The sequence below is a fragment of the Schistocerca cancellata genome, chromosome 3, assembly GCF_023864275.1.
Source record: "Schistocerca cancellata isolate TAMUIC-IGC-003103 chromosome 3, iqSchCanc2.1, whole genome shotgun sequence".
Classification (NCBI taxonomy): Eukaryota; Metazoa; Arthropoda; class Insecta; order Orthoptera; family Acrididae; genus Schistocerca; species Schistocerca cancellata.
In genome coordinates, this window is record NC_064628.1 from 381,091,234 (window position 1) to 381,667,949 (window position 576,716).

At 41.4% G+C, this 576,716-nt stretch overlaps 3 protein-coding genes and 1 pseudogene across 11 annotated transcripts; 3 read left to right on the forward strand and 1 right to left on the reverse strand.

Annotated features, from left to right (window-relative positions):
- Positions 1-18,704: 18,704 nt before the first annotated feature.
- Positions 18,705-124,143, reverse strand: LOC126175081 (uncharacterized). Of its 2 annotated transcripts, XM_049921614.1 has the most exons (4): positions 54,316-54,774; positions 53,891-54,170; positions 30,983-31,194; positions 18,705-22,070 (listed from the first exon to the last, which is right to left on the reverse strand). In XM_049921614.1, exons 2-4 carry the CDS (start codon positions 54,164-54,166, stop codon positions 20,627-20,629), a joined length of 1,932 nt encoding a protein of 643 aa, XP_049777571.1. In that variant the 5' UTR covers positions 54,167-54,170; positions 54,316-54,774; the 3' UTR covers positions 18,705-20,626. The 2 variants fall into 2 exon arrangements, with proteins under 2 accessions (XP_049777571.1, XP_049777572.1); XM_049921615.1 differs by lacking the exons at positions 53,891-54,170; positions 54,316-54,774 and adding an exon at positions 123,514-124,143.
- On the forward strand, positions 54,781-111,586 carry LOC126175083 (MTOR-associated protein MEAK7-like). Of its 6 annotated transcripts, XR_007535519.1 has the most exons (7): positions 54,781-54,945; positions 90,767-90,970; positions 101,266-101,818; positions 101,931-102,049; positions 103,503-103,559; positions 104,758-104,958; positions 110,374-110,509. XR_007535519.1 is itself a non-coding variant. In XM_049921618.1 (6 exons), exons 1-6 carry the CDS (start codon positions 54,805-54,807, stop codon positions 110,659-110,661), a joined length of 1,362 nt encoding a protein of 453 aa, XP_049777575.1. In that variant the 5' UTR covers positions 54,781-54,804; the 3' UTR covers positions 110,662-111,586. The 6 variants fall into 6 exon arrangements, 4 of the variants coding, with proteins under 4 accessions (XP_049777575.1, XP_049777577.1, XP_049777576.1 ...); XR_007535520.1 differs by lacking the exon at positions 103,503-103,559; XM_049921618.1 differs by lacking the exon at positions 104,758-104,958 and having other exon boundaries at positions 110,374-111,586.
- A 387-nt stretch (positions 124,144-124,530) lies between the features above and the next one.
- LOC126175085 (tyrosine-protein phosphatase 10D) lies at positions 124,531-462,195 on the forward strand. Of its 3 annotated transcripts, none has more exons than XM_049921622.1 (30): positions 124,531-124,937; positions 318,852-319,095; positions 319,296-319,402; positions 322,958-323,132; positions 329,483-329,586; positions 329,791-329,893; positions 329,979-330,147; positions 346,922-347,112; positions 353,372-353,475; positions 356,467-356,635; positions 357,131-357,253; positions 359,762-359,899; positions 362,882-362,987; positions 376,589-376,752; positions 376,842-377,147; positions 379,537-379,815; positions 387,060-387,157; positions 387,320-387,514; positions 396,751-396,867; positions 399,769-399,928; positions 416,281-416,387; positions 422,820-422,930; positions 425,317-425,512; positions 425,832-426,000; positions 428,954-429,206; positions 429,318-429,575; positions 435,212-435,360; positions 438,034-438,269; positions 439,029-439,117; positions 460,378-462,195. In XM_049921622.1, the coding sequence occupies exons 1-29, from the start codon at positions 124,857-124,859 to the stop codon at positions 439,085-439,087; spliced, it is 4,671 nt and encodes a 1,556-aa protein (XP_049777579.1). In that variant the 5' UTR covers positions 124,531-124,856; the 3' UTR covers positions 439,088-439,117; positions 460,378-462,195. The 3 variants fall into 3 exon arrangements, with proteins under 3 accessions (XP_049777579.1, XP_049777580.1, XP_049777581.1); XM_049921623.1 differs by having other exon boundaries at positions 428,957-429,206; XM_049921624.1 differs by lacking the exon at positions 439,029-439,117 and having other exon boundaries at positions 124,533-124,937.
- On the forward strand, positions 273,446-273,563 carry LOC126177598 (5S ribosomal RNA; annotated as a pseudogene).
- Positions 462,196-576,716: the final 114,521 nt, after the last annotated feature.

The following is a 576,716-nucleotide window of genomic DNA, read 5'->3' on the forward strand; positions in this document are numbered from 1 at the left end:
GAGCCTTATACTTGTCTCGTTTTCACTATGAGATTCTCTATTGCCCCACGGCCCAGCACGCCAGCACTGACGCATTGTCGCAATTGCTGATGGGCCCCGACCCGGTTTTTGATCGTGATGAACTACTCTGTTTCCACATTGATGAGGAAGAACGTCGTGCGGTCGAGGGTTTTCCACTTACAGGTTCGCAGGTCGTGTCGGCTACTGTGCGGGACCCGGTCCTGCGGCAGGTGATCGGTTTTGTTCAACGGGGTTGGCCAGATAGGACCCAGGGCCGGGCATCGGATCCCCTTCGCAACTAACATGCCTTGCGCCTACGTCTGTCTGTTCGTGATGGTGTTGTTCTTCTGGCCACAGGTGGCGCATCTCCACGGGTCATGGTGCCAGCCTCTCTTCGCAAAGATGTTCTCAAACTGTTGCATGCAGGCCATTGGGGTATTTCTCGGACTAAGTCCCTGGCCCGCAGGCACGTTTATTGGCCCGGTATTGATTCGGACATCGCCCACATGGTTGCTGTGTGTGGTCAGTGTGCTCAACAACTGGCTGCACCTCGTACAATGCCCTCTCCGTGGCCTGATCCGGCGCAGCCATGGGAACGGGTGCACGCTGACTTTGCCGGCCCCTTCCTCGGTACTTATTGGCTACTGTTGATTGACGCCTTCTCGAAGTTTCCATTTGTTGTTCGATGTCCGTCGCCCACCACTGCGGCTGCGACACTGGCTTTGTCCAAAATCTTTGCACTAGAAGGTCTTCCATCCACAATCGTCACGGACAATGGCCCTCAGTTCTCTTCGCAGGCCTTCCATGATTTTTATACTGGACAAGGGATTCATCATGTTACAGCACCCCCCTTCCATCCAAAATCGAATGGGGAGGTCGAGCGCCTTGTCCCCACTTTCAAAAGCCAGATGAAAAAATTCCTTAGTGATTTTTCCACAGATGATGCTCTGCTGCAATTTCTGAGTTCTTATCGCTTCACGCCTCTGGGTGATCGCAGCCCTGCTGAACTCTTGCATGGCCGCAAACTGCGCACTCTACTGCACCTGCTTCACCCTCTCAGGCCTTGTGCTGTGTCCCCTAGTGCGGGAAAATACTCGGTGGGCACCGACGTGTGGGCACAAGGGTATGGATCTCACCCTAAATGGATTCCAGGGGTGGTCAAGGCTCTTCGCGGCCGCCGGCTTTGTGAAATACGTACGGGCGACGGCATGGTTGTTCGCCATTATGACCAGATGCGCCCATGAGTGGTGGCCACGCCGGTGCCACCGGCCCTTCCTTCGCCTCCACCAGCCCGAGAAGCCAGTCCTGTCGCTGCTGCCGATCTACCATATGTGTTGATGCAGCCGCCGTCGCTACCGTTTCCGAGTACGCTGGAACCGGCCCCAGTCGCGACGCCGCCTTCTCCGGGACCCATCTCGCTGGAGCACACCCCCAGGTCCACGACACTATGGCTGCTGCTCCGGAGTTTTCACCCATCATCTCGTCCAGGAGCCACGTTCCATGCACAAGCTTCCGTCCAGGACATTTTCGACCATACTCTCGTGTCTCTCCGTGGGATCTTCTCGGGGCCTCACAAGAGGCCATGGATGTCTCCGCACTGTCCATGTCTCCAAGGAAGTGAGTGTTTTTCTTTTCAAGGGGGGAAAAGTGTCGTGACAGTGCCACAATATTTAACAATGCCGCCACGACAGTACGTGCAAACGGCGATAGAGGCGCTCCGCAACTCGGCTGAGCGCGGGAGCGCCACCTAGCTACGAACGGCACCGGCCGCATGTCACGGCACGGCAGTCGAATAAGAGATACTGAGTTGTTATCATGTAACCAGCTATTGTTTCTAAGTGAGTATGTTTGAATATCCACGCAATTATTGGTGATTAAAGGTTATAACAGTTTTAACTCTCACGTACATGTGCACCCCATCAGCATCTTCTGTTTTCATGCTACAGACACTAGCATTTCACGTCACAACTTTTTGTCTTGTGTATGTTGCCACCCTTTGTGCAACCTTGTGGCCATGGCTTCCTCCTCTGCCACAACTGATGTCTCACCACATGCAATTGCTGCTCCATCACCACATGACGCCATCACCAAGATGGCCGCATGCCTCACAGAACTGGAATGCAGCAACGCCGACCTGTGCCCAGCTCAAAGCAACACAAACACTGGTGGCCGGCCCAGCCACCAGTGGCAGAGTCCACACCAACACCTGTGCCAGCAACTGCCTCTGCTCCATCCCTCCCTGCCTCCAGGCACTGACACCCATTGCCACACATGCTGCCACCACTCCGTCTGGCTGTGCTGTGGCTCACCTACCACCTTTCAATCCATGAGACCTGTACCTGTGTTTTTTCTCGGCATATGCCATCTTCACCAGCTGCGATGTCACTCAGGACACTACCAAGTTTGCTGTTGTGATCAGCTAGTGTATGCAACAGAGGTCCACGACATCATTTTGTCAGCCCCTGCCACCGAATGCTATGAGATACTCTGGTGCTGCTTCGTGACACAACTCACATCATCCAAAATGATGCACATCCATATCATCCTTTCTCTCAAACAGAGTGGGGGATGGAAACCCACGCAATTCCTGCACTACCTCCAAAGCCTGATGGAGCTACACATACTTTTCAATGGCTTCCGATACAACTGGCTAGCTCATCTCCTGGCCCCAATACAGGCAGCTGTGGCAACTCACACTGTCGTCACCCTCACCGACATAACCAGCCTTGCCCAGTGCCATGTGCCAGCCCTACCCCACCCGGCACAGCCAGTTGTTTGTCACTCTGCCAACCACTCTATTTCGACCCTACTTCCCTTACTCAATGCGCTGCTAATGATGTTACCAGAAGCTGCTGTCCTCGCCAGCCCACAGCACGCGGCAGGTGGGGTATGTGACATACTTGCCCGCCTCACTGCTGACATGGCAATACTGCAAGCAACCATGGCCCATCTCGATTCCAATCACCATCGTCCGTTCAGCTCCAGCCGCCGGCACAATGATGCCTACCCCCGCCACAGCCCTAACCGACACTTCTCGTGACACAGCTGGCCTCTGCTGGTACAACAAGTGTTCTGGCCCAGATGTTGCAAATTGCAGAGATTCCTGTTCTTGGCACCCAAATACCAACAGCTGCTAGGATTAGGCACTTGCAGCTGTTGCTTGATCTCCTAACATCTGTTTGTCTACAATGCTTCCTCTGCCACGCCTTTCCCGATTAACACCGGCTACAAATGGTCTGCCTTCCTACAGTGGCTCATACGGGACCCTGGCACTGCCTTTACCATGCTCTGGATGGCTGTGAACAATTCCACCTTCGCCACCTACAGCATACATCAATGTGTCCTCAACCTCTGCCTGCAACAGGACTTCCCATGGGGTTTCACCATCACTGATGCCATTTTTGGAGTGGACTTCATTGGACACTACCACCTGCTCCCTGATGTTGCAGACCTGTACTACCCGGAGCTTTATTAAGTGCACCACTTGTTTTGCTGTTCTCTTCGACATGAAACAGATGGAGAATTCAAGCCCCTACAACAACCTACTAGTGCAATTTCCTGCTCTACACACCCATCCAGCATGCCTCGGGAGGTCCGTCATTCAACTATCCAATACATTGACACCATCTCCGGACCACCCCACGGTGGCTCGCACTGCACAAACTCATGATCGCCAAAGCCGAGTTTGAAGAGCCAGTTGCCACTGATGCGCTGCATCCTTTGAAGTGCCTCTGGGCATCTGCCAATCACCTTGTCAAGAAGAAGGATGTGCGATTAACGGTAGCTAAACACAAACACCATTCTTGACTTATAACGGGTGCCATTCTTACACATTTACGACAATGTGCAGGCTGGAGCTACAGTTTTCAGCACAGTTGACTGTGCCAAGGCTTTCACCCAGATACTGGTAACACCCAAGGACATCCAGGAGACTGCCATCATTAAGATACTTTGACTGTACGTAAGTGCCTTTACGACCTTCGACTTCCATACTGCACCCAAGCGTGGCAGTGTTTCTTACACAGTGTGCTGCAAGGCTTGCCTGCTGTTTCACCTACTTGACGAGGTACTCATGTTTTCCATGAACCTCGAGAAACACTGTGAGCATCTCCGCAGTATTTTTGATCACCTCCAGTATGCCAGCATCATCATCATCAAGACAGTAAGTACTTTCTCAGTACCAGTGAGGTTGTACTTTTGGGCCAAGTCATCTCATCCGCCAGCTCACTTCCCCTGTCCAACGAGGTTCAAGCTTTCCTCGATTTCCCACCCTCAGAGACATTCCACAGCTTCTAATACCGCCATCTGAGGAATGCCACTGCTATTAGGAACCAATCATCTCCACCCTCCAGTGCCCAAACAAAGAGGAACAAGCTTGTGCCTTGGACGCCACAAATGGAAGACAGCTTCTCTGCCACTAAGCACGATATGACAGACACTACTCTGCTTCCTACTTGCCTTCATGGTCGATGTCCACCAGATGGCCATTGGTGCCATCCTGCAGCAGCACACTGGTGACAACTGGCAACTGCTCGCTTTCTTCTCCAGTAAGCTCTCTGCTGCTCAACAATACTGGAGGCAATCGAATACCTTCAGCCACTGGTGGTGGCCCATAACGTCACAGTCTTCACCGACTACAGGCCCATAATGTTTGCCCTTGCAAATGACTTTGACCAGCATTTCCCATGTCAGTTCCAGTGGCTGTCATTCATATCCAAATATACTACCAACATACATCGCATCACTGGAACTGACGACGTCATTGCCAACTGCCTCAGCCACATCTATGTTATCACCTTGTCCAAGGACTAGGAGGCACTTAGCACTGCGCAGGAGCACAATCCAGAACTTGCCCGCCTCCACCTGGATGCCATTACTGGAGTCTGCCTTCAATGTTTGCCATTTCCAGGCTCAGACAATAGTATCTGGTGTGACGTATCCCCTATCTCACTGTGCTCAGTCCTGCCTGCTGTCTTCTGCAAGGCTGCGTTTGACTGGTTACATAACCTGGTGCACCCTGGCGTGCACAAGTTTGTCACTCTAGTGATGCAGTGTTTCCTGTGGCCAGGTATTCAAAGGAACTGCAGGACCCGGGCCCACACCTGCCCTGCATGTCAGTGTGCCAAGGTTGGCCACCACAAACAAGCCCCCCCATCACCGTCTTACCAGACATCAGACTTTGTTTCATCCTCGTTCACATGGACCTTGTCAGACCTCTACCTTCCTGTGATGGCTACTGCTACCTTCTTACCATGTTGGACACAATCACCTGCTGGCCTGAGGCAAAGCCAATACCCGATGTCACCAATGCCATGGTAGCTGCTGCCTTTGTTTCAATGTGGATCGCCCATTTTGGTTGTCCATGCCACATCAGTATGGACCACGGATGCCAGTTTACATCTGCCTTTTTTTTGTGCGTCAACAGACCTCTGCAGCACTGACCTCCGCAGCACTGACCTCCGCCTAACATTGAGCTACCATCTTGCCGCCAATGACATGGTGGAACGGCTCCACCATAACCTGCAGGCCACTTTCACCTCCCATAACAACATTTGGACTGCTGACCTGCTCTTAGTACTCCCGGCACTCATAAGGCAGACCTTGAGATGTCTGCTGCCAACCTTGCCTACAGCCAGTTGCTCGCCATCCAATGTGACTTCCTGGAGCCCACTCATCTGCCTGCGGATGATGTCATTTCTCAGTTTGTCACATTCTTGCAGGACTGGATGGCTTGCCTACAACCCGCCCTACCCCAGCAACACAGGGAATTCATTCATGAGCACTTCACATCATGCACACACATTATGCTGCGCATCGATATTCACCAGACCCCACTTTGCCTGCACTACTCCATTCACCACCAGGTTCTAGAGCGCGACTCCAAGACATTTACGTTACCACTCCACGGCACCCCTACCAGCATTTGAACTGACAGGCTCAAGCCCACCAATATGCTGCCCAATCCCAAACTACCCAGCCCGACCACAATCCTCATCAACACCCCGCAGATGCACGTCACCAACGATGCTACTAGCACCCCAATGGTGCCACCACCGCTGGCAGCTTGCCAAGCAACCCAGCCGCCAAAGCCCCCTGAATGCCGCCCTATATCACTATGACTGAGGACGCTGTGGGAAACTCACCACACTACACCGGCACCACCCCCAACTCACCGGCCATTGACAAAAAAGGTACCAGTCTGCCTGATGTGGAGGATGCCCACTCCCTCGTCCCCGTACCACCTAGGCCTGATGCAGTGAATTCCCCCGTCACTGTCAACAGCCAACTATGCCATTAAATCCACCAGCACCAGCCACTTCCACAACAGCACTATTCCATATTCTTCCAGTGCCACACTCTGAAGCTCCTGTTGCCTGTTTTCACGCTGGAGGCATCAGCGATTCAAACTCGCAGTGCCTGGTGCGTGCGCTTTCAGCTGTCAAATGTGGCCACCAGGCTATAAACCTCTCCTCACAGCCAACCAGCAATGACACTATGCGACCGCTTCCACAGCACCAGGCTGGTAACAATGTCCAGCGCCTACCCATCCCTGCGGGTACAGCACTGGACACAGGCTCAGGGCAACTTGACCCAGCTACCCCTACCCTGCTCACTGGCAGCTTACTCATTGCTCGTGTTGGCTGCCGATACCATACTGCCACTGGCTGTCATGCAGTGGACCAGCACTACTGACAGCTGGCCACCCAACTTACTTCACACTCAGCACCTGAAGTGTGGCACCTCCCCATCGCATGTCTGGCAACTGCAGCATCAACACCACTGTACCTGTGGGTGCAAGATATACCCCCCACTACTGGTACTAGCCATCGCCATTGCCACCTCATTCCCCACAAGCTCCACACTCTTTTGTGTGTGTGTGTGTGTGTGTGTGTGTGTGTGTGTGTGTGTGTGTGTCGGGGGGGGGGGGGAGGGGGGCAGGGTGAAGAGGGGGACAGGGTGAAGATCTTTGGTTACCTAACAAATGTGTCACATGTGCTTACTTAATACATATATAATCAGTATGATTCTGACATGTTAATTTTCCCTGTCATCACTGCGGGTACAAGACATACCCCCACTGGTACTAGCCTTTGCCAATGCCACCTCATACACCATGAGCTCCACATTCATGGGGGAGGGGGGGCGTGGGAAGGGCTTTCATCGCACAGCTTTCTTAGCAGTTCTGAATGCCCCAAGCTCACAAAGGCCGTATGCTACAGCAGCAAGTTTCTCCCTTCACATGTTACTTCGGTCACAAGCTGTCGATCCTGCCATGTAACCAGATACTGCGTACCTGTAGAGAACATTAGCTCAGTTTGTAGTGAGACTTCCACCAGCCTAGCCTCTGCCACTCTTCTCCTTGTGGTGTCAACATTGGTTCCTCCTCTGTCCTCGCACCACTATGGACTGCCACGTGGCAACACATACTGTTAAGTTTTTAGACACACCTGCGCCGCGCTGCCTTTACCACTGCTATGCACATCTTGTGCTGAAGACTGTTTATTTTGTGCTTCCCGTTGAAATATCTTTGTGCTGTGGAAACTCGGGGATGAGACTGCCACCTTGCTCAGTGTCTGCCTTTTCTAGCGCGCCACACCTTTTTCCAGAACCAACGATGCCAGCGAGTGACTTTCTTCAGAACCTATAAATTTTGAGACTGTTTTGTGTGTTTCTTTGTAGTTGCATAATTGGTAATTGGATGTGTTCCTACTTATGAGGGAGCAATATACTGCTTGACTCTTGATCCTGTAACGAAGTGCACTGCTCTCTGTTGGATCTTCTCTATCTCTTCTATCAACCCTATCTGGTATGGATCCCACACTGCTGAGCAGTATTCAAGCAGTGGGCGAACAAGCGTACTGTGATAGTGTCAGAAGTTCCATGTGGCTTTTCGCGGATGATGCTGTAATATACAGAGAAGTTGCAGCATTAGAAAATTGTAGCAAAATGCAGGAAGATCTGCAGCGGATAGGCACTTGGTGCAGGGAGTGGCAACTGACCCTTAACATAGACAAATGTAATGTATTGCGAATACATAGAAAGAAGGATCCTTTATTGTATGATTATATGATAGCAGAACAAACACTGGTAGCAGTTACTTCTGTAAAATATCTGGGAGTATGCGTGCGGAACGATTTGAAGTGGAATGATCATATAAAATTAATTGTTGGTAAGGTGGGTACCAGGTTGAGATTCATTGGGAGAGTCCTTAGAAAATGTAGTCCATCAACAAAAGAGGTGGCTTACAAAACACTCGTTCGACCTATACTCGAGTATTGCGCATCAGTGTGGGATCCGTACCAGATAGGGTTGACGGAGGAGATAGAGAAGATCCAAAGAAGAGCGGCGCGTTTCGTCACAGGGTTATTTGGTAACCGTGATAGCGTTACGGAGATGTTTAACAAACTCAAGTGGCAGACTCCGCAAGAGAGGCGCTCTGCATCGCGGTGTAGCTTGCTCGCCAGGTTTCAAGAGGGTGCGTTTCTGGATGAGGTAGCGAATATATTGCTTCCCCCTACTTATACCTCCCGAGGAGATCACGAATGTAAAATTAGAGAGATTAGAGCGCGCACAGAGGCTTTCAGACAGTCGTTCTTCCCGCGAACCATACACGACTGGAACAGGAAAGGGAGGTAATGACAATGGCACGTAAAGTGCCCTCCACCACACACCGTTGGGTGGCTTGCGGAGTATAAATGTAGATGTAGATGTACTTCCTTTGTTTTTGGATTGCATTTCCTTAGGATTCTTCCAATCTACTTGACTTACAAGTTAGGTAAGGAAACGTTCCTAAAGCATCAATCTACTGTTTTAGGTGTGCATTACGTTGATGAACATATCACAGTATGTGACTGTTATTTTTCTTTTACATGCGTTAGACTACTTACTATAAAGAAGGCTGTACTGTTGGCATTTTTAGTTTTTTGAAATTTGGTCTACCAGATGCACTATTTCTGATTCCACAGATGCATCTGATAGACTTTTTTTTCAAAATGAGAACTCTTTTCACAACGGAGGAATTCCCCCATAAAAAAATTACATATGTCAAATGGGGATGGAAACAGGCATAGTATGCATTAAGCAATAACTTTTCATTGCCACAAGACCTTAGTTTACCCAACAAATATGTCATACATACTAATTTAATACATATATAATTGGTATGACTCTTACAGGTTAATTTTGAGTCGAGATGGATCCAAAGTAGTTTATCTGAAACACTGTCATTGCTATCATCTTTCACACACATGTAATTTTTCTCAGTTAATACACAATTCATTGATTTGGAACCACTTACTGTTTGCTCTGAGATGATCCCTACCGTTTTGCTTTAATACTCTTAAGTCTGTAACAAAATTGGTATCATCTGCATAGAGTGTGAATATCCCATAAAAAGTTCTAACTCTAGGTCTTTATTGTTGACTTATTGTTGGGCCTGCTTGATGGCTGCTACATCTATTGAGTCTGGGGCACATATGATGTGCTTAATTTTATGACAGTTTTCAAACAAGAAAACTGTGCATCTCACCAAGTATACCACCTTACGATGACAGGAAACTGTGGTAAGTGTACCAGTCATTTCTTGACATATAACTGGATAGCTGGGAGCCTTTACCAGAATCTTCTTCAGAGCAGCAATGAAATCATTTATCCTGAAGTAATTCTCTGATACTTCTGCGAACACAGTGTAGATCATGCGCAATACACGTCACAAGGTTGAAGTTAGGGTACATACCCTTAAACTGTTCGAAAGCCAAAAGCATTCAGTGTGCTTGATCAATCACCACAGACCTGAATTTTTTGTGTTGTATGCCCCCTCATATCGGAGTTGTTGAATGATTACATTATCGTGGAGGCATTTGCCTTCTCGAGCTGGTACATTTAAAAAGAAATATAGATTTCACCCATTCACCAGATAATGGAAAAACCAGCACATTCAAAATATATCTTTGCAGTCCATCAGTAGTTCCATATAAAACAAATCCTACTTAATGTTTCCAACCATTTCTTTTAGTTTCTCTAAAAAGTTATCTTAAATTGGCTGTATGCAAGTTTTTCTCAGAGTGGAGGATTGGCCTTTGCATGTACTTCTCAACAAATGATTTGAGTGCAGGATTGTTTACCTTGTTCACAGGAATTCCTGACTGGACACGGCCGAAAGAAAAAACACTATGCATTCATACAACTGATTCGTCTCGATGGGCAATGAATCCACCACCCTCAGTGTAGATACACAATTACATTTGACCTCCTGTGGGAATATCAGAGTAGCGAGCATGAAGGGCATGGAGGGGATGGGTCACACTAGATGGGGATGAACATTGGCTGAATGGCGTGCCAAGATGGTCCGCACAATTGTGATAAATACTTTGTCTGGATGGCACAATGGTTAATACGACTGCCTAGTAAGCAGATCGCGGGTTTGAATCCCAGTCTGGCACACATTTTCACTTGTTGCTGTTGATTCTGCATAAAGTCTCGATGCAGCTGACATCATAGTTCCTTCCCTCTCTATTCCTTTCACCCCCCTCCACCTTCAATTTACATAATATGTATCACAACTGTATCACATCTGTTCTTAAGGCATGTCTGAAAGAACAGGCACCATGCATTCACATAAAACTGTGCTTATCTTGCTTCATTTCATGTCCCCAAATGCATATATTGGCTCGTCTGTATGAAAATAGCTATATTTTTAGAAAGAGGCTGCATCTTAAAATCTTTTCTTTAGTCATAACAGAATTTGATTAAAAGAAATAATTGGTTGATAGGACACTTACTTTGCATTAAAGAACAATAAGTCAGGTACCGGGAGGAAGAGCGGAAGGGAGGAAGGGGGAATTGTAGAGAGAGACAGGGATCTGAGTACAATAAGCAGGTTCAAATGGAGGTACAGTAACTATGCAGATATGAAGAAGCTTGCACAGGATAGACGACATGGAGTGTTGCGCCAAATATGTCTTGAGACTGAAGATGACAATGACAACAGCAACAACGTAGAAAAAATACAAAAGTGTTATGTACATGAAAGAGAGAGAGAGAGAGAGAGAGAGAGAGAGAGAGAGAGAGAGGAGAGAGGAGAGAGGAGAGAGAGAGAATTGTTTCATATGCCCTTGAAAGTACAATAACCATATAAAGGAGACGCTAAACCGCAGACAGGCACAACAAAAAGAATTTTTAATGTGCCTGTCTGCGACTCAGCGTCTCCTCTATAAGGTTAGCAGCAATCTACCCTTTTTATAATATTGTCATTACTGCATCTATTAATGCAATTTCTAAACAGAGACAGCTGAACTATTTTTACAGTTCAATATACCAAACATGTTATGTGAAAAAGAGATTTCTATGACATAGCTCATTTCAACAAATAAATATTAAATGACAGCGAGTGGATTTACTTTTTTTAATATTTTTTCAGGTTTTTACACTGTTAGCACTAAAAGCTATATGTTAAAATAAATAACTGTAAATAAACACAAAAACTATGAGTCTTCTTACAAAACACTATTTTCCTACAGTGCACAATAAGGAAATTCACAATGTAAAATTTATGCACGGTACAAAATCAGATCTTGCTCATCAAATCATGGTGATAATTCTACCTTTTAGAGCAAAAGAAGTAGTAATGATAAGGGAAAGCAAGAAGCACGCTGAAAGCTTTTTCCTCTTGATATATAGGACTTGAGCAATGTCATAACAGTTACAAATGCAAGTGTTCTATTTAGTGCACCACATCAAGATTTCCACTGCCAAATGCCACAGTGTTACTGGAAGCTAAATATAACTAAATGACAAAAAACCTTCTGCACAGAACAAATCATTTATCATATCAACAGACAATTAGAAAAGAAATATGTTTACAGGGTAAAGAATATTGAGATTTACACAATGTAAAATCCACGATGGAATGTAACAATATTATGAAAAGTATAGTTGCTACTCACCATATAGTGGAGATGCTGAGTCGCAGATAAGCACAACAAAAGGCTGTCACAAAATAAACTTTCACCAACAAGGCCTTTGTCAAAATAGACGACAGATGCGCACGTGCGCTAACACAACTCACACACACATGACCACTGTCTCTGGCAGCGCCGAAGTAATGCGTAAAGAGAGAGGCAACTGGGTGGGGTAAGGAAGAGACTGGAGTGGGGAGGGGGAGGACAGCAGAATAGGGGACAGTGAAGCTGCTGGGAAGCATGCAGGACAAGGTGGAGAGAAGGTAGGGCAGCTGTGTGCAGGCGGGAGGTTAGACACAGGGCAATGGAGAGAGGGGTTGGGGGTGGGGGAGGGGGAGTGGAAAAGGAGAGTAGTAGAGAGACTGGGTGCATTGGTGGGACAGAGGACTGTGTAGTTCTGGAATGGAAACAAGGAAGGGGCTAGATGGGTGAGGACAATGACTAACAAAGGTTGAGACCAGAAGGGTTGTATGAACACAGGATATATTGCTGAGGGAGTCCCCACCTGTGCAATTCAGAAAAGCTGGTGTTGATGGGAAGGATCCTGGCACAGACTGTGAAGCAGTCATTGAAATGAAGAATGTCGTGTTGGGTGGTGTGCTCATAACAGGGTGATTCAGTTGTTTCTTACCCACAGTTTGTTGGTAGCCATTCATGTGGACAGGCAGCTTATTGGTTGTCACGCCCACATAGAATGCAGTGCAGTGGTTGCAGCTTAACTTGTAGATCACATGACTGGTTTCACAGGTAGCCCTGCCTTTGATGGGACAGTTGACGTTTGTGCGTTTGTGACTGGACTGGAGTATGTGGTGATGGCAGGATGTATGGGACAGGTCTTGTATCTAGGTCTATTACAGGGATATGAGCCATGAGATAAGGGGTTGGGAGCAGGGGTTGTGTGGGTATGGACGTGTATGTTGTGTAGGTTCAGTGGACAGTGGAATACCACTGTGGCAGGCATGAGAAGCATAGTGGGCAGGACATTCTTCATTTCAGGGCACAATGAGAGGTAGTTGAAACCCTGGCGGAGAATGTTATTCAGTTGCTCCAGTCGTGGGTGGTACTGAGTTACAAGGGGAATGCTCCTCTGTGGCCAGACGGTGAGACTTTGGGAGGTGGTGGGTGACTGGAAAGATAAGGCACAGGAGATTTGTTTTTGTATGATGTCGGCAGGATAATTACATCTGTAAAGGCCTCAGTGAGACCTTCAGTATATTTATAGAGGGACAGTTCATCACTGTAGATGTGATGGCCATGGGTGGCTAAGCTGTATGGAAGGGACTTCTTGGTAGGGAACGGGTGGCAGCTGTCGAAGTGGAGGTATTTCTAGTGGTTGGTAGCTTTGATATGGGCAGAGGTACTGATGTAACCATTTTTAAAATGGAGGTCAACATCAAGGAAGGGGGCTTGAAGGGTGGAGTAGGACCAGGTGAAGCAAATGTGGGAGAATATGTTGAGGTTCTGGAGGATTGTGGATAGAGTATCCTCACCCTCGATCCAGATCACGGGTGCCCATAGAACCCCATGACACCATCCTATGCAAACCTATTCATTATCCATGGGCCATCTACAGGATTCCTTCCTAAACACCCAGAATCCTAAAATTCTCACATGGTTCAGATTCATTGGTGACATCTTTGTGATATGGATTTAGGGTGAGGACACACTATCCACATTCCTCCAGAACCTCAACAGCTTCTCCTCTCCCCATATCAAACCTACTAACTACCAGCAATACCTCCGCTGTCACCTGTTCCACACCAAGAAGTCCCTTCCATACAGTCTAGCCACCTGTGCCTGACACATCTGCAGTCACAAGCAATCCCTCCTGAAATACACCGAGGGTCTCACTGAGGCTTTTACAGACCATAATTATCCTCCCAATGTTGTACGAAAACAAACCTCCTGTGTCTTAGCTAGACCAGTCACCAACAACCTCCCACAGTCTCACCATCCGGTCACAAAGAAGCATTTCCCTTGTAACTCAGTACCATCCATGACTGGAGCAACTGAAATATATTCTCCGCCAGGGTTTTGACTACCCCTCTTCATGCCCTGAAATGTGGAATGTCCTGTCCACTATGATTCCCACCCCTCTGACAATGGTATTCCACCATCCACTGAACCTACATAATATACTCATCCATCCCCACACAACCCTTGCTCCCACTTACCTCATGTCTCATATCCTGTAATAGACCTAGATGCAAGACCTGTCCCACACATGCTCCTGCCACAACTACTAAAGTCCAGCCACAAACATCACCTATCCCATCAAAGGCAGAGCAACCACTGAAACCTGTCACATGATCTATGATCTACAAGCTAAGCTGCAACCACTGCGCTGCATTCTATGCAGGCATGACAACCAACAAGCTGTTTGTCTGCATCAATTGCCACTGACAAACTGTGGCTAAGAAACAACTGGATCACACTGTTCTGAGCACACCGCTCAACACGACATTCTTCATTCCAATGACTGCTTCACAGCCTGTGCCATATGGATCCTTCCCACCAACACAGCTTTTCTGAATTGTGCAGGTGGGAACTCTCCATGCAATATATACTATGTTCCCGTAACTCTCCTGGCCTCAACCTTCGTTAGTCATGTCCTCACCCATCCAGCCCCTTCCCTGTTCCCATTCCAGCACTACACAGTCCTCTATTCCACCCCCCCCCCTCCCCCAGCCCTCTAACATCACGACTTCACCTCACTGCCGTACCCTCTCTCCACTTCATCCCTGCACGATCCCCAGCAGCACTTCACCATCCCCCATCCCTACCTTGCTATGCCTCCATGTCCCCACACAGTTGCCTCTCCCATCATGTGCTGCTGCTGCTGCTGCTGCTCATAGTCTGGCTTCAGCTGCCAGAGACTGTAGTCAAGTAGTCAAGTGTGTATGAGTTGCACGTGTGTGTGTGTGTGTGTGTGTGTGTGTGTGTGTGTTTTGACAAAGGCCTTGTTTGCTCAAAGCTTATTTTGTGACAACCTTTTTGTTGTGCCAATGTGCGACTCAACATCTCCACTATATGGTGAATAGCAACTATCCTTCTCATAATATTGAGTTACAAATTGACTGTCTTTGTAACGATGGGTGTAATCTATATAGAAAAATAACAATGCCCACCTGAAACTACAAGCATGTCTATTACTATTGCAGTGCAAAAGACAATGAGACATAGGGAAGGAAGATTAAGGATTAATATCATGTATACAATGAAGTCGTTAGAGATGGAGTAATAAAGTACAACTAATTTTTGAACTCACAACATACTATGAGACACCAGAAAATAATTAACTTAATGCTGTATAATGGGATAACACATCTCACATCTATTTATTTATATATAGTGATCATTAGTACTCATCCTTGCCTCACTTCTAGTTGTTTCAGTCTATGGTTCTGTGTAATGCACATGGCCAAAAATATGTGCAGTGTTTATGCAAAATCAGAAGTCTATATAGGCTGCCAAATCCTGACAGAACTTTTGTGAAGGAACAAAGACGGTGACTCAATGAGAAAATAAAGACTATTGAGATTCAAGCAGTGATTAAGATTTGTAAAAAATTAGGAGAGGATTGGGGCTGGAAGGATTTCTGTTAGCTTAGGGTACTGATTCTACCCTGCTTCTAGAGCACTAATGGGAGTGTAGCAGAAGAAATAATCACCACCTCATCACGTATTGTTGCCAAGAGGACAAACTGGAACCATGTCTCACCTCTGATACATGGTTGACACCTAGCACAACACAGATGTACAAAGATAAAATAATAATAATAATAATAACAATGTGTGTGTGTGGTTTACGCGAGCAAAGCTGAAGTTGCTACAAACGCAAAATCAGTTCTCGCACAACACAGGACAAACACAGAACATTCTATATATGCTACTGAATTGTTTGTTCATAAAGTTCTTGAGAAGCTGAAGCAAAGGCACTGTTACTTCAAAATCTGCCAAGTGTTGTCATTTCATGATAGGGATGACAAATGTTTATAGAACAATGCTGTTCACCACAAATATCCACTGGAATCTCCAAAAATTTAGAAAATTAAAAGACAATACCACCAACAAACAATTTTCTGTTCTTTTTCAATTCAAGTAGCACTATTTCGGTGTACTGATTATGCGACAGAGCTACAGTAGAGGATTTTACTATCTAAGTTAAAGGTACAAAATTACTTAGTATACTCAAGGATGACTATGGAATCTTATGAAAAGAAATGCTTCCTTGTTAAACTACAACCACAGAAGTCTTTATTTGCAATAGTGGTTATTCATAAACCAGGTTTTGAATTGCTAGAAAGTCTACCGAATTCCCTATGCTTTGCTCATAATAGCTAGACTTCTTCCCAAACAGAAAATGCTATTGCATGGAGAGAGATTTTGATTAATTTGATCATTGCCCTTCTAGAAAGTAAATAAAAAAAGTTGTAGTATTGTTGGAACATGTGTATTCACCTTCAAAGATTCTGTATGAAGCCATGAATTCCAGCTTCTACACAACAAAGATGATGATGAGACTTACTGTCACCACAAAGCATTACATCCAAGTAGTATCATCTGCCTTACTTGAGGCATATAAGAAGACAATTTTTCTCAATAGGCTCACTGTCTCATTATGCAATGAGCTTGGCACAGTGTAACAACATGCTGTCCTACTTTTTGTGATGTGCATTTTTTTTATTTTTAATAACTAAATGAGTTGCGAAAGTGACTCTTCAGAAATTTGACAATATTATGAAAAGGGTAGATTGCTACTCACCATATAGTTGAAATGCTGATGAACAGCAATCTATCCTTTTCATAATATTGTCATTATTCCATCCTGGATTTTCCATTGTTTGTTCATAAATTTCATTTATACGACAGTGGACTGGAAAACAGGTATGGTACATCTGGTTACCTTATACAAGGCCCAGTCTCATTAATGTGACCACTACCTATGTTCGACATCCACAATTAATAACCAGTTAACAGATGGCAATACTAGCAATGGAGGTTTATACAGTGTGTTGAACGGACGTGGAAAATAGTACAGTCATTGTCATAATGCGGAAATGGAGCACCGTTCAAAAGGGCATGATCATTAGCTTTTAGGCCAAAACTGCTCAGTTTGCAAACTGTTCGCATGTCGCTGTGGTTAAAGTATACTGCACATGGCAAATTGCCACTAACCAAAACCTGTGACAAGGCAACTGCAGTGCACCACAGGCCACAGATGACAGTGGTGAACGATGGTTGCACAGATGCATATGGGCATATAGATGTGCAACTGTTGAGCACAAACCATGGGGCTACTAACAGCGTCTCCTCAACAACCATTCAGCTGATGTTGTTGAGTATAGGCCTCCACGGCAGGCACCTGGTCCATGCACCAATGCTGACTGCTGTTCATCGGCGATGAAGGCTGGAATCTGCATGCCAGTACCACAACTAGACGGCCACTGAGAAGTGACAGGTGGCCTTTTCAGATGAATCATGTTTTATACTTCATCAAACAGATGCCTGTTAGCATGTTTGGCATGAAACATCTAAAAGCAAACACCTTTCAACCAGGAACCAGGAGGGAGCTTTATGGTCTGGGGAATGTTTTTGTGGCTTTCCCTGAGTGATCTCATCATTCTGGCTGGCACAATGCATCAACACAAGTATGCATCTATCCTTGAGGACCATGACCACCCCCCCCCCCCCCTGCAGGTTTTGAAAATGTAATATTAGATAGATAAAAAAATCTACTCACCATGCAGCGGTAGGAGAAACCACATATAAAGGTTAAAGAAATGTACAAGCATTTGGAGCCACTGGCTCCTCCTGCTGGCAGGAGGGTTGAAGGAGAAGGAAGAGGGATGAAGAAAAAAGGACTTGTGAGGCTCAGGAAATTTGGATAGTTCAGAGAAGTTATCTAGGAGACACTTAAAAGATGGGATGAAGACTTTTCTGAATTCTCCCAGTTTCCTAAACCTCACCAGTCCTTTTCATTCATTCTTCCCCTTCAACCTTACTGCCAGGAGAAGGAGCCACTGGGTCTGAAAGCTCGCACATTTCTTTAACTTTTACATGTGTTTTCTTTTGCCGCCTCTTGGTGAGAAGATCTTATTTTTGTGTGTGTTTTCTCCTGCCGCCACTTGGTAAGTAGACTTTTTATCAATCCAATTATATTTACAGGAATTGATTATTTTCACTGATATATTAACCCTACAAGCAGTTTGTTTTACCCAGTCATGATGGCATCTACCTGCAGGGTAATTTAATGTGTCACACAGCTTGCAGAACTTATGCATGTTTCAAAAAGCACAGGGATGAGTTTATCATACTCTCCTGGCCACTGAACACCCTGGATTAAAACCCAACTGAGAATCTGTGTGCCACGGATCCTCAACTGCGAAACCTAGCACAGCTGGTCACAGCACTGGAGTTAGCATGGCTCCACATCCCTGTTGGTACCTTCCAGAACTTCAATGGCTTTCTTCCTAACAGCTTGCAGCAGTCTGCACAGCGAAAAGTGACTATTCAGGCTTTTGACAGTTGGTACACATTAATGTGACTGGACAGAGTAATTTGTAATTTTCTTGACTCTGTTTCCACTTTCCAGGTTATACAACCTACTGTATTAAACATACTAAACAGGTTATTGGAGTAATTCATCTGGATTTAGAAGTAAATGTGTCTCTGAATCCCTACAAGGTAAGTAATTGTTATAATCAGATATTATCTTTTTGGTTTGGTACATTTTTTCCTTCTATTATACAATTTATAATTTTTAACACTTTACTTTGATATTCGAGATGCAGTTGGTGTGTCATTCATCAAGGAACAAACTTGATTACGCAATAACTTACAGTACCAATTTACATGCATAATACTAATATACACAGCTCTTAAGTTACACACATTTTAAAGCACCATATCCAAAGTCATAAATGGAAAGTCTCTGTTACAATGCGTCTTCGTATGCGGCATGGAACTACCATCAGTACATCATTGGTATACAAAGTGCATAAATTTTATGCCATGTAATCACAGTGTCAAAAGAATGACAGATGAATGTTGGATTTGGTTCACAGTTAAGTTCCATGTGTGAAGTATTACAATCTTGCTCAATAACACAGTTTGTTTCACACCCTTTGACTAAGTAAGAGTAAGTGTTCAGTATTACATTCATTATACAAAATATGGTTAGTACTATTGTGTTTTTCTGTCACTTTTGCCTGTATTTCCCATTTTAACATACTTCACCTTTGTTTACACTTGTAAAGTCCCATTTCAGAAACTTATGTGCAGCTTCTAACTGAACCAAAATTCCTATGTCAGCACATTTTTCTAATTTTTTTGTAAATTCTGTTAATATTAACTGTTTACATAACGAAAAACAAGCAACTTTGTTTTCTAAATGGCAAGTCAGTGACAACCACATCAGACTCAGTCATATTCATAATTTAACTGTAGTAAACTTAATATGAAATTCAAGCAACACATTCTGATTAAATGGCCTGATTATCTGTCTAAAGCTTTAGTGTCATTTGTTCATGTTGTAACAAATTTGTTACTGAAAATTAAAGAATATCAGCTATAAAAGAATATGGCAGGTTGTGTAATGAAATCATTAAGAACTTCTAACCAGATAAATGATGTCCTCACTGAGGTGCTGTGGAACTACATTCAGTGAGTCTGAGATCATGCACCACAAGTTGGTATGTTAAAAATCAAGTACATTACATATATGTCATGGGAATCTGCAATACCCTTAGTGCAAATCAGTGGATTTACAATTATTACTGTATACATGACACCTCTCCCCTCTTTGATTTTCCATATAACACAATGCTGTATGAAAGAACATATCAGCAGCAGTATTGTTTCATAAGTTCCCATTCATTAATACAAATATCAAATAATACTTTATAACACAACAAATTATGGTAATAATTTATTTATGAGATCAGTAAGCAACATTCAACAGAGGTCAGACATTTTAAAAACATAGAAGTGAAGTATTTTTTCCTTACATTTAACAATTCACTTTTTCAACAAGGTGCAATGTGCCAAACCATTTTATAAAGCATTACTAACCTCACTCACTCACTGTGTGTGTGTGTGTGTGTGTGTGTGTGTGTGTGTGTGTGTGAGCGCATGAAAGTGCCATGTGCCCCCAGTAAATAGTCATATATATTAAATTGTGTTTTCATTTTCTTTTTATGGACTTTTTATCCAATTTGAGATGTACAATTGATTTGTTCTTCTCATACTAATATTCTTTAGCTTATTTGATAAGCAATTCACTGGAATACCATTTTGAAAACAAAAAGAATATGAAACTAAAAAGAAATTCAGCTTCATATGAACCTCTCTTCAGGTTCTCTTGTGAGTTAAGTGATATTTAAATTTTATATATGCATTAAATTTTACATCTGAAGCACTTTATATAATTTTGGTGACTTTAAACAGGAAACAACAGACAAGGAAATATCACTGTATTTGCTAATATGTTCAAGTTTTCTACATAAATGCATAAATAGTTGTCTTTTCTCTGTGTGTCACTTTTAAAGCTTTTTATCACATATTAAATAAGCAGGGTTAAGCTTTGACTAGACAGTACAAGTTGAACATCAAAATGCCTTTAGTGATCCATGACAGTCAGCATCACTAAAAGCTTTTTAGCAACTCTCATAAAAGTTTATCATTCATATCTCGCTTAACTAGGTCAATAATAAAGTCTTTAAACTCATTTCCATTTGTTTGTGCATCATTATCATTAAATACTGTAGCTGCAGAAGGTTTGTTGCTCACTAGTTGCTTAGATGAATGGCAAATCTGTGAATTAGAAGTCTCTGAAATTGCTGTTTGAGTTTCTGCTGAAATTAATACAGAATCTTTGCTAAAATGTGGACCTGCAGTCTGAGTTTGAATGTCTGCAAACTCTGACAGTTTGTTAATATCATTTGTTTGAGTACATGTATTGGAATAAAGAAGTTGTCCCAGATTATCGACATCTTCAGAGGTTTGAGTTTCTGTATTAAAGTAATGCGTGAAAGATGTATCATCATCATTAAAAAAGCAGCTATTAAAATCAAGTTCGGTCTGTGTTTCTGTGCTGCAAGACCAATTCTCATCAAACAGACCTGCTGTCTGTGTCAAGATACTGTCCAAGTTACTATCAGAATAGTTTGAATCTCCAGGAAATTCTGGCACACCATTCAATTCTGTGCTGCAAGAGGGGCTACTGAAATGATTAGTTTCATTTGCATTTTCTATAAAGCCAGTTTCTACTGGATTTTCAAAGTAGGTGCTTAAGTCACTCACAGTTTGTGAACTTGAATTAATATTACTGGATGAGTGTGTGAAAGGTTTAGACTCCAGAAGTACGTTATTCCAGTCAGTCTGAGTGACACTGTGATTTAACATCTCCTCTTTCAGTAAAATATTGCCTGTACTAACTGGACTTGTTTGAGTGCCTGAAGAGCTTTTCTGCCAGAGGCTCGAAAGACTATCAATATCCAAGCTAAATGAGTCTGATCCATCAAAAAGAGAGAAATTAGGTGTGGGACTATTATTCAGTGCTGTAAAATTATCTGATCCAGGTATAGAATCTTCTGTATGGTTATACATCTGATTATTGTTGAACCCATTAGTGGAAATACTGATGTTAACATCATTACATTTACTAAATACTGAATTAGCCACTGGCTGTGTAGTCTGAGTTTCCATACTCTTTCTTCTTTTCTTTGCAGTAGTCTCTGTCTTTAATTCGGGAACACTAACACCTCTGTGACTAACTGGAATGTCAGCAGCTTTCATTGCTTTTTTCAGAATATAATCTCCTATTGTTTGAGTCTCTGCACTTGTGGTTGGGTGCCTGTTGCGAGGTATAGAACCTGTCTGTGTCTGAGCACAGGTTTTACGTTTTGATGCCTTTGGGTGGACACCACTTTTTCTTGTTCTTTTAGCTTCTGCAACTCTGTCTGTCTGTACAGCCCTACTGACTGTGGTAGCAACTGAGTGTGGTGAGAGTTCACTCAATGTAGCTGCTGCAAGAGGATGAATAGGGACAGCAAAAGGCCTTGGCATATCTTTACTAGACACTTCTGCTTCATTGGGAACAGCATTGCTCCTGCAAAGTAAAATGGCACAAATTTAGTACATAATATGAGAACAGCAAAAGCAAATCAAATGAGCTTTTGTTTGTGTTAATAATTTAAACCTACGTAATATTGTCAGATTTCTTGTGATATACGAGGTGGAATCCAAAATTTTCGGGACTGGTGCTGCCATCTGGAAAGTAGTAATAGTAGGTCTATGCACCACTAGGTGGCGAGAGTTGCATATCTGATGATTCAGTGTGCGGAGTGGCATTCAGCTGGAAGGACGTGTTGTGTGTTCACAGTGATTTCCGTAATACTCTGTGTTTGGTGTGTGGCAATTTTACGATGGAAGGCACAGCATGTTGAAGTGTGCACGGACCTTCGTCAGAACGCATCTGATGACCCAACCTTCTCGTCACAGGTTATCACCGGTGATGAGAGACGGATTTACAGTTATGACCCAGAGACAAAGCAACAATTGTCGCAGTGGAAGAGCCTGGGCTCTCCAAGACCCAAAAAAGCGACACAGGTGAAGAGCAAAGTGAAGAGCATGATCATCGTTTTCTTTGATACCAAGGGAATTGTGCACAAAGTATTTGTCCCACCCAACCAAACAGTGAATTCCGTGTACTACTGTGACGTTTTGCGACAGCTCCGTGAAAATTTGTGGCGACGATGGCCTGAACTTTGACGTCACGGGAACTGGTTGCTGCATCATGACAACACACACTTGATCACCAGGACCTTTTTGGCAAAAAATAACATGGTGGTTGTACCCCACCCACCGTACTCACCAGATTTGGCACCTTGTGACTTCGTGCTATTCCCAAAACTGAAACTCAAATTGAAAGGCCATCAGTTCGACACTCTGGAGAGGATTCAAGAAGCATCACTGGTGGTGATGGACACCATCAAAGATCAGGACTTCCAGAAAATGTTTGACCAGTGGCAGAAGCACTGGGACCAGTGTGTACATGCGGATGGGAACTACTTCGAGGGTGATGGTGACCATTAGTCCAAATGTAAGGTTTTCAACAGATGGCAGCACCAGTCACAAAAATTTTGGATAGCACCTTGTACTTGATATTAGTTTATCTATAAGCCATTTTTCTACAGAAAACACTCCAAGGTTCTCGAAGACAGATAAAACATAGCAGCCTAAACAACATACCACCACTAGTAAGTGGGTAAAATTACAATGAATAAATAACAATTACAATGAACCGTCCTCTTAGAAGAGGCAGTTTAGGAAGAGTTTCTAAGACAACCCGAGTTACAGTCGAAAATTAAATTTCCTTTGCCATTTTGCTATAGCAATACAAAGCAGAATGCATTCTATAGTTTGTGCAGTATCTGCCAAAACCTAAGGTAACTCAGATGACAAACACACATTAAAGCATAAGGGTTAAAAAAAACTGACACTGGGGGTTTGTTACAGTGAGAACACAGTGATAAGGAATCTCCGCTTAACAAATGAAAATGGCTAAAAAGACAACACCCAGTACTCAGTCTAGTTAATATTACCACCTCTTGATAAGAAGGATGAGAGGAAGTCACCTAAGCTGTAGAGAGGTGTTTAGTCTCCGAGTTTGTTCCCACAGACACACAAACAGTGTTTGTGCTGCAGAGATAGAATGTTTGTATGTACAGTGACACCAAGATCGTCCACGGCAAAAGAATAGCTAAAGGGCCTGGGAAGTACAGTTATAGCCTTGGCAGCAGCAGCTACCTCATTTCCTGACATGCCAACATTTCTGGGAACCCATATGAATGACACAGTAGTTCCAGCATCTACAAGCGAGTGAAGACATCCCTGAATCCATTGTAAGAGGGTAGTTTGAATAGTTCTCAGAATGGAATGGAAAGAAATGACTTACTTCAGTGATTTTTTTTCTTTTCAATGCAGTCTCACTGTGCACAAACACACTTTGTCCAGCAATGTTCCAAGGCCTTGATCCCAACTTGAAAATTATATTTCTCAAGACCCACAAAATACCCATCAACTTTGGCTGTCAGTCCTTTGTTTGAAGATAATCTCCATCCACCAAAGAAAATTTTGAGCTACAGCAAGAGACGAAAGCATCATGGACCCAAATGGGGCAAATAAGGGAGGTATGGCAACAATTCATATCTCAGCTCATGGCAATGGCACTTGCGTGTGGGTGCACATTGTCTTGATTTTCTTCCTTGCCAAACCTGACCTTGTTTCACATCTCTCTTTCTGCGGTTGGTCCAGCAGGTTAGTGTAGCATTTTCCCATAGCTGTTTGGCCAGTGGGAAGATAATCTATCACCAGAATCCCTTTTGTATCCCAGAAAAGTGATGCCATGACCTTTCCAGCTGACTGTCTTTGCTTTCTTTTATGGTAGTGAATCAATATGTTTCCACTGCTTTTACTGTTCTTTTGGCTCTGGGATATAGCTGTGAACCCAAGTTTCATCTGTGGTCACAAACCGGGGCAAAAAATCTTGTAGGTTGCTCTGAAAATGGTCAAACATTGTCTGGATATTTCCAGTCTGATGCATCTCTGAGCTTGCTTTAAAAGTAAAGGCACTCATTTAGCAGGTAATTTTCTCATATACAATTCCACTGTCAAAATGTGATATCCCTGTTTGGATGACATGCCTATTCCTACAATGTCAGGATTTTTTTGCACTTTCAGTCAGCAATTGTCCACGACCATTTTATGCACTATTGCAATAATTTCTGGTGTAGTCACATATCTTGGCTGACCGCTACGCAGATAATCATCTACACTGTCCTGACCAAATTTAAATTTGTTCATCGACTTGGCAACAGTAGAATATGAAGCAGCACAGTCTCACAGTGTATTCTGAAAACTGACATTAGTTTTCTTTGCTTTCTTACCTTTCTTATGAAGTATTTCATCACTGCTCAAATCTCGATTTTTTTTTACATGTTCACAAATTACTACATGGGAACAGCAATAGTGAGATGTCCACACATGAGTTCTCTAGCCAGAGCACTGACAACATCACATGGTTCCTCATAAAGGGTGACCTATTACTACGTAGGAAGAGGATTCCGCAAACTTTTCAAATCACCCTCACACTAAATGGTGGTATGTGCATCCCACACAAAAGCTCTGGATAGCTCTGATGGAATAAGAGCATATGACAGATTAGAAATTCCATGCACAAGGTGGCCTGATAGAGGCAAACAGTATGATTCGAGCACTGGTCTAAATGGTGATATCTAAAGATCACATAACCAATAACAAATGTCCATCCCAGGCTATGGTCATCCTAGAAGCCGTAAGTGTAACTTAAGGTGCTCTCTCCAAACTGTGTATGAAGCTCCAGATATGTAAAGTGAATGATGAGCTGCTGTATATGGGCACACACCTCTACACAGAGCCAAGGAGGAGGAGAGAGGAGGAGAGGGGGGGGGGGGGGCAGTATCAATAGACGACTCCTATCCCCTGGGAACACAGCATGTAATGGGAGGTGAAGCTTTCGAAGTAGGATATAAAAGCGAACTCCATGGGGCAAAATGAAGTAGAGCATACCTGATATTAGCAGTCCAGAAAATAATCAAAAACAGAAGCATAACATTGATGGCTGAACATAGAGGAAAATCATCAAGTGTATTTCTAGAGGAGGGCATCACACCAGAATAAAAGTGTTCAATTCACAGGTCCTATATGGAAGCTCATAGCTGCACTGGTGGGGAACACACCAGTAGCCAAACAGATACTGCAGTGCTGAATCTGTCATGGCACTGTAAAATGAATGATTGGTCAGATGAATACATGCTGCATCCATAGTCCAGCTCCAATTGGACTAAGGAAGGATACAATCAAATGAGAACTGACAGGGCTGCTCCTGATGAGGTGTCACGCAGAATGTACAGAACATTCAGAGAACAGACACAGCGAGCTGCCAAGTAAGATATAGGGGAGAAGCAACATAGTGTTGTATCAGGTGTTAACCCCAAGAATGTCATGATTTTGACAAAGAAGAGCAGCAAAAGTGAGATGTAAGGACAGTTGGAGAAATCCCTTTCACTGCCAGAAATTCATATAGATGATTCCTTTGGAGGAAAAGTCCATGCTTCTCAAGTAAAGGTGGTCAAGACAACACTGAAGTCACCACTCAAGTAAACACACACCGAGAGCTGCAACAAATCATGAGATCATCAACGAAAAGAGGGACAGACAATAATGGGGTTGATCAATATAGCAAATAAGGTTATACTCAACACTGAACCTTGAGGTACCACATCGTCCTGAATAAAAAGGTCTGATAAAGCTGGACCCAAGTGTACTTTTAAAACCTAGACTTCTAAAAATTGTATAATAAAGTGTGACTGACAGCTTACAAAAGAGATTGCTTACAAATCACTCATGTCACCCATCCTAGAACATTGCTCAAGTGTGTGGGACCCATGCCAAATAGGATTAACAGGGAATACTGGACATATACAGAGAAGGTCAGCACAAATGGTCACAGGTTTGTTTAATCCATGTTAGAGTTTCACAGAAATACTGAACAAACTGAATTAGAAGACTCTTGAAGATAGACATAAACTATCTTAATAAAGTCTTTTAACAGAGCTTCAAGAAGCAGCTTAAAATGGTGACTCAAGGAATATACCACAATCCCCTATGTATCGCTCACATAGGGATCATGAGAATGAGATTATAATAATTACCACATCCACAGAGACAGTCAAACAATCATTCTTCCCATACCCATATGTGAATGGAACAATAAGAAACCCTAACTAACACATACCCTCTGCCATGCACCGCATGGTAGTTTGCAGAGAACAGATGTAGATGTAGACATAGATGTAGCTGTAGATGTAGATGTATGTCATGTATAGTACAGTCCCATCCTCCAGCGAGCATCACAAACCCTTTCCCAATCAAAAACTTTGGCTACAGTCTGGCATTTATGCTGGAAGCTGTCCATGACATAGGGTTGACAGGGTAACGAGATTGTAAACTGCAAGGCGATCCCTACAAAAGCCCTATTGGATGTTTAGTAGCATTTTCTGTGACTCAACCCAGCATATGCACCACCTATTGATCACTTGTTCTGTCACCTTGAAGACATTACTGGTGAAGGAAATAGAGCACTATCTGGAAGGAATACTTGTGTCTTTACCACACTTATGTGAGCAATTACAGTGGCTTTGTGCCACCGTGTAGCAAATGTGCTGTTCTTCCAGGTACAGTTGTCACATGATAAGTGCCACAATATTGGAATGTGAATATCACATGGCTTGCAGAGGATGAACATGATGATGAAAGGACACACTCCAGCCACCTAACAGTAAAACCAGTACTGCAGCACATGCGATTATGAGAAAGCAATCTTTGAGAATTACGGAAGGTAGCACTACTGTGCCACTGCATGGAGATTTAAGAAAAGACGATTTTACAGAAAATCAGGAATAAGACACTTAAGAGAAGAAAAACATGAACTTTTAAATGGAAGCACTATTTACAGCCAGGCAGATAGTGGAAAATAAATGTGAATTTGGGGAAAACATGTACTTGCAATCAGATATATAAAAATGAATTAGTACACTATTAGAAGTGAAGAGATATTGCAAAATCTGAATAGACTAGAACTGTCAAAAGGAATGCAACTACGAATCAGGAACCTGTATAAAAATTGCCTGAATTGTGTTATAAAAGACAGCAAAAAATTCAGAATGGTGCACTCTCACCAGTGCTTTTTAATATAGTCATGGACAAAATTATAAGGAAAGTTCACCAAGGGTCAACTGCAGATGATGTGAAAATTATGGTCTATGCAGATGGTGTGATGATTTGGGAAGAAGATGAGCAGAACTGGAAGAACAACTAAATACCTAACAGACAATAACTGAAGAAGCTGGTGTGTAAACAAGTGTGGCAGAAAGTGAAATAATGAGAATCACCAAGAAAAATAAAAAACAAGGATGTAAGTTGTAATGGAAAAATTATTAAAGAAGCAGATGCTTTCAAGTATCTAAGAAGTAAATTAGCCATGAAAGGAAACATCATGGATGAAATTTCAGAGAGAGTAGAAAATTGTTTGAAATTTTATTATTGTGTATCAGACATAATTAGACTTGGAAAATACCTGCCAAAGCATATATGTCATATTGTCTGTCAATTCCAACCTATGGATCAGAATGTTAGATTTGGACAAATAAAGATGTGAGGAGAAAATAAAGTAATGGAGATGCATTTTCTATGAGGGACCCTGGGTAAGACGAGAAGGGTCAGGATAAGGAATGAAACAATACTGAACACCCTGCAGACCAAACCCCTAAAAAAAAGTATGGGGAGTAATACACTTAAAAGGTTTGGCCACATTAAAAGAATGGGACCAGAAAGACTTCCATCCAAGAAGAGCCCTAGAATGGACAGAACCTGGATGAAGACCAACTGGAAGACCATGAACACGATGGAGAGGTCAGGTGAAGGATGATGTGAACCGAAGAGGACTGCAATGAGAAGAGATGCTAAATGATACACTATGGGAGAAAAGAGAAGCTTGGAAGAGGCTCTGTGAATGACTCGCACAAGCAGAAACATTTCAGGAAGAAGAAGAAGAAGAGGAAGAAGAAGAAAAGTAGATGATGTTGAGATACGCATACATAAAAAGTAGCATTAGTTTTGGCTCTGTAAATTGTCATGCCAAAATAGGCACTTACTGAGAACAGTAGGTGTTTGAAGAACAATTTTTATCGACACGCGTTAGTGGAATTTCTGGTGTGCAAACATAATCAACTAAGCCACATCTGGATAATAAGTCTGCTTCTATCATATCCCATTGTTGTGCTGTAGCTTTTACTCAAATTCCATTAGACAGACTCAATGAACATAGGTATGAGGGTAAAATAGCCTGCACAGCAAATCTGAGGTCTATTTTTTTGGAGGCTAAGGTAGTTAATATACCTACAAATTTTAATAGCTGATCATTATCTTGCTTCAGAACATTATAAAATAAGCTATATGGGTACAGCAAAATTTTATTATCTTGACACAAATATGGCATTGACAGTGACAGTATTTTGTTCCTGTCAAATTGGTACACACTGTAAAATAAATTCAATCAAGTGCCAATTTTATATAAAAACCAGTCTTGTTTACACATCTTTATAAAGTAACCTGATACATGCTTTATTCAAATGGGTAAGTTAGAATATTATGACCAGATAAAATTCTTTTGGGTGAGTGATTTATCATAAATATCCAAAGTTTGTGAAGGTTCTTAAGGAGTATGCCAATTCATTGTATCGAGAATGGTAATCAGTTTCCAACAGTTAATAAATGGGAAACAGAATTTAATATGGCCATATTTTTCTTTAAAATTATTAACATGAAGTGCTTTCCAAACCTCAAGCACATATAAAGACAATAACGTGCCAAATATGGTATTGGGTGATCCATAATGAAAGGTGTTTGAAACAGGATACCCCACAAGCATTATTAGAAGATAGAATACAGTATTTTTCATACAAAGAATTAATTATGAAAAAGCCTTTTGTGAGATGTGTGTGGCATTTGTTGAGCACTGAACAAACGTAAAAATGAATGTTTGGACTATATGAACATGTGGCGTCTGTTCTTTTGTACATGTCTGAATGTCACAGTGGTTCATGCTACTGCCTAGTAAGCGGGAAATCTCATATTCAAATTCTGGTCTGGGACACATTTTCACTCATCGCCACTGATTCCACATATAGTCCCGATGCACCTGACATCAATAATTTCTTCCTTTTCCTCTCTCTCCCTCTCTCGATCTTTCTCTCCCTCTCTCTCTCCTTCCCCCTACACCATCAATTTACATAGAATATGTGGGTTAATGAAAAACATTATAACTGACTTCATGTGCCAATCCGTTATAATATACAGGGTCCGTCACTTCACACCAAAAACTAAGCAACAATCATGCAAGGAGTGAGTGGGAGTCAGTTACATCTTCCAGAATGATTATGGCCTGTGCAAAATGGTCTATTCAATCCTGTAAGGAGTAGAACACTGACTGGTGAATATTATGCAAGTTAACTAGACCAACAGATTAATATAATCCATGAAAAGATGTCAATTCGAACAAATATAGAAACTGGTGTTTGAAAAACATCCTCATATGGGCCATAGGCATTTATATAGTGGAAATATCATCAGTTACTATAATTACAATGCTTTTTCCCACAATCCAACCAGGTTAAAACAAAGTGTATGTGATACTTGATTTCAATGAAAATTCCATCAAAATCAGCTCAGCAGTTTTTGGTGATTAAGACAGTAAGGGTCAGACTAAATTCCACATGTTGGGTTTCAATCTAAAATCAGTTCTTGAATTTCATTTTGTCAATTTATTGCTTCTTTCAGTACTGATAATAACTTTTGAAAGAAAATTACACATGGCTAGAAGTTAATGTTAAACAGATGGTTTCTCCTATAACCAGATGGTTAAGTCAGTTCCCAGAGCAAGGAAGACAATGGGTACACAAACAGCATAACAAAAATTCCATAAAATGAGTTGATATGCTCTACAGCTCGTCCGGAGGTCCTTATACCATAGCAAATTTTTTGATTTAAATTTATGTCTGGTTAAAAGGATTATTTTTTTTATCCTATCAAATTTTTGTGTAACATAAAAAAAACAGAATAATATAGAATCATTAATATAACACAATACTTAAAAATACTAGACATAGCTAAGATAATACTACCTTAAAATGTAATACATGACAAGACCGACAGTAATGTGAAAATATGATGCTGAATCATTTTCAGAATTCTCAAGAACCAACTTTACACAGTCAAAGAAATAGATAAACAGAATATACACTTCTCTCAGCCAGTTTTACCTGAATCTATCATAGGCATTTTATATATTTTTTTACATTTACGCATCAGTTATGAGCTTCAATTTTTAAATGAAAGAAAGTATATTTAACTGATACTAACTTCCCATAAAACCTGAATTTTTCATCGAATGTATGTCGATGGCGTTTGGCATGTGTCAGCAGTGCCTCATATGATTCATAAGAGAAATTGCATGAACATGTAAATTTCATCCCACAAGTTCTCATATGCTTCCTCTGAGCAGTCTCTGTCGAAAAGCCCTTGTGACATTTTTCACAAAGGTACATCTTCTCTGCGTGTACTTTTAAGTAGTGCTAAAAAGAATAAAAAATTTAATTATTTAGAAATGTTCCAAGAGAGACCATTATTGTTCTGTAATAAAATATTGCATTAACAAGGAATATGTCAACTCTCACTTTCTTTACAATGAGCTTCACTGATGGAAGTAAACATTCTAATGATCACATACAAAAAATTTACCTCAGAATACAAAAGGGAAATTGTGCTAATGACTTGCGCAAAAACATGGTTTGGAAAGACAAGAGGTATTTTGATTATTTAATATTATCCCAAAAAGATACCACAATCTGTGTAGAACAGAATGGGAGTTACTGGAAGGCTTCAGATTGATTAAAAAAGAGAATTCAATACTAGATTTTGAACTGTAAATATTTCCAAGTGCAGCTGTGGACTTTGATCATAATTTATTGGTTGTGAGCTGTGGATTAAGATGAAGACAGTGTTGAAAGGTAGAAAATTAGTGAAGCAAGACCCAGATAAACTGAAAGAAAAATGGGTTCTCAAAAGTTTCAAAGGGAATACTGGGCAACGATTGGCTGAAACAGGGAAAAGCAATAGGATAAAAGGCAAATGGGTAATCCTGAATGATGAAATAGCGAAGGCTGCAGAGAATCAAACAAGCAAACTTCTTGGGTAACATGCGAGATAGTAACTATACCTAACAAAAAGACAAAATACAAAAATGCAGTAAAAGGAGCACACCAGAGGGAATACAGACATCTAAAAAATTAGATTGACATCAAGCGCAAAATGTTTAAGCAGAATGGCTAGAGGACAAATGCAAGGCTGTGTAAGCATGTAAAACAATGAGAAAGATGACATTACTTGAAGGAATATTGAAGAGACCATAGGGATGCAGAGAAGCAGCTGTACGAGGATCAAGAGCTCCGATGGCAAGACAGTAATAAGCAAAAAATGGAATGCTGAAAGGTGGAAGGAATAAATAGAACGGCTATACATGTGAAATGAACTTGAAGACAATATTACAGCAAAAAATAGGAAGTATATGACTACACTATGGGAGTTATGATGTTGTTGTTGTTGTCTTCAGTCCTGAGACTGGTTTGATGCAGCTCTCCATGCTACTCTATCCTGTGCAAGCTGCTTCATCTCCCAGTACTTACTGCAACCTACATCCTTCCGAATCTGCTTAATGTATTCATCTCTTGGTCTCCCTCTACAATTTTTACCCTCCACACTGCCCTCCAATGCTAAATTTGTGATCCCTTGATGCCTCACAACATGTCCTACCAACCGGTCCCTTCTTCTTGTCAAGTTGTGCCACAAACTCCTCTTCTCCCAATTCTGTTCAATACCTCCTCATTAGTTATGTGATCTACCCATCTAATCTTCAGCATTCTTCTGTAGCACCACATTTCAAAAGCTTCTATTCTCTTCTTGTCCAAACTATTTATCGTCCATGTTTCACTTCCATACATAGCTACACTCCATACAAATACTTTCAGAAACGACTTCCTCACTCTTAAATCTATACCCGATGTTAGCAAATTTCTCTCCTTCAGAAATGCTTTCCTTGCCATTGCCAGTCTACATTTTATATCCTCTCTACTTCGACCATCATCAGTTATTTTGCTCCTCAAATAGCAAAACACCTTTACTACTTTAAGTGTCTCATTTCCTAATCTAATTCCCTCGGCATCACCCGACTTAATTCGACTACATTCCATTATCCTCGTTTTACTTTTGTTGATGTTCATCTTATATCCTCCTTTCAAGACACCGTCCATGCCGTTCAACAGCTCTTCCAAGTCCTTTGCTGTCTCTGACAGAATTACAATGTCATCGGCGAACCTCAACGTTTTTATTTCTTCTCCATGGACTTCTAATACCTACTCCGAATTTTTCTTTTGTTTCCTTTACTGCTTGCTCAATATACAGATTGAATAACATCGGGGACAGGCTACAACCCTGTCTCACTCCCTTCTCAACCACTGCTTCCCATTCATGCCCCTCGACTCTTATAACTGCCATCTGGTTTCTGTACAAATTGTAAATAACCTTTTGCTCCCTGTATTTTACCCCTGCCACCTTTAGAATTTGAAAGGGAGTATTCCATTCAACATTGTCAAAAGCTTTCTCTAAGTCTACAAATGCCAGAAATGTAGGTTTGCCTTTCCTTAATCTAGCTTCTAAGATAAGTCGTAGGGTCAGTATTGCCTCACGTGTTCCAACATTTCTGCGGAATCCAAACTGATCTTTGCCGAGCTCGGCTTCTACCAGTTTTCCCATTCATCTGTAAAGAATTCGCGTTAGTATTTTGCAGCTGTGACTTATTAAACTGATAGTTCGGTAATTTTCACATCTGTCAACACCTGCTTTCTTTGGGATTGGAATTATTATATTCTTCTTGAAGTCTGAGGGTATTTCACCTGTCTCATACATCTTGCTCACCAGATGGTAGAGTTTTGTCAGGACTGGCTCTCCCAAGGCCGTCAGTAGTTCTAATGGAATGCTGTCTACTCCCGGGGCCTTGTTTCGACTCAGGTCTTTCAGTGCTCTGTCAAACTCTTCACACAGTATCGTATCTCCCATTTCATCTTCATCTACATCCTCTTCCATTTCCATAATATTGTCCTCAAATACATCGCCCTTGTATAGACGCTCTATATACTCCTTCCACCTTTCTGCTTTCCCTTCTTTGCTTAGAACTGGGTTTCAATCTGAGCTCTTGATATTCATACAAGTGACTCTCTTTTCTCCAAAGGTTTCTTTAATTTTCATGTCGGCAGTATCTATCTTACCCCTAGTGAGATAAGCCTCTACATCCTTACATTTGTCCTCTAGCCATCCCTGCTTAGCCATTTTACACTTCCTGTCGATCTCATTTTTGAGACGTTTGTATTCCTTTTTGCCTGCTTCATTTACTGCATTTTTATATTTTCTCCTTTCATCAATTAAATTCAATATTTCTTCTGTTACCCAACGATTTCTACTAGCCCTCGTCTTTTTACCTACTTGATCCTCTGCTGCCTTCACTACTTCATCCCTCAGAGCTACCCATTCTTCTTCTACTGTATTTCTTTCCCCCATTCCTGTCAATTGTTCCCTTATGCTCTCCCTGAAACTCTGTACAACCCCTGGTTTAGTCAGTTTATCCAGGTCCCATCTCCTTAAATTCCCACCTTATTGCAGTTTCTTCAGTTTTAATCTACAGTTCATAACCAATAGATTGTGGTCAGAGTCCACATCTGCCCCTGGAAATGTCTTACAATTTAAAACCTGGTTCCTAAATCTCTTTCTTACCATTATATAATCTATCTGATACCTTCTAGTATCTCCAGAATTCTTCCATGTATACAACCTTCTTTTATGATTCTTGAACCAAGTGTTGGCTACGATTAAGTTATGCTCTGTGCAAAATTCTACCAGACGGCTTCCTCTTTCATTTCTCTCCCCCAATCCATATTCACCCACTATGTTTCCTTCTTTCCCTTTTCCTACTCTCGAATTCCAGTCACCTGTGACTATTAAATTTTCGTCTCCCTTCACTACCTGAATAATTTCTTTTATCTCATCATACATTTCATCAATTTTTTCATCATCTGCAGAGTTAGTTGGCATATAAACTTGTACTACTGTAGTAGGCATGGGCTTCGTGTCTATCTTGGCCACAATAATGCGTTCACTATGCTGTTGGTAGTAGCTTACCCGCACTCCTATTCTTTTATTCATTATTAAACCTACTCCTGCATTATCCTTATTTGAATTTGTATTTATAACCCTGTATTCACCTGACCAATAGTCTTGTTCCTCCTGCCACCGAACTTCATTAATTCCCACTATATCTAACTTTAACCTATCCATTTCTCTTTTTAAATTTTCTAACCTACCTGCCCGATTAAGGGATCTGACATTCCACGATCTGATCCGTAGAACGCCAGTTTTCTTTCTCCTGATAACAACGTCCTCTTGAGTAGTCCCCGCCCGGAGATCCGAATGGGGGACTATGTTACCTCTGGAATATTTTACCCAAGAGGACGCCATCATCATTTAACCATACAGTAAAGCTGCATGCCCTCGGGAAAAATTACGGCTGTAGTTTCCCCTTGCTTTCAGCCGTGAAGCGAAAATTGGATGATAATCACTTCAGAAAGGTGAGAACACAAGTTTTTGAAATATGATGCTGCAGAAGAATGCTGAAGATTAGATGGATGGATCAAATAGCTAATGAGAAGGTACAGAAATGTATACCATAACTTGACTCAAAGAAGGATCGGTTGATAGTACATCCTGAGGCATCAAGAAATTATCAATTTAGTACTGGAGGGAAGTGTGGAAGGCAAAAACCACACAGGAAGACAAACGCTGGAATACAGTCAGCAGGTTCAAGCGGGTGTAGCTTGAAGTAGTTCTGTAGAGATGAAGAGCCTTGCAATGGACAGAGTAACATGGAGAGCTGCAACAAAACAGTCTTCAGACTGAAGATGATGATAACAATAATAATAATAATAATAATAATAATAATAATAATACAAGAATGTAGTCTACGAGGTCTTATAACTTTTGACAATGAATTCAGTTATTCGTTTTCACATAAACAACATATCTAAAAAGGAGAAGGTCACTTTCTATTCACTGAGCAGCATCTTTTGACATTGTTTTAAGCCATATAACATGATATCTGAAGTGTTACGCAGGTTACAGTGAGCGGGGGTAATAAACAGGTATGACCAGTATCTTTTAACACCATTCACATTTGCTATATCGAACCAAAAGTATTTTTTTCAAGCAACAGGTTTTCTGAAATGTCATTTAAATAATCATACTGGTAGAGACATGTCTTAGATGGCCAACAAAATGAATTATTTATTACAATTACCCTAGCAGACATTTTAAATAAGGTGTAAACCAAAGTATCTTTTCTGAATCTGGACATATTTAATACATCAAATCAATCATTATCATGCTCTTTGAAACTAGAAGACTCCATTCAGTTTGTTATTTCTCTTGTTTTGTCAGTGTGACTTTATGGTGTGGGTTTCACAGGGTAACAGTGTGGGCCCTAAAATAACAAATACACAACAAATCAGTATCAAAAGATATGGTGGGTACCAGGAGTTGAACTCTGTTATAAATAGCAGTGCGACACCAACAACACTTCCAGTTTGGTTGTGGTCAGAGTCCAGGCACCGAGTACACACAATAGCACAGTGGGTAGCACCTGAAGATGATGACTGTGTTGGACATTGAAATATTGTGTATAAAAATGGAATCAGCAACCGAGCTGAGTATACAATGTACTGAATTTGTTCAACTGAAAATATTTGATAAATAATAGTTACATAGTGTCAATAGAGGTCACGTGCATGATACTCTTTACATGTGCCCTCAAAAAAAATCTACAGCATTAAACTGTGTGACATCCTTTCTCCCCCCTCCAGCACATCAGACAATACACCCAGGTTTCCTTGTCTACTACTGCACATACATGTTATTCAGATGTGAAGGTACAATGAAGTTGAATTGTGACTGTACCACTACCAGGCTGAACTGAACCATGTTTCCCTACGTCTAGTGAAGGGCACAGTCTCTATCATGAGAAGTGCAGTACCTATTAGCAGTAGAGGCATTAAGGGAAGGTGCCCAGTCAACATGATGAAAAAATAGCTGTTCTCAATACACAATTATGGGCTGATAAGTTTGGTAAAAATATTACTAAATAACTTTTTAATAAGATTAACTTATTTCTTGATATAATCTCCGTCAAACATTTGGTTTAGTGAGATTCTGCTTTTATTTATTTTGTCAGAAAAACATTTGCTTCCAATTGTGTACACACTTGTTTACAAAAAAGGTTGCCTATTCATTCAATAGATATCTGTTTGCCTTGAAACATATTTGAGGTCAGGAAACAAAAAGAAAATGCACTGGGTGAAATATTGAAAACAGAGTGAGTATAAAATCATTTTGAAGTCCGGTTTGAGCATTTCTCCCGTAGCCATGACTGATGTGTAACTTTTTATTCATGTGACCATCTGAATGGTACAATAAAACTGTTTGTTAAAAGCCATTCACCGTTCAACCCTTTTCCAAATAATCAAATGTGATGATATCCTGCAAGTGCTGAAAAGAAATACTAACACTTATAACAGTTTTTATTTTTCAGCATACTTTGACACTGCCAGCACTAAATTTTGAGTGTAGTTGTGTCTCCAAAGTATAACCATGGGTACATGTCTAGGTTACATCCAGAAGTCTTTCAGATTATGCTTCACATATTCTAAACGGTCCTCCTCTGAGCAATTTTTGTCTGGAGTCAACAGAGGTTTACTCATTTATCTTCTTCTTATGCAGAATTCACTCAGGATATTACATATACTGTCATATGAGTGCCCATTATAGCAAAAACTCACAAATCTTAATGAGTATTCCATTACAGTACCATAATGTTTGTCAATCATTTCTTGAGAACAAATCTCAACTGAATATCCAGAATGTGCCAGACCTGTACTACTTTAAGTGCTGGCTGGAATGCAAAGAACTTCTCTCAACTCTACATCTTGGTCATTGTACACTTTAAGAAACCTAATGGCCCTATGACATGCTAGCTTATATCCATTTTTATAAAAAAATGTGGCACCAATCAGCTGTAGAGAATTATTTATGCATGAAACCTTTATTAGCCTCTACATAAAACCACTAAAATAAGTTATTTAGCAGTGGTCTTGATACTTAACTAAATTTCCTCCTGCTTTGTTGAAGATCAAAAGATGTATTAATCAGTCTCTCCTCATGTATTAATCAGTCTCTCCTCATATCACCAATCTCAACCTAGTTGTTTACATATAATGTTTTTTGGTGAATAGAGTGGTATTCAACTTATGTACATATCAAAGCACTCTTATTGGTTTATCTCCTCAGCACTCTTCCTTTCAGCTTGGGTGTCATCACCTTGCACTGTCATCCAGAGATCAAATTTCTAGAAACTGAAGGAGAGCACAGTGTTTGGTGTGGGTAATGTCTCCCACAAAATGTTTATCTTTCATTTCTTAAAGCCTCCCCATAATAGACTTACTTTATGTTGGTAAGCTCACACAAATCAAATATGGCCACCACTGATTCCAAAAGAAGTAAAGTTGTTTCACAAAACATTACCATCAATGCCACATCTGCTGTTTTTCTGAGTTCCTCACAAATGTCCTGTCACATGCAACCTAATTTGGTGAAAGGAGGAACATGAGTGCTGGTGCTTCTAAAGAAAGGAGATTGTGATTTAACACATTGACAGTGATTGCGTCATTACAGACAGTGAACAAGCAAAGATAAGCATGGATGAAGAAAGAAGTTCTTTTAAAAAACCTATGCTACAATTCACTTTAACTGAATTACAGAAACCACTGAAAACCTATATCTGAGTGGCCATACAGGGATTTTAGCTCTGCTTCCCTGAAATGTGGTCCAGGGTCTTAACCACTGCATCCCTTTTCTATACTGCTGCTTAAGGTGGTGGTGGTGGTGGTGGTGGTTGTTAGAGTGATTTGCAATTAGAGTACATGAAAAGCACTGTCAACAATTGTCTAAAAGACACTGTGGGTATCAAAACACATTCACTTTCTTCTATTATGCCACATTTGCCATCAGGCACACATACAGTTAAACATGAAGGCTGTCAATTTATTGTGTAAGTAATTTATAAGGTCACCATCAAGAAAACAACTGAATAACTGATTGCTGCTAACACCACTTAGAAAAAAAGTACACACTATTCACATCTTACAAAATTCCTGCAGGTATTACAAAGTTCTGTTTAAAAACATAAACTACTACCAAATAAAAAAGCTCCACAATGAAATTACTGCTAAATCGTGACAGGAAACAAATGATACATATTAGGTGATAGCAGACAAAGGACTGGATAAACAATCATCAGAAGGCAGACAGCAGGATAGAATAACAGGAAAATCAATGATGAAATTCTCATACGGTTTATGCAAAGAAGGTGTATACTTTCACATAACAAGCTTCTCAAGAGGACCAAAATTATTGCACAGCATTACATTGTACACACTGAAATCTCTTGGATGGTGAAATAATGCTTGAGGGTTCTGATATCTATATTCTCATGAGGTATTCAGGATATGTACCCTATAACCATTACTGTTGTGACCGCTATGAGGTGTATTTTGCGGGTATAAAATTGTCTACTTTTCTAACAATGGAAAATCCAGGGTGGTATAAGGACAGTATTATGAAAAGATAGATAGCTACTCACCATATTGCGGAAATGGTCAGATGCAAATAGGCGCTACAGAAAGACTATCAAACAAGAAAGATTTTAGCCAAAAAGGTCTTCTTCGGAATTAGTGTGTGTTAGTTCTGTTTACGTGAAAGTTTGTGTGCACATATTCCAATGAAGGCCTTTTTGGCTGAAAGCTTACCTGTTTAACAGTCTTTTTGTTGTGCCTATCTGCAGCTCAGCATCTCCAATACATGGTGAGCAGCAATCTGTCCTTTTCATAATGTTTGACTTTTCTTTTAAGCACAGGCAGAGTAAGCTTCTGTGTGTTATGATATTAAGTGCATATACAACAGTCCTAAACATTATTATATTAAACTTGAAAATAATACCTATTACAAGAAAGGCATAAGTCTACATTTTTTAATCTTCTAAAACAAAGAAATGCACTATCTCCTTAATTTTTATAGGGATGGTGGATGATACAATAATCCAAGTGGCAGGAGAGACAGATGACAAAATTACAACAATGTTGTTTGCTAATGATCTGATAGTACGGGAGAACAATGAGAAGGAAATACAAAACTAATTACATGTATGGGGAAATGTTGGACAAGAATATGGCCAAAAATTCAAGCAAAGAAATGTGAGCTGGTGGTCACAACAAGAAAAAAGGATTGTCCACAATAAACATGATACTGAGTAAGGAGCAACTGAAAACAGTGGACAGTTTGGTATACCTGGCAGGTAAATTGTACAAGAAACAGAAGAAATGACCAAGAGATAGGTGAATCAACAAAGCATGCCGATTGCTTCATGACGAGAGAAGTGTGAGAGAAGTTATATGGAACAAAGAAGTCTCCTAAGTAAGAAGTTAATATACATATATTATACACCAATTCTGTTGTATGCTGCGGAAACTCGCTCATGAAGGAAAGGGGAAAAGTAAGGTGTGAACAATAAAGATGACTCCAGAATGAGATTTTCACTCTGCAGTGGAGTGTGCGCTGATTTGAAACTTCCTGGCAGATTAAAACTGTGTGCCAGACTGTGACTTGAACTCGGGACCTTTGCTTTTCGCAAAGATTCCATGACTTACCAAACGGGAAAGCGCTGGTAGATAGGCACAATAAAAAAACACAAACACACACACAAAATTTCGAGCTTTCGCAACCCCCGGTTGCTTCGTCAGGAAAGAGGGAAGGAGAGGGAAAGATGAAAGGATGTGGATTTTAAGGGAGAGGGTAAGGAGTCATTCCAATCCCCGGGAGCGGAAAGACTTACCTTAGGGGGAAAAAAGGACAGGTATACACTCGCGCACACACACACATATCCATCCACACATATACAGACACAAGCAGACATATTTAAAGGCAAAGAGTTTGGGCAGAGATGTCGGTCGAGGCGGAAGTGCAGAGGCAAAGATGTTGTTGAATGACAGGTGAGGTATGAGTGGCGGCAACTTGAAATTAGCGGAGATTGAGGCCTGGTGGATAACGGGAAGAGAGGATATATTGAAGAGGAAGTTCCCATCTCCGGAGTTCGGATAGGTTGGTGTTAGTGGGAAGTATCCAGATAACTCGGACGGTGTAACACTGTGCCAAGATGTGCTGGCCGTGCACCAAGGCATGTTTAGCCACAGGGTGATCCTCATTACCAACAAACACTGTCTGCCTGTGTCCATTCATGCGAATGGACAGTTTGTTGCTGGTCATTCTCACATAGAAAGCATCACAGTGTAGGCAGGTCAGTTGGTAAATCACGTGGGTGCTTTCACACGTGGCTCTGCCTTTGATCGTGTACACCTTCTGGGTTACAGGACTGAAGTAGGTGGTGTTGGGAGGGTGCATGGGACAGGTTTTACATCGGGGGCGGTTACAAGGGTAGGAGCCAGAGGGTAGGGAAGGTGGTTTGGGGATTTCATAGGGATGAACCAAGAGGTTACGAAGGTTAGGTGGATGGCGGAAAGACACTCTTGGTGGAGTGGGGAGGATTTCATGAAGGATGGATCTCATTTCGGGGCAGGATTTGAGGAAGTCGTATCCCTGCTGGAGAGCCACATGCAGAGTCTGATCCAGTGTGTGTTTGTGTTTTTTTATTGTGCCTATCTACCAGCGCTACACACAGAGTGGCGAAGGGTGGGGGAGAAGAGGAAGGTGGAAATGAAAAGGGAGACAGGGAAGGGACAGAGTTGAAAACAGGGAGGGGAGCTGGGGGATTGCGTTGTTTGTGGGAAGAGACCAAACTGCGAGGTCATCGGTCTCGTCGGATCAGGGAAGGACAGGGAAGGAAGTCGGCCGTGCCCTTTCAGAGGAACCATCCCGGCATTTGCCTGGAGCGCTTTAGTGAAACCACGGAAAACCTAAATCAGGATGGCTGGACGTGGGATTGAACCGTCGTCCTCCCGAATGCGAGTCCAGTGTGAGGGGAGCTGGGAGCACATGCCCGTATTGGCAGCGGGGGAGGGGGAGGCGGGCGGGGGAGTGGTGGCCAATCCCCGTCCCAAATTTCCACTAACCTGTTTCCTGCTGCATCACCTAATCTTTTCCCTTCTCTCCACATCACTCTGTCTCCTTTCAAATTGTATACTGCCTTCTCTCTGTCTCTCTTTTCCCCCTCTCTCTTTCCCCACTCTTCATTTCCACTTTCCTTTCCTCCTCTCCTCCCCCCCCCCCCCCCCCCCCCCCCCCCGCCCACACACACACACGCAAGAAAAATCACTTTCCTCCTCCCTCTATATCTCATAATGCCCTACCCTCCAAACAATTTTCGTCTTCTTGCACAGCCGGGTCACTGTCTAAAAATATGCCTCACTCCATCCTGCTATACCCTATTTACCTCATGCACCCTTCCATTTCCCTTTCAATAATCAGTAACTGATAATCAGTAATCACTCCAACTGTAGCCCTGGGTGTTTGGGTGTCTGTGTGTGTGAATGTGTCTACTCTTACAAGAAAAAGCTTGAAAGCTAATGTGATACCATTTTCTGTTACATGATTCTATGCTCTATGCTCCACTACAGGTGAGTGGTTACCCCTACATTACTTTACGTGTTGTTCCATTATTATTAAACTTTCATCCTGTTGATGTTTGTAATGAAAGCTGGCATGAACTATGCTAGCAAATGTCATACAAAAACTGAAAATTTGATTAAATCTCAAATAGAGATTGACTCACAATGTGCAAAACCAAAGAGATCCACCAGCAGGATGATTAGATTTCAACATTCCACAAGCACTATGCTCAACGAAGATAGGAAAAGTTAATGACATGTTCTTCACTCCACTATTTGTGGCATTTAGTTAAAACTTGTTCCAATAAAGTTACAGCTAACACAAAAAAAAAGACACCCACAGAAAGTTTAACTTTATTGTCTTCTTGCTGTTATATGTTTCTCCAAGAGTAAGCACATGAGTTTAGTATTCTGTGAGATGGTATACAGTTTGCTTTCCACTGACTTCACTGTTTCTTCTTCTTCTTCCTCCTCCTTTTTTTTGCAGTAATCATTTTTTATTTTTGTATTTAAGTTCACATTTTGCCACATAGTTTGTTTTATGACTCACCAACTACTTATTTACTTGCTGTTCCAGAATAATTCCCATATCTCCCTTTGCCAGCTTTCATTAGAACAACAATACTTGCTGTCAGGAACTCTGGGTGGGTTGAACCTACCATATAGGATATCAGTTATAAAACACGACATAATAATGATGTGGACAGTGCCATCATATGTGTGTAATCAAAGACAGCACGGGACACTGACAATATTTTATTTAACTTCTACATTATTGTTTGAAATGTTGGTTGCGGTGACAGACTGGTATAATGAATTCTTCTCAGGTTATCAGCCGAATGGTGGCGTCGTCTTGTCGCAATGTTCAATGAGTTTCGTACCCAACATCATCTGGCGAAGATGATGGGTACAAAACTCATTGAAACGTTGTGACAAGACAGCGCCACCACTCAGCTGATAACCTGACAAGAATTCATCAGTGGAATACGCGGAGAAAGACTGATCTAAGTCGAAAGGTGACAGTGTGGTTGATAATTAACATGTATTTTATGCATACTGAATTCTGACTATTTAGTTAGTTAGTTACTAGTTTGACATATATTGCAAAGTCAAGAAGGTGGATGCTATCTGAAGCTTTCATATTTCCAGATTTTTTCTTTACATCAACCTGGTCTGAATAAGAGAACTAAACTAAGACTAAAAAGTGGTATGTTTGTCTTTATAAACAAAGCGTCTTCCTGAACATGTCACAACATGATGAGCAATAATAATAATAATAATAATAATAATAATAATAATAATAATAATAATAATACATTAGTAAGACATACAAACTTTGATAATAGGCAATAAAATATCACTCTTACACCTACTGGTGGAGCTATGCACAAAAGCAAATCACTTGAAGACAATTAATCTCTGTTACATTACATTCTCAAATTGATTTACTAGTTGATATAATGAAAATCTATGAGAGTACATCACGCAGAAAGGAGTCTTAGACAGGAAAAAGAAGTGTGATGTACAAGAACTGAAAGCTGTGATGGAATTTTATATAACACATATTTGTTGATCAAATATTTTTGCTTATTCAACCATATCATCATCATCATCATCACCATCAGCCAATTCAATCATTAAATGATGTGGCCTCTTCGAGTCCAACCATACAATGGGCTGTTAATTTTCTCTCTCCCATTATTTGTATTTAATGATAACACTGTCAACTCTAGCACTAAATGGGGCACCCAGGATCAAAACTGACAAAGTCAACTTGCGTAAATGAGTTTAAAGTAGAAGTATATCACTATGAGCTGAAACAAGAATATGTTTTAAAATCAGCCATATCCTTGTGTTATAGAGCACTGAACTGTTTGTTATGCAACAGAATGAGCCAAGCCTTGCAGGCAGTAAATTCATAGCTGGCCATGTCAAGGAACAAGTAACAATCTTCATGTCGCAGCATCTTTGTCTGGAATCTTGTGTTACTATATTATGCAACAATGTGACCATATGATTAGAAAAAATAATCCTTATATTCTATATTCTTTGAAGTCATAACATTTCATTTTTACACTGGTCACACCAATCTTTTGCACTAATTTCCATATTCATAGGTTTCTTACCATTTTATAATACTGATATTGGAAAGTACCAGAGTCTGTGGAAAAGAGGAAAAAGGCTGGCTCAAATGACAACACACATAGTGATCAAAGGCATTACTCTTCCTGTCTCTAACACAAATGACGTTAAAAAAATCTCCTGTAGAAACACTTTGGCCCAACATAGGAAGATCTTCAGTCATTTCTGTTTTACAAAACAATAATATTGAAACACCTTGGACTGGTGCTGAGAGTTCCAACACAGTCTCTCAAGTCTGCATCAACGGTTCATGTGAAATGCCTTATGTAACCGGTATTCCACAATCCACCTTATGGTATGTGGTGCATGGTACCCTGTACCACTACTACTCATTTACTTCCCGTTCCACTAGCAAATAGAATGAGGGGGAAAATACTGTCTGTATGCCTCCACATGAGCCCCAATATTTTTTAAACTTATACTCGTGGTCCTTATACACAATGTATAAGGCGACAGTAGGGTTATTCTGCAGTAAGCTTCACATGCCGGTTCTCTAAACTTTCTCAGTGAAGTTCTTTGGAATGAATGTTTCTTCCCTCCACAGATTCCCACTTGAGCTCCCAAAGCATATCTGTAACACTTGCATGCTGATTGAACCTATCAGTAACAAGTCTAGCAGCTCGCCTCTGAATTGCTTCCATGTCTTCTTTCAATCAGACCTGGTACAGATCCCAAACACTTGAGCAGTACTCAAGAATAGGTCGCACTAGCATCCTATATGAAGGCTCCTTTACAGATGAGCCACACTTTCCTAGAATTCTCCTAACAAACCGAAGTTGACTATTTGCCTTTCCTACTACAATCCTCCCATGCTCCTTCCATTTCATTTTGCTTTGCAATGTTACATCCAGATATTTAAACAATGTGACTATGTCACACATGATACTGCTAATGCTATATCCTAACATTATGGGTTTGTTCTTCCAACTCATCTGGATTAATCTGCATTTTTCTACATTTAGAGCTAGCTGCCATTCATCACACTGACTAGAAATTTTGTTTAAGTCGTCTTGTATTCTCCTACAGTCACTCAATGACTACACCTTACTGTACACCATAGTATCATCAGCAAAAAACCACAGATTACTGCCCATCCTGTCCGCCAAATCATTTATGTATGTAAAGAATAACAGCGATTCTATTACACTTCCTGGGGCCCTCTTGATGACACCCTTGTTTCTGATGAACATACGCCATAAAGGACAACATACTTAGTTCTAGAAGTTACAAAGTCTTCGAGCCATTCACATATCTGTGAACCTATTTCATGTCCTCATACCTTCTCCAACTGCCTGCAATGGGGTATTGTGTCAAATATATTTCCGAAATCTAGAAATATGGGCTCTGCTTTTTGCCCTTCATCCACAGTTCCTAGTAAATAATATGAGAAAAGGGCAAGCTGATTTTCGCACAAGTGATGCTTCCTAAAACCATGCTGATTCGTGGACATAAGCTTCTCAGTCTCATGAAAATTTATTATATTCCAACTGAGAATACGTTCAAGGATTCTGCAGAAAACCAACATTACAGATACTGGTCCGTAATTTTTTGGGTCTGTTCTTTTGTGCTTCTCATACACAGAAGTCATCTGCACTTTTTTCCAGTCGCTTGGGACTTAGCTGGGCGAGAGGTTCGTGATAAATGCAAGTTAAGCACACACACACAAATCTCTACTAACCTTTGCTTGTCGTCATTTGTGTGTTCTCTTTTGATCTAAGAGTGCAACAGCCTCTGCTTTCTCAGGAGTTTCTAAATTCTGTTATTAAACCACGGTGAATGTTTTCCATCCTTAATCCACTCACTAGACACATAATTCTCTAGACAATAGTTTACAATCTCCTTAAACTTTGCCTATATTTCCTCTATGTCGATCTTACTGCAATTAAGTGATGTCATTTCGCTGTCTAAGTGAGATGCTAAGAAGTGCTTATCTGCTCTTTCTAACAGAAATACTCTCCTAGCCTTCTTGACTGATCTATTAATGTTTTTAAACGTAGGTGCTATAAAGACATCATGATCGCTAATCACTGTTTCTAAACTGATCATGTCGTCTGCCAAACTATGAGGTGGAATCCAAAATTTTTGGGACTGGTGCTGCCATCTGGAAAGCAGGAGTAGTAGATCTTTGCACCACTAGGTGGCGAGAGCTGCATATCTGGTAAGTCAGTGTGCGGAGTGGCATTCAGCTGCGAGGACATGTTGCATGTCCACATTGATTTCTGTAATACTTTGTGTTTGGTGAGCGGCGATTTTATGATGGATCCGTGAACAGAACAGCGCGTGTATCAAATTCTGTGCAAATCTCAGGAAAAGTGCTACGGAGACCCTTGCAATGATTCAACATGTGTTTGGGGGACAGAGCATGAGAGCAGCAATTGTCCCAGTGGAAGAGCCCCGGTTCTCCAGGACCCAAAAAAGCAAGACAGGTGAAGAGGAAAGTGAAAAGCATTATCACATATTTTCTTTGATACCAAGGGAGTTGTACACAAAGAATTCGTCCCACCCAACCAAACGGTGAATTCCGCATAGTACTCTGACATTTTATGACGACTCAGTGAAGACATGCAGCGTCGATGGCCCAAACTTTGACTTTAAGGGAACTGGCTGCTGCATCACGACAACGCGTCCTGTCACACGCCCTTGCTCACCAGGACCTTTTTGGCAAAATACAACATGGCAGTTGTACCCCACCCACCATACTCACCAAGATTTGGCACCCTGCGACTTCGAGCTATTCCTAAAACTGAAACTCAAATTGAAAGGCCATCGGTTCAACACTCTGGAGAGGATTCAAGAACCATCACTGGTGGTGATGAACACCCTCAAAGAACAGGACTTCCAGAAAACGTTTGACCAGTGGCAGAAGTGCTGTGACTGGTGTGTACGTGCGGATGGGAACTACTTCGAGGGTGATGGTGACCATTAGTCCAAAGGTAAGGTTTTCAAGAGATGGCAGCACCAGTCCCGAAAATTTTGGATAGTACCTCATAGTTGCTCAAGACAGTTTTCAAAAAACATGTTCAAAAGTACTTTGCATGACTATCTGTTGTAACCCCCACAACGAATCCTTAGGTATCCCAGTCTATACTCGGCAGGTGAAAGTCATGTCAAATTAGTATTGTACGATCTGGGTATCTACATGCTACTGAGTGTAGACTTTCTTTGAATGACTCTAGAATTGTCATAGAAGAATAAGGTGGCTGGTAAAAACATCCAAAAATTAACTTGGTTGCACCTAGACTTGCTACATGCGACCAGAAAATTTACTATCAGACTTAATTTCGACCTCAATAGACACAATAGATTTTCAGTGAGAGAAATTCTATTTGAATTATTCTCAGTTTCTAATGATGTTCTTGATATGTTATTATTTCATTTATGTTGAAATACTTTTTTATCGCTATAAAGAAAAGTAACTGCAATGTCACTATTATCATTTATTTGTTTTTTCCAGAAGACTTTGGAATTTAAACAGTGTACAGTTTTATTAAAAAATATATATAAAATTGCAACAAAAACAGCCAAATCATAACTGAAAGTAACAAAAAATCAGTTCATTATGAATCAGATTTTACAAAACAATACAAAGTAAGTATTAAACCATTAAGGATGCAACTATCAAAGAAAAATGTCTGTGACCATCATTGTATTGTCTGCAGAGGTTTATCATCCAAACTGAAAAATACGGCTTCAGTGATATGGCTGGTTTTGATATTAGACACCTCAAACATAGAGCCATTGAAAGATATTTTCAATGGGTTGTTACTGAACGAGAAAAATTTGGTGAATTAGGCATGGAGACAACATGAACATGACAGTGTTTATGGAATAATTTGGTAACTATTCCTAATATTTATTGACTTATCCAATTAAATGGTCCTACTCCATGCTAGTGTTGATCTTTAATTAGAGCATGAGAAGACACTATCTAAACTAGTCAAATACAAGCATGATATGAGTTTACATCTTTTTCTCCCAAACATTATGGTACATCACAGATTGGATCCATATCTACTTCTTCCTCAATTTTCTTACGGCCCTACTTTTCCTCTTACGGCATTTTAGTATATTAATTACATACAGTAGTTACACAGCTGAGAAATGTAAGGAAAACAATTAATCATAGATACATTTATAAGGCTATAGGTTGTAGAGTAAGATTCTCTGGATTAACTGAAACTTTCAGTACTGCTTTGCATAACCAAACTGACCTTTCGACCTTAACTTGGTCTCGGGCTATGCTACAGATCAGTATGTAACCACAACTAAGCTTTTGTATTCACGTTTGTTAGCTTCACCAAAGCATAACTGCCGTGTCACCTTCTAACCTAATCTATATCTTGGGCTAAGTAACAGATTGACTGCTACGTACATACTTCGGAAACCATTATATGGTGTGTGAAGGAGGAAACTTTGTACCATTACTAGTCATATCCTTTTCCTGCTCCACTTGTAAAAAGTGTGTGGGTTAAAGGACTGTCTATATGCTACCATATGAGTACTAATTTCTCTCAACTTTGTGGTCCTTATACAAAATGTATGTTGACAGCTGTACAATCATTCTGCAGTCAGCTTCAAATGCTGGGTCTCTAAATTTTCTCAATCGTCTTCCATGAAAAGAATGTAATGTTCCCTCCAGGGTTCCCACTTGAGATCACAAAACATGTCCACAATACTCGTGTGTTGCTCGCTCGCCTCTGCAATGCTTTCAAGTATTCCTTTAAACTGACCTGATAATAAAAATCCCAGACAGTAGAGCAGAACTCAAGAATGGGCTGCACTTTACACATGTACCACACTTTCATAAAATTCTATCAATAAACTGAAGTGAACTGTTCACCTTCCCTAATATCATTCTTACAGGCTCATTCCATTTCATATCACTTGGGAATGTTATGGCTAAATGTTTAATCAACGTGACTGTGTCGAGCAGCACACTACTAGGCTGTATGCAAACATTACAGGATTGTTTTTCCTACTCATCTGCATTAACATACATTTTTCTACATTCAGAGCTGGCTCCCATTTATCACACCAACTACACTGGTGTCCAAAACTAAAGCAACAAACTGCCATTTCCCTGTCCTTTGTCTAATTCACGATATAATCATACAAACTGTCAACTGATGTGTTTATGATTGTGTTCTGCAGGGAATATGGTATCCTGACCAATGGACAGCCATGCCAGCAATAACGTCAGGGGCCCTATCTAGTGGGGTAGTATTTGCAGGGTAGTTCCACATTCACAATTGCTGTGTACGCAGTCACAGACCGTACAGTACGGCACACAGAAGACACCTATAGATGCTCTGTGTGAAGGATCATAGAAAGAATGGAAGCAGGAGAGTCGCAAACTGTTACAGCATGAAGGCTTAATGTGAATTGTTCTGTTGTTTCTTGGATGAGGAGACAGTTCATAGAGCCTGAAACTGTATCCCAGAGACCAGAACAGGGTCAACCATGTGTGACATCAGAAACAGTGAACCGTTAGTTGGCTGTAAGGGCATGATGGTACCCCCTTCGCACTGCACTGCAACTGGCATGTGACCTCCCAGCATCCCCTGGATGTGTTGTATAGAGGCAAATGTTGTACTGAAGGCTTCAGCAGAGACGTCTTCATTGTTGGAGACCTTCTGTCTGTTTACCTCTGGTGTCTCTTCACAGAAGGGAATGTTTAGAGTGAAACTGCCAACATGGCACCTGGACAGTCATAAGGTAGGCCAATGTTGTTTTCACAGGTGACTCTCAATTTGGTCTGGAGAGTGATTCTCAATGGATACTCATCTGGAGGGCACGTGGAACACAAATTCGGGACCCAGACATTGTGGAAAGAGACTGATATCGAGGAGGATCCCTAATGGTGTCGGCAGGGATTATGTTGGCCACTCGAACTCCTCTTCATGAAATTGTATGGGTGAAACGACAAGATTTAATTGTTGTCAGGTATCATGAGATCTTGGGATCTCATGCGACTTTGTATTGATGGACGATAATGCTCGACCGCATAGAGCACGGGTGGTTGATATTTTTTGGGGAATGGAAGATATTGCATGCATGTCATGGCCTGCTCACACTCCCGATTTCAATCCCACGGAGCATGACTGGGATGCACTATAGAGATGGGTTGCATACCGTCAGCATTCACCAACCATTCTCCAAGGCTTGTGAGCAGCTCCGCAGGAAGAATGGGCAATTATTGTCTCAACATGAGTGTGATAAAACCATTCACAGCATGTCCCATCATCATCAGGCCTGTATTGCTGCCAGAGGTGGTCACATCCCATAGTGAGCACATTAACCAGTTGTCAGAATGCATGTACAAATCCGTTAAGTTGGGAAAAAAAAACAGAGAACATTTTTGTCTACCATTATGCATGTTGCAGTTGATTACATTCTGTATTCTTTACATTGTTTCTACTTTAATATCATCTGTTTATACTGTTTTGTGGCAAAATAAAAGCAATTCTGCAGAATTTCTGTTTGTTGCTTTAATTTTTTTCACAAGTGTAGAAATTTTGTCCAACTCATCTTGTATCATCCTACAGTCACTCATCTTTGGCACTTTCCCTTACACGACAGCATTATCAATGAACAACCACAGATTGCTGCCCATCCTGCCCACTGAACCATTTATGTATGTAGAGAATAACAGTGATTCTATGACACTTCTCTGTTCGCCAGATCATTTACAGAAAATAAAAGCAGTCCTATCACACATTCATGTTGTACTTCTGACAATACCCTTGTCTCTGATGAACACTTGCCATTGAGGACGATGTACTGCCTTCTATTACTGAATAAATCTTCAAGCCACGTACAATTATGGAACCTAACCTGTATGATCATTGTACCTTTGTGAACAGTCTGCAATGAGGCACCACGTCAAACTATATTTTTATTTTATTTTTTTTTTTTTAAAATCTACGCTTTCCACGATATCGTGTGAGAAAAAGGCAAGTTGAATTTCACATGAGTCATACTTTCAAAATCAGACACCCAAATAGGAAGTGTTCTAAACCTCAACTCGGAACAAAAAGAAAGAATGTGTTTCACAGGATTGTAGATAAATTTCAACTAATACAGCAACTTACTAACTAAAAATTAAATGAATGGGCTCTGGTAAAGTGACTATAGCATTTTCGAAGCTAAGCTTCCTATGTGCATGAAATAGATACATTACAATCAGCTTTATTATCAGTTTTGACTTATGGCCACATGAACTCTTAATGCAAATACAATCCTAAAACTCGTTATTGTTTAGTGAGAAATCAAGAGTTTCACGCTACAGATTAGGATACTATGAGAGACAAGAAAACAAGTAAATAGATCAGGGAACAGACTGGAGAGGAAAATTTAATAACATCTCTTCATCTATCCCTAACTACTCCAACATATATAAACTTGAAGCAGTTGACTGTACTCAAAACTTGGACTTCGTCTACTTTTTTTTTTTTACACCCCAAGGGTTTCCTCCATTACCAAACTGATAACTTCATAATGCCTCAGGATGTGTTCTATCAACTAATCCTCCTTTTAATGAAGTTAAGCTTTGAATTTATTTTCTCGCCATTTCAATTCAGTATCAGCTCATTAGTAATCCGACATACCATCTAATCCTCAAGCATTATTCTGTATACCACATTTCAAAAGCTTCTATTCTCTTCTTGTTTGTTTATTGACCACAACTCACTCCTGTCAAAGACTACACTCTGACAAATACCTGTAGAAAAGGCTTCACCACACTTAAATTTCTCTTTCCCAGAAAATTTTTTTCTTGCTATAGCCAGTCTGCATTTTGTATCCTCTCTAATATGGCCATCATCCGTTATTTGCTGACCAATTAGACAGAACTTATCTACTACTTTCAGCATCTCACTTCCTTCCTAACCAAACAATCTTCCACGTCTTTTGCCTTCTCTGACTGAATTACAGTCTCATCAGCGAACCTCAAAGTTTTTATTTCTTCTACTTGGACTTTAATTCTCTTCTCAAATTTTTACTCACTACACCCCAGTCAGTAATAGGAAGCCAGGTAAGTACATTATCACTTGGCCAAAGAAGTTCTTGCCTGGAGTACTCAACATGAACTGTACCATGGCTTGTGCAGAATGTGTGTAGGTGTAGAAAAGCCCGAGATATTGACATAATAGATGGGTAAAAGGAATCATAAAATGTGCAGCGCTGACCAACATGGATATGATAGTAAGTGTGGTATTAAAGGGTCTGAATTATAAGGTTATCAGTTCCTCCATCATTGAGGGACTCCACTGTTAATGGTAATGAGAAGAATACACAGACACCTTTCCCACTGTCAGATCTATTTGTAATAACACATTATAATAGTTCAGACTAAAATAATAACAAGCAGCACAGGAATGTTCGGACAGCTAAGAAATACAGTTAGTTTATGGAAGTTAAGACAGAAGCATTCCATTCAAGCAAGCAGAGATACTGTCAGGGGGTGTTAGTGCAGGGACGAATGTAGCTCAGAGTCACCTAGGGCTAATTACTGGTGCACAAGGCATACCCACCATAAAAAAAGGATTGTTCTGCAGACGAATGTAATGGGTGGAGAAGTCTAGAGGAGGGAGGGAGATTAGGGTTTAATGTCCCATCAACATTGAAGTCATTAGAGAAAGATCAAAAGCTTAGATTGCTGCAAGGATAGAGAATGAAATTGGACACGCTGTTTCAAAGGAACCATCCCGGCATTTAGGCTACGTAGAGCAATTTAAGGAAATCACAGAAAACCTAAATCAGAATGGATAGATGCAGATCTGAACCATTGTTCTCTTGAATGCGAGTTCAGTGTGTTAATCACTGCACCATACTGCTTGGTCTAGAAGAGGGAGGGCTTTATTTAGCAGTGGACATCAAGTGGTTGAGTGTGAAGATGAATCCTTCACATGGAAATTCATGCATGGGTATTACAATAACCTCAATACCAGGCAGCAATAAATATTTTACAAATAATATATGAATAAATATGGGAGAAATGTGAGATACGGAAAGTTATTCGAGCAATAATAAGTTCTTTTATTAAGGCTACCAGAACCAAAAGAAAATAAAGAATATACCACCATTCATAAAAGCAGATGAAAATGATGTCATAAATATAAAATTGCTACTGCAAACTGGAATACAAGATAGCTGTACGGGAGAAATAAGTCCCATCAGTCACTTATTTGTTTAGTAACAACAGGACACTCCAGTCGAAAATATTACTGAGGACGTGAAAAACAACTGGTATAGTAAATATAAACAGTGCTCATGTCAAAAGGAATCTGATATAAAAGTCAATACGGCCATTTTCGCAATTTAGCCGGACCTGGGGTCTGTAAACAGTACAATTACTTGCCTGCTTCAGATATTTCATGTTCTTGAAAAATCGATCGGATTTCATATTATATAGACACTTCTCGACTGGGCAATGATACTGAAATATTGTTTGTGAATCGCCTTTCTTCAGTAAATCAATATTCGCTTTTTTATGATGTTTACTAAGATGCATATCCAAATTCGACGTATTAAGAAATGTGCCACTGCAGCCTTCTTCAGGGCACGGAATATTTTTCTTAATTCCTGACAGCTCTGATGGCAAAGGGCAGACTTTTTTAACGGTCCAGTTACTCATTATGCTGTAACAAAAGAAAGACTATTGGTACACAATAAATATGAACACGTAAAAATTGCTGCCTTACGAACAATCGCTCACATGCAGGACGAAAGATAAATGAAATCGAATGCATGTTTTTTATACTCGATATAAAATATTATACTAACAGGTTAACTTTTTCGTACAGTTGATCGGTTGGGATTCAAGCCACTTCGAATAGTCTCCACGAAAAGCAGTTCACTCTAGCCTCTCCCTGTGAAAAATAGCTACAACCGGCAGCATACATATGTGTAATAATACTGCACCAATACAAACGCAGTTGACCTACGGCTGAACAATGCGAATGTGCCGCAGTAATAAAAACTACTGCAACAAACATCGTTACAATTACAGTCCATCAATCGGCAGTATTGATTAGCATGAAGCAGACGATGCCATAACGTTGGTATAAAACCAGTTCTTCCTTCACATATAAACTAACAATTGGCCGCGCAAATTTTTATAAATCTTTGCATAAAGGACAACATTTATTAGTATCCAAAACTACCACAAACAAAGTTGTTTACGGATATGACGTTCAGCACCAATGCTCACAATCAAACTCATAGACAAAGATTATTGAGCTGTCTAAGTGCATCAGGAGACATAACACATTGATGAGAAGAAAAATTCCCAGGAATTGTTGTCCTTTTATTCTTGAACCCCGTACCCGCAAGTTGCAAGCAAACGACAGAAAACATGAAGCGAATGTCTCTTCATATTATCAAGCACAAGAGAATTCATCATTTTTAAGTGAGGTTAGTAAAACATTTTCAACAAGTAACTAAAGGAAGCAGTGTGGAATATCTTTATCTAATCATTTTTGAGACATCAAGTGACAGGAGTGAGGGAGAAATATAGCAGATGGATGTTTCATGTTTGGGAATGCTAGTGGAAACTGTTAAATAAAGTGCACCGGGTAAAATGGGTCAGCAATCAAGCAAGATAAATGTTAATTCGCATAGAAGTCTTGCTAATGATGAAGAAAAAGCACTTCTGTCTTATTTTAAGACTATTTGTAAAGGAAAGAAACATGCAAATAGAGAAGACTTTAAGGTATGCTTCATTGTATCACAAAACAATAGGGTAATTTCAAGTTACCATAAATATATTAAAAACGCGTTGTGCATAGAAAGCCATAGTGACAGTTTTGTTTCCTACCATTAAAATACAAATAACAGGGATAATACCTTTAAAATCAGCCGTGTATATACAGCCTTTATTTCACTGAGTGGCGTTAAGAGATGGAAACCATATTTTACCTGTGTGAAAAAGTAAATCGTTTTTAAGGGAAGTAGTTGAATCTATACACCAGTTGTTGCGCTGTAGAGTATCATACTTAAATATGTATTGAAAGATGCTGCGCAAATTGTAATTTCGTTAGTCTGTTGCCATAGTCTCTATGAGCTTTACTATTGGGAATGTCCAGTATTATACAGAATATCAATGTTGTATATGCAGTCAGATGACTGTACAAATGTAACATGATTGCCTCAAAGGCCAGACACTACGCATACTGAATGAAGGGATGTGAATATGATGAACAATGATTCGGCAGAACCCACGAGAAAATAGTTTTCGAAATATCATACTAGGATCAATGTTTTTTAATCAAATCATGGCAGGCGGTAGATGGAGAAATGTTAATCATTATTAGAGCAGCACATTCAATATATTAATAAACATTGGCCCACCTACTTCTTCCATGATTTAATTAAAACATTGATTCACTCACTCAGTGGTTACACAGGCACCTAAGAATACAGCTTAAATTTCATGACATATTCTGTTTTACAAGACAAATTCTGCACGATATATTCTATTGCGTCACCACATAATTTTGTACACTCCATATTATGACAACTGTTGCACACTAAATGACACAATAACGTACCCCCCAAACACATTGTCTCCACATAAACTGCTAGAGCAAGCAACCTCTTCATCCAGTGCACCCTCTACTCAACATTTCACTTCCACTCCAAAACACACACCATGGTCTCTCTGACATACCGCAACAATTCATGGCACAGCACAATTGGGTCAAAGAAGATGGGTGGTATCCCATAGCCAAGTATACCAAGTAAGGGGGCAGGAAGGAGTGGGCAGAGATGGAGGAGGAGGAAATGTGTATAATACGTGTGTAATGCATATACAGTCAAAGCCACGTACTAAAGGCTAGTATATAAAAGTAAGAAAGAATGAATGGCTGTGAAATGAAATGTCTTTTAATTAATATGGTTTGTACTAACCTCAACTGCAGTTATAAGTTGATACTACTATAGAGATGCGTACGTGATAAATAATAATAAAGAAGTTTAAGCCATGAGTGATTTACAACTTGTGCCCATGATGACGCTTCTCATATGTATTTATATCCTTCTTGTAATCTACAGGTTTTGTGCTATAATGCACCAGTGCTTAGATGTGCAGTTTTGCGCCATTCACGTTAGCAAGCATCATATAATGCAGGCTACAGGCACATTTTTCTCGATGTGGAATACCCTTGATACATAATGCCCAAGGTGCCTTTGTCTAAATCGGCCTCTCCAGTGCATTGAGTTGCTTGGCAACTTATTGGATACGGGTAGTATCATTTCAATTAAGACTAAAATGATGATTAAGGAGGCATAATGCACCATCCTTTACATTACGGTATGTGAGACATTGGACAATGAGTCAGTGACTGTTATATCGAAAGATGAGGAATACGGAAGTCTCTGATTCCACCCTTCTGCTTTAACCCATGACGTCACCAACATGGTGGAAACAACCATTCTCGACATTTTCAATATGGCACCTATGACGTCATTTCATAAACAACAAAAAACAAAAAAACAAAAATACATATAAAACCAACTCACACACACACCTCTCTCCAAAAATATAATCAAACTAACAGGACCAGTGCGGGAAATTGGGGGTTTTTGGGTAGCGACAAACTAAGTATAAACACATACCGACACACTCCACAATCCCAAATCACACAAAAGACGACATAAAAACACCACAAAATTCCCAAATTCCACTACACTTACAATATCGACAGGAATCAGTCACTTCCCTTCACCTACATAGCTCAACCGGAATTGTCGATACCACAAAATAAAAACTATTCCAAAAATTATAATCACACCACAATTACTGATACCACAAAACCAACACCTAAAACAACAAAAATTGGAATCGGACACTTCCCTTGACCTGTATGGTCAACAGCAGCTCATGATACCAAAACACGCATAGCTACGACGACACATTGGAATCGAACACTTCCCTTGACCTTATAGGTCAACGACAGCACACTATACCAAAACACACGTAGTGCAATCGATCACTTCCCATGACCTATGTAGCTCAAATATAACTGACGATACCAAAAAAATTGAAATAGAGTACCTCCCCTTAAAATACATAAATCAACAAGTGCCGAAACCAAAACATGAACCGCCAACACATGCAGTAAATAACACCAACCCAATAACACATGAAAACCCCTCCGAACATCACAACACACAAACAATAGACCCAAAAAAATGACAGCCTACTGTAAAAAAGTCCAGGCGCTTCACACTAACCCCCAACTCTCATATTCTGCTTGCATACATCGTATTTCACTATCTCCGTCACAAGCCCAAAAAGTTGCAGAAACTTAATGAAGGACAACATGTCGCCCCCCCATTTCAGCCTGCAGACGCACATTATTAAATGTAGAAGCCACATCCATACCTAACAAAAGAAGCCCACATTGAATTAAACGACTTACCGCAAACCGATAACATCAAACGACATTGCAATAACAAACACAATGGAAACTTAATTCTTAACTCACTGAAACTAATTTCCATTCTATAACAGTCACAAAATGTACACTTCAAGCACCAACACCCAGATGAACCCAGTACACCACCAGAGGACACCACCAACCGCAACAAGACATCTACAAATACAACACGCTCATAAACTAAACTCTGCGCCATCATGACGCCACACAACACAACACTCTCGTCAAGGGTCAAAGCTGACGGGCGGGATCGGAGACCTCCGTTGACAGCACCAGAAGTGGCAACCTTCCTTCATTGAGTTCCAAGAACTGTATTCCAAGACTATAATGCTTGCTTAAATGTTGCTACAAATCTTTTTCTTCCCTTTATGGGATGTAGCTCCTTTCTTGTCCTATTTTTTGAGCTTGCATGTAGGCCATTCATCACCATCATGACTCTTTTGTGACACTTGTCTTGTGTATCCAGTACAGCTGTATGTTGGATTCAGAAGCTATCTGAAATGCCATTGGAGGTGTCATTTTTTATTCTCACAGATGAGCTTATTATCCATGGGTTTGCTTAGCCAAGCTTCACACGTATTGAGGGAGGTAGAATTGGCATTAAAGATGCCACTTTCAACGAAATACAACTACATTGCTGGCCATTAAAATAGCAGCACCACAAGGGTGGCATTCAACAAACATCAAACTGGCTTGAAGTGGGCAAGAAGTTTGGATATGCAAATTATTTGCATTTCAGCACTACTGTACAATGTAGATAGGCTAAGATTAATGGCATACACATTCTATGTAAGGAAAGATAGTACAGTGAGTTTCTCTTTCAGATGTCGCATTTGAAAGTTGTTTGTTTGTGAAGAGATAATTGCGTGGCTCGTGTGAGAGGTAGACACGCCTACCACCAAGTGTCAGACTTTGAGAGCTGTAGAGTTGTGACGTGTCAAGACTGCAGTTTATCGTTCTGCTATATTGCTGCTGATGTCAATCAGCATTCCACAACTGCTGTGCAAATATAGAATTGATGGGTTTAGGAGGACTTTCCTCAACCCTGTGCAGGGTCTTGGCGGCACCTAGTGACTCGTGCCCAACAGGATAGCCGTATTGATTGCATAGTTGTGCAGGATTGTACAGCCACATCAGACCTCAAAATGGGCTTATTTGCATTAAAGCAAGTGTCCCCACTGTCAGAGCTACATCTGGAACACAACAGACTGTCAGCAGTGACCACTGTTGGGGCTTCCCATGACACAGCACGAGAGATGCGCAAAGGCGACGTGTGCAGACATGTTTGTGGCTCCGTGTCGTCTTTTCAGATGAGTCTCAATCCCGTGTACAACAACACGATGGACGTACCAGTGTATGGAGGCTTAGAAGAGCACACACATTGCCAAGTTGCATTTCTTGTCATATGGGCCCTGCAATTGGTATAATGGCGTGAGGTGTCATTAGGTCCACAATACATACTCATCTGGTTTTCATAGCCAGGAATTTGGTAGTGCTAACCCAGTGGTAGTGCCATGTCTTAGGTGTCTATCACACCTTCTTTCAACGAGGTAAAGACTGCATATTGCCTATGCTCCCCTGACCTGCTTTGACACAGATGTTGTTAAATAGTTGTCCTGGCCAGCACATTCTCCATATCTCTCGCCAATCATAAACACATGCTCTAAATTTTATTTCACATTCTGTAGATTCTACCTACTTTACTTTTCACAGACTTCTGAAGTAAAACTTCATTGTTTGCAATCCTTCCTGGTATTTTAATGCCCAGTAGCGATTTTAAATATCTTATAAAATGAAAGAACTTAAATTATATACATCTGTCTGTTAATTAAAGCCAACTGGTTTGGAGCTAGTTATAATTTTTTATGTAGAGACTGACTGGACTGAGCCTCATTTTATTAAAAATTAGGCGTTTGATTATTAGTCCAGCTGGTCGCTGTAATTTGCCTGCCAATGAAAGGAAAGCTAGTGTAATAGCCTGGACAGCAGGACGACTTGCTGAATATAAATGTTAAACATGGATAAGAGATTCTTGAAGGGATGGATGAATTTTACTAATTTGAATGTGGCATATGTAGAGGAGGAGGATAAAAACCCACAATAGCAAGGATTCCGTAAGAGAGAGGACATTTTCTTGTAATGTTGTACAGACACAACATCAGCAGTAACGTGAACTAAGTTTAATTTTGCTTCCACAAGAAGAGATTCACAGTATCACTGAATGAAGTATAGAATGGTACAAAGTCTCATAACTATAGAACCCATCAGTATACGGTCTTGTTGTTGAGCATACAATAAGTAAGTAAACATAAGTGAGGCCAAGGGCCTGACACACAAGACTTATATTAAGCAGCTGTGCACATGTCACAGTGCTTGTGCACATGTCACAGTGCTTGCTGCGCCGCCTGTCCAGGCTGCAAGGTGGCCTCTCGAGACCGGCCGTGGGGGCACTTGTATCACACACTGTTTGATTATGTGTGCTCACACAGTAGGGTTACAACACTCTTTCCACCGTGGGGAAAAGAGTTCACTGTGAAGATATGTCTCCATCAGTAGGTGATGATGCCTGGAACAGGAGAATATAGTCTGAAATGGTGCAAGCAGGTGCACTGTCCACTCCCCTGCAAGAGGTTGTAAGGGAGCACTGGTGACGATGGTGCTGTATCCATGTCCACATCTGGGTACGCACTGGGGGGTGCAAGCAGCAGGAAATATTGCAGTGATGATGGGCTGCGGAGCTGGATGTAGGTCCAGCGTTGACTCTCCACCTGGCGGTGGAGGCACCCAGAGCGAACATGGCACAGGAATTGGAGGAGGTGTAGACTGCGCCAAGAGGGACAGTGCTGATGGTGGAGGTGGCTGCAGGGGTGGAGGGCTCTCTGTGTGTATGGTTGGTCATGCATGGACAAAACTGGTTATAGTATAATGACAAGAAACCATCAGAGGTGCACATGATGTAGATGTGGTATCCTCGACAGTGGTGGATGACCGCAGACCCAGATGGGGGACCCCAGATAGTAACACTGCAAGGCGGATGCCAGCAAGTGGCCATACATTGGTCGGAGCAGGTGAAGGTGTATACGGGGCCGACGGCTGAGAAGCAGCTCCACAGTGTTAGTCACCCACCAACTGGAGTAAACCTATATGAACTTGAGAACCTATCGAAGGATTCCGCAGGAGAAGATTGAGCAATATATTTTTTCGTCACTGCTTTGAATGTAGGGACCAGGCACTCTACCTCTCCATTGCACTAGGAGTGCCAGACGCCCCTCATTGTACAAGAGTCTTTGAAATCTAGAGGTAAAAACTGTAGGCTATTGTCTGTCACAAACCTGTGTGGCAGTCGTCCTAAGGAAAAAATCTTTGAGAGGGCCATGATCACAGCTGCCATGGACATGGAGAGGAAACAAACCTCATAAGGAAATTCTGAGAAAGCATAAACTATTACAGGCCGAAAACAGTTAAGCAATGGACCTACAAAACAAACATGAATACGCAAAGAGGTGCTGGGTGCCGGGCCATGAGAAAAGAAAGGCATGTGGTGCTACCTGATGGGTGATGCACTGTGTGCAGGCTATCAAAACATGCACGATCTTATTTTCACCTACCCAGTCCAAACGTGTGGCAGTGGGCCAGCAATTTTCTACAAGAAACACCCTGATGATTCAGGTGGAGAAAGTGGATGATATCTTGCCACAATGCAAATGGGATCATATCCCTGGTTGCAGAGTCTTCGGTAGCCAACAGTAACATACCTTCAAGAACTCAGAGGCAGTGGCAGAGCATAATAGTTACGCAAAGTATCACACTCTTGGCCAGGTGGTTCATCTAGCCAGCCATGGTGGAAAAATTATTGCAAGACAGGATTTGCCAAAATATGAGAAATGGCAATGGGAAAACCATCCTTGGTGTTTTCGGCTTCAATGTGTAAATAGAAACACGAAGTTCATCCTGATCAAATGCTGGATGAGGGCCAATTGGCAATCGAGCAATAACCGAACAAGATGCCTAGTGTAATTTTGACCATAACACACTCACAGGTGGGCGACCTCTGAAAAGGGATATCTTTACATAAGTGAGCACGAAGCGGCTGGGCCAATGAGAAATATATGTTAGGACACAATCACAAAGGCTTGTAACTCTGTGACATTAGTAGGACATGACAAAGCTGTAGTTGCATCAACAAGCTGGCTTTGGCTTGATGACAGCATGTGAGACTTCAAAATTGAGACAGACAATAGACGGCTGCAAAAATTTGTGATTTGTCAATGTTACATTTCAAACCCCTGCATCCACTGCAAGCAAAGCATGGAGGTTTCACAGTTCATCTGTTGAGGAACCTAAGACCACAATATTGTCCAGATAGTTAATACACCCTGGCATGGAGGTCATCAGTTGCTCCAGAAATCATTAGAATATGGCAGGAACACTAGCCATGCTGAATGGCAGATGGTGGTGCTGATACTACCTGAAAGGTAGTATTCACTACTAGGACATGTTTGGAATCATCACCCAGTGGAAGTTGTAAGTATACTTTTGACAAGTCTATTTTGGAACAATATTGGCCTCAGAAAGCTGTGCTAAGAGTTCGTCTGGACGGGGTAAGGGCTAAGTGTCAGGTACAGACACTTTAAAATCACCACAGAGTCAAAGGTTTCCTTTAGGTCTTTCGATAATTAGGAACACAGTAGACCATTCACTAGAGGAGGCAGACATGATATCTCCCAACTTTGTTCCAAAATGACTTGCTGCCATAAAGCTACTGCGACTGGTTGGGGGGGGGGGGGGGGGGGTGCGCCTCAGTTTCATTGTGATGTGAGCCATGAAATTGGTAGCACATCCTGTATCTTCCAAAAACAGGGAGGGATATTTTGAGCAGAGCACGTAGTATGTCCAGTTGTTGGTATGAAACTTGATCTGACACCAGATGCATTTCATCAGAAATAGAGAACCCAAAAATTTTGAAGGTATCTAACCCAAATAAGCTTTCAGTGTTGGCGTAATCGTCCACAACTAGAAATGTCACAGGGCCCACATCTTTTTTGTACATTATGGAAGTAGAAAACTGCCCCAATATAGGTATTTGTTGTTGTAACTCACTAGCCAACGAGAGACAGGGGATCATGCCAGTGTTCAAAATTCCACATAGGTTTGAGAATTTAACAAAGTCATTGCTGCATCTTTGGTGTCACTGCCAGACACCACACTTGCTAGGTGGTAGCCTTTAAATCTGCCGCGGTCCGCTAGTATACGACGGACCTGCGTGTCGCCACTTTCAGTGATTGCAGACCGAGCGCCGCCACACGACAGGTCTAGAGACACGTCCTAGCACTCGCCCCAGTTGTACAGCCGACTTTGCTAGCGATGGTTCACTGACAAATTACGCTCTCATTTGCCGAGATGATAGTTAGCATAGCCTTCAGCTACGTCATTTGCTATGACCTAGCAAGGCACCATTATCATTTGCTATTTATCTTGTGATGCATGTACCGTCTGACCGATGTTCACCAATTATGGATTAAAGTTAAGTATTCCAGAAGATCCGTACTTTTTTACTAGACTCAACTCCTTTAATGTTCCAGACCTCTCGCCAGCCTGCGTGAGCTTAACTCGTGCCTTTCGGCTACCAATCATAGTGGCTTGGCTGTCTTGCCAAGTCACAACAGCATCTGTGTCCAGTTGCATTTTTCACATCTTGCCCACCAAATGCACTTCAGTATAGAGTTAGTTTGGGGTTACCATCATTTGGAAAACACTGTTCACATTCATGTTCGTGTCTGATGAAGGAGGCTGAGAATTGCACAGTCACAGTAAGTACGTTTTTCTTTTTTTACAACGGTAGCAGGTCACCCAACACTTTTGGCACATGGCCTGCAGTTGTGACACTGACTGCTGCTGCATCTTACATCAGCGCTGCCCCATATAGTGTTCCCCCTGCGGGTCCATGGGTTAGAATAGGCCCGAGGTCTTCCTGCCTGTCGTAAGAGACGATGGAAAGGAGTCCCGCACTTTTTGGCCCAATGAGTTCAGGTTCCATTCTATGATTTGACCTGCCACTTTCAAAATTCTAAAGAAGTGCGGGCCATATGGGAAAGGACGCCTTACGTGGTGCATGAGTTATCCAGAGTGGCTGTAGATTTTATCTCTGGAATCTCTCGTCATGGCTTTGCTTCTCCACCTGTGATTCAACTATTTGGGCGAGGACACTTTCTGGGGTATGTCATCTTCTTCCATTGTCTCCTGTCCTCTTTCGCCCTCATAACAATATTGGATTTCTCTGCGCCCAATATCCAGCACGGCAGCCAGTCCGTTATGGGGCTATCATTTACCCATTTGGTAGAAGCCCCTACAACACGGGTTGCACTGCTGATGCCTGAGCTATAAACTCCCCATGCCGAGGAGTAAATGCCTGTCTTCCTGGGGCATCAGGACTCCTGACAACGGCCATCATGCCAGTTGGCCTTTGCTGTGGCTGGGTGGCACCTATGGAGAGAGCCCGTGATTGGAGTGGGTGGCTTCAGGGCGGATGACCTGCAATGAAGCGGACTAAGTCATCTCTTGGTGGTGACTGTATGGCACCAGCAGTCTCTAAGAAGGGCAAGATCGAATACAATGCCGACAGGTATGGCCCTAAATCATTTCCCTCCCTTGCTACGCCATGGGAGGAATGTAGGGCTACAGAATGGAGAGAGCCATATTCGCCTCAGTTTTTAGTCTGTAGCCTCAATTTTTCATTGGACACCTTGAGGATAAGTTTGGAGAAGTGACAGCGCTGTCAAAGATGCAAAACGGTGCAGTCTTGATTCAGACAGCATCCCCAGCCCAATCCCGAGTATTACTCACCTGTGAAAAGCTGGGTGATATTCCTGTTTCCATCGTGATCTCCTCTTGCAGTCTGACAATGAGCTCCGAACCAGTTTAGAACGGTAGGGTGTTCCCTTCATCCGGCACGTTTACAGGGGACCCAAAGACAACAGGGTTGTTACCAGTGCCATCATCTTGGCCTTCCAGGGTGATTCATTGCTAGAAAAGGTCAAGATGATAGCTTACTGCTGTGACGTTAAACCATATATCCCTCCCCCTATGCAGCACTTTAAGTGCTGGAAGTTAGGTGATGTCTTCCCCCTGCACTGCCAACGCCACATGTCGAGACTGTGGACGTCCACTGCACCCAGATACTCCATGTGCATACCACCTTCCACTTGCATCAACTGTGGAGAGCACCAATCCCCCTGTTCACCAGACTGCCCAGTACTCAATAATGAGCAAAAAATCCTGGAGTACAAGACCCTGAACTGGTTGACTTACACAGAGGCTAAATGTAATTTTGAAAGATTACACCCCTTTTGGTTGACGTTGACATATGCTGCAGCTACGTCACCATCGCCGTCCCAAGTCCAGTGGTTCCTCACCCTGTGCCATGAACAGTGGTCCCTGCGGGGCACCTGAATACATCCGGCCCCTTGGTGGTAGGGGGCAAATTTTCCTCTTTTACTCCCAAAGCACCTACTTCAGGAGCAAGCCCTCCCCCCCTCCACCCCCCCCCCCCCAAACGAAGGGGACATTGGTCCCCTCTCCCCTGCCGGAGAAGCAACAGCTTCCTCCAGCTCCTCTCGTGCAGAAGGGGTCCCTTGTGCCCTTCTCTTCCAAGGTTTCCACTCGCCAGTGGCTCAAGAGCCAAAAGCTGCTGGACGAAGAGCTTCATGGTCTTCCTCCGTGCCTGAAGCTGCTTTGGAGAAATCTTCCCAGGAAGCCCCTAAAGAGAAGCAAGAGAGCAAGCAAATTAAGTAGTAGTCTGCTAAGAAACAGGACCCTCTGGGGGCCCCAACACCACCACTCCACCCCTTGTGGGTCTGGGGATTAGAATAGGCCCAAGGCATTCCTGCCTGTCGTAAGAGGCGACTAAAAGGAGTCTCACACATTTCAGCATTTGTGATGCTCCTCAGTGGGGTTTGACCTCCATTTTCCAAAATTTTCCCAAAGAACGAGCCAGTTGGGGAAGGGCGCCTTTGATGGTGCATCGTGCCTTAAGATCTTGAGCACACTTTCTGCTCATCGCACTGCAGTCCAGCTCATTCTCCATATCTTGCTTGCCAGACTGCAGGACTGTAAAGAAAGACAGGAAAATCATGGAATACATGACCCTGGACCGACTGACCTACACTTAGGCTAAGAAAAAATATGAGCGCCTACATCCTGTGGCTATGACCTCCTCATATGCCGCGCTACGAGAACAGTTGTAGCCCCATCAGTTCAGCAAATTCCAGTTGGCCCTCAGGGCCAGAAGGCTACACCTGCCCCCTTGATGGTGGGGGGAGGTGGGGATACTTCTCTCCCTGTTGCTCCCGCACCACCTGCCTTGGGAGCACTGCCCCCCCCCCCACCCCCCCGCCCAACCATAAGTCTTCTTCGGCTCCTCTCCCCAGGAAGGTGTCCCTTGGGTCAATCCTTTCCCTGATTTCTGTTAATGGGAAAGATGATGCCAGCCAGTGGCTGAAGTGCCCAAAAGCAGCTGGTTGTAGGGCTTCACGATTATCCTGAATCCTGGAGACTGAATCAGTGAAGCCCTCCCAGCCAGAGAAACCGAAGGAGCAGCTAGAAAAGTCCAAAAAGAAGACCCCTAAAACAAAGGAACTTGCAGTGGTACCCACACCATCACTACCTAAAAGCTCTGCATCTGGGGATAAGGTGGAGAGTCTGGCGTCTGCTGATGACCTAGATCTCGCCGGACCCTCAGATACAATGGATATAGACTGCTCAGGCAATAAGTAGGTGGCAGCAGGTGTCCCTGAGGTGTAAACTGTGTCATTGAATGAATGTTCCGTGCCTTCCCAGTCTCATTATGATGTCATCCTCTAGTGAATTTCTGTGGTATTTCCCACCGCCTGGCTGAGCTACAGCAACTGTTAAGCCTTACACGTGCTTTTTGCATTGGCCTTCAGGAAACCTGGTTCCCGGCAATGCAGACACCTGCCCTCTGCGTATATAAGGGATATTACAGGAACCGTAGTGACTATAATCGAGTGTCAGGTGGAGTTTGCGTTTATGTCCTAAACTCGGTCTGTAGTGAAACTGTGCCCCCTTCACACCCCTCTTGAAGCTGTGGCTGTCAGAATGACGACACAGGAATAACTGTCTGCAATGTATATCTTCCTCCAGATGGTGCAGTACCCCTGAATGTTTTAACTTCACTGATCAACTCCCTAAACCCATAACCCCTTGTGAGGTGGCACCGTGCTTAATGGCCAAGCAGAGATGTCAGAATTTTACTGTCTCAGTTCGACCTCTGCCTCTTAAATTCCGGGGCCATTACTCGGCCATTGATTTATCCATTTGCAGCCCAGGACTTCTCCCATCTATCCACTGGAGGTCACATGATGACCTGTGATCGTGACCCCTTCCCCATCTTCCTGTCACTGCCTCGGCGTCCGGCCCATGGACGCCTGTCCATATTGGCTTTAAACAAGGGAGAGTGGGGAAACTTTCATTTCTGTGGTCACCGTTGACTCTCCCCCACATGGTAACATCGATGTGATGGTTGAGCAGGTGATTACAACAATCATTATTGCGGCGCAAATTGCGATCCCTCACTCTTTACGGTGCCCCCGGCAAAAGGCAGTCCCTTGGTGGTCACCGGAAGTCACTGAGGCAATTAAGGGGCGTTGGCGAGCTCTACAGTGGCATAAGTGGCACCCTTCCCTGGAGCACCTCATAGCCTTTAAGCGGCTCAGTGCCCGCATTCGCCAGCTTATCAAAAGATGGAAGCAGGAGTGTTGGGAGAAATAAGTCTCAACCATTGGGTGCCATACGTCACCTTCCCAAATCTGGGCAAGGATCAAGCGTGTTTTCACATACCAGACCCCAACAGGTGTCCCTCGCTTTAACATAAGTCACATGTTATCTACAGACGCAAATGCAATTGCTGAGCACCTTGCATGAGCACCTTGCAGTTTTGGAGAACTACCCGCTAGCCTTTTGCACCCTCAAACGGCAGATGGGAAGGAAGGTCCTTTTGTTCGCTACACGCCACAGTGAACCTTATAACGCCCCATTTAGAGAGTGGAAGCTCCTCAGTACCCTTGCACATTGCCCTGAAACAGCTCCTGGGCCAGATCGGATCGACAGTCAGATGATTAAAAATCTCTTGTCTGACTACAAGCGACATCTCCTCATCATCTTCAGCAGAATCTGGCACAAAGGTGTCTTTCCATCACAGTGGTGGGAGAGCACCATCATTCCAGTGCTTAAACCCGATAAAAACCCACTTGATGTGGATAGCTATCAGCCCATCAGCCTCACCAATGTTCTTTGTAAGCCGCTGGAATGTATGGTGTGTCAGTGGATGGGTAGGGTCCTGGAGTCATGTGGCCTATTGGCTCCAGGTCAGGACGGCTTCCGCCAGGGTCGCCATACCACTGATAATCTTGTGTCCCTCAAATCAGCCATCCAAACAGCCTTTTCCAGGTGCCAACACCTGGTTGCCGTCTTTTTTGATATAGGAAAAGTGCATGACACCACTTGGAGATATCATATCCTTGTCGCATTATACAACTAGGGTCTCTGAGGCCCGCTCCCAATTTTTATCCACAATTTCCTGTCACTTCGTACTTTCCGTGTCCAAGTTGGTGCCTCCCATAGTTCCCTCCCATATGCAGGACAATGGGGTCCCGCAGGGATCCATATTGAGTGAATATCTGTTTTTAGTGGCCATTAATGGTCTAGCAGCAGCTGTAGAGCCATCTGTCTCACCTTCTATGTATGCAGATGACTTCTGCATTTCGTGCTGCTCCACAAGTACTGATGTTGCTGAGTGGTGCCTACAGGGAGCCATCCATAAGGCGCAGTCATGGGCTCTAGCCCTCGTTTTCCAGTTTTCGGCTGGAAAGTCATGTGTTATGTACTTTTGCCAGTGTCGTTTCGTTCGTCCAGAACCAGAACTTTACCTTACTGATGATCCCCTCACTGTAGTGGAGACATACTGATTTTAAGGACTGGTTTTTGACACCCATCACATTCCCAAGTCTGGGCAAAGATCAAACGAGTTTTTGAGTACCAGACCCCAACTGGTGTTCCCGGTGTTAACATAAGTGGCGTGTTATCTACCGACACAAACGCGATTGCCGCACGCTTTGTTGAGCACTATGCTTACGCCTTTGCATTGGAGAATTATCCCCCAGCCTTTCGCACTCTGAAATGGCAGATGGCAGGGAGAGTCCTCTCGTTCACTACAAGCCACAGTGAACCTTATAATGCTTCATTCACAGAGTGGTAGCTCCTCAATGCCCTTGCACATTGCCCCAACCCAGCTCCTGGGCCAGATCGGATCCACAGTTAGATGATCAAACATACCTTGTCTAACTACAAGTGACATCTCCTCGTGATCTTCAACCGAATCTGGTGTGATGGTGTCTTTCCGTCACACTGGTGGGAGAGCACCATACCAGTGCTCCAACCCGCCAGAAACCCAGTTGATGTGGATAGCTATTGGCCCATCAGCCTCACCAACATTCTTTGTAAGCTGCTGGAACGTATGTTGTGTCAGCGGTTGTGTTGGGTCCTGGAGTGATGTGGCTTACTGGCTCCGTGCCAGGGCAGTTTCTGCCTGGGTCGCTCTACCACTGATAATCTTGTGTCCCTTGAGTATGAGTATGCCTTCCGAACAGCCTCTTCCAGATGCCAACACCTTATTGCCGTCTTTTGTTATTTACAAAAAGCGTATGACATGACCTGGAGAAATCATATCCTCGTCACATTATACAAGTGGGGTCTCTGAGGCCTGCCAGCAATTTTTATCCACAATTTCCTGTCGCTTCATACTTTCCATGTCTCCAGTTTGTGCCTCACATAGTTCCCTTCCATATCCAGGAGAATGGGGTCCTACAGGGTTCTGTATTGAGTGTATCTCTATTTTTAGTGGCCTTTAATGGTCTAGCAACAGCTGTAGGGACGTCTGTCTCACCCTCTCTATATGCAGATGACTTCTGTATTTCATGCTGCTCCACCAGTACTGGTGTTGCTGAGCAGAACCTACAGGGAGCCATCCTACAAGGCACAGTTGTGGGCTCTAGCCCACGATTTTCAGTTTTCGGCTGCAAAGACACATGTCGGAACCAGAACTTCACCTTACTGTTGAATCCCTCACTGTAGCGGAGACATATCGATTTTTAGGACCGGTTTTCGACACCCAATTGACTTGGCTCCCTCACCTTCATCAGCTTAAGTGGAAGTGCTGGCAGCACCTCAATGCCCTCCGCTGCCTGAACAACACCAACTGGGGTGCGGATTGCTGTACGCTGCTGCAGCTCTACAGAGCCCACGTTCAGTCCCGCCTTGATTATGGGAGTCTGGTTTATGGTTCGGTAGTGCCCTCAGCGTTGCGTTTACTCAGCCCAGTGCACCACTGTGGCATTCACCTAGCGATGGGAGATTTTAGGACAAGTCAGGTGACCAGCGTCCTGGCGGAGGCCGGAGCCCCTTCTTTGCAGGTCAGACGTGCGCAACTGCTCGCAAAAATGTTACACACGTCATTCTCCTGCACATCGGAATTACCATCTCCTTTTCCCATCCACTGTGGTTCATCCCCCTCATCGGCGTCCCAGGCCAAGGCTTATAATTGCAGTCCACGTCCGATCCCTTCTATCTGAACTGGAGTCTTTGCTTTTACCACCTATACTCAAGGTTCATTCGCATACACCTCCATGGTGTACACCTAGGCCACGGTTTTGCCTGGACCTTTCACATGGCCCAAAGAACTCGGTTCACCCCACGGCTCTCTGCTGTCACTTCCTCTCAATTCTTGACATGTACCGAGGCCATGAAGTGGTTTACACTGACGACTCGATGGCTGATGGTCATGTCGGCTTCGCGTATGTCCATGGAGGACATATTGAACAGCATTCGTTGCCTGATGGCTGCAGTATTTTCACTGCAGAGCTGGTGGCTGTATCTCGTGCTCTTGAGCACATCTATTCATGCCATGGGGAGTCGTTTCTTCTGTGTACTGACTCCTTTAGCAGCCTACAAGCTATCGACCTGTGCTACCCTCATCATCCTTTGGTAGCGACCATCCAGGAGTCCATGTATTCCCTGGAATCGTCCGGTCGTTCTGTGGTGTTTGTGTGGACCCCAGGACACATCGGAATCCCATGCAATGAACTTGCTGACATGGTGGCCAAACAGGCTACACGGAAACCACTTATGAAGATCAGCATTCCTGCATTCGTTTTCACGCAGCCAGGTTTTTCAGCTTTGGGAGACGGAATGGCATAGTCTCAGGACGAACAACAAAGTGTGTGCCATTAAGGAGACTGCGAATGTGTGGCAGTCCTCCATGCAAGCCTCTCGCAGGGACTCTGGTTCTCTGCCGGCTCCGCATTGGCCACGCTTGGGCAACCCACAGCTACATTCTGCACCGCCTCAGTGTTGATGCGGTGCCTGGTTGACAGTGGCCCACATTCTGGTGCACTGTCCCACTTTGACTGCCCGGCAACGAAATCTTCTGGTACTGGACTTATTGCCACTAATTTTATCTGACAACACCTCATCGGCTGATTTACTTGATGAGGTATCGAATATATTGTTTCCCCCTACTTATACCTCCCGAGGAGATAACGAATGTAGAATGAGAGAGATTCCAGCGCGCATGGAGGCTTTCCAGCAGTCGTTCTTCCCACAAACCATACGCGACTGGAACAGGAAAGGGAGGTAATGGCAGTGGCACGTAAAGTGCCCTCCACAACACACTGTTGGGTGGCTTACAGAGTATAAATGTAGATGTAGATGTAGAACCAACCATGTGCTGTAGTGGCCGCAGTTGCCTGGCAGCAACGTAATCTCCTTCCCCCTCCCCCCCTTCCCCCCGAGCTTACAGATGGCAGCCTAGGGAGCAACACTGGTTACCTATCACTATGCTTCTACTCTATTTCCTGCCACCCTAGATACTTCAAATGACTGAGCAAAGTTCAGAATATCTGTGAATGAGGGATTTACAAACTGTAAAGCACATTCACAAACTTCCCTATCAGGGGCCAGGCTTATGATAGTTTCACGAATCATTGAATCAGCATATGAGTCTCGTTGGGCCTTAGTAACAACGTAGCAATGACAGCTAAGCCCATGGAGTTCCACTGCCCAAGTTCTATATGACTGTTGTGGCCTAATCTGACAATGGTAAAACTCAGCGTGATCAGCAATAATAAGAGTGTGTTTGCAATGATAATGAGTGACCAGCTCATACACTTCATCAAAAGAGAGACTGGCAGGTTCCTGAAGAGGAGCTAGCTGACACAAAAGGTGATAAACATGAGGAGAAATCAATGGCAAAGATAAAGCCTTACACACAAGATTCAGTCGGTGACTCCTAAAGCTTGAAAATGTTGCCGGAGGTGTTTTCCATATGCATCACAGTCTGCCGCAGAATAATCATACGGAGGAAACAGTGGAGGTTGTATCAACTGCAGTGGAATCTGGAACGTCAACAAGGCTGCCAAATTCTTTGGCACCACAGAGAGAGCTTGCTGGTTGGTGATAGCTTGCTGTTGTTCGGCAATAGAATTTCTTCCGCTGACTTGTTGGATGTATGTCGGACCAAGAAACAGAACATGTGGAGTAGAACACATCCTAATTGCCAAGTATTTTGTAACATTGTACAGAAGTAACACCAACCAAGTTTTTTTCAGCTTCCACATGAAGAGATTCACCACAACGAATGAAGTATAGAATGGTAGTCTTATAACTATAACACACATCAATATGCAGTCCTGTAAGTGAGCATGCAGTAAGTAAACATAAGTGAGGCTGAAGGCGCAGCCTACTGAGCTTATTGGGCTATTGTGTACATGACACAGTGCTTGTTGTACCATCTGTCCAGACAACCTCCAGGCTGGCCGTGGAAGCAGTTGTGTCCACACTGTTCCATTATGCATGTTCAAAGTATAGGGTTGATACAGATTTATTTTATAGAAATAGATCATCACAATTAAAAAATACGTTGAAACTAGAGAGATAGATGAAAAGTTATTTTGGAAAACAGTAGTTTATGGCTGCAAAACTTGGACAATGGCAAGAGGGACTGAAATGACTTGAATTCTTCAAAATGTGATATTATATGAGATAGTTGAAGACCTGCTGCAATGATGAATAAGGGATGGAAAAATCCTTCAGTCAGAAAAGGTGTCCATTAAAGATTGTAGTGAATTGAAGACAAAATGGTTGAACATACATTCCAAAATATCACTGCTGGAAACTGTAGTTGAAGGGTTGGTGAAAGGAAATAATTTAGAAGATAAGTATGTCCCTTATGGACTGTGTTGTGAGTACTGTGATGTGAAATTGGTGGTGGTGGACAATGGCGAGGAGGAAATGAAAACTTGTAACTGATGCAGAATTATAATTTTTTGCATCAAACCAGCCTTGGGGTTGATGACAAAACACAAATGGTACTAATACTTCTTTCTAGCAAGTAAGGTGACACTGTGGTCAACATTCAAGGGAAATGGATTTCAGATTTTTCAGACAGACTTGAGATAGCTCCATCATCATCCTTGTTATTTATAAAATCTGTGTGTCATCCTTTTTACTAAAAATCACTGATCAAGTATTCCCTTCATTTAGTTCCACTTCGATGATTCGTTGTGAAGTGTTTTTTGATCTTCCATGCTTTCTTCACTCTGCTACAGTAAATTTTAGCATCTTATTGTCAGCAGTAGCATGTGTTTTTCCCCCCTCAGTATATTTTTTTAAATGATTGGTTTTGCTTCAGTATTTTTGCCACGTCTATTTGAGGTCACATTGGGCCCTCCAAGATTGACTCTTGTGACCTTCCATGCTTCGTATACATTGAGAAAGACAGTTTTGTCATTATTGTTGAATATTCTGTGTGTGTGTGTGTGTGTGTGTGTGTGTGTGTGTGTGTGTGTGTGTGTGTGTCAGTCATAAGTCATAAACAAACTTCAAACATAATCAAATGAGTTTACTGGTTTACTGTTTCATGTAAGTTGTTAACACTAAAATGGCTTCTGACATGCCTAAAATGACGGAAAGGGCTCACTTGGACTCCACATAAAATGTTTTTGTATTTGACGTAAACAAATGTTAATCCCTTCCTTTTTTGAGTTATGACATTAATTATTTAACACAATAATTAATACATAACTTTCTTATTTCATCAGAACAATCTTACTGACTTAGTGTGGCTCATACTAACAATTTTTCTAAACGGTAGACTTTGATGTATTAATTATTTGCAGAGACTTCTGGACACTTTTAGAATATATGCTCCATATTGTACTTGTATATATTCTACACATGGCTTTGTTGTAATTTTTATGCAAGTCATTGGCATCTTCTAGATGAATTGTGTTTTATGCACACATTTTCCACACGCATCTTTGTGGTTCTTTACACAATTGTCACTGGTCTTGTGGCCTTGCAGAGGCTGATTTTTTTCATGTCTGCTATCTGGATAATTTTGGTGCCGTATCCTCTTGCTTTTGTCCTCTGTGCTCTTTCATTCCCCTGAGTTCATTTGCCAGCTGAACTATGAAATCTTTCTTTCAGTTTTCTCATTCATTACTATTTTTTAGATGACTCATGCACTTATTGAAACCATGCCCAAGATGATGGAACGGCCATGTCCTACATACAACTTTGTTGTATATTAAGGGTCATTTATCACCCATGTTGACCCTACACTGTGTTGCGTGTGAATGTTGTGGATTTGTTTCTTCTTTGCTTCTTTCTACCTTCGTATGCAGTGTACTCAAAACAATGATTTGTGGTTCTTCTTTCCTTGGTATATGGTCATTGTGCAGTCGTGTTGCCATCCGATGTGTGATGGCGGTGGGGTGTATTTCAGCATTTGACTTCTTTACTCAGCAGTGATTTCACAATGGAAGTTGTTCATTGTAGCAATTAGTGAAGTTTTCTTTCCTTTGAACTTCTTAGCAAGTTGAAGAGACATGAAGAAGTTGTCTGTCATCGCACTTTTGTCTTAATTTAGACATTTCTCCGTGAGATGCAGGATGACGTACTCTGAATGTTGCTCCTCTCTATGCATGTCCTCTTTTCCAAGGGATGGGAAAGCATTACATGTATACTTTGTCACTACACTGGCAGCAATCAAGAATTTGAGAGCATGTGTGTCAGGTTTGCTGAGCACGGATTGAGCAAACCTGCATTTTGTTTTGTTTGGTAATAATTGCTCATCTATTGTTACATTTCCTCCTGGGTGGTCAGAAACCAGCGAATTTGTTGGCTGATAAGTGTTCATTCAGCTTGGGTTGATTTTTCATCAAAACAGATTATATGCTCCATATTGTGCTACACATGAGATCTGTCCTTAGCTACACATGAGATCTGTCCTTAGCATAATGTCCTAATGAAAGTATAGCTATCAATTTTTCCAGTTATGAAAGTGACGTGGCCCAGTCATTGTGTTTTAGTACTTTGAGAATATGACTCTTTGTGTTTCTTCATGAGATGTTGCAATGCTTAGTCAAAAATTGAATGGAAAAACACTGATGACAGTCATCTATTCATTGGCAAACATAAATAGTGGGTCCTCCTCTCTCCTTCAGAATGTTCACAGGATGACCACCTTCCAGATAATGAAAAATTGGCAATCTCCCACTCACTTCAATCCCTAGTGACCATCTTTGTGATGGCAAACAACTGGGCCTGCTGTGACAGAGGTGGTGAGGATTGATGTAGATTAGTATTTGAATCCTCCCCAACAAATCCTTCCTTGTTCACAATTTCTTCATTTGTCTCTGGTAAAAAATCTGCTTCATCAGTGAAGTCAGTTTCCGATTCATGTTTGAACTGTCTTGGGGATGAAGAAACTTTACATCAGAAAGTCCACACAGACAAGACATGTTTGGAAAAGTCTTTAATTGACAAAGAATATTACCTGAATGACACAATATAAAGTGGCAGATTGGAATGTGCATGTACAGAGGTGAAATCATGAGCAGCAAAGATTCTGTGACTGTTAATGCTGCATTGTTGGTTTATTTACATGTATTCAGAATAAAAATTACAGCAGTGCCAAATTGACCCTTTCAGCCATTCTAGGTATATCAAGTATATCAAATGAAATGTCCAAGAAAACATAAATATTTTGTAAATCCTAACACGGTATTGTAAAGAGGAAAAAAGTTAGGAAATGTCATACGATTTCATGAACAAGGTAAAAACATTGAGGATGACTTGAACAAAAAAGTATGACAGTGGTCCTATTAACCCCTTCAGATATTCTAACATTGATTACCTTTGTTAAGAAGATGTATTTCTTCAGTGAAAATTCATTATAGTTGCAGTGGATGATGAACTGCAGCTGTTGCGGGTTTATTTATGATATGCAGTTAATTGCTTTTTGACTTTAATAAGGTTTATTGTTCCATTAACTAAGTAGGTTTCAAGCCACTGTAGGCTTGTCATCAGATGAATACAGGAAAATTATTTTCTGGGCCATGTGCAGCTAGATGGTGATTGCATTGCAGCCATCAAAATCAGTTTGTCATGCATATTGAAGTGCAGTTCAATCATTACAACCCTAGTATCGAGCTGCACATGGTCCAGAAAATAATGTTCCTGTAATACCTTCATCTGATGATGAGCATGGGCTTGAAAATTTATTGAAATAAGTTGAGATCATAATAACATTTATTTATTATGAATGGGTTTGGCTTATGTTAAAGCCATATTCAGATTTTTTGGTCCCCCTATGGGTGGTTCTGACAATTCCTCGGTTGTTCATGTGATGTCACGACCATTCACTGTGTCATGTGAAAAATGAGGAACTGCCAGCACCAGCCGAAGGGGCCCTACAAATCTGAGGATGGCATTAACATAAGCTGAAACCAGTCATAATAAATAAACATTATTGCAATCTTGACTGTTGTTTTAATCAAAGTTAGCATCAGATTGCTGTGCTCCACAGACAATTGAAAACTAAGTAAGTACCGTAAATCTCATCAAATTCAAAATGTAACTGGTGGCATAACATATCTAAATAAAGCATCAATTTCATTTGTGTATTTAGTATGAAATATGGATTCAGAGCATAGATTGCTTCTAGGAAGTCTGTATAGGCCACATGCAAAGAACTTCACCATCACATGCTTTATTCTAAGGTGACATCAGGGATGCTGACAAGTGATATTTCCCTGGAAATGTCCTTGTCCTTTGTGCAGCTTCTGCTTCAGAATATCATATTATTTAATTGAAGACAAGTTTCATTGATACTGTTAGTGAAAATGACACATTGCTTAACTGTTGGAGTTGCTTATACTGCCTTTGTTACTGCTTTCCAAGTAGTTACTTCCTTTCAGCCTTTAGGTTTCTTCTTTTTATACCAAATTTTCTCAATAAGAGATTTCATGATGAGTCTGTCAGATTTAAGGATGGAATATCTGTGGATTTTACTTCTTTGCCGGTTTACATCTTTTTTTATCTCTGTAGTAGTCAGGGAGCATATGAAGATAATGTTTGATGCATTAATAATGTTTCGAAGTTGTGTGCCCTTGGCTGGTACTTAATGTCTGAGGCACTTGGTTCTCAGCATTGGCTGGAGTCCAGTTTAAGGAATCCTAGGTTTGTCAAACTGGAGCCTGAGCAGTACTCAAATATTTTAATGTTAACTTTGGAGATGCTTAAAGAGCATTTTCTGGCAATGCTGATTAAACATTGCTTCTTTGAGAGATTTTGAGTGGCACCAGGGCTGAAGATTTGCAGTGAAAAGGCTCAGTGTTTCCCAAAATATTGGCTGTAATGATTTGTCTGTCATGCCAGATAACATAAGATTTATTGCAGAGGCCAACAAAACCATAGTATTCACACACCTGGACATGCCTGGGGCAAGTATCATCCAAGGAGAAATGGGAGAAATAATACATACAATATTTTGTGTGTTCTAGAAGTGATAGTTATTCAATAATTCATGGCAACAAGACCCATTTTCTTTTTCTTCCACACCCCAAAGACAACTTCAGGAAAGGAACAGCTTTAGAGAAAATGAGTAAAAGATCCCTATTGATTGAATTGGTGAATGCTACTACCGCAGATAGCTATATTGAGGTGTTCTTAGCCCTCAACTCACAAGGTGTAGTATCTCAGACTGCATGGGTATTTTTGCACTCACTCTCTAAAGTGCTTCTTTACACTACCTACACTCCTTAAATTGCCACCTCTATAACATTTTACTGTCCATTTCATTATCACCTTTTTTGTTTGTTGTTGGCACGTATTATTGACACGTGTTGGGGGGTCTCCTAGACTGCATCTCGTGAACTATGTACTATTTCCTTAGTATAGCATAAATGTGTTTGCAGGAATATGAGAATTTAAATGATCTTAATTTTGATGATGGTGTTAGTTGGTGAATAGATGAAAATGTCAATGATAATGATTTTACAGTGGCCAGTGATCACTATTCTGCAGATGAACAAGAGTAACATTTAGAGGAGGAATTTTAGGACAATGGTGGGCACCTTGCTGTTTCTCTAATAAAATATTTAGTGTTAGTTAACATCAAAGACGTTTTGAGTGGTGGTAAAGGACAATGTAGATCTCAGCAGTGAATGTCGGTTATGAGATTTTCTTTTTGTGCTGTTGAATGCAATTTTTATGTGCAAGTTTAAACCCTGGAATTTTGTTTTATGTGAAAATTTACCTGCTGAAGAGATATTATAATTTCCAGAATGAAAAATTCAATTCTCTAAACGTTTATTTGTACTATTTAAAAATCCATAAGAAAGTATGCGATTTTGTGGGATAAAAAGTAAAATACTGCAGGCTTTATTTAGTGTGATAAAATCAAGAAGTATGGAAACAGCACTGAAATAATTGTAAAAATAATGTTATATAACTTAAATGAGAATTTTGAAATGATATAGCCCTTAAGTCTCAGTCACAGAGATCACACCTCGCATGTATTACATGAAAGTCACTTCGTGAGTTACTGGTTAGGACGGTAGTTGTTGCCATTACCTTACCCATTTCCTTATCTTCAATTAAAAATAACGCAGCATCTTGTCTTTCACATCGATCTTACGTTATATTCTAACGAGTTTCTTGATAGTTTATGATCATGATGTGTCCAGCTTGGCTGATATATCCAGAAGGATCTAAAAGAAAATAAAGTAGTTCGTGGTGCTTTTGTCTTTATGTTTGACGGAGATACACTATAACAAAAGGGATAATGTTATGATTTACCAGTGTAATGTTGAACAATAAGTTATCCCATCCATGAGATGTTTTAAGTGCCTGAGATTTGGTCACATGCCATAGAGATGCACACATGATCCTATTTGAGTGAACTGGGGAATAATGTTCCATGCATCAACGCTTTCCACTATGTGTAATTTGTCAGGAGAAACACATATCACATTAAATGATATGTCCTGTATTCAAGAAACTGAAAAAGGCTCAAAAACTATAAAACACTAAACTACTAGGAACATCATGTAAGGTTCCCCCCAGGGGGTCCACAACTCTTTTGTGGATACGTGCGTAGCGAGCACGGGACCCCGAGCTAATGTGGCCTTCCTTCCTTTCCGGGCTGCATACCTTCCCTTTCCGCATCCTTCCCCATCCCTATCTTCGCCCCTCCTCCCCTCACCTCTGGCTCTTTCCTTCCCTTTCTCCCCATCTGGGAGTATGGTTTGTGCCTACGTCCGGAGACGGACGCTCGTAAATGTACTGCATTCTTCGCCTTCCTTGCTTTTATGTATTCTTCCTTCCTTTGTCCTTCTCTTTTCCTTACCTCTTCTCTTTCCCTTTTCTCCGCTGCGGCGTTTGAGACCTCTCTTCTTTCCTTTCCCTTTTTCTTTCTTCCTCCCTGTGCGTGTCTGAAGGCCGACCCACGCCCTTTGTGCGTAGCCGGTGACGGGGTAACGCGTAATTCCCTGCCCCGGGTAGACAGGTAGGACACGTACGTACCCCCTGGTAACGGCCAGGCCCAGGGAGGGGTGATTACCCGAGCTGATACCTTCCGAAAATGCCGATTGGTCCCTCCGTCCGTTTGTCGGGAGGTGTGACCTGAGGTGTGAACAATCACCTAAGGCGGGAGTGCCCTCAGAGAGGGCCCCCACAAGGGAGGAGCGCGCCATCGGAGATGCCGGTAATCATGGGGGATTCTTCCGCAATGGTTTCCTCACCTTCCACTATGTCTGCTCACAAACGTAAGTATACTGAGTCTCAGCCACAGACGATTCTTCCATCGTTGCCACAGTTCCTTGTTGTTTCTCGGACTGATGAAGGTCACAACTTCTCCACGGTCAACCCTTGTCGACGCAATTGCAGGTCCTGTAAAGTCTTGTTCCAGATTACGGAATGGCACCCTGTTGTTAGAAACACACAGTGCCCTCCAGGCACAAAAATTGCTGCGTACTTCTCTGCTCCACACCTTCCCTGTCCGGGTGGAACCGCACCGTACCTTAAATTCCTCGCGTGGAGTCGTTTATACACGCTCCCTCGATGGATTGTCTGACGAAGAAATTCAGCACTATCTGTCTGACCAGGGCGTAACGGCAGTTCATAGAGTAATGAAATGGGTTGACACGAACATCATTCCAACCCGCACTGTCTTCTTGACATTTGACAAAGTTCAACTCCCATCGAAAATCAAAGCAGGCTATGAGATAATTTCCGTTCGCCCTTACGTCCCAAACCCTACGCGTTGCTATCAATGTCAGCGGTTCAATCACACCAGCCAGTCCTGTTCCAATCCGGCCAAATGTGTTACGTGTGGCAAGGATGCCCATGAGGGTGCTTGTCCACCTCCATCCCCTCGCTGCATCAACTGTATGGGTGACCACGCTGCTTCCTCTCGAGATTGCCCCGTTTTTAAGGACGAAAAGCTCATCCAGGAAATCAGTGTGAAGGAAAAGGTGTCGACCTTTGCTGCTCGAAAATTATTCGCCAGTCGCAAGCCCACCATGCCTCAGACAGGAAAATACAGCACTGTCCTTGCTTCTCCTCGGCCAACAAAGGAGGCGGCCACGCAGACTTGCGACCTCACCTTTAGTGCCACGGTCGTCAGATCGGCCAGCGCAAAGATCGCTCGTTCAACCTCACCACTTTCGCCTGCCCACTCTATGGCTCACCCTTCGTCGGGTTCTGCTAAATCTCGAGCCCAAAAGTCGGACGCCGAGTCTTCGAAGAAAGAGCATACTCGTGAAGAGTTTTTACGTACCGCAACTTCACAACCATCTGTTCCTCCTTCATCTAAACAACATTCTTCCAAGAAGGCTACAAAGAAACCCAGTTCCTCTCCTTCTCCGCCAAGGCGTGTCCCATCTACAGCACCACCTGGCGGAAATCGCCCTCGGCCGTCCTCTGTGTCGCCGAGGCGCACTGCAGGTGGCCGGTCAACCGGCCGATCGCTGGTGGCAGGGGCTGCTCCTGACCAACCTATGGATCAGGATCTTCTGCCTTCGGCTGAATGCCATTCCATGCTGTCGGTTGCTAGCTCCGAGCAGTCTTTGAGTTGACAGCAACTTTGGTCACATTACTCCATTTTCTGTTCACCCCATGTCCATTATCCACTGGAATATCCGCGGCATTCGAGCCAATTGGGATGAATTGTCGGTCCTCTTACGATCCTACTCGCCGGTCATCTTCTGTCTTCAGGAAACAAAGCTGCGTCCCCATGACCGCTTTGTTCTCCCTCACTTTCAGTCCGTCCGATATGACCTCCCCTCCGTTGAAGGCACTCCAGCCCATGGAGGACTCATGATTCTTCTCCATGATACTCTCCATTATCACCCAATCCCCTTAAACAGTTCCTTCCAAGCTGTCGCCGTCCGTCTTTCCCTTTCTGGATACACATTCTCTCTTTGTACTGTATACATTCCATCATCCACACCAATGGCATGAGCTGATCTCCTTCATCTTCTTGGTCAGCTTCCACCCCCCTATTTGTTGGTTGGGGACTTCAATGCCCACCACCCGCTTTGGGGATCTCCACATCCTTGTCCACGTGGCTCTGTATTGCTAGACGTCTTCCACCAAGCGGATCTAGTTTGCCTCAACACTGGGGTCCCCACATTTTTGTCTGCCTCCACGACACATTTATCTCATTTGGCGGTCGGTACTGTTCCGCTAGCTCGGCGCTTCGAATGGTTCGCCCTTGATGATACACACTCGAGTGACCACTTTCCATGTGTCCTTAGACTGCAGCCTCCACTGCCATATATGCGGTCGCGACGCTGGAAATTTGCCCAAGCCGATTGGACACTTTTTTCGTCTCTAGCGACATTCGATGACCGTCGCTTTCCCAGCGTCGACGATGAGGTCACACATATTACCGACGTTATTCTTACAGCTGCGGAACGTTCAATACCACGCACCTCCGAATTGCCCCGGCGCCCCCCAGTTCCTTGGTGGAACGAGGCATGCCGTGACGCACTACGTGAGCGACGACGTGCTCTTCGCATTTTCCGTCACCATCCTACTTTGGCCAACTGTATCTGCTATAAGCAGCTCCGTCCGCGATGCCGTCGCGTCATCCGCGATAGCAAGAAGGCAAGCTGGAAATTCTTTATTAGCTCATTTAACACCTTCACTCCCTCCTCGGAAGTTTGGAGTCGGCTTCGACGGTTCTCAGGCGCGCCTAGTTTCTCCCTGGTCTCTGGGCTCACTGTCGCGCATGATACCTTAGTGGACCCCGTCGCAATTTCTAACTCATTGGGTCAGCACTTTGCTGAGATTTCGAGCTCTTCAAATTACCCGCTAGCATTTCTCCCGAAGAAACGTGCAGCAGAAGTGCGACATCTTGCTTTCTCCTCTCAAAATCACGAAAGCTACAATACTGTTTTCTCCATGCGGGAACTCCAACATGCCCTCTCCTTTTCTCGCTCCTCCGCCCCAGGACCGGATGATATCCATGTCCAAATGTTGCTGCATTTATCAACCCATAGTCTGTGTTACCTCCTTCGCCTTTATAATCGAATTTGGACCGACAGTACCTTTCCCAGACGGTGGTGGGAAGCTATTGTCGTTCCCGTTCCGAAACCTGGAAAGGACAAACATCTCCCCTCTAGTTATCGCCCCATTTCTCTCACGAGTAGTGTCTGTAAGGTTTTGGAGCGTATGGTGAATTACCGTTTAGCTTGGTGGCTGGAATCCCGCAGTCTTTTAACACCAGCCCAATGCGGATTTCGGAAGCATCGTTCTGCAGTTGACCATCTTGTTGCTCTCTCCACTTATATCATGAACAATTTTCTCCGGAAACGCCAAACGGTAGCAATATTTTTTGATCTGGAGAGAGCATACGATACCTGTTGGAGGACAGGCATCCTCCGCACACTGTTCTCTTGGGGCTTTCGAGGCCGGCTGCCCCTTTTTCTTCGCGAATTTATGGCAGAGCGCACTTTTAGGGTGCGGGTGAACACTACTCTCTCCCGTACTTTCTCCCAAGAAAACGGGGTACCCCAGGGATCCGTGCTGAGTGTTGTACTGTTTGCCATCGCCATAAATCCAATTATGGATTGTCTCCCTCCTGATGTCTCGGTCTCCCTCTTTGTGGACAATTTTGCGATCTACTACAGCTCTCAACGGACCAGCCTTCTTGAACGACGTCTTCAAGGCTCTCTCGATCGCCTCCACTCGTGGAGCATCGAAACTGGCTTCCGTTTCTCACCCAGTAAGACCGTTTGTGTCAATTTTTGGCGGCGTAAGGAGTTTCTTCCACCCTCCTTACATCTAGGTCCTGTCAACCTTCCGTTTTCAGACGTCGCTAAATTCTTGGGTCTTATGTTTGACAGAAAACTATGCTGGTCCTCCCACGTTTCCTATCTTTCGGCTCGCTGTCTGCGATCGCTTAACACCCTCCGTGTCCTGAATGGTACCTCCTGGGGAGCGGACCGAGTGGTCCTTCTCCGCCTCTATCGCGCCTTAGTGCGCTCGAAATTGGATTATGGAAGCATAGTCTACTCCTCTGCTCGGCCGTCTATTCTTCGGCGTCTCGACTCTATCCACCACCGTGGATTACGTTTAGTGTCTGGAGCTTTTTACACTAGCCCTGTGGAAAGCCTTTATGCTGAGACTGCTGAACCTCCGCTGTCCAATCGGCGAGCGGTCCTCCTGAGTCGTTATGCTAGCCATCTGTCTTCCATGCCTGGTAATCCAGCCCATGACCTTTTTTTCGACGCCTCCTTTGATGTAGGGTATGCAGGCCGCTCCTCCTCCCTACTACCCCCGGGAGTCCGCTTCCGTCAACTGCTCCATTCTCTTTCCTTCCGCTTTCCTAAAACCTTCTTGACAACTTGGGGTACAGCACCGCCTTGGCTCCGTCCCCGGATCTGCCTGCTCCGTGACCTTTGTCAATTTCCCAAGGATGGTACCCCTACACTTGTTTATCGTCGGGCATTTGCTGCTCTATGTGCAGAAATGACGGACGCCACATTTATTTACACCGACGGCTCGAAAACATCGTTAGGTGTAGGGAGTGCCTATATTGTTGGCGACACCCCAAATCGCTTTCGGCTTCCCGACCAGTGTTCGGTTTATACTGCGGAGCTTTACGCTGTTCTCCAGGCTGTCCACTACATCCGCCGCCATCAGCGGATACAGTACGTTATCTGCTCAGATTCTCTCAGCTCTCTCCTCAGTCTCCAAGCTCTTTACCCTGTGCACCCTCTGGTCCCAAAGTCCGCCGCTCGCTGTAGCGTTCTCGCTTCCCGTGCACGGGGTCCCGGGTTCGATTCCCGGCGGGGTCAGGGATTTTCACCTGCCTCGAGATGACTGGGTGTTTGTGTTGTCCTCATCATTTCATCATCATCCAGGAAAGTGACAAAATTGGACTGAGCAAAGATTGGGTAATTGTACGGGCGCTGATAACCACGCAGTTGAGTGCCCCACAAACCAAACATCACCACCCTCTGGTCCACCGGATTCAGGACTGTCTGCGCTTGCTCCACCTGGGGGGCGTCTCGGTGGCGTTCCTCTGGCTCCCGGGACACGCTGGTATCTGTGGGAATGAGGCGGCCGATATACTGGCCGAGGCTGCAGTCTCTCTTCCTCGGCCAGCTATTCAGTCACTTCCCTTCACCGATCTACGGAGCGGTTTATGTCGCCAAGTTGCTCATTTATGGCATGCGCATTGGTCGGCACTTCCCCGTAATAAATTGCGGGAAGTGAAAGCCCTTCCTTGCGCTTGGACCTCTTCCTCCCGAACGCGTCGTCGGGAGGAGGTAATTTTAGCTAGACTCCGGATAGGGCACTGTCTTTTTAGCCATAGACATCTTTTAAGCGGTGATCCTCCTCCACTCTGTCCCCACTGCTCTCAGCTGTGGACGGTCAGACACCTTTTAATTGAATGCCCCTATTTTAATCCGTTACGCTCCCGTCTACAGCTATCGCCTGATCTATCGTCGATTTTAGCAGATGACACGCGCTCAGCCGACCGCGTTCTCCAGTTTATTAGTGACAGTGAAATGACGTCAGTCATTTGAAGCTTTTTTGGGGACAACCACCCCCTTACTGTACTGGATTTTTAAGCATTCTTCTATTTTTGTTTCTCCAATTTTATGACTTTGTTCCCATTGCTGCTGGTTTTCAATTTCGGTTTTTTACTGTCTTAAGTCACGGGCTGGGCGCTAATGACCATAGAAGTTTTGCGCCCTAAAACCACCAAAAAAAAAAAAAAAAAAAAAAAAATGTAAGGTTATATCCTGCCAATAAGATAAGTAACAAAACTTGTGTCATAGAGAGCCAGATTTCAGGCTTAAACTTTCCTCGCATTTCATTGTTCCTACAGTGTTAAACAGATAAACTCTATGAGGGAGAAAATGTCAGCCCTTATGCCTCCTTCCCCCCAACCCATTCCTACTCAACATAGGATGACTCCATTCATCCAATGCACTGCTTTATTTGGTTTTGTAGGTAGGATGACAACCCTTGTGCCATTCTCTCTCTAGAATGTAGGCAACCTGTAAGCCACAGAACAGCCCACTCATCCCATGTCCCTGAAATTAGGACACAAAAAACTAGTCTAGCAGCCTTGGCCTAGCCGGGCCACACATAACCCAAAGCTGAGACCATGGAGTGGACATACCTCCATTTGTCAGTGCTCTCTTCGTGCTACACTATCACAAATTAGAAAAATTTGTTGGAACTTTAATTGATTCTTCTACTATCTGGCTCAACTCAATTGATACTTTCCATGCTGCAGTATGAGCTATAATATAACAAACAAGATTTCTTAGAAGACAAACATCTAGGCCTACGTCTTAGAAACTATTACACATGTTACAAAAACTATACCAATATTGACAGAGTATCAGGAGGGGTCTGCATGTTAGTGTGTTCAAACACCATCAGTGAGGAAGTACATCTCAGTACTGCAGTAGAAGTGAAGGCAAGCTGCATTCAAATAGCTACTGTCATCACTGTAGTGTATATTTATCTCCCCCCCCCCCCCCTCCCCATCCCTGGTATGGAGACAACATACTATTGGATGATAGACCTAGTGGAAAAATTACCCCACCTGTCCTTTCATTGGAGGAGTCTAGCAGCACAAACCCTCTGCAGGGTTAATGGATCAAGAAGAAACCACCTCATGGAAGATGCCACTTTTGATCCCACTTTTGAACTCTGTTTAATTAATAATGGAGACCACTCACTTCTTTACAGCCCAAGGAAAAACCACTACCATATACTTCAGGTGGGAGTTACACACTGCTTCAGGTCTGTGCCGGGACCTGATAAAATCCACAACCAAATGCTCCAACACTTGAACGAATATAATAAAAGGCATTTAACTGTGTTTTCTTTGAAGATGAATTAACTTCCCAGTGGTGGCGGGGAAAAAAAAAAAAAAAACTATGATCACAGTTTTAAAATTTTAACATCAGGGACAAACTTGCATCCTGTGAATAACTAAAGCCAGTCAACATGCTCTCCATGATATATAGTCACTCCAAAGAAACTTAATACATGTAAAACAAAACATAGAGGTATAGATAGAGATGCTGAATGAAAAGCATTTGGCTATCAGGAGAGCAATGCGTGAAACCTTCAGTGACTACTGTAGCGGAATTTTGTCAAATGATCTTTAACAAAATCCAATGAAATTCTTGTTGTGTGTGAAGGTCGTTAGTGGTTCCAAATTCAGAGACCAGTCAGTCAGATGAGATAGAAACTGAAATTGAGGATAGCAAAGCAAAAGCTGAAATGCTTAATTCTGTTTTCAAATGTCCCTTTACAAATGAAAACCAAGGAGAACTGCATCAATTCAATTCTTGTATGACTGAAAATGATGGCTCCAGGGCCCGATGGAATCCCTATCAAATTCTATTCTGAATTAGTGGCAGAGTTTGCCCTTCTTCCAACAGTAATCTGTTACAGGTCTCACAAACAAAACAATAATCATGCTCAGTAATTGGAAGAAAGCACAGGTCACACCCAATGACAAGAAGGGTAGTAGAAGTGATCTGCAAAACTATTGTCAGGTGTCCTTGACTTAGATTTGGTGTAAAATCCTTGAACATATTCTGAGCCCAAACATAATGAGGTATCTTGAACAGAATGACCTTCTCCATGCCAACCAGTGTGGATTAAAAATAATCAATCATGCGAAATCCAACTTGCACTTTTTCCACACGACATACTGAAAGCTTTGGATCAAGGCAGTCACGTAGATGCAGCGTTTCTTGATTTTCAAAAAGCATTTGACTCAATACCACACCTATACTTACTGTCAAAAGTTTCATCATATGAGGTATAAAGTGAAATCTGTGACTGGATTGAGGACTTTTTGTTAGGGAGGACGCAGCATGTCATCTTGGATGGAGAGTCATCAGATGTAGAATTAACATTGAGTGTACCCCAGGGAAGTGTGTTGGGACCATTGCTGTTCATGTTGTATATTAGTAACATTGCAGACAATATGAATAGTAACCTCAGACTTTTCCAGATGATACAGTTATCTGTAATGAAGTACTGTCTGAAAGAAGCTGCGTAAATATTGTCAGATCTTAATAAGATTTCAAGATAGTGCAGAGATTGGAAACTTGCTCCAAATGTTTAGAGAAGTAAAATTGTGCACTTCACAAAATGAGAAAACATAGTATCCTATGACTATACTATCAGTGAGTCACTGTTGGAATTGGCCAACTTATAGAAATACCTGGGTGTAAGACATTGTAGGGCTATTATATGGAATGATCAGTCGTGAGTAAAGCAGGTGGTAGACTTCGGTTTATTGAGAGAATACTGGGGAAATGCAATCAGTCTACAAAGGAGATCACTTACAAATCACTCGTGCGACTCATCCTAGAATATTGTTCAAATGTGAGAGACCGTAACAAGTAGGAATAACAGGGGACATCAAATGTATATAGAGAAGAGCAGCATGAATGGTCACAGGCTTGTTTGATCCATGGGAGAGTGTCACAGAACTAGCAGACATCTTGTAGATAGATGCCACCTATCGCTAGAAAGAATACTTACAAAGTTTGAAAGTCAGCTTTTGGTGATGACTCGAGGAATATACTACAACCCCCTATGTATCTCTCACACGGAATGTGAGGACAAGATTAGATTAAGTACAGCACACATGGAGGCATTTAAAGAAATCATTTTTGGTGTGTTCCTAATATGAGTGTATTGGGAACGATCCTTACTAACAGCTCCAGTGTCACATACTCTGCACTTCAGTGGATTTCAGAGTGTAGATTTAGATGTAGCATAGCAAATTGTCAACCACTAATTGTTGGTACCTTGAAGCTGAGGAATATTTAACCATATTTCAGTGTGCTTCTGGAAGAACCCGTGGACTGTTGACGATTTCATAAGTTTGGAGACTGCATTCTGAAAGGCTCTTGCTCATCTGCCAAATGTGACATTTACTTGGGGCTTTCAGTATCATCTACTGATGTTTATACAGAATTTTTTATCCCCGGTCCACTTTGGTCTGTATTTGGTGCAACCTTTTGCAACTTACTAATACCAGAGTGTTCAATCACTCAGTGGTAATATTGTGACTCACTTCATCACAATTAATGATATTATGGATAAACTATCAATATCAGTCTTCCCCCAATAATATTATGTGTGTTGAGTTGATTTGCTGGTTTAAGACAAAACACCCACCCTGAGCTTTGCCTTATTAACCGATTGCTTGATTGCTAAATCCACTTTTAAAAGCTTCTTTGATACTAAGTTAACATGGCTACCACAAATATGGCTGCGAAATAAAAGTTGCATGATAGAACTTAATGTTCTCCATTTCCTCTGTAAGACCCATTGGGAAGTAGACTGCTCATTCTTTGCTTCTGCAGCCCACTAAATTTGTCCCATCTGGACTACAATTAAATTCTTTATTAACTATTGACCACTTATACGGGGTATATTTCATCTTTAAATATACAATTGATAATTTTTATGGAGAAGTTCTTAAAATTTAATTCCACTTCATCAGTATTCTTAAAAACTGTCAGTAGAATTTATTTCAAATAGCCATTTAGAATGGTTGTTTCAGTAACAAGTGATTAAAAATAGTATAAAAGGTGCAGATTTTGGAAGTTTATTAAAATTTTTTTAAATATGTTTGATTTTATGGCCTGTCAGTCTGTCTGAGTATATGAAAGTCTAACATGCCTCTAGTGTTATGATGGTGTATATTCTGTATTGTGTTGAACTCACTTAGTCACAAGAAATGCTGTATAGATCTATCCGTTCCATGTAGTCAGTATCTTGACCTTGATAAGAAGGGTTGGCAGTATTTCATGGGAGTCCCTTTGCTCAATATTCTGATTACTTTTTTTAATTTTTAGAATTTTGCTCTTGTAACAGCAATGTCCTCGTATCAGTATGCTGTAAGGATGAGAGAATGGAAAAGGCTAAAATGCTTCATCTTCAAATTCTTATTAGCAACTACATCTCTGTTTCGATGTGGGATAGCACACTTTAGCTGTTCTCTTGCAGGCACATGAAATGCGTTCCAGTTTAATTTGGAATTAATGTGGATGCCTATCGGTTTTACTGATATAAAAAAAAAAAGACTATTAGATATTGATAAGCTATCAGACAGCGTCCATTGCCATACGTAAAAACACACATAGGTACAGGGTGGGGGAAAGATGTTTGCAGTGATGTGGCAGGGTCAAAATGGTGCGCTACTAGGGGTGATGGGAAAAGGTTGTGCAGGTGCACTAGACTGGGGTGGGGTTAGAAGGTGTGTGGGGTGGGGGGGGGGGTTGTCATTCATTTTGATAAACCTTTTTAGGGGCCATGCCCATATAGTATGCCACACAGTGGTTGCATTTAAGCTGGTAGACTCCATGGCTTCTTTCACAGGTGACCCTGCCTTTGATGAGGTAGTAAATGCCTAGGACAGGACTGGATTAGGAGACAGTGGAAAGTTGTATGGGACAGGTCTTGCATCTAAGTCTTTTACAGGCATAAGTGCCACAAGGCAAGAGATAGGGAGCAGAGGTGGAATAGGGATAGACAAGGATATTGAATAGGTTAGATGGATGGTGGAATGCACATGTGATGACCACAGGTGGCTAGGCTTTATGGAAGGGACTTTGTGGTGTGGAATGGGTGCCAACTGTTGAAATGGAGGTATCGTTTGTGGTTGGTAGATCTGATATGGATAGAGGTACTGATGAAGCCATCCATTAGGTGGAGGTCAACATCAAGGAAGGTGACTTGGTGTACTAAAGTGTACCAGATTAAGCAAATGAAAGGATTTTCTTGAAGTTGGTAAACAAACTTGATATTTACACTGTGTATTAGACAGTGTAGTCATATATAATATGCATTAACTAAATGTCTTTTTTTTCCAGTCAGCATGGAGTGAAGGTGTAGACGCACATCTCTCGCAAATACTTCTGAATTATTTGTTTGAAGATAATTCAGATGTAAATTTTGAAAAGTTTTTAGAGCCTCTTCTGTATGTAACAAGAGGGAGTGAAGATGAGAAAATAACTGCTGTTTATAAAATGCTTTCAGCAGGAAGCAAAGAAATTAAACTGTCAGCAATACATGAGGTAAGTTTCAGTTAAATGACACACAGAAGTACTTCATTTTATTGATGCATTTGCTATGCAATTTTCACCTGTGGATAAGAAAATAATTGTAGGCACTTGTTAAAACATATTTTTAAAAATTAATCTTGAACACAATTTTTTAATTATTAAAAGTACACCAAGAATGTTCATAGAATTTTGTGTGAAGAGACCTAACAGATATTTAAATTAGAAATTGTTCTTATTCTCCTAGAAATGTTTCAGGTTTTGTTTATAAAACACTTGGAAAACAAGCTGAAGGGTTACATACTGTAATATCAGATGGTTCTCAATTCCCACTTAAAATTTTACAAAGGGTAAAAAATACAGAAATAATGATGGTATACTGGAAAATTTTACAAACATCTTGATCATAGTTTTTAATAAAGTCTACGTATAAGAGGTTTCCATTGTGTATGGTACTTGAATGCACAAAACCATTCAGTTGATTGTCCTCTCCCTTACATCAGATGCACATGTTGAGTTACAGATCAAGGAATTCTACAAATATGATCATGGAAATTCTTTTACATGCTCTGAGTATTAATTCTGATACTGGCAGGTAATACACAGGGAAATTGTGTGGAAGTATGTTAAAATGAAGACTCATTCTGGTACTGGCTGTGGCCTCAGATGATACCCAGCTAAATTTCATGGAAGTATGTAAATTTTTGTCATTTTACTGAATGATTATAAATTTCAGAGACTGCACTGTTGGCTGGTTATGAACTTTTTTCAGTACAGTAGTTATCATTTGGGAAAAACCTGTCTTGAAAGTCAGAAGAGAACTCTGCAGAAGACTGTATGATTTTATCATTCAGAGAGAACCTATAAACCTTTCATGTAAATTGCAACTGCCACAGTTCCTCTGCTTCGCAGAAGCAAAAGACAAAGGGAAAATTTAGTAATAAATGGGCTCCCATATTACAAGGAAATATAATTGGTAAAAATCTCATGTGGAGGAACAGACCAGCATGGGAAAGACCCTTGTGCCCATGTCTGTGGAGACAAATTTTAAAGTCCCTGATGCCTCTCTGGTAAGGGGCTCTGTCCTCTACATAAAGAACAATCTGCAGTTGATAGGATTGGGGGAATGACTACCTTTGTTGGAGTTTCACGTCCGTCATAATCACCGACGACTTATAAGTGATTGCTGTCATGGTTGATGTCCCAAGAAGGTTACACAATGCTTGTGATAAAGAAATGCCCTCTGACTTTACACAATTTGCCAACATTTTCCTCTTCTGTAGATGTGTGTGGGGTCTTGCCCAGTTGCGTATAGGGTGCCTGAGGGATGCTGCATTCTCGGATTGCTATACAACAATTCAAGCAAATAACATTAGTAGTTTTACTATAACTGTGATCGTAGCACTCTCTGCTAGGCCGTGCTAATACTTCGCGAATACTGTCCACTAATGTCCGGCTGAGGCTTGCAGGTGCAGCACTTATTTTCACTTCAGCTAGATGCTGCTCCTATCGTGGTGATGTCCTGGTCAGCGCACTATTGACTGATGTCTCACTGCCTTCTCTGGACTTGCATTCTTCCTCTTCATTCTGGTGCTTTTGGTTACGCCAGAACATGTTCAATGCCCATAAGGTGCTATGGTGCTTGTCAATTCCCTGCTCCAGGGGTTGAGTTGTGGAGCCTTTAACTATCACCAGACTGTGTCTTTTGAATGTAAGGCAAGCATACTCTTAATTTCTGCTACTGGATCATTCAGTGCCACAGAAATCTTGTTTCACTCTCTGATGATTGCCAGTGCTTCTGAGAGTATAGTGGCTGATAACCTGCATTTCAATGGCCCCAAGATGGCCACACATGCCAGACAAAAGTTAAGTCATCCATGCGAGAGCTCAGCGAGGTAAACTATACCCTATACAACCAGTTGGCTGTTTTCAAACCTAACAATAATGTCCATGAATTTGTGGATAATATTGCCAATACAATATGCAAAGCTGATAAAGCATCCATCCCTTAATCTTGATGGTAACTAAGAAGACATTATTACCTTGTGGTAATGGGAATATTGGAGGAGGAGGAGGAGGAGGACGATGATGACGAGGACGAGGGTGGTGATTTTTGTGAGAGATTACTTTCAATGTTTCAGGTACCATATTTATCCTGTCCTGTTTTGATAGCATGATGTAGTTTCTCAATGTTGCGGTGTTTACCATATACCTAGTCTTTTCTTGCAATTTGCTTCATCTTTGTGACCTTTTTTGGAATTATTAATGTTAGATAAAAATTGTTTGTGAAACTATGAGACTAGTATTCAAATCGCCTTAAGTGTACATTTGAAAAGAATAGAAAACTTATATTTGAAAGGAAATTTTTTAAATGTATTCTCCTACCCCAGTGAACCAAGGACTTAGCAGCAGTGGAGTGGCTTGTATGCCTTAATGGAATGTAGATGCATTTAAATTTGATTGGTATCTGTGGAGAGTCCAGACTAACATATGGCTCCAGAGGTTATTGTAGGAGCAACAGTCAGCTGATTAACTTTCATGGCCCTCCTGCATTGGTACAGTGAATGGCTGATAGCAGGAGCAAACTACTGCAGTTACATTTCCTGAGAACCTGCAGCTCTGTTGTTTAGCTTACTGATGACTATGTCCTCTTGGGTATAATATAGTCACCTCTCTCAGATCTCTGGGCAGGGATAAACTCAGGAGAATGTTGTCATTGGGAAACAGACATGTATCAAACCAGTCTTCAGACATGATGATGACGACGATGATGATGATGATGATGATGATGATGATGATGAAAACAAACATGTTCACCTAAAATTTGTAAGGCATAATCTGACTGCTTAAAATCCATACAGAGTTCATCTCATCTCGTGCAGGGAACTTTCACTCCCAGTGAAAATTAAAGTGTTTCATCAAAAGATGGTATTCTGACAGTGTGTGTGTCTATTTTTGACCTGTATGGCTCATCCATCCGAGAAGGAAGTTCTACATCTGAAAAATTTCCTTTCGCCTTTTGACCTAGCTGTGTAGTTTTGATTTTACTGTTGCTTTATTGATGGTTAGGACAGTGTCCAGTCCACCAAATGGAGTCATCACACACATCCTGGCCAGCCTATCAGCCTGTTAACTGCCAGTGATTCCTGAGTGACCAAGGACCCACAGCAGGTTTACCTCATTGCATTCTCCTAGCCCTCAAAAAAGTTTCATGGCATTTTGCAATGATCTTTGCTCTTGTTGAAAGGGTTGATAGAGATTTCAGAGCTGCTTGGCAGTCTGAATAAATTTAGATGCAACAATCCATGTAGCACCTACAGATTCTCCTCCACGCACACTCCAGTAGATATGTCAGCCTGTAATACTGCGGCCAGCTTCAGTAAAGAGATTGCTCTATCTGATCTAGGCTGTATCCCGTATACCCAGGCCCCAGCACCTTTTACCGTTTTTGTTCAGTCAGTAAACCAGCTGTGTCTCCTGACTGGTATTGAGGTTTGTTATTTCTTTGTTCTGTGCTTTATCACCTTGACAGGTTTATTGAAGTAGCTGGGAGATGTTGTATTGTCAGCTGGCATTTCTCAGATCATTCCTGTATCTACCACATTCACTATATTGGGGTGAGATTCTTGATTGACTAAAGGTGTAACATGGGCACATTCAGCATGGTCTCTTTCCCAGCAGTGGATGTGCTGCTAATTACGCCTGCTGCAGCTAAGCTGGCCAATCTCTGCACCGTGCCAAGCTCCTTAGTAGCCACCATCTTTGTACTTCATTCCCCCTGTGCTGTGGACCCGCAACTTATCTTAGGTCTTATTGCAGTGGTATGTATCTAGTACACACTCCTAGGGCTTTGACTCCAGTCTTTACCACAGGTGCTTCTAGTGCACACAAGATCTCCTTTTGCCTTGCAACATATACTCTTTGTGTGGGGTAGTTTTGCATTCAGAATTGTCCCTAAATACTTAACTGCCCCCTCTACCAGTAGAGTTCTGTTGAAGAGTTTGAGAGTCCAGTATCTGTCCCAGATATGCTTCCTTGTAAATGATATTACAATAGTTTCCTTAGGACTGACTCTTAAATTCTGTTTCCTGTGCCAGTTTTGCTCAATGTCCACTTATGTCAGTGTTCTAATGGTACTAGCAAGTTTTCAAAGTATTAGAATTACAAAATCATCTATGTGTCCTTGGCAAATGTAATCTCTAGTATTTAACTCTTCTAGGAGTTCATTCACCATTAGGTTCTACAGCAGTGGGGACAGAACCTCTCCTTGCACACACTCTGCTGTTGTTGATCACCATTTTATCATTCAGCATGGTGCTTCTACCTTTTATTTACTCAGCATGGTCTAATTCCGTGTACATATGGTGTTTTTAATGCCATGCCTGTAAAACTTGTTAGATATCGATGGTATTTGCTTCATTTAATTCTATGTTCTTTTTTGTATGATGTAGTATGTACATTACCATGTTCTTTGGTTCATCACATGTGAATAATTGTTCTTGTATTCTGTAAAACTATTTAACAAGAGTTAATTTGTGAATGTAATTTTCAAAATTTTGTCTTTTATAATGTGACTGTTAGTCTTGTATACAGGGTGTTACAAAAAGGTACAGCCAAACTTTCAGGAAACATTCCTCACACACAAAGAAAGAAAATATGTTATGTGGACATGTGTCCGGAAACGCTTACTTCCCATGTTAGAGCTCATTTTATTACTTCTCTTCAAATCACATTAATCATGGAATGGAAACACACAGCAACAGAACGTTCCAGCGTGACTTCAAACACTTTGTTACAGGAAATGTCCAAAATGTTCTCCGTTAGCGAGGATACATGCATCCACCCTCCGTTGCATGGAATCCCTGATGCGCTGATGCAGCCCTGGAGAATGGCGTATTGTATCACAGCCGTCCACAATACCAGCACGAAGAGTCTGTACATTTGGTACCGGGGTTATGTAGACACCCCCCCATGAACCATGGACCTTGCCGTTGGTGGGGAGGCTTGCGTGCCTCAGCGATACAGATAGCCGTACCATAGGTACAACCACAACGGAGGGGTATCTGTTGAGAGGCCAGACAAACGTGTGGTTCCTGAAGAGGGGCAGCAGCCTTTTCAGTAGTTGCAGGGGCAACAGTCTGGATGATTGACTGATCTGGCCTTGTAACAATAACCAAAACGGCCTTGCTGTGCTGGTACTGCGAACGGCTGAAAGCAAGGGGAAACTACGGCCGTAATTTTTCCCGAGGGCATGCAGCTTTACTGTATGATTAAATGATGATGGCGTCCTCTTGGGTAAAATATTCCGGAGGTAAAATAGTCCCCCATTCGGATCTCCGGGTGGGGACTACTCAAGAGGATGTCGTTATCAGGAGAAAGAAAACTGGCGTTCTACGGATCGGAGCGTGGAATGTCAGATCCCTTAATCGGGCAGGTAGGTTAGAAAATTTGAAAAGGGAAATGGATAGGTTAAAGTTAGATATAGTGGGACTTAGTGAAGTTCGGTGGCAGGAGGAACAAGACTTCTGGTCAGGTGACTACAGGGTTATAAACACAAAGTCAAATAGGGGTAATGCAGGAGTAGGTTTAATAATGAATAGGAAAATAGGAACGCGGGTAAGCTACTACAAACAGCATAGTGAACGCATTGTTGTGGCCAAGATAGATACGAAACCCACACCTACTACAGTAGTACAAGTTTATATGCCAACTAGCTCTGCAGATGACGAAGAAATTGAAGAAATGTATGATGAAATAAAAGAAATTATTCAGATAGTGAAGGGAGACGAAAATTTAATAGTCATGGGTGACTGGAATTAGAGTGTAGGAAAAGGGAGAGAAGGAAACGTAGTAGGTGAGTATGGATTGGGGCTAAGAAATGAAAGAGGAAGCCGCCTGATAGAATTTTGCACAGAGCACAACTTAATCATAGCTAACACTTGGTTTAAGAATCATGATAGAAGGTTGTATACATGGAAGAATCCTGGAGATACTAAAAGGTATCAGATAGATTATATAATGGTAAGACAGAGATTTAGGAACCAGGTTTTAAATTGTAAGACATTTCCAGGGGCAGATGTGGACTATGATCACAATCTATTGGTTATGACCTGTAGATTAAAACTGGAGAAACTGCAAAAAGGTGGGAATTTAAGGAGATGGGACCTGGATAAACTGAAAGAACCAGAGGTTGTACAGAGTTTCAGGGAGAGCATAAAGGAACAATTGACAGGAATGGGGGAAAGAAATACAGTAGAAGAAGAATGGGTAGCTTTAAGGGATGAAGTAGTGAAGGCAGCAGAGGATCAAGTAGGTAAAAAGATGAGGGCTAGTAGAAATCCTTGGGTAACAGAAGAAATATTGAATTTAATTGATGAAAGGAGAAAATATAAAAATGCAGTAAATGAAGCAGGCAAAAAGGAATACAAACGTCTCAAAAATGAGATCGACAGGAAGTGCAAAATGGCTAAGCAGGGATGGCTAGAGGACAAATGTAAGGATGTAGAGGCTTATCTCACTAGGGGTAAGATAGATACTGCCTACAGGAAAATTAAAGAGACCTTTGGAGAAAAGAGAACCACTTGTACGAATATCAAGAGCTCAGATGAAAACCCAGTTCTAAACAAAGAAGGGAAAGCAGAAAGGTGGAAGGAGTATATAGAGGGTCTATACAAGGGCGATGTACTTGAGGACAATATTATGGAAATGGAAGAGGATGTAGAGGAAGATGAAATGGGAGATGCGATACTGCGTGAAGAGTTTGACAGAGCACTGAAAGACCTGAGTCGAAACAAGGCCCCCGGAGTAGACAACATTCCATTGGAACTACTGACGGCCTTGGGAGAGCCAGTCCTGACAAAACTCTACCATCTGGTGAGCAAGATGTATGAAACAGGCGAAATACCCTCAGACTTCAAGAAGAATATAATAATTCCAATTCCAAAGAAAGCAGGTGTTGACAGATGTGAGAATCACCGAACAGTCAGTTTAATAAGCCACAGCTGCAAAATACTAACACGAATTCTTTACAGACGAATGGAAAAACTAGTAGAAGCCGACCTCGGGGAAGATCAGTTTGGATTCCGTAGAAATACTGGAACACGTGAGGCAATACTGACCTTAAGACTTATCTTAGAAGAAAGATTAAGGAAAGGCAAACCTACATTTCTAGCATTTGTAGACTTAGAGAAAGCTTTTGACAATGTTGACTGGAATACTCTTTCAAATTCTAAAGGTGGCAGGGGTAAAATACAGGGAGCGAAAGGCTATTTACAATTTGTACAGAAACCAGATGGCAGTTATAAGAGTCGAGGGGCATGAAAGGGAAGCAGTGGTTGGGAAGGGTGTAAGACAGGGTTGTAGCCTCTCCCCGATGTTATTCAATCTGTATATTGAGCAAGCAGTAAAGGAAACAAAAGATAAATTCGGAGCAGGTATTAAAATCCATGGAGAAGAAATAAAAACTTTGAGGTTCGCCGATGACATTGTAATTCTGTCGGAGACAGCAAAGGACTTGGAAGAGCAGTTGAACGGAATGGACAGTGTCTTGAAAGGAGGATATAAGATGAACATCAACAAAAGCAAAACGCGGATAATGGAATGTAGTCGAATTAAGTCGGGTGATGCTGAGGGAATTAGATAGGAAATGAGACACTTAAAGTAGTAAAGGAGTTTTGCTATTTGGGGAGCAAAATAACTGATGATGGTCGAAGTAGAGAGGATATAAAATGTAGACTGGCAATGGCAAGGAAAGCATTTTTGAAGAAGAGAAATTTGTTAACATCAAGTATAGATTTAAGTGTCAGGAAGTCATTTCTGAAAGTATTTGTATGGAGTGTAGCTATGTATGGAAGTGAAACATGGACAGTAAATAGTTTGGACAAGAAGAGAATAGAAGCTTTCGAAATGTGGTGCTACAGAAGAATGCTGAAGATTAGATGGGTAGATCACATAACTAATGAGGAGGTACTGAATAGGATTGGGGAGAAGAGGAGTTTGTGGCACAACTTGACCAGAAGAAGGGATCGGTTGGTAGGACATATTCTGAGGCATCAAGGGATCACCAATTTAGTATTGGAGGGCAGCGTGGAGGGTAAAAATCGGAGGGGGAGACCAAGAGATGAATACACTAAGCAGATTCAGAAGGATGTAGGTTGTAGTAGGTACTGGGAGATGAAGAAGCTTGCACAGGATAGAGTAGCATGGAGAGCTGCATCAAACCAGTCTCAGGACTGAAGACCACAACAACAACAACAACAACAACAACAACATTGTGTAGACAAGAGCTTTCAAATGCCCCCATAAATGAAAGTCAAGCGGGTTGAGGTCAGGAGAGCATGGAGGCCATGGAATTGGTCCGCCTCTACCAATCCATCGGTCACTGAATCTGTTGTTGAGAAGCGTACGAACACTTAGACTGAAATGTGCAGGAGCTCCTTTGTGCATGAACCACATGTTGTGTCGTACTTGTAAAGGCACATGTTCTAGCAGCACAGGTAGAGTATCCCGTATGAAATCATGATAACGTGCTCCATTGAGCATATGTGGAAGAACATACTGACGAAACTAAAATGAGCTCTAACATGGAAATTAAGCGTTTCCAGACACATGTCCACATAACATCTTTTCTTTATTTGTGTGTGAGGAATGTTTCCTGAAAGTTTGGCCATACCTTTTTGTAACACCCTGTATAAGACTGTTTCATGGCTAGAGTACATAGGTTTATACAGATGTAAAGAGGGGAGTATCTCTGGAACAAAATGCGGTATGCGGAAAGTAAAAAGTGGTTCGACATGATGTAGTCAGCAGCTAGCTTGCAAGTTGTGAACATTTTGAATGCTAAAAGAGGTAAGAAAACCACCAAGATTGGCATAATTATGCGTCGGATGTGGATGTATGTTGGCCGCTAGGTCTTAGTAGTTATTTGTTTGCTCTGAATCATGAAATTCCAGTTCCAGGAAGATAATGTACAGAGACTCCTCTCACATTCTCTTGTTTCCTGTCTAGAAGATAGGAGTAGTCTGTTTGTACCATTCACACTGAGAGTCTGTTTTTGGAGTTCTTACAGTTGATATCTGTTATTTGAACTTAATTTGGTCCAACTTCACACTGATGATTTCCAATTCATGAACTGGTTTGTCGCCTGATCCAGTTGCCGAAACAGCTTCCATCAGTTTAAACCCCAAGGCTTGGATGTTTGAGGTCTCAAGTCCCTAAGCTTTTGTTTTGTTTTATTTTATTCCGTGTTTTCCATTTTGGTCCCATGAGAATTGGGGAATTATTAGATTGACACCATGGAGCCCTGATGCGGCGCAAGGCTAATTACACAGGGAGTTCGCCTAATATCCCTGAGGCTCCATTTGTGATACATCTTCCCATGTGCCATGTACCCCTCAGTATAGATCATATCACACCTTGAGTTGAGTACCTGGGGAATTCGGGAATAAATATGGGAATGGATGCGGGAGAGGTGGAGCATTGTGGGACACACTTCATGTGGTTCATCCACTCAGGCCTGTCCTGGCCTGCAATCTTATCTGCTCTCATGGTTATTACTTTGACAAGGCATTGTCCCCCCATAGAGAGGGTACAAGTTAGTAGACAAGATTTAATTTTAATATATTTCTACAAAATTCTTTTAAAAATCGGTTTGTTCCATAATATCCATGTTTCATATGACAATATGAAATAGAATAACTTGAGGGATATGATGTTAAAAAAACTTTTAAAGTCGCATGTTTAGATATGGGTTTCATGTCTAAAATGGGCTATAAGCCACAGTATGTTTCACACTAGTTCTGAAAGGGCATTTTCTTAACTTTCTCAGCAACTGTGTTGGTGCTAAAAACATAACTAACTACGTAGTTCCTATTGTCTATCTGTGCATTGACATGTTCCTGATGTGCAATTGTCATTTAAATAAATAACAGCTTGTGGCACAATTGCTGTTTGATACTCAATATCTGCACAGTGTGTTTGGCACTCACGGGAATTCTAGGTGTGTTAAAGGCATCACACTGTGCTTTCCCTCTCTTAACTGAGTCAGACTGTGAGTTGTCCACAGCTAGTACAATTGGTAGTGTTACATTGCAAGCAGAGAAAGATACGAACTTCTCACAGTCCATTAGTTTTAATGACAGTTTGGCCAACATCAGCAAACACCCCACTGTTGAATTAGTTTCAGTCATTGATGCAGCTTCTTTTAGTTATCACTTCTACATGAATTCACAGTAGACTGATACTAATCAGTATATTAATAAATTTACAAAGGCCATCAGTTGACCTAATTCTATTACTTTCTTTCTTTTTAGTACGTGGAACACATTTTTACATCATATATGGAAACATATAGAAGCAAGAAAACAAGAAACTTTGAATCTTGGAAAGTGGGCCAGAACATAATTATACAGTCAGATCAGCTCCAGGCACTAGTGAAACATCTGTGCAAAGATTTGCCTGTGTGCAGTGAGGTCTCTCTTTCAGATTTGACTACTTGGGTGACATCATGGAATTTGTTGTTCACTATTCTGCAGAAAGTAGTTTTTAATAAGATATACAATATTCTAGACGAAGATACAATGGAAAGGTACAACACAATTCCATTTTGGAACAGGATCATAAGTGATAAGTCCCCATCAGTACTGACGTGGCCAAGCATTGTCTTCTTGAATGCTGGACTTCCTTCCAAGCTTCAGAGTGAGTGGAGGCTACTGTTCTCGACTGTCGCGCATGGTGAAAGTTTCTCAAAACTTATTGGCTGCATAATGAACAAGGGACCTACAATTGTCATTGTCAGAGATAGAGATGGGCATGTTTTCGGAGGTTTTGCACCCAGCAGTTGGACCCTAAGCCCAAATTATGTTGGTAAAGTATTTCTTCACTTTTCTTTTTCTATTGTTATAACAGTGCCACCAAATGATGATTTAAAAACTTTTCCATTAAGCAGTAGTTGTTTAATATCTCACACGAATTTCAGGTGATGATAGCAGTTTCTTGTTCAGTATATTGCCAGTGATGGAGAGGTTTGAGCCTACGGGCTACAATGATCATTATCAGTACCTTAATGTCCAGCAACAGACTTTGCCAAATGGTCTAGTAAGTATCCTATTTGTACTTGTAGTAGTAGTTAGATAAATCAACAATATTATGAAAAGGACAGATAGCTTCTCATCCTGAAGATGACACACTGAGTTGCAGTCAAGCTGATAAAAAAGATTGTTACATATAAGCTTTATGCCAAAGTCTTCTTCAAAAAAGAATAATGCATACATATTCACACCTCATACAAACGACTGCTGCCCCTAGCCGCTCCAGCCAGAATGCAACCAAAGTGCATTAAACAAGAATGATATAACCCGGGAGCAGAATCAGCACTTTGTGGTGGAGCGTGCAAGGACTAGAGGTGGCAGGACAGGGATGCCAGGTGCAGCATCAGGAGGCTGAGAGGGAGGGAGGAGGAGGGGGTAGCCTGATAGAGGAGCAGAGATAGCAAAAGATTGGTGGGTGCATTAGCAGAGAGCAGTGCACAGTGAGGGTGAGAGTATGTCAACTAGGAGGAAGTTATTGGACAGAGGGTGTGGGGATAGTAAGTCACTGTAGGTTGAGGCTGGGAGCAGAGAATGTGTTGTAAGGATGATTCCCATTCAGAAAAGCTGGTGGTGGAGGGAAGGATACAAATGGCATGTGTTGTGAAGCAGCCTTTTACAGTGAGCAGCAATCTATCCTTTTTATAATATTGTTAGTACTCCAGCCTGGACTTTCCTTTGTTTGTAGTTTTATAAATGGCATTATCCTTAAAGGAAAGTAAATTTGCAAGTTTTTCAGTGCATACTTTCAAAAAGAGGAAAACATGTCTTGGAGAAAGTACCTAAAACATGAGTGAAATTGTCCATTCCGTTTTTATCAATCTTGTTTAGCTTCATAGTGGAAAACTTATTGACCGGCTGAAGAAGTAAATTGTAAAACAAGCACAAATTACACAGTATATCCCATATTAATTTGATATATTTTATAACTTTAAATGTGATACTGTACGTTACAGAGCTGTTTGCAGTAATCATCAGACGCCCTTGAAATTATTACCTCCCCATTTAAGGTGACCACACATGTAATTGTATGCTTGACAAGCACACATGCACAAGTGTGCTTGTGCATGCATGTTTGAGCACATGTAGGATCAGTCTGTGCAAGCATCAGGATTATTCAAGCAGTCTAGTGGCATGTGTTAAGCGAATATCTTACCATGTTTCCGATTCCATGTCTGATCTCAGAAATATAAATCGTGAATTGTTGGAGAAATTTGTAACCTATAAGCATGCTTATCAATGTATAATGTAAAGAACACCATGATAAAGCAGTGAGTGATACTGCTTATGAAATATGTCTTGCCAAATATGAAGAATTATGTTCTGCAGCAACAAGAGAAACTATGATAAAAACAACAAATTCTCTAAGAAATTATGGAAGAGAGAAGAAGAAATTGTAAAACGGTCAGTCAGGGGCTGACAGAATCTATAAACCTGTTTTATGATATTTAGATTTGTTTCAGTTTTCCAGTGAGCAGAAGACTCCCAGATTCTCTACAACTAATTTAGAAGGAACAGAGGTAAGTGAGCTGGGTTGTCAATACTATTTAGTTACAGTAGGAGTTAAAATATGTGTCTTTATTTCAATACATATAGTTTTTTTACTTGTTTTTCATTTTGTTGACAAGGAACTTGTCCTCCATTTACAAGGTACTTATGAACTTGTTTTGCACATGTTTAGTATCAAGTGGAATATTTCCAGCAGTTCACCTTTGTAGTGGTAGTGTATTGGCTGGCTCTGATGTTATTCCATCAAGGAATATGCCGTTTTGCGTGTCCTCACAATTGAGAGAATTACTTGGAGCATAGGTTTCACCCATGGTGGACATTACATAACTATGAAAGCAACTGTTGCTTTAACAACCTTATCAATAAGGTCGATTTCCAAATTTATAACGGTTTGAAAAATCTTAAAACATGCTGTCAAGATTCCAAAAAAGTTCTCAATGTGCTGAGCTCTGCATAATCAGTAGTTGCAGATCCCTCCCTCCCTCCCCCCCCCCCCCTCCCCTCTCCCTCCAAGCAGTTAGTCACTCTATTGGAACGATTTCAGCATATCAGCTCTCAAAGAAAATGCATCCACCCCCCCCCCCCCCCCCCACACACACACACACACACACACACACACACACAATATATGTGAAGTGTTCGCTACTTCATTGGGTATTCTGCCATTTGTGCTGAAATCAGATAGAATAAATACATAACTGGCATCAGCTGTAGCACCTCCTTTCAAAATCATTTACTATACTGGACTAGTCGTGCTCTGTTTTAGGAACCTGAAAAATGAATAATCCTACTGTTAAAAATGTTACCTAAAATTGCATTTGAAAATTATAATGAATGTAATGAAAAGTATGGAACATAGTTACATTTGTTACATGTATGTGGGAACACGAGCCCATAGCACATTGTTCTGAGTACTGTATCATCCAGAACTAATGCTTTTTTTCATATGAGGAAAATCCGTGTGTTTAGATTTTTACACAGCGACATCCATGTGCTCCGCCCACGTCAGACAGTAATCTATAACAGTTACTAAATATATAGTGCTGCACACTTTCTTAATTGTCTGTATTTATTGTAATATTTATATTATAATTTTAACTCTAATTTAAAATGCTGCATCATTGTTTTAGACTGATTTATGAAAAGTGTTTACGTATTACATGTATGTTTACATTTTTAAAATTCAAGAATGCTACATCTTATTTGCAGAATGAAGTTGCTGAAGTAGCGGTAGGTGTTTCACAGTCTGTGGAAGAGTTGAAGCTGGGCCTTCAAATTAATTTGCTATCAGAGACATGACATTGCCTGTGTACCAAGTACCAATACAAAAGTCTCTCCTGAAGTAATGCTGGTGAGGTCGAAAGAGAGACAACCTATCGAAAAAGAAGTGGTTCGGCCACAGGCTTAGAAGTATGTTTGATTAGTGAATACTCAGACAAACATGAAGTTCGTGGCAAATTTGGCTGCCAAAATGAAACATTTCTGACTGTAAACAGACTTTTTGCAGAAAAAAATAATAAATGATGCTTCATGCATGGCAGAAAACCAACACACACTATATGTGATGTTAGTGCAGCATTTGGTATGCTGTATAGTGCCTACTGCCAAACTGTTGAACATCTGGGTTTTAACAACTCGCTTGCATTTTTCATGACAAATTATAGTTATATTTAATCTGCATGTTAATCATCATTTTGTCTGTTATTTACTTACAAATGAGAGTTGATCTGAAAAATGTGTTTCACTTAAGTTTAAGAAATTACTTTTGAACACCTCATAGATAGCATGGCAGGTCTGAGGCACTATGACACACAGTGCTTGTGATGAAATTATGGGTGTGTGTTTGAGGTGGTCCTGATTTCCGGTCATGAGAAATCACAATGTTGCTGTTAGCCTTTAATGTGGTGTTTTTAATCAAAGGTGTAATGAGTGACTGAAGATTGAAATACATTTCTTCATTCATCCCGAGATAATTATGTCAGCCACAAGAATATATCTTCAGTTAACTGAGTGAGTTCACTTGACAATATCATTTTTTTTTCTTTAACCACTTTTTAGTCCACTCACATTTCCCCTTTTGGTTTGTTTTCTTAAACAAGCAAAAAATGTGTCAGTCAGTGCATTGAGATTTCTGGAAAACAAGCTGATGCTCAGACAAGCTCACTTGAGACACGTGGAGTTGCAAGGGGTTTGTGCAAGCTTGTGTGAGCACATATTTTCATGCATGCTTGTCAAGCATGCAGTTACACGTGTGGCTGCCTTTAGTTAATAATCAGAGAATCTGTCATTCATTGTTGCATTCCAATGAAAGTATATAATTCCAGAGGATAATTTAGAATCTTTTTATTGTTAAATTATTAACCTCAATGATCATGTATGTTATTTACTTGTTGCACCTTACAAAACTAAAACTTATCAAGAAACATGAAAAAGGAATATACAGGGTGGAGCACAGTAAATTGCTTTTTTAGAATTCACGTTGTGGCAGCAATGTTGGTTGAATAAAAGAGAGAGTGGGCATGGTTTTTAGTGACCGACAGGAGGTTTGTATTCAGTTGTTGTTCAGTTGTGATAATGCAGTGGACACGTGAGGAGCGTTCATTTTGTGTTGAAGTGTATTTCTCGAATTCCCGCTCGATTATTGCAGTGCTGTGTGCTTTTGGTAGCAATTTGCAATGCTCCCACACAGACATGTTCCTGGACGGCAATCAATTTTAAATTGGATAAATTCATTCACAACAGGGGATGTGTCATCTGGGCACTTCATCTTGGCATTTCAAGATGTTCTCTCCACTGGATTCTTCATAATGAACTCAATTTTCACCCGTATAAAATGTGTGTGGTCCAGCAATTGTCAGTATGGCATTATGTAACACGAATAACATCTTGTGAAGACATGCTTGCAACCATACCCTGTGACACAAATCTGTTGTTTTCTGATGAGGCACAGTTTCACCTCAGTGGATGTGTAAACAAACATAATATGCGGAACTGAAGCAACATGAACCCCAAGCAAATTCACCAGAGACCCCTGCACTCAGACTGTGTCACTGTGTAGTGTGCCATATCACAAGTAGGCATCATTGGGCCTTACTTTTTCCAGGAAAATACTCATTCTGTAACTGTGAATTCGGATCGTTACTTCACTATCCTTCAAGAGCTTTTTATGCCAGCTTTTGGGGCAATGCAATTACAGGATATGTGGTTTTGACAAGACGGTGCCACTGCGCACACAGGGGGCATTACCATGAATTTTTTGAGGCAAATGTTTCCTGGAAGGCTTACCTCTCAGATGGGAATCTCAACTGGTCCGTACAATCACCAGACATAGCCCCATGAGGGTCTTTTTTTTTTCTCTCGGGGTTACCTGAAGTCAAAGGTGTATTGCAGCCATCCCAACACCCTGGAAGACCTCAAGAACAATATTGAGGCTGACATTGCAAGAATACCAGAAGACATGTAAAGGCCTTTACAAATGTCTGCTTGTGTCTGTGTATATGAGGATGGATATGTGTGTGTGTGCGCGAGTGTATACCTGTCCTTTTTTCCCCCTAAGGTAAGTCTTTCCGCTCCCGGGATTGGAATGACTCCTTACCCTCTCCCTTAAAACCCAAATCCTTTTGTCTTTCCCTCTCCTTCCCTCTTTCCTGACGAGGCAACCATTGGTTGCGAAAGCTAGATTTTGTGTGTATGTTTGTGTTTGTTTGTGTGTCTATCGACCTGCCAGCGCTTTTGTTTGGTAAGTCTCATCAACTTTCTTTTTAAATATATTTTTCCCACGTGGAACGTTTCCCTCGAAGGAAACATTCCACGAAGGAAAAATATACCTAAAAACAAAGATGATGTGACTTACCAAATGAAAGTGCTGGCAGGTCGACAGACACACAAACGAACACAAACATACACACAAAATTCAAGCTTTCGCAACAAACTGTTGCCTCATCAGGAAAGAGGGGAGGAGAGGGAAAGACGAAAGGATGTGGGTTTTAAGGGAGAGGGTAAGGAGTCATTCCAGTCCCGGGAGCGGAAAGACTTACCTTAGGGGGAAAAAAGGACGGGTATACACTCGCGCGCGCACACACACACACACACACACACATATCCATCCACACATATACAGACACAAGCAGACATATTTAAAGACAAAGAGTTTGGGCAGAGATGTCAGTCGAGGCAGAAGTGCAGAGGCAAAGATGTTGTTGAATGACAGGTGAGGTATGAGTGGCGGCAACTTGAAATTAGCGGAGATTGAGGCCTGGTGGATAACGGGAAGAGAGGATATATTGAAGAGCAAGTTCCCATCTCCGGAGTTCGGATAGGTTGGTGTTAGTAGGAAGTATCCAGATAACCCGGACGGTGTAACACTGCGCCAAGATGTGCTGGTCGTGCACCAAGGCATGTTTAGCCACAGGGTGATCCTCATTACCAACAAACACTGTCTGCCTGTGTCCATTCATGCGAATGGACAGTTTGTTGCTGGTCATTCCCACATAGAATGCATCACATTGTAGGCAGGTCAGTTGGTAGATCACGTGGGTGCTTTCACACGTGGCTCTGCCTTTGATTGTGTACACCTTCTGGGTTACAGGACTGGAGTAGGTGGTGGTGGGAGGGTGCATGGGACAGATTTTACACCGGGGGCGGTTACAAGGGTAGGAGCCAGAGGGTAGGGAAGGTGGTTTGGGGATTTCATAGGGATGTACTAAGAGGTTACGAAGGTTAGGTGGACGGCGGAAAGACACTCTTGGTGGAGTGGGGAGGATTTCATGAAGGATGGATCTCATTTCAGGGCAGGATTTGAGGAAGTCGTATCCCTGCTGGAGGGCCACATTCAGAATCTGATCCAGTCCCGGAAAGTATCCTGTCACAAGTGGGGCACTTTTGTGGTTCTTCTGTGGGAGGTTCTGGGTTTGAGAGGATGAGGAAGTGGCTCTGGTTATTTGCTTCTGTACCAGGTCGGGAGGGTAGTTACGGGATGCGAAAGCTGTTGTCAGGTTGTTGGTGTAATGCTTCAGGGATTCCGGACTGGAGCAGATTCGTTTGCCTCGAAGACCTAGGCTGTAGGGAAGGGACCGTTTGTTGTGGAATGGGTGGCAGCTGTCGTAATGGAGGTACTGTTGCTTGTTGGTGGGTTTGATGTGGACGGACGTGTGAAGCTGGCCATTGGACAGGTGAAGGTCAACATCAAGGAAAGTGGCATGGGATTTGGAGTAGGACCAGGTGAATCTGATGGAACCAAAGGAGTTGAGGTTGGAGAGGAAATTCTGGAGTTCTTCTTCACTGTGAGTCCAGATCATGAAGATGTCATCAATAAATCTGTACCAAACTTTGGGTTGGCAGGCCTGGGTAACCAAGAAGGCTTCCTCTAGGCGACCCATGAATAGGTTGGCGTACGAGGGGGCCATCCTGGTACCCATGGCTGTTCCCTTTAATTGTTGGTATGTCTGGTCTTCAAAAGTGAAGAAGTTGTGGGTCAGGATGGAGCTGGCTAAGGTAATGAGGAAAGAGGTTTTAGGTAGGGTGGCAGGTGATCGGCGTGAAAGGAAGTGCTCCATCGCAGCGAGGCCCTGGACGTGCGGGATATTTGTGTATAAGGAAGTGGCATCAATGGTTACAAGGATGGTTTCTGGGGGTAACGGATTGGGTAAGGATATATCCTCTCTTCCCGTTATCCACCAGGCCTCAATCTCCGCTAATTTCAAATTTCCGCCACTCATACCTCACCTGTCATTCATCAACATCTTTGCCTCTGCACTTCTGCCTCGACTGACATCTCTGCCCAAACTCTTTGTCTTTAAATATGTCTGCTTGTGTCTGTATATGTGTGGATGGATATGTGTGTGTGTGTGTGTGTGTGTGTGTGTGTGTGTGTGTGTGCGAGTGTATACCCGTCCTTTTTTCCCCATAAGGTAAGTCTTTCCACTCCCGGGACTGGAATGACTCCTTACCCTCTCCCTTAAAACCCACATCCTTTCGTCTTTCCCTCTCCTTCCCTCTTTCCTGATGAGGCAACAGTTTGTTGCGAAAGCTTAAATTTTGTGTGTATGTTTGTGTTCGTTTGTGTGTCTGTCGACCTGCCAGCACTTTCATTTGGTAAGTCACATCATCTTTGTTTTTAGGTATATTTTTCCTTCATATTTTCTAGTGAATGTTACTAGTGTCAAAGCCACCCCAAGGATAGACCAGCATGATTATATGTATTTGTTTAACATACAACAAACTTCACTTTCTACAGAAGGTGAATGTTGGTGCACATCTTTTCAGTGTACTACTGTTGAATGATTTTCAACAAATGTTCTGTGCACATTATGATTAGAACCCTACGTTGTACGAATGTTGAAAGTTTTTAAATATCTGTTTGTCCTCTATAAGATTCATATCAAATTCAGTCTAATTCAAAATAAAGTTATAATCCACAGTTAAGTTGTAACAAAAACTTCATGAATGATTAATATGCACACAATAGAAATCAATGGTTACTTGTCAGTGCACTGTATCTTATAATAATGAATCAACAAATGTCAGATCCATTCTTAGACACACTCCCTAGACTGTTACTTTGGAACTGATTTGTATATATGCAAAGCTCTTTTCCAAGTTTAAAATACATACAATATGGTATATATTAGAAACTCCAAACTGTGAAAAAAAATTTTCAGCGCTCTTCCAAGTTTAGTGTTGTATTCTTTCTCTGTAAAGGTTACACTTAAAAATTTGACATCAAAATGCTAATTTTTATTAAATTTCTGTATGTAGTTGTTGTTAGCTAACTAGAAATACTTATCCCAATTTTTTGTTTCTATGAAATTACTTTTAATTTTTCAGGGAATGGGTGGACAACATAATTATTTTGGATTTTGGCTTGATGCTGAATTTGGAAGTGGTCACTGTAGTGAAACATGCACAACTTACAGAAATTATCATATGCTCTCTGCTCAAAAATGCTTTCAAATAGAGCACGTAGAAGCCTGGGGAGTAGGCCCAGAACCAGAAGTGGAAGAAGAGTCCAAAGGGCGAAGTGTTCTAGACACACAAACAGAAGCTCGTGCAGTTATGGAAATGGCAGGAAAAGTACAGTACAGTGATGGTTATCGTGAGCCTGAAGAAGACTAAGGCAGAAACTGGTTTAATATTTATTGTATTTATACCCTGAAACCATAGTTACCATTATTGTCAGTTAACTTTCATATGAAATGTGATTCTATTGTGATGAAGGAATGGAACAATTTTAGTATTTTTATTATTACTATCATCATCTGCCATAAAGGAACAAATGCAGCATCAGTGACACATTTCAGCTATTCAAAGTGTTTCTTCTTAACATGATAGTTATATAAGCTAGCTGAATAGTACTACAAAAATGTTGGGAAGAAAAGGAATAATCACACCAAATCATGGTGTAAGAGAAGAATTTTGGACTTTAAAGTAATTATGCTGTTCCATCCTACCAACAGTTGCGTCTTGGCTTCTACTGCTAGTTAATGCTTGTCTGCTATGTTGTTATGTCAAGGTAACAGCTTACTGTTTGCGTGTATGCGTTTTGCTGCTGCGTACCCTCTTATTTGAGAAGTAGGTAAGTCGTATATCTTCTGTTTCATCTAGTCTTCATATTCATTTTTTAATTTTATAGTTAGCTCTCATGGTTTCATTCCATCATCATTATAGACTGACAAATACCTTTTCTATGAAAAGCTTTAGAAACAAGTAAAATAGTTATTTTTAAAATCTGAGTGATTCAGATTTCGTATCTTTTTTTCACAAGTTAATTGCATTTATACCTCGTAATGGTTTCTCACATTCAGTGTATGGAAAAGCATGAATCTGGAAGATAAGTGCACAAATGATGGCAAACATAATCTTGTAATTTTATACAAATTTTTAGACGGTTTCAGAGTTTGGTGCTGTAATTGGTGGCTAATGTAATTGGGTTAGAGTTAGTTTTTTATTAGTAAAAAATTGTATTTTTGAAGTATTAACAACTGTCAATATTTATACTTAAAAAAACTTTCTTAAAAAATAAAGAAAAGCTATTTATTTACTCTGCCTGGTGTTTCTTATTTTTACTCACTGAGTGGCAGCTTGTCAAAAATTGATTCTTTTCATTGTTTCTTATTTTTAGTTAGTAAGATTAAGTTGTCCTCTACCAGGAGAGTTTGAGCACCACAGTACTTATTAGGCTTGCTATTGGAGGTGGTATGCTCCAGCCTTCCTCTAACCTTTGATCTTAGTTTCCCAAACAATTGTAGAATAGTCTACAGTTTAATGTGGACTCAGGGCCACATTGCAACTGGGAATCTTTCAGTTAGTTACGTACCTTAAACTGGAAATGTGCAAAAAAAATGCCCAGACATTCATTCCATCAAAGATGTGAGAAGCAAAACTTATAAGTGACTATTTAAACTGAAAGTAAGAGCTACAAAGCTGTAGGATCAAATGATGTAACTTTTGGCCTATCAATTGGAAGTTGGTAACAATGTTACTGCAATGTGTGTATGAAGGCCCTGGTACAATGTCCAAATGTGGGCACCTTACTGACAAAGTAAAAGAATAATTCAAACAACTTCCCATTCACACATATGGCACTTCTGAGAAAAAAACTGCCAGCAGGGTACAAGCAAGAAACACAGCCATCTCTAAAATTTGGACTAAACCAAGAGGTCAATGGAAAAAAATAACAAATAGCAAATTCCCGTCACTAATGTGAGAAACTGAAATCTCACAAGAGGTTTTGTTGGGGTTAGGTATACTTAAAGATGATTTGGAATCACACTGATGACAATGAATTATGTGATCACACTGTGATACAAAATCCAGTGGCCCTGTTGACAAGGAAAATCTTCAAAGACTACTGCAGTGTTTGCAGTTGCTGACTGTAAATACATTTGTAACACACAATAATTCTGCCCAATGTTTGTGAAGCGTTGTTTGAAAGGTTAGCTGCATTTTAAATCTCATTTGTATCCACCAACTGCTCAGTGCCTGAACTCACTTCTTACATTTTTTGCATTTAACCCTATAGAAGTGCAGTGATAAAGCTCTGTGGTAACTAGTTCATAATGTGCGATATTCGGACATTCAGTACTCGGAGAATTAAGAGTGCTGCAGTTTATTTAAGCATGTTCAAAAGTTTGTTTTTTCAACTTCGTGCTACAAGAAGGAACTATTAAAGGTAATAACTTAAACATTACCTTTGAAGTTAATCTTTTTCTCCCAGTCACATTAAATTTTCTGATTTTGAAAATTATTCAGATTAAGTTTTGATGCACTAGTAATTGCACTAAATTACAGCTTTGCTGCTGAATGATATGGTATATACAAGCTGTGTATTAAAACTCCTACAAACCATTTATTTTGCCACAACCATACAGAAAGCCCCACCATAGATGCAGTCACATTGGAGGGGTATTTGTGGATAGGACAGACTAACATATGGTCCGTGAAAAGAGGCAACAGCCTTTGAAGTAATAATGGGACTACAGTCGGGATGATTCACTTACCTGCCCTTGTGACATAACCGTTGTGGCCATGTTACATTAGCACTGCGGCGGCTGAAAGAGAGGGAAACTACATGATTACGTCCACTTCTATGTATAGCTTTTGATGTTCAAAGAAGGTTGTAATAATTCAAATTCCAAAGCATGGAAACATTGCTCGTATTGAACATAATAAGTGACACTTAATAATAAAATCAACATTATGCCATTCTCACGTTTGACCTTTTCTGCTGATGTCCATTCCTAATCCTTTACATGTGGAAACATTTCTATATGTCTACTTGCATTCAGAGCACCAGATTTGCACCTGATTGCCAAAATGGGAACAAAATTTTTGCAGCGTAAATCAGTCCTACATTAATGCATTAAAATATCTATGAAGTTTCACTGTCATTAAGATGATTACAGCCCACACTGGACCTGTGTAGCTGCACTTTTATAATAACCACCCAGTACTATTACAATCATGATGCACACATTTCAGTTTTTAACCTGTTAGAGACTCACCTACACCATAAAAATGCTTCTAAGGCAGGTAGTCATGAACAGCTGTTTCAAGTGCTGAAAATTGTTTGATCATTTTGATGTCACAAGATAGTTTGTTGTACAGCTTTTCTTGTTGGAATGGCCCATTTGATTTTAGTGCTATATTTGAATGCTGGACATGTATGTCCTTGTTTCTTTTGGTGTTAGGTGAGTTAATACCCTGTTTTGTAACTGTAAGCTGGTACTTTTCATCAAAAATTGTCCTAATGAAAATTATTTCCTGAAAAATGTATCAGCAAGGCAATGGAAGTACTTACATTAGATTCTGGGAGATCCACTTTCCATAGCTTGTACAATTCTCTTTTGGGCTGTGAAACAACTTTTGCAAGCAGTTGAGCTTTCCTAGAGTATTACATTGTAATGTATTGAAATTGTGCTTTGGCAAAGTACAATTTTTTCAGGAGTGGAAATAATTTAGGCGTCTAAGTGAATGCAATTGAAAGATACAACTGTCTCACACATTTTGATACAACCTCACTCCTAAAAACCTATAGATGAACTTTCCATATAGATGTCAGCCCTGGTGGACTAGCAGTAAAGTGCATAACTGGGAACTGCAGAATTGAATCTCGATCAGACTGTGAAATTTTCGGTCTTTGCTTTAACCTAGCCTTCACCTCTCAATGATGAAGAGTGGCCAGAAACGATACGTGTTTCAGATTCTGTAAGTCCCCCTTTTCTCGGTTGGATAAGTGGTGCAGCATAGGGACAGGCTAGTTGCCAAAGTGGTGCTTAATAGAAAGACGTTTCGCAGACCATTGAGCCATACTAAATTATTGCTGTTATCATTATACATAATTGTTTGTTTGGAACTCTCAGAGCACAAGTCGTACTTGCACTTGTCTGGTTTTATTTTTCTACAAAGTTTTTTTGATTTCTTGTAGTAGATTTTTATCCATTATTTTGGGGAAGCCAGATAAAAGTAATTTTTCCCTGTAGTTAGATACTGTTGTTTTTATCTATTTTGTGGTAACACACCCACTGACAGTGGACGGTTTCAGGTGTCAAATAGACGCTTGGTGTGAAGGCAGCACAATTCTTTATAACAAAGTTAGGGATACTGCTTATACCAAAGGAGTGTTTTGATTTGAGTTCCTTAATTGTGCTTAGCATTTCTTTCTCTCTAATGTGATGTAGGAAGATAAGACTTTTCGATCGACATTCATCTTGTGGCTGTTCAGATGAGATTCCTTGTGTGGTTTACAATTTCTGCCTCGCTGTTGTTTTGAAGCTAATTTGTTCCCATGGTGATAAAAACCCCTTTTAGATTTCTGTTGCACTTATATGGAGCGTTTTCTTGAGTTTGACGTTATTTGGGTGTGTATGCAATTGATGCGTCCTGATTCCAGGTCGAAAGTCGATTTCAGAGTTAGGGTTTTTGTTGTATGAAGTTTTCTGCTACCTGTGTGAAGTAAGAATTACCTTTAATTGCATTTTTTCTGGGGGTCTGATAATGTAGCTGCACTTTTAGAGAGGTTAATATTTTCGAATTCTGTCTGTTATAGTGCTGTTCCAATTCACGATGTCCCACAGCCACATGCCTTTCATCATCTGGAAAGATGGCGCCGGCAGGATCATGTGGTGATAGCTCCAAAATCAGTTGAAATTAAATTGTTCTTCGTGCAGAAAGTGTAGAAAACGTGTAGTCAAAGGAATTCGGTGCATTAAGTGCAACTTTTGCTTCCACAAGAAGTGCGCAAACGTTTCTGAAATTTATACATGACTATATTCAGTGGACATGCCTCGACTATGTGACGAAAATATGCAATTAACAACCGCACTAAGTTATAAATACAAAATTATTCGTGTTCTTAGTTCAAAGTGACACTGATGCTCTGAAAGCAGAACTGACATTACTAAAGGGTTGAGGATGGGTAGCTTGGAGGGAGGGAACACATGGGCTGCCTAGGAAGGGAGGGGTGGTAAGTGTACAAGCTAAGCAAGTGATACACAGGAACTGGAGCTGGCAAAGTGTGGCGAACAATGAAGATAGTGTGCTTTATAAGAGGGTGACAGGACAGGGAATGGGATGTGAGTACTGTGGGTTAGTCGAGATGGAGAAAAGGAGAATTATGGAAGTGGAGGGTGTGTTGCAAGGATAACTCCCATCTATGTAAATCAGAAAAGCTGGCATTTTGTGGAAGGATGCAGATGGCACAAATTTTATGAACCAGCCTTTGAACTTGAGCATGTTGTGCCAGTGGATGGTCAATTTTGTTCTTGGCCACAGTCCGGCTGTGGCCATTCATTCTGGTGTTTGTCGTGCTGACATACAAAGCTGTGCAGTGACTGAAGCGAGTTCGTACATAAACTGGCTGCTTAATGACGTGGCTCTGACTTTGACAGCATAGAATAGCCCTGTGACAAGAGTAAGAAGTGCTGGTCGGGAGAATTGGCACGTCTTGCACCTGGACACTCCACAGGGATATGACACCTGTTGCAAGGGATTGGATTTCCCTTGCCACAGGGGTCACATCCCCATGGAAGACCCTCTTGCGAGACCTGCCCAATTCACTATCCCCAAACTTCCTACTCCAGTCCTGTATCTGGCTTGTCCTATCCCCACCTGTGAAAGCAGCTATGTCGTGTACCACATATGCTGCAGTCACTGCACCTGTCCACCAGAATGAATGGCCACTGCCAAACAGTGGCCTAGAACGAAGTTGATTACACAGGGGCACATCATGCTGCTGAGATCAATGGCTGCTTCACAATCTGTGCCATCTGAAACCTTCCCTCTCAAGCATCAACTATTATGAACTATCTAGGTAGGAGTAACCTCTGCAACACCTTTTTCCTTTCCCGTAATCCTCTTGACCTCAATCACTAACCTGCTGTCCCCTTACCCTCTCCTCAACTCCCCCCCCCCCCCCCCCCCCCACCACCACCACCTCCTTCATCAATACCTCCACATAATCTTCATTGTGTGCTGCACCTCAGCAATCCCAGTACCAATGTATCACTTGTATACCCAGAACACCAGAAATCCCTCCCTACCCCCCCCCCCCCCCCCCCCGCTTCACCCTGAGCTGCTAGCTACCCATCCCCAACTACTATTCTTGCCTCCCGCATTTCTCTCCCGCTATCCACTCTATCTGACACACCCCACTGCCCACCTGCGTAACTTCATTCCCGGCATTGTGTATCTATCCAACAAACTGTATGCACAGGGTGGTTTATTTGTGTGATGCAAATGCCCATAACAGGAAAACATGGTGCTGACTTTGGTTGGATGAGCTTTGTTTCACACCGTTTCCAACTTCTGGCCGAGTTTACGTCTGGCGCATGCCATCCCAAAGCCTCGATGCAGACTGCTTGCTGCCCAAGAGTGAAATGTGTTGGAGGTTCGGTGACGATTTGGGCTGCCATATTGCAATATTCCATGGGCCCTATGGTTACTCTGCAAGGTCATTTAACTGCCAAGGATTATGTGATTATTTTGGCTGATGTAAAAAGACAGATCTTTGGACAGTACATGGTGTACTTCGTGTACCCGGTAGGCAGAATTCCATAAACTCATTTTTCAGTCTGGAAATTACTGAACAGTGATGGTTTTGTGAAATGTCTGTCATTCTATGTTTTATAGGTGATAATTCATTAAGCTTTCTTCTGATTCTCTGCAACTCTCTCTCTTCATAATTTGCTAAGGAAAAAGAGTATCATAGTGTAAAAATCAGTTGACGATGTCTGGTAATTTTGTGCCCTTCCCAGTCTTAATGAATGCCCCATGTACTTTCATGCTTTGTTTTTTATTAACTTTTTTTTTAATTTGGCAGAAGTCTTGCCATGTGTGTTTTTGGGAACACAGCTTTCTAATATTGAGGACGCTGATAAGCTTACTGTTGAGTGTCCTACAGCCACATGCAAAGTATTTGATTAACTATTTGTACAAGTTAAAATCACTGATTCTGCATTTGTTTGTCCTAAATAACAATGGCCAATGTCATTTAAGGTAAGATCTGCCCTATTTTCAACTATCAAATGTTCACAAGTTTTTCCTCAACAGCCGATACTGTACTCATAAATTTTATATTGTTTCACAATTCTTCAAATAAACTCGGACAACTGTAGTGTTTGCCCAACAAACACACAGGAAATGAAAACTGTATTCAATCTATACAATTAGTTGAGTGGTTTGACACAGAGTCTTTAAGTCCTGAGCTAACTCCCGGTCAGCCCTATTACTCCTATCCCTGGCTCGGCACTTCTGACTGTCTCTTACACGGCTTTAAGCTTCTTTATCAGAATGACCCATACATAGGATATATTTTCTTTTAGGTAATTTATCCACCCATTCTCCTCTTCTATCCGTGAACCTGGTTCTTCATTGCTTGTGCCAAAAGTATCATTATAATATGGGTATATTCCTACTTTAACTCTTTTTTTTAATTTCTAGTAAGCCTATATTGTTTCAAGTATTTGGAAGCACTCAGATATTTTGATCTATCAAAGGAGTACCTTGGGATACTGAAGTGTTTCTACGCTGTCTTGTGCTGAGTCATTTATGCAGCATTAGGCACTGGTTGGTTAAACTAATTGTTGCCAATCACACACAAGAATTGCCTAGTGTGTGAGGCAGCCGTAACTGATACAGTTATTTAAAAGAAAAGCATTTGATTACCCAAGTCAAGGCATAGATTATGCTAGGCAGATCAAGGAGGTCACAACATAGTTTTCGATCCAGAAAATAAAGTAAAAATTCAGTCTGTCAGCTGAAAACTTTTGGAACTGCTAATTCATTCCGACACATGGCATATGTTTGGTAGGCTTCAACGAGAAAGAAATTACATAATTTCTAGACAAAGTCAAAAGATTTTCTTTGAAATTTCCATCACTCTGATGGAGGTGCGTAATATGTGTTTAATCAGATTATTGTGGGTACCATAACGTACTAAAATTAATGTAATTCATGAAATATTGTTTAAGATTAGTCAGTATTTTTATCTAGGCCAGGAAGCCTAACTTGGGTTAGCACAAACATTAAGAGTTCAAGGCTGGGTGATTCCTCATAATATGCAGCAGCATCTTTCTGATTCGACATCTACACCTATATCCTGGCTTAGGACATTCTCTGATTGTGACAACACATTATCATCAAATAACACATTATAATTATAATTTTTGTTGCTGCTGTAAAGTTATTTATTTATTAATCATTTAATTTTATTGACACCAGTCTACATTGGTAGAAACAATCATCATAACGAAATACGGCAAATAAGAGCTCACTTGGAAAGTTTTTTCTGCGTGGTGTTCATGAGTGGAATAATAGAGAATTATTAGACATTTTTGATGAACATGTAACAATGATCTTATTGAATAATAATAATTAACAATAATAAAAAAATACTACTACTTGGAATCTGTATAAGTCTGATGCCCTGCTAAACCCACAGGACAGGACAGGTAGTTTGAATTGTGGAAAGGGGCCAAAATAAGTGGCTGTCAGTGACACTTGAACACACAACTTTTAAAATAGCCAAGAAAATACGCCATACAATCTCATGCCTTAAGGGCAAGACAATCAATAGACCCACCGACAAGATAACTTCTGCTCCACCCAACCAGCAGACAACAGGGAGTTCAATGGAACAACGAAGAAAGTACTGGCGCCCACAACCAATTATACATTGAGCTGTCAAACTACACACCATGCTGGACAGCAACAACACAATGAGGAAAATACACTGCCTAAATTTACATAAACGGCTAGGGCAGGTAACCGGAACGTTAATGGCCACAAGGCAGAAGATTCCCCTGGTGCACTTCAATTCAAGATAACCAAGTACAGTTAAACTCCACCGGAGCGTGGCTAAAATTTGCCAACTTGAAAACACACATTGTTGCTCACGGGAATGTTCCAACAGCCGACAATGAAATCCAAATGACACAATGAGAACAGTTGTGACTTGCTGGTAGATTCAGTCAAAACCCAACTTTTGTGTCCAGGATCAATGAGCCATGGACTTCGTAGCAATGGGAACAGCACCACACACTTCGACCGTGCGTAGACACCGCCAGTGGCCTCCGCCAAACTATGCACCACATAGATTTCCTCGCTGCTCCATGGCAACCAACCAACTGCCCAGGCCCGGAAACAGTGAAAGGATCAAATGTACGTCGACCAACCAACGGTCATCCCGCTCCAATCTCCCTCTGTTGTACAATTCATGTGTGTTGCCAGTGGTCAGTGAGCACTGGCTGTCGGCACCTCACCGGTGCTCCATCCCCGACTTCACTGCTGCTGCGTCTGACTGCACTGGTCGTCCGTCCAGAACTGACTGCCACACACACAACGACCAGGAACTACTATTGGTCGCTCCAGAGATGGTATGATGGTGCACTTATTGATACGCGCTGCACCACTCATGGGCAAGTAAGGCAGGAAGTTAGTGACCCCAGTAAATGGAATAAGAAAACGGGGCGACAGTACCATAATAGAAGATGACAAACAATCAATGAGATACACGCAAGCTGTGCACAGCTCAAAGCCATTTACCTTTTTGGTTTAATATAATTTAAATTTCTTAATGTCTCGTTGTAGTAACCAATTTCATTACAAGAAGTAAATTTCCTGTAAATTAATTTTCTTTTTCCTGCAGGAATTCAGCTATAAAAAATCAAAACTGAAGTAGCTTTTAATTAGAAGCTTGTTAATTGGTACCTTGGAGTAAAGCTTGATCGGAATGCAATGTGCAGATTCTGTATAGAGGATACAAAACAAAAATTGAAATCTAGAAATACTATCCAGTCCAAACTTACTGGAACAACCTGGAGGTGTGTAGCAAATACTTTGTGAACTTCAGCATTGAAATTGGTATATAGCATTGTCAAGTACTGTGTGCCTATATGGGCCATACTTGTACGCGTAGCAAAAATCGATACTTAACTAAGAGATGCTATGAGAATAATATCTGGAATGCTTATACCCACACCCTAACAAATGTACCATCACCTGAAATCAGAAGAAATCGGATACTATTCAGAGAGTGTAATAAAAAAAAACTTTCTATACACCAGCAAGTGACTCCAAAAAACCTCTTGAATCCAAGGTGAAATGGTGTTTCCATACAATCCAGAAAAGGAATGGAAAAGACTGTGCTGTACAAGCAAAGTCAAGAATAGAAATTTGGCTGATGATCCAAACATACCAATAGAGGGATTTAACCTTTTGCGGAGAGTATGGACTGCCCTAAACCGTGTGAGGAGAGGAAGATGTAAGATGATGATAACATAGGGCCTCTCAAACATCCCTCATTGTGAGTGTGGACTTGATCATCGATGGACCACCCGATAGAGTGCACTATGCATGGCTTTAAATCTTGAAGGGTCGTTCACATTCACTCAACTTTGGGGCTCACTTTCACATAAAGAGCACAGACAGCATTAGCTTTCATAGTCAGTTGTTTTTCATGTGCAAAATTGGAACTTGTTGTTGGGAATGGAGGGCACAGATGATTGTTATAACTTCCGATGGAAGAATATTGGTCCTAAAGGTGCTTGCAGAATCAGCAATTTAAAATTCTAAAAATAAAAATCTTGGCAAGCAATTGCTAAGACACTATTAATTATGTCTGAGAAAGCGAAAAAGATCCTTTCTTTCAGACCTGAACGAAATAGAGTACCAGCTGAGGCATGGGTGGTGGAGAAGCATACCACTTTAAGGCCATGTCTTTTCTGCTTGATAAATTCGATGTTAGAAAAAGCAACAGCTCAGGAGTAAGAGATTCCATAAAGCTGTACTAACAGTTTTTTTTATTTATGTAACTGCTGTCCTATTGGATACATTAACATGCTGGCTATGATCAGGTCTGGTCACAATACAATCCTGTGCCCTTACCTAAGAAACGAGAAACCCACACATACAATAACTACAAAAGTGTGTAACCTTCCACAGCCCTCAACATAATTATGTCTTAAGTCAACCCATTGGAAGCTAAAATTTACTTGGATTTTTGGTACCGTATTTCAAGGTGTATCCCTGTTTCTTTCCAGCTGGGGTGACAAATGGCTGTTTATCCAGGTTTGTGGTATCTTTTATACTTGTAATATTATCTTCATGGTCTGTACAGGGACAATACTTTGCATATGTGTACTTTTAGGCAACAGGAACAGAATCCGGAATTTTCTATGTAGGTTCTTGGTATATGTATGGCTTCTCTTGTTATATCTTACCCCATTGGGTGCGACCATGTATAAATGTAGTGAAATTCTCCCAATCAAAATAAACAAATGTTTTTGTTTAAGTATTAACAAGCAAACATGGCAGTATTTTCAACTGCATACAAGGTTACATGGTGTTTTTCTGCAGCTGCCTATGTTGGCTTGCTCAATTTTTTGTGCCCATTTATTACCTCCCTAAATTAAGACACATTCAGTGTTATCTCGTATGGCACAATCACCATAAGTCATAAAACAAACTATAAAAAATGTTTGACAATGATTGTACATTACAGGTGAACGCCACCCAGAAAAGAAAGTATGTAGCAGGTTAGCAGTTAAAAGCTCATAAGTTATCACATTGCAAGATAACAAAACTACTAAAATTCTCAGTACAAAGTAATCTGAAATTGGGCATTCATGTTTTAAGTGAATTCAAAGCTGAGTGCTGCCTTTTAGGTTTTAAGGACCCTGAAATACTTCATTATATTTTCAAGCTAAATTAAAAATTGGGGTGATATTGTGGGAAACACTCCTTCAGCAACTAGGACTGCTAATGCAAAGCATTCCCTTGTGATTAAAATATGGTGTGTCAATAACACAGTTTGTTATTTACAACACTGGAGGTTCTGTTATTGCACTACATTTATGTTTTGCATACCTTGATCTATTGGTATAATCTCTTGACATATTAAAATACATTTAACTGGGAAGGGAAACAGTATTAGGAAACTGTGCTATATTGGAATGTGTTGTACTTAACAAGTCTACACCTGTCCAACGTCAATAGTGAAAATTCTTTTTTTATTTCTGCACATTTCTTCGAAGATTTTCAAAGCAAAGATTTCATAGGTGAAAGTGAACTATAGTGTTCATTGCCTTTCTGCCAGCTGCCAAGAACCACACTTCCATTTTCAGCCTCTTCATTGGGTGCTCTTCTCAGGCCGTAAAAGTTTCTTGAGCTTTGACTGCTGCTTAAAAATAGAGATATATGTGCACCCAAAAGCACAGGTTTTCTAAACACTAGCAAATTGTAGAAATAATTCTCTACCACCCTCCTAGCTCTGCTGGGTATGTAGCTGAATGCATGTTCAATCGAGTGTTGTGTATATTAAGCAGGGTACAGTTTTAATGTATGTTCAAGTGTAGCAAATTTTTCCTTGGTCTCCTGCGAATGTATAAGGCACAATTCTTCTTCTCCCTGCTAGCAGTACCTCATTAGCATCAACCTGCTTCCAAAATTATGTATTTTTCAGAACACCATCATCTGATATGCATTCTTGGGAACATATTTGTATACATAAAGCAATATTCTACATCAACAACAGCTATTAGAACTTCACTAAGAATAATTGTAAAACTCAGTTACACTATTGGCAGGTATACCAATTTAACAGATCCTTCCACCCACAGCTCCAAGGCAGTGTGGGAAGGTCCACAGCTCTTCAAAGCCATTCACAATCTGCGACCATTCTCTTCTTTGGCGAGGAAACGTAATTAATTCACTGTTTTGGACTTGATATCTACTTATTGAAATTGTACAGCAGTAATAGGGGACATAACGTTTCATACAGTAGTATATTACCGACGGCTTATTGCACTATTCTGCAAGTGTATGTAAGCGTTTTTGTCATCACATTATCCGCCTAACAAATGGGAAGCAGATTTTATTACATAAAGAAACAGATATTTTATCATTTATGGCAGGTCATTTGTATACTTTTAATTTATATTACCGGCAATCGTATTTATTGAAATTATTTACCTTAACATAAACCCTGTGCGCTTCGCACATTGCTCTTCATACTTTAGGAGCTATATGAGATATAGCAGTTGCTGAAATGCGCAATACATACTTTAAGCCTGGCGTAACTGTACCGAGTTTCTAAAAACCGGGGCAGCACAAGTCTTTCTTCAGCTGAGCTTGCTCTGCTGTAGTTGGTGACCTGTTTTACATTTTTTCTCTTAGTTGTTGTAACCAACCAGCGAAAATAGTTCACCGACATAAGCATGAAATTCTTAGATACGAGTAATGAAGTTGCGAGCTATAATTGTGGTTAGCACACTACCACCATGTAGTCGACGCTTCTGTAAAGCGTCAGACAACCGTATTTTTCTTTTCCTTCGCTCCCTTGATTTTGCATCACCAACAGCGCACCTGCCATACACACAACAATCCTACCAGGGCATCACTATTTTTCAACGTGGCTATTTCACTACGGTTCCGTTCTGTCGTATGATATCTGTTTAAAAAAACGCAGCGTTCTCGTAAGTTCGCACTCTCAGTGCTCTTTCGATTGTGTTTTCTTTCGCTCAAAGTGTAAACGCTTGTTCGTAAGTACAAGCAAACACCAGCGAGCTGTCCGGAATTAAAGTTCCCATGTGTTCGCTGCGATGTACATTGTACAGATACCTGTAGCTGTGAACTTGAGGACATACATACAATCACGGACAATGCTACTGACTGGCTTAAAAAATCAGTCTTTTTGTGCAAGTATTTTTTATTGTATAACGCTCAGTGTTTTATTATATGTTGTAATCTATTTTTTTAAATATTCGTCGTGTCAATGCCGAACAAATACATGTAAATAATCCTAGTTATATTTTTTCATATAGTTACAGTGCCTGACTTTAGACAGCTAACTAACTGTTAATGTTTTTCTCCTTATAGACCCGAAAGCTGAATAAATGAGTCTGTAAAATAAGCACAAATGTGTTATCTCTGGATTATATGATCTCTGGTCCCGAATCTTTGGTGCTCGTAGTTGTCAGTCTGTGGCGGTGAGTGCGTTTGTTTTGTTCACGTTGTATGTAGTCCAAGCCATACTGTAGTTGCTTTTAAGTTTTGTTTGCGTGTGGGTCGTCCGAGTACAGAGTGAGGATGTGATCGTCTGTCGGATCTTACATTCGTTGTACATTGTTGACGTGGATCTGGCAGTGCTGGTAGAGTTTTATGTTGATCTCCCACTCGGGCCTGGATTTTAAATACTGCAAAACGATGTCATGACAGCCAATATCTTTTTGTGACGTGACTTTAATATCTTACAGTAGTTTCAGTATTGCTTACGTGAAGAACAATACATACCCTAAGGGGACTGAACGAAAAATATGAGAATCTTTCAAGAAGTATCCATCAGATGGAGATGCAATTTTCTTTCATTGCTGTTTCTTTTGAGCTGTAGCATTAAGGTAAGTCTAGGTGTTTCAGTACGTCCGATTGTCATTTATCGTATATCTATAGTTCTGGCGAATCAACTGTTATTGTGAACTTGCATTTTCATTATATGGAGCTTGAATTTGTTGTCAACAATTCAAAAAAATTAAAAGAGAATGCTTTATCGTGTCCTATATTATGATTTTAATTAAAGATTGCAGATGTATCCATCTGGTCCATCAGTAGAAATTTCAAAGCTTATAAGCATTGTTTGTTTTATGTGTGATAAAAGCTAGCCTACTTCTGATCACTTTCTCATACACATTTCTTGATGGGGATTGCTGTATGCGAGGATAACATAATAAAGAAGAAATTACTACTAGAGCATTATTAAAAATGCTGTTGCCAGTTGGTCAGTACAGGCTGCTAACATCAACTGAAACAACTGTCAGCGGAAATTATTCGACTGTATGCTCAGATTTTGCTACACCTTGCACCAGTCTGTGAATAAGACGTAAGATTGTTTACTCGCGTCAGTTTTGTTTTGCTGGACAAACAAGATTTTTATTTTAAAAATCAGTGAATCATCGATGACATAATGGGACATGGTAGCGTTAAAAATTGGGCCTCTCTCTACTTGTGTTGCCTATTGATTTACTAATTCAATATGGTTTATTTTGCTTCATTTATGAGTTTATTCAATTTCGTGTACCAGATTGTAATGGACAGATTATTTCATTGCTTCAGACTGCTGCTATACGTACGCAAGTTCTCAAGTCTGTTTTTCAGTGTAAGCCTAATCATGTTCTTGACATATTAGCAGATATGCGGCTAAAACTTCTGTAAATAAACTAGATTATCTTCTCACTAAAGGATGTGAAACGTAAATATCGGTAGGCCTATGGCCCAAGTAAGGTGCAACACACCATGACATTACAACAGAAATCTAAGCTTTCCTTTCACCTTTTTAAGCAGAAGTGATTGTAGTGTTGCTGATATTTATTTTGGGTGTAAAAATCATATTTGTCACAGTATATACAAATGGTGATTATGTCTTGCATAGCACTATTTATCCTAAGTAGTTGTTTTTAGTCAGGCTTTAAATGTGCATAGTCATATGGTGAATTCTATTTAGTATGCATAGTCATATGGTGAATTCTATTTAGTATGCATGCCCTGTAATTATCTCAAACACTCCAGAATTTCTATAAATATTTGTATATGTCAAGAGACTGTCGAGAAATGCTAGCAGTTAATGATGATAATATGACAATCCAGGAGTCGCACCAGGTGTGCTATATAAAACTTTTGGAAGTATGTATATAGGAAGGGTGCCGGTAAATGATGGTAAAATAGAAATGATCAAAGCTAGAAGCAGAATGATACAAAGAAACTTAAAAAAAAATGATATCAGACTCCTGTTGTGGAAGAGAATGATATAATTATTCTACACTACAAGAAAGAAGACAGTACCAAAGAACTATGACTATTAACATCCTACACAGTGTGTACAAAGGATACTCTGGGGTTGTCGTAAGTTGTTTATCAGAGACACTGAGTCTTAATGAGGCGAAAGAGATTGTAGCACTATCCATATGAATGGGATTGAAAGATTTTCACTTAGTCTTAACAAAATCTGCACCAATGGCTCTTGAGAAATACGGCACTGATTCAGTGTATTGTAGAATACTGAAGGATATACATGGCAATACAACAGCATATGGAGGTCGCTGATACGGGGTACCTGGCAGTAGGTGGCAGCACAATGCACCTAATATGGAAAACATATGTTTTTGAGGTTATCGAGATACTTTTGATCACGTAGTGTAATTACACTGACAGTTCTATCCAAATTTAATACTTTCGAGCACAGTGGCTTCATATTCAGAAGGCCTGACAGATACGACAATGTGATTGTTTATTTTACGCTATTAAAATTCACAAAATTGTTCAGTGAAATTTACACAGACATCAGTTTTACAGATTGTAAGTGTGTGATTAAGCCGATGGCGTAATACGGTCAGTCAATGAAGAAGACCAAAAAAGTGCTTTTGTATGGTGGGTCCTAGGGTGTGCCACTAACAACATACTAGAAATTTCCTGGCAGATTAAAACTGTGTGCTGGACCGAGACTCGAACAAGGGGCCTTCGCGGGCAACTGCTCTACCATCTGAGCTACCCAAGCACGACTCATGCCCTGTCCTCACAGTTTTACTTCTGCTAGTATCTCGTTTCCTACCTTCCAAATTTCACAGAAGTTCACCTGCGAACTTTGGTCAGGAAAGGCAAAGGTCCCGAATTCGAGTCTCGGTCCGGCATGCAGTTTTAATCTGCCAGAAGGTTTCATATCAGTGCACATTCTGCTGTAGAGTGAAAATCTCACTCTGGAAACATTCTAGAAATTCTGGCTAGTGGGTGCCGAGTGTATGTGTGGGGGTGTGTTTGAAGGTAACTTTCATAGGTTTTTCTTGAGTAACTCGAAAACTAGGGCCCCTACCAAAAACATATTCCAGAACAAAATGCAACTAAATTAAAATTCGTACAAAAAGGTCCTGTTCATTTTTTTTCTCTAGCACTAATAGTGTGCATATAGCGAGCAAGAGAATATGAAAATCTTTTGCGTGGTTTTTCATGGCCAGGTATGACATTGCGTACTGCATAAACCACTACTTCTGGATCATTGTGTATATGCGGCCAGATGTGCCGTCCTGCGGTGTCAATATTGACCCTTGAGCAAGAAAAGTTTGACGACCACAGTTCTGCCCCCCCCCCCCCCCTCCCCCTGCAGTTCTGGGGTTAGATTAGAACCGAGGTATTCCTGCCTGTCGTAAGAGCCGACTAAAAGGGGTCTTGCGCGTTTTGGCCTTTATGTGATGGTCCCCTGTAGGGTTTGACCTCCATTTTTCGAAGTTTTCACGAAGAGCGAGCCAATTGGGGAAGGGTGCCTTACATGGTGCATCGTGTCCATCATGCGCAGAGATCTATCACATCCTTCATCACTGTGGATCTGCACTTCTGCTCATTCTCCAACTGTTGGGCAAGGTCATCCTCGGCTGCGTATTTTTTCATCAACTGGGCAGCATCATTTTCTATGCTGATGATGATAATGGACTTGCTTGCTTGCACCTGATATCCAGTACAGTAGCCAGTCCGTTGTGGTGGGACCAACATATACCCTGTTGATTGTAGCCCCATGACCATACAGGGATCGCTCTGCTGATGTCTGCACCATTAACTTACCACGTATGCTGAGGGGTAGATGCTGGTCACCCTGGGGCATTGGGACTCCAGCAATGGCTATCCTGCCAGGTGGCCTTTGCTGCAGCTGGGTGGTGCTCATGGGTCGGAGTGGGTGGCTCATGGGTCGGAGTGGGTGGCATCAGGGCAAATGATATGCGATGAAGTGTAGTAAATTATCTCTTGCTGGTGGTCGAACACCAGCAGTCTCTAAACGGTCACGGGCTCAGTTCAACACACAGAAGTACGACCCCAAATAGTTCCCCTCCCTGGCATACCATTGGAGAAACGTCAGGCTAAGGATGGCAGCGGCTCTTATTTGCTCCGGTACCTTGTAGGCTTGAGAGCTGATGGGGTATCTTTGATGACAACAAAGCCTCAGTTTTTTGTTGACCATTTAGAAGACACATATGGGGAGGTGGAGGGCTTGTCGAAAATGAGATCTGGATCAGTCTTGATCAAAACGGCATCCTCTGCCCAGTCTCGGGCATTACTCGCTTGTGACAAGCTGGGGGATGTTTCTGTAACCATGATGCCCCATAAGATCTTAATTGTGGTCCAGGGTATCATATTTCACAGGGACCTTCTTTTGCGGTTTGACGATGAGCTGTGCCCCAATTTAGACCAGCGTGGTGTACATTTCCTTCGGCGGGTCCACCGGTGCCTTCATCTTGGCCTTCGAGGGTGGTACATGACCCGAGGTGGTCAAGGTGATTGCCTACCACTGTGATGTATGTCCCTCCCTCAATATGGTGCTTTAAATGCTGGAGGTTCGGCCATATGTCTTCCCAATCTACTTCCAGTGTCACATGTTGAGATTGTAGAAGCCCATCACATCCCAATACTCCATGTACTCCGACTCCCATCTGTGTCAACTGCGGAGAGCATTTGCCTTGCTCGTCCGAGTGCAGGATTCTTCAGAAAGAAAGGAAAATTTTGGAGTACAAGACCCTGGACCAACTGACCTACACTGAGGCTAAGAAGAAATTTGAACATCATACATCCTGTACGTATGACATCGTCTTACGCTGCCACTACGACAGTTCTAACCCCATCAGCTCCCCCAAACCCAGTCACCTCTCAGAGCCAGAAGACTACACCTGCCCCCTTGATGGTGGTGGGCCCTTCCCTCCCTGTTGCTCCTGCACCACCCACTTCAGGAGCAACATCCCCCCTAACCATCGGGATATCAGTCCCCACTTCTGTGCCGGAGAGGCATAAGTCGTCTTCGGCTCTCACTAGGAAGGGGTCTCTTGGGTCACTCCCTTCCCAGGTTTCTGCTAGTGGGAAAGATGACACCCGCCAGTGGCTGAAGAGTCCAAAAGCAGCTGGGCTTCACACTCATCCTTAGTCCCAGAGACTGAATCAGTGAAGTCCTCCCAGCCAGGGAAACCCGAGGAGCAGGGAGAGAAATCCAAAACAAAGATCCCCAAGACCGAGGAAATTGCAGTGGCACCCACACCACTACTACCTACAAGCTGTGTGTCTGAGGATGAGGTGGAGATTCTGGCGTCCACTGAGGAGCTAGATCTCGCCAGACCCTCAGACACAATGGATATAGCCTGCTCAGGCAATACGTTGGTGGCAACAGGCGACCCTGAGGTGTAAACTGCCTCATTGAATGTTCCATGCCTTCCCAGTCTCACGATGACGTCATCCTCCAATGGAATTGCAGTGGTTTTTTCCACCGCCTGGCTGGGCTACGGCAACTGTTAAGCTTTACACCTACTTTCTGTATTGCCCTCCAGGAAACCTGGTTCCCGGCATTGAGGACCCCTGCCCTCCGTGGCTATAAGCAACTGTAGTGACTATAACAGAGTGTCAGGTGGAGTTTGGTTTATGTCCTAAACTCAGTCTGTAGTGAAACTGTGCCCCTTGAAACCCCTCTTGAAGCTGTGGCTATCAGAATAAGGACGACACAGGAAATAACTGTCTCAATGTATATCTTCCTCCATATGGTGCAGTACCCCTGAATGTATTAGCTGCACTGATTGATCAACTCCCTAAACCTTTCCTACTTTTGGGAGATTTTAATGCCTGTAACCCCTTGTGGAGCGGCACTGTGCTTACTGGCAGAGGCAGAATGTCGAAACTTTACTGTCTCAGTTCGACTTCTGCCTCTTAAATAATGGGTCGCCACACATTTCAGTGTGGCTCATGGTAGTTAATCAGCCATTGATGTATCAATTTGCAGCCAAGGACTTTTCCCGTCTATCCCCTGGAGAGCACGTGATGACATGTGTGGTAGTGACCATTTTCCCGTCTTCCTGTCACTGCCCCAGCACCAGGCTTACGGACGCCTGCCTAGATGGCCAGGTGGACTGGGAAACTTTCACCTCTGCTGTCACCATTGAATCTCCCCCACATGGCAGCATCAATGTGATGGTTGAGCAGGTGACTACAACAATTCTTTCTGCGGCAGAAAACGTGATCCCTTGCTCTTTAGCCCCCCCCCCCCCCCCTCACGAAAGGCAGTCCCTTAGTGGTCGCCGGAAGTCGCTGAAGCAATTAAGGAGCATTGGCGAGCTCTACAATGGCATAAGTGGCACCTTTCCCTGGAGCACCTCATAGCCTTTAAACGGCTCCGTGCCCACATTCGTCAACTTATCAGACAATGGAAGCAGGAGTGTTGGGAGAGATACGTCTCCACCATTGAGTGCCATACATCACCTTCCCAAGTCTGGGTAAGGATCAAGCGTGTTTTCGGGTACCAGACCCCCACAAGTGGTCCTGGTGTTACATAAATGGCGTGTTCTCTACCGACGTCATCACGATTGCCGAGCACTATGCTCGAGCCTCTGCGTTGGAGAATTACCCCCCAGCCATTAGCACTCTCAAACGGCAGCTGGAAGGGAAAGTCCTCTTGTTCACTACACGCCACAGTGAATCCTATAACGCTCCATTTACAGAGTGGGATCTCCACAGTGCCTTTGCACTATGCCCCGGCACTGCTCCTGGGCCTGATCGAATCCACAGTCAGATGATTAAACATCTCTCATCTGGCTACAACAGCCATCTCCTCGTCATCTTCAACCAGATCTGGTGTGATGGCGTCTTTCCATCGCAATGGTGGGAGAGCACCATCATTCCAGTGCACAAACCTGGTAAAAACCCGCTTTATGTAGATAGCTATCAGCCTCGCCACCCTTCTTTGTAAGCTGCTGCGTCGGCGGTTGGTTAGTGTCCTGGAGTCATGTGGCTAATTGGCTCCATGTCAGGGTGGCTTCCACCAGAGTCGCTTTACCACTGGTAATCTTGTGTCCCACGAGTCTGCCATCCGACCAACCTTTTCCAGAGGCCAACACCTTGTTGCCGGTTTTTTTTTGTTTATTTATTTATTTTTTTTAATCAACGCAAAGTGTATGACACACCTGGTGACATCATATCCTTGCCACATTATTTGATTGGGGGTCTCCGAGGCCCGCTCCCGATTTTTATTCAAGATCTGTCGCTATGTACTTTCGGTGTCTACGCTTGTGTCTCCCATATCCATGAGAATGGGGTCCTGCAGGGCTGTGTATTGAGTGTACCTCTATTTTAGTGGCCATTAACGGTCTAGCAGTAGCTACAGGGCCGTCCGTCTCGCTCTCTCTGTATGCAGATGACTTCTGCATTTTGTACTGCTCCACCAGTACTGGTGCTGCCGAGTGGCGCCTACAGGGAGTCATACACAATGCGCAGTCATGGTCTCTAGCCCATGGCTTTCAGTTTTCGGCCGTAAAGTCGTGTGTCATGCACTTCTGTCGTGGCGTAGTACCTTTTATCCGGAACCAGAACTTCACCTTACTGACGATCCACTCAAAGTAGTGCAGACATATCGATTTTTAGGACTGGTTTTCAGTGCCTGATTGACTTGGTTTCCTCACCTTTGTCAACATAAGTGGAAGTGCTGGCAGCACCTCAATGCCCTCCGCTGCCTGAACAACACCAACTGAGGTACAGATCGCTCTTGTGCTGCTGCAGCTCTACAGAGCCCTTGTTCAATCCCACTTTGACTATGGGAGTCTAATTTATGGTTCAGTGGCGCCCTCAGCATTGCGTTTACTCGAACCAGTGCACCACTGTGGCATTTGCCTAGCGACAGGAGCTCTTAGGACTAAAGTCCGGTGACCATCGTCCTTGTATAAGCCGGAGTGCCTCAGTTGCAGGTTAGGCATGCACAACTGCTGGCCAGTTACGTAGCACACGTTCATAGTTCTCCCGCGCATTCGAATCGCCATCTCCTTTTCCCATCCACTGCGGTTTATCTCCCGCATCGGCAGCCCAGGTCACGGCTTCCAATTGCAGTTCATGTCCGATACCTTCTTCTGAATTGGAGTCCTTGCCTTTACCACCTATACTGGAGGTCAATTCACGTGCACCTCCATGTTATACACCTAGGCCGCAGCTTCTACTGGACCTTTCACATGGCTCTAAGGACTCAGTTAACCCCGCGGCTCTCCGCTGCCACTTGACAAGTATCGAGGCCACGAAGTGGTTTACGCCGACGGCTCGATGGCTGATGCTCACGTCGGCTTTGCGTATATCCATGGAGGACGTGGACGCCGTCGGTTCATGTTCTGTCTGACACGGGCAAAAAACCCAGGAGTGTCCTGAATTGTTCCTGCTGCTGCTACTATCCGGTCAACCAGATCCTCTTCTGATGCCACAGGAGTTGCAGAAACAAGGTTGCGCATCTCTCCCCACACAAAAAGTCCAGAGGGGACATATCTGGGGATCGAGCAGGCCACGGTACAGGACCACCTCTGCCAATCCACGTTTCTTGGAACCGTCGGTCCAGGAATCGACACACACGACGGCTGAAATGTGCTGGCGCCCCGTCATGTTGGAACCACATGCGTTGTCTTGTAGGGAGCGGGATGTCTTCCAGAAATTCTGGCAATGCTCTGGCGAGAAAATTGTAATAGTGCCTGCCATTTAATGGGCTAGGTAGCAGGTACGGCCCAATTAAACAGTCCCCAGCAACACCGACCCATTAACGAAGAACCGCACTCGATGAGCGCTAGTAACTGTGGCATGTGGGTTATCCCCACTCCAAACATGCGAATTATGAATGCTGAAGACTCCATCACGCCCGAACGTTGCTTCATCGGTAAACAACACAGAGGATGGAAATGTAGGATGCATTTCACACTGTTCCAGGTACCACTGCGAAAACTGTGCTCTGGGTGGATAATCAACTGGTTCTAGGTTGTGGGCACGCTGTAAGTGAAATGGGCGTAACAATTGCTCTCGAAGGACTGTTCTACATTCGTCTGATTCGTCCCCATGTTACGTTCAATTTTACGAATGCTGATTGAAGGCTCCCGCTCCACATGTTGAAAGGCAGCTTCCTCAAATTGCAGCGTTGTTACCGTGCGACGGCGTCTCTGTCCAGGTAACCTTCTAAATGACCCGGTCTCACGCAGATGTTAGTACACAGCAGCAAAGGTCGTATGATGCGGGATACGGCGATTAGGATATTGTTGTTGATAAACCCACTGTGCAGCTCGTCCGTTGTGGTGCGCTACGTAGTACGCACCAACCATATCAGTGTACTCACTCCAGGTGTATCGCTCCATTAGTAAACAGAAACAGTGCACTACTACACTGGTGGACAGCAGTTGCCTACAACTGAAGAGCATAATACGCCCTCTAACAACTGAAGAGCGTAATATGGCCTCCACTGGTTTAAATAATCCTCATAGGAAAAAAAATGACATTAGGGAAAAATATTTGTTTTGATGTCCCCTGCAACCTCCCAGAGTTTGTCGGTTTAAATACTTTTCACCCTGTATATAATCTTTCGTGCATGTCCTTTGTCCCTCTGTGTTTTTCACTCTAATGCTTTTAGGCTGGATGTTTTAATGCGTCAAGGAGTGGCTGGCTTTTCCCTTTTATTCTCGTGGTCGGCCAGCCACGGTCACCTGCTCTGTTGTTTTTACCCCTTCTACCTGTTTCTTGCTTCTCTGTGGGTTTCTTATCCTGTTCTGTCCATAGTCGTGTTCGTTGACCTTCTGTCGTTCTTCTGGTTCTTTCATTCTCGTGTTCTTGTGCTGTACGTCTCCTTTCTTCTTTCCCTTGTGTAATTACATTACTGGGAACAAGGGACATGACGTCGCAGTTGAGCCCTTCCCCCCACCCCTCCACCCCCCCACCGGCCTCCTTTAAACCAACTAACCAGGCAACCACAGTTCTGAAGGTATTCCATTGACATTCAACGTAATCCGTGGTGTAACGGATTGGATAATAGCTTCACATGCAAGAGATGGTGGATTCGAATCTTTTTACGTGCAGTAAACTGTCTTACTTTTAAATCTTTGCCCAAATGACTTTGATCATTATTTTCATCCGGTTAAATGGTTTAAATGTAATTTTTTTATTTCTATTCCGTTGTCACATTATTTTAATCACTGTATGAACTATTTTCAATAGTTGAATTTTTTCTTTGCATCATTCTTTTTCATATCGGAATTTTTGTGAATATTAATTTAATTATATTTATCTGTTATAATATTCAATCACTTGAAATTCTATCCTAATACCTATTGCACTATGGACAGAATAACTCAGATGAAAATTTAAATGAAAGAAGGGTTTATAAGTATAATGAAATTTTAAAAAATGAGAAATAAATATAATGAACGCAATAATGTGGAAGAAAAAAGAAACGAAATCTAAATTAATACATAAAATTAATGAAACAAAGATTACAAATGGAAAAAAGACTGATAAGAAGAAAAATGAGAGCAAAATATGAAGTTGATATTATGATTAAAGTGATGTGACAAAGGAAAGGAAATAAAAAGTACATTTAAATCAGTTAATTGATAAAAATGACGGTCAAAGTCATTTGGAGAGATTTAAAAGTAAATGAAATGTAATGCACCTGGCGAGCTTCGAACCCACAACCTCCTGCATCAGAAACTGCTATCCTATCCATTACACCACGCAACCAGATTATGTACTGCAACTTTTTTACCGCTGTTGGGCATCACACAAAAATTTCCGAACTGTTTTTTTCATCAATTACTCGCAAATGAGTGCCCAACAGGGTGAACGGCTTTAGTGTGAGATACCTGGGATCTTAACCTACATAATCGTTCATTTGATTTCATAGAGTCTGTACCACCACTGGGGACCTCTCGTTGTTAGTTTGTTAAGAGAAACACTCTACTCGTGGGCACCAAATTTAGAAATCACGGGTGCCGTTGAATCTGTTGCCGAATACCACGTGCCTTTGATGTTACGATCTATGCCCACTAAAGTTGTCCATTCCTTTCTGTCTGGCGAGTCTACTACGAAAATGAATGTGTGATAGGGGTATGTCGATAGGAAGTAGTTGTTGCACCATTTTTTCCATTTGGTCTGCTCGTTCGTTGCTCCTAATTCCAGCATGTCCCGGTATCCACTGAAGATGAATCCGCTGACGCAGCTCGTTTGCTCTATCGAGACTTCGCAGTATATCGTGTGACAAAGGACTAACAGTTTTATCTTCGACTGCCCTCGTGAGAAACAGTAGGGCACTCACAGACTCTATAAACACTACGACCTTGTCGACTATGTGGAAGTATAGCTTGACGAATGGCGCCCACTCTGCAGTTAATATCGACGCTTCAGAAGGCAACGGGAAAGATTACTCACTCACTCTGTTATCACAAAAAAAATGCGGTTCCTGCAGAGACATACATTTTGGAACCATCCGTGTACAATTTGTATCAGTGATGCCAGTAACGATTCAGTGTTGACAGTGTAGAAGTCTCAGTTCACTCGTGGTTACGAATGTTTTAGATATGTGACCATCACATATAGGGCAGTGAATTTTTGACAATACCATACGAGAGCTGTTCAAAAAGCAAGGTGACTTTTCAAGTTGCGCGGGCAACGTGCATTCGATTATCGATCTTTCTTTTGTTATGTCGATACACATGTCCCCGAACATTTGTTCACAGTTTCAAGTATACAGCAAACTTCGTTTGTTTCTGATAGATAGTAAGGTCAGACGTGTTTTAGTGTGCTCGGCGATTTTCGATTGTTATAAAAAATGGAGCAAAGAATTTGCATGAAATTTTGTGTGAAAAATGGAATCAAATGCTCTAAAACACTTTAAATATTGACAGTGTCATGTGGTGGGTCTGCTTAAAGTAAATAAAAGATCCTCGCTCTGGACGCTCCAGCACATCAACAACAGATGATAACGTCGAAGCTGTGAAGAAAATTGTTTTGGAAAATAGTCGAATTACCGTAAGAGAAGTTGCTGAGGATGTTGGCATATCGGTTGGCTCGTGTCATGCAGTTTTTTCGGATGTTTTGGGCATGAAACGTGTGTCAGCGAAGTTTGTTCCAAAACTTCTCAATTTTGATCAGAAGAACCGTCGCATGAGCATCGCTCAGGAACTCGCGAATGACGTCAATGATGATCCTGATTTCCTCAAAACGGTCATAACTGGTGACGAAACATGGGTTTACTGTTACGACGTCGAAGCCAAAGCCCAGTCGTCGGAATTGAAGCATCCTGCAGAGCCAAGACCGAAGAAAGCATGCCAAGTTCGATCAAATGTCGAAGTTTTGCTCACTGTTTGTTTCAGTTGTCGTGGCGTCGTGCATCATGCATTTTTGCCTCTAGATCGTACGGTCAGTAAGGAGTATTGCCTTGACTTTATGCGCCGTTTGCGAGTAGCAATACGCAAAAAACGTCCAGAATTGTGGAAAAACAATTCATAGCTTTTGCATCACGACAATGCACCTGCTCATTCATCGTTGCTTATGAGAGATTTTTTGGCCAAAAACAACACGACAATCATGCCTCAGTCACCATATTCACCGGATTTGGCCCCCTGCGACATTTTCCTGTTCGCAAAACTGAAGCGACGTATGAAAGGACGAAGATTTTCAACGATTGATACAGTCTAGAACCGCGCGACCGCTGCGGCCGCAGGTTCGAATCCTGCCTCGGGCATGGATGTGTGTGATGTCCTTATAAGGATAGTTAGGTTTAAGTAGTTCTAAGTTCTAGGAACTTACGATCACAGCAGGTAAGTCCCATAGTGCTCAGAGCCATTTGAACCATTTTTCAACGATTGAGGAAATAAAAACTGCATCGCTGAAAGTTCAAAATGGTTCAAAGGGCTGTAAGCACTATGGGACTTAACTTCTGAGGTCATCAGTCCCCTAGAACTTAGAACTACTTAAACCTAACCAACCTAAGGGCATCACACACATCCATGCCCGAGGCAGGATTCGAACCTGCGACCGTAGCGGTCACGCGGTTCCAATCTGAAGCGCTTAGAACCGCACGGCCACACCGGCCGGCATCGCTGGAAGTACTCTAGGATGTACCAAAAAGTGCTTTTGAGAAGCAGGAGGAGGATTGGAAAAAGCGTTGGCATAAGTGTATTCCATCTGAGGGGGATGACTTCGAAGGGGACAACATAAATATTGCTGAATAAATAAATATTTTTTCATAAAAATATAAAGTCACCTTACTTTTTTAACACACCTTGTATGATATTGGTAGGAGGGGCTTGGGCTTCTTCGACCAGTGTGACTTAATCTGTGGCAGATGTAGTAATAGAGATAATTTCCGGTGTAGTGGATGACTGATAGAGGATCTGATCCACTTCGGAATGTGCATGTGGTTGTAGATGTAGAGCCTTAGACATCATCCATCACCAGTGGGGCATTAGACCGTGTCTTAACTTTCTTCGTTTTCTGCATGATTTTGCTTCCGACGAGATGAACAAGATAGCGTGCTCGTCTTAAGTGAAACTAGCCTCCTTGCTGACTTCCCGCCGTCCAGTTTGCGTTTGGGTTGACGGCTGAAACGCGAGCCGGTGTAACCCATTTCGCACGTGCCGCTCGGATGCTCGCAGCCTCGCAGCCGAGTTCGGGTTGCGTCCCGTGAACAGGCAGCATGGGCGTCGACATTGCACCGCTGTCTCTCGTCTTACCGCCGTGTCAAGGTGGCCGTGTACCTGGGGGGTGTGCGCTTAAAATCACGACGTGTGGGACGGATTCGTCCTCAGGGAAGTACTGTCGTCGAACGATCGCAAGGAGGTACGGGAATACAGCATGTCCACTTGCTCCAACGAGTGGCAGTTATCTTTAAATGCGTATAAATGTGAGGTAAAGCACGTAATAAAGAGAAAAACAGTCAATTGTACCTGACTACAAGATCAGTGGCGAACAACTTGAGCACGTCATATAGTATGAGTATTTAGAGGTAACTTCAAGAAGCTATATGACGTGAGACGTTCACATAAAAACAGTCAGACTTAGAGTTTGTAAGTATGTCACATTAACGGTTAACCGTTTGACGTAAGCTGCTTGTTGGTAGTAGTTAATTTTACTGGCTTAGTTTCGGATGTCATATTAATTAACTGACGTAGGCTGCTTATTGGTAGTAATTAATTTTACCGGCCTAGTTTCGGGCGTTGCCCATCATCGGCGGTGTCTGTATTACAGAAGTCACATGTTTCTCTCGATGTAACACAGTGGTATTTAATGCATGTGCGATTTTTTATGTCATAATAATGTGACTATCCTTGTACGTAATTCATTCATATAAGCCTAAGGTTTTTTTGAAGCGAGGAACAGCCTTTTTTATGCATCATCTAGAATAAAATAAAGTAACAAAATTAATGTCAGCCAAGTCTCTTTTATACGAACCCAACATAAAGACATACAACAGCATAAGTGAATCAGTCTGTGACTGTTTTCGGTCGATGTAGTATTTGTGCATTGGTGCGTTTCTTGTGGTAAAGAGATATAGAAAATTTATTTTACTATTCTGTTCATGTTTGATTGTAAATTTGATATTTTTATGTAGGCTACTCCGTTCTCAGTGGAAAATTTCTACTTTCTTTATTCCTCCATAATACGTATAAAGGTAAGTCACTTTGTAATGATACGAAAAAATCGCACATTCATAAAATACTGCTGTACAATAACATGTTATGAGAAACATTTGTCTTTTGTAACACAAATGCCGCCAGTGATGGGCAACGTAAGAAACAAGCCCGCTAAAATAAACTATTACCAAATTACGTCAAACAGTTAATTATGAATGTTATTTCTGCAAGCTTCAGAGCATATCGCGTACAAAATAGATTCGCTGCGAAGATTTCCAGAAAGTGCAATGTATCTATACAGGAAATGGCACACATGAGGCTATCGCGAATAGTTCTTTTGTTGCAGTGTTTGGAATCCTTATGGAGGGGCATGACAGTAGACAGAGGATAAATTCAGATAAGTGCTGCTAGAAGCAGAACAGTTCTGTATAGCCCATTAGAAAGTGTGGCTGCAATGCTCGGGGAACGTAATTGAGAATCCTAGGGAGACAGAAATTCTACAGTATTCGTATGATGTACCTTACGTCACGCAATGTATAGCACGAGGGTGGTTTGATAACTGTGGTAAATTTCCATGAAAGAATGGAACATTTTTGTTGCGGCCGCCATGGCTGGTAAGATTGTTTATTCCAAGCAGCGTATAAAGAATTTCAGCAATATAAAGTGCACAGTTCATTGTTGACAACCGTCTGAATTGGGTTGCGTTACTCACATGCAACATTATCATTTGAAGGAGTGGATTGCCGCACAAATGAAAACAGAACTGAATGAAGTTCAGACGGACTCAGCACTATTATTGAGAACCATGTACTTTTGGATTAATGAACTTAAACATGGTCGGTGAAGCACCGAAGACGAAGCGGGCTCCGGTCGTCCAGTTGAGGTCACCCCGAAGGAAAACATTGACAGAATCCGTGATACGGTATTGTAAGACCGCCAAATAAAAATTCGTGAGATTTCTGAGACTGTAAGCGTGTCAACTGATCGGGTGCATGAATATACTGCACGGATAATTGGCGATGAAGAAGCTGTTCGCGCGGTGGATGCCGCGACTGCTCACAGTCGACCAAAAACGCATCCGGCACAACAAACTACACAACGTCTGCCGACGTTTCATCGCATCCCGCAAGACTTTTTGTGCCGATTTCTGGCTGTTGGTGAAACTTGGAAACCACTGTGAAAGCATGGCAGAGGGTACGTCCCATTGTACCAGTTATTAGGATTTCTTCCCGTTCCATCACGTATGGAGCGTGGGAAGAATGATTGTTTGAATACCTTTGTGCGTGGTGTGATTAATCTTATCCTCACGATCTGTAAGTAGGGGGTTGTATTGTATTCCTAGCGCCATCAGTTAAAGCTGATTCTTGAAATTTTGTTAATAGACTTTCTTGGGTTAGTTAACGTCTATCTTCAATAGTCTGCCAGTTCAGATTCTGCAGCATCCCTGCAACTCCCCCCGGCTCAAACAACTTGTGACCATTCGGGCAGCCCTTCTGTGTATACGTTTAATATCCCTTGTAGTCCCATTTGGTACGGGTCCCACACACTTGAGCAATATTCTATAACCAGTCGCACGAGTTACTTGTAAGCAATTTCCTTTGTAGACTGATTACACTTCCCCAGTATTCTACCAATAAACCGAAGTCTACCATGACTGAGCCTATGTGATCATTCCATTTCGTATCCCAATAGTCTGTTCGCCACTGTAGCTGAGTGGACAGCGCGCCGGCTTGTCATGCCCGGGGGCCCCGGGTTCGATCCCCGGCTGGGTTGGATATTTTTTCCGCTCAGGGACTGGGTGTTTGTGTCATAATCATAATCATCATCATCATCGTCGTCGTCGTCGTTTCATCCTCATCGACGCGCAAGTCGCCGAAGTGGCGTCAGCTCAAAAGACTTGAACCTTACAAAATGTTACACCCATGTATTTGTATGCGTTGGCCGGTTTCAACAGTGACTCACTGATATTATAATCATAGGATACTACTTTTTTTTCGTTTTGCGACGCGCACAGTAAGTAAAAACGGCAGTTAAAACAATGGACAAAGTCTGGTGCATGTGCACCGAAGAAGCCAAAGACTATGTTGTCAGAGGTGATGACCATAGCTTTTTGAGATTCCCAAGAAATAATCGTCGTAGATTACTTGGAAAAAGGCAGAACTGTAACGGTCTCCTATTATGCTCCATTGCTGGATCGTTCGGAAGTTGCGTTGGCCGAAAAAAGACCAAGGTTCGCGCGCGTAAGAAAGCGCTCTTTTATCAGGATAATGCACCATCCCACACATCAGCGAAAGTGCATTAATTGGGCTCTGAATTGGTTGCTCATCCACCCAATTCGCCAGACTTAACCCTAAGTTGCTGTTCCTTATCTGTATAAACGATTTGGGAGACAAACTGAGTAGCCGTCTTCGGTTGTTTGCAGATGACGCTGTCGTTTATCGACTAATAAAGTCATCAGAAGGTAAAAACAAAATGCAAAACGATTTAGAAAAGGTATCTGAATGGTGCGAAAAGTGGCAGTTGACCCTAAATAAAGAAAAATGTGAGGTCATCCACATGAGTGCTAAAAGGAACTCGCTAAACTTCGGTTACGCGATAAATCAGTCTAATCTAAAAGCCGTAAATTCAACTAAATACCTAGGTATTACAATTACGAACAACTTAAATTGGAAGGAACACACAAAATGTTATGGGGAAGGCTAACCAAAGACTGCGTTTTATTGGCAGGACACTTAGAAAATGTAACAGACATACTAAGGAGTCTGCCTACACTACGCTTGTCCGTCCTCTTTTAGAATACTGCTGCGCGGTGTGGGATCCTTGCCAGATAGGACTAACGGAGTACATCGAAAAAGTTCAAGGAAAGGCAGCACGTTTTGTATTACCGCGAAATATGGGAGAGAGTGTCACAGAAATGATACAGGATTTAGGCTCGACATAATTAAAAGAAAGGCGTGTTTCGTTGCGACGGAATCTTCTCACGAAATTCCAATCACCAACTTTCTCCTCCGAATGCGAAAATATTTTGTTGACACCGACCTACATAGGGAGGGACGATCACGGCGATAAAATAAGGGAAAGCAGAGCTCGTACGGAAAGATATAGGTGTTCATTCTTTCCGCGCGCTATACGAGATTTGAATAATAGAGAATTGTGAAGGTGGTTCGATGAACCCTCTGCCAGGCACTTAAATGTGATTTGCAGAATATCCATTTAGATGTAGATAGAAGTACTTTCTTCCTGTTCCCTAACTTGAAACTTTGGCTTGCTGGGAATAAATTTTCATCAAATGAGGAAGTGACAGCTGCAGTCAACGAGTATTTTGCATAGCTTGACAGAACCTATTTTTCCGTTGGGATGAAAAAGCTGGATGATCGGTGGACCAAGTGTATATCGTTCAGAGGAGTCCACGTCTAGAAGTAACGTGAGTCGTTTATGAAACAAACCTTATTGTTCCTTTTTCACCTGACTTGTCAAACCACCCTCGTAGCTTGCGGAGTGGGTTCTGCCCAGTAAAGAGTATCAGCAAGTCTCGCCGTTTCGCTTCCCAAGTACCTCTTGTCGATGTTGTTCAGAATGTGGCGACGCTGTTCAGTGTTTGCTGACGCCAGCATTTCGCGAGGTGGCCGCCTGCGGTCGTGTTCCGCCTCATCTGCGGCATTTCGCGAACAACGGCCGGCAGAAAGCTATGTGCGTACGTACACTATATGGCGCCCTCGTACGTTTCATGGCTGCGCACTTTCATTGGCTGACAGCGCCTCTTGTTCCATTTTGCAGGCAGTCACATCGTGGGCATTGTGGCTTGGAACCCGTTGGCAAGCCCGACTACGTATCCAAAGACTCGAGGCTCTACTCTTTGCGCCAGAAGTTTTTGGAGCACTTTGCGTGATAATGCTGTGTGCGTAATTTATAAAATATCGCCGTCGTGTTGAACTATCGGTCTGTTATGGCTGGCTGGGTGAGTTTGTTCTTGAGTCGGAGAAGGGCAAGGGCATACTACCTCCTCCAGGACTATACGTGGTAGCCACTTTTATATATTTGTTCGAAGTATCGTATCGTTGGTATTACAACTTCCTTAATTGCTGTGTCAAATTAGTAAAATTCATTTAAAGCCTGTTTAGAAGCAGCAAATTGCTGACAGCCAGAGAAGCTCCTTCCAAAGAATCAGGGTAAAACTATGTTATTGTCGTCTTATCGATTTTTGTGGGTTGTTATTACCATCATGATGTAGCTCTCCACTCCTATCACTTGCCACTGACAGTCTTCAACACAACTGTCGTATGCTACATCACTGACGTCCGGCCTTACATGCTTATATGCAGGAGCGTCCTTGTGATTAATTCCTTCCACCGTACCTTCAGCTACATTTTGCAGCAACCACTCCTTTCGTAATGTGTCCAGCACTTTTCTCTTTCGTTCGTTATCTTTATTATTCATTTTTCTTGTTGGCTCCTTGCTGGTCGCTTAATTCCGTACTCGATCAATCCACCCGATCGACAACAATCTCTTGTAAAATTACATGTCCAAAGTTTCCAATAATTTCATTTGTGTTTAGTTGCCCAGAGATAACGCCCTATATTTTGCACTTTAATTCAGTACAAAGCCATTCTTTCCACTTTACGCGTTATTCCACTGTCTTTGAATCAGTGTAATAATTTCATTTAGAAACGATCACTAAAGGTCCTGTTTCGTTAGAATTTATTGGCGCAGCGCATTCGCCGAAAGTAAACAGGAACTGAGTCGGTTGCTTAATGAAATGGAAGGCATTCTAGCTAATTACTATAGAATGCACGTAAGTAAAAAGAGATGGACATACTGGTTGACTGAATGTCAAACCTGGACTCGTCTTAAACAGATGGAAGGATTTTGCTTTGTCGGAAACTAGAGCGGATAAATAAGGAAGATGGAAGAAAATACGTAGTTGCAACTATTGCAAAATAAAATGGGCTTTCTACAAAAACACACAGTTCATAACATCCAAAAGATACAAACACTAAGACCAGAAAAATATAGTCGTAAAGCTGTGTTTGGAGCGCGGTTTTTTGTGCGTGCGAAACGTGGACAACACATGCTTTTTACTTGTTTTACTAATGTTGCCATCTGCTATCTTTTCAAAAAATGGTTCAAATGGCTCTGAGCACTATGGGACTCAACTGCTGAGGTCATTAGTCCCCTAGAACTTAGAACTAGTTAAACCTAACTAACCTAAGGACATCACAAACATCCATGCCCGAGGCAGGATTCGAACCTGCGACCGTAGCGGTCTTGCGGTTCCAGACTGCAGCGCCGTTAACCGCACGGCCACTTCGGCCGGCCTATCTTTTCAGCACGTGCATAGTTTTTGCCAGCTGTCAGTCCAGATTATTCATGGAAGTACTGTGAACGATAAATGCTTTATGCCTGTGAAACGTCTAACTTTAGTGTTTATTATTGATTGCAGCTTAACTACTTGAAATGACCGAAAAGTCAAAATTGCAATTGCGGAAATTATAATATACAGTGCAGGCGATGGCGAAAGTTGTGATTTAAAAAATCAACCAGACTGCAATCTTAAAACAAATGCACGCTGAGAGAAATGAAATAATTACGAAACTCAGAAAGGTGGTGGTACAGGAGACACTTGAATAAAGTCTGATTGACGGATTAAAGAGTGAAGTTCGGCAACGTGTCAAAGAGAGACAAAAATTCTAACAAAGAAGATACTGAATCAGTGGATAATTTGAAGACTACGCCTGGGGTTCGATCCCCGGCCATTCCTAGGCATTTTGTCTGTCGCCTACCAAATCTTTCACCTCTAGGTATGTTTGTTAATGTGAAGAATGCAGAATTACACCGTGGTTCGGAATTAGCATTGAACTGTAGGTACCCTCATTATTGGATCCGTTCAGACGTCGGACGAAAGCAGTGACCATGCCCAGTAAAGAGCTGTTGTGTTCGAACCAATCTTCGGGATGGAGACAGCTTTACCTTTTAATGAATCGAAAAAAGATGACGGTTAGTCAATTGTAACATCAGTCGTTGCGTAAAACTATAGTGGAAGGAATGAATCGCAGGGGCACACTTAGATATGAGTGTATAAGGAAGATTTTAAATGATGTGAGACTCGGCAGTTAAGATGAAATGAATGGGAAAGCAGACTGACAGGAATGGAGACTGGCATCAAACCGACATGGGATGGATGACCGAAGCAACATTCCTCTTAACACTGTGTATTCGCCACAGAACTTTCAGCAGGCAAGTCTAGCGACAGGAGGATTAGAAGCGTCCATCGATATATTCGGGTTTCATTGAATTCTGCAGTCTGTTTACAATCGTAGACAGGGATAATAAATTTGCTGTTAGCAAGAATACTGTTAACTCCAGTGTAATTGATCACTACTGTGTCAAAAAAATTGTATTTTTGCTTCATTTGGAAGTTCCTTGTGGCATAGATTGGAGAAGTATCGGAGCTGTTTATGTTCTAACTGTTACTACTTAGGCAAGCAGCTGTTATCACGGAGGGCACTTACACTCGCATTACAGCCACAATGGGTGTCACTGCTCACAGTATTTCCACTAGCAACTAGTTGCGCAGTTTGGCAAAAGCAAACAGTACGCTATGGTCCGGGAGCCAGGCTGTCCTTGAAAGTACTATATTGGCGAGTAAGATTCAGTCGCCTAGATGCTTGCAGTAAATTAGTGATTTTCCGCGTGACATTGCGTCATTCTTTTTAGCGAGTAACATTCGTCCACATTATGCGATTTAAGATTCCCTTGAAGTTGTCGCCAACAGCAGATAATCTTTTGACTCAGTCGTAACCACTATACGTACGCTTACGCACGCTGGCTAGCGACTCTAGAATATTTGGCGTTCCGCCATTCGCTCTGTATGCATCGTCCGTCATCCGTATTGTGCTCAATCCGTTGTAACCCAGTGGAGCAGAAATACGTAGTCATTTAGCAGTCGCTCGTTGTCAGAACTTACTTATAGTGATGAGCATGTTGATATAAGCATGTTGACTAAGTAAAATGAAATATTTTGAATATACGAGGGCTGTTCGATAAAGAATTATCATTTTTATGGTAATAAATTCTCGCGCTAAAATTTAATCTTACGATATGTGAGAGGCAGACAAGGTCAGACACGTTCAGTATCGCCTACCGCTGGAATGGAGTTAACACGCGAGGAAAAATATCCGGCTTTGACATTCTGCTTTCGTCTCAAGTCTTCACCTGAGGCCTAGGCCTAAGCAGAGTCTGTATGGAGAGTATGTTCTTCCCTACAGCACAGCTCGAAGGTGGTTTAAAATTTTGAAAGAGGGGAGGCAATCAATTTCAAAGGAAGGTGGACCAGTTGCTCCAGTTACTGCTCTTACGGGAGAAAACATCAATACTGCTGCTGTCATTGTGAGAGAGGATCGACGAATTAGCTTAAGATCACTTTCTGAAATACTGAAAATTTCATTGGGTGCCACGTTGGTGACAGAAAAATTATACATGACACGCATTTCTGCGCGATGGGTTCCAAGACGGTTGATTCCCGAACAAAAGGACATTCGTGTGCAGGTCTGCATGCAGTTAAATTTGATGTCAGAGGAAGATCCGGAGTTACTTTCACATGTAATTACTGCTGATGAAACTTGGCTACATCATTTTGATCCTGAGAGCATACAGCAAAGCTCAGTGGGAAAATCTTCGTCACCAACCCCCAAAAAAGCAAAAGTGGTTGCTGCTGCCGAGAAAGTTATGGTCATCTCATATTTTGATATTCATTGAAAGGTTTATCAGCATGTTGTACCTATACGCACATCAGTAACTGGACAATACTACAGAGATGTCCTGAAAACATTGCAAGTCCATGTCAGGCGCAAAAGACCACATTTCCGTGAAGCAGGCTGGATGATGCACCACGATAACGCGCGGCCGCATATTGCCAATGTTGTTGCTGAATAGCTTGCAAAAATCAACATGAAGTGCATCCCTCACCCTCCCTATAGTCCGGATTTAGCTCCATGTGACCTTTTTCTATTTCCTAACACGAAGAAACACCTTCGATGGAGGCATTATTAATCATCAGAAGCAGTGGTGAAGGCTGCGGTGGCGATTTTGAAGGACCTCTCAAAAATTGGTTTCCAGCGTGTATTTGAAGACTGGCCGAAACGCGCGTAGAAGTGCATCGCATTCATGGAATACTTCTTTGAGAGGGACCATCAAAATTATGAGGATGAATAAATTATGATCATTCTTTATTGAACAGCCCAAATACATCCGTGCGTTGCTTGTGGAATGGGATTTGTAGAGCGCTCATATTGATTTAGACACCGCAAAATTTGCAGTAAGGTCATATTTTTAGTAATTTTTCTTTACCACAGTTGTTTCTTGCACCAGCTGCAGAATATCTACCTGGGATCTGTTGGAGGGGTATGCTGAACACGAGTAACTGAGCGGTAGGCGAAAGGAAACTTAACACTATCATATTGCAAATACACTTTAAGTAGAGGTCTTAATCAAAGCAAGTAATACACAACCAATACAGACAAAAATCGGGCTTCTGACAGCTGCATTGGAAAAAAAATCGATCTAAAGAATAAATTTTATAGTATGTGTTAGCTGAGAGCATGCCATCCAAAAGAGACTGCCCCCATGTTCAATGGATGGCGCGGTAATCCACGAAGGATTCAAAATATTGAACAACTGTTTCGATGACAGTGCTCATATAGAAGTAAGTTATGTCGGAATCAGTGTTTATGAAATGTGCACGTGTGTACAGAAAATTGCATTTTCTGTGATGTATTAAAAGTGAAACAAATCGGAAGGGGATTATGTCGCAGTTATTCACCTTGCAATAATTCTTCAAAAAGACGCGAGTATCGCACAAGACTTCTAGGTCGTACGGCTGGATATGTTTTCGGTGGCTTACGCAAAACTTTGTGCTGTAGAGTTATGGGTGTCCATAACGTTAATTTTGCGAGTACATACTAACTGGTAACAGAGCGCAGAAACACACGATGTCTGGCAACAAATACAGTTATTGAGAAGAATAATGCAAATACAGAATTTTTGCAGTAGTATTGCGACGTAAAATTCTGGTTTTGTGAAGAATTAAGAAAAATTTAAGCAAAAAATTAGATGTTAAAATTATCACTTAATGGTCCTTGGGGTGACAACAAAGTTATTCTTGTGAATTCACTGAATTATGGGCTTCAGTGTCCTGATAGGTCTACGATGAGTCTGTTACTTCTGTGTTTTCTGATGCGAATATGTGGAAATTGTTTCATCGAACTCTTGTAAATACTGACTAGCTCGTTGCGAGAACAGGCTGACATTCGAAGTGGGAGATCGTGCCCTCAGCGAAATATTTGTTCCGAGAAACATAAAAGAACGACAAGGTATGCAGCTAAACTGTCTACTGCTTCTAAACGTCGTTGGCTAAAAAAAAAAAAAAAGTATTTGACAGTACACATCGAGAATCGTTGTGGAATATTGTGATCCTGTATGGAATTGTGACCATCTTATTTATGTTTTCAGAAATCTGTATCTAGATTCGAATTGCTGTGTAAGAACAGAAGATAGACCATCCCTTTTTTACTATTTTGAAAGGCGTCGATAAGGATGCATTCTGTCACCATTGCATTTTGTCAGTCGTAGATTTCATAACGAGAAAATGTATGGACATCTCTAACATGGGCATACACTGGAATGAGCAATCGAGACATACAGATCTGGATTTTGTGATCATCTTCTTCTGGGAAACACCATAAGATTTACGACTAATCACTATCAAGCTGCTCGGTATCGTTTGTTCCGTTGGAGTAAAAAGAAATTGTGATACATACATAAAAAGTAGAAATGTATCTAGTGTAATTAAAGTGCAAGATGAGGTACTATTATCTGTAATAATGGGGACGCAGATGCAGTCCTCCAGCGAATGAGATCCATATGGAAATTAGACTCTGCGTGTCCACAAAGCTTCGGCTGTACTCCTCTATCATCCCACCGACGTCCATACGTCAGCGAAATCGGCACACAAGCTTTTTGTTTTTCACCAGCGATGCTTGAGGCTAATTTTGAAGACTGGCTGTCGCGACCACGTTTCAAATGATGTGCTGAGAATTGGTGGTCTACGCAGGCTGTGCAGAATCGTTGGTGAAAGAAAACTGAAGTACTGTTGTGGAAGCTGACGGATGGATTCGGAAGTGGAGGAAGACCTCGTAACACCTGCAAACGAACTTTTCCAAAGGGTCTTCACTGCACGGAAATGAACAAGATGGAGAATCTCTCCGATGACTGCGCTGTGGATAGTATGTAGTAAGTATGTTGGCGTGTTTGCTCTCTAGGCAAGAGCTCAATGTCATAACGTATTTATATTCCATGGAAGTGGCGGTTTCATGCCGTCATGTTTAGCATTCAGCTTTGCTTTATTTTTCTAATGTAATGTCTGACACCCACTTTCGTTCAGTTTTAGCATACGCATTTTCTTGAGACATGTAATTGAACATCGTGGATCTGTAATGGTTAATAGAAACTCATATCACTCATATCGTGTCTTTCCAAACTACATAAATCGAGACCTTCTCACGTTAGATGAATATCGTATTGTGTTCTTGTGACATTCCGAGCTCTTATTTGTGTATTCGTAGGGAGCAGTCAACGAGGAATCAACGAGATTGAACATTTTACTTCGAAACCATCTAAAAATCTCTCTCTCTCTCTCTCTCTCTCTCTCTCTCTCTCACACACACACACATACACACACACACACACACCTCGGCGGGCCAAATTAATTACGTGAACTTCGAATTTACTAGAGTTTAATAAACAGCAACTACGTTCTTTCCAAGCTTGAGAGATCCCAAATTTTCTTCGTGGGACTAAACGCACTATTTTACGTAAAAATATGGACGATAGAAGTGTGTTAAGAATCTGTGGCAGAATCGTGACGGTTTGTTTGCCTTCCCTCTTTTTCTCGCTTGATCAGTGTCGCATTGCGTCCTGCCGATGCTATAGTGTAAGATTTCCGAGTACTTCAAACTTCTGATGAATGTGGTCCATTGCCTTGAACAAGGATCCGTGCGGCGCAGCTTTTGTCGGACAGCAACAGTCTGCTGGTGTTTGAAAGCCTCAGGAACGCTAGGAATGACTTCGTTGGACTACGGCCAGCACACCTGGGAACTTCACTAGGGTATTCAGTGCGGGCGCGCGCGACACACACACACACACACACACACACACACACACACACACACACACACACACATCCTGTTGGAAAATGAAATTTGAAACGGCCTGTAAGTCTGTTTTCAGGATACTCGCAAAATACATGAAGCTTTAGAGAGCCTCTGTCGAGCTCGACTATGTGGTCATTCTTAGACTGTCTTGGTTCACTTTTCCGCTTAAATGGAATGTAGCCTCATCACTGAACATTATACATGAAATTTCCACGTATAGAATGAATTCACAAAACACTAAAAGTGTTTTTTTGTCACCCTCGTGAAAGACTCGTAGCTATTGAAGCTTGTGTGGTGGAAATACACGCGACGCCGCAAAAGATCCCAAGCAACATGAGGAATGGCCTACTATCTACCGGCAAATTTTTAAATGGATCTTCTATGGTTTTTAAATTTAAAGGTTTGTTGTACAGAGATTGCGCATCGAGCGGAAAAGAGCAAGCGAAGCACGCTTCGTGCAAATTCAAAGTAAAGTTCTGTACGAAATATTAATTTTGTCAGTAGTAGCTGAAATAAATGTTCTTTGAGTTGGATGGGTGTAACTCAGTTAACATAACCAACATTGTCCAGAACTTACCATTTCGATGTTTCACTGCGGATGACCCCTCCTATACAAGCTTCTTAAGTGAACAGGGCCAGGGAACACCATGGTTCTCAAAAGACGTGAAAAGTCAGTTATTTTTTCAGGTACACAGTTTATTAGGTCATAAAGTGTTGCTCAAGATCTTACATTGTAATGGGCCTCCAGACGATATCTCGCGGGTGTCATATAGTCTCCCTAACAACTTATGTTTTGTTGCGTGTAGTAAATTCGCTAATTACAATTACATAAGTTGTTGATAATTACAAAAACAATGTTATCACCCGATGGTTACAACCTAAATACCTCGAATAACATACCAAGACAACAATAGATCTCTTGTTATCATGGAAAAATAAGTGAAATGACACGAATAACCAGTGCTGATCACATTTCCTTTAATTATACTGAAACTACGTTATCCAGAAGGTTCCCACCATGTTTCCTGTTTCAAATAACATTACATTATGTTTAGTGTGAACAGATTTTCAATACATAATACACCAGCCCAAATAAACATTTTATTTACATTGGTAATGGTTCAAATGGCTCTGAGCACTATGGGACTCAACTGCTGTGGTCATAAGTCCCCTAGAACTTAGAACTACTTAAACCTAACTAACCTAAGGACATCACACACATCCATGCCCGAGGCAGGATTTGAACCTGCGACCGTAGCGGTCGTGCGGTTCCAGACTGTAGCGCCTTTAACCGCTCGGCCACTCCGGCCGGCTACGTTGGTAACCTGGTTTCGTTTTATGAATTACAATAAATACAAAGTAATTAGATGTTATTTAGCCAATAGCATAGTAAGCTGACAATATGATAAATGGAGTTGTTACAGGTTTCAGACGTTATATTATATTTGGTGTGTGTTGTTGCTCGACTGTTCGTAAGTGAAAAGCCCTAGCAGTTAAACGAATTGACAGTATATGTTCCTGCCAATGGCTGCAAGTAATAATTAGTGAGTACTTTGACTTGTAGCTGTTGAAAATAACGCAACAGAGCTCAAAAGGCGAAATGACGTATATGGGTCCTATCTAATGGCGTCAGTTAATCATGCAATCCAGATTAGTTTCGAAATGTAAGAAAACTATGCTGTTACGTTTCACAGTGTCGTAGCGGCTTTTCTCAAGGCGTAGAATCAACACAGCCGTAACGTCGGATATTCTAGTATTTTCATCATTTTGTAAGACGACACGGCAATAGACCACAAAAGGCACGTGCAAGGGGAGGCCACGAAGTTGGGATCACGCATTTATTTCTTACTTTGTACACCCTTAGTAGGTCATTAAAACAACATAATGTGGAAGTAGTAAGGTGCGCTACTTTGGCAATTCCCAGAAAATCGGAAGAGAAGTTATACGCTTCTACAATGTATCTGTGCGAAGGTGCCGGCCGTAAGAAGTCATTGTGGTCAAGTGAAGACCAACTTGAAGCAGTCACTGAGCTGTGATTTCTCATGCAGCGAAGGCGAGCGTATACGGCTGCGGCTACACTTCAAGCGGATACAATACCCACCTGTTCGACGGCTGTCCTCCGTAAGAAGAAGCGATTAGATAGGACGCATGTAAGTAATTTTGCCTTATGAGCTCTGTAACGTTATTTACAGCATCCGCATGTCAGAGTACTCACTAGTATTACTTCCACCCATTGTCAGGAACAGGTACTGTCAATTCGTTTAATTGCTAGGGCTTTTCATATACGAACAATCGAATAATAGAAGACATACCAAATATACTGTCATATAATGTTTGAAACCTGTAACAACCCCATTTATCGTACTGTCAGCTTACTATCCTATTGGCTAAATAACATCTAATTACTTTGTATTTATTGTAATTCATAAAACGAAACCAGATTACCAATGTAAATAAAGTGTTTATTTGGGCTGGTGTATTATATATTGAAAATCTGTTCACACTAAAAAATAATGTAATGTTGTTTGAAACAGGAAACATGGTGCGAATCTTCTGGGTAACGTAGTTTCAGTGTAATTAAAGGAAATGTGATCAGCATTGGTTATTCGTGTCATTTCACTTATTTTTTCTTGATATGTTATTCGAGGTATTTAAGTTGTAACCATCGGATGATAACATTTTTTTTTGTAATTATCAACAACTTATGTAATTGTAATTAGCGAATTTACTATACGCAACAATACATAAGTTGTTAGGAAAACTATATGAGACCCGCGAGATATCGTCTGGAGGCCCATTACAATGTAAGATCTTGAGAAGTGGAGCCATGTTTCATCACCTGTCACAATTCTTCCAAGAAATTCATCTCCACCATTCCCGTACTGTTCCAAAAGTTCGCGCTGCATACGGTTTTTCTTGTTTCTATGTGAGCCACTGTCAACATCCTGGGAACCCACCTGGCATAAACCTTTTTTAACGCCAACGCTTTCAGTATTCACTTCCCCTGTCTCAACGTAGCGTGACAATTCGTTCACTGTGATGCGTCTGTCAGCAGTCACCAATTCGTTAACACTCTGCACATTGTCTGGAGTGTGTGCAGTACGAGGCCTGCCGCTGCGAGACAATCCTCAATATTGCCGTGCCCGCTTTCATCACGTAACCTACTTGCCCACCGAGACTAACTGTAGTGCGACCGACAGCAGCATCTCCATACACCTGTTTCAACCTCTTGTGGATGTTTCCCACTGTCTCGTTTTCACAGCCCAGGAATTCTATGACAGGACGTTGCTTCTGACGAACGTCAAGTGTATCAGCAATGTTGAAGACATGCTGTGACGGCGCCACTCAACGGGAACAGGTTGAACTAAGTTTGAAAACAAGCGGGAAGGATGTATGTACACACTGCAAAACTTTCGCACAAGCAGAATGAAAACTGTATTTTTACAGAAATAGTGTGCATTTCTTTTGGAGTGACCCTCGTAATGTACTTCTCAGGCCAGTTAATGTGAACCGTGTTAACGTCACCGTGCAGCTCGCGGCCCGCGCGCAGCCCCTCCAGCAGGCAGGAAGTATCGCTGTTTACGACGGCGTTTTTGCGCGCCTGCCGGCCTCTGGTGTCAGCTAGCGCCGAGCGCCGCTCTCTTGTTTACCGCGCAGCGCGGTGTCGCCGTGTTTACCCCGGGCGGCGGCCGGCGCTCGCCGTGGGGTCCAGGTGCGCGCGCTGGCTCTGCAACCAGCCAGCCAGACACGGCCCGGCAAGTCTGCCGTGGCGGCGGCGGCGGCGGCGGCCGCCGACCGCGGACTATTTCTAGAGATGAACAGATCGAGGCGCCGGCTTTTTCTCGGCGCTGGGATCACCCCGCCGCGCCGAACGCCACTTCCGAGCCTCACTTTGCATTTCTCGCACTACTTGCAAAAGCATAAAGAGTCGCTCCTAACTGATCGTCCCTTCCAGCCACCGAGCGGACCACGTCCCGTGGTGTGTTTAGAAGGGAAAATAACTCTGCTCAAGTGTTCCGAGCAAATGTGGGAAGTGGGACATTATACACAACCTTCTAAAACAGGAAACGGCCTTTGCGTACGATTCATCGAGTGCTTCCTACTAGCATAACTGTGAAGAATCCTCGGAGCAGAAAGTTAACCTTATGTCGCGTCCACGTTGGACTGTGATTTGTAAACTGCGATTGTTTAGGACAGCCATGAAACTTCCTGGCAGATTAAAACTGTGTGCCGGATCGAGACTCGAACTCGGGACCTTTGCCTCTCGCAGGAGAGCTTCTGTAAAGTTTGGAAGGTAGGAGAAGAGGTACTGGCAGAATTAAAGCTGTGAGGACGGGTCGTGAGTCGTGCTTGGGTAGCTCAGTCAGTAAAGCACTTGCCCGCGAAAGGCAAAGATCCCGAATTCGAGTCTCGGTCCGGCACACAGTTTTAATCTGCCAGGAAGTTTCATATCAGCGCACACTCCGCTGCAGAGTGAAAATCTCATTCTGGAAACTCTCAGCCATTTTTATTTTCTCCTGCCTCCGTTTCGAGGGCTAAAATCTAAATCCTCATCTTCATCTGGATTTTGCAACAGTATCTCTTTACCTCGGTGTAATCAATTGTCTCTCTTAACCACCATTTCGGTATAAGTAAATTATTGTGTCTCACTTCTTATGGTAATAGGGCATTGCAGTCAAACTTTATAAACAATAAAAATGCTACTTAGAAGACTTCGCTGCAAAAACAACACATTTGTAAGATGTGTTGTGTGTTGCTCTCTGTCTCGAGATCTTTGGCCAACGAAGGATTTTTTTTTTTTTTTCTGACGGAGCTCTAGCGCGTGTGGCTGGCGTTGTCAGAGGGGAGGGTGAAAGTTTGACGATGCCAGACACTCATGCTAGCGACACGTCAGCCGAAAATCCCGGGGCAGAAGCCAACGGGAAATAAGTCAAGTGGCCACAAAAGCCTCAAAATTTCGTACACACACGTCTCAATGAACAGCCAAAATATTAAAAAAAAAAAAAGAAATTTGCGAATCAAAGCTATAGAGAACATGCATACATGTTGACTTGAGTATAATAAATGAAAAGCACCAGTTTGCTTTTGTTCTACAATATTACTTTTATTGTGTTAGCCGGTTTTCGGCTTACAAGGCCATCTTCAGACATTTACTGAGTATTGTCACCAAAGAAGTTACAATGTTTGCAAACAACATTGGAAGAGAAGTAACAAGTCTTGACTGAAGCAGAAACATACAATAAGTAACATCTTTGACGGTGTGGTGGTAATGCAATGAAAAAGTAAAAAAATTGAACAGTAAATAAATAAAAATGGAGTAGACAGGAAAAAACTTTAACACAAAATAGGAACAGCATGCCTACATAAGTTTCTATTAATAGACAAAACTAATAAAATAAAATTAATACTTGACAAGGCTACATCAGGAGGTATAAAACATGGAGGGTGATACACTAACCAATTAAAAGAATTTTCAGAGTATGCCTTTAGGAGGCCACTGCAGCCGTGGCCGAAACGTTGGTTTCTCCCGTACAGTTCATAACCATACCTTGATAACTTTTGCGAGAACTGACTGGCCACGAAGGCTACCCAATTCTATACAAATGTGTATATATAGTTATAGCTTTTTCGTATAAACATAAATTAGAAAAAAAATATGTACCTACTACCTACACATTCATGTATTAATGAATCCGTTTGATTGTTTGGGTAATGAATTGATTTTTTTTTAAATTCGGCCAGTAAAGAACACATGGTAGTAAAAGTTACTGAATGTCGTATAGTATTCCTAGAAGCTCCTCATGCATACGACACACAATAACTTTCTTGCCATCTATTCTGACGCGATTGGAAAAGATCGCGAAAATACCGATTCCTCCGCCAACAAACACTGACTCTCATACGAGTCGGGACAACCTTGAAATCGACAGTGCACAGCGCTTTTACCTGCGAAAAGCGGAAATAAATACCTGGCACGTCAAAACTGACGTTTGAAAAATTCGTAGCAGTATAAAAAGAAGTGTATGTTTGGACTTTACTGTTGTAACCTGCTTTAAAACCTAATATTCTAAATACAGTCAGCGTTGGTAACGAGAAGCCGAGTGTATTGCTTCCAATGAAGCCAGAATTGAATTTCATCAGAACATCACAGTATGCTTAAATGAAGATCTTCCTATATTAGATTTATAAAGGAGAATCGTCCCTGAGATAAATACGGACATTTTTAAGCGTGTGCTGAGACAGGCTTATCAGAGACGAAGGTTCGGTCTCCTACTTCCTTGACGGCGACGCTTGACCCTTCCGCTGCACTTTGGAATCCAGTTACACTCGTTCTGCTGCACATTAGAATGAAGTTCAGCTTATTTCACACTTAGCATTCACAGAGAATTTTGTCGTCGGTACAGGAGTCTGGCGAGGAAGCCACCGAGTCAGTGTGATCTTTTCTAAATCCAATATTCTAGCGTGAAAAGTCAGGTACGGGCCCCTATTCAGTCCCAAGAGTAAGCTAAATGTGCTAGTATATTGTATTTTTTTCTTCTCATGACGTTAAATTCGATTTCCACTTGTGCCGCAACCGGACTGGTCTGCGTATTCAATTTTTTCTTTTGTGTTTGAGATCACTCAATCAGTGAAAGATTTTTCGCATTGGGTATCAGTATCAAATAGCAAATAAAATGTATCACACCATTCTGCTATTTGATTATTGTACAGATTCCCTTAGTAGTCTAGATAAGCGATCACCGGTTAACAACTACGCGTGAAACTACTTCGATTTGTTGTGCAGTGGTGTACTAAACAGGGGAAGTCTCTTCTGAGAGTTAATAACGTCACTAGCTATCTTGTTGGAATAGCTGCAGTGTTTGTTTTCAATAGACGTTGATAGAGCGTTGATAGGGCCGCACTCGCCTCTTGACTACATTTGCGTCCACTCAAGTCCGCCTGCGGGCTCTTGTCCCGCTTTCTTCGTCTGTTGTTCCTTCTAAGTGCAAGTGATGAGAGTGCGTTCACACGGGGAACTTTCAGATGCGGCGACTGAACTTTCTTTGAGAATCGGAATGTCCAACAGCACACATTTTTATTCGTAATTCGTTTCCTCGGTGGAAGGTAGCATTCCAGAGTGTACTAAAATTTTGTTTCGCAGTCACCATGCAACACTCGCCTTCTTTCGGGATTGCTGCTGACATCAGCAAACTTAATTATTGTCGCGTAGTACGTTTTTCAGAGATGATGTGTTGAGTTCCAGAAAGGAACTATCGCCCTGCAGCGGAGTGTGATCTGAAATGGATGTCACGAGGAACGAAAAGTTTCAGATTGGGTCTCCGTTGTGGAGGGATCCATCAGTTGAGCTATCCGAGCACGTCTCAGGTCATGATGCAAAACGTTAATCGACCAGTAGCGTCCCTGTACTTTTCCCGGGTACGCAGATGCTGTCGAGTGTGTTTTGTGACACTGCCATCCTAGGGTACAAACGATGTGAAGAATTTCCTCTTCTGGGCTTTAGTACAGCTAGGAGAACGTGTGTGGATTTTAGCAAAGTGTAAAGGTATTAAGAGAGCCCGGTGCGGCAACACAGAGTATTGGCTGGCTTGTTAAAGTAATTGCCTGGCGAGTGGCACTGGTTTGGGTTTTTGGCTGTATTAGTGCTTACCTGGATTGGTTGCTGTAATCTGCATGTGGAGGTGTCTAATGGTTGTGAATTGAAACGGAGAAGACTGAGGATTATTGAACTTCCTTAGACGATTAATACGATACTGTATTCGTAGCCAACGAGGGATTGATTTGGCACGGTAACGCTCTCCCCCGTACAATACTTCTGCTGTGTTGATAAAAGTCCAGCACTGGGTGGTTTAACTCCGTCAGGCCTTAATTTTTTTCTGGAAAAAGGAAAATTTTTCTTTATGTGGTAATGCTCTTTGGTGATTTTTTAATGCTTTTAGATGCAAAATTTATACAGAAATATGTACCAATTTTCAAAATATACGTTACACACTTGGCTTTATTTTATAGACTAAAATAACTAAATATCTATTTTAATAAATAAAATGACCATTCAATAACTCACATGCAAAATAAGTTACAGTATTCAATTATACAGTGGAATATAGCAAACCAACCACATCCGTGCATTCTGGTCACGAGCTGCTACATTGACTTGCAGGTATATTTATAGTGATGCCTAACGGTTGGCAGCGCTTGCGCATGATGAAAAGGTTGATCATTCACAAATGTACCTCAGGTACCCAATGGAGAAAATATTCCTGTAGCAGCTAAGACCCAGTAAAAGTTAATATACAAAGTTCTAGCCGGAGGGTCTGAAAGGGTTAAGTTAATGGTGGATTAGAAGTGCACAAATAATTCACCTTTTGAATCTTAACGCCTATGACGTGGTGCTGTCGAGTAATTGACAGTATGTAATGTTATTCTGTGCTGCCTAATATTGTTCTCATACCACCTTAGTCTTTCTGAATTTCACAGTATTGCCTACATTTGTTGGTCTGATACGGCAAATGCTATTGTGTGTGGGGGGAAAAGATGTTGTGAGTCTGAAAACTTGTACTACTTTTTGGCATAAGGACACAGAAATTTGTAAAGGATGCTGCTTGCAGATAATGTGTTTTGTGTGTGTACGGCACGGCCTTGGTAGTATTGTTGTGTGAGTGTTTAACCGATCGTGAACACCGTCGTAATAGTAGTCTGATAAGTGAAATCGAGAATGGCGAAATCCTTGTTAATTCTGACTTTGTAATTATCTTGTAACTCGGGACTCGCAGTGACTATTAGTTGTAAGCCCTTTACTTTCGAAATGTTAATTATTGGCCTTTTCAGATTGTGTAAAGAAATGTCTGGGGTGTTGGATGGATATTGGATGCCCATTAAATGTATGGCTTTGGAATGGTGGCTGTTAACAACACGCGGACTGGAGAACTAAAACGACTCGAAGGCTGGATGCATAAGTGGAGGATCAGGCCAAACTCAGCAAAGACACCAACTGTACTTTTGAGACACAGAAACCTGACCAAAAAGTGAGAACTGAACGACGACGACATACAACTAACCCTCTGGAACGCGCCACCCAAACTTGCCAACACTGCCAAGTTACCTTGGCGTGTTCCTAGACAAACATATGAACTGGCTCACACATCTTAACTACCACCTTGACAAGACAAGGAAACACCAAAGACTAATAAGACAAGTACAAGATCGTCTCCAGGGTTGCAGCTTGGAAACTGCTATACATACGTACAAAACATTTATAAGACCTGCCCTGGAATATGTCAGCGCCCCGCTGGGAGATGTTCCACACACAGTAGCACAGCGAGCGACTGTACAGAATTGAAAGACGACTCCTCTGAAACCTCGCAAAAACTCCTGATAATGACGCCTAGCAACGACGTGTACCAAAATAGTGAATGTTGAAACACTTCAGACAAGACTGACAAAACTAAGCGCAAGCTACGGAAAACTAACACAAAGACCGGACATGGAAAACATAATAACGACAAGACCCCAAACACACCGACTACCAAAGTACGTAACCTGTCTTCTGTGTTTACAATACATCTGCTAAACTCCAACATATAAGCGTACAAATTCTTTATACAAAATGCAACCTACTTCTTTAATATGTGAACATTGTAAATAATTAGTTAAGCCATGGAAAAAACTATGTATTTTAATATGAATATGAAAAACTATGTATTGCAGCTATCGAAATGTATAGATTGTTAATGATTAATCCAAGTGTGCTCAGAACGTCGTAAGCACCTTTCATGCGAGCACATCAAAATTGTAATAAATAAATAAATAAAATTGTAAAGAACCACCTCTGGCTAAAAGTGCAATGCAAGCACTAGGATAACGCGCTCTTCCCATTAAGGAGAGGGTATGAAATGTGTGGGCCGCTTGATTGTGTTGACCGGGGTTTCTTTCATAGGAAACTAGCGTACTTGGCCGGAACTGTGTATTTTAGAATAGTGTAAACCATTGTCCTTGCATTTGATTGTACCTAAAGTTTTGATCATTTGCTTGCGTTCAAGATGCGTAAATCGTGTCTTAAAAATGTATTGTTAACAGTTAAGGATTACTAATGGAATTTTAGCACACTGGACTCGCATTCGGGAGGACGACGGTTCAATCCCGCGTCCGGCCATCCTGATTTAGGTTTTCCGTGATTTCCCTAAATCACTCCAGGCAAATGCCGGGATGGTTCCTTTGAAAGGGCACAGCCGACTTCCTTCCCCGTCCTTCCCTAATCCTATGAGACCGATGACCTCGCTGTCTGGTCTCCTCCTCCAAAAAAACAAAAAACAAAAACTAATGGAATTTGTGGAAATGATTCGCCTGTGATTAAAAAAAAGAAAAGTTTACATTTACCAAAGTGTCGTAAGAATTTAGAAATTTTACATTAAGTTATTGTCATATAAATTTGTTCTTGTGAATGATTTTAAATTAATTTTATGTTTTTAAATGCGGCGGTTTGGAAGTAATCTTTATTGTAATGACTTTAATTTCATGTCTTTCTTCTTAATTCGTCTGCTAGGATGTAAAAATGTAGATAAGAGTAATTATTGTTTAGGCTTAATAAATGTTAGAAAGTTTTATATGCCTTTTGACTCTCAGGCCTCGCCCCATAGCCCATATGGTATATAAATAAAAACATTGCAAACTAAATTATTTTTCATCCATAATGCATTTTACCCTTTAGGAAAATGTTTGTGGTACATGCACTTTTTTTTATATAATTTTTGAGAGCTGCATCGAACTGATTTTGATGGACTAATATTTGACTTCTGTACTTCACGTACTATAAATACATAAAAAACAAAAACAAAAAATACAAAAATTCGATGGCCATCTGCACCCCTTGTCAGAGTAAGTAATTGGCGATGCTGTATTGTTTGGAAATCTCGAGCCGGTGACTCAACGTTTCTTATGACAGTGAAATTCGTTCCATTCTGTTAGACGGAACTCGGAATGATGCAGCACAGTTGACAATTGCGAGTAGACTCGCCCAAGGCATCCGAACGGGACGAATCTCTCTATCCGCTTTTGAAAAACAACAATCACTCGGAATGATTGTGCGAAACCGAGAACGGCGAATTCACCTGCCGGAGTCATTCGCTTGGTTGGAAACCTCTCACCTGCAGCACTTAAAGTTTTTTTTTTTCATTGGTTTTCTGACTGGTTAATGCACCCCGCCACGATTTTCACTCCTGTGCCAGTGGTATCTCAGACCAAGAGAGGTATAAGGTGGTTCAGATCCGCGTCCGACGAAAATCGTTCCAGGCAAATGCCAAGATAGTTCCTTACACAGCGCACGGCCGATTTCCTTCACCACCCTTGAAACCAACTGAGCTTGTGTCCTATTTCTAACGACATCGATGTCGACGGGACGTCAAACCCTAATCTTCCTGCCTTTGTAATCTCAGTGTAGCTCTTACATTCAGGAAGTGACAAACAAGCACATATTATCACGTTAGAACCTTCGTAAATTTTTGCTTTTTACTTGATGTGATATTTGTGCTTGAGATGTGACGGACGGGTCTCTAGAAAATTGATTTTCATTGTTGCTAGCGTAGTGTAAGTAGTGCGCTGGTGTACATGGTACGAAAATACTTGCTAGCGAGCTCTGTCATCAACTACTACTCTGAACTGATCGGACACACAGCGCTGATTTAATGTTTTAACTTCCACGTTTTGCGTGCGTCCTTCGTACTTCAGCTATTGCCTTACTTGTTCTGATAGCCATTTTCAACCCTGCTGCGCTGTTTACCGTTTTGTACATGTGTGCCAACGCCGCACACGCACCGAAACCGTTACCGCGTGCTAACCCTCATACCGCTTACGAACAACCAGAGTAATAACTACGGCAGTATGGCGCTCGGTTTTTAACGTACAGGTGTGTGGGTGGGTGGCGGGGAGGGGGAATTATAAATGGGCGTGGCAGTACATACATGGCAGCTCTCTCAAACACGCATAAATTTTATTGTAATTGGAAGAAATAAAATAAAATGCCATCTTACAAAGCGTTCGAACGTTTAGTGTGTTCCTCTGTGTTTTTCGCCCTTACATGACGAGAGTGCAAAAGTCAGAATAACTGGAAAATGAACCAAATCATTGACAAGCAGCGCGAAGAACATACATCAGCAATGTTCCTCTAAAGAAGGTGGGAAAAGAATTTAGTAAACGTATGCAGGAAAGTGATTAGGTACAAAACAAACATGGTGCTCGTTCACTCACATAAACGTCGGAATCAATGTATAACTACGACTTGTTTGCAAAGATTTTTTAAAAATATAAATTTGAAATGATTGTTTACAATATCAAAATGTTTATAATCACGTAACATTTTGACTCTCCCAACCGAGAGATACGCAAGACGAAATACGTTAGACTGGAATGTTAGTTAATGCTAAATGAAATCATCTTTTACCTTAAGTTGGTTCAGAAATTCCTTCATTGATGTGGAGTACGCTGTTGTGTTCTTTCCACGCCATAGCTTCATAGATTCGTAGAGCACCGTTAACGTAGCAGCGAATACGTCTCAGCAAGAAGCGACTGTTGAGGTGACGAAGCAATTTATTAAACCTGCATCCATTAGTCTGCACACAGTATATGCTTTTTAAGGACATTTGAATAAAAGTGGAGAATTTTAAAGCACGAAACAAGTAGTCGTTTTATGGAGATACGTTAGATAGTGTGGCCCGGTTTCGGGAAGTGCGTATAAGCTGAAGGATTCTCACATTTACTGAGTTGTAATTTGCGACTAGTAATACGGGAAGAAAGCCAGCACGAACGGCTGAAGCCAAATCAAAATACATTAAAGTACGGAGCCGTGTCTGGAGCAGATACGCCGCCCAACAATGTCTTTTAAAACTCTGCACTTGTCTACAATCGATGTTTCAATGTAAACGAGCCTAAACACAAGAGAAGCAATACCGTGTAGCAGACAGTTATGGCCAGCAGATCCACAAAAGTAAAAAATACTACGCATTATTCGGCAAAAGACTAAACATTTGTTTGAAGCAACACAAGAGTCATATTTCCCAAAATTGAAATCGCTGTGTTGTACATTCTTCCCATACCTGTCATTGAAGTGCAGGAGTGGAGTTTGAGCCAATTATGTAAATGCAGTACAACATTTTTCAAATCTAACATGCCAGTCTACTTATATAAGACAGTTTTTGATCAGTATGTCCTACCGGTTTGAACGCACGGGTGTGAAACTTGGACTTTAAAATGAATTTTTCAAAAGGAAACTCAGAACTGCTCAGAGAGCTATGGAGTGGTCAATGTTAGGTCTCACTTAGAAAGATCGACAGAAAAGTGAAGGCATTCGAGCAATAATAGGAGTAAAAGATACTATAGAACGGGTTAAGACTCTAAAATGGCAGTGGGCAGGACATATTGTACGAACGACGGATGGAAGTTGGAGAAAATCAGTTTTAGAGTAGAGTCCCAGAGAAATCCGAAGACCACCAGGGAGACCACCTGATCGCTGGGATAAGAAACTCAGGACAGTTGCGGGCTTCAACGCAGAAGACAGCAGCGGACAGAGATGCATGGAAAAACCTCAAAAACGTATTAAATAACTTAAAGAGGCTGCATCTTGTATAGATTGAATTAGCTGAGCAATAAATGTAGATGTGGACAGAAGAGAGGAATGGAACAGGGAAAAATCTAAATAATTTGATCATTATAGCTGCTCATGTTGTACTAATCCAGTGCAGATACACTGAAAATAATTTAGCAGGTCTACATTTTGGTTTTTTATGTGCGAATATGTTCTATTCCGCTCTGTTGTAATAATTTCATTGTAACTTGACATTTGTGCTTCAATAGGAAGAACGGACAACACGGCAACCTATATGTCGGGAAATGCGACTCCGTAAGTATTAGAGGTGTTAAGTTAATGTCGAACTTTTTACCTCATTTATGATGTTTGAGAGTCGGACGTGTTACACGCTACCGTTTCTTCAGCGACATACACTTCTACAGCCTATAAAAATTACATCAAGGTATTTTTAAATAATTTTATTCGGTTTTAGCTGTCCGAACAAGGCTAATAACTAGCGAGATGGGCTGCTGAAGCGCCGACGCACGTCGTCTCCCACTGCTCTTTCCTGTACACGCACGAAGAGAGAGGACAAGATAGGCGGAAGACACAAAGGAGGAAAACCTTCACGAGAGGGGTTGCTGTAACATCCTGTCGTACGTGGAAAGAGACTCGGAGAGAAGCGTGTATGTGCGTGAAACGCATTTCTGGCTCTAGGGCTACATACGCATTAAAGCTGGTGTCGATCAAATGCTCACAATGTGCGGTTATTTCTAAAGACGAAAAACAAAACAAGGAACGTTGCAGAAAGAGGAAAGCGAGTGGATGCTAAATATAAAAATTTCGTTTACAAGGTGACCTAGAAGTCCGCTAACATTTGAAAATTCAGTAGTTCACGGTATAATGTAGGTTGAGGGGTAAAAATTGACACACATGCTTGCAATTTACATGGGGCTTTATTGAAACCGAAGAAGGTGCACAGAATGTCCAACAGATGGCGCTTCAAATGATACAAAAGCAATAATTAGCGTCATAACTGGTTTTAGCAAAGACGACTTCTTTATAACAAACGCGCAGCATGTCGGCCGTAAATTATTTACATGTACATCTATAAAGATACTTCGCAACTCACCGTACAGTGCGTGACGAAGGACATCTGTACCGTGGTAGCGTTCTCGCTTCCCATGCCCGGGTTCCCGGGTTCGATTCCCGGCGGGGTCAGGGATTTTCTCTGCCTCGTGATGACTGGGTGTTGTGTGATGTCCTTAGGTTAGTTATGTTTAAGTAGTTCTAAGTTCTAGGGGACTGATGACCATAGATGTTAAGTCCCATAGTGCTCAGAGCCATTTGAACCATTTTTGAACATCTGTACCACTACTAGTCATTTCCTTTTCTGTTCCAAATAGAGCGAGGGAAAAACGACTATCTATATATGCATCTCCGTAACACGTAAGTGTTCTTCGAACACACCAGTAACAAATCTGGCAGCCTTTCAGTCCGACCTGGTACTTACTCCAAGCACTCGAACAGTACTCAAGATTAGGTTGCACTAGCGTGCTATAGTCGTATGCTGTCTCCTTTACAGATAAACCACATGTTCCTAGAATTCTCCCAATGAATCGAAGACGACTATTCTCCTTTCCTACTACAATCCGCATATGCTCGCTCCATTTCAATCGCTTTGCAACGTGACGCCCAGATATTTAAACGACGTGACTGTGTCAAGCGGGACACTAGTAACACATTCGAACATCAATGGTTTGATCTTCGTACTAATCCGCGTCAACTTACATTTTTCCACATTTAGAACTAGCTGCCATTTATCACGCCACCTGGCAATTTCGTATAGGTTTTCTCGTATCTTCGTACAGTCACTCAACTTCGACAGCTTACCATACACCATGACATCATCAGCAAACAACCGCAGATTACTGCCCACCCTGTTCGCCAAATCATTTGTGTGTATAGAGAACAACAGTGATCCTATCATTTTTCCCTGGGGTACTTCTGACGATACTCTTGTCTCTGATGAACACTTGCGGTCGAGGACAACATTCTGAGTTCCATAAAGAAGTCTTCGAGCCATTCACATATCTATGAACTTATTCCATGTGCTCATACCTTCGTTAACAGCCTGCAATGGGGCACCGTGCCAAACGCGTTCGGGAAATCTAGAAATGTGGAATATGCCTGTTTCCTTCATGATAGTTCGCAGTATATCATATGAGAAAAGGGCAAGCTGACTTTCGCACGAGCGCTGCTTTGTGAATCCACGCTGATCCGTGGACATAAGCTTCTCAGTCTCATCAATATCTGCATACGGAGGACAATATTGTGAACAACACTGTACAGCATATCAGTAGGAATGGTGAGAAACTGCCGTCGGATGTTGCCTTTTAGCATCTCTAATGAGGTCGGCCGATCGCGGTAGACTTGCGACCCCAGGTAAAACCAACCAATAATCACACGGATTGAGGTCCGGGGACCTGGGACGTCAAGAATGACTGAAGTGGCGGTCAGCTCGCGATCCTCACCAGACGATGTGCACAAGAGTTCTTCCAGGCGTGTAGCGATGGAGGGTCAGGCGCCACCCTCTATGAAATTCGTACGTCTTTTTTTATTTATTTATTTCGGCTTTCGGTTTCATGACCATACAATCATTTATGTACCAATTTCAATGCAGTTACAGCAAAAGAAATATAAATTTTATAAAATTAGTATGTATACACTGCGCAAGTTGTATCTTTCACAGGTGTTTATGAGCCAGGATATAATCGACACGGCGTAAGTAGATCCGTGACAGCGGGTAGCGCTGTTGCCAGCTTTTAACTGCGAAGCGCTAACGTCTGCAGGTGTAAACAGTATTCGTCCAAAGAGGCGTGACAACACTGAAGCGTTGCCATAGAGACGTTTACAAAATCACGTTACGTTATTGGTTGAGGTAGGCCCGCCAAGCTGTCGCGCCCAGTCCCCACAACTGTCAGGGATGATCTTATTAATGCCGACTCAACTAAAGGGATGATGCGATTATGTAACGTATCAGCGTACCTCGCACTCGTCACGCTTACGGTTTGAAAAGCAGCATCCGATATTTCCTCGAAGAAGAAGGGTCCGATCACGATTGTTGTGGTAAAGCCATACCCCACCATGACTTTCACCGTGACGTTCTCGTCATGCAACAAGGTTTCAACTACAGTTCTAGGATTTTCGGTAGCCCAGTTCTACAGCTGTGGGTGTTTACAGATCGTCGGAGTATGAGATAGACTTCGTCGATCCACAACACGTTAGACAACCATTCACTGTCTACTCCCATTTATTGAAGTGCTCACACCGAAAATGTTCTTCGCCTCACAAAATCGTTGGCTAACAGTTCATAACGACGCTCGATTTTGTACGGATAATATTTCGAGGGCACGCCTAGTGCTCTCCAAACAGTACTGCGCGGAATGCCGGTGCGACGTGAGACTTAAAGAGCGCTGACTTCACGATGCGGAGACGAACCTGCTAAAGTCGCCATTTCTTCCTGAACGGCTCGAGCAGCAGTAGCACTTGGGTTCGGTCGCCCACTTCTCGCAGCCGATCGTCTAAACAACCCGTGGCTACGAACTTCATGATCATCGGAATGAAATTTTCACTTTGCAGTCACTTTAGAGTCTCGGTCCGGCACACAGTTTTAATCTGCCAGGCAGTTTCCTGATCATTTTTCTTCACAGCGACACTTGCCGTAGGACTTTCACATGTTGGAATGTCGTTTTTACGGCGATAGGACCGTAAAGCTGCAGTAGCGGGTTCTCTATTTTGATAACAAGACTTCACTAACAGTGCCAGTTCTGGTACAGGCAACATCGCCCGATTGGTGGCGCATATGGATCCTTCTCACACTACAGCTCATTTTATACACGATTATCATATGGTGTCACTGACGTCTTGCTGTGCAGCGCCATCTGCTGGCCAGTTTTTTTCAATAAAATCTAATAAAACTCCATGTATTTCTAGGCATGTGTATCAATTTTTACCCCTCTACCTATCATTCCGTGAATTAGTGCATTTATAGATGTTAACCGACTTTCGGGTCACCCTGTATATTCCAGTGTTTTGTTATTTAGGAAGCAGCTGAAGTGTGTGAATGTATTTTTGAAACGCAGCTCTGACATGGGCAGTGAGAAAATGAGATACGAGAAAAACTGAAACATTCCAAAAGGAGGACGTTAGAGAAGAGAGGCATTATTCGGGGATACCGTCGCAGAAAGTGTCTAAATGGCGGTCAGCACCAGTTGCAAACTTTTTGTGGAACCAGAGCCGTTGAATACTGCACAGTCATCGTAGGCGAGAGGGGAGTAAATTTCTGATGTAGAGAATATATCCGTAACATTTATATCGAGATACACTGAAAAGCCAAAGATACTGGTACACCTGCCTAATATCATGTAGGGGCCCCTGCAAGCACGTAGAAGTGCCGCAACACGACGTGGCATGGACTTGACTAATGTCTGAAGTAGTGTTGGGGGAATTGACCCCATGAATCCTGCAGGGCAATCCATAAATCCGTAAGAGGGCAAGGGGGGTGGAGATCTCTTCTGAATAGCAAGTTGCAAGGCATCCCAGATATGCTCAATAATGTTCATGTCTGGGTAGTTTGGTGGCCAGCAGAAGTGATTAAAGCCAACGGAGTGTTCCTGGAGCCACTACGTAGCAATTATGGACGTGTGGAGTGTCACATTGCCCTGCTGGATCTGCCCAAGTCCGTTGGAATGCACAATGGACATGAATGGGTGCAGGTGGTCAGACAGGATGCTTACGTACGTGTCACCTGTCACAGACGTATCTAGACGTATCAGGGGTCCCACATCACTCCAACTGCACACGCTCCACACCATCACACAGCCTCCACCAGATTGAACAGCCCCTGCTGACATGCAGGGTCCATGGATTCATGAAGTCGTCACCATACGCGTACACGTCCGTCCTCTCGATACAATTTTAAAGGAGACTCGTCCGAGCAGACAACATGTTTCCACTCATCAACAGTCCAGTATCTGTGTTGACGGGCCCAGGCGATACGTAATGCTTTCATTCGTGCAGTCATCAAGGGCACACCAGTGGGTCTTCGGCTTCGAAAGTCCATATCAATGATGTTTCGTTGAATGGTTCGCACGCTGACACTTGTTGATGGTCCAGCACTGAAACCTACATTACTTTGTGAAAGGGTTGCACTTCTGTCACGTTGAACAATTCTCTTCAGTCGTCTTTGGTCCCTTTCTGGCAGGATCTTTTCCCGGCCGTAGCGATGTCGGAGATTTAATATTTTACCGGATGTCTGATATTCACAGTACACTCGTGTAATGGTTCTAAGGGAAAATCCCCACTTCATCGCTACGTCGCAGATGCCGTGCCCCATCACTCGTGCGCCGATCTTAACACCAATTTCAAACTCACTTAAATCTTGATAATGTGACATTGTAGCAGCAGTAACCGATCTAACAAATGCGTCAGACAATTTTTGTCTTACATAGGCGTTTCCGACCGCACCATCGTCGTGTGCCTGTTTACATACCGCTGTATTTGAATAGGCATGCCTATACCAGTTTCTTTGGCGCTTCATTGTAGTAGACAGTAGTTAAGAAAAAAATTAAATGCAATAACTATATGATGATGATACAGTTAAGCCAACCCACCATGCGGGTATGTTTTAAAGGATCTCTGCTTGGATATGCAAAAATTGTTAGTTACAGTATAATAATGTTTTTCAGAGTTTAATTAGGTCAAACTTATAAATAATAATTTTCATATTGCGTATTATAAATATAAAATAAGGTTATTATTATTCGTGTTTCTCATAAATACTTAAGATTGAGTGTGCTTTGTAAAAATTTCCGTAGAAAATGAATTTAAAGACTATTTTAGGAGACAATGAAGTGAAGATATAAGAAGTTTCATCTGTTTTTCTGGAGTCTTAATCAAAAATTAGGTGCGATTAGAAAATTTTAATGTGTCTCAGAGCGACTGGCTGATTCCTTCACGTCATTGACAAAAAAAATGGCTCTGAGCACTATGGGACAACTTCTAAGGTCATCAGTTCCCTAGAACAGAGAACTACTTAAACCTAACTAACCTAAGGACATCACATACATGCATGCCCGAGGCAGGATGCGAACCTGCGACCGTAGCGGTCGCGCGGTTCCAGACTGTAGCACCTAGAACCGCTCGGTCACTTCGGCCGGCCCGTCAGTGACTCCCAGCCAATTATTGGAATCATTGTTTTGCACTTTTGGCTATTTGTTTGCCACGTTAGTTTCGTGTTTTAAGTAATTCTATAATTTTTAAATCTGAACTGTAATTTTGTCTTACATAATTTTGTATTATTTAACAGTATTCGTTTCGTAACAATAATAGGCAGTCATTTCGTTACAAAAGCAGGCGACTAATTACCCATACACTAAGTACCCTAAATATCAACCAGTTGAATCCATCTATCCATCAGGAAGATGCACTACGGTAACCAGTTTTTAAACGTGCAGTTACTGTAAAATGCCCTCAACTGATCACTAACTTCGCGTTTCGCGCAGCGTGTAAACGTTTCCCGTACTATCAGCCGAATAATCGTATGTACATGTTTGATAGGTCTGCCTTACACGTATGTCTAATATTTAGACGGACGAGGATCGTGTTTCTTTTCCTATGGGTAGCATAGATATTTGATAATACTGTAATTTGAGCCTTCAAGGTTTATTATGTCTATCTGAATACATGACAATTCCTAATGTCGAACTACAGTTTCCGACTGCAGCAATTTATGACTATTGTGCATTATCTTGCAATAAGTTGCTATTGAATTATTAGCACGAATTTTGGAGTTATGGCACCATCACCTTTATATTTAAAGTTGTTTGTCGATGTTTTCTGGAATTGCAGTTGCTGGATGACTATTTACAATTTATGGCAAAATTATGTTGCGCTTGTTTCCTTTCTAATAACATATATGAAAAATTTAGTAATTTATATTGTCCCGTTCATTCTGTGGCTGAAATGAACTATTGTTGCGAATTAAAACCGTGTACCGGATCGAGATACAAAACTAGATTTCATTTGGAAAGGAATACTTTTCTCATCATACTTACCTTTCAAGATGCTAGATTACTTGATCAGGAGAACAGTCTGTGAAATTTTTCACACAGAAGAGTAGTAGTAACACAGTACGGCTCTGCAGATTGACTTGTTTGGATGGCTCAGAGGTACGGCAATCCCTTCAAATGCTGAGGGCCGTTACTTCTCCTTCCACGGTATTTCGCCTAAGGAGCTCTGCACTGTACCGACTCTGATTCGCGTTTTTCTTCTTGCCTCTGTTCCATTCTTCAGTTGCGTAACGGGTCGTCGGATCGCCTCGCTCGAAGGAAAAAGAAAATTAGGGGGCAGGGCAGGAGCGAGTTCGCGAAGACCTTGAGCGCACTCATTACCGATAACTGCTTAGTTCGACGTCCTGCACAAAAAGTAGGTTTTGAGAAATCTCCCATGACCGCCAGGAAAGGATACAAGTTGGAGATAGAGGATCATGCCTGTTTCTTCAGGCGTCTAAATGCGAGTTTAACGAGCCGTCATGACATTATGAGGAAATGAGATATTGTATTTGTGTTCTCTGTCACTTCCGCTCGGAACGCTCACTGAACTGTTCGCACCGTATCGTCGATCATTACAACAGAAACGGCAAGAAAGCCATAAAGTGAAAAACCACTTGGTCTTCGACGTAAGTTTTTGGTTATTAGTCGATTGTCTACCATAACTGAAAAAAATACATTACGCGTAATGATACTACTATAAACAGCAAATAATATACAAATATCTAAGAAATTAACTGGTCGTACAAAATATACGAAGTAATACACATTCATAGAACACTAAAATAAACAAATTTAACAAAATTAGATCGCTGGAAAACGAGCCTGTAACTCGAATCGTGGGACGCAAAAGCAGCAAATAGCGAAACAAGTGACCAAATTTCGACAGCGCACGTGACGATGGCAACACGTCTGATCGCCAAAACATGTGCTGGCTGGAAGCTAAGGACTGGCAGTACACACGCGGTTTGTACGATCAAGGTAAGTCGTTCCCATATGAACAGAAGATTTTAAAAAGTCATTTTGTATCGAGTGAGCAGTATCTTTCAACGTTGTTTTTGCATTATGTGTAATTATACGTTTTGTTACACAACAAACGGAACCAACTCACCACTTAATCAGATCGTAAGCCTGTAAAGGTTGCAAAGAAATGTTAAGAGGTTAGAATGGACCACCTGGGGGCAAGAACGGATCTCATTATTAATGAAATAAGCCTGGTTTTCGATACTCTGAGACTAAATGATACAGACCATAAGCAACAGGAAGTGGTCTTGATTTGGAAATTCGAAGGAGAAAGAGAAGTCGAACGTAGATCGCGGAAGCGAAATACACTATTTGATCAAAAGTACCCGGGCACCTGGCTAAAATGATTTAAAGTTCGTAGCGGCATCCATCGGTAATGGTGGAATTCAATATGGTGTTAGCCCTTCCTTAGTCTTGATCTTCCACTCTCGCAGGCATACGTTCAATCAGGTGCTGGAAGGTTTTTTGGGGAATGGAAGCCCATTCTTCACGGAGTGCTGCACTGAGGAGAGGTATCGATGTCGGTCGGTGAGGCCTGGCACGAAGTCGGCGTTCCAAAACACCCCAAAGTTGTTCTGTAGAATTCAGGTCAGGACTCTGTGCCGGCCAGTCCATTACAGAAATGATGTTGTCGGGTAACCACTCCGCCACAAGCCGTGCATTATGTTTAGATGCTCGATCATGTTGAAAGATGCAATCGCCATCCGCAAATAGTTCTTCAACAATGGGAAGCAAGAAGGTGCTTAAAACATCAATGTAGGCCTGTGCTGTGATAGTGCCACGCAAAACAACAAGGGGTGCAAGCCCCCTCCATGAAAAACACCACCACACCATCACACCACCGCCTCCGAATTTTACTGTTGGCGCTAGACAAGCTGGCAGATGACGTTCACCGGGCATTCGCCATTCCCTCACCCTGCCATTGGATCACCAAAATGTGTACCGTGATTCGTCACTCCACACAGCATTTTTCCACTGTTCAATCGTCCAATGTTTATGCTCCCTACACCAAGCGAGGCGTCGTTTGGCATTTACCTGTGTGATGTGTAGCTTATGAGCAGCCGCTCTACCATGAAATCCAAGTTTTCTCACCTCCCACCTAACTGTCATAGTACTTGCAGTGGATCCTGATGCAGTTTGGAATTCCTGTGTGATGGTCTGGATATATGTCTGCCTATTGCACATTACGACCCTCTTCAACTGTCGGCGGTCTATGTCAGTCAACAGACGAGGTCGGCCTGTGCGCTTTTGTGCTGTACGTGTCCCTTCACGTTTCCACTTCACTATCATGTCGGAAACAGCCGACATAGGGATGTTTTGGAGTGTGGAAATCTCGCGTACAGACGTATGGCACAAGTGACACATGAACACCTTACCACATTCGAAGCCCGTGAGTTCGACGGAGCGTCCCATTCTGCTCTCTCACTATGTCTGATGACTACTGAGGTCGCTGATATGGAGTACCTCCCAGTATGTGGCAACACAATGCACCTAATATGAATAACGTATGTTTTTAGGGTTTTCCGGATACTTTTGATCACATAGTTTGTTCACGGAGCCGATGATGCCATTGGTGTTCGGTGTGACATCACACCGGGAAGTTTGATTACAAACGATGACCAGTGGATTTGTGTCGACTTCTGCGTCACCTTCCTCGTACAATTCGTGTAAAGGCGCTTGGTTATGGACTTGAAAGGAAAAGTATCACAGCGCGTAAACCAAGAACGGAACTGAGAAGTAGCCGCACTTTATTTGCTGCAGAAATTCGCCGCCGAAGCACTCCGGACCGTGCAGAGTGCAGAATGACATACGGTTTGGCGGTCCGAAGGTCTTTGACGGGAATACCGGACGAGCGTTTCTTACACGAGCGTTGTGGCCTGAGAAATTTTGGTGTAGAGAGCTGTCCTTCGGCCCACCACACTAAGACTGAAGAACCATGGCTGCCGAAGCCTATCAGGTATTGCTGGACTCTCTTTTTTTGTCTCCCATTCTACAACAGTTTTGTAACTCACTTTTGATTTTCATCGCGGAGAAACATCCGTTTCTGAGTCTGGCGCCATGTTGTACCGAAATTAGTAAGTCTGGATTCGAATAGCTGCCCATGAGACCTAATCTTCATCTATATGATCGTGGCCGGGTTACAGGCCGACTGACTATATCCCCAAAAACGGGTGCAGACCCCTTTGCCTGGATTCAGGCGAAATAAAAGAAGATACCACAACGTAGTGGAAAATAATGCTAGTAAAGTAGGGGTGTTATTGTTAAAACTGGCTGGCTTACGTCATGCTGACACTAAAACAGCTGTAATGTAGTAGCTTTCTACAGATGCCTACGGTATAGTGAGATTTTTTAACATCGAGGAAGCTACTGTGTCGTCCTCTTTCTCGTTCACTACAAATGTCTGTCGTTGGTGACCCATGGAAGATTTTCTTACTGCTTCGCTTTAGAACTGCACATTTACTGGCGAAAAACGCCCTGCTTATTGGTCACCAGTCGAATAACAAAAAATGATCAATAATAAAAATTAATGTTATAGATGATGACCAGGTGGATAAGGCCAGATTTCGCTGCTAACTGGACCTTTCTAATCCCTAACAGATAATTAGCATAATCTTAATTCAAGCGTGTAGATTGCGGCGAATACGGAGACCGAGTTTCATTTAGCATAGAGAGCGCTGGGGCATTAGCCGTTTCCTAGCACAGACCTATCGGGAACCTACTGGTCAGCGTGACTGGGAAACAGAGCAAGTCACTCCCTTGTTCCGGGCCGGCCGGTGTGGCCGTGCGGTTCTAGGCGCTTCACTCTGGAACCGCGTGACTGCTACGGTCGCAGGTTCGAATCCTGCCTCGGGCATGGATGTGTGTGATGTCCTTAGGTTAGTTGGGTTTAAGTAGTTCTAAGTTCTAGGGGACTGCTGACCACAGATGTTAAGTCCCATAGTGCTCAGAGCCATTTAAACCTTGTTCCGGCGTTTGGAGCCTTTGTCAATCAGGAATGGCGATAAACATCGAATGAATTCAAACACACGCTGGGAAGCTTGTAACATCTACATCTACATTTATACTCCGCAAGCCACCCAACGGTGTGTGGCGGAGGGCACTTTACGTGCCACTGTCATTACCTCCCTTTCCTGTTCCAGTCGCGTATGGTTCGCGGGAAGAACGACTGTCTGAAAGCCTCTGTGCGCGCTCTAATCTCTCTAATTTTACATTTGTGATCTCCTCGGGAGGTATAAGTAGGGGGAAGCAATATATTCGATACCTCATCCAGAAACGCACCCTCTCGAAACCTGGCGAGCAAGCTACACCGCGATGCAGAGCGCCTCTCATGCAGAGTCTGCCACTTGAGTTTGCTAAACATGTCCGTAACGCTATCACGGTTACCAAATAACACTGTGACGAAACGCGCCGCTCTCCTTTGGATCTTCTCTGTCTCCTCCGTCAACCCGATCTGGTACGGATCCCACACTGATGAGCAATACTCAAGCATAGGTCGGACGAGTGTTTTGTAAGCCACCTCCTTTGTTGATGGACTACATTTTCTAAGGACTCTCCCAGTGAATCTCAACCTGGTACCCGCCTTACCAACAATTAATTTTATATGATCATTCCACTTCAAATCGTTCCGCATGCATACTCCCAGATATTTTACAGAAGTAACTGCTACCAGTGTTTGTTCCGCTATCATATAATCATACAATAAAGGATCCTTCTTTCTATGTATTCGCAATACATTACATTTGTCTATGTTAAGGGTCAGTTGCCATTCCCTGCACCAAGTGCCTATCTGCTGCAGACAGGTCGGTACATATCATATTAACGTATAACAGAGTTGCTTGGGGAACTTGGAAATGGGAATCTTTGTATGAATTGCAACGTAGTTCTCGCGAAACCCTGTTGTGTAAATTTAGAAAATCTACTTTGGAGAAGGACTACGATACCATTCTGTTGCCATCATCGTTTACCTGGAATAGAGATCTTGAGAAAAAGGTGTAGACAGTCATGTTTCCGTCGCTCAACACACGAATGGAATATGTGTCACTAACCTTGATACGGAGCACCTTGCGCATTGCATTTTACAGTGGCTTGCAGAGTATGTACGTAGATAAAAAGTGGATTTAGACCTTGTATAATAATCTGAATCTCGAAAATGGGCGAGGAGTAACTGCGCTGGCGGAGGCGGAAACGGGATTAAAAGCTATCAGTAGATCAGTGAATGGACAGTTAATAGTTGGAAATTTGCAGGTGACACTAGTAATCATACATTCAACCACAACACACAATTGTAAAGAGGAAGAAAGAGATTGTTGTGTGTTTCTCGTCCATATACACTGAGATGATAGAAATCATGGGATACCTCCTTTGCCTGGCGAAGAGCTGCATCTCGACATGGCATGTACTCAGCAAGTCGTTGGAGGTCCTCTGCTATATTGAGTCATGCTGTCTCTGTAGCTGCCTATAATTGCGAAAGTGTTGCCGGTGCAGGATTTTGTGCACAATCTGACTCCTCGATTAAGTCCCATAAATGTTCAATAGGTTTCATGTCGGTTGATCTGGGTGGCCAAATCATTCGCTCGAATTGTTCAGAAGGTTCTTCAAACCAATCGTTGACAGTTGTGGCCTGGTTACATTGCACATTGTCGTCCATAAGGTTAGGGACATGAAGCCCATGAATGGTTGTAAATGGCCTCCAGGTAGTTCAGTTGGACCAGAGGATCCAGTCCATTCCACATAAACACGGCCCACACCGTTACTGAGGCACCACCAGTTTGCACAGTGCCTTGTTGACAGTCTTGGTCCATGGGTACTTGGGGTCTTCACAACACTCGAACCCTACCATCAGCCCTTACCAACAATAATCAGAACTCATCTGGCCAGGCCACGATTTCCATTCGTCTGCGTCTAACCGATATGGTCACGAGCCCAGGATATGCGCTGCAGGGGATGTCGCGCTGATACCAAAGGCACTCGCGCGGTTGTCTGCTGCCATAGCCCATTAACACCAAGTTTCGCCTCAGTGCCGTAATGGATACGTTCGACGTACGTCCCTCATTTGAATTCTGCGGTTATTTAATGCAGTGTTACTTGTCTGTTAGCACTGACAATTCTACGCAAACGCCGCTGCTCTCTGTCGTTAAGTGAAGGCGGTCGGTCACTGCGTTGTCCTTGGTGAGTATTAGCGCCTCAGATTTGGTATTCTCGGCACACTCTTGACGCAGTGGATCTCGGAACACTGAATTCCTTAACGATTTCCGAAATGGAATGCCCCATGCGTCTAGCTCCAACTACCATTCCGCGTTCAAGGTCTGTTTATTCCAGTCGTGCCGTCATAATCACGTCGGAAACCTCTTCATATGAATCACCTCAGCACAAATGATGGATCCGCCAATGCACAGCTCTTTTATACCTTCTATACTCGACGCTACCGCCATCTGTGTGTGCATATCGCTATCCCATGACTTTTGTCATCTCAGTGCAGTGCTCATAAAGCAGTTACTAAAGTAGAAGAGAATCGATCTTGTGTGGTAAGATTATTGGCATGTGCAGCATGCATGCCGGAGACTGTGGAAGGCGGACAAGAATGTTGCTGACAGACAGTGTTTCGCTAGGAAAGTAGAACACAGTACTTAAAACTTTCGGGCTGATGTATAAAACTCTCCCCTGACGTTTTGTCTCCGACAGCGGGAGCACGGGCTATCAGCCCGGAAGTTTTAAGTGAAGACAATATGGGTCGTGAAAGCCCACATTGTATGATAGAACACAATAGTTTTATTAAAGCCCAAGCAAGGTTTTGAGTGGAAAAACTTACCTCGCTGCTGATACTGTACAGTATGAAGCTAAAACCCATGGGCAAGCTGCTGTAAAGAGAGAATAAATACGTACAACCAGGTACCAGTAATTACAAAGTCTCCCCTATTGATGACGTGTCAGTGTGTATCATTATGTAATGGTTTGTTCTTTGATGCACAGAAAAAATTTTGTGTGCGGTGGGGGAGAGGGAGAGGGAGAGGGAGAGAGAGAGAGAGAGAGAGAGAGAGAGAGAGAGAGCGCGAGCGAGCGACCCCTGTAGAAATTAGAGTATGTAAGAAGTGACTAAACGTGTCGTGATTAAAATTCACATTGCACATCAGTGCGTGCCTGCAGGAACAGAAATATGAGGGAGCAATTCACCTCAAATTCCTGTGTTCGAAGCAGCCGTCGTGTTGACTGCTGCTTTACTCATTTACCTTCAATCTCGTTTTTGCGTGTCGACGTCGTTTCTTTCCAAGTTACAGTTTGACATTTCATGCATAGTGCAGATAATTTTATCGCCCCATGTCGAGTTTCATCAATTTGATATTCCATCCTCGGTTGTAATAACAGCAAACGCGGGTAGTCGGTCAGGCTGCGAATATGTTACCAATTTGTTCAAATTCTCAAGTACTTGAGAATCCTAGCTTACTTTTTATGCCCTCTTCAATTGCGGCTCAAAATACTTGAGTCCGGCAGTTCCTTCTAACCTATACGCTGCTAAAATCGTCCCACTGCGTCAAAAGTAGTGCCAGTGAAAATTGTCTTAAACGCAGTCGATGAAGTTAAACACCGTTTGAAAGCAAGAATTCGCTAGCTGAAAGTACGAGATGCTTCGAGGCCTTATATCATCTAATCGTTAAACTTTCACCAGATGGCAACACTTACTACCGAAAGTGTTACACTGGTGGATAATGTGTCGTAAAAATTCAAAAGCGTAAATTCCAGTGATAGTTCTGCCGAAACCGGCATCCTGTAAAACGGATTTTTAGCGGTTTTGGCTTGCAAGTTTTCGTCAGTTACTATGCATTGCAGATCGCTCCCAGGATGACCATGTCAGGAACATTTAACTTATTACCATATCTTAATGTGCTCTAGCAACTCATTTACAAACTCAGCCTGCGCGTAATACACTGGATAGTATTGCCACTTTAGAAGTAAAAAGTATTTTTATCAAACATTAATAATAAACTTAGGTTAATTTCGCGTTTAAGCGTAGAAGAGACGTACAAGGGTTCGGGAGTGAAGTTGATTCCCTTCGTTGTGAGCAGCGAAACACGAAAATCGTGCGGAAGTTCGTACGACGGCGTTAGACTCAGCTACTTGAGCTTCCTAGAAACCCATAAGAACTCTACCGCGTAGAAGCCTCCCCTCTAAACTTACGCCACTTGGAGGTAACTGACCTTGCAAAGCACAGCTTGAGTCTAGCTACTTACTGCTTGTTTGATAAACATCTCTCAATTATCAGCACTTCCAAAAACTGTCGACTGTCATTGTTGTAAGTCTGTGTGGAATATATTCTAAGCGCTTCCCGAAATTTAAATTCTGAAACACATTATTGGAAAATAGTTCTGAATATATCTTTCCTCAGAGCTTGGTTCATGGTGTGGGTTCCTGTAGTCATGTCCTAGCTCATGAACCACGGGCAACGTATGAGTGGCCAAGTTAGTGGTCCCGACAGTCGGGATACCAGTTACTTTGGAATAAGGCTGGGCATCTCGGACATATTCTGAGTTGTGGTCACCTTTGTGCTCATACGGCAAAGACTACCAAATCCACCAGTTAGTCCCTCAGCCGTTAGGGATAAAACCCAATGGGACTCGGGGCAAGTAAGGCTAGCAACCTGCTTCCCTGGTACTTTAAATATGATGCTGGCAACAATCAGAGCAAAATGCCTCGGACCTTTGGAGGTGACGGAGTCCCGCCTCTAACTGACAAACCAGGGACTCCTAAGATACGACTTGGCAAACAAATGGTAATGAGATGGGGAGCTATTAATATCAATGGGGGCTACTCTCGGAAGAAAGTAGAGCTGGCAGAGGCTGCAAGTATATCAATGGGGGCTACTCTGGGAAGAAAGTAGAGCTGGCAGAGGCTGCAAGTAAGATGGGGCTGGACGTTTTAGCTGTTAGTGACATTCGGGTAAGGGGTGAGAAAGAAGAGGAAGTGGGAGAATACAAGGTCTACCTGTCAGGAGTCAAAGCAGGAATAGCACAATGGGGTGTAGGGCTTTACATCAGGAAAGAAATGGAACCCAGCGTAGTTGCAATAAGGTATGTAAACGAACGACTGATGTGGATAGATTTGACAGTGTCTAGCAAGAAAATTAGGATTGTGTCAGTATATTCGCATTGTGAAGGGACAGATCAAGATAAGATGGATAGTTTTTATGAGGCACTCAGTGATGTAGTTGTTAGAGTAAAGGACAAGGACAGTGTTCTGCTCATGGGTGATTTTAACGCCAGGATTGGAAATCGAACAGAAGGGTATGAAAAGGTTATGGGTAAATTTGGAGAGGATATGGAGGCCAACAGGAACGGGAAACAACTCTTGGATTTCTGTGCCAGTATGGGCTTAGTAATCACAAACTCCTTTTTTAAACATAAGAACATTCACCGGTATGCTTGGGAAGGCAGGAGAACCAGATCTGTCATTGACTATATAATAACAGATCAGGAATTCAGGAAGGCTGTGAGGGACACACGTGTATTCAGGGGATTCTTTAATGACACTGATCATTATTTAATCTGCAGTGAAATTGGGATTGTGAGGCCGAAAGTGCAGGAGGTCGGGTCCATATGTAGGAGGATAAGAGTGGAGAAACTTCAGGATAAGGAAATCAGGTACAAGTACATAACAGCGATCTCAGAAAGATACCAGTTAGTTGAATGTAGTCAATTACAGTCATTGGAAAAGGAATGGACAAGATACAGTGAGACAGTACTAGAAGTGGCTAAAGAATGTCTTGGAACAGTAGTGTGTAAAAGTAGGATGAAGCAAACAGCTTGGTGGAATGATACAGTCAAGGCAGCCTGTAAAAGGAAAAAGAAGGCGTATCAAAAATGGCTACATACCAGAACCCAGGTAGACAGAGAAAGTTATGTTGAAGAAAGAAACAAAGCCAAACAGATAATTGCAGCATCCAAGAAGAAATCGTGGGAAGACTTTGGAAACAGGTTGGAGACTATGGGTCAAGCTGCTGGAAAACCTTTCTGGAGTGCAATTAGCAGTCTTCGAAAGGGAGGTAAGAAGGAAATGACAAGTATTTTGGACAGGTCAGGAAAACTGCTGGTGAATCCTGTGGATGCCTTGGGCAGATGGAGGGAATATTTTGAAGAGTTGCTCAATGTAGGTGAAAATGCGATCAGAAATGTTTCAGATTTCGAGGTAGAATGGGATAGGAATGATGATGGAAATAGGATCACATTTGAGGAAGTGGAAAAAATTGTCAATAGATTGCAGTGCAATAAAGCGGCTGGGGTGGATGAAATTAAGTCAGAACTCATCAAATACAGTGGAATGTCAGGTCTTAAATGGCTACACAGGATAATTGAAATGGCCTGGGAGTCGGGACAGGTTCCATCAGACTGGACAAAAGCAGTAATCACACCAATCTTTAAATATGGGAACAGAAAAGATTGTAACAACTACAGAGGTATCTCTTTAATCAGCGTTGTGGGTAAAATCTTCTCAGGTATTGTTAAAGGAAAGTGCAAGCATTAGTTGAGGACCAATTGGATGAAAATCAGAGTGGGTTTAGGCCTCTTAGAGGTTGTCAGGACCAGATCTTTAGCTTACGGCAAATAATGGAGAAGTGTTATGAGTGGAACAGGGAATTGTATCTATGCTTTATAGATCTAGAAAAGGCATACGACCGGGTTCCTAGGAGGAAGCAATTAAAGGTCTTTACATGGATAGTCAGGCGGCAGTTAGAGTTGACGGTAAATTGAGTTCATGGTTCAGAGTAGTTTCAGGGGTAAGACAAGGCTGCAACCTGTCTCCACTGTTGTTCATATTATTTATGGATCATATGTTGAAAACAATAGACTGGCTGGGTGAGATTAAGATATGTGAACACAAAATAAGCAGTCTTGCATATGCGGATGACTTAGTTGTGATGGCAGATTCGATTGAAAGTTTGCAAAGTAATATTTCAGAGCTAGATCAGAAATGGAAGGACTATGGTATGAAGATTAGCATCTCCAAAACGAAAGTAATGTCAGTGGGAAAGAAATATAAACGGATTGAGTGCCAAATAGGAGGAACAAAGTTAGAACAGGTGGACGGTTTCAAGTACTTAGGATGCATATTCTCACAGGATGGCAACATAGTGAAAGAACTGGAAGCGAGGTGTAGCAAAGCTAATGCAGTGAGCGCTCAGCTACGATCTACTCTCTTCTGCAAGAAGGAAGTCAGTACCAAGACTAAGTTATCTGTGCACCGTTCAATCTTTCGACCAACTTTGTTGTATGGGAGCGAAAGCTGGGTGGATTCAGGTTACCTTATCAACAAGGTTGAGGGTACGGGTATGAAAGTAGCTAGGATGATTGCAGGTACTAGTAGATCGGAACAATGGCAGGAGGGTGTCCACAATGAGGAAATCAAAGAAAAACTGGGAATGAACTCTATAGATGTAGCTGTCAGGGCGAACAGGCGTAGATGGTGGGGTCATGTTACACGCATGGGAGAAGCAAGGTTACCCAAGAGACTCATGGATTCAGCAGTAGAGGGTAGGAGGAGTCGGGGCAGACCGAGGAGAAGGTACCTGGATTCGATTAAGAATGATTTTGAAGTAATAGGTTTAACATCAGAAGAGGCACCAATGTTAGCACTGAATAGGGGATCATGGAGGAACTGTATAAGGGGGGCTATGCTCCAGACTGAACGCTGAAAGGCATAATCAGTCTTAAATGATGATGATGATGATGATGATGACCAGAGCTTTTAAATACTATCCGCCCCTGTGTAAGAGAATTAATGGTGACTTCTTATCTACACCTTTATCGAAACTGTATATGCGACGTAAGAGATGTTGGCATTTCACACCATTGTGGTAGAGAACAGTGTATATCTTCCTGAACGCCAGAACGATGGATGGATATTCACTTCTTTTCCTGACGCCATCAAAGAGAAAATGCTGGCGGTCCGCGACAAAGGAAAATTCACGCTTTACGCTTCGGCTGTTGTATTCGAAGCGTTTCGGAAGGGGTGAAGTGGTGACTAACAGAAAGCATCACACGATGAAGACCGTAAAATGTGTGGCTCTTGGAACAGCACCGTGACGCTGGACGCCAGTTCTCTTGTTTCTTCGGCTCTTGGGTTGCCGTGCCTCGCCCGCGCTCTTTCGACGCGTCTCACGTATGCTGCAGGAAGAGGGGTGTCCACTGTCGGGAGGAGTAAACTGGCCGAGCGAGCCACATGGTAGAAAACCAGGAGGTTCGTTCGAAATACAGTTGCAACCACGCGAATGCGTTCGACACGGGCATTATCCCTGTCCCCATGGTTTGTGACTGGTTGTAAGCTGTTCGAGATGCGGCCAATGGACGGTTGCAACCAGCTTCGATTGAACGGGGGAAATTCTTCTGACTGGCTCCAAAACCTTTAATAAGCCTGCTCCAAAGAGATCAGCGCGCACATGTGCAGAGCTTTTTGTGTTCAGTCTCGTAGCATTCTTGTTGAAGATAGCAAGTTCTAGGTTCCTGCTAGCCTTTTAAAGGCACTGTCTGTCTCAAACTTGTGATAATTTAATACATCCTAGTGTCATTTTATTCCCTTGATGGATTATTCTGTAGAAATGTGTTGCATGTATAAAGCCTGGGGTATCAAAAGCAAAAGGATCTCACTATCCTTTAACGTCACTTTCAGAATGAATAAATTTTTCTCTTCCATACAAGGATCCGATCTCAAGAGCCGATAATTGGGGTCACATACTACACTCATTGTCGATGAATGACACGCGAAGTTCGTTCACTTTAGAGGCGAGGTGAGATAGATAGAAATAAGCACGCTATGCTGTTACACATGTTGTTGTTTTGTTGTTATGGTCTTCAGTCCATAGACTGGTTTCATGCAGCTCTCCATGCTACTCTAACATGTGCAAGCTTCATCTCCCAGTACCTACTGCAACCTACATCCTTCTGAGTCTGCTTAGTGTATTCGTCTCTTGGTCTCCCTCTACAATTTTTACCCTTCACGCTGCCCTCCAATACTAAATTGGTGATCCCTTCATGCCTCAGAACATATCCTACCAACCGATCCCTTCTTCTAACCAAGTTGTGCCACAAATTTCTCTTCTCCCCAATTCTATTCAGTACCACCTTATTAGTTATGTGATCTACCCATCTGATCTTCAGCATTCTTCTGTAGCACCACATTTCGAAAGCTTCTATTCTCTTCTTGTCTAAACTATTTATCGTCCACGTTTCACTTCCATACATGGCCAAACTCCATACAAATACTTTCAGAAACGACTTCCTGACATTTAAATCCATACTCGATGTTAACAAATTTCTCTTCTTCAGAAACGCTTTCCTTGCCATTGCCAGTCTACATTTTATATCCTCTCTACTTCGACCATCATCAGTTATTTTGCTCCCCAAATAGCAAAACTCCTTTACTACTTTAAGTGTCTCATTTCCTAATCTAATTCCCTCAGCATCACCCGAGTTAACTCAACTACATTTCATTATCCTTGTTTTGCTTTTGTTGATGTTCGTCTTATATCCTCCTTTCAAGACACTGTCCATGCCATTCAACTGCTCTTCCAGGTCATTTTCTGTCTCTGACAGAATTACGGTGTCATTGGCGAACCTCAAAGTTTTTATTTCTTCTCCATGGATTTTAATTCCTACTCCAAATTTGTTACACATATATTTGTGAAATTAAGTTGCATAATAGATTCTTAACCAATGGACACATTGCGGCCACTCCCTACCAAGTAAACAAACGATAATTTTTCTTCAAATTAGACAATTTGCGGCATTTGTAATGTTTGGGCATTTACTACCTTGTTGTTTATTAAAATTGATACTGATTATCCGCAATGTATTGTCAGTCAGCAACAAAATTTGTGTTAGCAGAATCAATGAGACAAACTGATGAAATTTTTTGATCCTATGCATACAATCAAAATATGTAAAAGAAAACAGGATGTTGGTGAGGAAGGTGGTGTCAGGAATAATTAAGAATGTCTTCAGTTAACATTTTGTATGACCCGTTCTCCAAGAAGCGCCGATCACAAGTGGGAGACGTTTGACTTAATTTCATTCATCATAATATATGATTTTGGAAAGCCTGCAACTGTCATTCGTCATTCGTACGGTACACTGCTCCACTTACGTACTTTCTCATGCTTCGCACGACGCATTTCGAAAATTTCTCATCGTCATGATCAGATATTTACATTAGTGTTTGTGTGTTGTGCTGCCTGTCTTGCAATGTAGTCGTCTTTTGTGGTTATTAGATACTACGCCTTCTCCATTATGCAGCAAATAAGACACGCACAAACCATCACACATTGTTCCGCAGCGTGTGTGTTTTTCTGCATAATGTAGTAGGCACAGTACGGTACCTTTACCTAAAAAAGACGCCACAATACTGAGGAAGAGAGGCACAAGACACATACAAAAAGCAAGCAAAATTTTTACGTACACATTTTCACTTGACAGTTAGCACTACGCGCTTCGAGAATTTATTCTGCGCATGAAAAAGTGCGTGGTGCAATGTTCTATTATTTAAATCAGAAACATTTGAGCAACCCGAGGAGAGTGAAGGTGTCAACCAGCGCTACTGGTGGGCAGATAACACGCGAAATGTGTGTTCGAGTAAACCCACAGGGTTCTGACGGTCGAAACTATCACGAAGCTGCGCATGCGAAGTAGACACAGTTTAAAAATGGTGCACTCATTTGTTATAACCTTACTTCACCGAACCAAGGGTCAGGACCCGTCCGAAAAATGTAGTGCGGGGCAGCATTTCGCTGCAGTCCACACCTGGTCTTTCGTGCACTGTCCCTCTGCCGCTGCCCTGTCCGCGTCGCTTGCCGTGTGAGCCGCCTCAGAGTAGCACGTGTTCTTACACCCGCATCGGATACCGGAAGTACTTCTTCCTGTTCGAGGGCCGGCCGGTAAGCTGCCTCTCATCTTTCGAGGGCGACCACCCGTGCTGCGGGAAGTTTTTAAACTTCTTTTCTTGTCACCGAACGAGGCGGCTTGGTGGTGAGGCTCGAAACTCGTGTGTCAGAATGGCGGCGGTTCTTATCCCCGTCAGGCCGTCAAGAGGCAGGTTTTCTGTGGTTTCCCTAATCACTTACGAAGGCAGTTGCCCGGATGATTCCACTGAAAAGTACACGGTTTGTTTCCTTCCCCATCCTTTCCGGCAATAAATCTCTGATATGCATACCACTGTCAAGTGCGTAGCAGAGGATACTTCCCATTGTACAACCTGTTAAAGTTTCTTCCTATCCCATTCGCGTTTTGAGCACGGGAAGAATGATTGTTCAAGTACCTCTGTAAGCGCTGTAGTGAGTGCAATTGTATCTTCGCGGTACCTATGGGACCGATGCGTAAGACATTGTAGAATTTCCTAGTTCACATACTTAATACGTGTTCTTGAAACTTTCTAAAGTTGCGTTTCGCAGGATTGTTGCTGTCCATGTCAGTGCGTGTATAGATTTTTTTTTTTTTTTGTGGTTTTAGGGCGCAAAACTTCTATGGTCATTAGCGCCCAATGTATAGTTTTGGTTTCTCAGCATCCTTGTGACGCTGTCGTGGATTAAGTTCTCCTGTGACCAATATTGCTGTTCTTTGTAAATTTTCACTGTCACCAGAGTATAAATTACGTCAACAACCAGCAAAGGAAATATTGAAACTTTCTATGCCTCTCATATAGCGGAAGATATTGTAAAGCAGTAACTGATGAATTACAACCTTGAATGAGATTTTCACTTTGCAGTGAAGTGTGCGCTGATATGAAAAGTCCTGGCCGATTAAAACTGTGTGCCGGACCGACTCACTCGGGACCATTGCATTTCGCGGGCAAGTGCTCTAGCATCTGAGCTACCCAAGCACGACTCACGCCCCTTGCTCACAGCTTTACTTCCGCCAGTACCTCTTCTCCTACTTTCCAGACTTCACAGAAGCTCTCCTGCGAACCTTGCAGAACTAGCACTCCTGGAAGAAAGGATATTGCGGAGATATGGCTTAGCTACAGCCTGGGGCATGTTTCCAGAACTACATTTTCGCTTTCTTCCAGGAGTGCTGGTTATGCAAGGTTCGCAGGAGAGCTTCTGTGAAGTTTGGAAGGTAGGAGACGAGGTACTGGCGGAAGTAAAGCTGTGAAGACGGGGCGTGAGTCGTGCTTGGGTAGCTCAGATGGTACAGCGCTTGCCCGCGAAAGGCAATGGTCCCGAGTTCGAGTCTCGGTCCGGCACACAGTTTTAATCTGCCAGGAAGTTTCAATTACACCCTTGTTCATTGAAGGCGTTAACGACTACACCGTATGATTCAGAGGAGATGTCATAAACTTACACTCCAATGAAAAAGTTCGCAGATCCGGAGTTACTTGAATTGGGGGCCGGGTATGTGTGTTGTGGCGCGCGCTCGTGCAATTACAACGCAGTACAAATAGTAACTGTTTCCTCTGTACAATTACCACCCCTACTCAGTCTCATAATTATCTGCTGAATTAGAACAGCTTGCACATACAATGGAAAGAAGCGGGCGCTGGTTGTAAATATTCAGCCATACCTTATGGATCAGTTTTAAGTTGCTTCATGGTAGAGGTGGTTGCCCATTGGTTGCTCGCCCACAGGTTTGAGTGTACCCGTCTGGTGGATCATTAGGCAGGTCGATAGTAAATAGGAAAGGAGTAGCCACTATATACGACGAAAGTACAGTGTGACAATTATTGAACTATGTGATGGGAATTAGTATGCGCATGCATGGTTTGGTTCAGCGACGAAGCCCCTTTCTCATTTGGATGGGTTCGTCAATAAGCAAAATTGCCTGCCGGCCGCGGTGGTCTAGCGGTTCTGGCGCTGCACTCCGGAACCGCGGGACTGCTACGGTCGCAGGTTCGAATCCTGCCTCGGACATGGGTGTGTGTTATGTCCTTAGGTTAGTTAGGTTTAAGTAGTTCTAAGTTCTAGGGGACTTATGACCTAATATGTTGAGTCCCATAGTGCTCAGTGCCATTTGAACCATTTTTGAAGCAAAATTGCCGCATTTAGGCGACTGAGAATCCGCATATCGCGATCGAGAAGTCTCTTCACCCTCAACAGGTGACTGTGTGGTGTGCAATTGTCAGTCACGGAATAATCGGTGCGATATTCCTTGATGGCATGGTGACTACCGAACGGTACGTGAAAATTTTGGAAGATGATTTCATCCCCATTATTCAAAGTAACCCTAATTTCGACAAGATGTGGTTCATCCAAGACGGAACTCGACCGCATCGAAGTAGGAGAGTGTTTGATCTCCTGGAGGAGCACTTTGGGGACTGCGTTCTGGCTTTGGGGTATCCAAAGGACACTGGCATGGGCCTCGGTTGACCACCATATTCTCCCGATCTGAACACACGCGACTCCTTTTGTGGGGCTATATTTAGAGACAAGGTGTACAGCAATAACCCGAGCTAAAAATAGCCATTTACGAGGTCATCGACAGCATCTATGTTCGACACTTCAGCGGGTCACGCTATTTTCTGCGCCACACCATCGCCAATAATGGCAGGCATATCGAACATGTCATAACCTAAATTTGAATGTCTCTAGTGACGTTTACGTGTTGAATTAAGTGTGTGCACGCCGTAGTTTGTAACTAATTTAGGTTTTTTCGTATAGTTCAATAATTGTCACCTTATATGTTTCATACGCAGAAAGTTTAGCCAAGCGTTGGTACAGAGAAGTAATCCTAAGAGTGATGGGGAATCGAACCCTAGTCTTTTGAATTAATAACTTACTTAAATGCACCAAGCCGTGAGATAAAGAACTTAAGTAAATACACGAGGTGTATTTGAAAATACCATTAAGTTGACTAATGGACTGACAGACCCGTTTTAGAGTTCTTGTTTGGCTCCCAGGTGTCATGCATGAACCGTTTCAGATGTTCGATGAACAGGATGAGAGAAACCAAAACAGATCATTGTGGGACTTCTAAACCGTACTCTGGAGGGAAAGCACACGCAATGTTAGACGAAAGAGAAGGCGTACAATGAAGAATGACGGATAACGTTTTTAACAGAGTATACGCATGCGAGTGAATTAAGCTGCTTAAAGTACTCACAGGCCTTGTCCAGTTCATCAGTACCGCTACAAGAGAAACGAACGCAGAACACGTGCCTGGCCTGTGTAAAGGCCGAGCAGATAACTACGCACGTAACTCACTGCTTAGTAAAACAGTTCGTACCTGTGTTTGCAGACAGACTGAATCGTTCATTTCGTGCGTCCTCGAAGGTTCCGTGGCGTCGGGTTAAATCACGCTTGAGGTCACGACCAGGATGCACGCACGCCTGGGGCTGTGCGGCGCGCCAAACGACGAGACGTACTGCTCAGCGGACCATTAATCGTAATCGTTTAATAATTCTCTGCACCGCCAAACATGTAAAATCAATTTAAAAAAGGATCGCCAGGCCAGCTTTACCTCACAAGAGAGGGATAAACTTGTCAATATTCCAAAGTCAATAATTACGAGGGGATGCATAAAAAAAACCGGAATAACATTGGCGTGGGCGGAGCTTGTGTAGTACGCATTTCTGCCACTAGGCGTGTATAGCGCAACTCATTGCCTAAATCTCTGTACTCATTGCCATTTCAGTGCCGCCTGTGTTGTCCTGGCTCGTTCTGTTCGTCTGCAGCGATTGTTTTTGCTATCGCTGTTTTGTTCTTGTTTCGTTTTTTATGGTGGCAAGTTTAAGGGAGCAGCGTGCAGCTGTGACATTTTGTTTTCTGCTCGGTAAAGATGCTGCTGAAACTGTTTTAATGTTGAAAACAGCTTACCAAGATGACGCTATGGGGAAAACTCAAGTGTACGTGTGGTTTGCTCGATTGAAAAATTGCAACATGTCGATTAAAGACAAATCTCGTCCTGGACGTCCATCAGCTGCCCGAATCGACGAAAGTATTGAAAAGATATGAGAGTTTCTGCTCAGAGACCATTGATAGACAATTGATCAATTGTCAGAGATTAGTGGGTTATCTTGGGAAGGAAAAGGGTTGCTGCCAAGCTTGTTTCTTTGGTCGTCGAGTTGAAACATGTCGTGCTTTGAAACATCAACTTGAAAGTGATCCAGATTTTCTGTAAGGGATTTCTGGTGAGGAGTCATGGTGCTATGGTTAGAAACAAAGCAACAGTCAAGCCAATGGGCCGGCCGGGGTGGCCGAGCGGTTCTAGGCGCTACAGCCTGAAACCGCGCGACCGCTACGGTCGCAGGTTCGAATCCTGCCTCGGGCATGGGTGTGTGTGATGTCCTTAAGTTAGTTAGGTTTAAGTAGTTCTAAGTTCTAGGGGACTGATGACCTCAGCAGTTAAGTCCCATAGTGCTCAGAGCCATTTTTGAGTCAAGCCAATGGAACCTTTTATTTGGAAGTTTTAAGAAGATTGCGGTACGGTGTTCGTTAAAAAAGACCCGATTTGTGGCAGGCAGGAAATGATTTTTCCACCACAACAACGCACACATATCATCTCTGTTGGACGATTTTTGGCTAAAAATTACATGGTCCCGCTGCCCCACACACCTTATTCGCCTGAACTGGCTCATGCGATTTTTTCTTATTTCCACGCATGAAAAGGGGCATCAAAGGACACGATTTGACAACATTGAAGAAGTCAAGAAAAAAGAGGGAGGAGCTGTCTGCCATTTCTAAAGATGACTACAAAAAACGTTTCGAACAGTGGAAGCACCTTTGGACAAATGTATTAGTTGTAATGGAGAGTATTTTGAAGGAGGTAAGTTCGTTATGTAAACAATTTGAAAATATATAGCTTTTAAAAAATAATTCCGGTTTTCTTTTAGGGCCCTCTTGTAAAACGCCCATAGCAGTCCAACCAATGTCATGTAGATTCTTTTATCCGACCGCAGGTTTGGAACATGTACACCGCCTTCAGTACATACACTGTCCCCAATTGCGTCCTAGCAACTTCCATCGTAATAATCTACAAACAAAACAAAAAAAAGGAGGAGGAGTACATTTCAGTGTCATTAAGGAAGAGTCTCACATAAACACCACCTTCGAATTTTCTTGAACGAGAACTTAGCCAAATCCGTCTCGTTAACGAAACATCACCGTCCAGCTAGCTACTTCGTTACATAATCTATCTTGAGCTCCCTGCCCGTTGAGCATCTGTACACTTGCTGAACGGCAACAATATCGTAGCAGTCCGCAGCTCGTGGTCGTGCGGTAGCGTTCTCGCTTCCCACGCCCGGGTTCGATTCCCGGCGGGGTCAGGGATTTTCTCTGCCTCGTGATGACTGGGAGTTGTGTGATGTCCGTAGGTTAGTTAGGTTTAAGTAGTTCTAAGTTCTAGGGGACTGATGACCATAGATGTTAAGTCCCATAGTGCTCAGAGCCATTTGAATATCGTAGCAAACCGGAATAACTCAGTGCAAAAATCACGCCCGCGCATGGGAACGCTCTTTCTTTCTGTAAATCTTCCGTACTGCACAGGAATCAACTCGGTTGATGACAGAGGACCACCTCGTTCCGATATTTGACATTGAGGCTTTCCAACCAATCGGAGTCACGAGCATAATGCAGACTGTTCCATGGGCGTTTTCTGCCCGTGCTTATAGCGATTCTGTAAAATGCTGTTTTCTGCTAGAGCTACTGAGTGAGGTGGCGCAGTGGTTAGACACTGGACTCGCTTTCGGGAGGACGACGGTTCAATCCCGCGTCCGGCCATCCTGATTTAGGTTTTCCGTGATTTCACTAAATCACTCCAGGCAAATGCCGGGATGGTTCCTCTGAAAGGGCACGGCCGACTTCCTTCCCCATCCTTCCCTAATCCGATGAGACCGATGACCACGCTGTCTGGTCTCCTTCCCCAACAAACAAACCAACCAACCAACTCTCACTAGTTTATCTTTGCAGAACATCAACCATTGTAGGGAAATCACTCGACCTCGGCGCGGTGACATATATCTATTTCCTTTTAGTTTTTAGGAGGACTAGGGAAAGACCGACCGATCAACTCCAGGCCAAACAAAGCCTCCTTCCTTCCGAAACCGACCCTCCCGTAGACAGGAGATACAAGAAGAGCACACAGTTGCGGCCGTGAAATGCTGCGTCAGATGATAACTGTCATTTGGAATTAACCAGGAAGTCCGTTAAGGGACCTACAGGGTGTCCTAGGATGAATGAGAAATATTTAGTGATATGGCACTGATGGTCATTCGAAACACAAGTGTAGTAAACATTGGCTCTCAAAAGCATACCGTAAGACTTAATGAGGACTTGTTCATCTTAGATACATTGAGACAAATCTGTTCTATTGCACGGTCTTTGCTCTCCGTATTTTAAGAGGTGGTAGTACAGATTAAAACAAGAAAAATATTGCCTAGTTAACATGAGCTCTAAAGCGCATAGATTAGGAGCTCTGAGTGCTTCTTCATCATTGTTACTGTAAAATACATCTCTTCTACAGAACAAGTGCCCATAGCTCGGGAGGTGTGCGTTTTAGAGATAATGTTTACCAGACTTTTCTGCTTCGAATGATATGTCCTGCCATATCCCTGAGCATTCCTCATGAGGCACTCTGTGTATGATAATTATTAATATGCCAAACAATGAAAGGTGATTGAGAAATTTTAGTAATTCACTGCTTCATTGTAGATATGTTGTTCCCCTGCTAGTGCTTATTTCATGTAAATCTTCATTTATTTAGTCACAAAGAACATCTTTTCCTCTCGACCACAGATAGATTCGCGTGGGGGTTGAGTAACAACGCATAGGAGGAAACAGCAACAACCACATGCAGGTAATTGTGCATGGAAACCCATTGCACCATTACACGATTGGCTCTATGCCGGAATGAAGAAGTAAATTCCTTGCAAACCGAAGCCAAACGTGTTTAACTGTTCAGTTTTGAAAACTGGTTTCTGTGACCTGCTCAGATTATTCTAATTTCGTTAACGACTTTGGTATAAGTAGGCAGTTTGTTAACAGATGTGTTTTTAAATGGACCCAATTTTTTAAATGTGGTCATATGCGGTAAACTCCGCGTATCTGAGACATTTGTCACATTTTACGCGGCCGATGTCGAGAACGCGACGCGACGTATTGAAACTTGATATTGCAGTAGCTAGTTCGAATACAATAAAGAATTTGATGGTGATTCGTGCACCTGAAAATCTCAATCAAAATAGTTATACTCTGAAAGTGCACACCACTCACTTGCCGGGAACTGGATTTCACAATATGACTTTCCACATCGTGATCAGAACAGAGCTCTTCGTTCTACGCCCACTCTCGTTACTTATTTACAATGAAAAACTTCATTACAAAGAGCAGTCGTACTTCACAAACGAATTTTACTTTTACCTTATAGTGGTCGTCAGCAACTTTATAACATGATGGACCACTAAAGAATTACCAGCGTAATAGTTTACAGATGGGCTACACTTTATCTGCTCTTTTTTTTCCCAGTTGATCGTCACCCATAATTTGAACTGCATACAGTTAAACTGAAGTGAACGTTCGTCGTAAGTTAATCTGACGAATGTATTCATTCGCGACTCGACTATTCAATAATCAACTCACCCAGAACGTTCGCGGTATTGCATCACACGCCATCTCGTCAAGATAGCAGCACGTACTGGAAGTGTTCCATTGCACAAACACTTTGTGCAGTCTCTGAGGTGTTAGCTTTGAGTCACGACTAAGTCTAGTCGTATAACCTTGCTGCGCGACTGTTACCACGAATTGCTTATTTTGTCTGGGTGCTTTTGTTATCGTCCTGTTTGGCCGCCTCGGCCTGCTACAATGCGTTTCATCTCTCTGGCGAGTAGCTTGTAGCTCTCAGCTACGCCGCTACTAAAATTCAACTTTAGTGCTTACCATCATCAAACATAATTTGGTACAACATATGTGATAGCTGGTCAGTTGTTCAAAAATATCCAGATTCTTGTTCTCTAGGTGGTGTTTGAACCTAGTTATTGAGTGAAGTAGTCATTAATCGTACAGTTTGTAAGAACAGTGCACGGCATTCTAGTACTTCGTGTGTCGGGAATAGTATACCATGAATCTTTCATGCACGAAGTGAGTGAATTCTTAAAGTTTCACGTGGAATTCGAAACAACGGTTTAGCTTAATGTTTTTCCACATATCGAAAGCGGAGGTGCCGTTAACCGACGGAGCAGTGAGATGCGTGCGGTAGTACCAAAACGGCCCGTATCTTCTATGCGCAGCTCAAGGAAGAGGCTATCTATGTAAGATAGAGAAAAGAACCTGATGACGTCAGAGTAAAGTTTTCCATACGGAAATGCACCGCCGTGGAGCAACGGCCATAAAACGACAGCCAACCAACGACGTGCGAAGCGAACGTATTTGGGCCTCTAGCAGTGCGGTTTCGTCGGACTAAACAGCCGCTGTGATAGGCTGCGGTTGTTGTGACCCAACGCATTTTTTAATGCTCTCTCTACATTAGCAGAAATTAAAACATGTGACCTTCAGATTTCTTTATTAATAACGTCATGCATTATACAAGTATGTTATTACAATGCCTACAGCCATTGTGAAAGACATGAAATGCATTCGCTGTTGCAAATGCATGCATGTCCGAAGGAACATGATATCGTACTTCTGAACAACACAGGCACTGCAATATCGTATGTATCCAACGACACCGAGCAAACGACTTTCATTTAAGCCTTAACACGGACCACCCGCCTCGCAGTCGAGTGCAGATTCCACTTTGGACGCTGGAGCTCTGTAATTCCCTGCCTTACCCTCAGAGACCAGGAGAGTCTCAGTCGTCCATGTGCTGTCGCGAAGTGGGTGTTACTCGCCAGGCGCAGTGAGCACTGGTTTCCTGGAACCTACCCCGACCCGCAGACGGTTATACCCCAAAACGTACGTAAATACACCCGCTTCCCATGCGGTAATTGTTATCTGTGTAACTTTGTTTCATAGACGTCTGTTTTCAGTGACATGTATAGTCATAAATACCCTATTCTCAGGTGCAATAATTTCATTTTATGATCTTCCATGTCATAAGAAGTAGAAACGAAGTGCTTTCCTGGCATTTCTAGTGAACAATGAGTAGAGTGCAGGTGGTAGTGTCTTCTCCAACGAAAAACATGATTGGTCATGTTGTCCCTCCCCCCCCCCCCCCCCCCAATATATCTGAAACCGATATGGACGTGGATCCCGAAGACTCGTGTGATCCAGATGCAGACAACGTGCAACATTCTGATCACAATTCTTCAGCTGAGTTATCGGAAGCAGACTGAGAAGAGGTAACTCGTCCAGCTTCGTCAGGTGATGATTAGCGACCAGGGAGAGCAGAGGTGTGAAGAACGATCAAGTGAAGATACAGAACACGCTGTAGCCTGTTATGGAAAACGGAGGTGTTTTTCTTGTAATTCAAAACCAATTGCCTCGAGGAACAGCCATTCAGCGACAAATATTAAAAATACGTCATTCATATCGGAAGGGAGAAGCCCCAATATTACAAAATCCCCGTCCCCAAGACATTTGGCGTATCTACTTCTCCGTCAAAATACACTACTGGCCATTAAAATCGCTACACCAAGAAGAAATGCAGATGATAAACGGGTATTCATTGGACAAATATATTATACTAGAACTGACATGTGATTACATGTTCACGCCATTTGGGCGCATAGATCCTGAGAAATCAATACCCAGAACAACCACCTCTGGCCGTAATAACGTCCTTGATACGCCTGGGCATTGAGTCAAACAGAGCTTGGATGGCGTGTACAGGTACAGCTGCCCATGCAGCTTCAACACGATACCACAGTTCATCAAGAGTAGTGACTGGCGTATTGTGACGAGCCAGTTGCTCGGCCACCATTGACCAGACGTTTTCAGTTGGTGAGAGATCTGGAGAATGTGCTGGCTAGGGCAGCAGTCGAACATTTTCTGTATTCAGAAAGGCCCGTACAGGAGCTGCAACATGCGGTCATGCATTATCCTGCTGAACTGTAGGATTTCGCGGGGATCGAATGAAGGGTAGAGCCACGGGTCGTAACACATCTGAAGTGTAACGTCCACTGTTGATGATAGTGCCGTCAGTGCGAACAAGAGGTGACCGAGACGTATAATCAGCGGCACCCCATACCATCACGCCGGGTGATACTCCAGTATGGCGATGACGAATACACGCTGCCAATGTGTGTTCATCACCAAACACGGATGCGACCATCATGATGCTGTAAACAGAACCTGAATTCATCCGAAAAAATGACGTTTTGCCATTCGAGCACCCAGGTTCGTCGTTGAGTACACCATCGCAGGCGCTCTTGTCTGTGATGGTGCGTCAAGGGTAACCGCAGCCATGGTCTCCGAGCTGATAGGCCATGCTGCTGCAAACGTCGTCGAACTGTTCGTGCAGGTGGTTGTTGTCTTGCAAACGTCCCCATCTGCCGACTCAGAGATCCAGACGTGGCTGCACGATCCGTTACAGCCATGCGGATAAGATGCCTGTCATCTCGATTGCTAGTGATACGAGGCCGTTGGCATCCAGCACGGCGTATGTCGCGATACGATTAACCGCAATCACGTTAGGCTACAATCCGATCTTTATCAAAGTCGGAAACGTGATGGTACGCATTTCTCCTCTTTACACGAGGTATCACAACAACGTTTCACCAGCCAACGCCGGTCAACTGCTGTTTGTGTATAAGAAATCGGTTGAAAACTTTCCTCATGTCAACACGTTGTAGGTGTCGCTCTGAAAAGCTAATCATTTGCATATCACAGCATCATCTTCTTGTCGGTTAAATTTCTCGTCTGTAGAACGTCATCTTCGCGGTGTAGCAATTTTAATGGTCAGTAGTGTAGCTGTAAATGTGTAAACGAATGTACTGTACTGTCTTGCATACGAAAATGACTAATATAGTACGTTAAAATCCCAGCCCATGTGACGGTGGGTTTACAGGATGAGTTGTGAACAGCTGCAAAAAGAATAGTTTCCAACGATGTGGTGCACTAAAGTAATGTCCTGTTTTACTGTCCCTAAGCAGACGTTATCTGCTTCGCAGAGACGGGAACAAGCACTCGCCGACTCGCCTGGAATGTGCTTTTTCCTGAGAGGAGAACGACGTCTTGATCCGCTAGGTGTGAAGCGGTGGTCCCGCGGAGTGTCCCTGGAAGAGCAGTGTTTCGTGGAAAACCGTGTGAATGGAACTCGGCGTGACGTGTCGGCGGCGGAGCCGGTCTCGAGGCGGCGGGCGGCCAAGGCTTTCCGAGAAGCGAAGGCGCGCCGCGAAGAAAGCGGCCGTGTGTGCGCGTCTGCTCGTTTAAAAATACAGCGGCGCGGCTGCAGCTCCAGGCTGCTGCCGGGCCTGGGACGGAGGTGCAAGGGAGGCGTCCACACCAGAACAGTCCGCGTGTTTCCGTGTAAGCTATGGCCGGTATTACGCTATCACATTTCTTTGACAAAGATTTGATCAAAGATATGATCAAGTATCCGTCAGATTTGTTTAGCATAGATACTTGACGTGGTGCTAAAAAGGGGTATTACACTGACATCATATTTTTCGTCAAAGTTTTTACTATGAGACGATAAAAGCATTCAACAAAATTTGTTACTTGAACTTCTAGTGGAGGACATCAGATCGTACAAAAATTACTTAAGAATGGATGAGCATACATTCAGTATTTGCTCAACCACGTGTCTCGTCATATCACAAAGCACAATACTCACTTAAGTACTGCCGTATCTGCAGAAGACAGGCTCACAGTAACACTCCGATTTCGTGCTGCAGGAGAGAGTTACTCACGCTTTCAGTACAGCACTCCAATACCACAGTGCACATTAACTGAAATAATACCTGAAACGTGTGAAGCAATAAAGGATCAATATCTGGAAGTAAATAAATGTTAAATACACTTTATGTCCATTAAGAACTATTTTTATTGTAGAGCAAAGTAATAATTACATTTTGTGTCCCACAACTACAAAATTAATAGTAATGTATGAACTTGATGAGGCGCTTTACAATGTGAGGCATCCTGAGTACAAAAATAGATTAAGAAGACTGGAGAACTCAGTATATATGAAAGGCTTATTTCAATAGTGGTACAAGTCCAATTTTGTTCAATCTGAGATACAGAGTCCTAAAGTTAAAAGACTTAACTTTAGAACTCTGTATCTCAGAGTGAACAAAAATGGACTTGTACCATTATTGAAAGAAGCCCTTCATTTATATATTTTTGCTTTCTCGCGAGAGTAGATCGAGCGGAGGCCAGTAATTTTCTGTTTTATGTCGTCAGCCACACACCCGGGCCGTATCTCACGGCTAATGACATCCGCAATTTTTTTTGTATCTCTCCAGTTGTCTTAATCTATTTTTTTTTACTTAGGGTGCCTCACGTTGTAAAGCGCCTCATCAACGTCATACATTTCTATCAATTTTGTAGCTGATGGCACGCACGAATTAAACTTCACAGCCATGTTTACAAACACACTACCAGTGACAGAACACTGCAGCGATGCTAGCGCTCCAAGTGGTAACATTTCACATTGCAGTGAGCAGAAGACAAGCGACTTATATGATCAAATCTACAGCGAGGCCCTAGATTTGATTATATTTATTTGACGACAGGCGAGATTTGACAAAGTCCCCTATTACACCATCAGATTTCTTTGACATAAATATTTGACATAACAGCTTTGACAAAGGAATATGATAGTGTAATACCGGCTTCTGCAGAAGAAGCCCTTCACCACCTGCCTACGACGTAGTGTCCAAAAGCTCCCGTAATTTGAATTTTGTCTAAATGCTCCCGTAATTTGAATTTTGCTCGCAAATGGTTTAGAGTACACTGAGATACCTCTGGGCGCCTCCACAAACATCCTTCTTGAATCAGTTTCTTGTATGTCCATCCTTTTGGTTGCAGGTCTTGGGAACCACGGCCGTTCACTGTTGTAAGAAAATGAAACACATACAGCCGCCCTTCTGATCTTTATTGTGTATCTATCAGTTTCGGCGTTTCAATGCACCATCTTCAGGCTGTAGGTGATGCTGAAGAGGTTATCAAGATCCATATATACGCTGCATTAATGGCCAACATAACTGGAATACGCAGGCTATCTGTAACAGTGATGTCGGCACTCCTTGGTTGGAGTGCTGACACCACTGTTACAGATAGCCTGCGTAATCCAGCTATGTTGGCCACTGATGCAGCGTATACGTATATGGATCGTGATAACCTCTTCATCATTAACTACGGCCTGAAGATGGCGCATGAAGAAGATCATAAAGGACGGCTGTGGGCTTTTCATTTTCTTACAATTCTCGAATCAGAGTGGCCAGTGGCTCAGAACTGAGTAGTTTCGTTAGCGGCTAGTGAGCCTGTTTCTGTTGCAGTGTTCCCCTAAATTTGCGGCTTTGCGATGGCTGACCTAAAAGAGCAGTGTATTCGTCGAAAGTCTTGTTTTAAAATTGGGACAACTGCTGTACTGCTGATATCGCTGTTTCAAAAACTGGTGACTCTCGACTGATGATGATGATCGTTTGAGTCGAACTGGCATCACGCCAGAGAATGCTCAGTAAGTGAGGGATTTGATCCTGCGGGATCGTAGACAGACCATCTAAGGCATCTACAGCACTTTCTGTTAAGTTACGGTACATGTGAAGGTATATTCTGTCACAAGAATTGAACATAAGAAGGATTCCGGGAAGTTTGAACGACGACTCCTTCGAAACATTTGAAGGTTGCCACTGGTGACCTAACTTAAGTTTACAGGCGTGACCAGTCGGCACTTTGCAGGTCAGGAGTAACATTACAACCATACTTGTATATATGTTGAAGAGACTGTTCATAAGAGGTTCATCCCTCCTGGTCAGAAGGTCAATAAAGAGTTCTACCGCGATGCTCCAAGACGTTTCAGGGAGGCTGTGAGAAGGAAACGTTGACAGAAGTGGCGCACGAACGACCGAATATTCCATCAAGACAGTACTCGACTGCATACCGCCTACATTATCCAGGAAAATCTTTTTAACTAAAAATATGACAGTTGTTTCGCAACTGAAGCACTCGCCAGACTTCTCTACATGTTACTTCTTTCACACACACACACACACACAATGAAAGTAAAGTTTTTAAGAAGCGGAGACTTCAAATAGTAGGGAAACTCCAGCGAACACACTAACAAAGAAACAATGAAAGACATCCAAGAAGTATTTCAAAAGCAACAGAAATGTTGGGATCAGTGTATTCGATGCCAATGCTGCTATTTTGAAGATGATGGTACAGCATAAAATTTAGACAAGACGCAACAGTTTTTATTAGTGTATTTCGGGAACTGTTGTATACTACTTCGTTTCAGCGAACGTTTGTAAGCTTTGGTGGTACGGGAGCGGGTAATGAAAGAATTCCTCTTCGGAAGTGCACATCTGTGGATATAAAATTTGTTGCTGGGCGAAAATGAACATTTTTCCGCCCCCAAACCTTGTAACATACTGAAATCCTACTTGCCTTTCAGTCCACAACGTGTTCCAGACGTTGCTTCTGAAGCTTGTTTCCATCTTCAACTTCCGAGGTCACACACTGTATAAGAAGAGTTCCAGCAGTGATGCACTGCAAATTCCAACTGGTCCCAAGCCTGTTCAGTCCGGTTCACCTTCATAGAATAGATATCGCAGGGGCTTCCGTTCGGTTGATTCCCACCTACTGTAGGAAGGTGTTCACGAGGTGGGTGCGGCGTGTTCTATTATCGTCTTGAAAGACCGACTCGTCACAAAAATTTGATTGCAAGGGTGGGCAGTGGGGTGAAGGATCCCGCGCCGATATTACAGACCCCTAGCATTGCACTAAATAGCGATAAAAGGTGCTCTTCATCTTTACATGTTACTGGCTCAAAACGCGACTGACCCATTTTCTTTCTGAACTGTGGGACTGTCGGCCTGCGGTTATAAAATGCAGACTGACATTAGCAACAGAAATATTTTAACACTGGATTAAAATTTTAATGTTGGAATGTCTTTTCTGAAGCTATTAATCTGGAGTGTAGCCTTATACGGAAGTGAATCGTGGTCGATAAACAGATAGGAAGAGAATAGAAGTTTCGGAAATGGGATTTTACAGAAGAATACTGACAATAAGATGGGTATATACGATAACCAATAAAGAGGCACCGAACAGAGCTGAGGAGAAATTATCTGTTGAGCACGATTTGAGTGATTAAGAGGAATGGGTTTATGGGACAAATCTTGTGTCATTAAGGAAAAGTTTATTTGCTAATGGAAAGAAATATGGGTGTGTGGGAGTGGTAAGAGGGGGGGGGGGGATTGTAGAGGGAGACCAAGAGTCGACTGTGGTATACAGGATGAAGTGGAAGTAGGTTGCAGTAGTTATTCGGAGATGATGAAGCCTGCGGCAGGACAGAATTGGATGCTGAGGTGCATCAAATCAGTATTCGAATAGAGGTCAAATGGCTCTGAGCACTATGGGACTTAATATCGGAGGTCATCAGTCCCCTAGAACTTAGAACTACTTAAACCTAACTAACCTAAGGACATCACTCACATCCATATCCGAGGCAGGATTGGAACCTGCGACCGTAGCAGTCGCGCGGTTCCGGACTGAAGAGCCTAGCACCGCTCGGTTACCGCGGCCGGCAACATAGGTCAGCAGCTACAACAACAAAGGTCTTGAAAAGGGCTGGTTCTTAGCGGCAGAATTGTTAAAGTTGAGTTCAGATAATAACAATAACCCTTTCTGTCCATTCGAAAAGTGCGTTTAAATTTTTTTAGCTTCTCTTATCTTCGCAATCTCCTTTTACCATTTGTCTTTGCTGTTTCCTTCGTCTTTCAGACCTTTTCGTGCCTATTTTCTTTCTACGTTTTTTCCTAATTTGTACTTCGCCATTAGCGTTCAAAAAGAATTCATCCGTTCTGTTTTTTTCTTGTGCATCTCGCACAAGCACTTCTAGCCAGTTAATCTTGTCCCACTTTGGTTTGCCTATCTTAAATGGCCTTAAACGTTGTTTCACATTCTCTGAATATGTACTTAAAATTCCAAACATCTGTTGTCTCACGATGTCTGCGCCACTGTCAGTAAATATCTGCTGTTCTCTTCATCCAAATTCTGTTTCCTTATGCAGGCTGCCTTGGTGACTAAATGTCAGATTAGAAATCCAAAGCACCAGGTTCAGTCCTCACATGATCTGAGAATTTCTTAGCGTCATTTACCCTCTTTTTTATTTTTTATTTTTTTCCACTGTGGCTGTGTTTTTTAATGTGAAAAGTGTGAACCTGCGCCATGGTTCGGAGTCCACGTTACGGACGTTAAGCTCCCCTATATAACTGGTTGAATAAGTCAGTTCGAGCAGCTTCAGTAAGCTTTTAGGTATCTTGCAGCTTAAGTCCAACAATCTTCTTCAGAGGTTATCTGTCTCAATATTCACTCTTTCGGATGGCACCTGCTGCAGGGTTATCTTGTTGTCCAGGGGAATCGCGGAATTGAAAAGGAACGGTATTACTGGAATATCAGTTGTCAGCGCCTCTACAGTAAACGGCGGATTTGCTCCTTCACAGTTTGGAGGTGTCTGCAGCAGTAATACGAGTCCATTGCGCTGTGCGGTAGATTAGCTGGGGATCTTAAAAAGAAGTCTGCTGGATTTCTAAGCACCACAGTGACGCAGCTGCGCGTAGTTGTGTGTTTTCGTAGAATCAGGAAGAGATGTCGAGGTGAGCTTTGAATCTGTGGCTCAGCGCCAAGTTGCCAGAGAGCTTTAAAGCGATGCGTTCATCCAGGTCTGGGTGAGTACGTTGGATCGTCCAACTTCTTTTTATATATTTATATTCGTATGAATGTCGCTCAGGAAATTTACAACACATATGCTACGCTCTCCCCATTCTCCCCCTTCTCCCAGGACTTAATTTCGGCCAGGACCGCGTTCCGATACCTCGCAGGGATATATTGCACAATAAATATACAGAATAGGAGACATGATAAGAAATCGTAGTATCTTTTGGAACGCTAATATATATATATATATATATATATTCTGTTGTATCAAGCAAAACTAGGGAGCATAGTCACAGTGCTTCAGGTAGTACCTAAACTAAACTCCGTCCGAACAGGCCTTGGAAGGCCCAACGGGACCGACCGGCCGCCGTGTCGTCCTCAGTCCACAGGCGTCACTGGATGCGGATATGGAGTGGCACGTGGTCAGCACACCGCCCTCCCGGCCGTATGTCAGTTTACGAGACCGACAGGTAGTACCTGTCGTTCATATTAAATCTTATGGTTTTATTTTATTACAAGAAATTATGTTGTAAAAATCTGGATTTCAGAACAGTATTTTGTAGAAAATGATTAATCATTTGAAGTTTTATCACAGGTTTTCAAAAATCAAAGCTTGTGATTTTTATTTGGAAGGAGAAGGGGGGTGGGGGTTTGTATGTTTGAAGAGGTGCGTTCCGGCACCTACAGTTTTAGAAATTAAGCGCTGCTTCACCCTAAGAATCAAACGTCAGATTTGATAATACACAAAAATCATCGATTTACTGTTTCTTTCTCTTTTATTTTAAATATCAGTACTCCAGTGGTAATGCCACCATCATTAGAGGGATTAAGATGTTTGTACAGCGTGGAATTTATTTGTGCCACTACAAGTGAAAAACTTTGTTTGGCGTCTGCATATCGTTCTCTTTTGTGAAATGCTAGAAAACTACGCTATGTGTACTGAAGGATTTTCACGACCAACTTCACTGTGTTTCGGGCCAATTATTCGCCAAAAGTTTAGTGGGAAAGCGATTTTACTGGATAATAATTCCAGTTGTTAAGTTCGTTTGCTTACAACTTGGTAAATATGCCAAATAATGTCACATCTACATTTGGAAGTCCTGAAGGCTGTGTTTGTACTCTGAATCACAATGGTAACTCCAGGTTTCGTAGATATTGTGAGCTCAGAAACATTGGAATTGATTTGGTCGCTGAAGCATTTCCGACACTGTTTTATGAAAATTACGTATTTCAGCTACATTGAGATGTGACACACTGTTCATCGAAATTTATCAAGCGTGAAAAAAAAAAAAAAACTACAATAGCCGTAATGCACATGCAGATCCAGGCCCCCACCAGCGTTTTCTTTCTTTCAGTTTTTTTCCCTTCAAAACGCTGTCATCGGCTAAAATCCTGTCTTTAGGCGCGGGAGCAGTTTAAATAACCGGGTAAAGACTGTTTACAAAAAGTGGTACAAGATCTGCAGAAACCTTTGCAACCTATTATAGAAATTCCGTTCATTTGACTTCATCCTTGCAGTCATTGGAAATTTTCTCACATAGATCATGGGCAGCTCTCAGTCAGATGTACGCGTGTCCACTGCTTCGAGCTTGGTGCGTGGGCAAAGTGCGCGAACTTCGTACTTTTATTTGTAACTAAAAAGCAAAGGATAGCGTCAAGAGATTGAGAGATGGGAGGGGGGGGTCTTGTTACGGTAATGTCTCATTACGAGATTCGTAGTGAAAATCTTAGACCACGGTACTTTGTTTAAATGTGTAGGGACGATACTAAGAAGCTGTAAGAAAAGGGACGAACACGTAAAATCAGTATGAGTACAGATTGATGTGAAGCTTAGGTTTGTTGGAAGGGGTCTGAGAAGGTGAAGGGCATCAATAAAAGAAATGGCATGCAAAATGATAGTGCGATCATTTCTGGAGTACTGTTCCAACGTTCTAGAGTGCGTATCAAGTGAGCCTGACATCTACATCGATTGAATTCAGAGGTCTATTTAGGCCGAAAGAAAGTGTTCCAGATACGCTCAGGGAACTTAAACGGGGTCTTGGGAAGAAACGCGACGTAGTTCTCGCAAAATCCTGTTGGGTAAATTTAGAGAACCGGTATTCGAGTGAGACTGTGTTGCAGTTCTGCTCGCTGCAATACAGCAAATACGTCGCCCAGTTTTTGTGAGAATGAGAGGAGAGAGATTATACCAGGACGTATAGGCACCCGACACAGGAGTCCGCCGCTCGTGGTCTCGCGGTAGCGTTCTCGCTTCCCAAGCACGGGGTCCCGGGTTCGATTCCCGGCGGGGTCAGGGATTTTCACCTGGCTCGAGATGACTGGGTGTTTGTGTTGTCCTCATCATTTCATCATCATCCAGGAAAGTGGCGAAATTGGACTGAGCAAAGATTGGATAGTTGTACGGGCGCTGATAACCACGCAGTTGAGCGCCCCACAAACCAAACATCATCATCACCCGACACAGGAATGGAACAGGCACACCGCTAACACGCTCACACGATGCCAGTTGCTGGTTACCTGTCTCACCTCTTCATTAACTCGAGTCAGAAGAATACCCATATAATTATTGGCGGGATTTGAAAATTTAAAATGCTGTGTTCATCTTCTCATTGAGAGGTATAATCTTACATTAACGATTTAACACAATAAGACACGTATTAGAAACTGTCATGTTTTGAGGCAGCAGAACTCAGGGCGCAAAAGTTACCCAGACTGTATTCATCCAGTATTTGAGAATGAAAATGCTTGGGGTCTTCCAACAAACTCAAGAAATGATTTCAAACATTTTCGCTGTTTGTGCAGTACACCTTCCTACATCAGGCATGACATTTTAAATCATTACATCTTTGCTACGAACTCTTATCTATTTTCAATCCATTTTACAGACAATATCCGTAAATACGACTAAATGTATCTGCAATATGCCATTGTACGACACAGAGTTCAGGAGATATGATGCCCTAAATATTGAGATACGTGAGAACGTAGCTTTTTTTAAAAAACGAAGCTGTTTATACATGAAAGTTCGGTAACTTACTGAATCGGGGGATGTGTGATATATACGTGGTGGTTCTACTGTCTCTCGTACTTTTTTTTTTTTTTTTTTTTTTTTTTTGCGACCCACAACTTATTCAGGTACCACATGCATATTCTCTCGCTCACTACGCGCAAACTATTAGTCCCACAGAAAAAAGTGAACAGGCCTTTCATTTCAGAAATTTAATGTAGTCAAATTTCTACAGCGATACGTTTCCGCTGGAGGCGAAGGTTATAGAGTTAACCAAGGAAAACGCGTTTTAAGGTCACTTTCGTGCCCTTTCTTGATTAACTCGCAAAACTGCAGCCCCTAGAAAACACATTACAGAAAAAATTTAACTACATGAAATTTCCTACAAAAAGATCCTGTTCATTTTTTCTGTACGACTGTTAGTAGTTTGCACGTAGAGAGCGAGGGGACAGGAAAATCTTGCACATGGTATTTGAAGGCTTTGACCATTTGCGACTTAACATGTGATGGCATCAGTCCCCTAGAACTTAGAACTACTTAAACCTAACTAACCTAAGGACATCACACATATCCATGCCGGAGGCAGGATTCGAACCTGTGACCGTAGCGGTCGCGCGGTTCCAGACTGAAGCGCCTAAAACCGCTCGGCCACACCGGCCGGCGTATTTGAAGGTGTTGCGGGTTGTATAAAACCCAGCAATAGGGCAACTGAATCACCGTTTGTGTGTGTGTGTGTAATTGCTAATATTTCTTCCAGTTGTAGAATTACAGCTAAAAAACTTGAAGCTATGGTCTCAAGAGCAATGTAAATTTTATGTACAGTGATACTTTCAGGAGTGTAACAGTGAAAATGGAAGTAAGGATCGAAATATTTTTGTATGTAAATTAACCCTAGACAGTTCGTGTGACCCCATTTGTTTGAAAAATCTTTAGTCTCCTTCAGCCACAATTATTTATAAAATAACGGATAACACTAAGAACAGATTTTAATAACGGAGGGAGGACTTAGCATGACACAACAAAAAAGGCGAATCCTAAGCTTTCTTACGTAAAACGGTTTTCGTAATAGCGACTGCGCTCACCGAAAACAACCATGACTGCAAAGACGCAAATTGCGCTGGAGACAAGTGCCGCTGCGGCCTGTGGTTGCATAATGGTTGCAGACTCATTGCGCTCGTAATGAAAAGAACAAGAAGGAAAAAAAATCGTCTGTTTCGCCATTCGTCATTTTCACAGCGGTAGCTAATTACCCTTCACCAAATTTTCTCTTATTTTGAAGGTTCTGTAGACTTGAACAAGGCAAAAACGCTAATCTTTTATGTACAGTAGATGAAGCGTAATTCTCAGTCAGTACTGGAAATGTAGGGATGATTCACGTTATGTATGCAGGGCTTTTCGTTATTTATAAGGAGTCTGAAACGCAAAAGAAAAATTCAGCAGCGAGATGTTTAGTCGGGATCTTCCAGAGTTGCGCAGGCTACTTCAGTTTGCCTGTTGGAATCTTCGTGAAAGGATTTTCGATATATCTCGTGTAAATTATTAAAACGAATAAAAATTAGTAAAGCAGCTTCCGAAAACTCAGAAATGACGTTCAACTGCAGTGACCGTTAATGTTTAAATTTAATTAAACTCAAACCAATTAGCACAAGACTGATATTTTTTTCAATCCTCAAAATGTGTGTTTGTTGTTGTAGTATTCAGTCTGAAGAGACTGGTTTGATGCAGCTCTCAATGCTACTCTATCCTGTGCAAGCTTCTTCATCTCCAAGTAACTACTGCAACCTACATCCTTCTGAATCTGTTGAGTGTATTCATGCCTTGGTCTCCCTCCACGGTTTTAATCCCCCAAGCTTCCCTTCAGCACTAAATTGGTCATCACCTCAAAATATGCCCCAAGTTTAATGACACGAAAGACAAGAAATTTCTGAGCTTAGTTTATTGAGAGGGTATGCTGATAAAATACAATTATGATACGCATTCTATGGTATTGTTTCTGCTGCTAAGTTTCTGTGCTGAAAAGGGATAAAAGTTGTCAAGTGACCCGAAAGTAAGTGGAAAACAATACTTCAATACGTGATAACTCCATGTTAGTATCCATAGTGGATCGCTGAACGACAGTGGTTCGACAGTTCCATTAGACGTACAGGGTGTTTATTAAGTGGTTTCTTTTTATACATCAGAGCTGTGTCAACTCACCAGAAAAACTGAGTAAAAGAATAAACACAAATGAAATCGAAGCTTTGAGGGTTGCAACGACAGCAGCGCTGACGCGCAAAATGAAAGTTCCGATAGTAGTTTGATTCAGAGCTGATCGTTCAGATTCACACTAGCGGTTAACATAGAACGGAAAGAAGAATGTGTCAAATCATACATCTAAAACGTACTTCTGCACATGCTGGGCACTTTTCGTTATACACTGCAGAGCCAAAGAAACTGGTACACCTGCCTAATATCCTGTAGGGCTCCCGCAAACACGCAAAAGTGCCGCAACACGACGTGACACGGACTCGACTAATGTCTGAAGTAGTGCTGGAGGGAACTGACACAATGAATCCTGCAGGGCTGTCCACAAATCCGTAAGAGTATGAGGGATTGGAGATCTGTTCTGAACAGCACGTTGTATGTCATCCCATATAAGCTCAATAATGTTCTTGTGTGGGGAGGTAAGTGGCCAGCGGAAGTGTTTGAACACAGAACAGTGTTCGTGGAGCCAGTCTGTAGCAATTCTAGCCGTGTGGGGTTTCGCATTGTCCTGCTGGAATTTCCCAAGTCCGTCGGAATGTACAATGGACATGAATGGATACAGGTCGTCAGACAGGATGCTTACATACGTGTCACCTGTCAGAGTCGCATCTAGACGTGTCAGGAGTCCCATATCACTCCAACGGCACACGGCCCACACCATTACAGAGCCTCCACCAGCTTGAACAGTTCTCTGATGACATGCAGAATCCATGGATTCATGAGGTTGTCTCCATACCCTTAAATGTCCATCCGCTCTATACAATTTGAAACGAGACTCGTCCGACCAGGCAACATGTTTCCAGTCATCAATAGTCCAATATCGGTGCTGACAGACTCAAGCGAGGCGTAAAGCTTTGTGCTGTGCTGTTATCAAGGGTACACAAGTGGACCTCCGGTGCCGAAGGCCCACATCGCTGATGTTTCGTTGAATGGTTCGTACGCTGACACTTGTTGACGGCCCAGCATTGAAATCTGCAGCATTTTGCGGAAGGGTTACGCTTCCGTCTCGTTGAACGAGTCTCTTCTTCAGTCGTCGTTGGGCCCGTTACTGCAGCGTCTTTTTCCGGCCGCAGCGATGTCGTAGGTTTAATGTTTTACCGGATTCCTGATATTCACGGTACACTTGTGAAATGGTCGTACGGAAAAATCCCCACTTGATCGCTACGTCGCAGATGGTGTCCCAACGCTCATGCGCCGACTACAACACCACGTTCAGATTCACTTAAATCTTGATAACCTGCCGTTGTATCAGCAGTAACCGGTCTAACAACTGCGCCAGACACATGTCGTGTTATTAGGGTTCCCGACCGCAGCGCCGTACTCTGCCTATTTACGTATCTCTGTATGTGAATACGCATGCCTATACCAGTTTCTTTGGCGGTTCAGCGTATAAATATTGTTGCATCCATTCACGGCGAGTAGCCCCCGCCCCCCCCCTTCCCCCCTCTCTCCCCAATCCCGTCGATTTTTGAAGTTAAAGGCTGCATCCACATAATAGTCTGTGAAGTGCACGGTGGAGAGTTCTTTGTAGAATACTATGTGTTTCGGTTTCTTTCAGTACCAATCGCGTATGGAGCGCGAGAAGAATAACTGCTTAAGTGCCTCTGTGCTTGCTGTGATTAGTCTGATCTTGTAACTTCCTGGCAGGTTAAAACTGCGTGCCGCACCGGGTCGCGAACTCAGGAATTTTCTTTTTCGTGGGCAAGTGCTCACCGACCGAGTAGACCTTTCTTCTATGAGTACTAGTTACGCAAATTATTCATGAGAACACCAGTAAAATTTGGAAGCTGGGAGATGAGGTACTGACGGAAGTAAAACAGTGAGGACGGGTCGTAAGTGGTGCTTCGGTAAAGCTCAGTTGGTAGGGCACTTGCTCGCGAAAGACATAGGTCCCGAGTTCAAATCCCGGTTCGGCACCCACTTTCTATCTGCTAGGAAGTTTCACATCAGCGCGCACTCCGCTGCAGAGTGAAAAAATTCATTCTCGAAACAATCCCCCAGACTGAGAGTGTGGCTAAGCCGTGTCTCCGCCATATCCTTCCTCCCGGGAATGGTGTTCCGGCAAGGTTTCCGCGAGATAATTTGCGCCTGCCTTCAAGCGTCAAGGTTTCTCAGTACTTCCGTGAGCTCCTCCATGAATCAAACTATCGACCAAGCACTACGTATTGTGTAAAAGACACCGAGTAGTTTGACGAACTCCACACACTCCTTAAAACTGTTCTTCTGTCTTCCTCGTATACCTTACGCAACGGCAACAAGAACGAGATAAGAGACTAGATCGCACACGGAGGAATGCAGTCGTGCATTCCGAGGAGAAAGACAGGCAGACAACGACGAAAAGCCTTGTCCGCCATAGAATATGCATTATCTTATCGCCGATTTATGCAACTTTATGAAACTTTTTCTTCGTTTTTACTGTCGTTCTAGTCGCTTTTACTGCTTTTTCCTTCCCTCTTTCGTATGGCGTTTTCTAAAATATTTTCGAAACCGCGGCGCACGTGTCGCGCACGTAAATATTACCGACGAGTGATTGAAGCGGTGGGCGTGCGGCGTTTCGCTGTCGCGTCGCGGCTCCGTGATAAACGGAGGAGAGCGTGCCGAGCCGGTGGTAACGTGCGCAGTCCCGTCCCCCACACGGAGCACGCCGCTCGGCAGCCATCGGCCGCCTTTTTTGCTGCTTTGAGGAGAGGATGCTGCGGAGTATTGTGCGTCACTGAACAACCCCTTTGTGTGGTATTGCTTTCACCCGAGGTTTTTGTTGACGCGAAAGAAAAGAGCCCGTACAGCAGCAGTGCTTGCGAGGATTTGTGAGAGTTGCGCTCAGTGCCCGTTGCTGAAACCGAGCGCTCATACGAAACTACTGTATTCCGCTGCCACCAGGCGTTGCTTTGGCTCAACAGGCGGTCATCAATCGCGCGGACGAGATTAATCAGTCGTCGTAAAGCTCTGATGCCGGAGTCGAGGGTAACCTGATCGAACGTCGACGGCGAGCAGAGATTCCTTCGTCGAAAATGAACTAACAGAACAGGAGCCATGAGACGAAATAAATCGCGGATGAACAGCCTCGTATGAGTGTGCATAGGACACAATATTCCGGCAATCGACTACGTTGCAATCATCAGGTGCGCTGATGTACTGACCGGCGGTGGGCAGGCGCCATGTATATACAGGGTGTTACAAAAAGGTACGGCCAAACTTTCAGGAAACATTCCTCACACAAAAAGAAAGAAAATATGTTATGTGGACATGTGTCCGGAAACGCTTACTTTCCATGTTACAGCTCGTTTTATTACTTCTCTTCAAATCACATTAATCATGGAATGGAAACACACAGCAACAGAACGTACCAGCGTGACTTCAAACACTTTGTTACAGGAAATGTTCAAAATCTCCTCCGTTAGCGAGGATACGTGCATCCACCCTCCGTCGCATGCAGTCCCTGATGCGCTGATGCAGCCCTGGAGAATGGCGTATTGTATCACAGCCCTCCACAATACGAGCATGAAGAGACTCTACATTTGGTACCGGGGTTGCGTAGACAAGAGCTTTCAAATGCCCCCGGTCACCGAATCTGTTGTTGAGAAGCGTACGAACACTTCGACTGAAATGTGCAGGAGCTCCATCGTGCATGAACCACATGTTGTGTCGTACTTGTAAAGGCACATGTTCTAGCAGCACAGGTAGAGTATCTCGTATGAAATCATGATAACGTGCTCCATTGAGCGTAGGTGGAAGAACGTGGCCCAATCAAGACATCACCAACAATGCCTGCCCAAACGTTCACAGAAAATCTGTGTTGATGACCGGATTGCACAATTGCGTGCGGATTCTCGTCAGCTCACACATGTTGTTTGTGAAAATATACAATTTGATCACGTTGGAATGAAGCCTCATACGTAAAGAGAATATTTGCACTGAAATGAGGATTGACACATTGTTGGATGAACCATTCGCAGAAGTGTACCCATGGAGGCCAATCAGCTGCTGACGGTGCCTGCACACGCTGTACATGGTACAGAAACAACTGGTTCTCCCGTATCAATCTCCATACAGTGACATGGTCAACGTTACCTTGTACAGCAGCAACTTCTCTGTTTCTTTAGATATGTGGATGATACCTTTGTTATCTGGCTACATGGAAGAGATAAACTGGCAGACTTCCTCACGCATCTCGACTCCAGACACGAGAATATTAAGTTCACCATGGAGATCGAAATGGATGGGATGCTTCCTTTCCTAGATGTTTTGATTAGAAGACGAGCTGACGGCACTTTGGGCCCCATGTTCTTCCACCTACGCTCAATGGAGCACGTTATCATGATTTCATACGGGATACTCTGCCTATGCTGCTAGAACATGTGCCTTTACAAGTACGACACAACATGTGGTTCCCATGTGCTGATTCAAGAACTTCCTCGTCGAAATGTTCCATGTACATATTTGCGACAACGGGTGAGAGTGGACTCCCCATGGCTACTCCTTCTGTCTGCTCGTAGTATTCGCCGTCAAATAAGAAGTAAGTTGATGTCAGAACATGTCTGAAAAGGTTGGTGGTCTCTTCGTCAAATTTCTTGCTGATGAGTTGCAAGGAGTCCAACGCATACAGTCTGACACTCATTATCATTTTTGATGCACATCACAACAACAGCGCACAATGGTGGCCATTAAGCTACATTATTGAATACGATGTACGTGTGTACTTACCCCGCAGTCCAGTTCAACGGCGCGCGTGGTGGAGGGTACGCTGTACCATTACTCGTCACTTTCTTCACTGTTCCACTAGCAAACAGAACGGCGGTAAAAACGACTGTTTCTAAGCCTCCGTGCGAGCCATAATTACTCGTGTCTTATATTTGTCGTCCGTAGGCGCCATGTTTGTTGGAAGAGAATCATTCAGTTTCAAATAGCGGTTGTCTAAATTTTCTCAGTAGTGCTCCTCGAAAAGGATGTCGCCTTCCCTCAGGGATTCCCATTCCTCTCTGAATTGCTTCGATGTCTTCCTTCAATCCTACCTGGTCCGGATCCCAAACACTCGAACAGTACTGACGAATAGGTTGCACAAGCGTCCCATACTCATATGCTGTCTCCTGTACAGATGAATCACACTTCGCTAGAATTCTCCCAATGAACCGAGGACGACTATCCTCATTTCCTACTACAATGCTCATGTGTTCGTTCCATTTCATATCGCATTGCAACCTTACTACCAGATATTTAAAAGACGTGACTGTGTCAAGTAGTACACTACTAATGCTGTGTCCGAACCTAACTGGTTTGTTTTTCCTACTTATCCGCATATACGATGACTATGAATAATATCGTTTATACTAGTATTGACTAGTAACATAGTACCAATACCAGGAACTTCACGTCCTTATCGAAATGCATGCCGGAATGGTTGCATCGAAAGAGTGTGGCCCATTCCTTGCCTCTACTACAATCCGCATTTTCCCAGAATCATCCAAACTACTGTGTGTGCGTATTCTTCCAAGAAAAAAGAAATAGGAGAAGAGCGAAGGGATAAATGAGTTTTTTTTCCTCGTTTTGGGAGGACACCCTACTAGGTCCAGTCGATAGGAACAAATTGTTACAGATTGTGGCAGATGATCATGTTCCCCAGCAACGAACCAAAATGTATACCAAATTTCTTGAACAAATTTAATCTGTGTCAAGGAAGAGGAGAAATTATCAGAGTAGAGCATAATCCATGCAGAAGTAAGACAGGGACGAAGCTTTTTGCCACTCTTTTTTCTTATTTATATGAATGAAACAACCAAGAATGGAGACAAATGCCACATGTCTTCATTCAAATCAGCATAAACACAAAGCTAGGTGTTTTGCTTTTTGGAGACGATTTAGTTCTTCAGAAGATGACCAGCAGCATTCCGTAGACAATTTACAGACAATGTGTGAGAAATACAGCATGAATATCACCACCGAAAAAAAAAAAAAACTGTGGCGTTCTGCGAAAAATACCCAGTAAACATAAGATCTGTTTGAAAAATAAAATTCTTTGAAGAGTGAACTCATTCATATATTTATGCTATAGGCTATCACTTCTGGAAGAAACAGCTGAAAAAGCCACCATGTTTCCAAAACCATGGGTTTCATTAATAATGTAATGAACTCTTCCCTAGTCCAGAAGCACACCAGAGTACGCGTTTAAGACCTTAGGAAGGCCTGTGCTGCCTACATCTGCATCTACATCGATACTCCGCAAGCCACCACAAGGTACGTGGCGGAGGGTACCCTGTACCACTACTTGTCATTTCCCCTTCAGTTCCACTCACAAATATAGCGAGGGGAAAACGACTGTCTATACGCCTCCGCATGAGCCCTAATTTCTCGTATCTTACGTTCATGGTCCCTGCGCGCGGCAGTAATGAAGCCGAGACAATAAAGGAAAAAGACGCGAAAAGACGAAGAGCCTGTGAAATGAAATTCTTGAGATGAACAACTTGCTGTACCAAACGGCATCACACATTAGACTATATACAGAACAACCAAAACAAATGGAAAAACAACGAATGAGCTGAAAGAGGATCCAAAAACCCATGCTACAATGCTACACTACCGCCCCAACGGTGTAAGATCGCTAGATCGATCAGTGAAAAAATGGCAGGAAAACTTCTGGACGAGACCGTAACAGGCTAAGAGGAAGCAGGCGGAGGAGGAAGAAAGTTGTTACAGGAGTGCCCGTCATCGAATACTTAAATCACCTTTTAATGTTGCTATATTTATCTCTTGTCTTTTTTTCTGAAAATATATTGTATCTGCTGTATTCGAGCAGTTATTTCTGGCTTTTTGTGCAGTTATTTCTGGCTTTTTGTGTTACTTGCACTGTAATCTATATACTAACTTATCTAACACGGTCACCAAGCACTAATTTAAAATGATTCCTCATACAGCTATTACAACTGACGTAGCGATCACGTCTCTCGCAGGTTGCATTACTTTATGGTAAGAAAAGTAACGGGTCCAGGCCGATGTGAACGTGGTGTTCCCTTAAAGTGGCCCATTTGTGGACTGCGGCATTTTAAGGAACACGAGGAAGGAACTGAAGTTGCACAGTTGCCTACATGTAGCACTCACAGACGATGAAATAGCCATCAAAATAATTCTACGATTGGGAATAACAAGCAGCTTGTAAACATGCCGACGGGGGCTGACGGACCCAGCTAGCGCCCTTCCGCCCTTTCCTCCTCCACCCACCTACATCCTTCATTGTGCAAATATTCCTAAACAGACCATCAGCCACTGCACGTCAGAAAGCAGATCATCACCCAGCTCGTTGGACCGGCTTCAGCATTTAGCCATCATATCAAATTTCCTGGCACGGTAAAGGGCCGTTGCTTTTTTTTTTTTTTTTTTTTTTTTTTTTTCCTTCATATCGCTGACAAATGACGAGAGCACTCCGCTGTCGAAGGGTCTGATGGCCAGCAGTTTGGTCCTTCGAAATGTCATAAAATTGCCTCGTTTGGTGCCAGTTCTTAATGGTTGTGAGAAACAGTCCATCTTTGGCGTTTCCGAGCTGCCATTTAACTGCTGAACGATTCATACTCTGCTACTAATTAATTATGTGTGCTCAAAGGATCACATAAAACCAACATCTGACGAGCTGGTGCTGTTTGCGTCTACTTAGTTCGGCTTGTCGCGTCGTCGGGAGCTTTCCTTGATATTTAATTTACTGGTCTGTTATGTTGCAGTAATCTGCCCCACCCCCGTTCCCTCTTCGATTCTTCAACCACAGAATAATCAAAAAGTCAGAATCAAAACTACTTTCTTTCCCTTATTTTGTGGGGCTATAAGCGAGTAAAAAGCTCAGTAAATGTCCGAAATTATGTTTAAGGTTTGTTGGAAGTCGCAAAGTGCTGTCATTCTCAAATGCGCGACGAATATAGTTTGACTAATTTCCGCGGCGTGAGTTACGCTGCCTCCAGACGTCGGCGTCATTCCGTGATGATGATACAAAATTCCAGGGATGGTGGGGAAGCGTAATGTATCAGCCTCAGGTGAGGAACCGTGGTCTGGAAACGACTGAGTCAAAAGTTGAAAAGCAAAAAATTGACTGACACCTCTGACAGTGGAACTCTTCTTCTGCGATTTCTTTGTTTCCATATTTTAGGAGGAGGTAGTCTTTTTGCTTTATTTTAACATGCTAGGAAGGAGGCCTCTCATAAAATTAATAAAGAAATTGTTTAAAATTTTACTTCCGACTAGGTGAAATTGCCTTCCACAGTACTGTGTCACTTGCGGGAATTCCTTCCCGTATAATCGACATCAGCTTGTCAAAACAAGTCAAGTTCACTCTCGCGAAGTTCCGAAATTCCTTCGGATCTTTTGGCCTCAATTTCTCCATTAATAGGCCTCTTTCCTTTCTTCCAAGCCAGGTTCGAACCCAACAACGTCCGGCTTCCGTTGTTGTCATTCTGCCCTAATCGTAATGGTTACGGATACTGCCAGGGCAATACCTGTAAAGACAACTGCGTCGTCTACGGGCAAAGTGCAACATAAACGTAAATTTACGTAAAACATCCTTGCGCGAACGAGCATCATAATATGTCTGTAATAGCTAGGTACAAAAACAATTGCTTAATAAATAGGAACCTTGAGCTCTCAGAAATTTTTAATTCGAATGAACTGAAAAGCGATCACACATTTCCCTTCCAGTTTCGCACGTTATTCCGTCTAGTGCGCATTGCATGGATTCGCGATATGAATATCTCGCTTGTATCTTGTATTGTTTCCACGTGAACCATCCTGCAGTTCAAAACATTTACGCTTGTGGCGTTACTACAGAGGTGAGCTTAAGGGATCCACAAGCTGTCGTGAATGTCTAGTGCTCCTAACGCAACGGACATCGCATGTAGAGTAGCAGGTTGCCTATCTAACGTTTCCCAGGGGCAACATTAATTCGATTTTTAGTACTTCGTACAATTACTGGTCGAATTTGAAATTTAGAGCTTCCGTCATAATCTGCTCGTTAACGACCATAATCTTACGTTAAAGGTTTAACACAGGAAGACGTTAGAAACTGTGTGTACAGCGGGATTATTTCTGGAAATTTGATTACTGAAAACCCCCTTCTGCGCATGCGCGAATTCCGCGAGAGTTTAAATCTGGTCTTAATTAAAGCGCATCTACTAAGGGATGAAACTCATCTAGGGACTTCCGGTAATGCGATCTTGATTCACCGTCTTTGCAAGTGCTAAAAATGCGATAGTAGTTACGCAAATGTTTTCACACGTTATTAACAGGTATTACAAACAGTACATTTTAATAGAAGCAATTGAATATTTCGGTGACCTCCATTAAATGCGAGAGTACGAAAAACGCACGGGAACAAAAATAATGAAGAATACGAGTAATATAATTACAGAGCATTTAAATCGAGCAGTTCACGCACAGATTCGTCAGCAGTAACAGATGTGAGTCCACAAAATACCATGCGAGGAAACCAAGTTTTGTTTCATGTGAAACAAAAGTGAATCATTTATCTCACCAAATATTACGAATGAAGAGCAAAATACAAGCAAAATATTTACATTGCAATTCAAAGAGTGCAATACACTCGAGAAGGTCGTAATCAGGAACATAATTTCCACTTGATAGCAGCCATACGGTCGAATTGCAGGATTGGGTTTAACAAATAATTACACTTTACCAACAGATATCATGAGTCATCCATAAAGTATAAATGAAAAAAAAAAACCACTGACGAGAAAAAAATGCACCAAAAAGTAATTTGTGTAGAGCAATGAAATTTTGGGAATATATTGGTCTAGATAACATATTTAAGTGATCAACATTGCAATATCGTAGATTAAGGTAACCGCGAGATAAGCCATTGCAAATGTGAAGTTCTGGTACATTAACAAGCAATGTAAACGCCAGAATGGTGAATCCGAGAATGGGAACCTGCATGCGTTCTGTTGTGCAGGCGCCTTATGGCAGTTTGTGGGATGGATTTGCACGCCTGTTGCACTCGGCTTGTCAGTACGGGCAGGGTGGTTACAGCTGGTTGTGGATGACGCTGGTGTTGTCGTCTGATGATGTCCCATATGTGCTTCGTTGGAGGCAGATCTCGTAATTGATCAGGCCAAGACAACTTGTCGACAAGCATGCTGGGTTACAACAGCGGTATGTGGGCGAGCGTTATCCTATTGGAAAACACCGCATGGAATGCTATACATGAATGCCAGCACAACAGGTCGAATCACCAGACTGACCTAGAAATTTGCTGCGAGGGTGCGTGACATAACCGCGAGTGTCCTCCTGCGGTCGTACAAAATCGCACTGCAGATCATAAGTCAAGGAGTAGGTCCCGTGTGTGTAGGAAGCTGACAGGTTGGTTGCAAGTCTTCAATTGGCCTCCTGCTAACCAACATACGGCCTTCACTGGCACCGAAGAGAACCAATTTTGATCAAGAAAACACAACAGACCTCCACCCTGCCCTTCCATGAGCTCTCACTTGACACCACTTAAGTCGTATATGGTCAGTTGAATGCAAGCTACAGGGCATCTGGCTGGGATCTGTCCTAGAAACAACCGATTTGTAACAGTTCGATGTGTCAGCGTGGTGCGAACTGCTGCTGAAATTGCTGCAGCAGATGGGGTACGATGCGCCAGAGCCATACGCCGAATATGATGGTCTTGCCCCTCGGTAGTACCATGTGGCCATCCGGAGGGTGGTCTTCTTGCAACTGTACGTGGCCGCGCGGTTAGAGGCGCCGTATCACTCACTGCGCTGCCCCTCCCGCCTGAGGTTCGCATACTCCCTTGGGCATGGGTGTGTGTATTGTTCTCAGCATAAGTTAGTTTAAGTAGTGTGTAAGTCTAGGGACCGATGACCTAAGCAGATTAGCCGGCCTTTGTGGCCGAGGGGTTCTAGGCGCTTCAGTCTGGAACCGCGCGACCACTACGGTCGCAGGTTCGAATCCTGCCTCGGACATGGCTGTGTGAGATGTCCTTAGGTTAGTTAGGTTTAAGTAGTTCTAAGTTCTAGGGGACTGATGAACTCAGATGTTAAGTCCCATAGTCCTCAGAGCCATTTTTGAACCTAAGCAGTTTGGTCCCTTAGAAATTGACACATTTGAGTGTACGTGCTCGTGACCACCGCTGCCAGCAATCATGTACAGCGCTACATCCGTACCAAGTCTTTCTGCAACATCGCAGAAGGAACATCCAGCACGACCTCGTTCAAACTCAGTGAGATGTTGTACTGGCGACCTTGTCGTTTTAAAGGCATTCTTGACTAACGTCAGTTGACCACGTCCAATCTCAAAGGCTACTAAAGTTCACGACCGTTACAGAGCGAGTTACATCGTGTACTTAAAGCAAATCTGATTTGCATGCTCATAGTGGCGCTATTAGCGCCAGTCTTGTGCAACTGTCGCGGAATCTGAATAGACATTATCTTTCACATGTACACTACAGGCCATTAAAATTGCTACACCACGAAGAAATGCAGATGATAAACGGGTATTCATTGGACAAATATATTATACTAGAACTGACATGTGATTACGTTTTCACGCGATTTGGGTGCATAGATCGTGAGAAATCATTACCCAAAACAACCACCTCCGTCCGTAATAACGGCCTTTATACGCCTGGGCATTGAGTCAAACAGAGCTTGGATGGCGTGTACAGGTACAGCTGCCCATGCAGCTTCAACACGATACCACAGTTTATCAAGAGTAGTGACTGGCGTATTGTGAGGAGTGCTGGCCAGGGCAGCAGTCGAACATTTTCTGTATCCAGAAAGGCCCGTACAAGACCTGCAACATGCGATCTGCATTATCGTGCTGAAATGTAGGGTTTCGCAGGGATCGAATGAAGGGTAGAGCCACGGGTCGTAACACATCTGAAATGTCACGCCCACTGTTCAAAGTGCCGTCAATCCGAACAAGAGGTGACCGAGACGTGTAACCAATGGCACCCCATACCATCACGCCGAGTGATACGCCAGTATGGCGATAACGAGTACACGCTTCCAATGTGCGTTCACCGCGATGTCACCAAACACGGATGCGACCATCATGATGCTGTAAACAGAACCTGGATTCATCCGAAAAAATGACGTTTTGCCATTCTAGCACCCAGGTTCGTCGTCGAGTACACCATCGCAGGCACTCCTGTCTGGGATGAAGCGTCAAGGGTAACCGCAGCCACGGTCTCCGAGCTGATAGTCCATGCTGCTGCAAACGTCGTCCAACTGTTGGTGCAGATGGTTGTTGTCTTGCAAACGTCCCTATCTGCCGACTCAGGAATCGAGACGTGGCTGCACGATCCGTTACAGTCATGCGGATAAGATGCCTGTCATCTCGACTGCTAGTGATACGAGGCCGTTGGGATCCAGCACGTCGTTCCGTATTACCCTCCTGAACCCACCGATTCGATATTCTGCTAACAGTCATTGGATGTCGACCAACGCGAGCAGCAATGTCGCAATACAATAAACCGCAATCGCCATAGGCTACAGTCCGACCTGTATGAAAGTCGGAAACGTGATGGTACGCGTTTCTCCTCCTTACACAAGGCATCACAACAACTTTTCATCAGGCAACGCCGGTCAACTGCTGTTTGTGTATGAGAAATCTGTTTGAAACTTTCCTCAAATCAGCACGTTGTAGGTGTCGCCACCGGCGCCAACCATGTGTGAATGCTCTGAAAAGCTAATCATTTGCATATCACAGCATCTTCTTCCCGTCGGTTAAATTTCGCGTCTGTAGCACGTCATCTTCGTGGTGTAGCAATTTTAATGGTCATACCAACTTTCGTGTATGTCGCACAACTATTTCTTGGTTATGCGATTTTTTCCCTCACTGTGTCATCAATATGGTAATCGTATGTGGCAAAGTGCCATATTTTCCCCGAATTCGAAGTTCACTAGCAGGCCATTCGGAGCGCTACTCTCGGTCTGTGCTTCAGTATCGTTAACATGGGCCTTGCACGTCCGATATCTGGTGTTTAGTGTTCTACCCGTTGTACCGCCAGATGGCTGTCGCTAGACCTGTCTCGTTGGTGGGCGGATCGTCGTGTAATACATCTACATACATACTCCGCAATACACCATACGGTGCGTGGCGGAGGGTACCTCGTACCACAACTAGCATCTTCTCTCCCAGTTCAACTCCCAAACAGAACGAGGGAAAAATGACTGCCTATATGCCTCTGTACTAGCCCTAATCTCTCTTATCTTATCTTTGTGGTCTTTCCGCGAAATATAAGTCGGCGGCAGTAAAATTGTACTGCATTCAGCCTCAAATGCTGGTTCTCTAAATTTCCTCAGTAGCGATTCACGTAAAGAAAACCCCTTTCCTCCAGAGGCTTCCACCCGAGTTCCTGAAGCATTTCCGTAACACTCGCGTGATGATCAAACCTACCAGTAACAAATCTAGCAGCCCGCCTCTGAATTGCTTCTATGTCCTCCCTCAATCCGACCTGATAGGGATCCCAAACGCTCGAGCAGTACTCAAGAATAGGTCGTATTAGTGTTTTATAAGCGGTCTCCTGTACAGATGAACCACATCTTCCCAAAATTCTACCAATGAACCGAAGACGACTATCCGCCTTCCCCACAACTGACATTACATGCTTGTCCCACTTCATATCGCTGCGCAATGTTCCGCCCAAATATTCAATCGACGTGACTGTGTCAAGCGCTGCACTAATAATGGAGTATTCAAACATTATGGGATTCTTTTCCTATTCGTCTGCATTAATTTACATTTATCTATATTTAGAGTTAGCTGCCATTCTTTACACCAATCACAAATCCTGTCCAAGTCACCTTGCGTCCTACAGTCATTCAACGACGTCAACTTCCCGTACACCACAGCATCATCACCCTATCCAAAAGATCATTTATGTAGATAGAAAACAACAGCGGACCTATCACACTTCCCTGGGGCACTCCAGATGATACCCTCACCTCCGTTGAACACTCATCATCGAGGACAACGTACTGGGTTCTATTACTTAAGAAGTCTTCGAGCCACTCACATATTTGGGAACCAATCCCATATGCTCGTACCTTAGTTAGGAGTCTGCAGTGGGGCACCGAGTGAAACGCTTTCCGGAAGTCAAGGAATATGGCATCCGTCTGGTACCCTTGATCCATGGTTCGCAAGATATAATGTGAAAAAAGGGCGAGTTGCGTTTCGCAGGAGCGATGCTGTCTAAAGCCGTGCTGATGCATGGACAGGAACTTTTCTGTCTCAAGGAAATTTATATTCGAACTGAGAATATGTTCGAGAATCGTGCAACAAACCGATGTTAAGGATATTGGTCTGTAATTTTGAGGATCCGCCCTTCTGCCGTTCTTATATACAGGCGTCATCTGCGCTTTTTTCCAGTCGCTCGGGACTTTACCTTGGGCAAGAAACCCGCAATAAATGCAAGCTAAGTAAGGAGCCAATGCAGTAGAGTACTCTCTGTAAAACCGAATTAGAATCCCATCAGGACCTGGCCATTTATTTATTTTCAACCCATTTAGCTGCTTCACAACCCCAGGGATGTCTATCACTATGTCCTCCATACGGGAATCTGTGGCGGGGCCTACGCGGGTAGCGGTCGCCTAGTGAGGGACTGCTTTTCGTATCCCGCGACCATCAGCCAACCAGGCAGGCAGGCAGGGACAGGCTTCTGTGTGGCCGGCGCTTGGCGGTCGTCCAGGCGCCGTCGCCACGTGCCGCTCGCGCTTCCTCCGGCCGCATCCTGCGCGCCGCGCCGACACAGGAGCCTCGCCTCGCACACTCAGAGGCGTGTCTTAAGACTACCCGCCGAAGCGGACTGAACACTTCGCCAGGATGGCGGCACCGCCGCGTTTGTGCTCCAGAAACGGGGAAGCCACAGCTCGCGCAAGTTGGCGCTCCCTGGCTGTTCTGTCATCTGTTCGTGCTGTCGGTGTTCGTCCAGTGCAGTGTTCATCTCTTTTGGTTCTGCCTTTAGAAAACATTCTGTGGCAACGAAACTCACTCATTCACACACTCACTGGTCATACCGGACTCGAGAGTCCATTACCGCAGCAACGTATTTTCGCCATCTGTCCCTGTCTTGGGCTATTTCCTTCAATTCACCTTCAATACCTAGGCTCCTCAAATCAGCCTTCACATTGTCCTCCCATCTACGCCTCAGTCTCCCCACAGGACGTTTTCCCTCTAAGTGCCCTACCAGTACTCTGCGCGCTGCGCTGCCCTCATCCATTCGAGCTACGTGACCCTCCCATCGCAGCCCACATGGTTTAACAATACTGATTATGAAACTTCCTGGCAGATTAAAACTGTGTGCCCGACCGAGACTCGAACTCGCGACCTTTGCCTTTTGCGGGCAAGTGCTCTACCATCTGAGCTACCGAAACACGACTCACGTCCGGTCCTCACAGCTTTACTTCTGCCAGTACCTCGTCTCCTACCTTCCAAACTTTACAGAAGCTCTCCTGCGAACCTTGCAGAACTAGCACTCTTGAAAGAAAGGATACTTCGGAGACACGGCTTAGCCACAGCCTGGGGGATGTTTCCAGAATGAGATTTTCACTCTGCAGTGGAGTGTGCGCTGATATGAAACTTCCTGGCAGATTAAAACTGTGTGCCGGACAGAGACTCGAATACGTGTGCAGGAGATCTTCTGTGAAGTTTGGAAGGTAGGAGACGAGGTACTGGCAGAAGTAAAGCTGTGAGGACGGGGCGTGAATCGTGCTTCGGTAGCTCAGTTCGTAGAGCACTTGCCCGCGAAAGGCAAAGGTCCCGAGTTCGAGTCTCGGTCGGGCACACAGTTTTAATCTGCCAGGAAGTTTCATATCAGCGCACACTCCGCTGCAGAGTGAAATTCTCATTCTGGAATACTGATTATGTCAGGGCTTGAATAGAGTTCCTGAACCTCTTCGTTATGCAGTTTTCGCCACTCTCCGCTAATGTCATCCCTTTTTGCTCCGAAAATTTTCCTCAAAATTTTGTTTTCAAATACTCGAAACGGCTTTTGATTTTGCACAGTGAGAGACCAAGTCTCACACCCATACAGCATAACTGGTAGAATAATAGTTTTGTATATTATAATTTTTAAATTCCTAGACAATATCCGTGATCAAAGTAATCTATTCAGTGAGAAGTAGCGCACATTTCCCGCCCGTAATTTCTTCTTTAGTTTGGATTCAATCTCATTTCTCGAAGTGATGTCCACGCCTAGATACTTAAATGTGTTCACTTTTTCAAACTGAATGTCTCCAACTCTTAACATTTTCTGATCTACTGCTGTTGGCATTCTAGTAGTAACCAGGTATTTGGTTTTGTCTTCACTTATCCTTAGATCTACATCTTCACTAGCCTTGATTAACGCATTCGCATTTGCTGTTACAGATTCTTTCCTATCGCTAATGATGTTTAGATCATCTGCATACCCTAATATCCTAATTTTCCATTTAACTCCACACCCTCTGAATTATCTGCTGCCATTCGTACAATATATTCTAGGACTAAATTAAAAAGTAGCGGAGACAGGGCGTCTCCCTGCTTAAGTCCGTTCTTTATTACAAATTCTTCTGACTCCAATTTCCCCACGCGAACTCTACCTTTTGTGTTTTTCACACTCGCTTCTATAAGTCTAACATACTTCGTTGCTATTCCAAGTTCCAAAAGAATTCTGTACAATTTTGATTGCAATACTGAATCATATGCTTTTGTACAATCTATGAAAAGATTATGAACTGGTTTATTGTATTCCCATTTCTTTTCCAAAATTTGGCGCAGGGTGATTATTTGTTCTATAGTTGATCTGTTGCTCCGAAAGCCAGCTTGGTAATCCCCCACAATTCTCATCTGCATATGATATAAGCCTGCTTAGCAGATTATTCGAGAAAATTTTGGAACATACTGGTAATAGCGATATCCACAATCCATTTAGTCGCCCTTCTGTGGCAGTGTGACAACTAAACACTTGTGCATTTGATAAAATCTCATTTCTAAAATCCTGCTGCCACTGTGACATTCAGGCCAGTTTCACAGATAGATGGCGTGCCGCCGCGCAGTATTTTGAGATTCCATAGTTGTGATGACGATCAAGCACAGGTGTTCAGTCTTCAGGCTGCTACTCTTTGGTTGAAAAATTGTAGGGGCACGCCTTTTGCTTTTGTGGTGGGGAAGTATCAAGATCACAGATTGAGACTGTCTGCAGTAGCAGGCTACAGGGTTGCCACCCTATGGTGGGGAAAAAATCACTCTCCTTACTTTATTGTCGCACCTCATATAGGGGTATATGTTTACCCTTGACAGCTTCGACACGCAAGTCGCCGAAGTGGGCCGGCCGCTGTGGCCGAGCAGTTCTAGGCACTTCGGTCCGGAACCGCACGGTCGCAGGTTCGAATCCTGCCTCTGGCATGGATGTGTGTGGTGTCCTTAGGTTAGTTAGGTTTAAGTATTTCTAAGTTCTAGGGGACTGATGACCTCAGAAGTTAAGTCCCATAGTGCTCAGAGCCATTTGAACCATTATTCGCCGAAGTGGCGTCAACTCGAAAGACTTGCACCAGGCGACCGGTCTACCCGACGGGAGGCCCTAGCCACACGACATTTCATTTTTTCCCCTTAACAGCTTTACACAGTATTAATAGTACAATAATAAATTATTAACGTTACCAATGTTTCTACGACGGCTACCTACACATAACAAATCTTAATATCATGATAAACTTGCATGTGCCTGAGGCACTCTAAGTTCAAAACAAATAGTACATTATAAGAAAAAAAGACCACCCAGCATGAAGTAATTACCCGAATGGGTCGGAAATAGGTAGATGTGATGTACATGTACAGGCAAACAAATGATTACAGTTTCAGAGGTGGGTCAATTATTCACGAGAAAGAGCTACACAAATTGAATAACGCTTGGTATTGTTGGACAGAGTTGTTGGATGATCTCCTCAGGGATGTCGTGCCAGATTCGGCCCAATTGGCGCGCTAGACCTCAAAATCCTGAACTGGTTGGAGCACTGCCCATAATGCTCGAAACGTTCTCAATTGGAGGCGGATTCAGCGACCTTCCTGGCAAAGTAGGATTTGGTAAGCAAGAAAGGAACAGTACGAACTCTGCGGACGAACATTATCTTGCTCAAATATAAGTTCAGGCTGGCGTACGATATTGACGACGTACCGTTATGCTTTAAGGTACTGCGATTGACAACCAAATTGGTCGTGCTATGAAAAGAAATGGCGCCTCGAACTCCCGGACGAGACAGGTTGGTATCCCACCACTTCTCCGGGGCACCTCAGACATGTTTTCGACCTGCAACCTTATTGACTGGAGTAGAATTATCTTCAATGTTCAGCCCCGTTTCGCATTAATCGCTGATGACCAGCGAAGCCGAGTCGGGAGACATCCCGGACAGCAGTGGGACACCAAACTGATGCGATCGCCATATGGCCCGACAACCAGGGCAGGTGGTCGGTGGTACCATTTCGTTTGATAGCAAGACCCCTTTGGTTGTTATCCGCGGCACCCTAACAGCATAACGGTACGTCGTCGATATTCTACGCCATTCCTGGCTTACATTTCATCAAGAAAATTCCCGTCTGCGGACGGCAAGAATTTCTTCTTCTTGCCTAGCTTGGCTGGCAAGGTCGCCTGATCGCTCCCCAAATGAGAACGTTTGGAGCATTATGTGCAGAGCTCGAACCAGCTTGGGCTTTTGGCTATCTAACGCGCCAATTGGACAGAAAAAAAAGGTTTAAATGTGTGTGAATTCCTAAGGGACCAAACTGCTGAGGTCATCGGTCCTTAGACTTACACACTACTCAAACTACCTTATGCTAACAACAACAACAACACCACACACACACACACACACACACACACACACACACACACACCTCGAACCTCCGGCGGGACGGACCGCGCAATCCGTGACATGGCGCCTCAAACCACGCGGACAGAATGTGACATGATATCCCTTAGGATCAATGCCAACCTGATAACTGCTTGCATAAGGGCCAGAGGTGTCCCAACGTGTTATTCAGTTGCTCAATTTGTGAAGCTCTTTCTCTTAAATAAATCGTCCAGCTTTTCTGAAATTGTAGTCATTTATTTGCCTCTGCATGTACATCACATCTAGCGATTTACGTCCCATCCGGATAATTCGTTCGGGGTGCGACGTTCTGTCTTAGTGTATTTTACCCGTTTTACATGTTTTGTAACCCTAGGGTGGTTATCAGCTATTATCAAAAGTGAAAATACAGCCAGAATAAAAAAAGTTGAGAAGAAAAACAAAGTCTGCTTTGGACTAGGATCGAATCCACCTCAGTCAACCTTGATGTTGTGGCGATAGATTCATGAGAGAGAACTCCCGAAACTACTCTTAAATTTGGCGGTACAATCGAATTTTAACAGCTTGGGATTGAACTCAGGTGATCGACGTCTCCTCATGTGATTCTTCAATTTCTCCAGGCGTATTTCATGACGAAATAAATCTCGGGTGAACAGCATGGTCTGATATAAGAACGTAGGCTTCCGCGGCCGGTGTCATAGTGATTAAAATTCTTCTGGGTATTATGCCGCGTCGTTGCTAAAAACTAACAACAATAATAAACTAAAACCGACGTTTCGGCCGAATTGCCCTGATGCAATGACGCGGCATGTACCCAGAATAATTTTAATCAGCCTGGTATGAGTGTGCATAGGACACAATATTTCGGCAATCGACAACGTTGCAATCATCAGGTGCGCTGATGTACTGTGCGCTGATGTACCTGTACATTAGCGCACCTGATGATGGCGACGTCTCGTCATGTTCGACACACTGTTAAGCGGCATGCCAACTAGTATCTCCTGTCGTTCTCAGCAGTGGTAAATATGCGATTTAGTATAATCGTAGACAACCATTAATGGAAATACGTGAGAATTTTATAATGAATAACAAGTCTGTATTGTCCAGATGACCCTCCCTTAGCAGACGCCTATGGCCACTATCAGAGAAGGCTTTAGAGGTGGTATCACCTGAGCTTTGTGGGGGGATGTGAAGATTACCGTCACGAACAGAAATTGTGACACTCGTGAAAACCACTGATGGTATAGGGCAGTGTTTTTACCTCTCTCTCTCTCTCTCTCTCTCTCTCTCTCTCTCTCTCTCTGAGCCGGACATCCGGTGCTAGACGGCGCCAAGCGCCAACCAGACAGTGACGTGGCAGACGTCCGTCCACTGATGTGAGGCCCGCCTTGCTGCATTTAGGACAGCCGCCCAGCGACAGAGCGACATTTGTCATCGTCCGTGGGCCTCGCTTAGTTATCTCCACGCTGCTTGCGGCGAACAGCTGGATTCGTATATTTTTAATTATGAGGACGCCCGCTGAGGGTTCGTGATCGGCAGACCTAAAACGGGTTTGTTTTACCCGGACATAAAAGCTACCTACGTTTTGTAAATTTGTAATAGAGATCGTGTGGAACACACAACGCATGTTCCTGGTCGCTGGCGCAGTACAGGAATTGTTTCCCTTGTGGACGTGGTTAATCATTTCTTTCTTGCAATCTCTTATCGGAATGTACAAAAGTGTTGCCTGTACTGTGTAGGTGACAAGTGTGAGAGTTTGGAAATTCACGGGAGGAAGAAGAAAGGAATCGAATTAATTCAGTTCATGTATGCAAGTGTAACTACAAAATTTGTTTTGTATGTGTATAATGATTCAGTTGCCAATTTCGTGCAGTTGTGAAAAGCTGCGAGCCTCCTCGGGCAGTAGAGGGAATAATGAGTAAGAACATGAAATGCGACCCCAAAAAAGCCTTACAGGCTTCCGTTATCTGCTGTTTGCGGTTTAATACCCCGGAGGACAGCAGTCCATTCATACCTGTTCGTGTCAGAACACAGTGTACTGTATAACGCGTTTAGGAGAGATATGCTTCGAATTACTTCCGCTTGTTGAAAAGTCGCTGTTGCAAGTGCCAAGATAATGTAGAATATGGTGTGTAGTAGAATGTGACGGTCTTGGCTGCAGTTTAAAAAATTGCACTTTGCTGTGTGATCTGTTTTATCAACATCCATTCTACGAATAATATCCTTTTTTTACCAAAATGTACGGAAGTGAAATATGTACGATAAACAGAAAGACCAATAACTAAAGAGGAGGTACTGTATCGAATTGGACTGAAAATCTCCGGCACCACCAAAGGAGGATATTGGTTGAGAACAGGACACAGCCTGAAGCATCAGGAAGTCTTTAGTTTGGTACTGAAGGAAAGGTTGGGGGGGGGGGGGGATTCAAGAGAGAGACCAAATCTTGTGTTCAGTACGCAGGTGCATAATGATTTAGGTTGCAATAGTTACGCATATGTAAAGATGTTGTGCAGATAGTAGCTTTGGGAACTGCATGAAAAAGTCTTCGGACTGAAGATAACACCACCACTTTTAGATTATAAAATTTTGTTGAGATCATTTTTCCAATTGGTTATTTCCGTGTGCAAATCCTGTATCATTTTAATAAGTCAAAACAGTAAGTAAGTGAGTGAATGAGTGATGTGATATTTTAGGTCCACTGTGATATTGGTGTAGAAGGATATACTTTCACATACAGAGTTAGGAACTGGAACATGCCGAGAAAAAAAATTCTCTGTAATTCATGTCTATGCGGCTCAATAGCAAGAGTAGCTTAATTTGTCTGCACATGTGCCACTGACCAGAAATGAACGAATCTGCTGTAGTTACTACTCCCAAGTACGGTATGCAGTCATGACAAGCCTGTGTGGGATACTACTTCCAAATAAATCCCAGATATGTGCAATAAAAGAGATGTAGCGGTGTACAAGGCAACGGTATTTGAAAGTATTCACCTTGTTGCATGCTATGGAACAATTGGATCTCGAGGTGACGAACGTTGTTGCTCATGTCCTCGTCTCGCGGTCGCGTTTGCGCTTCCCGTGCACGGGTTCCCGGGTTCGATTCCCGGTGGTGTCAGGGATTTTCACCTGCCTCGAGATGATTGGGTGTTTGTGTTGTCCTCATCACTTCATCATCATTCACGAAAGTGGCGAGATTGGACCCAGCAAAGGTTGGAAATTTGTAAGGGCGCTGATAACCGCGCAATTGAGCGCCCCACGAACCAGACATCATCATCATCATCATCATCATCATCATCGTTGTTGCTCATAAATACTGAACAATCTTCGGTTGGCACAGCATGTGACAGAACAAAACATTGGACGAACTCTTCCCTTTTGCCTGAGAGATATCAGGGAACCGTGGAGCTCCTTAAATCATCCAGAACAGATCCATGCCAACAACGCCAGTCTCCCACCATGGCATTGGGATGTTGTTCGCAAATGTGCCGAAATTTCACATTCCATATTTCTTTTTCAGAGAGGTTTCGTTCGTCCTGAACTGAAGCGGTACGTATCCTGCTCAAAAAGTGTTTAGTCTGTCAGCGTTGAGTAGTGTCTCGGATGTCAAGCCTGAGACCACCCGCTACCAAGTCTAACACAGTCCCTAGAAACTAGTTCGATTAAGTATTAAAGGGTTGGACCTCCTGAAGAAGATCACCTTTTTCCAGCGCCCAACAGGACTGAAAGTACCGACTAGTACCCAGTTGGATCCTCAGAAGTGAATGTAGAGCCAGATTCCGGAATGGAATGCACTGTCCACGTACTAATCCACTATTGTTGGTAATTTCTCCACACGTTTGAGGAGGCGTCGACGAGGATGCATGTGCATTAATTTTACTGCATATATCCACTGTCATCGTATATCTTCATCCACGTTCGTAGTCAACTTTGAGAGTGAACACCGCCGAGATTTGTATTCACAGACTTCGTCACGACTCCGAAGAGTTCTGGTGCCAAGGAACGGTCACTGTATGTGTGGCCCGACGTTTCAGTCGGGAGCTCCCAACGCGCACTTTGCGATCACTCTCCTGATGTAAACGGGTCGCTGTTACGCTCATGTGTAATTTGTCACTCGCCAGAATACTAAACAGGACTGCTTGTGGTTTGCCGCCGTTTGCGACGCTCATCCGCCAAATGTCAATGTGGCGACGAGTTCCTAAACAGTACACGCAGCGTGAGCCTACGTATATAGAGGACTCGTTCACGAAGACGATCTAGGTCACCTTGAGCAGGTACTCGGCATCCTGTTGCTTTTTGTGAGGTTCGCTGGAGTCGAGCAGCGATCTGTCTCCTGTTCTAACAGGACTCGGGACTGAGGTAACGACCCTCACTGTCTGTACTCGTTCGCGGACAATCTTGATTTTTTCCGAACATACCCTTATGTTTGGAAACAAGGCTGTTGTAGTTAAACTACACTTTGGAACATTCCAATCGCACTTGACACCTCGTGTAGTGACTGCCCAGTTATATCCTATAACGATTCACTTTGATGGGGCGTTATATCACTTTTCCTTGTATCAGCTTAAGATGTGATACCGAAGAGCCGCGCGGGAATAGCCGAGCGGTCTCAGGCGCTGCACTCATGGACTGTGCGGCTGGTCCCGGCGGAGGTTCGAGTCCTCCCTCGGGCATGTGTGTGTGTGTGTGTGTGTGTGTGTGTGTGTGTGTTTGTCCTTAGGTTAATTGAGGTTAAGTAGTGTGTAAGCTTAGGGACTGATGCACTTAGCAGTTAAGTCCCATAAGATTTCACAAACTTAGTGCTTATTAATACCGAACATCGACGATTTCTATAGCTTCATTGCTTGCCCTGTGTTTTCTTCCTCCGCAACGTACTAGTGAACCTGTTTAAGTTAGTGGAATTGCCTGTTAATTAACTTCGGCGGTGTGCAGTTATCTTCACAGCTGTTAGAGACAGAATATTCTTACTGGAATATATAAGGTTATTTTCACAGATCTGCTAACTGTACTTCCGTGTCAAGTGCAGATGTAGTGCATTATACAAAGAATATATTTCTGCCATTAGTTTATATTCGATGACGTGTCAATTGGTATAATACCTGACTTCTCGTGAAGAAATTCTGTAATTAATGTTTTTAAGATAACATGATGCAGACTGCTAAAGGGTGAAATAAAACATACTCTGATAACTGCAGTTATTTTCTAGGGGGTTGAACAGTGGCGGACATATATAATTTACACTACATACCTACTTTCATTTGCTGCGTCCTTTTCTCTGGCATAGTCCACAGCTCGTGGTCTTGCGGTAGCAGTCTCGCTTCCTGCGCACGGGGTCCCGGGTTCGATTCTCGGCGGGGTCCGGGGATTTTCCCTGCCTCGAGATGACTGGGTGTTGTTGTGGCTTCATCATCATCATTCATCCTCATTACGGTCGGAGGAAGGCAATGGCAAACCACCTCCGCTAGGACCTTGCCTAGTACGGCGGTGCGGGTCTCCCGCATCTTCCCATACGCTCCTCGTAGTATGGGACCTCATCATCATTTCTCTGGCATGCTGTGTATCAGTTTTGGCATAACAGAGTACGCTGGTAAATGTTTTTGGTGCACGCTTCAAATAGGTATTTTTACGAGATAAAAAACATCACTGGTAGTGGCACTTAGCGTAGCATTTGGCCAAGAAATCGAGGCGAGGTGTTTGCACAAGTTGACGTGGTTTGGACACGGCAGTTCTTGTTAGCTTAAATGTTGTTTGGCGCAGTGAACCATTACTAAGGCCATCTTTCACGATTCAGTTCTTCAAAGACATTTAAGACATTAAAACGTTATCTCACAACGTTCTTCTTTTTTTTCATGCAGTTTTGGTCAAATAATATAAGAAACACAAATTATTTCAAGCAGAACTTCCCGTCTCACTCCTGGTGTGCATCACAGACCATAAGGGATGCTCTGCTTCTACCGTGACGTGTATGTGCAAGAAGTGGGCCAACGCGTACTTAATTTGGAAAGCTGTGGCAGTTGACTACTGCATTAATTCGCCATCACCGTGTGACGTAGCCTGCACATCGTCGGTCATAGGTACGACAGTGATAGATCCTGGAATTTCTTCATCAGTGTTGGAGTACTCCTACCATAACATTTTGTGCCTCCACAACTCGGCGCGGGTTGCTGTTGCTCCACGAACGACAAGCACTATTTTCTTCGTGCAGCGTATCCTGAGACCAAGTGAACGACGTTTCCGATTGTAGCAGGAATATCAACATGCATTGGCGTATCGATCGACATAAAATTTTCTTTCGTAATTGTATAATCTTTGGGAGAAAGTCAGTATTAACGTCACAAATAACGTACCGAAACGACAGCCGCGATCAGAACGACAGGAGAGCAGCAAGAAAATTAAAATCATTTCGGAAACACCAGTCGTAAAAGGCTTAAGGCTAAAAAGAGAAAGTTACATGTCGGAAGCAGGGTATTATATAAATACCAGTTATTTGTAAATGCTGAATTAGGAAAATAATTAGTGAGGAACTCACATGATATACGTCACAGTATACCGCTATCGACAGGGGATAGAGTAACAGATGTGATTTCTGGCGTTCCCCAAGTTAGTGTTACAGGCCCTGTGCTGTTCCTTATCAATATTAACGATTTAGGAAACAATATGAGCTGCCATCTTAGGTTGGTTGCAAATGATACAGTCGTTTCTCGTCTAGCAATGTCATCAGAAAACCAATTGCCAAATGACTTTAGATAACACATCTGTATGGTGCTAAAATTGGCAATTAACCCTAAGTAATGAAAAGTGTGAAGTCATCCACGTGAGTGCTTAAAGGAATATTAAACTTCGGTTACACGATAAATCAATGGAGTCTGAAGGCGGTAAATTCAACTAAATACCTAGGAATTACAATTACGAACAACTTAAATTGGAAAGAACACACAGAAAATGTTGTGGGGAAGGCGAACCATAGACTGCGTTTTAACGGCAGAACACTTACAAGGGAACCTCCCCACCGCACCCCCCTCAGATTTAGTTATAAGTTGGCACAGTGGATAGGCCTTGAAAAACTGAACACAGATCAATCGAGAAAACAGGAAGAAGTTGTATGGAACTATGAAAAAAATAAGCAAAATATACAAACTGAATAGTCCATGAGAAGATAGGCAACATCAAGGACAATATGAGCTTAGGAGCACCGTGGTCCTGTGGTTAGCGTGAGCAGCTGCGGAACGTAAGGTCCTTGGTTCAAGTCTTCCGTCGAGTGAAAAGTTTTAATTTTTTATTTTCAGATAATTATTATCTGTCCGTCCGTCCGTCCGATGCGATCACTTTTTTGGGAGTGATTATCACATCCACAAGAAAACCTAAATCGGGCAAGGTAGAAGAATCTTTTTACCCATTTGCCAAGTGTACAAGTTAGGTGGGTCGACAACATATTCCTGTAAAGTGACGCACATGCCGTCACCAGTGTCTTATATAATATATCAGACGTGTTTTCCTGTGGAGGAATCGGTTGACCTATGACCTTGCGATCAAATGTTTTCGGTTCCCATTGGAGAGGCACGTCCTTTCGTCTACTAATCGCACGGTTTTGCGGTGCGGTCGAAAAACACAGACACTAAACTTATTACAGTGAACAGAGACGTCAATGAACGAACGGACAGATCATAACTTTGCGAAAATAAAGAAAATAAAATTTTCACTTGAGGGAAGACTTGAACCAAGGACCTCTTGTTCCGCAGCTGTTCACGCTAACCACGAGACCACGGCATTCCTAATCTAGTATTGTCCTTGTATTGCTTATGTTGCACATAGACTACTCAGTTTGTATATTTTGCTTTTTTTCTTAGTTCCACACAACTTCTTCCGGTTTTCTCGATTGATCTGTGTTCAGTTTTTCAAGGCCTATCCACTGTGCCAACTTATAACTAAATCTGAGGGGGGTGCGATGGGGATGTTCCCTTGTTAGAAGATGCAACGGATCTGCTAAAGAGACTGCCTACACTAAGCTTGTCTCGCTTCTTTTGGAGTACTGCTGCACGGTGTGGGATTCTTACCCGGTAGGATTGATGGGAAAGTTCAAAGAAGGGCAGCAGTTTTGCATTATCGAGAAATAGGGGAAGTATCACGGATATGACACAGGATGCGGAGTAGAAGTCACTCAAAGGCGTTTATCGGTGCGCCGGGACCTACTCACGAAATTTCAATCACCAACTTTCTCTTCCGATTGCGAAAATATTGTTGGTGCCGACCTACATAGAGAGAAACGACCATCGTAATAGAATAAAGGAAACCAGAATTCGCATGGGAAGATTTAGGTTTTCGTTTTTTCACGCGCGCTGTTCGAGAGTGGAATAATACAGAATTATTGTGAAGATGATTCGATGAACCCTTTGCCAGGCACATAAGTGTGATCTTCAGAGTAGCTATGTAGATGTAGACGTCATTGTCTGAGTGGCCGGTGATTTCCTCAGTACAGGCATTGGAAAGACAAACAGCGCAACACATTGCCAGTGGCGAGTCGTCTGGGGCCCGCCACCTGTTGTCGGTGTTTACCTTTTGGCGTCGGCAAAGCCCAGTGCTTTTCGCTGGCGGTTGACTTGCGTAACACGGGCGGCGCGGCGAGGCACTGCTGTCGCGCTGAAAAATTGACAGCCGCTGTCACTGTGGCAGTCACCGACCGTGGTCGCTTCATTTCGTCTTTGCTACACATATCTAATTGCGAAATACCTGGATGTCCTCTCCCGTGACACGAGGTGACGCCTCCGTGTTGTGCAATTTCCGACGGAAGTGGGACTGTGCGCCTTTAATGCGCCCCGTATCATTTTAAACTTTCGCAGAGAAGACTGCGAGGAACACTGTTAAATTTTGAAGTGACACGTATTCTACATCTACATGATTACTCCGCAATTCACATTTAAGTGCTTGGCAGAGGGTTCATCGAACCACTATCATACGTACTATCTCTCTACCATTCCACTCCCGAGCAGCGCGCGGGAGAAACGAACACCTAAACCTTTCTGTTCGAGCTCTGATTTCTCTTATATGTATGTAAGTTGGGCTCAACAAAATATTTTCGCATTCGGAAGAGAAAGGTGGTGACTGAAATTTCGTAAATAGATCTCGTCGCGACGAAAAACGTCTTTGCTTTAATGACTTCCATCCCAACTCGCGTATCATATCCGCCACTCTCTCTCCCCTATTACGTGATAATACAAAACGAACTGCCTTTTTTTGCACCCTTTCGATGTCCTCCGTCAATCCCACCTGGTAAGGACCCCACACCGCGCAGCAATATTCTAACAGTGGACGAACGAGTGTAGTGTAAGCTGTCTCTTTAGTGGACTTGTTGCATCTTCTAAGTGTCCTGCCAATGAAACGCAACCTTTGGCTCGCCTTCCCCACAATATTATCTATGTGGTCTTTCCAATTGAAGTTGTTCGTAATTTTAACACCCGGGTACTTAAAAATTGACGGCCTTGAGAATTGTACCATTTATCGAGTAATCGAATTCCAACGGATTTCTTTTGGAACTCATGTGGATCACCTGACATTTTTCGTTATTTAGCGTCAACTGCCACCTGCTACACCATACAGCAATCTTTTCTAAATCGCTTTGCAACTGATACTGGTCTTCGGATGACCTTACTAGACGGTAAATTACAGCATCATCTGCGAACAACCTAAGAGAACTGTTCAGATTGTAACCCAGGTCATTTATATAGATCTTTCGTTTAATGAGGAAATGCTGCCTCAAGAGAGGTATTGATGTGTTAACCAAGAACACAGTCCGTGTTGCGTAAGATGTGCAGTACCACTGGAACTAATAAATTGGATTTCCGGGAGGAGAATAAAAGAATTTCGTAACACTCATCGCAACTACCGGGTGGTCATAATTAAACTTTCCCTATTTAACTCGTTATAACACGGAAACCAGAGCCGGCCGCTGTGATCGAGCGGTTCTAGGCTATTCAGTCCGGAACCGCGGCTGCTACGGTCGCAGGTTCGAATCCTGCCTCGGGCATGGATGTGTGTGATGTCCTTAGGTTAGTTAGGTTTAAGTAGTTCTAAGTCTAGGGGACTGATGACCTCAGATGTTAAGTCCCATAGTGCTTACAAGGGAACCTCCCCACCGCACCCCCCTCAGATTTAGTTATAAGTTGGCACAGTGGATAGGCCTTTAAAAACTGAACACAGATCAATCGAGAAAACAGGAAGAAGTTGTGTGGAACTATGAAAAAAAGAAGCAAAATATACAAACTGAGTAGTTCATGCGCAAGATAGGCAACATCAAGGACAATATGAGCTTAGGAGCACCGTGGTCCTGTGGTTAGCGTGAGCAGCTGCGGACCGAGAGGTCCGTCGTTCAAGTCTTCCCTCGAGTGAAAATTTTACTTTCTTTATTTTCGCAAAGTTATGATCTGTCCGTTCGTTCATTGACGTCTCTGTTCACCGTAATAAGTTTAGTGTCTCTGTTTTGCAACCGCACCGCAAAACCGTGCGATTAGTAGACGAAAGGACGTGCCTCTCCAATGGGAACCGAAAACATTTGATCGCAATGTCATAGGTCAACCGATTCCTCCACAGGAAAACACGCCTGTGAATAGAATATATGACACTGGTGACGGCATGTGCGTCACATGACAGGAATATGTTGTCGACCTACCTAACTTAACTCGTACACTTGGCGAATGGATAAAAAGGTTCTTCTCCCTTGCCCGATTTAGGTTTTCTTGTGGATGTGATAATCAGTCCCAAAAAAGTGATGAAAACATAAGAGTTTGTCATAAACTACAACAAATGAATGCAACAGTTTCACAGTCGCACAGTTTTCCCTGTGCTCGGTCAAAACATACGTTTTTAACGCTTTCAAATTTTTCCGTGTGTAGACCGTCAAATTCTGCATATGTCCAAGCAAATCTGAACATGTCCTGGAATTTTGGAGAGCAAAGTTGATTACGTGTGACTGCCTGAACTTTCATAATTGACACACGATTACGTAAACAATACTGCTCTGTGTACCTGTGCAGCTTCGCAAAATCATAAAATCTTTTCACAAAGTATTTCACTTGCCGAAAACCAAACACATCTAACGGTTGCACAAGAGGTGTACAACCTGGAGGAATGGTAATCACGGATGGACGGATAATAATTGTCTGAAAATAAAAAAATTAAAATTTTCGCTCGAGGGGAGACTAGAACCAAGGACCTCCCGTCCCGCAGCTGTTCACGCTAACGACGGGACCACGGCGCTCCTCAGTTTTCCTTGATGTTGCCTATCGTACGCATGGACTACTCAGTTTGTATATTTTGCTTATTTTTTTTCATAGTTCCACATAACTTCTTCCTGTTTTCTCGATTGATCTATGTTCAGTGTTTCAAGGCCTATCCACTGTGCCAACTTATAACTAAATCTGAGGGGGGTGCGATTGGGAGGTTCCCTTGTTAGAATCATTTGAACGGAAACCAATTACTGTAAGAGTCTAAAACTTGGTAACACTTATGTCCAGAGTATGAGGTACACGATTTTCATGAGGCATAGCGTCACCGTCCAGTTCCAACTTTGCCACCAGGTGCCGTGATCAGCCATCGTGATTCACAGTCTCTCACAACTGACCAGTCGCGGTGCACTTGTTGACGTGTCAACATGAGCTTGGACAAAAAGAGCAGCACATTATTGGTGAATCTCTGTTATCAAAACAACAGTAATGCTGCAGCTGCATTTCGAGAATATCACCGGCTGAAAGGATTACGAAAGGGCCCTTTTTCTCCTCTGCTGTGCGGAGCATGAAGAAGTGGTTCTGCAGTCTGCAGCACAGTCGGGAACTCTATCCTATTCAGTGCCGGTAATCAAATAAGAAAGGAGAATGTTTTAGTGATCTGTTTTACTGTTATTACACATAGCTACGCTCCAAAATTACGTGGTATAATTTTTAATTTTTCCTAAAATATTTAAGGTACACATACGTGTAATTCAGGTCTTAACCAGTAGGAGAAAACGTATTTTATAACGCACATTAGAATTTTTGTTCATGAAATTTTAAAACAGCAGTTGTTTTTAAGTACACGCAAACATATAGTCCACTGATATGAAACTTCCTGGCAGATTAAAACTGTGTGGCAGACCGAGACTCAAACTCTGTGTGGCAGACCGAGACTCAAACTCGGCGCCTTTGCCTTTCGCGGGAAAGTGCTGTACCATCTGAGCTACTGAACCTCGACTCACGACCCGTCTTCACAGCTTCACTTCCGCCAGTACATCGTCTCCTACCTTCCAAACTTCACAGAAGCTCTCCTGCGAATCTTTAGAACTAGCACTCCTGGAAGAAAGGGTATTGCGGAGATGGAGACATGGCTTAACAATAGCCTGGGGGATGTATCCAGAATAGAATTTTCACGAAGTTTCATATCACCGCACACTCCGCTGCAGAGTGAAAAGTTCATTCTGGATATATTTAACTTCTTGTACAAAGTTATTGTACATGAAGTACACCCTTTATTGCTACATTTAGAGGCATTCGTCGGCATTCTGCTGAGTCATATGTTCAAAGCGTCGAAAGTGACACTGCAAGCGGAATGTGATGCGATCTTGCGGCAAAAGTTAGAACCACACAACCTACACGAACGTGTGATAAAGGTCTTGAGTAGGTGGAAATCGTTTACTCGTTTTAGTTTAACGCCGCCGATTCACTCGCAAAGTGACTGGCACGTGCTTTACATGTATACTTCCTTGCCTCACGCCCATTGGGAGTACTTCATCTTGATCAAAAGTTAGAGTAAAACGTGCTGTAGACTAGAGGTGTAAGGTACGTGCCTGGTTTCTGTTAATTTGCAAATCGGAAGAATCTGTCAGTGGGCATTCCGGGGAGCGTTTTTCAACAATCCCGGGAAAAAACCGTGTTGTCGATTGTGCAACCTAAGGTTTTAACAGGATGCGGATGCGAGTAATGAGTAAACGAGATTACGTTAAGAAAATACAAAGGTCCGTTACCAGAAGACGAGGAATTCGCATTTTTTTTTTTTAAATTGTCCCTGTTTTTGAGATTTTGTTGCCCCATGCTGTACTTTTGGCGTAGAGTACGGAAAGAAGACAGGGCCCGACACGGTTGCTGAGATGCGCAGTTTGCGAGCCTGTAACCTTTGTGAGCGCGCCATCCTTGACCGCGGTCGCAAGGCGGATACAACTCGCTAGTAGGGGACTGGGGGAGACCGCGCGAGCTTGTTTAACGTCACGGCTGGAAGGTGTTTCGGCTTCTGAATAACGAAGTAGAAAGTGGCGGCGGCGGCCGCTGCTGTTGAGAAACAGGGAAAACGAATGTTTCGGAGCCATTACCGTTGATTCACCGGCCGCGGACAAGGATGTTGCGACAGCTGCGGTGCAGAACGTGTGTTTCCACCTGAGGGCGCTAGCGGGCTTCCTCCCTGTTTAGCTCTTATTTCCTCCGTACTCCTGTATAGGTAGCAGACTTCCCGAGATTCCTCGTTTTCCCCATCCATATTTCCTAATGTTTTTGCGTTAGGCCAGTGGCCCGAGCGCCAACTCCCGGCCCAACAATTCGTTCTCATTTGCCGGGAAGTTTCAGTGCTGTAATGATTCTCCTTCACAACAGTCTTCTATACGTTATATAGAAAATATTCACTATAATTATCGTCTAACGCATAAAACATATTAGCTTTTAATTAGGCAGAGAAAGGAGCTAACAGTATTTAATGGTCTAATATAGCGGTACATTAAAAGAATATACAACCGATTAATTATTGTAATTACCGGCTGTCTGCAATCCATATTTTTAAAGAATGTTATCTACTTGGTTACAACAAAATATGTACTAAAAGTTCTTGAGAAACAGCTAACCATTTAGCCTGTGTTATTGTACTGAAGAATATATTCATTAGTGCTACAGCAACCATTACTAAATCAGGATTTTGAATGGCATGAACTACACTGCCCGTGAAATACTTTTAATTGAAAATCACGATCGGTTTCGTGGCAATTGAAGATGCATCCTCAGGCGAATAGAAATTATTTTCAACAAATCATAGCGGACAGGTAGCAGCCTTAGAGCGACTCGCCATCATTCACAACTAGTTGTAAACAAATAGCGCCCTAAAAGGGGAAGCCCACAGTTAAAATGAAGGCGATAGCAGAACCATTCATGCCACGGGCACTAAGGTGGTTGAGCAGCAGCAGACCAGCTGCCGCCCGGGAGGTTTATTTCAACACCCTCGGCGATTAAATGTTGACTTTTCTTGTACAACTTCATGATGAGTTTGTTGTGAAGACCGCTTCCAAGATGGTGGCAGCCGTTTTCACAGGGCTGCACGCTTACGTGTTCGATCCTGTCTTGACGAACACTCAGCCACACTACAACACCTGCACTGGCTCACTAAAGCTCGCCTCCACAGTTCGTGGTCCAGTGGCTAGCGTCGCTGCCTCTGGATCACGGGGTCCAGGGTTCAATTCCCGGCCGGGTTGGGGATTTTCTTTGTCCGTGGACTGGATGTTTGTGTTGTCCTCATCATATTATCGTTGTCATCATCATCATCATCATCATCATAAGTGACAATTGCTGAATTGGATTGACTTAAACAACGGACTGTGTAAAAGGTGGGACTTTGTACGGGCGCTGATGACAGCGCAGTTGAGCGCCCCACACACCAAACCAAACATCACCACCATTGAAGCTTGCGATCTTAATTCAATAGCATATCCCGGGGAATGTTTTAGACAGCCAGTGAAAGGTATCACTCACCATATCCGCAATCTGGTAGCTCTACGGGGTTCAGTCGTCAGTGAGTGGCTTCAGCTGTACACGGGATACCTGAAGAAACTTCTGGACTCTCCTCTCCGGTGAATTGACGCCATTACCAAAACCATTGACGGTGATGTGCAGTACTGGTGAACCCGGCAACGCTTTGCAAATGCTAAATATGTATGAAAATTGGATATGCATCATGAACTCACCTCTCCACCCGCCACCCCCGCTGTCTCTGTCAATCCCCTCCTCCTCCTCCTCCTCCTCCTCCTCCTCCTCCGCTCCCCCTCTCTTTATCACCTCATCCGTCCTCCCTCCATCTCCTCCTCCGCCCTCCCTTCGTACATCTTTTCCTTCCCCCGTCTCTCTAACGTTGAGCCTTGTTTATTGTTGTTACACCTTGTACGAAACCTTGATTGGGAATTGAAGTCGCTTAAAATGAATGGGTAGATGGATTGGGATCAATGGTGTACGCGGTATGAGAGACACCCATGGTATCCAGAACCTGTAGTACCGGGTGATCAAAAAGTCAGTATAAATTTGAAAACTTAATAAACCACGGAAATAATGTAGATAGAGAGGTAAAAATTGAAATACATGCATGGAATGACATGGGGTTTTATTAGAATAAAAAATAAAGTTCACAAAATGTCAGACAGATGGCGCTGGACAGCAAAACGTCTGTGACTGCGCATGGCAATCGTGTATAAAAGGAGCTGTAATGAGAGAGAGAATCAGATGCGCAAGCGTTTAGAAAGATGGCGGAAGATGACGATTGGTTGAGTAACGTGTTGTGGACCGATGAAGCTCATTTCACGGTCCGCGGGTCTGTCAACGCCCACAACTACAGAATTTCGGGTACCGAAAATCCTAGAACTGTCGTGGAAGCTCCATTGCACGACGAGGAAGTCACGGTATGGGTTGGATTTACCACATTTACCGTTATCGGGCCTTTTTTCTTCGAGGAAATCCGTGATTTTGGTTTTGTAACTGCTACCATGACGGGTGAGAGATACGCCGATATGTTACAGAATCGCATCATCCCCAGCCTGGCTGATAAACACCTGCTGGAACGTACGATGTTTATGCAGGATGACACTCCACCCCATACTGCTAGACGCGTTAAAGATCTCTTGCGCGCGTCGTTTGGTGATGATCGTGTGCTCAGCCGCCACTTTCGTCATGCTTGGCCTCCCAGGTCCCCAGACCTCAGTCCGTGCGATTATTGGCTTTGGGGTTACTTGAAGTCGCAAGTGTATCGTGATCGACCGACATCTCTAGGGATGCTGAAAGACAACATCCGACGCCAGTGCCTCACCATAACTCCGGACATGCTTTACAGTGCTGTTCACAACATTATTCCTAGACTACAGCTGTTGTTGAGGAATGATGGTGGATATATTGAGCATTTTCTGTAAAGAACATCATCTTTGCTTTGTCTTACTTTGTTATGCTAATTATTGCTATTCTGATCAGATGAAGCGCCATCTGTCGGACATTTTTTGAACTTTTGTATTTTTTTGGTTCTAATAAAACCCCACGTCATTCCAAGCATGTGTGTCAATTTGTACCTCTGTATCTACATTATTCCGTGATTTATTCAATTTTCAAATTTATACTGGCTTTTTGATTACCCGGTGTATAGAGGTTAGTGGCTTCAAGGACACTTCCTCGCGTAGTTTAGGATTACAAACTTTAGGACGATTCAGATTCCGTAGCGGTGTTTTAAACATAAGCCGATAATACATAAATACCACTTTTCTGTTTTGTCGGAAAAAAACAAGCAGCACATTTTTGTGTATACAATTTTTGTTCATTGTATGTAATGAGAGGTAACATATGTGAGAGAAACAATTTTTCTGATGATGTATGTGCCCTGCTTTGAACAGAGTACGTATTATTTTTTGTCCAGCGTATTCAGAAAGACTGGAATAAAATTATATTTAATCCATATAAAAAGAAAACCGTACAAATTAACAGCAAATTCATATAAATAGTTGACGTGTTTTCGCATCTGAGGCAGTTGAAGACTACGACAGCATAGTGACGTAAGGAAATAAAATGTGCTGGAGTGCTTTTGATGTACTATAGTTTCCATGACTAAGCTCATATGTACTGAAGCGAGAGGTGGTTGTTACAAGTAAACGTTTGGGTTGGGAAATGATGACTTCCAGTGCTAAAACCTTTGAAAAAATGTGTGTTGCTCAGCTATCAGTGCGGAGATGCTTGTAAAGAATTACTAGGAGAGACATATGTGCCAGAGAACAATGGCGACCATACGATAATTAGCGGGTGGGGGTGGGGGGTCGACCTGGGGATGAAGATGAATGGCGACTTGTAAGTAGCTGTTAAAAACATTCGTAATACTGACTTCTAAATCATTTTCTTGAAAGAAAAACACCTGACTTCACAGTATTTTTTTTTCTGTCCTTGAGTGCTAGAGGGAGGACTTGCCCCCCCAGGTGTGGGCGGCCTTGTGAGGGAAGAAACTGTAGTGGAAAACGTAATAGTGACTGTAATAGGCATGAAAGGAAGTGCGCGAGACATGGTATCAGGAATGTGTTCGAATGCTGGTCGAAAGAAGTTTTTAATGGATTCTAAGAAATCAGGGAACACAGAAACAACGACGCAATGGAAGGAAGACAGAATAAATTATAAAACGTAAGTGCTCTTAGCTAAAGACAGTAATGAATTGTATAGTCTTGAAGCGGGCCCTGTGATGATTTTCATCCGACTGTCGTTTTTTACAGTCGTATTGACCAACTAGGATCACGTTAACAACTTCAGTTCCTGTTCTTCCTTTGTTGTTGTTTCTTGTTTTTCCCGTATTCCCTCATTTTGTCCCCATGAAATCTCTTCCTTTCTTCTGTTCATGTTGTTCCCGATTTTTTATTTCTTCTGCTATGAAAGCATTCCAAATTTAGTATTTTGTTTTTAAAACGGGTTCTTTCTGCTGTTTCTGATATTCTTTGATGTTGTTTCTTTCAAGATCTCTTCTTACTTCTGTAATTCATGCTATTGTCGATATATTCTTCCAGAAATATAGGAGTATTTGTTTTGTTAGTCTATTTCCATCCATTCGGTAGCGATGTCCAAAAAATGTTAATCTTCGTTTGGCCATTACTTCAGATATTTTCCCTATATTTTTGTAGATCTTCTCATTACTTCTTATTTTCCAACCATCTGCAGTTTTCATTGCACCCATTATTTTTCTAATAATCCTACCTCTAGTTTGTCCATCTTATAGTTCATCGTTAGGCATTCAGATCCATATAAACATTCTGGTCGTACCACTGTGGTGGAGTGTTTTAGTTTAGTTTTTCTAGATATACCTTTCTTGTTGTAAATATTTTTGGTCAAACCATATGCTCTTTCCATTTTGTTAATTCTTACATCTATTGCAGGTTTGAAAGAGATATGTTCTGTAACTTGAGCTGAATCAGTCCAGGAGAATGTCACTTCAGCTCTTTGAATCTTGGCGCATTTGTAAAATTCTCTGTGTTGCACGGCACTGCTGGAGCGCAGACCCTACATCACAAGAACTGTGATCAGAGCTTGTGATTTGCCGCCGGTGTTTGTGCTTTAGTCGAAGTTACGATATTCCTTCCCAGAAACTAAATAAAATGTGCTCTGTTGCTGTCATAACAACAAAAGAATAATCAGAACCTTTCAAAGTTAAACTATATAATAATTTCTCTCAGCGGCGACGACATTGCGTTATAGCAAGTGCAGAATGCAGAGCTGCTCGTACGTTTCTGCCGGTGGTTGGCCAGCGTCAGACGACGCCCAGAAGTGCAGCAGCAGCGTGGTCTGTCCTTGGGATACCACACCACACCACACCGCACCGCACTAACACTGTCCAAGCCTTGTCAGTGCGCACGTGCTCCCCCCGGGCGTTAAAACGCACTTTATCTTCTGGTCACGGGCGTGCTACCATGCATGTGTTGCCAAGTTCATCAGCGTGACCAATTTCGGCACGAGGCTGTCATCTTGGCGCTAAGTTCTTTTGTGTTATTTGTTCTTGTCGCTGATAGTCTCACCACTGCTCTATCAGTTACCCTGGCGAAGAGAGACTCTTGGAAGACAAAAGCGAAATTTTCAATCTTTTAGCAAGTGTAATATAACGTGGCGAAAATGATTTTGTGTGGTGAAATTTCGGATGTGTATCGTGGCTTAACACAAGAAAACAGAGTACCACGTCATATTACGGATATCCAATAAATCACGAAATAAATAATACGTATCTTGTGTAATGGGGGGTGCTGCTTCTTAATGCTGCCGTAGGTTCATCTTGATGTTACTGCATCGGCACTCAGGAATCATGCAATGGTAGAAATAAGCTTCAGGAATTCGTGTTCACAATGAGATTTATTTCGCATGCTGGATGTTCGGCGGTGAACTACATGTAAAATGACTGACGTCAAACTGAACTCCAACTCAGATATGGCGGCGTACAACTCGCCTCCATTTATATGATTTTAAATAATTACTGGCATTGTTATATACTAAATCTTTAGGTTTAACAATTAAAACAATTATACATCTTACCAAATTACATAGAAATTTACATGAAATAAAAGCGAATAATTTCATACGAAGACAGGAAAGAATCTCTTTCTATTAACACTATAAATTACATGTTTTATCATTACAACAATATATTTCGTTAATTTACGGACATCATTTTACTAAAAATAATCATCCTATCATTTTCAGGTGAATGGTGAGGATTAGTTTTATTGAATGAAAGGCCGAGATTCAATTAACTAAATTTTGTACGAGTGCCGGCCGGAGTGGCCGAGCGGTTCTAGGCGCTACATTCTGGAACCGCGCGACCGCTAAGGTCGCAGGTTCGAATCCTGCCTCGGGCATGGATGTGTGTGATGTCCTTAGGTTAGTTGGGTTTAAGGAGTTCTAAGTTCTAGAGGACTGATGACCTCAGAAGTTAAGTCCGATAGTCCTCAGAGCCATTTGAACCATTTGTACGAGTAAAACTTTACATTTCTATATAGTCGTAGTTACAATTCCATTATTTAACAGCAATTAAAGCATTAGTATGCTTAATTCGATTAGATGGGTAAATCACACAACTAATGAGGAGGTATTGAATAGAATTGGAGAGAAGAGAAATTTGTGGCACAACTTGACTAGAAGAAGGGATCGGTTGGTAGGGCATATTCTGAGGCATCAAGGGATCACCAATTTAGTATTGGAGGGCAGCTTGGAGGGTAAAAATCGTAGAGGGAGACCAAGAGATGAATACACTAAACAGATTTAGAAGGATGTAGGTTGCTGTAGGTACTGGGAGATGAAGAAGCTTGCGCAGAATAGAGTAGCATGGAGAGCTGCATCAAACCAGTCTCTGGACTGAAGACTACAACAACAACATGCTTAATTCTGACAGAAAAATTATCATGTCATATTTCTGTTACGGATACAGTTTGTTTTTTAGTTTCAATAAAAATAGCTGTCTTTCGACAATTAGAAATATCGGAACTTTAATCGTTAATTAATAATTACAATAGCAATTTTATTCCTACCATGTGCCTGAAGTTTGTATAATGTACAAATTGTGATGGTACATCAACTTTTAATCCAACATGTTTCCTTCATTCTGCATATTCGTGAGGCCCAACGTAAAAAAATGTCAATACAATAGCTTAAATTAACGCAAATTATTAATTTGCTCCAAAAGAAAATCTTCAGCGTATTCGAATCCAGATAATCAGAAAAGACAAAATCAAAGCAGCATACTGATATTACACATATGCCCTCTTCGGGATAGTGGGGATGAGACTGGTAAACAGATATAGTATCCCAAAGGGTTGTGGTATTACACAAGGAAACGAGTCATCGGCCACAAGATTAGGTTGAACAGCAGCAGTTTACCATGTAGATGCCTGTTGGACCTTGCCTGCCTTCAGGCGAAGATGATGGAGACGCATTCCATCGAAACGTTGCTACGAGACGACGATGCTACTCGGCTGACAACCCGCGAAGACTTCATATATGAAATTCACCGAGAAAGCCTGCACTCGCAAATGAAAATTTGTACCGGACAGGGATACGAACCCCTGTGGTGGTACTCTATTCACAGTTTGCGAATACATTTCATGATTTAATACGGCTGTAAATCGTCAGTAGTCCGTCGTCTGCATGCATATTAAAAGGGAGCATGCATCGAACTTTACAGACACTGTTAAATACAGACACTGCATTAATGTATTCATTAAATGACAATTAATGCTGTTCCTTACATTTGTGCGGTTCCAAAAACATCTACGGAAAAATATGGTATCAATAAGCAAAAGTTAGTATATGGGGGTTCCAAAATTACCCATGTCCTGCGACGTCTAGAACTGTGCGGAAATGATTTGTCGTAATATCCATTTCGCTCTACAAACGCGTCCAGTTTATTTTACCATTTAAATCATACACACTTATAGTAGCAACTGCGAAAACAGTCACCGTTCTCAATAGACAGGTTAATGCCTGAGAATCAGCTATGAATTCCAGCTAATGATTGATGCTGTTACCAATTCCACAACATTACTCGGAATGTCTCCAAACCCATTCTACGAGGTGCATTCAAGTTCTAAGGCCTCCGATTTTTTTTCTAATTAACTACTCACCCGAAATCGATGAAACTGGCGTTACTTCTCGACGTAATCGCCCTGCAGACGTACACTTTTTCACAACGCTGACGCCATGATTCCGTGGCAGCGGCGAAGGCTTCTTCAGGAGTCTGTTTTGACCACTGGAAAATCGCTGAGGCTATAGCAGCACGGCTGGTGAATGTGCGGCCACGGAGAGTGTCTTTCATTGTTGGAAAAAGCCAAAAGTCACTAGGAGCCAGGTCAGGTGAGTAGGGAGCATGAGGAATCACTTGAAAGTTGTTATCACGAAGAAACTGTTGCGTAACGTTAGTTCGATGTGCGGGTGCATTGTCTTGGTGAAACAGCACACGCGCAGCCCTTCCTGGACGTTTTTGTTGCAGTGCAGGAAGGAATTTGTTCTTCAAAACATTTTCGTAGGATGCACCTGTTACCGTAGTGCCGTTTGGAACGCAATGGGTAAGGATTACGCCCTCGCTGTCCCAGAACATGGACACCATCATTTTTTCAGCACTGGCGGTTACCCGAAATTTTTTTGGTGGCGGTGAATTTGTGTGCTTCCATTGAGCTGACTGGCGCTTTGTTTCTGGATTGAAAAATGGCATCCACGTCTCATCCATTGTCACAACCGACGAAAAGAAAGTCCCATTCATGCTGTCGTTGCGCGTCAACATTGCTTGGCAACATGCCACACGGGCAGCCATGTGGTCGTCCGTCAGCATTCGTGGCACCCACCTGGATGACACTTTTCGCATTTTCAGGTCGTCATGCAGGATTGTGTGCACAGAACCCACAGAAATGCCAAATCTGGAGGCGATCTGTTCAACAGTCATTCGGCGATCACCCAAAACAATTCTCTCCACTTTCTCGATTATGTCGTCAGACCGGCTTGTGCGAGCCCGAGGTTGTTTCAGTTTGTTGTCACACGATGTTCTGCCTTCATTAAACTGTCGCACCCATGAACGCACTTTCGACACATCCATAACTCTATCACCACATGTCTCCTTCAACTGTCGATGAATTTCAATTGGTTTCACACCACGCAAATTCAGAAAACGAATGTTCAAGTAAGGAAAACGTCGCAATTTTAAGTATTTAAAACAGTTCTCATTCTCGCCGCTGGCGGTAAAATTCCATCTGCCGTACGGTGCTGCCATCTCTGGGACGTATTGACAATGAACACGGCCTCATTTTAAAACACTGCGCATGTATCTATCTCTTTCCAGTCCGGAGAAAAAAAATCGGAGGCCTTAGAACTTGAATGCACCTCGTAGATGTAATTTACCTCGCTATCAACTTACGATCAATACCTCTACCCCAACTTCGTAAGCCAGGGCGGTGGGCATTGCTTGCGGGTCCACATGGTGCCAGGGTTGTTTCGAGATCGATGACTTACTCATTAGAAGTGCTGTAAGGAATATAATATTGTCGTTTATCATCATGAAAGCTAGTAGTGTGTCCCCCGACTGGAGGGAAGGACCCACACCATTGTTATCGCAGTAGCGACTCGTTTCGACGTATAATGTCATAGCTGCTGCGAAGACAGTTGGGAGAGCTGTCTTTGTTCTGCCAGTACTTCTCGATATCTTGGCGTCCTCTAATGGACGGAAAAGAACTTACACTATCTCACAGGTCGCCCTCCGAATAAACTTAATACTTTTAAGGAAATTACGTCGTTCAAATAAACAGTGACGTACACTGCCTGAAATTCTGAAGCCGCTACGTATATTTCTTCTGGTTATTTTTTCGCTGTTACTCCTCACATGTACGCAATAGTGACACGCTGCGTCTTTGCAATTCTGCTTTGTTAGGGAGAATTTGCAATGCTCGAGCGATTGATGTCACGTGAATAATTAGCATAAACAAATTTTGTAGTGAAAGAGTGCAGGATGGCGAGCAATTTTGCTATACGATTTTCTCGAGGGCTGACATCCACTTAAGGAATAAGAGGAACTTCTCCAGTTGATCCCCAGATTTTAGAGCCCGTAGTTGCGCTACCGGTACCATGTTAAAAGATACGTCAGTAGCTTCAACAAAAGTGTTTTTCGGGTATGTCGAGCGCAGATCTCTGTTATTTCCGTTGCTGAGCAGTTTAGCTATTAGCATGCACCGTGGGTCGCAACTTCGACCTTTCGTTACGACGTACACGAGTCAGATTAACAATTACAGTATTCTTTCTCAGTGAAAAAGTGCCAAATGCTGTCCGTTTACACGATTGTCTTCAGTTGCTTTTTTTCTGCATACTTATGATTGACTCCTTCGTTGGGTCGCAGTAATGTTTTCTTAGCAATCTTCTTTGTAGATAGGAAACTGCTGTTGTAAGTACACAATTGTACGTTTGTGAATTCTTAAGGCAAGTTGCCAATCTTTGCACCGCTCAGAAATCATATCAAGATGTGACAATATTTTTACAGCTTTTTTCACGCAGTACTTCATTACAGATAACTACATCATCCGCAAAAAGCCTGAGGTTACTATTGCTATTGCCCGCAAGATAATTAATTTAGACATGAATAGCAACGGTAGAAACACACCTCCCTGGGGCGAGCTCGAGATCACTTCTACATCTGTCGACGACTCTCCTAGCCAAGAAATCTTCAGTTCACTCAGAAATTTCCATTGATCCTTCGTACTATTGTGGCTTCGGTCTATTGTTGCTTCGGTAAAAAGCGCGCGCGCGCATATGTGTGTGTGTGTGTGTGTGTGTGTGTGTGTGTGTGTGTGTGTGTGTGTGTGTGGTATTTTTTCATGCTTTTCGGAAGTCGAGAAATACTGTGACTGCCTTGATCCATGGCTTTCAGGATGTCATGTGAGAAAAGCGCGAGGTGGGTTTCTCATTACCGATAGTGATTGGCATGGAAGAGGTCATTCAGTTCGAGATACCTCATTATGTTTCAGCTCAGAATATGGTCCAAGATTCTAAAACAAATTGATGTCTAAAAAACTGGGCATTAGTTCCGTGGATTAGTTCTGCTACCGTTCTTGCGTTCTTGTAGAAGAGTGTGGCCTGTGCTGACTCTCCTTAAATGATGACGATTATCTGAATGAATGCATATAATGAAGATCTGCTGGTAACAGATAATGAATTTATTCATTTGAGAAAAACAAACTGAAAAAAATTGTGGTATGTAGTTTCGAAGGCAGCAAGGACGCAGTGAGCATAGTGGGAGATACTCTGATAAATAAGTCTCTGTAGCAAACTCTCTAATTTGGCACTCCTTTAAGTAGCAGATGAAAATCACAGTATGCGACGATACGAAGGTAAACCAAATTCCTATGTGCGTATTTACCTACAGGAGAACGAATATGGAAGTTAAACAACGTGTAGCTGTGGGACCAGGTTTATAAACAGATCGGAGATCGACTACAAGCAAGTCCCAGGATTTTCCCTAGAACCTAGCACAGTTTTTACATATGATTATGCTCTGTTTGTGTGAGGAAATCCACGTTATATACAGATTTGAATTCCACATTAGGCTGTAGATCCGCTTGTATATGACTTTGCCAGGTGATGTTAGGTGTTTGAGGAAAGCAATGATATGCTGGATTATGTGTATTCACGATCATGAGCAGCCAGGCCGGTGCTCCTTTGCCATAACCATCTGGCACGACTACCATTAAAAGAAGTAAAACTGTAAATGCGCGCCGGCCGGCGTGTCCGAGCGGTTCTAGGCGCTGCAGACTGGAACCGCGCTATCGCTACGGTCGCAGGTTCGAATCCTGCCACGAGCATGGATGTGTGTGATGTCCTTAGGTTAGTTAGGTTTAAGTAGTTCTTAGTTTTAGGGGACTGATGACCTCAAAGTTAAAGTCCCATAGTGCTCAGAACCATTTGAACCATTTTTGTAAATGCGCGATATAGAAACCTGTATGATGACGTGATAGAAGAAAGAATTGGAGTTGATACGCAAGAGATAGAGGATCTAGTATTATAGTCAGCGTTTAAAAGAGTTCGGGAGACAGCAGATCAAATAAGGCAGAAGATACAGATAACATTCCATTGGAATTCCGAAAATCATTTGGGGGAAGTAGCGTTAAAACGACTATTAAAGTTTGTGTTTAGAAACTATGAGACAATAGACACACCATCAAACTTTCGGAAAAATAACATCCTCACTATCCTGAAGATAGTAAAACACCAAGCAAGGAGTGTTCGGCTTAAAAAGAGTGTAAAACAGCAGGGATATAGTCATCTGCTCCCCACTGTTCAATCTATACATTAGAGAAGCAATGACGGAAACACAGGAGTGAGATTAAAATTCGATGTGAAAGGATATTAGCGATAAGATTCACTGAAGGCATTGATGTCTTCACTGAAAGTGAAGAAAAATTATAGGACATAAAATTTAACATCGAAATTGGTGACCACGAAGTAGAGGAATTATGTTACTTTGGAAGCAAAATAATACATAAGAAACGAAGCGAAAACATAAAAAGCAGAGTAGCACAGACAAAAAGCATCGTGCCTGGTCAGTAGTAGTCTGCCAGTGTCAAACATGGTCTTCATTCCAGGAAGAATTTTTTTCGAAAATATGCTGTGCAATACAGTATTGTTTGGCAATGAATCTTGGACTGTGGCAAAACTGTAAAAGAAGAGAATCAATCGTTTGAGATTCGGTGCTACAGATGCATGTTGAAAATGGGGTAATCAAACTGGCGATATAAAGGATGAGAATTTTTTTATAGATAATCGGAAGAGAAAGGAACATACGGAAAACATTGACAAGAAGGGACAAGATGATAGGAATGGGTCGAGACATCAGGGAATAACCTCCATGGTCTCATAGACGGTGTAGGGGGGTAAAAACTGTACATGAAGACAGAGACTGGAATACATGTAACAAAAATTAAATTGAAGACGTGTTGTGGAGGTGGAGAGTTTGGTGCAACTGAGGAATACGTGGCGGGCCGCATCAAACCATTCAGTTGACTGGTGGAATGGCCTCTTGTCACTGGATAATCCGCCTGACATGGCCGCGGCATATTTGAGTCTGCCTTTAACCTCTTAGTGCTATAAAGATTAGCCAGCAACGAAACGTGTTTCGGACTCGACGTTAAGTTATAGGCCCCATTTCCCTAGTAGGTTAAAACACACAAGTCACCAAACCATGTCTGATTGAAAGACTTGCACCAGACCTTTGTAGAATGCGGAATTATTATTATACTAGGCAAACCATCACTCTTACAACACATTAAAATGTCTCTAAGCGGTCACAGTGCTTTGAGTGCAATGTGTTGGACTTGGGTTTGAGTCATGGTATTGGGTGGGATTATTATACTATGTGGGAGGAATGGATGAAGTGCAATCAACTTTGTAAGGCTAGTAGAAGAGCTGCTTCATTGAGCAGCAGCTCAAGGTCTGGGAAGCTGATAGCAGCTGTAAGAGCACAGTGCTAGCCCACATCTCTCCATACCGCATTCAAATGATGCCCTTAGCAGAGGGTGATACAGTGGTCGGTCAGCATTGTATGGTCTTCAGGACCAGATTACGTAGTTAGTTAGCCAGTAAATCAGAAAGCAGTTTAGACGTATCTCCAAATCACCAAAAACAAAACAAAAATCCATCATTAAGTGGATCCTTCCGACGAGAATGAGTCGATGCATCAGAATTTGTATTGGGAGTGACAGGTATTCGAGGGTCTCGGCTATCCGGATGAAGATTTACCACAGTTTTGCCAAAATCGCGTCGAACTAATGATTGTGTGAATACTTAGTCCAGCTGAGCTACTGCTCTCTCCTAAGTGACTCGGTTTTACAGGACTGGTTTTACAGTATCACCTTCCTCCATTTACGGCTCAAATTGCAGTGTTTGGCGTTCACAGTTTGGTACCGGTGTGGCCGCATTCCCCGCAGCTCGCACAAATGCTGTGGAGTGCGGAATAGTGCAGGGCAGGGAGTTTCGCCAGCGAGGAGCCCCCCGCTCCTCCGCCGTTAATCAATTACGACGAGAAAGCGACACAGTTTGAGGCGCGGTGCGGCGAGGCGCGGTCCGCCCTGCTAACTCCTGTCTGCCCTCAGAACTCAGTCTGTAGGCTACTACACTGCTGCCCATTAAAAATGCAACCCTGGGCAGAGTGGCAGTCAACAAAATTGTACGTATTGTCCGTATAAAGTATATTTGGAGGAATGCGTGGTTAAAGTTTTGAGTGATTTGGTTGTACGTAGGGTATGAAAGGTAGTAAACAGAGCTGCCAGCAATAATGGGTCCGACCCAGCTGGACATCTAGTCGAGCAGAGCTTGAAATACACATGCTCCTTCAGTTATACACTCGAAGACGAAAAAAAGAGACAACTCACCACGAAGGAATTATCCGAATGGGACGTGATCTACATGTACTTAAACGATTGATTACAATTTCAGAAAAACTGGATGATTTATTCTAGAGAAGGAGCTTCACAAATTGAGCAAGTCAATAATGCGTTGGTCCACCTCTGGCCATTTTACAGGCAGTTATGCAACTTGGCATTGATTGAGAGAGTTGTTGGACGTCCTCCTGAGGGATATCGTGCCATATTCCGTCCAAATGGCGCGTTAAATTGTCTCAGTCCCGAGCTGATTGGAGATCCTGCCAATACTCCTCCAAACGTTATCAACTAGGGAGAGATATGGCAACCTGGCTGGCCAAGGTGAGCTTTGGCAAGCACGAAGACAAGCAGAAGAAACTCTCGCCGTGTGCGGACGGGCATTATCTTGCTGAAATGTATACCTAGGGTAGATTACCATTAAGGGCAACAAAAAGAATATCGTCGACGTATCGCTCTGCTGTAAGGATGCCGCGGATTGCAACAAAAAGGGGCCCTGACACGAATAGAAATCGCATCCCAAACTACCAATCCCGGTTGTCGGGACGTATGGTGGACGACGACACACCTTTCGGCCTGGAATCTCATTGACTAGAGTAGAATTGTCTTCAGTGATGAGTCTCGCTGCGAATTTAGCCCTCATAACAAAGTAATTAACTGGCACAGCAGTACATCCACGATATTCTACATCCCGTTTTGTTGGCCTTCATGGCAAGTCATCGTAAGGTTATTTTTCAGCAAGATAATGCCCCCCCCCCCCTCACAGACACACACACACACACACACACACACACACAGCGGGAGTTTCTACTGTTTGTCTTCTGCTTGATAAACCACACCTTCCGACGAAGTCGCCGGATCTATCCCCAATTTGCAGAATTATGGGCAAGGCCCTCCAACCAGCTCGACATTTTGACGATCTAACGTCAGTTGGACAGAATTTGGCACGATATGCCGCAGGAGGACATCCAACAACTATGTCAATCAATCACAAGCCGAATAACAGCTTGCATACGGGCCAGAGGTAGACCATCTTGTGACGTGACTTGGTGAATTTGTGAAACTCTTTCTCCTGAATAAGTCATCCAATTTTTCTGAAATTGTAATTATTTGTTTCTCTGCATATGTACATTACATCTATCGATTTCGGTTTTTTTTTTTGTCTTAGTGGGCACCCCCTGACCATATGTTTTCAGTGATGCGAAATCTGGAGAACGTTCTGGTCAGGACAACAGACGTACATCGAGGGCGGTCAGGACTGCATGGGCAAAATGCGGCCTTGCGTTATCTTCAAGGCAGCGACTATAGGGCAGAGCCACATGCCTTTTAATACCAGAAAGTAATGGCTGCTGTCCAAATTACCGGTTATGCGAGCCAGAGGAAATAGTGTTGGCAACCCAGTGACACCTTATACCATAAAGGTGCTGGGCTCATATGACGATGACGAATGTAAGGAGGCGACGTTCATACTCCGGGGAACTCCATACAAGGATACGTCCATTGTGATGCTGTATATGGAACCGGGCTTGTCCGAAAAGACGACATGGTGCAACTCATGCGTACAGTGATGCAGTTGAGCGCAAAACTATCGGTGCCTCAGCCGCGTGAAGGCAAGCCGCAACAACAGTTGTCGTGATGACACTCCCCCGCTGTGCTCCAAATGCCGTCACACTGCCCGTATGGGCACTTACCTGCAAATAAACTCGCTTTCTGTGTCAATTTACGCGATATGGATGTACGCTGCACGGCCACACGAATACCATGTCCCCTGGCGCTAGTCGCGTGGGACCGTTGAGATCCTGCATGGCGTCGAGTATGGCACTCCTGAACCTTTCGATTCCACATTCTCTTTGACAGTCCTGGTGTCCCGGCCAGCGGGAGCAGCAGTAACGCTGAACTGTAAACCCCAGTCTCAATAGCCTACGATCCTGCCGCTGGTACACGTTTCTCCTGCTTACATGAAGGATATCACGATGATGTCAGAAACAACCAATATTCATATGCAATTTATGAATAAGTAACCCGCTGCGTAATTTTTTCTTATACAAGGTAAATCGCATAAAACATGGATTGCAAATGTTGCGGAAATGGGAAGTATTGTTAATTTGCTGTTTTCAAATTGGTAGTCAGGGGCTTGTATTCTTAGCCAATCAACACATTGTAAAATACATAGAAAGTGTACTTTTTGTGCCAACACACACTTTTTTAAATGGAACGGTGCCTTTTGACATTAACAAACTAAAAGTAGGATAAATTAGAATGTCAGTGGGGTTGTGTTTCAATCTGGTGTGAAACGACTTCTGCACAGATGGTAGCGTTTAACCGGAGATGTCCAAGGTGGCTGCAGTAATACGTCATAAGGTGTAGTTCGTATGTCCTTGTAGATAGCGTCTTTCAACATTCTACACGGAAAAAGATTTACAGGCGTCAGATCCGGGGAACGGGGCGGCCAAGGTACACCTCCTCTGTGTCCAATACAACGATTTAGAAACAATTCGTGAAGACATGCGGTAGTACTTCGTGCACTATGAGCTGGACAGCCGTCATGTTGGTACCACATGTTCCTCCTGGTATGCAGAGGAACGTCTTCTAGCATCCGTTAAAGATGATCTGTAAGGAGGCTGCGATAATTGCGAGCGTTCAGTGTTCCGTCCATGAAACACTGGCCTATGAGGTGATGGTTCATTATCCAATACCACACATTTGAACTCCATCGGCGACACAGCCTCACGTGGTTTCCCATGGGCGGTAATTGCTGGTTTCTACTGCTTGCCGGTAGCTAACGGAGCTACAATCCTTTAAGCGGCAAAAGTTTTTTTTATTTATTTTAGAAAAGCAACGAAATACATGTATGTACTCTTAGGGAACAGCAATAACAATCCTTCTCAATTTATTTTGTATAGTTAAGGTATTTTGAGGTATGGGTGAAAAATATTTATACCAATGAATCAGGAGAGAAACAATTACGCATTGGTAATTCCAGTTTTTTGCCAGTGCTATGTATATTTACCAGTGCTACTTAAAGCGTTAACACGATTTTTCGGGGCTAGTTCACGACGCTGTGTGGGGACGTGGCGATGGTAAGGCGATAAGCTGACACCACACTACCGACATTGTTTGACTGCTGCCTGACAGAAGACTCTCTCAAGTTTATGGGCTGCTCACACATTGGGTATGATCCGGAACGAAGCAGCAATCTCTCAGAATAAATATACAGATACAAGATATGTCGATAACTGAGGGTAAGTTCTTCCTTTCTATTTAACGAGAGTCTTTGAATGCTGAGCCTTTGTCGTTTCCTGCTTCCATCAGCACGCCGGAGTCGCAGGAAAGTGGCCACAGGCATTCGATACGGCGGACTGAGGCAACTTTCTCCGAGTCAGATTTGCACCTGCCGTTCACTGTTCTCAGATGTAGAAGCTGACCGGCAGGTAGTCGAAGGTTACTAAGCTGCGTACCGCAGGAGAGTAAAAGGAATGTGTTGCTGGTCGCCGTAGCGGCCATGATGCTGTTAATTGTGCTCAGGGTCTTGGGATTGATAGCCATTTTCATTCATCCTATACAGGCTACAAGCAAACTATGTTATTTCAAGACGTTCCACTGAAACTCCAGTCTTCTACTAAGTAATATTAATAGAAAAAAAAGCAGCTGTACCTCTTCAACTTTCGCTTGTCATCCTCACCAAACCAGTGTCGAGCAGTGCTTGAATAAGATCGATGAATAGATCTTAAGAATTTCATGGTGGGACGTTCCGTCTGTGCAGCTAATTGAAAGCAGTTTGTTTATTGCCATACGCGTTTCGCTTCTTTTGTTTGTGAAACATCTTCAGTGGCCTGTAATATATGTTACTTTTTGTACATATAATAAATATGTTGTCTGGTAGTTACAACATGTTATTATGTTGCATTTTGTGATGCTTTCCTGTTGTTTTTCAGGTTAGAATAGACTTTTGTAGCACAAATTTCGTGATGTGAAATTGTCGTTCGATGTTACGATTTCCGGCGCTGTTAGCTCATGCGTGTGGTTTTGCAGATGTGTTCATTAATCTCCATCCTCCAGATGGCCGATTTACAGCATTCTTCCACCCACATTGTTTCAGCACATCGCTTGCACTTACCATTTTGTATTTGAATAAATGTGGGTGAAAGAACGCCGGAAATTTGCCAGCTGGAGCTTGGAGACTAATGAACTCATCTCCAGAACCAAACACACGGACTGACAGCGCCAGAAGTCGTAACAAACACCGAACGATAATTTCACATCACGAAAGTTGTGGTACAAAAGTTGGTTCTAACCTGAAAAACAAGAGATTCGAGTCCTCCCTCGGGCATAGGTGTGTGTGTTTGTCCTTACGATAATTTAGGTTAAGTAGTGTGTAAGCTTAGGGACTGATGACCGTAGCAGCTAAGTCCAATAAGATTTCACACACATTTGAACAAAAACAAGAGAGAACCGTCATAGAATGTAACATGATAACAAATGGTTCAAATGGCTCTGAGCACTATGCGACTTAACGTCTGAGGTCATCAGTCGCCTAGAACTTAGAACTAATTAAACCTAACTAACCTAAGGACATCACACACATCAAAGCCCGAGGCAGGATTCGAACCTGCGACCGTAGCGGTCGCTCGGTTCCAGACTGCAGCGCCTAGAACCGCACGGCCACTCCGGCCGGTGTAACATGATAACATCTTGTAACGACTACATAATACCTTTATTAGATGTACAAAAGGAAACATGTATTACAAGCGACTGAAGATGTTTCACAAATAAAAGAAGCGAAACGCGTATGACAGTAAACAAACTAACTTCAATTAGTTGCATAGTCGGAACATACCTCCATGAATTTTGAAGCAACTGAGGAACGATGGAAAACACAAAATATGACAATTTTATGAATTTTTTCGAGCGAGATGGGGCATTTGTATGACTCAAATCCAAAATATTTTACATCAACACTTAAAAGTAATAAAACTTCGTAGTGGACAAGTTCGACGTAAACTGATTCCAGATCACAAAAGCACTGATCAGCGAGGAAAGACTCTGGAAAAATTGAAAAGTGGGACCTCAAATTTGGTTCGAAATACCGTTGCTGGTGATGACTTTTGGGCTTATTGTTATTATCCTGGAAAGAAAAGTCAGTCGACTCAGTGTGTCTTTAGAAAAGGAACCTAAACTGCGTAAGAAGATGCTTGCTGTTTTTTTCTTTCGTAAAACAGGCCATATTGTTACTAAAGCATTAGAAGACAGGCGTACTATTAGTTGCGACTGACATAACAAATGTCTGCTTACAGCAAATTTTTGGAAAAAAAAATGCCGAGAAGGAACGATAATTTCACATCACGACAACGCATCGCCGCATACCTCAAAATTAACAACTGTGTATGTGGACGCCCTAAAGGTCAGCACCATGGACCCTCAACCATAAATCCCTAACAGCCTGTGATTTCTTTGTTTTCAAAAATTAAAGATAAAATTGTTGAAATCACGCAGTGGTAAGATATAAAAATCTAATTTCTGAAGTGTCTCGGAAGAGTGGCATCGTTGCTGTAAGGACTGATTTCATCGAATTCAAAAATGTATTGATGTTGTGTAATATTTTGGGAAAAAAATAAAATCATCAAGATTTTTTTTTCTTTTTTTCTAAACCAGTCCTTGCTTGATTTCCTTCAAATTTTCAGTGTCGCCAGCGTAACTCTTGTCGCGGCTGGCAGACCCCTGCAGCGGGGCCGTAATTGCGCGTCCCGCCTGTGGCAGAACGAGATGAAATCTGGGCAGCGGCAGAAAACCTGCAGATTCTATCTGAGCGCCTTGGCGAAGAGGAAGAGAGGTGTTGACTCTGGCGCGCGCAGATCCCATCAGGGGCGCCCTTGCAGCACGGGGGGAATTTTCTGGTAGCGCTCGGATGTCGCTTCCGCAGGCGTAGTATTATACAGTGCCGTGTAGGCCATTACCGCGGGCGCAGCCTCCATTTAGACTCGTCGCCGGACTGAAACGGCTGTTTGGACGTCCGGCAGCCCATTCACTGAGCGAAGGACACCGCCGATGCCGGCCTTGGTTGAATGGAGTGCGGGCGAGCGCGCAGCTTTCCGGGATGTGCAGTCGCTGGGGAAGCGCACTAGCAGAAGCACATTTGGCAGAGAGCAGAAAATGTGCGGATAAACTCTGCAAAACAGCGAAGGGAAACTGGGATGCTAGCCACTATTTTTGTCTCCTGTTTGTAACCGCGGTATTATTCGCAATACTGTGCGTGAAGAACGTTTACATCTACATCCTGCAATCTGGAGGTTACTTCTGGCAATACTATCATTTTCATCTTTTCTGTTCCGTTCAAGAATATAATAATTCCAATCCCAAAGAAAGCAGGTGTTGACAGATGGGAAAATTACCGAACTATCATTCTAATAAGTCACAGCTGCAAAATACTAACGCGAATTCTTTACAGACGAATGGAAAAACTGGTAGAAGCCGACCTCACGGAAGATCAGTTTGGATTCCGTAGAAATGTTGGAACACGTGAGGCAATCCTGACCCTACGACTTATCTTAGAAGATAGATTAAGGAAAGGCAAACCTACGTTTCCAGCATTTGTAGACTTAGAGAAAGCTTTTGACAATGTTGACTGGAATACTCCCTTTCAAATTCTGAAGGTGGCAGGGGTAAAATACAGGGAGCGAAATGCTATTTACAATTTGTACAGAAACCAGATGGCAGTTATAAGAGTCGAGGGACATGAAAGGGAAGCAGTGGCTGGGAAGGGAGTGGGACAGGGTTGTAGCCTGTCCCCGATGTTATTCAATCTGTATATTGAGCAAGCAGTGAAGGAAACAAAAGAAAAATTCGGAGTAGGTATTAAAATCCATGGAGAAGACATAAAAACTTTTAGTTTCGCCGATGACATTGTAATCCTGTCAGAGACAGCAAAGGACTTGGAAGAGCAGTTGAACGGTATGGACAGTGTCTTGAAAGGATGATTTAAGATGAACATCAACAAAAGCAAAACGAGGATAATGGAATGTAGTCGAATTAAGTCGGATGATGCTGGGGGAATTAGATTAGGAAATGAGACACTTAAAGTAGTAAAGGAGTTTTGCTATTTGTGGAGCAAAATAACATGAAGTAGAGAGGATATAAAAGGTAGACAGGCAATGGCAAGGAAAGCGTTTCTGAAGAAGAAATATTTGTTAACATCGAGTATAGATTTAAATGTCAGGAAGTCGTTTCTGAAAGTATTTGTATGGAGTGTAGCCATGTATGGAAGTGAAACATGGACGATAAATAGCTTAGACAAGAAGAGAATAGAAGCTTTCGAAATGTGGTGCTACAGAAGAATGCTGAAGATTAGATGGGTAGATCATATAACTAACGAGAATGTATTGAATAGAATTGGGAGAAGAGAAGTTTGTGGCACAACTTGACAAGAAGAAGGGACCGGTTGGTAGGACATGTTCTGAGGCATCAAGGGATCACAAATTTAGCATTGGAGGGCAGCGTGGAGGGTAAAAATTGTAGAGGGAGACCAAGAGATGAATACACTAAGCAGATTCAGAAGGATGTAGGTTGCAGTAAGTACTGGGAGATGAAGAAGCTTGCACAGGATAGAGTAGAATGGAGAGCTAAATCAAACCAGTCTCAGGACTGAAGACCACAACAACAACAACAACAACAACAACAACAACTGTTCCGTTCGCGAATGGTGCGTGGGAAGAAAGATCGTCGGTAAACTTTCTCTGATTTTTCCGTCCGTGGCCATTTCGCTAGACATATGTGGGAGGAAGTATTACGTTGCCCGACTCTTCTATCAACCCACGCTTTCGAAATTTCAGTAGTACACCTTCTCCGCGATGCAGCACGCCTCTCCTGTAGCGTGCGTTCAGCGTCTGTGTCACGCTGTCTAAATGATCACATGACGGCAAGAGGCGCTGTTTGTTGGATCTTCTCTGTGATGAACCGTACTCAAGAATCGGTCGAACAAGTGTGTTGTAAGACAGTTCTTTCGCGGATGAATTTAATTTCCTTAAAGATCCTTCCAACGAATCTCAGCGTGGCATCTGCACTTTCTAATGTTTATGTCGCTATTCCACCTTACGCTGCTCCGCCCAGTATCTTTTAGGTATTTTACGGTTCTTACTGTTAGCAATGATGTTTCGGCCGTAGCGTAATCGAACAGTAATGAATCTCTTCGCCTGTTAACGGCCGATAATTTACATTGATTTATGTTCGTGGTTAACTGCCACGTCCCCCTGCGCCAGTCACTGACACAGTGCAGGACGTTTGCATTTCGTTAGTCTTCCGACATTCCAATCGTCGTATAAACAACAGTATCGTACGTGAAAAGCCTCATAGAACTTCCGAAGTTGTTCACGACATTAGTAATAATGGCCCTATAACACTCCCTTGGGATACTCCAGCAGTTTCGTTTACATATGTCGAATTCGTTCCATCAAGAGTAACATATTGAGTTTTTTCACACAGTCCGTGATTAATTTCTGTACAAAGCTATGCTCCAGACAAGCATCCTCAGAGATTTCTCTCACATTGCGAGGTGTGTTTCGTACTAGTACAGGATGCGCCGGAAGACACGATCGAAAATGTCTCCTAACAAGAAGCAACATCAAAGGCAAACGCTAATATGAAATGATTCCATAGCTCAATCAGGAATTGTATGTAACAGGAAAATATAGATGCAAGACTTGAATATCACATATACTTATGATCTTACACACTTCTTACAAATTTCAAACTCACTCTATGTGCTAATCATTATTCTCGGCGCAGAGTTGGGTTCGCTGCCATGTGCACCTGCTTGGCCGGTGCAGCATTTCTGTAATGATCATTCTCAGGGTTGTCTTTGGTCCAGATATAAACATTCCGAGACGGGACCTAAGATACACAGCACATTCATCTGTCACCATAACCTTAGGTCAAGCCGCTAACGTTAGAAAAGCTGCAAGTAACTGTTCGCACGAATAACGTCACGTATTCATATGATGATGATCACTTAATTCGCTGGTGCTGCCGGGCCGAAATGAACGGTAACCATCTTACTTCATGCAGCATCGCGTGGAGGTTCTGCGAATGTTCATCTCCGCCGACCACTTCCCTCTTGATTTTGCTGTTGAAAGAAGCAATGATGCATTTGAGTGTTCAGTGACTTCAATATCTTTGTCACGTTTCTTGGGTCTTCCTTGCATCGTACATCTGTCGCAGAGCCAGCTCCAAAGGCCTTTCTTTCCAGTTTCCGAAGATTTGTCTCCTTTGGGTCTTCTTTCTTGAACAGCTTAAAAAAAGGTTTTCCCAAATTTTACTATGTTTCACCCATTCGTTCCTTTCCATGTACCCAAACGCTAAGAAGATGACGTTCTTCACTTGTGAATCTGCTTTACAGAAGTATCACTTTGGTAGTGCAGAAAAAGATCACATGCCGTAGAATTCGCCGGAACCACATGCAAAATAATATGACCACATGCCCTATTTTCATCAAGTGACGCATACATTGTGGTAATTTGAATGGCCTCTACCAGAAGACTGATGTTCTGCGGGCAGGGAACATTATTTTCAAACAAGGATTCGTTTCCAGGTCTGTGTCACAACAAAGCTGTTAGTTACTTGAATACTTCACAACTCACTTTCGGCCTAGCCTGTACATCTCTGTTGGCGAGGAATACATAGTTGTGACGTGAATTTTATCGCTAGTCTCATTTCTGATACTCCTCATCACTTTCGTCTGTCTTCGGATTACGCTCAACTTATATTCTGTATTTATTAGTTGGCTGATTCCATTCAACAGGTCCTGTAATTATTCATCGCTTTGACTGAGGGTAGCACTGTGATGAACGAGTCTTACCACGAATATCCTTTCAGCATTAATTTTAAACCCATTCTTGGCATAAGCATTTTATCACATACTGTAGGAGAAATTGAAATTAGTCGCACCTGTAATGACGCACACCGTTACGAACTACACACAGATTATAGCCGTTCATGTAGACTTCGGCACGTCTTAACATCGATGCCCGATACGGACAGATACTCTTCAGGTAAAGCGGGAAGATTTGGAACAAATCTAGTCAGCATGAGGAGGGAAAGTTCCCACTATTTCTCTGGTACGTGCCTTTCGCAGACGGTGGCAGCTGAGACAAACTAAATTTCGCTACACAGTTGAGTACCTACTCTACACAGGCAATTTCACAACTATTGGAAATGCAAATTGTTTGTGTAGTAAACAGCGAGGTGAGAAATTTTTATTTTGCATTTCGTGATGACCAGATTTGTGGTGAAAATTCTGTGCTATTGGCTTCATTGGTGGAAGTTCATTCCGTCACTTCGTAGATGGTTCAGTCTCGAATTTGTCGAATCCAAACTAAACACTTTGCCGCGCACGCACAGTCGGCCGTCTGGCACTACCTGCTTTGAGCCTCCAGTACGCGGCCCATTGCAACTTCTGTGGCAGACGATTGTCTTGTTGATATTGTTTTATGTCGTGCAGGTAAAACCAATCATCGGCCCAGTCGTGGAACGGTTACTCCTGATCAGTCTTGCACTCGCCGACGATTTCCTGCGACTCGGAACCGTCCCAAACGTTTGAGAATGGCACTTGTGCGCTACCCTACGATGCTGGGCCGGAGTTTGACACCGCCTTCTCTCAAGACACCTAATTATGATGACCACGATCATGATGATGATGATGGTGGTGGTGCTTTGCGGCACTCGCAATTGGACAGCTTTACAGAGTTACTTCGACAATTCCCTAAGAAATACATTGGCAATATTTAAAGTACTGCAGTTCATTAACAGTTTCCTTCAGAACGTCTGGCTTGGTCAACACAAATAGTTGTTTTGTCACTGATACTATTTATTTATCAGTTACTTCTACCTTTTCGTGTATTAAAATTCATCAATCATTCGGGAAAACGTTATTGTGGTACACTAAATTGACAACTGAAATATACGGGTAATTGTTTCCACGGTGGGTAGTTAATTACTTGCGAGTTTAGTGTCTCTAAAAGCTGCGTCACTGCATCCTATAAAATTTTTGTTGAAAGTGAGCCAAGATGCTCCTCTCTATAAAAATGGACGGTATCAGAAAAATTACTGTGCAAACTCAGTGGCGTCTTCGTCGCTGAATAAAACGGATCAGAACTCATTTTGACACGAGATGTTGCTTAATGGGTCGACAATCAGTTGAATAAAAATGCTGAAACTGCCTGTCATATGCGGATGACTCCCCATTTCACAGGCGGCCTCGGTGGCCGAGCGGTTCTAGGCGCTTCAGTCCGGAACCGCGCGTCTGCTACGGTCGCAAGTTCGAATCCTGCCTCAGGCATGGATGTGTGTGATGTCCTTAACTTAGTTAGGTTTAAGTAGTTCTAAGTTCTAGGGGACTGATGACCTCAGATGTTAAGTCCCATAGTGCTCAGAGCCTTTTGAACAATTTGGCCATTTCACAAAAAACATGGACCAAGACATCCACTCAGAGCTTCCTGGCTTCACAAAATTTTAAAGTGTGTGTTATACTGTTGCTTTTATCAGCTAGGACCCAAAGGACTCCTTAGGAAAAAAAAGAAAACTTTATAATCTTTATCCAGAGACTAATCTCTGCTCTTTCCCGAAATGCAAACATGATTAAGAAATTCTGGATCTAGTTTCCTAGTTTTGCTCTATATTTGACCTGGGGGGAGGGTGGGGGTGTTCTATTGCATCCAAGTAGCACATTTCCTTTTATGAGGCGGTGGGGAGGGGGGAGAGTGATTACAAGCCCTTTTCTCTTTTTCGTTTCCTCTTACCACAAGCTTCGAAAAGCATTTGACTCGACGATAATGTCATTACGTTTGACGTGTTGTTAACCTCCCAGATCTGTGAATTACTGGGGATTTATGAAGGGTTTTTGTAGGTGTCTCATGTAAATTTATTTAATTCGTTATTGACGACGTATTCGCGGCATTTACGTAACCGTAGCTTTCGACAGTTCACCTCCTTTGATATTCATTTAATCTACTCGCAATGTCCTTCTTACCGATGTTTGTTGCAGCTTAGCAGAGAAAAGGAGTGGTGAAAGTGAATTTCCTAGAAGCCTGTTGTGCTAAAAGTGCTTAGTCAAGGAATACGTCAGTCCTTTGAGAAACAAGCTGTTCGCAGAATTGCGAGCACCTCAGGGCTAAACAGCACGGGTAATCCCCGGGATACCGGTTTCTCTGTCGAGGATAAATTGTTAGCACAGACAGGCGGCTTAACTATTGCGCACTCAGCGTCAAGTGTGTTTGTTGGTGCCAGAAATTTCAGGCGCGTGATCACTAGTAAACTCCACGTTTCGTGTTGTCATTTACTTTTTTGTTGTCATTCTCTTATATGGATATTTTCTGCGTCGAAACTGCGAAGATTTCGTCGTAAGTTCTTTGTAAAATGGAAGTGATAACATCAAATTATTAACGTAAAAATACACATTTGCAGTATTCACACTGTAAGAAAACAACAACGCAACACGAAGAAATTTTCCGAATGAGACGAAAGTCGGTAGATGTAATCATTTGCTTGCCAGTACAGGCACACCACAGTTTCAGAAAAAAAATGGCCGATATATTCGGAAGAAACCGCTTCACAAACTGAGCAAGTCGCTAACGTGTTGGCCCTCCTCTGGCCCTTATGCAAGCAGTTATTCGGTTCGGCATTGATTGATTGAGTTGTTAGATGTCCTCCTGAGGGGTATCGTGCCAAATTCTGCCCAACTGACGCGTTAGATCGTCAAAATATCGAGCTGGTTGGAGGGCCTTGTTCATAATGCTCCAAACATTCTCAGTTGGAAAGACGTCCGTCGACCTCGCTGACCGAGGTGTGGTTTGGCAAGCATGAAGAAAAGCGGTAGATACTCTCGTCGTGTGCGGGTGGGCATTATCTTGTTGAAATGTAAGGCCAAGATGGCTTGCCATGAATGGGAAGAAAACGGGACGTAGAATATCGTCGACGTACCGCTGTGCTGTAAAGGTGCCGCGGATGACAATAGAGGGGGTCCTAGTGTGAAAAGACAAGGCACCAGACCGTCAATCCTGATTTTCATTATCTACTGTATTTTGTGCTCATTTTCTAAGCTGTAAACATTGATTGAATTGGTTTAACGTTTTGAGATTTTTTTCTTTAGTACTGAATTCATCGACGGAATGTTCACCTTTTGTGAGCAAAAGTTTGCCATTTTTTATCCTTTATGGGGCCGTTTCAAAAATTACATGCTCTAGTAAATTTTCGAGCCATGTTGTATGATGTCCTGCTGCTATTTCGAGTGAAACCATTTTACGCCTATCTCCTCTTTCTGTCGGCTTGCAAGATCCCCTCGCTTCTAAACTGATACTGTTATTACTCAGCTTAGCCGCGAGTCCGTAGAGGTTGGTGTATGTGACGTACAGCATTTCCACCCGGAATTTGCGAGTCGGACCTTCCTTGATCCGCCTTGGTGGGTCGTGTCGTCGGATTTCCTCCTACCTGTGCGCGGTGCAGCTCTCGTAAATGTCGTCCCGTGCAGATTCTTCATTGGCGCATTGGATGTCTCCGTCGATTATCTGAAATTGCTGTCGATCAACTTTGGCGTATCTATTTACTCGAAATTAACATTCAGAATGCTGTAATATCACTTTTATTCCTATTAGATCAATAATGAAACACTCATGTCACAAACTACTCGTAACCGAGAGCATGGCTACCATCGAACAAGACAGGAAGAGCTCTTAACGCCGACTGCCGACTTTGGCGCGCAGTCCGTATCTCTTACTAGTTTCGTCACAGTTCGTGGATTTCCGATCAAGTTCGTACTTACTAAGATATGCATTTGTTAATGAACGGATGTGAATTTTAACGAGGCAAAATTATGATAAATAGCTTTAAACATCCAGAGGCTCCTCCTAGTATTCATGTTGTCATAAATGACTTTAATTATTAAACATAGATAAACCAAATCGGTGACTTTGGCGCCAAGATGGCGGTACTTCCCATTCATGTATATTTCCCAGGCTAACGCTTGTTGCCCCTGTCCAGCGCCGAGCCCCACCCCACTACGCGCATCATATGGTCGCTTCGTCACCTAGCCAGCCAGCATGGGAAATGCTCTCCGATTCATGGCCGGCTACGGACTACAGCACTTCCTAACTATCGTGAATACATCAGTGACACACAATAATATATTAAAACTGGTAAAAATGTCTTCCTCACGTAAGAGGCACCTTACAGGTTCTACTAATGCTTTTGACTGAGTAGCCGGCCGCGGTAGCCGAGCGGTTCTAGGCGCTTCAGTCCGAAACCGCGCGACTGCTACGGTCGCAGGTTCGAATCCTGCTTCGGGCATTGATGTGTGTGATGTCCATAGGTTAGTTAGGTTTAAGTAGTTCTAAGTTCTAGGGGACTGTGACCTCCGATGTTAAGTCCCATAATGCTCAGAGCCGTTTGAACGTTTGGTTTTTTGATTGAGTGGTGTAACTCAGCATATTTTTCTCTAGCTATTTGAAGTTTTCCTTGCACGTCACTTTGTTCACACTGTTGCTTTACCATCTGTCTTTCATTTACCAGACGCCAAATCCGGTATTGAAATCATCGTTTTGTCTGTGATCCTCTCCGGCGTCCAGTTCCCTCTTCAGCACATGTACTCACAGAATACTTGAATTTAAACCATCGCGTTTCAACGTCGTGACGTAGATCTTGAAATGCCTGGAATCGGTTGTTAAGGCAGTGGTACGAGAACTGAGTTGGGCCGATACTCCTTAAGGTACGTTTACACGGGCTCTAACAATTACTTATTGCCGACAATACATCCTGACATTGGCGTCCGGCAAGACTGCGGCACACAAATTGCAGCCACATGTACAACTAACACTACCGGCTATTGCTGCGCGCGGAAGGTTTCCGGGCAAGATGTGTTTGCATGGGGGCACAATACGGTCACACAGTGAACGAACGCAAGCTGCTGGAAGTGAGTGCGGCTCTACTGCTTGTACATCACAAAGGAATCGAGTTAGAATAAGAGAAATCGGGCATTGTGGACGAGTTCTTTTGGAAGTAAGTGGAGTGCTTCAGAGAATTTATCTCGTAAACTAATAGTGGATACACACCTTCTCCAGAATTTTACCAGAATGTCGAAACACGATTTCGAGTATCTTTCACAAACAATTGGTTCGAGAACTGCTAAAACTGAATCAAATATGAGTGTGTGCTAGTTACAACCCGACCGGGATCAGCCTTCGGTTTTTAGCTATTGCTAATTCGTACAGAAGTTCGGTGTGCTTCTTTAAAGTTCGCTATTCATTAATAACCGTCCCTGTAGCAAAAGTAAGCAGTGCTTTGGAAGAAAGACTGAACGATTTGTTCATCAGCATACGGAAACGCAAGTTATAAATATAAGCAACAAAATTCAGTTCTTGTATGGCAAGTTGAAACAAAAGAGAGGGAGAGAGGGAGAGAGGGCGATGTTTACACGATGTTTACACGAGCGTATTATAAACTCTTACTCTCGAAAATTTCTCTCCTTCTTACCTCCCTTGTGTTACTGCAGATCACTGATCTCATTTGTACTAAAATTGCAGTACACGCGAGGTGCCTATTTGCTTACACTGCCCCGAGTGGAACGCATAAGTTCTAACAAGTGTTCACCAACCTGCAATCTTCTATAGGTCGTGTATCCGTTATCTTGAGGCTGTAATAAACACTTAGCGAGGAACAAATAGTTTAGAAATAGTTAAATTTCCAATTAGTTTATTTATACGAGTGCCACTAGCTTTTTATTAGCAGAACACAAGGAACTGCACAATTACATTCCACTTTAAAGCCACAAATAATTTTCATTTTTCAACAAATTACTATCACACTGTTCTCAACTACATGTCCAAATAATCATACATTCCTAATAGAGTCTGACATCGACCGCGGCGGACAACATGTCTGTCCTCAGACACGGCCGAACCAGCTCTGATCTTACAGCCGAACCTCTTCTCCCGCCATCCAAGTTAGGCGCGATCAGAAGATCACCGAAGTGCTTCGTCTGCCTTTTTGTTTAGCAATTGTTTGTTGTTCTGCTGGTTATTAATTCTTATGAAATAATGGAATGATCACACGCTATTGAGAGATGTTTTAATTTGAAACGCAAGTAAATATGCTGTTTGCCCGCATCTCGTGGTCGTGCGGTAGCGTTCTCGCTTCCCACGCCCGGGTTCCCGGGTTCGATTCCCGGCGGGGTCAGGGATTTTCTCTGCCTCGTGATGGCTGGGTGTTGTGTGCTGTCCTTAGGTTAGTTAGGTTTAAGTAGTTCTAAGTTCTAGATGACTTATGACCACAGCAGTTGAGTCCCATAGTGCTCAGAGCCATTTGAACCAACCATATGCTGTTTATTTTGTGTAATATTAATAACAGAAAATTATTTTGGCGCCCACCTTTCGAATGCAGCAGTCAATCGCGGAGAAGGACCACAATTAGGCGGTCGTTCTCTCGATATCCGTACCGAACAAACCATCTGTCATCGGTACCTCACGCCACAGTGCATCATCTTCCCACTGCTGCCTTCTCAGCTGCTCAAGTAAGGACTTCCTGTAGCTGGATATGATGGCTGTCAAGCCAGAAATATTGTACCTGTTTCAGTATGAAGCTCAGAGCATGATATACAAACCATGTCGATGAAGAATCACCTGCGCTTCCACTCTTCCTGTGTAACTTTTTTTCTTTGCATTCGAAGACTTCGGAGTTTTTTTACATGCTTAATGAAGCGTGATTCCAAGCTCATTGGCAACAGCTTGCCAGCTGCCCTTATTCAGCTTGAGATTTTTGTATACATCACTTTCGCCGCGGCATAGCTCTGGTCATATATGAAGCGCATTTATAAAATTTCTAGATCCCTCGTACGTCCACTTCTTCATAGCTGTACACAATCACCTCACGACAACAAACAACTACAAAACTGTTGGCTATATATACGTGCTGTAACTTCCGAAAAGCCGGCCGCGGTGGCCGTTCGGTTCTAGGCGCTTCAGTCCGGAACCGCGGGACTGCCACGGTCGCAGGTTCGAATCCTGCCACGGGCATGGATGTGTGTGATGTACTTAGGTTAGTTAGGTTTAAGTAGTTCTAAGTTCTAGGGGACTGATGACCCCAGATGTTAAATCCCATAGTGCTCAGAGCCATTTGAACCATAACTTCCGAAAAAAAAAGCTAAACGATATTGCTGTCGCTCAGACACTCGACTCCAGCGCTGCCGGTAGGAGAGGTAGGAATCAACGGAAAGAGCGAGAGGGAAGCCTTTGCGGCAAGGACAGCGATACGAAATATTCTCCACCCTTGGTGGACAACCCGTCGGCAGTACTTTGGGAACTATCTGCAATATCAGCAATATTTCTCGGCAGTACTCTAACGTTGCCGTGTATTGTAGTTACATTGCAGCAGTGATGACGGTAAAGTCGTCGGCACGTGGGACGAGGCAGCTAACGTTGCCGTGCACTCAGACGTGATGTCCCACGTCACGAGACACAGTGCCGCCGACACACGGCACGAGCTGGTGACTTGATTTTGCGCTCTCATCGCTCACCAGCGACGGCTGTCGGATTTATTTGGCTAGCAATCCACACAGTTCTTTCACAGAAATGGATGAGCGTAGAATTCCTACCTTAGCTTTATTACATCGAACATTTCCTTACCTGGCCGTATGCTAGTCATGCTGTTCTCACTATGGTATACATAAATTAACATGTTAATGTCCATGACAAATATGGAGATACATGTCCACTCAGGAAAGACATCAGCTTATAAAAGTTCACCAAATCTAACACTCACTTCTGACAGAGAGCGCACTCGTATTTACGTGACATCAAGTATTACAGAAATTATTTCTATTAATTTCATGTGAAACTCCGACAATCTTTTGGAAAACGCGAAGGTGAAAAAATGTTGGATATAGCGGAACACCTACCCGTGTCCAATCTACTGCTGATTTTTTGTCACTGTGCCTCAACCAACTACACGAGGCTGAAACACGCCTTACGTATCTCCTTTCTTTGTATTTTATTGTCAGAAATGTTATTCGTTCTTAATTATGTAATAAATCAGAATAAGAACGATATATTTTCACCAATCTTAAATGGGTCGTTGCTTTAAAACGTTTTACTCTCACTACTCACGAGCTATAACAGGAAATAACTAAATACGGAAATTCTTTAACCACCAGTATGACTTTTCCAGAGACATTCAACATGCTGGTGTTGTTATTGTTGTTGTTGTTATGTTGTCTTCAGTCCAGAGACTGGTTTGATGCAGCCTTCCATGCTACACTATCTCGTGCAAGCTTCCTCATCTCCGAGTAACTACTGCAACCTACATATTTTAGAATCTGCTTAGTGTATTCACCTCTTGGTCTCCCTCTACGATTTTTACCCTCCCCGCTTCCCTCCATTACTAAACTGATTATCCCTTGATGCCTCAGAAAGCGTCCTACCAAACGATCCCTTCTTCTAGTCAAGTTGTGCCACAAATTCTTCTCCTCCCCGATTCTATTCAGTACTTCATTAGTTACGTGATCTACCCATCTAATCTTCAGCATTCTTCTGTAGCACCACATTTCGAAAGCTTCTACTCTCTTCTTGTCTAAGCTATTTATCGTCCATGTTTCTCTTCCACACATGGCTACATTCCATACAAATACTTTCAGAAAGGACTTCCTAACACTTAAGTCTATACTCGATGTTAACAAATTTCTCTTCTTCAGAAACGCTTTCCTTGCCATTGCCAATATACGTGTTATATCCTCTCTCTTTCGACCATCATCAGTTATTTTGCTACCCAAATAGCAAAACTCCTCTACTACTTTAAGTGTGTCATTTCCTAGTCTAATTCCCTCAACATCGCCTGATTTAACTCGATTACAGTCCATTATCCTCGTTTTGCTTTTGTTGATGTTCATCTTATATCCTCCTTGCAAGACGCTATCCATTCCATTCAGCTGCTCTTCCAGGTCCTTTGTTGCCTCTGACAGAATCACAGTGTCATCGGCAAACCTCTCAAAGTTTTTATTCCTTCTTCATGGATTTTAATTCCTGCTTCAGATTTTTCTTTTGTTTCTTTTACTAGCTGGTGCTTAGAAACAGTTTATATTCATAAGCTGTGCCAACGGCCATGCCGCAGTGGTAACTCTGGTTCCCGTCTCATCACCGAAGTTAAGCGCTGTCGGGCTGGGCTAGCACTTGGATGGGTGACCATCCGGTCTGCCGAGCGCTGTTGGCAAGCCGGGTGCACTCAGCCCTTGTGAGGCAAACCGAGGAGCTACTTGATTGAGAAGTAATGGCTCCGGTCTCGGAAACTGACATTCGGCCGGGAGAGCGGTGTGCTGGCCACATGCCCCTCCATGTCCTAATCCGGCGACGCCTATGGGCTGAGGATGCCACGGCGGCCGGTCAGCACGGTTGTTGGGCTTTCCAAGGCCTGTTCGGACGGAGTTTAGTATGTATTCATAGGCTGTAACTTGTAGCGTTAAACCCTCGAATATGGACTTCTGCTGAACGCGACAAGTACGGTATGGCGTCTTGCTTTCTGCTTGTGAAGTAGGGAGCGTTCTTGCTTCCCATTGGTTCTGCTTAACGTGGCACGTTGCCGAAATATCGCAGAACTTATTTTGTGTTTTATGTGACGAAATGGCTTCTGAACAAGATAAAGCAGGAAGTGACGTGACGAAAGTAGTTGAGCACCACGTCAACGTTAGCTAACTCGTCCCGTGTGCCGACGGCATAACTCTATTCCGGGCAAATATCGACGTAAAATACGGCGGCGCACGTAAAACATAAAAAACAACCTTTAGTGAATTAACTTACAGGAGTAATAGGGATGATTACTCAAGTATACCCAGCTCATAGCGGGAGTCGCGGTGTTCGGACACAACCGGGAAATTGGCCTCGGCTGCACTGGATTTGCTGTAGCGGCATTGACGTCAGTGGACGCCATATGGCGTCGGGGAATGCTTGGGGCTCGGTGCGGACGGTGGTGGAGCGCTGCGTCCACGCCGCCGCCGCCGCCGCCGCCTCCGTGGAACCGGTTCTGGCGGTGCGGGCGCACCTGGCCAAAAGCGCTGCGACCTCCCAACTCTCAGCCCGCTCCTCTGTACTGCACCATACTGTACCGTCCCGTACCGTGTATAACCTTTCCCCACTCGCGAGCTCTGCGCTGCGCTACAGCGCAGGAGAACAAGAAAGTCGCGCCACTTTGGGAAAGTTTGTCAGCGACAATCCCGAAATAACGCACCAAAACGGCGACGGTTGAGAATGTATTGATGTTTCTGCTGATTCATTAATACCGCTTCCAAAGAAGGCATCTGGTGAAATGTACGAATATTACCGAACTACTAATTAATGACAAATACAGCCGCGCTTTATTTACAGAAGAATGGAAAGCGGGTGGAAGCAGATCTCGGGCAATATGTTTCAGTTCCGGTGAAAAGTAGGAACGCGCGAGGCCATAGCGACCGTCTTAGGAGATAAACTGAAAAAATGCAAAAGTATGTTTATAGTTTTCGTAGCTTTACAGACAGCTATTCACAATGTTGACTGGAAAACAATCATTGAAATAGTGAAGATAAAAGGGCAAAATATCGGGAGCGCCAAGTTATCTACAGCTTACACAGAACCCAGACTGCATTTACACTGAATAGCCAAAGAAACTGGTACACTTGGCTAATATAGTGTAGGGGCCCCGCTAGCACGCTGAACTGCCGCAACACGACGTGGCGCGGACTCGACTCATGTCTCAAGTAGTGCTGGATGAAACTTGGCACCAAGATGCTGCAGGGCTCTCCATAAACCCGTAAGACTACGACCGAGATTTGCTCAATAATGTTTATGTCTGGGGAATTTGGTGGCCAGCGTAAGTGTTTAAAGACAGAAGAGTATTCCTGGAGCTACTCTGTAGCAATTCTGGACGTGTAGGGTGTCGCATTGTCGTGCTGCAGTTGCCCTAGTCCGTCGTAATGCACAATGTACATGAATGGATGCAGGTGATCAGACAGGATACTTACCTACGTGTCACCTGTCGGAGTCGTGTCTAGACGTATCAGGGATCCCATATCACTGCAACTGCACACGCCACACACCATTACAGAGCCTCCACCACCTTGAACAGCCCCGTGCACACATACAGGGTCCATGCATTCACGAGGTTGTCTCCGTACCCGTACGCGTGCATCCGCTCGATATAATTTGAAACGAGACTCGTCTGACCAGGGAATGTGTGTCCAGTCACCAACAGTCCAATGTCGGTGCTGACGGGCCGAGACGAGGCGTATAGCTTTGTGTCGTGCAGTTATCAAGGGTACACGAGCGGGCATTCGGCTCCGAAAGCCCATATCGATGATGTTTCGTTGAATGGTTCGCACGCTGACACTTGCTGATGGCCCAGCATTGAAATCTGCAGCAATTTGCGGAGGGGTTGCACTTCTGTCACGTTGAAAGATACTCTTCAGTCGTCGTTGGTCCCGCTCTTGCAGGATCTTTTCCCGGCCGCAGCGATATCGGAGATTTGATGTTTTACGGGATTTCTGATATTCACGGTATACTCGTGAATAGGTCATGTGGGAAAATCCCCACTTCATCGCTACCTCGGAGATGCTGTGACCCATTGCTCGTGCGACGATTTTAACACCACGTTCAGACTCACTTAAATCTTGTTAAACTGCCATTGTAGCATCAGTAACCGATCTAACAACAGCGCCAAACACTTGTTATCTTATATATGCGTTGTCGACCGCAGCGCCGTATTGTGACTGTTTATATGTCTCTGTATTTGAATACATACGCGTATACCAGTTTCTTTGACGCTTCAGTGGAAAAAGAGTCGAAGGGCGTGAAACGGAAGCAGTAGCTGCGATGGGAATGAGACAGAGTTGTATCTCTCCCAAATGTTATTCGGGATAAAGATTGAGGAAGTAGCTAGTGAAAGTAACCAATAAAAAATTTGGAAAGAGAATTAAAATGCAGGGAAAAAGAAACAAAAACTTTGCAGTGTGCCGATTACATTGTAATTCTGTCAGAGACTGCAAAACACCACAAAGAACACTTGAGCTGGATGGATAGTGTCTTGAAAAGAGGCTATAAGGTGAATATCGACCAAAATAAAACAAGGATAATGGATAATTAAATCAGGCTATGCCGAGGTAATTAGATTGCGAGATGAGTCCCTAATAATAGTAGAGGAGTTTTGCTATTTGGGCAGCAAAATAACTGACGACAACCAAAGTAGGGAGGATATAATATGCAAACAGGTAACTGCGAGAAAAGTGTTCTGAGTAAAAGGAAATTGTTAACATCGAATATAACGTTAAGAGTTAGGAAGTCGTCTTCTAAGGTTGTATTGAAACTCAAGGCGTTCCGAGTGCTGGAGTGGGGGCTGGAGTGCTGGAGGACGCTGAAACATCGTATGTATGTTCATTAATCATTGCGCTCGCTAAGTAAGCTGAAAATAATAGTACTACTGTCTACCAACAGGTGAAAAATATGGCACTGTAAACAGTCAAAATATCAAATGTTTCCTATTTTGACGTCAGTGTACTGTTTGTCGCTTGGCGACGCGTGTTCATTTCTTTCGTGAAGTGACTGTTGGTATAAAGAGTCAACAAGATTGAAGTTTTCCACACGAAATGCAATGGCTGTTGGGAGGAAAGGCCGTGCACTACTGGTAACGTTGTTTTATCATAAAGGCAGCAATAGCAGCGCTACATCGCGGGAATATCGGCGACAGAGACAACTGCAAAGAGGCCCCATGTCAATAAATGAGCTAGAGAATATGATCAGGAAAGTTTGAGAGATAGGCGAATTAGGTGGTGCAGCAGGGAGGGGAGGCGGCCCATTCCCATGGCAGTTGTTGAAGTTGTAGCTACAGTCGACCGCGCGGCACGCGCCCCAAATTCTGCAGCCAGTGCTCGAGCTGTAACACGGGAATTCTCTCTCCCGTGGGCAACAGTTCAGAAGATTTCATGGCGCATTTTATACTGGTAGCCTTAGAAGATTCAGAACGTGCACCAGATGAAGACCTAAGATAGGCTACAATACCGTGACTTTGCCCTTCGTTTTAGGGCACGCATGAAAATGGATGACTTATGCCCAAAGAATATTCTTTGTACGGACGAGACACATTTAAGTCTGCACGGTGCCGTGTATACAAACAGCTGTCGCATATGGGGGTTATACTTCGCTACATTTTGTCCGGGAAATTCCACTGCACTCAGCTTACGTGAATGTGTGATATAGTTTAACAAGCTCCTTCATTCTCGGGACATTTCTCTTGGAGGAGACGACACCTAGCGGACCTGCTAGGTACACAGTGACGTCTGCATGTTATGAGGACCTGGTTGCGCAGCATGTGATTCCAGCGTTGCAAGAAAGCAACTGTATCCACACCACTAGTTTCGTGCAAGTTCGGGCGACGCCACACGTCTCTTGTCAGATCGTAGACTTGCTTTGAGAAACCTTTGGTAATGACCAAATAATCTCTGCCCAGTTTCAAGAAGTGTGCCCTTCCAAATCTCCCGACTTAAATCCATGTGACTTCTGGTTGTTTGGATATCTGAAATATCCTGTCTATCAGGCAAGTATCCGGACTCTTCCTGATCTGAAGAATAGCATACAACGACATATCGCTCTAATGACATCGGATATGCCGCAACAACTGTCGATCATGCCGTATTACGGATCCATGTTGCTTAGTCGGAAGACCATATTGAGCGTATGTTGTAACTTGTTACCACATCCTAATAAAAAGTCAGTACCACAATTACCATGTGTTTCACCGTTTTTCCCCTTTTCCTGTATCCACACAACATCGATTGCTTCCAGCGGCAAATTTTCACCTGGTGACACAAAGTAGAGCTATTATCTTTTCAGCATACACAGAGTCCTACGATGTATACAGTCCGAACTCCAGCACTCGGAACACCGTTACCGAGCGAGATGGCGCAGTGGTTAGCACACTGGACCCGCATTCGGGAGGACGACGGTTCAATCTCGCGTCCGACCATCGTTATTAGGGTTTTCCGTGATTTTCCTAAATCACTCCAGGCAAATTCTGGAATGGTTCCTTTGAAAGGACACGGCCGACTTCCTTCCTCGTCCTTCCCTAATCCGATGAGACCGATGACTTAGTGTGGTCTCTTCCCCCAAACAACCCAACCCCAACTCGGAACACCGTCAGTTAATTATAAACATCTGCTGTTTGTCTGAAGTGTTGTCTTGTACGAAATTCAAACGTGGACAGTGAGCAGTTCAGAGAAGAAAAGATTACAAGCTTTTGAAATGTGGTGCTACAGAAGAATATTCCGCTAGTGCACCGATTAATGAAGATGCCAGACCGCACTGCAGAATACCAAAGCTTATGTTGGTAGACCGAGTAACAAATCAGGTGGTACTGGATCGAATTGGTGATAAAATAAATTTATAGCACAACTTGTCTTAAAGAAGGTATTGGTTGGTAATACACATCATGAGGCAGCGAATAATCCTCAATTTAGTGGTGGAGGAAAGTGAGTGGGGGGTGGGGTTAAAAATGTAGAGCGAGACCAAGACCTGAATACAGTAAGCAGACTAAAACTGATTAAATTGCAGTTTTTTATTTGGAGATAAGCAGGCTGCCATCATCACATAAAACTGCAGAAAATACATATGCCAAGGCGAGGTTCATTGGTGGAATCTTAAGGAGAAGTTAGTTAGTCTATAGAAGAACTGGTTTACAAAATACTTGCAAAATCAATTATTTAGTATTGCTCATCGATCTGAGACCCTTACCAGACTGATGTAAACTCTGGAAATTTGTGATAATTTCCTATGGGATCAAACTGCTGAGGTCATCGGTCCATAAGCTTACACACTACATTAACTCGAGGGAGGACTTCGAACCTCCGATGGGGGAGCCGCGTGAAGTGTGACATGGCACCTGAGACCGCGCGGCTACCCCGGTTTACTAAAAGATAAAAAGAGAGCGGCGAATTTCGTCATAGGGTAGTTTAGTAGGCGCAAGACGGCTACGGAAGTACTAAACAGACTCCAGTGGCAGACGCTACAACAGAGGAGTTTTTAAGACAGTGAAATTCACTGTTGCCATTCCGAGGACGTACGTTCCAAGAAGAGTTGGGACTTTCGTGGTCTTAGATCCAACAAGGAGGAAATACGGCTGCTCTTGGAATCGCAGCGTTCACTTGTTGTCTGCCTCCAGGGAACAAAATTGCGTCATCACGACCGCTTTGACCATTTTTTTCCAGTCCGCTTTGACACCCCCCGCCCAAGGACGGCATTCACGCTACTCAACCGGGATGTCGTTGATTGTCAACCATCTCACTGAACACCCGCATTTTCTTTCCTCGCTTCACCTTTTCTCTTCGTACCATCTGCATCCCTCTTGTCATTCAGTGTCACCAGGACAAACCCTCCAGCTTATTGGTGAGCTCTCTCACCCACTTCTGCTGCTTGGTGACTTTAATGCGCACCATCCCCTTCTTCGGGATAGCAAAATGCGAGCTGGATTTCAGTTCCACTACCTCTTCCCTCGTGTATGTTAACCTCCGTCGCCGTCTGGGGCCAAGGTCCGTTCCCCAATTTCCTGCCTGACCGTAGCAAATGATGTCGTAGTGGACCCTATTGTTATCTCCAACACCTTGGGTCGCTAATTTGCGGGAATTTCGAACTCCACCCTGCCTTCCTCCATCGGAAACCAGTGGAGGTGGGCGATACCCTTTCTCCTCTCATAATCGTGAGTGCTACCATGCCGCTATTACTATGAGGGAGCTAGGTCATGCTCGCACTTCATCCCGATCCTCCGCCCCAGGGCCGGACAGTGTTCACATTCAGATGTAGCAGCACCTTTGTCTTATGGGCAAGCCCTTTCTCCTTCGCAGAGAGCACGTTTCCCAGACTCTGGTGTGAAGCCACTGTCATACTCATACCTAAGCCCGGTAAGGACAAACACCTTCCTTCTAGCTGCCGCCCCATTTCTCTCACAAGCTGTTTTTGCAAGGTGATGAATGCATGATTCATGCCCGGCTGGTATGGTGGCTCGAGTCTCGCAATTTACGAACCATGTGGATTTCGAGCGCGTCGTTCTGCAGTTGACGATCTCGTCCCTTTATCCATCGATGTCATGAATGGTTTTCTGCGGAAATCACAGACTGTGGCAGTGTTTTTCGATTTGGAGAAAGCCTACGACACTAGCTGGAGGACTGGTATCCTCCGTAGTCTCTATACGTGGGGCATCCATGGCCGCCTGCACCATTTCCTTCAGGACTTTAAAAGACCGAGTTTTCAACGCACGTGTGGGGTCTGCCTTGTCAGACACGTTTATCCGGGAAAACTGTATGCCTCAGGGTTCCGTCCTAAGCGTCGTCCACTTTGCTATCGCCACTATCCCTATAATGGACCATCTCCCTCCGGGCATGTCCGGCTCCCTTTTTGTTGACGATTTTGCGCACTATTGCAGTTCTTCGTGGAGCTGTCTCATTGAGCGGCGTCTCGATCGTCTTTACTCATGGAGCATCGACAGTGGCTTTCGCTTTTCCACTGCAAAACTGATTGTATGAATTTCTGGCAGTGTGATGGGTTCCTTCCACTGTCTTTACATCTTGGGCCCGTTGATCTTCTGTTTGCTGAAACTACGAAATTCGTGCGGTTCATCCTCGACAGGAAACTTTCTTAGTCCTCCCATGTGTCTTACCTGGCAACCCGCTGTATGCGGTCCCTCAGTGTCCTGTGTGTCCTCGGTGGTACTTCGTGGGGAGCTGATCGTACCACCCTCCTCCGTTTGCACGGGTCCCTTGTCACCGGTCCCGTGTCTGTTCGAAAGTGTGTGTGTTTCGTTTACGCATCACGTCCTTCCCTCTTACATCGTCTTAATACTATCCACCATAGTGGCATTAGTTTGGTCACTGGCACCTTTTACACTAGCCCGGTTGACCGTCTGTTTGCAGAAGCTGCCGAATTCCTAGTGTTCGTTTTCGGCTCTTGCTCGGGTAGCTCAACTTCACGCTACCTGCCACTTTCCCATTGGGTGTGAATCCTTCGCCACTGTGGCTTCGTGCGGCGGCCCGTGTTCGCCTTGGACTTCCTAAGGACACTACTCCAGACTCGCGTCGCTGTAAGTTTCTCGACCTTCGCACGGAACTTCGCGATAGTACCTTTGTGTACACTGATGACTCTCGAACTGACCGTGGTGTCCGGTGTGCTTTCGTCACAGGCTACATCGATTTTCGGTGTCGTCTTTCGGAACACGGCTCAATATTTACGCCCTGTATCAGGCCACGCGGTACATCCGGCGACACGGGCTATTCAATTGTGTCATTTGCTCCGACTCTCTGTGCTCTTAAGAGCCTCTGCGTGCTGTGCACAGTCCATCCCTTAGTGCAACGGGCTCAAAAAAGCTTCCACTTGCTCACTCGTGATGGAGCCACTCTGATGTTTGTATGGGTTCCTGGTCACGTCTGTCTGACAAAAAAACGAGGCCGCTGACGCTGCCCTTACCTAGGCCCGCCAGTTCTTCCATTCCTTCCTATGATCCCTGTGTTGTTGGCTGTCAGCAGGTGGTATTCTTTGACATCACCACCGGTATTCCCTTCATGGGAACAAGCTCCGGGGAATTAAATCTCTCCCAGCGACTTGTCCGACCTGATGTGGGCCCTCTCGCGTTGGGAGATGATTTTAAATAGGTTGCGTATTGGACACTGTCGTTTTAGCCATCGCCATTTGTTGAATTGGGATCCCCACTTTGTGCTCATTGGGATCATCCTTTGACGGTTCACCATTTCCTGACTGAGTACCCTTCTTTTAACCACTTACCGTCTAATTTATGTTCGCCATTCTGAGTTATCGGCCTTTTTAGCAAACGATGTGCGGGCTCTCGACCGCGTTTTACTTTTTATCCGTCGTAGCCACCAGAGTATTGAATGCAAGCATGCAGACGTGCATGCATTGTGTTCTGTAGATGCCGGATGGACTTCCGTGCCTGTTGCACTTCGTCGGTCAATGCAGGGACAGTTAATGCTGTGCGTGGATGACGCTAGAGTTGTCGTCCGATGATGTCCCATATGCGCTCGATTGTGGATAGATCTGGTGAACGAGCAGGGCAAGGCAACCTGTCGACACTTGTACAGCATGTTGAGTTACAACAGTGATTTGTGGGATAACGTTGTCCTGCTTGAAAACACCGCCTGGAATACTGTTCATGAATGGTAGCATAAGAGGTTGGATCACAAGGTTGGCATACAGATTTACAGTAAGGGTGCGTGGGATAACCACAAGAGTGCACGTGCTGTCATACGAAATCACACCCCAGACCATAACTGCAGGTGTAGGTACAGTGTGTCTAACACACAGACAGGTTGGCTGCAAGTCCTCAACTGGCCCCCTGCTAACACACGGCCATCACTGGCACCGAAGTAGAACCAGCTTTCATCACAAAACACAACAGACCTTTACCTTGCCCTCCAATGAGCTCTCGCTTAACACCACCGGAATTGTAGATGGCGGTGGTTTGGTGTACGTGGATTGCATGCCACAGGGCGTTTGGCTCGCACCTGCCCTTGAAGTAAGCGATCTGTGACAGTTTGTTGCGTCACTGTGGTGCCAACTGCAGCTCAGATTACTGCTGCAGATGCAGTACGATGCGCCAGAGCCATACACCGAACACGGTGGTCTTCCCTCTCAGTAGTGCCACGTGGCCGTCCGGAGCCTGGTCCCCTTGCGACCGTACCTTCCTGTGACCACCGCTCCCAGCAATCATGTACAGTGGCTGCATTCGTGCCAGGTCTTTCTGCAATATCGCAGAAGGAACATCCAGCTTCTCGGAGCCCTATTAAACAACTTCGTTCAAACTCAGTGAGGTGCTGATAATGGCATCCTGCATTCTGATGCAAAATTGAACCTGCCAGCCACAGTTTCCCGCTTTTAAATGTTGCAAGAGCTGCTCTGACGGTACGGTTTGAAATGTAACTGCCGTCGCAAAATCTTCCAAATTGTTTGTTTCGGTATTCCAAGATCGCTGCTTCTGCATACGGAATACTTTTTTGGACTGCCTACGAAACTTCACCTCATCTTCTCCATAGTTCCATCTAGACACTTCGTCGACCGTTACTTTTCTGTTTCCAGAGACAACTGGTGTTCCTACATAGTCGATACCAATGCACAGTGCTCTATTTGCGTGTTTTTTTCTTCCAATAATGGCATCCTTTAAGGCGTTAAGGCATTCTTGACTATCATCAATTCACCCCATCCAGTATCATAGGTTACTAACGCTCGTGACCGTTACAGAGTGTACTTAAAGCAAGCTGCCACACTTACGCGATTGGCGCCAAGTTTAAATAGGCATCATCTTTCAGATGCAGAAACACGCCTACCGACTTTCGTTTTTTATCTTACATTTCTTTTGTTTTAGATTTTTTTCCCGTCATTGTGTTACTAATAAGCTATAATAAAATAAAGCGAATCTGCCGATCGACAAACTACTACATGTGTACGAAATGAACAGACAGTAAAATCTAAGTATTATTATTGTGTCGACTAATGAAGAGGAGAAGGAAAAACTGAATAATTTGGGGTCATCATCCAATTAATTTAAGAAGAGGGGAGGATGGAGCTTTCTAAACGTTGTTTGAAGGGAAGGATGACAAAATATCCTCCAGTTACTTCCGAATGTCGATTTTTAATAGCAGGAAAACAAGTAGTTCAGAGAGAAAAAGCTTAGGACAGGACCAGCGAAAATGGCGGCAAAATGTACAGTCTGCTAATGTAAAAACAGGTTTTACCATAGTTATAATGTTAGTTTTTTATGTTCATAACTCTGGCATGGTACTAAAAGTGCATCAGTATTTCTAAATTGCATATAAGGAGAAAACATCTGGCTTACCATGAAACGACAAATGCTCTTCAGAGAACAATAGTAATTCAGTAAGCATATTAGAATGCGTAGTACACTACGCGGCTGCAGAACAATATTGTTAAGTGATGGTGGTGGTTAGTGTTTAACGTCCCGTCGACAACGAGGTCATTAGAGACGGAGCGAAAGCTCGGGTTAGGGAAGGATTGGGAAGGAAATCGGCCGTGCCCTTTAAAAGGAACCACCCCGGCATTTGCCTGAAACGATTTAGGGAAATCACGGAAAACCTAAATCAGGATGGCCGGAGACGGGATTGAACCGTCGTCCTCCCGAATGCGAGTCCAGTGTGCTAACCACTGCGCCACCTCGCTCGGTACTATTAAGTGCATAAAAGGAGCTTTCACAGTAATGTAAGTGAATTTGACCAGGTTTACACAGTTGAGTGTAGTGAACAGTTTTTTTCCGGACTGTTAATTTAAATCCAACTGCGTTCACTGCATGAGCAGTGTTTTTAAGCGCTTAAACAATTATTAGTTGTAAGAAAACAATTCATTGGCAGAATGCGGCACAGAAACATAAAATCTGGGTATATATATATATATATATATATATATATATATATGTGTGTGTGTGTGTGTGTGTGTGTGTGTGTGTGTGTGTGGTGGAAAAATTTTGCCCCTACTGAGACAAAAACCTGCGGGCGCCCCTGGTACGTTGCCCTCGGTGGCGAGTGACCATTCAAATGGCTCTGATCACTATGAGACTTAACATCTGAGGTCATCAGTCCCCTAGAACTTAGAACTACTTAAACCTAACTAACCTAAGGACATCACACACATCCATGCCCGAGGCCAGGATTCGAACCTACGACCGTAGCGGTCGCGCGGTTCCAGACTGAAGCGCCTAAAACCGCTCGACCACAGCGGCCGGCTCGAGTGTCAGTCTGAGACAAGGATGTCGTTAGGAGTGCTCCGGGGAAGTGTGACAATACCGCTATTATTCTCTACATACATCATACATAAATGATCTGACGGACACGGTGAGCAGCAATCTGAGGCCACCGAGCGAGATAGCGCAGTGGACGACGGTTCAAACCCGCGTCCGGCTATCGTGATTTAGGTTTGCCATGATTTCCCGAACTCGCTTCAGGTAAATGGTGGGATGGTTCTTGTGAAAGGGCACGGCCGATTTCCTTCCCCATCCTTCCCTAACCCGATGGGACTGATATCATCGCTTTTTGGTGTGTGTGTGTGTGTGTGTGTGTGTGTGTGTGTGTGTGTGTGTGTGTGTGTGTCCCCGGCGAATCAACCAATCTGAGGCCGTTTGCTGTGGTGTAAGGGAAGGTGTCCAGGATGAGTGACTGTAGCAATATACAAGACGACCTAGACAAAATTTCTTGTTGGTGTGGTAAATGGCAACTAGTTCTCAATGTAGAAAAATGTAAGTTAGTAAGATGAGTAAACAATGCCGTAATGTTCGAATACGGGGTTAGTAGTGTCCTGCTTGACACAGTCACATTGTTTAAATATCTGGGCGTAACGTTGCAAAGCGATATGAAATAGAAAAGGCACGTAAAGACGGTAGTGGGGAAGCGGAATTGTCGATTTCGGTTTATTTGGAGAATTTGAGAAAACCGTAGCTCGTGTGGGTTGCCTTCAGAACGATAGTCAGCCATTCTCGAGTACTGCTTGTGTGTTTTCGATCCCCGCCAGGCCGGATTAAAGGAAGACATCGAAGCAATTCAGAGGCGGCTGCCAGATCTGTTACCGGTAGTTTCGATTAACACGCAAGTTTTGTGGAGATGCTTCGTGAATCCAACTGGGAGTACCTGGGAAGACGATGCTTTTCTCGGGAAACGTTACCGAAAATTTTAAGAGAACTTGCATTTGAAGTTGACTGCAGAACGGTTCTACTGCCGCCAATGTACATTTTGCGTAAGGCCGGCGAAGATAAGAACAATTACGGTTAGTGCGGAGGCAGATATATAGTCGTTTTTCCTTCACTGTGCTCGTGAGTGGAGCAGGAAAGGAAATGACTAGTAGTGGTACGAAGTAGCATGCGCCGTACGTCGGCTGCGGAGTATGCACAGATGTAGGTGTAAAGAGCTGCATGGAACCAATACGTCAGTAACAAGTCCAACACCATAAATAAGTACACCAGCACCACATGAACGCAGTGGAAAATATTCTGTAACTACACGAAGAAAACAAGCTCGATGTTCTTAATACGCGTCGTGCCGGTTTTAGTGGATAACTAACAGATGCCCGACGTAGAAACTGTGGTGCTGTTATATTGCCTCGTTGATGCCGTGTTCAGTCGTGGCGCGCACACGGAAACGAGAGAAGGTAAAGCCGTGCGGACAGCGCGCTGTCGTTCCGCGAAGGAGCAGGTTTGCCGGCTGACGTCACCGGGCCTCGAACCGCTGTCCTCCGTGACCTCGGCGCGCACCGCCGCCAGGCTGCAGCAGCGGCTGGGGTTTCAGCTCTGCGCGCTTCTTGCAGCCGCTGCTGGGACAGGCGCGCTGCAGGGGCGCGTGGTGCGTCATCCGAGTCTTTGTTGCTGCCAGTGAGTGTGTCCGACTCCGTCCGACCCCATCCGGCGCGGCCACAGGTGAGTACCTCCAGTCCGCCCGCGAAACATCTTCGTTCGCTATGTAGCTGCGTTCTGTTGGAAGTAAGTGCGCTACACGTACAGTGATCACCGGAGAATCGCAGTCTAGTTTGTAAACAGTTGTGGTCTGTTGCGTATGCTTGACAGTTTTCCGTTCACACGCTGGGGACCGTAGCAGATGCACCTCCAATTTATAACTTTCGGATACTATCTTCGTTTATAGATTTTGAGCGTCAAAGTGGTTCTTCAGCATCATGGCGTAATTGCTGAAGCAGTAAGCTGCCATAGTTCTCCGTTTAACGAGAATAGATAAAGGATTTTATGGGCAGAGACTGCATAATACGACGTACACGGAATTGCTGGCCTGAACAACTCAACCTTCTCTTTGTAAAAAAGTATATAGTACAATGAAGAGGCACGCTAACAAAATACGAGTAATAAAACAGTATGAATGATTGTGAGATAATGTCAGTCGTGGTAATAGCAAACGTGAATAATTGGAAGGAAAGTGACAGTGACAAACAGTTTCCAATTCAAATGTCAGATTTGACGCTGAAACTGAAAAAAACATGGAAATGTTTGCAACAAATCATACTCCAAGGGCGTCATTGTCGTCTTAGCCTGAAAAATTTTGTATTTGTTAAGTACACGATTGCATTTTCGACCTTATCCCATTTTCAAGTAAACTTACAATTTTTTTATTTTTATTTTGAACAGTCGAAGGCGTCAATGAACTGCATTTAAAAAGTTTTATATGACTGAAACCCACCCAAAACTATATGACTGAAACCCACCCAAAACATAAAAAATGTTTACTTATGACTTATTATCTGTTTTTATGTTACATTCTGACTCAGATTTGACTATGGCAACTTTTATATGTTGCCGTACCTGTAACCACTTTCCAATTTGCGAAGCATTACAGGTATGGTTCAAATGGCTCTGAGCCCTATGGGACTTTACTTCTGAGGTCATCAGTCCCCTAGAACTTAGACTACTTAAACCTAACTAACCTAAGGACACACACATCCATGACCGAGGCAGGATTCGAACCTGCGACCGTAGCGGTCACGCGGTTCCAGACTGAAGCGCCTAGAACCGCTCGGCCACACCGGCAGGCAATTTGAGGTATTGCACTGCTGTTACATGTCTATGGAAATGATGGAAGGGGAATCATCCGAACTTATATGGCAGCTGAACTGGGTTCTTAAGCTGAAAGAGGGCTAAAGGTTACAGTAAATTTTTCAGAACACTGTTTACGCTTATTTCATTCAAAAGACGACCATGTTCTTCAAAACTGCAGCAAAAGCTAAAGTTTAGGTTGTTCCCACCTATTCCTTATCCTTCGAAAAGTCGAGATGCGGGGTAAGCGACCTGAGCACCACTGTTGCCTGGCAACGGTTTCTGGTCTGGTGACAGTGCTTCAGAGCCCTCGGATCCACAGCGCTGCGCCTGCGGCTAGGCTACACCCAGAGCGCGTTCTCCCTGAACTTTGTCATTCGCTGCTTACTGGCAATGAAGTCCGAGACGCGCTGAGCAGCTGTGCGTTGCTGTTCTTTTCCCTTCTCATTTAGCAACGATTTGTTATAGATATGGGTGTTCTCTTCACAATTTCTCCCAAACTAGTTGTTTACCGCAAAATCGTTCTGTAACATATTCAATGACAGCAACTTAGTGCTGGTCAAGGATAAGCTTTTCTCTTGGCGGAGGTCTCGCACAATTTCAGTCAGAGCCTCTATGTGACTCCATTTGAACAGGGAAAGAAGGTTTCTGTATATATTAGCATACTCCAACCCAACATGTAGGGAGAGACGTCTGTTTCACTGTAGATATTGATAGTCTACTTTCACTTTGGCGATTAGGCATTATGGCACACAAAAAAAATGTAGTAATTATTGTAACGACCGCAAATAAAAATCTTTGCAGCATAAAAACACATAAGAACTATAAATATTTTCGAGCAACGCAAATAACTTTGTTCACTAAAGAGCCAAAGAAAATGACACACCTGCCTAATATCGTGTAGGGCCCCAGCGAGCACGCAGAAATGCCGCAACACGACGTGGCTAGGACTTCACGAACACCTGATATAATTCTGGAGGGAATTGACACCATGAATCCTTCAGGGCTGTCCACAAATCCGTAGCAGTACGAGGGGGTGGAGATCTCTTCTGAACAGCACGTTGCAAGGCATCGCAGATATGCTCAATAAATGTTCACGTCTGAAGAGTTTGGTGGCCAGCGGAAATGTTTAAAATCAGAAGAGTGTTCCAGGAGATACTCTGTAGCAATTCGGACGTGTGGGGTGTCGCATTTCCTGCTGGAATTACCAAGGTCCGTCGGAATGCTCAATGAATATGGATTGATGCAGGTGATCAGACAGGATGCTTACGGACGTGTCACCTGCCAGAGTCGTATCTAGACGTATCAGGGGTCCCACATCATTCCAAATGCACACGCCCCACAGCCTTACAGAGCCTCCACCAGCTTGAACAGTCTCGTGCTGACATGCGGGGTCCGTGGATTCATGAGGTTGTCTCCATAGTTGTAAATGTTCATCCGCTCGATACAATTTGAAACGAGACTCGTCCGACCAGGCAACATGTTTCCAGTCATCAACAGTCCAATGTCGGTGCTGACAGGCTCAGGCGAGGCGTAAAGCTTTGTGTCGTGCAGTCAACAAGGGTACATGAGTGGGCCTGCGGCTCCGAAAGCCCGTATAGATGATGTTTCGCTGAGTGGTTCCCACTCGTGAAATGGTGGTACGGGAAAATCCCCACTTCATCACTACCTCGGAGATAGATGCGTTGTCCCATCGCTCGCGCGCCGTCTATGACACCGCGATCAAACTGACTTAAATCTCGATAAGCTGCTATTGTAGCACCAGTGAACGATCTGACAACTGCGCCAGACACTTATTGTCTTATATAGGTGTTGCTGACCGCGGCGCCGTATTCTGCCTGTTTACATGTCTCTGTATTTGAGTACGCATGCCTATACCAGTTTCTTTGGCGCTTCACTGTATTTGCCATTATGCCTGATCGACGCATACTTCAGTTCCACTGTACGTAATTCAAATCGTAAGAAGGGCAATACGCATTGATCAGATGTCTCCTAGCACGGCTAAGCATTTTATTATTGGAGCATAATGCATTAAAAAATAAAAAAAAGGTTCTAATGGCTCTGAGCACTATGCGACTTAACATATGTGGTCATCAGTCCCCTAGAACTTAGAACTACTTAAACCTAACTAACCTAAGGACATCACACACACCCATGCCCGAGGCAGGATTCGAACCTGTGACCTAGCGGTCACGCGGTTCCAGACTGAAGCGCCTAGAACCGCACGGCCACATCGGCCGGCTAATGCATTTTCAGATGATGTGTATTTAACCCACCACAGGACCAACAAGAAAACCACATACAAACACATGATTACGATATAAATTGTTCCGAAACATAGGAAATAGTTATATAGCAGAAATATACGTTGGCGACAGAAGAATCGTTCTGCAGTCAGCCGCATATGCCAGTTGTCTAAATTTCCTCAATAGTTTTCCTGGAAAAGACGTCATCGTCTCTTCAGAGATTCCCATTTGAATTGTCGAAGCCTTTCCGTCATACTCACATGGTGCTCGAACCTGCCGGTAACAAATCTAGCAGAATTCCTCTGAATTGCTTCGATGCCTTCGTTTAATCCGTCCTGGCAGAGATCCTAAGCACTCGAGCAGTATTCAATGATGGGTCGTACTTAGCGTTGTATCCACAGGGTCCTATATAGATGAGCTACACTTTCCTAGTATTTTCCCAATAAACCAAAGTCGACCATTTGCATTCCATACTATATTTATTATGGTGAAGCGTTGCGTATGTGATACGTGCATGATGGCGCACTAGCCCCCCCCCCCCCCCTCACTCACTCTCTCTCTCTCTCTCTCTCTCTCTCTCTCTCTCTCTCTCTCCCGTTCAACACAGCAGGTATATGTAAATCAAATAATTGGTTTATGTTGATGGAGATGGTTATTTTCTCTGGCCAAGGTATACCGGGTGATCAAAAAGTCAGTATAAATTTGAAAACTTAATAAACCACAGAATAATGTAGATAGAGAGGTAAAAATTGACACATGCTTGGAATGACATGGGGTTTTATTAGGACCACCCCATATTGCTAGACGCGTGAAAGATCTCTTGCGCGCCGTTTGGTGATGCCCGTGTGCTCAGCCGCCACTTTCGTCATGCTTGGCCTCCCAGGTCCCCAGACCTCTGTCCGTGCGATTACTGGCTTTGGGGTTACCTGAAGCCGCAAGTGTATCGTGATCGACCGACATCTCTAGGGATGCTGAAAGACAATATCCGACGCCAATGCCTCACCATAACTCCGGACACTTTACAGTGCTGTTCACAACATTATTCCTCGACTACAGCTATTGTTGAGGAGCGATGGTGGACATATTGATCATTTCCTGTAAAGAACATCATCTTTGCATTGACTTGCTTTGTTATGCTAATTATTGCTATTCTGATCATATGAAGCGCCGTCTGTCGGACATTTTTTGAACTTTTGTATTTTTGTGGTTCTAATTAAACCCCACGTCATTCCAAGCATGTGTGTCAATTTGTACCTCTCTATCTACTTTATTCCATGATTTATTCAGTTTTTAAATTTATACTGACTTTTTGATCACCTGGTATATTGGCAATGAAGGGATATACGAAGGAGATATCTAAAATATGCAGGTAGTTCAAAAAACTTATTATTGGATTGTTGTGGAGAGAGGGCAGTGTCACAAGCGTTTTCTATGTAGGAGAACTACTGTTACATTCCACACTGGATCTGTTACCTCAGCTGGACAAAGGCGCAAGGCGGCGTGCGCCCTCGCTACCTGGTAACGAACGTCTCGGAGTGCCCTTCAAGAAAGGCGAGCGGGGTCCTTCCTTCCCCGCGAGTCCCGTAGACACTCCGGAGCCGAGTGCAAAGCCACGTCTTGCGGCTGGGGCTCCCCTCCCTGTGGTCGCTGTTCTGGCGTCTTAAAAACTTCTGACCTGTGGCTGGCTGAAACTCCTTCCCACCGTTGTCACTGGCAGTAGCCAATAAACCAAAGTCATACACATTTGCTTATTACCGTCAATTCATTACAGTCAATTATATCTAAGCACATTAGACGAAAAATTAGTCACTCCAAGGAACGCAGCTTGTAACACCGTGTAACACCGCCTCTAGCATTCAGTCAGGGTGATGTGGTGGGTGGGGCTGTTGATAAAATATCGATATATCGGTATTTTTTCAAAAGAAAACATCAGTACACGTCGGTAATATTTCTCTTTGTAATACATCGATATATCGATACCGAAGTGGCAATAACGAATGCTGATATTTTTATTTTATATTATATTTTTTTCGCAATTTTCCGTAAATATTTGAAGTTGTTGTTTTGAAATTGTAGTAGAACATAAATTTACTTTCACTGTGTGAAAGTATTGCTACGTTTTGAACTTTCACCACTTCCAGTCTTTGTGTGAAGCAAGTAAAGGTGGCACAGAAGAAGTAGTCGGATTGCAGTGGGAGGTGGCTGTGTGAGTGGAATAACAAGATTCCCGATGTGAAGAAATAGCATAGCAGTTGCGTTGAAAAACAATTTTTAGCGCAAATAGCGTGCTGTTCGGCGTATCAGAATTCTTCAAAAACAGTTGCTGAAAATAATAAAAATCTAAATGACAGGTTTGCAGTGGAAGGAGACCTGTGAGAGGAAATCCTGACGCAGGTGGCGTTCGTTGCTTCCATCGAAAACTGCAACGTTTAGCTTCGTCATGCAGTTATGACACCACAGCTGCTAGGTCGCTGGCGTTTGCAGAAATGAAAAAAACGGATTCAACATGAAGTGTTCCGGACAAATCCGATATGTGACGAAACCGAACGACAGACCTACCGGACACATTTTATTGTGCCACTTACATGCTGTTACCATTGTTAGCAAAGTGGTTATCGCCAAACGCGAACGTGCCTAGTTTTCCTTTCAAGTCTTATTGTAAGGGAGATAGACAGACTGCTAGTTTGTTGTACAGAATAGCTAATAATAAGTCAGTGCGTAAATATACGGTTCTAAAACCGGCAGTATGTGTGCAATGTGCAGCCGACATTTTTATAGTCCGGTACGTCCATATTTTTTCCATCGATATATCGATAGTTTTTCTCGCTGTATCGAGTGCCGATAATGACACGTTTTTAATTATCGTTTATATCGGATTCCCGATATTTCTAAAAATACCAACAGTCGTGGGCCACTCGAAGTGCGTTATGGTGTTAGCCAAACGAGAACCGTGTAGTGAAGTCCTGGAACATGGCTGATTTTAGAAGAAGGGCGTTTTAGCAGCATACTCGTACTGAGGATGTCGAAGAAAGGCAACATCAGCTCATTACGAATTAAAAATATTTCATGAAACTTCCTGGCGAGGTGAAAACCACGTCCACACAGCTGTAGAGTGAAAATGCGTTCTATAAATAACCTTTATTCATTTTCATGGTAAAATAAATGAGTGGGGTCAAGTCGTGGTGCTAAAAAGACCCCCAAAAATATTACAAAACCACCTGCGGCTAGAACTACACACGCTGCGGGTTAGACGCCACACTGGGCCGTTGACGCACCGGATGCCACGAACCATTTGAAACCAGGCAAAATCGCAACACCTCGGACCACAGTACACGTCTCCATTCAGCTAGTCTCTAGCTTTTGTGTTGTTTAGTCCGCTGAATACGTGCAGCTCCGCAGTGTTCGCCCATTAACTGGTTGAGATGGACCTACATTCAATAACAGTAGCAATTCATCTCCGATTTGAGACGCCGACTGCTATTGTCAAGGCGCAACGCTTGTCACCCGTTTGTTTTGGTGCACTGTTCAGAAGGAAACCAGAGGGAGTTTGATTTTACCTCACAATACTTAAGAAACGTAACTTCTGATAACTATGTAACTGCTTCACGGGAGCATATGGCTCGTGAGCAAATAAGAATCCTATATTAGGAGAGGTAAAGGAGATACGGCGTGAGAAGGGCAATGTGGCCGTACGACAGTACTATTTAGTCGCGAATGATGTGTTTAAACGGAGATTCAGATTGGTTTTAGTGATTCCTGATGAGTTTGAAACTCTTTTGGGTAAATTATTTTTAAAGATGTATGGAAATGTATGTGTCATGTTTCGTCACTTAGAATTATAGAACTCCGACTCAGAACAAAAAAAGGAAACAGAACTAGGAACAGAAAAATTAATTACTCCTCTTACGAATTATAAAGAAATCACTTCTCATCCGTATGACTGAGAGTTTTACGTCTCCTAACAACTGTTCTGCAATGCTCCTGCACGCAACAGACAACTTATTTCGTATTGCCGCTGCAACTGCGTGATCAGCAACATGCTAAAATACTTCAAAAAACAATACTGCGATCCATGCTGTGTGCAATGCATGTACTAATTGCAACAATTACTGCCACACTTTTGTGCATAGAAATTGACTGATCAGAAGGGTTTGGTCAACTAACATTAAATGATGTAAAGAAAAATGAAAGAAACCAATAAAAACTTTTAATGTACTATATTCAGAAAATTGATGATTTAAATGCTGACAGACTTTACAGGAACTTTTAATTATTCCACAATGTCTATACTCAATAAACACGTTTCCGGCCACAACAAAGATACGAGTATTACTCTTAGTGTATGCATCCATAAATCTGAAAAATGGTTCAAATGGCTCTGAGCACTATGGGACTTAACGTCTGAGGTCATCAGTCCCCTAGAACTACTTAAACCTAACTAACCTAAGGACATCACACACATCCATGCCCGAGGCAGGATTCGAACCTGCGACTGTAGCGGTCGCGCGGTTCCAGACTGTAGCGCCTAGAACCGCTCGGCCACTCCGGCCTGCCCATAAATCTGACAAAATCCTTCAAGTGCCTAAGCACCGACAACTATGCACAGCGAAAAGGCAAATTACCGAAAAATCCTCAATTAATACCAAAGTCTCTTCCGGCGCTACTAACACGATCACGATCTTATGTCGCGCGGCTTTTCACCATCGTACCCTACGTCCGAACACTTCCGACCCGCCTCGACAATTGCTCGCTCGCTACAACTCGCGATAATTGTGGTGTCACCGCCAGACTCCACACTTGCTAGGTGGTAGCTTTTAAATCGGCCGCGGTCCGGTAGTATACGTCGGACCCACGTGTCGCCACTGTCAGTGATTGCAGACCGAGCGCCGCCACGCGGCAGGTCTAGAGAGACGTCCTAGCACTCGCCCCAGTTGTACAGCCGACTTCGCCAGAGATGGATCACTGACAAATACGCTCTCATTTGCCGAGACGATAGTTAGCATAGCCTTCAGCTACGTCATTTGCTACGACCTAGCAAGGCGCCATTACCAGTTTATATTGAGATTGTAAAACATGTACCGTCAAGAGCGATGTACACCAATTATGGATTAAAGTTAAGTATTCCAGCAGCAACGTACCTTATTGGCTATATTAATTACATTGTCCTGTTCCAGACCTCACGCCAGTCTGAGTGAGCTTAAACGCGTGCATTTCGGCCTCCTCTAGCAACACGGTGTTGGCTCTTCTGCCAACACATCAATAACAACAACTCAAACTCAGAGTTTGTGTATGCACACAGCATGATCATAGACATCTTTCAAGCTGATAAATAAATTTTGTATTTATGGGGATCCACAGCCTCCAGATGTTTAACAAACGTAAACATGGTCCGTAGTAGGCTGTAATGTGATGTTTACTTAATCGTGCGATTGGCCAATTTCGACTATGCGTCGTAGCAAATTTGTAATTAAGAGTGATTTGAAAATGACATGAAGTATAGTTGTTACATATGTGCTTGACAATGATGCGTAGTCGAAAATACCTAATCGCACGATTAAATAAAAATTGCATTACGGTCTACTACAGACCATGTTTACATTTATTAGATAAATAAATTAATGGTATATTCACCTCAGTTATGGTCACTTTGGTTCATGTAACAATTTTAACAAACGAGGAAAGCTTGCTATTTCAGTAACATGCCGCAGGGAATTCTTCAGGTGTTAAGAGTGTACATTTATCCTATTATTTCAGCGAGGCCACAGGACTTAGCCTGAACGGTACTTGTTACTAGTACCCATTCCTCGAACCATGTCAGTGATACGGGAGAGAGAGAGAGAGAGAGAGAGAGAGAGAGAGAGAGAGAGAGAGAGTGGGGGGGAGACGGATTTGTGGGATGTGGAGCGAACTAGTGGTATACTTAAAGCCAAACAGAAACTTTAACACGTTATTGATACACAAAACAACGTCTGCTCAACACTCACACCGTACACAGTTAAGGTAATTGATGATGATATTTTAAAGAATCATAGACTTAATTTCAGAAAACTTACCAAAATTAATTAAAGGGTAATACGTGACCAGTCTTGCTCATAATGTTAATAGTGATGACTGTCGAGTTATATATCCAGTATTTGGCTTCTTTGACCATCAGGCATTAATGACGTTCAAAATTTTCAACAGATACAAGTATTAAATCTTCCACAATTGAGAAGCATTAATATAAAAAACTTACTGATAACGTCTTTTATCACCGTAGCTACTCAGCATTTTCAGCCTTTTAAATTTACAAAAACTTTAAACTTACATATCATAATTTGAAGAAAAATAATTAAATAAGAGAGCTTTCATTAAACAAATACGGAAGTTGTTGCTTGGAAATGTTTACGCTTTTCTTCCTATATACACCACACGTCGACCGTTTCTGAGGCTGCAGTCAATCTTTGCAAGAAGAATCAGTAACTTAACTTAGAAAACTTGCTATCGTAAGACTTATTCACAGTGAGCAAATTCAAAGCCCCATACAAAGCTTTTTACATTTTCCTTTTGAATTTTCCACAAGTTTTACCACATTGCACCCGGAAAAACAAATATGTGCTTAACATTTACCCATTTGACCAGTCAGCCTCCCAAATTAATCGTGCTATCCTTGTCTAGCCTCAAAGTCAATAAGAAGCCTTTAGCGATGTACCGCAAAGTACAGGCCAACTCGTCGTGTCTCAAAGTGTCATCAGATTTAAACTTTATAAATGAACGCTCTGCTTCCTTAAAACGCCTTTTTCCAGTAGTCATTTTTTCAACGGCGTTCTCAGTATACCGTCACGCTTCTAACAGTTTTACCGTGACCTTCAACATGACCACTTCCTCTGGTGGGACTTAAACCTGAAACCCTCTGTTCTAAACGTCACAAGCTCTCAAAAGTTCCAAAGGTCCACTTACTGTACATCCGTGCACCGTAGTAGACAACCACTTGCTTCCTTCATCATCATCCATGATGGCGACGCTCTACCCATGTGCCTTCCTTGGCACACTACGGACCGCAGCCGACAACCACACGGAGTCCAAACACTCTTTGTGTTCGTCTCGCCCGCAGGCCTATTCCGCGTCTCTTCTTTCGTTGCACCGACCACAGCCATTACCCTTACCCTTACAATGACTGCGCGTGATAGCACCGTCTCTTACAGACAGGGCAGTCCGCGTCGATGCATCAACAAATAGGGCAACTTCGTTCTCAGTGTGGTTATGAGCACTTACAAACACAGTAACTTATTTCTGCCACGCCTCCACGATCCATCTTACTGCGCTGAAGCTAACTAGTTTACTGGCACATACACACAACCTGCCTGACGCGACGTAGGAGGGTGACATGACTGCTTGCCACCAGTTTTACACCATCGACTGCTGACTAATATTTTGTCCTATGAACTCATTTCATTTTACTCTACAAAATATCTTACAAGGCACTCATTAGCCACATCGCTGAAGTCTGTCCATATCTTTGGCATCCATACGCCAGGATTTTTTCTGGTTATCGGTTTTGATGACACGTGTCACTATATCCTCACCCGTGGCAACCTCTTCATCTCAGAGTAGCATTTATAGTTAATTTCGTCTATTATCTGTGAGATATTTCAGTTTCTGTCTTCGCCTACAGTTTCTAACCTCTACAGTTCCCTCTAATGTCCTGGAAGTTATTCCGTAATGCCTTAACACATGCCCTAACATCCTGTCCTTTCTTACAGTTTATATTTTTTTCCACATACTCCTTTCCTCGCCTATGTCCCATATCTGATCTTATCAGACCACTTAATTTTTGGCAGTCCTTTGTAACGCCTCATACTGTTCTCTTCCGGTTCTCCGACCGTCCGTCCGTCAACCGCTTCCTCAAAATGCTGTAGTCTTGCGATATTTTGTTTCCGATGTAGCAGTGTTGCTTCACTTTATGTACTATATGATCCCTAATTTTTATACGTGTATCGCTAATTTCATTCCTGCTATTCCTCAATACTTTTCGTTTTTCTTCGTTCACTCTCAACCCATATTCTGCTCGAAGCATACTGATCATTCCATTAAACAGGCCCTGTCGTCGTTCCTAACTTTTAACTGAGGATAGCACTGTCAGCACCAAATGTCATTGATATCCTTTCACTCTGAATCTAAATTTCAGTAACGTTTCCAAACTCCCCGTGTATATCCTTCTTAACTACTTTGATAAACAACAGTAGAGGACAAAGACTTCGTGTCTGTTCTCAGGGCGCATCAATGTTATCTGTTCCACGTTTAACTGGCCTTTAGTGTGACATCTCGTGGCAATGACGGAGCTGCGACATATTGAGCCATCTAGTCCACCCGACTGCAGAGCCAGTTTGATGCTAGTTACATTTTCTGTGTGACTTTTTCCCACGTTTTCCTTCACACGCCTTAAACATTAACTCGTAACCAAAAAACTCATTATCTGATACATCCTATATTGCAGGATGTTTGAGAAATCGGTGGTAGGTCACGCCGGCTTCCTGGTACAGTAGCAGTGGCACCTGCAACACTGTCCGTTAGTACTAGCTGTATCAGCGTCCATACTGTATGTAGTTCCTGATATTACCTCGATCATAAAGACAGAAACTACAGTGAGTGACTTTGTTACGTACGAGTATGTATAGAGAGATGATGTGTGTAAGGTTGGTCTGCAGCGATCCTTCAGCATATTCTAAGCTCGAATATAACTAGTTTCCTGGAGAAATTTCTATCCATAAATCACCAAGGTATAATATGTAATGTCTTTAATGACGATACGAACGTAAGGACAACACAACACCCAGTCCACGAGCTGAGTGGATCTAGAAAGCATAGATTGTGCGAAACATAGCTTTAGTGGACGCCGTACGGCGTACACGATCCAACTTGTTTGTCGAAATCGCTCTTTTCTAGCCACAGGTTTGTCAGACAAGTCTGTACATCAACAAAGTATGTCAGTTTAACCTCGCGTTTGAAGCAGACGCTTTTCGTGTCGTGAAGTATTTTGACACTACACAGATTCTAACTTCAATACTTACCTTATTGTGTTAAACCTTATTATACCACTTAATGAGTAGCTTTAAAGTTTTAAATTCGGTCTATAATTATATGAAATATTGAAAACGAAACTTTTGTTGCCCCTGGAAGACGGTAGACAGCCTGCAACTAGGGCCTTGTACCGTGCACCGTTCAGCCGTTTTAAGTACAGACGCGTTGCGAGGACAGCGAATATTCGTCGGAGACCAAAGTAATGTGGAGAGTGCCCCTAGAAAGTGTTGCGGGATCGCTCCTGTTCTCTATGATGCCTGAGAAAGTGGACAGCGGTCTGAGAGACTTTACTGATGCTATTGCGCACAAATGGTTCAAATGGCTCTAACAAGGGAACATCCCCATCGCACCCCCCTCAGATTTAGTTATAAGTTGGCACAGTGGATAGGCCTTGAAAAACTGAACACAGATCAATCGAGAAAACAGGAAGAAGTTGTGTGGAACTATGAAAAAATCAGCAAAATATACAAACTGGGTCGTCCATGCGTAAGATAGGCAATGTGAGGTGAGGAGCTCCGTGGTCCCGTGGTTAGCGTGAACAGCTGCGGAACGAGAGGTCCTTGGTTCAAATCTTCCCTTGACCGAAAATTTTAATTTTTTATTTTCAGTTTATGTGAAAAACTCTTATGTTTTCATCACTTTTTTTGGAGTGATTATTACATCCACAAGAAAACCTAAATCGGGCAAGGTAGAAGAAACTTTTCACCCATTCGCCAAGTGTACTAGTTAGGTGGGTCGACAACATATTCCTGTCATGTGACGCACATGCTGTCACCAGTGTCGTATACAAAATATCAGACGTGTTTTCCTGTGGAGGAATCGGTTGACCTATGACCTTGCGATCAAATGTTTTCGGTTCCCATTGGAGAGGCACGGCCTTTCGTCAACTAATCACACGGTTTTGCGGTGCGGTCGCAAAACACAGACACTAAACTTATTACAGTGAACAGAGACGTCAATGAACGAACGGACAGATCATAACTTTGCGAAAATAAAGAAAGCAAAATTTTCAGTGGAGGGCAGATTTGAACCAAGGACCTCTCGTTCTGCACGGGACCACGGCGCTCCTCGCCTCACATTGCCCTTAATATTGCCTATCTTACGCATGGACGACCCAGTTTGTATATTTTGCTTATTTTTTCATAGTTCCACACAACTTCTTCCTGTTTTCTCGATTGATCTGTGTTCAGTTTTTCAAGACCTATCCATTGTGCCAACTTATAACTAAATCTGAGGGGGGTGCGATGGGGATGTTCCCTTGTAAGCACTATGGGACTTAACATCTGAGGTCATCAGTCCCCTAGACTTAGAACTACTTAAACCTAAATAACTTAAGGACATCACACACATCAATGCCCGAGGCAGGATTCGAACCTGCGAGAGTAGCAGCAGCGTGTTTCCAGACTGAAGCTCCTACAACTGCTCGGTCACAGCGGCCGGCCTTATTGCGTACAGGAAAGGGTCGTATTCAAGGTGACTTAGTTAGCATATCTATCTGGCGCGGCAGATAGCAGCTTTAAATACGTATAAAAGTAACTCAATGCTGATGGGTAGGAGAACCATTCCTGTGGTATTCGAATATAGTGTTAATGCTACTCGACTCTGTTCCATCCGATTGCAATATCGAGGCGTAACGTTGCGACAAAATATGATCTGGAACGAGCAAATAAGCTCAGCTTTGGGGAAGGCGAATGGTCCACTACGGTTTACTGGGAGAGTCCTGGGCAAATGTGGCATACCTATAAAGAAAACCGCGTACACAACACTTGTGCTACCAGTTCTTGAGCACTGCTCGAGTATGTGGGGAAGTCACCAGGTCGGATACACGATGACATCAAATCAATTCAGAGGCGTGCTTGCAGATTCATTACCGAACGGTTCGATCAATATGAGAGTGTTACGGAAGTGCTCTGTGACCTTGCAAGGTAATCTTTGGAAGGAAAGCGTTGATCTTTTAACGGAACTCTATTGAGAAAGCTTAGAGAACTAGCATTTACAACTCGTGGGGGAGCCATTGTACTGTCACAATCGGTCTCCCGCATTAAAGACAGAATGAAAAAAACGAGGGAGATCAGGGCTACAGAGGCACATGTGCAAACTTCTTCCCTTAAGTCCGTTTTAGAATGGAACGGGAAAGGAAATGACTAATAATGGTGCAAAGTACCCTCCGACATACACTCTACATTGGCATTTTGAAAAATGAAGAAACCACAGGACAGTTGCTTAATCCACAATCTTTTTCTGAAATATCAGATGGGGAAAAAAATTCGAAATTATAACAAATTAAAAAGGAGAACGTGACGTTACTTACAAATAAAATCACTTAATCAACTAAGGACACCGTCATCGCAATGTTGCCGTGGAACCAGAGGTTCCGTGTCAAAAGGACAAATGAGACCTAAAAAAAAATCCGAAAAAATGGACATCACGATCAGACACCAAAAGTTACCAAAATAATGAAACATACAATATGCAATAAAATGGAGGGGGGGCGGGGAGATATAACATATTGCGTGGAATTATTAACACAAATTCCATAACAACCGTTCCCCTTGCTGGGCGACCGGGAAGACCAATAGGAAAATTAACCAAAGTGGAGGCCGGATACAAAACAGACATGAAGTTAATGAATTGTTTATAGTGGCAAAGCGAGAAGTTACAGCAGAAAGAAGACGGTCACAACATTAAGAACTCTTTGAGCTGTACATTGGCCTACTGAGTATGTATGTCGATTTAAATGCCTTGCTATCACTCGAGAGAGAGCACCAGCATAAACTGTTGGATTTTCCTATCATATAACACTCCCTCTGCCGGAGCGTACTCCCATCTTCGGCGGGACGTTTACACTCTAATATTCCTTGCCGCCACCCTCTCCCCGCTCCTTTCCCCTTTGTCCGAGGGTCTTCGTTCGTGTTTCATTTGATTTTTTTAGAGAAATCTTTATGGTACATTTTAGAACAATTTGCCAGCGATTAATTGGTTCATGTCAGATATCTCATCGCCAACACGTCGAGCATTTACAGACTCTGAAACATAGAGAACAATATTTAGCGAATGAAACACACACTTTTGTTGATAACTACGAGATATGGTTGAAAGATGACGGCCGCACAGGCCATCTGGCAACTGCAGTTACAAGACGAAGCGTCGCTTATGTGGACCATCGTGTAAAAAGTTACTCTCGTATAGTTTGCAGGACGGTACAAAACTGGCGAAACGAATGCCTAGGATGAAAACTGCTCTTTGTAAATGATAGTGTTTCATGGTCTTGCTGAATCGCCGTAGGAGGCAAAGGTTGAAGGTGTCGAGAACTGCTGCAACGTTTCGAAGAAACGGCCCTCCGTGTGCAAGTCATCGTACCTGGTAACGATAGTTGCATGTATCTTAAATCATTAGGACCGTTGTGCCGGTACATGTTAAACCTGTTACGGCAGACAGATACACCACAATTTCCCCGCCTATGTTTTTACAGGCAAGCTGAGATGGATGGGAGAAGAGCTTTTTACTACATAATGATAACACATCTACCTACGGTGACATAGTGTAGTAGAATTCATCTAGTCTCGGGCTAAAATTTATCAGTTCTTGTTTAGCAAACATCTTGTTCCCATGTCCCCAAGACCTTATATCACTTTTTACTGTTCCGAAAAACTAAGTAGAGTAAATACTATTCTGAAGGGTTCATATTACGAATAAGGAATTCAAACCATTAGCCAAAAAGAACAGCAAAGCATTGAGACTCGCGTAGACGAAACTAAGAAGTGGAGTAGTTTAATAAACTGCAGATAGAATATTCGGGCGTTATCACACACAGTCTTTCAATCCAGAGAACTTACTAAGTAACAACATGTTTAAGAAACAGTGGACTTCCCTGAGCAAGTCTTCATTGCTGGAATGTATTGCATAAGGGTTCGCGTATGCCTCTGTCAAAAGAACACGTACCGTAACACTCGAAGAAATACAGAATATTCTGAATGAATAATTTGCGAAACTGTAGCTTCTACTTTAGTAGTAGAAGTGGGATCTGAAGCTTTTTTTCTCCTCCTTTCATCCAGTCACCAGCGACTGGCTCAGTTTTGTATTTTGTTCGGTCTTAAGTTTGTTGTAGTTACTCATGCAGACAGTAGAATATGCTCGGTCAATGCGCTTTGTGCTGTGTAACTGGAATGTTTCTTTTATGTTGAAACTGTCACTTAGCTTGGTGTTTCCTTCGTTAGCGTCTGAATTCTCCGTGTTGAATAGCATTTCTTCCGTTTTTTAAAAACATCTCAACATCTACGTTATCTTCCACTGCCACTTCCACTTGCCATCATTGCGAGCACTGTTTTTCATGGGCGAGTTTTCGTTCGATTTATTCCATTTTGGTTTCTTAAGTGTACTAGTAAAATACGTAAGCTGTTTTTCGTCACGGTACTATAAATCTGTTAATAGAAGCGGAATTAATTTTACACATAATGAAAGCCTGGGAACTGCCCCACTTACGATTAACTGCACGTAACTCATACTTCTCTGTAGTATTCCGTAGAGGAAAACCAACAGCACTTAAAATTATTTTGAGTTTAATGCAGTAGCAAGTTCCACAGCAGTTTCTGCAATCCATTTGTCTAAACAAGTAACAAGTAGCTGGAAATTGATGGGTCCTTGGCATATCTGTCATTGTGTCGGTATTTACATGTTACTTTAACTGCCGTTAACAAAGAATACCACTGTTCACGTGGTAATGTTTTCATCTGTGTCTTCTTTCTGATAAAGTTCCCACACTGCAACATCTTTCTGTGGTGCAGTTATCTTAATGGAGGGATTAATTACAATGTATGGCTTGTGAAGTTTAAAATTATGTACTAAAAATGTTTCAATCTATCAGCGTCGCGTATGGAGCGTAAATATTCTAATCATATCGTAAGTGAAAATAGTCTGGAAACTATACTACGGAAGTTTTAACGCGCGCGTATTCTCGCTGTTCTACTTTCGAAGGACAGTAGCGCGCGAAGCACTTGGACAGAAACCAGGAACGGTTTGCGTATGACGTTGCTGCCAGAGGGTCAGTCAGAGGCGTTCGATTGTGATTATAACGAGGATTCGCTACTCATTGACATTAGAGAATCATCTTGTCGTTCTCATATTGGCTCTATCGGTTCACTTCTCCACCCGTATTCGCGTCGAAGTTAATCTATTCTATGTTTTAAGGAGCGAGGTAGCCTGGAATAAGCAGTACGGGAAGATTTTAAACCTAATGGATTGGAACAACTGACCTGTTCCCCACGAACAAACACGTAACCGTTGACCAAGCGATGTGGATGAGTGCTTATTTCCATAAATCTCTTGGTGAACATCTCGATGGTTTCATTTCCGTTGTCTCTCTTGGTGGATCTGAAAATATTCCGTCCGGAACGACTTCGACCTCAACGGAATGTGAAATTCTAAACGTGGCGTTCATATTCACTTCTAATAGAATAGTACCAGTAGGTAGTACCATAACCGGCGTCGAGTGAATAAAATCAACTGAAAAGTTGTACTGCATAATCTGTACGAATTTTAGGATCGCATAGAAGTTGGTTGAGTTATTTTCAAGAATTGAAGTAGCGTGTCTTAGCTGGAATTTATTGACAGTTATCCATCGCGTAGGTATTTTTGACAGAGAAAAAGTTGGTTTATACCACAACTACCGGGGATTTCAGATTATTATTATTATTATTATTGGATAAATATGTGGCTTCGAGTTTCACGACAACAAAGTTAACAGCGTGAGACTGCCGGAGGATGACGCTAATACAGGGTGTACATAAAGTCCGGGAACGCTTTCAATTATTCATTGCACAAGAACCAAACATTGTACAGATTTCAAACATATTGCATTTTGGAGAGAAACTCTGAAAGTGTCTTTTTTACAAACATTCGATATGCGAACTATGAGCGAGCCGGCAGACGTCAATACGGTAATCGAATTTGTGCCATCGTCAGTAGACACTTTATTCAGTTCTGTAGAACGTAAACAAGTATTAAGGTGTAATTATTTTAACGAAGTTATGCTTAAAACAGTTCTTGTCTGTTCTTATTACCTTAATTTTTTCTTCATTATTGGGTTATGTAGGACCCTCTGTACATTACTGTATATTGATAGCTTGGATAGGTTGCCATCTTCAATTAAACGATATTACTGTCAGTCTGATTGACTAGTTAACAAATGACTTTATCTATAAACGTCATTTTGTTGTGCGAAAATGTTTCGCGACTACTCAACAGCTGAGTTTCGAAATATCCGTTCTCGTCGGCATTCTCATATGTTGTTGAAATGCTTACGCAAACAAAATACATGTTATTGTGAAACTTCACTCGCAAGTAATACTTCTTCACTGTATAACTCTCTCTCTCTCTCTCTCTCTCTCTCTCTGTGTGTGTGTGTGTGTGTGTGTGTGTGTGTGTGTGTGTGTGTGAGAGAGAGAGAGAGAGAGAGAGAGAGAGGGGGGAGAGGAAGGGAGGGGAGTTAAGCCCAAGGTAATGACAACAACAGTCAGAAACTGTTTTTGGGCCTTATTTTGCTAGAGTGTTATTACTTACAATATGTTTACATGTTACAGACTTCAGTAAAGAATATCCACGGAAGGTGGCACAAAGATGCTGAAACAGCTTTCAGTTTAAATAAATAAATAAAGACAGATCTTTGCATAAAATCTAATTTTTCCTGCGAACACGACTACCGCTAGAGCTTCAAAACCGTCCAGTTAATAAATATTGCTTGGCAGCCTGCGAGCCGTAACATATAGGATTGATAGAGGTAACAGAGAAGATCCGAAGAAGTACAGCTCATTTTCTCACAGGTTCATTGTACCTTTGATCTGACTTAACCCAGACAGTGATGAGGTGATTCCTAACCACCGTGTAGCTCGGCGTTTCTCACGTTAATAATTTTATCAGAGGTGAGAGAAGTGATAACTGACAAATAAAAATCCTAGGACTGACTGGGAATCGAATCCCAGATTTTAGGATCAGTGTCGGGGCAGCCAACCTCTGAGTCATAGATACAAGAATAGTAGTCGAACTGCAAATACGTCGTGAGATATGTTTAGTTAAATGTGCAAAAAGGATATTGGTGTCGCATATCTAACGCAGTGACCGTCTTGTAAAGGTCCCCGTAAAAGATCAACGTTTTGTCAAACTTAACTATGCTTGCCAAATATTTGACCGTGTACGGTGCTGTTTGACGTGTTTGTCAAGTATATATGGTGTTTGGCAGAAATTTTGATTGACGGAAAGTTTGACAAAATAGCACTGGCAATTACCAAAATGGTAAAGGTATAACATCTTTCCCAGCCATATATTAAGCATGATGAGCCTATGAACAAAATCAGTATTTTATGCAAATAGTAATATACAAGCGGGAGCGGAATGAAATTAAAGGAATCGAAGTTCTTCGGTTCTTTCACGGACGATGTGGGCTACATGTTTCTACGTTGTAGTATTTTAGTGAACTGTTGTTAGAGGAATAAGTAGAAGTGAATAAATTTTCACATACTTGTTTCCTTTTTCAATGTAAGGACTAAGTAACGCTAAGCAAGTTAGTGAACATTTCACTGTCCAGCCACAGAAAGTTGATGTAGACATCAGGTTCTGAATGTAACATTTCCATCAACAGGTTTTGAGTTGCATATTTCTCTCTCATTTGAAACCATTCTTTGGACCAGCGTCTTGTTTTCTTCTTCTTTAAACACAGTGTCAGAGTCTGTGTTGTTGTTTCGTGGTCTTCAGTCCGAAGAGTTGTTTGATGCAGTCCTCCATGCTACTAAAAATTTGTAGCAATTCTCTCTTGTGCCGAAACAGAGCATACACGAAAAGCTTCTGCTTCAAATGTAAGGTTAAATTGACAAGCTTTCTTGGTACGTGTACGAGTTTGTTTGACACATTCGTGGCTACATAACAGCGAACTTGGCAGATAAGTTTGCCCTTCTAGGAGGACCTTCACAAGTTTTAATAGTTTCCATTGTCCATTCGAGGAAAGCTGATGTAATCATCGGGTTCTGAGGGTAACATGTCCTTTAGCAGATATTCATGGGAAAATCTCTCATTTTAAGCCATTCCATGGACCTGAGTCATTTTTTCTTACAGCGTCTGCTGCAAAGTGAGGTTAAACTGACAAACGTTGTTTGAACGTGTACGAGCTTGCTTGGCAAATCTGCGGCTGGATAAGAGTAGTTTTGTCAAACGCGTGTGATCGTTTGCAGGGATATTAAGGAAGTTATTTTATTGCGTTTCGCATCTTCCGGTTACACAATGGTTTCACAGAAGAAGTAGAAACAGTAAAAGAAAAGAAAAAAGGAAGAAAGTATCTTAATTCATTCAATGACGTTTCTCCCGGAGGGATTTGGCAGTCAACAGTTAAACATAAGACTTTTTTCGCATGCCATCCGTTACGACAGAAAATGCAAAACAGCATCGCAGAAAATACGAAGAGCGCGTCACTGCTGAATTCATTCGGGTGTCATTGCCCTTGTGAGGTGAGGCGGCAGGGTGGGTGCTGGCTGGATACCGTTAGCGGTCCGCTAGCGAAGTTGGACCGGCGCTTTCCGCGACTTTGGGCGTGCCGGGGCTTGGCTTCGCTCTCTCGCACGCCAGCTTTCTCTGTCCTTTTGAATTTCTTGGGTCTAACACGATGGGGAGGAACAGCCGCGTTTCTGTAGCCGTGTGCGACTGCGCACTAATTACTGACTCATGAAGGCTTCCTCAGAAGCTCGCAGTGAAAGAACACTAGGGTCGGGATGACAGCTGTTCTGTCGTAAGACTGTGCGGTACAAGTAAAGACAGCCATTATAACGCAGATCATGGGGTGAGGAGAATAATCGGCGGAAAAGTTAAAAATGAGTGGTGGGACCTTCAAACGAGGGTAATCGCAGCGAATGGGTCACACACACACACACACACACACACACACACACAGAGAGAGAGAGAGAGAGAGAGAGAGAGAGAGAGAGAGAGAGAGAGAGATTTATACAAGTCTCGATAAAATTCATCCTGCATTTGTAATTCATTTGTCACGTGCGACAATACGAACTATAGAACATACGACATTTTACTACCACGGATCTGTGTATGCCTGCCCTTTTCTGTGATCTGGATACCGCTCGTTCACGTTTGAAGTTCGGAATAACGGCTGTATTCATGCCTATGAGCATATTTCTATGATACTCGCTTCAAAATGACGATTGTTGGGAACTGTAGCCGTAGTATGTGCAATTTTTTGACAGCCATAATCAAAAAATGGCTCTGAGCACTATGGGACTTTACATCTGAGGTCATCAGTCCCCTAGAACTTAGAACTACTTAAACCTAACCGTAGCGGTCGCGCGGTTCCAGACTGTAGCACCCACAACCGCTCGGCCACTCCGACCGGTACAGCCATAATCGGTGTTACCATGTTTAACGTTGGTAGTGATTATATAACTGAATATGTTAACTCCAATGTATGAAGTACGTGGAGATTCACACTATCATCTTCTATTCTAAAATATACACCAAGTTGACAAAAGTTGATACCTTCTGATATCGTGTCGGTACTCCTTTTGCCCGGTGTAGTGCAACAACTCGACGTGGCATGGAGTCAAAATGTCATTGGAAGTCCCCTGCAGAAATATTGAGCCATGTCGCCTCTTTAGTAGGCCATAATAGCGAAAGTGTTACTGGTGCAGTATTTTGTGCACGAGCTGACATCTCGATTGTGTCTCATAAATGTTCGATGGAATTCATGTCGGAAGATTTGGGTGGCCAATTATCCGCTCGAATGGTCCAGATTCCTCTTTAACACTAGGAGGACCGCAAGCAGATTACTACCTACAAGGACCGACAGGACCAAATTGGCCCCATGTTTATTTGATCAGATTATGATAGGTAATGGAATGTAACACACGCATATATAGCTTTTGTTGGTTTTTATTAATAAAATAAATACATTACACACACACACACACACACACTCCACCGTAGTTCACTGCTGGTTCAAATGGCTCTGAGCACTATGCGACTTAACGTCTGAGGTCATCAGTCGCCTAGAACTTAGAACTAATTAAACCTAACTAATCTAAGGACATCACACACATCCATGCCCGAGGCAGGATTCGAACCTGCAACCCTAGCGGTCGCTCGGCTCCAGACTGCAGCGCCTAGAACCGTTCGGCCACTGCGGCCGGCAGTTCACTGCTGTTTACTGCTGCACTTGTCGTACCACACTCGTCTTCTCACAGTTGCCACATACTGTTTTCTCACAACCTGAACAAACAGTAGCAGTATGGTTTCCTTTACATGAGGTACGAATTTTACACTTATCTCTCTTAGTTGCCCTCTGTGGTCCTCCTTTAGTGTCTGCATGATTCTGGTCTGGCTCTTTATTTCTTAATGATACATACTGCGCTCGAAGCTCTTCACACAAATCAAAAATATACTTCCGCCTGCTAAGTCGCGTACCAGTCACTTCCTCATACAACACCCAAGAATGTTGTAAAATACATGCATTGGCCAACGTCTTGTACCGGCTTTTGTGGAGTACATCCTTGTCATTTGATCGACAACGTCGACCCCACATTTTGTTTAATTGTAGAATTGCACTGTTTCAGGAGTCTTCTTCTGACTATCGGACAGGGATACGTGAGAATAAAGTGAACTCAGTAACAAAACATTCTTATTTGTTTTCCCTTGATAAATGTTAGTGTTGTTCCATCATCATTTTTATACACAATAGTCGAGTGGAGTGGTTGTTTTCTCTCTCATCTTTGCAGCAGGAGACATCTCCCTTCGATTACGGTTCAAAGTACCTACTAAAGTTGTGGATGCTGCCCTCAGATGGTTTGCAAGGCTTAGCGAAGTAAAGTAACTGTCAGTAGTGACATTCAAACTTTTGCCTAAATATGGTCCCATAAGCCTAAGAACAACATTTTCACCTACGCCTTGGTCAGCTGGTCGAAGGGGATCAGCACCAATGTATGGGAATCCATTCAGCGTGTATTTACTAGAAACACCTACAAGTAACCAGAATTTTATGGCAACTTATCTGGCTTGCTTGCAATATATTGGGTGAATGTGCATCTTGTTTTAGACGGCAAAAGTTGTTCATCAACTGTAAGATAAGGTTCTGCTTTATAGCATGACACGCACTGTTTTCTATGAAAGCATTACAGGTATCTGAGACAAGAGTAAATTTGTCAGCCTTGAGGCGTTCAGATCTAGTGGACTTGGTGTCAAACCTCATATACTTCATTATTTCGATAACTCTGTTTCGTCCCATACTTTGTCTGAAAAACAGAGGACCCCTTACTGTTTACCATAGGCTTTTGAGAGGAAAATTTTTGGCCCCATACAATCCTCTTGCATGCATTATGGCGACAAAAGCATCCAGTTCTTCAGTGTCTACTGTCCAGGAATCGTCTTGTGTTCGGCGACGAGCCTCAGCTGTAGTACAGTGCTTGATGTGGCGCATCATGGAAGCACTGAAAATTAACCGCCAAGCACTAAGAAGTTTCCCACTTTGAATTTTCCTTTTAGCATATGACGTTAGTCCTGAGCTCTCCTGCAAAATGTTATGACTTTGTAGACGACCTGAAAATATATGAAAAATGAACAGTATTTTTATGTGTAATGTACTGATATTACATGAGTATATCTGTTATTGTAATTTTACAAACTAAAACTATACACAAAGAGCAGAAATATTACTGACCTGCATTAGAACCCACTGGTACAATTTTCCACACGGTCCCATCTTTTGCTGTTCTTCAGTAGGTTGCCCAGTATTAGCTTTTGATGGACATCCGGGGGAAGCAAATGTTGTCCGGGTTGTTGATCTTATAGAGCTAGAATTTGGAACATCAGAAGGCATGCTGGATGTAGAAGCTTCATTTTCCCCTAAATTTAGCGGAAAACTGTCCTGGGCTGTGTTTACATCATCACATTCGTTGCACGAATCACATTCTTTATCAGCACACACTGGAACTACTACACTTTTTTCAGTGTCCTGATCGCTGTCGGAAAACTCAAATTCTTCACCTGAACTTTCATCTTCTATTCTTCTCAGTTCTGCTAGTATTTCAGCGTCTGTTAGCCGTTTCTTGCATTCGTAGCTCATGACTGCAGGGACGACTCTCAGATACCGTCACAACAGACAATAACTGAAATCCTTGCGTCAACTAACCAACAGTCAGCGCTGGATTGAATGACATTGTTGTCGCATATTTGAACAACAAAGGGACAACAGTTGATGTGATTTCATACGCAGTATTGCAAAGAAGTAGCCTCTAAATACAGAGAAATGTTGGAGGGGCCAAATTGGCCCGCCGTCCTTCTAGGCGGTAAGCTTCATATTTCACAACCTAATAAAAATAGGACACTCCAAAACGCGGTGGTTAATATTTCATATGACTGATGAAAAGTCACAAAATATCAAGTCAGTCGAACTTACGATTTGCTCAGAAAACAAGTGAAAAGATCGAAAAGGGGCCAGTTTGGCCCCTCGGTCCTTTTAGTGGTAAACCAATCGCGAACAATTGTGGCCCAGTGACATTGGTGCATAGTCATCCATAAAAATTCCATCGTTGTTTGGGAAGATGATGTCCATGAATGGCTGCGAATATTCTCCAAGTAGCCGAGAAAAACCATTTCCAGTCAATGATCGGTTCAGTTGGACCAGAGGACCCATTATACACAGTCCACACCATTATGGAAACACCACAAGCTTGCACATTGCGTTATGGACAATTTGGGTTCATGGCTACGTGGTATCTGCGCCACACTCGAATCCTACCATCCGCTCTTACCCACTGAAATCGGGACTCATCTGCCCAGGTCACGGTTTTCCAGTCTGACGTCCAACCGATATGGTCACGAGCCCAGGAGAGGTGCAGCAGGCGACGTCGTCCTGTTAGCAAAGGCACTCTCTTTGGTCGTCTGCTGTCATTGCCCATTAACGCCAAATTTCACCACTATCGGATACGTTCGTCGCACGTCCCGCATTGATTTCTGCGGTTATTCCATGCAGTGTTGCTTGTCTGTTAGCACTGATAACCATACGTAAAGGCCGCTGCTCTCGGTCGTCAAGTAAAGGCCATCCGAGCTAAAGCCTGAAATTTGATGTCCTAGAAACACTCTTGAGCCTGTGGATCTCGAAGTATTGAATTCCCTAACGATTTCCTGAATGGCATGTTCCTTGCGTCTACTGCCAACTACCATGTCGCGTTCAAAGTCTGTTAATTCCCGTAGTACGGCCACAATCACGTCGGAAACCATTTCACATTAATCCCCGAGTACAAATGACAGCTCCGCCAATGCACTGCCCTTTTATACCTCGTGTACGAGATACCATTGCCCTCTGTGTTAAGTGCATATCGCTATTTCATAAATTCTGTCATCTCAGTATATACTGTACTACAAAAGCAGCTTCTGATAAAAGTTGAGAAAGACACTGTGGAAAAAACTAATGTTATGTGTACTGTGTTGAGTCGAAATCAGATACTTTTCTTCTCTTGTGATGATAAACGTTTTACAACAACTACTTCTTCAGAATTAATCATTTTGGTAGTTTTCTTATGATGTAGCCTGTTCGGGAAAAATCTTTTAGCAACAGCTATCACTTAACGCTGTAACTCTTGTATTATATCGCAAGAGCGATAATGTATGCAATATATACGACCTGCAGAGAGTGCTTTCCGTGCATACATAGAATATTACAACTTATTACTGCGGAAATAATTTTCGAACTGTAACTGGTATAGTTGGAGTTACACAAACTATGAACTAAATTTCGTTTCTGTTAACTAATCAGAAAATTTGCGAACGTAAAGCGGAACCTGAATGTACGGGACGTATATTTCACTGTTACTACAAATTCTAGAAGTACATTGCGATATAACATACTGTTGTATGTTTCAAATGGGCTACCATGACAAACAAATAAAGAATATTACGCTTTTTAAGTCTGCCATACTCTTGTCATCAGGCGCATTAGTCTCAGCTATCTCATTAAAGCCACCTACTATGTCTAAATATCAGAGTCATTGTATAACTGACCTTACGACGCTGTTTCCAATTCGCCCTCTACCACAACACTCGGCCACATTTTCGCCGCGTTGGTTCTTTATGTCGAGCAACAGGGCAAACGTAGGTAATATGGCGAAGCGAATATTGTTTTGGATGCATGACTGCCAGCGACAAACAGCTTCAAAAATTTTGCGATGAAACAAATATTATACCGCTTTCTCCAAACTGTTTGCACATATATTTGCATTAAAATCAGGTTATGTAATTAACTTTGGTTTTTTTTCGAGTACCAGCGTCAAGAGGAATTTTCGATACTAGCCTTCGGCTTTGACCAATGACATAATGCTAACAGTCGCCGTGACATCATTGCTGCTTGCTTATTTTTAAAGTAACTTCGTTATAACATTAATTGTCATACATTCGTTGGTTTCGAAGGAAATTATTTATTTAATCTCTGCTGGGTACGAAAAACAAAATACTGCTTCTACCGTCTAACATTTGTCCAGTTATCAGCCGCTTTCCCTTTATACATAATTCGTACAGTTTGTCGTGCCACTCGATTCGTTTTCTTTGCCATAAATAGTTGCAATTCTTCATGTGATAACTACGTCGATTGACTGTCAATAAGTACGCATATATTTGGATGTACGTGTAGCAGTCTCCGCATAAGCTACAAACACGGTAGCTAAGATTTGTGTACGATTTTTTTTTTTTTTTTTTTTTAATTAGTGCTGTACGTCGTCTCCACTACAGCTTTAGAGCTGCTCGGTACTCTGTAGTTTTTTTTCTGGCAAATTATTACAGTTCTTGTCAAACCCCTTTTCGATTTACTACTGAAAGTGGGTATCAAAGTCACCTTTTGAACTTAATGTAGCTAAACTTCATTTTCCAATACTAGTTACGATTTTACGATAAATAATTTTTTAGTTCGTACTGAGCGTCGTGTGTCAAACACTGTAGAACTTGTTCTTGCAATACTCGATTCATTTCTCCTGTTTATATGTGATTGCAATCCGAACATTTTATTCCCTTTGCAGTAAATTCTCGTAATCAAAACTGTCTGTATTATTGTGTTTCAAAATATCTCCAACGGTATGACGTAATAGGCGCCTTGTGCGTTTACGATGTTTGACGCATTTTCAGTACGATTACCTTCATACTGTGTTAACCACCGCGAACTGTATGGCAGAGGATACGTCCTATTGTACCAATTATTTAGGGTTTCTTCCCCTTCCATTCACTTATCGAGCGCAGGAAGAATGATTGTTTGAATGCGTTTGTCAGCGATATGTAGGGGGTTGTAGTGTATTCCTAGTCACCATTTAAAGCCGGCTATTGGAACTTTGTTAGCAGACTTTCTCGGGATGGTTTATATCGCCTCTGCAGACTGATTGCACTTCCCCAGTATTCTACCAATTAACCGAAGTCTACCACCTGCCTTACCCACAACAGAACCCGTGTGTGAGCCTATGTTCACTGCACTGCTTAAAACCAGCCGCTAGTATCGCAAATTTCCTCTTTATCGTTGAATACAGTAATAATTTTTTCTGTCTTTTCATTAATTGACAATGAGTTTTAATTACTTTTGGACGGGCGCTAATGACTACGCCATCTAGCACCCTGAAGCCAAAAACAGTCACTGTACCGTTTTAGTTAACATTGCCTCTGCCAAATATAGGTAACAAAAACGTAGTTTAAGAACTAAAGGCGAAGTGTTTTCAAAGGTGGGCGCTTGCATGAAAGCGGAAAACAAATTGTGAAGTACTTATCGCCATATAGAAAAAAAAGTGTTCTGGTGCAGACATTGTTGCTCGTGGTAGCTGCACAGTCTGACACCCTGTCACCGTTAGTGCACCCTCCTTTACTGAGTTTAGAGACTGCTGCTGTGAGAAGCGATTTAATAATTCACACAGCTATAACACCCATATTTTGTCATTATGCTGGAGATCTCACTGTACTCATAGTACCACTTAACTGTTATTATTATTCTAATATTATGCACTTCTATCGAAATGGGCAGGGCGAGCTCTCACAGAGCTGTCAATCCTTTCTAGCTAGATAGTAGCTTGCTGTGAGTGGTGCAAAGGAGTTCAAATGGCTCTGAGCACTATGAGACTTAACATCTGAGGTCATCAGTACCCTATAACTTAGAACTACTTAAACCTATCTAACCTAAGGACATCACACACATCCATGCCGAGGCAGGATTCGAACCTGCGACCGTAGCGGTCGCGCATTTCCAGACTGAAGCACCTAGAACCGCTCGGCCACACCGGCCTCAAAAGAGTTCCCCAGTTTGGTAAATTTGAGACGGGATTATCAGTTCGGCACATACCTGACAAACAACGGGAACCATATCAAAAACCTTGGTTGTCTAATCGCGCTCTCCAGGGAGACACTGGATGCTGGAAGTCGCAAGTGGTCGTCAGAGTTCAAGACTTTGGAAGACATTCATTGTTTTGGTTTGCTACCAACCGTAAACCAGCATATAGTGCAGAGTACACTGGTATTGTTGGCCCCCATTCTGTGTTGTGCTGAGTTAACGTTTCCCGTTTACTAGCTGCACGTGCAACATGTGCTCTCGTATACAAAAGCAGTGCTGTCTCCCACGTTAGTAACTTCGATTTGTGCCTTTTCAGAAATGGGCGTATTTCAGAAGACATGTCAAACTTATTGCTGCAGTGCGTCTGGATCAGCACGTCGATCACGAGAGGTTATAAGGAGGATTGTTACTGCCACTATCGCCTCACCAGTTCCCCGCCCCAAGAGACTGTTATCTGGTCACTGTCTAGAGCTTATTTTTATCGGTCGAGTTTAACCGGCTGGAATTTCCGTGTCCGAGTGAAATAATGGTTCATTCTGACCACTTGAATTCAGAATGCCCTCTCGTAATATTACAGACAGAGAAGAGAATCGCAGGCGTCAAGCTCAGAAGATGAACAGTTGTAATTACATATCACAAAAAACTAGGGATGGTGTTAAAACCCGTGTTTCTCCGCGCAGCGGGAGATGTTCTTCAGGTATGACCGCGGTATTATCTATCCCCCGTTTTGCGTCGCATTGCCATGCCCTTGACTTTACCTGACTCACGGTGAGACGAAAGGACTGCCTTGCGGCGGTTTCCCGGATGGACCTGTCAGCAGCGGATATATCGGCCGGCAGGAACTACGCCGTGATCCTCTCCAGCACCTGCGTAGTCCCGGGACGTGAATCCATCATCTCCCATCTCAGTTGTCGTATTAGAAATTACGACTACACGATAACAGCGACGGCTCGGCTACTTTGACCACTGACGTTTGTTGCCAAAAGTGCGAAAACTGTCGCAGAATCAGCGTAACAGCTCATGCATCCAAGCTGCTGACAAGAATAACATGGAGAAGATTGGAAAATAAAATTGAGCACTACTAGACGACGAATAGTTTGGCTTTAGGAAAGGTAAAGGCACGAGCACCAGAGAGACGGTTCTGTCTTTGCACTTAATAATGGAAGAAAGACTGAAGAAAAATCAAGACACATTAATTGGGTATGACGCCCAAGGAAAAGCGATAGACAGTCTAAAATGTTTCCAGAATGAAATTTTCACTCTGAAGTGGTGTGTGTGCGGTTATGTTTCGGTGTAAGATGTTTCAATATGTTCGAAATTCTCACAAAAATAGGGGTAAACTACAGTGAAAGACAGATAATATACAATATACGGAAGAGCCAAGAATGAAGTATTGTTATTAAAAATGATGTGACACAGGATGTAGTCTTTCACTCCCCACTGTTCAGTTTGTACTTTGAAGAAGCAATAATGGAAATAAAAGAAAGGTTCAAGAGTGGGATTGAGAGTCAGGGTAAAATGATATCAACAATAAGATCTGCTGAAGACATTGCTGTTCTCAGTAAAAGCAAAGAATAATTACTGCAACTGTTGAATGGCATGAACAGTCTAATGGGTACAGAATATGGACTGAGAGTAATCCAGAAAAAGGTGAAAGTAATAAGAAGTAGCAGAAATAAAAATAACCAGAAACTTAACATCAAAATTGATGGTTTTGAAGTAGATGATTTAAGAAATTGTGCTACCACAGAAGCAAACTAACCTACGGGGGACAAAGAGGCAGACATAAAAGGCAGAGCATTCCGACTACTTCACAAATGAGTTAATATGTTAAATATTTGTCATTAAGCATGTAAAACCTGTATGACTGAAGATATGTGGCCCTGATAACGTTGATTTTATTAGTTCCACATTACTCACCCATAGACTAATAAAAAAAGACAAAACCAAAACTGGTAAACAGTTTTAAGATAGGCTACCTCTTCACACACTTACATATTTATCATGTCATATTTCATGAACCATCTGCCATACAATAATATAACCATGCAGGGATATTCAGTGGTACAAGTGAATAATGTCTGCAGAATGTGTTGCAAATAGAGTTAGTAGCAAAGAAGTGTTAAATTACATGTCATGCCTGATATTGGAGTTTTACTACATGAACAGTGAAAATGTAATGAGCAGTTAACCGTTTTCCTTTCTTTATTTTGTGGGGGATGTCAGAAAGTAAAAGTTTTGAAAATGTTTGAAATTCTGTGTGAACTTCATTGGAAGTCACTATGTGATTTCACTCTCAAAAACTGGAAGAATATAGTGTGGGTAATTTGCGTGCTTTGGTTATGCCACCTCGAGACATAATTGTAATACTTGGCTTATATTGTTAAATCTTTTATGTAAAATTATACTTAAAATTATACTTCTTAGTGAGAAGACCAAGAGAGCATTTTAAAATTTTAAATTCGGTCAATAATTATATGAGATACTGAAACAATAATTTATTGTTGACTCTGGAAAGTGTTAGATGGACATTCTGCACCTGGGACATGGTGGCCATTTTAGCCGTTTGGTAAAATCTCTCATAACACATGTTTAGAGAACTACAAAAGTTTAGCAGGTTAAATGGGTACATAAAAAGGAGTCTGAGGCTGTATAGGGAAACATCTAAGAATAAGATATTTTGTAGTGTCAAAACCTGAAATACAGTATGTTAGTGAAATGTGGGTTCTTAGAGAAAGTGGTAAAAGAAGAATAAGAATGAGATTCCTAAGCTTTATTTTAGGTGTAAGATTCTAGACCAGATTAGAAGTGTTGACACATGCAAATCACATGTAGTTGCAAGTAATGTAGTGGAAAATGTGAAAACCTAATGGCATGTAGTCAAATACACTCAGAGAGACTACCACTGTGAACATTCTGAAATGCACCAAGGAATAGAGATACTTGAGAGTGTGAGAACACAGGGGAGAGCATTTTTTCCATTGACTTTGGAATGAGGCTTAACCCAAACCATGATTTGGAAGCAGAACAACATGATGATAATTTAGCTATTGGGATGAAAGGATGTGGGAATGGGAGATCTTTGTACCTGCTTACATTGTTGTTTTTGTTTTGTTTTGGTGTGTGTGTGTGTGTGTGTGTGTGTGTGTGTGTGTGTGTGTGTGTTTGTTTGTTTGTTTTGTTGCCACCTACTCTTCACTTGTGACACATGTATATCATGATTTCCAATTATGTGCTTGCAGAAGATAGTCTAAAAAAAATCATCTGTTTATGTACGTGACAGAATGCCTTTCTTTTATGTTACAGTTTGCAAGCTGTGCGGATCTTGCAATCCAAATCCCAGGGAATCTCAGTCAAGATGGGCTTTATCGTTTAGACTACTCACCACCACATGGGAAGCCGGCACCAAATACTACAATTGCCTCAAAGGATATTGGAGACGTTATAGAATTTTCTCAAGGTCTTCCTGGCACAAAATACAACTTTTGGCTGTATTACTCAAATTCCAGCTTCCAAGATCTGTTGACGTGGACAGCTTCAATCACAACAGGTTAGTTACCTTCCTCAAAATGTGGAATCCAACTGTATTTCACACTGCTTTGCATCACGCTGAAACATTGTAGAGTTGTATTATTTATTTTTGTATAATTTACATTTTTTAATGCATGTCATTGTAAACTTGTGAAATGATGATTTTGATCCACACAAGCCTACACATTATATTAAAAAATGAAATTATGTACTCTCCAGCACCTGATGCACCAACCAATCTTTCTGTAACCGTCCATAGTGGTAAAGTGACTGATGTATCTTGGAGTCCTCCACTTGTTGGCCATGCCTCGGGATATAAGATTAAGGTACAGTACCAGAAAGTATTTAAATCAAGACTACAACTCATTGGTTGTGTTGGCATAAACAAAGAATATCTTTAGATTTAAAAGCTAGAGTGAACCTGTTGAAAACTTACTTATGTTTTAAATTTTGTTTTTAGTCAATTTGGTATACTTATGCCATTGTATGCATATAAGATGGAGACAAATATGTGAAATCTCTCACTGAAGTATGGGCTAACATTTTATTATAATACAGCTTCTTCCTCTTTTTCTCTTTCCGTTTCATATTATGTCATCCTTCCTTCTTCTCTTTGTGTTATTTTCTGCTCTATGCATTATCAAGACCAAGTGAGGTTTTGGTGGTGGTGGTGGTGGTGGTGGTGGTGGTGGTGCTGCTGCTGCTGCAGCTGGGAGATAACTGTAATTCTTTTCAGGAGTGAAGTTAAGTTCCCATATGGCCATCCTGATTTTGGTTTTCCATGATTAACTTGATTTATTTCGTCTGAATTGGCTGATGGCATATTCAGCAGGCTGTGGCCAATAACTTCCCACAAAGGTTTTACATTGAATAAAGCCAGCTTCAGTAATGTCAAAATTCATGGAATTTTGAAGTTCAACTTCCCCGCCAAACCTCTCCAGACATTCTTACTATGGTCCCAGTTCTTAACTTCTCTCAAATTTAATAATAATCTCCTCCTGTACTTTAGCTGGTTTTGCATTTTCATTCTTCAATTTCCAACTGATCCTGCACATACTGGCTGCACTTTTTCTCATAGATGCCAGTCTGATTTGCCTTTCCCTATATTTTTCTTTTGGTGAGGGCAGTTTCTAGTATAACATTCTTTGATCTGCTTGTCCTCGAACCCCCCCCCCCCCCCCTCCTCTGTTTCAGCATCTTTATTAATAGCTCATGCCCGTTTTCTTATAACTATGTGTGCCGTCTCTCTGCCTGTCTTCCTGCCAGCACAACTTTGCTGCTTTGATGTATTAGTGTTTCACCTATTTGAGAGTTTGGCTGTTATGTGATCTGTCTGCCCTGCACTACCCTTGAGTTTTGTACAGTTCTCTAACAATCTCATTAAGTCTCATTGTGTAGGCCTATCAGAATTAACTTTATCCCAAAAAATTATCTTAAATTTCTGTTTGATTCCTTATGTGTAGCACAATCCATTTATAAAAACACTGTATAGAAGTTCTGTTATTGACCATTATTCTCTATTGTTGTTATCAAGAACAATGATTGGAATATTTATAATTCATGAGGTTGCTGCATTAATCCAATGTCACATAATTGTTTCTTTTCAAATTTAAAGTATTCTGATTTGTCACAATGATTTTTATGATCTTTGTTGACAGTTTCCTGTTTTCACACCTTGTTTGTTTCTTTGTGGCTGTTTTGTAATATTCTAAAAAAAATTATTTTTATTTTGTTGTTTACAATATGAATGAATAATTTTAAGACCTAACATAAAATCGCTTTTCTAATTTCACTTATGACCTTCACATATATCAGTTTCTTGCAGTTATTTGTGAATTACATTTGTAATATTATTGTTAAAAATTTTTACTTGGCTGAAATGTTTCATTTGCATGTTCTTTCAGTATTTCTTACAAGCTAAACTTTATTCCTAATGCATTCCTTTATGCAGGTATGTGCATAATTTCCGGCTTTCTACTGGTTCTTACTTTTTGCTACCTCTTTCTTTAATAATATTTCTTATTGCTAAGCATTTTCTGTAGTCTGTCTGCTACATATGCTCTGTATTTTTCATTTTTGTTGAAATATCTAAACCTTTTTTTCTGTATACTGGGAAACATTGTTCGATGGATCCTTTAAATATCTGTACAGGGGATGCAGCCTGGTAAAATGAGTGATATAGGACTAAGAACTAGTTTTAACACATTTTAATTTCCTGTAGATGACATTTATAGCAACTTCCAGAAATATTTTGGAAATGCATGAATCTGTCCATTTTGTAAAAGCTCTACAGTATTGTAAAATACTATTAATGGGGTTTGGGACAATTAAGTTACCAAACAAATCCGAATCTGTGAGTGTTCGCACTATGTACTGCACACCTTGATATTTATTGCTTATTACTTTACATTGTTAGCAGTTAACTACTGTACTGCACATCATGTGATAGGAACACACCGTATTACAACATATCATCTGCTAGTACAGAAATGTTTTTAGAGAATGTATTCGACATTCGCTGAGCTCAATTTTTAGAAACTTATTGAGGAATTTTTGAAGTCATGTCAACACATGTAATATAGACTCTGACCCTCACATATACCTGTTTAATAGGGCATAAAATGTATTTTTTTCCCCACACCAATAAATCTTCACTGTCCAGTACCATATTGTTTTGTGCTCGCTCTCATGACGATCATATATGGATATGTGAGTGCATGTCATACTTCAAGAGTTTCATTCAAATTTCTGTATCCATAAGTAAAATAATCCTAACAGGGGTGCAAATTCTATTCTTTCTTCAATTTGCACTTCTGTTTGTGTGTTTCTGTGAGAAGTGAGGAAGTAATCAGCCCATAAAAGGACCACACATTAATTAAAAACTGCATCTCATGATTTTGTTTAGTGGTTAAAGGAAGTTGCATACCTGCACTGATGTGAATGATCACTTCATCTCTTAAAAATTATCAGGCCAGTCAAACAGCTGTTGAAATCCCAGAACGAATCTTAAACTGTGCAGCATAATGTGCACTATTTCAAAATTTTTGACACCTTAAAACTGTGTGCTGAACCAGCGCTCGAGTCCAGCACCTTGCCTTTGGCGCGAAGTACTCTCACTGATTAAGCACTATGAAACCCACTCAAGACCCGTAACCTGTCCTTACACCTTCCCTGGCATCTCTGTGGAAGGTAGGTAGGTAGGTAGGTAGGTAGGTAGGTAGGTAGGTAGGTAGGTAGGTAGGTAGGTAGGTAGGTAGTGTTTGCTTGGACAATACTGCCAACAGCTTGTTTCAAATATAAGATCATATATAGAGAGAAGTCACAGTATAAATAACAAACTGACAGATTAAAACTGTGTGCCGGACCCAGACTCAAAGTCGGGACCTTTGCCTTTCACAGGTAGGTGCTTGTGAGTCGTGCTTGGGTAGCTCAGTTGGTAAAGCACTTGCTCGCGGAAGGCAAAGGTCCCGAGTTCGAGTGTCGGTCCGGCACACAGTTTTAATCTGTCAGGAAGTTTCATATCAGCACACACTACGCTGCAGAGTGAAAATCTTATTCTGGGCACAGTATAAATAGTTTGAACATTGATTTAATTATTTTTACAGTTTTCATTTGGTTTCAATACTCGTACATCTAAGGAATCTTGGCTGGATTCATAGATATTTACTAACAACTGTTCATGACACAGAAATCACTTCTGAGCTACATTGCCCTCTCATTTGTTGTCCATGGCAATTATTTACTCTTCAGTTCTTGTTCCTTGGGATAATGATTGTTATTGCAAAGTGCCAACTTTATTATTGTATGCTCTTATTGCATTTACCTTACTTTTGATGTTATCATTGTATTTATCATTTGTTGACTTATGTTTTTCTCTACAGGTTTTGACTATTGGAGACTCAAGGGAACCCCCCCGTGTTGTACTACAAGAGGAAGAGACTGGTCTGCATTATCGTTTGCAGAATCTCACACCTGGTGGCTCGTATCAAGTCCAATTGCTAACTGTTTATGAAGGAAAAGAAAGTCTTGTATATATTTCAAGGAATTTTACTACAAGTAAGTAACACTCCATAACTGTTAGTCAGCATTAGTAATGCTGTGGCAGTTCTAATTATTCACTCCCTTTCATGTCATATGCTGAAATGTAAAATTTCAGGAATGTTCCTGCCCATTTATTATTATGAAAGGGATAGGTTGCTACCTACCATCTTGTGGAGATGTTGAGTTGCAGACACACACAACAAACAGACTGCACTCTGTCCTTCTCATAATATTGTCATTATTCCATAGTGTATTTTCCGCTATTGGATTTTGCAGTTTCTCTTGAGTAAATATAACAGCAACAAATTTCATCATGGAATATGTGTACAGGGATGGCAGAATTAGGATTCCAAGACATGTCACAATGGTTGAGCAATTACATTGGACTCCTCTACCTAATCATGTAGCACTTTTCCCTCATTGTTTTACAATGTATGTAGCATTAACTCCACAAGATGCCAAAAGTAAAACCTTTTTAAGTGCCACATACAATTCACAGAGATTGATAAAGCTGATGTGTTTCTCAAATATATTAAGATGCAATTTGGAAGCATTGAGGCAGTGCATCGGGGTCTGGCTGGATGTGAACGTCGTCTCCTGTGCGTAGTGGACAGACAAACAGATGCACATTGTCAGACAGTAATTTCTGTATCATTTGCTAATCAAAGATGATGACTGGCTTATCTGACACCTGTTTAAGAATACCTCCCCAATGAGCCTGAAAAAGTGGCCTGTTGGCAAGAGGAATGCATCATCTGCATATGGTTTTTTTTACATACTTTATCCCTGCCATCGGTGTGCACCGAAACTTGTCATCTTTGTGATCTGTTGCCAGTGTTAATGATCCTGTATACTACAACATGGATAAAGGTACAGATGTAGTGGTAGCTTCTGTTTCCTGTACGAGTGAGGAAATTGTTATGAATGGCAAGACATCTTCCCGTTGTACACTTGACTGTCATGCCACTCGTCAGTGCATTGTCTGATAGCATCTTAGTAATGTCCAATACTCCAAAATATACCATCCTCTGTGGAGATGGTGCCTCTTTTCCAGCACAGCAGTTATATCTAATGCTCTTAATTAGGGATGAATATCTTACAACAAAATATGTAGTGCAATGATTGGAAAATGAGGTATTAAGGAAACATTAATAAGAGCCAGAATACAATAATAGAAGTTGTTGGGGATGTTATATGCTGGATCCTTCTACTGGAGGAAAGAGAAAGTAGAAGAATCTTTTTATGAGTCATGAGAATCGCGTTAAATTTATTGAGAATTTTGCAACAATGAACATCTGCTACATGTATTGGAAGGCACACTGAAATACAGCTGGCAGTACAAGCACTATATTTTGTCAAGCACAGTGGGTAAAGGTACAATATAGTCCAGAAACACAATAATAAAAAACATTGGAGGTATGATTTAAACAACACCTTCAGTCACAACTTTTTCATGTTTTATTAACTACACAATGCATTTCGGACCCTGTGGGTAGATCGACAGGTTTAATTTGCATTAATACATGTTTTATTTCTTCTCCTGAATGAGGTAAAATGCATATTCCTGTAACGAAAAGGTTTAATGCTAGGTTATGAATTTCGTAAGTCGAATGTGGAAAATATATGCAAAACAATGGAAAATGAACAGTGTAAACTTACATCATCACCCAAGGAACGCATTTTTAACGTTTTAGTGCCGGCAAACATTCTTTTCTCTGTCATTTTAGGGCATGTCACTTCATTAAAGATGTACATTTGCACACACATGTTTATAAGCACTCTACAGATGTTTTTGTACATTGTTGTCAAAGATGAATTTATTCGTAGTGCTAAAGATATAACTATTAAACAATTGACATATGCAAGAAATAACTTTAGAATAGGTTTTTAAAATTACTGAAATAACTATAGCTTGTGAAATATGTTTGATCATTTAACATAGATTCTCGTTTCTTGATTTTGTGGAGGTATATCTCCAGTTGTTCTTATAGACTTATGGTCTTACCATTGGCTTCGTTATGTAGTATTACCAAATTATTTTCTAGACTGTTGATGACATGTTTTGTTTGCAGCATATGTTGTGCAATGACTGATTTTTCGAAATTCTTGAGCCTGAAAGCATTTACATGTTCTTGAAAACGGGTCTTGAAGTTTCTGCCTGTTTTCCCTACATTGTAGGCAGGACAACTGGGGCATGATACTTTGTACACTCCGCTGTTGTAGTATGTGTGTGTATTTGATTTTACCTTATGGATGAGTAGGTTTCATAACTTATTATTGGTTGAGAATGCAACTGTTACATTTGTTGTTCTTAAAAGGTTGGTGATTTTTTTGCGTTGTGGGGCACAGGTATGGGATATGGGCGAATAATTTCTCTTCTTTCACAGTGTGTCCATTCATTGTCTTGCTTTTGTGTATTTGTCTGCCTAAATTGTCATTTGCTTTGGCTGTGTAGCCATTGCTTATGGCAATGCTCTTTATTGTATCTGTCTCATTCTTGACAGTGTTTCCTTCTAAATCAAGGGAGTGTACTCTATGTAGCATGGACCTAAATGCAGCATGTTTGTGTGGTAGGATGGCATGATGAGTTGTTCAATCTTATGTCTGTGTATGTGCATTTTCTGTATATGCTGAACTTGTGGTTTTGTTGGTGGTTGGCGATTTTAAGATCCAGGAAGTTTATGCTTTCATTGTCCTCATGTTCTATTGTGAATTTTATGTTTTGGAGGAAAGAATTGAATACTGCTCATAGTTCTTCGAGCTCACCTTTTGTTCCATCAAATAGCAGCAAGGTGTCATCAACATATCTCCAGTAATATAATATTTTACTTTTGAGTCTATTGTCTTCATTAAAGAACTTACTTTCCAGGTGATTGAGAAATATGTCTGCCAGAAAACTTGAAATGCTACTGCCCATGGCAAGACCCTCATTCTGTTGGTAAACTTCCCCATTAAATGTAAAGTAAATGTGAGACATTATTAGCTGTAACATGTCCTTGACTTCTGATATTTCTGCAGTTGACAATGTTTTATGTTTTATTAAGTTTTCAAGGATTATGTTTATTGTTTCTTCAGTTGGTACGTTTGTAAATAGGTTAGTTACATCAAAAGAGGCAAACCTGGCACCTGCAGGAATATTTATGTCCTTAATTTTAGTTGCTACTTCATTTGTGTTCTTAACTGAGTATGATTTATCAAATGTATAGTACTGTTTCAGAATTTCATTCAGTAATTGGGAGACTTTGGAGGCAGGTGTGTTTTTAGAATTAACAGTGGGTCTTAATGGAACATGGGGTTTATGGGTCTTAGGTTGAGCTCTTAGTCTTGGGGCTGTGGGGTTCATTAAAATGAATGTTTTTTGCTTGTTTTTCTGTGAAGAGGAAATTGTATTTATTGACCCTTTTTCTGATTTTGTTTTGGAATTTTATTGTTGGATCTTGTTTGAGCTGTGCTATGTTGTTTTCAGAAAAGAAAGTCAGTGTTCTAGTGATGTATTCATCTTTGTTCATAATTACTACAGAATTGCTTTTGTTAGCTTTCAGAACCATGGCATTGTTATTATTGAGTTTCATGTTTATGCTCTTTACTAGCTTTCTCTCTTGATAAACTGCTTTGGAGGTTTCATTATGATTACTTATGCTTTTATGAATAATTTTATTTATGTTGTGTGCTAAGACAGTCTGTTCAGTCAGCTAAATTAGCTGCTTTTTTAGTGTGTATGATGAGATTTTTGAGGTCATTGTTACTTAATCAGGGTTTTACATTGTGTTTTAGCCCTTTCCTGAGTAAACTGTGTTTTGTTGGATGGTTGGTTGTTCTGTTGCTGACACAGTTTTAGTTGCAAGGCTTTAAATTTCTTTAGGTGCCTGTGTGTGATTTCAGTCTGCATTTTGTTTACGATACTTTCAACATTCTCTTCAGCAGCTTTTAGTTCTAATGGGTGTAGTGTATTAGCTAAGTGTAAATATGTGTTATAACAGCACTTAATAATATCTTCTTTCTTCTTATACTGAGATTTAACTCCAGACTTCATCCACATTTATCTCACATTATCTTTTCGCAATCTGGGCTGCAGCTTTTCCTTCAGAATGTATAAGAACCATAATTTGAAAAACTTTTGACAACTAAAGTACCTGCAAATGTGGATAAGTAGTTGACCACATGCCTTCTTTGACAAATGCTATTTACTTCACTTTTTAAACAGATAAAGAAGCTTGCAGTTGTTATGCATCCTAGTTTCATGATTTCTAATCTATATTCGCAACTCTTGATGGCAGAACTTTATCATCCAATATTTCTCAAATTCTTAGTTGAAAAAAATTTTCACTTTTTTTCCTAACAATATTATGAAAAGGAAACTTACGTCTCACCATATAGTGGGGATGCTGAATCGCATAAAAGCGCGCGCGCACACACACACACACACACACACACACACACACACACACACACACACACACACACACAAACACAACACTGCAGTTCAGGCAACTGAAACCACACTACACTGCTAATTATGCTTTCATTGGCAGTGTGGTTTCAGTTGCCTGAAGTTGTGTGTGTGTGTGTGTGTGTGTGTGTGTGTGTGTGTGTGTGTGTGTGTGTGTCATCTATTGTTGACGAAGGCATAATGGCCGAAAGCTTTAATTGTGGGAGTCTTTTTGTTGTACCTATCTGTGACTCAGCCGCTATATGGTGGGTAGCAACTTCCCTTTTCATAATTTTCTTACATTCCATTCTGGATTTTCCATTGTTTCACTTCCTTTTTTCATCAAACTTGGGTAGAGGCAGGAGTCTGATGATTTCCATAAAGATGCCCTTTGTGGATAGCATTTTTTCAGGTGTAACATGGACTTTGAAAGATGTTTTCCACACAGGTTTTAATACCATGGATTTACTGGCGTAACCGTAACTTTTATTTCTGTGAGAAGGAAGTGATTGCCTCGAGTCTTTTGTCCTGTAGATATAATTTTTATTTTCCATGAGTACTGTAAAGAAATCCTGTACTAATTGTAAAATAATGCATAATTTGATGGTAGGAAATGAAAAGCTTGTGACTCCATCCATCTGTGAAAGCCTCTTAATTCCAGTAACTTTTTATGAAAGAGAGATTTAAAAGTGCATGGATTTCTTTTAAGCTGTCAATACCTAGGCTTCTTCTGTGTAGTTACACATGTAGCAACTTTTTATGTATTACTTTATATTATTTTTGAAGAAACTGTCTTTGCTTCTCCTGTAAAATTTAACAAAATGGAGTTTGAGGTACTCATTGCCTACCATCTATATATTGCAACCACTGAAACGTGAATTGCTTTTATACTTTGTGATTATATGTTTAGCAGTGCATTGTGTGTATGTCTGATACTATTTGAAAACACTGCTTGTGAACAAAACATGGCTGTATTATTACTCAGATAAACACTAAGTTGAAACATTAAAGCCAAGGTTACCTGACTGTGTGTTCTTAAACTCAAAAAATCGATGGTGCAAACTAATTCATTGAAGCATAGCTATTTACTACATGATGTTTACCCTTTATTGTCATAGTTAGGCATGCTGTGAAAAAGTAGCTATAGCACAGGTTTGAGGATTATGACATACTGATGTCAATCATCCTCACAAAATATGAAGTTTGTATCTTTACTGTTACTTTATGTAGTAATGGCATGTCGAAGGCAATGCTGTCGCCAACCTGAGGTTGGTTTCAACACCACAATACTATTCTAGTCACGATCAAATCAGATACAATGTATCCCTGCCTTTCTCTGACCTTTAAACTAACTTACCCAGTCAGGTATGAAGTACCTACAGTTTGATGTAATCCTTAAACCATAACGCAATTCGACATTTTTCGCTTATATGTGTCATTGCTAGTGGTGCTAAATAACAGAAAAACATCCTAGAACTGATGGGGAACTGAACATAAGACTTTCGGTATTTGTAATCAATATTTATCCACATAACTACCAAGTCACTTGCATGCTATGAATAACCAAGCAAAAAGAGTGTATGTTGAGTTGGATTGCTGTTACAAGAAGTAATCATTGTATGTATACATATCAGCTTAACTAATGTGCTGTTTTATTACTTTATTTCATTATGAGATTAACATTTTATCACTGTTGTATTGATATGTTGCCTTTAAATCTGCGGGGGAAAGTCAGAGTTAGCATTCTAGGAAGTTCTTATTATTAATAACACACAACTTCAATAAATTCTTGAGCTGTTGTTTCGTATATCTGCTTCGTAAATTTGTGACACTGCCATGATATGTGTATAGGTTCACCAAGCATCCAACATACCTATTTTCCGTAGAAGAGAAATTTATATAAAGGGTGCAAGTAACACACATTTTCCTTTTTTAGAACCTAACACACCAGGAAAATTCATTGTTTGGTTCAGAAATGAAACTACATTACTGGTCCTGTGGCAGCCACCATACCCACCAGGCATATTCACACACTATAAGGTCAGTTGTGACAAACTTACTTGTCTTTTTCCTTTTCCATTTTGTATTTTGTTTACCATCATACTTTTCCATGATTAATACTTGAGTAAGGAGTGTTCTCAGTGAATATTGTCACAGTTGCTTGTGTATATATTTTGTACATTTGTGTATTAATTTACTGATAAATTGTTTTAGAACTTACATAATAGCATTCCTGTTTTGAAGGTATCCATTGACCCTGATGATGCTGTGCAGAGTGTTTTGTATGTGGAAAAAGAAGGTGACCCTCCAGGGCCAGCTCAGGCAGCTTTCCAAGGACTGGTGCCAGGTATAATGAGGCTTTTTTAAATCCTGTGCATTTGAATATAAATTTATCCTACTGGTTAACAATGTTTTCTGTTACTTTTTTCTAGGACGAGCATACAATATTTCTGTACAGACAGTGAGTGAAGATGAAATATCAACACCAACAACAGCACAGTACAGAACAGTTCCCTTAAGGCCTCTAAATTTGACATTTGACAGATCTTCTATAACAGAGACATCATTTAGGGTAGAATGGCAGCCTCCCAAAGGAAAGAGGTACTATTATTGCTTTTTATTTGTATGTGTCTGTTCACATAATTTGCTTGTATGTTTTGACTTTTGAGAAAGAATAGGCATAAATGAATGCGAAAATACTGAGGTAGAGAAAATAAATTTCTTGGAGAAGAAAAATAAGAAAAATCCAGCAACACCTGCAAGGGTAGAAAAAGAATGTAACATAAGCCTCGAGAGGACACGCTGATTTTCATAATGTGAGTGGGTGCGTGGCATATTTAATACACATGTAAAAAGAGCTGTTTTTGTTTTACTAAGGTAAACATGTATTAGCAAAATCACAGTTTAATCTTAGTTTAACTAACCAATGATAAAATAAACTTTTATTATATGAGCTAAATGACTGTTTAATTAAATAATAATAATAATAATAATAATAATAAAATAAAATAAAATTTAATTGTATCACTCCGTTGCCTTGTTCATTTGCTGTCACACAGTAACGACCCACTTGGAGTATTAAACAGTGCAGTTGCATTAGGTCCCCACCTAACACTTATTCAACTACTAATTGTCTCGCAGGCAACTGCCTCATTAGGAGATTGTGCTTGTAACTCAGAATATGGGCCATTTTCTTGCACGGATTGTAAAGTTTTTCTTACCTGGCTCGCTGTTTCTTTTATAATACTGCTGCTCTCTTGAGCATGTAACAACACAGATTATCACTGTCGCCATTGTTAACCTACAGTGGAATGGTACGAAACAATGTTATTTGTGGTTGGTGCACTTCACATGTAGATGTGTCTGCTCGAGGGTTAATTACAGTCTTCAGAATCGGGGGTTCCTTCATCTGAGAGCTGGAGATGAGAAGTAAGAGAAGAAGAGAAAAATGATGTAGCAACAGATTTATACTGACTGTAGGGTGCAAAGTAAATCCATTTAACTGTAAATGTTAACACAGTCCTTACATACTGTATAGAATGCTTATGTAGATGTATATGGGAAGGTTTCAGAGAGATTTGTGGTGAAACAAGTCTTAGGAAGACATGTTTCTGTGAAGACGTTTTACAGCTGAGTATTTGCTGTAGAGGTGGTAATTTGAAAGAAAAAGTCATTTCTACCATTCACTGTGGGAAATATGGTGATAGAGCAGTCAGATCTAGGGAACATATGTGGAAGGTCATGTTGAGATAAAAATTGCAATAAGCACAACATAGTAGAGTTTGCTTTTAGCAGGGTGCAGCACTTGCACAATGGTATAATTGGAGATAGGAAATTTTAATCTATCGTACTGGATAAAACAGATGTACGCTAAACGTAACAAATTTTTTATTTTGTCCTAGATTTTTATTTGTTCATCTGAAACATACTGTAAGTTCACTTTATAAACATTTTTTTTATGTTTAATAACTAATAATTATTGTCCATCAATTGTATTTCATTGTATGAATCGCCTGCTGAAAATGATCAAGCTTGTATATGTTGACATAAAGATTAAGATTTAGAACTATTAGACATCTGATGTTTATGGATTCTTTCTTGTTCTTTTCTCCTTATCATATTTTTTTGTATATGTGGTAGAAATCAACTTCACATTTGTTGTACAATGTGATTCGCACAGTAGAATAATTTGGAGTGGTTCAATTGCAGCTTTATTGTTTTCTAATGTTGTCAGTTCAGTCACTTTTTATTGTAGTGTTGGTAGGCTTTTGTTATCAACAGTGCTTATCTGGGCACATGAGAAAGGTTTGCCCTGTATGTTATATGTAGCCAAACCACTGAAATTTTACTTCATCCCATTCCCCCTTCCTCTGAAGTTATTCAGTATGTTGCTGAACTTAGTCCAACTAAAGTGGCCAGAGAGTGCAGTCAGTCATGTGTGTACAAGGCTAAAGTGGCCAGAGATAGTGATCATGTGTGTGTGAAATGTGCTGGGTTGTATGAATGTGTGTGTTTTCCTTTCTTTTCTGAAGAAGGCTTCAGCTGAAAGCTTAATGTTTAATAGTCTTTTCATTGTAACTCTCTGCAACCCAATGTGTCATCTTTATGGTGAGTAGCTATCTATCCTTTTCATAGCTGTTGATATTAGAGCCTGAACTTCCCATTGTTTCTTCTGTGTGATAGGTATTTGTGGTGTATTTATACGTGCTTGAGGAATTTTCTGTCTTGTCTAGCCTGCACTCTTTTCAGAGAAGTGTCTGTTAGTTTCACGCCATTTACGGCGTAACACGTATCTACCTTCAGACACTCACCAAGTTAAATACTGTTTTCTCCAGTTATTTTTTACACAGTACTTATCTGTTTGACAGTAATAAGAGTGATGTGTTGAGACTATTGAATTAACAAGGAATAATTTCTGTAGTGTAGTTAGTAATGGAATTTAGGAGATGACTTAGTTTACTTCTAAATGCAGCAAACTTGTTTCCTATGTGGATTCATCCAAAAAATAATTATTTGACTGTGTCAAGGGAAAATATATGAGAGCACGCTGAAAAGTAATGTCTTTGAGTTTTTTATGTGAAAATTCTTGAAGCTTGTTAAAGAAGACAAATCTCACTGACATTTTACATCCTCATTCTTCAGGTCTTCATATTTGCAGCCCTCTGCCCCTGAGGGCCCCAAATTGTAGCATGAGAAACAGCACGCTGTTGTAAAGTTTCAAATATGAAGAGTTTGTCCACACATGGAACGTCTCTTCTTCAGCATGACAGTGCTAGACCAGTCATGAGCACTGCAACATCTGCGACAATCCAGTGCCCTGGGTTCACTGTCTTCGACCGTCGTCCATACAGTCCCGACTTGGCCCCATCCAATTTTCATCTGTTTCTAAAACTTACACGATGCCTTCAAGGACTTCACGTTGATACTGATGAAGTGGTGCCATCAAAGGTGAGGCTGTCATTCCATCAACAAAGTCAAACATTCAACAGTGACAGTCTCAACAAACTGGTCGCTCTTTGGTAGAAATGTGTTTCTTGCCGGGATGACCTGGTTGAGAAATAAATATGTAGACATGCAGAATAACGATACAGAATGTTAATAACATTTTTTTCTAATGATTTGATGACAAAGAGAGTGTGAAGTGTATGTGCAAACTTCCCACTTCTCTTACATGAGTCGACTTACTTGGTGTACACAGCTGCTCTTCTTCTTCTGGATAGCCGTCTTCTGGAATCTCTATAAACTTCTTCTCCGAAGAATGATGCTAGTTACAGGAAACTTAAAGACTCTCTCTCTACTAGCGAAATAATTAGGTACTCGAAGAATACTTTTCAACAGCTATCACTCTATTTGAGCTTCATAAAGAACTAAATTCATCCTTCTCACATAAACATTAGACTTCTTGTAAGTCACTTGTATCGTCTCACATTAGAAAAAGATTTAAGTACATTTAGCAAAGAATTGGCTTAACAACTATAACTCTATTACAAACAAATCATAAAATATGTCTTGCCTCCAGCAAGTCCAAGATAAGAGTTGTTTTTATTTTTTTTATTTTTTTTATTTTTTTCCAAAGACTTCAGAATCTCAATTGTTCTTGTTATTTATAACAATGGTCACTGATACGATTAGCACAGAATAACCTAGAAGTTCCACAGTTCTTCTGTATACTTTCACTAGAACTTCCATGGATCACTTTTGTCAGTGCTGTTTGCCCACCATGTCTACCCTCTGCTCATGACTGATTTCATACCTGCACACACACACAAACATGTGGTGCACAATAGGTAGGATTCTAGCATCCCACTCTAACACCTAAAATATCGTGTGTTCGAGACGGTAGAAGGCCGAGTGGTTCTAGAATTTACGCAGAAATTCTTGAAACACTACATACTCCCCCCCCCCCCCCCCCCACCTCCCACCCCCCCTCCCTTCCTCGGATTGAACACACGATATTTTTTACATAATCAGTATGTAAATAACATCACCCATAACAACATTACATATCATAACCTTATACTTTTCTTCTACATGTTTATATACATATTTTTTTCAACTACAATTCTTTGTACTCTCTTAAACAGGCTTCTGCTTACAGCCATTCTGTTTTCTTACTCTACAATGTTTAGACATGAGCATTTGTGTGAGGTTTTACTCAACTTTTCTAATATTTAAAAATTATGAGGACTCCCTTTCTTCTATCATAAACTCCAGGTGTTCATGACACTTTCTGTTCCCTCTATTGTACTACCTTTCCTTAGTATGTACTGTTTTTACAATTATTCATAGTTTGGAGGAACTCTGGGCAAAATGAAAGTGTTCTCTAGACACTCATAAACTTCCATGAAACATTTTAATGCTCATTGTGCATAGAATTCAAACTTTCCAGAATAATCCCTTCAAAATTCTGTGACTTTTATCATGATACTGTCCCTTTCCCCTAGGATCAGTACCTATACCTTGCTTGTGGGTTGACCTTATGAGAGCACTTCCTCTTTGCATTCTGGTCGGTATGCCCCTTTATAAAACATTCCTACTTTTTAGGCCACAGGTCATCCTATCTCCACGTAGGTACGCCTGTCCTTTATTTTTAGTCTGCTTGTGTCTGTGTATGTGCGGATGGATATGTGTGTGTGTGCGAATGTATACCTGTCCTTTTTTTCCCCCAAAGGTAAGTCTTTCCACTCCCGGGATTGGAATGACTCCTTACCCTCTCCCTTAAAACACACATCATTTCGTCTTTCCCTCTTTCCTGACGAAGCAACCGTTTGTTGCGAAAGCTTGAATTTTGTGTGTATGTTTGTGTTTGTTTGTGTGTCTATCGACCTGCCAGCGCTTTTGTTTGGTAAGTCTCATCATCTTTGTTTTTAGATACATATATATATTCTTATGTACACACATTCTTTCCCATACAACACCTGGCAGTTCTCCATTAGCAACAGGTTTCTAGTCTGTAATTTCAGTGTTTGTGTATAAGGGTATTCTTGTGTGTATGCGGATGTTTGTCCATGTAGTCTGATTCTTCGGCCTTGTTATCTAAAGATAAAGTGTAGGTTATTAGAAACCATGTAAACCAGGAAGGACTTTAGCAATAGAAGTTACTGAATATGGAATGAGGGAAAAAATAGATAGGTCCCTCAAATGAGAAGTAAGAAACGAAAAAAAACAAAAAAAAAAAAAACCAGATATGGTTGCTAAGATCGAAGAAGAGAAAGAAGATAGCCCCAAAGACAGGAAACCCTTCCCACCCCCTTCCCCAGGATCCCTACCTCTCAGGTACTTGAGTGAGATGCCAGAGGAAGTTTGGTGTTAAATCATCTCCTACAGACTGGAGATTCCCACGTTCACCCTTGAATGTTAAGGTCACTGGGGGGATAAATACAACTTTAAATCTTTTACAATCTACTTCCCCCTTCTCTGATCTAGTTGTAGGATATACTAAAAATAATGTCTTAGGATGGATTATCATTTGCACTTGGCATGGTCCTTCATATTTCTGGAAAAATTTATGTCTCTCTTTCTTCAGGGCAGAGCTTTGAAGATAATGTTTTACTAGAACTAGGTCATCGACCTTGTACTGAGGTTCAACAGCTTTTTCATTATGTTCACTTACTCTTTGTTGTGCTTTTTCAATTAAATTCTTGGAAACTATTTCCTGATTCAGTTTGTCATCGACAGTAGATTGTCCAGGCCAATTAAAACATTTAATCAGAGGTCCTCCTACAAAGGGTTTGCCTATTACTTCTAAAGGTGTCAACCCAGTCAATAAATGTGGTAATTCTTTCAGAATAAATTCAAAGTTTTTAATTTTCGTTGCCCATAAGATGTCTTTCATTACAGTAGGTACGGCATAGTTTTCCAGTTTCCTTCATTACTCTTTCACACAGGTTTGATGACGGCTTATAATTGGATATTAACACCTGATGAATACCTTCCATGCTAGGAATTCTTTAAATTCTTTACTTACAAACTGTGGTCTATTACCTGTAGGAAACTGTTTCGGTTTACCTACTTCTAGGAAGTATTGTTGTAAACAGTGTATAACTGTCTGCGTATTTCCTTATTTAATAGGATATAATTTAACATATTTTGACCAGCACTCTATGATGATCAAAATGTATGATACCCCTCCTTTTCCTTGTGGAATTGGTGCAAAAAAATCTGCTGTGGCGAAATTGTGTAACGATTTAGGAATAATAGGGTATAATTTGTACTTCACATGAATATTATTCTCTTTCACCTTCTGACAGATTTTACAAGTTCTAATCAAAGATGCAATCTTATACCCTAAATTCTTAAAATAATAGAACTTATTCATATGGGTTATACACTTTTTGATTCTGAAGTGTCCATATCCTGTATGAACATACCACACAAGTGCAACATCCATTACCTACGTAATGCGTAAGCACCAACATTGCGATATTACGCTCTCTCTCCAAAACAAATTGTGACTTGTAATTTTCCATTTTCCTACTTGATTAGGAGGTAATGAGTTCTGAATACATATAGAAAACATCTCTGCAAAGTAAGGATCATGATGGATATTTTCAGTTATTCTTTGCGCCATTTCCTTTACTCGGATGTTCAGATATTCTGCTGATATAAAATTGATATCAAAAATAACGCTGGGTCCTTCTGTGCATTGCAAACCTTCCATTCCTATGGGTAACCTTGACAAAGCATCAGGTACAATATTCTCGGAACATTTTACGTATTGTATCTTAATATCGTATTCTTATAGGAAAAGCATCCATTGCATTAACCTATTCTATGCAGTAAACGACTACTCATTAGAAAGGATAAAGCTTGATGGTCTGTATAAATGTGGATTTGTGATCCCCATACTAATGTTTGAAATTTTTGAACACTCCACACAGTCGCTAATAGTTCTTTTTTTGTAGCCGTGTAATTTAATTCATGCTTATTTAGACTGTGGCTAGTGAAAGCTATGGTTCGGTGTTCTACATTATTCACATCCCACTCTCCTTGGAAAAGTTCTGCAGAAATACCATAATCAGCCGCCCATGAACCATGGACCTTGCCATTGGTGGGGAGGCTTGCGTGCCTCAACGATACAGATAGCTGTACCGTAGGTGCAACCACAACGGAGGGGTATCTGTTGAGAGGCCAGACAAACATGTGGTTCCTGAAGAGGGGCAGCAGCCTTTTCAGTAGTTACAGGGGCAACAGTCTGGATGATTGACTGATCTGGCCATGTAACACTAACCAAAACGGCCTTGCTGTTGTGGTACTGCAAACGGCTGAAAGCAAGGGGAAACTACAGCCATAATTTTTCCCGAGGGCATGCAGCTTTACTGTATGGTTAAATGATGATGGCGTCCTCTTGGGTAATATATTCCGGAGGTAAAGTGGTCCCCCATTTGGATCTCCGGGCGGGGACTACTCAAGAGGATGTCGTTATCAGGAGAAAGAAAACTGGCGTTCTACGGATCGGATCGTGGAAGAATGTTAGATCCCTTAAAATTTATTTATTCCCCCCCCCCCCCCCCCCCTTAATCGGGCAGGTAGGTTAGAAAATTTAAAAAGGGATATGGATAGGATGAAGTTAGATATAGTGGGAATTAGTGAAGTTCGGTGGCAGGAGGAACAAGACTTTTGGTCAGGTGAATACAGGGTTATAAATACAAAATCAAATAGGGGTAATACAGGAGTAGCTTTAACAATGAATAGGAAAATAGGAGTGCGGGTAAGCTACTACAAATAGCATAGTGAACGCATTATTGTGGCCAAGATAGACATGAAGCCCACACCTACTACAGTAGTACAAATTTATATGCCAACTAGCTCTGCAGATGATGAAGAAATTGATGAAATGTATGAAAAAGAAGTTATTCAGGTAGTGAAGGGAGACGAAAGTTTAATAGTCACAGGTGACTGGAATTCGACAGTAGGAAAAGGAAGAGAAGGAAACATAGTAGGTGAATATGGATTGGGGCTAAGAAATGAAAGAGGAAGCCACCTGGTAGAATTTTGCACAGAGCATAACTTAATCATAGCTAACACTTGGTTCAAGAATCGTGAAAGAAGGTTGTATACATGGAAGAACCCTGGAGATACTAGAAGGTTTCAGACAGATTATATAATTGTAAGACAGATATTTAGGAACCAGGTTTTAAATTGTAAGACATTTCCAGGGGCAGATGTGTACTCTGACCACAATCTATTGGTTATGAACTGTAGATTAAAACTGAAGTAACTGCAAAAAGGTGGGAATTTAAGGAGATGAGACCTGGATAACCTGAAAGAACCAGAGGTTGTACAGAGTTTCAGGGAGAGCATAAGGGAACAATTGACAGGAATGGGCGAAAGAAATACAGTAGAAGAAGAATGGGTAGCTTTGAGGGATGAAATAGTGAAGGCAGCAGAGAATCAAGTAGGTAAAAACATGAGGGCTAGTAGAAATCCTTGGGTAACAGAAGAGATACTGAATTTAATTGATGAAAGGAGAAAATACAAAATGCAGTAAATGAAGCAGGCAAAAAGGAATACAGACGTCTCAAAAATGAGATCGATAGGAAGTGCAAAATGGCTAAGCAGGGATGGCTGGAGGACAAATGTAAGGATGTAGAGACTTATCTCACGAGGGGTAAGATAGATACTGCCTACAGGAAAATTAAAGAGACCTTTGGAGAAAAGAGAACCACTTGCATGAATATCAAGAGCGCAGATGGAAACCCAGTTCTAAGCAAAAAAGGGAAAGCAGAAAGGTGGAAGGAGTATATAGAGGGTCTATACAGGGGCGATGTTCTTGAGGACAATATTATGGAAATGGAAGAGGATGTAGACAAAGATGAAATGGGAGATATGATACTGCGTGAAGAGTTTGACAGAGCACTGAAAGAATTAAGTCGAAACAAGGCCCCGGCAGTAGACAACATTCCATTAGAACTACTGACAGCCTTGGGAGAGCCAGTCCTGACAAAACTCTACCATCTGGTGAGCAAGATGTATGAGACAGGCGAAATTCCCTCAGACTTCAAGAAGAATATAATAATTCCAATCCCAAAGAAAGCAGGTGTTGACAGATGTGAAAATTACCGAACAATCAGTTTAATAAGTCACAGCTGCAAAATACTAACGTGAATTCTTTACAGACGAATGGAAAAACTGGTAGAAGCCGACCTCGGGGAAGATCAGTTTGGATTCTGTAGAAATGTTGGAACACGTGAGGCAATACTGACCCTACGACTTATCTTAGAAGAAAGATTAAGGAAAGGCAAACCAACATTTCTAGCATTTGTAGACTTTAGAGAAATTTTTTGACAATGTTGACTGGAATACTCTCTTTCAAATTTTGAAGGTGGCAGGGGTAAAATACAGGGAGCAAAAGGCTATTTACAATTTGAACAGAAACCAGATGGCACTTATAAGATGAGGGGCACGAAAGGGAAGCAGTGGTTGGGAAGGGAGTGAGACAGGGATGTAGCCTCTCCCCGATGCTATTCAATCTGTATATTGAACAAGCAGTAAAGGAAACAAAAGAAAAGTTCGGAATAGGTATTAAAATCCATGGAGAAGAAATAAAAACTTTGAGGTTCGCCGATGACATTGTAATTCTGTCAGAGACAGCAAAGTACTTCTTGGAAGAGCAGTTGAACGGAATGGACAGTGTCTTGAAAGGAGGGTATAAGATGCACATCAACAAAAGCAAAACGAGGATAATGGAATGTAGTTGAATTAAGTCGGGTGGTGCTGAGGGAATTAGATTAGGAAATGAGACACTTAAAGTAGTAAAGGAGTTTTGCTATTTGGGGAGCAAAATAACTGATGATGGTCGAAGTAGAGAGGATATAAAATGTAGACTGGCAATGGCAAGGAAAGCATTTCTGAAGAAGAGTAATTTGTTAACATCGAGTGAGAATAGAAGCTTTCGAAATGTGGTGCTACAGAAGAATGCTGAAGATTAGATGGGTAGATCACATAACTAATGAGGAGGTATTGAATAGAATTGGAGAGAAGAGGACTTTGTGGCACAACTTGACTAGTAGAAGGGATCGTTTGGTAGGACATGTTCTGAGGCATCATGGGATCACCACTTTAGTACTGGAGGACAGTGTGGAGGGTAAAAATCGTAGAGGGAGACCAAGAGATGAGTACACGAAGCAGATTCAGAAGGATGTAGGCTGCAGTAGGTACTGGGAGATGAAGAAGCTTGCACAGGATAGAGGAGCATGGAGAGCTGCATCAAACCAGTCTCAGGACTGAAGACCACAGCAACAACAACAACAACAACAACAACACCGTAATCAGATGCATCTGTAAAATTTTAAATGGTTCGCCCATAACTGGATGATGTAAAATGGGTGATTCAACAAGCGCACTTTTGATGGTTTCAAAAGCATCATTGGCACCTTGATCCCAAGTCCATGACACTCCCTTCATTAATAAACATAAAATTCTCGCGTCATTTAGTTCTTGCCCTTATATATACCAACGATAGTAGCCGGCCATCCTTATAAATCTTTTTAACTGTCTTACATTTCTAGGCTGTGGACATTCTTTGATAGCTTTGATGCATTCAGGGTCCAGTCTATTTCCTTGTACCCCTATAATATGACCTAAGAACTTAAGTTCTTGGCACACAAAGTACAATTTAGACAGTTTCACCATAATGCCTTTTTTCTTTAAAAGAATGTTCTTCCCAAGAAGCTGATATTATCATGATATCGTCTACATATATTATCAAATCCTTCAGTAACTCTCTCCCTCGTGCATCATGTAACACACACATGAATACGGACACAGAGATATTAAGTCTGAGTGGCAATACATTGAAATGATATCATTTACTGTCCAACAAAAATGCTGTATACTTTTTGGATTCTGGGTGTAATGTTATTTGCCAATATCCCGCAGTCAGGTCCACAGTGCTAAAGAATCTTGCCTTTTCAAATTTGGATAACAATTCATCAATATTAATTGGTCGGTCTCTCTTTGTCTTTATATGCCGATTCAGTGTATGAACGTCTAATACTAATCATACTCCGCCTGTAGCACTCTTTACCATGACCAATGGATTATTCATAATGCTAGAACTTCGTTCTATAATATTATTATCAATCACTTTCATCCCTAACTGCTTCCATCAAATTACCGGTATTGGATACGACTTACAGAAGAATGGAGTGTCATCTTTGATTTTAAATTTACAAATATTGTCACTGACATTACCTGGGCGATCAGAAAATACTACTTCATACTCCATTAAAATTTTATATAAATCTTGCGTTTGTTGATTGGTTAATATTAGGGGCTCGTTAACTTTGTCTTGTATGTCAGTTTGATGTGTTACTTGATTTACATTATCGATCTTTGGTGACAATTTTGCTGTAGATGTTACTCGCAGACACTTAAACTCAGTTATTTGTTTTCCAATACAGTTATCTGTCGCCAACGCTGTCCACTATCTACTTTCCCCTTCACCAAAACAAAGAAGATTCTTGTCAAAGTTTAAGATGACTTTAAATTCTAATGACCAATCTAAACCAAATAATACAGATCTTAATATTTTCTACTATTAATAGCGTTTGTCGAAATAATATATCGCTAAAGCGACAGTTAACTTGAGTTTCATACCTCACAATTTTACACTTTATTCCTGTTATCCCGACTACGTAAAGTCCCGTTAGTGGCAATAGAGGTAAGTGCTGTTTAGTCTGTAATGCATTAAAGAATGCATTGGAGATGAGTGATATCTCACTCCCTGAATTTATAAATATGTTAACCTCCACAGTTTCCACTGTCCCTGCTATTATAGGTTGTGGGTTATTGGCATCTAACCTCAGTTCTTCAAGTAGTAATCAATCCTTTGTGGGTATTTGGTGGGTAAAGTTAACATACTCATATGGAATAAGGCCTCCTAATGTATCTCCATGACAGGGGCCCCGGCCCTGGATCTAGATCGCATCGCGTTTTCCTCATTATTACTAATCAAAGGCTGGTTACCAAAACAAGATATCACATATCAATTTTGTGCTCTTATCGTTACTCAGTACAAGTTCCTGAGAAGTTACTGGACCTAAATTTGAAGGCGGATGCTTCTTCTGATAATTGTCGTTATCATTTTTCCTGTTGCATTGGCATACTCTTGCTAGGTTTGCCTCTTTTTTGTGATGTTATTGCCACTATTCCTTTTTTAGTTCGGATTTTCACTTTGGTGCAAGTTTTCCTTATTTAAGGCATCAAGTGTGTTTACAAAGGACAACAACTCTTCTACAGTGTTCCACCCACTGCATAAGATATCTTTCCTCGCATATAAGGTTAATCGTCTAATTAACACTTCCCCGACCAGCGACACCACAGTGATGTCGTGCGCGAAATAGCGGTCAAGAGCCAGCAACACCACAGTGGTGTCATGTGTATAGTATCGCTGAATGGCCGGTTCCAGCACTTTAATATCAACAACTTTTTTGTTTTTATGATGTATGTGCGGTCATCTTGTCTGACGTTCCGGATGACTTGGACGATTGGGAAGAAGACATTAGATATAAAAAAAAATGAAAGTGAAGTGGAATCATCGGAAGATAGTGAAATACGCCCAAGAAGAATTCGGTGAATGCTATGGTTGCCAACTGATTTGGATGAATCAAACGAAGAAGACAGACTATGATTTACTGAAGGATATCCGGGTCCACACATAGTGTTCCCAAAGATACACAGAGTGTCATGGATACCATAGGATTATATATTGGGAATGATCTATTTAAATATATTAGCAACGAAACCAACAAGTGTTACAGTCAATATTGCAATAGAAGGAAACTCAATTAAAAAATGCCAAATTTGTCGACGTTAAGGGACCCGAACTTAGAAAATGGTTTGGGCTTGCTATCCTTATGGAAATTGTAAAAAAAGCAACAATTGATGATTACCGGTCAACGAATCCATTGATACACACACCGATATTTCACAAAATGATGTCCTGCAACCGATTCAGGCAAATATTACCATTTTTACATTTTTCCGACAACAACAATAAACCAAATAACGCCGACTGACTTTTCAAAGTGCAATTTGTAACTGATTATTTTTCCAAAAAGTTTAAAGAAACGTTTAATCTAAGTCAAAACATCTCAATTGATGAAGGAATGATACTGTGGCATGGACAGTTAAATTTTAAAGTTTACGATTCGTCGAAAATTACGAAATATGGCATACTCATTCGGATGCTGTGTGATTTGAGTACGGGATATATTCTGGCACTGGACAACTTTTAGCAAAAACAGTGATGGAACTATTGATACCTTCTTATGGAAATTGGTATCACCTCTACATGGATAATTATTATAACAGAGTAGAACTTGCAGAGAAGTTACTTGAAAAGAAAATTCGAGTTTGTAGAACGATACAGCAAAATAGAAGATTTCCGGAAAATCAACGGAAAGGTGACAAACGGTCGCCGACAAGCCAAGTAATCCAAATTAGCTCTGCCGGCACGAAGCGAATAAATTTGTACGAGACGTGCTGACGGCAAAGTGTTAAAATCCACACTAATCCTTCTTCCTCCATCAGCTTATCTAAGCACTTTTGCACGGGTTAGATGCCAATTGAAATACTTCCTCATTGTACCCCAAATATTATTGTAATATTGTGGGTCCCACAAATCTGATATTAACTTCTGGGCACTTGCAGACCAATACTTCTCTTTAAATTTCTTTTGAAAATCTTCCCAAGAAGAAAAGTTCTCACTATTTACTGTTCCCCATTCGGAGGCTTCTCCTAGTAGGTAATCCACAGCAAATTCAATCTTTTTAGAATCTTCCCAATTTTTCAGTGAAGCTTGGTTAAATCTTTTCAAAAAATGTGTCAGATGTACCTCTCCATCGGGCTTAAATTTAGGGAATTTTCTTAATAACCCCAAATGAGCCCCCATTGCAAATCAGTAACTACTTCACTGGTTAACACCACATTAGGTGAAGTTACTCATTTTTCTACTTGTTACTGGATAAGTTTGAATTCTCTCCAGAGTTCGTCTATGCCCTTCGTGGTACCAGTAAGTTCGGAAGAAGCCATGGGTTACATGTTCCGAGATGATATTCTCTCTGTAACATTTCTTTCTATAATTTCTTCAACTTGTTCTTCCAAATTGCTTACATTTATGATATCAGAGTTTGTTATTTTCTCTTCAAAGCTTCTTTCTACATTATCCACTCGTGTACTTACACCTGTAATTTGCGACTGAATGACAGGCATTAATTTGCTCTGCTTATCTACACTTTATTTTAAAGTACTCAGTCTCAGCTTTACAGCATTAAATTTAATGTTACTCACATTTTTGAAAGATCTTAATTTTTCATTGATTTCTGATTCTACATTATTGCATCTGTCCTCAATCTCAAATACTAACTTTTCTGATAACTCCTGGAAATTATCATTCTGTTTACTACTAAGGTCAGTGAACATTTAATTTACATGAATCTGCAGGGAACTAGTCCATTCATTCTTTAAATCTATCTTAAAATTCTCCAATTTAGTATTTAAAGCATCAAATTCAGTCTTCAGATCTCCCATGCCTTCACAGAGATTACTGAATTCTTTACTTTGTGAATCTACCTTGGCACTTGACAATCCTAACGTTTCATTCTGAACATCCAATTTAGCATTTAAAGCTCCACTCTAAGCATCTAATTTAGCATTTAACTGCAGACTCTGAGCATTTAAGCCTTCACTTGATTGAGTTTTGATTACTTTCACCAACTCCGACCAATCTGGCCCTTCTTTACTAATTTTCATAGCTGTGACTGGTTCTGAAGTTTCCCCAACTTGATGTTCGTTATCCATATTTTTACAAGCTTTAGACCTTGTGAGTATTTAAAAATTAACTTTAAGTGTAATAACTACACTAACAAAGTTCACTGAATAGTTTGTATCACTTCTTGCTAAGGTACTAAAGTTTGTTTTTGCGCTCACCTGGCGTAGACTTTTTGCAACGAAGGTGAGCGGATGTGACGGCAGATCAGCATCGGTGAACAGTAGCTGGTGCCGGCGACGTCTGCATCCCCGCGATGCGTGCGAGAGCTGTATACTCCTTACATCAGACCGTCTTAGTTGTATCGTTCTAGGCATATCCCTTCTTAGTATAATACGTCAAGATCTTCTCTCCGGTTTTTAATGTTGTGATGTTCTTACATCATCTCCTTTTTTACATTCACATATTTTCTCCATTGGATACTTTGGGCTTAATTCAACATATTGGGATGATTCTTTTGTCTCATTATGCTCAGTTGCTATGGCAATACGATATCTTCTTATCTCGTTTTTGTCTCAAAATTCCTGTTTTTTTCTGTCCTTTCACACTGGTCGCCACGTTCTAATGCTTTGGACAACTTAGTCGTGAAGTATGTGTGTAAACTCCCACTTCTTTAATGATATGACTTACTCGAGATTGTCAGCCGACTTTCCTTGCTGGTTAGCTTGCTGCTGCAACCTCCTTTTCTCTTCTGCTCTGAGGTATATTTGCTAGGAACAGAAATTTCTCAAGATTATTTCTACTTATAAAAAAATAAGTAGACATACATGGTTCTTTTTCTTCACTTAACGATGTATATTCAAACAGCAAAACTTTTACAAATCTCATTTTCCACATAAACAAACACTGTCAAGTAAGTCTCCTCACATATCCAAAGGTTAGAAACAAAGTTCATATACACATAAGAGAAAGTTGGCTTAAAAACAAAATTCATACTCGTTCTGAATCTGAATACACGTCTTATCCTCTCCAAATCCATTTTACAATATTTCAACCGTTCTTCTTTTTTTCACTACAATAGTCAAAGTTATACGGAATAACACACAAGTTCCTTGAGTCTGCCGTGTTCTTTCATTAAACTTCCATGGCGCGACTGGCAAACGGTGCCGTTCGACCGCTGTGTCTACAGTCGTCTTACACTTCGGACCTGCACACAGACAGGCGACGTGCAGTAAATAGGCTCTCTCAGTGCTTCTAAAATTTACATGGAAATTCTCGAAACACTACTGTTTAACTTAAAATTCTGTAAGAGTCTTTGCATAAAAAATTCGGAGGCAGTACTTTTCAGCATACTCTCATTTTTTGCACATGAACACTGTTAATGGGAGGCTACAGCTGCATTGTAATTTAATAGAAATATATGTAAACAGGCAAAAATGAGAGTGAAACATAGATCACCTGATTTCACACAAAATACCTTGTAAATAGCAGATTTATGCAAACAGGTGGTTTCTATCTTCCTAGACTCTAGGAAGGCATTTGACACTGTACTACATTGGTAACTATTAACGAAGATACAATCATATAGAGTATCTTCACAAATATGGGAGTCATTTGAAGAATTTTTGACTAATAGAACCTAGCATGTTATACTGGACTGTGAACATCTCGTAAGAGTTGTCATGCACAGTTTATCTGGTATTTTGACAGATATTTGCTACTTTGCTTTTGCAATGTGTAGCTGGAGCTAGCCTCGAAATGAATCCTGCTCATTATGTATTTCGTGTGACGCCCTCTGTCAGTGGAAGGTGTTGGTTTGTTTCCCATTGCAAACAAAATTACTTTTAAAGCAGAATTTTACATGCGTGTTCGATGAAGCAGTGTGAAATTAGTGTAGTGTGATATTTGTTTTACTGATATGGATTAACAGGAACAGGAAAGCATGAAGAATAACCAGCTCACCAGCCAGCAGTGCATGGCAGTAGCCAAGTGAGTAGACCAGGGTGGCATGCGAGGCACTGCTGAAGTGCTGTGTATTCTTCATGTTTTACTGCCCCCCTGTGTGTGTGTGTGTGTGTGTGTGTGTGTGTGTGTGTGTGTGTGTAACAATATTTCTAGTTGTTGTATATATGTGCTGATTTCTTTCTCACTTTTTCCACACAGTGAATTTGATAAATACCAGGTGTTAATAGCAGCAGGACTTCGAAGACCCACACCTGTATCTGTAAACAGAGGGGAGCCAACTGTTTGGGAGTTCAAGGAAAATCTGGAGCCAGGTCACACATACCAGGTGGTAATAAAAACTGTTTCTGGAAAGGTCACCAGCTGGCCGGTTACAGGAAATGTCACGTTAAGTGAGTAGTCATCTTTTTCTCATACACTGAAATAATAGTGCCACTTAATTCAGGTTGTTTGATGCTACATATTAATTTGAAGATTTTTGTTACTGTGAGCATTGTTACTACATGACACTCCTGTGACAGTATTATGACTTTCTCATGCCAAAAAGTACAGTCAGATGTATTTTATACTAGCTGAAAAAGACCTGCTTCACTTGGTCATTATTTTTATTTGTTTGTTGAGAACATTCCAAGTCACTTGAGAACATTGTAAATATGAACTTGGAAAAAAAAATTGAAAAAGATCACATACAGAATTACTCTTGAATGCTCAGAAATACTCTAAAGTAATCTTAAATCAACGTGAGTATTCAGTAATACGCTAATTTAAAATAAAGTACTCTGTCACTCACTTATTAGTTTCTTTGTAGAACATGGAGAACATTTAAAAAATTCATAAATGTTGAAACACATCGTAAGAATGACGTGTTTCTCTGAGATGTCATCATTGCGCTCTTCTCCATTGAGTAATTATTATCACAATTTGTATACTAACTGTTCACAATCACATTGGCAATTTCATTGACCTGATGTGCATTGAATCAATGTTTGTATTCTCCAACTGGTCTTTTGTCAACTCGAATCACAACTTTATATTAATTGGATACCTTTTGGTTCAGTGCTGTTCTGAATATGTGACCCAATTGATTGTACCTGTGTAAAATCCCTCTGCAGTTCTTCAATGATTTCCCCTCTTAGTCCACTTATGTTTGTGCAACATTGCTGGACTTCCGTTTGTTCGACTTCAATTAAATACACTTGGAAAATTTATAAGATTTGTGTGGCTGTAGTAACAAAGATCCCACTCTATCATAGAATTTTTCTTTAATCACAACATGGGATTGAATTGATTTTCTTCACTGCTCATGGATTTAGCACCAAATGATGTTATTTGAATGCAAGCATTGTACAATTTCAAGTTTTGCAGAAAATGTTTCTGTTCCTGAGTTTCTTCAGTCATATAATGAAATAATTCTGATGGAGGCACTTCCAGGAGCGCTAATTGAATTTTTTCACTCGTGTGACACATTTCTGATGTTTCTCTACTGAATTTCTTGTCACTGCTGAACTGACTGTGCCGAACACTAATGTATTGTTTACATGCTTGCAGTCATTGTCTTTCACAGATTTCAGTCATTGTAATTCTGCTTCATTTCATAACCTTGTTTCTTTAGAAGTTTCTCTCTGTCTGCTTGCAGTGCGTTTCACTTGATCCTCTTCTCTTATTTCACCTTGTTGTTCATTTGTTTGCTCTCACTTTATAAGTTTTCTTTCTTTTGAAGCTAAACTTGCTCCTCCCTTGTCATCTGTTTCATTTCTTTTCAATTTGCTGATGGCAAGATCTCCCCCCTTATTTACATTTCAGCATCTCATTAAATGTTAACATTCTCAACACATTAAAATTTCACTTAATACACTGTTCACCAACATAAGCAATTCACTTTCATTTAAATTTATTTAACTTCCTATAACTTTGACTTTTCCTTGATCTGCTGTGATTGTATATAACTTTCTGAGCTGGAAAGTATCCCACCACATAGGGTAATGGGACATTTCCGAACATTCTTGAATGTTCTGGAACACTCGACAACATTCTAGTGAAGCAATCTGTAGAGTCTTGGCCACTGTCACACTCCCTTAAGAAGTCAGCTAGTGCAATGCCCACTTTTGACACTTCAAACTCAAACCTTCTTCACGATGGGGGATGAAGGGCTAGCACGCCATATAACCCCCACAGGATTACAGCATGCACTGATGCACCATACTTACTTTTACTATAAGTAATTATTATTGCTGTCTTGCAGGCTTTTTTTACCTAACTTTAATTATGTACAAATGTAGAATGTTGATAAATTTAATATAATCAGAAAAAGATTGTAATTATGAGATCAGATTTCTGAAAAAGTGTGATGAAGAGAAATCATGTTAGATAAGGACTCCATGGTAAAAGACAGACCTGAAATTAAGATATAAATTGCAGTCTTAGACATAGATAGACCAATGATCTTATGAAACTGGTTGCATTGTTCTTATAGAAACCTCTGTTATTACACATAGAAAATCAGGCTAAATAATGCCACAGGTTGTGGTGCATACAGTGTGGCGTAGCAGTTAGTGTCTCAAGCTGAAGGTTGCCAGTTCAAAATGCAACTGAAAAATGAAACAAAGGAAGTGTGACTGAATTCCAAATGTAGTCCAGTAGCAGTTGTGGATGACCACCACCATCACCTCACCTCTCTCCTACTCCAGGTAGGGAGAGAGGAGGGATACAGCATTTTATTGCAACTGGAAGTGTCGTACTGAGTAAGCAAGAGGTTGCAGCCATCAGTGTTGACCTGATGCTTCAGGAGTTTATAGAGAATTTAGAAAATGAAGTGTGTCGACCTTTAGTACCAGTTTCTGTCTTCAGTTGAATGTGCCAGGAAGAATGAACGCAACCTACTCAATGTAATGTCTCAGCTGTCAAATGGCAATGCAGCATCCAACCAACACCAGCACAACCAAATCCTCTGCCAAGTATAACACCCCACAGAAGAAAAGACATTTGGAGGACAGAGGGCAACACACTCTGGCGTGTTTCCATTGTGGATGCCATGGAATGGATACATTGTATGCTACTGCAGAGGGGGGGGGGGGGACAAAGACCATTGCTATACCCTGGACAAGGTTGTTCCCTAACACACTGTACCCATTCCCCATCACTGTGCAAATGTACCAACTGCTCACTTAGCCTCCAATTTCAGGAGAACTAAGCAAGACGACTATCTGTGGAAGTGAGGTCACCACGTGAAAATCGTCCATGAATCATGGTTATGAAGATACCAGAAAGTCTCACTTACGTCACCACTGATGGCAAACTTGTCCAGGAACTAATTGATTCAAGGGCTTTTCTTTCTGTAAATTTGAATGTTTTTCATTGTCACCTAAAAAGGCTATGTTCCGTGATAGGAAAGTTATTGTGCTGAAAGTCACTGGTGGAAAATATGTCCAGCCAATGGCAACAGGTATTGCAAGAATAACTATCAATGACAGGACTGAGCCCTTCAGATTTATCATTTTAGCAGAATGTAGTCATAATATTGTTCTGGGATGGGATTTGGTGCGGCTTCACAAGCAGTCATAGACTGTGAAAGATCAGAGCACAAGAATGAGGAAGCCACTCCAACAAGCACACACAAAAAAATTTCTTTGGGGAGTTGTTGAAGACATTGTTGCCCTTCCATTATCATGTAGATGAGCTCCATTTATCAGTTGAGATATTCAGATAAACTGTGTAGCTTTTGCCAGTTTCAAAAAGCTACTCACACTCTCAAAATAAATGTACCTGCCAACGATTATCATAATTATTTTAGGTGGTGAAAGACCACTAACTGTCATGAACAGCCACAATCTGTCCCAAAAGGTATAAGCATAGTGACAGCCAAAACAGTCGAGGAAGGACAGCTTAGTGCCACTGTCGCAGATGTGTGCTTCATTACCACATCAGACATCTATGAAACTAACAATAGGATCTGGCCCAACTGAACAACAGATAGTCTGAGAGAAAGTGGAGAAGATGCTGCAAGATGGCATCACTGAATCTTCAAAAAGCCCTTATGAAGGAGGGTGGCACATCATGTTTCTGTGTCGGTTACAGATGACTGAATAAAATCATGAAAAAAGCTGTCCATCCATTGCTGGGCATTGAAGATACCCTATAATGCTTGAAAGGAGCAAGTATTTCTCAACTATGGACACACAGACAGGCTACTGGCAGTTTGAGATCGGTGAGGCTGTTCCAGGAAAGTACTGCTTTCATAGTTCTTGATGGCCTGTATAAGTTTAAAGCTATGCTGTCTTGACTGTATAATGCTGCAGCCACTTTCAAACATATGGTGGACAACTTACTTCGACACTTTAAATGGATAGCATGTCTTTTCTAACTGGATGGTTTTTGCCACGTTTTTAAGACATTTGAAGAACATCGAAGTTGCGTGACAACCATGCTGAAGTGTGTTCAGACTACAGCCCTCTGCTGGAATCAGAAGTGCCTCATCACTGTCCAAGAAATAAGAATCTTGGGGTATCTTGTGAATGGTGATGGATTTGTGATGATCAAAAGAGAAAAAGAGCAGTCACAGACTTTCAGACTCCTCGGCACAGTTATGAAGTGAGAAATTTTCTCGGTGTGTGCTCATACTATGGGAGATTAATAAAGGACTTCTGTACCCATGCACATACCTTTTAAGGATTTCTGCAGGGAGATGCCAATTTTTTCTAGAACAAAAAGCAGGGAAGATCTTGCCTTGTCTTAAGAAGGTGTTTCTAATTAGTTCCTTGATAGCTGTTCACACTTCTCTCTGGCTTAAGAATGTTGACGAGATACAATGTATCTGTTGGAGAATTTTCTGTGACTGACACAACACTGAAAAGCTAAACAACCATATTTTACTTACTATACGATGTCTCTAAACAATGGTGAAATGTAACATATTTTCATATATTTTGATACCAGTTTTCTGTTTTATTTTATAACCTTTGAAATGGTGGAATGTCAAAATGCGTAAGGCAATTTTGTAAATTATAAAAAGTGTGGTCAGGACATTTGAAAGTTATTAAAGTCCATCCAGATGTCTGCTTCATCTCATAGCAGTTTAGTGTAAATTGCAGAATCAACCACAGAATAACAACTGCCTACCACTCGCAGACAATTAGCTTCACAAAATACTTCAGTGAGACATTGACTGATGTGCTCTCGGTGTATGCTGACGTCAAACAGTGTGATTGGGATACAGTACTGCCCCTTGTGTCACTTGTATGCAGCAGAGTCGAGCAATACACTGTGGTCTTCATACTATTCTTCCTGCTCCACGGTCTTGAGGCTGAAAGCACAGTGGTTACACTATTCCCATTTTGTCCGGACAGTACTCAAGGTGAGTAAGTGAAACACTTCATTACAAGGACCGAAGAAGCAAAACAGCTGGTTCAGTTATGGGCCATGGACACCGAGCCAAAAGACCGAGAGCACTGTAACACCAAGCTCTGGCCAGTGATGTACAGCCCAAGAGACTATGTGGATTTTAAACCTGTTTGGAAAGCGGGTCTTTTAGAAAAGTTGCTAAAATGCTACTTCAGGCCAAATCATATTCTTTGTCACTTTTTTGAATGTCACATACAAAGTTGAGGATTATGACCCTCTATTAAGAAGGTAAAAGTGCAGGGACACCGTTTGTGTCATCCATATAAAGTGCTACTACGGTCTTGAGATGCAGATTGATGATGGGAGATTCTTGTTCAAGGAAACTGAAGGTGACAACATGACAAGGACACAAGGGTCCACCAGAGTTGTCATGCATAGGACCATTAACAAGATCTCGATCAAGGGTGCTGTAGTTGGCCCCAATAAGAACTTCTGAAAGAACAAGTTGCTTTTATTCAAGGAGAGGGAGTTATGCCGCAAGCTGTGCTGCATACAATGTGGTGTAGCAGTTAGGGCCACTGACTGGCCACCAGTCCAAACATAACTATGAGCAGTTATTTGTTATAAAGTATTTATCATTACTGGAAGGTCCTCCAAATTTCTTATATTTTAGTTTATCTATATTCAGGAATATTCTATGTTTGTATAATAGCTGCACTATCCATCCAGAGTTCTGTTCTGCTATGGCTGTATGTTGCTGTTTGCAATAAACGTGGTTTCAGTGGTAAGTCTTGTATTACACTGATGAGCCTGCTTTCAGATTTTGATGGTTATAATGTGACAGTATTTCGGTTCCGGAATCCATTACTCACGAAAAGATTGGCTATATTCCATTTTTATGGTTTCTGGTTACACAAGAGAATGCTGTCTGCAGAAGACTATGCTGCCACTAACTTGTGGATTGGACTATCTAATGTTGAACAGTATTGATTTTAAACAAAAGAAGCAGTCTTAAAATAATTCCTTCATGAAAAGTTCACAATGTTGAGGAAGCTCTTCAATAATTGCTAATGGAAGTTTTAACAATCTTTCATTATATTGATGTTGATAACAAAGTTCAAAATGTTCTGAAATGCTGTTGTGGATTTAAAGGTAACCAATTATGAGTACAGGCTTGCAGTTCAAGTGCACATACAATAACACATAGTTCTTAATACCAGAGGGTTGAAGCTAATGCTGAAGAAGAGTTAAAATTAGGTTACTGAAGTGTGTGATTTGTGTAGTTATTTATTTTCTTAAATAATTTTTTTGCAGAGCCTCTGCCAGTCCTGGATGTACAAGCAGTTACTGATGAGAGTACTGGTCTTGTGTCAATTACATGGACACCAGATAACTCAAGTTTTCAGGATAATTACAAGGTAATTCTTAGAGCAGTGTCACCTGCCATGGAAAATGGAATTCTGTTTTAATCGCTGCAAACTTTTTCAATTTAAGGTCTTGTATAAAACAGTTTCCCATTTAATGCCAATTATTATATCTCCTCAAAGAAAGTAAAGCTGTTGTGACAAATGCTCATGCAGTTGTACATTGTGTGTGAGCAGATGTCCAACACTAGAATAATCAACGTCATGCTGTAACCTACTTGTTCATGTTTGTCATATGAACCAACGCATAATACACTCGGTTGGACAGTTGGCTTCCTTTCACATAGTGTTTTTGAGTTGTATTGGAAACTTAGTACTTTCTCACATGAGATTACCATGTTCTTAAGACCTTTTTTAGAGGAAAAGACAGGTTTAATTTACAAGTGTTTGATCATCAGCAAATGGAGTAAGTAAAGCCTGTCCAAAAAATTTGTGAAAACTTTACCGTGCCAAAATCTATAAAGAATTATGTTGTAGACAAATTTTTGTAGAATGTAAATACTTTTGCATTAAAGTAGAGCACTCGCCGAAAAGCAGAAATGTTGAGCTGTCGATACATACAAACAATACAAAGAAACTTGCTGGCCTTAGGTGTTTCCTTGGAGGGATAGAGTAACTCTGAAAACTTCTGTCTTTTGTGTGTGCCTATCGACTACTCAATGCTTATGCTTTTCCGTGAGTGGTCTCATTATATAGAATTATGATATGATGACTTATTTTGGAGAACAACCATGCAGTTGGCAATTACAGTTAACTTTCTTATTGACAATCATTACCACCCCCTCCCCTTCAACCTCCCACACCCCACCCTCCCTACTCAACTTGTGGATTACCTGTCTGAGATTATTTTTGAAAAATAACTCATTTTTTCATTGCTTGTTACCAACTTTTTATAGGTATGCTGTTGCTTTAACATTTAAAAATTACAAGTAAATTTATTGGAATAATATAAGCTGCAGTGAAATTGGTATTTTTTCTTTATTTTTGAGATGATAGTAAAGAGTAGCATTTTTTATTAAAATGAAAAGCACATGAGCTGGAATAATGGGAAAGTGCAATGGTTTGCTCTTACATTCAGTCTTCCTTAGGAAACTCTTGTAGTGCAGTTGGCTCCTATGTAGCAGTGTTCTTGTAAGGTGATATCCCAACATTCCATTCTCTAGGAGAGTTTTTGTAAGACATATCCAATCATTCAATTTCCTGCAGCTGTTAAATTCATCTGTCTTATGTTTAAGGTACTGTATTTGCATATCTGCATCTTCATATGCTAAATATACAGTGCTTTCAAGGCTAACAGTGCTGTCCTCAATATGGCGTCTTACCATTGCCACGGTTATTTGGCAAGTGTGGCTTTGATGTGTTCACATATGACATCATATTCAGTAAGGTCTCATAGATCCCTGTCCTCAACATAACTTGCTGATAGTGTTGCCAGAAAACGTTATGTATACATGTTTCTAAATAAGAAATCTTGTTTGCTGAGTAAGGTTATTTAACAAAATTTTCTTTGGTTTCCAGTTATGTCAAGTGATTATTGGCTATTGTCAGTTATATGTGGTTGATGGTACTATCTTTTTGTAGTGATGCTGCTGGTTGTAACATCACTTATGTTCAGTATATTGGCATGTAAAGCATTATGTTCACAGTGGGTACTTTTCACCTGCTTCTTTCAAAGCACAGTACAATAAATTCCATACTCCATGGGGCCTGACCACAGTGCTAGAAATAATGTACAAGGAGAAATCTTTAAATGACACTTGATATTCTAGGTTCACCAGTGTCTTGTGGTATCATATTGCAGGGCACCACGTCGTTGAGGAAGAAGACATTCATGTCACAGAAAGGTGTTGTAAGGATAGTATGTAATACCTTTAAGCCATCGGGCATACTGGCAATAGTCTCTTAGCGTTTACTCAGTTATGAAGAGTTCTACTAACAACCAGCCTTAGTTCAGCAAAAGAGAGAGAGAGAGAGAGAGAGAGAGAGAGAGAGAGAGAGAGAGAGAGAGAAGAAAGTGACGTATAATATCCTTCACTCAGCCTTAGTGTAGTAAGTAAAGGGCTGAGTTATTCAGTAATAAAAACCTGTGATATAATTGATTGGATTTTGGAAAAGCTGAGTAGTCACAAACAAACGGGTACTAGTTGTTTCTTGGTGCATTTATTGCAAAGCATGTTTTGAGTTTTGCCCATTGTCATATTTCCAGATGTAAACAATATAAAAAATATTAAATTAAGCATTTTTTAAATACTAAATATCTACAAGAAAGTGCAAAATTGAACTCAGTGTCAGAACCAGTACGTACCATTTCACAGTAAAAATAACCTTGACATCTTGTTTCATACATTCATGAACCAAAAAGTGTTTAATATAATTTAAGCATGGAGAATGGGAATGTTGGTCGTGAAATGGACTACGAACAACTGCTACTTGAGTGTGCTCTCCCTCTACATGGTTCCGTCTGGCACACTTGGTCAACTGGTACCTTTTTGTTTACTGAGACAACCTGTGTCCATGATTTGTCAATAACAATGCACAGTGCTCTCTGTGTATGGCAGTTCCTTTCCATAATTCCTTCTGAATGCATGCTGCGCTGTTTTAATAGATAAATATTTTGCGTATTCCAACACAGAATAACTCTTTTCTTGCTTTGTTGCCATTTTGTCCAGGCACTGCAGCCGTACGCCAAATGATGGACACAATGCAAACTCAGGGGAGTTTATGCTTCTGTTCATACATCAGTCATATTTGTACATATAACATATTGGCAAATATAGACCTTTGGAAATGAATAAACAGTTTATAGTAGCCCCACATGTTAATTCAGAATAACTGCATTGCAATGTTTTAAAACAACATCTGATATTGCTTTTCCAACTGCCAATTCAAAATATGTGTAAACAGATTTTTTTACACGTGAAATTAAAATTGTGAACTATTGGTCTGTGGCTAACATACTCTTTTTCCCTTTTGATGTGACCACAGATAAGTTATCACGAGGTGGAGACTGTTCAGGGGGACACTAACTGGCTGTATGTTGACAAACCTCATGTAGTGGTGGAGTCTCTACTTCCCGGTCGAAACTATTCCATCACAGTGCAAGCAGTCTCTAATCAGTTAGAAAGCAATGGAACCAGCATCTATGCTGCCACTAGTAAGTATGTACAAGAATTTGCTATGGTTTACTGAGCTACAACTCTTTTGAGTGAAAATATTTTTCATGAAGCTGATGTGTAACAGTAACTTACCTTCAAACTTATGCTTGCATGTCCGTGGTTTTTGACTTGTATCATATAAGAAACCAATTTTTATTTTATACACAACACCCATTTTTAGAGTTGGAACAAGTGATTCATGACAATTTGCATTAGTAATTTTATGTGTAAGGCAGTAGTTAAACATCCCATTCCAAGGCCATTGTATGACACTAATTAAATGTTAGAAATGAGAGAAACAGCCAGTTTTACCTGAAATTTAAAAATATAGAATGTTCCCAGGATCTTACTTCTATACTCGCAATCAGTAACAGATAGATAAGTAAATATATAGCAAGTTGAAAATACCTAATTTCATCATCTGATCTTTGTATTGAAAATGTGTTGTGGATTTAACTGCATTTATTTACAATGTTTACAATAAAAATTGACAGGACCCTCCGCACCCATCATTAAAGACCTGCTGCCCATGGAGAAAGGTTTGAACATTACTTGGAAATGTGACGTTCAGACTCGCCAGGACAAGTTTGAAGTGATATACAAGAGGAATGACACAGGTATGTCTTAGAAGTTAAAAGAAATGCTTTTGCAAAACTGGAACCTATTGGTGGTAGAATATGTCTCCTGATTCTGTTTGCAGCCTCAATAAAACTAAATTTTTATTATTGCAATATGAAAATGTCTAAATATACATTTTGTCTTATTACTGTTTGATTAATCTAGTTTTTACTTGTCTTGATGGCAGCAGGAATATTTAATGATAGAATATTTTGATAGAAAATATATAATTGCTGTACAAAGTTCCTGCAAGTATATATTGTCAATCATTTGACAGTAGTATGACAGCTAGGCCTTTAAAAAACATGCACTGCATCTGCTCTGAAAAATCATCTAAACACAGATATGTTTAGCTAGACGGCCATTTACAATACAGAGGAAATTTAACTTAAAACCAGCAACCAGTCACAAACTTTGTTTTAAATCTTTAACTAAAGATATATGTTAATTATTTTTGGTTTTGGAGAACTCATATTTAGATTGTTTTTGCATGTCTATCAGTTGAAGTATTGGACTGCAGTCTATTAGGCCCACACTGTTAAAATGCTGTTGTACCAAGGATCACTAGGGAAGCATGTAAAAACTGTTTGTTGATGGATTTTAGAGACCTTAAACAAATCAAAGAAAGGCTATGAATGAAGACTTAGATAATTACTATTATGTAGACAGTAGAAAACAAATACAAAGAAAAGTAGTACTGACAAAGAGGGACACATGAAAGAATAACAACCCTTGAAGCCAGGGATCAAACAGTGGTCAGTCCAGGATGGAATGTAACAATTATGAGAAGGAAAGTTGCTGCTCACCATGTAGCAGAGATGCTGAATCACAAATAGGCACAACAAAAAGACTCTCACAATTGAAGTCGGGGATGCACATACCACAGGCTGCATCCGACGCGCACTTGATCTGATGGCAGCCCATCCTTCACCATTTGTTCTTGTAAATCTTTTTAATTTAATTTATTTATTTTTAAATCTTATGTTTGATTCCTTCCTGAAAAGGAGAGTGTGACCTTGTGGAACTTACCATAATCCTTTTGAGCCCAGTCTGTCTGGCTTTAGGGCAGGGGGATTCCAATTCAAAGTTGTCATTATCTTTTGTCTAATCTCCCCAAATATCACAGCACTCTGTATTCTCATTTAAAGGAAGCTGGACATCATGAGGACTCAAAAATGAAAATTTTGCTTAAAATAAACAAATAAAATTCTGTGGTCAATCCTAATTGTAAAGATATATACTTCATTTGTACTACCTCACCATTTTTGTGTTTAGATGCCTTTTCAAAGCAGATGCAGTACATGTTTTTTAAAGGCCTATGTGTTATGCTACTGTCAAACACAAAACCTTGCCTAAAAGTCCCACTATTCAATTTTGGTGCTGATATTTCCACAGCAACTCTTTTTCTTAATATCTTTGAAGAACATATAGACTCTGCAGCAAGGAGGAATATATTGCAGTTGATCTTTCTGCCGATACAAGTATTTTACTTTAATTTGCTTGTTTTCCCAATGCATTTGCATTGTAACCTGTTGTTATGATTGTTTTAGGCATATTTCAGTAATTTCCATTGCAATATGCAAAAACTATGTTGGAAATGGTATTAAAAATGAATAAATTAGAGGTTAGGCCTAAAAGTCGACCGGGCAGTGCTTCAAAATGCAAGTTAAAATATCTTACCAAAGATGAACAAGAATGTTGACATTGTAAATAATAAAAATAATGGTTGTATTTCAATTAAACTAGTGCTAGCTTTCACGATTGCTTTTGTCTACTGCTATATGTAAATCCTGTAACAGTGAAAAAATGTTTATGTTTAGTGAGGACACAAGTAAAAGAAGAAGCCAATCTAGCAAAATTGTAGTGGAATGCCAAGTATGCAAAACTACTAAGAGTACAATGACATCTCCTGTAACATGTACAAATTTTATGAAATGGTATATTCCCCTTGCTATGCCATGGGGTGTATTCGGAAGGGTAGAAAAGCAGCCCAGATATTCTGTGCTATAATGGGTGTCCCACCTGAACCTGTTAAATTGGAGAGGTATTATCAGTGCTCACATAATGCCCTAACAGAAGTCAATGAAGCATCTATGCTGATGGCAACAAAAGAAACTGTAGATATTTGTCATTGTACTGATATTGTTGCTGATTGAATGGTTCATGGCAGAGGGAAGACCATACATCTGTGAATGAAGTTGTGACAGTTACCTCTGTAGATAAAAGCAACGTATAATTTTTGTATTAATTACTTGATGAAGGTCTCAGTCAAGTGTTTATTAAAGTTTTTGTGTTATTACAAGCCAAAATACTTGAAAAAAATACAGTCCATGATGACCATGTTCCCTTGATTCATATTTCAGTATTGATCAGAATCAGGTGAAATGTTTGGATGGCAATGAACGGAGAATTCTATAAAAAGCAGCATTCTTGTAGTTGTAAAGCATTTCACACACAGTGACCTGCAACTTTTATTGATGAATTGTGTTTGTTTTGTTTTTTAACAGGACAAAGTGTGACAAAAGTAACAACTCTGTCATATGTTCTGCTGGAGGACCTGTACCCTGGAGCAGGCTATGAAGTGAAAGTATTTGCTATCAGTCATGGTCTACGAAGTGAGCCACATGAATACTTCCAGGCTGTGTGTAAGTATTTATTGAAAAATAGCCTTTTACCTGCAGCTTCCCCTGTGCACACGTATAGCACATATATTGCCCACATTTCCGCCTCTCCCCCTCTCTGTCCATCTCAGCCTCCCCTTATGCCTTTGTCTCTCTCTTCCTCCTCATGTCTCTGCCCATTTCTTCCTCCTCTCCTCCATCTCCCTGATCATCTCTGTCCCCCCCCCCCCCCCCTTCCTGTTCCGTCTGTCCACTACCCCTGTCCATCTTCCACCTGCCTCTTACCCATTTCCCCTCCCTCCTGTCCATTGCCCTCGCTTATTTTTTGTCAAATTCTTACAATGTCACACCATCTTTACAATTTCCACTTCTATAACACCACAAATTACATTGCTAGTGCCAGATATAAAAAAAGCATCCATTTCCATCAGAGGCATGCCAACTACTACTACTTTCCGTGGTACTAACCATATTCCAAAGAGTTTTCAAAACAAAAGAGTTTACAAACTTTGTTAACAAAAGAAAAATCTTCAGCAAGTAATGTCATTATTTTGTAAATGAATCCAGAAATAAATTTAATAATAAGCATCAGATTGAGTGAATAATAATTGGAATTTTAAGTATTCCAGATATTTCATAATTTCAAATATTTTTAAAAGAAGAGTAATTTTAGCTGTACATATGGATTGTAACAAATTAATTTCTTTTTATACATTTTAACCTGAAATATAATACATCATATACAAAACCATATGAAATTCTTTTAGTGAAACAGCTGAGATAATTTTAACCTGTACAAGATTCGAAATCATTCCCGGTATCAGCTACTTCTATGGAAAAAAATAGCAATGCTAAAGAAGGGTGTCCCATTACACCCCTCTCTCATCGCTTAGCTGTGCCCATCTGATGCCAGTGGTTTATCTGCTATCAGGGGTTGAAAAACCCTTTTCACCCATATCTCCATTTCATTGGCAGCTAGGAGATTCTAACCATCACATTGCTGATTCCCCAAGTTGTATGTGCCAAATTTGGTTGAAATTGATCCATTTGTTTAGGAGGGGATGCACACATGGTTAAAGCGTCACAATATTAGAGATGAATTTTGCTTTTGGAGATACATCATAATTTGATATATGCAAGTACTTACTTTCCAGTACCATTCCCTGCAGACAAAGTCACTAACACAGTCTTTTGTGGGAGCACATAGATAGCTGATTCAAACCCTGGAAGAGGAGGAAGTCACCAAGATTTGACTGGCAAACAGAGAAGTCACAGTAGAAACATTTCGTGATCATTAAACTCTCCATCTGTGGCATGAATTACTTTCCAAACTTCTCGTAGTGCTTCATGCCCTCGCTTTATGAAAACTTTGAAACAAGGAAGTGGCACACTGCTTGAATGGAAACATTAGCAAGGGCCACTCTTACTGTGCTGTGTGTCAGAATATTTTTTCCCCTTTCTTGTCATCACTGACTGCACTACTCTCAGATGGTTTACAAAGAAATGTTATGAATAGACATGGATAGGGGAAAGCTTAAGAGTTAAAAGGCAGAATCTGTCCCTTGGGATATCCAAGTCAGTAGAGTTATAGTAGTTTACTTTTTTATTTTCCAGCACTTCATGGTGTTAACCAATGCCTGCGACGCGTACCTTAATAGCCCTTTATGTAAAATGTTAAAAGTATAATGAATCCGTTTGAATAGAAATCACATCAGTTCACAATTAGATTAGTGTTTGTTTTCAGCTAGTAGAATCATAAGGTGCTAGGTAATATGCAGACATAAGATAATACAGAAGTGTAGCCCTATATTTTATTATTTTATGATGCCACCAAATGTTTTCAGACATTGACCTATAGTAAGGTAGATTATAGAGATTTTAGTAGTATGTAATTATGCCCATTAATACAGTTTTGTCTACAATAATTTTATAAGAATTAAAGATGTTGTATTTACTTTGTAACATGTGTAATGCTCAACATTTTAGCATTCCTGATGATTTAGGATGTGAAAATTTTGTTCAGGTAGTAACATAATTTAGCCAAAACAGGAAGCTCTTGACAACATAATTATGATGTGGTGGTTTTGAAGAAATATCGTGAAATTTGTCTTTTCTTGTTTTTTCTAGTAAAAATGTCTAGTAAAAAGTCATAATTGTGAAGGAAGGCATCAGTTGACTAATATCGGCATTATCTGTGTACTATCTGATAATGATTACTTCATATGATTTGCTGCTAAAACTGTTGAAATTGCTTAGTGTCTGATATTGGGATAACCAACAATTTTTACTGATAGGAATTGTTAAACCCAACCATATTGTGTGTGCGACTAAACAGTTGATGCTTGTCAGTGTTTAAAATTCTGAGTTACACTTTGTGCAGGCCATAATACCCATCACCCAGTGGTGGAAGTCAACTTGATAGATGTAGTTTTAGTTACTAGTCATAATCAGTAAGAAAGTGTTGGTTCACATTCTGCTGAATGTCCATTGTTTCAGAATCCTCCCCTGTGATTAAAAGTTGGCTTTCACACTCACTGTGATTGTTAACAGAGCTTCAGTGTCAAGCATGTTGGATGTTCCCAATGAGGATACTTTAATGTTTGCGTGATAGTCATGTGACCATTTATTAAAGTTTAAGAGTCCATTCTGTCATTCTGGATTTGTTCTCAGATGTGCCATCTTCACTGTTTAGTTTGCTATGATTTGATGCATGTCATAGCTCATAACATGTCTTTATGTTGATAAATTTAGTAATTTTGTTATCTTTTAAATATTTTTGTCAAAATGTAACATGGAAATTGGGAAAAATGTACTGAAATTTGTGGAAATAAAACCAAAATTGACAATAAAATAAAATAATTTTTCCTCTGCCTGCTAAAGAATGAAACCTATGTCTAAGAAGGATAGACAATAAACAACATGGTTCTACATATAATCATTTTAGTGTATTCAGTATATTGCAACAATCTGGAACTTTTAATTGAGAATGTATTTCGTAACTTACAGATCCCTACCCACCTCAGAACTTAACCATTGAGCGGACAACAAGTAATTCAATTTTAGTTCGTTGGGATGCCCCGAAGAATACTTTATTTTCTGATTTTTTGATCAAGTAGGTAACAATTTTTTTATAATTAACAGATTACTTCTGTACATAATATTTGCATGTATGCAATAATTCTCAAATAATGATGATTATTATTGTTATTTTACGTAACATATACAGAAATGAGTATTTTGTCTGTGATGGTGTACTTGTAATTCTAAATCATTATCAACCCAGAGGCAACAGTACTTTTTAATAATGGTGTTCAGTATAGTTGTGTATGTTTTATTCACAATATTTTGATGACATACTTAGTCATATCCTTTAGTTCTGAGAATTGTGCTGTTATGTGTTCTCTCTGCCTGGACTTCAGTGCACAGCCTGTTTGGACTCGAGACAACGAATACAAGTAATAGCGCAACTAGCAGCAGCTGAAGGAAATCACGAGATATGTCGTCAAAATATTGTGCATTAAATGGAAGCAATTTGTCTGAACAACTGGGGGCACATCATTAATCAGTCACACTGAGAAAACCTTTGAGGGGTCACAATACATGTGAAGTTGTCTGGACATTAGTGAATACAAACTTTTATCAACATTATAACAAACATAATGAGGACAAGAGTTATGCAGAGTTGAAACAAAGTGTAACCTATATAACTACATTAATGCAAAATAAATGCACTGTAAGAATAGTATAAATGGCCTAATGCTTGCAGCCTAATTCTTCCCAATATATTTATTCCTTAATGAAATTTGTCATTAAAAATATATCACTTTTTCAAACCAACAGCTCAATTCATGGAATCAATACTAGAAATAAGAATAATCTTCACAAGGATTTAAAGTCACTTAGTCTTGTACAAAAAGGTGTGCATTATCCAGGAACACACATTTTCAATAACTTGCCAGCAGCCATAAAAAGCTTAACAACCAATGAAATTCAGTTTAAGAGAAGCCTAAAGGATTTATTGGTGGCCAACTCCTTCTACTCCATTGATGAATTTCTTAGTAAAACCAACTGATTTGTATATAAGTACAACATGACTTCTGCACCATTTCAGTGCAGTAATGTGTTCATTGTAAATAAGTATTACAGTAGTTGTATTACATGTTTATTACCTTACAAATAAATAAACTTTTTTATTTTAAATTCAGTGCATTATTATTTGTAAAATGACTCTTAGTGTTCATTAAAAAATGACGATTATTCCACTTGGGACCTGTGGAATGGTACATTAGCTTATTTATTTTAGTTGTAAATATTTGTCATGTATTGTTGTTTTTCTGACATGTTCCACATCCTGGAGGACCTCCTCACTACGGATCAATTGGAATGAAAGTAAATCTAATCTAATCTAATTTAATGCTGTGACATGTTGCAACAACACAAATATAGTATTGAGTAAAACTGCACACAGTCTTCGATGATACCAGGAAATTTACATTTTATTATGGCAAAGTTGCGGGATCTTTGCAGACAAGTAGAGCACTTGCCAGCGAACAGGAAAGGTTCCAAGTTAGAGTCTCACTCCAGCACACAGTTTTAACCTGCCAGCTAGTTTCAAAATAGAAGCTGTTTGAAATATTGTAAAGAAAGAAACAGGAAGTAACAAAACAGTTGAATGAAAATGTACAGTCAAAATTTACAGCCAATCAGCAACCTGAAGGATGTAGCTAATGTGTTTAACAGCTATTTTCTGAATATAGCAGAAAACGTAAGGAGAAAAATGTCACCCACTCAAATGACATCAAAAACTGATTAGGCAGATAACACAATATTTCTCATAACTAATATTCAAGAATTACAGCAAGAAAATAAGCATCTAAAATCAAAACACTCACCAGGAATAGATAAAATACCAGATTGTGTTGGGAAAAAAAGTGTAGACTTAATCTCTGAACCACTGACTTACCTTATAAACCTGTCCTTCTCAAGTTGCAACTTTCCAACATGCTTAAAAGTTGCTAAAGTGCAATCACGGTACAAGAAGGAAGCCTGGAAGAGGTGACAAACTATAGACATGTTTCTCTAATGTCTGTATTTTTAAAAATTCTAGAGAAACTTTTTAAAGTAAAAGACTGTCTAATTGAATAAATAGATAAATATATCAGTAGAATCAAACATGGTTTTGGGAAAAATCACTCAACCAAAGCAGCAACCTTTTCTTTTCTGTATGAAATGCTACAGAGGTTAGGTAGGAAGGAAAATACCCTGAGTGTATTCCTAGACTTACCAAAGTATTTTATACAATCAGTCATGATGAATTACTTGGTAATGTTCAGAATTAGGGTATTAGGGGAGCATCATATAATTGTATTAAATGTACCACCATGAAAAACAACAGATCGTAGAAATAACACATGAGGTAAATGAGAAAGTCAGTACCCATTAGTCAGATTTATAAGTGATCAAACATGGAGTTCCCCATGATTTCATTTTCAGTCCAATCCTATTCTTACTGCATGTAAATGATTTATAACAGTAGTAACAATAAAATATAACAATTTACAGATGACACCAGCATCTTAAATACAGAACATGCCAAAGAAACCATTGAAAAATCGCTTAAGGAAGGCCATTACAAAGAATATAGCAGTTGTTGTGGTCTTCAGTCCTGAGACTGGTTTGATGCACCTCTCCATGCTACTCTGTCCTGTGCAAGCTTCTTCATCTCCCAGTACCTACTTCAACCTACATCCTTCTGAATCTGCTTAGTGTATTCATCTCTTGGTCTCTCCCTATGATTTTTACCATCCGCGCTGCCCTCCAATACTAAATTGGTGATCCCTTGATGCCTCAGAACATGTCCTACCAACTGATCCCTTCTTCTGGTCAAGTTGTGCCACAAACTTCTCTTCTCCCCAATCCTATTGAATTCTTCCTCATTAGTTATGTGATCTACCCATCTAATCTTCAGCATTCTTCTGTAGCACCACATTTCGAAAGCTTCTATTCTCTTCTTGTCCAAACTATTTACCATCCATGTTTCACTTCCATACATGGCTACACTCCATACAAATACTTTCAGAAATGACTTCCTGACACTTAAATCTATATTCGATGTTAACAAATTCCTCTTCTTCAGAAATGCTTTCCTTGCCATTGCCAGTCTATATTTTATATCCTCTCTACTTCGACCATCATCAGTTATTTTGCTCCCCAAATAGCAAAACTCCTTTACTACTTTAAGTGTCTCATTTCCTAAACTAATACCCTCAACATCACCCGACTTAATTCGACTACATTCCATTATCCTCGTTTTGCTTTTGTTGATGTTCATCTTATATCCTCCCTTCAAGACACCATCCATTCCATTCAGCTGCTCTTCCAAGTCCTTTGCTGTCTCTGACAGAATTACAATGTCATCGGCGAACCTCAAAGTTTTTATTTCTTCTCCATGGAATTTAATACCCACTCCGAATTTATCTTTTGTTTCCTTTACTGCTTGCTCAATATACAGATTGAATAACATCGGGGAGAGGCTACAACCCTGTCTTACACCCTTCCCAACCACTGCTTCCCTTTCATGTCCCTCAACTCTTATAACTGCCACCTGGTTTCTGTACAAATTGTAAATAGCCTTTCGCTCCCTGTATTTTACCCCTGCCACCTTTAGAATTTGAAAGAGAGTATTCCTGTCAGCATTGTCAAAAGCGTTCTCTAAGTCTACAAATGCTAGAAATGTAGGTTTGCCTTTCCTTAATCTTTCTTCTAAGATAAGTCGTGAGGTCAGTATTGCCTCACGTGTTCCAGTATTTCTACGGAATCCAAACTGATCTTCCCCGAGGTCAGCTTCTACTAGTTTTTCCATTCGTCTGTAAAGAATTCGTGTTAGTATTTTGCAGCTGTGGCTTATTAAACTGATTCTTCGGTAATTTTCACATCTGTCAGCACCTGCTTTCTTTGGGATTGGAATTATTATATTCTTCTTGAAGTCTGAGGGTATTTCGCCTGTTTCATACATCTTGCTCACCAGATGGTAGAGTTTTGTCAGGACTGGCTCTCCCAAGGCCGTTAGTAGTTCCAATGGAATGTTGTCTACGCCGGGGGCCTTGTTTCGACTCAGGTCTTTCAGTGCTCTGTCAAACTCTTCACGCATTATCGTATCTCCCATTTCATCTTGATCTACATTCTCTTCCATTTCCATAATATTGTCTTCAATTACATCGCCCTTGTATAGGCCCTCTATATACTCTTTCCACCTTTTTGCTTTCCCTTCTTTGCTTAGAGTTGGGTTTCCATCTGAGCTTTTGATGTTCATACAAGTGGTTCTCTTATCTCCAAAGGTCTCTTTAATTTACCTGTAGGCAGTATCTATCTTACCCCTAGTGAGATAAGCCTCTACATCCTTACATTTGTCCTCTAGCCATCCCTGCTTAGCCATTTTGCACTTCCTGTCGATCTCGTTTTTGAGACGTTTGTATTCCTTTTTGCCTGCTTCATTTACTGCATTTTTATATTTTCTCCTTTCATCAATTAAATTGAATATTTCTTCTGTTACCCAAGGGTTTCTACTAGCCCTCGTCTTTTTACCTACTTGATCCTCTGCTGCCTTCACTACTTCATCCCTCAAAGCTACCCATTCTTCTTCTACTGTATTTCTTTCCCCCATTCCTGTCAATTGTTCCCTTATGCTCTCCCTGAAACTCTGTACAACCTCTGGTTCTTTCAGTTTATCCAGGTCCCATCTCCTTAAATTCCCACCTTTTTGCAGTTTCTTGAGTTTTAATCTACAGCTCATAACCAATAGATTGTGGTCAGAGTCCACATCTGCCCCTGGAAATGTCTTACAATTTAAATCCTGGTTCCTAAATCTCTGTCTTACCATTATATAATCTATCTGATACCTTTTAGTATCTCCAGGGTTCTTCCATGTATACAACCTTCTATCATGATTCTTAAACCAAGTGTTAGCTATGATTAAGTTGTGCTCTGTGCAAAATTCTACCAGGCGGCTTCCTCTTTCATTTCTTAGCCCCAATCCATATTCACCTACTATGTTTCCTTCTCTCCCTTTTCCTACACTCTAATTCCAGTCACCCATGACTATTAAATTTTCGTCTCCCTTCACTATCTGAATAATTTCTTTTATTTCATCATACATTTCTTAAATTTCTTCGTCATCTGCAGAGCTAGTTGGCATATAAACTTGTACTACTGTAGTAGGTGTGGGCTTCGTATCTATCTTGGCCACAATAATGCATTCACTATGCTGTTTGTAGTAGCTTACCCGCATTCCTATTTTTCTATTCATTATTAAACCTACTCCTGCATTACCCCTTTTTGACTTTGTATTTATAGCCCTGTATTTGCCTGAGCAGAAGTCTTGTTCCTCCTGCCACCAAACTTCACTAATTCCCACTATATCTAACTTTAACCTATCCATTTCCCTTTTTAAATTTTCTAACCTACTTGCCCGATTAAGGGATCTGACATTCCACGCTCCGATTTGTAGAACGCCAGTTTTCTTTCTCCTGATGTGTAGCAGTGTACTTCAATAATAACAGCTTTATTATAGATCTGGAAAAATCTGTTGCAATGCACATACTCACCACCCAGAATATGACACCAGCTAATCCACATACTGAAATAAATGGATAAACAATCAGAAAAACAGTGTGTACACAATTTCTGGGTATATGGATACAACAGAATATGAAATGGGATACCCATGCAGACATAAACAGAAAACAGAGCAAAATATCTTTTGCAATAAGAGTTCTGAGGAACAATATATAATATGATAATGCCAGGACCATATGTTTTGCTTAATATTGCTCAATACTGAAATGTGGTATAGTATTTTGGGGATATTGTGGAGCAAGTTTGAGATTATTTAGATTCCAGAAAATGATTACTAGAGTAATGGAAGAGTTGTCCAAAGATATCGTGAAAGCCACTATTTAAGAAAAATAAAATGCTACCTCTTCTATGTCTTTACATGTTAGAAAATGTATTTATCATAAAAGAAAAATTAAGCAGTTGCAGTCCATGAATCACCTATTAATTAATCCATACACAGTTACCAGACAAGACAAATTATGTGCATGTACAAAAGGCTAATACACCATGATACAGAAAGACATACTGCATCCTGGCATCAAACTGTATGATGAGTTACCAAAATCCACAAAAATAATAATGGATAGCAGCAGTTTCAAATCAGCAGTGAAGGATTACTTGATGAAGCACTGTTTCTGTACATTAAGGGAGTATCTAGAAAGGCAAAACTACAGCAACAACTAAGATTGTTTTTGAAAAGTGTATAGAATAATAAAATATTGTGTAATATTATCTTTTTGCTAGACTGATGTGCGTGAAAATTTTTTCAAATAATTTGTATAGTTATTAATAAATGGCCCAGATATCCTTTATACACTGTATAGCCCTAGATTCACATGACCAGTAAATAATAAATAAATGCCTGCGATATGCACAACAAAAAGATTCAGACAATTATAGCTTTCGGCCAGTAAGGCCTTTGTCAGCAGTACACACACACACGCACACACACACACACACACACACACACACACACACAACTTGCACACACGTTTGCAGTCTCAGAGAACTGAAACCACACTGCCTTCCGTAGCATTCATGTAAATTAATTATTAAAACTTGCTTGCTTTTAGCTGTGAGAAAAGTATCTTGAAACTGCATGGATCTGTTCTGCTTCTTTCCCAATTTGATCTGCCACCACTCTAACATAAACATACCATATAATCTTTGCATGAGTTTGTGATGTATGCTATAGCACTCATTCTGTGTGCCTTTGATCCCATCCAGTCACTGCAGAGTCACAGCCTTCGAATTCTATCAAATCTTTCAACTTCACTATCATCCTAATATCACACAATGGCTGCATTGGAGTGCTGCTGAAATAATGGCTGTATGTGCAAAAGGGCATGTTGTGCTGTTGTGTACCTGTCCTCACCATGCAATTAGTTGTGCAAGAACTTGAGAAAACATCACACTATTTTCATGGACCTTGGACCTGTTTTGAAACAGCTTGCTACTCCATCTAAACAGTGTAATCTCACTTGATTTCTTCTGAAAATACACAAACCTAACAATACTGACTGAAATATAGTTACAGGTAGCAGAGCAGGCATTAAACGTCCGTATACTATTACCCAGGTCCTTCTTACATTAAAGTTACTAACTAGGGGTTGAGATCTACACTATCCACTATGCAATTTGCAAGTCACCACTGATGCCATACCTCTTCCTAAATGTCCCCCTTGTGTGCAAGGCAGGTGGGAAGTAACTAGGTATTGAAATTGATGTACAACTTTTATCTTTGCAGAGCTATTTATTTGAAATTAATACACTACTGGCCATTAGAATTGCTACACCAAGAAGAAATGCAGATGATAAATGGGTATTCATTGGACAAATATATTATACTAGAACTGACATGTGATTACATTTTCACGCAATTTGGGTGCATAGATCCTGGGAAATCAGTACCCAGAACCTCTGGCCGTAATAATGGCCTTGATACGCCTGGGCATTGAGTCAAACAGAGCTTGAATGGTGTGTACAGGTACAGCTGCCTATGCAGCTTCAACACGATACCACAGTTCATCAAGAGTAGTGACTGGTGTATTTTGACGAGCCAGTTACTCAGCCGCCATTGACCAGACGTTTTCAATTGGTGAGAGATCTGAAGAATGTGAAGCAGTCCAACATTTTCTGTATCCAGAAAGGCTCGTACAGGACCTGCAACATGCAGTCGTGCATTATCCTGCTGAAATGTAGGGTTTCGCAGGGATCGAATGAAGGGTACAGCCACGGGTCGCAACACATCTGAAATGTAATGTGCGCTGTTAAAAGTGCCGTCAATGCGAACAAGAGGTGACCGAGACGTGTAACCAATGGCAACCCATACCATAACGCCGGGTGATATGCCAGTATGGCGATGACGAATACATGCTTCCATTGTGCGTTCACCGCGATGTCGCCAAATGCAGATGCAACCATCATGATGCTGTAAACAGAACCTGGATTGAAACTTCCTGGCAGATTAAAACTGTGTGCTGGACCGAGACTTGAACTCGGGACCTTTGCCTTTCATGGGCAAGTGCTCTACCAGCTGAGCTACCCAAGCACAACTCACGCCCCATCCTCACAGCTTTACTTCTGCCAGTACCTCGTCTCCTATCTTCCAAACTTTACAGGAGGATGGGGCGTGAGTCGTGCTTGGGTAGCTCAGTTGCTAGAGCACTTGCCCGTGAAAGGCAAAGGTACCGAGTTCGAGTCTCGGTCCGGCACACAGTTCTAATCTGCCAGGAAGTTTCATAACAGCGCACACTCCACTGCAGAGTGAAAATCTCATTCTGGAAACATCCCCAATGCTGTGGCTAAGCCATGTCTCCGCAATATCCTTTCTTTCAGGAGTGCTAGTTTTACAAGGTTCGCAGGAGAGCTTCTGTAAAGTTTGGAAGGTAGGAGACGAGGTACTGCCAGAAGTAAAAGCTGTAAGGACGGTGCATGTGTCATGCTTGTGTAGCTCAGTTGGTAGCTTGCCCACAAAAGGCAAAGGTCCCGAGTTCAAATCTCGGTCCGGCACACAGTTTTAATCTGCCAGGAAGTTTCATATCCACGCACACTCCACTAAAGAGTGAAAATCTCATTCTAGAACCTGGATTCATTCGAAAAAATGACGTTTTGCCATTTGTGCACCCAGGTTCATCATTGAGTACACAATCACAGGCACTCCTGTCGTCGAACTGTTCGTGCAGATGGTTCTTGTCTTCCTAACGTCCCCATCTGTTGACATTTTGCCATTTGTGCACCCAGGTTTGTCACTGAGTACACCATCACAGGCATTCCTGTCGTCGAACTGTTCATGCAGATGGTTCTTGTCTTCCTAACGTCCCCATCTGTTGACTCATGGATCGAGATGTGGCTGCATGATCCGTTACAGCCATGCGGATAAGATGTCTGTCATCTTGACTGCTAGTGATTCGAGGCTATTGGGATCCAGCACGGCGTTCCGTATTACCCTCCTGAACCCACCGATTTGATATTCTGCTAACAGTCATTGGATCTCGAGCAACGTGAGCGGCAGTGTTGCGATACGATAAACCGCAATCGCGATAGGCTACAATCCGACCTTTATCAAAGTCGGAAACGTGATGGTACGCATTTCTCCTCCTCATGTCAGCATGTTGTAGCTGTCGCCAACGGCGCCAGTCTTGTGTGAATGCTCTGAAAAGCTAATCATTTGCATATCACAGCATCTTCTTCCTGTCGGTTAAATTTCGTTTCTGTAGCACGTCATCTTCGTGGTGTAGCAATTTTAATGGCCAGTAGTGTACTATATGTACACTGTTATATGAAAATATGATTGCATATTTTCCATTAAGTTACCCTGTAGGCACCTGTGGTGTCAACCAGTCTCCTCAAATGACGTGGAATGGAATTCACAACTTTCAGGAGGAAGTTGTGTGGGATGTTGGTAAGAACTTCCTGAATCTGTGCTTCCAATTTGTTCAATGTGCGAGGTTTCATCTGGTACACTCTTTTGTCGGGACCCATAAAAAAAAAAAAGTCACAGGGTGTCGGGTGTGGACTCCTTGCAGGCCAATCATGAAGTGCACATCTCCTCAGCTAACATCTTGGAAACTTATCATCCAACCAGTTCCACGCAACATTTGCAAAGTAAGGCAGTGTGGCATCTTGCATGAAGATAATGTTGTCGGTATTTTCCCATTCTGATACCTTGGGCCAAATGTAATATTGACACATTTGAAGGCAATGTTCTCCATTAATTGTGTTACGCAGGAGGCATGGGCCAATGACATTTGTAGATGTTACTCCACACCACGCGGTCACTTTTGGACAAGAATGCATCTTTTCCATTGTAATTCCAGGACTGTGAGATGTCCAGTAATGACAGTTGTGCCGATTGTCGAAACCTCCCACGTGGAATAGAATCTCGTCACTCCAGAGGATGATGTGAAACAGTTGAGGCCAACCTTCGTGCAAACCCAGCATCAATTCCCCATACTCTATTATGCTATCACGGTCTTCTGGTGTTAACTGCTGCACATAATGTGGTTTCCACACTCGAAAGTTTAATTCTCTATGCAACACCTAACGCACAGTGTGCCTTGTGAGTCTGCTTTCACGAGCTACCTGGCATGTTGATTTCCATGGGCTATGACTGAACATGTTATGCCCAGTTGCCTTATTCTCAGATCACCAAGACATGGATGGATGACCTGTTTTTGCTGCATCCTTTACTGAACCTGTGGTCATTAGCTTCATGTGACAGTTCTTTATTGTCTCTGAATGAATTGTGGCATTCCTTCCCTTCACCAAATTCCACCATCTGTGCACAAGGATGATTGAATTCCATATCTCTTAACACAAAGCAGTCTGTGCTTATTCTCTGACTGTAAAGTGATCGGCCATCTTTGTTGTTGCTGAGTTTACCATCTCTCACACCCACTGTGGGTACTATGCGGCACAAAAAATCATTATATTTTTTAATGTTCTGCATGTTTGTGCTGTTTCCAGTATTATTCCATCAAACATGAAAACCTGATAGCCATTTAATGAAACCTAGATACTTACTGCTCACCCTGCGTATGGACTATCTGCTGCTGCTTTTTCTGAAGACTTTCTGATCTAGTGCCCACCTGAAAAATAAACCTATTGACTCATTCCTCGTAACCTAAACCAGTTCCATACTCACCAAAAACCAAAACACAGTTGAGCAGATGACACACGAAAAGGTGTGAACCACAACTGTGGGAACCATGATATATTCCTCTGCAACCACCATTTCACTTCTTGCTTACAGAAAGCTTCCCTAGAGTTGAGACACTGGCAACACCTTGTTTGTATTTTCACAATATGTAGCTTGAGTGAAGTTGCATTGTTGAACCTCCAGGAAATTCATTTTTGTTGATAAGTATCCCGATACTTTTCCAAATCTGTGACCTTCATCAGTGTTAGTCTCCATTCGAGTAATAGGCTGCTCAGTACTTCTGTACTAGTTAAACAGCTGAAAACTATCAGTATTTGTGTGTTCAAGTCCTTATTCTTAAACCAACTTCACGCTCTATTTTAAATTTCCTGTGCTGTTTCAGACAGCCTCTGAACCACTTGACCATATTTTGAGATGGAATGCACGTCTTATGCCATAGTGCTATTCTGGACTGGAATCCATAAACTTCCCTGCCATGTTAACAGATTTCCATTGAGCCAACTAATCTCCCAAGTCCAACTAGAGTAGGTTTCTGTTGTACTACTAACTTTTGCAAAATCCTTGCTGAAATTACAATGGCATCTCAACCTCTTTGATTGACATATGGCTCATATCAGTATGATTGTGCCATTGTATAACTTGCTGTATACAGTCTATTTTACTACTTGTCCCAGCCCTGTCACATGCAGTAGTAATATCTAATTCATCGGAGGGAGAGCCACTTTGTGGATAACTTGTGCTATATACTAGCTGACTAACAATCACAATTTATATTTTTTGCTAGCATGATGGCTACTAAATTATACTATGGTACTTAATAGCTGTGCTACTTTTGCATGGTTTCTTGTGTAACATTTAGATTCTTCTTTGTCTTTTCAGGTGGGCACTCACTATACAGCATGTGCTCATTTTGGATTGCCCACTTGGCCTCTGTTTACACTAATTGATCCTGTTGTTATTTTTCTTCTTTTGAACTCTTTCTCTTTTTGAACTCTGTATATCCTCAGTTGCCCATTTACATCTGCTTATTTCCCCTTTTTTGGGTGTTGTTAATTTTCCAACTTCTCTTGTCTTGACTGTTCTTGTCCAATTATTCTGCACTGCTTACTGTTCATGCTCATTTTTACATCAGCCAAAACGTTATGACCACATGCTTGATATTGTATTGGTCCACCTTTAGATGCATTACAACAATGACTGTGCCTGAGACTGACTTAATAAGGACTTGGTAGATTTATACATGTACGTGGCACCCAAAGCCTCCTCACATGCTATGCAATTCCCTTAAATTACAGGTTGGTGCTTTATGGGCACAGAGCTGGTGCCCAATAGTGTCTCAGATGTGTTCCATTGAGCTCAGAATAGGCAAATTTGGTGAATTTGGTGGCCAAGACATCAGTGTGAGTTCACTGTTGTACTCCTCGAACCACTGACACGATTGTGACCTTGTGACAAGGACAGTTATTCTTCTGGAAGATGCTGTTGCCTTCAGGGAAGACATCAAGCATGAAGGGATGCTGGTGGTCCACAATAAAGTTCACCTATTTCACAGCTGTCATAGTGCCTTGGATTACTACCACATGTTTCATCGAAGTCCAGGCAAATGTCTCTCATAGCAAAATACTGCCCCACACCTCTCCACCGCTGGCCTGCTTCCATGGCATGGTGTATCTTTTGAGTAGTCATTTGCCTGGATGATTATGTGTCTGGACAGGAATCATTGACTTGGTGTAACAAGAAACATTATTAATCTGGTCAGGTGACACATTTCTGTTGATCCACAGTCAAATTTCATTGACCCCATGCCCGCTGCCATCGTAATTGATGATGATGTTGGTTCAGCATGGGAACACACTGGGGTCATCTGCTGCAGAAATCACATTCGGCAGAGTGTGTGCTGAAACACTTATGACTGCACCAGCATTTACTCTGTTACCAGGTCTGCCACAAATCACTGTCTGTGCTGCTTTTGCTTTATGGAGCTAGCCTTCGACACCCACATTCTTTGATGTGTAGTAGGCATCTAACACCTTTTCATCTACTTGTGGACTCACGTCCTACAACTACTTTCCGTAAATGCTCATGACAGTAGCACACAAACAGTCGATCAGATTCACCATTTCTGAGATGGTTGTTTGCAGACATCAGGGCAAAACAATCTGCCCTTTGTCAAAGTCGTGTCAATGTATTTCCACATTTGAGGCCAGTATTGGTGTTAGAATGACACCCCATTCATCTCTGTTCCATTTATATACATTCCTTACAGAGTAACACGGCTACACTACCATCAGATGGCGCTCAGTATCGAGATGGGCTCTGATCATAATGTTTTAGCTCGTCAGTCTATAAGGGAAGGACAAACTGAAGATAATGCTGATTCATTGACTACCCTATTTGCACTTACTGCATCTTCTTCGGTTTTCATGTGGTGTCTATTGCTTGCTTGCATTTCATTTTTGATCTATCTTTCATCTTTCCTTCTGTGTCTCAGCTGACCTTGTCATCCTAGTTTACTTTTTACTTTCCTAAAAAAACTCCAGGGTAAAACTTGCTGGCTTTCAGGATCAATTCTTTCTCGAGATAGTGTACATGTAGGGGCACATAGGGTTGTTTTGTGTGTGTGTGTGTGTGTGTGTGTGTGTGTGTGTGTGTCCGTCCATCCTTTAGCTCAAGAAAGGATTGATTCTGAAAGCTAACAAGTTTTCTTTCTCTAAGATGATGACTCAACACTTTTGCTATTCAGTGTGTTGTCTCATTTACTCCTAAATTACATACAGTTTTTTCTCTGCCACTGAATGTGTATGATTAACATGAAAACATATTTTCTGATTTTGCATGAAGTGCACAAGTGTACGAAGATGCTTTCCATACAAAAATGAAAATATAATAACTGTTTGTGTTGAAATGCATCTTGAATATTGTTTATACGTTGTAAACAGGTATCGCACAGAGGATGAAACATCTTGGGTTAAACTGCCACTTTTACAAGTACCTGAAGCTGAAATTGCTGATATGACACCTGGTGAGAAGTACATAATTCAGGTAACAACTGTCAGCTATGGTGTAGAAAGTAATAAACCACAAGAAGTCAACAACACAGTCCGTGAGTATTCAAAATTTGCAAAATATCACATTAAAAGAGGAATTTGAATACATTTGATAACCTGTAGCAACTATTTTCTTTTGCATTAGGACCCAACCCTGTAACAGCCATAGCAGTCCTAGTTGACTCATCTAATGTGACTCTCGAATGGCCTCGCCCAGAGGGCCGTATTGAGTATTATGTTATCAAATGGCGTGCAGAAGATGACCCAGACACTGCTGAACAGACACGTAATTTGACAGAACAGAATGTTCATGGCGTGTCACTTGGTTCCAAACCACCACTTGTGAGGATGCTCATAGGTGATCTCATGCCAGGCCTGAAGTACTTCTTCCAGATTCATACAGTTTCACATGGAATGAAGAGTGATAATACAACTCTTTCCAAACGAACCAGTAAGTTTTGTGTTTATCAGAAATTTTGATTTTAGTAGTTACTTATTTAATACTATTATTGTTTAAAACTTTTGGAATTAAATTGGTGAGTTTCCTTTGTTCTATGTGTATGCTTGTATATTGTGCCCGCATTGAAAGGCCGCAACTCTTTGTGACCACAACTACAGGGAAACAACCTTATTTTTATTTATGAATAGCTTATTTTTTTTCCCTATTTTCTGTTCTAAAACAATTTTCATATACACATTTGTTATGTGTTGCAAGAAAGACTGTTTAATATATCTTACAGAACTGGCTCAAAATAACAGTGGGAGGAGAGGTTTGAATGTGGATAAAAAATATATCTGTCAAAACTGTTCTATCATTTTCCCAGTCATAGAATTTAAAAAATCCGTTATTGCCTTTGTATGGGTATTAAGCAGCTACTAAGACAAAGTTTTGCATACTGACCAAGGACAGAAGATGTATGAGAAGACCAAGGAAAGGGTGTGTGAGTGGATAGATGGATGAACGGACTGGAATTGGCCCTACAAGACCACCCCATGAAGCAGACGGTGATTGTGGTGGTGGTGATGACAGTGGTGGTGGTGATGAGGAGGATATCCATTATATTTTTTCTAAGTCTGAACTTTTTCTTTTGGAAATATTTTGGTCATTTTTCTTTCAGTTTTATGTATTTTATTGGTAAAAAGTCACTCACCCATTTTATTGAGTCTGTACATATTTCGGAGCAAATGCTCCATCTTCAGGGGCCAAAATTTCATTTGAAGCTGTCTGTTGTCACATGATGAAGCAGCCTTATCTGGAGTTGGTTGGATTGAGAAATAATTGAAAACTATACATAAAACTTCTTTAAAAGACCAATAAAAAGTCAAAAGACAAGATATTTGATTATGAAGTTAATATGCACTACACACAGATGAAGACCAATAACATATGATATAAATAATACAATTGTTTGCCATATTTTGTAAAAGATGCAACAAAAGTAAATGTGTAGGAGAAAAAGCAAAGTATTCAGAAAAAGAGAAAAAATACAAAGTACAAAACAAGGGAAGGTAGAGGTAATTAATCATAGATTTGTCACAGGTAACCAGACCTTTATGTCAGTTGTTTTACATAATAAAAAGAACTGGATATTGTGTTCGGGTAGTCACATGTTTCTCAAACTTTTTTACAGTAAATAGTTCAACATGCTTTACATTTGTGCAGTTTTCTAGAACATAATCACTATAGAATTTATTTCCTCTGAAGTCTTGGGGTACTCTGGCCCTCTTGTTCCTTACATCTTTCACATAAATTCTGTCTCTTCTCCCTTTCTTTATCCATTACATTGTTATATATATTTTATTATTTGCTTGCATTTCTTATATTTATCCTGCAATCTACACCATCTGCTTCTTTTGCTCTTTCTCTTTCTCAAATTGATTGTAGATGTACGTTCATGACATCCACTCATCATTTTTCACGTCTTTAGATTTCCGTTTCTCATTCTCAACTTCCACTTCACTCAATTACTTCCCTACTACTTTGAGCTGTCAGCTTTGTGTGCTCAAATAGCTGGCTTCTCTCTCCGCCCAATTTCTTTCCACACAGTTTTTATTACTTATACTATCTGTATTTTTTTTTCCGAAACCACTGTATTACTTCATTTATATGCCCAGTTTTATGATTCGATTCTGGAGTTACTTTCAATGAAAACTATATGTATAGTGTGTTAACTTCATTTGCGGGTCAGCTTCTTAGTCCGAAATCAGTAAAAGTTAGCAGATGCCGTAAGGCTTTGGCCATTAGTCACTTGTTTTTGGCTGCAGCCAATGTTAGCTAACTGCCAGTACTGTTTTTGAGGCAGTCATTGTAGACAACTGTGCTGTACTTCATTTTATTTCATATATTTTCCTTCATGGTGCACTTAGGACTTTTATTAGACAATTTCAGTTAGGATTTCAAATGATATTTAAGTGACCTTTACCTTCATGCACGACTTCTGCTTTTGGAGGAGCGTAAACTAGACATTAAGGTAACCATACTGCAGGTGGCAATGTTCCCACCTCCCCCCTCACACCCCCCACCACCCCACCCCAAATCTCTGGCTTTGGCCAATGTACAGTTGTAAGTACACTCAGTGTTAAGTGAGTACTGTAAAAAGAAATGAACAGGAGGAAGAAACAACCGTTTCATAATGTTAGGAGAGAGATGCTGTGGAGGGTGAAAAGTACAAAAGCAATTAAAATCCACAGGACATGCAATGTGAAATTCAAGATTTCAGCTAGGGAATATCTTCTACTGTTAAGTTCATTTAGTAAATTTGAATCAGTCATGCAGAAGTTGTAACAAATCTTGCTTCTGTCTTTTGTTGCAGAATTTAATAACAATATTATTTTTACAGTGCCCTTAATACAATCAGAAGTTGTGCCAGTACTGGAGGCCACAGCAACAGATTCGATGACACTTCGCTACACTCCTACACCTCAGTCTGTTTCACATTTTGATCACTACCGTTTTGAGCTTTCGGATCCAAGCATTCCACCTATTGAAAAGGCAGCCAATGACACAGAAACAAAGGTCACCTTCACAGGCCTTGTACCAGGAAAGCTGTACAACATTACCGTTTGGACTGTGTCAGATGGTATCTTCAGTCAACCACAACTTCGACAGGACCGCCTATGTAAGTTTCATGAATTTCTTAGATTGAAACTAATGATGTATTTAAACTTTGTTTCCTATAATGTCTAATAAACACTAAACGTAACTACTCAGTGTTTAATTCAGAGGTTAAGCATTTCATAAGCACATAAAAAATTTTGAACTTCTTACTAAAATTGCAGAGAATGTCCTTCCTCAGAACTAAGAAATGAATCTATACATACACAGGTAACTACATTATTCTGGTGCTGCAGTTTGACTGTGGTTGTTGGTTGTGTTAGGTGGGCTGGATGAGAAAAGGAAGGAAGAGACGAGGCCAAGGATGGAGTTGTGAGTAGGGATAATAGTGCAAGGGAGCTGAATAGGGAGGTGACGCCAATGGTGACTTTAGTAAAGATACCTCACAAAGTATTATTGATAAGCATCAGACAACTATCATTAGAATTTTTCATGAAAAAACAAAAATTTAACACTGAAGTATGCATTCAGTTTTTTTCTGTTTAGTTGAATTTCTGCATCCATTTATTCAGTTTGATAATAGGTATAAGCCTTGCTCTGTCAACAAAGAACAGGGACAAAGGACAAACTGGGAGCAAACTTCAGCATGATTCATAGGTATACTTACAAGATGAATGGCCAGACAGGGATGGAAGCTCTGTCTTTCTGTTTACCATAAGAGTTTTCTTATTATTAATTTATCAGTAGGGGAAACATCTTCCGGAGCTAAAAATTGGCCAGAGTAGATCCTTGAAATAGAAAGGTAGGCATTAACACTTTCGTTCTGTGTCCAAGGAAATATGATTGTAGCAAGGGGGATTGAATATATCTGAATATAATGGACATGTTGTAATGCGATACAAGTAACAGAAACCAACATACGAGTAAGTGTTGTTGGTAATGAATGTAAAATGTAGCTTTTATGTCATAATGATTTAATTGGTACCTCCCATGGTGATAAAACTAAGAAGTTCATCTACTCATAATAGGATGTTATGTTGGATAAGAAATTGCTATTTAAAAGCGAGAGCTTAGAGTGGATAGATAAGAGGAACTAAATATTTTGTTTAGACAAATTTTAGGGTCAAAAGATGTGTTTGAATAATTCTTGACTACAGCATGGTGAATGAAAGAAGATCTGTATGGCTTTGCTGGTGAATCATCTGTTATTTTGATTCATCTGTTACTTTTAGTGTGTCTAGCTTCTGCAGTATGTTTAGTAAATAGGCAATGTAGTTTCCGTTAAACATGACACATGTTATAAGTAAAATTTGGAAGGAAGAGTGACTTCCAGAAGAATGGACGACGGCACTGCACACAAAAAGGGAGATGTAGTGGAGTCTAGGAAATACAGTGGAATATCATTAATACCAATGACCTATAATATATTCTCAAAAGCTTGCAGAACAGAGTGAAAAGTGACTACATCCATACCGTATTTACTCAAATCTAAGCCGCACCTGAAAAATGAGACTCTAAATCAAGGGAAAAAAAATTTCCCGAATCTAAGCCACACCTGAAATTTGAGACTCGAATTTCAAGGTGAGAGAAAAGTTTTAGGCCGCACCTCCAAATCGAAACAAAGTTGGTCCATTATAATACGAGACATAATTTAGGTCGAATGAGTGACAATACACCTACAGTAGTTTGGTTCGAGTCGTAAGCTTAGCAGTTAAGCTTTACCAGGTAGCCATTGCTATGTGTCAGGCGCTCCATCCGTATTTATATGGGTACCCTTCCTTTTTAAAGTGCTTCGTCTGGTTTGAATTGATTGCTTATTTTTCTTTGATCTGATAAGTGCTGTTCTCTTTGTTATAGGTGTTTACGTCACTCTAAGCTGAAAATGCATTACTGTATTGTGCCATGCATTGTTTTTCGCTTTTTGATAAAGATTGTTCACGCCGGCCTGTCGCCGCTTGCTGCATGACTTGCTTTTGTGCATGGTACCGCCGCTTACAATTTAAAAATAAATAAATAAATAAAACAAATAAAAAAGAGGAATTGTCTCAATAGCGAAACAATGGCAAGAGACTGCTATTTGTTGTTACTTACACTGCTGCTTTCTTTAATAATGATCAACAAGAACGAGAGTTTAGCGAAAATTTTTCTCCGTTTGAAAATCTTTGCAGATGTCTCTTTTAGTATGTTACATTCTGTACCGAAATTAGAGTCATCTTAGATTTAAAAATCTAGTCAATTGCCGTGCTTCATTTCTGACTGTATCACTATTAGGCATAAGAATAATACGAATATAAACATGACATGATATGTGTATTCTTCCCCGTTTGCTGTTGTCTCACTCTAGTTTCGTAGTTTATTAGGCTGACAGGATTTAAATGAGATAGCTGCAAACACGAAAGAACACATGAAAAAATGTTTTTATTCATATTATTCTTATGGTGAAGAGAATACTGCATGTGATTCACAATTCATAAAAGTTCCTATTAGCAACCATCTCTTCTCACAGGTAGGAAAAAATTCAGAACGTAGAGTTTCCCATATTGACAAACATCCCAAACAGTCTTGCCAGTCGGATTTTCGTAGTACATTGAAATGCTGCTACATTCGAAGATGAACAGTACGGAATTTGTATTCTGGAATCATTCTGTATTTCCTTCGATGGATAATGTATGAATATGCAGTGGTCGAAACTCGGGGCGGAGAAAAAGCTCGTCTTCCACTTTTCTTTTTTTTTTTTTTTAATTTATTTACTGACGCAGAGGTTTTGGCGCCAGTATTTATCTTTGTGCCTGCAAAGCATGCCTGTATAGCACTACGTATATTCAACGGCAGAAGTTAGTTCTGGTGGCACCTACCAACATTTTTCAGAACTTCCGCTTACTTTGCACTCAATTCTAAGCTGCAGGCGATTTTTTGGATTACAAAAACCGGAAAAAAAGTGCGGCTTAGATTCGAGTAAATATGGTAATTTTGCAAGTACCAAGGAGGCTTGAGTAGAGAAGATCATTTGCAAGACAGATCTTGAATCTGAAACTGGTAGTTGCATATCAGAAACAGTGGAGCAAGAATTTTGTGCTCACATTTGCAGACTTCAAGAAAGATTATGATTCAATGGAGAGACAGATATTGTTACATATTTTGAAGGATATGAGTTTGCATAAAAAATCCAATGATCTGATTAAACAAACCCTAAGTAGTATGATACCCCAGGTCAAGCTCAGAGGAAAGGTTTCAGAGTCCTTCAAGATCAAAAACAAAGTCACACAGGGATATAGACGCTCCCTTTTATACTTTAACTGTGTACCTGATTAGGTGATTAAGGAATGGTGACAAGAAATAAAAGGAGTGTTAGGAATATGACTGAGGTGCAAGAAAATATGAATACAGGTAGATTGTCTGACATTTGCAGACAATATTGCTATTTTGTTGAAATCATTATATGAGCAGCTAATAAAGTCTTGCAACTACGGAGACAAGCAAATAAAGCAGGTCAACATATCTCAATGGAGAGGACCTACGAGGGTGGTTTGAAAAGTTATTGGAATCACCATGAGAGGTCATTGGACTGTTGCCTGCAAACACGTGCCACGTCAGTGCTCTTGGAAGAGAGCTGTGGCAGTGACATGGCTCTGTTGTTGTTCCCATGTAGTGATTTGCGAAGATGGAAAAAAATCAAGGTTCGAGCAGTGATAAAGTACTTTGTAAAGAAAGGTGTAAAAGCAAATGACATTCATGTCAATTTCCAGAATACCCTGGGGGGACTCTGCTCCTTCATATTCAACTGTTGCCAAGAGGACAAATGAATTTAAATTTGGTTGGGAGAGCTTAGACGATGATCCACGCAATGGTCGGCCAACTTGTGTTACTATCCCAGAAATCATTGCAAAAGTGCACAAAATGGTCATGGAGGATCACTGATTCAAAGTTCGTGAAATTGCTCATGCTTGCCATATGTCACGTGGAAGGGTGTATCACATTTTAACTGAAGAATTAGAAATGAAAAAATTATTTGCATGCCAGCACACGTGTGCCGTCACGATGGCAAAATTGCACGAACTAAGATATGAATTGTTGCCACACCCACCTTATTCACACGATATGGCTCCGTCAGCCTTCTGTCTCTTCCCAAAACTGAACATTTTTCTTGGTGGACAATGATTCACTTCAAATGAAGAATTGATAGCCGGAGTTGACAACTATTTTGCAGGCCTGTAGGAAACTCATTTTCGAGATGGGATCAAGGCACTGGAACATCGTTGGACCAAGTACATTAATCTACAAGAAGACTACATTGAAAACTAATAAAAGTTTCAGTGATGTAAGTACTTTTTTTTCTATTTCGTGCTGATAACTTTTCAAACCACCCTCGTAGTATATGACAGACATCAAGGCAGCTCCTAAATGGATGACAACAAAAGGAGGAAAAATTCAGAAGGTGGAAAGATTTAAATATCTAGGGGAGTGATTTTACACTGGAATGACAAAAATAAGTGATGGTAATACAAATAAACGAAATGAATTTAGCAAACAAATTAATGTTAAACATTTACAATAAGAAGAATCTTTTGATCAGTGCAAAACTGAGACATTACCAGACAGTGATTCACCCTTTAAGTCTTCTAAAAAATCAGTAGAAAGTCTGAACTAGTAAGTTCAGGAGTACTTGAGAGACAAGAACTTGTGGAACAGAGGATTTTTGGGTCCATATTGGGGCATCAAAAGCAGGAGGTGTTGAATATAGAAGATGATCAAAGGAAGAACTCTCGGCTGAGATAGAGAGAATCTCTGACATCGTCAGAAAAAGGAGGACATGTTCTTCGAATGCATCTGAAGAATGGATCAAGGGAGGTTGACACGTCAGATAATACAGTTTGTTGTGAACATGAGAACCAAAGTACACTGGATCCAAGAGGTACACAGATACCCGGAAGGAAAGGGAATACAGGAAACATAAATTTACAGCAGTGTGACTTTCCAATAAAAAAGTTCTGGCGGTCACAGGTTTCCAGGACCCAGGATAGAATTAGGCCCAGGGAAAAAGCATCATGGACAGAATAGTGAAGAATGTTGCAAAGTATGAGAATTTAGTAATATGTAGTGAGGATAAAGGCCAGAAGAAAAGAAGCTGACCCAAATCAGTGTGGTCCTCATATGATTAAAATGAAGAACAAGAAGAAGAAAATTTGACTTGAGTAACTGCCCACCATGACAAAGATATTGAGTATGTCCTCAAGAAGTAGATGTTATTGTGTAGTTGAAGATAAAAGAAGATTACTTCAGTTTGGAGATTGTGACATGAATCAGAGAAAGTGTGATAGTGTTGTTCACTATTGAGAAGAATGCTGTATTACTGTAACACACTGACTGTCTAATACTTTGCTGTGATCATTGTAGGAAGTGTTAGATATTTGAGTCATTTGATAATTGGTAAGTTGGTGAGCTCTTCAGAAGGGATGATAGGAGTAGATAATTAGCAGCTGATGCTGGGATCTTGCCCAAATGTTACTTAGAAAAGCCATAGCAGTTACAAGTAGTATTGTTCTGTTTGTTATTGTGTGAAAGTAAAAATAACTGCCAACACATTTAGAGCAGATTTCTGCATTTGAAACCTAAACAGGGAATGAAGATAAGGAACTAAAGTTTATTTTGGAATCACTTTGGTGTTTGATACAGTGGCAGCTTTGTCTTTGTAATACACGCACACACGTGATCTCCCACATAATGCCACATCTCATTGCTGTATAATATAATCCTGATATTATGACTTTAATATTGGAGCATGCCATGATCCACAAATAAAAATATTGTATTCTGTGAAACAATTCAAAATGTAGTTGTATCTCACCTAGTACCTAGCTTTGCATTTGCAGTCAGGAGAGCTTACGAACTTGGGTGGGTCAAGCATGGTGGGAACAATGATGGGGAAACATTGCAGTAGCAAGCCCTATATCTTGATCACAATAACCAAGTGATTTGTTGAGCATGTAAGGGGAGGGGGATGTTGTTGATTTGTCGTTGTGGTCAAGCACAATATTGCTCCAGTAGAAGCAGCTGTGCAGCTCTGTACTGAATATGTTAACACACTCCTTGTTAATGAGCAGAATTGAGTTCACTTTGCAGAATAATAATAGTCACTTCACTTTCCTAAGCGATTTCACACTTGGTATTATACATTATGTAAAAGAAAAATATTGCAGTGAGAAACAAAGCATGTCAGAACAAACCACAATACAGTCAGTAATTTTCATCCATAGCTACTTGGCAAATGACAGCTTGCAGCTGTGCATGGGACTGGAGGTGTGATCAAACTGATGCTCTGAACGCCTGACACAGCCATATCATTTAAATATTTGGGCATAACATTGCAAGGTGATAGGAAATGGAACGAGCATGTGAAGATTATGGTAGGGAAGGCGAATGGTTGACATCAGTTTATTGTGAGAATTCTTGGAAGGTGTGGTTTATCTGTAAACAAGGCCTCACTCATATAGAACTCTAGAGCAACCTGTTCTTGAGTACTGCTCAAGCGTTTAGAATCGGCATCAGGTTGGATTAAAAGAATAAATCGAAACAGTTAAGAGGCAGGCTGCTGGATTTGTTACCGGTAGGTTTGAACAACACAAAAGTATTATGGAGTTTCTTTGAGAACTCGAATGGGAATAACTGGACGGAAGGCGATGTTCTTTTATAGGAACGCTATTGAGAAAATTAGAGAACCAGCATTTGAAACTGACTGCGGAATGATCCTAGTGTCATAGACAGTCATTTTTCCATTGCTCTGTCTGCAAGTGGAACAGGAAAGGAAATGACTGGTAGTGGTACAGGGTGCCCTCCGCCATGCGCCGTATTGTGGCTGTGAAGTAGGTATGCAGATTTAGATGTAGACTGGTTGTTGCTGTGAAAGTAGCTGTTGATCACTTTCTTATTCTGATCCAAGTGTAGTTGTGCACCTCATCTGTGCTGTAGGTGTGCAGTGAGTGTGATATCTTTAAGAAGCATATGATGTTTTAATAATGTGTGCACCTTCATCTTCAGTTTAAATTTATATTCAAGAACTGTTTTATAATATCTGGAGGTGCATTGAAAGTTCTGGAACTGAAGGAACTGTGGTTCTCCAATTTGGGTTTTAAAATAAAGGTAATTTTGTATTTAATTTCATATACTTGTTCAGTTTTGAATATGAAAGTGATCCCCTGCCATATTAGTTGAGGAACACCACTGGTTTGATGGTGTGTTATTCTGCTATAAAAATGTGACAGCCATTCTTGCGTCATTAACCATAGTCTGATGATTGCATGCACATTTCAGATCCAGAACCTGTTTCCTCAATAAATGCCACAAAAATTACTGACACGCAGATTACTCTGACTTGGATTCCTCCACGTGGTGAACTGAGTGATTTTGAGGTAATCTACATGTATTAGTCTAAACATGGGAACTTTGCGCACTTGGGTTTACAATGTGTATCAGAATTGTTTGTGTGTCTTGTTGTTAGTGTTATACTTCCTAATACAATTTTTGTGACAACATGTTCATTACTCACTTTCATTTTGCTTTGTCTTGTTCAGGTTACCTACCAGAATGCTGATGGCTTGCTTATCCATAACTTAACAAAACTGAACAGTATTACTATCTCAAACCTTAAACCCCACTGGAACTATACATTCACAGTGGTCGTCCGGTCAGGAACAGAGTCATCATTTTTAAAACCATCTGTCCCCGCTTCGGGAATCTTCACAACTGAAGAGTCTGTACCTGGAATGGTATGCATTTTATAATAAAAAAAATAAATAAATAAAAAATAAATAAAAAAAACTTTTTTTATTACATTGATAATCTTATTTGTAGGAAAAAAATTGCATTGAAATTTCACAGGCAGAAATTTGTGTCCAAGTCGCAACTTCCATTAAAACTACAGTTATTTATATATATTCCATACTGTTCTGTAATTTTGTTTTTGAAATGATGGTTGCTCAAAAATCTCCAGTTGTCTAGGTGTATAATGAAATGCTGTACATGGTTTAGGTGTATAATGAAATGCTGTACATGATTTGATTGTCACATTCACTTTTGTTCTTGAGTTAGCTTTGCAGTTGATCAGTTACTCAAGGCGCATTTTGTGAAATACTGAAATATTTTTCAATGTTAACCACATTTAAAGGCAGAAAACAGTAATTTATTATCAGTTACAGATCCATCTCATTCACCACTGTCCTTACTAAAGTTATTGAGAAAAATACATAAATATCTATACGAAGTTACTTTAAAAGAATAATATGGTGATAGCCTCTCATTTTGCTTTCCCTTACAACATTTCTGTATCATAAGTCATATTTTATCTCAATGGAATGGAAATGAAGTCCCATGCTTCTTGACAGAGCGTAGGGGAGCGATGTGGGAGACCCGCACTGCTGTACTAGGCAAGTTCCTAATGGATGTAGTTTGCCGTTGTCTTCCTCCAACCATGATGGGGATGAATGATGATGATGAAGATGATACAACAACACCAAGTCATCTCGGGGCAGGTGAAAATCCCTGACCCCACCGGGAATCGAACCCAGAACCCCGTGCATGGGAAGCAAGAACACTACTGCAAGACCATGAGCTGTGGACTTTTATCTCACTACTGAACATAAGCTACCCTTTTTGTATATTCTGTGCCCTTCCCAAGGTTTTTGATTGCATGAATTATAACATTTTACTAGATGAACTAAAGTACTGTCACGTGGTTAGTGCCTAAAGATTGGAGATTGCTGTGGATTGTCTTAAAGGTTTTGTTCCAGCAAAAGCTGGAGTGGCAGTTAATTTTCTTCTTGATTCCTTATCTTGAATGGAAGGTTAACTTTCTGTGACAAAAGGGTGTGCAGAGAGAGAAGTACTCCTTCAGTCCGTCCATTATTACGGAAAACAAGGAAATGTTACCACTGTTTGAATCATTAGTTGATTTTTTGACTTCTTAAGAGTTTCTTTCTCTTACTATGGAGGTGGAAAACATTACTGTCAAAATGTCATGTAAGGCTAGTAATTCTTTGGGATTTTGTTCCAGCTGTTATTGGACTGTGGCATCTATTTAAAGTTTTGGAGTGCAAGTACCATTTTTCAGTTGCCGTGCTACATGGCCCCAGTTCCCGTCTTTCACCTCTGAACAGTCTGCAGCACATTTTGTTGTATACATTCGATTTCACCATCATCCAAAACATTACATCACTTTCTGTTGTATTACTTGCATTGTCACAGTCTTCATCATTGCATGGTTCACAAAAATCACTCTCTTCCAGAAATGTCTAATTCTCATAGCTTAATCGTTGCACTGGTCAGGTGTGCTGTCACACACTGAGATCATGGAATGCAGGCTAAATGTGGGTAAACTTGGACTGTGTGCTCTATTTCACAAATGTACAACTAGTGCCATTTACCATTGTGGCTGCAGAGTTTTAACAGAAAGCGGCAAGCTATAGAAGAAAAGCATGATGTGCCTTTTATACTATCGTGGCCGTGTACACATCATTATAATACAGTAAATGGAACTGCCATGATGACTGGAACTATCACTGTAAGCAGATGAGTTAATTATAAGTTGTCGGTTTCAGAAATAGATATATTAGAGGCTGTAGATAAATAAAACCTAATGTGTAAAACTTGTTTATTTCCAGATGCGTAATTAATGATCACAATGTTTTGGCACAGCGGTATGGGTTAGTAAAGGGGCATCATGTTCTCTTGCACCTTCATTCCCCTGCAGGTGAATACTATACAGAAAAGTTGATTCATGGCTCAATCCAATTTGGTCCAGATTTTTTTTTTTTTTTTTTTTTTTTTTTTTTTTTTTTTTTTTTTTTTTTTTACACTTAACATTTTTGTTACCTCAGACAATGTGCTGTGGTTCATATTCAAAGTCAAATGGTAGGTTTTGTGTAATCTGGTACATGAATTGGTTCTAGATTAGAGGAAGGCAAATGTGAAAAGAATGGCTGATAAAGTTAATCATACCCATTACCAAGAAAAGCCTTTAGATTGAAAACAATTTTTCTGGCTACTACCAAGGTTGCTTTTTATCACAGAGTATAAGCCATTTTGTTATAATTATGAGATGAAATGCCGAAATTTAACTCGGAAGTATCTGATCCGAGGTTAAACTTCAAAGAAATGTGTGCTAGCAGATTTAACTTAATATGTTGTTGCAAATTTGACAATATGAGCATGTTGAAATCTGAAGAGGCATCTCCATTGGTGTTCTTCACATGGTATTCAGTTGATGTGCCCTTGAAGAGGAGCAGTTTTGAATAATTATTGGTATGGATTTCAGAATGCATTTGAGTGTAACTAAGTCCTCTGAGAAACTTTCTGTGGTCACAAAGCAGTTACTCTAACATTAGTCTTTATTGCAGCTATTTTTGTGATTTGTAGATACTACACCGAGTAGTTTGGAATTTGGTGTTGTGTGAACAGTTTTTGAGACATTTTGTTCTGTAATGTCAAAAGTGATATTCAGCATTGAAACTGGTTGCAAAACTTTACTGTAACAGTTTCACCAAGAGACTAGATGGCCATTATGTGTCACGACGTGCTGTGATGTTGATTTTTCATTAAAAGTGAAGGGGGAATGCAGTGTGGACAGAAGAATACCAAATGATCCAACATCACAATCTCACTGGAAGAAGGGAGGAGAGAAATTACAGATCAATGTGTTAGACTTTCTCTCCCAAGGTTTTTCGGATGAACCTAGACTTCAAAGCCCGAGGCTTGTTCGAATGAGATGCTTTACATAACATATATTGGCCAGCGTGTGTAGCACAAAATGCACCATTTTTAGGAACCCAGAATCCAGACACTTCGCTGTCTACTTTACAGTTTCAGTTCTGATCTGGCTATATGTGGTTTGTTCATTTTTTTCTCAAAAGTGTGAAATAGCATCTGTATTCTTTACTTTCAGAAACAACTTTTCCAGAAAGATGTATTATGGCGTCTTAACTGTGCAGTTTGAGAGGGTGCTTGTGTATGAACACTTTGAGGGATACTACTTTTTGAAGGTGTAAAGACATGTTTCGGAAGGATAGGTGTTGCTATTGCTTCCAAAACTTTGTCATTTTGATGTCACAATTTCAGCATGTTTATGGGGAAAACGACTCTGAGCAGAACATCAGTATGCAGAATCCATATCAGTTACTGTACCTATGTACATTCAACAAAACAGAACTGTTGACATGGAAAATGGCTAAATTGCACATCAGTCATTCTCAGTCCATACAATCATGTCACAACTTTTGGCAACACTTTTGCCCGATTAATGCCTGTGTTGCATTACAGCAGCAACATATTCTTGTACAAGTGAGATGTACTGTACACAACACTGGAAATTAATACCCATTAAATATTATACATGGAAGTAAAGGACATCAGCAGTGACCATGAAATATGTAATAATTTGAGCAGCACTAAATGCAGTCTGAATGGGGTGTTCGTTTCATTGTGTGAGCAGTTCATAGGCAGAGTCCGTGGTCATTACTCATTGAACCAGAGTTCAGTTACACCATTTGGCCAATACTTTTTTATGTCCCTATTGTGATAGGTGCCAATGGTCTTTCTGTGTTAATTTCTCTTGTATTAATGAGTACAATGCTGGTGCATATTATTTGTAGTTTTTAAATGAGCTATTGCAATAACGAGCTGAAAAAGCTGCATCAAAGAGATACCCCAAATTTTAAACAAAATTCATTAAAGCTATTTTAAGGGCTTCGTTTTATAGGAGTAAGAGAATATAATGATGTTGAGGAGCGAGTGATTTTAGATCAATCTAGCAAAATTATATCTTTTATGAAGCTTGTATTTCAAGTAGTCTCAACAACTACTTAGATAATTATTCAATTCTTTGGCATGATTGAAACTGGTAATGATACACTTTTTATCAAATTACATGCTCAACTCTTTTATTCAGAAACCAAAATTCGTTATCACTCTCAATTTAGAAAACAGCCAGCTCCAGTTTAAGTTACAAAAGAGAGTATGCATATAAAGAAGTGGCAGATAGATTGGGAAAGCAGATGCAGCAGAAAAAATCATTAAGATGAAACTGAGTAAGAGAGAACAAATGTTTAAAGAGGAGCTCAGATTTTGATCTCAAAGTAAATTTACAAATATGGAGGGAAAAATAAGTTCAGCTATTCATTGTAATGGGCCTGAATAAGATGTTTAAGTTCTGTCAGACAATATCTAATAAAATGCTATTGGATGTGTGTAACGATCTGTAAAGGATAAGCAGATATGATTTTCACAATCTTCCAATTGACGGGACAAGTGTAGAATATGGTTTTCCAAAGTAAAGTATAATTAGTTTTTTCCATAATTTAAAGGAAAATGGACCTCGATAATGTCAGTGATCTGTGGGTATGAAACTACACACACCAGGTGATGGACTGCCCTACTTTTTGCCTTACTGCAGTTAGAATTTAATTTGAGAAAATGACTATACATGTTCTGATTAGCATTTTTTAAATTTACTCAAAAGATACTATAATTACTGAAAATGATTCTGAGAGTAGAGGAAAGGTGCCTATTACGGGAGAATTTGCTACTATGAGAAAGCTAGATTCTGACAAAAGTAAGTGCTCAGCTCTGTTACGAAGTATCAGAATTTTGTTCTAACAGCACCTGAGACTTAGAGCAGTGACAATAAGACCATTAGAGAGCTGGATATTGTCGATAATCCTTGGTTTTAAAAGTGTTGAATTTCAAGTTTATAGAGTGTATGTGCTTGTAGGGCTTTAATATCTGAAGTTGAGTAGCGGTTACAGCAATATTCATAAGATTATATTCTTCATAAAGCTCTCATTCATTTGATATAATGAAGTGTCCTCCAAATGGAGCAGCGTAACTGTGAGGCTAGTTTTGAAGTGCGAGAGGGCTTATTCCTAATGTGCGATAACACAGGTATCCTAATACGGAACAAGATTGCGTATTAGGACACAGTATCTCATATTAGGAGTAACTTCAGCTTGCCATCCTAGTCACTGGATTTCGACTCAGTTTTATTAAGTGGTTTGACAATTTTGTGAACTTCGTGAAGACATTTGGTGGTGGTCCTATTGTGATAATATGTGACATGCATTGCATCACATTTCTGTGATAGACAAAGCAAGAGGAAACAGTGTCCAGATCATCTGTTTATTGCCCCATTCTGTGCATAAAATACTGTCTCTTTTGTGGAATTTATGGCACTGTCTAAAATGTATTGTCCCCAAAAAATAGAAACCTGGTGGGCACATAACACAGGTAAAATAGCAACCTCATTATTGATTACATCGTTATTTGGAGCAGCCTACATGAGAGCAATAACAATGTAAAATGCTTTAAAAAGCCTCTGGAAAATTGGCTCTTCCCCTGTAACAGGCAAAGGCTTCACAATACACCAGGATTTTGACATACACGATGCAAATAACAGAGTAAATATGAGTCCAGTTGGTATCTGGCTAGCTCCCAAAATCAGCAAGCCACACCATGAGCCACCTGATCTAGAAACATCAGAATTTTCTGAATGTCTTAATTACTTATCATCATCTCCATACAGGGAATGTTTCAAACGATTTAGAGGGATGAAAGCTGTGGTGGAATCAATGGGACATAAGCAAAAGTTTTGTTCTTGAAAAAGAAAACGACAAAAGCACAGTAAACAACCTTCCATTCATTCGTTGATGGCAGTGATTCAGATGTGCTGTCTGAATACGAAGACACTCGATGAATGTAAATGTAGGTAAATGGGCATGGAGCATGGAATACCATCCTTGGGCTTCCGAAGAATGTTAATGTTAAAAAGAGCATTTGTATGCTCTGACTGCACTTCTTTTGCACAATAAGCACAAAGAGGCAGTATGGAAGAGAATATTATTGTTTTTGGGTTGCTTGTGCTTACATTGGTCAATATTACATGTTTTCTCTGTTTGTCTCATATTAGGATGCCATTTCTATTTCTATTCAAATTGGCTTGTTTGAGCTTTCCTCAAATTTACACATGTTAAGTGTTAGTTAGCACAAATTCAATAAACAAAATGTAGAGTACAGTAATCTCGTGTAGATTTCTATTTAATATAAATGTTGCAATATCATGTGAGATGAGGAAAGCTCTCCTCATCAGAGATGAGGCTAGTATGGGTCCAGTCACTAATGGCCACAATTACCTGCCTCATCCGACAAGGCATGGAGGGGATCAGCTTCTGGAAATATATCTGATCATCCATGGGACTCCCCTATGTATCCAATACTAGTTCTGGGGCCAATGTGGGCCGGTATAAGTTCATGTGACACTTCATTTTGCCCCAAACTTTTCTGTGGGATTTAAGTCCGGCACTCAAACGGGCCAGTCAATCTCGTCGACATCAGCCTGTTGCAAAAATCATTGCAGAATGATTCAACGCGAATGAACCTGTGAGTGGTCCTGCTGGAACTAGATCTCCTCATTGGGTGAAACAATCATTCTTGACAAGTACGAGGATGCTATCTCTCATGGCGTGATATGCTGAGGTGCCCTAGCAATAAATGACTGTTCGTCAAATACTCGTCTGTGGCGCAGTGTATTATGTTCGGCGTACCTCGGCTATATTCATGTTATGCCCTCAACACATCAACAAACAATGCAATGTAAAAAGAAAAAAATGGATGAAAATGACAGAAACTTTAATTTATTCCGTGAAAATACAGATCCTCATTTGCTGCCATGCAACTCCATGTAAGTGTTCAGTTGTGCTCTTATTTGTTTGTTCAAGGCAGAAATATCTCAGCATTTCTAACAGATAAAATTAAATGTTATAATTTATATGCAAAACAGTATGCAGTAATCATATACAATCACAGAAAATCAAAAAGTTCTATAAGTAAAATCATCACAATAAGAAGGGAACAAATATGGTGCTAAAAGTGTGTTAAGTGTGGTGCTGCCACCGTTCCCTGTGTGTGTTTCATTCTCACTAGTGTGAGAAGGTATCCAAGAATATCAAGACATGTGAATAGTTTTGTTTTGTTGACTGTATATCAATAAATTATGAGTGTCTCTATTCACTTAGTTATTTGTTCATAAATATCAACACTTGATAACTGCAAATATACAGTCATTTGGTACTGCATTGGATGAGTTATGCTACAGTTAAGAGTCAAAAAGTAATATTGATGATCGACAAAAACCACCTCACTTTCTTATTACACATGTATTGTGCTATGACTGGTATCTTACTAAGAAGATCTTCAGGTTTGTTCTCTTCCATTGTAAATAACTACAGCATGGTAAACACAGCTCAGTTGTAATTTTACTAACTACATATGATGAAAACTGACGGTTTGGTTGCTTTAACTCTTCTCTGTGTTCAATGACATTGCTTGTTTTGTAACTATATTATTCATAACTTTTGATCATTCTGTGAAATCACAATTACTTTTCCTGGTATATTTCACATAGTTACTTTGCAAGTGTATTTTGTCCTATTCACTTACTGCCATACCTCTGTAATGATGATGCAGTTTTATGCAAACACTGACACCCGTTTCCTTTTTATTGTTCATAATTGCCTTGCTAACCTTTGTTCGTATCTATTTTTCAAGATAATGATTACTAACCAAAATTAATTACCTGATTACAAATAAACACTGTGACCCAAGACTGTAATTATAATAAAGCAATTATTTTTCAATTGCTGTGATTAATAATGTAGTCATTTTTTACTCTTTTGTTTGTAACAGCTATGATGATACAACTGTTCATGGCACTTGGCAGAGGCCAAGTATTATGTTCACATGTTTACCTTTGTAATATACATGTTTACTTCTGTTATGGAGTGGCCCTGTCTGGACAGTTTGCTGTATGCAGCATGCCATGCCTGCCACCATACAACAGAAAATTTGTGACAGTTGTTCCTAGATTTGGTCTTTAAAATTACGTATGACAACCAAACCATTTATTTCATGACTTTAGCACAACTCAGTGAGGATTTGGCATGTGACAGTTGTCAGTATGAGTTGTTTATACCTTATTTGTTAAGATACTGTAACTTTAGCCTAATTTCTTGTCTTGTTTAACTGCAGACAACTTGCAGGTGTTCTCAGAATAAAACCACTTGTAGCATAATAAATGTGTAATAATACAGCTGAAGTGATTTTCATTAATCATTAAAATTAATTTCAGATGTAGTGCTCAATATGATAAAGATTAAGATTTAATACTTAGCAGGTTAACACGAGTACCTACTGGGACTTTTTAAAACCATAATTCCTTACACAGGGTATTGTTTTTTCTGCCCAGTTTGTAAAATCCAATCAGTAAGACTGAGTATAACTTGAAAGGTCACATTTATCTGTGTAATTGGTGTACATTGTTTCTTAAACCATCTTTTTAAAAATGTTGAAAACCAATTGGACAGTGATACAGGTCTGTAACTGGAGATATATCCAGTTACAGCATGATTCACTAGGATGTAGGAGAAGTAAAAAAAAAAAAATACATTTTACAAATATAAATTCAAATATAATTACAAAGTATATAGAATATAAGGAATACAAAATAAAGAAATGTTTACCCAATAACAGTACAGTACAGTGCAGAAGATAATTAACACAATGCTAATAAAATAATGAGTGAAACATGGAACATACAACTTCTCTCTGCTCGTGAGGAAATTTAATTTGCATGCATGTTTTGCTTTGTCAGAAAATACATTGGAAAACTGATTATGAATGTGACTCAAGACTGTGTGTAGTGCATCTGCACAAGATTTTGGTATTGTTTGTGAATAAACCATTACAGAAAAAGAGTTTTGGTTGTAGGTGTAATGATGATGTAATTCACCTTACCTTATGTTGATGTAATTCAAACTAAATTAGTACATTTGTACACCTCAGTACGAGTATTAAATACATTTGTGTTTTGGCAGTTACTTTCTCGTAGAGCTTTTTATAAACATGAATGTATCCACATTCTTAAGGGGGGAGTCATTGCTATATAGAAACATGAATGTTTCAGGTTGAAAATTTCCATCCCACAGAAGTTCAACCAAGCTACATTACCTTCACTTGGATGCTTCCAGGTGATGCACAGAATGGAGTTATAAAAAAGTTTACAATAACGTATGGACTTGAGGTATGTTGAAAATTCTAAGTACTGTTTTTTCCTATACAAAAAAGTGTAGATCTTAGATTAGCAGTGTTTGATGGCATGTAACTCTGAAAAATGTTTTGCAGTTAAGCAATGTATTTAAATTGTGAATATAGGATAAATTTCTTGGTGACCTGCAGAAGGACTTAGGACACAATCATTAAAGCAGGAGTGATGTTCAACTCTTCATCTGGTGATCTAGATTTAGGGTTCTCTTGTTTTCCCTAAAGCAATCAGGGCTTGGATGATTACTTGGAAAAGGCCACAGCCAGTTTTATTTTCCATCCTCTTAATATCTACTTAACTACATCCCATTTCATTTTTATGCGAGTTATATGCATTTCTTGGGACCTTCTCTTGGCTCTTTCCTCACATTACCAGGCTGTTACATCAATCAGATTTTTATACATTACTGATCTCTTCACATTCCACCATATGCTGCAGTAAAGTTAAGCATCCTGTGAAATTCAGCCACTTTCTTCAACTAGTTTACATCTTCTGGGAAGTTTGAAGTTCGCATTCATTCCATTATATTATTAATACATGTGTTTCCTAATTTCAGGCTCATATTTGTCCCTAGAAATACTATTAAGACACTGTCAGAACTTACTTCCACCCTCTGCAAAGCACTTTATTGTTTTCCCAGTACATGGTGCACCCAAAATGTCACTCCACATATGGCTCCTTAACAGCTGACTACAACATTGCCTTCATTACAGTGTAAACAAAATATTAACCTGAAGGATGTTTAGGCATGAAAATTTTCATGTGACATACTATCTATTAACTCCAAAACACTTTTATCTATGGTCTTTAAATATGTTTTCATCATTCATAAGTGGATATGCTCTAGTTACATAAAAGTGTGCCAATGAAACCCTTTGTAGTTAGATCAGAACCAATTTCAACATGATTTAGACAAAATATCTGTATAGAGCAAAAAGCAAGAATTGGCCCAAATAATGAAAAGTGTCAGAGCATTCATGTGAGTACTAAAAGGAATCTGTTAAATTTTTGTTACGCAATAAATTACACAAATTAAAGGGTGTCAATTCAAATAAATACCTAGGGATTATAATCACAAACTACTTAAGTTGGAACAATCAGTTAGATAATGTTGTGGGGAACCAAACCCAAGACTTTGTTTTATTGGCAGAAGACTTAGATGATGCAACAGATCCACTAAAGAGACCTGACCATCCTTTTGTACTCATTTTGTACTATCGTGAAATAGGGGAGAGTGTGTCATGGATGTTATATTCGAGTCGGAATGGCAATCATTAAAACAAAAGTTTTTTGTTGTGGCAATATCTTATTATAAAATTTCAACCACCAATTTTCTCCTTTGAATGTGTAAATATTCTGTTGATGCCCATCAACATAGGGAGAAATGATCATCATAACAAAATAAGAGAAATCAGAACTCACTCAGAAAGACTTAAGTGTTTGTTTTCCTCACTCACTGTTCGAGAGTGGAACAGTAGAGAGATAGTGCAAAAGTGGTTCAGTGAACCCTCTGCCGTGCACTTACCAGTGAATTGCGTCATTTAGATGTAGATGAATAACTATTTAGGTTAGCTTTTATGTCGATTTCCTTCCACATCAAGCTAGTTCTGGTTATTCCATGTGTTTGAAGTTCAAGTTATGTTAGCAGCTTTTAAAATCAAATCTGCTACTGCCTACAATTTTATTTAGTCATAATCTGCACATTGTTACTTTCAAACATGTTTATATATCTCATTGTCTTAGTCTACTTTCTATATTTTCTATTACTCATTTTAATTTTGCAATACATGAGAAAAATTGTAAATTAAGTAACACCATAACATGTTGTGTTAAGTGGCCTCCTCCTTTTGCAAAACAATTGTTCCTTTGGAAAAAAAGTAACATGTTCTTTCTCTTTCAGTTTCTTTTTGAAATGTTCATTAGCATCTCGCAATGGATTCCTGTGTTTATTGTAAACTTAACCCTCGAGTGAGCAAGCCTATGTATAATGTCCGCCAACCACAAATAATAATATTATAGAGTTACATTATGAGTATTAGGAGTTACATTCCATCCTGGAATTTCTGTTGTTTGATTAACCACAAATAATACTGTTTTGAACCATTTATTTGTTGTTTCACAATTGTGTGCCCATACCTATTCCTTTACTATTTTCCTCGTGTTATGAAAAATGGCGTGCCCACTCGAGGGTGAAAACCCCATTTTGATTTTTCAGTTCTTTTTAATTTTTGATTTTTCAGTTCTTTTTGATTTTCCTTTTTAATGTCCAGTTCACATGTGAATAATTGGTAGAGTGATAGGCAGAAACTTGCATGTAATATGAGTAAGAAATATGAATCCAAAATAAATTATTAGCAGGCTATGGCTTTACTTTTATGAAGGATGCAATAATGCTATCATTTAAAAGTGCAACACACTAGTTGTCATGTACACAAAAACTGCGGATTTGGTTCTTTTATTTATTAATACTATAACATCACAGTTTAACAGGTGCCCCTAAATATCATGAAGATGTTAATCTTTTGGAGTAGAATTTGTAATTCTAACATGAGTTAACATGGCAATAAGTGCCTTTAAATATCCTCTTATTTCTAAATAAATGGATGTATTTGATTTTTTTAGAGATCCTGATGATTAAGTCCAAGAAGTTATTAATTTTCCACGAATGTGTTAATTTTTTTCATATGTATATTGACTGCAGAAATTATTTTACGGTAGCTATAGAAGAACACAGTAGTTATTTTCCTGGAGCATCAGTAACATGTGAAATGGCAATTCATTGGAATTTGTTTTAGAGTATTGTTAAAAAACTCAAACTTTATTATTTTAAGGGATGATAATTCATCTTCTTTCTGTTTTTTTTTTTCTTTTTTTTTTCAGCTTTCTACACATACACAAAGCCGAGATTTCTTACCAACTGAGTTTAGTGGTACTATAAGGACTCTGATACCTGGAAAGACATACATCTTCAAAATACAGGCAGAAACCAAAGTCGGTTATGGACCTGAAGCGAAGTGGAAAGCTAAAATGCCTATATTTGGTGAGTTGTTATATAACTAGTATACCTCATCAGTGTGGATATACAGGGTGTTAAGAAAAAAGTGTTGAATACTTTGAGAGGTGACTGTACTCATTGAAACAAGAAAAATAAGACCAATAAGCATTGGTGCAGAAATGCATACTTTCCAAGATCAGCACTTGTTTGTAGGAAGGGCTGTATGATGCTTGGTTGCGGATATTAGTACAGTCATTGCTTTGGTGCTTCACCAAATGTGTCAGCAGGGTATCATGATGTCTTGCTCACAGTGCTCTATGTACCATTGTGCTCTACAGTCAGTTGCATGGTTCAAATCGTGTTGTAGGTTACATTAGTTTTCATTGTATTTGTGTGCCCTGTTGTACAGTACTGTCAACCCTGGGTGTGTATCGTGGTGTTTTATCTTCTTCGAAACACAAGTTCACTTTTGTGTTTACTGTTATTGTGGTGTTTGTCTGTACCAATGGTACAATACATTTACAACTTCTCTCATCCACCACTTGGAAATGAAAGCCTACTACTTGACAAGTGAAATGGTGGGTATGATATTTTGCTTAAGTTTAGCAAATGGACATAGCTTGCGAGCCCATGCCCACTATGCTGAAAAATATCCTCAGTGCAGAGTGCCTGCTGATAAGCTGTTTGACAGATTTTCCAGTGTCTGAGGGACGTAGGTACCATTGCACCTTGGAAGACTGGCAGTGGAAGGCCCCACATAGTCTGCACACCTGGTATGGAAGAGCATATGTTAGTTGCAGTGGAAGAAACCCCTGGGACCAGTGTGCGACAATTAGCAGCAGGAGAAGATATGCCTCACTGTAGTATCTGGGAGGGTACTTCTTGAACAGTTACTGTAGCCATATCATCTACAGCACGTTTAGGCCCAAGGCCACAATATTGTAATGACAGTTGGCAGTTCTGTCGATGGCTGTTGTGGAAGTGTGCTGCAGATTCACTGTTCACATCCAAGATTTTATTTACTGATGAGGCAGCATTCACAAGAGCTGGTGGTGTGAATTTCCACAACCAGCATGTATGGGCTGATGTAAATCCCCAAGCATTCAGGAAAGAGGCCATCAACACCAATTCTCAGTCAGCATATGGACAGGCACACATGGCGATAGATTAATAGGGCCATACATGCTATCACAAAGGTTAACTGGTGTGCGCTATCTGGACTTTCACATTAATGTATTGCATAGCTTGCTGGAGGCTGTTCCATTGCAGTAATGGATACAAGTGAGGTTCATGCATGATGGGGCCCCAACACACTTTGATGGCACACCACCACATGTTCATCACAATATCTGCGAACATCTGAAGAAGACATTTCAGGACTGCTGGGCCCCTAGGCGTCCGGTTATGAGGACACTTGAAGGAATTGGTCTACACCACGCCAATCAGTGGTGTGCGGGTACTACAGGCTCATGTCTTCGATGTGTGCCAGCAGGTACAAACAACAACCAAGTATACTTCAAAGGGTGCATCATTCCTTACATGGCAGAGGGGTGCATTGTCATGAATGGACCCCACGCTGAACACCTCCTGTAAGCATGTATTTATCACAGAAAGTATGCATTTTTGGACCCATGTTTATTGGACTTACCTTAGAAAGTTTGCATTTCCGGACCCATTTTTATTGGACTGTTTTTCTTGTTTTGATGAGTACTACCACCTCTCATTATATTAAACACCTTTTTTTGAACACCCTGTATAATCAAAAAACAACCTGTACATCCTTCCCTCACTCCACACAATTATGCAACTATTTAAATATTTCAATCAGAAAACAAGCTTATCTACGTTTTCTTTTTCCAAGCATCTAACCCCTAATGAAATTAACAAACTGATCTTTCTGAAAAGCTTTAGATTTTTGTGGACCAATTTTACTCCAATTTCTTTTAATATTGCCTATCTCTAACTTGGTTATAACCTGACAACTCTCTCTCCTTTGATTTCTATAATCACAAGAATTTTGTCTTGTGTGTTTATAGCCCACACTTACACTTCCTGCCAGGGACAAAGTAGGAATCATAGGTAGCAATTGAATTACCATATTTAGCCAATTATAAGACAGGGGTGTCTTACATTCATAGACTAAACTGTTGCTGTTGAGATCAAATATTTTATTTTGTGTTACAGTTTAACGCAGGGTTCATCATACATTTACAGATGACGCTTTGGCAATTGAGGTCATGCACAAATTTAATTTGAAGTATTCGGAAGGGTACGAGGAGGAACAGTGACACCAGCTTAGCAAAACATTCGGACAAATGTGAGGAGGGGAGTGATGAGTGGGAAGCAAATTCCATTGTGCTGCCAACCATGAGAATGTATACTATGTACCTTGGTTACCGTGTTTAAAATGCAGTGAAACTGTATCTACTTGCAGTTAGAACTGAACTGACCATAAAATTGGATAAATACTAAACAATAGTATACATTTATACAGGAGAGAAATTAGTGCCAACAAAAATATGTTCACAAAGGATATTTGAAATAAGGCACAACAAATGAAACATAAACTGCTAAAGATGTACATCACTGATGGTTTCAAGGTTGGCTGCAGTGTAACTCTGTTGAGATATGCGCTTGTACAAGTTCACAGTTCACAACTGGTTCATGCAGACAATATGATGCCAATTTGTAGTTAATGGTAATTCATGAAGCAGAGGATACAAACAACTGTTTAGCAGGGAGAAAATTTCGTGTCACAGATGCGAATGTTGGTAGGTGGCATAAATTAAAGGACACCAGTTCTACGCACAAAACTTTTAGTGGACTGAAGCAGGGAAGGTTTCATGAATCGGTGCAACAGGTTGTTCAGTATGTGCAAGAAAGTGCAGTGTAGGCCTGCCAAATACGTGAGAAATTATCTGAATGAAGGTGCTGGAGAAGAAAGGAATTTTCCAACTACTTGTATCGCAGAATTCAAAGTGGCTGCTGGCTGGTGCATGAGTATGATGAAGAGGGTGGGGCTTACATTACAAATATGGAACAGCACTAGCTGAGCGACTTCTCGTGGTGATGAAAAACTACGTACATATTGGTGTTGTATAATTAGTGTATGGAAATGCATGTCTGTTTACTAGCCAATGTGGACAACACTAAACCCCTATTTTATTTTTCTTTATGTACTGTCAGGTGTTACCATCCATATGAAGGACATTAAAAGTGTTACCATAAGTAGTTCTGACGATGGAAATGTGAGAGTAACAAGAATTGCTGGATACTCTAGCAGACGGAAAGAAGCTTCTGCCATATGTGATTCTTTGCTGGAAAACAATACCGAAACAAAAAGCAAAACAAAAAAGAAATTACCTGCTACTTGTCTTTAGATGTCAAGAAAAGGGATGAATGACAAATGACATGGTGTTAGATTGGTTAAAGATCTGATAGTAGAAAATAACACAGGCCTGGTAATAATTCCTGGCAGCATTTCCTCAGTATTTCTAGCAGTGAACATGACCTTTTAAAGCTCACTTGCGGCAGCTTTAAATAAGTGACTTCTTCAAGCAGACCATGTCCTCACTCCGAGGGGGCGGGAGGGGGGGGGGGGGGGGGAGTTAAAGCAACTCTCAGTATCAATTCTGGGCCAGTGGATCCTTATTGCCAAAGAAAGACTCTCATGTGGATCTATTACAAAATGATTTTAAAAAATGTTTACGTTCAATGCTAAGGATGGTTCAGATGATGATACAGTATGGAGGAGTGTCAGGAAGAAAAACATACTAGTAGGTTTATAGCAAGAAGGTGGTGATACCAGTGATGATAAGGATCATACAACAGGCTTAGACAGTAAGCAAAGTAGCCAGTGAAGATAAAAATTAATCTGAACCATTTCTTTTTTATTTCTGCTTATGTTATCAAATTCTAGAAAATCAGTAAATAGATTAAGTTTAGAATAGGTATAATAATGTTAACTTTTTGCGGCAGATACTTTTTAGTAAACTATCTTTTTTCATTATTAATCACAGTTACTGTGCTGTATTAAATTAAGTAAAGCATTGCACAAAATTTTAAACAGTTTGCAGAGGTAGAAAAGCATTGTGTAGACTTTGCATATTGTTGCTTTTATCTCATACATTGCTGTGTATGAAAAGTACATAATATATGGAAATTTTATTTACAATTGAGAGCAGGACATATCTCATTTCATCCTCAAGATATTGTTTTTTTTTTTACCTAGTGGAAGTTTGCATGCCACTCATCCAGTTCTGTCTATATACACTGGGAATCATGGTCACAACAACCATTGTATTTCATAAACAGTCCCTGATATCAAAATGAGTTCTTTTACAAATGACAGTGCACAAAGAGGCACATATGTTGTATGATAAAGACTGCATAACTTCCTTGTTAACTGAGGTATGGAAATAACTTGTCTGCAGTAGGGAGACGGATGGCAGAACAGGATGTGTAAACACTTCAGTAGCACATAAGGAAAACCCAGAGGCTGCTTTTACACATGTCTGCAGCACCTGAGGAGCAGCAGAGCATGATGAGTTACCTTGTCCATAGCAGCCAAAGGGTTAATAAAAATATAAACTATACTGTGTTAAAATACATACCATAAGTTTTCCAACATTCTGTATGCACAGGTTATGGCAATTTAGTACATCGGTTATGACATACCTGTGTATCTAATGTTTCATTGTATGTAATTACAGTTGAATAGTCAAAAGCTTGATTCATACATCAGGTCAGCATAACAAATGTGATTTGAATTGGAAAGGCACAATCAAAATTCAATAGGTTGAATTGTCAAAAGATTGGTTCGTACATCAGGTCAACATAACAAATGTGATTTGAATTGGAAAGGCACAATCAAAATTCAACAGGCATCTTTAGTTGTTTATAAAGATAGCACTCAACATGTATCTTCAGTTGTTTGTTATGTAATAATGTGTATTGTCTCTCAAGAGATTATAAAGTTAAAATGAAGTACATTGATAAAAATGAATAGAAGTAATCGCTATTACAGCCTGGACACGTAGGATGGCACTTCCGCGCATCTACATCTACATCTACATCCATACTCCACAAGCCACCTGACAGTGTGTGGCGGAGAGTACCTTGAGTACCTCTATCGGTTCTCCCTTCTATTCCAGTCTCGTATTGTTTGTGGAAAGAAGGATTGTTGGTATGCCTCTGTATGGGCTCTAATCTCTCTGATTTTATCCTCATGGTCTCTTCGCGAGATATACGTAGGAGGGAGCAATATACTGCTTGACTCTTCAGTGAAGGTATGTCCTCGAAACTTTAACAAAAGCCCGTACCGAGCTACTGAGTGTCTCTCCTGCAGGGTCTTCCACTGGAGTTTATCTATTATCTCCGTAACGCTTTCGCAATTACTAAATGATCCTGTAACGAAGTGCGCTGCTCTCCGTTGGATCTTCTCTATATCTTCTATCAACCCTATCTGGTACGGATCCCACACTGCTGAGCAGTATTCAAGCAGTGGGCGAACAAGCGTACTGTAACCTACTTCCTTTGTTTTCGGATTGCATTTCCTTAGGATTCTTCCAATGAATCTCAGTCTGGCATCTGCTTTACCGACGATCAGCATTATATGATCATTCCATTTTAAATCACTCCTAATGCGTACTCCCAGATAATTTATGGTATTAACTGCTTCCAGTTGCTGACCTGCTATTTTGTAGCTAAATGATAAAGGATCTATCTTTCTGTGTATTCTCAGCACATTACACTTGTCTACATTGAGATTCAATTGCCATTCCCTGCACCATGCGTCAATTCACTGCAGACCCTCCTGCATTTCAGTACAATTTTCCATTGTTACAACCTCTCGATACACCACAGCATCATCTGCAAAAAGCCTCAGTGAACTTCCGATGTCATCCACCAGGTCATTTATGTATATTGTGAATAGCAATGGTCCTATGACACTCCCCTGCGGCACACCTGAAATCGCTCTTACTTCGGAAGACTTCTCTCCATTGAGAATGACATGCTGCGTCCTGTTATCTAGGAACTCCTCAATCCAATCACACAATTGGTCTGATAGTCCATATGCTCTTACTTTGTTCATTAAACGACTGTGGGGAACTGTATCGAACGCCTTGCGGAAGTCAAGAAACACGGCATCTACCTGTGAACCCGTGTCTATGGCCCTCTGAGTCTCGTGGACGAATAGCGCGAGCTGGGTTTCACATGACCGTCTTTTTCGAAACCCATGCTGATTCCTACAGAGTAGATTTCTAGTCTCCAGAAAAGTCATTATACTCGAACACAATACGTGTTCCAAAATTCTACAACTGATCAACGTTAGAGATATAGGTCTATAGTTCTGCACATCTGTTCGACGTCCCTTCTTGAAAACGGGGATGACCTGTGCCCTTTTCCAATCCTTTGGAACGCTACGCTCTTCTAGAGACCTACGGTACACTACTGCAAGAAGGGGGGCAAGTTCCTTCGTGTACTCTGTGTAAAATTGAACTGGTATCCCATTAGGTCCAGAGGCCTTTCCTCTTTTGAGCGATTTTAATTGTTTCTCTATCCCTCTGTCGTCTATTTCAATATCTACCATTTTGTCATCAGTGCGACAATCTAGAGAAGGAACTACAGTGCAATCTTCCTCTGTGAAACAACTTTGGAAAAAGACATTTAGTATTTCGGCCTTTCGTCTGTCATCCTCTGTTTCAGTACCATTTTGGTCACAGAGTGTCTGGACATTTTGTTTTGATCCACCTACTGCTTTGACATAAGACCAAAATTTCTTAGGATTTTCTGCCAAATCAGTACATAGAACTTCACTTTCGAATTCGTTGAACGCCTCTCGCATAGCCCTCCTCACACTACATTTCGCTTTGCGTAATTTTTGTTTGTCTGCAAGGCTTTGGCTATGTTTATGTTTGCTGTGAAGTTCCCTTTGCTTCCGCAGCAGTTTTCTAACTCGGTAGTTGTACCACGGTGGCTCTTTTCCATCTCTTACGATCTTGCTTGGCATATACTCATCTAACGCATAATGTACAATGGTTTTGAATTTTGTCCACTGATCCTCAACACTATCTGTACTCGAGACAAAACTTTTGTGTTGAGCCAACAGGTACTCTGAAATCTGCTTTTTGTCACTTTTTCTAAACAGAAAAATCTTCCTACCCTTTTTAATATTTCTATTTAGAGCTGAAATCATCGATGCCGTAACCGTTTTATGATCGCTGATTCCCTGTTCTGCGTTAACTTTTTCAAATAGTTCGGGTCTGTTTGTCACCAGAAGGTCTAATATGTTATTGCCACGAGTCGGTTCTCTGTTTAACTGCTCAAGGTAGTTTTCAGATAAAGCACTTAAAAAAATTTCACTGGATTCTTTGTCCCTGCCACCCATTATGAACGTTTGAGTCTCCCAGTCTATATCTGGCAAATTAAAATCTCCACCCAGAACTATAACATGGTGGGGAAATCTACTCGAAATATTTTCCAAATTATCCTTCAGATGCTCAGCCACAACAGCTGCTGAGCCAGGGGGCCTATAGAGACATCCAATTACCATGTCTGAGCCTGCTTTAACCGTGACCTTCACCCAAATCATTTCACATTTCGGATCTCCGTCAATTTCCTTCGATACTATTGCACTTCTTATCGCTATAAACACGCCTCCCCCTTCACTGTCCAGCCTGTCTCTGCAGTATACATTCCAGTCTGAGTTTAGGATTTCATTACTGTTTACATCTGGTTTCAGCCAACTTTCTGTCCCTAGTACGATATGGGTGTTGTGACAGTTTATTAATGAGAGCAGTTCTGGGACTTTTCTATAGATGCTCCTGCAGTTTACTATTAGCACATTAATATTGTTATTCCCTGTTGCATTTTGCCTACTCCTACCTTGCCGCATCTCAGGAGGTGTCTTGTCGGGCCTAGGGAGGGAATTCTCTAACCTAAAAAATCCCCATGTGCACTCCACACGTACTCCGCTACCCTTGTAGCCACTTCCGGCGTGTAGTGCACGCCTGACCTATTCAGGGGGCCCTACATTTCTCCACCCGATAGCGGAGGTCGAGAAATTCGCACCCGAGATCTCTGCAGAATCGTCTGAGCCTCTGGTTTAAGCCTTCCACTCGGCTCCAAACCAGAGGACCGTGATCGGTTCTGGGAACGATACTACAAATAGTTAGCTCTGATTCCACCTCGCGAGTGAGGCTTTCCGCCTACACCAATTCCGCCAACTGCCTGTATGAACTGAGGATGACCTCTGAACCCAGATGGCAGGAGTCATTGGTGCCGACATGAGCAACAATTTGCAGTCGGGTGCACCCAGTGCTCTCTATCGCCGCCGGTAGGGCCTCCTCCACATCTCGGATGAGACCCCCCGGCAAGCAGACAGAGTGAACACTGGCCTTCTTCCCCGACCTTCCCGCTATTTCCCTAAGGGGCTCGATCACCCGCCTAACGTTGGAGCTCCCAATAACTAATAAACCCCTCCCCCCATGTGCCTGCTCGGACCTTGCTGAAGGAGCAGCCACATGTCCACTCACAGGCAGAGTGAGCGATGCCACATGGCCAGCCTCCACATTAACCCTCCGCCTCGTGCGCCGCGAACGCCGCTGAACCCACCACTCCCCTTGGGGAGAGGGTGGCCCAACCGTGCCCGGTACCCGCGAAGATGTCTCGACAGCAGGGACAGTGGGTGAAGCATGTAACACCTGGGGTGTACCTTGTGACGCACCAGACTCCCCACTGCCGCTACACTCCGAGGCAGCAGCCCAAAGACGGCTGACCACAGCCATCAACACGCTCAGCTGTTCGCGAACAGTGGCCAGCTCCTCCTGCGTCCGTACACAGCAGTCACACATCCTATCCATCCTAAGGAATCAATTTACTGAAGAGAGTTAATCAACCTTTAACTAGACTGCTAATTCACTAAAGGCAGCTGCTTATTCACTAAACTGTGGTTGCTAGCCACTTCTTGTAGAAAACAATGAAAATAGCACTACCTGTCTCTGGACTGTATTGAAAACAAACACTAGCACTACTTGCACTATGGTTGACTAAAGGGACTCTCTCTGACTGTATTCAAAACAAACACGAAATCTATGGAACACTATTAATAGCACCCGACAATTAAAGCTTCCTAAAAGCAAATACACACGGAAGAAGAAGTGACAAGTAAGTAAAATACAGTTAATACTTAAATTAAGGTAGCTCGCTGCACAGCAGACGGCGGAGTGATAGGGAAGCATGGAAGGGATGAGGTCTGCACTTGCATGGCGGCAGTGTGTGGTCAAACAAAGTCCATGTTGCCAAACTGTGTTGCTCCGGACAACAATCAAGTTATTTTGGCATCAGCACATCATATTACACGTTCAAATCTACGAGGGAATAATACATTTTAAAACCAATTTCCATCAGTCGACTGCATGAGAGAAATCTTACTTCACTTCTTGAGGTTGTATCCACTGCTCCATAGCAATTGTTTGTGTGACATCAGAACAGCTGATGTAGCTATATGAAGATGTCAGGTACAATTTTTCTCAAAATGACAATTGTCTAATGACAACATCATTGAAAAGGGTCACTGTGATTGCCATTTATTGTGATTTGGACTACATCATAAGTAAAAATGTAATACAGAACAAAATAGACTTCAAACTCAAACAGAAATCGTTATATTTGTTTGACAGCTGCTTGTACCCAGTATAATTTTTTTAAAGTGTTTATAAAGCGCATATATGGATGTGTTTCACTGCAGCTCAATGTAAATCACTATACGTAAAAAAGAATTACTGATAGCAAAGATTAGTGCACAAGACTATCGTAAAAATTGTCGGTATGTTGTTATATTTTTCAGTGTCAACAGGCATTATGAGTTGCAAGTAATTCATTCGATGTTACTGTGTGAGAACGCATTTATGATCCATTGTACAAGCTAACAATTAACCATCTTCTGTGAATAACTCAATGGAGTGCTGACTGATAATATCAAAAACCACTGATATCACGACAGGTACTCTCCCAGTTATTGTAAGGCATTTTCCAATTCGTGCCTTCAAAATGGCGGGCGTTTACTTGTCAAAACATTGGGGTTTTTTTCATGAGTAATTAGAGCGTACAACACTCTGGAAAAAGCTCACTTCTCCTTGGGCAATGTGTGGAACACTATAGTCTGAATACTTCATAGGATACATATCCGTAATCAATAAAATCAAGGAAGTTGTCATTTACTGTGTGTGCAATTTTTATGTGACAAAAACATTTTTAAACCATGAGTCTTTAAAACCAAGAAAGATTGTTACTTTACTTTGGTTCAAAATCTACATCATAATACCATCTACTATCCGAGTCCATGTCTGAACCCTCCGATTGTAAGTTTAGGATGATAGGTTCATGGCTTTTATACATCTTTACCTCCCTGCCGAAGTCGTATTTGTGACACTTTTAGCATGCTGGCACATAGTGTGGCCACGATGAAAGAGATGATGTCTATTGCTTCTTGCACAAGCATTCCAGTGTTTGTTATCTTGAATGTTTGCCCCCCTCCCCGTAGCTTGAAACCTGTGTGCAAATTAATTCTGTCAGTTTATACTGACAGTGATGTGTGGATAAACACAAAACTGCGTGACAGCATTCACGTACAAGAAAGTCGAATTCGTACGTTCTGTCATGTGATTTTTATAGATTAACGAGATGCAGGAGTTGAGCACGAATCTGGTTTTTAATTGTCCGTGATATTTTTATTTTTCAGCCAGAGCTCAATATTCCCTTTACTGGTGCTCATACTTGGTCTTTTTTCTGTAACTGCTGAATGATAACTGGCATGGTAATTACAGTGACTGACTTTGAAGCGAGGTATGGCAAGAACCACTTCTTGATAGTGAACCACTTCTTGAAAGTGACAGCGTTCATTTCTGAAAGGTAGTCACTACTATTTTTCTTATGCCTACATACAAGTTTACTCTCAGGAACCAAACTGGAGGAAGAACCAGCATGCAGAATAAATATCCAAGAACCTTTTCCTATTGGAACTTTAAAACACCCAGTACCGTCACGTATTCTCCAGCAGGTACTCATGGACTGATTCTGATTCACCCATTTTTCACAAGGTAATACACTGTAGAACTACCTCTTCTTCTCGTGTCATGCATCTTTTTAAGGGACATGGTTTGTGCTGCTTTTATGTCACTTCTTTCAATTAAAAACTCTCTCTTAACATTTTTTAAACTAATATCTTTTAAAATTGTATGCATTGACGAAGCACTGCCTTTGAAGCCAGTTTGCTCAGGCACAATTGTAACAAGCTTTTGTGATGTCGGGTATTTCTTTCTAATATACATTTCAAACACGGAGCATCTTTAAATATAGTCGGCAAAACCATCTGTTTGTGTTACAGGTATCTTGTGATTTCGATACTTTCCAGATGACACAAAAACAAGTTTTCCTAAGGTTTCTACAGCTACTACACTTTTGTTTACTATTCTCTGTACAGTTCTCTTGTCGACTCGTGCTTCTGCAGTTCTTTCTTGGGTCTTCAAAATGACAAAAATAGAAGTCTCGCTTTTGTATTTGAAAAAGTTATAAATGCGGGGAATAAATCTCCACGTCTGCTTGTGAAGTGCCTACATCTACATGATTACTCTGCAATTCAGAATTAAGTGCCTGGCAGAAGATTCATTGAACAACCTTCAAACTATTTCTCTACCATTCCACTCCTGAACAGTGCAGGAAATGTGAACACTTTAATTTAAGTGATTAATGGAAAATCTCATATAAAGATGTGAAACAAATACTAACAAAGAGATAGAGGGGCTGGCCAGTACTTACCTCAGCTCAGTACAGCCGATAGATACACAAAAAACAGAACCGAAAATTTACGTTCCTAGCTTTCAGAACAAATGTTCCTTCATCAGGGAGGAGAGAGGGGAAAGAAAGGGAAGAAGGGAAAGGAGATTCAGTTACTCACAACCCAGGTTATGAAGCAACAGGGAAAGGAAAATAGGGAGGGTAGCAAGGATGGAGGCATGGTTGTCAGAGGGAAGCCAAAGATATTCTACTGTAAGTACTGTGCCAGCTTCAAACCAAAGAGGATGCATACAGAAGTAAAGAGGTATATAGTATAAAGATAAACACAACTTTGGAGGATGAAAACATGCATGAATGGCTAAAGAGGAAAGGGAAAGAGGAGGAGACTGAAGAGTAAATGGGAGTGAGGTTGTTTAACGTAGGTTCAGTCCAGGGGGATGACGGGATGAAAGGATGTGTTGGAGTGCAAGTTCCCCATCTCCGCAGTTCCGAGGGACTGGTGTTGGGTGGGAGAAGCCAAATGGCACATACGGTGTAGCAGGTTCCTAGATCCCTAGAATTATGCTGGAGGGCATGCTCTGCTACTGGGTATTGGGCATCTCCTAGGCGGACAGTTCGTCTGTGTCCGTTCATGCGCTCAGCCAATTTAGTTGTTGTCATACCAATGTAAAAGGCTGTGCAGTGCAGGCATGTCAGTTGATAAATGACGTGTGTAGTTTCACACGTGGCCCTGCCTTGAATTGTGTATGTTTTACCAGTAGCGGGGCGGGAGTAGGTAGTTGTGGGGGGATGCATGGGGCAGGTTTTGCAGCGGGGTCGGTTACAGGGGTAGGAACCGCTGGGTAGAGAAGGTAGTCTGGGAATATTGTAGGGTTTAACAAGGATGTTACGGAGGTTAGGGGGGCGACGAAAGGCAACTCTGGGTGGTGTGGGGAGAATTTTGTCAAGGGATGATCTCATTTCAGGGGTTGACTTGAGAAAGTCATATCCCTGGCGGAGTAATTTGTTGATGTTTTCGAGGCCAGGATAATATTGGGTGACAAGGGGGATGCTTCTGTGTGGTCTGGGGGTAGGAACATTATTGTTGGACGGGGAGGAATGTATTGCTCGGGAGATCTGTTTGTGGACAAGGTCTGCAGGATAGTTGCGGGAGAGGAAAGCACTGGTCAGGTTATTGGTGTAATTGTTGAGGGATTCGTCACTGGAGCAGATACGTTTGCCATGAATACCTAGGCTGTAGGGAAGGGAGCGTTTGATGTGGAATGGATGGCAAGTATCAAAGTGAAGGTACTGTTGTTTGTTTGTGGGTTTGATATGGGCAGAGGTGTGGATGTAAGCTTCAACAAGATGAAGGTCAACATCCAGGAAGGTGGCTTGGGTTTTGGAGAAGGACCAGGTGAAATTCAGATTCGAAAAGGAGTTGAGGTTATGGAGGAAATTAAGGAGTGTTTCTTCACCATGAGTCCAGACCACAAAGATGTCATCTATAAACCTATACCAGGCCAGGGGAAGCAGCTGTTGGGTCTTCAGGAAAGCCTCCTCCATGCGGCCCATGAAGAGGTTGGCATAGGACGGAGCCATCCTAGTTCCCATGGCCATTCCCCTGATTTGTTTGTAGGTCTGGCCTTCAAAAGTGAAGTAATTATGGGTGAGGATGAAGTTGGTAAGTGTGATAAGGAACGAGGTTTTTGGAAGATCTTCGGGTGGGCGTTGGGAGAGGTAGTGCTCAAGGGCAGAGAGACCATGGGTATGTGGGATGTTTGTGTAAAGGGATGTAGCATCTATGGTGACAAGAAAGGTTTCAGGTGGGAGAGGAGTGGGAATGGATTTGAGGCGTTCTAGGAAGTGGTTTGTGTCTTTGATGTAGGATGGGAGTCTGCAGGTGATAGGTTGGAGGTGCTGGTCTACCAGAGCTGAGATACGTTGAGTTGGGGCTTTGAAGCTCGCTACAATGGGACGGCCAGGATGGTTCTCTTTGTGGATTTTGGGTAATAGGTAGAAGGTAGGGGTACGTGGCTCAGGTGGAGTGAGTAAGTCTATGGAAGCCGTTGTGAGGCCTTGTGAGGGACCTTGGATTTTTAGGATTTTCTGCAGCTCAGTCTGGATGGAGGGAATGGGATCCTGGGTAACAGCTTTGTAGGTTGAGGTGTCGGAGAGTTGACGCAGTTCTTCTGCCACATACTCCACACGGTCAAGTACGACAGTTGTGGAGCCTTTATCCGCCAGTAGGATGACAATAGAGCGGTCTATTTTCAGCTCCTTAATGGCATGGGATTCAGCTGGGGTGATGTTGGGGGTTTTTGGGATGTTCTTCAAGAAGGACTGGGAGGCAACACTGGATGTGAGGAATTCCTGAAATGTCTGCAAGGGATGGTTTTGGGGGAGGGGAGGAGGATCCCTTTGAGAAGGCAGTCGGAACTGTTCTAGACAGGGTTCAACACTGGGTCTAGTATTTGGGGGCTGTGTTTGAGTAGTGAAGTGATATTTCCAGTTGAGGTTCTGGGTGAATGAGAGGAGATCTTTAACCAGGGCAGTGTGGTTGAATTTAGGTGTGGGGCTAAAGGTTAAGCCTTTTGATAGAACAGATGTCTCTGGAGGAGAGAGGGATCTGGATGAGAGGTTTAGGACTGAATTGGGACTGGTGATATGTGGCATTTGACTGTGGTTATAGTTGAGATTTGGTCTGTGTGGGGTATGTGCTGGGATGGGGAGATTGAGTAGGGTGGCTAGGCTAGGTTTGTTGGCTATGAGGGGGGTTTATTGAGGGTTCTGTTGTGGTTGGTGTTTGTGAGGGATAGGGAGATTCCTTCTTATGTAAGTGGGTGCCAACAAAGTATTCTCAAACTCTGAGGAGAAAGTTGATGACTGAAATTTCATGAGAAGGTCCTGTCACAACGAGAAATGCCTTTGTTATGATTATTGCCACCCAAATTTGCATATCATATCGTAATAGTCTCTCCCCATTTCATGATAATACAAAACAAGCTGTCCTTCTGTGAACTTTTTTAATCAATCCTAAGTGCTGTGGATCCCACAGCAGACAGCAATACTCCAGAAGAGGGCAGAAAAACATATTGTAAGTAGTCTCTCTAGTAGACCTGTTGCATTTTATAAATGTGCTACAAATAAATTTCAGTCTTTGGTTTGCTTTCTACACAACATTATCTATGTGATAGTTGCAATTAAAAGTTATTCACAATTGTAATCCAAGTATTTTGTTGAATTCAACAGCCTTTCAATTTGCGCGCGTCATCCTCTAAATCAAAATTTAGCCGATTCCTTTTAGTACTCATGTGGATGACTTCAGACTTTTCATTATTTTAAGTCAACTGCCACTTTTCTCCCCATACAACTATCTTGTATAAATCATTTTGTAATTTGTTGTAATCATCTGATGACTTTATAAGACAGTAAATCACAGCATCATCTGTAAACAGTCTAAGAGGGCTGCTCAAATTGTCTCCTAAATTGTTTATTAGATCGGGAACAGCAGAAGGCCTACAACACTTCCTTGCAAATGCCAGATATCACTTCTGTTATATGCGATGATTTTCCATTGATTACTATATGCTGTGACCTTTCTGACAGCAAATCATAATCCCAGTCGCACAATTAAGATGATACTCCATAAGCATGCAATTTAATGAAAGTTGCTTGTGTGGAACTTCACATTTATTTCCTTCGCCTGACACATGCATTTGGAAATCACACTAAAATGTTTACAGATATGCTTTCACAGCTATACTGCCACAAGAAGGCAATATCAGCATCTGAATGAATAGTTTGGTCGCTCTGTGAATTATACTGAATTTTTGCAAAGTATGGCAAGAGTGCAGCATGCAGGAGAGTGAGTCTCACAGTGGAGTTTGTAACTCACGGCTAGCCGCTCAGAGAGAGAATTAATCTTATTGGCCGCAAGCAGTTAATGGTGGGGGACGCACAGGAGGGCTGAAAATTGGGCCACCTTCCTACATGACATGAACTATTATCTCCAATAAAAAATTGTATGCATTTGTGACAGAAACCTTAATTAATAATAAATTTTTCATGGGTCATAAGTAGGTTACTTTTATCTACTACTTGTATCAGTCAGTCACATTATTTCCATTCTCATTCATTTTTGACTGAAAAAATCTGGTTTTTTAACTCAAAACTCAACAACAGTTATCTTTTGTTTTTATAATTTTTATCAGCGTGTCTTGTTACAATGTTTAAATTTTTGATTAGTATGTAAGCACTTGTATTCCCTCTTATTACACAGAATTTTACTCTGTTTCTGCCTTGGTGTATAGTAGACATAGTCTTAATGTCGGACTTGACTGTTTATGATTGCATTTGTAACAATATTATGAAAAGGATAGTTTCTATCACCATATAGCAAAGATGCTGAGTCACAGAAAGGCTCAACAAAAAGACTGTCGGAAAGTACTGTGCCTTTCTGTGACTCAGCATCTCTGTTATATGGAGAGCAGCAACAATCCTTTTCATAATATTTTTACATTCCATCCTGAATTTCCTTTTGTATGATGGCATTTATATTTTTTTAAATTTTGATGGTCGAAATGTGAATCTTGCTTTTATTCTTTCCTGTATTACAGCTCCACCCAAGCCAAACACTCAGGTATTTCCAACTGAAGTGTCCCGCAGTTCTACCACGATCAAGATACGCTTCCGCAAGAATTATTTTTCAGAACAAAATGGAGCTGTAAGTAGATGTGTTGAATTTTGTATTAAATAAAAGAGCACAATAGTGGACATATTTGTGAGCTGCACTTGTAAAAATCTTCAGTGAATGTGGCAATTTCTGATTTAGAACTACTGTTGTATTGAATGTATTGCTGTAGATTTAAGAAATGTAAGGCTTTGTGGCTAGTGAGTAAGTGCCAAGCTACCAATTCAAAGCTCAGGGAGTTCAGTCCTCAAACAAACCTAAGTTTTTTTCTGTGCCACTAACAGTTCTTTCATATCTTGCAATGATTTCTGTGTGTGAAAAATGCCAAGTTGGCACATGGTTTGGGATCCTCATTAAATTGTAAGCACCCAAATAACAGGCCAGGTATGCCAGTTCAGAGGTCAGAAGAAGGCAAGAACATATCACCTCCAAAAGGACCATTCCTAGCAAAGCACTGCGTTGTTCATTACATCATTCAGGTTGATGACAGCATTACTTACTTTTAAGAAATATTTCCATGATATGTAGAGATAGAAGACCAAAAATTAATTTAAAATAGACTTAAAAAAAATAACCTTTTGTCATTGATGCTGTTTTGGTTGGCGTTGGTTATGGTGGTTAATGTTGATGTTGAAGAGGAAGACGAGAAAGTGTCTTCGAATGGCAGCAGACCAATGCGTACATTAACAACACTCAACGTCCTGTTGCCGAATATTCCGTGTGACACAGCAGCTACAAAGTACATGTTTCGCCATTGTGGTTGTTTGGATTACCTTTTTCCCCATTCCTTTCCTCCCCCTCCCCTTCCCCAAATTAAAAATAGCCCTTCTGAATGTTACAGAGAAGAGAATTGGTTGATCAGCCCTCGCTTGACTGTTACCATCCACCTTGCTTGTTGCCTTCCCCATGATTCTTTTACATTTGATCGCTCAACCTCCCTTTCTCCTTTTTTTATTTTCAGATGGGTTGTCTCATTGATCTCTGTAACAGCATCCGTGTCTCTTTTGATTTTGATTTTTTTCTGTTTGCCTATATATCCTACCGTCTCCATCTATCTTCTTATCATATTTTCCGTCTTTTATACCTTTTCATTTCTATAGTGAATAGAATTGAACAAGACCAGGAACGACCCAAAAACCTGCAGAGACTGTGCAAAGACTTCAACAGTGAACCATCAGAGAGCAAACAGAGGGATGAACAACAAAAGAAAAAGACAGACAACAGAGAGGCACGGTAGAATAACAAGTCAACAAGTAAACCTAGATCAAATATAAGACATAGTGCATTCAGGACCAAAAGAACAATGTGTAGCTAGTTGAATATGGTAGTACAGTGGGAACACAACTGACTGACTTAGCAGCTGTGCTGCTGGCTGTAAAGGTCAGCCGCGATCGTCGATGGGCTGACACAATGGGCATATCTGTGTAACTGGCATTGCAGCATTTGCAGATTAGAGCAGTGCCATCTAGCCAACATCATTGAGAGCCACACCTTCCAAACTCCAGGACATCTAGCAATGTGCTAGGGCTTAACAGGAGGGATGACAATGGCTGTGGAGTGGAGGTAGCACTGAGATGGCCACCTCCATACCCATGTTCACGGTAGTCGCCGCTGGTGCCCTGAAGTGCAAGTTGTACCAGTGCAGGAGTGGGGGATCGACAAGGGCGGGTCTTCTGGGTCCAACTGAACCACTGACAGTGGTGCGGTCAGTAGGTGCGGACGGAGTTGATTTTTGTGATGATACTCGAAGCCCCTCATTGTGCCCACCGTCATAAGGCATCGCACACGGGTAGCAACCACTGTAGCCAGTATGCATGAGGATTTCCCCCTGTACGAGTGAGAGAGGAGCTCTACCGGACTGTGGTCATTCGCACCTGTGGTCCTGCAGCTCATCAGAAACAAGGTGAGCACATTGGTGGTGGCACAAGTGCCTGCCACCTTTACCATTTGCTGCTTAAACGTTCACACCATACCCTCCACTTCTCCATTGGAGGATAGTGAAATGGTGGACTAAACAGGTTCTCAATGTCATTGGAGGTGCAGAACTGTTTGAAAGCTGTCACCGTGAAATGAGGCTCATTGTCCAGCACAATGGTGCGGGGAAGCCCTCAAGTAGCTAGTATCTGGAGGAAGGTATTGAGGGTGATGTCAGTGGTGCTGTACACGATGCTGACCACATGTGGGTAATTAGAATAAATGTACACGACAATGAGCCACGTAGAGCTCAGAATGGGGCCAGCGAAGTCCAGTTAAATGCAGTTCCAGAGGTGATGTGGGATGGGCCAGTGGTTGAAAGACTGTGGTGGAACAGCCTGGTTGTGGGCACAAGCAGAGCAGGCGTGCACCGTGGCCTCCACGTCCTTGTTAAGTCCCGGCCAGTAGACATGTCACCGTGCAAGGGCTTTCAGCAGTGACATACCCACTGCCCACAGTGGAGAAGTTGCAAAACATGAGATCTCGGGTGGATGGGATGATGACATGATGAGTATCCAACTCTGCATGAAGCAGGAGAACATATGAAAATGACCAACAAATGGTGGTACAGGCAAGCCCAGGCCCAGAGTTCTGGATCAGTGGACTTCGAAATGTTGGCCATCCATGGAGAAAATAGTGCATTATGTGCCATAAAACAGGGTTGTGGTACATGTCTGCAGTGATGGGAGTAGCTGTGATGGGAAACCCTATCAAAGCATGCTGTCATTCCACATCAGTGTGGAAAAAGGATATAGCCTGTTGGTTTAAAGCCCCTGTTGGTCTACAGCCAGGTTGAGCCCCAAAGGAAGACTAGAGGGTACCCACATTTGGGCATTCTGCCATGGGTTAGTATTTAATGGTACAATTGTAGGAGCTCAGTAAAAGCACCCAGTGCTGGAGCTGTTGGGTCGTCTGCTCCGGAAGCCAAGAGCAGGGACCAAAGAGTGCAGTCAAAGCTTTATGGTCCATAATGGGGGTTAACTTAAATAGGTGAACATGTGAATTCTTAATGGCAAAGACGATTGCTAAAGCTTCTTTTACAATTTGTGAGTAGTTCTTTTGAGTGGGTGTCAATGTCTTTGAAGCATAGGCAATCGCATGCTCACTATTGTCATCGTTCATATGTGCCAGAACTGCCCCAATGCTACAGGGAGAAGCATCTCGGAACAAAACCAGTGAATGTGACGGATTAAAGGGAGTAGGGCAGTGTGCCAAGCGCAGCAGACACTTCAGCTGTGTGAAAGCATGCTCTTGGTCTTCTCACCATCTGTACTGGACATCCTTCTTTTACAACCGGTTGAATAGATGCAGATGTGGGGCACTTGTGGGAGGAATTTATAGTAATAATTCACTTTTCTGAGGGGGGAGGGGGGGCATAAAAAACCTGAGCTCCTGTAAATTTTGGGGGCAGTGTAAAGAGTCAATAACAGAAACATTGCTGTCAGTGGGGCGCATCATGTCTCTGTTGAGCAAGTATTTGAGTTAACCCACTTGCTCCTTAAAAAACTGGCATCTGTGTAAGCGGTGCTCGAGTACTGCATCACACAATGTAGTAACAAGGGTCCAGAAGTTGTGCAGTTGGCCCTGATGTGTCATGCCCGTGATAATCACATCATCAAGATAATTGGTAGACGCAGGGATGGACATGGTTAACTGTTCCAGATATCTCTGGAAAATTGCCAGAGTGGAAGAGTTATCAAAGGGCAAGCTCTTGTATTTATATAAGCCAAAGGGAGTGTTAATGACCACAAAGTGTTGCGATTCCTCATCCTGTGGGATCTGCAAATATGCATTGGCAAGGTCTATCTTAGAAAAATATTCACCTCTGCCGAGCTTTGTAAGAAGGTCCTCTCTATGTGGTATGGGGTAGGTTTCTACTTGTGCCTGGGCATTGGTTGTAGATTTAAAATCTCCACGTTGCGGGAGGGACCCACTGGGTTTCTCGACCACCACTAGTGGTGTGGCCCAAGCATTGGTTGTAACAGCTTCAATAACCTTGGCTTCGTGGAGGCGATTGAGTTCTTGCTTAATGGTCACTCATAAGGAGACAGAAAAAGGATGTTTCCAGCAGAAATGGGGTACTGCATCTAGGCTCAAGGAGATATGAGCCTGGAAATCTGTGATGCACCCCAGGCCAGGTTCAAATAGAGGTGCAAAGGCAGTACTGATATCTTCAAGCACCTGGAAGGGAATTGTGCCAGAGATGGCCTGAACCTCATGATTGATGAAGAATCCAAACAGCAAGAAGGCATCCAGACTAAATGTGTTGCCAGCTGAGTGACTATTGACAATAAACAGAGTCATTAGCCGTTTGACCATTTCATATGCAGCGTTGATTGTGAATTGATACCAGTGTGGCATTGAACTGTCACTATGCATGGCCAATGTGGGGGATGGTGGGGCCAGGTTAGGAGAATCAAGACTAGCATATGTTTGGAGGCTAATCAAGAAAAGGGTAGCTCCTGTATCCACGTGGAAATCACAAGATTGATAAACAGTTTAGTGGCAGAAAGCTCACCCTGAGAAACAACTGTCTGAAGTTCATGCGCGATCCCTTGATGCATATAGGGAATGGCAACCAATTGTCCTGATGATTGATGACAGATGGCTCAGAGATGCCCATTTTTCTCCTAATGAGTGCAGTGCACCCAGCTATCTGGACAGTGTACATGTGAGTGTGCAGTGCAGCAGTCAGGAAACGATGAAAGACTCTGCTGCTTACACCAGTGGGGCATGACAGGCTGTTCAGAGACCATTGACGTGTTCAAAATCAGTGACTCATGAAGCTGCCATTGGGAAAAAGACTTGTGAGAATTCTAACCTCAAGGTGGGATTGCCTGCAAAATCTCAAAAAGAGTGTGTAATTTTCAAAATATTGTCCTAGTAAGGGTTGTCCAGTTTGAGGGCTGCAGTGCACACCTCCAGATCCAGATCCGATTGGACCACTATGCCTGAGATCAAAAAGTCTACATTGTAAGGATGGGTTCATACAATTGAAATTGCAGCAGTGACAATCCTTTCAAATCAGTGACCATGAGTGGTATAACTGACCAGGTTGCTTGTGGTAATAATGAAGATTGTGGTGTGATGCGGCCAAATGAAATCGTTCCAAATAATAATTTGACCACAGCAAACGCATCTCTTCAAATGTGATCACAACCATATTTAAGAGTGGAACCAATTCTTTAGTAGGAAAAACATCACCAGGGGAGCCCAAGACATGAAGAGTGGCTGTTGGAGTGCGTCATCTCAAACCTGAAAAGTGGCAAGTGTTGTTTCAGCTGCTGCAGATATGTGTCTCAATACCCTTTGGTGTCCATTAAATAGTGGAAACAGGGGTACGGGTGTGAGGCTCTCCACCTGTGAAGTGACCACATCCTGAACCTGCAAGTGGTCTGGCAAAAGCTGAATTTCCTGACAGAGCAATTCAATCTGTTGTTGCAACTGCTGTTGTGACTGCTGCAGTGGGAACAGCTGTTGCTGTTTCAGAAGTTGCATGAGCTTTGTGTCCATGGGGCACTGCTAACCTTTTTGCTTCATTGCTAATTATAGTGATTGGGAACAACTCGAGAATCTGTGGAGACAGGCTGACAGGCCAAGGACATCAGCAGCGAGCCACCAGAGAGTAAACAAACAGTGGATGACAATGAGAGAAAGACAGACAATCGACGTAGGAAGGTGGAATAACAAGTCCAGTAAATAAACTGAGATTGAAAATGTAAGATTTAGTGATCCAGGACCAGAACAAAGTAGCAAGATCAAATACAATAGCACAATGGAATCACAACTGACAGACTGAGTAGCTGCACTCAAATGATGATGGGGTGGCAGGATGGGCACGTCTGCATAACCAACACTGCAACGGTGACAGCAGTGCTCGCAGATTAGGACAGTGCCATCTAGTGGCAGTCATTGAGGTCCGTGCTATCTGGTGGGTTTTCACATTTGCCGGGCCGGGATACCAAAGTCTCTTGCAAATCTAGGTGTTAAATTTGGGGTTCAGATTAACTGTAACGCATTAGTATTCTTCTAAAGTAAGAATAATCTAAAAAATGAAATTACAACCAAATAAAGATACGAAAAAAGGTTCTATATCTCAAGTGGTAGCAGACACAGACACAGCTATAGAAGTAATGTGAACATTCAGAACTGCAGATTACTTAATTTACCAAAAGAGCGGGAAATGGGTGTATGAAATTGTGTTATCTATAGGACCAGGCTGGAAATAGGACAGGTTAAGGGGGAAATCACATGGAATTTGAAAAGCATTTTGGTTATTAAGTGATGATCCATTCATTCTGTAAGCTAGTATTTGTCACCATTGATGGGAATAAGTGCCACCAATTAATACGTAACAGTTTTATTTCAATATTTTATGATTATTGTTGAATGTCAGCTTGCTCATTTCTTGCAAAGTGTTGGTATAATAATTATATGTTTGGATTGATATTTCCATTTCTCTAGCATCTATATTATCTTCCTTTCTTTCAGATCACATCTTACACAATTATTGTAGCTGAAGATGACAGTAAAAATGCTTCGGGGTTGGAGATGCCCAGCTGGAGAGACGTTCAAGCGTACAGTGTTTGGCCTCCATATCAGGTAAATCCGTTTACTAGTGTAGCTTATGTGCTAAAGGGATTCATAATTCTAGTTATGAACATAACTTCTATAAGTCGCTTTTTTTCCCTATTTTTTCTTAATTGATACAGTGAACATTCAGAAAGTTAAAGTAGAGCGTGTCACATTATTGCAATACAATATTTGAACAAGAAAGGAAAAGTAGATATTCGTTTATAATGCCAAGACCTGTTAATATTATGATGTTTCCTTTCCAGTCAGTGAGCATTCCTTCCAGTAGCTTATAAAGCAACTGACTTCTGTCATTGCAAACAGGTAGCATAGGGGCAGTACCAGTGGCAAGAAAAAATATTTAGTTGTACATCGGACCAATGTTCCACACATGCAGCATTTTACACATCATAGTTATATCACAACAGTAATTTGAAATAAGAAAAATTGATTAATCTAGTGACAGCTTGAATAAAGAGTGATGAATAAGACCTAACAAAGTAGATACTGGCAGTATTTTTACAACAGCTGCTAATGTAAGTTTTTGTATTATGATATAAACATTTCTTTGTTGCACAATGTCATTTCAGGTGCTGTTCCTTCCGGAATAATTCTTTTAGTTGTTTAGATACCAGTCATTGTGCATCGTACACAGTTGGAATGTTCCATGTAATGCCCTTCTTTTAAAGATTAAAAGTTTTCAGATCTCTTCTGTGCTTAAGAAGCAACATTAATTTGATGAGATTTTGAGTTTAGGAGACAGGCAAAATGGCTTCTGGTGCCAAGTCAGTAGGATACTTAAAATGCAAATTGTGTGTGATATTTTTTTTCCAGAAAACGACAGATGAGGAATGGCCCCCTGCACAAGTATATTGTTGGGATACACGATTGAGGATTATTTTGTCCACAGTTATAAGTGTCTCTTACACATAACCAAGCATTTACTGTCCAATTTTCATTGGGCTCGGTCAATGATATTTGCATTGTTGCAACTTGTTATAAATTTTTCAGTTAAAATTTCAAGCGACAATCTTATAGTGATGTCTATCTCATCAGCAGTCTTTCAAACTGCACTAACTCTTCACATAATGTTGTGTAGGCCGTGTATTTTCATAAACAAAATTGTGACACTACTCATTAATAGCACTTAACCTTACTGATGTAGTTCGTGGGTTATGCAAGTTGAAAACTTTCCACAATTTTGCAAAAAAAACTTCACTTTTGTGTGTTCTCTTCAAATGCGTACATTGTCACACAGTTAATGCACCTACTTACTTAAGTGTCTTGTAAATCAACCAGTAACACATAAAGCAGAGTGTGGCAAACAGTAGTTAGTGCCATTAAATGTCCTCAGCATCTGCAGTCCGGTTATAGTAGTGAGTTAATTAACCATTTGACAATTTCTTAAAGTACACCTTATATTTAATGCTTGAGCTTACTATTGAACTAGTTGCATTATGAACACTGTTTTCTGAAAAAAATAACTGATATAGTTAACCAATCTTCTAGGCTATTGGGGGGCTTCTGTAATTATATCAGAATTTTTTTTGTGTGTTTTTATTTTAAGGATGAAACAAAGTTCTGCAAAATTGTTGAAATAAATGAACATATTTTTATCACAGTTCTGTCCCTTAAATGTAAAATTCCAGATACACACCATGGACTCATTCAGTCTGAACATGCAGTAACACACCCCCACCCCCTGCCCTGCCCAAAATATCTCTCTCTCTCTCTCTCTCTCTCTCTCTCTCTCTCTCTCTCTCTCTCTCTCTCTCTCCCCCTCCCCCTCCCCCCTCTTTGGTGTATGTATGTTTTGGAGCATTGCTTACAAAAGACATAATTCTAGATCTACATCCAGACACTATTATGAAAGGGATAGATCGCAGCACATAGAGGAGATATTGAGTGGCAGACAGGCACAACTCCTAACATCTGAGGCTTTTGCCAAAATGCCTTCTAAGGTAAACAACACTTGTCTTACACCCTGGTGCTTCACAAAGTTACCCAGTTTTGATTTCCAGCAAAGTTCACATTGGTGTGTTTTTCCTTTGGAAAATACAAACTCTGGACCCAATAAGAATTTTTGTTTGATATATTGTATTATATATTGATATGTATGTGTATCGGTACCGTTGGGCCTTCGTGGCCTGTTCAGGCGGAGATTTTCGTATTATATTAGTCAGAAAGAAACATGATTGTTGTGTCAGGTTAAATACTTATAATCTTGCTGGCTATAGTTAATAAACAAGAAACGTGAGTTATGTGCATAAATGAAGTTAAATGTGACAAATATCTCTGTGCGAGTGTGGCTTTATTTGTAGGCCATTTAAAATTATAATGTGTTGTGTGAACTTGTGTTGTTTTTTGTCCTGTTAAGAGTGATAGTGGTAAACTAATAAGTGGGTATTTGTTGAAGGTTCTAGATCCGTACAACCCCTTCAAGAACTCTACTGTTGAAGATTTCACTATTGGAACAGAGAGCTGTGATATGCGAAAGTTGGGCTATTGCAATGGTGCATTGAAGTCTGGATCCACGTATAAAGTGAAGATTCGTGCCTTCACTGATGTGGACAAATTTACTGATACTTACTATTCATTTCCAATACAGACAGGTATAGCATAATAATTTTAGTGTAGTTATTGAGTTATTGAGTTATTTTAGTGTAGTTATTGAGGCAGCAAGTTTTATATTAGAATGTTTGTTATAAGTTAGCATTGTTTTTGTATTCACTACATTACAATCTGAAGCCTTATAAGAAGGCATTAGTTTCATAACATAAAAAAGATTCTGTGTATTAATAAAAATAGCCAAATAATGTTACTGAGCTTTTCTGACGTTTTCTGAAACAATTTTGTTAAGCCTTAATTTATAAGGTACCACTGAAAGAGAAGTTGTGTTAAATTTTCTTTTTGTTTTGTTAAAAATTCCAGATCAAGATAACACACCAGTTGTTGTGGGAACTGTTGTGCCTTTAATATTATTGTTACTGCTTGCAATAACAGTGTGGACACTTCGTCGTCAGAAAAGATCAAAGCGAAAAACTGCAGAAAGCAGAGGAAATGATAACTTGTCTATACCTGACAGTATAATTGAAACAAGGTAACTAAGTAGTTTTAATTCATACAGATACAGCCAGTATACCATTTTTTAAAAATATTTCCTATATTGTTTATGTCTACACTATTAACTACAAACAAAACAATATAAAAAATGGTTTAAGTTTCATTCTCTTAAGTGTGTGCTGTTTAAATGCTATTGTTGATGGAGCATGTAAGTTTCGCTTCTCTCGTACTATGCTTTGTGCTTTATTCTAAGCCATTAACCCCTATTCTTCCTAACGGTGTTCCAGTACCTTATGAAAAACTATGAAGAAGTTGGGTATAACATTAGACAAACATGTCATCTGAACAGAAAATAATGTTGCTATCTGCAAGAAGAGTTCCAATTGCCACTACGTCCTAGTTTTGGAACACATTTCCACAGGATGTGAAATGTAAACTTGTTCAATTGCTCTTTCTGCTGAACCGCCACTATTACAGTGTAGTCCATTGCTGCACAAGTACTGACAACACTATATGATTAGAACTAACTGTGAGTGCTTGTGTGCACTACATCTGCAACATCTGTCTACTGGACCTTGTTAGTGCTTCACATGCCCAGTTGACTGTTTGCAGTGAGATGATTTGTGTCACTACTCTATGCTATATCTACTTCATCAGCTATTCAGTACACATGCACCCTAGTACCTTGTATCAGAGATTAATATGCCTGTCATGCCATCATAGTTGAGACACAAGGTCTCTCTTGTCTAATGCCTCTGCTGTGCACATCCAAAAACAAAAACTTTCACAAACTCTTTCTCTATTGCTACCCTCTGACTCTGAACCTTCCAATATGTTCTTCATGTCCTGTGGGGGGCACAGGTAGATAGTGTCAAAGATGTAGAACACATGAAACATTGTGTTTATACAAATGCATTGTGTGCACAGTAATGTATGTTGGGCATGTGTAAAGTTCTGGGCACCAGAAACCAAAGAATGAAATAGAAAGAGCAAGCTCGTATTAACTATAAGCATGTTAAATCATTTTTAAATGTGTAAACCTTATGGAATAGCTCTTGGATGCAGTTTGGAAGCATTAAAGACAAGCTCTAGGAATGAGTAGCATATGAGAGGGCATTCAAAAGTAACTAGAATTTCTTTCATGTGGGTGGAGAGGCAGTAGATGTGTAGTTCTACAAAATGTGTCTACTACACACTGTTTCAAGGCACCTGACATATGAGTTCATGCTGAAAAGTAATGCTTTCAAATTATTTATTCTGTTCTCAATATCAGTTGAGGTGTTACATATTGTGCATAGTACTCGGTCAACTTTCTCGCTTAGCTAAAACTAGCTGCAACCCTCTGCCGCTAGAGGGCTCTGAATTATCCTATGTAACATGGTGGTGTGTAATGTAACTATGTCAGTGTGTGAGAAATAGTGTGCTGTAGTTGAGTCTATAACTGCAGAAAATGTGCCTCCACACATGGAGCTAACTCTCCTTCAGCAAGGCAATGCCAGTCAGCATATGAGCTCTGCAACAGACCAATGCCTTAGGTTTCATTGTCATTGATCATCCTCCTTACAGCCACAGCTTGTCCCCATCCAACTTTAATGTTTTCAAAACTTAAAGAACACCTTTGAGGACTTCACTTTGATAGTTATGAAGCAGTGCACGCAGAGGTGATGTACCTCCATCGGCAACATCAAACATTCTACAATGACAGTATCAACAAACTGTTCTCTCGTTGGAAGAAATGTGTTCATCACCAGGGTGACTGTTGAGGTATAAATATGTGGACATGAAGAATAAGTATGTTGAATGTTAATAAGGTTTACTTTATTTTAAAAGTTTTAAAGAGTTTTCACATTAAAAATTCGAAGGCATTACTTTTCAGCACACCCTAATATATGGAAGTATCAGTTAAGTTCAAGTACTCATTTTTAATGGTCTTATACATGTTAGTGATTTGTATTTTCAGTGCAGGGAACAGAAAAAATCATAGGAAGCTAATAGCAGTGTGTAGGATGATTGCAAGACCACTGACATTCTGTTTTTAGCAAGAAAGTGCCTTATATTGATTGCTGTGTAACTGAGTGCATTGTTTCGTTGGAGGATCAACCCTTTGTTTGCCACAATACATGCTATTTCTATTCTGCAATGCCCCGCATTGTTATTTAGTACTTGAAGGTAGTAATGTTTGCTAACATGGTAACTAGGGAAACATTTGTAGTGCACTGTTGCTAATCTCCCACTGGCTCAATTATTGCATGGTCATACTTGTAACACCATATATCATTACTTGTAATACTGAACAATTGAAAATCCAGGTTGAAATAATCACAGTAATACTTGTAGTTGCTGAAAGTGCAAAACAGCATTCTTGAAAACAAAACACTCTGTCCATTCTGACACTTCCATGGTTAACTGATGTAAGGCGGAATGTAGTAGAGGAACTTAGAAGGATGCCAGTCACTATTGCTTCACAGCCTGAAGGAAAGGATTTGTTGTTGTTCTTGTGTCACTCCTTGTATTTTAGTTAGATTCCGTTCCAGCTGTTGAAGTGCTTTATTAATGAATTTGTTGAAAATATTAGTTAGTTTTTAGAAATCAAAGAACAGTAATCTTACACTTTTCATGTGGCTTCAGACATTCAAAATTTCTGAAATTATTAAAGATTGTCTATAAATTTATGGTTGGATAGCTATGACATATTCTTACCTCTTAGATCATAATGTGTTGTGTTTATGTGTAGTCTGCAGAATGAGGTTTTAATGCTATCATTCTTGGAAATTATGAGAACTCTGAGAAAATAATTATGGAAACAAAAAACTTGAATAACAGAAATACAGATATGATGCATAGGAACTGTGTCCATGAATAACTTTTTGTAGGCACTGAGAAAAACAACTCACTGTCTTAAGATTATAGGAATCTGTGTTTGTGAAAAATAATTGATCAAAATGTACCTTTTCACAACTACTTCAGATCTTCTATTTGTCTCTCATCAGCAGACCTATCAGACTGGAAAACTTTGCAGAACACTATCGCATCATGTCTGCTGATTCTGATTTCCGATTCTCTGAAGAGTTTGAGGAACTTAAACACATTGGCCGTGACCAGCCATGCAGTGCAGCTGACTTGCCATGCAATCGCCCGAAGAATCGCTTCACCAATATCTTGCCTTATGATCATTCTCGTTTTAAACTGCAACCTGTGGATGATGAAGAAGGTTCTGATTACATAAATGCCAACTATGTGCCTGTAAGTACAACAACAAGAAATTGATTTTTGTTTTCTTTTTCTTTAAAATGTGCATTTCATTTTTCACTGTTTATGAGGAAATAATTATATTTGTTTATTTTCTTTCCTCAGGGTCATAATTCACCAAGAGAATTCTTGGTAACACAAGGACCATTGCATTCCACACGTGATGATTTCTGGCGTATGTGTTGGGAGAGTAATTCACGGGCAATAGTTATGCTGACTCGTTGCATTGAGAAGGGGAGGGAAAAGTGTGACCATTATTGGCCATATGACACGATGCCAGTCTACTATGGAGACATCTCTGTCCAGATTCTGAATGACAGTCATTATCCTGATTGGAGTGTGACTGAGTTTATGATGTGCCGTGTAAGTCTGTGTGTACTAATTGCTGATTGGTTTTCGATTACCGACATGGTACATCTGATAACTGATCTGTACATTGTTTCTTTTCAAGTATTAAATCTAGTCTTCTGTTCCTTAAAAGAAAAAGTGTTTTGAGAATATGATGAGCAAGTTTTTAAACAACAAGCTGTATATAAAGGTATAATTTAGGTATTTTGTCAGTTCTACACAAAGATATAGTTATTTTTTATTTAAATGAAATCAGAAATAGTTTAACGGTCATTGTAATTATGTGTTGGTTTTCACAACTTACAGCAGTTATTTGCTCCAGCACCTTCCATCAAACAAAATCCAATCATAATTGTGTAAATATGGATCTTTGCAAGACTAATACCCAACATCAAGGGGGGGAAGAACTTTCATACTAAATTTTCTCATACACTTGCATTTTAAAGGCCATCTGTCACCTCTTGGCTTATAAGGATAGTAATCATAACCAAATTGAATATATTAATTTTATGTATGCATAGTTAGCTGTTTAAATATATTTAAAATTTTGTAATTAATTGCTTTACATTGAAGGAAAAAAATTGTGGTAGAGTCAGTCAATTCCAAGCCTACAAATTAATAGCCAGTGCAAGTAACCACTCCCTCATGGAGCCATTTTTGCAACTGCTTCTCAAGAACCCATCTTACACTACACTTTAACAATATGTTATTTGCAATTTCAAAGGAAAATACTGACCTGGTACTGTGAGCAACAGAATGCACGGTTGGAAACAGACAGCCGTGTTCCTTCTCTGAGTCGACTGTAGTGTGGATGAACATAATTTCGGCACTCGACACAGGTTCCTAGTTATCGCAGAGATAGTTCTATAAAACTTATTGTAATCCATTTTATTTGCATACCAGCACACATTCGAAAAGAAGTGGCATAATTTTAGTGCGAATTCTGGCTTGGATTTGAAGCAAAATGGCATAATTTTAGTACAATATTTGCTAGCACATCACCACATGATAACTGGCTGCCACTGGCCCATACTTTAACGTTACTTTATCTGTACTTCACTATTGGCACTACACATGATGCCAGGTTTCATTCTCCAGGTGTTTGCCAAACCTGAATTCTTCCATTGGATCACCAGAGGATACAGCATGATTCATCACTCCAAATCACTCGTTTCCAGTCATCTACTGTCAGGGGCATCACTCTTAACGCCACCTCAATCACCACTTAGCTTAGATTACAAGAATATATATCTCATGAGGAGTTGCTCAACCATTGTCCCCATTCTTTTTAACTCCCTATGCACAGTCAATTCCAAGCCCCCATGAACCATGGACCTTGGCGTTGGTGGGGAGGCTTGCGTGCCTCAGCGATACAGATAGCCGTATCGTAGGTGCAACCACAATGGAGGGGTATCTGTTGAGAGGCCAGACAAACGTGTGGTTCCTGAAGAGGGGCAGCAGCCTTTTCAGTAGTTGCAAGGGCAACAGTCTGGATGGTTGACTGATCTGGCCTTGTAACAATAACCAAAATGGCCTTGCTGTGCTGGTACTGCGAACGACTGAAAGCAAGGGGAAACTACGGCCGTAATTTTTCCCAAGGGCATGCAGCTTTACTGTATGATTAAATGATGATGGCGTCCTCTTCGGTAAAATATTCCAGAGGTAAAATAGTCCCCCATTCGGATCTCCGGGCGGGGACTACTCAAGTGGACGTCGTTATCAGGAGAAAGAAAACTGGCGTTCTACAGATCGGAGCGTGGAATGTCAGATCACTTAATCGGGCAGGTAGGTTAGAAAATGTAAAAAAAGAAATGGATAGGTTAAAGTTAGATATAGTGGGAATTAGTGAAGTTCGGTGACAGGAGGAACAAGACTTCTGGTCAGGTGACTACAGGGTTATAAACACAAAATCAAATAGGGATAATGCAGGAGTAGGTTTAATAATGAATAGGAAAATAGGAATGCGGGTAAGCTACTACAAACAACATAGTGAACACATTATTGTGGCCAAGATAGATACGAAGCCCACACCTACTACAGTAGTACACGTTTATATGCCAACTAGCTCTGCAGATGACGAAGAAATTGAAGAAATGTATGATGAGATAAAAGAAATTATTCAGATAGTGAAGGGTGATGAAAATTTAATAGTCATGGGTGACTGGAATTCGAGAGTAGGAAAAGGGAGAGAAGGAAACGTAGTGGGTGAATATGGATTGGGGGACAGAAATGAAAGAGGAAGCCGTCTGGTAGAATTTTGCACAGAGCATAACTTAATCATAGCTAACACTTGGTTTAAGAATCATGAAAGAAGGTTGTATACATGGAAGAACCCTGGAGATACTAAAAGGTATCAGATAGATTATATAATGGTAAGACAGAGATTTAGGAACCAGGTTTTAAATTGTAAGACATTTCCAGGGGCAGATGTGGACTCTGACCACAATCTATTGGTTATGACCTGTAGATTAAAACTGAAAAAACTGCAAGAAGGTGGGAATTTAAGAAGATGGGACCTGGATAAACTGAAAGAACCAGAGGTTGTACAGAGTTTCAGGGAGAGCATAAGGGAACAATTGACAGGAATGGGGGAAAGAAATACAGTAGAAGAAGAATGGGTAGCTTTGAGGGATGAAGTAGTGAAGGCAGCAGAGGATCAAGTAGGTAAAAAGACGAGGGGTAGTAGAAATCCTTGGGTAGCAGAAGAAAAATTGAATTTAATTGATGAAAGGAGAAAATATAAAAATGCAGTAAATGAAGCAGACAAAAAGGAATACAAACGTCTCAGAAATGAGATCGACAGGAAGTGCAAAATGGCTAAGCAGGGATGGATAGAGGACAAATGTAAGGATGTAGAAGCTTATCTCACTAGGGGTAAGATAGATACTGCCTACAGGAAAATTAAAGAGACCTTTGGAGATAAGAGAACCACTTGTATAAACATCAAGAGCTCAGATGGAAACCCAGTTCTAAGCAAAGAAGGGAAAGCAGAAAGGTGGAAGGAGTATATAGAGGGTCTATACAAGGGCGATGTACTTGAGGACAATATTATGGAAATGGAAGAGGATGTAGATGAAGATGAAATGGGAGATTCAATACTGTGTGAAGAGTTTGACAGAGCACTGAAAGACCTGAGTCGAAAAACAAGGCCCCCGGAGTAGACAACATTCCATTGGAACTAGTGACGGCCGTGGGAGAGCCAGTCCTGACAAAACTCTACCATCTGGTGAGCAAGATGTATGAAACAGGCGAAATACCCTCAGACTTCAAGAAGAATATAATAATTCCAATCCCAAAGAAAGCAGGTGTCGACAGATGTGGAAATTACCGAACTATCAGTTTCATAAGTCACTGCTGCAAAATACTAACACGAATTCTTTACAGACAAATGGAAAAGCTAGTAGAAGCCGACCTCGGGGAAGGTCAGTTTGGATTCCGTAGAAATACTGGAACACGTGAGGCAATACTGACCTTACGACTTATCTTAGAAGAAAGATTAAGGAAAGGCAAACCTACGTTTCTAGCAGTTGTAGACTTAGAGAAAGCTTTTGACAATGTTGACTGGAATACTCTCTTTCAAATTCTGAAGGTGGCAGGGGTAAAATACAGGGAGCGAAAGGCTATTTACAATTTGTACAGAAACCAGATGGCAGTTATAAGAGTCGAGGGACATGAAAGGGAAGTAGTTGTTGGGAAGGGAGTAAGACAGGGTTGTAGCCTCTCCCCGATGTTATTCAATCTGTATATTGAGCAAGCAGGAAAGGAAACAAAAGAAAAATTCAGAGTAGGTATTAAAATCCATGGAGAAGAAATAAAAACTTTGAGGTTCGCCGATGACATTGTAATTCTGTCAGAGACAGCAAAGTACTTGGAAGAGCAGTTGAATGGAATGGATAGCGTCTTGAAAGGAGGATATAAGATGAACATCAACAAAAGCAAAACGAGGATAATGGAATGTAGCCGAATGAAGTTGGGTGATGCTGAGGGAATTAGATTAGGAAATGAGACACTTAAAGTAGTAAAGGAGTTTTGCTATTTGGGGAGCAGAATAATTGATGATGGTCGAAGTAGAGAGGATATAAAATGTAGACTGGGAATGGCGAGGAAAGCGTTTCTGAAGAAGAGAAATTTGTTAACATCGAGTATAGATTTAAATGTCAAGAAGTCATTTCTGAAAGTATTTGTATGGAGTGTAGCTATGTATGGAAGTGAAACATGGACGATAAATTGTTTGGACAAGAAGAGAATAGAAGCTTTCGAAATGTGGTGCTACAGAAGAATGCTGAAGATTAGATGGGTAGATCAAATAACTAATGAGGAAGTATTGAATAGGATTGGGGAGAATAGAAGTTTGTGGCACAACTTGACCAAAAGAAAGGATCGGTTGGTAGGACATGTTCTGAGGCATCAAGGGATCACCAATTTAGTTTTGGAGGGCAGCGTGGAGGGTAAAAATCGTAGAGGGAGACCAAGGGATGAATACACTAAGCAGATTCAGAAGGATGTAGGTTGCAGTAGGTACTGGGAGATGAAGAAGCTTGCACAGGATAGAGTAGCATGGAGAGCTGCATCAAACCAGTCTCAGGACTGAAGACCACGACAACAACAACAACAACAACAACATGCACAGTCATTGTTCTGACTGTACTGTCAGTAGCAATCTGGAGCTGATAAGTGGTTCCTTCCACCGATCCAATGTGACAATGTGGTGTAGCTGTGGTTTCCACTTCACAGTCCATCATCATTATCATCATCAACATCATCATCATCTTGAACAGTTTCCAGCCCCATGCTAGGTCTGTTTGGAATATAAGGCTCCCCATCTAGTCTTATTTTCCCACCATCTTTCTTTGTTCACTCTGGTCTAGTCCTCATCTCTTTTTTCAGTGGACTCCTCCACACCTTTCAGCCATCTATTCCTCAGTTTTCCTCTTCAATGTAAACAAATGTGAGATGCTGGTTACATGTAGAAATAAAAATAGACCAACTAGCAGAATAAGGATTGGCCAAATCACAATGACAAAGTTTGAATATTTCCTGCCATTAAACTTATAATCAGTCACCATTCAGAGTTTTGAGCAAGGACAGAAAGACCCAGTGTATCATATCCACAAATGCTGATGCTGCACCTAGTAGCCCTATCGAGTCCCCATCATGTTCCCACAGGCAATGCTAGCATCTTCCTCCACCTCCACCCTGCCATCCGTCCTCGTCTTCACCTGACACCTCTTCCATACCCCCACCATCTGCCCATCTGCACCAGCTGAATAGCTGCTCACCTCAGAAGCAGCTGCAATCGGGTCTTAGTGTGCTGTCTCTCCCTCTATCCCTCCCTCTCGCTGTGTGTGTGTGTGTGTGTGTGTGTGTGTGTGTGTGTGTTTGTGCACTGCACGCGCGCTGCCCCCCCCCCCCTCCCCCTCCCAATTGTGCTTGTCTGTAATTCAGTGCTCCCCTGATAGGCTAGTAGCAATCTGTCCTTTCTTGTAGTCCACCTTATTCCTTTTGGTTATTATTTTATTGGAAGACTTTTCGCCAGCTGTATGTGATCATAGCTCGTGGCCTAGAGGTGTTTCTACTTGTTCTACTTGTCATATGCCCTCTTCAGTCTCAGTAATTTATTTTTCCACTAAATTTTCATCTCTTGATTACAGGGTGATGTATCAAGAGTAATAAGGCATTTTCATTTCACAACATGGCCTGATTTTGGTGTTCCAAGCCCTCCTCAGACACTGGTGCGTTTTGTAAGGGCCTTCAGAGAGCGTGTTGGCCCTGATCAGAGACCAATTGTTGTCCATTGCAGGTATGTATAGTCAGTTACTATGTTTGTTGTATGTGCATCACACTGTAATATTTTGATGGACCTCTTCTCACTTTCTTGTGAGAAGAACGAAATTTAGGGGTCTTCTCTATAATAAATTGCCAAGTTTACTGGTGAGAACTAGGACTATTCTCGCATATATTTAATTATTCTTTTTTTTCCTTTATAAGAAACTTAACTCCAAAACAGTCACACATTTGAAATAAATACAGTATATACATGAAACCATTATATACACTGATATGTAATCCGTTCATTGGATAAATCATGAAAAATAATTTCTTTGGTGAGAATGTACATGGTAATTCAAATGTAATAGTATCTCCAGCCAGAATTATTGTTTACCACCACAAAGGGGTTACATGCAGTCCTTTGGACTTTAAAAAATTAATCACATATTGCAACTTACTTGTTCTTATCTGATCATGAAAGTTAAAATTCTTCTGTGCATTTTGTTCATTAGTATAAGCTATTCAAGAACAATCATTTGTTTCGACTTACCTGTTTTCTTGGCCTAATCGAATAATACTTTTCATAATTAATTGTTATACAGTATTTAAATGCAAGTACTTTAAACTGGTTGGATATTTATTTCAGTGAGCTATAACCTATGACTCTTCAATATAACTTTTGCACTAGAACTATGCCTTGTACAAAGAAGTGTGCTTGCCAAAGATGACATAAAAGTCAAAGATTATGCATAAATTTCATAGTTACAAAATAAGTTAATTTATTCACTTCTTTTAAAAGTCTGGAAAAAAGTTATGCACTCAAACGACACCGAGCGAGGCAGTGCAATGGCTAGCACACTGGACTCGCATTCAGGAGGATGACAGTTCAATCCTGCATCCAGCCATCCTGATTTAGGTTTTCTGTGATTTCCCTAAATTGCTTCAGGAAAATGCCGGGATGGTTCCTTTCAAAGGGCACAGCTGACTTCCTTCCCCATCCTTCCCTAATACAGTGAGGCCGATGACCTCGAAGTTTGGTCTCCTCACCAAATCAATCCCCCCCCCCCTCCCCCACTCAGAAGTCATAGTCAGATGTCAGTGAACTTAGTACATATACGCATCACTGGTAGATTTGTAATTGTCTGACAGTGTCCTCCAGAACATATTAGTACTGTTCACATTTAGTGGTGTTACCAGGCCTAATAGAGTATGTAAGTGGCAGAAAAATGTGAGATGTTGAGTGATCACTGTGACTGTTGCAGAGATGCCACATGTGTAATGTGTGGTAGCATTATTAGCACCTGACAGATTGGAAAGGCTTCCATTGTGCGTTTCCATTTGGCCAATTGGTCGAATCGTGCAATATCCATAATTGTGAATCATTCAGATGTGAGTGGCCAATATTGGGCTGCATGGAAACTTAAGGTCAACCGTACTCGTCAACGTTCCGGTTAACATCATCTGACCACCACAAGGGAGGAATGCTCTACTGTGCAGTAAGGACATTTTAATCCCTTCACACCAGTGTCTGTCATCCTAGAACAACTAATGGACTCCCAGCAACTTTTTGTGTCATCCCACATGATTAGTCGGAGACCAGCAGCTGCCGGGCTAGGGAGTTACCGTCCCATGAGTAGGCTGCTGTTAACACTGCTACACAGATGGCTGTGTTTGGAGTGGTGCTGCAGTTGGGAAGGATGGACTGCTGATGAGTTGTATCACATTGTGTTCACCAACAAAGTGCAGTTCTGCAGTGCCCCAGATTACCATCATCAATGACAGTGAGCTTTGAAGAGTGTTTGGAGAGGTGCTGCAGTTGGGATGGATGGACTGCTGATGAGTGGTATCACATTGTGGTCACCAACAAAGTGCAGTTCTGCAGTGCCCCAGATTACCATCATCAATGACAGTGAGCTTTGAAGAGGTCTCATTCGTCCAGTGTTTTGGAGAAGTACAGCAATGTTACACATGGTGTTATGGTGTGAGAAGCCATTTGATATGTCTTCAGATCATGGCTGGTCATGACTGAGGAAACTCTGATGGCACAGTTGCACATCTCAGGTATCCAGTGTGCTCATATATCATCTCTCGTTTGGTGGTATCATGGTGCCAATTTTCATCAGGAGAATGCTCAGTGACAAGTTGTGTGTGTCTCTGTGGACTCCTGCGTGATGCGGAGAAACTCCTCTGGTCAGCAAAATCCGCAGATCTGTCGCCGATACAGTGTGAGGGACCAGCGTGAACGTCAGCTCCATTACAGTACTAGTATCCAGGATATCAAGGCCCAGTTACAACAGTTGTGGGCCAAATTGTCTCGGAAGAGGATACACCGCCTATGTAACACCCTTCCCCAGCAAATCAGTGAGTGAATCCAGGCTAGAGGGTGCACAGCATCATACTGATACACGGGCTCATATTGCCAAGTTCTTTATAAATTTGACTCGACTTTGTAATTACTGCAGTAACATCATATACCCTCTCAACCCATTAAGTTTCATTTAGTTTCCTCCTACCCTTCTTTGTTGCTTCTCTTTTCTTGTCTGTCATTGTAGATATATAAAAATTACAATATAGTTTTGTGTGTGTGTGTGTGTGTGTGTGTGTGTGTGTGTGTGTGTGTGTGTGAGGGAGAAAGGGGGGTGGGGCAAAGTGTATGAGATGTATTAACGTGTTGTAATTTTTGTTTTACTGTTTGATGTTTCAGTGCTGGTGTTGGACGTTCCGGTACCTTCATTGCTCTTGATCGACTGTTACAGCAGATTAATGTCTCGGATCATGTTGACATATTTGGTATCGTATGGCAGATGCGAAAGGAGCGTGTCTGGATGGTGCAGACTGAACAACAGTACATATGCATTCATCAGTGCCTATTGGCAGTTTTAGAAGGGAAAGAAAATCAGGGACCACTCAGAGAAATACATGATAATCAGGGTTTTGAAGGTAACAGTGTTTTTATTGTCATGTCTTATTCTGATTGTTTCAAAATAACACTTTCAGTGACAGTTCCACTTATCTTAAATCAATATATTTTGTGTTCCACCTGGTATTACATTGCACTCATTGTACAAAGTTACAGCGAATGACTGATTTTACTTAATGTTGCAGTGATGATCACTTCGTAACTACACTATTATCTCATCATTAAAGGTTGAGCTTCTTGAGCTTTGGGACATAATTGGGAAAAGGTGAAAGAGGAGGCAGAAAAGAATGAGAATGTACCAGTGGTAGAGTAAGTTATTCGAGATAGCATGGGTTACCGGCTCCAATGATGTGGATTTACCCTACCTAAAATTAGTAGAAATGAAGCCATTATGGAACTTACCAAGACAAATAATTATGAAGTTTTCATTAATTTTTAGAAGCCTTGTTTAGTGCAGAGGTTACACATGCTCAGAACTGAGTGTAGGAATTGTTGAAGTTAAAAAAATTGCTTTGTTCTAGACCTCTGTATTATAATCCAACCATCTTTTTATAGCAGATTTCTGTGTAAATAGGGAGAAAGAAACTTGAGTTACTGAGTCATTTGTGCTTATGTGCTGCAAATATTAATGGTTTTATAGTCAATTATCTTCCTTCTGCCAGAAAACTTTTATCTTAATTTCATTATCATTATTTTATCCTCTACTGCTGTAATCATGTCTCTTCATGTTTTATAGGAGACACCCATATCTAGTAAAATATGTTGTATGTTCCTTATAGGTAAGAACCAGAGCCTGGATGCATCACTTGACACTTCCGTGGGTGAGAAGGAGAGATGACGGTGGTGGTTGTGCCCTCATGGTGGTGGGGTAATAACTGCTTCACTCTCTTGGCTTGCTGCATGATACAATTTTTGCATGCAGCTGCTAAAAACTGAGTTTGCACATATGTAATGTTCCTTCGGTCTCTTCAGAAAGTTGTAATATAGGGATGTGGTGACAAGGTGATTACGTTCTTTCTTCTGGTCTTCTGATGGTGGTGGTTGTGGTTCTGGTTGTGGTGTTGGTATAACTGCGTCAGATTTCTATTGCATGATTCGCTTTGTAATGGCTACAAAAATATTGTTTGCTCATAATAATTACTGTAAAGTGAATATGCTGTGGATTTGAGTTCTTCCTTGTTTTCCTTCCACTCTCAATGTTTACTGTGATAAACATTGATATTGAGATGGACAAACAGTATCGTTTTCTTACACTTCATTTTACAGACCTCCAATGTGACTGGTATTTGACAAAAATTAATAACACACACTTATTTTTTCAGTGTAGTCTATTGCAGTTCACCATCAGGTTTTGGTTTCTCGTATTAAAGATCTCTTCTTAATGTCTGTTACGAGGCAGGATCATCATTGCAGGTGGGCAAAAAGCTGAAGGAACTATATGTTACATTAATAACATGTGCATTAAAGCCCCCTACCCCAATAAAAATGTAGCCACTATTGAGGTTCAAATCACACTTCGTTTACTTCTGAATTTAAGTGCCGATGCATTTTGTCAGTCAAAATAAGAGCACAATTTAGAATCTGCAAACTGATTGGGTTTACCATTGTGTCACTTCCCATTTCCTAAATGTGAGGTATTTTGCACCAGTCACATTTATTTTCTTTGCTCAGTTAGTTACTCATGTTTTTTATCCAGTCATCAAAGGACATGCTTCTGAGGAGCTCAAAGATTGAACATAATGCTGGTCCAGACCTTTTTTTTTAGAAAGCATTTCATTTTAAATACATGCATATTTATGTTCGTGTACTGTAGAATGCGTCTAGGAGGTTGCAGAACTTGTGTTGAATGTTGTAAATTGGTGGTCATAGTAAGAGGAAAGTGATTTTTTGGGGGTGGATCAGGAAAGGCTATCATGTGGAAGAAAGGGCGATAGTAAGTCCACATGTTGGAAAGGTCAGGAAAGATTTGAAAATCAAGGATGAAACTGTAGGCAAATTGTGGACAGAGGAAATGGAGCAGGAACTAAGATACGGGTAGAAGCAAGGGATAGGAACAGAAAAGGAATGGGAAGATGGCACAGGCAGGAGCAGAAAAATGAAAATACTACTAAATCAAATAGCATACTGAGGATTAGTGGGGGTTCATACAAACTGTGTTGTGGAAGTGTTCACAATTTGAGGGTGGTGATAAAGCTGTTAATATAGGACAGCATTATAAAATACCATTTATATACTTGAGAAATTAGGCCAAGAAATGAGATACTAAAGGTGGTAGATGTGTTTTACTATTTGGGTGGTAAAACGATGGGTAGTGGCTGAAATGGAGAGAATATAAAATGCAGATCAGCAATAATAATGTTTCTGAAAAAGAAAATAGTTAACAGCAAATGTAAATTTATATGTTTGGAGGTCTTTTCCTGAAGATGTGTGTCTAGAGTGTAGCCTTGTATGGAAGTGAAACATGATTAGCAGGTTGAGCTAGAGGATAATGGAAGAATGGAAGTATTTGAAACATGGTGCTAGAGAATAATGTAATGAGGGATAAAGAAAACTTACGTCACAACTAGACTAAAAGAAGGGATTGATTGATTCATTGATTGGACACATTCTGAGGCATCAAGGACTGGCCAGTTTGATAATGGAGGTGTGTGTATGTATGTGTGTGTGGGTGGGGGGGATAAAAATTGTAGAAGAATGTCCGAATGGGTGTAGGTTGCAGTAGCTGTGCAGATATGTAGGTGCTTACACAGGGCAGACTAGTACTAGTGTGGAGAACTGCATCAAACCATACGTCACTCTGAAGTCCACAACAGGAGCAGCAAATGCTTGTCAGTATTTTGAATTAATGCATAAAAGCTGTTTATGAGCATACACCTTGATTTAATTGTGCTTCATTAACATGCGTGGTTGTGGATTTAAATTTCTGCTAATGTATGGCATATTGTCCACTGTACTAGTTCACTACAAATTTATTGTATTGTTAAACGTAGGTTGTTATGAGATCCCAATTGCAGACTTCGTCTGCCACTTTGTTTATGAATGACCATTTATTTTCTTCTACAAATCAAGATAAATATGTGGCATTAGTGCCATACCTGCCTTATAAGTTGTGACTCCAGTACTTCAGTATAAAATAACCCCCCCACCCTCACCCCTTGAAATTAAGCATTATCACTGTTGAACAAATACGTATAATTTCCACCCAATTCTTGTCTTTGCTTGACTGTGGCTGTATTCATATGTAGCATGTTTCAGACAGCTTAATAATATTACTTACTTTTGGTTTAAGGAAGTGTATCAGTGTTCACATCTATCTCATGTAAACCATACATAACTAAATGCAAGTAATTAGTGATTGGTTTTAGCTTCAGTAGTCCTTAATTCTTCATCTTGAAGATGAATAGATGTGCAGCCAGGTGCTCTACTCACAAGGGGAAAACTTAGTATTTTCTGATACTTTTTTTAACCTCCACAGGTCAATTTTGTACAATGATTGAGACATTTGACTTAGGAACAAATATGAAATCTCTGTCCAGTCATCCTGGTTCAGCTTTTTCCACGATTTCCATGAATCACTGAGGAAAATTTCTTGGAGATTCCATAAAGTAATCCACAGCCGATTCTTTTCCCATGTTTGGCTAAGTAAAGTTAGTGCCTCTGTCTCAAATAACTTTCAAGGGATTGAATGTTAGATTTAATATACCTTTTTTTTCTCCAATCTCTGTCTCTGAATTTACATATAGGTCTCCTTTCAAAGCATGTTGATGTTTAACTTTTCTTTGTACTTAAGGAATTTAGAAACAGATTAGTGTAGGACCTTGATCTCAACACACCAATGTAATAGTACTAATCTAATTTGGCACCCTAAATGGAGTACCTATTTAATTTCTTCATGCTATGCCTAGCATGTAATGTAAACTGGCTCTGTTTTTTTATCTCATGGAGACCTCCCTGATACAGATTTCATTACAAAACTTTCTTTTTTTTTTTGTCACCTGACATTAAATGCTGCACATTACTTTCTTTATATCATTCACACAGCTGCTTTCCTTTTATATTGATACCTGAATGTGTTTAGTATAATGTTAACATGTTATGTTTAACAAGCAATTTGTTAATCCATGGACAGTACACAAATTTGTAGATTAAGTGGATAGACCACTGAGGCACTCATCATTAAGAATAAAATCTCTTTCTACATTTATGAGTTACTCATGAAGACCCTGCAGCTCTTGCTCGCTTACTAACATTTAAACTAACAATACACATTTCCAAAAGTCAGTATTGGAAGTACCATCAGAAAGGCTTTGATTCAAAAAATAGTATTCACTACTTATTGACACACTGAAGGGAAACCATTTTCCTGGCATCTATAGCTGAAAGTGCTTCATGCCTACCTACTGTAAAAATGCATGTTTATGTATACTGATTAAGCCAGGCACATAAAAACCTAGAATTTACAATAGCTAATTTTGACAACTGAAACATGAGCCATTTGAAACGTGCTTGTATGCAGGCGAATGCCCTACGGATTAAAATATATTCTGAAAACATATACAAGGGGAGTTCAGCAAATAATGCTACACTTTTTTTTTCTAAAAGCAGATTGGTTTTATTCAGGATTACAGTAACTATATTATTCCCCACTCTTTTAGCTACAAAACCTTGTTTTTTATCATAATCTCTATTCAGGGCAACAGCCTTATGTCACCATAGTGGAGAGGTCTGTATGCCCCATGGTACCACTCTACTGGTCGACATTGGAGCCAATGTCTTGCTCCGTCAATAACCTTCCTATCCTCCACATACAACACCTGCCGAGTGGATCCTTTACTTTGTTAAACAGATGGAAGTTGGAAGGTGTGAGACCCAGGCTGTGGGATGGATCAGGAAGGACAGCCCAATGAAGTTTTGTGAGCTTCTCTCAGGTGCACAGACTTGCGGGAGGCCATGTGTGGTCATGGAGAAGGAGAAGTTCGTTTGCCTTTTGTTGGCAATGAAAATGCTGCTGTTGTTTCTTCATTTTCCTGAGTGTAACACAGTATACTCCCTAGTTGATTGATGCACCATGAAGGAGGACATCAAAAACAGAATAACTGCTTCAGAGTCCCAGAAGACAGTTGCCATGAGTTTATCAGCTGAGGTTGCAACTCTAAACCATTTCTTCAGATGAGAAGTGGTATGGTGCCACTCCACTGATTGCTGTTTTGTTTCCAATTCAAAATGATGAACCCTTGTTTCATTACCTGTGACAATCAGCCTTGTGATAATGCACAATCTATTCTGCACAGATGGTCCTGTGTTGCTGATTATGAACTCCTGTTAGGTGTGAGGAACCCAGCTGACTCACTCACACCTTTGTGTACCCCAACTTGTGGACGAGTGTGTCAGCAATATCAACAGAAATGTCTAAATTTGCGGTGAGATCTTTGATTGTGATCTGTCAGTTACTTAAATGAGTGTGTCCACACATTGCAACATTGCAGGATTCATAACTGTGTGGGGTCAGCTGGCACATGGGAGATAGGACAGATGTGCGTGACCTTGTCGTGATGATGACAGACTCCTAGCACAATGACTTGCTGTGCTTTTGTTCACTGCCAGGTCTCTGTAGACCTTCTGCAAGCACCTATGAATATCTTCAATGCTCTGGTTTTCTACCAAAAGAAACTGAGTGGCAGCTCTCTCCCTAGAACGTACCTCAGCCTTTCTGAAGGCTGCTTATAGTTCCGTCACCTATCGGAGCTGCATGAAACTACAGGGGCTGAAACAGGAATACTCCATTTCCTACAGCAAATTCCACATTTTTGCAACCATATTTGGCCAGGGGAAAAAAAGTGTTGCATTACTTATTCAACGCCCCTTATAAAATACCCATTCATTGAAAGTATCTCTGTCTGTGTGTTGGAAATTATCTAAAATCTTAATAAGGTGGCTGTATTGGCACCTAACTTGCATTTTGTATGAAAGTTTCTACACTGTTTTATTTCATAGTTTTAAACCATTGATGCAAGTACACACATCTCAATAAAATAAAAATAGGTAAATAATGATGATAGTAGAATAATCAGAATAAAATATCAGTGAAATGTGGCAACCTGAAGATGGGTCACAGATTTATCTACATCTACATCGATACTCTGCAAGTCTCTGTACGTGCGTCATGGAGGGTACCCAGTACCAGTTCTAGTCATTTCCTTTCCTATTCCACTCACACTTAGAGGGAGGGACAAATGACTGTTTATATGCCTCCGTATGAGCCCTAATTTCTCATAACTTATCTTCGTGGTCCTTATGCATAATGTATGTTGGCGGCAGTAGAATCGTCTGGCAGTCAGCTTCAGATGCTGGTTCTCTAAAGTTTGTCAGTAGAAAAGAACATCATCTTCCCTCCAGGGATTCCCATCTCAGTTTCCAAAGCATCTCCGTAACAGTTATGTGTTGTTCAAACCTACCAGTAACAAATCTAACAGCCTACCTCTGAATTACTTTGATGTCTTCATTCAATATGACCTGGTACGGATCCCAAACACTCGAGCACTACTCATAAATAAGTCGCACCATTGTCATATGTGCAGTTCCTTTTACAGGTCAACGTCTCTTTCCTAAAAGTCTCCCAATAAACCAAAGTCAGCCATTCGCTTTCCCTACCACAGCTCTCACATGCTCATTCCATTTCATATCACTTTGTGTTAGAAATTACGCCTAAGCCACCATGTATCTTCCTACAGTCACTCACCAACACCACCTTACTATATACCACAGCATCATCAGCAAAGAACTGCAGATTACTGCCCATCCCCTCTGCCAAATCATTTATCTATAAGGAGAACAACAGTGGTCTTATTGCATTTACCTGGGGCACTCCTGATGATACCCTTTCTTCTGATAAACACTCCCTGTCGAGGACACTGGGTTCTATTACTTAAGAAGGCTTGAAGCCACTCGCATATCTGTGAACTTATTCCATATGCTTGTACGCTAATTAACAGCCTGTAGTGAGGCACTGTGTCAAATGCTTTCTGGAAATGTAGAGATATAGACTCTGCCTGTTGCCCTTCATCCACAGTTCGCAGTATATCACGTGAGAAAAGAGCAAACTGAGTTTTGCATGAGTGATGCTTCCTAAAACCATGATGATTCGTGGACATAAGTTTCTCAGTTTGAAGGAAGTTTAATATGTTTGAACTATATTCAAGGATTTTGTAGCAAACAAGTTAGTGATATTGGTCTTTAATTTTGCGGGTCTGTATTGGTCTTTAATTTTGCTGGTCTATTCTTTTACCCTTATTATATACAGGAGTCAAGTGCACTTTTTTCATCACTTAGGACTTAGTGCTGGACAAGAGATTCATGTTTCTCTATACCCGGGATGCTTATTACTATGTCGTCCATACGGGAGCCTGTCTGAGGGTCAAACAATGGTGTGTTTGCATGATTCTCCTGTGTGAATAATTTGTTTAATGTGAAATTTAAAATTTTGGCCCTCATTTTGCTATCATCAACTGCCACACTAGACGGGTCAACAAGGGACTGAATGGAAGTCTTAGATCCACTTAGCGATTTTACATAGGATGAGAATTTTCTCGGGTTTTCTTGCTTATCTTTGGCTAAGGTGTGACGGTGATAGTTGTTGTATGCTTCACACACAGATCTTTTCACAGATGCATGAATCTGTACTAGCCTTAGCTTGTCATTTGTGCGTTCTCTTTTGAACAGAGTGTGAAGCCTCTGCTTCCTCAACATCTACATCTACATGGATACTCTGCAAATCACATTTATGTGCCTGGCAGAGGATTCATCGAACCTTATTCAAAATTCTCTATTATTCCAATCTCATATAGCGCGCGGAAAGAATGAACACTTACATCTTTCCGTATGAGCTCTGATTTCCGTTATTTTATTGTGGTGACAGTTTCTCCCTATGTAGTTCGGTGTCAACAAAATGTTTTCACATTCGGAGGAGAAAGTTGGCGATTGGAATTTCGTGAGTAGATTCCGTTGCAACGAAAAATGACTTTCTTTTAATGATGTCCAGCCCAAATCCTGTATCATTTCTGTGACACTCTCTCCCATATTTCGCGATAATACAAAACATGCTGCCTCAGCATCATCCAGATTTCATTATTAAACCATGGTGAATCTTTTCCATCCTTTATCCACATATTAGACACATAACTCCCCAGACCATGATTTAGGATGTGCTTAAACTTTGCCCATAATTCTTCTACACCCATCTTACTGAGACTAAGTGATGCCAATCCACTGTCTAAGTGAGATGCTAACAAATGCTTATCTGCTCTATCTAGCAGAAACACTCTCCCAGTCTTCTTGATTGATTTATTAACTTTTGTAATCATAGTTGCTAGAATGACATCACAATCACCAATCCCCATTCTTATACTGACATTGTTGATAAGGTCTGGCATATTTGTAGCTGCAGGGTCTGAGATATTTCCATTGTGTGTGGGCTGCCGAGCTAGCTGCTCAGGACAGTTTTCAGAAAACGTGTTCAAAAGTATTTTGTGGGACTATCTATCTGTAGCTCCTGCAGTGAATCCATATACATCCCAGTCTATACTCAGTAGGTGAAAGTTGCATCCATCTAGCAGGTGAAAGTCACATCCACCTAGCAGATTCTGGGTTTTTATACGCTATTGACCGGAGACTTTCTTTGATTACTGTAGATCTGTCACAGCAGAATCAGGTGACTGGTAAAAATGTCCAGTAATTAACTTGGTTTCACCTACATCTGTTATAAACAACCAGGTAACTTCAATGTCATACTCAACTTTGACCACAATAGAGACAATATTTCCTACAGCCTCTAATCTGTCTTTCTCATATACGTTCCATGACTCGCTAAATATCTCAGAGCTTTCTACTTTGGGTTTCAGCCAGCTCTCAGTCCCAAGAATAATTTGAGTGTGAGAACTTTTGTGGAGGGCAGTAAATTCAAGAACTTTATCATGAAGACTTCAACTGTTTTCTGCAAAAAATTTTGCAGTCGAAGTGTCTTCATTCTGAATGCTAGCTGACTTCCCTTGCTGCGTATCGACTGCTGGGTGTTCATCAGAGCACCTCATACTACCGTCTAGCCTAAAAAAAGGCTTTCCTCTCTTCAGCCCATGTTCTTGCTAGGCTACACATAAACCATGCTCCAAATTATATCACTCATCTTGAAAAAACCACACTTTTTTAATCTGCTCAGAAATCAGTCCATAAATAGTGCATTTAAAGTTACAAAGATTTATAAAACAAAATTTAAGCGCTTATAATTAGTAATTTCTCATGTTCTTTATCACTGTTGATGATTTGAGTCTTCCTGCGTTTTCTGACAGATGTTCACATCTACCAAGCACTGTACTTCGTGAAAGTACATCACCGGTGTGCTAGTCAGACACGATCATTGGGCTGAAAACCCAAGAAAGCTCAAGTGTACATACGATATTTACATCACTGGTATGAAACTAGGATTGTATCTACAAAGTGCAGAAAATGCCTGTGTTTGCTATGTGCATAATAAAGAACAGCAAAAATGGAACAATTTTTACCTGGAGGAATAAACATATGTTATTATGTCTGAACTTTTTTTTGAAGGCATATTAGTTTGCACATGCAGATAAAAACTAATTTTTGATGTTACATCAGTGGCAGAGATAGGAACAGAAACAAGAAAATTCAAACAACATGTTGGAAGAACAATACTGAAAGACAACAGGTATATAAAATTTTAAACAGCTGCAGGGAATAAATGCTCAACCAACTCCAGGCTTTTATGGAGGTGTACTTAGTCATTCATTCTGTCCCTTCTGTAATTAAAAGAAGGAGAAAAATTAAACATTATATTCTCTCCAGTGCATAGTGTATAGTGACTTGAAGAATAGAGAGGTGCCAGTGAATGATAAATACAAAGCGAAAGGCAAGACTGAGAGGATATTGTAAACACATTGGGGGGATGTGAGAAAGGGTTAGTGTTAGGTGTTTCAGGCTATACAAATGCTAAGTACTACTTAAGTGTTCTGCAGCAAGTGCCCATCTGTTAAGTTCTCTATTGTAAGAAATCAGATAGACCATACAGTGACACATAAACTAAGGTTCCTGGTGTGGGGTTGTGAGGGACTTGAAGATTATAGTGCAATAAATTATGATAAAATTTATAATTTTCTATGTTCTTGAGTAAAATAATTATGAATGTGACAGCAGCAGTTGATTAATATTGGGTTTGTGTGAGAGTCAACTGCAATCAAATGTCAGTCACTAATCATAGCAGTTAAATAAGTGTTAAATCAGTTCAAATTCAGCAGAATGTCGGTGTAAAATATTCTCCCTTTCACATGTACTAGCATTGGAATGGAAGGCCAACTGCAGATGTGTTAACCACTAAAAAAGAAACTGTCAAAGTATTTTGATGATGGGATGGTCATATGATTCACGTAGATTGAACTTATTCTCTGGCACATTATTGCATTTTTTTTTTCATCGTTGCTCTGTCAAAATTTGGTATGCATTAAACAGCACTGCACATACTTGTGTTGTTGTGTTTCGTTACTTCATTCAGTATTATCTTTTGTCATTCACTTTATTGTCAGATAAATAATGATAGCCACTGGATGTGAGAAGCATTTTCTGTGAGCATTCTTTATTGACAGTGAACGATAAATAGATATGCTTAGCACTATATTAACACTGTTCGGAAAACAGAAAATAATTCTATATTTAAGCAAATGGTAGGTAATTTTCCTTCCAATTATTTAGGGGTATTGGTGGCCAAATGGGTAGAACCGGAACTCGAACCTTGGACCTTTGCCTTTTACAGGCAAGTGTCCTACTGCTTGAGCTATCCAAGCACTACCCCTAACCCAGACTCATAGCTTTACTTCCACCAGTACCTCATTTCCTACGTTTCAAACTTAACTCCTGTAATTGTGGTATTAGCATTCCTGAAAGAAAGGATATTGCAGATATGTGGCTTGGCCACAGCCTGGGGGTTATTTTCCAGTATGAAGTTTCACTCTGCAGTGTGGTGTGCACAGATTTGAAACTTCGTGGAAGGTCAGTGATGAGGTACTGGTGGAAGTAAAGCTGTGAGAACAGGTCATGGGTTATGCTTGGATGGCTCAATCTGTAGAGCACTTGCACACAAAAGGTAAAGGTCCCAGGTTCGAGTCGTGGTCCGGCAGCACTTTTAATATGTTTAAAATGTGTATGTGTCACATTACAAATGCAAAGATCTGGGGGTTCAATGCCTAGAATTTTTTATCTATCGTGTATCACCTCTTTAACCCCGACAATGATTTTTTTAAATGTGAAAAATGCGCATTGCACTTTGGTTCGAGATCCATGTCAAACTGTGAGGCCCTTAGAGCTGGTCGAACAGGTCAGTACAAAGGTCAGAGGGAAGGCAAGGGTGTAGGACATTTCCTAGTAAAGCACTTTGATGTTCAAACCAGGCTTTTGTTTGAGGAGAACTTTATATATTTTTTTTAAATATGGAGTTTTCTCCTACTCTGTATTATGTCAATACATGTAATGCAGAACTGTCTAAAGAAAATAGTGTACATGGTACATATATTTTTCTTTCTCAACATAACATTGAGAACAATAAAATAAGACGTAGATCAAGAACAAATGGAAAAGTAACCTGTCAACAAATAACAACAAATTTGAAAAAATGTAATACCAAAACTGGTCATAAAATAAAACAATTATTTCTTGTCCCAGTGTGTTGTTGCAAAGTGTGCTCTGAAACAGGGTATTGTATATTGCCAATATAGACCATTTGTCTGTGTCATTCATCTTCACCAAAGCCTTTGAAGGAGTCATGCAGACTGTTTCTACATAAAACATTTCTTTCCATACATCTTAGACATCCGTGCTAGAAGTGTGTATGTAGGTCAGCATATTCCAGCCTGGTGATAAAATGCAACTTTCTGAGGGAGAACAACAAAAAGGTCATGAGTGTGGTTGTGTTTAATAAATCGCCACCACCATCATATTAAAGCCATTTAATATCTATTGCTGGATAAAGGTAAAGGTCTCCTTTAGACTTGTCATTTTACTGCAGTTGTTGGCAGTACACACCCTTGCTGCTCCTGCACATTTTTTAACGTGTTATGCAAATTGTCCAGTCTGTCACCATTTCGGTTTTTTTATATTTCTTAGAACATAACAAAGAACTGCCTTTGGTCATCTACCACCCATCTGCCTGGGTATGTGTCATTCTCAGCTCCATTACATTTTTGTTACGGTCATTATTACTCCTTCCGCTCCTGTCTGTTTCCTGATCTATTTGTTTACTTTGCAGTCTCTTCTAGTATTTCCCAAACCAAATTGGTTGCTAAACATCATCATTTTTTAATGTTTTGATGTTAAAAGGCAGTGTCTCACTACCATAAGTCAAAGTTGCTAATACACATTGACTGCATAGTTTCCATTTCAGACATGATGTAAGCAATATTTTGAAACCATGCTTAGGTTACTAGCTGCACTCTGGCTGTATTTACACACTTCTGATAGTTTCTTTTGCTGTCCTACCAATAGTGGTAGTCACTGTTTTTCATCAAGAACAACATCTGGCAGCAACTATTATCCTCATTTGAAATGTCAGCAAATAAATGTCTGACAGAAGAACAATTATTGAATGAGATAATATTTTCAGATTGTCAGACTTAAGTCAAAAAACAATTTTTTTTAATCTGGGAAGAAAACATACTAAAAAGAGATATGGTTACAACAGAATTGGCACAGTTTCATTGAAATGCCTGTGACCAACATTTCTTTTTATCACAAGAAGTATTGGTTCTGTTGTTCTCATGTTACAGGTGTGGAAGTAGACATTCAACTTGTGGTCAATGAAAACAAAAGAAAATAGCCAAATGAGCGTGCAACATTATGTAAGATTTGCATTGAACAGTACCAACCAGATACAAGAAAAAAAGTCCAGTCAAATATTTTGGGAAATGGTTTGTCAAAAGTAAGAAATGAAATAGATTAGAGAAATATGTGATGCTTCTCATTTGTTGTATACAATATCGAGCATCATTCAAAGGTGTGGCACATGTTTCTTTAATCTGTTTTATTTTTTCCTTTTAGACATCTCACGTCACAACCCCCCCCCCCCCCCCTCTCTCTCTCTTACAAAGTATCTATTTTATTTTCAAATTTTATTCAGAAAGCAAGATATTTTGACAACTCATTTGTTTCCCTAGCATCTTCTGTTCTCAAAATGTCCTAAATCTAGGACTTGATTCAAAGGAAACAATTGTGAGAGTTAGAAACCACACAAATGTAACATTTTATGTTCGGAATGGAAGAAGTGAATGTTTTGGTATTTAATTTGCCTAGTTAGCAGCAGCTGTTCATGAAATATTTTGATTATCCCTCAGATCACTAAATAAGTATTTTTAATTGCTGTTTTTTTTTTTTTTTTTACCACAGACAAAATTTTCCCTCAAATCGCTTATTAATTTTTTTAAATTCCTGTGATTATTTTAAGCAAATAATCTCTTTCCTGTTGGTCAGTTTCTTACTCCATTTGTCCATTTCCCACACTTTGTTTGGCTGTGACATTTCATACAAAAACCCTTTATGTAATTTATAGGTTGTCTTGTTTTCACTCCTCTCAAACATTTGATTGAAAAAGGAAAAAGCAGCTGAACATAAAGTGCATGTCTACCTAATGTATGAAGTTTTGTTTTTAGTGCACATATACAATGTTGCACAGGAGCACAAAATACTCCGACAAATAACTTGAAAGTGGACAATATGATTTTAAATACCTCTAGATTTGCAGAGAACCACGTAATTATTAGCTGATTATGTGGTATCTGCAATAAGCATTGAATAAACTAAAATCTTCAGTTGTCAGTTGCATTGTGGACTCCAAAATACAATTATTTTTATTTCTGTTCCACCTCGCAAGGCCTTCATGTCCAGTACCCTTTCATCGTAGTCAGCTACGTACGCTACTATGCGGGTGTTTTGTCGATGGACCGAAGTCAAAGGGCAGTACACAGCTCATGCCGTCAAGGATACATTACTGATTGACCTCATATTTTGAGGAGGAAAAAGCACATGTGCAGAGGAGGAAAATGCACAAGTGCAAGATATCAGCCATAGGAGTTTATCCCACATGGAAATTTGAACCATAACTCTGATAGTATGTAGGTATAACCTTATGAAAGTACAGCTTTGAAACTTTCAAGCACACCGGTGGTTTTTCGTTGGCTCCACTCCACTGCAGCTGCTTAATGCCAGAACATGAAATGCAGTAAATGAGGTGACGAATGGAGTCCTCCTATTTGCACGGTGTTGAAGGCAAGGAAAGAGGATGGGCGAGATGGACACATCCACCAAATGTGTTATGAACCTTGTTCGAGAAAGCACGTTATTCTGTGCAAAAAGTAGGTCAAATGTATTTTAGCTGTAATACTGTCAGCTTTAAAATCCAAAGAAAATAACACACAGCAGTGGTATTAATAATGAAAGAGTGCTTCACTGCTTCTTTACTGACACACTCATTTGTTTCATTCATTTACACTGCATTTGCAAATGGCAACATAAAAGTGTCTGGGATAAGCTACAGGATAGAAACCACTCACTTTGACATAATGAACAAAGCATATTACCAAAGTGTTTCTCACACCACCTGCTCACTGCATTGTACAGTACTTCACAATCAGACATAAAGTGGCTGCAGTAGAGTGCAGTGAATGCCAACAGTCAGTGCACACAAAATATAAAAGCGAAGCATTCAGAAGGCCATAAGTGTGTACTTTCAGAATTATGGCTTAAATTTTCACACGTGATAGATCGCTGGGGCCGATATCTTGCAAGTGTGCTTTTTCTCGCTTAAAATATGAGGTCAACTGGTGATGTTTCCTTGTAAGACTCAGCTTAGCACAGCATTCTTACAGTAACCAATCAGGAGGCGTGGGAAAAAAGCCATGTGACTGCCTCTCATATCCCCTTCTAGAGAGGTGCATCTGAATCTCTCTCTCATGTACTTAGAATTCTTCCAGGACAAATCGCTGAGACCAGCTGCCACTGCTGTCTTGTGTTTTAGATCTCATACAAAGCAGAAAGCTTTAAGCTGTTTGCCTCAGTCACTCTTCTGTTGTGCTTTCACCTCAGTCTCTTTCTGTTCTTCAGCATTTGCCCTTGTAAAATCTGTCCTCCTGTAAAATGTTTCCCAGATGCCTATGTGACTGGCAAATGATACTAAGTACATCCACCCTGGAGGGTCCCAATGTAAACCCTAAACTGCAATAAATGCAGAAATTTTTGCGTTATATTTATGTCTGTCAGTTACCTTTGACAATCTGACTCTTCCATTCTGTCCATATCTTACATGTGTCTTCTTGCACAGAATATAGCAAAAGATTTTAATTATGTGATAGCTGTTACAGAAACCAAGCCAATAGGTTTCCAAGGGAAATAGCATTTGTGAGCTGAAGTAGTTTAAATGGTTAAATGATAAAATTGTAGAACTAGTACTGGGTTGCAGTTATTTTGGTATAATATATCTTACTGTGAGACATTGGAGATTGCCTGGATCAAAAGTAAATGTCTAAGGATATGTGTTACAATTAACAGGATAGTAAGGAATAAAACCCAGAAGTGAACACAAAGAAAGTTCTGCAAGGTGATGGCCCTCTCCATGTTAACATGTGGCAGCAAGAACTTGGCATTAAACAGTAACACAAGAGGAAATTTTGAACAGTGCTGAGAAGAGATTTCTAAGATCTGTGGCAGGCTGTCAAATAATGTTTTATGGAAGGTGCTGGAAATCATCAATATAAATGCAGAAAATCAGTAAAACATGCTAAAATGGAAAGTATATATTGAGTGAAAAGACACTAACAGAATTCCAAAGACTGCTGTAGTACAAGCCAGTATGGTGCTGGAATGACCAGATAGGAGGACAATTTACCTTTGACAGAGCAGCCCTGTAGACAGAAATCTTGAAAGTTATGGTGAAACTGGACAGTGCAAAGACCTGGATGGAATACCAACAATGTGGAACGGGCAGATTGCTACTCACCACATACAGATGGCGTTAAGTTGCAGATAGGCACAACGAAGAAGACTGCTAAAATATAAAGCTTTCAGACAAAGACCTTTTTCAAAACTAGAAAACACACACAATAGATGTTACTGGATGGGGCAATACATAAAATAATGGAAAGGCAGCCACTCACCTTTAGCAGGTCAACGCATGGAGAAAACAGCATTCACACTAGCTTTCAAGCAGTAACTCTTTTTCCAAGCAAAAGCTCATGTGCAAGCCCGCCCACACACACACACACACACACACACACACACACACACACACATGGCCACTGCAGGACTCATTATTGATGCTTGGTCGTCAAAAGCAATTGCCTGAGCTAACGTCGGTAGGAAGGGGGGGGGGGGGGGGGGGGGGGGGAGGACAGGGAATAAGTAAGGACTCAAGGAAAGAGGCAGGTATTTTGCACAGATGACACTGTGGCCAAAGAACAAGATGAAAAAATCAAAAATAGATATAGAAAGAGGTAGATGATGGGAATACTGAGCCTGTTGGGGAAGGGAGGGTGGAGGAAGAGAAATGTAGAGATAAAGAGGGAGAAAAAGGTAGGAGAGAGAAAGTAGAGATGCAAAACAGAGAGAGAGAGAGAGTGCCTGCATAGTGAGGAGGGGGGGGGGGGGGAAGACAGGTGGGAGAAGGTAGTGCATAATGATGTGGATGGAGCAGGAGTGGTGTGGATGGAAGAGAGAAGGGAAGAGTTAAAGTGAGGCAGTGGGAACAGGTTAGTGGAGATTTAGGCCAGGGGGATTTCGAGAATGCAGGATATGTTGGAACATGTCTATGTAGTTCAGAAAAACAGCAATTAACATGATAGTATGGCCCTCCACAAATACTATAATTTACTAATTTATCTGAATCAAATGGAAAATTCGATTAGAAGCCTGTTAACTTATAAGAAGACAAAATGGTTGGTTAGTATGTACCTTCACGAGGGTGAAATTCTGAGCTCTTGTTATTAGAAAAAGCTGTATGTAGCTTCCATAACATGTACCTTTGTTCCTCAAGGAGAAAAGAAAAACAGGTTAAGGACTGTTGGAAAGGATGTGGAAGTCAGAGAGAGTAGGGAACCAAAAATAGTATGCTGGTAGCCACTGACAGCTTCAGAACAGAGCTGATAGGAGGGCATAACAGAAAGTAAAGGATGATTAAAGAGGAAAATAATTTTAAAATGAAATTAATGGTGTGATTAACAGCTAGAAGAAAAGAGAAAATGAGATAGAGAGAGGGAGGGGGTATTGTATTTGGAATGTGATTTCTACAGAAAACAAGTAGTGTGTTGTAATTTTGGTTCTTTCATTTACAAATAATTATCTTGGAAACATTATCATATTCTTACGAATTTCAGTGTAGATAGTTTGTAGTACTTGAATTGCAGTGTGATAGGTGTTTTCACTGTTCCCCTTTTGTGCTTTATTTCATGCATATGAGTCATGGTCTGGTGGTGGCCATTTGAAATGTTCTCAAGTAATTATATAATATATTCATATAGTAAACAAACTTTCAAGAAAAGTTGCTAAAGCCACTTTTCAGAAATATAGAAAAACCTTTTATGTATATTTACTAGAAATGACAGTTTTATCACTGACATTAAAACTGCACAAATCAACAAACACTTCTTATATATTCAGTACATAACTTTTTAAAAATCCTTTTTATGTGGTTAAGTAAACTGACACAAAGTCCCACTTGAAGTGGTTTCAACTTTTGAAATTCTCTATACAGATCACTAGAGTCCAGTATTTTGGTGCTAAATGATCTAGGCAGTCAGGTTCAAAATCCATCCATTAACTTCTCCATGTTGTGTATGTCAATCCAGCTACTATTTATTCATGTTCAAATGCACTGTTTAACAAAAATTCTTCACAATTAAACAACATCCTGTGAAATTACATTTCCTGTCATACAGGTCAGAAAAAAGATTCCAACTATACATTCTTCTGTCATTTCTCATCTTTCCATTAGTGAGATTATTATCAACAAAAAGGGGGAACTTAATTAATCACATAAGTTTGAAATTAATTTTTCTTTAATAACATAAGATTCATATATTATGCATCTGGGGATGTGCACGTGAACTGTGATGACCATTAAGCTGTCAGTGGAGATGAATCAATGCACACATTTTGTAGGCTGCTATGTGAGATAGCCTGCAACACATCAATCTCTGCAACCTGATCTCAACTGCTGGGATTGTATGACTCTCTACTAACCACTGTAATGAACTAAAACTTATTTTAACTAATTCAGTGACAATAACAGTCAAGAGCCAAAAGAGCTCACCATCTTGTTCTTGGGTAATTCATCCTTCTCCTTTGTGATATCAGAATTGTATATATATCTTTCCACTCAACCTGTGTTTCACAATTTGTGCAAATATATAGTTATAAGAGGTAAGTATGCTAATGGAGTGTGCTGGTGGAATGTAAATTAGGAGTAAAAATGTCCGCGTGTGTGACACACACACACACACACACACACATACACACACACACACACACACACACAGAGGTAGGGCTAACTGTGCCAGGGCTGCAGTCCTGCAGCTTGACTTGTGTGGGGTGGAGTGCTTGAAGAGAGAAAGGTGGTCGGGAGCTGGGAGGGTTAGAGAAACGGGAGGAAGAGGCAGCAGGTGCACGGGGTAGAAATGCGACACCGTCATTGGCACGGTGAGTTTGTGCAGCACACATTGCCGACGACATGGAGAAGTCACAGGCGTATTTTGTTTCATCAGAGGAAGAGCTACCTGTGAATGTAATCATGTTGTATACCAGCCTGCTGCAATTTCTGCACAGTATTTTATGTGCCCGTGACCACAGACCATCTGTCCATGAGGACAGCTGCTATACTGTGGCAAAGAGCAGAGGATCACCCAGTGGAGGAACACATTGCTGAACACAATGTGCCAGATTTCAGTGGTTGCTTTACACCAGGTGCTGTTCCATAGAAATGAGTGAAATCATCTAATACAGCCTGTATTAAGTATTGGAGTGTCTCTTTCTCTACAGATATCAGTATATTTTATTTCAAGTTGTCATGTTGCTCTTTCTCTCACAGTAGAAAATTGCTTTCTTGTTAGTTTAGCTCTCACATCAGCTTCACACCATTTTTCCACTGAGTGTAAATTATTAGGAATTCTATCACACATTTTTTGAGCTTTGAATTCTAACTTATACTTGGTGACCTAGCTTCTTATGCCATCCTGTTTTTCTCCTTCTGCCAGTAGCAATTGCATTTGTGATTTAATTGTTAACTGTTGCTTCGTGCTGTCTATTTCTTGCTTTTGGTCCTTCAAAAATAAGTACTTTATCTGTATAAATTTGAACAGACTGTGTACTAAACACAACTGTACAATCTTTTCTCAGTGATATCATTCATAGGCATCACATTTCTACTCAGTCCAGGAACATATACGACATACTTGAGAATGCAGTTTCAATCAACAAAGTTTCCTATTGCCGCTAGCTTCAAAGATCCACCTTTTTTGGCAACTTCCAAAACACTGTCATAGTCTTTTACATTTGTTAACTTGTCTATTTCATTATGCAAATATTCTGTACATACACTGCCAACAACAATGACCATTTTTTCTTTCTCATCAGCTTCTTCTGAAAACTTCTTGTGTTGCAGTTACACATAATAAATGAAGTATGTGCTTTCATGTTCTGTTCACTGATATCTTCTTTCTTGTTTTCTTCACTGGCTGGATTTTCATTGGTGTATTTTTTTTATGGTTTGTGCTTTTGCAGTGAGATTGCAGCTTGAAAGGGCTTGTTTTTGGTTCTTGAATTGTACTTTTGTTTTTAAAGTAGCACTCCCCTTTTCTGTGATTATTTTTTTGTATATAGAACAGTGTTCTTTCTCCTTAGACTTCTTGCAAATACCTCCATGTCCACCAAATTTGTTACACATTAAATTCTCCTTTTATTTTTGTTAAAATGAACATCAGAGGCAATACTATCTGCTTGGTTAGTTCTCTTCAATCATTCCTCTTCTTTTATGAGCTTAGCAATTAAAATTTCCAGTCTTCTCATCACTAAGGATGAGTTCTATACCTGAGAATTTTTTTTTTTTAATTCCTCTGGTGAAATGGACAGTATCTTGGGTATGAGAATAGTATCTGATAACTTTTCTGACTAGAGACGATATGACTCAAATGCTATTTTCTATAGAGCTCTTCTATTTGTAGTCTTGTCTCTAGTTTTATCATTTTTGAAATTCTAAAGTTCTTGAAGCATCTGCTATGTTCTTTGAGAAGCATTCCTTTTCTATGTTATTTTATCATATATAGCCTTGTAAGCTTCACAACAAAACACATGTGACTTTCAATTTTTGTCAGTTGCCCTCATTATATAATATTTTGTCTTGCTGCCATTCTGTTATTCTTGTGTGATGTTTTTCAAGTGATTCAGTTTCATCCCCAACACCACACACATCTTGCGTAGTAAACAACATTCTGATTTTGATGTCCTACCCTGTGAAATTACTGCTGTTCTTGAGCACTGGAATATAGTGAAATTCTTCATTTTCCCCCGAGACATTTTAAGTGCTTTGCTCTTTGCCTTCTTTTCAATGTTTTTTGTTTTTCCTTATGATGTTTCTTTATTGATTTCAAGAAATTTTTAATTATTCAGGCCACTGATTATTTTATATTTTTTCTATTTTTTTAAGGCAGCTCTGGAGCTATACCCTGTCACATTTTTTCTGCTGTATTCACTTTATTTGAATATTATAAAACCCACAGCGATTGAATGATACGACTTTTGTCATCATCTTTGTACCTACTGACCATTCTACTGTTTGAAAACATACAGCAAACATTGTGTTTTACCAATGTTTCAGCAACCAGTAACGGTATTGACTTACTGCAGCTGGCATACTTACGACAGTTGATTTGTGACATAAACTCTCTGAATGGTTTCCTTCTGTAAAGAGTAATTCACTGATCCCATTCTTCTTCGCCTGATGCAGGGATCAGTTTAAAAAAATACTCTCTCACTTTTCAGAATTATAAAAACTTGCCTTACACCGCTAAGAAAAAATACTTATTATTACATATACAATTTACACATCATTTTTCTTCTCCAGAATACATTTCACTCCCTGCCTGTTAAAGTTCTTTTCATTTCAACTCTTAAGGAAGCCCTGGTGTTTTGTCACCTAGAAGTGATTCTCTCCCCACTTCATCTCGAGCATACTTTGTCACTGGTATTTCCTACTCTGTCAGAAAAGTCTGTCATTTCTCATAGATGCTTTATCATCAGTATATCCAGATTACAAAGATCACATGGCATACCTAGCATCATGGTGCTGCAAACCCATAATGATGTTAATGATGTAGATATTCTCACCTGTAAGCTGTCCATATGCAACAACAAGAGTACACCAATGTTAATGCCAATGTCATGTCAGTCTAACAAGCACAGCTACTTTGCCATCAGTTTTCTCTTAAGAAAGTGATATTAAGAATTGTTGTTATCCTAAATGTCAGTGTATTACCCGCTAGTTTTCTCTCGCTCACAAATAAATGTAGCAAAAATGGCTTAATGTGTAAATAATCTGCACCATTCTAGATTGACAATACAAGTAACCATATAATTCAAAGTGTTCATGTGCAGCAATATCTCTTTCGTAACAATCTGTTTGATATATGTATTTTTGAGTATGACTTGAATTTTTCATGAAGTTGCTGTATGGTCACCTCTTTCAGAGTCCAGTGCTCTCACTTTCATTTAATGTGTACCACCACTTACTAACAACTGTAAAAAAAAAAAAAAAAAAAGTTAATATGAACTCACTTTCAGAAGGTGTATAGAACAGTGCACAATGACTATATATAAAGAAAAAAAATGTGACACTTTGAAAGGAGGCTCTTTCCCATAATTGGAATAAATTAAATAAAACTTCGCTTTTGCATGTAATGAACTTCAGCATGGAAGGGATGTTGCTCTATTATACAGATTCAGTGCTAATCAGATGCTGCAGAATGTTACCTATTATTTCACTAACTAAAAAAAATTATACTACTGGTTGTATATAATATAATTTTGTTGTTGCAGATGATGAGGGCATTGCTGAATCTGGGATGTGACCAGTACAAATTCTGGAAAGACAATAATGGTGGTTGAGTTATTGTGGGCTGCTGTGATTCATTTCCATGAAATATGGTGGAGCTTCTTACAACCTTTTACAGTTACAACGTGTTTTAGTGAATGAAACATATGGATTTTTATATTTTATAAGACTTTTAATGAAGCAGAGTTTTTGGTGACCACAGTGTCAGCATATTCATTGGTGCTATAAAGAGTCAATAAGAATCTGCAGTGTGTTAAAGGAACTGAACTTAATGTCTCCATGTGTGTGTCAAAAATACTCTCAGCAACAGTTTGCTACAGAATATCTTCCATGTAGGTGAGATTATATATTTTGACAGATGACTTTTTAATATAATAGTTTTATGCTGTATTTTATATTTTAATGACCTTATTGTAAGGAAAAGTTTCTGCAAAAAGGTATTTTAAGATTTGTTTCTTATACGTCACATTTGTGGCTGTCATAATTTTGCAGTATTGATTTGGAAAGAAAATCAGTCCTGTGCTTGCAGGTTTTGTGCCAGATACATTCCTTATTGCCTTATGTTATTTAACTGTAGTATAAAGAAAAATGCTGTATACATGTGGGAGAATGCTATGTAGAATCTCATTTTCTATGGAAATTAATCCCTGTTCATAATGGTGAACTGATTGATAATTCTCATTTCATGTTGTTGTTATCTTTAAAATAGAAGCCCAGTATTATTTCTATTATTACAATAGTCTTCAAATAGTAAATAATATACAGATAACACTATAAACAGATTAGTGTGGCAGCTTTGATTAAAAATGTACAAGAGTAGGAATAACAGGGAAATACTTTGTCTTTCACTGGTGAGTGCCTATGATCTGGATCTGGCTTATGCTGGAGGAAACCCACAGATGATGTCAGTGTATTTGCATTATTCATTTTCTGATCTTGTTTCCTTTCTGACTAAATCACTACATTCATAGCACAAAATGATAAGCAATAAATCAACAGATTTGTCAGTATAATTTTGTGCCATTTATAGCTTTTTATATGAAAAAACTAATTTTATTGCAAAGTTCAGTTAATGAATAATGAGAAGAGACTGAGGTGAGGCATGTGAATGTTTATGTGAAGTTAAGAGAGATAAACAGATATTATTTAGTGGCCTTCAGCAGTATGTTAGGGTTGACAACATTTAATAAGGCAGCTGTTTGTACATTGTACAATCACAAATTAAGTATTGGGTTACAGTGCAGCAAATGAAAATAGTGCCATGAGTTGCACTCAAGTATAAGATGCTGTTGACTGATGAATCTCTGATGTACTTTCCTTGGTCTCGGTGCACTATGGTAGAAGCTATCTTAATGTAGGCATGGAATCATAATGTTGAGCATCTACCATGGAACACCTTACTTATTTTACTGTTGGACAGCATATTATTTTTGTATAATAAATTTGACCTATAAGCCTGACTTTTCTATTGTCATGCTGGAAAGATGCAGGGAATGTAATTTGGAAAGAAAGAGTTTCTTGTGTCTGTTTTAAGGATGTTTGACAACATTGTGTGCATGCTTTTGTTGTGTAAGTGCTGTTTATTGGCTTCCTGTCTCTTTTCATGTTGTGATAATTCTTGTTGTCTCTATCATTAACATACAGGCCTATTTATAAATAATGATATAAATTGCTCCAAATGATGATTTTATTTTTTTGGCATTTTCTTTAGTCTCATTTCTTCACTCATGTGAAATCTGATGAACACATGATTTTTTATAAAATAAAGAAACCAGACTGTACCTGCAAATTGTTTACATTCTGAAATTTTGTACTTTATTTTTAGCATTTATGTTTCACTTATATAAAACATGTTCACTTAGTAATATTGAATATGTAATATGTTTTGAATGAAAGAAAGTTGTGTCAGCTTGACAACTACTAATACTGGAACAAAAAAAGCATGAAGCTAACACACACATGAAATAATAATAATAATAAGAATAAGAATAATAATGAAAACAGGCACTGATTTCCAGCTTTAGGGCAATTAAGACAGTTTCTTCATCAAAAGAAAATGACAAATATGAAATAAGGAAAGGGAACTATAGATACAGATGCAGTAGGAAGGAGGAAGTCACACCAAAATATAGATCAGGACACATCTGAAATATAGGAAAGTCTGCTACTTTGAATTTATTTTTTATGAACTACTTTATAATTATTGTGGTTATTTCTGTGACTCACAAATTATATGTAAATTTAATTAAGTCAGTAAAGTGCAATTATTCATAGATAAGTAAAATGAAGCAGTTACCAACAATTTTTGTAAGTGAGCAAATATAAGCTGCTGGGAAATGAACAAAAGATAGACAGCAAATATTTGCGTTTCTGTTTGGAATATTAGCAAATAGTATAAAGAAGATAATCAACTCATTTGGTCATAAAGTATTGTTAGTATAAGAGTAACTTGTTATCAGTGATACTGTAAGAAAAATCTTTGATGCTAGTTCAGCAGGATGAGTTCTAAAACGTATCTCAGAATAGTAACAGTGCCTTACAATTATATTTCTTAAATTACTCTCAGACAGGATCGTTGGCCAATACTTACATGCAGTAGATGAAATTCTTAGTAATTGCCAATAAAAAGGTAAAGCAGAAAAAACATAGCATTGCATCTGGGACCTCTATCTTTCTTTCTCAGAGAAGAAAGAGGAATTTGTGTGGGATGATTAAAAAGGAGGGGCATGTTACTAAGCTCACAGCTCCTGAAGGTGAATGGAGACAAAGGTGAAGGAGAAGGTGTCAGAAAGAGAGTGTGGAAGGTCAAGTGAAGTATGTTGGTAAACACTGTGGCAGCTTCAGTTAGAGATAATAGGAGACAGAGTGAGAAGATAAAAAAAAAACTAGTAAGTAATGAAATTAAAGTGTTGGGGCCAGGATGTGTTGGAGACAAAGTTCATATCACAGATGTTTCGGAGAGCTACTACTGGTTGGGAGGATGCAGACGGCACATGTAGCTAGTATAGTGGGCAGTGGTCTCTTGAGTCTTGCTGTGAAGCATGCACTGCAATTAGGTACTGAGTTTCATCAATGTGGACAGTCAGTATGGGCACATTCATAAGCTCAACCAGTTTAGTGGTGGTCATTCTTATATAAAAAGCCATGTATTGAGCACATTAATTAGTAAACAATGTGCATTTCATCACACATTGCTCTTTCAATAAAATTTAAGGTTTACCAGTGTTGAAGTAAATGGTACATCTATGTCTACATGGATACTCTGCAAATCACATTTAAGTGCTGGCAGAGGGTTCGTTGAACCACTTTCACAATAATTCTCTATTACACCAATCTTATACAGCGCACGGGAGAAACGACCACCTATATCTTTCCATGTGAGCTCCAATTTCCCTTATTTTACTATGATAATCGTTTCTCCCTATGTAGATCGGTGTCAACAAAATATTTTCGCATTCAGAGGAGAAAGTTGTTGATTGAAATTTCACGAGAAGATTCCACCACAGCAAAAACGCCTTTGTTAAAATAATGTCCACCCCAAATCCTGTATCATTTCAGTGACACTCTCTCCCCTATTTCGCAGTAATACAAAACGTGCTGCCCTTCTTTGAACTTTCTCAATGTACTCTGTCAATCTGATGTGATAATGATTCCACGCTGTGCAGCAGTATTCTGAAAGAGGATGGACAGTTGTAGTGTAAGCCGTCTCTTTAGTAGATCTGTTACATTTTCTAAGTGTCCTATCAACAAAACGCCATCTTTGGTTAGCCTTCCCCACAATATTTTGTGTGTGTTCCTTCCAACTTAAGTTGTTCGTAATTATAATTTCTAGATATTTAGTTGCATTTGCAGCCTTTAGATTCGACTGATTTATCATGTAATTGAAGTTTAATGGATTTCTTTTACCATCATGTGGATGATCTCTCACTTTTTGTTATTTAGGGTCAATTGCCAATTTTTGCAGCATACAGCTATCTTTTCTAAATCATTTTGCTATTTGTTTTGATCTTCTGATGACTTTGCTAGTCAATAAACAACAGCATCATCTGCAAACAACCTTAGACGGCTGCTCAGATTGTCTTCTAAATCGTTTATTTAGAAAAGGACAAAAAAATCACAAAACCATTCACATAACTGAGATGATATTCCATAAGCAAACAATTTCATTGTAAGCCGCTTGTGTGGTACAGTGTCAAAAGCCTTCTGGAAATCTTATAAATGTGGAATCAATTTGAAATCTCTTGTCAATAGCACTCAACTTATGTGAGTAAAGATCTAGTTGCCTTTCACAACACCAATGTTTTCCAAATCCATGTGGACTGTGTGTCAATAGGCCATTTTCTTTGAGGTAATTCATAATGTTCAAACACAGTGTATGTTCCAAAATCCTGCTGAATATTGATATGGCCCTGTAATTTAATGGATTACTCCTACTACCTTTCTTGAATATTGGTGTGACCTGTGCAACTTTCCAATCTTTGGGTACAGATCTTTCATAGAGCAAATGGTTGTTTGTGATTGTTAAGTATGGAATTATTGTATCAGCTTACTCTAAAAGGAACCTAACTCATATACAGTCTGTACTACTCCGAGGATATCTATTTCTGCGTTACTAATGATGGCAGCTGTTCTTGTTTTGAATTCTATAATATTTACTTTGTCTTGTTTGGTGAAGGAATTTTGGAAGGCTGTGTTTCGTAGCTCTGCTTTGGCAGCACTGTCATCAATAGTATTTCCAATGCTATCATGCAGAGAAGGCATTGATTGTGTCTTGCCACTAGCATACTTCACATATGACTGGAGTCTCTTCGGATTTTGTGCCAGGTCTTGAAACAAAAATTAGTTGTGGAAACTATTATAAGCATCGTGCTTCAATTTCATGACAAGATTAACTACTTCTAACAGCAACTGAACTTATCTCCATCTGTAGCCACCTTTCAGAGCCTACAACAATTTGAGTATCAATACTTTCAATTAGCGTTTGGAGCTCTGGTACTTTCCCAATACAGCTATGACAATTTACAACTGCTACTTGGATTGTTCCTGTATCTACTCTCTTCCTTTGTTTGACCTGCACCCTTTGAGCCTGAAGCCCTTTTTGTATTTCCCAGAGACCCTCTAACCTAAAAAATCGCCCAATCCACACCACACAGCCCCTGCTACCTTTGTAGCTGCCTCCTGCATGTAGTGATCTCCTGACCTATTTGGCGGAACGTGATACCCAACCGCACTATGGTGCGAGTCGAGAAATCTGCAGCCTACACAGCCACAGAACCATCTGAGCCTCTGATTCAGACCCTCTACTTGGCTCTGTACCAAAGGTCTGCAATTGCTCCTGTTGAAAATGCTGCAAATGGTGAGCTCTGCTTTCATCTCACAAGCAAGACTGGCAGCCTTTACCACTTCTGTTAGCCACTCAAAACCAGAGAGAATCTCTTCTGATTCAAAGTGACACATATCATTGGTACCAGTTGCTGCTGCCCGACTGTCTGCCTAACGCCAACAACCAGTCACTAGCTTTCAAAACCAATGGTAGTGTGTGTTTGGAATATAGATAATGTCATAAGGTTTGACGCGGATGTTATGGAAGTTAGGAGAGTGATGGAAGTTGACAGTGAGCTGTGTGGTATTTATACCAGGGTTTGACGATTTTGTGTCAAGGCTTGCTTCAAAAAAATCATAGCCTTGGCAAAGTGATTATATATTTAGACATTCAAAGACTGGGTGGTACTGTGTAATATTGGAGGGCGCTTCTGTGTTTTTTGGAAGGGCAGTTGTATTCGTCGGAGAATCAGAGGTGCGGGGACAGCCCAAGAGATCTTTGTATGGGCATGAACTTGGGTTTAGTTGTGATAGAGGAATGCTTGAGAGAGGTTTTTGAGATAGATGTTGAGGATTTATTGTCGGAGCAGATAATGTGTTTGCCATCAATGCCAAGCGTTGTAAGGGAGAGAACATTTGGTGTGGAAGACGTGACAGCTGTCCAGGTGGGGGTGACATTATTATTTGGTTTATATGTACTGAAAGATTCAGTGAGCTGGGGTTCAATGTCACTGAAGGTATTGGGAAAAGAATTTGAGTTCAGAACAAGAGTTGCGGCACTGTGGGGCGTGGAGTAGTTTTTCTTCATGCTGAATCCAAGCCACAAAATTTTTTACAAGCCAGGGTACTCAGGATCTGGATGTTGAGGAATGCTGCTGTTGGAACAAAAAACCGACCAGTGAAGCATAAAAAGTAAGAGTTTTAGTCTTTGCTGATGTAGCTGAAAAATAACTTTTCCACATCTGATTGTGATCGGGAGGGGGGGGGGGGGGGGGGGGGGGAGTTATGAAATTGAAATATGTATGGGTTTCATTTCTGGCCTGCATAATTGGTAACGAGCAGTTTTAAGACACAAAGACATTTTTCGCATTACATTTGTTAAACATGGAAGGTACAAATGGCTTTTGACAAACAGTTGGTAATGAGATACAGTAGCTTCAAGAGATGGAACTTTCAGAACTCTTGACATTGAGAGAACGTTTGATGTGGAAGACCTGGCAGCTGTCTAAGCAAGATGGGCACGAGGATATCATGAGCTGTAGTCATCAAGCCTCACTGAAGATTTTTTGCTTGCCAATTTGTTTGTGCCTATCGAACAGCATCTGCAGTTGCGAGCACAACTATTTACACCCACAACAAGACAAATGGTTTGCGACTGTAGAGAACATTTTATGTCCACAACCATATGTATGGTTTGCAGTCATGGAGAAAATTTTTGCACAACAGTTCACAGAAGAATGTGAACAATTTATGCTGACAATTAGCAATTTGTACCAGAGAGTGAAAATGATAACAGTGTAATTCTACATCTGGCTCACCAACAAGCATACCTTGTGCTAAAGATTTCGCTAATCACATGCTGCATGAAGTTACCTAAGCAGAGGCTATCACAAATGCTTCACCAGCAGGAATGTGGGGACAGAAACCCCTTGGAATTTTGGAGGCATTTGTGTGCAATACTGGATGTTAGTATAATATCTAATCAGTTGCTGCTACATATCTGACGACAACAACTCCCACCTCGAGTGCTGTTGACATTAATAGCATATGAGGGGTAACTGTAGGATGAGCTACTTCAAGTAAGTGATATAGCATATGCCACAATGGAGTCAACTGCTGTGGCATCCATAGCAGTGATAACTACCTGCATGACAGCTGAAGACAACAAATGTGCACTTGAGTTCTTGGAGGAGCCAATTACAAATTGTGCTGTTGCATCTTGTTGACAATCGCCAAACACTGCTGAAGAACTCCTAGAGCTGGAAAGATTGACAGACCGCTACAGAACTCTGAGTTATGGACAGGGTCCGATAAGAGGATGCGGTTGTGGCATACATCCAACTTACAGCCGTTAGATCACAGTCAAGGTCAAGCTTGCACTGATATCTGCTATTACCACAGACAATGCGAGCCCCAAGCTACAAAGTGCACAATAATGTGTGGGTACCCAAATGTCAAGGGCAGTCCAAATTAGGTGCCATGGATGGCAATACTTACAATCAGGGCCATCGATGCAAGAAGAGTCATACTGTAGCTGAACACAGACTGACACACGGTAAAGGTAAGACCCGTGGTGGCATTCTAATTTCTATTCTGATGAATCACAGCATGGCATCGCATCAGTTGCACATGGCCAATAATATTTCAGGCTTGTTTTTTAATAGACCCTGACTCACAGGCCAGTGCCCTTCCAGTCGTGAGCACAGTTAAGACGATGAAGCATGAGCCCTTACAGCTGCTAGCTGTGAGCAACTCTAGCATTAGCATGTATGGGTGTAAAGAACTGATGATAAACGTTGGCTTTTCTATTCAATACAAGTGGAGTTTCGTGGTGGCAGACATTATGCAACCCATATTAGGTGCCGACTTCCCGTCACACTTTCCACTGGCTGTAGATTTGGTAGATGCCTTCCTTATAAGCAGAAACAAAATGATGGAGCAAAGGGAATTCAAAGAGGTTCTGTGGACAATGTAATAAGAGTGATCAATTATGAGTAAATAGTCCATGCCACAAGGGACAGTGCAGCCAAGCAGCATTAAGCACAATACTGTGCATTATAGACACACACACACACACACACACACACACACACACACACACACACACACAGGGCCACCACCAGTTTCATAATGCTTCAGTAGGCATCTTCGGAGAAGATGGCTGGGACTAAGGTGATATTCAAAGAAATGCATCACGCTGGTGTTATATGAAGGTCACAGCCCCTGAGGTCCCCATTACACCTCGTGTGCAAGAAGGATGGCACATGGCACCCCTGAGGTGATTACCGTAGATTGAATGCAAGAACAGTCCCAGGTAAGTACCTGACACCTAATATCCAAGAATTTACCTATGCTTTGGCGGGCACAAAAGTTGTCTCAGTGTTGGAGTGTTGGAAATATCACAACCAAATCCCAGTGGCACGTACCAACATGGTAAAGACAGTAGTGATTAGGCCTTTTGGCCTATTTGTGTTTTTGTTTATGCCATTCGGTCTTAAAAATGTAGCCCAGGCGTGGCAGATATTCACTGACAAAGTGCTGCAAGGCGTGCCATTTTGTTTCACACACGTCGATAGCTTAATATTCTCAGCTGATGCACATGTTCATGACAGGCACATAAACTAAGTACGGCAGAAGTTGTGTAACTATGGGGTGGTTTCAAATAAAGAAAAGTGCATCGTGTGCAAAAGTGAGGTAACTTTTCTAGGCTATAAAGTCTCGGCCGATGGGATCCGACCTTTGCCAGATAAGATAGTCACGTTACTTAATTTATCAAAGCCAATGGACAATAAGCAATGGTTTTTAGGCTGGGTAAATTTTTATCGCAGTCATTTGCCAGTAATACATGCCACCCAGGCACCACTAACACATGTGCCTGCAGGTAAGAACACAAAGAGCAATTGAATATTATAGTGGATGCTGGAAATGAGCAATGCTTTCAGCCAATTACAAACCAGCCTTGAAGAGGCAGTGCTGTTTGCCCACTCTTTTCTGTCCGTACCATTGAATACTGTGGTAGATGTCAGCCACATCGCAAGTGGAGCATCACTACAGAATCGAGCGCCTATGTTAGAGAGTTGTTAGCAGTATACAAGATTATGAGATATTTTCGCCCTTACATTGAAGCCCAACCTACACAGCCTAGTGCAACCAGCTGCAAATGCACCTATCAAGTTGCTAACCAAGCAGTTCAGGTGCCCATCAGTTAAAAAACATGCCAGGAATTGTACTCACTCATCCCTTCACTGTCAGTATTGTACATTAGGACAGTATAAAGATGTCGGAAGTTTTGCAAGACCACCGGTAAGGTTTGGTCATGAACACCTTGACTTAGTAGCTTTGTTTCCACCCTCAGAGGATTATAGATATTTGCTCATTACAGTAGATGGGCAGAGGCCATACCAGTCACAGATGTAGCAGCCAAGACAGTAGCAAAGGTTTTCATACCACATTTCGGATACCCACTGTATATTATGATAGACCAGGGTCATCACACAACCAGGTATCATCCTGCAAGTGAGAGAATAGTGGAAACGTGGCACAGAACACTGAAGGCATCCATCATGTGCCCCCGTTGGACAGAGGTGCCACCACTAGTACAGGGTGCGGCAGCGTTCATAGCGTAATTTTACTTGTGTAGTACAATGACGTACTGCAGGTGGAGTGCACAGCATCATGCCTTTGCTGTTGAAAGTTATTTCAAGAATAACGACTTTGTTTTTGCTAACCAGCATCTATTTCGGCAACATTTCAACTTGGGACATCATGGGAAAGTTCCAGCTAGATGGACCATTGTGAAGTGGGTACGTGCATTTCAAACAATAGGTTCTGTTTGCAGTCTCAAACCGGGGAGAGGTGAAAGAACTGTGCGGACACCAGAAGCTGTGGAAAATGTTCGTGCTGCACTATTGTGTAGTCCAAAAAGATCTGCTTGTTGTCTTGCGCAAACTGTGCATATGTTGGATTGCTCATCCAGGAGAATATTGCACGAAGATCTCCATTTTCACCCATATAAGCTGCAGATTTTCAGGAAATTAGGCCTCGTGATTGGGTTTCAGGCAAAACATTCTGCTTAACCATGCGTGATCTCCTTCACCAAAATTACAAATTTTGCACACCATCCTGATGTCAGATGAAGTTCATTTCGAGCTATGTGGTTCAGTGGATAAACAGAATATGCGTTATTGGAGTGATGGAGTGACGTAAACCCAGATGAACTGCACATTAAGCCCTTGCACAGTTCTCGTGTCGCAGTGTGGTGTGGAGTTGTTTCCTTTGGGATTATTGGCCCTTGCTTCTTTGAGGGTGACAGTGGTGTGGCTGTAACTGTCATCAGTGAACACTACCTAAAGATGCTGCAAGACTTTGTTCTTCCCCAATTAGGTATGGTCGATGTGGATGTGAAACAATTATGGTTTCAACAAGGTGGAGCGACCTCGCATACAGCCAGAATTTGTGTGGATTTCTTGTGACAGACATTTCCCGGTAGAGTAATTTCCTGTTTTGGTGACATTTCCTGGCTGTCTCGCTCACCTGACTTTTCATGTGCAGACTGTTTCCTTTGAGGCTACCTGAAGCAAGAAGTGTTCTGAACACATTGTGCCACCATTCCTGAGTTGAAGGATCACATCAGAACTGCCATTGGCAATGTCCCAGGGAATACATTATTCTGGGTTATGGAAAGCTTCCAACGCCGCCTAGATGAATGTGTTGTGCAGAGGGAGCATCATTTGACAGGAGTCATATTCAAAAAGTAATCCATGCAATGGACAATGACTTACACATTAGTAAATGGCATACCTTTAACTATTAATTGACATAAGAGGTAATAAATAAATTACAGTTACTGCCTGATGGTGTTTTTAATATCCTACTATGAATGCTGCCGCACCCTGTATATGGCAGATATAGGCACATCAGTGGCAGAGATGGTTTGTAGGGAGTCATTGAGAATCCTGACAGACTAATCCACAACTGCACCACTACCAGCACAAACAGCTATCACTGCTGGTGCAGCAGATTCTTGGCTGTGGCAGGGTGAGACAGCCACCTGTGTTCCACCAAGGCGAACATTTGGTCGTCATACACAGAGTCTTGGCAGATTGTGTGCATATCATGCTGTGCACAGAGGCTGTCGTTATAGTGGGCCATAAAAAGTACTACAATGTGATGCCTTTATCATAAACTTCTTGCAAAATGGAAAATGCTTTGTGTGTCCATTGAAAGAGTGAAATGAGAATGCATCTCACCATCACTGATGCTCGATAGTACTCCTTTGGTTGAGGATGGCCGAGGTTCACACACTGACACAACCAGTCATCCGTACAAGAGCCAGACAACATATCAAATTCAAGTACCCCTACATTTCAGGTGCTCTGCAGCAAAGGGCATTGTTTTTTTCCTGGCAAGTGTGAAGTAAGATTTTTATTCTTTGCTGATTTAGAATTTTTATTTCTGATTGTGGACTAGAAGAATAAATGTTGTGACATATTCATGGGTGTCATTTCTGGCCTACACCTCACCTCTTCCATGCTGCTCAAGAAAAGATTGGCATATGCCAGGGCCATCCTGGTTCCCATGGCAATCCTCCTAATTCGATTGTGGCCTAGAAGAATAAATGTTGTGAAATATTCATGAGTGTCATTTCTGGCCTGCACCTCACCTTTTCCATGCTGCTCAAGAAAAGATTGGCATATGCCAGGGCCATCCTGGTTCCCATGGCAATCCTCCTAATTTGACTCTGGGTCTGGCCAAGAAAAGTAGTGGGTAAGAATGAAGTTGCATAGTGTGGCAGTAAATGGAGTGTGTGCGAGTCTTTCAGGTGAATGCTGAGAGAGGTGGCTTCTAGGGTTTAAAGGCTGTATATTGGTACAGACAAGGTCCACTCAATAGTGACCAATGGGGTTCATTGTGAAATGTTTCAGAAAATGGTTGATGTCTTTCCAGTGGGCTGGCATGCTCTGCATGATGGGTTGGAGATGCTGGTGTATCAGGGCAGAGATTTATGCGGTAGCTGCTTTGAACCTTGCATATATGCAACAGCTTCTATTAACAGTACTTGAAAGCCTGCTGAAGGTACATAATTGCCAGTCATTCTGTCTTCTTTAAATTTAACAAAAGTCCCAGTGAAGTTTCCTTTTTAGACAGTTGCACTTGGTATGTTGTTGGAACGTGGAAGATAAGTTTACAATATGTAAGATACAATAATAATATATGTTGTGGCATATACAGGGCGGTGCAAGAAGAACACATGGATTTGACTTGTATAGTATCAGTGATGGGAATGGAATGGCGGGGTGGGGGACCTATTGTTTTGTAGGTTAGAGCGAGTTTTGGTAGCAATGGTGAACATTTCTTCAAAAGTAATGACTCTGTGATCACAGTTCAATGGCTTTTCCACACACACTTGAATGTTCCACAAAATGGTTCAGTACCTGATCACAACACAATCTTGCATTGGGTTGTCACTTTTCACACAACTGGATTAGTCATGAAGCAGACGTCACCTGGTTGTTCCCGCATGGCGGGTATTTGAGAAAATGTCGATAGAGTAAGAGCATCTGTTCTGCAAGTCCTCGCCACTCCCACTCCATTAGGCTGCAGTGCATCGTGAGGGATGAGTTACGTTTTCAGCCTTATAAAATTATGATCATGCAAAAGATTCACAACCATGATTAGGATGAACTAAGTCAGTGTTGTGAGAGAATACTTGATGTTCTTGCTACTGATGATGTTGTGTTAATGATGAGCGATGAAGAGCATTTTCTCTTAGACAGTTATGTAAACAAACAAAAATCTTGCTGATGGGCAGCAGACAACCCACGAGAAGTACATCAAAAATCACTGCACAGTGCAAAAGTGACAGTGTGGTGTGGAGTGTCCAAAGTGGGAATCATTGGGCCTTATTTTTTAGTGTTAGTGTAGTAATGAATGCTGCACATTATGTAGCAATGCTACGCAATTTCATGCAGCCACAATTGTACACTGTACAGAGGAACATGGCAGACATGTGGTTCCAACAAGATGGAACCACAGCCCACACAGTAAACGATTCCACAGCAGTTGTTCGAGAAATGTTTCCCTAACATATGATCTCATCTTTCGGCAATGTCCACTGGCCAGCACGTTCACCAGATTTGTCCGTTTGTGACTACTTCTTATGGGGTTACCTAAAAAGAAAAAGTTTACTGCAACTGGTCGGAAAGATTTTGAAGCAGTCATTTAAGTGAAGCACATTGTGCTGGGCAGCAAGTTCAGCAACTAGAAGGTCCAGGTCTCTCTTGGCCACTGTTTGGCAGTTGCCATTTATGCAGAAAGACAGTTTGTTAATTATCATACTTGTGTAGAAAATGACACAGTGCTTGCAGCTTGGTTTGTAGATCACAGGGCTGCTTTCGCAGGTGGCTCTGTCTTTGGTCATGTAAGAGGTGCTTGTGACAGGTCAGAAGTATAGGTCTACTGCAGAGGTATGAGCCATGAGGCAAGGGGTTGGGAGCAAGGATATTGCGTACATTCTGTGGGTTGCAAAATACCACTGTGTGAGGAATGGGAAGGATAGCCCTCATTTCAGGGCATGATGAGGGGTAGTTGAAACTCTGGCAGAGACTCTGATTCAGTTTCTCCAATCCTCTGTGGTACAGAATCACAAGAGAAATGCCCCTTTGTGGTCGGACAGTGGATATATGGGAGGTGATTGGATATATTGGAGGTGATAGGTGTCTGGAGAGACAAGGCAACAGAGATCTTTGTCTGAACAAGGTCGGGAGAGTAATTTCTGGCTATGAATGTGTCAGTGAAACCTTTGGCATATTTGAGGAGGGACTGCTCATCACTGCATTTGCAATGACCTCAGGTGATAGTGCTCTATGGAAGGAACCTTCTTGGTATGGAATGGGTGGCACCCGTTGAAGTGGTGGTTTTTTGGTAGTTGGTAGGTTTTATGTGGTTGGACATGGAAGCCTACATCAAGCAAAGTGGCTTGTTGGGTTGAGGATGACATGAAGCCAATGGGTGAGAAACTGTTGAGGTTCTGGAAGAATGTGGATATGGTGTCCTCAGTCCAGATCATGAAGATGTCATCAGTGAACCTGAACCACTTAGGGAATGGGATTCTGTATTATTATGAAGGACCATGAATAGTTGGCATAGGATGGTGCCATGCAAGTGTCCATTGCTGTTCCACAGATTTGTTTGTAGGTGATGATTTTAAAGGAGAAGTACTTGTGGGTGAGGATCTGGTTGGTCATGGTGACCAGAAATGGGGTTGTAGGTTTGCAGTCAGTCAGAAATTGGGAAAGGTACTGTTCAAAAATGCCAAAGCCTTGAGCAACACTGACAGTGACAAGCAGTGTACCCAGTGGTAAAGAAAAAGGAACGGTGGAGGAAGTGGTTGGTGTCTTTTATATAGGAGTGTAGGTTATGGGTAATAGGCTGAAGGTGTTGGTCCATGAGTGCAGAGATTCTTTCTTTGGGGGCAAGGTAACTGGCCATAATGGGCTGTTCTGGGTGATTGGGTTTATGGAGTTTAGAAAGCATTCAGATGATGGGAGTGGTAGGGGTGAGGATAAAGAGAGACTCAAGGGAGAGGTTCTGGAATGGGCCTAATGATTTGAGGAGGCACTGGAGAGCCTGCTGGATATCAGGAATTGGGTCAATATGGCAGAGTTTGTTGGTGGATGTATCTGACAGCTGATAGAATCCCTCTGCCAGGTAATCTCTGGATTCATAACTATGATGGTGGAGCTTTCGTTGGCAGGTAGGATTATATGGTTGAGATCAGTTTCTAGGTGGTGGATTGTGGTTCTTTCTGCAGATTTAAGGTTGTTTTCACTGTTGAGGAATTTGGGGAATGATGGTGAGAAAAGTTCAAGGTTAGAAATTCTGGAAAGTTAACAGAGGGTGATTTGGGGGCAGCGGGCTGGATCACGATTGGATGGAAGAGTGAACTGAGTGAGGCAGGGTTCAGTATTGATTTTGGACTGAATCTGGTTGGTGGGGTTGGTGGTGAAAAAGTGTTTTCACTGTAGGGATTGGGAGAAGGAGAGGTCCTTAACAAGACCAGATTGATTGAATTTGGAAGTGGGGCAAAAGGTAAGGTCTTTGAAAAGGACTGATAATTCAGAGAGACTGAGGTTTTTGGGAAAAACATTGATGACAGGTTCTATTTTGGAAGAAGGATTTTTTTGGTCCAAAAAGTTAAATGATTAGCAGCCTTCTTCAATGTGCCTGTCTGTGGTTCAGTGCCTGCTCTACGTGGTGAGTAGCAACTTATCTATTTCATACTGTTGTTATTCCATCCTGGACTTTCCATTGTTTGAAATTCACATTGAGGTATTATTTTATCAGAAGACAGACTCTCATTGCAAGTTTATTGAAAGCATGGAGGATCATGCAAGTGTTATACTGAATTAACAGGACTTCACATCAACAAGAAATTAATCAGTTTGTGTATATATCGGTTACCTAGAGACAAAGTGAATACTTAAAAAAAAATTTAACAGGATTTACAGATAAATCCTTGAACACAAAAGAAACATAACTTTGTGTGAAGAAATAAATGTAAACACAAATATCACTTATGAGTTGAGAATCCTCCTCACAAACTTACTTCAAAGTTTTAACATCTCCCTTTTTATTCATGATCAGATCTCCCATGCTATCTCGTCCTCTGACACCAGTAAATCTGTTAACCAGTTATCAAGCAGCACTCCTCTGATCATGCAGTATCACCCTGGCCTTGGAAAACTCAACCAAATTCATGACCAGGGCTTCAACTACCTCTCATCATACCCTGAGATAGGGAGTGTCGTACCCAAAATCCTACCCACAGCACCCAGACTTGTGTCCTAGTGTCCACCCAACCTACAGAATATCCCTGTTTGTCCCTGTTCCAATCCTGCACCCCATGGGTCATTCCCTTGCGGTCGACCCAGGTGGAAGATCTGTCACATACATCAGCTTGCCACCTCTTACCACAGTCCAATCACAGGCATTTCCTACCCAAGAAAAGGCAGGGCCACATGTGGAAGGAGCTGTGTTATATATCAGCTATGCCAGAATTACAGTGCAGCATTCTATGTGGACATGACAGGTAACCAACTGTCTACTAGCATGAATGGCCCTTGCCAAACTGTGGCAAACAACAAACAGTTGTCTAACATGGTGCACACCACAACACTAATCACTTCACTGGCAGCTTCATTATGTGGGCCATTTGGATACTCCTTCCCAGCACAACTACACAAGTGGGAATTGTCTCTACAGCATATTGTGCATTCTCGCAACCCTCTGGCCTAAACCTACACCAACCTGTTTCCCAATGCCTCACCCTACCTGTTCCCTCTTCTCTTCTGTCCACAGTACTCCTTCCTCATACGGGTGGTGCACTTCCTTCTACCACCACTACCCCTCCCTCTCCACCCATGCAGGTATTCCCCCTTTCTCTCTCCTTCCACCTTCTCCCACTCCTCTCCCTTACCACATTGTCTCCCTCTTCATGTCCACTTTCCTCTTCTCTCCTGTCTTTCCCTCCCCCCATCTATCTCTTGAATGCTCTACCTGCTGAACTCATTTCAGCTTGTTGTGCAGCTGCTGAATCATCTATCAAAAGACTTGCCTCACACTAACCAGCTACACCTCCTTGTCTTGTGCATCCACCCCTACCCCCATCATCACTTCTATCTGCGCAGGCAACAGCTGTCTATAATCAACAGTCAGCCATGCCATGGGTGTGTGCATATGAGGTTAAGAATGTGTATGTTTGTATTTTTACTACAGAAGAGCAAGAGCTCTAAAGCTGGTGTAATTTTCTGTTGCATGTTTCTATGCATCACTCATTGGTCTGCTATAAATGCGTGGTTGACATGGGTGTCCAATATTTACCAGCTGAAGACTAGCTGCATGTGAATGCTCAATACTCTCTGCTTCCTGGCCCATACCTCTTGGGGCGTGGATCATATTACTCTACACCATATTTACTAGGCTCTGAGCTAGTGTTGATTGAACTGTATTTACCAGGTTTATAGCTCAGTGGCACCTTCAGCTTTGAATTTGTTGGACGAAATACATCACTGTGGAGTAAGAATGACCTCTAAGGCCTTCCAGACTAGTCCTGTCGACAGTCTCCTTGCTGAAGTGGGGATCTTACCTCATGCTCACTTATGCAATCAACATCTCACAGTTTCCTGATCTTTCAACTTAAAAAATTCTTTTTGTATACATGGGGCATTGACCACCTGACAGCAGCCCTTGGGTAGCATGTACCTTGAGGTCCTTTGCCAGGACCTCCGCCTATCCTCTCAGAATGTGCTCCCCCTTGTTTTCCCACAAACCTCCACCCCTTGCTTAGTACCCAGATCACAAATTAGGACCGACTTATTTCAAGGACTAAAGGTTTCAGTTATCCCCATGACTTTTTGGCATCTGTGCCTCTCAGTTCTTCAAGAGGATGAGGCTGCTACCATCTTTTACACTGATAGCTCTAAAACTATGTTTGGGGCAGGATATTCTTTTACACCCCTCACCAGTCAGGAACAATATTTGTTGCTGGAAATGTGTAGTAGTAATATGGCAGAGGTGATAGCTATTAACAGAACCCTTTACTCTATTAATCAGACCTCCATTGACCACATTGTTTTCCAGCCTGCCTGCTATTGATAGATGTTACTCTTGTCAACCAGAGATATCTTCTATTTATGAACTTATCTCTGACTTAAGTCATATACATGCTCAATTGTCTTTTCTGTGGGTCCCAAATCATGTGGGTATCTTGGGCAATGAACTAGCTCAGCATGTGGCTAGAAAAGTGGCTGTTTACCTAACATCCACTTTGATGATCTGAGGTGCAGGTTTGTGGGTACAAATAAGACCTCTAGTCACTTGGAAATGGAACAACATCTTGTGATCTACTGTCCCTGTAATAAACTCCATGATAACAAGGATACAACAGATAGATGACACTCCATTCCACTGGGATGGAATACACCATTGTACGTCACCTACACATCAGTTGTGCCACATTAACCTATTGTTTTGTCTTAGGTTACCTGCCATGTCTTTGCTGTGTTTGCAGAACCTCACAGACAGTAGCTCACATCCTGATGGAATGCTCCCTCCTTCTGGCCCTCCATGCTAAGCATGTACTTCTAGATTCTTTGCTGCTAGCATTGGAAGGTGATGTATGGGCATTTGAAACGGTTCTCCATTTTCTTTGAAAAACTCATTTTATTTTGAGATAAAATGTTTGTAACTACTTTTGGGGTAGGAGCTGGATGGTTGTGTCTGGGCATCTCTCATCACAGGCTACTTCTGGGGGACCCCTGGCCTCGCCTTGTCTGCCAGCTGCCTTGACCATCCCTCTTTTACTCTGTTTAACATTTTAGGGTCAGCATTCTGAGGAAGGCAAGGCCTTAACGATTACTTGTGCTTGATACTAATTGATGATGAAACAACATTTCAAGGCCGTTATTCCTCTGAGATAGAGGGTGCTATTCCCTTCTTTATCATTTTGATTGTTACAGGGGGGGGGGGTATGGTGGAGGGGGGTGGGGGGACAGTTGTGGGACCCTCACCTGCATCTTCCTGTGGCCAAACTGACCTGGGCTTCATACTCTCTCCTCAGTAGCACCAATCTCGTTCACCACAAAGCTGAAAGTTCAAATGAGTATATGATTGTGTTTGCTCAAAGATGTACACAATGCCACATTACATGATATAAACATACGAATTTTATTCCAATCAAAGTTCACTTATTGATTGTGGTGACCAGTTTTTACACTACAAAACATTATTAGTGCAATTAACCAGGCAAGAATCCACAGTGATTAACAGTCACAGCAGTGAAGTAAAATTTCAACAGTGGCACAAAACAAGGTTCATATTTACAAGAAAATATCACAGTTCTCTTTTATCATTATCCTGCTTTGCTTTATTAAAAAGGCTTACACTTCAGTAGATCATTGGATTCAGTCCATAACATGAATCACTGAACCTAACAATAGTTCAATCTGATGACAATGATAGTCTATAGTATTCATTTATCCCATCACAGTTCCATTACAGTGTCCATTAATTTAGCTCACAAAGATCCCTTGACAATAATTAAACATTAAAGTTCTTAAGCTTTGCAGTGAATGGATTTTATGTTCTCATGTGCAGAAGATTCATAATAGTGGCATGAATCAACAGTGAGAGCACTTCTGACATAGACGTTAGTCATTCATTTTCAAGCCAAAGACTATTTTGGGTTATCTCTGACTACTAATGGATGTGCATAAGAACAAACTGTTATTTTAAAAATTACATAATACTTTGAAAAATGGCTAGGTTGGAATTTACTGTTTTGGTGAACTGGAATTTTGGATTACAAAAAAGTTGGTGGGTACAAAATTATGCAAATACATTGGCACTATTTTTCTTCTACAGCGTGAATCCCCTTGTTTACATGAATGGATTCCATATTGCAAATCACATTAAATTACATGAAATTATTAATTAATGAATTAATTAATCAGTACTGTATGTCAGAAGATACAGAAAAATTAAGATAACAAAGGTCACTAGTCAAAGATTGGAATCTAACAGTGGTAATGATGAAATCTGCGATGGAAATTTGCAGTAGTCCTGAACTTGAAGTTTAATTACAGCAGAAGATAATTAGTTTTCAGTAATTTAGAATACTTTACAGGAAAGTCAGAACAGTTAACTTTCAGATGATGTAAGTACCTTGATGCAATTATGCACATTAGCTCTTGGGTTTTACATACAACGAACTATTGTGCTAACTTTAACTGACTGTGACTTTTAATTAACAATGCCCTTATGAAAAATAAACTGATCAGCCAGAACATTATTATCACTGACCTACTATTGATATAAACCCCTCCAGGTGACAGCAGTACCACCTCATTAGGAATGACTGCTAGTCAGACATATACATGGTGCATGTAGTATCAGTGAGCATGCTGTCCATGTGTAGAATGGTGAATGCGCACAGTGTATCCGAGTTTGACTGAGGGCAGATTGTAATGGTACTGCACATCTTGTAAGGCGTTTGAGGAATGCTGTGGTGAGTGTCTTCAACACATGACAAAAGCAAGGCGAAACCACGTCCAGATGTGTCATGGAGTTGGGCAGCCACCTTTTTCTACAGATGTTGGACGTTATAGGCTGGGCAGACTTGTAAAACAGGACAGGTGGTAAACTATGGTGGAACTAACATCAAACTTTAATGCTGGGCTGAGTACAAGTGTGTGTGAACACACAGCGTACCAAACACTCCAATCAATGGGCTTCCACAGCCAACAACCCGTGCATGTACCAGTGTTAATGGCATGACATTGGGAACTAAGACTGAAATGGGCACATGATCATTGGCACTGGACATTAGCACACTGGCAGAGCATTGCATGGTTTGATGATCCCAATACCTTCTTCATCATGCTAATGGGAGGGCGGGAACCTGTCTTCCAGGGAAACAGCCCTTGACAGCTGTGCTGTGGGACAGAGACAAGCTGGTGGCAACTCCATCACGCTCTGCAGAACATTCATGTGGGAATCCATGGGTCCAGTAGAGCTCATTCAAGACACCATGATGGCCAAGAAGTATTGTACACTGGTACACCCTTTTATGACAATCATGTTTTCCGATGCCAGTGGCATTTTTCAGCAAGATAATGCGCCACATCAGAAGCCCAGAAATGTGATGGAGTTGTTTGAGGAACACAGCACTCAGTTTCAATTGATGTGCTGGCTCCCCCACTCACCAGATCTGAACCCGATCGAACACATCTGGGATGTGATTGAATGTGGCGTCAGAGCTCATCACCCCACTCCCCGGAACTTTGGGGGAATTGTATGATTTGTGTGTGGAAATGTGGTACCAATGCCCGGCGGCAACCTACCAAGGCCTCATTGCTTCCATGACATGATGTGTCGCACTGTTATCAGTGCCAAAGGTGAACATACTGGCTATCAGATAGGTGGTCATAATGTTCTGGCTGATCAGTGTAATTACACAAATGGCATCAGAACAGCCAAAATAATAATTTGAACTTGAGATTTTTAAGTAAGTGCTACATGTCATACAATAAATAATTTGAAAATAAGATTAAATAAAATAAGATTAAATACAATGAAAAAATTTGTGTATTTATGGGAGTAGAAAAACTGCTTTGCCACACACCCACATACTGATCTGATTATTTATCGTGCCCTATTTTACTATTTCAGAATGAAATTCAATTGTCAGCTGCACAGATATTTTTGTTTCACTTTACTGGTTGCAACAAATTAATTTTGTCATCTTCAGAAGCCTGCAATGTTAGTGATATTATGAATCATTAGACCTTCCCATATGTTTATGTGAAGTATAATAAGTGTGTTACACTGGTTTTGCAGATGCCAACATCTTCTTCACAGAAGTATAATGCCATGACATGTCCAAAACTGTACATATTCTATGTGGTTACTGTAGACACAGATTGAAAGACTGATAATTTACAGTAAATGAATCAGATCTATGTACACGTCAAACTGTTGCATCAGCAGCAAGCATATTGTAAATTATCAATCTGTCAATCTTTGTTTACAATAATCATATGCAATATGTACAGTTTTTGACATGTCATGGCATTATATTTCTCTGAAGAACATACTGATCTCTGCTAAACCAGTACTGAGTAAGTTTCTCTAATACACATCTTATACTTTATATAAATATATGGCCAAGGTATAATGTTTTATAAATTTTGCAGGCTTCTGAAGATGACATATTAATTTCTTGAAGTGAAGTGGTAAAGCAAAGTAAAAATATCTGTGAAACTTTCGACTGAATTTTATTCTAAACTACCGTCTGCAGTTACTAATAAAATAGCAGTTATGAATAAAATAACATACACTTTAAGCCAAAAAGAGTGAAACACCACAAAGAAATTATCCGAATGGGAGAGAAATCTGTAGATATGAAGATGGTATCTGTCCTTTCAGACATGTCAGAAAGAACAGATACCATCTTCATATATAGTTAAGGCTAACCAACCATTGACCTTTGTTTTCTGTGCTGGATGCACACGCATTGCCCGAACTCTTACGGGACTCGGTAAGATTGTCTGCCGCGAGTAATGAGTGTAATGGGCAGGGGCACTATGAATGTAGTGTGTGGACATTAAGTTGGGAATGTGGGTCTCACAGGGAGCGTGCAAGGGATAAATCCCTGCAGTCACACTATCCTCTGTGCCCTCTGTGGTTCAGATGGATAGAGCATCTGCCATGTAAGCAGGAGATCCTGGGTTCGAGTCCCGGTCGGGGCACACATTTTCAACTGTCCCCGTTGATGTATATCAATGCCTGTCGACAGATTAGGGTCTTGATTTAGAAATTGGTAAAGGTGATGTACATGTACAGACAAACAAGTAATTACAGTTTCAGAAAAATTGCATGATCTTTCCAAAAGAAAGAGCTTCACAAATTGAGCAAGTCAATAATGTGTTGGTCTACCTCTGGCCCTTATCCAAGCAGTTATTTGGGTTGTCATTGACTGATGGGTTGTTGGACGGCCTTCTGAGGGAAAGTGTGCCAAATTCTGCCCAATTGATGTGTTAGATCGTGAGAATCCCACACTACTTTGAGGCCCTGCCATAATGATCCAAATGCTCTCAATTGGCGAGAGATCCTGTGACCTTGCTAACCAAGGTAGAGTTTGGCAAGCACAAAGGCAAGCAGTAGAAACTCTTGTTGTGAGCAGTTGGCATTATGATGCTGATATGTAACCCCAGGATATCTTGGCACAAAGAGCAACAAATCAAGGCATAGAATTTTGATAATATACTGCTGTGCTGTAAGGATGCTGCAGATGACAACCAAAGGGGTCCTGCTATGAAAAGAAATGGCACCCCAGACCACCATTCCTAATTGTCTGGCCGTATGGCAGGCAACAGTCATGTTGGTATCTCACCGCTGTCCAGGATGTCCCCAGACATGTCTTCACTGGTTATAGGGGCTCAATCCAATGCAGGACTCACTGAAGACAATTGTACTCCAGTCAATGAGATTCCAGGCTAAATACACATCAATCAACCAAGAAAATCAAGAAACAGAGCAAGACAAACAAAAGCATAATAACATGCAGTAAACAAAAGTAACAAATGATCCTCACTGGCAGGCAAACTTTGTGAATGAGAATTTTCAAAAAGTGTGCAGAAATTACAACAATAATTTCCAAAAACATATGCAGTACCTGCAAATAATTATGAACTCAGTAAAATAATCTAATTAGGAACTCCAGAGCATGAAGCCAGTAAAACTGTACAAAACCTAAAAATAAAAAATCAGCATGCCTGGATGAAATACCAAACAGTGCACTGAAATAATAACAAAATAAAGGAAACTATTCCAACCTCCTTGAGTCTTCTATGTACATGGCTGAGAGCACAGTAACAACAGAGGCTTTGAAGGCTGTCCAAATCATCACTGACAGAAAAATTCTAGTTATGGGGGAATGGAATTCGACTGTAGGAAAAGAAAGAGAAGGAAAAGTAGTAGATGAGTATGGACTGGGGATAAGGAATGAAAGGGGAAGCCGCTGGGTAGAATTACGCATAGCCAACACATGGTTTAACATTGGTGAAAGAAGGTTGTATACATGGAAGAGGCCTGGAGACACTGGAAGGTTTCAGATAGATTACATAATGGTAAGACAGAGATTTGGGAACCAGGTTTTAAACTGTAAGACATTTCCAGGGGCAGATGTGGATTCTGACCACAATTTATTGGTTATGAAATGTAGAGCAAAACTGAAGAAAATGTAAAAAGGTAGGAATTTAAGGAGAGGGGACCTGAATCAACTGAATGAACCAGAGGCTGTAGAGATTTTCAGAGAGAACATTAGGGAATGATTGCCAAGAACAGGGGAAAGAGATACAATAGAAGTAGAATGGGTAGTTTGAGAGATGGAAATAGTGAAGGCAACAGAGGATCAAGTAGGTAAAAAGATGAGGGTAAGCAGAAATCCATGGGTAACAGAAGAGATATTGAATTTAATTGATGAAAGGAGAAAATAAAAAAATGCGGTAAATGAAGCAGGTGATAAGGAATACAAACTCTTCAATAATGAGATTGACAGGAAGTGCAAAATGGCTAAGCAGGGATGGCTAGAGGACAAATGTAAGGATGTAGAGGCTTATCTCGCTAGGGGTAAGATAGGTACTGCCTACAGGAAAATTAATGAGACCTTTGGAGAAAAGAGAACCACCTGTATGAATATCAAGAGCTCAGATGGAAAACCTGTCACAAGCAAACAAGGGAAAGCAGAAAGGTGGAAGGAGTATATAGAGGCTCTATACAAGGGCTATGTACTTGAGGGTAATATTATGGAAATGGAAGAGGATGTAATAAAGATGACATGGGAGATATGATACTGTGTGAAGAATTTTACAGAGCACTGAAAGCTCTAAGTCGAAAGAAGGCCTCAGGCATAGACAACATTCCATTAGAACTACTGATAGCCTTGGGAGAGCCAGTCATGACAAAACTCTCTCGGCTGGTGAGCAAGATGTATGAGACAGGCGAAATACCCTCAGACATCAAGAAAAATATAATAATTCCAACCCTGAAGAAAGCAGGTGTTGACAGGTGTTAAAATTACTGAACTATCTGTTCATTAAGTCATGGTTGCAAAATACTAATATGAATTCTTTACAGATGAATGGAAAAGCTGGTAGAATCCGACCTTGGGTAAAATCAATTTGGATTCCGTAGAAATGTTGGAACATGCGAGGCAATACTGACCCTACAACTTGTCATAAAAGATTGGTTAAGGAAAGGCAAACCTACGTTTCTCGCATTTGTAGACTTAGGGAGCTACTGGGAGAAGTGATGCTGTGAGGACGGGGTGAGAGTCATGCTTGGGTAGCTCAGATGGTAGAGCAATTGCCCAAAAAAGGCAAAGGTCCCTAGTTCGAGTACTTGGTCCAGCACACAGTTTTAATCTGCCAGAAGTTTTATATCAGTGCACACTCCACTGCAGAGTGAAAATCTCATTTTAGAGAAAGCTTTTGACAATGTTGATTGGAATACTTTTTTTTCAAATTCTGACGGTGACAGGGCTAAAATAGAGGAAGCAAACAGTTATTTAAAATTTGTACAGAAACCAGATTGCAGTTATAAGAGTCAAGGGGCATAAAAGGGAAGCAGAGGTTGAGAAGGGAGTGGGACAGGGTTGTAGCCTATCTCCGATGTTACTCAATCTGTATATTGAGCAACTAATAAAGGAAACAAAAGAAAAATTTAGAGTTGGAATTAAAATCCATGGAGAAGTAATAAAAACTTTGACGTTTGCTGACGACATTGTAATTCTGTCAGAAACAGCAACAGACCTGGAAGAACAGCTGAATGGAATGGACAGTGTCTTGGAAGGACAATGTAAGATGAACATCAACAAAAGCAAAATGAGGATAATGTATGTAGTCGAATTAAATCAGGTGATGCTGAGATTATTAGATTAGGAAATGAGACACTTAAAGTCGTTAATGAGTTTTTCTATTTTGGGAGCAAAATAACTGATGAATGTCGAAGTAGGGAACATATAAAATGTAGTCTGCCTATGGCAAGGAAAGTGTTTCTGAAGAAGAGAAATTTGTTGACATCAAGTTTAGATTTAAGTGTCAGGCAGTCTTTCCTGAAAGTATTTGTAAGACGCGTAGTCATGTATGGAAGTGAAACGTGGACGATAAATGGTTTAGACGAGAAGAGGATAGAAGCTTTTGGAATGCAGTGCTACAGAAGAATGCTAAAGATTAAATGAGTGGATCATGTACCTAATGAGGAGGTACTGAATAGAATTGGGGAGAAGAGGAGTTTGTGGCACACCTTGACTAGAAAAGAAGGGATCGGCTTACACAGGCATTGCAATGGCAGAAAAGAAGTCTGAAGCAGAGATATCCAGGCAACGGCTCCGTCTTTAACTGGTTTCAAGTGCAAGAAGGTAAAATTAATAATCCAAAGCGACTGTAAACTGTACACCAAAACAGACCATACAGATGTATGTCACACAGCATATCTGGCACCCAATCAGAGATGGTCTGATGTGTCTGTGTCAGCAAGATCTAACATTTGTTTGAGCAGTTTCCAAAATTTACAGTTGTTATCCTCAGCAACCGATCAACAACTTTGATTACTCGGTGTGTGAATTATTACAAGCTTTGCAATTGAGACATAAAATTAACAAGCAGTCAAATGGTTGAGCAAATATTAAATCCTGAAACAATACTCAAAAACTAGAAGAGGATATTAAGTCTACAGTTAGAAAGACAACCAATTTCGACTCAGCAGCTCAATATTGACATATGGTAGCTTGTTACAGTCTGGTCAGTTTTCACAAAGCGTCTTCATCAGCTTCACACATGAGATCATCACGAACCTTTGATTAGCTGTGTTTGGCTCAAACTGATTTTTTTTTTGTTCAATTACATTGTTGTGGAGTAGTGGTGAGGTAATCTGGAGTGCAACTGTCAGATAAAGTTCATTAGTTTGGTCTGGAATAAGATCAATGTGGAGACAGTTGACAGAATGAAGGTTTAATAGCTATTGTTTTTACTGTTTGGTGAGCGCCTGTAGTCACCCAAAGTATGTTGCAACCTGTAGAAGAAGTATTGAGAGTGTTTACTGAGCAGTTGACTGTGAAATTCGATATCTGTTAGATACAATGAATGTAGGCAGGGGAACCAGTTCTGTCATTGACTATATAATAACAGATCAGGAATTCAGGAAGGCTGTGAGGGACACACGTGTATTCAGGGGATTCTTTGATGACACTGATCATTATTTAATCTGCAGTGAAATTGGGATTGTGAGGCCGAAAGCGCAGGAGGTCAGGTCCATATGTAGGAGGATAAGAGTGGAGAAACTTCAGGATAAGGAAATCAGGCACAAGTACATAACAGCGATCTCAGAAAGATACCAGTTAGTTGAATGTAGTCAATTACAGTCATTGGAAAAGGAATGGACAAGGTACAGGGACACAGTACTAGAAGTGGCTAAAGAATGTCTTGGAACAGTAGTGTGTAAAAGTAGCATGAAGCAAACAGCTTGGTGGAATGATACAGTCAAGGTAGCCTGTAAAAGGAAAAAGAAGGCGTATCAAAAATGGCTACATACCAGAACCCAGGTAGACAGAGCAAGTTATGTTGAAGAAAGAAACAAAAGCCAAACAGATAATTGCAGCATCCAAGAAGAAATCGTGGGAAGACTTTGGAAACAGGTTGGAGACTATGGGTCAAGCTGCTGGAAAACCATTCTGGAGTGTAATTAGCAGTCTTCGAAAGGGAGGTAAGAAGGAAATGACAAGTATTTTGGACAGGTCAGGAAAACTGCTGGTGAATGGGGCAGATGGAGGGAATATTTTGAAGAGTTGCTCAATGTAGGTGAAAATGCGATCAGTAATGTTTTAGATTTCGAGGTAGAATGGGATAGGAATGATGATGGAAATAGGATCACATTTGAGGAAGTGGAAAAAATGGTCCATAGATTGCAGTGCAATAAAGCGGCTGGGGTGGATGAAATTAAGTCGGAACTCATCAAATACAGTGGAATGTCAGGTCTTAAATGGCTACACAGGATAATTGAAATGGCCTGGGAGTTTGGGACAGTTCCATCAGACTGGACAAAAGCAGTAATCACACCAATCTTTAAACATGGAAACAGAAAAGATTGTAACAACTACAGAGGTATCTCTTTAATCAGCATTGTGGGTAAAATCTTCTCAGGTATTGTTGAAAGGAAAGTGCGAGTATTAGTTGAGGACCAATTGGATGAAAATCAGTGTGGGTTTAGGCCTCTTAGAGGTTGTCAGCCAGATCTTTACCTTACGGCAAATAATGGAGAAGTGTTATGAGTGGAAAAGGGAATTGTATCTATGCTTTATAGATCTAGAAAAGGCATATGACCGGGTTCCTAGGAGGAAGTTATTGTCTGTTCTACAAGATTATGGAATAGGAGGCAAACATTTGCAAGCAATTAAAGGTCTTTACATGGATAGTCAGGCAGCAGTTAGAGTTGACGGTAAATTGAGTTCATGGTTCAGAGTAGTTTCAGGTGTAAGACAAGGCTGCAACCTGTCTCCACTGTTGTTCATATTATTTATGGATCATATGTTGAAAACAATAGACTGGCTGGGTGAGATTAAGATATGTGAACATAAAATAAGCAGTCTTGCATATGCGGATGACTTAGTTGTGATGGCAGATTCGATTGAAAGTTTGCAAAGTAATATTTCAAAGCTAGATCAGAAATGTAAGGACTATGGTATGAAGATTAGCATCTCCAAAACGAAAGTAATGTCAGTGGGAAAGAAATATAAACGGATTGAGTGCCAAATAGGAGGAACAAAGTTAGAACAGGTGGACAGTTTCAAGTACTTAGGATGCATATTCTCACAGGATGGCAACATAGTGAAAGAACTGGAAGCAAGGTGTAGCAAAGCTAATGCAGTGAGCGCTCAGCTACGATCTACTCTCTTCTGCAAGAAGGAAGTCAGTACCAAGACTAAGTTATCTGTGCACCGTTCAATCTTTCGACCAACTTTGTTGTATGGGAACGAAAGCTGGGTGGATTCAGGTTACCTTATCAACAAGGTTGAGGTTACGGATATGAAAGTAGCTAGGGTGATTGCAGGCACTAGTAGATGGGAACAATGGCTGGAAGGTGTCCACAATGAGGAAATCAAAGAAAAACTGGGAGTGAACTCTATAGATGTAGCAGTCAGGGCGAACAGGCTTAGATGGTGGGGTCATGTTACACGCATGGGAGAAGCAAGGTTACCCAAGAGACTCATGGATTCAGCAGTAGAGGGTAGGAGGAGTCGGGGCAGACCGAGGAGAAGGTACCTGGAATCGGTTAAGAATGATTTCGAAGTAATAGGTATAACATCAGAAGAGGCACCAAAGTTAGCACTGAATAGGGGATCATGGAGGAACTGTATAAGGGGGGCTATGCTACAGACTGAACGCTGAAAGGCATAATCAGTCTTAAATGATGATGATGATGATGATGATGAGGAATATAGACAACAGAAAAATTAAACGCATAGTATGACTTCCAAGTTACAAACAACAATATCTCAGTTAAATAAGGAGCTGCAGTCCAAAGTAGCTAAACAATGAGAACTTGTGAGAAAGGAAATTAAGAAATAATTTCAAAGAAAGAGGATAATAATAATGCAAAGCAATTGAGAGACATTAACAAATGGGAATTTAAAGCAGTTCATGAACAAATCTCAGTCACGTGTGGGATGCTGAATATGTTAGAACAGAATAGGGGCTTAGAGGTGACAGCTATCACAGATCTATATTTGCTAACTTGGAGGAGAGAGTGAGTGAGATAATTGACAAAAAAGTACAAGAGAAACTAGACTCAACTGTTAGCAAATCTCTTTTTGCAGATGATTTGGGTAAGCATAAAGAGGAATTTCAGAAAATTTGGGACGAACTTGAAAAGACGAAAAAGGAATGAAACAGAAAGAAAGCTAGAGCTGGTAATGGTCTGTCAGCAGAATGGCTTGAGGAATTACAAGTAGGAAACAGAACAAATTTATCCATATGAATCCCAAAATTTAAACTAGATGGGGAGACGCACTCCACTGACTTCCTAAGGATATTTCTAAGTCACTCCCTAAATGGAGGGAGGATTAAAAAAAGATCAAATTTATACTTAGTTACTTAAGAGGTGGAGAAGTGGATCAGGGAACACTAATTCACTCTTCAGGCTAACTTAAAAGAAAAATGTAGTAAGGTCTTCTAGCAATAAGATAGTCCTTACTAGATAGTACGTATTCCCCATCCCAAACTGTATTTCTAGTAGATCCCTCCACAGGGTGGGAAAAAAGGTTTGCGTAATGCAGATCTGATAAAGAGAGAACACAGCAGACTAAATAACTAACAGTAGCTATCTCATCTAATTTTAGTTAAACAAAACAAGGTTCCACAGATTATCTTAGCATAACTGTGTATGTATCTTATTAAATAAATTGACAAGAGGGTAGATATCGCATGCGACAACTTAGCAACAATCTTGTGCCTCACTGTCTCTTTATAGCAAATTAATTTTAATGACAATATGTATAAATGGAGGACATCAGTTAATATCTATTCAGAGATAACTAAGCTTGTTGATCACTGTGCAATAATTACATAGCCATTTGATACTTCACCGAGGAGAGAAAATGAATGCAGAAAACTTATGAGTATTGAGAATCATGTAAATATATCATACACCTCTTTAGATGCAACCCACCAGTAAGAACATATGTTGTTGTGACTCGCCGATTATTCAAAGTGCCGCCGCGCAATTACGCACGTCCTCTACGTGCGGCGCTGTCTGCCAGCCAGGCAGCAGCTGCGCCACCTAAGCGGCCAGCCGAGCAGCGGCCGCTAGACCAAGAGGCAGTGTTTAATCGAATGCCGACTTGTACACAGGTCAACTTACTCAGTGACTTATATGTGTTGTTGTGTTGTCCGAATTATGTGTTAAATTTGAAGTTATAAAATATGTGAAGAAAGTAAAAGATCTGTATAACAGACAACACCTATTATAAAATAAAATAATAAATAGTATATTAAAATAACCATTCAGGTGCTGTTACAGGTGCTAGATATTAGCACTGTCACGTTCCCTGGGGGGAGAAAGAGAGAGTAAATATCCACCTTCAGAAGTAAGTGACAGGTTAACATCTAGGTATGCACATTAGCACAGCACAAGGATAATGTATAAGTATTTAATAACACGAAATCAGGGCAAACGGTTAAGTTAGACAGTGCGAAAGTAAGTTCTGTCTATAAAAGGGTGTAAGCTATCTTAAGAATAGAAATTTGGTCATAGGATAGAGACACTTCATGTTGTATGGGGTAATGCACTTCAATATGAATTGGTTAGATTGACCCCATTGATGGAGGGCCTATACCATGTTGTTGTTGTTGTTGTTGTGGTCTTCAGTCCAGAGACTGGTTTGATGCAGCTCTCCATGCTGCTCAATCCTGTGCAAGCCTCTTCATCTCTGAATAACTACTGCAACCTACATCCTTCTGAATCTGCTTAGTGTATTCATCTCGTGGTCTCCCTCTATGATTTTTACCATCCATGTTTCCCTCCAATACTAAACTGGTGATCCCTTGATTCCTCTAAACATGTCCTCCCAACCAATCTCTTCTTATTGTCAAATTGTGCCACAAATTCCAATTCTCTCCGATTCTATTCAGTGACTCCTCATTAATTACATGATCTACCCATCTAATCTTCAGCATTCTTCTGTATCACTGCATTTCAAAAGCTTCTATTCTCTTCTTGTGTAAACTTGTTCTTGTCCATGTTTCACATCCATACAAGGCTACACTCCACACAAATACTTTCAGAAAGGACTTCCTGATACTAAAATCTATACTTGATGTTAACAACTTTCTCTTCTTCAGAAACACTTTCCTTGCCATAGCCAGTCTACATTTTATATCCTCCCTACTTCCCAAATAGCAAAACTCCTTTACTACTTTAAGTGTCTCATTTCCTAATCTAATTCCCTCAGCATCACCTGATTTGACTACATTCCATTATCCTCGTTTTGCTTCTGTTGATGTTCATCTTATATCCTCCTTTCAAGACACTGTCCATTCCTTTCAGCTGCTCTTCCAGATTATTTGCTGTCTCTGACAGAATTACAATGTTGTTGGCAAACCTCAAAGTTTTTATTTCTTCTCTGTGGATTATAATTCCTACTCCAAATTCTTCTTTTGTTTCCTTTAGTGCTAGCTCAATATAGAGATTGAATGACATCGGACATAGGCTACAATCCTGTCTTACTTCCTTCTCAACCATTGCTCCCCTTCCATGCTCCTCAGCTGCCATCTGGTTTCCATACAAATTGTAAATAACCTCTCGCTCCCTGTATTTTACCCATGCCACCTTCAGAATTTGAAAGAGAGTGTTCCAGTCAAAAGCTCTCTACAAATGCCAGAAATGTAGGTTTACCTTTCCTTAACCAATCTACTAAGATAAGTCATAAGGTCAGTACTGCCCCACATGTTCCAACATCTCTATGGAATTCAAACTGATCTTCCCCAAGGTCGGCTTGTACCCATTTTTCCATTCATCTGTAAAGAATTTGTATTAGTATTTTACAACTGTGACTTATTAAACTGATAGTTCGGTAATTTCCACACCTGTCAGCACCTGCTTTCTTTGGGACTGGAATTATTATATTCTTCTTGACATCTGAAGGTATTTCGCCTGTCTCATACATCTTGCTCACTAGCTGAAATAGTTTTGTCATGACTGGGTCTCCCAAGGCTATCAGTAGTTCTAATGGAATTTTGTCTATTTCTGCGGCCTTCTTTCGACTTACGGCTTTCAGTGCTCTGTGAAATTCTTCACACAGTATCATATCTCCCATGTCATCTTCATTACGTCCTCTTCCATTTCCATAATATTACCCTCAAGTACATCGCCCTTGTATAGAGCCTCTGTATACTCCTTCCACCATTCTGCTTTCCCTTGTTTGCTTGAGACAGGTTTTCCATCTGAGCTCTTGATATTCATACAGGTGGTTCTCTTTTCTCCAAAGGTCTCTTTAATTTTCCTGTAGGCAGTATCTATCTTACCCCTAGTGATATATGCTTCTACATCCTTACATTTGTCCTCTAGCCATCCCTGCTTAGCCATTTTGCACTTCCTGTTGATCTCATTATTGAGGTGTTTGTATTCCTTATTACCTGCTTCATTTACTGCATTTTTATATTTTCTCCTTTCATCAATTAAATTCAGTATCTCTTCTGTTACCCATGGATTTCTACTAACTCTCATCTTTTTACCTACTTGATCCTCTGTTGCCTTCACTATTTCCATCTCTCAAAGCTACCCATTCTTCTTCTACTGTATCTCTTTCCCCTGTTCTTGGCAATCATTCCCTAATGTTCTCTCTGAAAATCTCTACAGCCTCTGGTTCATTCAGTTTATCCAGGTCCCCTCTCCTTAAATTCCTACCTTTTTACATTTTCTTCAGTTTTAGTCTACATATCATAACCTATAAATTGTGGTCAGAATCCACATCTGCCCCTGGAAATGTCTTACAGTTCAAAACCTGTTTCTTAAATCTCTGTCTTACCATTATATAATCTATCTGAAACCTTCCAGTGTCTCTAGGCCTCTTCCATGTATACAACCTTCTTTCATGATTCTTGAACCAAATGTTAGCTATGATTAAGTTATGCTTTGTGCAAAATTCTGCCAGACAGCTTCCTCTTCATTCCTTACCCCCAGTCCATATTCACCTACTACTTTTCCTTCCCTCCCTTTTTGTATTATTGAACTGAGTCCCCAAAGACTATTAAATTTTCATCTCCCTTAACTATCTGAATGATTTCTTTTTTCACAGCATACATGTCTTCAACCTCTTCAACATCTGTGGAGCTAGTAGGTATACAAACTTGTACTACTGTGGTAGGTGTGGACTTCGTGTCTGTCTTGGCTACAATAATGTGTTCACTACGCTGTTTGTTGTAGCTTATCCACGTTCCTATTTTTTTATTCATTGTTAAACCTACTCCAGCATTATCCCTATTTAATTTTGAATTTATAACCCTGTATTCACCTGACCAAAAGTGTTGTTCCTCCTGTCACTGAAATTCACTAATTCCCACTATATCTAACTTTAAACTATCCACTTTCTTTTCTAAATTTTCTAACTTACCTGCCCAATTAAGGGATCTGACATTCCATGCTGCGATCCATAGAATGCCCCACTTTTGTTTCTGCTGATAACGACGTCCTCCTGAGTAGTCCCCACCTGAAGATCTGCATGGGGGACTATTTTACCTCCAGAATATTTTACCCAAAGAGGGACACCATCATCATTTAACCATACAATAAAGCTGCATGTCCTTGGGAAAAATTATGGCTCTAGTTTTCTGTTGCTTTCAGCCATTCGCAGCACCAGCACAGCAAGGCCATCTCAGTTGATGTTACCTTCAATCATCCTGACTGTTGCCACTGAAACTACAGAAAAGGCTGTTGCCCCTCTTCAGGAACCACACGTTTGTCTGGCATCTCAAGATATACCCTCCGTTGTGGTTGCACCTACGGTATGGCTATCTGTATTGCTGAGGCATGCAAGCCTCCCCGCCAATGGCAAGGTCCATGGTTCATTGGAGTAAAAGGTGATAGGAGGACTGTATTGCCGTAACAATTCAGAATTGCATTGGAAGTATTTTTCTACTTTAAGCAGTGTGTCTGACGATCTCCAAATGGTAGAATGCGGTTGTTATTTGAAGGCTTACTCCACGATAGTAAGACAGTAGAATTTACCTGAAAAGTGCAGCTCCTGGAAATTATATATTTGGCTAAATGAGGACACATGTTCCTGAGCTTTGTTGCCTCATAAGGCACAATGTATGTGAGTGTTGGGTAAAGAGCAACAAAGAGTTGAGAGTTGCTTTTGGCCTGTAACTCCTCAATAGAATGATTCATGGTTATGTAAGTAGTCATGCATGAAGGACTTGGTCACTTATCGACCTGAGAGTATACATGAATAGTTGTGAGACCCTATGAAGTTTTGAAGAAGGGCACATGTTTTTGAATATTCCTCTGTGTAATGAAATGCACGTATCCTGCCTTAGTAGCTGACAAAAATCTACGTCAAGTCTTAGTAATCAGGGATTTTATACACCTTTGATAAAAGTACTGAATTATATGGTTGTGAATATAAGTACTCCTTTTGGCATTTCCCATGGGCTTAGTATCATTAAGGAATATCAACAATGTAGGAAAAGATAGATTCCTAGTTCCCGTGACCTAACAAAAGCATTTGACTGTGTAAATCACCAAATTCTTTTACAAAAAGCTGCACATCTTGGTATAAGTGGTGCAGCAGTCAAACAGGAAACAAGAAGTTGTAGTCGATAGTCAAGATGATGTCCCATTATCTTCAAAACGGGGTACCATCACATGTGGAGTGCCGCAGGGCTCAGTTCTGGACCCTCTACTTTTTATTATATTTATAAATGATCTCCCTCTCTGTACGGAATATTGTAGATTCGCCATTTTCGCTGATGACACTACACTACTTATTGATAATTCAGTAGATAAACTTGAGGTAACAGCAAATAAGGTTTCAAATGAAATGGTGAACTGGTTTAACATTAATGATCTTTCTTTAAATTACTGTAAAACAAAGAACATTCAGTTCCACACAACACCCAAAGATGAGGAAATATTAGTAAAAATAGGTGAGCAGACAATAACCAGTGTAGATTCCTCAAAATACTTAGGCTTGCATATTAATAGCAAACTGAATTGCTCAAACCACATCCTGGATCTATGCAAAAGACTAAGTTCAGCAACATACGCATTGCACATCGTTTCTTCTTATAGAAATATGGAAACCATGAAGTCAGGGTATTATGGTTACTTTCATGCAATTATGGTATTTGGAATTATATTTTGGGGAAATCAGCCACTGGCTAAAAAAGTACTGTGTGTACAAAAAAGAGCCATAAGGATCATGTGTGGAGTCCATCCTAGAGCCACATGCAGGAATCTTTTTAAGCAGCTTGAAATACTTGCATTCACTGCACAATATATATTCTCTTTGATGTGCTTCATAAGGAAAGAAAAATCCATCTTTAAGCTGAATAGTGCATATCACAGTCACAATACTAGAAGGAAACATGATATCCACTATGAACAGCCAAATCTAAGTATGGTGCAGAAAGGAGTCCATTTCAGTGGCTGTAAGATTTTTAATGCCCTCCCTTCAAGAATTAAGTGTTTGGTAGATGATGATCTCTTGTTTAAAAAAAACCTTAAGGCGGTTCCTATTGCAAGGATCATTTTATACAATAGAAGAGTTCCTGAACTACAGTGTTTAACATTTCTTGTATTGTAAATTGCAAATATATGCCCAAATTTGTATTTGTAATACCGAATATTTTTATTGTAAACATATATTTTGCAATATTTATTGCTTTGTAACACTTATTATTTTGTAATCTTTATCTATCTCTAAAATGATTTTTTTTGTAGTGGGACCTAAGTTTCTGTTTACTGTTTTTGTTTTGTAATCTCTATCTATCTCTAAAATATATTTTTTGTAGTGGTACCTAAGTTACTGTTTACTGTTTTTGTTTTGTTTTATGTATTCCCATAAATTCTGGCCAAAAGCTTGTAAAATTGACATGTTCCATATCCTGTGATAGTGTCACAACATGGATCACCAGAACAAGAGATAAATAAATAAATAAATAAAGTAAATAACATTAAGTTGCAGACAGGCACAATTAAAAGACACTTACTTAAAGCTTTTGGCCACAGCCCTCATCGGCAAAAGAGAAACACAGACCATTCATATACACATGCAAGCACACTTCATACACACGAGTGCCAACTTCAGAAGCTTGGGCCGAAATGCAACTATCATGTGGGATGCAAGCAGCAATCTGGCGGGGGCAGGAAAGGGGAAGGGACATTACCGTATGAGTGGAAGGAGAGACAAACGATGTCTGACAGAGCGTGCAGGAACTAGAATTCCAATAGGCACAGTGTCAGGAGGTTGTGGGGCAGGGAGATTGTGACGAAGCAAGCTAGGATATTTTTACTTCCCCTCTTGTTTTTCCATCTGCTTCCTTGAATTCATTTTTTCACTTTAAACTAATTATCATTAATATACGTGAGTATAATCTGCATTTCCATAAAAGAGAACTGTTGGCCCTCAGTTTTAAAGAATATAGTACCAGATCTAATTTTGTGCTTAGTTTCATGTATGTAATTGATTTTCTAATTTATTTTTACTATTCCTAGCTTATACTTTCATTATAGGGTGAAATCAGTGATTGTTTCGTAACTTAAATTCTATTGTTGACATATCAACAAACATAAATTCTGTGCTAATTATAAACATTTGGAGGAACAACTAACAGAATTCTTAAAAGATCTTTTTGGCTCTATTCAAAAATATGTTAGCAAAGCCAGCCCATAATTAATTCCAAAGTAATTAACAGCTTTATCAAAAGTATTGTTTGTGTAATGATATCTGTTAATTTCATCATTTAAACAAATAATTCAGCCTAACCCTTGTAGTAGAAGAAACTGTGAAAAAGACACAATTTTTCGATGTATACATTTAATTGAAGGAGTTAAGTTTTAATTGTAATTTCTGTAAATCAAACATCAAACAATGTGTAGTTTTAGTGCCTATTGTTGTGATAATATATGGTCAAGTTTCAGACAAGGAACCCTGTATTGGTTAGATCAACAACAGTGCATCCACTTAACTGTGAAATAAGTGTAATAGGCCATTTGCTAAAACAGTGACAGTGTCTGTTCAATACATACTGTATTATGTGGCAAGAACTGTGTGGTTAGGTTTTTACTGCTCATAGATGGTCAACAGTAAACTACTGTAGCAGTATGTTGATGGTTGCTTGAAATCTATCAATAAGACTTATCAAAAGTCAAACAATAGTGCACTGGCCATATAATTGTGTATTATTGGGAGGTTGTGAACAGTGAAAGTAAATAACTGTGAAACACAACTGTGCATCTGTCGGCTACATCATTTACAATAGTCGGTACTGCACTTCCACCCCTTTATTTTTTCAGCCAGTATCACAACAAAGTACGTCGACAGCAAGGACAATCAACAAAGAAATAAAGCAGGTGAATGTCACAAGGTGGGGAAATAAGGAGCAAAAAAGGAGATGAGAGGGGAAAGATGGATGAGTGCATTGGCAGAAGATGGCAAACAAAGAGGATGGGGGACAAGAATGGGGAGGAGATGACAGGACAGAGAGGGTGGAAACTGTTGGGTTGAGGGTATGGGGACTGTATGTTAATGTAGATTGAGGCTGGAATAATTAGAGGAGTGGAGAATGTGTTGTAAGGATAACTCCCATCTGTGCAGTTAAGAAAAGCTGATGGCGGAGGGGAGGATCCAGATGGCTTGGGTAGTGAAGCAGCCATTGAAATCGAGCATTTTATGTTCAGCTGCATGTTGCGCCACAGGGTGTTCTACTTCGCTCTCGGCTGGTGACCGTTCATCCTGCTGGACAGCTGGTTGGTAGTCATACCAATATAAAAAGCTGTGCAATGACTGCAGCAGAGCTGGTAAATGACATGGCTGCTTTCACAGGTGGCCCGGCCTCTGATGGGGTAGGACAGACATGTGACAGGACTGGAATAAGAAGTGCTGGGTAGGCGGATTGGGCAGGTGTTGCACTTGGGTCTTCAACAGGGATATGATCCTTTTGGCACTTGGTTGGTATGGGGAGTGGCATAAGGGATAGACCAGGATGTTGCGGAGGTTGGGTGGGCAATGGAACACCTCTTTAAAAAGGGTGGGAAGGATATCAGGTAGGATGTCAGGTAGGATGTCCCTCATTTCACGGTGTGATGATAGGTAATCAAATCACTGTCGAAGGGTGTGGTTCAGCTGTTCTACTCCGGGGTCATAATGGGTGATGAAGGGAACACTCCTTTGTGGCTGTTTCAGCCTCTCCTATTTCCCCACATCCCTCCCCTACAATCTCTTGACACTGTGCCTGTTGGCATTCTAGTCCCTGCACACTCTGCCAGACAGCGTTCTACCCCCCCCCCCCCCCCCCCCCCATTTGCTGCTTACGTCCCATATAATAGTTGCGTTCCGGCCCGAGCTGCTGGAATTGTCAGTCATGTGCGCATGAAGTGTGCTTGCTTGTGTGCATGAATAGTGGTGTGTTTCTCTTTTGCTGACGATGGCAGTGGCCGAAAGCTTTATGTATGTGTCTTTTAGTTGTACCTGTATGCAACGTAACGTGTATGCTTTGTGGTAAGCAGCAATCTGTATTTTACTACATTGTTGATTTTTCTATACCAAAGAATCACTTACCTGGTTCATGAATAACTAGGTGGAACAGTTAGTAGCTGAATATGGAATGTACTCAATGGACAGACTTATGAATATATAGTGCACACATTATCACTCATAATATTGTGTCTGATATACTTCTTAGTCTAGAATGATAGCTCAAGAGCTGAGTGAATACTCATATAGTTGAAAGGCTTGTTTTGTGCTACACATACTAAAATTTTCACCCATTCATCTGCCTCATGCACATTCTATTGCCTTTTGTTCTTCACTGAATGCGAATAATAAAGACAACACATGAATCTCATGACTGCAAATGACACACTGATGAACCAAACCATTAAGACCACCTGCTTAATAGCATAATGGCCCATCTTTGGAAAGCAATACAGCAGTGATTCTGGATGGCATGGTTTTGACAAGTCCTTGGCCAGCTGACAGAGGTACGTAACACCAGATGTTTGTGCACAGATCATACAGTTCTTGTAAACTATGAGTTGCTTGTTTGTGGGCACGAAGCTCCGGCCTGATATCTTCCCAGATGCGTTCTATTGGTTTCAGATCAGTGCATTTGCTGGTCAATACAACAATGCAAGTTCAGTATCATGCTCCTCAAACCACTGTAACATAACTCTGGCCTTATGACATGGACGGTTATCCTGCTGGAAGATACAATCGCTGTTGGGAAAGACTTCAAGCATAAGGGGTGCAGGAATTCCACAATAATGTTCGTCTAGTCCACAGCTGTCATGGTTCCTTTGATTACTACTACAGGCTCCATGGAAGCTCAGGCAAATGACCCCACATAGCATAACACTGACCCCACCAACATGACTCTGTGTCACAGTGCATGCTTCGAGCAGCCACTCACCTGACAGATGACATAACAGGACATGACCATCAACCTGGTTTAATGAGAAATCTGATGCATCTGAGCATGTGACATATTTCTAGTGAAACATGGTTCAACCTCAATTATCCAGTGTCCATTGCAACTGTAGTGATAATGTTGTTGGGTCAACATGAGAACATGTAAGGGTTGTCTGCTGCAGAGCGGTTTGTGGAACAATGCATGCTGAATTGTGTGCTATGATACACTTGTGCATGCACCATCTGATTTATTTTTTCACCCTGGGATCATCTCATGATGAGATAGGATTTGTCATCATAATACAATGAAAATAAATACCTCAAAATATACATGCTCACAGAATATGTAAGTCTGCTTTTATGAGGATAGGACAGGTCCTTGATAAAGGAACCAGCCAAACATTTGCCTGTTTTTACGAAAACCAAAAATCCTATATCATGATGGCCAAACAGAACAACTGTATTCTATACGAGGTGCATTCAAGTTCTAAGGCCTCCGATTTTTTTTCTCCGGTCTGGAAAGAGATAGAAACATGTGCATTGTTTTAAAATGAGGCCGCGTTCATTGTCAATATGTCCCAGAGATGCCAGCACCGTACGGTAGATGGAATTTTACCGCCAGCGGCGAGAATGAGAACTGTTTTAAATACTTAAAATGGTGATGTTTTCCTTACTTGAACAGCGTGCAATCATTCGTTTTCTGAATTTGCGTGGTGTGAAACCAATTGAAATTCATCGACACTTGAAGAAGACATGTGGTGATGGAGTTATGGATGTGTCGAAAGTGCGTTCGTGGGTGCGACAGTTTAATGAAGGCAGAACATCGTGTGACAACAAACCGAAACAACCTCGGGCTTGCACAAGCCAGTCTGATGACATGATTGAGAAAGTGGAGAGAATTGTTTTGGGGGATCGCCGAATGACTGTTGAACAGATCACCTCCAGAGTTGGCATTTCTGTGGGTTCTGTGCACACAATCCTGCATGACGACCTAAAAATGCGAAAAGTGTCATCCAGGTGGGTGCCACGAATGCTGACGGATGACCACATGGCTGCCCATGTGGCATGTTGCCAAGCAATGTTGACGCGCAACGACAGCATGAATGGGACTTTCTTTTCATCGGTTGTGACAATGGATGAGACGTGGATGCCATTTTTCAATCCAGAAACAAAGCGCCAGTCAGCTCAATGGAAGCACACAGATTCACCGCCACCAAAACAATTTCGGGTAACCGCCAGTGCTGAAAAAATGATGGTGTCCATGTTCTGGGACAGCGAGGGCGTAATCCTTACCCATTGCATTCCAAAGGGCACTACGGTAACAGGTGCATCCTACGAAAATGTTTTGAAGAACAAATTCCTTCCTGCACTGCAACAAAAACATCCGGGAAGGGCTGTGCGTGTGCTGTTTCACCAAGACAACGCATCCGCACATCGAGCTAACGTTACGCAACAGTTTCTTCGTGATAACAACTTTGAAGTGATTCCTCATGCTCCCTTCTCACCTGACCTGGCTCCTAGTGACTTTTGGCTTTTTCCAACAATGAAAGACACTCTCCGTGGCTGCACATTCACCAGCCGTGCTGCTATTGCCTCAGCAATTTTCCAGTGGTCAAAACAGACTCCTAAAGAAGCCTTCGCCGCTGCCATGGAATCATGGCGTCAGCGTTCCGAAAAATGTGTACGTCTACAGGGCGATTACGTCGAGAAGTAACGCCAGTTTCATCGATTTTGGGTGAGTAGTTAATTAGAAAAAAAATCGGAGGCCTTAGAACTTGAATGCACCTCGTATAATGAAATAATAAGCAACCAGTTGCATTACAGAAATTTAATTTCTTTACTGGTTTCGGGCACTTAGTGCCCTTCTTCAGATAGACATGCCCACAGAATTATTTACGAGTGGTAATGCGATAGGCATATCCTTCTGAAGAAGGCCACTAAGTGGCTGACACTGGTAATGAAATTAAATTTCTTTTATGCAACTGATTGCTTGTTGTTTCATTATATACAACTACAGTTGCTGAAGATGGATGAAACATGAAATTCTATCCTCTTGACACTGGGGTCATTGTCTTAACAACTGAACAGCCTCATTTGGTTGGTCTGAATTGACTGTGACTAGAAACGAGGTACTGTCCTTTTTATACCTTGTCATGTCCAGAGATGTGGTTGGAACAAATCCAAGCCTGTATGGCACGTCCTGACCTTCTGCAGAGGCGGCTAACCTTGGTGAATGCCGCACTGTGATGTCACTTAATGGGTATCCCGGAATCGCTGGAGTTATAATACTAGACTCCAGTGAAGAGGAGTGGTGGGGGCCTACCAAGGCCACCGGTTCATCTTGCACAAGAGAGAATGACTCATGAATTGTTGAAACACACACAGTTTACTCCATGCAACTTACACTTTAAAAGTCTGTCATCAGATCTGTCAATCCTGTTCTATGGAGCAGTCAAGCCTTTTTCCTTCACATTCTGTGGTGAAACGTAGACTCTGACCACATAGTCGACACTCTTGGTTTCATTGTCCTTCAACCACTTTCCATAGGCACTCACGATAGTAGCACATGAACAGCCAACCATGTGCACTTTCTAAGATGCTTGTTCCACGCATCAGGTCATAACAATGTTCTTTGAGAAAGTTATTTATGTCAGTGGATTTCCCATTTGTGGCCCACATCATCTCTAGAGTGATTCCACATTTGTCTCTGCTCTCTTACACATTTTCCCTACTTCATCATGTGCCCGCAGTGCCAACAGGCAGTATTTAATCTTGCCGTGTGTTATGGTCTTGACTTTTGACTGACGAGTGTATTTATTAATCAGTAGAAAAGTGTCCTTGTTGTATAAAATATCAGAGACAACCAGTTAACTGCCATGATCCCCATGTGGGGATTCGTCTTTGTGATGGAAATTTTGTATTTGTAATTGATGTGTACAGGTCTTCTGGTAAGTATGGCTTGCACATGTCATATTAGGTTTAGGTTCTCCAAGTTGGGTGGAGGAACTGTGACAGTTAAAAACAAATTAGTGACATACAAATGTACACTTTACTGCACTACAATACTTAACTTAAGCTGTACAACAACTCGTTGGATGTGCTTGCAGACAGATAGAACTAAGCAGTGGCCTGCCAAGGTGTGCATTACTGAATACAATGTCAACAAGACTATGTCCATCCGGGGTGCTACACTGTCAATCACTGTGGTAAACACTTGTCCATATGCGAAGGCTATTGGCGACTCCAGTTGTAGTCTAAATCTCACAGGCTGATCTCCACTATGAACTGTAGCTATGTACAGCACCATTGGAACTCCATAGTAGAACAGTCACATGCCAATGCCCAACATGAACCATCTGTTGCTGCCTGTGGCCACAGCTTATCACGCTGCAGAAGGGCCATCTCATTGGCAGTGGCTTAGAGGTTGCTGATTGGGCTGTGCTTGCAGTCAGTGGCTAACTTTTAGTGTGCGCGCCCCTGGTGCCAGTCAGAGACACTCAGCATGTCAGCTCCAGTAGTGTCAATTGGTGAGGATGCAACACTCCTCTCCCCCCCCCCCCCACCTCCTCACTGTCATTGTGTGGTGCCAGCTCCTAATATGATGGTGGGGGAAGGGGGGGAGGAGATGTGGATGCAGCAAGTGATGAGGGAACAGAAGCTGAGTCTACAGCAGATGCCGAGCCCCCATTGTGCCCCAGCATTCACCTTGCAACCACACTGGAACACCAATCAAACAACAAGGCGGAGGGCACACTCCTGCATCCAATAATGGAGCAGAATCTTCTCGGTGTTGACTTGCAGTGGTGTCATGATGAGGGATGGTGGCCTCTTGCTAGGCCATGGAGTGTTGTGAACCATCCCCTGAAGATGTCTGTTGTCCACTTGGTGCTGGCTGAGGCATCTGGTCCAAGGTCCATAGGTTTGGGACCTGGTACTGGCAACGCAGGACCCCAGGGTGCTGGATGAGTGCAAGCTGCATCATCCAGGGAGGCAATAAATCTGCAAACAAAGACTCAGCAGCAGGATCACACAAATTACAAGGGTGAAGTCGGTTCCGATGCTGCTGCTGTGAACCTCCTGGACCCTGTACAAGAAACATGGATTTACCTAATGATTTTACGATTTTGCTGCACTCCCAGCTATTCTGCCTGCCCCACAATCTGAAAAAATTGTTGATTAGCTTTATACATTGGCTGAATGAGCTGAGTAGGTGTTGGGCACCATGGGGGGTGCAGCAGCTGAAGCAGTGTGTGGTGGTACCGACCATGGAGGACCTCTGCTGGTAAAGGGCTGTTGCGGGGCTGGGAGGGGTAAGGTGAGAGGAAGAGCAGCAAAGCTAGTTCCCACATGTGATGGGTGCATAGCTTGTCCATGTACTGTTCGAAAGTGCACACAAATTGCTCCACTTCTTTTTGGTTGAGGGTGACGTGTGACAAATGCCATTGGTTGCACTAAAGTCCTCAGATTCTGCTGACACAAATTGAGGTACATTGTCAGTCACTAGCAACTCTAGAAGACCTTCAGTGCAAAATATGGACTGCAGAGACTGGAGCATGCTATGTGTCAATGTTGAATTCATGGGCATGACAAAAGGAAATTTGCTATAGGCACTGATGACAATTGGCCAACGAATGTTCCAGTAGGGTCCAGAAAAGTCCAAATGAACGTGCCACGAAGGTGCTTCCAGTTTGGGCAATCAAAGAAACAATGAGGAGAAGCTGTCTGGTGTTCCACACAAGCACGGCACTGTGCTTTCATTTGTTCTGTTTGAGCATCCATGCCAAATCAAGTGCAGTACTTACAAGTTAATTGTTTCATGTGGACCACATCCCAGTGACCCTCGTGGAGCAAGCTGAGTACATGTCTCTGAAGAGCCTTTGGGATCACCAGATACGATTGTTCTGATTCAGTACATAGCAAAATTACCCCTTGAAGCACTGACTGCAAAGTACTGGGATATCACTGGGCTAATGATTTGTGTCACTGAGTGAGGCCAACCTATGTGGACATAGCACAACAATATCTGCAAGTCCAGGTCCACTGTTGTTGCTCGTGTGATCTTCCAGTAGTCTAAGGGGAACTGGTTCCGAGCATCTAACTCCTGTGCATTGATGTGACAACATGATGCGTCCGACATGTCAGAGTCTGCATCTGGTCCTACGGGAAGACACAGGATGTGGGCTTGTAAATTATCTTGTACTGATAATGAGAGAATAAGAGCTCATCATTGAAATTTTTGTGTAGTGCTGTTTGAAATAGGCTTGGGTGGGATGAAAAGTGACTGCAGCAGTTTGTGGTCAGTGGCTAGAATTTCCTTCCATTCAGGTATTGGTGAAATTTAGTAACTCCATAAATGACTGAAGAGCCTCCTACTCTATTTGTGAATAGTTGGTCTGAGCCTTGTTGAGAAGTTTGGAGGCAAAAGCTATTTCTCTGTCTGCAGAACCAATTCTGTGCGAAAGTACTGCACCATTGCCATATGAGGGTGCATCCATGGCTAAGACAACTGGCTTACCAAGATCAAAACAGATCGGGCAACAGCTGCTGAACAAAGTATCTCTCAGTAATTGAAATGCAATCTCACACTTGCTGCAGCCACACAAAAGGTACATTCTTGCGTAAAAGATGATGTAAGGGCACTGTGATTTGAGCTTCATTAGGAGTGAAGTGGATGTCATAGATCAGCTTCCCTAGTATTGATTGCAATTCAGAAAGCTTTCTTGGAGGTCTGAGGTCACAAATATGCTGCAAGTGTGACTGCATCAAACAAACACCTTGGGAATTGATCACACGACCTACGTACTCAATTATAGTCTGGAAGAACACCCACTTATCTGACTCTGACAATACTTTGAATAGGGCATGTAAATTACTTAGGTGCTCTTCTGCTGTGTGGCCTCATACCACAATGTCATCCACATAATTTGTGCATGAAGGCACAGATGCAGTTAACTGTTCCAGATAGTGTTGTAAGATTGCTGGTGCAGATGCACTACTGAAAGACAAGTGAAGACATTTGTAGAGTTCCATGTGTGTATTAATCACAAACATTGCCTATGATTGTTCACGTAAGGGAATCTGTAAGTAGGCATCATGCAAATTGATCTTGGAGAAATAGCGACCCACTCCTAAGTAGTCCATATGCTCATGAGGTCATGGCAGAGGGAACTATAAACTACTGTCTAAGAATTCAGTGTGGCATTAAAGTCTGTGCAGATTCTAAGTTTCCCTGAAGGTTTTGTCATGAAATTTAAGGGGGATGCCCACAAACTGGTCATGATGGGTGCAATGACGCCTTTTTCCTGCCACTATGCATGTTCCTTTCCAGCATGTTCATGGAGGGCGTATGGTACCACACAAGCTCTGCAAAAGTGGGGTTGTGCATCATCTTTCGTCATAACATGAGGAACAAAATAGGTAGCTTTACCTAAGCCCTTAGCAAAAAATCTTTAAATTAGTCACACAACTGAACAACACTATCTCTAGAGTCAAATGAAGTAACTGCTTGCACATTGTCACGATATGCAATACAAACAAGTCAAACAAATCATGGCCACAAATATTAGCACTTTCCCATGAACGCAAAACCTGGAATTACACAGTATTTTGCGAGTTTTGATAGATGGTAGGAAGGCTACAAGATCGTAATACTGGAATATCCTGTCCATCGTACGCTGTCAACGTAGTTTTTGACTTCTGTAGCTTAGGTTTGCCCTGCAGATCGTAAGTATCATGATTTAGCTATGTCATTAAAGCACCCATGTCTAACAGGAACTGAACACTTTGGCCAGCAATAACAAGGTCTACAGAAAGTATGTTGAAGTGGGGTTGCCCTTACGAAACTACTGATTATTTTTATTGCACAGTTCCATGGTTATGTTCTACACTAGCATCACAGCTCGGCTGAGAATGAACAACATGCAGTTGAAAGTTCGAGCTATGTAGGCATTTGTCTGAGTGTCTTTGTTCTTACTACATGCTAAACAAGTCACGTAATGCAAAGGGCGCTGGTCATGTTTATGGTAGATCTATGCTATCTCTTGAGGCTACAGCACAAATGTTCCTTCTTGAAAACTTTCAACTGCACTGTCACAAGAATCTTGAAACTCAATAATCTGCAAAACCTGTTGCAACATGGGGTCAAGGGTATTTTAAGATTTTTTTAGAGATTCTACTATCTGCCACATTGTGAGTAATAGCATAACGAATCATCAAGTCACTATAGTAGTTTCCACATTCACACTTAAATTTGCACTGTCTTGTGAGCCCCAACAAATCTGTCACCCATTGCCTGTACGTTTGTCTTGGTTGTTTCTTGAGCTTACAGAACGGATTTAAATCTGGCAGCTACCACATTGAACTTACCATTAAAATATTTGTACAATGCTTGAATAAGCTCCTCATAGCTAATTAGTTCTGGCCTCATAGTAGAGAATAAATCCACACAAATGTTGTAAACAGAGACACCAAAGACAGAAAAAATGGACTGCTTTACAGTACCTTGAATTTGGTGAGCAGCCAAACGTGCTTCAAATTGTGGCAAATATTCCAACCAGTCTTCCTTTGCTTCTTCAAATTTTCGAAACATGAGCAGCAGCGAAGGTTGTGCTGTTTGTGGTGGTGCAGTGAATGACTGAGGCTGATTCTGTATCTCATTTGCTGCCATCTTCGATGCATGAAACCCTTCATCAGTTCCATAAGCTGGTTCTCTGACTGCATCTGTAACTGAAGAAACTGATTTAGATAAAGCAGTGGTGTCACAAGGGTTTGCATCAGTAGTGCTGCTGACTGTGAGGCAGGCAAATGAGGGGTTTTGAATGTTAGGTTTGACATGTCAAAAAATGCCAATAAAAACACAAAAGAAATCCTAGAGCTAATTTATGAACTATGGTAGCACAGCAATTAAACTGCAAAAATGAAGAGCACCAATTTGTAACAGAAAATTTCCACAAGCACTAAAAGTTAATGAACAAACAAGCAGAGAACAGCAAAGTGACACAGTAAATGATGCAACGCTGTGAGTTTGGATTTCTCAACACCGGATGATGTATATGTGTCAACTGGATAATATGGCTCATACACATCATATCAGGTTAGGATGCTCTGAGGTGGATGGAAGAACTGTGGCAGTGCAAACAAATTATTGACACAAAAATATACACTCTATTGCACTGAGAGACTTGACTAAAGCTGAACAGAAACTCATTGAATGCGCCTGCAGACAGTTACAACTAAGCAGTAGCCTGTCAAGGCATGTATACAATGTCAACAAGACTATGTCTGTCCTCGGCGCCACACTGTCAATCACTGTTGTAAACACTTGTCTCTATGCAAAGGCTACGGCAACTCCACTTGGAGACTAAGTCTTGCAGGCTGATCTCAACTATGAACTGTAGCTACGTACAGCAACCCTGGAACTCCGTACCAAAACTGTCATAAGCCAATGTCGAATATGAACTATCCGTTGCTGCCTGTGACCACAGCTTAACACACCACAGAAGGGCCATCTCACTGGCAATAGCATAGAGGTTGTTGATTGGGCCTTGTTTGTTGCTGGTAGAAAACTTAAAAGCACTGCACCAGCTGGGGTGACCGAGCGGTTCTAGGCACTACAATCTGGAACCGCACGACCACTACGGTCACAGGTTCAAATCCTGCCTTGGGCATGGATGTGTGTGATGTCCTTAGGTTAGTTAGGTTTAGGTAGTTCTACCTTCTAGGGGGCTGATAACCTCAGAAGTTAAGTCCCATAGTGCTCAGAGCCATTTGAATCATTTTTAAAAGCACTGCCTGTGGCACCAGTCAGAAACTGTCTCAGCATGCCAGGTCCAGTTGTGTCCATTGACGAGGACACAACAGTAATTATAACAGCAATAATCGTCACTATTTTGCATAGTCATCTAGACCTCTGTCAAGCTTGTGCTTTCATTGTTAATCATGGATGTTAAATGAGTGAACTCTACAGGACTATTTGTGTGAAGAAGCAAAGTATGGGAACGAGATCAGTAATCGGAATAAAGAAAACATACAGAATGAAGTATAACAAAGAACTAACTAAAGTAAAGTTAAGATGGAGGCTCGACAGAGCACTTAGAGTTCACAGATATTAAGTTTCGTGGTCGATACGAACTATCAACACCACAGCGCCTCCCTCCCCGCCCCCCATCCCTGCAATATGGAGTACTACAGATGTCCAAGGGTGAGGGCATGTGGGCGTCGACGTCAGTGGAAATCGTCCGCGTAGGCAGGCGCAACACAGCAGGTACTTCCATCTCGAACGAGGAGGGTTGTGCAGGCAGAGCGGCTAGAGGCAGGCCCACTTCATAGTCAGTCAGCCACCATAGTCGGATGAAACGGCGGCCGGCCTGGGAGTAAGCAGGCAGGGCGGTTGACAACGTGGTGGAGGCGCGTGTGGCCCTTAAGTGGATCGAGCCGTCCGTAGAAATGAAAGCACGTAGAGATGCTCAGTCACACTCACACAGGAGTGTGAGGTTGTGTGTAATGCTGACATGTAAGGGACCGTCCGATGGTGGGTCCTTGGTATCTGTCGAAAGAATGAGCACTTGGTCATCGAACGTCACTATAGAAACATCGTTCACTCGGTGCGGCAGCATGCTGCAGAACAAACTGATAGTAGGTGTGTGTGTCTCTGATGTTGGAGGTGAGCGCGCGAAACCTGCACAGGGTGAAACAGGGGATGAGGTCAGGAAACCAGCAAACGATGGCGAACAGTCTTCGGCAAAAGAGGTGTGTGGTGAGGTTGATGGGAGTACGTCTTCATTCTCAATCAAGGATGGATTGTCTGCAGAGTCCGACTGTGGTGGTGTGAGACCACCAGGAGAAACTGTCTGTGTGCGGTCTTTAATCATGATATCAAAAGTCGTGTCTCCCCGCCGCAGGACCTTGTAGGGGCCAAGATAAGGAGATTGAAGATCCGCAACATCATGCAGCATGACATGGGAGCAGTCAGAGAGTACGGCGGGAACATAAGTCCCGGATGGTGAGTGACTGATGGGTGGGTGCAAACGCGTTTGTTGAAAATGCATGTGCATCTGGCTAATAAAATCTGGCGAGGGGGTGGGGGGATGGGGGTGGGGGGGGGGGGTGAGATCCTCGCTAACCTGGGGAAGAATAAGTTCCCCCGGTAGGACCGGATTCTCACCAAAAACAAATTCGGATATAGTCCCCTGTAGGTCAGGTTGTCAGGTTTATAGGTCGAGCGTAGACCAAGTAGTATCCACAGGAGAGCTTTCGACCAGAGACAATCACGGCATTGAAGGGCAGTCTTGAGGGTGTGGTGGCATCTCTCCACCAACCCACTGCTTTGTGGGTGACAGGTGGTAGTGTGTATTTTTTTAATACCGCAGATATTGTAGAGGATGGTGAAAAGAGAGGATTCTAATTGTCGACCCTGATCGGTGGTGATGGCAGTCGGGCACCTGAAATGAGCGATCCACGAACCAATGAAAGCCTTGGCTACTGTCTTCGCAGTAATGTTAGGGAGAGGGACAGCTTCAACCCAGCGAGAGAAACAGTCGACAGTTGATAAGATATATCTATGGCCCTCCAAAGGAGGGAGAGGCCCGATCAGATCAATATGTACGCGATGGAATCGTCCTGTGGGAATGTCGAACTTGCCCAGAGGTGGGGAGGTGCGGCGGCTGATCTTGTTGTGCTGGCAAGCAATGCTGCTGTGTGCCCAGGTTTGACAGTCCCATTTGATATTCTTCCAAACAAAACGTTCTGACACGAGACGTGTGGTGGCTCGAACGCCTAGCTGGGCTAGGTTATGCAGGGTATCGAAAACCTGTCGGCGCAGCCCGGGTTGGAGCAAAGGGCGTAGGGTGCCAGTTGAAGAATCACACCACACCTCATTGCAACGTTATCTGCACCCTTGATGTAACGAACGTCCGTTGTGAATTGAGAAACCAGGTCAAAGTGGCAGTAACATCGAGGGGGTGGGTCCTCAGGTGGGTTGCAGAATGCTTCTACCAGTGGTTTGTGATCGCTGAGGACGAAAAACGAAAGTCCCTCGACATTGGGACAGAAATGTTTGATTGTCTCGTAAGCAGCAAGGAGCTCTCTATCGAATGCAGAATATTTTCTCTGAGCCGTAGATAGTTTCTTGGAGAAGAAATGAAGGGGAGAAACCATGTCGCCCTTGTGTTATTGCAACACTGCCCCCACTGCGATGTCGCTGGCATCTGTAGTGATGAATAACTTGGCCGAGGGGTCAGGGTGGGCATGTGTCACAGCGTGAGCTAAAGAAGTCTTCAGAGCCTTGAAGGCCTCTAGCATCGGAGCAGTCCAGAGACGGGTTTGATACCGGAAGTTTGTTTGTGTGATAGTGTGTCCGTCAGGGGTGCCTGAATAGAGACGTGACAGCCTGCACACGAGATTTGGGAGGCTGTATTCCGTCAGCGGAGACGGTGTAACCTAGGAAGGAGACTGACGCCTGGCGCAACTGAAACTTGTCTTTGTTGACCTCAACACCATTGGAGTTCAAGGCCTGGAGGACTGTAGACAGATGATTTTCATGTTCCTCCACTGAGCTGCTGAAAATGAGAATGTCGTCCAGATAAGCAAAGCAAAACTAAAACTGTCGCAAGATAGAGACAATGAAACGTTGCCATGTTTGCGCCACATTCTTTAGGCCGAATGGCATGAAGTGGTATTGGAATAAACCGAGCGGTGTGATAATAGCTGTCTTAAATGTCTTCTGGCCCCACGGGAATGTGGTGGTAGGCACGTTTACAGTCAATAACACTGAAAATTGTGGCGCACGATAACATGTGGGTGGAGTCATTGACGTTCTGCACTGTTTAATTGTCCATGGCGGTATGAGTGTTTAAATGTCTGTAATCGCCGCACATTCGAAAAGATCCATTGTGTTTGGGGATGATGTGGATTGGTGAAGACCAGTTGCTGTCTGAAGATTGCAGAATACCTGCCGCCAAAAGTTCATTAATCTGCTACCGGGCTGTGCGCAACTTGATAGGGTTGAGGCGTCGGACCTTATGCCTAATAGGAGGGCCGGCAGTTGTAACTATCTTGTGTGTCCTTCCATCAGTGACGGAAGAAACTGAGAAGTGCACATGAGGTTGATTAATGTCCTGGCGCCAAGTCTTTGGATGGGTAGGATGCGAAGAGGTGTAGCTGTTAGTGTGAGTGGGGAAAGGTAGCACAAAAGCCACGTCTCTTACAGGAGTATGGCATGCGCTTGTGTGGAAGAGGTGGATGCACACGCAGCACCGAGCGAAGGGGAACGGACGGCGACTGTCCACTGTTAACCTTGCACTGGACAACTGGCGCGGCGCACGTGGGGCCACAACGGCCGCTGGGTCATGTGGCCGGTGAGTGAGAGAGGGGGAATGTTTATCAACACGTGCGGTAGCTGTCCGAGAGGTCAGCATGGTCACGATGCGTGTGCGACTGTCATTAGCAGCACTGTTTAAACATACGGCATTGGATGAGGTGAGCACGATGGGGGGGGAGGGGTTGAAACGTCACACACAAGTAAAGTTTGTGGACTAACCTGGTGAGAGTTCGAGCTAGGCTCAGCTGAGCAATCTTGTTTAGGCGGTGGCGCCATGGACTGCAGTTGCAGAAGCAAGGTACGAGCCGTGGTGAGCTCGCTGTAAGTGAATGCAATGCGTTGTTTCAGCTTCTCGTTGTCCTGGTGGAGTTGCATTGCCAAGTCGTATTCTGACAGTAGGTCGGTAACGCAGGTCACAATGCTGTCCGCGAGAGTGGATGATATCGTATGCTGCAGTGGAAACAAAGCGTTGAACATAGGTGCGGGTGCACGGTATGTGAGTGTTCATAGAATGGTGGAGCACTGAACCCTGTACAATGTTTGGAGGTAGTTCATAATGAGACACAAAATCCATAGCGAGGATCGGTTCATCGAAGTTGGCAATGTAGAACGTCCACGGAAAATGTAGAGAAGGAGATTGGGTCAGCGCAACCTTTACTGAGCCTGAGGTAGGAAATGTCGACGCGTTTACAGCATGTAGAAGTGACTTCATCTGTGAAGAAGTGGGTGGAGCCATTGAACTAGGTATGATCAACACGTCAGCACCAGTGTCGACCAGAAAAGCTAGACCTGATGCAATGTCAGTCACATAGAGACGACCACTCGGCTGGGCAGTCAAATGAACAGAGTGTAATGTGAGAGGATGCCTGTTGGGCTCCCTGCGGGACTCGGCGTCTTTCAGTTCCTGCGGTCGGCATTTGGGTGTTGGCATGGCAACCTGCACTTCTTGGCATCGTCGCCAAATACTTTGTGGTACCAGCAGAAGGGGTGAGCAGGGTGAGGAGGTGTTCCGGTAAATAGACGGGTACGTAAGGTGCATGGGTGATCATGGAGTGCTCAGACAGAGGAGAGAGTGAGCTGACACTGTCAGAAGTAGATGAGGTGACAACGGAGCGAGCACTGCCTCTGCTGGCCAAAGGTCGGTATGTGGGCTCGGTTGTGCCGACGAACGGTATGGAATGAACTGGCTGATAATGTTGCCGCAGCAGTGAATACAACTGGTCAGCGATGCGTAGGCGGGAGCTGATGGACTTGAATGAGTGTGGTAACAGATGGATCTGTAGATCGATAGGTAGTCTGGCAGGCCACACAGCCCATACCATGGTGTCAGGCATGGTCTGCTCGTTCACGAGCAATCGAAGGTGGCGCCAGAGTTGTGAGGGGGTGCATTCTCCCAGGTGCTCCTCGTAGAGACTCTTGATTATTAACTCTTGTGGCAAGCAGGCAAGTCATTCCATTATAGTCTTCTTTGCAAACTTGTATTTTGGTGCAGGCGGTGGCGAAAGGAGTAGGTCACAAATCAAATTCGAGAGGTTGTGGAGGTGTGTGACGAGGCAGAGAAACTTTGAGTTGTCATCAGACACATGATGTAACTTGAACAGATGCTCGACGAGCGAAAACCACAATGCCGGGTTGTCCTCATGTAAGGGCTGTAGCTTTGGCAGGCAGCCAGGAGGGGGTGACTATGGTGGCTTCGGTGTCTCCTGGGGTAGTGGCTGAACTGAGGTTAAGTCAGAGGCTGGTGCAGTAGGCGCAGATTTAAACCAGGTGAGCAAATCCATAGTAGCAGCAGCTGGCACAGTTTACTGTATGTCACGAAAACACGGTGTGGCAGGCACAGATGGTACCGTGGAAGTGGGCAGATGAACGGCACATGAGGGGGGCCTGGAAACTGGACTGTGAGTGACGAGTGCTGGATGGAAACCAACCGCTTCTGGAACAGGGCGAGAGACCGGCGCGGCAGGCACAGGCAGTGCTGTGGGAGCAGCAGGTGGTTGAACGAAAAGAAACCGGGAACCCCACAAGTGAGAGGTGAGGAGGGGGGGGGGGGGGGCGTTGGTGTTTGAGGACGCCACCCGAGTGGAAACTATCTGATGCATAACATGCCTGTGGTGTATGTGGTAGGCCACTGAGGTGAGGTAAGGGGTCCATGTTACGTGAAACACTGAATTGTGCCTGTAAATTAGATACAACTGGAACACCACGTGCGCGGAACAGATCCGGCGTAGTTTGTAGTAATGGCGGCACTGCACACGGCCTGACAGTAACTGATGTAGCAGGCCGGTGGGTGGCTAAACACGTGTTTGAATGAAGATCACTTTGTTCTTGAAACACTCGATTAGAAGAGACACAATTTGAAATATTGTTCAGTTCACATTTCCCTGTCGGAAGGGCATAATCCGGTGATGTGAAGCCTGAGTCCATTGTTTGCTCTAATGGCATAGTTGTTGACCATTGAAAATTAATGAGGGTAGCACACGGCTTGGTTGAGAACGCGAATCACGGAACTCGGTGAGCGGAGTTGTGCTTCCGCATCTTTGAACAAGGCATTGTTTGGCATGGTAATTGCATAGTGCGTATAACCTGTTGCATAAACACAAGCGCAGAAGACGTGAAACATGAACGAACTGCGGGGTCACCACTACGGGAACGAGATTGGTATCGGGAAATAGAAAACTTAATTCCCATATATATTCCCCGTATATATTTACACTTGAGACTGTGTCTGTACAGAATGAAGTATGACAAAAAACTAACTAAAGTAAAGTTAAGATGGAGGCTTGACAGAGCATTTAGAGTTCAGAGATATTAAGTTTCGTGGTCGATACGAACTATCGACGCCTCAAAAGTTTTTCAAAGTTACAAAAAGTTGAAAATTTTCAAAACGGTGTATGTTCTATTATTAAATAAATAATTTCCAGCACCTTTGTACTGAATGTTCTGTAATGGCTTACAAGATGTTTATTGATTACTTACTCCTAAGGCTTATTTTATTTTCTGAATTTCGATTCCCATTTAGGGCTCATGGCAGGTTCCTCCTAAAACAACATTTAGTTTTTCTTTTCTCTGCAGGCATAATACAAAGCACTTTCTAAAAGAGAAATTGGAGAAGTTGTAAATGAGCCCAATATCTTGGCTTCTTCTATGATGAGGGTGAAGTGAATGAGACAATTAACATAATCGATAGTGTAAATGACATGTCTGACTATGATGATGTTGTCAAAAATATATTGGTAGATACTCTTTCAGCTGATGTGCCAGGTATCTTGGACGTTCAAACTAATAGAGAAAGGGAGGACAAGGAAAATGCAGACCATCGTAAAAAGAAGATGAAAGCTAATATCAGATCTAATTGGACAACAGAAGATATAACTCACAGCAAAACTTCCCCCAGTCTAGCAGAAAATGAACCGAGCAGCTGCAGCTTGGTAGCAGCACCGAAAGGAAAGTCTACAATGTTTACTTCGAAGAATTTCTTGATGAACAAGTATTGAACTTGATTGCTCATGAAAGTGCCTGATATGCTACACAGAAGAATAATCACAACTTTCATTTATCCAATGAATGCGTAAAAAAATTCAGGTATACTGCTCTTCAGTGGATACCATGGTCTCCCAAATTGTTTTGGAATGAAGATGAGGACATCGATATAAGGTGTATGAACCATAACAGATATCTGGAAATCAAGTGCTACACGCACACGTGAACACAATCCTAGCTGGTGAACAGGATAAAGTTCTCAAAGTTTGTCCCATGATGGACTTGCTGAATAAGAATTTCATAAAGTTTTTAAGTTTTCCTGATAGCCTGAGCACTGATTAGCAAGTGATTCAATATTATGGACACCATTATCTAATACAATTCTTTCATGGGAAACCAGTGAGATTTTGATTCAAACAGTGGGTTATGTGCCCAATATTTACTGCCTCATGCATGAAAGTATTCCACTGCTCCACGCCAGAAGGATGGTGACAAGGGCATGTCTTGCTCAATCATCAACTACTTCTGACCCAAAAAGGGCAAGACATCCATCATGCCCAAAAGCATCCATTTCAAGTGCACCATTTGAACTAAGGACTTCTGTAATTGGACATGTGATTGAACATATGAAATTTGAGACACAAAGAAAATGTGACTGTGTTTAATGTGGGAGAGCATATGGAATGCTTTATTTGGTGAAAAAAAAAAAGTAAAAAGACAGTGGCTTCTGCTATGATCCCAATTTGGGGGTAAACTAAAGTACATTGTTTCTTTCAAGGTTATTTCGTGTTTTTACTTTACATTCTCTATGTCAATCAGGCAAATGTAGACTGAAAAAAGAAAATTTAGCAGTTGATGAGTTAATTCACCTATCAGACCACAAAATAAAATGCCTTTTCTCATTGTAACAATAGTCATGTACTTGAAACACTTAACCATATACCTAGAATATTCCTCACTTTTGTTTAGAATATAGAATATTCCTCACTTTTGTTTAGAATATTCCTCACTTTTGTTTAGCTGATTCAGTTGCTGCCTCAATCACATATTTCAGATGCCTAAGATAATCAAACAATGGAAAATCCAGGATGAAATGTAACAATATTATGAAAAGGAAAGCTGCTACTCACTATATAGTGGAGATGGTGTTCCAAAGAAAGCTTTCAGCATGTAAGGCCTTCGTCAAAAATAGACAACACACACACACACACACACACACACATACACACACACACACACACACACACACACACACACACACACTCTCTCTCTCTCTCTCTCTCTCTCTCTTTCTCTCTCATGCAAATGCAACTCACACACACACATGACTGCAGTCTAAGGCAACTGTAGCCACACTGCAAGCAGCAGCACCAGTGCCTGATGGAAGTGGCGACTGGGTGGGGGTAAGGAGGAGGCTGGGGAGGGGGAGGGATAGTAGGGTAGGGGTGGGGGATAATGCAGTGCTGCTAGGGAGCGTGCGGGGACGAGGTGGAGAGGGTAGGGCAGCTACGTGTAGTCGGGAGGTTAGACGGTGGGCGGGGGTAAGTGGGGAGAGGGGGTAGCAGAAAAGGAGAGAAGTAAAAAGACTGGGTGCAATGATGAAATGAGGGCTGTATAGTGCTGGAATGAGAACAGGGAGGCTGGATTGGTGAGGACAATGACTAACGAAGGTTGAGACCGGGAGAGTTACAGGAGTGTAGGATATATTGCAGGAAAAGTTCCCATCTGCACAATTCAGAACTGGTGTTGGTGGAAGGGATCCATACGGCACAAGCTGTGAATCAGTGATTGAAATGAAGGATGTCATGTTTGGCAGCGTACTCAAGCACAACAGGGTGGTCCACTCGTTTCTTGGCCACAGTTTGTCAGTGACCATTCATGTGGACAGGCAGCTTGTTGGTTGTCATGCCCACATAGAACGCAGCACAGTGGTTGCAGCTTAGCTTGTAGGTCACATGACTGGTTTCACAGGTAGCCCTGCTTTTGAAGGGATAGGTGAGTTTGTGATTGGACTGGAGTAGGTGGCGGTGGGAGGATGTATGGGACAGGTCTTGCATCTAGGTCTATTACAGGGATATGAGCTATGAGGTAAGGGGTTGGGAGCAGGGTTTGTGTATCCCATCAAAGGCAGGACTACCTGTGAAACCAGTCATGTGATCCCTAAAATTTCACACAGTCTCAAATTTTCTCCAAATTTATATCAGTAATTAAACAGCAGCTTTCTTCAGATTGAATAGCACATTTTGCTGTGGCAGTGTTAAGTCATGCTGTCTAACCAACCATTTTTTTTCTGTTAAGCTGATTTTCATTTGATGGAGAGCTTATGAGCATTTCTTTGTATAAATTGGAGGCAGATAAATGGAACACTGAGAATTTGAGTTGTGGGAAGTGTGCTGGGTAGCCTAATGTGTGAAGGTGAATCAGGACATCCAGGTTTGAATATTATGGTTGACACATATTTCCGATGAACACATTGTAATCATCATAACACATACCATCACTAAAAGTATTTTTCTTCAATTTGTGTAGTATTATATTTGCAATTTGGCTTCACATGGAACATAAGCAGAAGACCATCTACCTTCTATGGGGAGCTGTTTTACCATATCATCAACAGTGCTAAATAAACTTGCAAAATCTAGAAACTAATCTTTCTTATATAAAGCATCCAAGAGAATATTTTGAACACCTTTGCCTTAGTAAAATGATTTGCATTTCTGGCGAAGCGTTACATATTTCCTGTGTGTCACAAGGCTACATGGTGACAAAACTACTTTGAACACACCAAATACAGACATATTAACTATAGTATGAGATTATTTTCCAAAACAATAATACTAATCATTCATTTGACATCAGTTCACTATGATGGTGCCTATTGTTAGTCTTTAACACAGCTTGACATACGGCTTGTGTCTGGCAGAATATACCTACTTTTGTATTCATGTATTGATGCTCCATACCTAAATACTGTGTAGCAAATTATACTCCTACTCTCTTATATATTGCTGTAATTTTTTTTACATCATTATGCACAGCTGTGGAGAGTCATTGAACATATTTCACAGATATGGTTGCTTTCTTCTTCTCCCAAAATCCCTTCATCTTCTTGCTGTGAATCTTCTGTCCGTGTTCTCTTACATGTAAAACTTGGTTTAGCTTTAAAAAGATGCTTTCAACTAAAGTTTTCAGTGCAGCTCTGTACTGTAGAATTTTGTCTGTAATGCCTATGTCCTAAAGATCTTTTTCAATTTAAAGTATCGAATCGTTTTTAACTTTCATTAAGAATGTGGTAGTGAATCCTTTTTGTCAGTCTATTATCATGACAATGGCAAGGAAAGCGTTTCTGAAGAAGAGAAATTTGTTAACATCGAATATAGATTTAAGTGTCAGGAAGTCATTTCTGAAAGTATTTGTATGGAGTGTAGCCATGTATGGAAGTGAAACATGGACGATAAATAGTTTGGACAATAAGAGAATAGAAGCTTTTGAAATGTGGTGCAACAGAAGAATGCTGAAGATTAGATGGGTAGATCACATAACTAATGAGGAGGTATTGAATAGAATTTGGGAGAAGAGGAGTTTGTGGCACAACTTGACAAGAAGAAGGGACCGGTTAGTAGGACATGTTCTGAGGCATCAAGGGATCACAAATCTAGCATTGGAGGGCAGCGTGGAGGGTAAAAATCGTAGAGGGAGACCAAGAGATGAATACACTAAGCAGATTCAGGAGGGTGTAGGTTGCAGTAAGTACTGGGAGATGAAGAAGCTTGCACAGAACAGAGTAGCATGGAGAGCTGCATCAAACCAGTCTCAGGACTGAAGACAACAACAACAAGAACATTTTCCTCAAATACTAAACCATTTACCCACTCAATCGTTAGCATTCTTCTGTAGCACCACATTTCAAAAGCTTCTATTCTCTTTTTGTCTAAACTGTTTATCATCCATGTTTCACTTCCATACATGGCTACACTCCATACAAATACTTTCAGAAAAGACTTCCTGACACTTAAATCCATATTTGATATCAAAAAATTCCTCTTCTTCAGAAACGCTTTTCTTGCCATTGTCAGTCTATATTTTATATTCTCTCTACTTTGACCATCATCAGCTATTTTGCTGCCCAAATAGCAAAACTCATCTATAACATCAGGAATAGCCTACAACGCTGTCCCACTCCCTTCTCAACCACTGCTTCCCTTTCATGCCCCTCAACTTTTATAACTGCTGTCTAGTTCCTGTACAAGTTGTAAATAGCCTTTCACTCCCTGTATTTTACCCCTGCAATTTTCAGAATTTCAAAGAGAGTATTCCAGTCAACATTTTCAGAAGATTTCTCTACATCTACAGATGCTGTAAACATAGGTTTGCCTTTCCTATTTTCTTATGATAAGGCATAAGGTGAGTATTGCCTCTTGTGTCTGGAATCCAAACTGATCTTCCCTGAGGCCAGATTTTATCAGTTTTTCCATTCTTCTGTAAAGAATCCATGTTAGTACTGTGCAACTACAACCTGTTAAACCAATAATTTGCTAGCATTCAAATCTGTCATCACCTGCTTTCTTTGGAATTGAAATTATTGCATTCTTTAAGTCTGAGAGTATTTTGCCCGTCTAATACATGTTGCACACCAGATGGAATCATTTTGTCATGGCTTACTCTCCCAAGGATACCCATAATTCTGACAGAATATTGTCTTCTCTTGGGGCCTTGTTTCAGTTTATGTCTTTCAGTGCTCTGTCAAATTATTCTCGCAGTATCATATCACCATCCGATCTTTATCTACATCCTCTTCCATTTCTATTATATTGATTTCATGTTCATTTCCCTTGTACAGACCCTATAAATACTCCTTCCACCTTTCCCTTTTTTACTTAGGACTGGTTTCCCATGTGAGTTCCTGATATTCACATAGCGGCTTCTCTTTTCACCACAGACCTCTTTAATTTTCCTGTAGGTGGTAACTATCTTTCCTCTAGTGAAACATGCTTCTAAATCCTTACATTTGTCCTCCAACCATTCCTGCTTCACCATCTTGTATTTACTGCCAGTCTTATTTTTTATACATTTGTATTCTCTTTCCCTTGCTTAATTTTTATATTTTCTCTATTGATCAATATCTCCTGTGTTATCCAATTATTTCTGCTAGGCTTTGTCACTGTTTCACCTCTCAAGTTACCCGTTTGTCTCCTACTTGTGGCAGGGCAGGTTGCTCTCTCACTATCCTTTAAGCAATCTGTCCACCTACCTGGATAGGCTTCAGGTTGTTTGCCCCTTCAGTTTGTGATGATAGATACTGGCTTAGCTGAAAAAAGCAATGGACAAAAATTTTACTAAATACCTACCACGTAAAGAACACATAACTCCAGTGTCCATGGGCAGTAGCTGAAAGTTAATTAAATTATCGAATGTTCGGGATTATTGCACTATTAATTTGGAAAAATGTCTAAAATTTCCTTTTAATTGGTCCCTAAACCAAGGAAAATGGCTATCGAGTCCGTATTTATTATCCCAACACTATTCTAGACTCAAATACATGGGGCAAGTTGCTCTCTCACTATCCTTTAAACAATCTGTCCACCTACCTGGACAGGCTTCAAGTTGTTTGCCCCTCCAGTCTGTGATGGTAGATACTGGCTTAGCCAACAAAAGCAGTGGACAAAAATTCCACTAAATACTTACCATAAAAAGGACACAAAATGCCAGTCCATGGGCAGTAGTTGAAAGTTAATTAAATTATCAAGTGTTAAGGATTCTTGCATGAGTCATTTGAAAAAATGTCTAAAATTTCCTTTTAGTTGGTTTAGTGCCCCTAAACCGAGGAAAATGGCTAATGAGTCCATATTTAATGTCCCGACACTATTATTGACTCACGGATTTGAGGTACCAAGCCCTACTCAAATGTGTGGGAAATGCTGAATTCCTGTTGGCTAGTATGTTAAGCAGCCAATCGCATCATTTCGAGCACTTCTATACTTATAGTATTTCTAGTGTCAACCAATCAGATTACCATAGGTAATTTAGACTACAAATCTCATAATTTTGAAACCAAATAAAATTTAATGAAAACAAAATATAATTTCTTTCCTACAAATAAATTTAATACTCAACTCCCCTTCTGTCTGCCTTTTATAAAAATCAAGCTCACTCAGACATACATCACAAATTCCCCTATTACACAGCAACTTTTTCATGCATGGATTTACATAGTTTTAATAAAATATCAAGTCTCTCCAAAACACTCACACAGCCAAAAGAAAATGAAACAATAATTTTACAATGTACTGTTAATGTCAGAAATCTGTGGCAATGAAACTAAAGGAAATTCCAGAAAATTAGAATATATGAACCTATCCTGTTGGTTGTAGTTTCAATTGATACTATAGATGAATACATTACCGCCCCTAAGTTGGTTTCACAATGCCAGTGCAGTTATTGTGTGGTTTAGGTCAAAATACCTCCAAAAGTATTGAAGTTATTGATTTGAAATTTTAGCATTATGGTTCTGTTATCCTCCATATAATTTGTGCACTAGATGTAAAAAGACTGATTAATATTTAACAGTACTTCTTCAGATTCACAGACAGTATGTGTAATGTATTGCATGCAGCATTAATCAAGTACACAGCTTGCCCGGCCCAACAGCCAGTCTCACTGTGCAAGAGTGAGAACCAACATCCATGGGAAGCTATGTTTCAAATGTAAGATGACGAATTGTGATAATTTGTCATGTTACATACTGTATTCCTTTCCCTGTTCTAGTCATCCATTGCACAATGTTCCCTTTGAAATTCTCAACTTATCCAGGACTCATCTCCATAATTTCCTACCTATTTACAATTTCTTCAGTTTTAATCTACAATTCACAACCAATAAATTGTCATCAGTAGTCTATATCTGTCCCTGGAAATGTCTTATTAGTTAAAATCTGGTTCCCAAATCTCTGTCTTACAATTACATAATACACCAAAAACTTTCCAATGTCTCCAGGTCTTTCCATAAATAAAACCTTTTTTCATGATCCTTAAACAATGTCTTGGCAAGGTTTAAATTATGCTCAGTCTAAAATTCTACCAGGAAGCTTTATCTTTCATTACTGTCCCCCAGTTCATATTCACCTACTGTTTCCCTTCTCCCACTTTCCCTACTGCCAAATTCCAGTCCCCCCATCACAAGTAAATTTTCAATGCACATTTCTTGAATCTCTTCATCATCCGCACAGCTTGTTGGAATACATATTTGTGCTACTGTAGTGGGCTCTGTCTTGGGTACAATAATGTGTTCACTGTACTGCTCACTGTAGCTTACCCACAATCCAATTTTCTTTTTCACTATTAAACTCACTCCTGCATTTTGTATTCATAATCCTATATTCACCTGACCAGAAGTCCTGTTACCAAACTTCACTAATTCCCACCAGATCTAACCTCAACCTGTCTGCTCTCATTTTTAAATTTTCTAATCTACTGGCACCATTCCATAAGCCTATCTGTAGACAGTCAGTTTTGTTTCTCCTGATGACAACATCCTCAGCCCCATTCAGAGATCTGAATGCATGACTATTTTACATCCAGATATTTTACCCAAGAGGATGCCACCTTCATTTAACCATACAGTACAGCTGGATGGCCTTGGGAAAAATTACAGTTGTAGTTTCCCTTACTTTCAGCCATTAGTAGTACTAGAATAGCAAGCCCATTTTGGTTGTGTTACAAGGCCATATCAGTGAATCACTCAGACTGCAGCCACTGCAGCTACTCGAAGGCCCTCTTCAGGAACTACATGTTTGTCTGTCATCTCAACAGGTACCTATCTTTTGTGACTGCAGTTGCAGTACAGCTATCCTTATCCCTCAGACATGCAAGCCACCACACCAACAGCAAGATCCACAGTTCTTGTTTGCTTTATCAACTGTCTTGCCTTTCTGTCCCCATTAAATTCTACCAGTATATTAAAGAGCGTACAACTATCTACTGAATCATATGATTTTTTGAAGTTTAAAAAGGTGATAAGTTTGCCTGCCACTGCAGAAGTGCTGGACCATCTTGAGATTGTGAATTTGTTCCACATAAATTGTTATCATTATTATTAATAAAATCCTACATAGTTGTCATTAGTAAAAATAGGTGGGAGTCATGTTTGAAGATGCACAAATCTGAAACTGGTCATCTAGATATGAAAGAGACTTTGAAAATGAGAGTTTTTTCTAACTTTTAAAATCCACAGACCATATTATCATTCCCGCTATGTTAGTCAATGTTTTAATTATGTCTCATAATTTTGAGTACAAATGAAAATTTGAAAAGGGATGTCATACTCTCTTCACACATATTTCACCTTCAACACATATGGCTCATGTATCTGTGCAGTGCCTCTACCCCTTGGCTGCTTAGTCTTACAAATGGCAGAAATCAGCAGTACTTAGGTTATGGCCTTTTGTGCCAGCTGTGTAACTCAGTGTTGCCAGATTGAGGCCTATTTTTCAGAAGAGGGAGCTAAAAAATTTCAGGAAATGGGAAATATTTTAGAAGCTATTTTAATAAAAAAATACATCTTTATCTTTAAACAATTAATAGTGAATCTTAAGACAGTTATACAGTTTACCGAGCGGGGTGGCGCAGTGGTTAGACACTGGACTCGCATTCGGGAGGACGACGGTTCAATCCCGCGTCCGGCCATCCTGATTTAGGTTTTCCGTGATTTCCCTAAATCACTCCAGGCAAATGCCGGGATGGTTCCTCTGAAAGGGCACAGCCGACTTCCTTCCCAATCCTTCCTTAATCCGATGAGACCGATGACCACGCTGTCGGGTCTCCTTCCCCAAAACCAACCAACCAAGTTATACAGTTTTCTTCCTCGTCCTCCCCTCCAGCCTACAGATATCATTACTCAACAGATAGCGAAATTTTGTGCCATTACGAAAATCATAACAGAATGAGGATCTTGCCTTCTTTTTGGAACGTAGAAATCCAATTAACATTCTAGTGCTCTCTCTCACTTTGGGTTTCATTCTGTCAATTGCCAAAGATATTATTGGCACACTGACTGATGTAACAACCACAAAAGTGAAATCATCATGGATGATAACTTAGAGAACATTGATGCTCCATCTTTTCATTTCAGCTTACAAACAGCATTCTGCTATACAACCTGATTGTTGGTGCTAATTTTCACTTCTGAGTTCCTCAATGGGCCCATTCAGTGTCAATGTATTGAATATAATTTTTAATAAAACTCTAATGTAAGACACACATCTGGCAGTAGATGAAGTCTCTTGTCTGTAACAAAAATCATATATGCATGTCCACACTCTGTAAACCACAGTGAAGTGCTTGGGAGAGAGTATTTCTCATTGTACTAGTTATTTAGGCTTCTGTACATGCTGCAATTAGTCAAAGATTTCACAATACCTATGAGAGCAATATGCGGGGATTTTAGCATATTTCTAGATTACTCACTTAAAGTTGGTTCTTGAAACTTGGTAAATAATATTTCGCAAGATAGATACCTATCTTCAATCATATGCCATTTCCATTCTTTCAGCATTTCCGTGGCACTCCCCCACAGATACAACAAACCTTTGACTGTTGGCACTGCTCTTGCTTATATATGTTCAATATCTCCTGTTAGTTCTATTTGATGTGGATCCTACACACTACAGCAACATTCTACAATCACATGCATGACTGTTTTGTAAGCAATATCCTTTGTAAACTAATTGCAATTTTTTATTATCCTGGCAATACAATGAAGTGCCGCCTGCTTTATCAGTGGCTGAGTTTACGTGATGCTCCATTTCATATCCCTACAAAATTGATACTCCCAGGTATTTATATGAGTTGACTGATTCTATATGTGAGTCACTGATAGTGTAGCTATAGGATACATTATTTTGTTTTATAAAGTGCAGAATTTAACATTTCTGAATGTTTAAAGCAAGTTGCCAATCGTTGAACCATTTTCAAATCTTGTGAGGTTCCTAATATGTACCAGTGGAGCATTTTTCAGACAGAACTCAATCATTCAGAAGGTTCCACTTTCAATAGGCTTCCAGCAGAACTGTAAACAAAATTAGTGATAAACCCTAATTCTGAAAATCTAATTTTAAAGGTTTCCTTGCGTCTTGCTCTTCCTATTTTGTGGAAGAAGTTAAGAACTTTTCTCTGTAATATGTTACTTATTTGTACTCTCTCATATTTTTTTGTGTTTTTGTAATTCTTGGTTCCTTTTCTATACAAGTTTTCTAATCAGCACTCTGTAAACTATGTACTGACTTGTTTGATGACCAGTAGCTTTGGCTCACATGGTTTACATAACATGATAAACAAATAAATAAAAAATTGATGACTTCAATGTTAGCAAACAGTCTGAGGTTGCTATTGTCTAGCAGGCCATTAATAAACAACATGAACAGCAAGGGTCTCAACACACTTCCCTTGGGAATTTCTAAAGTTACTTCTACAGACATTGATGGCTCTGCATCTAAGATAACATGCTACAGACACTCTATAACAAAATTCTCAAGCCAATTACAAATTTTGTTTGATGCCCCACATGACTGAATTGATATAATAAGCATTGGTTTTGTGCTGAGCTAACACTTTTCAGAACAAGGTAAAATACCATATGTCAGAAAGCAGCAATGAGAAGTAGGATTGCATGGCTATCACTACATTACAATGCAGTATATAACCAGACAAAAATGTGTGACAGAGTGGATACATTCTAAATGGTTCCAAAAGTTTGTTGACATTTCACAGAGTTAATCTATGGGACTACATCAAACCTTGAAATACGAGCATTCAACAACCCAAAAACTCTGCCTTAGGACTCTGTTGTTTTGGTTAAAGACCTTGTGCATGGGGGAAAAAGTGTGAAATACTAGATATATTCTAAATGGTTGCAAAAGTTTGTTGTCATATCACAGGTTCAACCTATTTGAGTACATCAACTCTTGAAATATGAGCACACAACAGCCCAAAAACTCGTTCCTAGTAACGTCTGTTGTTTCAATAAAAAGAGTATAAACTTTCTTTTCAAAGTCAGCAGGAGAGGTGACAGAATGAGTGTGCATTTTAGAACAAACATATGATTATATTTGCATTGAAGAGCAATGGTACAAGCATGCATATTCAAATACAGAGATATGCAAACAGGTAGAATATGGTGCTGCGGTCAGCAATGCCTGTATAAGACAAGAAGTGCCGGCGCAGTTGTTAGATTTGTTACTGCTACTATAATGGCTGGTTATCAAGATTTAAGGAGTTTGAACATGGTGATATAGTCGGCGCAAATGCGATGGAAAACAATGTCTACGAGGTAGTGATGAAGTGGGAATTTTCCTGTACAACCATTTCACGAGTGTACCATGAATATCAGGAATCCAATAAAACATCAAATCTCCAATATTGCTGCAGCTGGAAAAAGATCCTGCAAGAACAGGACCAATGACGACTGAAGAGAATCGTTCAAGATTTCAATGCTGGGCTATCAACAAGTGTCAGCATGTGAACCATTCAATGAAACATCATCGACATGGGCTTTCGGAGCCCAAGGCCCACTCACGTACCCTTGATGACTGCGCAACACAAAGCTTTATGCCTCGCCTGGGCCCGTCAACACTGACATTGGGCTGTTCATGACTGGAAACATGTTGCCTAATTGAACAAGTCTCGTTTCAAATTGTATTGAGTCGATGGACGTGTACAGCTATGGAGACAACCTCAAGAATCCATGGACCCTGCATGTTAGCAGAGGACTGTTCAGGCTGGCGGAGGCTCTGTAATGGTGTGGGGCATGTGCAGTTGGAGTGATATGGGACCCCTGATATGTCTAGATACATGTCTGACAAGTGACATGTACGTAAGCATCTTGTCTGATGACCTGCATCCATTCATGCCCACTGTGCATTGCAATGGACTTGAGCAATTTCTGCAGGACAACGCAACACCCCACATGGCTAGAATTGCTACAGAGTGGCTCCAGGAACACTTTCTGAGTTCAAACACTTCTGCTGGTCACCAAACTACCCAGACATGAACATTATTGAGTATATTTGGGATGCCTTGCAATGTGCTATTCAGAAGAGATCTCCACCCCCTTGTACTCTTAAGGATTTATGGACAGTCCTGCAGGATTGATCGTGTAAGTTCCCTTCAGCACTACTTCAGGCATTAGTCAAGTCCATGCCATGTTGTGTTGTGGCACTTCTGCATGCTCACGGGGGACCCTAAACGATATTAGGCAGGTGTACCTGTTTCTTTGGCCCTTCACTGTATAAATACTTGGTGGAATACAAAAGGCAACTACTTGGGGAAGCACTGAGCTCAAGATAATCATGTAAACAATGATTTGAATATTGAGATGATGACATATTCAGGTGCATTTCTTCACTTGAGACACAAATTAACAACTGCACAAAATTTGTGCATTATAGATAAACTGCAGATGTCTTCGGACCTACTGAAATAGCTTTGTTAATAATATGTATACTAATAACAGCCACATAACAGGTTTAGTCTGTTATTAACTTTTTACAATTGTTCACAATGTAGAAACAACAACTGCATTCATAAATATAACACTAAGAATATAAATGACTTCTACGTTTATTAGTTAACATGATATAGCACAAAAAGAAGCAAATTTTGCGATACTTGACCACATCTGTGATGAATTTATGAAAGTAGACGACATAGACAAATTTTAAAAAGTGCTTGTTTGCAGGAGGGATATACAATTAGTTACTAAATCTGAAATTTTGCAATGCAAAGTCTGAGATGGAATAATAACAATGTGGAAAGAAGAATGCCAAAAATATTTCAGTTTAGTCAAAGTCTTCAGAAGTAGAACTACTCCTCCCCCACCCTCCTCTCTCTCTCTCTCTCTCTCTCTCTCTCTCTCTCTCTCTCTCTCTCTCTCTCTCTCACACACACACACACACACACACACACACACACACACACACACACACAAACACACACCATGGCTGTTGTCAATACAAATCAATCAGTAGATCAGTAGGTAGACAAATATGTGTTACGAAAATATAAACAAGGTAAGGAAAGATCTGGCGGAATGTAAATAATTTAAAAGTAATGAATACAACACACCAGATAGTAGAACAATTGAGTCATCGACAGGCACTCTTTTTCTCTGTGCCTGTCAACAACTCAAAACTTCTACTTTTGGTAAAGTGATGTGTTACCCAGCATCTACCTAACTGATGAAGGATGACTGCCACATCTGGAAAGAATTTTACTGGTTAACACATTGACATTTTTGATAACTTACGCAGTGATTTACAAGGTTTGACAGACAGCAAAGTTAAATTAGAAATTGGAGTGAAACATTTCTCCTTGACAACTTCTACTCCATAGTAGAATTTTTATGTGTAAAAGGTAATGGGCAGAAATTACTAACTAGTGAGGGAGGAAGAGAGACAGAGAGAGAGAGAGAGAGAGAGAGAGAGAGAGAGAGAAGGAAAATAAACACATTTATAAATGCTCAGCATGCAACTATATTTACCTATTAATTGTGATGTGAATGTAAATTTTATTATGCAAATGATCCATGGAACACTAATTAGTTGCCTGCTTAGTGATGGGTGTTTCACTGTCAGGCCAGGCAAGTCCATGGTGTCAGGTTTTAGGCTAGACGCAAATTGAGACGCGTATAACACGTGTGACGTGACACGATACTACAGCGCGACATGCACGTGCCGCACGGTTCGCGCGGGTGCAGCGCATATTGCGGGGTCGCGCGGGTGCAGCGCATATTGCGACACGTACATCTTTCTCAAACGATTTTACAGACACTATTCACTGAAAATGTATGATTTTTGCCTTACTTGTAGCGTTATATGTCAGCTTCGTGGCGAAGTGCCCATCACCTCGCTAATGTCCATTCTTATTGTGATGTACACATTTTAGTAAGACACTACGCAAAACTCAAAAAATTTGCAACGAAAATTAGGGGTCGCTATGATTTTACGTTTGGTGCGTGCTACACCATATGTTGCTGCGTATGAAATTTAGCTAACATGATGAGTTTTTGTTTAGACTTGGGAGGAGATCTCTATCTGCCTCCGATCTCGAGAAAATGGATCACATGTAGCGCGCTCACATCCGATCTCACGCCCGCGAGAATGAAATACTCGGAACATCTCTCGTATCTCCTAAACAGCTCGAGACATCGAAACGAAAGTTTGGCGAATGATAGCACACAAGAAGGTGAGTGTTTTGCCAATTATTAAACACACGGAACTTTCTTATCTATGGCGATATATCACTACTTATACTTCTTTTTTTATTTATTTCACTCCAGTGACTGTAATTTTTTTAAGAGTTATCGTCACCTAGCGAAACAAGAGCTTCCTAGTATGAAAATAAACATGAAATTTCTTCTTTTATGTTACTGCAAATCGATACTATGAGGTTTTTCGTAAGCTATTGAGCTCTGCCGATTACTTGTTTAATGAGGCCCTCCGTTTCGGAATTCTGTCTCAATAGCTGCTGTGAGATGAGTTTGGCAAATTACATTGTGACAAAGGAAGTACAATCAAACCAGTCACCAAGAGAAATGTGGCCTTTACTCATAAAAGGCGATGCTTCTTCGAATGAGAAAAGGTTAACAACTCACACAAAAACAGATTGGCAATTCTGTTGGAATTTTGGTGGAATCCTAGTAACCCATCGTATTTTTAACACTGAGCGACTGGAATGGAATCTTACCAAAGATTTTATTCCTTCTCTTGATCTGAGCAGTATTAAAATAATGGCAAGCGTTCCCTCAGGCGGAATGATAGGCACATGCCAGATACTGCTTACTCACCTAGGGCTTGCCAAATTGACAATGCGTGATCGCGAATAAAATAGTTGTTATTGAGAAAAATAAACAATTGATCTGTCGCACAACACAATGGTCAGTGTATTGTCAGCAGCGAAGGATAAAGCGCGCGACAGGAATGCACAAGCTAGCCATGTGTGCCTTGTTAGATGGAGTTCGAAAAACATTGTCATGAAAGTAGATCTGCCTTTGTCAGCAGCACATTTCAACAAATTAAATATATCTAATCATAACACACTCTTAGGATATTCCTACTTTCCTAATAATACCTACCATTTTCTTCATTTGTGTAGCCTGTTGTTGTATATTTAGTTTATTAATGATGATAATGTCCATGCAACAATTGAAATGCTTTTTCTCATCACGGCGAACCAATTAAAACGTTGTTATTTGTGACTGCTTTTCGACTGTTTCTAGCTTGCAGTGGAAATATGTTGTTCACATGCATGTAGTACAGTATGTCGTATTACATTGTTACATCCATATCAGAGTAATCACAGTGAAACTTCTATACTTCAGATCTTGGACGCTTTTTACCACAAGCACAAAGGGATCACACCTGTGGAGATTATCCCTTTCTAAATTTTTGTAACAGATCGTACAGATACGCTAGCTTACTAGGCAGCGAGAATATAACCTTGCTTTACTTTCCTGCCTTGATTCTTAATCACATGATTTTATAGTATTCCTTGCTTCCTTATTCACTACCCTCTGTCCCTTCTTGCGATCTGAAAACATCGCGGAGGCATAAGGTGCAATTCCAGCGGCCAATGTCTCATCAGTTACTGAAGTATACATTTTTCTTAACAGAAGAAAACCAAAACAAAACTATGCAGATATAAATAACAGAAAAGTATAAGGTGCTAACGAAGAAAGCTGGAGCGTTTAAATGGCGAAAAACGAAACACTACCCAAAGGCAATAAAATTCAGTACACAGTAAGGCAAAATTTATCGTATTGGCAATACTACCACTGCTGATATGCGCCGTTCCGATGTGAACATATGGCCGGGCTACTTTTCGACTCCCCGCCTCAAATTTCCCACGGTGCTAGCGAGGCAAGCGCGACGCGCGGCGCGAGAAACTGTGCCTCAACCACAACGCCGCGGGACCTGGCGCAGGCGCGTGTCGCGTCCCAGTCGTAATTTGCGCGGTCCATTTGAAGCTGTGATGTTACAAAAACGCGCGCTGCGCTGCGTCGCGCTATACGCGTCTCAATTTGCGCCTAGCCTTACTGTGGCCACAGTGTCAGGCGTAAGACACTGCTGTGGTGTCAACATATCAAGTACTTTAGGACTGCAAACTTTTTGGAAGTTTTTTTGTTTGTGCATGTAAACTGGTACAGATAGACAAAGCACATCTTTAAGGTGGGATGACAATGGCTGTCTTACTATATCTTGTGATACTGGCTGGCATGGCAGTTATTCTGTGCCTCAGCATCCCAGCTCAAAGAAGAAGAGTGTACCACTGAGTAAAAGAAAACTGAGACTATATAGATTCTTGATATCTGTCACGTAAATTTTAGCGTTTTATTGTTGTATCTCAAGTTGTCATATCAACATTTACATGGAGACTGAGAAATTATTGTAGTGTTCCTTATAAAGAGTTGTTAATATGGAGTGTCATTGTATCTGAGAGTACAAATATACGTCACGTTATCTGAGAAGCACCATATTTATTTTTGAAACTGGATATGTTGCCCTATTCATGACTCCAGCGACAACTGCCAAATTTGGTCGTCATGAAACGAAAAGATGAGCGAATTAATAGTCTGAAATTATAGCTTGTGAACAAAACAGTAATCTACAACCATGGAGAACACTGCATACTCTCTGCTGTGTTGTACTCCTAAATTATTTATGTTAAGAATATGTCATTTTTGTATACACATTACACAATCAGTTATGGTGTTGCCCTTACCTAAACAACACCCAAATAATCAAATGGTTCAAATGGCTCTGATCACTATGGGACTTAACATCTGAGGTCAGCAGTCCCCTAGAACTTAGAACTACTTAAACCCAACTAACCTAAGGACATCACACACATCCACAGGATTCGGACCTGCGACCGTAGTGGTCGCGTGGTTCCAGACTGAAGCATCTAGAACCACTCAGCCCCAACGGCCAATCACAAATAATCAACAATTAGATCTGTAGAAGTATGTACTTTATTTAAACCAATTTATACTCCGATTTTTACCTCTACTCATGTTTTACTGAAAGATGCTTGCTTTTCAAATTTTCATTTATTGAGTTTTACGTTTCATCACATCTATAAAATCCTTATTTCCACTTTCATTCTATAATCTCAGTATCGTGATATAATTACCAGTCTGCACATGATTTCCTAATCCATCCTTTGTCTTTTTTATGTTGCTGAAATTATATTTAAGAACAATATACACTTACAGCTAACTTAGTTGAAAAATAAATTCACTGAACATTAAAAGTGCCCACTCTCATTCCAAGTGATTCTGCTGTTCACAACACATGTGTTACGGTAATGTAGTCAGTTTCATGTGAGATTCCTTAAAAATACAACAAATGTTTGTAATTGTAAGCTTTCATCAGTTATACAGACATTACTTCACATGTCTGTTTTGCTATTTACTTGTACCTTAGGCTAAGTAAATGAAACAGTAATGAATGCTTTGTGTACTTCAACTCACATTGCAAATACCTAGGTATAAAATTAAGAAGTGCACAGTGTGCATAAGGTTACATTTAGCACAACAAGATACCATGTTCTGATAATCATGTATTTTGCTAAGCAGTTTAAAGATCTCGATTTTCACCTAGAAAAAAAGTTCAGTGAAATTTAAAATAATCTTACTAAGTTAGATTATTATGAAACATATAATATAGTACAAAAGTTTATTTCTGAAACAAATTGTGTAGAAGTATTTGTTATATAGATAATTTTCTCTTTCTCACGTGAAGCCCCATTAATGTCATCTAATCATACACACTCTTGCTTTCTGATCTCCATAAGGTTCAAACAATAGCCTGAAGGCAGAACATTTTTAATGAATGTCATTTGTAAAATTTTATTATGTTCCAGTATCTAGCACGAAGCTGTATTAAACTGTGATAGCAAAAACTGTGAAAACGACCTGTTTCATTATAAGAATCTGGAGATGATGATAAACACAGCTGTCAAAAGAGCGCAGTCTGTATTGACTGTCTAAATTCCTTGGGGTAATTAATGATTACAGAAATTTTAGTATTTAGGTATGACTGACTTCTTTAGAAGTACTGCTATTTTGTTTAAGCCTAAACATTTTTCCCAATGACATTCTTTTCTGTTCATGATTTGACACTGATGGGCCAGTGCTGTACAGAGGCTCAGTATTGGGTAAAATGTCTTCCGTGCCAGATTTTCTTCCGTCTCCACCAAACCTTTGTTTCCAAATTTTTCCCAGTTGTTGCTTTCTTGTTTCTCTTCTTTCTCCACATACTTCATGATCTTCTGATCCCTTTATATGATTTCCTTCCAAATCCACAGGCCTGGATTGTTTGAAAAACCTAGCCAAAGATCCTCTCTTATTCTGAAGTTGAACAACACCTTTCAAATCAGCTGGTGAGCTTATGTCTGATTCGTTTAATGTAGCTGGTACACTGTGCCCAAACCCGTGCCTAAAGAATTTCCCGAGTGAGCCTCTCTTACTGTGTGTAGTAAGCTGCTCCACCTGTGAAGATGAAATGTCTGGCAAGTCTGCTCCATGCCCAGCAGCAGCAAGCCCCAGACGGAAGATTCTTGTCAAACTTGCCCATCTTGATGTTGTATTTTTGTCTTTGATAGATTCAGCTTTAGTTAGCTCAAAATCTTCAGGAACATCATACTTAACAGATGCATCAGTCAATTCATGGTGTCCCTCTCCGGCACCAAAATTTTCTGAATTCGTTCTCCTTAATGAAGTCAGAATTTCTTCAGCCATATTTCTGTCCGTTGTGTACAAAAAAATCTGAAACATAAAACCCACAGTATAACAAAAACACATAGTATAACAAAAATGAAATGTACTAGACATACAACAATCAAATAAAGTAAAATTCAGTTGAAAATGGTTGATGATATTATGAAACACTGACACTGTTACATGCTCAGAAAGATGTAATACCATCCTGTAAGCATCAACTGCTTGCATCCAATGAAAGCAGTGTTCTTATTATTTGCTAAGCAGAGACAAAACTGCAGAAACAGCTCAGATTTCTTCAAAATAGGTTGCATCAAGAGAGGAATACTGCTGAGGAGGATGGGCACTATTAGTACATCACCTGCCAAAGCACCCCTGAACGAACATAAAAGTACAATATACATGTATATAAGAGCTTGTCATTAGTTGCATAGATGTAATCTAACAGAAAAACAAGAATTTACTTGCCAATTGTCAGGGCAGTGTTTTCCATAAATTCACTAATAATCAATAACAACATCCTACTACATTGTTGCCCTTCTAGAAGGATCAGTTTCATGCTCACAGCTGGGGAGTCACCTATTAGATTGCACACATTTGGGCAGATATGGGAGAGACACAAAATCAAATAGGGGTAATGCAGGAGTACGTATAATAATGAATAGGAAAATAGGAATGCGGGTATGCTACTACAGACAGCATAGTGAACGCCTTATTGTGGCCAAGATAGATACGAAGCCCACGCCTACCACAGTAGTACAAGTTCATATGTCAACTAGCTCTGCAGACGTCGAAGAACATTGAAGAAATGTATGATGAAATAAAAGAAATTATTCAGATAGTGAAGGGAGATGAAAATTTAATAGTCATGGGTGACTGGAATTCGTCAGTAGGAACAGGGAGAGAAGGAAACGTAGTAGGTGAATACGGACTGGGGGTAAGAAATGAAAGAGGAAGCTGCCTGGTACAATTTTGCACAGATCACAACTAAATCATAGCTAACACTTGGTTCAAGAATCATAAAAGAAGGGTGTATACATGGAAGAAACCTGGAGATACTAAAAGGTTTCAGATAGATTATATAATGGTCAGACAGAGATTTAGGAACCAAGGTTTAAATTGTAAGTCATTTCCAGGGGCAGATGTGGACTCTTACCACAATCTATTGGTTATGAACTGTAGATTAAAACTGAAGAAACTACAAAAAGGTGGTAATTTAAGAAGACGGGACCTGGATAAACTGACTAAACCAGAGGTTGTACAGAGATTCAGGGAGAGCATAAGGGAACAACTGACAAGAATGGGGGAAAGAAATACAGTAGAAGAAAAATGGGTAGCTTTGAGGGATGAAGTAGTGAAGGCAGCAGAGGATCAAGTAGGTAAAAAGACAAGGACTAGTAGAAATCCTTGGGTAACAGAAGAAATATTGAATTTAATTGATGAAAGGAGAAAATATAAAAATGCAGTAAATGAAGCAGGCAAAAAGGAATACAAACGTCTCAAAAATGAGATCTACAGGAAGTGTAAAATGGCTCAGCAGGGATGGCTAGAGGACAAATGTAGGGATGTAGAGGCTTATCTCACTAGGGGTAAGATAGATGCTGCCTACAGGAAAATTAAAGAGACCTTTGGAGAAAAGAGAACCACTTGCATGAATATCAAGAGCTCAGATGGAAACCCAGTTCTAAGCAAAGAAGGGAAAGCAGTAAGGTGGAAGGAGTATATAGAGGGTCTATACAAGGGCGATGTACTTGAGGACAATATAATGGAAATGGAACAGGATGTAGATGAAGATGAAATGGGAGATACGATACTGCGTGAAGAGTTTGACAGAGCACTGAAAGACCTGAGTCGAATGAAGGCCCCGGGAGTAGACAACATTCCATTAGAACTACTGACAGCCTTGGGAGAGCCAGTCCTGACAAAACTTTACCATCTGGTGAGCAAGATGTATGAGACAGGCGAAATACCCTCAGACTTCAAGAAGAATATAATAATTCCAATCCCAAAGAAAGCAGGTGTTGACAGATGTGAAAATTACCGGACTATCAGATTAATAAGTCACAGCTGCAAAATACTAACGCGAATTCTTTACAGACGAATGGAAAAACTGGTAGAAGCCGACCTCGGGGAAGATCAGTTTGGATTCCGTAGAAATATCGGAACACGTGAGGCAATCCTGACCCAACAACTTATCTTAGAAAATAGATTACGGAAAGGCAAACCTACGTTTCTAGCATTTGTAGACTTAGAGAAAGCTTTTGACAATGTTGACTGGAATACTCTCTTTCAAATTCTGAAGGCGGCAGGGGTAAAACACAGGGATTGAAAAGCTATTTACAGTTTGTACAGAAACCAGATGGCAGTTATAAGAATCGAGGGACATGAAAGGGAAGCAGGGGTTTGGAAGGGAGTGAGACAGGGTTGTAGTCTCTTTCCAATGTTATTCAATCTGTATATTGAGCAAGCAGTGAAGGAAACGAAAGAAAAGTTCAGAGTAGGTATTAAAATCCATGGAGAAGGAATAAAAACTTTGAGGTTCGCCGATGACATTGTAATTTTGTCAGAAACCGCAAAGGACTTGGAAGAGCAGTTGAACGAAATGGATAGTGTCTTGAAAGGAGGATATAAGATGAACATCAACAAAACCAAAACGAGGATAATGGAATGTAGTTGAATTAAGTCAGGCGATGCTGAGGGTATTAGATTAGGAAATGAGACACTTAAAGTGGTAAAGGGGTTTTGCTATTTGGGGAGCAAAATAACTGATTATGGTCGAAGTAGAGAGGATATAAAATGTAGACTGGCAATGGCAAGGAAAGCATTTCTGAAGAAGAGAAATTTGTTAACATCGAGTATAGATTTAAGTGTCAGGAAGTCGTTTCTGAAAGTTTTTGTATGGAGTGTAGCCATGTATGGAAGTGAAACATGGACGATAACTAGTTTGGACAAGAAGACAATAGAAGCTTTTGAAATGTGGTGCTACAGAAGAATGCTGAAGATTAGATGGGTAGATCACATAACTAATGAGGAAGTATTGAATAGGATTGGGGAGGAGAGAAGTTTGTGGCACAACTTGACTAGAAGAATGAATCGGTTGGTAGGATATGTTCTGAGGCATCAAGGGATCACCAATTTAGTATTGTAGGGCAGCGTGGAGGGTAAAAATCGTAGAGGGAGACCAAGAGATGAATACACTAAGCAGATTCAGAAGGATGTAGGTTGCTGGGAGATGAAGAAGCTTGCACAGGATAGAGTAAGTAGCATGGAGAGCTGCATCAAACCAGTCTCAGGACTGAAGACCACAACAAGAACAATGGGAGAGGCAGTTGGTTGAGCAGCAGATGGTGACAGTTGGGGTGCAGCTCCAGTGATGTGAAGAATTATTTGTTTGTTTTAAGATTTTGAGAAGTGCTGTAAAAGAGGAAGTGGAAGACATTTTGTAAATTTATGAATGGAGCATTGAAAGTTATAAATGTGAGTGGCCACCACTGTTGGATCACATCTGCAGTACTGCACAAAAATAGCCAGATCATTACCCAGGAAGACAATAGAAAATGTCGCACAAATAGAGGCAAGAGGCATAGCATTGTATAGCACTAAAGTGATGCTATGCACAATTAATAGTATGAATATGCACTGCAATTATAAAAAAACAATATTAGGTGGGATACTTAACTGGGCCTTGTTAGGATGTTTTGTGTGCCACATAGTAACAAATCCAAGGTGCATGACAAAGACAAGATGTCTAATATGGTGAGCACAGACCCGCATTGAAGATCCAAAGAAACTGGTACACCTGCCTAATATCGTGTAGGACCCCTGTAAGCATGGAGAAGTGCCGAAACAGAACATGGCGTGGACTCCACTAATGTCTGAAGTAATGCTGGAGGGAACTGACACCATGAATCCTGCACAGCCGTCCATAAATCCTTAACAGTATAAGAGGGTGGACACCTCTTCCGAACAGCACATTGCTAGGCATCCCAGATATGTTCAATAACGTTCATGTCTGAGAAGACGAAGTGATTAAACCCGGAATAATGTTCCTGGAGCCAATCTGTAACAATTCTGGACTTGTAGGGTGTTGCATTGTCCTGCTGGAATTGCCCAAGTCCATCAGAATGCACAATGGACATGAGTGAATAGACAGGATGCTCACTTACATGTCACCTGCCAGAGTCATATCTAGATATATCAGGAGTCCCATATCACTCCAACTGCACACTTCCCACATCTTTACAGAACCTCCACCAGCTTGAACAGTCCCCTGCTGACATGCAGGGTCCATGGATTCATGAGGCTGTCTCTATACCCGTACACACCCATCTGCTTGCTATAATATGAAACAAAACTCGTGTGAACAGACAACATGTTTCCAGTCATCAGCAGTCCACAGTCAGCATTGACGGGCCCAGGTGAGGCGTAAAGTTTTGTGTCGTGCAGTCATCAAGAGTAAACGAGTGAGCCTTCGGCTCCGAAAGCCAATATTGATGATGTTTCATTGAATGGTTCACATGCTGACATTTACTGATGGCCCAGCATTGAAATCTGCAGCGATTTGTGGAAGGGTTGCACTTGTATCACACTAAACGATTCTCTTCAGTCGTTGTTGGTCCCATCCATGCAGGATCTTTTTCTGGCTGCAGCGATGTTGGAGATTTGATGTTTTACTGGATCCCTGATATTCCCAGTACACTCGTGAAATGCTTGTACAGGAAACTCCCCACTGCATCACTACCTTGGAGGTACTGTGTCCCATCGCTTGTGTGCCGACTATAACACCGTGTTCAAACTCACTTAAATATTGATAACCTGCCATTGTAGCATCTGTAACGGATCTAACAACTGTGCCAGACCCTTGTTGTCTTATATAGGCATTGCCGACCGCAGCACTGTATTCTACCATTTACATATTTCTGTATTTGAATGTGCATGCCTATACCAGTTTCTTTGGTGCTTCAGTGTATTTATAGTTGTGGACACATGGAAATAAGTGATGGTGGATTGAAGATATGGGGCATATAATAGCACTGAAGACAGTTTTGGTACGAACAGTACTCTAAATGTTACAGATCAAATTTCCTCCACACCGTTACCAAAGACTAGCCAACAGACAGACAATCCAGTGACAGGAAATGATTCTAACATGATGCAGTTACTCATCCAGAGTCAAGCTAATCTAGCTAATAAAATTGAAAAAGAGTGAAGCTAATCTTGCTAAAGATTTTGGTGTTTGAATTAGAATAAATCTAAAATGTACAAATGGGTAGTTGCAAGAAATGCAGACAAGCCAACTTCCATTTCCTAATAAAATCAAAGGAAGTCAAAAATGTCTAATAAACCATTTAAAGAAATGTGGGATAAAATAGAGAAGCAGGACAAAGAAGAAAGACAAGTTCTTATTCAACATCAAGAAGAGGTAGTTAATAAATGCGCCAAGAGATTACAGAAAGTCAGAATCATGCTGTTAGCGAAGTTAAGCAAAATCTCACAGATTTTAAAGATGAACAAGATAACAAACATGCCACATTATGTAACAAAAGTAAATAAAACAAGATAGGAGCATGAGGAACATATTCATGATGTCGAAAGTACCGGAGAGGAGATGGGCACTAAGATCACAAGTCTTTAAGTGACATGAAGCATACCAACAAGAATGGCTGAATGTGTCTGCCTGCCACAACTGTGCAGTGCTGCTGTAAGTGGTGGTGAATGAAAAAAAATCACGCTTTCTACAAAGCACACAGTTAGGGACATTTCCATTCCTTTGCATTTATTGGGACTTTTAAAGGTATCACCATCAGTGTGGACCAACGCTGAAAATATGTCATACATTCCTAATCGTATATAACTGGGGAGTGCAGCAGAGTTAAAGGAATAATGACTTATGCTGAATTTGAGGCAGCTTTTTTGACAAACTATTGGTCAAAACACACACACATGATTGCATTAAAGATGGGTTGTATTATAAAGAACATTTGCAAGAAGCCAACAGAACATAAGAAGAATATGAGAGGAAAGTAAGGCTATTAATAAGCGAATATTAATGGAACCTGAAGTGGGAAAGCCAAAACATAATACTGATGCAATAATAGCAGTTCTGCAGCCTTGTGAGTCAATGATTATTGGTACTAGCTGAATGTCAGAGCATGAACTGAGTTTGAATCTTACTAATGAAGCCACAGAAATAAATAATGCAAAGAAACAAATGATATCATCAAGTTTACTGGAAAACTGACTATGATGAGAAACGGTAACTTTACCAGAGTATGTGAAGGGAAGATAGAAGAGAAGAAGTTTGAGACAAATTTGTGAAGATTTCAGAATACTAACCAATCCAAAAGAAGTTGCAATAAATAATAAAGAAAAAATTATCAACATGGTACTGAAGCAGTACCTGATGATAGAGATAAACTGTGCAACATGTTGTTCTAATATGAACTCTGTTTTGAAGATTAAAGGGCCACTGTATAGGAAAAGATCAGACCACACAAACTATTCTGTTACATGTACCCAGGGCCACAAGTAAAGATGAAAGCTGTAAAAATGGAGGTACATGAGATAATGTTGGCAGGAATAACAGAACAGACTACTGAAGTACCAACAGTGATAATAATTAATGTGCTGTTTTAGAGATTTGAGTTATGAACGCTCACCACAATGATACTGAACTCTAATATTAAAATTCATAAAGCAATATCTTGGCTACATGACAATGAAACGGTAGTACATGGTACAGATAACAATGTAGGATGTAATGTAACAATATTATGATACTTATGTCACAGAGATGGCCCCCCATGAACCATGGACCTTGCCACTGGTGGGGAGGATTGCGTGCCTCAGCGATACAGGTAGCTGTACCGTAGGTGCAACCACAACAGAGGGGTATCTGTTGAGAGGCCAGACAAACATGTGGTTCCTGAAGACGGGCAGCAGCCTTTTCGGTAGTTGCAAGGGCAACAGTCTGGATGATTGACTGATCTGGCCCTGTAACACTAACGAAAACAGCCTTGCTGTGCTGGTACTGCGAACGGTTGAAAGCAAGGGGAAACTACAGCAGTAATTTTTCCCGAGGTCATTCAGCTTTACTGTATGGTTAATGATGATGGCGTCCTCTTGGGTAAAATATTCCGGAGATAAAATAGTCCCCCATTCGGATCTCTGGGCGGGGACTGCTCAGGAGGATGTCGTTATCAGGAGGAAGAAAACTGGCGTTCTACGGATCGGAGCGTCGAATGTCAGATCCCTTAATCGGGCAGGTAGGTTAGAAAATTTAAAAAGGGAAATGGATAGGTTATAGTTAGATATAGTGGGAATTAGTGATGTTCGGTGGAAGGAGGAACAAGACTTTTGGTCAGGCGAATACAGGGTCATAAATACAAAGTCAAATAGGGGTAATGCAGGAGTAGGTTTAATAATGAATAAAAAAATAGGAATGCGGGTAAGCTACTACAAACAGCATAGTGAACACATTATTGTGGCCAAGATAGACATGAAGCCCAAACCTACTACAGTAGTACAAGTTTATATGCCAACTAGCTCTGCAGATGACGATGAAATTGAAGAAAGGTATGATGAAATAAAAGAAATTATTCAGACAGTGAAGGGAGACGAAAATTTAATAGTCATGGGTGACTGGAATTAGGTAGTAGGAAAAGGGGAAGAAGGAAACGTAGTAGGTGAATATGGATTAGGGGTAAGGAATGAAAGAGGAAGCCGCCTGGTAGAATTTTGCACAGAGCAGAACTTAATCATAGGTAACACTTGGTTAAAGAATCATAAAAGAAGGTTGTATACATGGAAGAAGCCTGGAGATTCTGACAGGTTTCAGATATATTATATTATGGTAAGACAGAGATTTAGGAACCAAGTTTTAACTTGTAAGACATTTCCAGGGGCAGATGTGGACTCTGACCACAATCTATTGGTTATGAACTGTAGATTAAAACTGAAGAAACTGCAAAAAGGTGGGAATTTAAGGAGATGGGACCTGGATAAACTGACTAAACCAGAGGCTGTACAGAGTTTCAGGGAGAGCATAAGGGAACAACTGACAGGAATGGGGGAAAGAAATACAGAAGCAGAAGAATGGGTAGCTTTGAGGGATGAAGTAGTGAAGGCAGCAGAGGATCAAGTAGGTAAAAAGACGAGGGCTAACAGAAATCCTTGGATAACAGAAGAAATATTGAATTTAATCGATGAAAGGAGAAAATATAAAAATGCAGTAAATGAAGCAGGCAAAAAGGAATACAAACGACTCAAAAATGAAATCGACAGGAAGTGCAAAATGGCTAAGCAGGGATGGCTAGAGGACAAATGTAAGGATGAAGAGGCACATCCCACTAGGGGTAAGATAGATACTGCCTGAAGGAAAATTAAAGAGACGTTTGGAGAAAAGAGAACTACGTGTATGAATATCAAAAGCTCAGATGGAAACCCAGTTCTAAGCAAAGAAGGGAAAGCAGAAAGCTGGAAGGCGTATATAGAGGGTCTATACAGGGCAATGTACTTGAAGATAATATTATGGAAATGGAAGAGGATGTAGATGAAGATGAAATGGGAGATACGATACTGCGTGAAGAGTTTGACAGAGCACTGAAAGGCCTGAGTCGAAACAAGGCCCCGGGAGTAGACGACATTCCGTTAGAACTACTGACGGCCTTGGGAGAGCCAGTCCTGACAAAACTCTACCATCTGGTGAGCAAGATGTATGAGACAGGCGAAATACCATCAGACTTCAAGAAGAATATAATAATTCCAATCCCAAAGAAAGCAGGTGTTGACAGATGTGAAAATTACCGAACTATCAGTTTAATAAGTCACAGCTGTAAAATACTAATGCGAATTCTTTACAGACGAATGGAAAAACTAGTAGAAGCCAACCCCGGGGGAAGATCAGTTTGGATTCCGTAGAAATATTGGAACACGTGAGGCAATACTGATGCTACGACTTATCTTAGAAGAAAGATTAACGAAAGGCAAACCTACATTTTTAGCATTTGTAGACTCAGAGAAGGCTTTAGACAATGTTGACTGGAATACTCTCTTTCAAATTCTAAAGGTGGCAGGGGTAAAATACAGGGAGCGAAAGACTATTTACAATTTGTACAGAAACCAGATGGCAGTTATAAGAGTCGAGGGGCATGAAAGGGAAGCAGCGGTTGGGAAGGGAGTGAGACAGGATTGTAGCCTATCCCCGATGTTATTCAACTTGTATATTGAGCAAGCAGTGAAGGAAGCAAAAGAAAAATTCGGAGTAGGTATTAAAATCCATGGAGAAGAAATGAAAACTTTGAGGTTCGCCGATGACATTGTAATTCTGTCAAAAACAGCAAAGGACTCGGAAGAGCAGCTGAACGGAATGGATAGTGTCTTGAAAGGAGGATATAAGATGAACATCAACAAAAGGAAAATGAGGATAATGGAATGTAGTCGAATTAAGTCGGGAGATGCTGAGGGTATTAGATTAGGAAATGAGACACTTAAAGTAGTAAAGGAGTTTTGCTATTTGGGGAGCAAAATAACTGATTATGGTCGAAGTAGAGAGGATATAAAATGTAGACTGGCAATGGCAAGGAAAGCATTTCTGAAGAAGAGAAATTTGCTAACATCGGGTATAGATTTAAGTGTGAGGAAGTCGTTTCTGAAAGTATTTGTATGGAGTTTAGCCATGTATGGAAGTGAAACATGGACGATAACTAGTTTGGACAAGAAGAGAATAGAAGCTTTCAAAATGTGGTGCTAAAGAAGAATGCTGCAGATTAGATGGGTAGATCACATAACTAATGAGGAGGTATTGAAAAGGATTGGGGAGAAGAGAAGTTTGTGGCACAACTTGACAAGAAGAAGGGACCAGTTGGTTGGACGTGTTCTGAGGCATCAAGGTATCACCCATTTAGTATTGGAGGGCAAAGTGGAGGGTAAAAATCGTAGAGGGAGAACAAGAGATGAATACACCAAGCAGATTCAGAAGGATGTAGGTTGCAGTAGGTACTGGGATATGAAGAAGCTTGCACAGGATACAGTAGCATGGAGAGCTGCATCAAACCAGTCTCAGCACTGAAGACCACAACAACAACAACAACAACAACATCATGAGATGGGTAATGAGAATTGATGTTGAGACCATGCAGAAATTGTTACATCTGTGTTGACGAATGCCAAGACAATCCGTGATACGCAGTCAACAAAGCTGCACTGGAAACAATACATACATATTGAGACGGGCATGGCTAACTGCTGACTAGGATCACTGTCAATCTAAAATGCATGCCCAAAAAGCAGTCTAAAGCTGGCAGCAGTGGAGAACTAGGTCATTACACCAGGACAGCTGGTGAGGCTGTCAGCTGAGCGGTCGACTGGAGAGGCCCTATTCAGACTGCACATTATTACTTACGATGGATGTTTGTTGTCTTTCAGCAAACTTTTAAAACAAAAAATCAAATTTTATCATTTTTTCTTAATATTTTGTGACGTCCTTCTTCAAATTAGTACTTTTTTGTTGTGTCATTTAATGAATGTGCAACAAAAAAAGGGTTTAATATCATGCGTTTTTTTATGTTTATAAGTGATTGAGTTCTCTGCCTGTTCTGCATAGAGCATTCGATGTTTGATTGAAGAAAGGGATTCTTAAACGAGTAAATCTCATGACTGTTAAAAATGTGGAGTAAAAATTTCTATGTAAGTGTTTCATTTAAGGAGGAATTGGTCTAAAATCTGGAAATATCAAACTTGGTCCAGCTATTTCTTGTGTACTTTGCCCATATTCTTACCAATGTTGGTATATTTACATTATGAGTAATGCAATAAGGATTTTTGTAACATTCATTAACATTTCATACTTTAATGTCTGTGTGATCTGCATATGAACTTTTAGAATATTTTTTCCTTGAGTATCAGAAGTATCTGCCTAGACTTACTTAAAACAGTAACATCCTGAATGTTCCTGATGGATGATTAAAATAGTTTAGTAGTGACTTGCTGTTTGCTTATATGAAAGTAATCCACTTAAAGTTATTTACTGTATGTGTCAAAATCTGGAGCGGAATGAGTTAGTGTGATTGCATTGCTCAAAACACTGTACAGGTTTACAGCCACGAATGGAGGTCTAACAACAGGGACTACATTCCACTATCCTCATTTTGCTTTTGTTGATGTTCATCTTATACCCTCCTTTCAAGACATTGACCATTCCGTTCAACTGCTCTGCCAGGTCCTTTGCTGTCTCTGACAGTATTACAATGTCATCAGCAAACCTCACAGTTTTTATTTCTTCTGCATGGATTTTAATTTATATTCCGAATTTTTCTTTTGTTTTCTTTAGTGCTTGCTCAATATACAGATTGAATAACATGGGCGATAGGCTACAACCCTGTCTCACTCCCTTCCCAAACACCACTTCCCTTTCATGCCCCTAAACTCTTATAACTGCCACCTGGTTTCTGCACAATAGCCTTTCACTTCTGTCAATAGCCTTTCACTCCCTGTATTTGATTCCTGCCACCTTCAGCATTTTAAAGACAGTATTCCAGTCAACATTGTCAAAAGCTTTCTCTAAGTCTACAAATACTAGAAACACAGGTTTGCCTTTCCTCAGTCTATGTTCTAAGTTAAGTCATAGGGTCAGTATTGCCTCACACATTGCAACATTTCTACAGAATCCAAAGTGATCTTCCATTCGTCTGCAAAGAATTCATGTTAGTATTTTGCAGCCTTGACTTACTAAACTTATAGTTCGGTAATTTACACACTGTCAACGCCTGCTTTCTTTGGGATTGGAATTATTATATTCTTCTTGAAGTCTGAGGGTATTTCATCTGTTTCATACATCTTGCTCACCATGTGGTAGAGTTTTGTCAGGGATGGCTCTCCCAAGGCTACCAGTAGTTCTAATGGAATGTTGTCTGCCTTGTTTCCACATAGGTCTTTCAGTTTGTGTCAAACTCTTCATGCAGTATCATATCTCCCATTTCATCTTCATCTATGTCCTCTTCCATTTCCATAATATTGACCTCAAGTACATCGCCCTTGTATAGTCCCTCTATATACTCCTTCCACCTTTCTGCTTTCCCCTCTTTGGTTAGAACTGGGTTTCAATCTGAGCTCTTGATATTCATAAAAGTGGTTCTCTTTTCTCCAAAGGTCTCTTTAATTTTCCTGTGGGCAGTATCTGCCTTACCCCTAGTGATATGTGCCTCTACATCCTTACATTTGTCCTCTAGCCATCCCTGCTTAGCCATTTTGCACTTTGTCGATTGCATTTTTGCGATTCATTTACTGCATTTTTATATTTTCTCCTTTCATCAATTTAATTCAATATCTCTTCTGTTACCCAAGGATTTCTACTAGCCCTCATCTTTTTACCTACTTGATCCTCTGCTGCCTTCACTATTTCATCTCTCAAACCTACCCATTCTTCTTCTACTGTAATTGTTTCCCCCGTTCATGTCAATCGTTCCCTAATAATCTCTCTGAAACTATCTAAAACCTCTGATTCTTTTCAGTTTATCCATATTGCATCTCAATAAATTCCCACTTTTTTTGCAGTTTCTTCTGTTTTAATCTACAGTTCATAAACAACAGATTATGGTCAGTGTCCATATTAGCCCCTGGAAATGTCTTACAATTTAAAACCTGGTTCCTGAATCTCTGTCTTACCTTTATGTAATCTATCTGATACCTTCTAGTATCTCCAGGCTTCTTCCATGTATACAACCTTCTTTCATGATTCTTGAACCAAGTGTTAGCTATGATTAAGTTGTGCTCTGTGCAAAATTCTACCAGGCGGCTTCCTCTTTCATTCCTTGCCCCTATTCCATATTCACCTACTACTTTTCTTTCTCTTCCTTTTCCTACTATCGAATTCCACTCCCCTATGACAATTAAATTTTCATCTCCCTCTTCACTGTCTGAATAATTTTTTTAATCTCATCATACGTATCTTCAATCTCTTCATCATCTGTGGAGCTAGTTGGCATATAAACTTGTACTACTGTGGTAGACATGGGCTTTGTGTTTATCTTGGTTACAATAATGCGTTCACTATGCTGTTCGTAGTAGCTTACTCGTACTCATAATTTTTTATTCATTATAAAACCTACTCCTGCATTACCCCTATTTGATTTTGTATTTATAACCCTGTATTCACCTGACAAGAAGTCTTGTTCCTCCTGCCACCAAACTTCACTAATTCTCACTATATCTAACTTTAACCTATCCACTTCCCTTTCCTAATTTTCTAACCTACCTGCCTGATTAAGGGATCTGGCATTCCACGCTATTATCCATAGAATGCCAGTTTTGTATCTGCTGGTAACGACTTCCTCCTGAATAGTCCTCACCTGAAGATCCGAATGGGGGACTACTTTTACCTCCAGAATATTGTACCTAAGAGGACGCCATCATCATTTAACCATACAGTAAAGCTGCATGTCCTTGGAAAAAATTATGGCTGTAGTTGCCCCTTGCTTTCAGCCATTCACAGCACCAGAACAGCAAGGTCATCTCGGTTGATGTTACCTTCAGTTATCCAGACTGTTGCCCCTGAAACTACTGAAATGGCTGCTGCCCCTCTTCAGGAACCACAAATTTGTCTGGCCTCTCAACAGATAACCCTCCGTTGTGGATGCACCTATGGTATGGTTATCTGTGTCACTAAGGCACGCAAGCCTCCCCACCAATGGCAAGGTCCATGGTTCATGGGGGAGGGGGGGGGGGTTGTATATTCATTTTTTCCTATTATTCTTAACTTACATACCTCAGCTCAAAATGTGTACATGTGTGTAAAACTGCAAAACTGAAGAATGGAAGTAATTTCATACGATGTCTCAGTGCCAAGCAACACACCTCAATGAAATTAGGATGACACATAGAAAGAACTGCTTTGCAGTATAGTATAGAAGGTAACTGAAAGAAATATGCAGAGACAAACAGAAATGATACTTTTATTCAAAGACAATAATTACACTGAAGTCACCGTGATTTATGGTGCTCTCCTGGGTATTAGAAAAGGTGGGTGATCACCACAAATGGCAGGGCATACTCTGAAATGTGTTCCCATAGCTGCAACAAGGTTGGTAAGAACTTATTGTGGTAGCACTTTCCATTCCTCCACCAGCATGGGTGACAACTGCTGGATGGTTGTTGGTGTATGCAGACATGCTGCAATATGTCTTAATAGGATTTAAGCTGGGAGAATGGGTAGGCCAGTCCAGATTAGATTAGATTAGTACTTGTTCCATGGGTCATGAATACGACACTTCGTAATGATGTGGAACATGTCAGGTTAATAAAATGTGTCTATACAAGATATTACATTACACAAAATATTACATGACCCTCAATATTTTTAATTATTTTGGGGGGGTGGGGGTGGGGGGTGGGGGGAATTACCCACTTACTATATCAAAAAATTCATCTAATGAGTAGAAGGAGTTGCCATTAAGAAATTCTTTTAATTTCCGTTTAAATGCTATATGGCTATCTATCAGACTTTTGATGCAAAGGTAAGTGACCAAAGACTTTTGTGGCAGCATAATTTACCCCCTTCTGAGCCCAAGCTAGATTTAACCTTGAGAAGTGAAGATCATCCTTTCTCCTAGTGTTGTAGCCATGTACACTGCTTTTACTTTTGAATTCATTCGGATTGTTAATAACAAATTTCATAAGTGAATATATATATTGTGAGGCTACAGTGAAGATCTCTAGCTCTTTAAATAAGTGTCTGCAGGATGATCTTGGATGAGCTCCAGCAGTTATTCTGATTACACGCTTTTGTGCAATGAATACTCTTTTACTCAATGATGAGTTACCCCAGAATATGATGCCATATGAAAGCAGAGAATGAAAATAGGCATGTGAAGCTAATTTACTCACATGTATATCTCCAAAATTTGCAATGACCCTAATAGCATAAGTAGCTGAACTCAAACGTTTCAGCAGATCCTCAGTGTGTTTTTTCCAGTTCAACCCCTCATCAATGCATACACCTAGAAATTTTGAATATTCTACCTTAGCTACCGATTTCTGATCAAAGTATATATTTATTAATGGTGTCATTCCATTTACTGTGTGGAACTGTATATACTGTGTTTTGTCAAAGTTTAATGAGAGCCCATTTGCAGAGAACCACTTAATGATTTTCTGAAAAACATCGTTTACAATTTCACCAGTTAATTCTTGTCTGTTATGTGTGATAGCTATACTTGTATTATCGGCAAAAAGTACCAGCTTTGCATCTTCATGAATATAGAGTGGCAAGTCATTAATATATATTAAGAACAGCAGAGGACCCAAGACCGAACCTTGTGGCACCCCATTCTTGATTGTTTCCCAGTTTGAGAAATCACCAGTTTTTTGCATATTATGTGAACTGTTTATTTCAACTTTCTGCACTCTTCCAGTTAGGTATGATTTAAACCATTTGAACACTGTCCTGTTCATACCACAGTACTTGAGCTTATCTGGAAGTATTCCATGATTTACACAATCAAAAGCCTTTGATAGATCACAAAAAATCCCAACGGGTGACTTCCAGTTACTCAGAGCATTTAATATTTCATTAGTGAAAGTATATATAGCATTTTCCATTGAAAAAAAACCCTCTGGAAACCAAACTGACATTTTTTTTAAAATTTTATTTTTACCAAGGTGTGAAGCTACTCTACAATACATTACTTTTTCAAGAATTTTGGATAAGGCAGTCAGAAGAGAGATTGGGCAGTAGTTGTTGACATCAGATGTACCCCCTTTTTATGCAGTGGTTTAACAATGGCATACTTCAGTCTATCTGGGAACATACCCTGCTTCAGAGAGCTATTACATATGTGGCTAAGAATCCCACTTATTTCTTGGGAACAAGCTTTTATTATCCTGCTGGAAATGCCATCAATTCCATGTGAGCGTTTATTCTTGAGAGAGTTTATTATCTTCCTAATTTCAGAAGGAGAGGTGGGTGGAATTTCAATTGTATCAAATGGTGTGGGCAAGGCCTCTTCCATTAACTGCCTTGCTTCTTCTAATGAACGTTTAGATCAGACTATTTTCTCTACAACATTTAAAAAATGATTATTCAAAATGTTTTCGTCTTCGGGCTTGTTGTTTATCAAATTTCCATTCGCTTTGATGGTGATGCCGTCATTCTGTACTCTTGGTTGCCCTGTTTCCCTTGTAATAATATTCCAAATTGTTTTGATTTTGTTATCAGAGGTATTAATCTCAGACATACTTCTGAACTTTTTAATAGCCTTTCTTAATGTAGCACAGTAGTTTTTATAATATTTGACTGTTTCTGGGTCATTACTCTTTCTTGTTGTTAGATACAGTTCCCTTTTGTGGTTACAAGATATTTTTATTCCTTTAGTAAGCCAAGGTTTTTTGCATGGTTTCTTATAATTAGATTCAACAAATATAGGTGTCTACTCTCATTCCATGAGAAACAACTGTGCAATTCAAAGCAGTCATGTATTATCATCCATAAAAATGAAAAGACACATGTGGGGAAGGATTACTGTTTCACAGTAATGTTGACTGGCAACAGTACCGTGTTTAGAGATTTGGATGTCAGTATGCCCATGCAGTGTTATGATTCCCCACACGATAACACATGGATAACCAAAACAATCATGTTCGACAATGTTCCTTGGCTCATTACGTACACAGGCTATGAGAGCATGTAATGCACCCAGGATCATTATTTAACATGACTGTCTTACTGGTCCAGATGTTATGGTGTGGGATGTATAATGTTGCATGGGCTTACTGACCTCTAAATCTTTAAAATGGTACACTCACTGGCCAATGTTACTGTGACACTGTACTCCTTCCCCACATGCATCTTTTCAGGGGTTCTTGTGGCCCTGACTTCATTTTTATGGATGACAATGCATGACTGCTTTGAACTGCACAGGTTGAGCAGCTGTTGGAATGAGAGGATATTCAGTGAATGATCTGGCCTCCCCATTCACCAAACTCAAATCCCACTGAGGGAATGTGGGATGCATTGGGGAGATGTACTACAGCATGGCCACATGCACAAATGACCATCCAGCAGTTATCAACTAGTTGGTTGTGGAATGGAATGCCCCACCATAAAAATCCTTATCTAGCTTGTGACCAAAATGGAAGCATACTGCAGAGTGTGTGTTGCCATTTGTGGTGATCACACATTCTATTAAGAACATGTCCCACATTTTGTCGAGTCCAGAGAACCATCTTAAATTGTGATGACTTAAATGTAATTACTGTCTTTGCATAAAAGTGCCATTTCTGTTTGTCTCGCTGCATACCAGTAGCCCTTTTGTTGCCTTCTGTACTACACTGTAACAGTTCTATGTTTGATCCACATTTCATAGAGCTGTGTCATTTGGCAGTGACACATCATGTGAAAGTTACTTTCATCCTTAAGTCTTGCACATCCATTCAAAGAAATGTTTGTAAACATTATTTATGGATGGTAGACACCTATTTTTCATAGTTGATATATGATGTATGTGGATAGTATGAATCAAAATACTCGTTGGAGACTTGTCCAGTACCAGTATCTAATTTATTGTAGACTTTCTGACTTTACTTTGGAATTTTAATTTTTATAACAAAAAGTGCACAAAATGGGACAAAATGCGTTAAATATGGCAATAATGTAGTTATCAGATTGCACTACGGACCACTCTGTTGCCACAACCTTTATTTCACAATCATATTCATTGACTTCACCGACCCTAAACCAAATTATCACCTTCCAAAGGGCCTAGACATCGGGCTGTGCTACAAGTCAGACTATCACAATAACCAAGATTTTAGAGGGTTGTTGGAGGAGGGGGGCTGTCACACTCTACCAGAGATTTGTCTGGACACGAATGAATAAATAAATAGGCTATATAACAAGAGTTTTCTGACTGAGGACTCCATAAGCAGTTGTGTGCACCTTTACTGCCACACCAGTATTAAAAACAAAAGCAGCTTCTGTCTGAGACAAGTGCTTTCCACTGATATGTGCAGATATTGCAATTTTACTGTGTGTATTTATGAGTTCTCAGGGCTTTAATACTAGCACTGATGATGGTCATGCAGTGACTGAAATCGATTTGCAACAGAAATAAAGATTTCTACTTCAACAACCAATGCTTACCCACCTTTTGTTGTTAAATCAAAAGGCTCTAGCATGCTGACTACCATGAGGCCACCGGTGGCCTAAGCAGAACCTTATGACGTGGCCCAACCTGGCAGAGAAACATCCACCACTAAGCAAGAGTCACTCACCGTGCTAGAGAAGTTGGGTTCTACACAATGACAAGGCATCTTGCACCACTGATTGCCAGTATACATTCTAGGACAATCATTCTACTTTGTTTCCCGACTAAAATTAAGAATTTGAGCGTTGTCTTTTGTTTGTTCTAGTTACTGGCATTTACATTAAATAATTGTAAATTATGCGTCATAGTACAGGCCAGTGAAAGAACGTGTCGTGTGATCAAAACCAATAATGGTTATGTTGGATGTAAATAAGCTGCCACTTCAATAAACCACACCTTTCGAAAATGGCTATCTACAACGCTACTGCCCAACACTCTTAAATAGCTAAGGGTAGCTGTGATCTTACACAAAATACCAGCGGGCCGAAGTCTCCTGACTTCCGATTCAGAACCAGGAAATCCACACACGTAGATTAGGTGTGCACATTGTATCAAATGTACTGGGCAAGATAATGCAACGACCAACGCACTAACTTGCATTTTGAGTCTGAAAAGAAGTAAAATACATGTCGAACTGGTGTCTAGGGCGCCTTGCTCACCGTAGAGGTTATATTTCTTTTCTTTTTTTACGCATATATCATAAAAGAAAGGCAGATTAGGATTAGCGTCGACGATGACGTCTTTAGGTAGGGAGAATGAGCTTCGATTAGGAGCAGAAATCAGCCGAAGCCTTTCAAAGGGACCATTGTCTTCTATTTAACACCTGAAAATCCCATTATATCAGCTCATTAAAATGCAAGCTCTCTTTCGCTTTGAAAATAACACATAGAAAATTGTGGGAACTACTTTTGTTATCTTACATGTCATTCTCGCACGAAATGCAAGGCATCTCTCTCAGATTACTGAGACGTGGTTCTGCTCCTAAAGCGCACTAGCGATCTAGTCTGTTTAGTTTTGAAGGCAACATATATTATCTGTTATCTGACAGACACCGGTGCCCATACTATGGGCCTACGGTAGGCTGTAGTAATCTATACAATGGGCCAAAATAAATTTAATATGTAGTTTGTTTTGCAGCTGCTTACCGCAATTTTAATTTGATGATTGCATAATATTCACCTCTTCTAATCCGTTGTGACAATCGCCGATCTTCAGTTGTCACTAATCTTTTGTTTATAACGATTAACTCTTAGATTCGAAAGTCTGTGATATTATTTATCTTCTTTACAGTGAACGATAATGGAACGATAGCTATGAGGAAGTCCGAAGTATTATGTTAAATTTCATACTGGCGACGAACATGCGCCATTAATTACAAAACTAGATAACAGAATTACTAGTACAACTAATAAACTTTTAAGTTGCAATAGTGTTTGGTTGTTACGATTTGTTTTAGCATTACTCCTTTTATAGTTCTTATTTCTATTTTTTTATACAAATTAGTTCATTGAACTTTTCTGGAACTTAGTGCTGAAATGGGTAATCGTATCTGGACGGATCTGAACAGCGATGGTTATCTGTACCGTTCTCTACAGCACAGTCTAACATTTTTAGACTGTTAATAAATATTTCTTACAGCAATTTACTGATTCGCTGACTTACCGTTTTTGTCAGCGAACTTACATAGTGGTGTCTACACCAAGTTTAATCAGTGTTATAAGAAGAGGGATCAGTAATCTATGCGCATTTGGCTTCAGGTTCGCATGACATTCACGAGAATGTATCTCCTCTGTAAGTCATACCGTGGATCATACTCAGATTCATTTTTAAAGATGTTATGGGCAGATATCGTTCCGACAGCGATGTTATTGCAAACGTTTTTGACATATTTGACCTTTTCCTTAACGAAATTCAATATTGCGCAAGTATGGGCAGCGCAGTAATCTTTCGACAGCGAATTAAAGAAGCAGCATTATGATCAATAAACATCTGATGACAGTTCACTGTCATCTTCTTCTCATTGGTAATCGCTTTACTGTAAAGTGGACGAGGCAAAGTAAAATAAATAGAACAATCGGTAGCATACATCACTTACAGACGCAATTTTGAAGCATTGCCGCAGTTCGCTGTGTGTCGGAGAAAACGGAAAGGCAGCGCTCACTCCGGAAATTCCAATAATACGTACCTAAAGTTTCGCATTCATACGACTGATTTTAAAATGGACATAAACAGTCTCGAATCTTAGGTCGAGACTGTTTGTGCTCATCTTAAAGTACTACATAAAGCCGCTGCTCCCCACGAGAAATGTTTTAAAAAATTACTTACCTTTGTTATTGGCTAAGAAAAAAACATGGCGTATAGCTTTCTGGGCGATCCTCGTAGTTCGGCGCATTGGATCTGTTCAACGTCACCTTGCTAGTGGTATTTGCCTGTTCAACGGACTCTGCAGCAGGAAAAGGATGCCCTTGTGACACAGTCTTGCCATGCATGGTTTGGGCGTTGTGAGGCACTGTTATTTGACAACTGTGGCGTCAAAATTTGTTTGAATTATATTTGGTATCCTACCAGGTATTTAATACGTTATAACACGGAAACTAATGACTGTACGAGTACCAAACTTGGTAGCATTAATGTCCAGAGTATTGGGTGCATGATTTCCACGCGTCACAGCGCCACCTTCCAGTTCCAAATATGGCCACCAGGTGCCGTGATCAGTGATCGTGATTAATAGTTTCACGCACCTGATCAGTCGCAGTGCATTTGTTGATGTGTCGACATGAGCTTGGACAAAAGGAGCAGCGCATTATTGGTGAAGCTCTGTTGTCAAAACAACAGTAATGCTGCAGTTGCACTTTGAGAAAATTGTCGGCTGAAAGGATTACAGAACGGTTCTCTTTCTCCATTTTCTGTCAGGAGCATGATGAAGTAGTTCGAATCAACTAGAGAACTGGGCGTCCTCTGGGAAGAGTCCGACGACCAGTTGCAGCAAAGGTGGTTGATGAAATCACTGGTTATGGCAGACAACGCTGCGAGCAATTTCCGATCATCAAGCAGTGCGTGTGCTGTGTCACGACAGTTGAACACTCCGTGGTCCACTGTACGGAAGGTGCTTCGAACTATTCTCAAATAGCATCCATACAAGGTCCATATTGTACAGCAGCTTGAACCACAGGACGCATAGCGACGTGTCGACTTCCCTCTCCACTATCTAGAAAAGAAGGAAGTTGATGATGGCTGTCCCCGACCATCCTACGGAGAGACGAAGCGTTTTATTGTCAGAAAATGTTAACAGATCTACTAAGGAGACTGCCTACTCTACGCTTGTCCGTCCTCTTTTAGAATACTGCTGCACGGAGTGGGATTCTTAGCAGATAGGAGTGACGGAGTACATCGAAAAAGTTCAAAGAAGGGCAGCACGTTTTGTATTATAGCGAAATAGGGGAGAGAACGTCACTGAAATGATATAGGATTTGTGATGGACATCATTAAAACAAAGGCATTTTTCTTTGCGGAGGAATCTTCTCACAAAATTCCAATCACCAACTTTCTCTTCCGAATTCGAAAGTATTTTGTTGATGCCGACCTATACAGCGAGAAACGATCACCATGATAAAATAAGGGAAATCAGAGCTCATACGGAAAGATATAGGTTTTCGTTTTTTCCGCGCGCTGTACGAGATTGGATAACAGAGAATTGTGGAGGTGATTCGATTAACCCTCTGCCAGGAACTTAAATGTGATTTTCAGAGTATCCATGTAGATGCAGATGTAGAAAATGGGCCCCCACCACAAATCGCTTGTGAAGTTCACCTGCTTCTCCGAAACACATTTGGAAATGACTGAATTATCAGCCGATCGCTTCCAAAAGCTTGGCTGACATGATTACCTGATCTCACTCCATGTGATTTCTGGTTGTAAGGCTACCTGAAGGACAGGGTTTACCAGGGGAACATTCACACATGTGATCTGAAGCGCAGCGTATCAAGAGTGGTAGCCAGCGTACCTACAGACATGCCTCATTCTGCTGTGCAGAATGCAATCCTGCGTTTCAGACTCTTCTGGACATTGATGGGCGCCATATTGAGCCCCTTTTGTAGCAGTAATTGTACTGGTATGTAATGGTATGATGTACTGTAGAAGCACATCAAAGGTGTTTCGATTGAATTGATTCTGCATTATTTCTCTTCCCCATGTCCTTGACATGAATACTACCAAGTTTCGTCCTCGTATGGTAATTAGTTTCCGTTTTACAGCGTGTTAGTTAGGGAAAGTTTAATTATAACCACCCAGGTACTTACTTATACTGCTCATTATATATCAGAATAAGGTGGAAGGATGTACTGGACTTGCAGAGTGCCCTATTATATTGAACTGGTGGGTAAATTGATCGCTTTTCAAGGGGGAATCCAAGCCCAGAAATTACTGATTTGGGCACAGTGGAGCAGCAAAGTTTCAGTATGGTGGGGTACCTCATAGAAAATATTCAAGAGTAGTGTGCTTTGGAGACTATGGGTGTTCCACCTCTATCAACCCTCGATCTGTATATGTGCTGTACATCTACAAAGTGTGCTAGTGTTTGTAAGTATACATATTGTCCAACAGCCAAATTATGTGTTAGATTGACATTCATTGGGCATTGTCATGTTGACAATATGAGTTTTATGATCTGAGTGGGCGTGTGTTCAGTGAGTCAAGAATGGTCAAGGGAGCCTGTAGGTCTTTTATTTATTTATTTATTTATTCATCTATCTTTAAGTATTTGCATGCAGTCCATGTCGTCGTGTGTAGTGTACAAAGTGTTGATTGACATACTTGAATACTCTATGGTACCATACATTACTTAAATAAATGAATATACATAGTACAACAACATGGGCGATACACAAAGATTTCTCTTCGTGTTTAACTGTGAAATGTGGAACTAAATATTTTTTAAGTTAGTTACTATGGTTCATGCAATTAAAGAGTAGAGCGCATACAAAAAATATCCCAATGTGGTTAATAGTAAAATATGAGCTGGGCATTAGTTAGTTACTTGCATATTCACTACAAAAATGGACTTGTACCACTGTTGAAATAAGCTCTTCACATAAAATTACATAAATAACGGAATTGGTGTAAAAGAAACTTTAGATCATTATTTTCTGTCAAGATACAAAATTGCACACCATAACTGACATGATATATTCAACAGATTCACATATCTAAATGAAACTGTGTTAGTAGGCCTATTAAAGACCATCTTTAGGGTACATTTTGAATTATTCTGTTGCGTAAAATGTTTCTTCTCTAAGATATCGCTGTGAGGTATTTTTAAACATACACAATATGGCAACTGGCAACATTTTAAACGGTTTCACCCAATGTATTTCTAACTCTCTTGAGTTTTCTTAAATCTAGTGACTGTGATGTTGACCTGCTATTTTAAGTGTATGTTAAGTTGGCGGGAAGATTGTCATAGCTTGTAACTGTATTGGTTTTCTTTTGTTTGTATTAGATAACTTAGTACAAAGAGTGATGTAACTGTGGCACTTTTAGTTTCTCGACATACTGCCACAGGACTCATTATTTCTGACTCCACATATGCACCTGATTTCCTTCTTTTGCCAAATGAGAATTTTTTTGCTCCAGGGAAATTCCCTCATAACAAAACCACATTTGTTAAGTGGGTACGGGAAAAGGCATAGTATGATCCGTGCATTAGCTTATCACTAACATAAAAACTTAGCACAGAAAGAACAACGAGAAATAAATACATCGTTCCAGACATTGCCTGCTACTGTAAGAAAAAAGAACACTGGTTATTCGTAAGCATATGAGTATATGTTTAAATTATTTATATCGCTCTGGCTCCATGACATATCCCTCAGGTTATCCAGCATCTCCTCATGGTGGCACAGCTCCCTCTCCATCTTCTCCACCCACTCAGGCAGCTCCTTGTCCAAACCACCATGGATCAGTCGATCATCATCTTCAAATTCACGTTCAACAGCAGTATATTGATTTAATAATAAAGAAAAAACGCACGCACACACACACACACACACACACACACACACACACACACACACACACACACACAAAACTAAGGAAAAAAGACGAATGAGTATGTACAGGGTGTTTCAAAAAGGACTTTACAGGTTTGAAAATTTATATAAATTAATTCATAATACCTATATAGGTGATTGTAGGGAAATACATCAAGTTTTGTCTCGCGTGGTTCGCTGGTGCCCAGTCGCACTGTAAGGAGCGCTAGTGGTAGTTGTGTGAAAGATGGCATAAATGTGTTGTAGAAACAGGATGCTCGGTAAGACATAGGAAATCATCAGGTCGTCCAAGCGCATCTCGCGACGTAGTTGAGCGAGTGAGACCTGGCACGCATCTCACGAACTTCAAATCCAATATACGATTGCTTGGCGTGTGTTGAGAAGCAGTTTGCATTTGAAACCCTACAGATGGACAGTCGTACAAGCAATAAATGACATTGATAAAACTGCTTGCTAGAACTTGACTGCGGATATGTTAAATCGATTACACGAGAATGAACATTTCTTGGAAAAAATCATCTTTTCTGATGAGTCAACTTTTCACTTAAGTGGTATGGTTAACACACATAACTGTAGGGTTTGGGGCAGTGAAAAATCCACATCAAACCTTGTAATATGTTCGCGATAGCCCTAAACTGAACATTTTTTGTGCATTGAGCAAGAAAAAAGTGTACAGTTCCTTTTTTCTATGAGAGAACCATCAACGGGATAGTGTACATGCATATGTTGCAACAATTTTTGATACCCCAGATCGATGAAGACGACCAAGAACGAAATGTTTACTTCAAGCAAGACTGTGCACCACCCCACAACCTGACTGACGTCTGGGGTTTTCTCAGTGATTGCTTTCCAGGGGTCCGCCGCTCGTGGTCTCGCGGTAGCGTTCTCGCTTCCCGAGCACGGGGTCCCGGGTTCGATTCCCGGCGGGGTCAGGGATTTTCACCTGCCTCGAGATGACTGGGTGTTTGTGTTGTCCTCATCATTTCATCATCATCCAGGAAAGTGGCGAAATTGGACTGAGCAAAGATTGGGTAATTGTACGGGCGCTGATAACCACGCAGTTGAGCGCCCCACAAACCAAACATCATCATCATCAGCTTTCCAGGTCAATGGATTGGCCGTGATGCGCCAATTGCATGGGCCCCACGTGCCCCAGACCTGATTGATTTTTTTATGGGGATTCATCAAGGATATCATGTTTGTACCTACCATGCTGACTTCTCTACTTGAACTTAGAGCAAGCATTTACACTGTAACTGAGCAAATTACACCTGCAATGTTACAGCGAGTTTGGGAAGAAATCGACTTCCGATGGGATGTGTGCAGGATAACCAACAGAAGACACATACAACATCTTTAATTTAAGGTAAAAAGGTAACACTAAACCCAGCTCTATATCTTCTTTCAATAAATTTATATGAATTTTTAAAGTTTTAAAGTCCTTTTTGAAACACCCTGTACTTACACGATAGCTGTGATGCAGATGGCATCACAATCTCTTTCTCTCACTGCTCCTGTTCCTCGAAATTATCTACAGCAACAACAAAGAATATGCAACATACTATGTATACAATGAAATTTTTTGTCTAACGCAAACATTTTATGTATACACACAGTACTATGAAGAATACAACATACACTACTTTCAATAATGCTGCTGCTACACTGTTGCTGGCTGTCAGCAGCCATGTCATCAATTATCCACTGGATGTATACTAAAACATTAAGACGACATGTATTTAAGACTACTACAACTAAATTCTTTGTGAAAAAGTTACAGTGATCGATTTTGATCCTTGAAGTAATGTACTACAGTAAAGATTCACTGACCAGTTTCCAGAATCTATTCTGCATCTATGGTCAGAAAGGACACAGTTCGTAATAATTGACAGAATGTCATCGAGTAAAGCTGAAGTAACATCTGACGTTCCCCAGGGAAATGTTATAGGTCCTCTGCAGTTTCTAATCCATATAAATGATGTAGAAGACAATCTGAGTAGCCATATTATGTTGTTTGCAAATTATACTGTCATTTACCGTCAAGGAAAGTCATCAGAAGATCAGATACAACTGCAAAATGATTTAGAAAGAACATCTATGTAGTAAGAAAAGTGCAATTGACCTAAATAAATAAAAATGTGAAATTATCCACATGGGTAGCAAAAGGAATCTGTTAAATTTCAGTTATACAACAAGTCACACATGTCTAAAGGTCGTAGTTCAACTAAATACCTGAAGATGATAATGACGAAGAACTTGAATTGGAACACTCACATATACACTCCTGGAAATGGAAAAAAGAACACATTGACACCGGTGTGTCAGACCCACCATACTTGCTCCGGACACTGCGAGAGGGCTGTACAAGCAATGATCACACGCACGGCACAGCGGACACACCAGAAACCGCAGTGTTGGCCGTCGAATGGCGCTAGCTGCGCAGCATTTGTGCACCGCCGCCGTCAGTGTCAGCCAGTTTGCCGTGGCATACGGAGCTCCATCGCAGTCTTTAACACTGGTAGCATGCCGCGACAGCGTGGACGTGAACCGTATGTGCAGTTGACGGACTTTGAGCGAGGGCGTATAGTGGGCATGCGGGAGGCCGGGTGGACGTGCCGCCGAATTGCTCAACACGTGGGGCGTGAGGTCTCCACAGTACATCGATGTTGTCGCCAGTGGTCGGCGGAAGGTGCACGTGCCCGTCGACCTGGGACCGGACCGCAGCGACGCACGGATGCACGCCAAGACCGTAGGATCCTACGCAGTGCCGTAGGGGACCGCACCGCCACTTCCCAGCAAATTAGGGACACTGTTGCTCCTGGGGTATCGGCGAGGACCATTCGCAACCGTCTCCATGAAGCTGGGCTACGGTCCCGCACACCGTTAGGCCGTCTTCCGCTCACGCTCCAACATCGTGCAGCCCGCCTCCAGTGGTGTCGCGACAGGCGTGAATGGAGGGACGAATGGAGACGTGTCGTCTTCAGCGATGAGAGTCGCTTCTGCCTTGGTGCCAATGATGGTCGTATGCGTGTTTGGCGCCGTGCAGGTGAGCGCCACAATCAGGACTGCATACGACCGAGGCACACAGGGCCAACACCCGGCATCATGGTGTGGGGAGCGATCTCCTACACTGGCCGTACACCACTGGTGATCGTCGAGGGGACACTGAATAGTGCACGGTACATCCAAACCGTCATCGAACCCATCGTTCTACCATTCCTAGACCGGCAAGGGAACTTGCTGTTCCAACAGGACAATGCACGTCCGCATGTATCCCGTGCCACCCAACGTGCTCTAGAAGGTGTAAGTCAACTACCCTGGCCAGCAAGATCTCCGGATCTGTCCCCCATTGAGCATGTTTGGGACTGGATGAAGCGTCGTCTCACGCGGTCTGCACGTCCAGCACGAACGCTGGTCCAACTGAGGCGCCAGGTGGAAATGGCATGGCAAGCCGTTCCACAGGACTACATCCAGCATCTCTACGATCGTCTCCATGGGAGAGTAGCAGCCTGCATTGCTGCGAAAGGTGGATATACACTGTACTAGTGCCGACATTGTGCATGCTTTGTTGTCTGTGTCTATGTGCCTGTGGTTCTGTCAGTGTGATCATGTGATGTATCTGACCCCAGGAATGTGTCAACAAAGTTTCCCCTTCCTGGGACAATGAATTCACGGTGTTCTTATTTCAATTTCCAGGAGTGTATAACATTGTGGGGAAGGCGAACCAAAGACAGTGTTTCATTGCTAGAGCACTGAATTGATGCAACAAACCCACACACTACGCTTGTCCGTCCTCTGCTAGAGAATTGCTGTCCGGTAGTGGGATCCTTATCAAATAGAATTGACGGAGGCCATCGAAAAAATTCAAAGCAGGACAGCTCGTTTTGGATTATCGCGAAATAACTGTCAATTTTTTTGCCCAAAAAATCGAGACAAAAGCATGCACTGTCTTTTCAAGACATCGCGAAACGGCTACATATGTTGACAGAGAATTCAATTTAGAATTCCGGCATGAAATTCCGATTAAAATCGTACGGTACCATTCAGAAGTTCCCGCCGATTTGAAAAGTACGATTTCGAGGAAAACGCATTTAAAGTTTTGAGTTACATTCGTTGTAGTTACGTCAAACACACTTCCAGTCAGAGATCCCTGGACCGTACAGCAGTCCTTCCAGATTCAAAAGGAAGTCCTTCTCCATCTTTATCGTGACCATGGTGCTCCTGTAGGCCTCCTGACTGTTTCCATCTTCCGCTACTCTGCTCGCTCGATGAGTTTTCGTCTATCTTTGTGGAGAAGTTGTAAAAGGCGGGTCCATACTGAGTGCTACACAGAGAGGAGTGCGCCGTCCGCGCCCCGCCACGCCGCTCCGAGGCGCGCACTGTGTTCCAGTTGGAGCGCGCGCACGGTCTGAAGATGGAGCGAGCCGAAGCCCCGTCTAAACTGAGCGCGCAAACGCGCCACTTCCTTTGATGTACCGACAACAGCCGGAAAACTGCGCGGCGCGGCACGACGTGGCGCAGCGCGGTTCGCCGTCCGCAATGATCGCGCAGAGCCGCGCAAGGCCGTTTTGCAGGGCGGCGCACTCAGTGTGGACCCGCCTTAACAGGCTGATCACATCTCAAGTTCGAGCAGTTTCGTAATTAATAAAAATGAACAAAATAAAAAAGGTGTTTTTTTATATCTTCAGAGCACAACCCCGTTTAAGGTATCATACAAAACGAATTTTTTTAGTCGAGAAATTAAAGTTGTACCAACTAACAACATACACTTGTGAAACAAGGTAGTGGAACAAGTCGAGTTGTGAACCACATAATAGAGTCCTGTTATAAATCCTAGGCCTGAGCATCACAGTTCTTCTTCTTCTTCTTCTGCTTATGCCTGTGTCCCACAGTTAGCACAGGGTCGGCATGGTTACAATCGAATTTGGCAATGTCGCCCTTCCTGCCGCAACCCCGTGCCCGCTGGGATGCAATCAATGTACCCCAGCTGTCTGCGTCTAGTGTACATCATGAAATAGTGCAAACCAGTGCCAAATGTCTGCTAATCGTGTACTATGACAGGACGTAGGGACCAGCCCGGGATTCACCTAGTGGGGTGTGGAAAACCAACTAAAAACTACAAGCAGGCTGGCCGGCACAACTGCCCTCGTCGTTAATCCTCCAGGCAGATTCGATCCGGGGCTGGCACACCTACCCGAGTCGAACCTACATCCTTCTGAATCTGCTTACTGTATTCATCTCTTGGTCTCCCTCTACGATTTTTACCCTCCACGCTGCCCTCCAATGCTAAATTTGTGATCCCTTGATGCCTCAGAACATGTCCTATCAACCGGTCCCTTCTTCTTGTCAAGTTCTGCCACAAACTCCTCTTCTCCAAAATTCTATTCAATACCTCCTCATTAGTTATGTGATCTACCCATCTAATCTGCAGCATTCTTCTTTAGCACCACATTTCGAAAGCTTCTATTCTCTTCTTGTCAAAACTATTTATTGTCCATGTTTCACTTCCATACATGGCTACACTCCATACAAATACTTTCAGAAACGACTTCCTGACACTTAAATCTATACTTGATGTTAACAAATTTCTCTTCTTCAGAAAGGCTTTCCTTGCCATTGCCAGTCTACATTTTATATCCTCTCTACTTCGACCATCATCATTTATTTTGCTCCCCAAATAACAAAACTCCTTAACTACTTTAAGTGTCTCATTTCCTAATCTAATTCCCTCAGCATCACCCGACTTAATTCGACTACATTCCATTTTCCTCGTTTTGCTTTTGTTGATGTTCATTTTATATCCTCCTTTCAAGACACTGTCCATTCCGTTCAACAGCTCTTCCAAGTCCTTTGCTGTCTTTGACAGAATTACAATGTCATCGGCGAACCTCAACATTTTTATTTCTTCTCCATGGACTTTAATACCTACTCCGAATTTTTCTTTTGTTTCCTTTACTGCTTGCTCAATATTCAGATTGAATAACATCGGCGACAGGCTACAACCCTGTCTCACTCCCTTCCCAACCGCTGCTTCCCTTTCATGCCCCTCGACTCTTATAATTGCCATCTGGTTTCTGTACAAATTGTAAATAGCCTTTCGCTCCCTGTATTTTACCCCTGTCACCTTTAGAATTTGAAAGAGAGTATTCCAGTCAACATTGTCTAAAGCCTTCTCTAAGTCTACAAATGCTAAAAATGTACGTTTGCCTTTGGTTAATCTTTCTTCTAAGATAAGTCGTAGCGTCAGTATTGCCTCACGTGTTCCAATATTTCTACGGAATCCAAACTGATCTTTGCCCAGGTCGGCTTCTACCAGTTTTTCCATTCGTCTGTAAAGAATTCGCGTTAGTATTTTGCAGCTGTGACTTATTAGACTGATAGTTCGGTAATTTTCACATCTGTCAACACCTGCTTTCATTGGGATTCGAATTATTATACTCTTCTTGAAGTCTGAGGGTATTTCACCTGTCTCATACATCTTGCTCACCAGACGGTAGAGTTTTGTCAGGACTGGCTCTCCCAAGGCCGTCAGTAGTTCTAACGGAATGTCGTCTACTCCCGGGGCCTTGTTTCGACTCAGGCCTTTCAGTGCTCTGTCAAACTCTTCACGCAGTATCGTATCTCCCATTTCATCTGGATCTACATCCTCTTCCATTTCCATAATATTGTCCTCAAGTACATCGCCCTTGTATAGACCCTCTATATACTCCTTCCACCTTTCTGCTTTCCCCTCTTTGCTTAGAACTGGGTTTCCATCTGAGCTCTTGATATTCATATAAGTGGCTCTCTTTTCTCCAAAGGTCTCTTTAATTTTCCTGTAGGCAGTATCTATCTTGCCCCTAGTGAGATAAGCCTCTACATCCTTAAATTTGTTCTCTAGCCATCCCTGCTTAGCCATCCATTTTGCACTTCCTGTCGATCTCATTTTTGAGACGTTTGTATTCCTTTTTGCCTGCTTCATTTACTGCGTTTTTATATTTTCTCGTTTCATCAATTAAATTCAATATTTCTTCTGTTACCCAAGGATTTCTATTAGCCCTCGTCTTTTTACCTACTTAATCCTCTGCTGCCTTCACTACTTCATCCCTCAGAGCTCTGTCTTACCGTTATATAATCTATCTGATACCTTCTAGTATCTCCAGGATTCTTCCATGTATACAACCTTCTTTTATGATTCTTGAACCAAATGTTAGCTATGATTAAGTTATGCTCTGTGCAAAATTCTACCAGGCGGCTTCCTCTTTCATTTCTCTCCCCCAATCCATATTCACCCACTATGTTTCCTTCTCTCCCTTTTCGTACTCTCGAATTCCAGTCACCCATGACTATTAAATTTTCGTCTCCCTTCACTACCTTAATAATTTCTTTTATCTCATCATACATTTCATCAATTTCTTCATCATCTGCAGAGCTAGTTGGCATATAAACTTGTACTACTGTAGTAGGCATGGGCTTCGTGTCTATCTTGGCCACAATAATGCGTTCACTAAGCTGTTGGTAGTAGCTTACCCGCACTCCTATTTTTTTGTTCATTATTAAACCTACTCCTGCATTACCCCTATTTGATTTTGTATTTATAACCCTGTATTCACCTGACCAAAAGTCTTGTTCCTCCTACCACCGAACTTCACTAATTCCCACTATATCTAACTTCAACCTATCCATTTCCTTTTTCAAATTTTCTAACCTACCTGCCCGAGCCGGCCAGAGTGGCCGAGCGGTTCTCGGCGCTACAGTCTGGAACCGCGCGACCGCTACGTTCGCAGGTTCGAATCCTGCCTCGGGCATGGTTGTGTGTGATGTCCTTAGGTTAGTTAGGTTTAAGTAGTTCTAAGTTCTAGGGGACTTATGACCTCAGCAGTTGAGTACCATAGTGCTCAGAGCCATTTGAACCATTTGAACCTGCCCGATTAAGGGATCTGACATTCCACGCTCCGATCCGTAGAATGCCAGTTTTCTTTCTCCTGATAACGACGTCCTCTTGAGTAGCCCCCGCCCGGAGATCCGAATGGGGGACTATTTTACCTCCGTAATATTTTACCCAAGAGGACGCCATCATCATTTAACCATATAGTAAAGCTGAATGCCCTCGGGAAAAATTACGGCTGTAGTTTCCCCTTGCTTTCAGCCGTTCGCAGTACCAGCACAGCAAGACCGTTTTGGTTAGTGTTGCAAGGCCAGATCAGTCAATCATCCAGACTGTTGCCCCTGCAACTACTGAAAAGGCTGCTGCCCCTCTTCAGGAACCACACGTTTGTCTGGCCTCTCAACAGATACCCCTCCGTTGTGGTTGCACCTACGGTACGGCCATCTGTATCGCTGAGGCACGCAAGCCTCCCCACCAACGGCAACGTCCATGGTTCATGGGGGTAGGCCGGTACTGCTTTAATGAGTGAATTTTACGCAGGACCAGGTACTAGTGACGCTACTGGGGGCTCGGTAACAATTTAATGATTGGACAGAACAAGGTGGTGCAGTGGTTAGCACACTGGACTTGCCTACAGGAGGACGATGATTCAAACTCGCGTCCAGCCATCCTGATTTAGATTATCCGTAATTTCCGTAAATCACTTCAGGCAAATGCCAGGATGGTTCCTCTGAAAGGGCACGGCCGACTTCCTTCCTTCCTTCCCCATCCTTCCTTAATCCGATGGGACTGATGACCTCACTGTTTGGACCACTCCCCAAAATCAACTAACCAACCAATGATTGGAATTCAGTCGCCAGTCGGTATCAGTACATTGCTACCCAACCACCAGAGGGCGAGTACATGACTTTAAATTTGTATTGCATCATGTGAACAAAACTGGCTCGGTCATGTACCATTGCTTTAATGCTTCGTAGAAGCATAGCTAGCATTAACGTAGACATATTAATGAATTAAACAAACTAATTAATAAATGGACTGAAAATCTTTAGGGAAAAAGATAAAGAATGTGTTCTCTCAGCATAATAATGTGGGCTAAAATCAAAGGACTAATCTTGATCAATAAGTTATTCAAATCATACACAAATTTATTCTGAGTGGTGGCCTCACACAGGTCGTTGTTGAGGACAATACAGAAACAAGAAATCAAAATGATAAAGATTGCAGAGCAAGCAGAGCGTTCCCGGTCAGTAACGAATGTAAACCAAAAGCATGGAGCCCTGTATCAAATCACTTAAACTGACTTAAAATCCTACAGTTCATAAACTTCACACAAGTCTTTTTACAGTAACGAAATTAACCTCTGATGAAACGTTCACTCACTGCTAGCCCATTGGCACTCAGAGTCCCAAACTTTCTGCAGGTCCCAAACTGGTACAACTGAAACATTCCCGCGTCCAAAACTAATGCACGTCGAATAAATATTTCCGAGTCTCGAGCAACACTTAAGCCCAAACGAGTTTCTGATCAGGTAAACATTACCGAAAACAACCTCACCAACCAAGAGCCAAAGACCAAAGACCTCAGACACTGCTCTGCCTGCGTATGTAAGTACCTGGTGATGTGACATATTTACTCAACTTGAACAAAAGTCATAATATTACAAAGTTTATAAATGTCAAACTTTCTCGACGTATACTTTTAGTTGATTTGCAGTCTGATATTACATTATCCAGTTTTATGTATAACCAAATGACTGGCATTATTTGAGTATTATAAGTCACAAATGGAACTGCATAACTGGCCAAGTTGATGACCTTATTTAACGTGGCATTGCAGTCCTACGTTATTCAAACCAGAATCTTACAAACATTATATTATAGAAATTCATACTAAGGAACATCTAGATAGTGGGACAATGGGACAAATCACTCACACAGCGGCATATAACAGATCATTTTGGAGAAAAAGATACGCAATTTTTCTATCCTTGCAGCCGATGAAGGATGGTCGCGACTTCCAGTGTTTTTATTAGTAGATACACTACTGGCCATTAAAATTGCTACACCACGAAGATGACGTGCTACAGACGCGTAATTTAACCGAAATGGTCCAAATGGCTCTGAGCACTATTGGACTCAACAGCTGTGGCCATAAGTCCCCTAGAACTTAGAACTACTTAAACCTAACTAACCTAAGGACAGCACACAACACCCAGCCATCACGAGGCAGAGAAAATCCCTGACCCCGCCGGGAATCGAACCCGGGAACCCGGGCGTGGGAAATTTAACCGACAGGAAGAAGATGCTGTGATAAGCAAATGATTAGCTTTTCAGAGCATTCACACAAGGTTGGCGCCGGTGGCGACACCTACAACGTGCTGACATGAGGAAAGTTTCCAACCGATTTCTCATACACAAACAGCAGTTGATCGGCGTTGCCTGGTGAAACGTTGTTGTGATGCCTCGTGTAAGGAGGAGAAATGCGTACCACCACGTTTCCGACTTTGATGAAGGTTGGATTGTAGCCTATCGCTATTACGGTTTATCGTATCGCGACATTTCTGCTCGCGTTGGTCGAGATCCAATGATTGTTAGCAGAATATGGAATCGGTGGGTTCAGGAGGGTAATACGGAACGCCGTGTTGGATCCCAACGGCCTCGTATCACTAGCAGTCGAGGTGACAGGCATCTTATCCGCATGGCTGTAAGGGATCGTGCAGCCACGTCTCGATCCCTGAGTCAACAGATGGGGACGTTTGCAAGACAACAACCGTCTGCACGAACAGTTCGACGACGTTAGCTCGGAGACCATGGCTGCGGGTGCCCTTGACGCTGCATCACAGACAGGAGCGCCTGCGATGGTGTACTCAACGTCGAACCTGGATGCACGAATGGCAAAACGTGATTGTTTCGGATGAATCCAGGTTCTGTTTACAGCATCATGATGGTCGCATCCGTGTTTGGCGACATCGTGGTAACGCACATTGGAAGTATGTATTTGTTATCGCCATACTGGCGTATCACCCGGCGTGATGGTATGGGGTGCCATTGGTTACACGTCTCGGTCACCTCTTGTACGCATTGACGGCACTTTGAACAGTGGACGTTACATTTCAGATGTGTTACGACCCGTGCGTGGCTCTACCCTTCATTCGATCCCTGCAAAACCCTACATTTCAGCAGGATAATGCACGACCGTGTGTTGCAGGTCCTGTACGGGCTTTTCTGGATACAGAAAATGTTCGACTGCTGCCCTGGCCAGCACATTCTCCAGATCTCTCACCAATTGAAAACGTCTATCAATGGTAGCCGAGCAACTGGCTCGTCACAATACGCCAGTCACTACTCTTGATGAACTTTGGTATCGTGTTGAAGGTGCATGGGCAGCTGTACCTGTACATGCCATCCAAGCTCTGTTTGACTCAATGCCGAGGCGTATCTAGGACGTTATTACGGCCAGAGGTGGTTGTTCTGGGTACTGATTTCTCAGGATCTATGCACCCAAATTGCGGGAAAATGTAATCACATGTCAGTTCTATTGTAATATATTTGTCCAATGAATACCCGTCTATCATCTGCATTTCTTCTTGGTGTAGCAATTGTAATGGCCAGTAGTGTAAGTTGTTGGTATCGAGCTGTTTATTTTGTGGGGAACTCTGTTTTATTGCGCACGTGGCAAAAACGGGGCTGAACGAAACGCATGTGCAAGATATTACAGTGGGCGGCCGGCCGACTTCTTGTTGCAGTGCTTGCTATCTAGACAATTATTATGTACCGCCGGAGTTCGGCTTAGGATACGCGTGGGCAATTGGCGCCCCGTGGGCCGGGTCCGACCAGCGATTGGTTTCAGTCAGGCCCGTGGAAGAAATTCGAGAGGGAGAGAGAGCGTGGACGTGCTACAACATTCGGTGTAAGTACAATGCTGGGGATAAAAGAATGTAGTCCCCAAAAAGGAAATAAACAGACAGATGTGCATCTTCACATTTTCGCGGTCCAAAGGCTGTTCCATAACATTTCGGGCGTTCAGTCGCGTAAATTCAACTTCTTCTTCTAATATTTCCGCTGGATACCGTCCACCCACCTTCAGAGTGAGCCGAGGTGACTGACGCTCGAGCACTTGCTCCGATCAATGTCTCTGGCAGCTTGTGTTTCTGTGGCCGCATGCGCAGTGGTTCGGTCCGCTTGTTTAAATGGATGGAGCAAGTGCTGGAGCGTCAGTCACCTCGGCTCACTCTGAAGATTGCTGGACGGTATTCAGCCGAAACGTTAGAAGAAGAAGTTGAATTTACGCTGCTGCACACCCGAAATTTTATGGAACAAACAGAAAGATAATCGTCTTCTCGTAATGTTAACGACTGCTGAAAAATAACGTTCTTGTAATTTGGTGGGTGTAGCTCTGTATGGCTAGAGATCAAATGTAAGGATTTAGAAGCAAATATCAACAGTGGAAAGATAGATGCCTTCTACAGGAAAATTAAAGAGACCTTTGGAGGACAGAGGACCACCTGTATGAATATCAAGAGCTCAGATGGGAAACCAGTCCTAAGCAAAGAAGGGAAAGCTGACAGGTGGAAGGAGTATATAGAGCGTCTATACAAGGGAGGTGTACTTCAGGGCAAATATTATGGAAATGGAAGAGACCGTAGAGGAGGATGAGATGGGAGATATGATACTGCATGAAGAATTTGACGGATCACTGAAAGACCTAAGTCGAAACGAGGCCCCCGGAGTAGACCACATTCCGTTAGAACTACCAAGAATCTTGGGAGAGCCAGCCGTGACAAAACTTCCATCTGGTGAGCACGATGTATGAGACAAGAGAAATACCCCCGTACTTAAAGTCCGGCGATAAGAAATAAAACCTTTGAGGTTTTCCATGACATTGTAATTCTGTCAGAGACAGCAAGGAACTTGGAAGAGCAGTTGGACGGAATGAACAATGTCTTGGAAGAAGAATATAAGATGGACATCAACAAAAGCAAAACGAGGATAATAGAAAGTAGTCGAATTCAATCAGGTGATGCTGAGGGAATTAGGTTAGGAACTGAGACACTTAGAGCAGTAGTTTTGTTGTTTGGGCAGCAAAATAATTGATGACGGTCGAAATAGAAAGGATATAAAACATGGACTGATAATGGCAAGAAAAGTGTTTCTGAAGAAGAGAAATTCGTTGACATCGAATGTAGATCTAAGTGTCAGGAAGTCTTTTCTGAAAGTATTTGGGAGTCTAGCCATGTTTGGAAGCGAAACATGGACGATAAACAGTTTAGACAAAATGAGAATAGAAGCTTTCGAAATGTGGTGCGAATGAGGACGCACTGAATAGATCTGAGGGAACAGGCCCGCGGGTTACCAAAGGTTGTCCATGCCTGGCCCAGGAGATTCGCTTTGGAACCTGGAGCCTTGCAGCTCGGGACAGTTTCGCTGACGTCATGGAAGAGAAAGAAGTTCAGTTTGGCTAAGCGTCAGCTAATGGAGGGTTCATAGACGAAACTGTATCGAGAAAGATTGTAATGTAATTGCAACAGAGGTACAACGTACAGGGCGGCTGTAACTAAACATTCGCTACTCGAGCAAGTGTAAACGAAAACTATTTACTGTGTAGGTACCCAAATTTATAGGACTGATGTTGAAACTGTGCGCTGCAGGATTTGCATTGTTAGTAGTGTTGTGTTATGAGTTACCATTAAGCGCCGGTAATGGGTCGGCGAGACAGGGTTGAAACACAAGCTTCAGTGGACATTACATTTGCAGGCAGCCAACATGGGTCTTCGCAAGATGAGCAGGCTTTACTCATATAGCTGTTTTGTCAACACAAAGCACTAGTACTACTGTTCTTTACGAGTATCGATGCATTAAAGGAATGCGAAGAGGTTATCTTTCTGCATAGTGGTTGAAGAAAATGATTCGAATTAACTGGCGATTTGAGAATTGCTCCTGGGAGATGCCGAAGGCCTATTGCGCCACAAATTGTCGAAGTTATTGGAGAGATTGTGCGATCTCCAAGCAGTGCACGAGCTGCAGCTCGACAGCTGAACATTCCATGGCCCATCGTTGTTTCGGGCAGCAGAACAGCAATCTCTAGTGCGATTCCAGGCTGTCGTGGATGCAGATGATTGTCACATTGAGCAACCTTTGTAAACTGGAATGTAAACATGGTACGCCGTTAACAAATGTTACCCTCTCATGTGGCAATTAAAATATATTTCTTTCAGTAGTTTATTCGTTATTTCTCTTCCTCACGTCTATACAAATGTTTCCGCAAAGTTTCATTGTGCTACGATCACTCGTTCGCCATGAGGATCCTCTCAAGAATCGGAAGTTTAATTATAACCACACTGTATGTGTGTTTAAGAAGAAGACACATTGAGTTTATTAAACAATAGTTGGAATTCCTAGACTAATTTTCAGCTGGTGCAAGCAGAGCAGCTTCGAGGACTGAGTGTGCAACCTGAATCGAGTGGAGGGTACGAAGCAAGCAGCCTACATTTATCAACAATAGTGATCACAATACATCTCTTAATAGCTAACTTCCTTACAACATCGTAACATAATATCATCTACAGCATGTTACATTCTAGCTATTACAAAACATTAGTGTACAAGTCGAAAAATCTTTGTTTTGGCATTCAGTAAATTACTTACAAAAATGTTTGTATTTGTTTAACAATAATAGAAACAAGGCCATTATCTTGATGACATCAAGTCCCATCCAATTCTGTGTCATAACCATATGGTTGCATGTCTGTATGACTTGTTATTGATTTTGTAAACAAATTTTAATATCAATGTTAATGAATGTTAATAGCCTTTTTAATAATGACATTGTATATAAGGTAATAATTTTAGTGAGATCACTATCACGAGGTCAATGCTATCTTTAGATTTTTCATAACCTGCTTGCAAGTGGTTTTAGTGTTTTAAGTGAATATTCTATTTTTCTATGCTTCGGTAGCTCAGATGGTAGAGCACTTGCCCGCGAAAGGCAAAGGTCCCGAGTTCGAGTCTCGGTCGGGCACACAGTTTGAATCTGTAAGGAAGTTTCATTCTATTTTCAGTTTTTACCATCATTGGTTTCCAGGCCTATTGCTTCACTTCCTTTAGCATGCGATAGCACCTCCTCCTCTACCACCTTGGTGTTTCCCAATAGTTCGGCCACTGCGGCCAGCTAAGTGCCTCCCCAGTTCAGTTCACAGCTTGCTGCAATAATTCAGATGCTCTGCCCAGTGCCCAGTCGTTTACCTGGCCCAGCCACTGCATTGCAACTTGCCAATCACCTATTGCTCAACCAATGAATACAACTGAGTAGCAAAATCGCTGCTCGTAATGTCACAATCTCAGCAAGTTTTTATTTGCTGTACTGCTCTCTACAGTACCAGCAGCAAAATCTATACCTATTCGACTTATACAGTCACTGTCTTTAAACCAGTGATGCCATTGCAGAGAAATGCAGTCACCTTCTTGGCATTCTCTTCTTGAAGCATTCAGCACAATACGAGTAATCGAATACCTCATATATACTACTAAAAATGTTTAGCTTTACACAGCAAACACTTTGTGACCTGTAGTGCCCTCTAGAATTTGAAATAGAATAATTTCTTGTTTTTATTCTTGTGTGAACACTGATTTGAAAGAAACAGTGACAAGTGACTATTTAATTACAAATGTTTATGCTATGTGATGGGCTGTACTTTGGGAAGGTGTGGGTGAGCAGTTCTCTGCTAGAGATGGGTGGAGCTGCAGACGGTGTGGGCAGCCAGTCTGTTGCCAAAACCTGAACATAGATCGTTTAACCATCGGATAGATTCCTGTATGGACGACATAGAACTAAGCACATGCGGAGTAGAGAAACAACTGAAAGATCTGAAAACAAATAAATCACCAGGTTCGGATGGAATACCAGTTCGAATTTAGAAAGAATACGCTACGGCAATGACCCCTTACCTGTCTTGCATTTATCGTGAATCTCTCGCCCAGCGAGAAGGGTAAAAGAACAGACTGACGAAATTACAAACCAATATACCTAACTTCTGTTTGCTGCAGAGTCCTTGAACATATTCTCAGTTCGAATATAATAAACTTTCTTGAGACAAATAAGCTTATGCCCACGCATCAGCATGGTTTTAGAAAGCATAGCTCGCGCAAAACTCCGCAGCATACGGAATAAGTTCACAGATGTGTGAGGGGCTCAAAGACTTCTTAAATAATAAAATCCAGTATACTATCACCAACGGCGAGTGTTCATCAGAGACAAGGGTATCGTCAGGAGTGCCCTAGGAAGTGTGATAGGATAGCTGTTGTTCTGTGTATACATAAATGATTTGGTGGACAGGGTGGGAAACAATCTGCAGTTGTTTGCTGATGATGCCGTTGTTTATGGTAAGCTGTCGAAGTTGAGTGACTGTAGGAAGTTACAAGACGACTTAGACAAAATTTTCACTCGGTGTGATTAATAGCAGCTAGCCCCAAATGTGGAAAAAAGTAAGTTATGCGGATGAGTAGGTTTAAATGGTTCAAATGGCTCTGAGCACTATGGGACTTAACATCTGAGGTAATCAGTACCCTAGAACTTAGAACTACTTAAACATAACTAACCTAAGGACATCACACACATCCAAGCCCGAGGCAGGATTCGAACCTGCGACCGTAGCGGTCACGCGGTTCCAGACTGAAGTGCCTAGAACTGCACGGCCACACCGGCCGGCGCGGATGAATAGGAAGACCAAACCTGTAATGTTCGAATACAATATTACTAGTGTCCTGCTTGACAGAGTCAAGTCGTTTAAATGTCTGGAGGTAACGTTGCAAAGCGATATGAGGTGGAACGAGCATGTGAAGAAAAATGGCTCTGAGCACTATGGGACTTTACTTCTGAGGTCACCAATACCCTAGAACTTAGAACTACTTAAACCTAACTAACCTAAAGACATCACACACATCCAAGCCCGAGGCAGGATTGAACCTGCGACCGTAGCGGTCGCGCGGTTCCAGACTGTAGCGCCTAGAACCGCTCGGCCACTAGCGCCGGCCGAGCATGTGAAAACTGTGGTATGGAAGGCAAATGGTCGACTTCAATTTACTGAGAGAATTTTAGGAAAGTGTGGTTCAACTGTAAAGGAGGCCGCATATAGAACGCTGGTGTGACCTACCGCCGGCCGGTGTGGCCGAGCGGCTCTAGGCGCTTCATTCTGGAACCGCGCGACCGCTCTGGTCGCAGGTTCGAATCCTGCCTCGGGCATGGATGTGTGCGGTGTCCTTAGTTAGGTTTAAGTAGTTCTAAGTTCTTGGGGACTGATGACCTCAGATGTTAAGTCCCATAGTGCTCAGAGCCATTTTTGTGACCTATCCTTGAGTACTGCTCGAGTGTTTGGGACCCGAACCAGGTCGGATTGAAGGAAGACACCGAAGCAGTTCAGCGGTGGGCTGCTACAGGGTGGCGCACGAAATATGTTACCAATTGTTTCTTTCACAATTTACGACGCACATTAGATATCCCGCTGGGATCTCTCCAGCAGTACCAGCAGAGCTTGGAAAAACAAATGAGTTACAAAATGACGTGTAATTCACGATGCTGTCGCTAGGAGATTAGTAAGGAACAATGGTTGACAATGGAAGACTGACAACACAGCAACGATCCGCAATTGTGTTATTTTTTCATGAAACGAAAAGCCTTGCTGTGACTCAGGCGTTTTCGACAACAGTTTAGCACACGATGGGTCCCTTTCAAGAAGACCATCCATAGGTTGTACGATAAATTTGTACAGGAAGGAACAGTATTGGAAGCGAAGCGACCTCGGCCTAAGCCTGTTTGTTCGCCGGAGAATACTGAAGCGGTACGAGTTGCTGTACAAAATCCCGGGAAATCGTGTAGAAAGGCAGCAGTGCAACTGGGAATATCCAGACGCTCCGTTCAACGCATTCT

Excerpts from the sequence above, each read along its gene's own strand:
- LOC126175081 (XM_049921614.1), bottom strand. The coding sequence starts at position 54,166 with ATGAGTAACTGGACCGTTAAAAAAGTCTGCCCTTTGCCATCAGAGCTG. Across the intron at positions 31,195-53,890 it reads ACATGAAATATCTGAAGCAG|CACTACTTAAAAGTACACGC; the intron begins GCAAGTAATTGT and ends TATTCTTTTTAG. Across the intron at positions 22,071-30,982 it reads AAATTCAGGTTTTATGGGAA|GAGCAATGCTGTTCCCAATG; the intron begins GTTAGTATCAGT and ends TTTACTTTGCAG.
- LOC126175083 (XM_049921618.1), top strand. The coding sequence starts at position 54,805 with ATGAGAAGAAAAATTCCCAGGAATTGTTGTCCTTTTATTCTTGAACCC. Across the intron at positions 101,819-101,930 it reads CCTAAGCCCAAATTATGTTG|GTGATGATAGCAGTTTCTTG; the intron begins GTAAAGTATTTC and ends CACGAATTTCAG. Across the intron at positions 103,560-110,373 it reads CTAATTTAGAAGGAACAGAG|GGAATGGGTGGACAACATAA; the intron begins GTAAGTGAGCTG and ends TTAATTTTTCAG.
- LOC126175085 (XM_049921622.1), top strand. The coding sequence starts at position 124,857 with ATGAGAATCTTTCAAGAAGTATCCATCAGATGGAGATGCAATTTTCTT. Across the intron at positions 347,113-353,371 it reads TACAGGAAATGTCACGTTAA|AGCCTCTGCCAGTCCTGGAT; the intron begins GTGAGTAGTCAT and ends ATTTTTTTGCAG. Across the intron at positions 425,513-425,831 it reads TTCATTTCCAATACAGACAG|ATCAAGATAACACACCAGTT; the intron begins GTATAGCATAAT and ends TAAAAATTCCAG.